Source organism: Crinia signifera, chromosome 2, assembly GCF_055691185.1.
Source record: "Crinia signifera chromosome 2, ASM5569118v1, whole genome shotgun sequence".
NCBI lineage: Eukaryota > Metazoa > Chordata > Amphibia > Anura > Myobatrachidae > Crinia > Crinia signifera.
In genome coordinates this window covers 20,361,792-20,938,507 of record NC_139218.1, presented here as the reverse complement: position 1 = coordinate 20,938,507, position 576,716 = coordinate 20,361,792, and the positions used below count along the sequence as shown (strand labels likewise).

General features: G+C 45.9%; 2 protein-coding genes across 5 annotated transcripts; one reads left to right on the top strand and one right to left on the bottom strand.

Annotated features, from left to right (window-relative positions):
• Positions 1 to 65,422: 65,422 nt before the first annotated feature.
• Positions 65,423 to 120,426, top strand: KCNJ15 (potassium inwardly rectifying channel subfamily J member 15). The gene is made up of 2 exons (XM_083171700.1): positions 65,423 to 65,619; positions 117,102 to 120,426. The coding sequence occupies exon 2, from the start codon at positions 117,121 to 117,123 to the stop codon at positions 118,246 to 118,248; it is 1,128 nt and encodes a 375-aa protein (XP_083027826.1). The 5' UTR covers positions 65,423 to 65,619; positions 117,102 to 117,120; the 3' UTR covers positions 118,249 to 120,426.
• Positions 120,427 to 172,868: 52,442 nt separating this feature from the next.
• On the bottom strand, positions 172,869 to 418,313 carry ERG (ETS transcription factor ERG). 4 transcript variants are annotated; one of them, XM_083171695.1, is made up of 12 exons: positions 418,162 to 418,313; positions 406,039 to 406,473; positions 336,509 to 336,594; positions 207,033 to 207,250; positions 195,757 to 195,908; positions 190,966 to 191,169; positions 189,513 to 189,593; positions 187,473 to 187,544; positions 185,131 to 185,193; positions 183,753 to 183,806; positions 182,245 to 182,292; positions 172,869 to 176,525 (listed from the first exon to the last, which is right to left on the bottom strand). In XM_083171695.1, exons 3-12 carry the CDS (start codon positions 336,545 to 336,547, stop codon positions 176,005 to 176,007), a joined length of 1,452 nt encoding a protein of 483 aa, XP_083027821.1. In that variant the 5' UTR covers positions 336,548 to 336,594; positions 406,039 to 406,473; positions 418,162 to 418,313; the 3' UTR covers positions 172,869 to 176,004. The 4 variants fall into 4 exon arrangements, with proteins under 4 accessions (XP_083027821.1, XP_083027823.1, XP_083027822.1 ...); XM_083171696.1 differs by lacking the exons at positions 336,509 to 336,594; positions 406,039 to 406,473; positions 418,162 to 418,313 and adding an exon at positions 281,466 to 281,649 and having other exon boundaries at positions 172,870 to 176,525; XM_083171694.1 differs by lacking the exons at positions 336,509 to 336,594; positions 406,039 to 406,473; positions 418,162 to 418,313 and adding an exon at positions 214,291 to 214,794 and having other exon boundaries at positions 172,870 to 176,525.
• Positions 418,314 to 576,716: the final 158,403 nt, after the last annotated feature.

Sequence of the window (576,716 nt, the reverse complement as noted above, 5' to 3'; positions counted from 1 at the left end):
TGTGTGTGCGCAATAGTATAGTAGGGTGTTTTTGAGTCAGCGGCTCCCCACTGGCGGAGGTAACAACACAGGAAAACAGGAGGCTGGGTAGTGATAGGGGTGTGTGGGCATAAGGGGGACTAAAGAGGAGGGTGGGAGATACTGTGCAGCTTCTGCCAGTGGGTGAGGGTCCAGCGCGGCAGTACAGGAGTACAGGATGGTGGCCCTGAGTCAGTGTCTCCTCCTACTGGGTGGGAGTTAGGGTGCATGAGAGCAGGAGGCTGGGCTATAAGGCGTGATAGGGGCTTGTGGGCAAAACAGCATCAGCGACTCCCCAGTGGTGGAAGTTACGGTTCAGGAGAGCAGGAAGCTGGGTAGTGATAGGGGTGTGTGAGTATACGGGGGACTAAAGAGGGCCTTAGGGGTGTCATGAATCAAGGGAGGGAGGGTGCGCAGGTGTCCGCGAATCGCGGGAGAGGTCCACAAAGCGTGGGATGGTGCGTGAATCGCGCGAGGGGGGGTTGCTAATTGCGGGAGGGGGGGTGCGCGGGGGGTGACGTGAATCGTGGGAGGGGGCGTGAATCGCGGGAGGGGGGTGCGCGGGGGGTCCGAGAATTGCGGGAGGGGGGGGGGGCACGGGACGCGATGAATCACATAGTTGGTTATATATTCTTGTAGAAGGATGATAGGATGTTGCTGTCATTCAGAATGCATTTACATAAACAGTAATAGTAGCAGTAAAAGATCTGACTTGAAACACCTTCAGTAAAACAGAACAGGTGTTATATATTATACAAAGAATTGGTTTATGATGTCTAGGTTGACGTGCACATAGTTGTCACTGGATAAAAATTGCCACAAGAAAAAATCAACACAGAAAGGTCAACACATGTAAATGTTGACATAAGTGTGGCACTTCATTGGTGTCCATGTCGACACATGAGAATGAATATGAAAACATTCAAAAAAAGAAAAATAAATGTTCAATAACTCATGTCAACCTTTTTCATTGTCGACCATAGCCGTGTCAGTGTTTTGCATGTGCCATTTAATCCTGGGGTTGCCGTGAATCGCGCGCATGCGGGGGGGAGGGAGGAGGTGAGGGGTGTCCGCGAATTACGGGAGGAGGGGTCGTGGGTGGATGCCGTGAATTGCGGGAGGGGGGGTCGCGGGGGGGTGTGGGTGCCACGAACCGGGGGGGGGGGCGGGGTTGCAGTGAATCGTGGGAGGGTGGGTCGCGGGGGCGGGGGGTTGCCGCAATGACAGGAGGGGGGGAAAATCGCGGTAGGGGGGGTCGCGGGGGGTGGGGGGTACCGCGAACTGCGGGAGGGGGCCCGGGGGGTTGGTGCGAATCGCAGGAGGGGGGTGTCACGGGTTGGGGCCGCGAATCGCGGGAGTTGCGGGGGGTGCCGCGAATTGCGGGGGGTGTGCTGCGAATCGCGGGAGGGGGGTCGCGGGGGGTGCCGGGAATCGCCACAAGAAAAAATCAACACAGAAAGGTCAACACATGTAAATGTTGACATAAGTGTGGCACTTCATTGGTGTCCATGTCGACACATGAGAATGAATATGAAAACATTAAAAAAGTGAAAAATAAATCTTCAAAAACTCATGTCAACCTTTTTCATTGTCGACCATAGCCATGTCAGTGTTTTGCATGTGTCATTTAATCGTGGGTTTGCCGTGAATGGGGGGGGGGGAGGTGGGGGGTGTCTGCGAATTGCGGGTGGGGGTCACGGGGGGTGCCGCGAATTGCGGGAGGGGGGGTCGTGGGGGGTGGGTGACGCGAATCTCGCTGGGGGGTACCGCGAATTGCGGGAGGGGTCGCTGGGGTGCCGCAAATCGCCACAAGAAAAAATCAACACAGAAAGGTCAACACATTAAATGTTGACATAAGTGTGGCACTTTTGTGACATTGGTGACCATGTCGACACATGAGAATGAATATGAAAACAATCTTAAAATGAAAAATAAATCTTCAAAAACTCATGTCAACCTTTTTCATCGTCGACCATAGCCATGTCAGTGTTTTGCATGTGCCATTTGATCCTGGGGTTGCTGTGTATCGCGGCGGCTGGGGGGGGGGTGGGGGGGTGTCCGCAGGAGGGGGGGTCGCGCCATGAATTGCTGGAGGGGGGGTCGCGGGGGTGGGTGCTGCGAACTGCGGGAGGGGGGGGCGCAGGGGTTGCAGCGAATCGCGGGAGGGGGGTTTGCCGCAAATCACGGGAGGGGGGGTCAGGGGGGGTGCCGGGAATCGCCGGAGGGTCACGGGGGTGCAGGGGGGATGGGCGCGGGGGGTTGCAGCGATTCACGGAAGGGGGGACGCGTGGGCGGGCTGCCGCGAATTGCGGGAGGAGGGGGGTCGTGGGGGGGGTGGGGTGCCCTTAATCGCCAGAGGGGGGGTCGTGGGGGCTGGGGTTGCCTCAAATCGTGGGAGGGTGTGCCGCGAATTGCGGTAGGGGGGGGCTCGCGGGGGCAGGGGAGTGCGCGAATCGTGGGAGGGGCCCCGCGAATCGCGGGAGGGGGGGTCGCGGGGGGGAACTGCGGGGCCGCGAATCGTGGGAGGGGGGGTGCCGCGAATCGCGGGAGGTCGCCGTGAATCGCGGGAGGGTGCCGCGAATCGCGGGAGGGGGGGCGCTCACCTGGTGTGTCTGGTGAGTAGCTGTGTCTTTGCTGGGTAACATGGGGAGGCAGAGGGTGTCTCACTGGGCTGGTTCTCTGTCATGTGAGTCAGTCATGTGAGTCAGAGGCTCCACCCAGCGTTAGAGAGTCAGACACACTTTGAGTGACAGATGTAGCCAAATATATAAGAGATGACTTACATGTATATCCAAGGCCCTTATTCTGATCGGTGCGTACTTTCCCGAATTCTTACGGTGCGGGACGCACGCAACGCTATGCGGACATCGTCCGTAGAAACGCCCATTGAGCCCCCACATTCGGACGGACTCACTCTTTAAGAACAGGGCGTGTGTACGGACGACATACAAACCTTGCGTGTGCGGTGGACACGTACAGATTCTGCACGGTCTTACAGCGTAAGCACGGTCTTACCGCGTCAGAACGTACAGGAAGCTGGCCGTACGCACCGATGCGGAGTATTTACGCTAAATACAACACTATTTCTCTGAGCACACACAGCGATCACATGATCCACTTATGCAATTAGGCAACCTCATTAAAAAGGGATTGTTGTCTATTTGAATCAATTAAATCCTAATATATACTGAAACACATTACTACTACATTCATTACACACATTTAACCCTTACAGCATGTGAACATAACATACATCTATATACAGTATGTACATTTTGATTATTTAAAAGATTATAAACAAGTTACACATATACTTTTCCATTTTAAAAAAACACACAGACAACTTCGAACTGTAATAAACTATTTATTTACATTACAAAACTTTTATTTAAAAAAATAATAATTTAAATTGCGCCATCCAGCAGCTGGTCCAATTCAGCCATGACCTGGCGCATGTGGCCTCGGATTCGTAAGAGGGCCCCACGGAGACCCTCTTGTGCTTGGGCTGGCTCATCTGTGGACATATTAAAAATGGTCAAATTACTAATGATATTCATGCATACATGTAACATAGTCATACCTAAATTAAAAACATGCACCGTGACAGGTGTGTGTGTATATATATATATATATATATATATATATATATATATATATGTATATAGACACATATATAACTATATATATGACACATACAGCTATACATACATACATGCATACATACTACATTGAAAGCCTGTTTTTTCCCCTCTACCCTTTACTCTGTAGAACACCTCACAGTCATAGTGCTCCTTCTGAATCCAAACCCACCCATGACTAAGCTCTGAGAAGCATGTCACGCGCTGCACCAATCCCAACTCATCAAAAAGCGCTCAATGTCTGTTATATGATGGAGCGTGGCATGGGACTTAGTCAACTCTCAGGAATGCTCAGTACATTTGTGCAATCAAGCATGGCTTGCCTGCTGATGGTCTGCTCCATAAATCATTGTCATAATGCCAGTTAGGTGAAGCTGCAGCACTAACCCACTCCCATGCACAAAATCATTACTAAGACCAAATCAACCAACAATTATGGTGCTAAACATACATGCAGACCGCAGGGGGGGTTTAGCTAGAGAAGGGCCCAGGGGCACTGACCACTTGTTACTCCATTCTAAGCCACGCCTGTCCATACTCCAATTATGCCATACTGAATCTAGTTTAGTAAAATTAATCACCCGTAAACTCTGCTCACCTATATGAGGCTACAGGTGTATTCGTAGGGAGAAATACACCTTTTTTTTACGAATTTGTATTTTCGGGATTTACAATCCCAAAATTACAACAATTCGTAGTCCTAAAGATGGGACATTCGTATTTGTAGTTACAAATACGAATGTCCTACACCATCGATAGGATACGACAGAAATCACCATTCAAAAGAATGGTGGTTCCTGATGTACTAAGCAGCCGTACTGATAATACGGCTGCTAAGTGGTGTGAAACACCCACGCAAATACGACAGGAAAATAGAACACCATTTTCCTGTTCTATTTGCGTTTTAGCCTGCACGGATCAGTCAGATCCGTGCAGGCTGCAGTGTAAAAAAATAGAAAAAAATATATATATAAAAAAAAAAAAACGGCGTGGGGTCCCCCCCACAGCCGAAACCAGCACCAGGCTGAAGGAGCCGGGGCCGGTAATTAAAAATCAGGGAACCCGACAAATAGGGGTTCCCCGATTTTTAACAACCAGCCCCAGGCTCCAGGTCCGGGGCTGGTTCCCAAAATACGGGGGACAAAATGACTAGGGGTCCCCCGTATTTCAAGAACCAGTCCCAGGCACAACCAGCCAGCAGGGTAATGTCACAGCCGGGGGACACTTATTATATAAGGTCCCGCGGCCAAAACATTAACCCTACCGACCAGTCAGCCTGGCCAGGGGCCCTGGGGGAGTGGGGACCCCCCCAATGAAGGGGTATCCCCCTCCAGGACTTACCTGACCAGGCTGAAGCCTGGTACTGTCCCCGATGCCCCTGGGCGGTGGGCATCGGGCTGATTATGGTGTAAAAAATAGATTAAACTATTGTTTTTTACTGTGGCACTACAAGTGCCAGCAAGCCTCCCCAGCAAGCTGGGACTTGGAGAACCACAAGTCCCAGCCTGCTGGGCATTAAAGGGCCCGCTGGCACTTGTAGTTCCACAGTTAAAAAAATAGTGCACAAAACACACTGACACACTTTTAAAATAAAACTTTAATACATACAAAGCCCACACATACTAATACTTACCTATCTTCTTCCCGTAGGTAGCCCTGGTCCTGTGTCGTCGTCTTCTGGTCCTGTGTCGTCTTCTGCCTCCATGTCGACCGTCGCCGTCGCCGTCCGGATCCGAAGAAATCCATTTGGGAAGCTGTGGAAGGAAACCATACTCACCTGTCCCAGCGCGACGTAGTCCAGGTAAGTGTCTTGGCAAAAAAACAAACCGACACCCCGAAACCAGCCGGACAGAGAGTCGCACAGTGTTTGTTTACATCGTGCGGCTCCGCCCCCGAATGCCGCTATTGGCTGCCTTGGTTGCGGCTCCTGATTGGCCGCTAGGCCGCAAGGCGGCCAATAGCGGCATTCGGGAGGCGGAGCCACACGATGTACACAGAGTACCGTGCGGCTCTCTGTCCGGCTGGTTTCGGGGTGTCGGTTTGTTTTTTTACCAAGACACTTACCTGGACTACGTCGCGCTGGGACAGGTGAGTATGGTTTCCTTCCACAGCTTCCCAAATGGATTTCGTCGGATCCGGACGGCGACGGCGACGGTCGACATGGAGGCAGAAGACGACACAGGACCAGAAGACGACGACACAGGACCAGGGCTACCTACGGGAAGAAGATAGGTAAGTATTAGTATGTGTGGGCTTTGTATGTATTAAAGTTTTATTTTAAAAGTGTGTCAGTGTGTTTTGTGTACTATTTTTTTAACTGTGGAACTACAAGTGCCAGCGGGCCCTTTAATGCCCAGCAGGCTGGGACTTGTGGTTCTCCAAGTCCCAGCTTGCTGGGGAGGCTTGCTGGCACTTGTAGTGCCACAGTAAAAAACAATAGTTTAATCTATTTTTTACACCATAATCAGCCCGATGCCCACCGCCCAGGGGCATCGGGGACAGTACCAGGCTTCAGCCTGGTCAGGTAAGTCCTGGAGGGGGATACCCCTTCATTGGGGGGGTCCCCACTCCCCCAGGGCCCCTGGCCAGGCTGATTGGTCGGTAGGGTTAATGTTCTGGCCACGGGACCTTATATCATAAGTGTCCCCCGGCTGTGACATTACCCTGCTGGCTGGTTGTGCCTGGGACTGGTTCTTGAAATACGGGGGACCCCTAGTCATTTTGTCCCCCGTATTTTGGGAACCAGCCCCGGACCTGGAGCCTGGGGCTGGTTGTTAAAAATCGGGGAACCCCTATTTGTCGGGTTCCCTGATTTTTAATTACCGGCTCCAGGCTCTGTCAGCCTGGTGCTGGTTTCGGCTGTGGGGGGGACCCCACGCCGTTTTTTTTTATTATTTATTTTTTTTTCTATTTTTTTTTACACACTGCAGCCTGCACGGATCTGACTGATCCGTGCAGACTGCTAGAAATAATTCGTATTAGCAGCCGTATATATGGCCAGCTAATACGAATTGTTACACCATCGGAGGGTTACAAAGCAGTCGTATCTGACTGCTTTGTAATTTCCCCTCCGGAACACGACTTTGCATACGACTTAAACAGTCGTATGCAACCGTAGGGGAAATACCAATACGAAAAACTAGGTTTTTCATATTGGTAAATTTCCCCCTTAATGTATAAACACTCACATCTCGCAATCCTGGCCCTGATTTGCTGGAGCAAATCCGGCTGCCGACGCCTCAGGTCTGACCACCGCCGCTCCAGCTGAGCGATGGTCCGCCGCACCTGTGTGCGGGCGTATATGCGCCGGCGGGCCACCGCATAGGCATTCCGCTTCTGGCGGTTAGTGATAAATGGGCCCGCCCGCCCCAGCCTGATCTCCATAACGGAGACCAGTGTCCTCAGCTCCGCAGCTGAAAACGGTGCTGCTCTGCCATAGGCCGCCATCTTAGCAATGGCACAATTCAAGCAATCATGTCCTGTCATTGGTTGATCAGAGTGATATTTGGTATTAACTTTATTGTTCATTTTGACAGTAACAGCGTGTATGCGCCACAATAGACGGCTAACCCATTGCATCGCAAACCCACACTTGCTGTACCTGTGCATAGTTGAGCAGACCATGCCATTACTTACTATCTCCTAAACAGACAGTGTAAAATAATTTGGGAACCCATTCTATATAATCTATTACATTCACCAAACATGGGTATAAGCAACAGGTGAAATAGTCTGCATCACTAGCCACTTACACCTAACTCCACAAGGTACTAAACAGCTTTTTTATAGTGAAAGCTATGCAGCAGAAACATAGCAAATAGTGGCAGAACTTTTTCCAATATTAGGCCATGCTGCCATGTGTACACTTACCTTCTACTGGCCCACACTAGAGATGTGGAATGAAAAGTAGCTAGCATCAAGGCTGAATTTGGAGACCTTTCACATGTGATTTGGATGCTAGCACTGATTACTATTGCCTAAGTGGTGGACTGGATTTACATATGGAATGGGTATTGTCATTTGTACTCCATACCAAACAAGTGCTCAGTAAAGATGTACATTCACATATACATTTCATGTCTGACCTCAGTTTTATTTGGTCATTGGTGTACAAATCTGCATTTACCTACTAATTCAGACTTACTAAGTTTGCCAGGTTTTTATACAAAATTTAAACCCAGCTAGGGGCGTGGCCTATGCGCCGCACGGTCGACGCTGCCGTACGGAACGCGGCCGTACGGAACGCAGGGTGTCGCTGATGTACGCCAATTACAGAAATAGGATATAAAGGTGTGTTAGACAAATGCAATGTTGTTGCAAACATGGCTGGCTCAGATACAGAGGAAGACCAGGTGTTTCAGGACCTCTTTGGCAACATGGACTCCAGCACCACCTATGTCCCCATCAACCCAGACCAGCCATTGGGAGATCAGCAGCCAGATGGGCCATCTACATCAGGCCAATCGGCAGCTGGCCCATCTTCAGCCTCAACAGAATCATTGGGAACACAGCAGGTGGCTTCCCAACAGAGTAGCCTGCCCAGCACTTCGAGTACAGCGACAGGTGGCCGTGGCAGTGGCCGTGGCAGTGCCGGTGCCAGTGGCCGTGGCCGAAATAGGGCAACAGAGGAACCAACCACCAGAAACATGGCATTCAAAGCGCAGGAGCTTGCCATCCTGGTGCCCCGCGCACGGGATTGGATCGAGTGTCCACAGGACAGGTTGACACACACAAGGAGATGGAAGATCTGGGAGGACATAACGGCGGAGATTAATGCGGTGGCTCCACAAGTTCGTGAGACGGAGCACGTTAAGAAGAGGCAAGTTTATGTGTGTTACATTTGAGCAGTACAAGACCAGTAATGTTTACATTAGATGTTAGATGGAGTTGGTCAATGGCCGGTCACGTTGCTTGGAGGCACAGACATGTTTGCCATTTCATTTAATTGATAGTTATTGTAGGGTGAGTGTGAGTGTATATTCTAAGGGTTGGTTTTCAAACTTAATTTAATGTAAGTTTGGTGTCATGAGGCACATGTTGTCATCTGTTGCAGATTGCAATGGGTGCTACAGCAAACATGAGGAGTGACATGTATTAATATGTAAACTTTGATTGCAGGTGGCACGACTTCAAAACGAACCTCAAGAAGAAATTGACCCAGCGGTGGGAACACAGCCACACCTCTGGGGCTGGCCCCATGCCATCAAAGCTGAAGCTCACCCCCCTGGAAGAGATGGCAGAGTGCTGCATTGCAGTCGAGGAGGTCCGGGGGGTGAGCACCATGGACAGCGAGGCCCCAGCGGAAGTCATGGCTTCTTTGCTTGAAGGTAATTATTTGCCATGCCATAAGTAGCTGGTTCTAATTTTGCATGGAATGTGTTGTAATTGTAATGTTCTCTTTCACCAGCATCCCCACCGCTTGGTCAAGAATCTCTTGAGGAGGTTGAGGAGTCTGTGCCACCTGCCACCAGTACCAGGCCCGTGCAGCAGCAGCAGCAGCCACTGACCGCGGCTGAATTTAGCAGCTGGGGGCAGGTGCTTGGCCATATTCAGCAGCAGGGAGAGTCGGCATCAGAGCGGGTGCGTAGGACCGAGGAGGTCTTGCAGGGTTTGGTCAGCAGCCACCAGAGTATTGCTGCCAGCCTGCAGGTGCTGGCTGATCAAGCCCTGCGGCAAAATGACCTCCTCCTCCACCATAATGAGCTTATGGTGGAGCTAGTTGCCAGCAATAGGGTCCTATTGTCAGCCGTTTCTGGTGCATTCCCACCATCAGCACTCCCTGCTGCCAGATGGTGGAAGACCATCCCCCCCCTCCCCAGCATCTGCTCCACCTGGCCCACCATCTGACCGTGGCCGAAGAGCTGCTGCACGTGGCAAGGAGCCTGCCAGGGGCAAACGTGCCCGCAGATGAACTTGTGTCCGCATTAATCTCCACCCTTATGTCTTCCCAAATCTTTCATTGAGCTGTGTGTGTCAGCTTCCTGTGTCCAATTCCGTGCAGAGGGTCCCCACATTTGCCCTCGTTTCGAATGTCATGTTTGGTTCCCCTGTTGGCCTCTTTCGGCTACCATTACTGTGTGCTGTACTTGAAGTGTTGGTGCTATACTTTTGTTGTGAAGCCACCTGATGTGTTCCTAATGATTCTGCTGTGGCTATGTATGTCTACAATACATGTATTTATTATATATTATTTACTTTTATTCCTGCAATGGTACCTTTTAATTTGTGACGGTTTCTAATTTATTTTATAAGTTGATGTAATAAATGTTTATTTTTTCCCCCCAAATGTGTGGTTTAATTGATACATGTAGAAGTGACATGTGTATTTGTATTATTAATATTAAGTTGTGTTCATTAGTTGCAGTGTAAAAGTGTGTGAAAAGTGCAGCATATATGTGTCCATTTAAGCTGCAATGGTTCCAATTGAAGCAGTGACAAGCGTGTAATTAACAAGTAATGAGTAAAGGAGGTGATTGTATTGTGTTCAGCTGACATTGGTTGAGGTGCGGCCGTCCTGATTAGGCGTTCCGATTGCCTAGCGCATGACCGAGTGGTGTCCGCAAAGCAATACTTGCTTACGGACACCGCATATTTCTTGCCTTTTTGTTCGCGTGCATTCGGCATGCTATCCGAATGCACGCCTACCAAAATAAGTGCACTCCCCCGTGTCCGCCCATGTTTCTGCCCAGTTTATCCCACTTTGAAAGTACGCCCCTGTGTAGTTCCGAATGACGCCCATAATACGCCCATAGTTCCCGTGTGATTGCGGGGCACATTTCTGTACGGTATTAGTGAGAACAAGTACGTAGACCATGCGTGGCACATGCGCATAGCGTTCCCCACGCATGCGCAGATGGCTAAAAAACGCCATCCGAAAGTATTCGGAAATGTACGCACCAACCAGAATAAGGCCCCAAATGTAGATTATTCCCAAAGCAGTTAGTAAGAGATATTATACTTGCTACACCATGCTTAATACATCTGCTCCAGGGTGTTTTATCACCAATGCTGGGAAATGGTGCTGATGATTCAAAGTAAATATATCTATCTCTTATTTCTTTTTCCCCCAAAATGTAACAGCTACATAATGTGGGCTAGGTCAGGGTTGCCGGTACTTCTGTAGTTTCACAGCGCCGGAAGTGCAGAGGCTCGCGTGCCGCTCTAGCTATGAAACTTGGCAGCCTGCCAGAGGCTCTGTTTCACTGTGCGCGTGCCGCTCTAGCTCTGTCTGACTGAGCTCGTGCCGCTCTAGCTGTACGTAAACAGCGTAGCGGCCGGCCAGCAGCAGCGCTGCCCAGGCGCTGACAGGTCAATGTCACTGTGGCACTTGTAGTTCCACAGTGAAATAGGCAGCGCCTGGGCACCGCTGACAACGGGGGTATGTTAAAGTGGACACCCCGGCACAGCGATGCCGGGGCTTCTAAACTGTACGCGAGATTCAGACGCAACTCTGTCTGAATCTCGAGTCACATAGATAGCCGCTAAGAAGCCTGAAACCCACCCTCAGTGCCACTAGTGGACGCCACAGCTGTGGACCGTGTAAATCCCACTATCCACGCCAACCCGAAGCGCGGCGAGCGCAGCGGTACGCGTCCTACGACCTTTTCATACCCCTACTATCCACGTCGGCGTGGAGTTGAGAATAGATTAGTGTGGCGAGCGCAGCGAGCCACCGAGCCCGAAGCGTGGCGAGCGGACGCGGATACCTTCACAGCTATCCGCGTCCCCTGGCAGGCTTCACAGGTGTCAGCGTCCGCTCGCCATGCTTCGGGCTCGGTGCGTGGCGAGCGGACGCTGACACCTGTGAAGCCCGCCAGGGGACGCGGATAGCTGTGAAGGTATCCGCGTCCGCTCACCACGCTTCGGGCTCGGTGGCTCGCTGCGCTCGCCACACTAATCTATTCTCAACTCCACACCGACGTGGATAGTGGGGGTATGAAAAGGTCGTAGGACGCGTACTGCCGCCCCTCGCGGGGCTCGCTGCGCTCGCCACGCTTCGGGTGGGCGTGGATAGTGGGATTTACACGGTCCACAGCTGTGGCGTCCACTAGTGGCACTGAGGGTGGGTTTCAATAGTGTTCCCCTAGGGCCACGTCTGAATCCAGGCTTTCCGGCTTTTAGCAGCTATCTATGTGACTCGAGATTCAGACGCAGTTGCGTCTGAATCTCGCGAACAGTTTAGAAGCCCCGGCATCGCTGTGCCGGGGTGTCCACTTTAACATACCCCCGTTGTCAGCGGTGCCCAGGCGCTGCCTAATTCACTGTGGAACTACAAGTGCCACAGTGACATTGACCTGTCAGCGCCTGGGCAGCGCTGCTGCTGCTGGCCGGCCGATACGCTGTTTACGTACAGCTACAGCGGCACGAGCTCAGTCAGACAGAGCTAGAGCGGCACGCGCACAGTGAAACAGAGCCTCTGGCAGGCTGCCAAGTTTCATAGCTAGAGCGGCACGCGAGCCTCTGCACTTCCGGCGCCGTGAAACTACAGAAGTACCGGGTTGCCTACTTTTAAAGTCTCCTTTCTGGGAGAAGCCCACTCAGCAGCACTTCGGGGGGCGGGGCCTGATGTAAACATCATCAAGCCCCACCCCCAGTGTGACAAATCCCACAATTTGCAGGTCTTTGAGCAGGGGGCGGGGTTAAATGCAGCGATTTGCATCTTTAGCCCCCCCCCACTCGTAAATCGCTAGAAATTAACGCTGCCACGGGGGACATGCATGGGGGCGGAGAGCGGGGGCGCCGGTATCCAGGATGGTTCAGGGGGACACGATTTTTTCGGTAGCCTCCTGGCAACCCTGGGCTAGGTGAAATGAGGGAGATTGATGAACTAATCGGGGAGAGATGGAGATTGCTGCTATTTCAGGGAGAATGCAGAAGGGTAGGCAACTATGTGTCTACATAACACTGTATATATAAACTGTATACCAGAGGCAGAACTCTGGGAGGCAATGGAGTCATCTGCTGCCGGGCTCCTGCTCCCAAGGGGGCACTTTTCCTTTAAAACAATTAATTGAAATCCATTGATATTGCTTCTGTGGCTGATTCCCCCTCCTAGCAGGACCATAGAGGTTACACTTTCTTTATTTTAAACATACATAGACACATGGAAAAATATATTAATATACGGTGGTATGTGTGTTTGTGGGGAGGGGGGGGGGGGGCAGCAATATTTATCTTGCATCCAGGCAACTGGGATGAACTTACGCCACTGCTGTATACAATAACTGTGTGAAATGTAGTTTCAAGTACACTGTCACCCTTTTCTCCTGCACCCTCTCACCCACTCTCATCCCTCTCCCACTTCTAACCTTCTGGTGCCCTGTCCCCATACCCCTCCTGTTTCGGTATGCTTCCCCTCCTCCGTTCCCTAATGATGTGCACACTCCACATCAGTGATGACCTAATTTATATACAGTATATATATTCACAGTATATATGTCATCATTCCTAATACATATTTTATTGGAACCGGGTTTAATTACACAGTAGATAAACGAGAGTGCACTAGATGTTACTGGATGTTACAGATGTTACAGAGATCATTTTCACTGAATATATAATTAAAATATACAGTAAAGACTAATGACTCCAACCCACAGTGATTATAAAATTGCATAACATATAAAAACAGTCTCTTAAAGCCAAAACTGATTATGACAAGTAAGTGATTCAGATGGCATGTAGTCAAATGTCAACATTCAACATAGTGTCAACACAACAATGATATAAACCAGTGGTTCCCAACCCTGGTCCTCAAGTACCCCCAGCAGTGCACGTTTTCCAGGTCACCTGGCAGGTGCACTCATTATTCAGGCACATTTGAAAAGATCACAGGTGGAGCTAATTATAGCACTTGTGATTCTGTGTGGAGACCTGCAAAACATACACTGTTGGGGGTACTTGAGGACCAGGGTTGGAAACCACTTATATCCATGGGTCTTCAAACTGTGGCCCCGGGAAAAGTCCCTCCCTGTGACTCTGGGAGGGACTTTTCCAATAGTTTGAATGAAACAGGAGCATACAGTGGCCCCCGCCGGGACCACAATCTTACAGTAGCTGGAACACTTGAAAACGAGCAGAATGCCTGACAACCAGCATGTAACTAGAGGGGAGGGAGGCAGAAAGGTTTTTGGATGGGGGGGTTGCAAAATTTGTAGTTACGTCACGGGTGGCAATATTTGGATTAGACTACATGGAGGAGGGTTAGACTATGGGGGAGAGTAAGAGTTAGAATGCAAGGGGGTGGGGTTAGGCTACGGGAAGGGGAGGTTAAGGATAGCTGTGGGAGGTTAGGGTAAGGATGTGGGTGGTTGTATGTTTTGGGTTGTAGGATTAGCTTGTGGTGGGATTAGTATTAGGCTGTGGGAAGGGGAGGCTAAGGATAGCTGTGGGAGGTTAGGGTTAGGATGTGGGTGTCACGAACCTGGCTATTCTTGTATTCCTGGCTCAGATATCTGTTTGGAATCTTCCCTTTAGTCTGCAGCATTTCTGAGTTTCCCCGGTCTTGCTCCATACAGATTGCACTCTGTTGTGAGTGGCAAAGGGGGGCCTTAAGGGAAAACAGGGGACTTTCCCACCTTCTCGAGGTGGGGCTGGGAGGACCACCCAATTTTTTGAGCGTCTCCCTGCCATTGCAGAATGTTTGTCAAGTATGCCTTAAGGGGGTTGGAAAGTGGGTATTGGTGGCAGTATGGGGGAGAGGGGGGTGCAGTAGGTTGAAATTTTGCCTAGGGTCTTGTGAAGCCTTACACCGGTCCTGCTCCTAACTGCCATTATACCACAGCTGCTATCCGGTCATCTGCCGCTGTCTGGCAGCTACAGCCACTATCCGCTCATCAGGTGCTGGCCGGATTCCCAGCTGCTCACAGTCCACAGTCACGGTTCAGCTGTCAGTTGCCATCTAGAATTCAGCTGATGCCAGGCTACCTCCATAGCAATCTTTCTGGATTCCCAGTTAGACGCTCCTAAGCGCGCTGGTTTTGCTTATTGGGTCCTGATCATCTCCAGTCCAGTCTGGTCCACAGTGTTCCATCTTCTGGTTCCGAGTTATATTCGGTATTCCTGCTACCAGCCACCTGGAACGTATGCCTCCTGTGGACTCACTGTTACTCGTTGGAGTATATCCCATTACGTTGTTTTTCCTGTAAGCTGCCAAGTTGGCCATCCTAAATTGCCAATTAGGCTCTCTTCAGTTACCCTTTTAATTATTTGTTTCACTAACCAAGAAATTGTCCAGTTTTGTTGCTGTTGCATTCAAATAGCTATGATCCGGGTTACGGCTCGTCTCAGTCTGACCGTTTGGTCTTCCAAGAGACTTCAGTTGCCAGTCCAAATGCTGGTTCAGTTGTTAAGACAGTTCGCTGTTTCCACTACCACCTCCTGTCCCATCCAGGATCTTAGGCATACTCCCTTTGTAGGGCCGTGACCTGCTAGGCAGACGCAGCCAAGTCCAAACTCCCTTGAGGGGGTCCCTGGTGAACACTGCTGTCCAGTTAGACTAAAGTGCCTCCGTTCGGCAGTCCAGCCATCATCCCTGAGGTTCCCACAAATGCGAAAGCGTTCCTCAGTTACATCACCAAGTAGGCGCTCCTCAGTCAATCCGGTATCCCCGGACTTCAGTTTTTGCCAAGTGGGCTTTTTTTCAGTTCTGCTATTATGAATTTTGGTTATTGCCAAGGAGGTGTATTTTAGTTGTCCCGATATTTCCGAACCCAGAACTTTCTAGAGTTACCGTCAGTCCCTGATTCAGAATCTCCGAGACTTCCCAGCATTACCAGATCCCTGTATTATTCCAGAATCCCTAGATCGTGTTCCCCACAGCTCTACATACTGTATCCTGCACTTTGGTCACGACTGGGTCCTCAACCCCATTCATGACAGTGGGTGGTTGTATGTTTTGGGTTCTTGGGTTAGCCTGTGGGGGTGATTAGTGTTAGGATATCGGAAGAGGAGGGTAAGGATAGCTGTTGGGGGGTTAGGGTTAAAATGTGCTGATGGTGGTAGATTTGGGTGTTATGGGTTGAGTTAGGGTTAGGCTATGGGAAAAGGAGGTTAAGATAATCTGTAGGATGGGTTAGGATGCAAGATGGAATTAGGTTGTGGGGGGGGGGGTAGGGTTAGGCAAAGAAGGGGAGGTCAGAACTAGCAGGAGGCTAAGGGTTAGAACAAAATATATACCTGAACCTTGGGGGATCAGAGGTCTGGAAAAAGGGGGTTGGGTGGAGCGCTGAGAACAGTTATTGGTTTACAATCAGTTTATATCAACATGAAAAATATTTTATTTCTAGGATAAAATTAATAATTTTATGTGCAGTTGCACTGGGTAGGTATAAGATCAATGCATATATAACACAATTTGTTGCACAAAATATACTATAGTAAAGAGCATTAAAAAATGTACATTACTGAATGAAAAATAAAATAAAAAATTGTGAAAATGGGTCTGATACTTATGGTCTGAGGTCCCGTTTCACCCAAGGGTGGGGGACGTTGGTGGGAATAGAACAGTTCTTGGGTCAGTCCTTGTGTAGCTGGAAGTGGAAAGGGTCCATGTACCTTGCTGGCTTCTTTTTCACACTGGAGGATGACGATAGAGCCCCTGTTGGAGTGCGGGGAGTCCTCAACAATGATGCAGAATTTGTAATCCTGATTATGCAGGTGGTGGTTCCCAAGTGGATATTGCATCTATTTGACCCAGGTGTTGAAGAGGGGGAATCAGACGTGGTGGGAGTCAGACCAAAGATGCCCAGATAAAATCAGCAGGTGCTCCCTGACATGTTTCGCCGTCCAACTGACAGCTTTTTCAAAGGTATCAGAGGTCTGACCTCAAAGTGATGATCACATGACCCCAGAACCCAGGAAGACACCACTGGAGCAGCTGCAGCTCCCAGTAGAAGGTCACTGCTGGCCCACCAGGGACAATGCTTCAACATTCTAACATATCAACAGTTCATTACTGTCTACATGATGAATGTCGACTTGACTAATTTAAGCACTAATGAGAGAGTCTATTGCAGAGTTATGTTTGACAATATTTGTATTTTTCCTTTAGGAACCTGTCTCTGGTGCGGTCACTAGGTCGACCCTCTTTAGGTTGACATGCATTGGGTCAACAGGGCTTAGTCTGACACATGAAATAGGTTGGCATGGCTAAGGTCGACAGGGTCGGAAGGTGGACACAAGCATGAGGTTGACAATGGGAGGGCCAACAGTCAAAAGGTCGACATAAGTTTATCACTTTTTCTTTTGAGCCGACTTGAGCCGACAGGCGGTATTTCATACCCTACCATCCAATACGGTGTGGTCAGAGAAGATAATAGTGTGCCGAGTGCAGCGAGCCATGTAAGGGTACGCGGTACACTTAGACGGTGTCCAGTGGCGTAACTACATTTTGGGCGCCCCCCCGCCGTTAAAGGGAGGGCGCCCAGCCACTCACCCGCCCCTCCGCCCGCCGCACCAACCCCCGCAGTCTAGATGTTCACATCCGATATATCTGTGGGTACCTGGGGGAGCGGCAGGCGAGGACCACAGGCGGCGCAGATGGAGACCGGGGGCGCGGCGGGAGAATAGGAAGAAATCCTATTGAAAAGACCGGGCGGCCGCTGATTGGCTGAGCTCTCAGCCAATCAGCGGCCGCCCGGTCTTTTGAATAAGATTTCTTTATATTCTCCCGCCGCGCCCCCGGTCTCCATCTGCGCCGCCTGCCGCTCCCCCAGGTAGCCGTCAATGCAGGTGGGGGGGACGCTGCGAGGCGGCTGGGGGGACGGACGCTGCGGGGGACGGACGCTGCGGGGGACACAGAGGCGGCAATTACTTACAGCTGAGCCGGGCAGGGGGAGCCGGGAGCTGTCACTGTCAGTACGGAAGAAAACAAAAAAAGCCCATACAATGAATCGCTCAGCAGCCAATCACAGGCTGCCCATTCATTGTATGGGCTTTTTTATCTTCAGTACAGACAGCTCCCGGCTCCCCCTGCCCGGCTCAGCTGTAAGTAATTGCCGCCTCTGTGTCCCCCGCAGCTTCCGTCCCCCGCAGCGTCCGTCCCCCCAGCCGCCTCAATGCCCCCCTGCTCCCTTCACATTGCAGCTAACGTAACTATAGCACTGCAGCCCCCGGTGCCCGCACATGCATAGCGCCCCCCGCGGTCGCGGGGGCTGCGGTGCTATAGTTACACCCCTGACGGTGTCCATGTTGATTATGTCGACATTTGGGTCAGAAAAAAACACGAAAAACCTATTCTGATCTTTTGACTGTCGACTTAATGCTTAAACCTTAGCCATGTCGACATATTCCAAGTGTCGACGTAAGCCCTGTTGACCTTCAGTGGTCAAGCCAATGCATTTCGACCTAAAGAGGGGCCACCCATGACCCATACTTCTTCATGCACCGGTATTACAGTGGAACCGTACTATATCTGGCGTTTATTGCACAGCTACAGGAATACTTCATTTTATTTCTTTTAACTACTTTTGACCTTCTAAAACACCAGATACTGCTGTTTTTCCATTCACGACCACTTAACTATAGCACAGTTTTTTCTATACTTTACGGGCAACCAGACCAGACCAGTTGAAACCGAAGTAGCAGAACGCGCCGGGTTTTCTAATAAGGCAGAATGTTTTACAAAAGAGTAACTTGTCCGACAGGTTCTGTTTGATCCATGGCAGTGTGCTGTGATTTACTATTCTCACCTAGGGGCATTTCTGGGGAATAGGTTTGTGCAATAGATGAGTGTTTCTCAGAGAACTCAAGGAAGATTGTTTCAGTTTGTGGAAATATCTATACAATTTTTAATAATATTATTATTATTATTATTATTATTATTATTATTATTATTATTATTATTATTATTATTAATAAGCTGTTTGGGAAATATGTACTTGTCATGTTTGTCTAAATGATGTAATAACAGGTAAGTACTTGGGTGTACCTGGGTGTGCTGATTCAGTAATTGCAGAATGTTTGGGTCATGGACATATTTTTGCATACAGCAGTGGTTCCCAAACTGTGCGCCTAGGCTCCCTGGGGTGCCTCGGAGCACTGGCAAGGGTGCCTCAGGTTGGTGATCCAGAACAAATTAAAATTATTGATGGCCAATGAAATAGGCAAAATAAGTGCTTGTGGCTTCCAATTATACAATATGTAGGTAAACAGAAGTGAATCATGTTCCTCACCATGGGGGTTATTCTAGTTCACTCTTTCTGACAAAATCCTTCTTAGATGGACAAAACCATGTGCACTGCAGGGTGGCAGATGTAACATGTGCAGAGAGAATTAGATTTGGGTGAGTTATTTTGTTTCTGTGCAGGGTAAATACTGGCTGCTTTATTTTTACACTGCAATATAGATCTCACTTTAAAGTAAAACCCCACCCAAATCTACTTCTCTCGGCACAAGTAACATCTGCCCCCCTGCAGTGCACATGGTTTTGTCCATCTAGGAAGGATTTTGTCAGAAAGAGTGAACTAGAATAACCCCCATATAACTGGACCTAGGGATAAAATGTAATCGCAACTTCTTTAACGTAATATTTTTTTTTTTTAATTCTCAGTAAAAAACTTTTGGCCTAGGGCAGTGGCGTAACTTCAAAAATTGCGCCCCCCCCCCCCGCCAAAGGTGATGATGCGCCCGCCACCCGCCACATATACATACATAAATACTACATGTATACTTACTCAGGAGTCCGGCTGCGATGTGGGTTGGAGTCCAGTTGTCATCGGCGCGGGTGGGAGCTGGGATGCCTGTCAGCGCTGCAGTGGTCCCGGCTCCCGTCCTGGCTTCATTCTGATATGAAGAACGACCCATCACAAAATGTCCGCCCCCATACAGCAGACAGTTTCAGAGAACAGTCTGCTATATGGGGGCGGACATTTTATGATGGTCCGTTCTTCATGAAGCCAGGACGGGAGCCGCGACCACTGCAGCGCTGACAAGCATCCCAGCTCCCACCCGCACCGTACCGCTATTACAATAGCACCGCAGCCCCCCGGCGCCCGCACTTACACTGCGCCTCCCCGCGACCGCGGGGGCTGCGGTGCTATTGTTACACCACTGGCCTAGGGGTTGCCGTGAAAAAAATTCTGATACTGTAGGGTGCCATGATTCAGAAAGTTGGGAACCACTGGCGTACAGTATTAACTCCAGAGCTTAACCTTTGGGGGAACATTTTCAAAAGACCGATTTCTATCGATTTTTTAATCGATGTAAATGGTTCCGAGTCGATGTTGTGTTCCAGGGGTTAAATGCATGTTTATTAACATATAGAATAATTATGAAAAAATTATGTTATCATTTATAAAAAATTAGAGATGTGCGGGCTCGGATTTCAGAGATCCGAGCCCCCACGGACGTCATCATTCCAAGCCCGATTCCAAGCAGCGCTCGGAGATTCCCGCCTGACTCGGTCCGTCCGCGTGATTAGAACGTCATCTCCCGGCGTCGGATTTCGTGAGGCTTTATAAGCGGCTGCCGCGCCCGCCATCTTCACTCCAGTCAAGTAGTGGGTTGGGAGAGGGTGTGTTGGTGCTGCTGCTGGGGCTTAAACTTGAGCTTGACCTTGAGCTTTTGCAATCGCTGGTGCTGTCTCTCAGTGCTGCTGTGTAGTAGTCTAACTGTGTACTTGTAGTGCTACTGTCTCCTCTGTGCGGTCTACCTCTGGTGTCTACCCCTGGTGGTCTACCCCTGTAATTTATTATTTTATTTGCTGGGGCTGTCTCCCTCAGTGCTGCTGTGTACAGTCTGACAACAGTCTAACTGTGTACTTATAGTACTACTGTCTCCTCTGTGCGATCTACCTCTGGTGAGCTGTGCTGTAATTAATTATTTTATTTGCTAGGGCTGTCTCCCTCAGTGCTGCTGTGTACTATGTTCTCCTCTGCTTAGGAGAACAGTCTAACTGTGTACCTGCCTGTAGTACTACTGTCTCCTCTGTGCTGGGGCATACCTCTGGTGCTGTGCTGTGCCATTTATTATATATATTAATAATTAATTAATTATATTTAATAAATATATATAGTCCACTGGTGCTGCACTGCTGCCGGCACTGAATCTGCCAGTCTGGTGGTCTGTGGTCTGGGGCTCACAGCCTAATAAATAATAATGCTGTATATCTTATCTAGTTACCTGTGTGGTCTGGGGATCACTGGCTAATAAATAATTAAATACTGCCTGCCTAATAAATAATTAAATACTGCCGTATATCTCTACCTTTGTGGTCTGGGGCTCACTGGCTAATAAATAATTAAATACTGCCTGCCTAATAAATAATTAAATACTGCCGTATATCTCTACCTTTGTGGTCTGGGGCTCACTGGCTAATAAATAATTAAATACTGTCTGCCTAATAAATAATTAAATACTGCCGTATACCTCTACCTTTGTGGTCTGGGGCTCACTGGCTAATAAATAATTAAACACTGCCTGCCTAATAAATAATTAAATACTGCCGTATATCTCTACCTTTGTGGTCTGGGGCTCACTGGCTAATAAATAATTAAATACTGCCTGCCTAATAAATAATTAAATACTGCCGTATATCTCTACCTTTGTGGTCTGGGGCTCACTGGCTATACTGCCGTATGTACCGTCTGGTCTGAGGCTCACTGGCTAATAAATAATTAAATACTGCCGTATATCTCTACCTTTGTGGTCTGGGGCTCACTGGCTAATAAATAATTAAATACTGCCGTATATCTCTACCTTTGTGGTCTGGGGCTCACTGGCTATACTGCCGTATGTACCGTCTGGTCTGGGGCTCACTGCCTAATAAATAAATACTGCCGTATATCTCTACCTTTGTGGTCTGGGGCTCACTGGCTAATAAATAATTAAATACTGCTGTATATCTCTACCTTTGTGGTCTGGGGCTCTCTGGCTAATAAATAATTAAATACTGCCTGCCTAATAAATAATTAAATACTGCCGTATATCTCTACCTTTGTGGTCTGGGGTCGCTGGCTTTCCATTTGACATCATCGCTGTCAGCATCCTCCTTATCTGCACAGCCGGGTCCATCAGTTACTGCCACTGCTGCAACCAATGCTAGTGATGGTTTACATTACATTACATCTTCCATCTGCCACCTTAAAATTGATTAGCCCACTCCCCTACACCCATTAGGCAATGATTTAAGAGACGACTGGTAATAATAAATGAATAATAATCACAAAATTAAACAATCAGATTACATTATCACACAATCAAGCCAGATAGGGGTCTTGTTGGATGTTAAAGTGATCAACAGTTACACACTTGCAGACAAACTCTGTGCTGCACAAAATGCCCACCGCTCCTTGGCTGCACATGGTAAACAGTGCATGATCAAGCCAGATAGGGATCTTTTATGGGCCTATTTTTTTAAACTGCCATCATGTCTGCCGCTGCACTGCCACTCTTACATGAGCCACGTGTTTGTGCCGCACACTTGTGTGGCTTAGCATAGTTATCCAGCTACCTCAGTGCAAACTTTGGCAATAAAAACAATATTGTGAGGTGTGAGGTGTACAGAATACACTGGAAATGAGTGTAAATGAATGTTATTGAGGTCAATATAGCGTAGGAGCAAAAAAAACCACCAAATTCTGCGATTTTAGCTGTTTTTATGCTTTTTTAACAAAAAAATCAGAACCCAAAACCCCCAAAAATCCAAACACAAAACACTTAGGAGGTGTTTTGCCAAAACCCATTAGAACCCAAAACCTCAAGGTAATCAGAACCCAAAACCCAAAACCCGAAAAGTGGCCAGTGCACATCTCTATAAAAAATAAATAAAAATAGCCGCTGAGACGAGGGGTGTGTGTTGATACCATCTATTATCTTCTAGAAAGTGCGGAGAGATTCAGTAGATTCTGTTTGGTTGCCCATAGCAACATCCCATGTGAAACAGGACTCTCGTCTTAGTAAATTTCCAAGACATCAATATACAGTAAAAAAATTTTCATTGGTTTGAAATTAATAAAAAAAAATAAAACCAACGCTCAGAATTCATACAAGTAAGTCCAGGCCTAATTTTATATGCGAAGGGAGTGAAAATGATTCGATGGTGAGAACCGTTGAATGATTCTTCCGACCGCAATCAATCAGATGTGTAAGCGTAAACAACCGATCGCATCGTAGGGTACTTGTGTATTATCTGGGCGCCCGATTTTTTCATCGCATGCCACTACTTAAGGCATGCGATGCGATGCAATGCGATTTTTCATTGTAAAGACCCGATTTTTAATTGTATAGTCACCCATGGGTGATTTCAAACACCCACTATCCAACTACGCATGGAGTTGATTTTATATAGTGTGGCGAGCCACCAAGCCCAAAGCGTGGCGAGCGGACGCGGACTACTTTACATTTATTCTGCGTCCCCTCGCAGGGCTTACTGCGCTCGCCACGCTTCGGGCTCGGTGGCTCACTGCCCTCGCCACACTACAGTATATAAAATCAACTCCATGCGTAGTTGGATAGTGGGGGTATGAAATCACCCATGGGTGACTATACAATTAAAAATCGACTCTTTACAATGAAAAATCGCATCACATGAATTGTACGCCACTATATTGCATGCGATCGTAATTCATGAATTTGGTGCTAAGGAGCCTATTTATCAAAGCATGTTTGCAGGATAGCCATAAATATTAATTATCCATGAATATATGTACAGGAGAATGCAGCAGCAGCAGCAACGGCAATTCCTTATTGCCACAAATCGTGGTGGGGTCACAATTAATAATAAATGCACCCATTTAACTGTTTAAAAGTCAACAGTTATATTGCGGGTGTGGGGGGGGGGGGGTAACAGCTGTTAATGAATATAAATCAAAATTGGATACTTTATAAGTAGCCCATAACTTAAAATACCTTTACATAATATTAAACCAAAACCTTATCTAAAATAATTTGAGACGACACTAAATAAATCACACGAACAAGAAATAAACACACTGACACCAAGGGTTAAGTTTAAAAAAGGTCAGAGAAATATTTATTGAGACCTTGAAAGCTAACTAAGAAATTTGGGTTTGAATTTGGATTTTGAGTCCCTAACTTTTAAACTAAAGGTTGGAGGATGGCAAAGACTAAGCCGCTACCAACACGCCAGCCCAGTCAACTTGAAATACGTAAAAAACAGCAAAACACTGCAGGAGGGGCTCACCACCGCCTCCTGCTGACACAACCTGCATCGTGAGGGTCTCACCACCCCTTAACCTGGCTGAGCCCTTAGCGGACGGTCCCGCAGGGGAACGCCCCCTTCCACCCGCACGGGAAGGACCACCCGCCGTCCTACGAAAGGGATGGTGCCCCACGATGACCGCTTGTGCCCCCTTTTGACCGCTGGCTGGTAGCGACTTCCCGCCATGCTGGCTGGAAAGCCACAAAATTAAAATTCTTTGCAGAAACGCTTCTGCAAAACACCAAAAAATGCTCACTGGGATAACCATCCCGCTAGTGAGCCCGCTCTTGGGGAGGGAGGGAGGGCTTCCAAACTGGAAAGAGAAGGGTGAGGTCACATGATAATCTGCCCTATATATCACCTTTACCTGGCTACTCCCACTAATCCCTGATAGGTTCCTGCCTGATCCCAGCTTGTATCCAGGCAGAAAAACCCCCCAGGCTAAGTTTTTTCCCTATTGAACTTTCTATGACCTAAGTCAGGGCTCTTATATGGGTTCTGGCTTATGCAGCCCTCACCCAGTTTAAGTAGCCCATAACTTAAAATACCTTTACATTATATTAAACCAAAACCTTATCTAAAATAATTTGAGACGACACTAAATAAATCACGCGAACAAGAAATAAACACACTGACACCAAGGGTTAAGTTTAAAAAAGGTCAGAGAAATATTTATTGAGACCTTGAAAGCTAACTAAGAAATTTGGGTTTGAATTTGGATTTTGAGTCCCTAACTTTTAAACTAAAGGTAGGAGTATGGCAAAGACTAAGCCGCTACCAACACGCCAGCCCAGTCAACTTGAAATACGTAAAAAACAGCAAAACACTGCAGGAGGGGCTCACCACCGCCTCCTGCTGACACAACCTGCATCGTGAGGGTCTCACCACCCCTTAACCTGGCTGAGCCCTTAGCGGACGGTCCCGCAGGGGAACGCCCCCTGTCCACCCGCACGGGAAGGACCACCCGCCGTCCTACGAAAGGGATGGTGCCCCACGATGACCGCTTGTGCCCCCTTTTGACCGCTGGCTGGTAGCGACTTCCCGCCATGCTGGCTGGAAAGCCACAAAATTAAAATTCTTTGCAGAAACGCTTCTGCGAAACACCAAAAAATGCTCACTGGGATAACCATCCCGCTAGTGAGCCCGCTCTTGGGGAGGGAGGGAGGGCTTCCAAACTGGAAAGAGAAGGGTGAGGTCACATGATAATCTGCCCTATATATCACCTTTACCTGGCTACTCCCACTAATCCCTGATAGGTTCCTGCCTGATCCCAGCTTGTATCCAGGCAGAAAAACCCCCCAGGCTAAGTTTTTTCCCTATTGAACTTTCTATGACCTAAGTCAGGGCTCTTATATGGGTTCTGGCTTATGCAGCCCTCACCCAGTTTAAGTAGCCCATAACTTAAAATACCTTTACATTATATTAAACCAAAACCTTATCTAAAATAATTTGAGACGACACTAAATAAATCACGCGAACAAGAAATAAACACACTGACACCAAGGGTTAAGTTTAAAAAAGGTCAGAGAAATATTTATTGAGACCTTGAAAGCTAACTAAGAAATTTGGGTTTGAATTTGGATTTTGAGTCCCTAACTTTTAAACTAAAGGTAGGAGTATGGCAAAGACTAAGCCGCTACCAACACGCCAGCCCAGTCAACTTGAAATACGTAAAAAACAGCAAAACACTGCAGGAGGGGCTCACCACCGCCTCCTGCTGACACAACCTGCATCGTGAGGGTCTCACCACCCCTTAACCTGGCTGAGCCCTTAGCGGACGGTCCCGCAGGGGAACGCCCCCTGTCCACCCGCACGGGAAGGACCACCCGCCGTCCTACGAAAGGGATGGTGCCCCACGATGACCGCTTGTGCCCCCTTTTGACCGCTGGCTGGTAGCGACTTCCCGCCACCGCAAAGGTTAACTAACCGCAGCCGCCATCCCTAAAGAAAAAACCTAACCAACCAGGAAAAACCTATTTAACTATTCAAGCCCACAAACGGTAGATGTCCTCCAGAAACATGCAATTTCCCGCAGGGGAAAGATGCACCCCATCTTCTCTATAGTACCTCACGTTATCTAGCACCAATGAAGGATGTCTTACGACACTACCCCCCATAGCTCTAACAAAGACTCCTATGGCAGAGTTAACCTTTTTTCTCGCCTTCTCAATGGATGAGGTTCGCACCGCACCCCGCCAATGGAACCGAGGGATAATTTCCGACCAAACTATCCTCACCCCGGGCCAATGAGCCCGTACAGCCAGCAAATCTGACTTTGACTTTTGAATCAAGTCGATTCCTTTGACCATGCCCATATCATTGCCGCCCAGGTGGATGACCAACCATTGGGGGCGGCCCCAATTCCTCTCATGCCTGAAAAGTTCGTTCAAGAACTTGCCCCAGCGCATGCCCCTCACACCTATCCACCTGACCGTCCTGTCTCCTAGATAATCATGTGACCTCCTGCCCATTGGGTGTCTCCCTGCCCAATAAATGAAAGAATGGCCAATGAGCCATATCTGCCCCGAGGATTCCATTGAAACTGAAAAAAGAAGAATCCTTACCGTCAGTACCATATATATATATATATATATATCACAAAACTTTAAAATCAACCCATGTGAAGGAGAAAACTTAAAAAACCTCCCGTGGACCTTGGTTTGCCAATTGAATTAAGGCCCCCTCGGAGGAAAAAGTAAAAACAACCTTCACACCCACGATTTCTGAACGCTGTCGTTCAAAAACCGGGAGTAAACTGCGTTTTAGGGTTGGCGCAACAGGCGCAACTACAATTTATCTAATCTCACATAACTCTTATACGAATCGGACTTCCACCGACCTAGCGCCTGGATCGCCCCTGGGGACAACCCAGCTGCCGCAGCCTGTGTAGCCGACCCAATCCGAAAGGAATGGGTACCATACTCTTGAGGCGGGAGCCCCAACACACACAAACAGCGCTTCAACACAGCAGCAAATTGAAATTTAGAAAGCGCAGCCTTATCATTATGCACTAAAAACTGCCCCCCAACTGCTAATGGTCGGATCCCCAAGTAAGCCCGCGCCAACTGCACCGGGCAAATCTCCACCTCACCCTGCGCTTGCAGAATGACCCACTTACCTCTGCCAACCTGATCCGTCTTAGACCTAGTTATTCTGCAGCACACACTGTCGCTGCGCAGTTGAACTTCGCTGAAAAGTAACCCTGACTTACAATCCGTCCTGCTCTTGGCAACCAGTTCACTGACCCTAAAAGCCCCAAAAAAGCCAGAACAAAAGCGGTGCGAAAAAGCAGTATCTCGTACTCAGACTCCCCAACTTCTGCCAGGACCCTCACTAATTCCTTTAACAAGGCCAAGTCAATAGGTCGCCTTACGTCTTTACCCACCGGAACCATTTTAGCCCAACCTTTCATCGCCTTCCTTAGGACAAAAGACCGTGTTGGATCCTCCAGACCCAGCATCCGCGAGTGGAAAGCAATGCCCGCAAGGGCAGCTGACATGGCCCCCTTTGCTCTCCCTGCCTGGAAGTGTTCCCAGGCAAATACACATAACCTATCCTCCAAGGACTCACCTTCCTGCCCATACCTGCTCAGAAAAGCCTGCCAATCCCTCCAAGCCGCGTCATAAGCCTTCTGCGTGGAAGGCGCCAAGGCATTTCTGGCCAGTCCCACTATACCGGCTCGACAATCTGCCAGATATAAGGTGGGCAAGGTAAACCTACATCCGCTGCATCTGGCACCAACTCTCTAAACCTAACCCACTGGAAACGAGACAGGGCATCTGCTATGTTGTTGTCGATGCCCGGAACGTGACAAGCCGAGAACACCACATTGAAACGCAGACATTGCAAAACCAGATGCCTAAGTAACCGTAAGGCCAGAGGGCATGAAGTCCTTTGATTGTTGATGGTGTGCACAACACCCATGTTGTCGCACCGAAAGACAACCTGCCTGTCCGCTAACTCCCGAGCCCACAATTCCAGGGCTACCACAATCGGGAACAATTCCAACAGCAATAAATTCCTGGTGAAACCCCTGTCCACCCATGAGTCGGGCCACCCTTCCGCGCACCATTCCACCCCGAAGAAAGCCCCAAAGCCTACACTGCCTGATGCGTCAGTGAAAAGCTGCAACGCACTGTTATAGCAAGGAGGAGCTGGCCACATCACCACCCTGTTAAATGTCTCCAAAAAAGAAGCCCAAATCCTCAAATCCTCCTTGATCTCTTTGGACAAATACACCGAATGATGCTGCCTGGCGACTCCAGCGGTCGCCCTTTCCAACTTCCTGCTGAAAGCCCGACCCATGGGGATAACCCTGCATGCAAAGTTAAAACAACCCAATAAGGACTGGACTTGCTTCAACCTAACCTTCCTCCTTGCCAGGCAATCCTCTATGAGCCCTAACCATTTATGGACCTTGTTGGCTGGCAAACGACAACAACCCTCCCTTGTGTCAATTTCAATCCCAAGGTAACACAGACAGTGCGTGGGTCCCTCAGTCTTACCCTCAGCTATAGGAACCCCCAACACCCCTAAAACCTGTTCCGTAGTTTCCAACAATTTCTTGCACACCAAACTACCCTCAGGGCCCACGAAGAGGAAATCATCAAGGTAGTGGGCAATACCCTGGCAACCCGAAGCTCTCTGAATGCACCAATGAAGAAAACAACTAAACTTTTCAAAATACGCACAGGATATTGAGCAGCCCATAGGCAAGCACCTATCAACAAAGAACTCTCCCTTCAATTTAAAACCCAAAAACCGCAAGGAATCTGGGTGGACCGGGAGTAACCTAAACGCTGACTCAATATCCACTTTCGCCATCAATGCGTTCCGCCCACACTCCTGAACCAAACCAAGGGCCTCCTCAAACAACTGATACCTGACCCTGCAGAGCTCCTCAGGTATAGCATCGTTTACCGAACCCCCATGAGGGTGTGATAGGTGCTGTATTAACCTAAATTTCCCGGAAGTGCTTTTGGGAACCACCCCCACCGGGGAAATACACAAACCCTGCAAAGGGGGAACACTAAAAGGGCCACACATGCGCCCCAACCTAATTTCTGCCAAAACTTTCTCCTTAACAATGTGGGGGAAATCCCTCGCAGATTTCAAATTCCTAGACGCCACCACATGAACTGAACCCCTAATGGGCAACCGGAAACCATAACTGAAACCCTCCCCTAAAAAACTAGCCGCCTCGGCATCGGGGTATCCCCTGAGCCACCTAACCAGTTCGGAAACCACTATCGGCGAATACGCCTTACTTGTGACTTCCACCGGTTTCTCCGGCGTCAGTTGACTTACCGGCTGGGGCTGCGGAGCAGTCCTTAGCTGCATGGTTGCCCCCGCACACTCTACATGAGTGACGAAAACGAAAGTTCGCCCCCCTGGCGCACTTGCCGTCATTATAAGCAAAACATTTGCCCTTTCCTGCTATCTTGGAGGCTGGGGATGCCGCCACCACTGTTTTCTTTGCCACCCCCTCCCCTGGGGGTTTGGTCTGCTGTGTAACTTCCAACCAGACCTCCACGTCCTTAAAGCCCATGGGCAACACTGCATTCCCGTCCTGCTTGCGACGAAACTTTTCGTCGTAGTCCCTCCAGGAGTAACCCTTTGTTTTCAAGTACATTTCGTGTACCAAAAACAAATACTTCACGACATTCGGGTACTCGGACGGCCTGGTCTCCGCATAGCAGGCCGCAAAAACCAGGAAACCCCTTAACCATTGATGGAAATTCCTAAAGGCGTTTTCCCCAATACCATCCGCCTTTTTAGCCTTCTCAAAGGCCTGTCGCATGTCCTCCGTAAGGGTGAACATGTCAACATACTTCCCTTTCTTAATCTTTTCCCTCATCCTCTTACGGAGCCCCCTGGTAACTGCTGTATTGGCACAATGCACCATTTCAGTAAACAAAGGGGGATCCGTGGGAGGAGGTGCAGCACTCGCAACCTTATCCTTATTTGTTGCCTTCGCCACGTGACGCGCAATGAGCCTGGCCAGCTTACGCGGGCGACGCGGGGAATCCGACCCCACGCTAGTGCTATCACTATCTGATGAATCACATGTTGAATAAGTGGCTGTGCACTCACCAGCACCGGACGTCCCTGGGACTTCGTCGGCCGCAACGGCCAACCTGGAACCTGCTGCTGTTGATCCCGCAGTCGTCCTCGACTCCTCTCTGCCTTCCCGACTTCTCCTCCTGGAAACCACCGATGATGCCACGACACTTGTTTCCTGTGAACACACAACTGGGCGGGGGGAAGAAGACAACAAATCGCCCCCACCTCCAGTCTCCACCGGCGCATCCACCGGTGGGGGAGGCGGAGCTGACACCGTGGCACTGGGTGGAGGTCCCCTAGGCAACGGGGGAACTCCCAAAGTAGGAAAAACACTTTGAGCCCCAAAAACATTACCACTGCCCTGAGACAATATTCCCCCCTGCCCCCTTGGTGACGACCAAAGCCCCTGAGGACCAAAACTCTGATCCCAACCATAACCAGCGGAGCTATGCGGACTGTACCCCTGTGACCCCGTGGACCACAGAAGAGGCTGACTGGAAGGCGCACCCTGGAAGCCCGCAGAGAACTGCGGCCCCGCCTGGTGTCTCCAAGGTGCAATCTGTGGCCACGCCCCATAACCCCCTCCCCCCAAATGTGCCTGAAAATACGGGGGCCCCGCAGGGGGCCACTGCCCGGGAAAACCCCCCCCGGGGGAAAACTGCCCCAAGAAACCTGACTGGGTCCCCTGCCAAGATGGTGTTGACAATCCCCCCCCCCAAGATGACGTGACCTGCGCCCCTAGGGAGGGACTCTGCAAGTGCACAAAAGCCGCTACCGCGCTACTGGAATATACCATGTGCCCCAAACCCCCCGTGCCAATGGGCATGCCTGCTGAAAACCCCACAGGATTCCAAGCCTGACTGACCCCCAGACCCCTCCCTGCGGGGCCCCTGGGATTTGGCCCTAAATAAGGGGGGGGCATGCTAAAACCTCCCAGGCCAGTACTAACTGCTGGCCTGGGTACAAACATCCCAGAGCCCGCAGCAGCTGCTGCTGCAGACTCTCCTCTCTCCCCCGCATAATCAAAAACCCCCCAACCTGCTGTGCAAAACACTATTCCCCCATGGGTCCCCTCCTCCCCCCTCCCCCCTGCCCCCTGATACATTTATCCCACTGGGAACGCTGCCAGCGATCCCCATCAGGTTTCCCCCCGCAAGGGAGGAAACCCCATTCATCATATTTACAACAGGGACAGGCCGCGCGTCCTCCGACGCTGCGACCTGCAATGTAGTGCTGGGAGCCGCCGGGATCCCCGGCTCCGGCATTGATGACGCTGTGATTGCGTCAGCCGGCGCCGGGGCCTGTCCCTCTCCCGGCGACCCCGCTCCCGCCGTCACAGCAGACGCGAGCCCCGCGCCAGCCGGCGCCAGGGCTCGCGACACCCCTTCGACCCCGCCACCCGCCTGAAGCACCGGAACGGGTCTCGCGCCAGCCGGCGCTGCGACCCGTTCCGTCACCTGAAGCCCGCCCGCTGCCTGAGAGTCAGCGGTGACCTCAGGCGCCGGGTCGGAAGCCTCCAGCGTCGCGTCCACGACGGACGCGACCTGAGGCAAGGGGGGCACAACCACATCCGTCGAGGGACCCGGTAGGGCCCGGACCTCGACGGGTGCACTCTCCACCGGCTCGCCTATTAAGGCAGCCGCAACTACAACCCCCGGTGGAGCGCTGACCACGCTCACCGGGGATGACTGCCCGCGTGAGGGCGGTATAAGCCCTGCCGCTAGGCTCCCCACAAGGGAGCCGTCGGCAACAGAGGCCTCCTGCGCCCCAAGCACCCTCACCCGTGGACGGCGGTACCCCGCCGCAGATAACGGCCGGGCCGCATCCACAAGGCGGCGGGGAGGGGGCGCAGAGCGTCTGGGACGGGGCATAGTTCAAATTTAAAGCAAAATTGACAAGATGAAAAGCTCTCTTACCTCAGATCCTGCGCAGGACTGCAGCACTTCCAAACTGGAAAGAGAAGGGTGAGGTCACATGATAATCTGCCCTATATATCACCTTTACCTGGCTACTCCCACTAATCCCTGATAGGTTCCTGCCTGATCCCAGCTTGTATCCAGGCAGAAAAACCCCCCAGGCTAAGTTTTTCCCTATTGAACTTTCTATGACCTAAGTCAGGGCTCTTATATGGGTTCTGGTTTATGCAGCCCTCACCCAGTTTTGTCCACTAAGGGAATCCTATAGATATGCTTAAGTCAGTAGTTACAAGTCAGATAGTTTGAACTCGATGGACCAATGTCTTTTTCAGCCTTAATTACTGAAAAAGACATTGGTCCTGGGAGGTTCCATGGGTAACTTCTTGCGCTGCTGTAACATAGGTTAAGTGGGCAGGATAATACGCTCATTTTTTTGCACCCATTACATACCTGCCAACTGTCCCACTTTCCGCGGGAACGTCCTGGTTTTTGGGGACAGTCACCAGTGTCCTGCGGCATGGGAAGGGGGCAGTTGGGAGGCCCCCAGGGATGCGCACAGCGTCTTTTCAGCAATGCAGAGGGCCAAAAAACAGGACACGGCATCCCGTGAGGCCACGCCCCCTTCCATATGCCCTGCCTCCTTTTCCGGCTCTGCCGCGCAAGTGTCCCAATTAGCGAGACACAGTTGTTGGGAGGTATGCTGGGATGCAAGAGTGAAAATGAGCAGGGATCCCTTTCTGTAATTACCTGTAATGTGCATATTTGGAATTCAGTTAAATCTGTCATTCTAAATTCTTTTTGCAAATGTTTTCAGCTGGTCTGAGGTCACGTTTTATATATAGACTGAAATGTGAGAAGAAACTGTTACACTAAAAGGTCAATTTGGCTGTGATGCTTTTCCAAGACTTTGCATTAGTCATTGCCCCCTTATGGCTAATAAATCGACCCCTAAGGGTCACACTCACCCTGCTTGGTCCTTTCCCTACTGAAATCAATCTGGGAGAAAATTTGCGGACATATCCTATCTTAGGCTTACAGATACTGAGCTGAGCCGGTCCCGGCAGAGTTTGGACTTAGAAACTGGACACTTGGTATCCAGGACTTGGTTCCTGAGTGGGGAAATCCACAAGGGAGGACACCAATGCCAGGACCAGCTGCAATAAGCACATGAGCCACATATTAGCAATTCTTCCTATTATAATCTACGCAGCCATTAACACTGCACTTCCCATCCATCCCTGTATATTACTGCTCCGTATCCGTGGTCCACTCCCTTCCTGCCAATAAAACAATGGTATTGGAAAGGAGCATAGATCAGTGATAACAAAGGGGCCAATTTATTAAAATAATTTCTACTAAAAAATGTTCACACCCCTTTTGCATTATTTTACTATCACCTGAATGAATTAATGAGCTTTTAATTAGCATTTTGTTTAAGCAACCAGATCACATTTCCCATACTTATAATGGGAAATGCGATCTTGCAGAATTTACAAAAAAAAAATGTAGAACAAAAGTGAGCCCTGTGATAACGCCAGCTTGAGGTGACGTTACTATCACAGGGCTCACTGCTAATCCCCTACTCTTCCATAGATCTCTTGTTTCCTATGCAGAGAAAGCATTGCAGGGACATGGCCAGTGTGATCAGCTATGTGTGCCCGATAAACCCAGAGACTGTCTTTTAATTAAAAAAAAATCATACTCACCTACCCGGGGTCCACAGATCGATGCAATGGTGAGTGCTGACGGTCATCCCACTCACTTCCTCTTTTAGTAAATATACCCATAGGCGGCTAGAAGTTAGCTCTTTACCAATAGCATACCAAGACATACCCTCTTTTTTTTTTTTTTTAATGACAGTTTAACCCTATGAGCACCAAGTGAATTTGTCAAAATAGTTGTAAAAATTGCCAATCCAACATTTTCATTCATCATAATTACCTCGTAATTAGGGTGGCCAATCCCAGGACCGGGATCGGCGGGATCCCGGTATATGGCCCCTAAAATGCCGGGATTTCGATCCCGGGATTGGAGTTTCCAATCACGGGATTTCAGGGGATTAGACTGCGCATGCGCAGTCTCATGCTGGGCAGCGTCTGAGCGTGTGCTCAGACGCTGCCCGGCTTCTCCCTTCCCCGGTGTGGCTCTGCGCAGCGTGACGAGACCGGAGGTCACGCTGCGCAGGCCAACCAGCTGCGCAGACCTGCCGCGCAGTATGATATCATCGCCTGTCCGCCCACCTGCTTGCCCGGCTCCTGGATCCTGCTGCTGGCCGCTCACTCACCCGCCTGCCTCCCGGCATCAGTAATCGAACGCCCACCCTCCCAGCTTTACCGACCACCCTCCCGGCCGCACCGCACATGTAAGTAAATATGCGGGGCAGGTTTTTTAATTAGGGAAGCCAATCCCGGGATCCCGGCAACCCTACTCGTAATGTTACCTTATATAGAAAATACATAATATTTTTTTCACACCATTTTTGATTTGAATTTATATAACAAATGTGAGCGACGCCGGTATTTTTAGCAGCTATTTTGAACCTCCCTCACGGAGATGTTGTCAATCAAAGGGTTAAAACAGAGGCATCATTTTAAATGTAATAACTGGCGCAAGTGCATACAGTATGTACAATACAGTGTGTGTGGCAGAGTACAGGAATGAATTGAAAAATTAACTCCGGCCAAGTGTAGACTCCGTACCATAACAACATCCTGGAATTCCTATTAGAGGCAGTTACAACATAGATGGCTGGGAACCTTTATACTGTAACACTTGTGATGATGGGGATGATGATGATGACAATTACACTGAACAATAATGATCTAGGGGCCAAATGCAATAGGCTGCGACAAAGGTGGATTTAGATCTCGTGGGGCCCTAGGCAAGATACCTTGGCGAGCGCACAGTCTACTGATAAATGCTTAACTGCGTGAACATTGGCATTGTGCACCAATGTGAATTAACATAGAAACATAGAATTTGATGGCAGATAAGAACCATTTGGCCCATCTGCCCCTTTTTTTATCCTTCAGGTAAACTCAACCCTTTTTAATCCTTATTTCTTTGTAAGGATATTCATATGCCTATCCCAAGCATGTTTAAATTGTTCTACTGTCTTAGCCTCTACCACCTCTGATGGAAGGCTATTCCACTTATCCACTACCCTTTCTGTGAAGTAATTCTTTCTAACATTTCCCCTGAACCTACCTCCCTCCCTCCAGTTTCAGTGCATGTCCTCGTGTTCTATTACTTCTTTTCCTTTGAAGAAACTTTCCCACCTGTACTATGTTTAAACCCTTGATATATTTGAAGATTTCTATCATGTCCCCCCTTTCCCTTCTCTGCTCCAAACTATACATGTTAAGATCTTTTAGTCTTTCCAGGTAAGTTTTGTGATGTAGGCCATGAACCATTTAAGTTGCCCTTCTTTGTACACTCTCCAATGTATTTATATCCTTCTGGAGATATGGTCTCCAGAACTGAACACAGTATTCCAGATGAGGCCGTACCAATGACCTATAAAGTGGCATTATTACGTCTTTTTTTCTGCTACTGATTCCTCTCCCTATGCAACCAAGCATCTGACTTGCCTTCCTCATTGCTTTGCTACATTGCCTCCCTGCCTTTAAGTCACTTGAAATAGTGACTCCTAGATCTCTTTCCTCCTCAGTAGTTTCCATTATAGTACCCTTGATACTATATTGAGCCTTTGGGTTTTTGAGTCCCAAGTGCATAATTTTGCATTTTTTAGCATTAAACTGTAGTTGCCATTCTCGTTATTAGGCTCTAGGTCTTTTGGAAGTAGTCCTAATACCTGTAAAGTAACCGGACTGCCCACATACAGTGAATGAAACCATTTTGTGTAGCCAAATATTTTTTTATCCAACTAAAGAACATCAAAGGAACTTTGGGATTGTGGCCAGGTCCATGTGATGTCATGACGTCACACGGTAGTCGCGCAATGCTCCTCTGGGAATATAGTGAACAGCCAGGATATCTTTATGGGGCCTTGTCGAAAATCTCTCTCTGGGCTGCCAGTTACACCAAGTCCCAAGATATCAGCAATTTAGCACCAAGACCAACCAACCTGATTTTGTCCTTAAAAAATTGCGAGTGAACCAGAATAAGGGCCTGTATGTGTCCTGGACTCCCTCCATACTGCTGGCAGTGACAGCTTCCCCTATGGAATTGCCATGTCCCTTTATTACACTGGCAGCTTCCGGAAGAATGATAGAGTTTAATACACAAGTGTTTATTTTGGTGATTACTGTACTTGCGCCCAAATAAAGGACAGAAAGAATACAACTGAGCGAATCTGAAAAGATCTAACATGATACAAATACATTTCCATATATTACCTCTCGCAGGACGAGCAGCCAGCGATGGCAGGGAATGGGGTGCAGCAGTGGTGGAGGTGGTGTAGACTGTGGAAGAGGTTACATAAGTACAGCGGAATATGGATATATGGGGAGTTGTACAGGTGGAAGAGGAGATGTTGGTGCGTGTTGTACTGGTGGAGTGCTGGCTGCATTTATAAATAAAATGGGATGAGCAGAGCATTTGTATCATGGGTCAGATTGGAGGGTCCGCATCACTGTGTTATCCTACCATACATCATCGCAATGTCAAATGTCTCCATGTAGAACCCACTTTGCCAAATGCCCCACCACATGCCATCACTTGTCCAAGGGCTTTCTCTTGCCTCCATATATCGCCACCCTTATAGGCAGGTGTACCCCACTTGCCTTTCATATTGGCTGGTGTGACTCAGGAGTCTCAAGGAGATCATGAAATCTGAGCCAGTCCTCCAGGTAACTCCCAGGTGCTTCTTGGTGCTGATGGCTCTATGTTGTCTGCTGGCATAACGTGTTGGTTCTAGATGCTGAGTGCTTTCCCCGGCCTTGGCATTTAGAGGGTCATACTAATTGGCTCGGTAAGCTTTGATGCCAAGCACCAGGGAACCCAGCCCAATGCCTGTCGGAGCCTGTGACGTCAGCCTCGCGCCCCTGGCAGGCATCGGCCCAGCGTTTTTACGGGGATGCTCATAAAACACTGGGCTTTTCCAAAGATGACCCCCGCTGCCGTCCACCCCCGGGCCTCCCCGATCGTTGCAAGTCGCCGAAGCCGTATAATATATCATGTGCATGCACAGTCCCCCAAACATCAGAATGGGACCGAATTCACCCCGTTCCGAGAAAACTAGAATCACCCCCTTAGTTCTGTCTGATATGTTGATGTATATTATAATAACAAAATTGTATCTCTTTTCACCCCCTTAGGAGTTGAATTTGGATGGAAACTTTCACAGCAACTAATTACAACGCCAATATTTTTTCTGCACATTTATGGACCAAGGGCCTCAGGGACCCATTTAGGCCTTATACCTGGGCTGCGAGATTTTGGAGCTCAGCAATCAGGTTCCGCAGGGTCCGCATTCCCTCCGTCCATGTGCACGGCTGCTAATGCGATGGCAGCCGTGCACATGAGAGGAGAACCATTCAAAGCTGCTCATTATCAAACGGTTTACCCCTTTCATTGCGGCCCCGGATAGTCTTGACTTACTCAGCAAGGGATGGCCATGGGGAGAAGGAGGCCCTCGTATAGCCCAGAGAATGCCTGCAAAAATCGGGACATTTGGGATTTATGTAGGGAATACTCGTAGATTGTAAGCTACACTGTGGCAGGGCTGTTTTAATTAGCCAAATGTACTCAGTAAACTTCAGCAAGATAGGTGCAATATAATAAATAATAATAACAACAAAATAATAATAATATACAGATGAAGCGTCCCTTGTCCTTGCCCGGCACCGGCCAGAACATCCCCTCCGGACGGACAGGGACTCCATTAAACTGGTGCGTCCCAGTCTCTCGGCAGCTAGGCAGCTGGTCCCTGCCCATTTCCGCCTTGTTGGGTTGGGGGGGGGGGGGGGGGGTCGGGTGGCGATGTTGACCAGTGGGGGAGGTGGCGGACGGCGGTGGGGAGCTCCGTTGCCATGTGGCGCGTGAGCGTCTCAGGCGTGTGCGCCCCCTGGCGGCTGGTGGGGGCTAGTGATAGTTTTGCCAGCCCCTGTAAGGAAGAGGCCGGCTACATCTGTCTTAGCATACAATGCAGCAATCTCTTAGGTGCACGCATATGTAAGGTTGCAATAATGGGTGCGTGCTATGGGCGCACGCACCCTGCGTCTGCACATGCGCAGAAACGACCCTGCACAAGTGCAGACGCAAAACATTGTAACCCTTGCGAACAAAGATGTTCGTACGAACTGACCTGGATAAGGTCCTATGTGTAATACATAATAAATGTGATATTGACTATTCCTATACTAATCCACCGTCTAGACAATAATATTTAAATAAGTGTGCCGGGAAATTCTGTAACCTATTGACACACAATAATTACAATAGTTACTGTACTAGGAACTTCCAAGTAAGTGTTGATACACTCTGACACATCCTGAAGGTCAATACTAAGGACAGGCAGCCAGGTAAATACAAATTTGGCCAGTTACTTTCTTGAAAATATACTTAAGTCAACGTTACTGTGTGTTGTGCCAATGTAGATTGGTAAATATATTCTTTATGGGAAATGATTGTTTTATAGAAACCTTCACTTCTCAGAAATGAGATTACAATGTGTTTGTTTATGAGATTATGGTATTAACTCATATTTGTACACAAATGTAGTTTTCTCAGGAATTGCTATAATTAGCGAGTGACGCTGTCACCCAGGAATTACCAGACGCCCGGTCAGAACCATTGCACGCTCATTGACAAGGAGTCAATCAAGAAAATGACTTGAAACATGTTTTTGAGTTTTGATAATTAAAGTACGTCCATTGACATTTTGGGTGTAAAACCCCCAACACAATTACCTCTCGCAATGGGTTTAAACCAATTTAGGTTCACTGACTGCTGTTTATCAATACAAATCAGGAAGATGAAGATTGTTTGTTACATATCACAACTATAAGGAATCTTTTTTTCAGTGGAATTTGCTAGAATATTGAATATACAGTATTTTCTCCAGGAGAGAGGTCCCCATTCAAATTCTGCTGTACGGAGATCCCTAATGGTCTGTCATGATTATTTGATGTCCACCAATGCATTTAATATACCAAAGCATTTTAGTCCTAATGCATTTGAGCACTACCGCATTTCAATCTACCAATGCATTTCAATCTACCAATGCATTTCAGTACCAGCACATTTAAGGACCAACACATTTCAGTGCACCAACGCATTATAAAAAGCCATTTATGAGCACTGGAGACCAAAACTGTTCTTGGGATACTTCATTTTTGATAATTGTAACTTTATTGTGCAACATTTAGACTCAGTGGAGCCAATGTGGAAATGAATGTGTCTGTGGCTCTTGCGTGTTTTTGCACCTCACATGCTGTAGAGCTGCGTGTGCACATCCACAGATGGTTTAGAGTTGCACGCACTCTGCTTGTGGCTGAAGGGGTGATAACTGGACATTTGCACATACGGTAGGCCATGTTTACGGAGGGTGTAGAAATGGAATTACAGGCTATGGATCTTTTGGAATAATGAAAGGGTTGGTGCAGGCATGCTCAGACAATGGCTACAAACCTAAGCATACAGATAGTGAGCAGAGAAAACATTTATAGTTATAATAAAATAACAAGTTGTTTTTAATATTTAGCTTTGCCCAGTATAATAACATTGTCATTTGGGCAAAACCGTTGACACCCTTAGCCTGGTATGAACCAGTGTGCACTCTGCTGGCCCAGCCTCCCAAACCTGTGACATCATGATGACATCATGTCATGCCTAGAGGGTGGGGCCCCCATCTCTGGGAAGAAGAGCTCTGTCTTCAGTGGCCTAAGGGCCTAATTCATGTTTGGAGGCAAATGCAATTGGGATTCTTTTGCCTACAGAGCTGCTAATGTAAGTGGGTGAAGCTGCCGCCTAGGAATAGATACAGATGCGCTCCCCAGAGTCATCGCAAACCCAATCACAGCCTCTATGGCATAATGAGGAACATCAAAGTTAAAGGTTGAGTAGACAGCAGTTCAATGATGCAGGAGACGTATTTGTACTTACGAGCTCTCAGCTAATGGCAGATAAACACTACAGAAATGGTCATGACACACCTGCATTTTGCCGACCACTCTCCCTAAACTCTCAGTTGACACCTCCGAATGGTCACTTCCGGTCAGTAATTTTGCAATGTAAACTTTATTGCAGGTGAGATTGCAGCAGTATTGCAAATGTGGCAGATCTCCACTCTGACAATAGTGGCTCCGTTGTGGGATGTATGCACGTTACTTATAACCAGTACTACTGGCTGCAGGGTGCTGTTCCATAGGACTGGATACAGCAGGACTTAGGGCGGAATCTATTAAGCTGAAAATGCGGTAAAACCCCTGTTTTACCGCATTTTCCTATGTGCTAATACCCCGCCGCCACGTTACCGCATAGTAGGGCATCGCCACCTTTGGGTGGCGATACCCTGTAGAAGCCTATGGGCTTCTTTTCGCCACCTGCCGCAACCCCGCCGACCGCCCTCTCCCCCTCCCTCCGGCTTACCTTCCTGCAGGTCCTCCTGGACCCCGGAAGGTAAGCCCTTCCTCCCCCTAGCAACGGAGCCGGACGTCCTTCCGGCTGCAGTGGGGAGGAGGAGGCGCGGGGGACAGCCCCGCTGAGCTGTCCCGGTGTGAAGGGAGAAGGAGGCGGCTGGGAGGTGACATAAACCCCCCGCACACCACATAACAGGTATCGCAGGGGGCCTCCGTCACCGCACAGCGATGCCAGACGCATATGTTAGTACATATTCGCTGGCATCACGGTGGGTGGGCGGCGATTTATATTAATACTTCCCGCCCCACAAGTGGTCCTGTCAGCATAGCACATGATGTAGGTGTGTGCTGCTGCTGCTGAGGGGGGGGGGACGGACAATAACACCCCCACCCCCACCCTCGACTTTAGAGTGTTTTTTCACCCCCCTCTAAACATTTTGGGGGCGTGGCCTAATCGCAGAGCTGGCCACGCTTTCGGAAATTATGCCACATCTTCAAAATTTTACCGGGGCCCAGCATACCTCTCGGCGGCCCTGGCGGTGATGGCATAGCACCACATACGCCCAGGCTTACATACCCTCCAGGAGAGACTGGAAGGGTCCTGGAAATGCTCCCTGAGAGCTGTCTGACTCCCACTCCCCCCCCCCCCCCTCGGTGTGGGGGGGGGAGGGGGTCCGTGGGTCAAATGACGCGAATCACGTCATTTCACCCACTTCAGTGCAATGCCTAAAATACCGGCATCATTTTGATGTGCTTTTAGCTAGTAATGATTAAAGCATTATATCCAATAAAGACATTTTGGATAATACAAATCTTCTTGCACTTGGTATCCTAATGGCTGAGACACAATGTCTAGGTCGCCATGCACAAGGCATACTTGCCTACCTTCCCGGAATGGCCGGGAGGCTCCCAAAAATTGATGCCCCTCCCGACTCACCGGAAAGGTGGGCAAGTCTCCTGCATCACCCACTTCTCTGCTTCAACGTATAAGGTATTTTGCAGCTCCGCAGCGAGCGGGCGGGGCTAAAATGCTGCAAAATGTCTCTGGCATTGGGGTCGGGACTTGGTGACATCAGCCTCGTCATGCCCCCTGACATGTAGTTTCTGGTCTCCTCTCCGGGCTCTATGGCACAAGGTCGATACTGACACAAGATCGGTACAGGCAAAATGTCGACATGGTTGTTGTCGACACTTGAAAAGGTCGGCTCTTGATTTTCCTGATTTTTTACAGATTTTCGGGGGACTTATTCATGCTTTAGGTATCCACTTGGCCACGATTGGGAACCTTAAGTGTGCTGAGTGCAGCATTATAGACTTTGTTGCACTCACTGTGCTGTGATGTCATATGCTGTCCTGTGACATCATGCACCACTATGTAGCCTGTGTTCTGTGATCAATTCAGAAACTTCCAGTCCGCACATTGCAATCATTTCCATGGGAACCAGAAACCTTTGGTTACACCCCTAGCGACAGAAAGTATTATTTTACACTCTGCCCGGCCTGCACAATGTATCACCCCCATGACTTTCCTTTCAGACATGTGCCTTTCTGTAACTGGAAGACGCCAAGAATCCAAGGAGAATTATATGTTGATATTATTTCATTTTTTACAGCGAAACACCCAGATCTGCTGATAAGACAGCCGCAGCTTCCCAGCCGTCCTGTCCTACCAGGAGAATATAAGTGTCCGGCACTAAATCAGCCTTCCAAGCGGAAAATAGCCACAGGGCAAATGCGCTGGATTCCGCCTTTGTTGTGGCTTATCCTTTCGCTCTTTCTTTTAAGTCTGGTGTGTTATGTGATACACATCAAAAAAATACAAACACACAACTTATAATGTGAATTTCAGGTCTATGACGGTGGTGATGTTGTGTCTGGCAACCCAGTCCCCGATCCCAGTTACACAATCTGTAAAATAATGTTCTCGTTTTCTCTGCTGCGAAACATCTGGATTTCCAGGTGCAGCTGGTTCTTCTGTGTGAATGTGAAACAAGATGCCAAGTCCTCAATAGACTCTGTGTGTAATGCAGTAGATGTGGGAAAGCAGAGAGGTCTGTAACTGCTTAATGGGGGCTATTTAGGGGAAGGTACAATCTTTGGGGTGCAGTTACCTGCAGCAATACTGCAAAATAGAGCTGGAAACTTTGTTGTGTGTCACAGAACATTCCGAGCAAACTGTCATTAATTGTGCAGACTCCGGCGGTTGAAATTCAAACACATGTGGAGCCTGATTCAGAAGTATAAACGATGAAAGCTTTTTCTGTGGAAGGAGCAAGGTTGGTGGCCTCACTCTGGGCCTTATTCTAGTTCACTCTTTCTGACAAAATCCTTCTTAGATGGACAAAACCATGGCCCTTATTCTGGTTGGTGCGGTAATATCCGCGTGCGTTCGTGCCGCCGATGTTTTGTGTCTGCGCATGTGCAGAGGCGTCTCTGCGCATGTGCGAGCCGGACGCACGGCCACATTCCGCATGAAATGTGTACACTACGAACAGGGGGTGGAGAGGGGCGTGAAGGGCTATTTGGGCTCATTACCATATGCATACGCCCCGCGTTTCATGGGCATTCCCATGCAAACGCTGGGCATACGTATGGTAATGCGGCCGTGACGCACGTGTAGGGGGCGGACATATGACATTGCCGGATGTCAGCTGCCCGCCCAGATCCCTGCTTTTGCATGGAGAAATGCCCGTGTGGTCTGAGGTTGCGGGAGCTGGTGGAGCACTCGGCCCTGCATTCGATGTTCTGCGACCATCGAATGATGGGGAAGGTTCCCTGAGATGGAGGATGTGTATTCATGAGAAATACGCGTGCGGTCCATTCGGACAGCTTCTTACCGCGTACGGACGGAGTTGGCGATCCGTATGGAAGGCGGGGTTTAGGACGCACGGTGCTGGCCGCATATTCGGATCCGGCCGCACCCATCAGAATAAGGGCCCATGTGCACTGCAGGTGGGGCAGATGTAAAATGTGCAGAGAGAATTAGATTTGGGTGGGGTTTTACTTCAAAGTGAGATCTATATTGCAGAGTAAAAATAAAGCAGCCAGTATTTACCCTGCACAGAAACAAAATAACTCAGCCAAATCTAATTCTCTCTGCACAAGTTACATCTGCCCCCTGCAGTGCACATGGTTTTGTCCATCTAAAGAAGGATTTTGTCAGAAAGAGTGAACTAGAGTAAGGCCCTCTGCCACTATCCACTCCACCACCTACTGTCATCAGTAACCAGGTTGCGGGTGAATGTGGAGCTGGGAAGCATTTGCAAATCTGGTTGGAGAGTGGGAGGTGTCCCACCCACAGGTTGGGGGAGGCAGTTAGTATGCCAGGCCCCGGTAAAATTGGGGGCGTGGTCTAATCACAGAAGGCATGGCCACATGATTAGGTGACGCCCCCAAAATTATTATGATGAGAGTGAAAAAAAAAGTCGAGGGGGGAGTGTTATTATCCCCCCCACCCCTTCAGCAGCAGCAGCAGCACACCTATAGCATGTGCTGTGCTGACAGCAGGCTCAGCATGAGCTCTCATGCTGTCAGTGAGACTGTTGTCAGCACAGCACATGCTGTAGGTGTGCTGCTGCTGCCCGGGAGGGAAGGAGGGGGAAGGAAGGACCAGGGCCCCCGCCGGGCCCTTCCAGCAAGCCCGGGTAATTAGTACCCGCTCCCCCCCCCCCCCTCTCGGCGGCCCTGCCTATGACCACCGGTGATCTGCTCTAGTGAACATCAAATAGATGCTGTGCGCATGTGCTGGGCATCCCCCCAAAATGACGGTGACTCATGCTGGGATCTCTTTTCCCCTTCACTGAGACCCCTTTTCCAGCCTTTTTTGTGCCTCTGGCATGTAAGTTGAATAGGGGGTATACGTTGGCCCACCGGGGATCTTCCCTGTGTACCCTATGGCCAATCCACCCCCGTAGACAGGTCAATTTGGAGATTCAAATTGTACTCAATCCATTTTATAGTGGCATACTCGGGGGAATGTTTAAACTACCATTTGCATACTTTCACACTTCAACAACCTATAGGGTCGTAATAGCGACATCATTAGCGTTCAATCTGCAGGGCTGCTGCACGGAAGTTTTCTGCGACTTGCTTAGTTGCTAAAGGCGTTCGCACACGGGGGGGCGGATCGAGGCAAGCCGCCTGCCTTGTTCTAGGACCAGACGGTGCAAATATAGGTCAGTCAAGACTTATATTGTGAACAGGGGAATGTTTTTATGCATTCGCAATAAACATCCATTCACAATGCGCCAGGAATGTACGCACGATGGCGGTCCGGCGTTAGTTGGCTTGCTAAGCAGCTGCTTAGCGAGTCATCCTGAATGAGCCCCTTAGTGCATGTTACAAGTGTACAGAAACAGGGAGATCCCCACAGGACAGAAATGTTTTACTCTTGGTTTTATTGCCCTGATTAGTGCACACCAGCGCCATGGCTTGGGCATATACTGTACATCGTGTGCGGATTATTTTGGCTGCCCCTTTCCAATCACCAGATAAATATCCCACCATAGGAACTCTCTGATTTCTAATGGTTGTCATTTTATTTGTGATGAGAAAAGATAGATTGTATTTTCCGCATCGCACCGCAGAAAGGAATTACACCGATAATTATAGTCTGTGCTGAATGTTTATGTAAGAATGCAAAGGCTTATTAGGTGTCAGGGAGAAAGTGTCTTTTCTTATTAGTCGTTCCAGTATGTTTATATAATTTAAGATAATAAATCTACATGTCAAAAGTTTACCTTTCATTTATTGTACAAATAGCTGCAGGTGAATAAAGGCATTTTATACATTGAACATGTTAAGGCATTGCACGCATGATAAATGATGTAATTAGTCTGATAAAGCGAGTGGAAATAGAATGACGTCACTATCAGGTGCCTCGGGGAATCTGTTATACATCCACCGTACAGTAGATAAAGCATTACACATTGCTATGATATGGGTCTTATTTTATAGTATACTTTCTGCAAAACGAAATGCACACAGGATTATTGCCCTTATTCTGGTTCACCCGCAAAGGCAAATTCCTTCTCAAATGGACAAAACCATGTGCACTGCAGGTGGGGCAGATGTAACATGTGCAGAGAGAGTTAGATTTGGGTGAGTTATTTTGTTTCTGTGCAGGGAAAATACTGGCTGCTTTATTTTTACACTGCAATATAGAACTCATTTTGAAGTAAAACTCCATCCAAATCTAATTCTCTCTGCACACGTTACATCTGCCCCACCTGCAGTGCACATGGTTTTGTCCAGAAGGAATTTGACTTAGCGAGTGAACCAGAATAAGGGCCTATGTTATGTCTGTAAGCGATATATATATGCATACCTCCCAACTGTCCTGACTACAGGGGAAAAGTCCTGCTAATGGGACACTGACTGTGGACGGGGGAGGGGGTCAGTGACCACCGCTGCTCTGCATAGCAGCCTCTGATCACTGAATAGATGCTATAGCAGCAGGGCCAGACTGGGACCAGAAATAGGCAGCAGAAAAAGGGGATGGCCTCATGGGAAGGAGGCGTGGCATCACCAAAAGGAGGCATTACACATTATGGAACACACCGTAATGCCCATTACACATTGTGGCACACACCTTAATGCCCATTACACATTATGCAACACCCCGTGATGTTGTTTACATATTATACCACACACCGTAATGGCTACTACATGTTATGCCATATAAGTGCCGCTTACCTACATGTTAATAGCCAGGAGTTTCTTGCTCGATGCCATGGCCTTCATGCTTGATGCCATGGGGATTACATCCTCGTAGAGTTGGGCTCAGACAGGGCCAGTTAGGACTCAATCAGACTCACCCTGTCCAGGAGGGCAGGAAGGCAGTCAGCAGAAGAAGACAGCTGGTTGGAGCAGAGGTCTCAGGAGCCAGGCCAGGCCCAGTCCAAACCAGTCCTCTCCTCCAGTGGGGCCTGGGCCTGTATTAGTAGTAGCTGGGACTCCAATGCTGCGCCACCCAGGCAGGTGATAGTGGAGGGCACAGAGACACAGGGCAGTCGGGGGTGCGGGTTCGGGTCAGGGCTCCCAGCCGGGCTGTGCAGCTGTACTGCCCAGCAGGAATACTGCAATGCGTAACACGGCGTCCCATCAGGCTCCTCCCAGCGCGTGCTGCAACTCCAACTCACAGTCTGTCACTGTGAGTGTCATAGAAATAGGCGGCGCATATGCAAATGCTGCTCAGCTCCCTCCGCCTCTCCCCTAGTCTGCTCTTCTCCACCATCCCTGCTCAGACCAGCATGTAAACGAATGTCAAAAATCGGCCCACCTGGCCATCGGACCTTCTGGCATTTAGCAGTGAGCAGTGTAGGGTAGGGATGGCAATTGACTATTGATAATTCATAATCATCAAGGGTTTACGGCCAATGTATAATACTTTGCCATCGATGGGGAGAACCATATGTTTTCCCTACATCGATGGCACAGCATAAGCGAAGAGTTTTTTTTTCCAGTGTGCTGGGATACAGAGCATCGCTTCACCCCTGACACACTTAAAGCCCTGGCCCCAGGTGCTGAGTGGCCCACAAGCCAGTTAATTAAAGAAAAGGGATGAATATTGATGAGCGAAACCATCGAAGGTCATCTAGTGTATAGTATGCTGCTATCGATGGCCACTTGCACTATACAGAACCGAGAGGCATCCATAGTGCAGGGAGGGAAGTCTGGGGCTTGTCCCCCCCCCCCCCCTCTCCCTCTGCAGGGAGCCGGGCAGTGAAGAAAGAGAGAGCACAGCCTCTGCCTCAGCAGCCTATCCTCTCTCTCTCGTTTACTTCTTCACGGGGGTGTGGCTACAGCCCTCCTGGAGGCCCCGCCCCCGGTCCTATGGCCCACACCCCCTCACCATCCTATCTGCGCCCCTGCACGTAGTAGTGCATGCGTAATACTTGAAACTGTGGTTGCATTCTGGAAAATGCAACTGCAGCCTGAGGGCCAGCAGGAGCAGCAACTCAGCCTTTTCATGTATAATGTAGCCCACCAACAAAGCACTTTAGGTGGGCCTCCACCCTATCTTCTCATTCACCTTTTCTCTTCTATTGTCTCCATGTTACTCCAAATTTAGGAATTGAACTGAACACTCCCTGGATCCGGGCTGCACACTACATACAGTATACAGACTTGCCCCTCTAGCCCCACAGTCTGTAGACTAGACTACAGACTGCGTTGGAGGACCAACGCATACTCTCGCTTAAACTCGTCACCACCATTTAGTTTGTTTGGAAAATCTGAATGACGTTCAAACTGGCCAATTGCCCTTATTCAGATCTGATCGCAGTACAATGTGCAGAGAGAGTTAGATTTGGGTGGGGAGTGTTGAAACTGAAATCTAAATTGCAGTGTAAAAATAAAGCAGCCAGTATTTACCCTGCACAGAAACAAAATAACTCACCCAAATCAAACTCTCTCTATACATGTTACATCGGCCCCCCCTACAGTGCACATGGTTTTGCCCATTTTGAGAACAAATTTGTACTGCGATCAGATCTGAATAAGGGCCGCATAGGCTCAAAGCCATATAAGAGACAGATTTTTTGAGCCATATTTGTTTAAAGACAGGGCAGATTGCTAGATTAGCTTTAGGGGGTTTGGATTACAAGGGCAAGTCGCTAACAAACAGCGCTCAAAGCTTTGCTTAAGTGGTCACTGTGGGGCACCCTATTTTGGAAGGATAGCGGGTGTGTCCTTCCCCTATGGGTGGACAATGGGCGTTCCTGTGTGGAGACGTCTGTGATCTGCCAGCTTAAAGGGTGGTGAGTCCTATACAATTAGTTAAAGATAAAGGGTGACATTTTATAGAATGAGAGATTGAGAAATTTGGTAAGAAATCTCCAGTTTTTTTAAAGCGGCAATCATTTACACTGCAAAACCAGTTTGATTTTGAATTGTAAACAATTGCCGCTTTTAAAAAACTGGAGATTTCTTACCAAATTTCTCAATCTCTCATTCTATAAAATGTCACCCTTTATCTTTCACACAACCTGAGAATATTTGCTACAGTGTAGCACGGGTTGTGCTCTATCACTGCCTTGTCCACAGTCTTTATTTTCCAAGATACGGCTCCGCGTACAAAGAGTATAAGAGTTATTCTATTGTTGACTATTATACAAAATATTTTTTCTTGTTCGTTTTCTATAGAACCCGGGTATGAAAGTGTATTCTGATGATAAGTAACTACAGCCTGATTTATGTCATTTGATAAGAGGAGATAAGGGAAATGTAAAGCACATTATATGTAAGCACTTTCTCATGTTGTGCAGCCTGGAAATATGTACACTCAACAGGATAATCTCCTGAAGGAAAGATTCAGCAGTAGAAATGTTTAGCTAAATCACACTTATTTATTAACATTGCTGAAAGACCAATGCTGTGATGTCAGCCCTAGCAACCAATGAGCTATCAGCTTTTAGTGCGTTGTCAAAATAGAAAAAGCTGGCTATGAGCTATTGGTTACTAGCAGTGTGAATTCTGCTGACACTATTTTATGTAATAAGCTCTTCGAAGCATTTCATTAGACAGCTCTGGTGCATTCCTTTATCTCATTCCGTGGGTACCATGCCATCACCTACTGTACTAGGTCAGAGGGGCAAAGGTTGGAACAGGGTCAGACTGGCCCACAGGACAGGGTACACTGTTAACCCCTGGTGGGCCCCACTGCATTAGGGGCCTCCTCCTTTGGGAATCAAGGGCCTTAATCAGATGGACAAAACTATGCTGCACTGTAGGTGGGGCAGATGTAACATGAGCAGAGAGAGCTAGATTTGGGTGAGTTATTTTGTTTCTGTGCAGGGTAAATATTGGCTGCTTTATTCTTACACTGCAATTTAGATTTCAGTTTCAGCACATCCCACCCAAATCTAACTCTTTCTGCAGGCCCATAAACACAATTTGTGTTTTATACACATCATTTTAATAAATAGTTTTTATGCTTACTTAATTTCTGTGTTATGCAAACTCTTGTATGATTTGAAAAGTTCTGATTTAATGAATTGATTGTAATTGTTATTACTTGTTTGGTCTACTCAAACACAGTGCAAATTATCTCCTTTGACCATTTGGCCGTTAGTGTTCAGGTGTAGCCTGACCTGAACAGACTCACTATATTCTTAGAATTAGTGACCTGCAGCTTTTCTGAACAGTAAAAAATAAAAACAGACATTGAACAACATCATCAAACAGGTAATTTCAACTTTAGATTTCGATTTTGTACTGTATGAACATGGCTAGGAATAACAGATGCACAGGCAAATAATTTTAAAACTATGTGTGCAAACGCTAGAAGCCTAGGAGACAAAATTCCTGATCTAATTGCAATAATGACCAGGGATGACCTAGACATTGTGGCTATCACAGAGACATGGTGGAATGAGAACCATGGCTGGGACGTAGCTATACCAGGATACAATTTATTTAGGAAGGACAGAATGGGAAGAATCGGAGGAGGGGTAGCAATGTATGTAAAGAAAAACATAAATTCTACTTTAATACAAAACATTGAAGAAAAAACTGAGGCCCTTTGGGTGACCATAGAAATGGGGGAGAAGGACATTATTCGTACTGGGGTCATCTATAGGCCACCAGGCCAGGGGCAGGATTTGGACAGGAGCCTATTGCTTGATGTCACTAAAATGGCTTTAAAGGGAGAAGTCATAATCATGGGAGACTTTAATCTACCTGATGTGAATTGGGAGGAGTCTTTTGCAAGATCATCTACAAGTGGCAAATTTCTAAATTCCCTACAGGGAGCCTCTCTCAAGCAATTGGTGAGGGAGCCTACTCGCAATGACTCAATATTAGATTTAATACTCACAAATGGTGACAGGATATCAGACATATATGTGGGTGAGAACCTGGGATCCAGTGATCATCAAGCAGTATGGTTAAGTATCAAGGCAGGGTCCAACTCCAGTCACACAAAAACTAAGGTGTTGGATTTTAGGAAGGCTGACTTTGCAAAAATAGGGAGATGTTTAAGCGACTCATTAGCGGATTGGATGAACTTGAAAGGAGTGCAGGAGAGGTGAAGAAAATTAAAAAGTGCAATACTAAAGGCAACGGACCTTTGTATCAAAAGGGTTATTATTATTATTATTTTATTTATAAGGCGCCACAAGTGTTTCGCAGCGCCGTACAAAGGAACAATACAAGGAGACAAAACTTGGCATAACATTGAATAAATAACAAAAATTCAGTACAAATAAAGAGCACCACAGTTCAATACACATTACAGCTTAAATGTAAGTAGTGAGGACTCAATCAACATACAACTAGAGGCTTGAGGCCAATGATGGAGGTGAGTATGCAGACGAAGATGGTCACTGAGTGTTGGAGTAAAGGAGGGTTAAGAAAAGTACCAGGAAAAGGAAGCCAGTGTGGTTTACTAAAGAGGTATCAACTAGTGTAAAAGCAAAAAAGATGGCCTTTAGGACATACAAGCAGACTCAAAATAATAATGACAAAGAAGTGTATCTTGCCAGACGCAAAGAGGCTAAGAAAGTGATCAGGCGTGCCAAGGCACAAGCTGAGGAGAAAATGGCTCAGTCAGTAGATAAAGGAAACAAAACTTTTTTTAAGTATATAAGTGAAAGGAGAAAATCAAATGGAGGAATAATAAGACTGCGGACAGACACTGAGAATTTGGTGGAGGGAGACAAGGCAATTGCAGATCATCTAAATAATTACTTTTGCTCTGTATTCACTATAGAAGGAGAAGGGAAGGGACCACAGTTAAGTTGCAAGGACATTCATAAAAATAAGGTAGATGGAGGTACATTTACTAGGGAGAAAGTCCTAACAGAACTTTCAAGACTGAAAGTGGATAAATCAATGGGGCCAGACGGAGTGCATCCAAGGATAATAAAAGAACTAAAAGATGTGTTAGTAGCGCCATTAACAGATTTATTCAACCAGTCACTAGATACAGGTGCAGTTCCAGAGGACTGGAGAAAAGCAAATGTAGTTCCACTGCACAAAAGCGGAAGCAAAGAAGAAGCAAGTAACTACAGACCAGTGAGCCTTACATTAGTAGTAGGGAAAATAATGGAAACACTATTGAAAGAAAGAATAGTGGAATATCTTAAATTAAACAACTTACAGGATCCAAAACAGCATGGTTTTACTGCAGGGAGATCATGCCAAACAAGTCTCATTGACTTTTTTGACTCCGTGACCAAAATACTAGATGAAGGGGGGGCTGTAGATGTGGCATATCTAGACTTTAGTAAGGCATTTGACACTGTCCCACATCGCAGGCTGCTAAATAAACTTGAAAGTGTGGGATTGGATTATAAAACAATTAAATGGATAAGAACCTGGTTGCAGGATAGGAAACAGACAGTTGTAGTAAATGGAGTGCATTCTATGGAGGGACATGTTACCAGTGGAGTACCCCAGGGATCTGTACTTGGACCAGTGCTCTTTAATATCTTTGTTAGTGACATTGCAAATGGTATTGAAGGGAAAGTATGCCTTTTTGCAGATGATAAAAAGATATGCAACAGAGTAGACACACCAGGAGGGGTAAATCAAATGACTGATGATCTAAGTAAACTTGAGAATTGGTCAAGAGAATGGCAACTACAGTTTAATGCTAAAAAATGCAAAATTATGCACTTGGGACTCAAAAACCCAAAGGCTCAATATAGTATCAAGGGTACTATAATGAAAACTACTGAGGAGGAAAGAGATCTAGGAGTCACTATTTCAAGTGACTTAAAGGCAGGAAAGCAATGTAACAAAGCAATGAGGAAGGCTAGTCAGATGCTTGGTTGCATAGGGAGAGGAATCAGTAGCAGAAAAAAAGACGTAATAATGCCACTTTATAGGTCATTGGTACGACCTCTTCTGGAATGCTGTGTCCAGTTCTAGAGACCATATCTTCAGAAGGATATAAATACATTGAAGAGTGTACAAAGAAGGGCAACTAAAATGGTTCATGGCCTACATCACAAAACTTACCTGGATAGACTAAAAGATCTTAACATGTATAGTTTGGAGCAGAGATAGGAAAGGGGGGACATGATAGAAATCTTCAAATATATCAAGGGTTTTAACATAGTACAGGTGGGAAATTTTCTTCAAAGGAAAACAAGTAATAAAACACGAGGACATGCACTGAAACTGGAGGGAGGTAGGTTCAGGGGAAATGTTAGAAAGAATTACTTCACAGAAAGGGTAGTGGATAAGTGGAATAGCCTCCCATCAGAGGTGGTAGAGGCTAAGACAGTAGAACAATTTAAACATGCTTGGGATATGCATATGAATATCCTTACAAATAAATAAGGATTAAAAAGGGTTGAGTTTACCTGAAGCTTAAAAAAAAGGGGCAGACTAGATGGGCCAAATGGTTCTTATCTGCCGTCAAATTCTATGTTTCTATGTTTCTATGGTTCAAGCACTATGGAGCACTCTTTTCTTTGATGTTTTATTTATTTCTTTATTTGTTTACAGCTTCTTATATAGCGCAGAAGATTACGTTACAGTGTCTTATATAGCGCAGCAGATTCCGTAGCGTCTTATATAGCGCAGCAGATTCCGTTACAGTGTCTTATATAGCGCAGCAGATTCTGTTACAGCCAGTGGCGTAACTCCCGGAGGCAATGGAGGCATTGGCCGCCGGGCGTTAGGCATCAGGGGGGGCACTGAGCACTGCAGTTGTATCAGTACATCCAAATGTGCACGCAGGGGGTTTTCCGAATATGTTGAAACCCCCTGCGCGTCGATCCATCGGTCAGTTTAAGGGGAGATGGAGGAGCTCAGGCTGCAAGGCAGGCTTAGTATAAAACGGCAGAATCAGCCTCCAGGAGCCTGCGCTGGCTCAATCAATCCAGAGGGAGCTGTAGCGTGCAGCTCCTCTGAAAAACTGTGCCTCATAAAAGCCCTGCATCGGCCAGATCCTCACTGCCCCTCCTCCCATCCCATCTCCTCAGCTCGTCCTCCTCTATTGTCACTGCTGCCGGGCTCTACGTCACAAACTAGTGACTGCCCTGGCGCGAAGAAGAGGTCTTTGCAGCCAGCGCTGCTTCCAATAGCCGCCGGCGCCTGGCCCTTTTACCCGCTGCTCCAGAATGTTATGATGAGGACTCCAGAAGCTGAGAGGAAACAGTGCTTGGCTGACAGGGGACCAGCGGCTGCTCTAGGTGAAAGGGGCGGGGTAGGAACACAGACTCAGTCATATCTGCTCTCCTTTTTTGTGTCTCACGTCTCTCTCTCACACACTGCTCTCCTTTACTTTCATATTCTCTCCCCTTCATCATTCTCTTTGCCCCCCCCCCCCTTCTCCCTCTCTCTCCCTCCATTCTCTCCCCTTTATTTCTCTCTAGCATTTTTTTTACATCCTCATTATGAAATTATTTTACATCCTCATTATAATTCTTATTTGTTAGCTACGTTGTACTTTTAAGATTATTTAGTGTACCTTCTATGGATTTTAAATATCATTAAATGGTCTAATCTTTAAATAGCTTACCTGAATTTAATACATGTATTTTAAATAAATGTCTTTAAATTATATGTATTTATCATACATATGTAAAGCCTTACACTAGCATGACACCATTGGTTGCTATTACTCCTATCCCTCTTTCTTTTTATAATATATATATATATACACACATACAGTATCTAGAAACCCCCTCATGTGCTTTTGCCCCTAACATCTATAATGCTGTGTACACACGGCAGCGATAGGGGCTGAAATTGCTGGGAATATGGTCACTGAGCGACCATATTGCCAGTGATTGGAGTGTGCACCAGCGATAAATCGCCGGGTGCGCGCTCCCGTTTTCAGCCCCTGAATGGTCGCTGGTCGGAGGAACATGCTCCTCCGACCAGCGACATCCCCTGCCTCTTCACCCAGCAGTGTTTAAATTTTCATCTGCGACCATCTCTGGTCACAGATGAAAACGGGACACGGGGCAATATGATTGCTGAGCAATATATTGCTAGCAATATATTACCAGCGATCATATTGCCCCATGTGTATGCACCTTAACTGTTGCTTGTGTAGCGGTAGAACACCTTCCGCTGCTGCAGTTGTCACAGAATAGAAGAGCCCTGGGAGCCAGTTACATGTGTCTCCTGGAAATCACAGGTTCTGTCCGTAGGATTTGGGGGTCACAGGTGCGGTCTGCAGTATCTGGGAGCCACTGATAATATGTCTGTTGTATATGGGGGTAACCAATGCTATATGTGGTATCTGGGGGTCACCAATGCCATGTATGTGTATTTGGGGGGCACTACTATCTGTGTTGCCTCCGGGCACCTGGTATGAACTTACGCCACTGGTTACAGCGTCTTATATAGCGCAGCAGATTCCGTTACAGTGTCTTATATAGCGCAGCAGATTCCGTTACAGGTTCTTATATAGCGCAGCAGATTCCGTTACAGTGTCTTATATAGCGCAGCAGATTCCGTTACAGTGTCTTATATAGCGCAGCAGATTCCGTTACAGTTTCTTATATAGCGCAGCAGATTCCGTTACAGCATCTTATATAGCGCAGCAGATTCAGTTACAGTGTCTTATATAGCGCAGCAGATTCTGTTACAGTGTCTTATATAGCGCAGCAGATTCCGTTACAGTGTCTTATATAGCGTAGCAGATTCCGTTACAGTGTCTTATATAGCGCAGCAGATTCCGTTACAGTGTCTTATATAGCGCAGCAGATTCTGTTAGTGTCTTATATAGCGCAGCAGATTCCGTTACAGTGTCTTATATAGCGCAGCAGATTCCGTTACAGCGTCTTATATAGCGCAGCAGATTCCGTTACAGTGTCTTATATAGCGCAGCAGATTCCGTTACAGGTTCTTATATAGCGCAAAAGATTCCATTATAGTGTCTAATATAGCACAGCAGATTCCGTTACAGTGTCTTATATAGCGCAGCAGATTCCGTTACAGGTTCTTATATAGCGCAGCAGATTCCGTTACAGTGTCTTATATAGCGCAGCAGATTCCGTTACAGTTTCTTATATAGCGCAGCAGATTCCGTTACAGCATCTTATATAGCGCAGCAGATTCAGTTACAGTGTCTTATATAGCGCAGCAGATTCCATTACAGTGTCTTATATAGTGCAGCAGATTCTGTTAGTGTCTTATATAGCGCAGCAGATTCCGTTACAGTGTCTTATATAGCGCAGCAGATTCCGTTACAGCGTCTTATATAGCGCAGCAGATTCCGTTACAGTGTCTTATATAGCGCAGCAGATTCCGTTACAGGTTCTTATATAGCGCAAAAGATTCCATTATAGTGTCTAATATAGCACAGCAGATTCCGTTACAGTGTCTTATATAGCGCAGCAGATTCCGTTACAGTGTCTTATATAGCGCAGCAGATTCCGTTACAGTTTCTTATATAGCGCAGCAGATTCCGTTACAGCATCTTATATGGCGCAGCAGATTCCGTTACAGTGTCTTATATAGCGCAGCAGATTCCGTTACAGCGTCTTATATAGCGCAGCAGATTCCATTAGTGTCTTATATAGCGCAGCAGATTCCATTACAGTGTCTTATATAGCGCAGCAGATTCTGTTACAGTGTCTTATATAGCGCAGCAGATTCTGTTACAGTGTCTTATATAGCGCAGCAGATTCCGTTACAGTTTCTTATATAGCGCAGCAGATTCCGTTACAGCATCTTATATAGCGCAGCAGATTCCGTTACAGTGTCTTATATAGCGCAGCAGATTCCGTTACAGCGTCTTATATAGCGCAGCAGATTCCATTAGTGTCTTATATAGCGCAGCAGATTCCATTACAGTGTCTTATATAGCGCAGCAGATTCCGTTACAGTGTCTTACAGTATATAGGGCAGCAGATTCCGTTACAGCGTCTTATATAGCGCAGCAGATTCAGTTGCAATGTCTTATATAGCGCAGCAGATTCAGTTACAATGTCTTATATAGGGCAGCAGGTTCCGTTACAGTGTCTAATATAGGGCAGCAGGTTCCGTTACAGTGTCTTATATAGCGCAGCAGATTCCGTTACAGTGTCTTATATAGCGCAGCAGATTCCGTTACAGTGTCTTATATAGCGCAGCAGATTCCGTTACAGTGTCTTATATAGCACAGCAGATTCCGTTAGTGTCTTATATAGCGCAGCAGATTCCGTTACAGTGTCTTATATAGCGCAGCAGATTCCGTTAGTGTCTTATATAGTGCAGCAGATTCCATTACAGTGTCTTATATAGCCAGCAGATTCCGTTACAGAGTCTTATATAGCGCAGCAGATTTCGTTACAGTGTCTTATATAGCGCAGCAGATTCCGTTACAGTGTCTTTTATAGCGTAGCAGATTCAGTTACAGCGTCTTAAATAGCGCAGCAGATTCCATTATAGTGTCTTATATAGCGCAGCAGATTCCGTTACAGTGTCTTATATAGCGCAGCAGATTCCGTTACAGTGTCATATAGCGCAGCAGATTCCGTTACAGCATCTTACATAGATTGGGAGTCCCCCCTGTCAGCTGCTAAGCAGCGGGGAATAAACGCTGTGCGCATGCGCACAGCGTCTATTCCCGCAGCCAGGGGGCTGGGGGCATGGCTAGAGGCTCACAGAGCCTCTGGGTCATGCCCCCATAGCGGCAAAATGGGGGCGTGGCCTCGCGGGAGAGCCGCGAGTATAGGCCACGCCCCCAAATTAGGCCACCCCCCGAAAATTTCGTCGCATTTCAGCGTCCCGCCTACTAAACTGCCAAAGTTGGGAGGTATGATATAGCGCAGAAGATTCAGTTGCGCTTTACAATTGTAGACAGTGATAAAACAAACTGGGTATCGACAGACAGACTTGGAGGTAAGAGGGCCCTGCTGCAAGCTTACAATCTATAGGGACATACGAGGAAAACACCAGGACAGGCACCAGTTTTTAGAGAGATTTACCCGGTGTATACAGGGAAATGTAATGTAGCCCATACACTAGGGAAATATTGCATACATTCCTTTGATTTTGACCGCATCTGCATCAAATCTGTCACCAGACGTGATGCACGGCCCGCCGGTCGAATCTCACGTCGATAAATATTATGTGCTCTATCGAAATTGCATGAGTGATTGCATGAGGTTTTTATCCACATGCGATCACATGCAATATGATTGGCGGGCGGAGGGAGCACTTTCGGCGGTGGTGTGTTTGGGGACCTGGCGGTGGCCATTGGTGTAGCGTGGGAGCACTAGCGGGCATCGGTGGTCAATGGTGGCAGCAGAATTTGAAAAAACAGTTGAAAACATTTGCCAGCCCTCTGACTGGCTAAGAAAGTGCTCTCTACACCAATCAGTGGCCGCCTGAATGTGAGGTCTTTTATTCGCTGAGAGCATAAGATTTGATTGAATGCTATGGGACATACTGGGTTACTCCCTGGGCCTGCTGTGACTACAGACATTATAAATATATTCTGTTGACAGGTCAACAGACACTAGGTGGATCCCTATTGGGCGAAAGTGATTAGGTCGACACCTATTAGGTATTCTGGTTGATTCACAAGGCTGCGAATTTGCAAATCCACAAAATCCCACCCGCCGAATCACCCCGTCTGGTGATGTCAGCTGCCCGCCCCCCGCACCAGCATGACCGCCTCATTACCATGAGCACGCCCAGCATTCTCATGGGTACGCCCATGGAACGCTGGGCATTCCCATATGGTAATGGGGCAGCCCAGCGCCCCCCGCCCCTCTCCTCCACCCGCACGCCATCTAGGGAGTGTACACGCGGCGAACTGAAAGATCGCCGTGGGTGGACGCACCCTACATCTGCACATGCGCAGAAACACGCCTGCGCATGCACGGAGGAGCGAGGGAATAAGAATAACCCCCTACGTCCGCATTGACAAAAGGACAACACAAGCAAAAAGTCAACATAAAAATAGACGACACAGGAAAAGATTGGTGCCGTTAATAACTAAAGCTACAGTATGTGATTTCCTATGCCACATAATCAGTGTACAGTATGGAAAGAGGCAGATACAGGAGTGCATGGTATGTACTATATTACAAGGTTACACAAACACACTTATCACACACTGTAGCAGGCAATCACTGTAACAACACTGCTCTACCAGATAAACTGACCATTTGACACAAATCAGTTATGTTCTGCATCCCACTAGCAATTTGCCTGCCAGCACTGGTTTATATCCAGTGAGCTGGGACATATTATCCCCTGTACCAGTCTCAGGAAGACTCCTGGATTTTTGGGAGTCTTTCACTCTCCCTAGAGAGCAGGTCACCCTTCCTCAGTCCCAGGCAAATGGGTGGTATGGAGGCATGTTTGCTTACTTTTGACCCAGAGAGGAGACACTGCGCTGCAGTTTAGGGGGGCAAAGCGGATGATGATGTCATTAAGCCCCTCCCACATTGCAGCCAAATGCCGTGATTCGTGGCTCAATGGAGAGGAGGCAGGGCTAAAATAATGCAAATTACGCGATTCATGTCATTTTAGTTAGAGACGGGCAGTCCATGATGAGGAATCCGAACCGCTCTGAACAGTGCCCCCCGAGTCCGCCGCGTGCCGTGCTCTCGAGTTTCCGGCTTTGCTCGGAAACCTGAGCGCGACCGAACGTGGCAATCTTGCGTTGGATTCTAGCGACACGCCATTTGTCACACGCTTCCACAAGCTGCGCACAGCTGTGCAGTGTAGTTCTGGGGTGTTACTGGCAGGGGTCTGTTGTGCAGAAGGGTGTTATGCAGAGGGGTGTTGTGCAGAGGGGTGTTGTGCTGTGCAGAGGGGTGTTGTGATGTGCAGAGGGGTGTTGTGCTGTGCAGAGGGGTGTTGTGCAGAGGGGTGTTGTGCTGTGCAGAGGGGTGTTGTGCAGTGCAGAGGGGTTTGTGCAGGGGTTTGTGCTGGGTTATTGTACTGGTCGTGTGTTAGGCAGGCTGTGTCAGTGTGCAGAGGGCAGAGGGTGTCAGTCAGTGTAGTAGGGTACAGTACACAGGCAGGCTGTCAGTCAACTTTTCAAAAAAAAATCATTGTTTGTGCTTCTTTATTGTTTTTGTGTACTGCACCCGTACTATACTGTCAGAAGTTGTGTGTGTGATTGTTCTGCCTCCACGCAGTGTTGGACAAGCTGTTTACTTCTTCCAATCAAAAAGCAGTCCCAAAAAAACCCTTTTGACATCTGGTCGGATCTAAGGGAATTTCCCAGTATTAGTGTCACATCTAGCATGATTTCTTCAGATACGGTCACCATGCAAAGATTAGTGGAGGACTATTTTCAGGACAACGTCATTTTTGGCATGTCAGAGAGTCCTTTCACGTCCTGGAAGGAAAAAAAAAGTCAATATGGAGGCCCTTGTACAGGCTGGCTTTGTATTACTTAAGCTGCCCACCCTCCAGTCTGTACTCAGAGAGAGTCGTCAGCACAGTTGGGAACCTTGTGAGTGAGCGGCGTCGGAGGCTACTTCTGCAAAATGTCGAAAAAATGATGTTCATAAAAATGAACTACAAATTTCACGAGAAGATATTTCCCACCAATTCCATCGGAAAACAGTGACATTGCTCATGGAGGATTCCAGCAGTGATGAACTGATATTGTGTAATGATGATGACTCGAAGGATGTACACACTGATGAGAGTGAGGATTAGGATGGTGAATGATAGTCAGTCTGTAGCTATTTGTGGTGGGCCCTAATGAACCAGTCATTTCAGTCACAGATTTGGCAGTCCCTCTGACTGAAATGACTGGTTTTTGTTCCAAGCTAAGTGTCAGCTCTGGGGTTCTTTGTGTTCCCGGCTGTGACCGTGGTGGACCAGTGGGGGGCGCTGGATAGCAGAATGCTTGAGGCTTGATGTGTGGCATACACGGAGTGGCAAGAACTCAGCGAACCAGAGTGTTGGCGGAGACCAGGCACACAAGGACGTGCAGTCAGGGGAGGCAGGGGAGGCAGAGCCTCCCCTGTCATAATGATGAAAATAATAAAAAGAAGATATTTATATATCTTTTATTATTTTCATCATTTCTACCTCTCCGGCTGCCTCCCACTGCTGCATGTGAGGGTGGGAGGCAGCGGGAGAGGTGCCTCCCGCTGTTAACATTAAAACTCCGGGCAGCGGGGGGTGGGTAGGGGTGGGCAGGGTGCAGCAATGGGCTGTAATATCCCATTGAAAATGAATGGGGAAGCGGCACTTATACTGATGCCGCAATGACAGGGGCACCAGTATAAACGCACGCCCCCAGATGTGATTGGATCCGCCGTCCAATCACATACATGCAGGGCCCTGGAGAGGAGATGCAGCAGCGCGGGCAGCAGGGAGTTCGGCGCCTGCAGGGAGAAAGCAGATGTCACTCACCCGTCTCACCGCCGAGAGGACTGGCCGCCGCCACCGCCGAGGACAGGTGAGTCCGCCCGGTGGTGGGAGGGGAGGGGGGGCGCATGTACCGGCGGCCACTGCATATGTAGCACCGCCATGTCCGGGGGGGAGGGGGTGGTGGTGGTGAGGTCAGTGCCTCACCAGGCAATGACCTCACTGCACGTCACTGCAGGAACAGGGGCGCGGAGTCTAACTTGCCAGCGGTGTTCACCAGGGAGTCCCGCAAGGGACTTTGGACTTGGCTGCGTCTGACAAGCAGGTCGCAGCCCCCTGGTACTCTGGACGCAGGCTGGGACTGAGGATACTGAACCCTGGCAGCAAGCCTTGAAGAGACCAGGGTGTAGATGTGCAGTTTGGGAACTGCAGGGAGTGATGACTTGGGATGTCGACGGTGGTGGTGACAGGTGGCGAGCAACTCAGGTATACTGGCTGGTGATAATGAATAGGACGTAGATGGAGGAGTCACTATACATGCACAGTAGAAGGGTGTCAACCCGGGAGTCGACAACGCCTGTCGGCAGGATCAGGACTAGGTGTTAAATGTCTCTGATAGGCTTAGTAGCCAAAGGAGAACTTAGCAGGGCACCTGCTACTCAACTGCAGGGATGGAATGGCAGGATTCTTCTGGAGATGGATTGAACCAGGTAAGTATAGCAGATGCAGAGAACACTGGGAAGGAAACGCAGGTGAACCTGCACCTGAGTTACTCCTGGGGTGCACAGTGATAAATTCACCTAAGTTACTCCTGGGGTGCACAGTGGTGAATGCCCCTGGGTTGCATGGTGGATTATGCATTGTTAGGTGCAAATATAAAGTGATCAAGGGGTTTAGATGCCTAGATTGTTTTTTTTTTTTACCTTTTTGCAGGTAGGGAGAATATTGGACATTTATAGATGATATGATACTGGAAAGCTTTGTGTCTGAAATTAATTTAAGAGTAAGCTGCTCCCAGGGATGGCTATCGGTGGGTTTCCCATTTATTCGTTAACATTGGTTGTATCATTGATAGGTAACCGCGATAGTGTGAAACCATTTGCAGGGGAACCATTGATGGTTTTAATCAGTGATGGTCACATGTGCTTTATAATTCGAGTAAGGGTCATTGGGAAGGGAAGGTTGACCTTTTGACTTTCGACCTTCCCATTGTCGACCTAATGCATGTGTCGACCTTCCAACCCTGTCGAGCTTAGCCATGTCTACCTATTTTGTGTGTCAATCTAAGCCTTGTCTGTAAGCCAATGAGAGCCCTGGGCAGGGCTTCATGGAAGTTCTGGGGGTGGAGCTAAGCTCCATGCCCCAGCAATTAATTGAACTTCTTTTTTTTTTTTAAATATTCATTACTTGTGCATCACTAACGGTGGGAAACTGTCTGGATCTTTCACATCAATGACAAAAGTACTGAACATTGGTCATAAACCATTAATGATTTTCAATCATTGATGGTCTATGGCCATCCCCACATGCTCCTTTCCAAATATTAATCTCCCATTTATCTCCCTGCTCATCCCGCCGTCCAACGGGCCTGATTCAGACTTGTTCGCTCGGCTGTGTATATTTGGAGCCTAACAAGCAGGTGAACGCCAACCCCACCCAGGGCCGGCGCCACCACTAGGCAGCCTTAGGCATTTGCTGGAGGGCGGCCACTTGGAGCAGCTCCCCTCCCCCTCCCCCGGATCCGGATTTTTCCCCTGTTCGCTTCTGGAAGTGATCCAGGAGTTACTTCAGATGGACGGTCTTCGGCGAATTGAGGGCGGGGGCGCTGACGTCATGTGATGTCATCCACCTGTCCCGAGCAGGCAGGGGCATGCCCAGCATTTCTATGGATCTATGAATCTATCGATTTTTTTCTCACACATCCAGATAATTTCCCATTATAAAGGATACAATTCGCAAACGTAATAGGGTGCGATTTTTTGGGTAAACGTTACCAAAAATCACAAAAAAAAAAAGTAGATCTGGTTCTGACAGGCGAATTTGACAGAACCATGCACAGATCATTGAGATCTGTACATAATTCTGTATTCAAAAATGTTTGAAAGTTGGAGTGAAATAAAAAACGGCATGGGTTCCCCCCTCCTGAGCATAATAAGCCCTGGGCTCATTGAGCCGGAACTGGTTCCAAAAATACGGGGGACAAAAAGCGTACGGGTCCCCCCATGTTTCTGAAACCAGCCCGTGACTCTTGGTTCTGGTTCCAAAAATATGGGGGACAACAAAACTGGGGGCCCGACGTATTTTAGAACCAGCACCGGGCTCCAACAGCCCGCGGTGTCATGCAACAGCCGGGGGGGGGACTTTGTATGTAAGGTCCCCCCGGTTATACCATGCGCACCATGGCTGGTCAGCCCTGGACAGGGTACCTAGGGGAGTGGGGACCCCCCAATAAAGGGGTCCCCCCAGGCTTCACCAGTCCAGGGCTGAAGCCCGGGGCTGTCCCCGGTGTCCCTAGGCGGTGGACACCGGGCTAATATGTGTAAAATAAAAATGTAAAAAAACATTGCTTTTTACAGTTGAACTACAAGTCCCAGCAGGCCTCTGTCACAGTGCTATAGAAGTATAGAGCCAAACAGGGCTGAGTGCCTCTATAGCACTGTGACAGCGGGGATCCCGCTGTCATTAGTAAGGAGGAAACCAGCTCACCCCTGCTGTCAATGGGATGGGAGCCGGCTCACCCCCTGCGTCAGTGTGGCAGTAGAGAAACACTGCTGGAGCCTGGATTGGTATGTATACTGGTGTAAAATTAGTGTATGTCAGTGCCGGACTGGCCCACCGGGGTAGAGGGGAAACCCCCGGTGGGCCCCACTGCCTGGGGGCCCCAACTCCAATTATAGGAATCAGGGTCCAGACTGTGCACATGAATTACAAATTATACAAATGCTACATTATAATGCAAAGGACTATGGTATATCTTCTACTGAGCACTGTTGTTACTAATGTGGTACATTATCATGCATGCACAAGCAGAATTTACTATACTATTTACTTTAAAGGTTTGCCAAACTTCTGTGACAGCTGACCACACTCTTCTGGAGACTGGCCACACTCCTCTGGAGACTTGCCACACCCCTAAAATGGGCCCCTATAACAACATTCCCCAGTGGGCCCTTCATGCCCCAGTCCGACACTGGTGTATGTATATAAAAGTTATACTTTTCTGTGTGTGTGTGTGTGTTTATTTGAACATTCTTTTTGCAGGTGAAGTCCAAGGGGGCCCATTAAGGCTGGGACTTGTGGTTCACCAACTCCCAGCATGCTTGGGAGGCCTGCTGGGACTTGTAGTTCACCTGTAAAAAGCAATGTTTTTACATTTTATTTTACATGTATCAACCCAGCATCCACCGCCTAGGCACGCCCATGAAACAGCTGGAATCTCCCCCGGGGAGGTTGGTACCTGGGCAGCACAGGGGGTACCTGCAGCGGTCTGAGCAGTCAGTGCCGTGGTCCCTGCAGTGTTTGGGAAATTAGCAGCGGGGTCCCTGCAGCAGATGGAAACTAGTAGTGGTATTGGCTACTAGTTCCCATCCGCTGCAGGGACCCCGCCGCTGACTTCCTATCTGCGGCAGGGACCCTGGTGCTGACCACCCAGACTGCTGCAGGGACCCCCTGCCCGTCTGCACTGCGCCAGCCCGCCTGCGCTCCCCGATCCCACTGCCCAAGCACAGGGCGACAGGTATGGGGGCCCCGGGGCGACCACCCCTGTCGCCCCGTGCTTAATCCGCCACTGATGTGGCCCATATGAGCTGTAGTTTACAATAAAATGCATTTTAAATTTATTGGTCGCATCTGAAAACTGTCATATCTGAAATCTAAGGGGCCTATTTATCAAATAATATTTGCAGCCCATCCCCCCAAAACACCCTTTTATGGGTTATGCCCCAAATACTAAGGATCCCCTGAATGTACTCAATAGAGACTGCAGAAGATATCTCCATATCTGCCGCGGTCCTTCAATTTCCGACAGCAGCCGCCGTTCCCTTCTGCATTTTTCTGGTTTACCGTGTTAAAAGCAGACAGCCCACGAGTCTGCCCATAGGGGAAGTGCATCAAGTCTTGGAGAGAGAAAAGATTTCCAAATCCACCAATCAGAGTCTAAGGGGCCTACAAACGATGAGATTTGCTGAGCGCTCTGACTGATGCTAGATTGCTCAGCGCTGCACGGCGATTGCTCAGCGATGTGTGCTGAGCGATCTGTCAGGGCCGGTGTTCTCGGTGAGAACACTGACCCTGACTGGTGATTAACTTTATATATCCAGTATCGACAACGGGATAGCGGCGGGCATCACTATCGCGATACCCCTACACACAGAGAGATGTAGGGGCATTATCTAGTGAGATCTCCTAAATATGCCCAGAAATCGGCCCGTATGTCAGCCCCGCATCTATCACTCCATAGTCTGTGCTAGAAAAGTCGATAGGTTGCTTGCATCATTTCCCCAATTATGTCTCCAATTTTTGAAACACCTCCCCCTATGTCTTAAGCCAGTCATTCATTAACTTAGGCGATTTGTTGCCTTTGATATGCAAAACAGTAAAGTTGACTCGGTGCAGTATCCTGAGAGTTACAAATTGCTGCAACACAGTCCAAGATCACCCACATGCCTATTTCCTTCCAGGCAGGTGTGTGCTCCCGTCTGTCTGTCTGTCTGTCTGTCTGTCTGTCTGCCTGCCTGTGTGTGGTTCAGCTGGGTGTTGATTACAGTGGTGCAATTCCATAATATAACAAGTGCAGTGCTGGGGATTTTCTGGAGCCTTGCTGCTGACATCACTGGGAGACTTCTCAGATTCCTCTGCTCTACTGTATTGCTGCTGCTCAGACAGCCAGGTACAGGACTTCTACTCCTCAGGCTTGAGCTGACTTGTTCCTGGCTGAGTGAGGAGTGAGGTGCTGCAGACCCAGAGTCACCTCTCTGCTGTGTGTGTGTGGTGCAAGTCATGGCTTAAGAGCTGCTCAGGGCTGTGTACAGCGGGAGCTCTGTCAGGTAAGACTTGGCATTACTTTATAAAAGTTTACTAAGTGCTTCCATTTATATACTGTATTGGCTTGTTGTGACTTTTAGGTGATCAGAGGCTACAGTACTGTATGTATACATAACACCACTTAACAATCTCACAAGTGACACAAAACATTTCTAACAAAAGTGTAAACAATGATTTCGGTAACAGCCTTTGTAGGGGCAACATGTACTGTAACTGTAACATGATCATCGCTTCACCTGTTCGTCTTGTATTTGCATTTCTTGCAGTTTCTAAGCAAGTTGGAAAACATTTCTTTTGTGGCGTGAAATGTAAAAGGGGTTAAAAAACTGAAGTATGTTTACAGTACAGACACAAAGGTGACACCACTGGGGACCTTAGTCCTGCAGGTACAAATAAGTCAGGATACAAAGGTGCAGGTTGCTGCATCGTAAGATCACAGCTGACAGAGGCAAACTCAGCTGCACATGTGTACAAACTGCATAGACAGAGATTATATAGCGGTACAGTATGTATAGGCACTGTATGTGCATGCAGAACACTATATACAGTATGTTACATATGTATATATTATTCTTATTATTATTATATATATAATGATATTGCTCAGTGTCCCGGGATAGTTGCTGATAAAAATGAGAAACTGCCTGCAGAAGCATTATCCCGGGGTCACCCCGTACACACGGGAATATGGTCGCTCCGTACGTGTGTACGGGGTTATATATGTCTAGTGCCCGTGAGTCTCTGGTCGGTGTAATGGTTAGCATTACTGCCTCACAGCGCTGAGGTCATGGGTTCAATTCCCACCTTGGCCCTAACTGTGCGGAGTTTGTATATTCTCCCCGTGCTTGCGTGGGTTTCCTCCGGGTACTCCGGTTTCCTCCCACAATCCCAAAAATATACTTGTAGGCTATTTGGCTCCCAACAAAAAATTAACCCTAGAATGTCTGTGTGTGCGTGTACATGTGGTAGGGAATATAGATTGTAAGCTCCACTGATGGGAATGTGCAAATATTCTCTGTAAAGTGCTGCGGAATATGTGTGCGCTATATAAGAAACTGCTAATAAATAAATAAATAAATAAATAAATATATATATATATATATATATATATATACAGCACCTAGAACTTCACATTTCACAATGCCAGACTTCTTTTCAGCTGCTTTGTGCTGTGAGCTACCGTATTATTGTTCTAGATGACTGTTAAGGTTTCTTTCAGTTATTTTCTCAATCCCACCACATCCTGACACCTCCTTACATGCAATAAATCCATGTTGTAATAATTGTGAAGCAATGTAAGACGCAGAATGTTCCTCTTTGGCCAACATAACACTGTCATGCGATGGTAGTAATAATGCCCATTAACAGACTTGTGGGAATGGGGTAATAAATATGAAGCGGGGGTCGTTGGACAACAGGGTGATCCTGGGTACTAGGGATGCCAATCCCGGGGCATTTTTTCAATCCCGGGATTCGGGATTGAAAAATGCTCAATCCCGGGATTCCCGGGATCCCGGGATTGGCTTCCCTAATTGTGGGGGCACATGGGGAGCACACAGAGGAGGAGAGAGATACAGTACTAGAGTCCCCCTGACTGCTGGGAATCCGGTAAATACCTGCAATCACCTTGGGGCGCCCGAGCGCTGGGTGGGTGGGTGGGTGGCAGGGAGCGCTGGGCGCCGGTGAGCGCTTTGCCGGCCGTGAGTGCATTTGGCCGGCCGTCCGTCAGCGCTGGGCGGGTGGGCGGGCATTTGGCCGGGAGCGCTGGGCGGGCAGCCGTGGATGTGCGGCTGTGCCCTGCGCAGCGTGACCTCGCAGCGTGACCTCGTCACGCTGCGCACTGCGGGGTATGGGAGAAGCCGGGCAGCGTCTGAGTGCTCAGACGCTGCCCGGCATTAAACTGCGCATGCGCAGTTTAATCCCGAAATCCCGGGATTGGAAATTCCAATCCCGGGATTGAAATCCCGGCGTTTTGGGGGCCAAATCCCGGGATCCCGCCGATCCCGATCCCGGGATTGGCCACCCTACTGGGTACACATCCTAATCAGGTAACCTAAGCTCATCCCCAGGTTAGACTTTGTCTTCTTCTTTTCTCTAGGGCTGGGGAACTGATTGCTGTCAGATACTTAGGGGGGAATTTACTAAGATGAGAGTTTCCCATGGGATGTTGCTATGGGAAACCAATCAAAATCTACTTATTTATTTAGCACCTTCTAGATGAAGATAGTATATAGTAGTATCTGATTGGTTGACCAACATCCCATCTGACATTGAACTCCCATCTTAGTAAATGTCTCCCTTAGTACTTTATTATGTTTATCTGTATTACCCTTATCTATTATGATTGAAATGTCTAAATATAATTTGTTTTCCCTGTTATTATGTAGGTCATAAATTGTAGGTGACTCATTGGATACAGTCATGCAGACAGTGTAGTCTTGTTTATTACATACAGTAATAACAATGGCCCTTATTCTGGTTCACTCTCAGAGGCAAATTCCTTCTCAAATGGACAAAACCATGTGCACTGCAGGTGGGGCAGATGTTACTTGTGCAGAGTTAGATTTGGGTGGGGTTTTTCTTCAAAGTGAGATCTATATTGCAGTGTAGAAATAAAGCAGCCAGTATTTACCCTGCACAGAAACAAAATAACTCACCCAAATCTAACTCTCTCTGCACATGTTACATCTGCCCCACCTGCAGTGCACATGGTTTTGTCCATATGAGAAGGAATTTGCCTCTCAGAGTGAACCAGAATAAGGCCCAATGTACTGTATATGGCATTAGGTATTTTTGCTTTATTAGACAGGAACTATTAACACTTCCGTTATATCTCTTGTGCTACACAAATCTCAGATAAATCCCAGCTTATACGGCTGATCCTAAAGTTGACACAGTTGTGCAAAACAGTTGTGTATGGAGATAAGAAGTGTTTGGAATTTGTCCATGTCGTGCACATGTAGAGCCAAGATTTGTGTACATTCACTGAAGTCTATGCTATGGGCCTGATTCTGGTTCACTTGCAAAAGCAAACGCTCTCTCTAATGGACACAACCATGTGCACTGCAGGGGGGCAGATGTAACATGTGCAGAGAGAGTTAGATTTGGGTGAGTTATTCTGTGCAGGGTAAATACTGGCTGCTTTATTTGTACACTGCAATATAGATATCAGTTTGCAGTAAAACCCCACCCAAATCTAACTCTCTCTACACGTGTTACATCTGCCCCATCTGCAGTGCAGCATGTTTTTTTTTCCATTAGAGAGAGAATTTGCTTTTGTAAGTGAACCAGAATCAGTCCCTATATGTCATTAGGGTGCCGGATGACTACCCGACAGAGGAGATCCTGACGGTCAGTATCTTGACATTGGAATCCCAACTGCCGGTGCTCCGACAGGGGGATCCCGACTCACAGATACTGACAGTCAGGATCACCCGTGTCGGACCGCCATCATTTAGAGGTCAGTCTCTTCCACGCTACACATTTGTCACTGTAGCCGGGGTGGTGAGACAGGAAGCCTGTGGGCCAGAGGCAGCATCCCCAACCATCTAATGGTTTAGCTGTGTGGACTTTGGTGTCTTCTGATTGTTTGTATAGGATACTGTATGTCACATTGGATGCATTTCTCTGACACGTTCTCCTGAAGATCTGTAGGAAGTTGTTCTACAGGGTTATGGGTCATTGGCTTGATCCAATTTAGGTCGACATGCATTGGATAGACCACTGAGGGTCAACAGGGCTTAGGTCAACACCTGAAATAGGTCGACATGGCTAAGATGGAAGCATTAGGTGACAATGGGAAGGTTGACCGTCAAAGGTCGACTGGGCAGACAGTAAAAAAAGTTATTTGCAAAGTCCTGGAGTGACGTCCCTTTTATCAATATCTATACCAGAGGAGCCAGGACAGGCACCCGGGCTAGTACCGTACAGCATAATTGCTAGTAGTGCCAGAACCCCCCCCCCCCCCAATTATATATATATCAGTGAGCCCTGCTGTGAACACTATCTTAAGATAGCATTATTATCACAGGGCTCACTGCAGTGCAGTTTTTTAGCAAATTTGTCCAGATAACATTTCCCATGATAAGTATGGGAAATGCGATCTGGTTACTAAAAAAACTGTGAATGAAAGGATTTGGAGCAGTCTTACTGCTCCAAAAGCCCTTTAATACATTCAGGTGTTTCAAATTATTTTGGTAAAAATAGTGTTAATAAATCGCTGAGTACATCTACTCCTGATTGTTGCCTAGAGTTTGGAGTGCTAATTGTTTATTGTTGCTATGGCTATGACAGCTTAACAACATTATTTGATACAATCTTTTTCTAACATGTAAAAGCCGCGCAAGGCAAGAAACTGTAAGTAGCGGCGCCGATAGTAATGCAGAGCCCTAATGCGGGGACAGAGATTCACAGCCGCTCTCTCCCTGAATGTGATAATTGATACATCCGTGCTATATATCGTAAATGATCGCATTGTGAGTTGGGCCGATATTATCACATATGCTGATGGTGATAAATCGGCCACTTATTTTTTACGGCTGACAGTGTGGATGACAGCCGGTCATCATGATGACGTAATAATGTTAGGCCTATATATAATTATGTAGCTGTAATCCCATCTGCATGATGATTGACCTCACCCTGGGCTCAGTATGTCAGGAGCAATCTGCATATGTCTAGTCTAGAACCCTAAGCTAACAAGATGTAAATATTTTTCTGCGTATTGAGAAATGGTGACAATGACATCCGTCATTAAGCTTGATCTTGTGTCATTTACATATGTTGCATAATTGTTGTATAAACATTTAATAATAATAATTTAAAAAAATTCTGTTAATACGTCTGGAGTAATCTGAGGACAACCCTAGTTGCGTAGATCTCCAGCAAGCAGCATGCATCAATTTTGCTCTTGTTCTACCACAAGTCCCAGTATGTCCTCCAATCATAGGCTGTAATGCCATTTTGTACACCAGAATGCCTGATCAATATAGCTCATTGATCCTTTTGTGTTGTTTATTGTCTCATTTTCCTGGGATACAAAAGGTCAAAACAAAACAATGCAGTCAATGAATTCTTATTGGCTCCGATGTCTTCTTGTTGGAATCCACTGAAAGTCCTTTAAGGACAGTGGGCCCTTTTTTTTTATCACAATATACAATTCTAAGATTGTAAGCTTGTGAGCAGGGCCCTCCTACCTTTTTCAACTGTCTGTAAATACCCAGTTTGTTGTTTGCGCTATATAAGAAAAAATATATATTTTGAATAAATTAACAATTATAAAATTAATATTGTCAAGTGTGTTCCTCTTGCCAGCTAAGGGCTACAATAAGACCCCATTCTAACATAAAGAGGAAGGCGGTGGGATAGAGTAATGCTGTCACGCTGCTTCCTGTTTCGGTTGCCCATTGCAAACTGCACGTGTGGCTAAGTACTCCTCTCCACTGAGGGGAAGTACCGCCAGTGACCACTAGAGGCCAATCTAGCGACCATATTACTCGGTAACAGAAAATGAAAGCAAAATGATCTGTTCAAACTTCCTGTATATGGAGAGAGGTAGCTGTGAAGACGGAGATTGGAGGTAGGAGCAGATAGGGACTAAAGGCCCCCATACACTAGGGCAATTTATCTGAGGCTTGAAATTGCATCAGATTTCTCTTGAACTACCTGGCAGCTTCCCAGGAGTCCTCCATGTCAGACTTTGTACTTGAGGGCTTATGTCACATAAGATATATCATACCTCCCAACTGTCCCGCTTTTCACGGGAACATCACGGATTTGTGGAACGTTCCTGTGTCCCACCCGGGGCCGGCAGTGTCTTGCGGCTAAGTAGTGTCATTGAAAGCTATGTAGAAGAGGCTAGTAGCTACCCTACCTATGGTGCCACAGTCCGACCGTTTATCGCACAAAGCCAGCAAAGACATAGGCACTGCCCAGGTGTTGGTAGAGAGGGCCTCTGACGTCAGAGCCATCGCAGCACCATAAATACGAACCATAGAGAATGTGGCAGCTTAGTAAATGTGCTGTATTCTCCATTCGTATTTTCGTCCGATCCCAGTTGTACACGTCCGCACATGTGATCAGCCTTCTTAGTAAATCTCCCCTCCCACTGCTGGATTCGGCCGGTAATTCATCAAAAAATACGACTGGAAAATACTCCTCATTTTCCAGTGATATTTGGCTAAAGCCTGCACAAATCAGTCAGATCTGTGAGATGCTTCTCTGTGTAATAAAATAGAAAAATAAATAAATATTATTTTTTTTTAAAAGTGCCATGGGGTCCCCCGTCTGGCTATAACCAGCCTCGGCTCATTGAGCCGGCCATGGTTACAGAAATACAGGGCGAGGGACGGGGACTGGGGTCCCCCAGCTGCTGCTGCCCCCGCCATGCTGGGAGGGAGGAGGAGGGAGCAGCAGGCAGGGAGGGAACAGAGAGGACTCGCAGTGCCGATGCATCGAGCGGACATCAGTGGTGCGGCGATGACCTGGTGACCCGACAGATTTCTCTGGCGGGAGGTGCGACCGAGGAGGGGCGATGCAATTCGCACGGGAACAAGCATTGCAGTGCCCCTCTTGTCATGTATATGCAAACTGGGCACTGTACATGTGATTTATTGCTTAAAATCGCATGCAAATTGCCTGAATTGCATGTACATCACTTTAGTGTATGGGAGCCTTAAGCCTTTTAACTACATTAGTTACTATATAACGGGCAATGCCACATGAGATGGCATTACCCATCAGGGCAGTGGCGTAAATAGATACATGTGGACCCCATAGCAAAAGTTTGTAAGGGCCCCTATTTATCACCTAATGCTGAAAAATGTGTACAGCACATGATACTTTGACAGGCAAAGAAGGCCCCCTTTTAGCTCTGGGCCCCATAGCAGCGGCACCCCCTGCACCTATGGTAGTTATGCCCTTGCATCAGGGCCAAGTTCCAGAAAATCACAGAAGTACCCATAAAAACCTATGCAGGCTACATTTGTGGTTGGACACATCAGATGTTGGAGCATACTTGCCTACTTTAATTGTCTCCTCTCTGCAGCTTTTTCTAGGGGGCAGTGCTTAATAATGGCCCCCATTAAGCCCTGCCTCCATTCCGGTAAATGCTGCGATTTGAGGCTCTTCGGGGAGGGGGTGGTACTAACTGATGTGATTTACATAATTTTAGCCCCTCCCCAAAGGGCCACAAATGCCAGCAGTTGACCTGCAGAGGGAGGGGAGTATTGCCCACCCTTCCAGGAGACGGGAGGGGGACCTGATATGTGGGACCCTCCCGGCCATTCTGGGAGGGTGGGTAAGTATCTGCTGGAAGTCCTCCATCCCACAAATCATGATAAATAGGCCCCAGAATCAGATAACCTAATGACCGTGCCCCAAGCTTCCTTGCACCAAAGGCTGCTGCCTCCGTTGGCGACCTATGACCTCAGGCTCCCTCACGCCTCGTTATATGACTCCGGAATGCATGATATTATAGACTCAATGTACTGGAAGTGCTTCTTTACTACAGCTCATTAAATAAATACGTCTATTAACCTCATTAAATAAAGAACTATATTCTGAAGTACAGAGTGACATGAATCTATCAACATAATCTCCCTTTATAATGTTGTGTGTATTGCGTCATTGTTATGTTTGTATTAATTTGAATGTTTGCGTTTTATATTATGATGTATCTACTCTTTGTTGCCACAGCCCAGTACTACAGTGTTTCACTTTTACTGTGGCCAAAGGTTCAAAGATTGAGTTATTTTTTTTTTATGAGGCTTCATTTGTCTTAAGTGTTCAGGTGACCGTACACGTAGCAGTTCCATAAACTCTGTTTGCCGAAAACATCAGAAGTTACTTTCTCTGAAGTCTCTCTAGGACCCAGGAGACGTCTCAAGGTTGTCTCCTTCTGTCTTCTCACCAACCAGTCCAGCTGTACTCAAGCACCATAAACCATTGATCCTCTGAAGCTCTGTCCCTCCAGCCCTCTCCATCTACCTTCTAGATTGTGAGCTGTGTTGCTTAGCCCAGTGATGGCAGCACTTGATTCTGGCTGGGGGCTGCAGCACAGTCTAAAATTCAAATAGGGGAGCCACACCCACTGCCAGGAGAATGGCAGTTGGTGGCATTTGCTTTGCCTCCCCTATTTGAATTTTGAACTGTGCTGCAGCCCCTCCTCTGGAGCCGCCATTGGTCGCATTCACTGCCGATGTTGGACACCGTGGAGTGATTATATTTCTTGTACTCGTGCATCGATGTTGCACTCCGTGTGCATCCTCATAGCGTGTGCACCGAGTCATAGTTGCTGTTGAGGCACACAGAGACACGGGGTCTCAGAAATTTGATAACGATGGCCCTTATTCTGGTTGGTGCGGTAATATCCGCGTGCGTTCGTGCCGCCGATGTTTTGTGTCTGCGCATGTGCAGAGGCGTCTTTGCGCATGTGCGAGCGGGGCGTACGGCCAAATCCCGCATGAAATGTGAACACTCCGAACAGGGGGTGGAGAGGGGCGTGAAGGGCTATTTGGGCTCATTACCATATGCATACGCCCCGCGTTTCATGGGCGTTCCCATGCAAATGCTGGGCGTACGTATGGTAATGCAGTCGTGACGCACGTGTAGGGGGCGGACATATGACATCGCCGGATGTCAGCTGCCCGCCCAGATCCCTGCTTTTGCACGGAAAAATGTCCATGTGGTCTGAGGTTGCGGGAGCTGGTGGACCACTCGGTCCTGCATTCGATGGTCTGCGACCATCGAATGATGGGGGAGGTTCCCTGAGATGGAGGAGGCGTATTCCATGAAAAATACACGTGCGGTCCGTTCGGCCAGCTTCTTAACGCGTACGGACGGAGTTGGCGATCCGTATGGAAGGCGGTGTTTCGCACGCACGGTCCTTTCCGCATATTCGGATCCGGCCGCACCGATCAGAATAAGGCCCAATGTCTTGAGCGTTTCTAGGAGGTGACAGGCAGGTGGCTTAATGGCGGCACGGAGATGGCGCAACCTGTACTGACAGTGTCACGGGCATATCGGGATTCTATATTAATGTATTTGTATTTTTGATGTTGCACATTATTTTTGTCATTATATATACCAAATCCAGCATCCCACCTACTGCCAGGCGCCGGCATCCCGACATCAATGAGGATGCTGGTGCCGAAATCCCAAATGCCAGGATGACGATTGTAGGTATGCCAGGGCGAGTTAGGGTTGGGCCGGGGGAAAGGGGGACGTTAGGGGGGTTAGGTTTAGGCAGTAGGTGGGACTGAGGGTTATGCTGTAGAGGGGGATACGGTTAAGGTAAGGTTGCAAGGAGTGAGAGTTAGACATATAGAAGAGTTAGGTGGAGAGAGAAAGGGGATGATTTGTGTAGCTGAAAATAACCTTTTTATGTAAAGGACACAAATGAATAAGGGCCCTGGGTCCCGTATTCCTTGATTCTGTTTGGCAGGACCGATGGAATATCCCAAAACATGAACGTCCCACTTACTCGGGATTGTGGCGTGCCTCCTCCTTGGCTAGGGTCAGGCGTATCACATTCAGGGGTAATTTCTAAGTACAAACCAGGTCTTTATATTACACAACAAAACATCAGACAGTTATAAAGGGATTAGCCTGCCTGCAGTCTCGGAAACCCCGCTGCATTGTGGGAATGTATATACACCATTCTCTCATCCATTGTGATAAGATTACCTGAGAACACTACAAATCTGTATGTATGTCCGTCCATACCTGGCCTCTCTTACTGCTGCAAGTTGCAGACCGTCTTGGCTCGCTGGAACTTGTAGTTCGAAGTCAGCCGGAGTCTGAGAGCCACGGTTTTCCCGGACTGAGCAGTGTAATGTGTCTTAAGTTGAGCTGGAGGTGCTGACAGATGGAAGAAAATTGCTTCCACTGACAAAGTGCTATTTCCTGTTGCTCTTTCCATTCCCCGTGTAAATATAATCGGCAGACTGTATTCCTTGGAACCAGGTAGAGACGATTTCTTTGAAGTACCAGACTTTTATAACCCAGACCGGCCAATAAAAGCATATTCTCTATTATTTTCATAAGGAGCACCGGAGATGTGAACCGCATACTACGCAAATTAGATTGTTTTTACTTTTTTTTTGTTTTAATTCACCCACTGAAATCCTCCAGTTCTCCATCTTTCTTTGAGGCTCCAATTAATATGTTTAATTTTTATGCCACTCCACCCGAAAAAGGGCTAATTAAATTGTTAAAGCCAAAAATGTATTTCTGTCAGATTAAAAGCCTTTATATGTCAAGCGTTTAAAAATCTGCCTCTCTGGCTTTAGCACTTGTGGTTGCAGGACTAGGCCGCAGGGTAGGCCTGAGATGGGCTTTTTATGCAAGCGTTTCAGTTCTGCTTTCCCCTCACTCCTGACACAGAAGCAGCTGCACAAGCTTGTCATATAAATGACACGTTTCCACATATATAACTGAATATACAGTGTACATGTGGTATATCTTACTCTCTCTGTTATCAGTGTGCCCTACTTTGGTTGCAATAAAGTTTATTTACTGAATTTAAAAGTTCTGGAGCAGGATGTTCTAACCTCCGCCGCCACTTACCGCCCCCGTCTGTCGCCTACCGCAATGATACTAATCGCATATTCTCTAACATATGTGATTAGTATAGCAACGGGCAGCTCTTGCAATGAGAGCTGCCCTTTGCGAAGCAGCCAGCAGAGGGTGAGCGGGTCCCCAGTGGCTCACCCTCGCTCCCTTTCCTGGCTGCTGCGGGTGAGCTCCGCCTCCTCCTCCCTGCACCTGGAAGAGGATGTACAGTGCAGGGAGGAGGAGGTCACTGGTCCGGGCAGCAGAGCACTGTGGAGGAGGGGTCGGCGGGGATCGGTGCAGGGCGGCGCTGGGTCGCGTTAAGAATCCCATATACTTTTACTGGCGATACTCCCCGCAGCGAAAACCTGGCGTGCGGGTTTTCTTGCATATCAAAATGCGGTAAAAACCCTGTTATCGTTACTGCAAATTTCCGTTAGAGCATTCCGTCCCTGGTCTGTGGGCCAGACTAGTTTACAACCCCAAGGGCGTTTACATGAACCTTCCCAGTTGCGCTATCAATAACTGGGGGCTTGTGCAGCGAGTATACGGGCAGCCGGCAGATCACCGGTACACACAGCATGATGCACCTTTATATCAGCCATTAGCTGTACTACACAGCCGACGCGATATGACCTGTGAATGGCGCAATTCACAGACATATCTCTGGTACATACTGGCCGATGGACCAGCGATATATCAGTCAGTGTGTACCCAGCATATGATAACAAAATAGTAGGTGAGTGTTTCCCAACCTGGGGTACTAGTACCCCTGGGGGTACTCTGCAGGCTGGTTGGGGGTATTTAAAAATAATATTGGTAACGGTGGAAAAGAAGTCCCCCATTCCCATGGAGACAAACCACATTGCGTCACTTCCCATTCCGTCGGCAGCGTCATCAGCATCTTCTACCAGCGATCTACTGGGAGCTCCCTGGACTGCCCTCTGACATCAGCAATCGTCTACCCCGTGGGTACTCATACATGAAAAGGGGTACGGGATAGAAAAAAACAGGGGCGACCTACACATTCGGGGCTCCCATACTGAACTATGCACATCACTGGTACTGATATCCGCAGCAGCACCGCTCACCGAGGTGCTGCTGAAATGGCTGATTTGGGTGTGGTTTTTGCACTTTTGGGAGGAGCTTACTTGTATCATGCGTTCTAGAATGTTGGAAAATCTTTGATAGCTGGGGCTGGTGCTAGGAGTTCAGGACGTTGGCACCTGTGAGAACGTTCTGTCCAATAGGAGCAAGCAATCACTGATTTTCTCAGCTTCCACAATCGAAAAATAATCAAGTTTTTCCACAAGCACATTAGCATAACATGCTGCAGGTAACCTGCTGATCTGGATATACCATAAATCTGCCACCGGCGGTTACAGGTGCTCGCTGGGCCCAGCTGGAACCAATGACAATTCCTAAAATTCCTGATTTATAGTGGCTGGGATGCGTATGTTCTCTCCTGAAATAGGCACGATTTGGGTGGCAGATGCGGTTTATGCCAGTTTCCCAGTTGGCAGGAATGTATATAGGGTGATAAATGTCTAATTAACAAGTCTTATGTGGGGACGGGTGGAGATACTATGTGCAGAATTATATTCTATCCTCTGCTGGGTGATGGCACTGCAAAATGTTCTGTGTAATGAGTGGGCAGGAATTGGGCGAGGTGGGTCATTGGGTGCCAGGGTTTTTTGCCCTGGAGGCTTCTACTTAAGTAAATGTAGCTTTGCCTTTAGAACATCAAGTATCAGTTTGTATGCTTAGCTCAGGGACAAACTCTGGCGGAGGTGATCCAAAGGTTTGAGTTTAGAGCTATTGTTCCATGAAGGATGCATAATAATTAGCACGTAAAAAGCTATTGTCTGCCCCCCAATAGGGATGGCCATCTACCATCGAGAAAGCATTGATGGTTTATGGCCGATGTCAAATAGTTTTGCCATCAAGGGGGAGAACCAGATGGTTTCCCACCATCGATGTCAAGCTTAAACTAATAGTTTGGTTTTTGCTTTTTCCCTAAAGTGCCGGGACACGGAGCATAGCTCTGCCCACGGCACCCACAAAGCCCCGCCCCCGCATTTTGATTGGCCTACAGGCCAATCAATCAAAGTAGATGGATGACCATCAATATATAAAAACATCGACTTTCTCAGTATCTGTGATGAAACTGCCTGGCTGATTGTGGCTAGAGCTGATATCAGAGATCCTCCCTAGAAATGACTAGGTCCGCCTGCATTTTTCCTTGACACTCCCTTCAAATGGCCCGGTGCCACCCCTAAACGATTGCCGCCTGTCAATCACCCTGAGTATGGCCAGTGATGGAAAGCCAACACGGCCTTTAGTAGAAGGGAGTCTACGCAAATCCACGCGCATGCATAGTAGTTTCATAATCGCTCTGGCTGTGAATTTCTTTCTGTGACTGCACTGATGAGGACACGGAGAGTATGAGGTCTGGGAAGGACCTTGGGGAGCTGACAATATTTTGACCTTCGTAAACTTCTAAGGGGGGTATATACTATGCCTTGAAGAGTGATAAAGTGGACGGAGATCAAGTACTAAAGCTAATGAGCCCCATACTATCTTGGTACAGGCTGTATTTGAAAATTGGCAATTACGCGCTGATTGGCTGGTAGTTTATCTTTCTCTACTTTATCACTCTGCGAGGCTTAGCATATCTTCTACTTAGAGTACACACATTGGGGGTTATTCTAGTTCATTCTTTCTGACAAAATCCTTCTTAGATGGGAAAAACCATGTGCACTGCAGGTGGGGCAGATGTAACTTGTGCAGAGAGAATTAGATTTGGGTGGGGTTTTTCTTCAAAGTGAGATCTATATTGCAGTGTAAAATAAAGCAGTCAGTATTTTCCCTGCACAGAAACAAAATAACTAACCCAAATCTAATTCTATCTGCACATGTTACATCTGCCCCCCTGCAGTGCACATGGTTTTGTCCATCAAAGAAGGATTTTGTCAGAAAGAATGAACTAGAATAAACCCCTATGTGACAGAGGTAGAGAATATGCACGATAGCTACAGATGGAGCGGGGCCCATCTTTGGCCGGCGCTCGCCAGATCCCTTGCACTGGCGAGCGCCGGCGATAGAGACTGGGATGCGCGTGCGTCTCACACGCACGTGCGTCCCAGTTTCCTGTCGGCGGGGGGACAGGAACCCTGTCCGTCTCCAATTCAGGGAGACGGACAGGGTTGGGGGGGGGGGTGCGGCAAGGCAGCGGAGACCCGGGGCAACCGTCGGCAAGGCGGCGGGGACCCGGGGGGAGCCCCGTTGTAAGGGGACGCACGCGCATCTCGCTCGCGTCCCCTCCGGCGGCTGGCGGGGGATGGCGGCTGGCGAATCTTCCGCCATCCCATGCAAGGCTGGGACCCGCTCCATCTGTTTATGTATTATATAATATATTATCGTGGATATCGTTCAGTGTGTACCCACCATATCATTAACGCCAGTGACTGCATGTTTGGTACGAGTTCCAGTGATGTCACTGAACGACATCATTAACAATATCATTCAGTGCTTTTACCTTGATTCTTTCTTTTTGCAGCAGAGCCTATAGCATTAGCAACTTTGAAGGCCAGATGTACTAAGCTTCACAAGTGATAAAGTGAAGACTACCTAATAATATTTTCTTTTATGTGATAAAAAAAGGGGTACAGAGAAACCCTTTATTGTTTTGTTAAATCCTGTACATGGTGCACAAGGAACTTTCATAAAACTTGTTAGACTGGATTTGTCACTCTACATAGTCAAGTTCATCTGTATTATAAATTCCATCTGTGCAATATGTATCCACCTTATTCCAAGAATGTTTATTATTTGTTTTCCCATGTGCAATAATATTCAGAATGCATTGAGACCTGTCTATTCTGCCTGAGTGTTGCCATCATCAGCAGAAAAGAGACCAGGCGGCATAACAGAGACCAGGCAGCAGAGCAGAGACCAGGCGGCATAACAGAGACCAGGCGGCATAACAGAGACCAGGCAGCAGAGCAGAGACCAGGCGGCATAACAGAGACCAGGCGGCATAACAGAGACCAGGCAGCAGAGCAGAGACCAGGCGGCATAACAGAGACCAGGCGGCATAACAGAGACCAGGCGGCATGACAGAGACCAGGCGGCATAACAGAGACCAGGCGGCATAACAGAGACCAGGCGGCATAACAGAGACCAGGCGGCATGACAGAGACCAGGCGGCATAACAGAGACCAGGCGGCAGAACAGAGACCAGGCAGCAGAACAGAGACCAGGCGGCATAACAGAGACCAGGCGGCATAACAGAGACCAAGCGGCATAACAGAGACCATGCGGCATAACAGAGACCAGGCGGCATAACAGAGACCATGCGGCATAACAGAGACCAGGCGGCAGTACAGAGACCAGGTGGCACTACAGAGCCTAGGCAGCAGTACAGCAGCAGTACAGTGACTAGGCAGCAGGACAGAAATCAGGCAGTAGTGCAGAGACTAGGCAGCATTACAAAGACTAGGCAGCAGTACAGACCAGGCGGCAGTGCAGAGACCAGGCGGCAGTGCAGAGACCAAGTGGCAGTGCAGAGACCAGGCGGCATAACAGAGAATAGGCGGCATAACAGAGACTAGGCAGCAGTACTGCAGCAGTACAGAGACTAGGCAGCAGTACTGCAGCAGTACAGAGACTAGGCAGCAGTACTGCAGCAGTACAGAGACTAGGCAGCAGTACTGCAGCAGTGCAGAGACCAGGCGGCATAACAGAGACCAGACGGCAGTACAAAGACCAGGCGGCAGCACATAGACTAGGCAGCAGTACAGAGACTAGGCAGCAGTACTGCAGCAGTACAGAGACTAGGCAGCAGTACTGCAGCAGTACAGAGACTAGGCAGCATTACAGAGACTAGGCGGCAGTGCAGAGACCAGGCGGCAGTGCAGAGACCAGGCGGCAGTGCAGATACTAGGCAGCAGGGCAGAGACTAGGTGGCAGTGCAGAAACCAGGCGGCAGTAGAGACTAGGGGCCTTATTTTGGTTCATTCTTTCTGACAAAATCCTTCTTAGATGGACAAAACCATGTGCACTGCAGGGGGGGGCAGATGTAACATGTGCAGAGAGAATTAGATTTGGGTGAGTAATTTTGTTTCTGTGCAGGGAAAATACTGACTGCTTTATTTTTACACTGCAATATAGATCTCACTTTGAAGTAAAACCCCACCCAAATCTAATTCTCTCTGCACATGTTACATCTGCCCCACCTGCAGTGCACATGGTTTTGCCCATCTAAGAAGGATTTTGTCAGAAAGAATGAACCAAAATAAGGCCCTAGGTGTCAGTGCAGAAACCAGGCAGCAGTGCAGAGACTAGGTGACAGTGCAGAAACCAGGTGGTAGTACATAGACTAGGTGGCAGTGCATAGATTAGGCGGTAGTGCAGAGAATAGGCAACAGAAGCCAGCATGACCCCAGTTGTCTCTGTAAAGGAGTCGTCTCAGAACATCACAGTAACGTCCCAGTGCGATCACACATATCATATAGAAATTACACATCAGCAAAATCCTTTTATTATTCTGCAGTTTGGAGCCATGAATAATAATTATTCCTCTGCTGGATAAGCAGCAGATAATGTGAGCTGGCACGATGCAGCAGATGTGTTATCAACTGTACATGTAGTATGCTATTGGCTTGTTGTGAAGAGAAAGGTCTTGTGGGCCGCTGTAAACCCTGATAACATGTTCAAGTCAGTGATGATCCTAAACCGTCACCTGTTGCAGATTACTCTCGCCAGTGGGTGATGGGGAACGCGGCGCCTTACATATGGATTTGCAGCTAATCGCCGAACCAGCCAATTTTGCTAAGCGATTCGCCGTGCACACTCTGGCTGGGCAGTGTATACCTGATCACTGGGCTCTGTGCTTTAGCAGCCCATCGATCAAGTCTGAATAACCCCCACACTGTAGTTTCAGTTTGTGACGCACCAGCATGAAACCCTGTTCATACCGCAGACCGATATCATCTACAAGCGCCGTTAATCTGATTCTTTACATGCCTTGAGCATGGCCCCAGTCGGATGACCAGGGAACTTATTCTGGTCTGTTCGCAGCCAGCATTCATCCGCACAGGGACCGATGTTTAGCAAAAGCGCATGAGCTGCCGCATTTCTGCACATGTGCATACGCCGGGTGCGTGCGGCCACTGCAAACAGACTGTTTTCTGGGTGCAGGTACCCAAGGCTGCGGCCGGAGGGGCGTGGGACGGCGGCGGATAGTCGCACCCAGAGTTTCATAGGCGTTCCCATGTAAACGCTGGGTGTGCGCATGCTAATCGGGCCGCGACGTTGGTGCCGGGGACGGACGGCTGACATCACCCACTTCCTCCCGAGAGTGCACGCAAATCTAAGTTACCTGAGAGTCACTTAGATATGCGTGCAAGTTCCACATCATTCGATGGCCGGCGACCATCGCGTGATGTGGGCGTTCACCCACAGGCTGCGGAAAGGATGTTTATGTTAAACATTCATTCACAGGCCCTGTGTGCGAACACGCGCTGCTGTGGCGGGGGGATGGCCATACCGCCCTTTGCTGGGCGGGTTCTGGTTGAATCGCAAGGGTGCAAATTCGTTATCTGAGCTAATCAACCATAGTAACCCCAGGTTACATCCTTACACCTCGGGCTACCCAGGTGGGTGGAAAATTCAACCCATTCACATCCAAACTTGGACCAGTGTTGCACCAGCAATAGCCTGGGTTATAAAACAGTGATTTACAGGAACAGCGTGACAGGGCAAAAGTGGGCCCTTAAGGCCGCCATACACTATGCGATTTCACCCCGATTTCACCCGATCCAGATGGATCGGGCAGTGAAATCGGACCAAATCGCAGGTTTTGACACCCGGTCCGACCCAATGCGCGGTCCCGTGCGCATCGGGTCAGAGTCGGGACGTCGGACCGGCTGCACATAAGATAAATCTTATGTGCAGCCGTGGGGACTCTGAGGACGCCGGCGAGGGAGGGGGGCGGGAGACGCCGGCGAGGGAGGGGGGAAAGGGGGAGCCGGAGCAGGGAGCTGTCATGTTCCGCGAGGGAGGGGGGAAAGGGGGAGCCGGGAGCTGTCAGCACTGAAAAAAAAAAAGCCCATACAGTGAATGGGCAGCCTGTGATTGGCTGAGCGCTCTCTCAGCCTGTCAGCAATTGGCTGAGAGAGCGCTCAGCCAATCACAGGCTGCCCATTCATTGTATGGGCTTTTTTTTTTTTAAGTACTGACAGCTCCCGGCTCCCCCCGCCCGGCTCTATGTTACTGCCGCCTGTGTCCCCCGCAGCGTCCGCACTACTAGCAGCGTGCGTCCGTCCCCCCAGCCGCCTTGCAGCATCCCCCGCCCGCCACCTCGATGTCCCCGGCCCCCCTGCTCGCTCCACATTGCAGCTCCCCGGGAGTTGCAAATGTTACATCGCATGCGATGTATCATTTGCAAAACTTGGCACATCAAGTGCCAAATCCCGGGGAGCTGCAGGGGGAAATCAGGTCCGACTTGTCCTTAGGACAAGTCGGACTAATGTATGGGGGCCTTTTGTCTTCAGGGCCAAGTTTTGGAGGGTAGAACAGCATTTCAGATGTTTGTTGCTCTTCTAGAAGTTAGTGACTTGTCCTCTGGTTGAATCATGCGAGTGAGGACAGGGCTGCATTTGACACGGGCAGTTACGTGATGTGAGAAGGGGAAGAGAGGCAGCAGGAACCCACAGACTGAGAATTATATTGAGCAGTGGTCCCAACTCTTGTCCTCCAGAACCCCTTACAATTCCGGTTTTTCAAGTCACTCAGCCGTTGCACTGTCTATCACCAACTGTCACATTTTCAAACTCCACAGGTGACCTGAAAAAACATGAACTGTTGTGGGAACTTGAGGACGAGGGTTGGGAACCACTGATGTAGAGGAATGAGCTGGGTCCCCAGCAGCACAGATTTTATCAGATGAGTCATGTGTGAGAGATGGGCTGCATGTGACAGGGGCAGAGACATGATGTTAGGAGGGAGATAGAGGCAACAGGAAGCCACAGACTGAAAGTTATATAGAGGAATGTGCTGGGTCTCCAGCAGCACAAACAGAAATGCAATGCAACAATGGGGATACTTAGAACTTTAATGATGCGTCTTTTCGCACAATTGCCTGGATTTGCAATGCGTCTCAATACAAATCCAGGCGGGTGTGGGGTTTTACATATTTTTGCACAGCTGCGGCATAAAAATGTCTGCATTTATCACATCTCTGGATACTGGATTTATTTCCTAACCAGAAAAATGGTGCCATGAATTAATACAGCTATTGGTTATAGCACTAGTGTATCTCAATCTGCACAGAAGTGCAACAGCTAAATGGAACTTAAATGAAAATATGTGTACTGAAGAAACACAATGTGGCCTTGTTTCCCCGCTGAACTGGTCAGTGATTATTATTGTTTCCAACCTCACTCATTTTTTTTTTTAGTTTTGTAACTCAATATTACAAAACGGTATCACAGATGTTTCATGTTCCAAGCGGCTGTGTTAATTTAGATCAATTTGTTTGAATTCCATTGAACAAATAGGTACTCTTTACCTAGAAGGGCGCCAGCGATTGAAATCGCGGGCGTCGGGGGTAAAAATCGCGGTCATCGCGGTCATCGCGGGCATCGCGGGTAAATCGGGATGCCCGCGATGACCGCGATGACCGCGATTTTCCCATAGGGAACAATGTTAAAAAGGGTGATTGACCGCGATTTTACTGTTAAATGCCTCAATGGACCCGATTTGGCCATAGGAATCAATGTTAAATGGGCCACAGAGCCCAAATAGGCACAATTAACCCTTAAATGTCCCCCCCAATTTTTAACGCCACCCCACGATCCACGCCAACCCGAATCGTGGCGAGCGCAGCGAGCCCGCGAGGGGCGGCGGTACGCGTCCTCCGACCTTTTCATGCCCTACTATCCACTAGGGCGTGGAGTGAGAATAGAATAGTGTGGCGAGCGCAGCGAGCCACCGAGCCCGAAGCGTGGCGAGCGCAGCGAGCCCCGCGAGGGGACGCGGATACCTTCACAGGTAGACGCGTCCCCTCGCGGGCTTCACAGGTGTCGGCGTCGCCACGGACACCTGTGAAGCCCGCGAGGGGACGCGTATAACTGTGAAGGTATCCGCGTCCCCTCGCGGGGCTCGCTGCGCTCGCCACGCTTCGGGCTCGGTGGCTCGCTGCGCTCGCCACACTATTCTATTCTCACTCCACGCCCTAGTGGATAGTAGGGCATGAAAAGGTCGGAGGACGCGTACCGCCGCCCCTCGCGGGCTCGCTGCGCTCGCCACGCTTCAGGTTGGCGTGGATCGTGGGGTGGCGTTAAAAATTTGGGGGGACATTTAAGGGTTAATGGGCTCTGTGGCCCATTTAACATTGATTCCTATGGCCAAATCGGGTCCATTGAGCCATTTAACAGTAAAATCAGGTCCATCGCGCCTTTTAACATTGATTCCTATGGTAAATCGGGAGCATCGCGTCGCGGGCATCGCGGGTACATTTATGGCCGGCCGCGACCGACACGATTTCCATGTTTAACATGGGTTTCAATGGGAAATCGCGGGCATCGCGTCGGTCGTGTCGCGACCCAACTAAGTAAAGAGTACCAACAAATATTCCAAGGACAGAGCTTTGTGGAACATACACAGCAATATTCTTTTGAAAAGCTCGTAGCTTATTAATATCTAAGAAAGCCTATTTATATCCGGTTAGTTCTAAGGACTGGCTTTCAGTACACACAGATAGACGACAGTAGTGTTTACCTCCACAATATCACTTGATTTAATTTATAAACTAATAAATTATGCAAAACAGTTTGCAGGCAAACAAGGTTACACTATTGGTCCAATGGGAGACTCCTGTTTGAAGTCCTTGACTCCTGCTACCCTGCATCAGAAATCAAATCTCCCTGATTATTTCCTGCAGCCAGGGTACCAGCAAGGAATTTGCAAGGGCAGGGATTTGCTGCAGTCACTTTGGCTGCTATCTGGGCACACTTCTGTTATACCCCTTTCACAATGCAGCTATAACCCGTTTAAAGGTGCAGTGTGAAAGCTCCATAGTCAAAATACCGGGTCAAAAAACCCTGTATTTGAACCTGTTTAAAAGCACGGTTCAAAGGCAATTAATTTTGCAGTGTGAAAGCCTCAGAGCTGATATTTTGAACACATGATGTGCCACAGAAGGTGATAGGCTGTCTCCGTGCCTGATGTCACAATCCTGAATCAGGAAACAAGAGAAATAGCATTGGAAGTAGTGGAGAAGCGTTGTTGGCATATATCTACACTATAGAGCATACAGATATAGCAGCATGGACTGATGAGGAGGGGAGGGAGCTGCTTAGATAAGAGGGGAGGCAGACATTGCCAGGCAAATCACTGGCACTATAAAGGATTCTCTAATATACAAAAACATTTGTAATTGGTCCAGTACATAATCATCAACAACTGTTTTCTATGGGTGAACCGGGTTCATTGTGAAAGGCACCAACGCGGTAATAAACCGGGTCCACCATGCGATGTGAAAGCGGTATTATTCCTCCCTGCTGCAGAGAACACTGTGTAACAACAGTCTTCTTATCTCTGTGTCTGATAAAGCTCTCTTGTGAGATTTGAGGGTGAGAATGTTTTATTTGCCCTTTGACTGGCAGCGTCTCTGTGAGAGATGGTCAAAATATCCGCTAAAAATCCCAGCGTCGCTCACATTTGTTATATAAATTCAAATAAAAAAAATGCTGTGTTAAATAAGATTATAATTCCTATATAAGGTAACATTACAGGTCATTATGATGGATAGAAAGGTTTGCTTGGCAATTTTCACACCAATTCACTTGGCGCTCAAAGGGTTAATAATAGAAACATAGAATTTGTTTGAAATCCGTTTTTTAACCAAGAGACGATCGGTAAAGCGATGTGGTCATGTACATACAGACGTTACACTGTATGTGATGTATGGCTGGTGTGACCAGTGCCAACCTGCTTGTATCCTGTGGTGTGTTTGCTTTAACACATGCACATTTTTGGAACCTAAATTGTCAGGCCTTAAATATTCCAATCAATCATTTCTACTAAATCGCCACCCATAGCTGAATTTGGGTCATGTAGGATATGTTACACCGCATCGATCTCCAGACTCATACTTGCCTACCCTCCCAGAATGGCCGGGAAGGTCCCGCAAATCCCCCGGGAAGGTGGGCAAGTCTCCTACAATGTAGCACAGCCCCTGCTCCCCCCTTCCCCACGGTATAAATTTCCGAATTTTGCAGGTCCGTGGGGAGGGGCGGGACTAAAATGACACGAATCGCGCCATTTTGCATAATTTTTGCCCCTCCCACATTCACTGACCCGCAAATTAATGTGGCTGCCGGTCGCCCCCCAAAACGATCCTCGCCCAGCCCCTCTTTCACTCCTCTCTGGGTGTTGGCTGACATCATCTGGGGGCGCGGTGGAGCATCATTAGGGGCGGGGGAGGAGGCATCGTTTAGAGCTGGTGCTGCTTCAAGTGCTGCGTCCTCAATAGTGTGAACGAGAAACGGGTCGCTTGACCGATGAACCCGTTCACACTGCACAGCAGCATGGCAACAAACCAGTAAGAACCCTTCTTTTTAACCGGTTCATATTTACATGTTGCTACCAGTTTGCTGTAACTGGTAACCCCTTTCACATCGCTTCAATTCTGGGTCGAACCGGCAAGAAACCGGCATGAACCCTGTAATTAGGCGCAATGAGAAAGGGCTATGAAACAGAAGCTTATGAAACCTGATACACGTTTCTCTGCCTGCACTGCATATTGCCTTGGTCTCATTCTGGCTGGCTTCATCTGCTGCTGCACAAAAGGGAGTGCTAGTGATATCAGTGCCTGGGGTACAGTATCCCCTGCATCCCCCTTTATCTGGCTATGCCACGCCTCTGATTTGCTGTCACTCTGGTGGCATGCCCTGCGCTCTGTGAGTTGCTGGCACGCCCCCAGCCCCTCTGTCTTCCGTGAATAGGACTGTAAAACAGCACCTATTCCCCACTGCTCTGCTAAGCTGCTCTTTCCAAGTCACAGGTGCCAAAATGGCTATTACTGAAGCCAATATTGACATAGGCAAGTAGTCCTCTAATATGGATTAAGTTGGGATCTGCTTGGCTTTGTCCAATGTTGACCATATACACAAAGAGTCCTCATACATTTCTGATGGGTGTGAAGTCCCAGGGCTCTCGCTTAGATCTGGGGCCATCAAAGCACAGATTCAGTGAACTGTTATGTGTGTTCTAAGCTATTGTATAGGAGATACACGGGAACAGGCAATAAAACAAGCCCGGTCTATGCATACAAAGGCAACAAATAGATTTACAGTAAAGGAAAAATCTCTATTAGATAACCAAACAAATGAAGCCACAGTATTTACCAAACAGTATTTTGTGGGATTCCCAAACCACTCGCTGTGGTGAAAGGAGAAAGCAATAGGAAAATGGCACAAAAACAGGATAAAGGAGGGAGTTCAAAGGGAAATTGTATAGAATTCCAATGACAAACAAAGCAAATAACAATACCAATCAGACAATAGCCCAACACAAATGGGGTAAACTGATACATTACATTCAAGCTGCCATTATATCATTATCTAATAAGGTAACAGAGCATATTAAACTGGTATATAGTAGCGTAGTGAATATGTGCAAGAAACCCTGGTTGGATAGGATATCTTTAGATCAATGGCCCATATACGATTGGCAGGGATGGGATCTTGACGGGGGGGGGGGGGGGGGGGGGGGGGGGGGAGGCATCGGCAAGTGCTGTCGCATGCGAGGGGGCCAATGGCAGGGGGAGTGACGGTCATGCTGCGGCTCCAGCATGACCGTCGTTAATGAGGTCTCCCTCCCTTGCACTCCCCCCGGCAGCTCCCCAGAAACTCTTTTACATTAGATAAATTGCAAGGATCTATCACATGTAAATGGCACACCGAGGGGCAAATAGGATGGAATTCCTCCCGGGGAGCTGCCGGGGGGCACAAGGGAAAACCGGTCCAACATGTGCCTCAGACAAGTTTGACCTGTGTATGGGGCCTTAAGTTACTAAATGCACAGCTGACATAACTATCAGGTACAGCAGACTACAGCAGATGGCAGCTTTCACTGATAATATTGTGTCATTCCCTCATCAACATTCGCATGCTCAGATGCGGCCCAAGTCGCAATACTATAACTGACTACAGCGCATGAATGTATCAATTCAGTGACAAATCTTGGGTTAAAGCTCTATCCCAGCGATGGGTCTTCTCCAAACTATCAGGGTATTTTTTCAGACAAAATACCCTAATCCTGTGCTGTGCCACCTGCGGTACCCCCATCTCCATCACAACGACCCCTCACTGCCGCGACTCCCCTCCACGCCTAATATACTCTCCACCCAGGGATTGGCTCCTGCAGTGCGGCTAATCTTTCCAGGCTTCCTGCTTCTGTGAACCCCAGTGCTGTGAAGTGAGCTGCCGCTTTGCAGCATTGCTTTACTGCTTTGGGGGTGAATAAGCAGCAGGGAGCCCTGAAGATCCCCAGCAGCCCCCATGCCTTACGGGCTCTTACTTTTAGCTCCATCACCAGCATAAGGGCGCTGGGGCACTATCGTGTGTCTAAAGCCCAATACACACCAGGCGATATTGTTCCCAATATCGCTCAGAATGGGCTTTGTGTACACTCCATATCGTTAATGATGCGCATCATCAATGTCTCCATCCCTTTTCTACCCAGCATCGGCAAGTGTGTATGCCCTTGCCAATGCCGTCAGCCCGCCGCCAATAAACTTTTGTGGTGCTGGGAGTATTTAAACATTAGGGCTCACGCCAATTTTCTTATACATTATATTTTTAAGTAAATTCAGCCAGAACGCTTTTCCCATTATAAGTATTTAAAATGCGTTCTGGTTCCAAACCAAATGTGAATTAAAGGGTTTGGACCATACTTGCCTACTTTTGAAAACTACTTTCAGGGAGATTATAGCTGGCAGTAGAGTTTTGCACAGCTCCCCATTGAGAGGGCGTGTCATGCTCCTCCCAAAGGGCGTGTCTAGTTCCATATATGGAGATTGTGAAAAGAGATTGTGAACGTGGCACCTAGAAGCATGGGTGTGTACTGCTACATCTGAGAGGAATCTTTTAAAATTACTTATATCCAAATGTAGATGAGCCCCAAAGCCGTTAGTTAGAGCAAATGTACAGTACTTACTAAAGTGCTGGGAAATGGTGCTGATGATTCTATGTAACTGTATCTATATCTCATTCCTTTTTCCCCACCAAAGTGTAATGTGGGCTAGGTGACATGAGGTAGATTGCTAGACTAATGAGGGAGAGAGGGAGATTGCTGCTATGTCAGAGAGTTTCCTGCAGTATGCAGGAGGGGAGGTTACTATGATGTAACAGTGTAATGTGGGCTAGGTGAAATGAGGGAGATTGCTAGACTAATGAGGGAGGGAGGGAGATTGCTGCTATGTCAGTGAGTCTCCTGCAGAATGCAGGAGGGGAGGTAACTATGATGTAACCATGTAATGTGGGCTAGGTGAAATTATGGAGATTGCTAGACTAATGAGGGAGATTGCTGCTATTTCAGGGAGTCTCCTGCAGAATGCAAGAGGGGAGGCAGCTATGGTTTGGACCCGTTTTTCACGAAACCCCAAAGTCTGAAGATAGAGGCTAAGGCAGTGGTTCTCAAACTGTATTTAAACATTATACTTTTTAATAAAATCACCAGCATATCTTATTGACAATTGTATTGGTAGGGGTCCACAAGTTAGTTGCCTGGGCCGCCCAAAAAACACAATACAGCCCTGTGAGTAGCATGGTACACCATAATGCAAACTATAATACCGGGAAGCAAGGGTGGGGGGGGGGGGGAGTCATCTGCCCATTGGGTCCAAGAGAGCACCGTTAAAAATCGTGAGTCTCCTGAACATGCAGATATTTGGTAGCCATGTCTAGCCCCAGAAAAAGATTGATCCTGCACATTTGTATGCAATGGCAGTCTCAAAGGCATATTTACTAAAGTGTTGGTTTACAAAAGTGTTGCCTAGAGCTTCCTATCAGATCTTGCTATTATCTTCTAGAACAGCGGTGGCCAGACCTGTCCTCAAGATCTACCAACAGTCCATGTGTCTCAGGCAACCTGTGGATCTATAGTAGGAATGAATGCAGCAGGTTTGAAAATGTGACAGTTAGTAATGACTACAGCTGTGCACCAGTTAGGTGATCTATGGAATGTGACAGTTAGTAATGACTACAGCTGTGCACCAGCTAGGTGATCTGGAAAATGTGACAGTTAGTAATGACCTGTGCACCAGCCAAGTGATCTGGGGAATGTGACAGTTAGTAATGACTACAGATGTGCACCAGATAGGTGGTCTGGGGAATGTGACAGTTAGTAATGACTACAGCTGTGCATCAGCTAGGTGATCTGGGAATGTGACAGTTAGTAATGACTACAGCTGTGCACCAGCTAGGGAATCTGGGGAATGTGACAATTGGTAATAACTACATCTGTGCACCATCTGGGTGATCTGGGGAATGTGACAATTAGTAATGACTACATCTGTGCACCAGCTAGGTGATTTGGGGAATGTGACACTTAGTCATGACTACATCTGTGCACCAGCTGGTTGACCTGGGGAATTTGACAGTTAGTAATGACTGCACCTGTGCACCAGCTTGGGTATCTGGGGAATGTGACAGTTAGTAGAGACTACAGCTGTGCACCAGCTAGGTGGTCTGGAAGAATGACAGTTAGTAATGACACAGCTGTGCACCAGCTAGGTGATCTGGGAAATGTGAGTTAGTAATGACTACAGCTGTGCACCAGCTAGGTGGTCTGGAAGAATGACAGTTAGTAATGACACAGCTGTGCACCAGCTAGGTGATCTGGGGAATGTGACAGTAATGACTACAGCTGTGCACCAGCTAGGTGTTCTGGAAGAATTACAGTTAGTAATGACACAGCTGTGCACCAGCTAGGTGATCTGGGAAATGTGACAGTTAGTAATGACTACAGCTGTGCACCAGCTAGGTGGTCTGGAAGAATGACAGTTACAGTAGTAATGACACAGCTGTGCACCAGCTAGGTAATCTGGGAAATGTGACAGTTAGTAATGACTACAGCTGTCCACCAGCTAGGTGGTCTGGAAGAATGACAGTTAATAATGACACAGCTGTGCACCAGCTAGGTGTTATGGGAAATGTGACAGTTAGTAATGACTACAGCTGTGCACCAGCTAGGTGGTCTGGAAGAATGACAGTTAGTAATGACACAGCTGTGCACCAGCTAGGTGATCTGGGAAATGTGAGTTAGTAATGACTACAGCTGTGCACCAGCTAGGTGGTCTGGAAGAATGACAGTTAGTAATGACACAGCTGTGCACCAGCTAGGTGATCTGGGGAATGTGACAGTAATGACTACAGCTGTGCACCAGCTAGGTGTTCTGGAAGAATGACAGTTAGTAATGACACAGCTGTGCACCAGCTAGGTGATCTGGGAAATGTGACAGTTAGTAATGACTACAGCTGTGTACCAGCTAGGTGGTCTGGAAGAATGACAGTTACAGTAGTAATGACACAGCTGTGCACCAGCTAGGTAATCTGGGAAATGTGACAGTTAGTAATGACTACAGCTGTGCACCATCTAGGTGGTCTGGAAGAATGACAGTTAATAATGACACAGCTGTGAACCAGCTAGGTGTTCTGGGAAATGTGACAGTTAGTAATGACTACAGCTGTGCACCAGCTAGGTGGTCTGGAAGAATGACAGTTATAGTAGTAATGACACAGCTGTGCACCAGCTAGGTAATCTGGGAAATGTGACAGTTAGTAATGACTACAGCTGTGCACCAGCTAGGTGGTCTGGAAGAATGACAGTTAATAATGGCACAGCTGTGCACCAGCTAGGTGTTCTGAGAAATGTGACAGTTAGTAATGACTACAGCTGTGCACCAGCTAGGTGTTCTGAGAAATGTGACAGTTAGTAATGACTACAGCTGTGCACCAGCTAGGTGGTCTGGAAGAATGACAGTTAATAATGACACAGCTGTGCACCAGCTAGGTGTTCTGGGAAATGTGACAGTTAGTAATGACTACAGCTGTGCACCAGCTAGGTGATCTGGGAAATGTGACAGTTAGTAATGACTACAGCTGTGCACCAGCTGGGTGATCTGGGGAATGTGACAGTTAGTAATGACTACAGCTGTGCACCAGCTAGGTGGTCTGGGTGCACAGAACTATTTCACAAACCCAAAAGACACCAGAGGAGCTTGCTTTTGCATCAGCTCAACCTTTAACTCCATCGGGGTCCAGCAGAAGACCACCCACTAATTCTGGGACACTACCACCTGTTAATGTTGGATCTGCATTATCGTGAGGGCGCTTTCAGCCTTCGAAGCTGAACATCCTCCAGCAGTACTCCCAAGTTGGGCCAGGTTTATGGACTCCAGCGGTGACAGATCCCACCCAAAGTGCACATCTATTGGGGACCTCCCCTACTAAATGAATTGAACATTATAGGATCAAGCGGGACTCAAACTAAGTATCATACATCCTTATTGTGTCTGTTGTAATATGTCTGTTCAATTATAATGCACTTGTCTATTATTTGCTTCATTGCAAATTATGCACATTTATATTTATATACTAAACCGTTCATTGTTTTTATCCAATTGATCCAATGTACATTGTTTTAGCTTCTGCTCCACCCTTTTCTTTCCATGATACCGGATGATGTACAGGAAAGCTGACAGACATGTAACATGTAGTCCGTTACAGGGCTGCTACAGCTACAGGATGGGGAAAGGATATAAACCAGACTTTGCAATAAACCCCTGTGGTCAGCACTCTTCTACACTCATTATTATAATGTGACTCTTACGATGGTGTCAGGTTTTATAAAGCCATACGCCGACTTCTTCCTACCCAGAGACCTATAGGGGTGAGATTTAATAGGATGAGATATTCAGAAAGTGAGAGATTTTGGAAGAAATCTCCAGTTTTTTTAAAGCGCCAATCATTTACACTTCAAAATCAAACTGGTTTTGCAGTGTAAATGATTGCCGCTTTAAAAAAGCTGGAGATTTCTTCCAAAATCTGAATATCTCATCCTATTAAATCTCACCCCAACCCACTAATAGGGGCCTTTGTGTCAGCATAAGGGGCAGACAAATAGCTGAACATTTCTGCATGCATTTATTGTGCAGGTTTCAAATATGGAAACAGGTAATTGTGAGTCTGATATGCATTGTGCTTAGATCCAGGCAGTGGAGGGGGGGGGGGGGGGGGGTACTAATTACCCGGGCTCAGGCTTGTTTGGTGGACTTGGTGGGGGTTTAAGTCTTTTCCTGGCCAAGGGATTCCCAGCGACACACCCTCCTTTACAGGTCAGCACAGCTCATTTGTAATACATGGGAGGGCGGTATACGGTCGTATTATCGACCACACTTAGGTTGACAGTCATTAGGTCGACACTGGGTCGACATGCAACTAGGTCGACAGGATTCTAGGTTGACATGGTTGAAGGTCGGCAGGTGTCTAGGTCAATATGGGTTTAGGTCGTCATAGCGTTAGGTCGACATGGGACAGGTCGCGATGTTGACATGGGTTTTTTCACTGTTTTTTGAGCCGACATGTGCCGACAGGCGGTATTTCACGCCCTACCATCCACTAGGGCGTGGTGGGAGAATAAAATAGTGTGCCGAGTGCAGCAAGGCACCTTGTCCGAAGTATAGCGAGCGATGCGAGGGGCTGCAGTTGACTTCCAACTGTGTCCATGTCGACCTCGCGACCTGTTGACCTAACCCATGTTGACCTTGTCCCATGTCGACCTAGACACCTGTCGACCTAGAACCCTGTCGACCTAGTTGCATTTCGACCCGACAGTGTCGACCTAATGACAGCATGTCAAACTTCCCTTTTTTTGATACTGTCCCATCCATGGGTTGGTGGGGGGCTCAGCTGGAAGCCCTTCTGTTAAGTGTAGATGCTGTGCGCATGCTTTAAAATAATGTATCCTGACCTCGTTTCTCAAGGAGGAATGTAGAACATTTGTCCGAGTCCCAACAGCCAATCGATAAGTTTCTACGTTACGTGCGTGCGAGTAGGCTGGGGAAATTAATGTATTCCTCATCTAATATTCTTTTCTATTCGTGGACGCTTCAGGTAATGATTTGCAGACCTTGGCAGGTTACGGGCCAATTAAAGGAGTTAATGTAATATTACAAGTTACTATTTACAATCTGCGGTTTTAGTTCAATAACCCCAGTCATCTTATGGTAACAATAACACCACTTATGTTGCTGAACATTGCTGTTCAAATGTTAACATGCAGGCAGCGAACTAACCCTGCCGGTGACCTTGGTGCAGGAGACTCGGAGAGAATGTACTAATGTCTATGAAAATGCATAGAGTTTAGCCGCAGTAAAACCTCTCTTGCATGCTATGTACTAACATGGGGCTCTTCCTGTACCCAGAGGACAATAAAAACAAAATAATTTGGGAAGCTTTTAAATAAAAAGGTCAAACAAGAGGTTAAGCAAGAACTCTACCCATAAACTAATAGTGTATGACCTTTACTATACTAATAAGGATCCGGACCAGTAGCGGTTCTAGAGTTCAAAATTCAAATAGGGAAGCCACACCCACTGCCAGTGAGTCAGTTTGTATTGGCAGTTGGTGGCAGTGGGTTTGGCTCCTCTATTGGAAATTTTTACTGTGCCGAAGCCCCACCCCTGGAGTCACACTGGCAAGGACTATGGGTCAACATGTAACTATACATCCCAACTTGCAGGGAGACCAAGGAGGGACACAGTGAAATTTTGGGGTGTGGCCTAATTAAAGGGGCATGGTCTATACGCACGGCTCTCCCACGAGGCCACGCCCCGTACAGCCTTCGAGCCACAGTTTTTACTACAGTCTTTTTGCCACAGTTCCTGAGTCTAGAACCGCAGTGTTCTTCTACAACCGCTGTGTTCTTCTACAGCCTCAGTGTTCCATACAGTACCTCCCAACTTGTAGGGAGACGAAGGAGGGACACAGGGATGCATGCCAGAGGCACGCCGAAAATTTCACTCCCGTTTTGACACTATGGGGGCATGACCCAGAGGCTCTGTGAGCCTCTAGCCATACCCCCAGCCCCCTGGCTGCGGGAATAGATGCTGTGCGCATGCGCACAGCGTTTATTCCCCGCTGCTCAGCAGCCGACAGGGGGACTCCCAACAGCCTCCCCCTCGCTGAGGGATGCGGGAATGTCCCCGTAAATCGGGAATTCCCGCAGTAATCGGGACTGTTGGGAGGCATGAACAGGTCGACAATCACGGACACGGACTATGGGTCAACATGTAAATGTCGACCTCTATTGTTTGACATGCACTTGGTTGACATGGATAATAGGTCAGCACATGCAGAATGTCGACATGGTGATGCATACCTCCCAACTTTTGAAATCTAAAATGTGGAATTCGGGACCCCTGTTCGCGTCTGAAATTTTGGGGTCGGCATAATGGCCAGGGGTAGTGGCCTGATTGCGTTACTCCCCTGAGGCCATTCCCCCAGCCTCTCTGTCTCTGGGAATAGACGCTGTGCGCGCAGAGTCTATTCACCGCTGCAGCATTGGGTAGGGGGATTCCTAACTGCCCCATTGCAGGACACTGCTGGCCCCGGACAGGATACATGACTGTCCCCCAAAAATGGGGAAGTCCAGTGAAAATTGGGACAGTTGGAAGGTATGGTGATGGTTGAAACCGGAAACGGGCAGCAGGAGTGTTTCATGATTTTATGGTGTCAACTAGTTACCTGTGATTACGCGCTTTGATTTGGTATTAATTGATTGGATAGCAGGTACACACCTGCAGTCCATACACTGGGTGGACAAATTATTATGACCAGATGGCGACTTAGCGAATGAGCTATTCCACAGATAACGCTGACGTAGTACAGTATATCCAGGTCAGTATAAAGACGGAACGGGGACGGTAGGCAGAGGCTGGTGAAGTGTATCAGCCATGACATAATGGCTAACCGACGTGATCTCATGGACTTTGAATGTGGAATGACTGTTGGCGCTCACAGCAGCGGTGCGAGCATAAGCCAACGGCTGTACTGGGGAATTGTTCGTAGGTTGGCAGTTATTAAAGTGCTCGCAGCGATGTCCAGCAGGCCGTAACCAGGGTCTGTGGTCGTCATTGGCTACTGGATGCCCGAGCGGAGCAGAGAGTGGGCAGTTTGGCAGACGGGCCTTGGGGCATCCGATTATGAATAGATTTAAAGCACAATTCCCTGTGCCGGATAGGGCTGCTCTAGCGGGTATGCCGTTGATGGGTCGACATGTTGACTTTTATCATGTGAGGACATATTGCTTAATGACCAATAGTGATTGACTTAGTGACTGGCCAGCAGAATGTGGCATGTGAGCTTCCAATGTACGTCATTTCCGGGTGTGAGAGGAAGGCTGATGTCACCAAGCCCCGCCCCATTTTCACTAAAAGTCTGATTTGTGGCTCCCCGGGAAGGAGGCGGTGCTAAAATGACACAATTTGCATCATCTTAGCCACGCCCCCTCCCCGGAGAGCCACAAATTCCAACTTTTTTTTTGCTATGAGGACAATGTGGGAGATTTGCCCACTTCTGTGGGGTGGGGGGAGGGAGACACTATTTTCGGGAGCCTCCCAGCAATTCTGGTGGTGTGGGCAAGTACAGTATGTGTGCCATTGTTTGTGTCTGCATTGAACAGTTTTGTCATCAATAGCCCCAAATGTTTTTGTGGAGCAGTCTCCAGTTCCATGGGGCAGTCCTGATTTTATTGGTTCAAAAAGTTTGTGGCTGCAGCATTTTGCATATTGTCGCACAGTAGGTGCGTACACAATCGTAGCTGCGGCGTCTCCAAATCTGGCCCAACACGTATAACGAATGGCAGCTATTTCTAATGTCTAAGATAACTTGCAGCACGATGTACTGGTGAGGATGTAAGGGGGGGTACACACCAGAACGATTAGGGCTCAATTCCATCAATCTGGATCCAATTCCGACCGATTGGATGCAGATTGTGTGTAGATTGGGCATGTTTAGGTCCAATTCCAATCCGATTCCAATCCGATGCGCGTCCCCGCTGTCGTTTGGTCGTTTTACAGATCCTACCTGCTGCAGTGAGGATCTGTAAAAGATCCATTCAACTGGATACAGACTCAGATCGGATTGGGATCAGATTGGATGCAGATCGTTAGCAGATTGTGTGGCTCCAACAGATCGTGCGAGCATCACACAATCTGCTAACGATCTACTAACAATCAGGATCGTTCTGGTGTGTACCAGGCCTAAGAGATCCTGTAGCACAGGGTTGTGCATGTCCCAAACACTGGGTAGAAGTTTTACAGCACAGTATTATTAATTAACACCGCTGACAAGCCTGGCTGAGCTTCAGTTACTAAAGGTTACACATTAATTACCGCAGAGCTAAGGAGAGAACATGTGTTATTGAGAGACAGAATATTTTGCATACGTGGGCAATAATTAGTGAACTGCATTACACCGCAGTATGCGTGCTTATGAAGAGTCATAGCCCGGCTCAAAATAAGCTAATTTAGGGTTGCCTACTTTTAAAGTCAGTTAGCAGCACTTGGAGGGGGGGGGGGGGGGGCTGATGTAGACATCGTCTAGCCCTGCCCCCCCAGTACTGCAATCCCGCAATTCGTGGATCTTCAAGGAGGGGAGTGGCTTAAGGACACAATTTGCATCTTTAGTCCTGCCCCTCCCCCCGAAAAGCCGCAAATCGGAGGAAATTAACGCTGCGCGATGGAGATGCGGATGACCCGATTTTCTGAAGCCTCCCGGCCATTCTGTGAGGGCAGGCAACCCTGAGATAATTTCAAAAGGCTTTATGAGAGATTATTATCTATTGCTCAGCTTCATATATATATGAAAATATGCCCTTGCTCCAGGCACCATGGCACCTAGCTACACCGCTGCGTGTCTCTATAAACTGTATTCAAGGGAGAAAATTCCTTTGGTTTCCAAAGACAAAAATAATACTGATCAACCCTCCTTTTATAATACCTCCCAACCAGTGGCGGCTCCAGGGGGAGGGGGGCCGCAGCACAATTCAAATAGCGGAACGCATTAAGCGCCTGATTCAGACCTGTTTGCTAGGCTGCGTGTACTCGCAGCCTAGCGAACAGGTAAGCACCACCCGCCACCTAGCAAACACATTCCCTTGCATGAGGCAAAGGGGAGAGAAATAATTAGTTAGCGAAGGCCGAAAAGAGGGCGGGTGCTGACGTCATGTGATATGCGCAGAGGCGTAACTGATACTGGGGACACTACCTGCAGTACATACAGTATGGGATTATCCCTAAAACCTGGACTGTAAGGGGTAAACTTATTTAATTTGCTAAAAATAAAGAGGTGATGTTTCCCATAGCAACCAATCAGATTCTGTCTATTCCCTATTGCGTCCTAGAAAGTGATAGACAGAATCTGGTTGCTATGGGCAACATAACTTATTTTCATTTCTAGTAGCTTAGGTAATACCCGTTTGCACATCACAAATGCTGGGTCGTACCTGGGATTTGCCATCCCGGGAGCGACCTGGCATTTGTGAGGTGAAGCGCCACAGAGCGACCCGGTAATAAGCCGGGTCGCTGACATCATCGGGCTGGGGGTTAGGAAGGAGGCATCGCTTGGAACTGACAGTGACCCGGGTCGACCCGAGTTTTGGAAACACTGGGTTTATTTGTTCTTCAAATGGTGATAAGCTTGTGCAGATTGTATTAATTACTTTAGGTTCCTAAAACAAAACCTCTTCATAAAGGAAAATAGGAAGTTCATGGACAGGAACATCAGCCATAAGTATAAATTGGGTCACAGCTTGGAAACTTTTTTTCTTTCTCTTTTTGTTTGGTGTGGCTGTAATAAAATCCATAACTTAGTAGTTTGCAAGTATCTCTGCTTTCATTGGCAAAACGAAAGATCTGACAAATTCTAGATTATTTTATTCTCCATATATATTCTTTTCTCCATGTAAAGCTGGGTACACATATGTACAATCGTCGGGCCGTTCTTCCAATCTGCGGACGAACGACCGTTCGATTGTATATATGTGTACGCAGTCCCGATCCCTTCGTTGCGATCGATAAACGGCCAAAAACGCTCTTGGCCGTCCACGGTCGGTCGGTCGCAGGTTCTTTGCTGCTTAATATTCTTCCGACAGGACAGCTCCATATCGAAAGAAAAGTGACATGTGTACGCACGTTCGATCGATATGCAGCCCGTTCCTGCGATCATTCCTCCCAAAAGCAGCACGCCCATGTGGGTGTTGACTAGCTGCGTCATCCCTCCATCAGCGCAGCATGTAAACAACAGGAAGTCTTCTCCTCCGTACTTTCCGCGCCATGCTGTTAAAGAATATTCGTTGTGTGTGCAAATTTTATTGGCAAAATATTGATTTGCACACACCAAAAAACAATATATTTACAATGACAAAAACGTACATTTTTAAGCAATCATGTCATTCTGCCACTCCACAGCCCCAACACCATTGAAATAATTCAAGTACTCGTCTCTTGACAACTTTGCTTGCGTTGATGCATTTCTGGTGTTTAAATTATTTGCCAAAGCTGTCAGACCAATAGGCTCGTCAACAACTTGGCTTTCGTCCACTGTAGCCCCCAGTTGTTGTGTGTGCACCGCTTTTCTGCGCATGTAGTTGTGCAGCACACAACAGGCCAGCACCACTTTGTCAATCTTATCTAGGCGCAGATTGATGGCACTGTGAAAAATTCTGAATTTATTACTCAGAATCCCAAACGCATTTTCCACCACTCGCCTGGCACGTGACAGGCGATAGTTAAAAATGCATCGTTCCCTGTTCAGTTCCCTTTGTGGGTAGGGTTTAAGGACATTAGGGTGCAATGCAAAGGCCTCATCCGCCACAAAAACAAAGTTCAAACCGTGCTCATTTTCAGTCCGCTCTGGCAAATTCAGTTCATTTATTTTCAGTTTGTCATGGAAAAATGTATTCTCCAGGGCTCCTCCATCTGAAACTCTACCATTTTTCCCAATGTCCACAAATACAAACTCGTATCGGGCATTAGCGATGGCCATTAGAACAATGCTGAAGAACCCCTTATAGTTATAATAAAAAGAGCCACTCTTTGCAGGGGGCATGATTCTGACGTGTTTGCCATCGATAGCTCCACCACAATTAGGGAAATTCCAAAGATCACGGAAATCACGTGCAATAATTTGCCACTCCTCCTTGGACGATGGAAACTGCAATATAAAAGTATATGCGTATTAATAATCTGTTGGGTTGATTTTAGACCCATCAGCCCTCCCCCATTGCAGCCTCAAAGCTATTACCCGCCTTATCAAAATGACCCCCCACCCACTGGTTTAAAAGTTTAAATTAACAGGCATTGTAAAGATATACATATAGGGTACAGGTATGTGCACAGCTATACATATGGGGGACATGTATGTAATTTCCATATTTACCTTCATGTATTTGTCCTGTAGAACTTGGACGATGGCATCACAGGTGTCTGGTATTATCAGCCCCAGCGCTTGAGATGATATTGCGGTGGTGAATCTCAGGTCGGCAAGGGTCCTGCCTGTTGCCAGGTAACGCAGCATTGCCACCAGTCTCTGCTCTGCAGAAATAGGCCTCCTGAAATAGGTGTCCTCTCTCTCTATTAAAGGGGTAACCAGTGTCAGCAGCTCCATGAAGGTAGCGTCATCCATACGGAGATAATTCCTGAAATCATCAGGATTGTTCTCCCGTATCTCCTGTAGCAATGGCATGTGGGAGAAGGTGTCTCTCCTCAGAAGCCAGTCTCTGGTCCAGCAGCTCCGATTCTTGGTCCTTTTTCTTTTTTTAATAGCCCGCAATCTAATGGCCATAGCAGCCAAAATGCACGCACGAGCCTTCCTTCTCCTCAAGCTCATGATTAAAAAGGCCCAAATGCACCGATAGACGAACGAACGTACGTACGTATATCCAGTACAGCTAGCAATGATCTGAATAGTCACGGCTCTATTCACTGTACTACACGAACGATTCTTTGTTCTGTGATCACTCCTCGTTTTGGTATACTCTTTTAATCCAGCCCATTATGATAATGTTGTGTGCATTTTTATCGTGCGAATAGCCAGAACGGGAGAGTGTGTACGGTGGTACAATCTTTTTCTTGCGATTGTTTGGACGGGAGTACATCGGACGTCGCAAGTAAAATTGTACATATGTGTACGCGCAGATCGGTCGTATGTTTTGGACGGCCGAATGTGCATTCGGTCGATCGAACGGTCGCAAGAAAAATGAAATTGTACATATGTGTACCCAGCTTAAGGGTCACGTGAGCGGTTGGACATCACAGATGGTGTAATGGTTAGCATTACTGCCTCACAGCGCTGAGGTCATGGGTTCCCACCATGGCCCTAACTGTGTGGAGTTTGTATATTCTCCCTGTGCTTGCGTGGGTTTACTCCGGGTACTCCGGTTTCCTCCCACAATCCCAAAATATACTTGTAGGTTAATTGGCTTCCAAAAAATTAACCCTAGAATGTCTGTGTGTGCGTGTACATGTGGTAGGGAATATAGATTGTAAGCTCCACTGGGGCAGGGACTGATGTGAATGTTCAAATATTCGCTACGGAATATGTGTGCGCTATATAATAAACTGTTAATAATAATATTCTTTCATTGACACTGAAGTGTGCAGGTGCATACTGTATGTTGTATGAATGGCGGTGGTCTGTCATCTGTCTCCAAAATTTAAATAAATGCGTTTTCTTTTTAATCTCAGTGAAGCAGAATGAAGGGTGATCTTAGCCCACCAGCGATCCATGCCTTGGAATTTGGGTGGGACTTGGGATAAAACAAGACTTACAGTATATGACTGCGAGAAACAGATAAGGGTTTGCGTGAAGCTGTGTGTAACTGTGTAATTACTTTGATTCTTAAACCCTGAAGTATTCACACCATGTCGCTCCTGTAATGTGTTCCCATCATCTACACACAATGGAGTCAACCACTTCCAAGGCTGAACAAATATTGATGAATATACATTTTATCAGTTTGGTAGGAAGTAGGGATCTGGGTGGAGGCACTCAGGGATTGGTGGACAGTTGGTAGCATAATGCAGGCGGAAATGACTCTAGAGCATTGCACGGAAAAATGGCGTGTACCTGCACATATGCCAATCCGTACAGACCAGGAGGTGCATTTGCCACTGTATCTGCAGCATATGTGCCTGATAGGGCTACACACGATATCCAGGTGGTCTCGAATGACCTTGGTAACTTGATACGGTGAATCACGACAGGGGCTCTGTACGTACTCTAATCCCTTGGAGTAGCCTTACCCCGCCAACACCACACACAATTTGGCGCTTGATGTGCCAAGTTTTGTCGCATACGATTTATCACATGCAGTTAGGGTGACCAACTCATCCCTTTAATCCGGGACATATTAATTACACAGGTTCTGTGGCTGGCTTTCACCTGGTTTTAAACTGCCACAGAACCTGTGTAATTAATGTGTGTCCCGGATTAAAGGGATGAGTTGGTCACCCTACATGCAGTTCCCGGGGAGCAGCAGGCGAAGATCAGCGTATGGCTAAGAGAACTCTTGGCCAATCACTGACTGACCAATTATTTGTAAGGGTTTTTCTTTTCTATGTGCGCCCGCCGTCCGGCTTCACCTACCCAGCGCTCTGATCCCTCGGCCTTTCCCGCGTTCACCGCGTTCACCGCCCAATGCCTCTCTGCATGCCCTGCCAGCCTCCAGGCTACACATAACATTTACCATATCTTACGTGCAGCCTGTCCGACCTCCCGACTGTGACGCGATGTGCACAGGACCGCGCATCGGGTCAGATGGGATGTCTGCACATGAGATTTTGGCCGATTTCACATCCTGATCCTTTAGGGGGTGCACCATTGGAGGGGCGTGTCTATCACCACCTACTGGGCTTCAATGCAAACTAAATAGGTGACTTATTTATGTACAGTATATGGGCTTCAGATTGAATCATTACCCCACGCACAGTAGATTAAGGGACCGTGTGCATTGTAGGTGCGCTACAAAAATGTACACTGTATTTCCCATTACACATAATGCCACACATCGTAATGCCCATTACACATAATGCCACATACTGTAATGCCTATTACAAATTATACCACAGAAGTAATGGCTACTACACATTATACTACACACCTTAATGCCTATTACATATTAAATGAAGCTTACCTACATCCTTGTTGCCAGGGGTTACATGCTTGTTGCCAGGGGTTTCATTCTCATTGCAATGGGGGATATGCCACCGTAATGCCCATTACACATAATGCCGCCCACCATAATGCCCATTAATCATAATGTTGCCCACCGTAATGCCCATTACACATAATGCCACTCACAGTAATGCCTATTACTCATGTCACCCACCCTAATGCCCATTACACATATTGCCACCCACCGTATTGCCCATTACAAATTATACCATGCAAATTAATGCCTATTACATATGCTTCTTGCCAGGGTAGCATTCTCATTGTCATGGGGGATTGCCAGGGTGGAAATTACTTGCTCGTTGCTAGGGAGTAACATGCTCATTGCCAGAGGGGTTACATGCTTGTTGCCAGGGGAGAGTTATAGGCTTGTTGTCAAGAGGAGGGGCTGCATGCTCATTGCCAAGGGGACTTGCATGCTCGATGCCAGGGTGTTACTAGCAGCACGCCGCCCTTCTCTCCTCAGTGTCTGGCATTAGTGTCCAACCCACATCAGGCCACATTCTCAATTTCTGATGGCCCCTTCAAAAATGGCTGTGACCTTGGAGGTCTCTCTGGGTTGCAGGCCGGACACAGCGGCGGTGATGGTGTGTGTTTGATACACCCGGAACCCCCCCCCTGCACGCCTATGCTCTGTATGAATAGGTGAATGAAGGTATAGCATGCAGTGGGGGTTACAGGAAGAAAGAGGATAAGTGGCACAATGGGCAGTATTAGAACAAAAGTGCAGGTAGGGAAGTATAAATCCTGCAAAATATAATCTGTAGGAGGCGAAGTGGGGAGTTAGGGGTTAATTCCAGGGCCGGAACTAGGATTTCCGGCACCCGGGGCAAGCAAGTAATTTGGTGTTGTAGACTCGTGCTATAGCTCAGTGTTATTGTGAATACAGGGAACAACAACAAGAAGGAAGGAATGTCAGAAAAACGGAATAGAAAGAAAGCAGCCTGCGTTCTATTCATCTTATTTTCTTTCGATTGTAAAAAGTGATTTCTCCAAAATAAATGTACACATGAGTTTGTCCACACCGCCCATAAGACGCACACAGCAGAGACGCTGCGCCCTTAAACCCCATATTGGACTTTGCATGACAGTGTGGAGCAGGTAAACATTTATTGGTTTATGGGGGTAAGTAGTCTCCGCCGTCTCCTGTCATTTAATAAACAATTGTTCATTAACTTTTACTTTTACTTAATGAGTCCTACACAATTTACACTCCAATAAAGTCGCACCTGAAGAGCTTACATTTAAAGGAACACTTAAACCATAAAGACTAAACTACTGAGCCCCTATTCAGTATATACACTACTGTTCAAAAGTAATGTCCTTCATTTTTTTAAGAAAAACACTGTTTTTTTCAATGAAGATAACATTAAATCAATCAAATACACTTGATACATTGTTAATGTGGTAAATGACTATACTAGCTGCAAACGTCTGGTCTTTAAAGTTTATCTACATTGGTGCGCATAGAGGCCCATTTCCAGCAACCATCACTCCAGTGTTCTAATGGTACATTGTGTTTACTAATTACATTAGAAGACTAATGGATGATTAGAAAACCCTTGAAAGACCTTGTGCAATTATGTTAGCACAGCTGAAAATTGGTTGGTTAGTTAGAGAAGCTATAAAACTGACCTTCCTTTGAGCAAGTTTAGTATCTGGAGCATCACATTTGTGGGTTTGATTATACTCTCAAAATAGCCTCAAAAAGAGAACTTTTATGTGAAACTCTACAGTCAGTTCTTGTTCTTAGAAATGTAGGCTATTCCATGTGAGAAATTGTCAAGAAATATATCCTACAACGGTGTGTACTACTCCCTTCAGGGGACAGGCTCTAACCAGAGTAGAAAGAGAAGTGGGAGGCAATGGTGCACAACTGAGCAAGAAGACAAGTACAAGCAGATTTGACCTGGTAATTAGTGCGATGTGAAAGGGGATACCATGTCCCGTAAACGGCTAGCAACGCGGCAATACAAATTGGTAAAAAAGCAGAGTTCTTACCAGTCAAAAGGTCGATATGGGTTTTTAACTTTTTTTTTGAGCTGACACCATCCACTAGAGCATGGCTGGGCAACACCGGCCCTCCAGATGTTGATGAACTACACATCCCAGCATGCCTTGCATTAGTTTCAGCATGGCCACATAGCAAAACTAATGCAAAGCATCCTGGGATGTGTAGTTCATTAACATCTGGAGGGCTGGTGTTGCCCAGCCCTGCACTAGAGCATGGAGGGAGAATAAAATAGTCTGCCAAGCCTAGCAAGCCATGCGAAGGGACGCAATGCACTGATACGGTGTCCATTTTGACTGTGTCGACATTCGGGACAAAAAAAGTAAAAAACCCCATGTCAAACTTTTGACTGTTGACCTTCCCAATGTCGACCTAATGCCTTTTTTTGATCTTATAATCCTGTGGACCTTAGGCATGTCAACTTTTTGTATGTGTCGACATAAGGCCTGCCGACTTTCAGTGGTCAACCCAATGTATGTTGACCTTCATTTGGTCGACTTAATGATCCATACCCCAGTTGAGGACCTGTGAGGGATCTAATGTACTTGTCTTCTTGCTCAGTTGTGTACCCGGAACGCATCATCACTGTTATATTTCTGGAGACTTGGGACGAGATGCATCAAATGAGGCCAAACCTCTGAAAATGCCAGCTCCTGTACAGGGCCGGTGCAAGGCACCGGAGCGCCCCAGGCGAGGGGGGGTGGGGCGCCCCGGTGCCTATGGGGGGGGTACCTGCGGCGCTGTGTGATCTGGCGGCGGGGTCCCTGCAGTGATGCACGCTATCCGGCAGCCAGGCGGCGGCGCTGGAAGCGCTGATGGGTTTGAAAACTCGCCGCACGCTGATTGGCTGAATCTCAGCCAATCAGCATGCGGAATGTTTTCAAACCCAGCAGCGCTTCCCGCGCCGCCGCCTGGCTGCCGGATAGCGTGCATCACTGCAGGGACCCCGCCGCCAGATCACACAGTGCCGCAGGTACCCGGCACGGACACCCCTGCAGCCTCCATGCGAGAGGCGAGGGGCAAAGTGCCGCCCTCCAGTGGCTGGCGCCCTAGGCAAATGCCTAGATTTGCCTAGTGGTGGCGCCGGCCCTGCTCCTGTATGCACCAAGCACGGAATGTGGTACATTCCGGGGGTTTGGATGTGCTGGGCAAAGGGATTTTAAAGTCAGTGTTGCCCATAGAAGCCGATGGGCTTCTATCACAGTATTCTGCTGTGCGCCCAGCATCACCGGTGGTGTGAGCGTCACTCCGCGCATGCATAGATGGGACTCCGGGTCAGTACTTTGCTGAGTGCCAGACATCAGCATATATTTATAGATCGCATACCTCCCAACATTAGAAACTCCCGGGGCAGGACCTAAATTTGGAGGCATGGCCTACAAATCACATTACTCCCGCGAGGCCATGCCCATGTTTTGTTGCTATTTGGGCATGACCCAGGCTCTGTGAGCTTCTGGCCATGCCCCCAGCCCTCTGGCTGCGGGATAGACGCTGTACACATGCGTCTTGACTGCCCCCCACACTGCGGGACACTGCCGGCCGTGGGCAGGAAGCGAGAATGTCACCAAAAAATGGGACATTCCCACAGAAAGCAGGACAGTTGGGAGGTATGTATACAGTACCAGTCAAAAGTTTGGTCACACCTTCCCATTCAATGGTTTTTGTTTATTTAAATTATTTTCTTATTATTATTTTGGTCGTTTGTTTTTTTCTCAGTTGTAGCTGTCTATGCTAAGGTTTCAGTCCCAACTAAACATTCCTAAATAGCAATAGCAACAGTGACACCTACAGGTTATTAAAAACAGATAAACACAAACTAGGTGAAAGTGCAATGCTAATTCATTTCCCATGACTAATGAAAAAAGCTATAGGGTGAAACGTAATCGGAGGAGAGAATCAGAAAGTGAGAGTTCTCCAGTTTTTTTAAAGCGGCAATCATTTACACTGCTTTACCAAATCTCTCACTTTCTGATTCTCTCATCCTATTACATTTCATCCATATAATGAGTGCATGGATACGAGATTTAGTAGTGTCTTGTGTGAGATAGGGTCATATTTTGGATATGTTTTTAAATGTATGTAACATGATTTGGAGACAGATTGAATGTGGGGAAAAAAGGGCAGTTCAGAGTCGAGGATGACCCCTAGGCAACGAGCTTGTGGGGTAGGGTAGATTGTAGAGTTGTCAACAGTGATGGAGATATCAGGATGGAAACTGTTCTTGGCTGGTGGGAATATAAGTAATTTCATTTAAGAAATATTGAGTTTGAGGTGGCAAGAAGTCATCCAGGATGAGATGGCAGAGAGACATTCAGAGACTCAGCCCAAGACCACTGGTGACAACTCTGGGGATGATAGATAGATTTGAGTATCATCCGCATATAAGTGATACTGAAATCCGAAAGAACTGATTAGTTTGCCAAGAGTTGAGGTATAGATTGAGAAAAGCAGAGGACCTAAGACTGAGCCATGCGGAACTCCGACTGACAGAGGTAGTGAAGAGGAGGTAGAGTTAGAGAAGCGAACAGTGAAAGAGCGATCAGATAGGTAAGATGAGAACCAGGAAATGGCTGTGTCATTAAGTCCTAGGAACTGCAGTGTTTGTATGAGAAGAGTGTGATCAACAGTGTCAAACGCAGCAGAAAGGTCTAGAAGAATGAGTAGTGATTAATGGCCTTTAGACTTAGCAGTTGCGAAATCATTGACTACTTTAGTCAGTGCTGTCTCAGTGGAGTGTTGGGAACAAAAGCCTGACTAAAGTAGGTCTAATAGGTTGTGAGAGTTAAGAAAGTGTGTGAGGCGAGAGTAGACAAGTCTCTCGAGTAGCTTGGAGAGGCATGGGAGCTGAGAGATAGGAAAGTAGTTAGAGAGAAAGTTAGGGTCAGAATTGTAGTTTTTACGAATGGGGGTAATCCCAACAGAATGGGGGTAATCACTGCATGTTTAAACAAAGAGGGAAAAGTACCAGTAGCAAGAGAGAGATTGCAGCTTTTAGTTATGGTTGGGATAAGCACAGGCAATAGAGTTTTAATGACTTGTGCAGGTATAGGATCAAGAGGAGAGGTAGTGTAGTAGGAGGATTTGTATACATTTTAGGTACCTTTATCCCTTATGAGTCTTTCATCCACGCTTTTATATTATCCAGACAGAGTTGCTTATGTTCTTTGCCCTTAGGTACTATGTATCTCAGCTCCGCCATGTGCACTGCCATCGTATCCTCAGAGCAGTCCTGTATCATTTCCAAGGACAGTAAAATAAACAGTTCTGTTAAATATAAAGTAGGAAGCCAAAGAGGAAAAGTAAGACCATTCATTTAGTAAAGGTTGAAGGTCAGCATGTATAAGGAACTACATTAGTTTCCAGCTCATTAAAATGAAAGAACAACATAACAGTAATGTCAGCTGCAGTCGCGGTGTGCCCCCAAACATTGCAAAGCTTGAATTGCTCAGTCGGGCGCCATCTAGTGGCTGCTGAAGTGCAAAACACTTGAATACTATTTACAGTTCTATTGTTTTATGAAGCAGCTCAGAGAAAATAACTTTATTGACCGAGTTATAATCCAGTAGAGCAGAGATGAAAATGTTGTGTTCCTGTTAATCCGCTGTCTCTAAAGGAATAAAAATATATATATATAAATAAATATTAAGTTTCATTATTTCTGACTTTCATATTGTGCATTGGAAATCTATATTGGCAATTTACATTCCGTTCTGTTCTATGGAAAGCTGTAATGGGAGAGTTATATATATTACTGCTGCCATTCATCCGTGACAAGCACAATATGAGCAATTTATGGTAATGTAAGCCTGGACTCATGTTTCTCTTCAATTACCTGTGCTTGTTCTGTGTGAGTCTGGATTAGGATACAGCATTGCTTGGGGTTGTATGTACAGGTGTAAACCTTGTACTTTGTCCTTGCTTGTCCTCACTGCTGCGGGTGCCCTTAGAATGTCAATATACTCTTACGAGCCCTAAAGATCCTGATTGCTGCAAGCAGTGCTAGGGCGGGATGTTGTAAAACTCGCCGCCCCCCTTCGCCGGACATCGCATTATTAATAACGGCATATGTTGTAACATATGCTGTTATTAACACAAGGGACAGCTATTGCGATAAGAGCTGTCCCTTGCGATGCGGTGCCGGCACTGGACTTCCGGGTCTGTGACCCGGGAGTCCATCTGCGCATGCGCAGACCCCAGCGCCGGCCGCAGGGCACGCTGGGAGGGATCCGTGACGGATCCCTCACACACCACTGCGGTAAGAAGCCCATAGGCTTCTGCAGGGAATCGCCAGCGCTGTCTCTGCGGAGGGACAGTACAGCATACAGAAATGCGGTAAAAACCCCGATAACGGGGGTTTTACCGCATTTCTGTGATAGAGAATCCCCCCCTAAAGAGGGAGAGAAACCAAACCATCCACACAGGACAAGTGGAGACATTGGGGGAGATTCTCTATGCAAGAAATGCGGTAAAAACCCTGTTATCGGGGTTTTTACCGCATTTTCGGATGTTGTAAGCATCCCCCGCCGGGTTAACGCAACGACCCCTGTCGCCCCGCACGGACCCCCGCCGCCCCGCATCGCCCCCTCCTCCCTTACCTGTGTCCGGGCAGCACAGCGCAGTGCTGCCCGGCCCTTTGACCTCCTCCCTGCACTGATCCTCTTCTGGGTGCAGGGAGGAGGAGAGCCAGGCGCAGCAGCGCCGGGTGTGGGAGGGAGGGGGGAGCCGCCGGGACCTGCTGGGACCCGGTGACTCTCACCGCAAAGGACAGCTCTTAACGCAAGAGCTGTCCTTTGCTATCATTATCGCATATGTTAGAACATATGCGATAATTATAAATGCGATGGGCGGCGAAGGGGGGCGGAGATTCTTAGAGAATCTCCCCCATTGTCCATAACATCCAATCAGATTCTGGCATCATCGAGCCCCACCCCCATTCCAGTCAAATGCCACGATTTGCAGGTCTACAAAATGGGCGGGGCTAAATTGATGTGAAATTACAATTTTTCATCATGTTAGCCTCGTTGCCTCCCTAAAATGCTGCGAATGCTGTTGTTTGTCATGAAAATAAAAAATAAAAAAGGAAATGTGAAAAAGAAGATGAGCAATGGCATCTCTACAGAATGTGAATGTGAGCATACCAGCACTATGGCCCTTATTCTGGTTGGTGCGGTCGAGCCGCATATGCGGCTCCGACCGCACCAGACGAATCCCCGCCTACAAGACGGATCGGCACGGCCGTCCGTACACGGACGGCTGCCGATCCGCATGAAAATGGTGGAGGCGTACGCCTCCACCATGGTGGGAGCTGCCCCCTGCATTCGATGGTCGTCGACCATCGAAGGCAGGTCCGCACGCCGCGGCAGCTCCCGCAAGCTGAGACCACACGGACAATCGTCCGTGTGGTAGCTTGTATGGGGGCTGAAAGCTGACATCCGGCGACGTCAGCTTTCCGCCCCCATGAGTTGCGTCATGGCCTCATTACCATGCGTACGCCCCGCGTTTGCATGGGAACGCCCATGAAACGCGGGGCGTATACATAGGGAAATGAGGGCATGAAGCCCCTCACGCCCCTATACGCCCCCTTTGCGGCGTACTAACGCTATGTGCGGCGAATTCGCCTGCACATGCGCAGATTGACCTCTGCGCATGTGCAGACGGAAAACATCGGCGGTACGGCCGCACGCGGGCCGTACCGCACGAACCAGAATAAGGGCCTATAAGAGATGCCTTTAAAATGTAATATTTATATTCTAGAGCTTTGTAGAGAAGATTACAGGGGCCAATGGGAGCAGGTAGACAAAGGACGGAATCACAGATACGGCACCAGCACACAGAGTGTCACACAGCTGAACTGAAATACCTTTATGGCGGAATAGGGTGAGATAATCAGAAAGTGAAAGATTTAGTAAGAAACCTCCAGATTTTATCAATCAAACTGGTTTTGCCGGGTAAATGATTGCCGCTTTAAAAAAGTGGAGATGTCTTACCAAATCTCTCACTTTCTGAATCTCTAGTGAAAATGAGTCTTTTAAATGAATCAGAATTGTTTGAAAATAGTGTTACCAATCACAGTAAATTCCCTACTACCCTCTCCGCCATGTAATATGGAGAGCATCTGGCCTGAGGCTGGGGAATTGTGGGGGCGCGAAATGTTTCTTAACCCTCTGCTGCTGTTAGGAGGGATGACGTATAGTCACCCCAGAGATGGTTCTGATATGGAACATCTGTCTCAGCTCCCGGGTATAACCATGTATTTCCTCTGTCCCTCTCAGAGTGTCAGGCAATAAAACATTAACTTCTGCAGGTGTGGGGGAAACGCCTTCAGTCTCCCATTGCCTAGAACCCTTAAGGAGCCTATTAAATTATCATGATTGACATTTACCTTAACTTAACTCTAAATTACCCCTAGAAATAAATCGCACGGACACCTTATTCTAAAAATAATCACACGGACAACAACTGCATAAGTTAAAAGGTCAACAATATTTATTAAGTGGTATGACCCTATTGAAAGGGATGGCCAGGAAAGCGTTAGTAATGGCGGCGACTACAACGCCCCAACTTATAACCAGGGCGATGGACCGCCCCCATTGAATTTAAGGCACAGCCCGCACTGTGACGGTCTTACCGCCCCTCCTATGGCATGGTGAGGACACTTCCAAGAAGTGGCCAACGTCCCCCCTCGGGGGCAGGACTCACCAGCCGTCCTGGTAGTAGGGGGCAATACCGCACAGTGACCACCTGTACCTCAAAATTGACTGCTGGACGAGGGCGCCTTCCTGCCAATTATTAATTGTAGTGAAGGCAAATTAGGTGAAGGCCGAAAGGCCAGGTAGCAATTTAAAAGAGCAAGGGAGGGAGGGTGGGAATCCAGACTCAAAGAGGAAGCAGCAGCATCTGACTCCCCTTTATATACCCCTGCATAAGCTACCACCCCTTATACAGCTAATTGGCTACTCTAACCATCAATCACCTGACTTCTAATGGGTAATGAACTATTCACACAACTTTATTAGGACAATCACAAAATTTGCAGGCTCTTAAATGCCCTCATGCCTATGCAGCCCTCGCTTAATCTCCCTGTGCATAGAGTGAGAGGGTCAGAATAGTCTGTTGTGGAAGATATTTAATAAATGAATAGCTGCAGGTGGGACCTAAATCCTGGTTCAGCAGCGGAAGGCTCTGAGCGAGTTATGTCTTGTGTATTTTGGGACGGATCAGACAGATGAACTCTGGGTTCCTGCTCGGCCCTGGCAGGTTATAAGTAACATCTGCTGGAGATATAGCTTCTGCAAATATCTATTGTGGCAAAGGACAATGCAGCTGTCCATACAAATGGTGTAACACAGAGTTGTAATCGTAGCTGCTCAGCACTCTGCAACACTGAAGGGAATCTGATGTCCATGGTATAAGTCACAGTTGTCCTAGCGCTGATAGATTTGCACCATGATGTAACACAGGTACGGTTCTGAAATCAGAGGTGCATTGGATCGGATCCTATTGTTCCGATCCAATGCACCTCTGAATTCAGAACCTTCAGTAAGATCAATTGGAATCATACCATCAGTGTACACCGCGGGTGCTTTTTAGAAGGGCAATCAGGTCCGTCTTGTCCCTCAAACCAGTCAGACCTGTGTATGGGGGGGGGGGGGCATGGAAAAATACATTTTAAAAAAAGGACTCGAGCCTTCAGACTGAAAATCCCCAACAGGCATTCATTCTAAAGTTCCTCTCACATCGCCATAAATTGCTGTTTATTTCCTAACTGCATAATGAACCGGTTTTGGAGCAGCCTGTTCTAGAACACGAGTCAGGTTAGAGATGTCATATGAGATAAAGCGTAATGCCTGTTAGTGGTGCCTGATTTATAGGGAGCGCGTTACCAGTCAGCTCACATAGCCGGCACAGTCTAGTGATAGACCAAACGTTGTTGACAACGAACTCACTGACTTTTTATTTGTTTTTAACGCCCTTGATACATGTTGTAAATGAGCTACTGTAGCATAAGCGGGACACAAAGGGGGGAATTTTACTAAGATGTGTATTCTACTTCACATGTGATTTTGCTATGGGCAGCCAATCAGATCCTGTCTACTATCTTCTAGAGGGTGCTAAATAAATAAGTAGTTTCTGATTGGTTTCCCATAGCAACATCACATGTGAAGTAGAATACACACATACCTCCCAACTTTGTAGTCTTGCAAGGAGGGACAAATGCGTGCCTGCGCATGGCTTGCCATGAAATGGGGTGTGGCCTGTAATTGTGCCGTCACAGGAGGCCACACCCCTGTTTTGTGGGGGCATGGCCTGGAGGCTCTGAGAGCCTCTAGCGTTGCCCCCAACCCCTCTGGCTGCCGGAATAGATGCTGTGCGCTGGTCACAACTTACAGGGGGGGGGGACAGCTGGCCCCGGGAGGGTCGTGGGAATGTGTCTGAAAACCGGGACGTTCCCTCGATTTTCGGGACAGTTGGGAGGTATGCACACAGTATGCAGACATCTTAGTAAATTTCCCCCAAAACCTCAATGTAGTGTGATAAAATGTCTGTCCGCTTCTGTTCAACCATTTTGCCACCATGTGTACTTATTTATGCAGAATGACCAGCTGCCTTGTTGAGCAGAGCTACCAACAGTCCATGTTTTCCAGATCACCTGTGAATATGTAGAATGTGTCGGTTAGGAATGAATGCAGCACAGGTTTGAAAATGTGACAGTTAGTAATGACTGCACCTGTGCGCCAGCGGGTATGGGTCATTAGATTGACCCATATTAGGTCTACATGCATTGGGTGGACCAGTGAAGGTCGACATGGCTTAGGTCGACACATGAAAAGGTCGACATGGCTCAGGTCGTCAGGGTTGGAAGCTCAAAACAAGCATTAGGTCGATAAATGGTAAGGTCGACAGTCAAAGGGCATTTTTTTGTCCTCCATGTTGACAGAGTCGACATGGACACCGTCAAAGTGCACCGCATCCACTCCGATGGCTCGCTACTCTCGCCATGCTTCGGGCACGGTGCCTCGCTGTGCTTGGCTGTCTACTCCTGGTCTAAAGCGCAGATTCTCAAACTCGGTCCTCAGGACTCCACACAGTTCATGTTTTCCAGGCAACTGTGGCTCTTTAAAATGAGACAGTTGGTGACACATGCCCTTATTCAGTTCTGATCGCTGTACAAAATTGTTCTCAAAATGGGCAAAACCATGTGCACTGCAGGTGGGGCAGATGTAACACTTGCAGAGAGAGTTAAATTTGGGTGGGGTGTGTCAAAACTGAAGTCTAAATTGCAATGTAAAAATAATGCAGCCAGTATTTACCCTGCATAGGAAAAAAATAACTCACACAAATCTAACTCTCTCTATAAATGTTACAGTACATCTGACCCACCTGCAGTGCACATGCAGCAATGCTTACAGCCCTATAGCGCCTCAGAACCTTGGGGCCCCTCACAAGCTTGAGGCTAGTGCAGGTGTCCCCTTTGACCCCCCCCCCCCCTGTCGCCTGCCCTGGAAACGTTACCAATAACAACCAGGGGAGATACATCTAACCTTGGACAAAAATAAAATGGTGAAAGATAAGTACCAACCAATCAGCTCTTAACTGTCATTTTGTAAACACTGCCTGTTTAAGAACAAATAAAAGCTGATTTGGCCAGTACTTTATCTCACTACACAGTTGATATCTCTCCACCAATCAGCTTTTAGCTATGATTTTATGGAATGTACTTGATAAATAATAGATGTCTGCTTATTTAGTCCTCTGAAATTGGAATGGAAAAGTTTGCTGAGCGGGTGGTAGCGCAGTGATGCACTATGCGAGGGTATGCGTAACACTTATTGGGGCTCAATGTCGACACATGTTGACATTGACACTACAAAAAGTTCATGTCGGCATTTTTCAGTGTTGACCTTTTCCGTGTCAACCTTTTGCATGTATCTACCTAGTGTATGTCAACTTTGTCAATTTCAACAAGCATGCTTGTCGACTTTTTTATTAATCTTTTCTTTTACATAGTTTATCTATACACTGTTTTAGCTTTCTTATCATATAACCGCATATAATTATGGGTTCCTCACCCTGTTATTGCCAATATTACCATTATAATATGTGTTCTATTTACTACGCCTTGGAGAGAGATAAAGTGAAGAGAGATCTAGGGGTTCTATTTACTAAGCCTTGGGTAAAGTGGGTGGGGATGAAGTACCAACCACCCAGCCCCTAACTGTCAATGTCCAAACACTGTCTGCAATGTCAGTTAGGGGCTAATTGCTCATACTTTATTTCTCGCCACTTGAACTCCTTTCAAGGCTTTGTAAATAGACCCCTGAGTAGCAACCAACCAGCTCCTGTAATTTTCCAAACACAGCCTGTAACATGACCGGAGATGATTGGCTGGTACTTTATCTCTCTCCAATTTATCCCATCATGACTTAGTAAATAGACACTTATGTCCTTAAATGATGCATTTTAATTTTGATACTGCACGTGGCCATGTCTACAGTATTTACCTAAATCTCTTTGGTACATCTGATAATTGTATTGTCTTTGAAGCTCAAATAAATGTATGCAAACATTGCAAATTAAGAATTTCTTTTAACTAACAATGTCCCATGTATTATTTTAGGATTGTTCCAGTGCAGAGGATGGATGTTCCTAACTTAGATACATGCAGTTGTCCGTTAGTAGATGGTGAGGTCCAAACTGAAGTGAAATCGGAGCGACCAAGGGTGATATCCAAGAGTGGACACAGCAATGTGAAGATCGACAAAGTAGATGGAGTCTTCCTGCTTTACCTCCAAGACTTATGGACAACCGTCATTGACATGAAATGGAGATACAAGCTCACCTTGTTTGCCGCAACGTTCTTCTTGACATGGTGTTTTTTTGGAGCTATTTATTTCTTGATAGCATTTGTCCATGGAGATGTCCGCTACGAACCAACTGCGAACCACACTCCTTGTGTCATGAATGTGGACTCCTTCACTGGTGCCTTCTTGTTCTCTCTAGAGTCGCAGACCACCATTGGCTATGGGTTCCGGTTTATTACTGAAGAGTGCCCAATTGCCATTTTCTTGCTCGTGGCACAACTGGTCGTTACAACTTTAATTGAAATTTTCATCACTGGAACTTTCCTGGCCAAAATTGCCAGGCCCAAGAAACGCGCAGAGACAATTAAATTTAGCAACAAGGCCGTTATTACAAAACATAATGGAAAGATGTGTTTGGTGGTACAGGTAGCAAACATGAGAAAGAGCCTACTGATACAATGCCAACTTTATGGGAAGCTCCTTCATACATATGAGACTAAAGAAGGGGAGAAGATCCTACTCAAGCAAGCCAACATGAGCTTCAATGTGGACTCTTCTTCCGAAAGCCCCTTTCTGATCTTGCCGCTAGCGTTTTATCACGTCTTAGATGAGCAGAGTCCACTAAAGGATCTGACGGCTGATAACATGAAGACGAAAGAATTTGAACTTGTCGTCCTTCTCAATGCCACCGTAGAATCCACCAGCACAGTCTGTCAGAGCCGAACCTCGTATCTGCCGGAGGAGATCTTTTGGGGTTATGAATTTGTCCCTGTTGTCTCTCTGTCCTCGCAAGGAAAATATGTTGCGGATTTCAGTAATTTCGATAAGATCCGGAAAAGCGTGGAGGTTCAAATAACATTTATCACAAATTTTGAGAAACAGAAATTAGAGGAACAATACAGACAGCAAGAGCTCAAATCGAGGAAAAATCAATCGGTCACGTCAGTACAGAGTAATGTTTGACTATCATTACATACCAGTGACTACGATCCCCTTTAGAATGACTTTGGGAAATGGTTATGCCTGTTTGTGAATAGGCTGCATGTATAGCTGCGCTCCCGAGCTGGTGTCCAGCTGAAAGACAGTATAATTTATTTTCACCTGAAATGATTTAGTGTACTGTAGCTTATTCACTTAAAGTGGTTCTCCAGTTAATTTTGTACATTTACTCATTCCGTCCTTCTAATGAGCTTCTAATAACTTAATAATAATAACTTATTTTGATTGCCAAGTAGCCAGTTATCTAGAACCGGTCATACAGTGTCATACTGTGCTTCTGTTTCCATATTGCTTGGTGGCAACTTCATCCGTATTTTGAAGCATCCATATACCCTCTCTAATACACTTTAATGGGCTGTATTTCATATCCTATAAGAGAGATGTATTTGCTTATTTGGATGTTTTTGCAAGAAATCTTCGAAAATCGCTAAATGGTGATTTCTGAAGATCCTGTGCCAGTGTGCCTGCGAGCATACCTAAACTGTTTGCATCATGACCGCAGTTTAAGTAGCGTTTGGAAGGGGGGACTCAATGGGCGGAGGTCAGCAGGCGGCATCCGAGCGCTTGCGGGCCGGATGCCAGACAATGCAGGCATGTCTGTACCATTCGGTAAGGAGGGGGTTCAGCTGTGTGACATCACACGCAGCCACTGTGACCCCAAACATGGCTGGCCTGTGTCTGGTTTCACAACCAATGGGCAGCCGTTAATGTGTGAGCACTTTGCTTTGTAGCAAAGAGCTTGCACTTTAGCGATATGCCTGTACAGCCACGGTCAAGCTGAATAAGGTCCCATATGTATTGCGCAAACACATCTTAGAAGTTACTACAGTTATAGAAAACTATTGTAAACTATTATTCAGAATTACCTGTCCATTGAAAATAATCAAGAAAATAGGAATGGGAGCAAATGGGTAAAACCGAGAAGCATTCCACTAACTGTTGTACAATAAAGGTACATGTAAATATATATTAATAATATTTGTTGTTTATGTATATAGATTGTATTGAACAGTGAAAATAATCTACAATCCGGGCTGTATTATCCATTGGGCTGACTAGGCTGAAGCCTAGGGACCCTGCAGGGGCCCATGAAGTATATTGTGCTGAAGAACTGTTATCTGCGCCCATGGGCTCCAATGGTTAAAGGCAATAGAAGAACGAATGTGTTTTGAGAAAAGAGGAAGACAGACTTGGATTCAACTCTGTGTCTACGTGAATTCTTAGAGTGTAAATGATGGCATAATCTCTGTTCCCAATCGTCAGCTGTAGTGGGGTGAAAGGATGACATTTGGGAGGGTGCCATAATACCTTAAATCCTAGGGGCCATGGGTAAATACGGCCCTGTCTACAAGCATTTGTGAGGATTTTTAGCAGACAACCTAAAAATGGGAGAAATTTTAGTCAAACGCACTAAAAACACTTTAATCTAAAGCTGTGCAATCACAACATGCCAAATTATGTTTTAGGCTGCACATCCACTGCCGTTAGCGGAATGACAATCGCTACACATTCACCTTTGGTCTGAAAGCTGGGGGGACAATAGTGGGTCCTCCACTGACCCCATTGCATGTAATTGTGGAAGGTAGAGACTGCCACTGTGAACACAATCCTCACCGAAGGCACAAATTGGTATGAAGTTATTGGGATGTCCATCCACATACCCTCGAAAATGCTGTTGTACGTGAAATGCTGTCGGAAATAGATGTAGTAAGACATATGGAGGAGGACAATGGCGCACATGAGAGCGAACCACTAGGACTCCTTTGAAAGCAGGATATAGTTGGGTTCCACAAGGTGTGATGGGAAAAGATTTGCACAAATATTATAAAATGATTTTGTGGCATCACCCTGTTTAAGTCCTTAGACCAGGGGTTCTCAAAATCGGTCCTCAGGACCGTTTCCAGGTCACCCGGCAGGTGCACAGGTGCATTCATTACTCATTGACACATTTTAAAAAATCTACAGGTGGAGCTGTATTTGTGATTCTCTGAGTAGACCTGCAAAACATACACTGTGTGGGGTCCTGAGGACTGAGTTTGGGCACCTGTGCCTTAGATGCAAGAAGCTGGATGCCAAAGTCACTGAGCAGCCCGTGATGGCGGGAGGTTGTCCATACTGACCACAGATAGATCAGCTGCTGTGATCGGGTATTTAACTTTTTTAAAGCTATTGCGATTTTATTTTGCAAATGTTTTCTGCTTTGAGTTATTTAATCAATTACCTAAGGAATCGAAATCGCTCACATGTAAAAGGGATACACATCAGAGAATGACAAACATAATCATCAAACATTAAGGAAGAAATACAGATATACACAGCGACAACTTACAGGAGAGGCAATCTGGGCAGTTGCCCTGGGCCCCACATTTCTAGGGGCCTCTGAGCAGGGGCAGGTGGGTGGTGGCATGCTGATTGGTAGGTGGCTGGAGCTGTCCACCAATCAGTGGACTGATAGCCAGTCACTGTGTGGAAGCATGAGGAGAGACGGCTCAGCACCACAGGAGGAGCATATTATGATTTTGTTTTATAATTGGTTCCTGTGAATGGGTGTGCTTTGCCCAGGGACTACTATGCTATTAAGACAGCCCTACATATATAGGCACATAACTGGGGATTGCAATGAAACGAGCTTCTCCCTTTACTGAGAGAAGTAAAAGGTGAATTTTATATATATAGAGAGAGCGAGAGAGAGAGAGACGAGAGATCTATATATATATATATATATATATATATATATATATATATATATATATATATATATAGGACAGCATCAGAAGTCCTGATGTGCAATATTTTGACACCCTTGCAGCCTAACCCCTTAGTGCCTAACCATCACCCCCTTCTTGCAGCATAGCTGTAACCAAACTTCTGTAGGCTCTAAGCCTAGGCCCCCCCCAATCCTAACCTCTCCTATATTGCCTAAACCTAAATCCCCCCTCCCCAATTCAGGATGTAATCGGTATCTGACTTCCAGCGCTGAATAGCTGACCAGTATCGGGATTCCGATGTTGGTATTCCGACTGCCAGATTCCCAGACACTGGTATGCCGACCAGATCATTATATATATATATATATATATATATATATATATATATATATATATATATACTGTAGATACATCTTGCCAAATGAACATTGATGACAGTGGCGTAACTACTGTAAGGCAGCCCCAGCTGCCGCTTGGGGGAGCAAGCAGCAGCGGGGTCTGTGTGGGTGCCGGCACCCGCTCGACGCACTGACATGCTGCTGCCTGCTACTGCCCACTGGCAGAGCATCAGAGGCGAGTCAGCCGCAGTGCGGGTGCGGCCATGGTAGAGACGACAAATCCCCCCCACTGATTCAATTGACTGTACACAGAGCCGGTTATTTACTACTGTGTACAGGATGGGCAGGCGGATGGGCGTGCTGGGGTGGCCTGGGATGTGTCGGAGCCAAGCGAAGCAGCAGTGTATGCTGGTCTCTCTTCCTCTATCCTGGTTCAGCTTCTCCGTTATGCGTGTGACGTCATCACGTCACACACTGGAGAGGAGACCGGGACTTTTTGGCAGGGGGGAGCTAAATTTATAGTTCAGCCTCTGATTGATGATGATATTGATGAGTTTGAAGGTAGCTTCAGTAGGACGCCTTTCAAAAGGTGCCCAGATACATTTCATTGCTACAATGCTGCCACTATCTTGCACCAGATCTCCTACAATGCTTTCAGTATCTTACAGATTCATGCTACACTTTGCCAATGGTTAAAGCAGGTGTTGCATGATGTCCGGTTTGCTAGCAGGGGGCTCGCTGGCAAATGGCTTGCAGCATGTTCAACTTCTAAACCCCATGCGTTTTGCACAATACGGAACCTCCGCACGTTGAGTCAAATTTATTGAAGAATGATAAATATCACCGATTGTGCTTGAATATTACTTCAGATTATGGCGACTCGAACATTGCATTAAGAATACAAACATGGGTTGATACAGTACATCCCTCTCCTTTGGTCACTGTAGCTACTTAGATTCCATGTAAGAAAACACTAATCTTCTGCTTACACGCAGGATCGGTTATTCGCACACAAAGGGACCACACTTTCCATGAAATGGGCATTTCTAGGTGGTAACGTGGCAGCGGCAATATTATCTTACGGGACATTTACAGCAGTGATTATGGGCCAGATTCTCTAAGCTTCAAAAGTGAAAAAATGGAGAGTGATAAACAGCCAGCCAATCAGCTCCTACCTGCCTTGTCACATGCTGTGTTTGAAAAATGTCAGGCAGGAGCTGATTGGCTGGCTGTTTATCACTCTCCATTTTATCACTTTTGAAGCTTAGAGAATCTGGCCCGATGTCGGCTACGGAGGACGGGATAGGCTTCCACATGAAGTGCCACTTAAATACAAAGACAGATTCTCTCATTGGTTCAACAGTTGCACTCGCGCTTTTTATAGTACTGTAGGTCTTCAAAATACCGTCCAGCAAAGCCAAACTCATTCAATTTGTGCAGTAGTTGCTTCTGCCATGTTATTATGTTACCAGTGACACAAAAATAGGGAATATTCTGTTAGAGTATTACAGTTGTTAAATTTAATAAAGTTGTATACATCTTTAATAAAAAAAAAATCGACTAGAAAATAAAACCAGTGCAATTCTTTTTAGGTGCTAGCATCTAGTAACGCGTCTCATTACTTGTTCGCGGGCGGGAAGGGGGGTAGTTGGTCTGCGTGGGGATCAACAGGTTGACAGAAATTAGGTTAACAGTCAGTAGGTCGACCACTATTGGTAGACAGGCAATAGGCGACACATAAAGAAAGGTCGACGGGCTCTAAGTCTACAATGACAAAAGGTTGACATGAAAATGGACACAGGAAAAGGTTGACTTGAATTTTTCACCTTTTTGGTGTCTCTGTCGAAATATGCTTGCCATGCTTCGGGCGCAGCGCCTCAGTCAAACAAGTCATTTAACAACAACAAAAAATCACGAAAAACTAATATCGACCTTTCCACGCGTCGACCATTTTAACGTCGACCCTTTTCACTTGTCAACCTATTGCCTGGCATCCGATTTACTGTTGACCAATCGACCGCATCCCGTTGGTCCTATGATACGCCTGCACTACAAATCATGAATGAGATCAACACAATCAGCTATAATATCAGCTCTAACTGTCACTTTATAGTCATGCAAAGTATTATAACGGAATTATAAAAGTCACCTACTGATAAGATCAGTAAGCTGATCAGCTGCTACTAGTATTTAAGAGTACGATCTTAAATAAATCAATGTAAATTCTATATTTTGTATTGTATGTATTATTTGCTATCTTTTTGGCAGATTGTATTTTATATATATGTGTTGTATTTGTTATTATATTATACTGGTGGATGGCTATTTCTCAATAAATGTCCTTTTAAAGCAATGGTTGTCACGGATCCCATTCTCTTGATTAAACAATTTACAATCTGGGGCTTTAGAATCTACGGACTGTAATCCCGCCCCACCGCACCCCCGTCACACATCCCACAGATTACATATGAGCCACCAGTTGATTAGCACAAGGTAGAGCGAGAAAGCTTTATTACAAGAATTGGCTTTCGGAAGGTGTTGAGAGGATTTGAAGGGCAACGGAGAACCTGGAGGAACATGGTGGCTCCATAGGTAGCGGCATTAGAGGAGTTTTGCAGAGAGGTGAGAGGGATTAAGAGGTGGTTCCCGAGGACCAGATTAATAATGGGGCAGATGGAGCTGTAGCCCCAGGCCTCCACATAGAAATAGGCCCATCACCATGACATCATGATGATTACCAGACAGAAACCAGCTGGCCACATTTTGGGCCATAAATCATAATAGTGTATGGGTCCTACTTGTCTACATGGCATTGGCCTCGCTTCTCATAATAGGCATGGTGTCCCATTCATGATGAGGAGAGTAGATAGAGTAGACTCTGTGCTAGCGCAAATATCAATGTTGCAACAATGTTGGCGTGTTTACAATCTCTATTGCGATTGCACAGATTACGGAGTCTGAAATGGACGTCTCCGCGCTCTCACCCTTCCATTGCTCAGTGGCGCACATAGAGAAGTTTGGGCATTTGCATATCCCCACAGCTGTTACTGAGAGAGCGGTTGCATTGGGGACTCCATTAGCCACATCTCTGAGTTAGGCCCTCCATAACTCTATAAGTTGTCATTGGAGGCTCATATCAATGATCTTGCAACACTAGATATCCCTTCGTTTTCTCCATTGTCTCATTGCTCCTTTTGTTCCTTACTCTAAACTAACAGTTTTATATTGATGATGTGGTAGGGATTGTCTGCATTCCGAGGCTTACCTCCGTTCCTGGGTCACTGGGTGTCGAAGCCATCATTGAGAAGCCTGGCTTAGCAGGTGGGCTGCGCCGGGAGGCTGGGTAGCATGGGGAAGTGTCCCGGTTCCACATGTGTCTCCTGTACAGGGAGCCACCATGTTGGAGACCAGGATTGCCCAACTGCTGCTCAGGCCAGTTCTCCAGCCAATCCGGTGCAGTCTCCCCTGTTTAAAGGGGTTTAGTCCTCAGGTATATTGCCAGTGCTCAGGTTACTTCATGCAGTAAGGATCCCTGAATCTGTTCTCCCGGTTATCTCATGCCAGTTTCAGCTCCTGTTCCTTCCTAGTATCCCTGCTCCAGCTCTGCGTGTGCTCTGTTCCACAGGAGTTGTCTAGGAGAGACCCGCTGAACCCATGTCGGTGTATTGACCTGGATCTAGCAATGATTCACCTCTGGGGGCCTACAGTCTTCATAGTCACAGTTCCTGAGCCCTTTGCCTCAAAGTCGCAGCCCTGTTGCTACAGCCTTCGAGCCACAGTTTTTACTACAGTCTTTTTGCCACAGTTCCTGAGTCTAGAACCGCAGTGTTCTTCTACAACCGCAGTGTTCTTCTACAGCCTCAGTGTTCCATACGGGATGCAGTTAAAATCCCGGCGGTCGGGATCCCGGCGTTCAGAATCCCGACGCCGGAATCCCGACCGCCGAAATACCGACACATTCTCCCTCCTGGGGTGTCCACGACACCCCTGGAGGGAGAATAAATTAGCGTGCCGAGCGTAGCGAGGCACCGGGCCCGCTGCGTGGCGAGCGCAGCGAGCCCGCAAGGGGGGGCGATCCACGTCCCCCCCTTGTCGGCATTTCGGCTGTCGGGATCCCGGCGTCGGGATTCTGAACGCCGGGATCCCGACCGCCGGGATTCAATACTGAATCCGTTCCATACAGTACCTCCCAACTTGTAGGGAGATGAAGGAGGGACACAGGGATGCATGCCAGAGGCACGCCGAAAATTTCACTCCCGTTTTGACACTATGGGGGCATGACCCAGAGGCTCTGTGAGCCTCTAGCCATACCCCCAGCCCCCTGGCTGCGGGAATAGATGCTGTGCGCATGCACACAGCTTTTATTCCCCACTGCTCAGCAGCCGACAGGGGGACTCCCAACTCCCCAACCTTGCCGCGGGACACTGCCGGCCGCGAGAGGGACACGGGAAAGTCCCCGAAAACCGGGACATTCCCGCGGTAATCGGGACTGTTGGGAGGTATGGTGTTCTTCTAAAGCTGCAGTGAGTCTACAGTTAAAGTAAGTGTTTTGTTCTACAGTTAACGCCGCAGTGTTCTTCTACAGGTAAAGCCGCAGTGTTCTTCTACAGGTAAAGCTGCAGTGCTCTTCTACAGGTAAAGCTGCAGTGTTCTTCTACAGGTAAAGCCGCAGTGTTCTTCTACAGGTAAAGCCGCAGTGTTCTTCTATAGTTAAATCCGCAGTGTTCTTCTACAGGTAAAGCCGCAGTGTTCTTCTACAGGTAAAGCCGCAGTGTTCTTCTATAGTTAAATCCACAGTGTATTCTTCTACAGTTAAAGCAGCAGTTCCACATTTATATTCTTCAGCTGATCTTCCACAGTTTATCAGTCTTTTTCTGTGTCTTCAGTTTATTACTGTAATTCAGTTTGGGACTTCATCTTATATTTACAAATCTTTACAGTTACCAAGTGACTGTTTATTTTGTATATCATATGTGCTTGATATAGTATTGCATTCCTTGATTGAACTGAACCGCTAAATGAAGAATAAATCTACTTACTGAACTGTTTATTTAGTGTCCTCCAACTTCTTCCAAGAGATACCTCGGTTGGGATACCTTACTCTACTACCCCATGAGAAAGCATTATATATGGCCACCTAGTTTTCAGCCTAGTTTGGCTACCGCTCCCTCAGCTATACACCATCTGCCAGTTTCCAAATCCAAGCCTAGCGTGACAGGGATGGCCATCGTTGCCATTGATGGTTGTCATCGATGGCAATAGTGCAACTGGCCATGAATAGTGGCATATTATGCAATGGATGACCATCAATGTTTTTACCTATAGATGATCATCCATTTTCTCCTTATCCCGGCCCCTTGGAAAAAAAGAAAAATCATTTATGCTTGAGATCGATGGAGGGAAACCATAACCAGAGTTCTCCCCCATCAATGGCAAAACTATTCTACATCGGTCATAAACCATCGATTTTGAATCGTCGATGGCCCTCCCATAGATTTGGGGTTTTCTTTTACTCTAGGTTCATTATATCCTTAGTCATTATATTCATTTTTCCTAAGTTCATTTTGCAAGAGGAACAATAATAATTAGCTCCACGTGGAAGATGGGATGGGGTTCACCTTTAATTAGGAGAAACAAGTGAAGGGTGTGGCACTCGGATCACTCCAGGACTCTTTACCTTACATGCCTTATGCAAAGTGTTAATTAAACTAATTATACCTGGAAAGAGGAAAGCCATATAAGAATTTTAATTATTGTCATTAATGATCTTTCTGAGAATTGTGTCTTCTATTATTTAATGTTTATCCGAAGCACCTGGTAGAACAACGGTTGTTTATTGTTCTGTTTATCTATTTGGCAGTTCTCCTGTTCATTAGCTTCATAATCAGATGAATATAATCTTCATAATGAACTCTCCCCTCTATTACGCACAGATGGCGTTCCCAAGCTCTACTGATTTGTGGTTGTGCCCCTTCTCCCCGCCTCCAGGGGGCAATTTATCAACACTGCACGCTGAGCAACACCAGCGGCATACACATACAATAAGTTCTAATAGGAGTTAAACAGGCTGAAAATTGCACATTAAATGGAAGAGTCATAAATGATATAACGTTCCGTGCTATGATATATCTGCGGTCTTGGCCAGAGCTCTCTGTAGGATATACCGATTATCTGAATCCATGCTGCATGTCTAGGAACAGATGCTACTGAGTAAACCAAAGCTTTCGTTCTATATTTCATGCTTTCGTCTGCATATCACCCAGTAGGACATGAATAAATACTTGATAACCCGCATAGGGATCTAGAACTGCCGCCGTGTGCGTGTATCATGGGCGGTCATTCATACATGCGCCATGCTTACAAATTATTCGTAAAATTCGAACATGTTGGTTTTTAAAAAGTGTATTGTTTGTGTTACTGTAACTCCCCCCCCCCCTTTCACAATCCGGTGATGTCAGCTGCCCGCCACCCCCCACATGTCCGTCACGGCCTCATTAGCATTAGAACACCCAGAGTTCTCATAGGAGTGCCCATGATACGCTGGGTTCCTATATACTAATGGCGAGCCCGCCGCCCCGCGCCCACTGTATTGACCACCTTCACTGGAGACAATATGTAAGCAGTGTTCATTTACTGATGTTATTGTATATTACAGAACTCATTGTGGACAATGTAGCGCACAAAACCCAGTTTGCATTGTTAGTATTTATTAACGTTTACTTTTCTAGTGCCAGCATATTCTGTTGGAACATAACAGTCACACACCAGCAATAAAACAAGACAGTGCACTAACAATGAGGTAGGAGCGCCCTGCTTACATGCTTACAGCCTTGAAAATTGCAGAATGCGTGTCACAGAGATAATGGGAACGGTTTGTGCTTTTAAAAGAACTTGCAAGGACAGAAGCTCACTGACAAAGTACTAAAAACTTACTTGGCTGTGAAATTGAATCTGGACAAAATATCTTGTGGTTTCCTATGCAAATAGTAATCACAGGCAGACAGCTATTCAGTGTAGTCACAGGAAGAGCTGTACAGTAAGTCATTGGTGTTTAACCCCAGTTGTGTAGTACAGGTATGTAGTATGGGAAGATAGATAGATTTAACAAAACAGTATATCCTCCGTTTTGCGCTAGTCCTGTTAAGTAACAAGCTACTTCTCCGATAAGACTCTCCTGTTAGTGCGAGCCTAAGCACAAAAGATATACAGATGGGTGTTACCGGAGTGCGCTCTATCCAGTACCACCTGGCCAATAAATGAAATTATTCCATTAACATGATACAACTATCAGACTTTATATAGAAGTTCTCTTGTCATTTTTCGGAATAAGACGTAGGCTTCGTTCAAACAAGTAGTTCTTTATTTAAAACCAACCCAACCGGGTTGGTTTTAAATAAAGAACTACTTGTTTGAACAAAGTATTCCCATAGAATAATCATGCACTCGTAGAATTTGTCCAATCAAGACGTGTCCGTTTTCAGATAGGTGGAGGTGTTGTATTGATGGGGAAGTGGTTTTAGAACATGTACGGGGAAATTTACTAAGATGTGTATTCTTCACATGTGATGTTGCTATGGGCAACCAATCAGAAGCAACTTCTTATTTATTTAGCACCCTCTAGAAGATAGTAGACAGGATCTGATTGGTTGCCCACTGTAACATCACATGTGAATTAGAATACACATCTTAGTAAATTTCCCCCTTAGATGGGTGTTTTTTTTTTAAACAAATGTCTCAAATCTGTGTAAAACACAAAACAAAAGAGCGGTGCAATTGCCTTGTGTTTCGACGCCGTTGTAATGGCCACACAAACACTTTGCGGCTAATAGGCTTGACCCATATAAATGTAAGTACAAAATGAATATTATTTTTATGTTCTTGTTTTTCAATCGCTCAATACCCCTATCCATTATATGCTGTTAAAATAATATTGTGTGTTTGTGATCCTCACTAGAAGAAGTCAAAGATAAACTGAGAGTGGAACCATGGGTGGGAAACAAGCTGATTCGCTGACATCATTTGGCGACTTGCCAGACAAAGCGTACAAGCCCACGGATTATACAACACGCAGTGCTCAGACCTGGGGGTAGGCTGTTATTATTCAGCGTGATTGTAAGATAATCTCTTTCTTGACTTAATAAATAATGGTTTCCCTCTATAAGCAAGGGGTGAGCAAACAATGCAAAATATGGGGGTAATTCAGTCCTGCTCATTAGGCTGCGTATATTCATGTATAACTCGCTAAAGGCGTTTGAGCATGCGCAGAACCCCACCAACGGGGACGTGGCCGAATGTGGACCGTTGTGAATAGGTCTGAATTAGACCCTATTCTCTTATCTGTCATTACTTCTATACAGGAGCATTCCTTCCCATCACCCCAGACCATACACTGAGTCAGGTGCACTGAGCTGGCCAGTAATGTTCCCGTCTCTCCCTGACCCTTGAGACATACTGTACAGTAAGAAGGATCCTGCCAGTGCGGCGATGCAATGTAGTACTGTATATCAATCACCTATGATGGAGATGATGAACATGTACTTATTAGGCCGGCAGATAGGGGATCCTGAACTAGCAAACTGCACTGATAGAGAACGTTCCCATACAGTGTATTATGAAAGCTTATTGGAAATCCAGGCGATGAGGACACAGCCATTAGTGTAATTACTGTTGTTTGTCTGACATACGTCCGGCTGCTGTTCTCACAGATTGCATTATGCAAAGTTCAAGAGTTGACACGTTTGTTATAGACATTTTATACGGTACTTATGTAGTACCAGGGCGCCCAATTAACATTTGTACGCTAACGTAAGGAAATCACATCGCATCGCACGGCACGTTTTAGTGCCATGCGATGCGTGCGATGCGATATGTGCGATGCGATATGTGCGATGCTATCTCAGTAGTTAATATGGTATGGACATTTGGCAGTTATCATAGCTGTGCTTTCAGAATAAGTGTAAGCTACACAAATAGCGTAGTCAGTCAGAACTTGCGTAGGTGTTCCCGGTCACTGTGAGATTCAGTATGAGGTGAATAACTGACAGTGATCAGGGAGAGCTGAGAACGCAACAGAGGTGACAGTGATGGCTGGTGAACCTGTGACCATATCCACCTTGCCAAATTCAGAGGAGGAGGCTGTAATGTATTTCCAGCACCACCAGTTGCTGCCGGTCATGTAAAATTGTGTGAACGGGCACCCGATGCGGCTATCTCTTAAGGAAAGCATGTGGCGCAGCCACATTAAGGCCTGTCACAAAAAGGTGAGCCTCAGAGCGCCGCACTGGTACCCGGGGTGCCGTTTACCCTTCCTCACACTTGTCCGCTTTATCTATTCCTGGGCGGAGGAGATGACAAGTGTTGCGTATTGTGTCCGGGAGCTGCACATGTTTATCAAAACCACAGTGCAGTACAATGGCTTGATGTGGGAGGCCTGCACTATGGACTTAATTTCCCAGCCCCATAGGCAAATTGGTGGTCCCGGCATGGTGGTCGAAGTGGACAAAAGCCTCTTCGTGAAGCGTAAAAATCATGTGGGAAGGATGCTGCCTCAGCAGTGGATTTTTGGAGGGATTTGCAGGGAGACTGGTGACTGCTTTGTCACTGCAGTTGAGAAGAGAGATGCCAGTACATTGATGGCCGCCATTGCTCCTGGATCGATGATCTATTCGGATTGTTGGAGGGCCTACAACACGGAGCAGCTTCAGCAGGCAGGATATGAGCACGTGCGTGTGAACCATCGATTTTACCTTGTCGACCCAGAGTCAGGGGTTCACATGCAAAACATTGAGCAGCTGTGGGGGCATGTAAATGGTGAAACAAGCGATTTGGAGTCGTACCTGGAAGAGTTCATGTGGAGGAAGACTCTGGGCGCTACTAATCCCTTTCGCCACATTCTCCATGCTCTGACACAGCTTCCCAAGGCAAATGCACTGCCTTCATAGTGACTCTATTATTGTTCTTTTTTTTCTTCATTAATTATCATTACTTGGCGAGTTCCTGGAGGGCTTAGATCTCCCTCATCTTTCCCTAGAAGCCAATAGCACTTGAGGAAGTGGTAAATGTAATCAATTCCCTGCCGAAAGGAAAAGCCCCTGGTCTAGATGGCCTGCCGGGTGAGGTATATCAAAAATTCACCAAGATTCTGGCCCCGCAAATAGTCACTCTATGTCAGGATATCTTGATGGATGACGAATTTCCTGCTTCAATGGCCCAAGCATCGATGGTTTTTATACCAAAAAAGGGGAAAGACCCGATAAGGGTCGACTCCTATAGACCAATTTCTTTAGTATCATCAGATGCGAAGATCATCGCAAAAATTTTAGCAAACAGATTAAGTCAAGTCACTCAAGATATAATACACCCTGACCAATCAGGCTTCATGAGCGGAAAGTCTACATCCATCAACCTAAGACGGGTATTCAGTGGTGCAAGTGTGGCGGTACGGGGTGGTACGGCGTACCGCTAAAACATTTTGTGCCAGTACCCCGTACCGCCATAACATAGGACTTGGAAAGCGCTTAGTGCGCATGCGCAGGTTCGCGCTGCGTGGATCTCAGGTGGCTAATTTGCGCGCTTCTACACGGCCGGCACCGGCAGTGAACTCCCCCTGTCAGTGCAGCACACTGGGGCCGGTCCTATAGCTCACTCGGCAGGGCTGGTCCCGTAGTCTCACGGCTGGCTCACGCTTGTTGTGGTCCCGCACTCACTAAACTGGCTGCTCCTGCACTGGGAGCAGAATGCAGCAGCCGCGCCGCCTAGATTAACTGCACCCGACGGCAGAATGAGGGATCCTGAGGGGCACTAAAGTACTGTCTGGCAGCCTTGTCTACGGCTCTAAAGTATCCTCAGGCCACCCGCAGGTGTGCTGGCCTGGGACAGAGAGCCTGCATATAGGGTTAACACCCCTCTTCAAAGTGAAAGTGTGAAAAACAGCAGACACAGCTCCGGAGCTCCGCTGTTATCTGCTGGCTGCCTGTCACCTCTGAATTTACTGTCCGAACACTGACAGCTAGACAACCAGCATACAGTTCTACTTAGATCTGATGTTCTGAGAAAAAGTGCAAGGACTTGACTCCAGCGGGTGAGCTCTTGGGACACCACTGTTCTGATGTTTTGTTTTTTTACATAGCCCTTCATAAATACTGAGGTTTTTTTTTACTAATCTATAGAAATTATTATGTTAACTGATTAGTATACCTATAATTGCTGCTGAATTTACATATATGACATATTAGGGCTTTTATTGTTTTATATGATAAAATAAATGTTTTATTTATGATTCATAAATATTTGTTTTGTTTTCATGTGACCGTTTAGTGCATTATATATATTTGTGTGTTTGCTGGGTAGACGCTGGCTTCTTTAAGTGTGTGTGTGTGTGTGTGTGTGTGTGTGTGGTATGTGTATATAAATAGGGATTGCGGCATTTAGTGACTGCCTTTAGTAGTTCGGTGCCAGATCTGCGCAAACTGCAGGATGTCAACGCTGGAATACCGACGTCAGGCTTCCCGATTGGTGAGTATGGGGGAAGCGAGCGGGCTGAGATTGGGAAGTTAGATTTAAGCACTAGTGTTGGATTAGGTTTAGGCTGTGTGATGTGGGGTTTAGGGGTTGGCAGTAGAAGAGAGCATTAGGGTCAGCATGCGGGCGGGTAGGTAAGTGGGGTCATACTTCTGACCACAAACATCCTGACAACCAGTTATCCGTATAAATTCCTATGTGAATAAAACATAAAAACACTTGAATTCCCCCCATAGAGGCAAGGAGCAGCATTACACTTTAATTATATAGGATATATATTTATTTATATAAACACACACCTCACATATAGAGATCTCCCCCCCACACCCCACCCCCGTCTTCCGCCTTCTGTCTCTCTGTAGTCTGCGTTATCCCCCCTTCTGTCTCTGTAGCTAGTGTCTACCCCCTTCTGTCTCTGTAGTCTGCGTCTCCCCCCTTCTATCTCCCAGACTGCATCTCGTCCCCTTCTGTCTCTGTAGTCTGCATCTCCCCCCTTCTGTCTCTCTCTGTAGTCTGCATCTCCCCCCTTCTGTCTCTGTGTAGCCTGCGTCTCCCCCCATCTGTCTCTCTCTGTAGTCTGCGTTATCCCCTTATGTCTCTGTAGTCTGCGTCTCCCCCCTCTGTCTCTCTCTGTAGTCTGCGTCTCCCCCCTTCTGTCTCTGTGTAGCCTGCGTCTCCCCCCTTTTGTCTCTGTAGTCTGCATTATCCCCCCTTCTGTCTCTGTAGCTAGTGTCTCCCCCCTTATGTCTCTCTCTGTAGTCTGCGTCATCCCCCCTTCTATCTCTGTAGCTAGTGTCTCCCCATTCTGTCTCTCTCTGTAGTCTGTGTCTCCCCCTTCTGTCTCTCTATGTTCTCTGTGTCTCCCCCTTCTGTCTCTCTGTAGTCTGCGTCATCCCCCCTTCTATCTCTGTAGCTAGTGTCTCCCCCCTTCTGTCTCTCTCTGTAGTCTGCGTCATCCCCCCTTCTATCTCTGTAGCTAGTGTCTCCCCCCTTCTGTCTCTCTCTGTAGTCTGCGTCATCCCCCCTTCTATCTCTGTAGCTAGTGTCTCCCCGTTCTGTCTCTCTCTGTAGTCTGTGTCTCCCCCTTCTGTCTCTCTATGTTCTCTGTGTCTCCCCCCTTCTGTCTCTCTGTAGTCTGCGTCATCCCCCCTTCTATCTCTGTAGCTAGTGTCTCCCCCCTTCTGTCTCTCTCTGTAGTCTGCGTCATCCCCCCTTCTATCTCTGTAGCTAGTGTCTCCCCCTTCTGTCTCTCTCTGTAGTCTGCGTCTCCCCCCTTCTGTCTCTGTGTAGCCTGCGTCTCCCCCCTTTTGTCTCTGTAGTCTGCATTATCCCCCCTTCTGTCTCTGTAGCTAGTGTCTCCCTCCTTCTGTCTCTCTCTGTAGTCTGCGTCATCCCCCCTTCTATCTCTGTAGCTAGTGTCTCCCCGTTCTGTCTCTCTCTGTAGTCTTTGTCTCCCCCTTCTGTCTCTCTATGTTCTCTGTGTCTCCCCCCTTCTGTCTCTCTGTAGTCTGCGTCATCCCCCCTTCTATCTCTGTAGCTAGTGTCTCCCCCCTTCTGTCTCTCTCTGTAGTCCGCGTCATCCCCCCTTCTATCTCTGTAGCTAGTGTCTCCCCCTTCTGTCTCTCTCTGTAGTCTGCATCATCCCCCCTTCTATCTCTGTAGCTAGTGTCTCCCCCCTTCTGTCTCTCTCTGTAGTCTGCGTCATCCCCCCTTCTGTCTCTGTAGCTAGTGTCTCCCCCTTCTGTCTCTATCTATAGTTTGCGTCTCCCCTCTTCTGTCTGTCTGTAGCCTGCGTCCCCTTCCCCCAATGCAACTGTGTCAAAGAACAGAAACATGCCTTTTGAGGAGTAAAACCGCACCCTCAACAGACCCCACCCCCTCAGTGGTCCCCGCCCCCATTAGGGCTGCTTCAATACATTTCCCGGGCTGCTTTTCCATCCCAATCCACCCCTGGTGGCCAGAGGCGTAACTAATAATTGTGCGCCCCCCTGCCGAAAGTGCAGGGGGGCGCCCCCCCCCTAAAAAAAACAAAAAAAAACCCAAGCAGCGGGGAGCCGTGGCACGCGGGGGGGGGATTGCGGGGGGAGAGCGTGTGTGTGTGTATGTGTGTGTTTGTGTGCGTGTGTGTTTTACCTTGGCCCGCATCCGTCCGCGCCGGGTCCCGGCTCTCCCGGCTACTGCTGCTAACGAAAGTGACACTTGGAAAATGGCTGCCCCCATACAGCAGACGAAAAACTGTCTGCGGTATGGGGGCAGCCATTTTCCAAGTGTCACTTTTTGTATCAGTGAGAGCAGCGCTGCGGCAATAGCCGGGAGAGCTGGGATCCGGACGGTGCACACAGGCAGCCAGACAGTGACTGTCGTCCCGCAGCCCCCCCGGCGCCCACATACCCTCAGCGCCTCCCCGCCACGGCGGGGGCTGCGGGACGATAGTTACGCCAGTGCTGGTGGCAGTTAATGATTTATAAGGTATTGATGTGAAACACACATAGGGAACTAAACATTCTAGGCACTACGCGCACCACCATAGAATTCACATAGAATAGTGTTAACTTAATGCAGGATTGGATTGGCTGACATACTCCTGGGTTATTGGGAGGCTGGTGTTCATCATGCCAGGGTTTTCTACACTTGCCCCAATGTTATGTTTTGTCTAAAAATGTTTTATGAAGTAATCTCTTGGATTTGGAACAGAATAATACTTGGTGATTGTGTATTGTCTATAGTATGCTCAGTGACCAACTACATGTCAGTTTTCAGTCACTAGACCCTAGGCCTGGCCAACCTGTGGCTATCCAGTTGTTGTCAAACTACAAATCTTATCATGCCTTGCCACAGTTTTGCTATAAGGGAGTCTTAAAATTGTGGCAAGGCATACTGGGATTTATAGTTTCACAATATCTGGAGAGCCACAGGTTGGCCTGTCCTGTACTAGAGTGACCAACTACATGTCAGTTTTCAGTCACTAGACTTTTGTGTATAGTGGGGTTGTTTTTATTAGAGCTGCTATTGAGAACATCTTTAGGGGAAGAGATGCGAAAACGAAAATGGCGGTGTTGGCTTCCACGGCCGGTCACGTGGTGTGGAGATTACATCCTAGAAATGCCGGTCTGCTGCCTGGAGGGGGAAAAGGGGCATGGCTTCCCATTCATTCTTAGCTGCCAATCAGAGGCCTTGGCGAGGCTTGGAGCGCACTGTGAATGACTGGCTCATGCGCACTTGCTTCTCCACTGCGGCGGATGGAAAAACACGTGTCAGTACTTGTCTGTGTCCCCTTGCGGGGCTCGCTGCGCCCGCACACACTACGGGCTCGGTGGCTAGCCACGCTATCTAAAATCAACTCCATGCCAACGTGGATAGTGGGGATACGAACTATCCACGTTGGCATGGAGTTTACAGCCCTGCAGGTGGACACAGATGCACGGCGCCGTGAAACTTCACAAGTACCCACATGTCTGAGGCAATAATAAAACCCCAGGGCGGGGAAACTGGAAGCAGTTTTGCAGATTGGGGCATTTTTGTTATATTTACTGCACATAGCATTTTTCAGATATATCTGTCTCCATTTAAAACAGTCCCATAGAATTCCAGACCCTTTAGACCAGGCATGTTCAACCTGCGGCCCTCCAGCTGTTGTGAAACTACACATCCCAGCATGCCTTGCCATAGTTTTAGCATCCCCTATTAGCAATACCATGGTAAGGCATCCTGGGATGTGTCGTTTCACAACAGCTGGAGGGCCGCAGGTTGGACATGCCTGCTTTAGACAGTGGTGCAAGTATGGTGGTACGGCGTAATGGCATGGGTAATATGCAGGGGTGTAAGCATGAAACATTGAAACCCCTGGCATTGAGCATGTAGGAAGCGGCACTGTGGCATATTATGTAGTGAGCATTACAGCGTGTGTTATTATATGTAATGGGCATTACAGTGCGTGGCATAATGGTGTTTGGTATATAACGTGTAATGGGCATTATGGTGTGTGGTATTATTTGTAATAGGTATCACGGTGTGTGGCATGTGTAATGGGCATTACGATGTGTGACATAATGTGTAACGGGCATTATGGCATGGGTAATATGTATTGTGTGTGTGACATGTAACAGGCATATTTATGGTTTGTCTGGCTCCTACAATTTGATCCTGGCCCCTACATTTTGTGTTCAGGATGCAATGCACAATTCCAAACAGAAATGTCATCCTGTTCTAAAGTTTTGTCAAGTAGCCACTCCCACTCGTGTCATATGACAACGCCCCTAACCACGCCCAGTTTTTGGCGCGCGCCTTTGGCGCGCAACACAGTACCACTGAGACATTTTTTCTACTTGCAGCACTGCGGGTATTCACATATGTTCAACATTCTAATGCAAGAGGACGGAAAGCCGCGATAGCTTCATTCGACGCGAACAAAGCGTTCAATTCCGTCGAGTGGAGCTATCTGTGGAATACTCTAAGGGCTTTCGGATTTGGGAATGGCTTCATAAACTGGTTGAAGTTATTGTATAGGAGCCCTAGCGCCTGGATTTCTATTAATGGCTACACTTCCTCTCCCTTTTCTCAAAATAGAGGTACAAGGTAGGGTTGCCCGCTCTCCCCTTTAATCTTCGCAGTCGCGATTGAGCCTCTTGCCTGCCTGTTGAGATCAAAGCTGTACGGCCAGGATCCGCTAACAGACTCGAGATATAACCTAGTTTCATTATAAATCCCACTTAATGATTCTGGGAAACGAGAGTCAGGTAGATCGGGAGGAATACGCCCCACTAGTCAGGGTACAGGGGTTTAAATATCTAGGAATAGTGATGTCCGGCAAGCCAGAAGAATACATTAAGGATAATTTATATCCGGCTATTATCGAGGTCAGGACAAAATGCAAGATCTGGGCCAGACTCCCCCTCTCAGTAATGGGAAGGGTCAATCTGATCAAAATGGTCATCCTCCCCAAAATCCTATACATACTCCAGCATTCCCCCACTTATATAAAGGATGAACAGTTCAGGAATTTAAATAGCATCTTATCATCTTTTATATGGGGTAATAAGCGCCCTAGGGTCAAGATAGCTACGCTATGGAGAAGCCAAGAAAATGGGGGGTTAGCTATGCCTAACTTTAAGAGGTACTACATGGCGGCCCAACTAGAACATTTGAGCTCATGGATACGGGCAGATGAATATACCCCAGATCTCTTCAAATTTATAAAATGTGTAGACCCCCATATCACACCCCTCCAGACCCTGCTCCTGTGTAAAACCCAGAGAAAATACCCAGGAATTATTAATCAAGCTATAAAAATTTGGAACATGGCCTGTACAGTTGATAAATACGAGGGGACGGATCCCGATTCATCGTTTCTTCTCATTCCCACAGTTAGAGAGGTCTATAAACAGCAAGGAGGAAAATTATGGTCCCAACACGGGGTCAGCGCGCTGGGTCATTTATATCATGACAATAGTTTTAAGTCCTTGGAGCAATTAGGGAGCGAGTATTCGCTCCCCAGAACAATGTTCTGGAGATTCCTGCAGCTGAGAAATGCTATCACACAGTGGGGCAGAGGGAGGGCGGGCTGGTTGCAAGACGCTCCGGTCAAACTTTTCCTGAAAACCCTGTCCTCGAGAAAACGGGTCTCTAAAATCTATAAATTCTTGTCTGCATTCGAACGGGAAGAGGGGCTACAGCAGCTCAGGCAGTAATGGGTACAGGACCTCCCATCTCTTACTGATAGCCAGTGGCAGAGGGCCCTAGCTACAACAAAAGGCGCAACAAATTCGATCCGTGTCCAACAAGTTCAATTTAACGTTCTTCATAGGACATATATTACACATGTAAAGTAATCTGCATCCCCTCGCGGGGCTCGCTGCGCTCGCCACACTATATTTAATCAAGTCCACACCAACATGGATAGTGGGGTATGAAAAGGTCGAGAGGTCGCGTTCCCCTGCACTCGCCACGCTTCGGGGTGGCGTGGATAGTGGGAGGGTGCACAGAAATCACATTGCATGTCATTGCAGTGTAGTAAAGTTAATGGCATCGCACACTATAAAATCGCATGCGTTTTTGCATGAGGTGTGATGGCATGCAATGCAATAAGCCCGGGGTGAGAGAGCAGTGAATAAATTTCTTAGGAAGCTCGCATCGCATTGCACGCATCGTACGGCACTAAAACGGGACATGTGATGCAATGCGATGCGATTTCCTTGCGCAGAATAGCCCACTAAGCAAATTGCTTAGTGGGCCCTGGTACTACATAAGTACCTTTTATACAATTTACCGTAGATTACACACATCGGTGTTGCTATAAAGGGTGAGCGATATCTGCGGTGCTCACAGGCCCTGGGTCCAGGGGCCGCCCACCATACACACTGCACCCATGTTTTGTTACTAGACTTTCCAGAGTCCTCTGCCGGAGCTGCAGTCATGGAAAAAAATCACCAGTAAAATGGCCGCTGCACATTAGGAATTTTGTCTCCAGAACATGGCAGGCACCATGTTTCCAGAGAACTGCACCACCGGCTCGTGTCTACTCGAGTCTACTGCCCTGTCTTCTGTAAAAATGTTCTGTACAATACAGGGTGTATTGTTATATGGAGGGGTTAAAGTGGGTGTGGGGGGGGGGGCAAAATTGGTGGAACTGCAATTTTTCAAACACAGCCTATAACGCAGCAGATAGGAGCCGATTGTTACTTTTATACTGCAGAGTTAGCTTGTTGTTACTTTGGGCCAGATGTATCAAGCTTCAAAAAGTGAAAAGTAGAGGGTGATAACAGCCAGCCAATCAGCTCCGACCTTTCATTTTTCAAACCCAGCCTGTAACATGGAAGTTAGCAGCTGATTGGCTAGCTGCTGATCACTCTCAGTTGTATTACGTTTTGAAGCTTGACACATCTGCCCCTCAATCTCTTTCCACTTTTTCTCTCCAATATTTGGTACACCCCCCTAGATGATTTTGGATGATATATTTTTAATTCAATTTTTTTGCATGAATGTCTCTATGTGGGGGGGGGGGGGGAATCAATTACCAAGACAGCATGGGAGCCATGAACCGGAGAAGAGCGGAGACTGTGGCCTAGAGTAAGTCCAGATAGCCCCGCCCCCAGGACAACAGCCCCTCTCCTCCTTGTGGCCCTGCAGTCAGTAGCAGAAAGACAGCAAATCCCAGCCCCAAATATAAAATATGATTCCAAATCCAGTTATTTCATAATTTGTAGAGATATTTAAATTCATTTTACTTCTGATAATTATCAAGGGGACGATTATTTTAGTAAATATACTGTTTCTGTAAGAGAAATCTGTTTCTGCTGAATCGTGGCCCGATGGGGATACTCAGGGAACAAGCATTCGGATTCCCCCATGTACTGTATGATATATACAGTATGTTTCAGCTAATTCCTTGTTGTAATAACTAGTTTTATTGTTCATTTGTGGAGGCATTCTAATTATCCATTAGCGTTTGCGTCAGCACTTGGGGGGCAATTCAGACCTCGGTCAGGTTACAATTCACTCCCCCAGCCAATGGTGGGGGTTTACGTACGCGCATGTGCGAATATGTGCATGTCCAAACTAGAGATGAGCGAACCGCACCCCCGAGCCCACCACCAGCTGGCTTTCTTGGAAACCTGAGCGCGGCCGAACGCAGTGATCTCGCGTCGGATTCTCGTGAGATGTTGAGTCTTTATAGGCTCAACGTCCAGAGAATTCAGCGCCATTTGTCACACGCTTCCACAAGCTGCGCACAGCGCAGCAGTGTAATCTGGGGTGTTACTGGCAGTGGTGTGAGGGGTGTTATGCAGAGGGGTGTTGTGCTGTGCAGAGGGGTGTTGTGCAGAAGGGTGTTGTGCTGTGCAGAGAGGTTTGTGCTGTGCAGAGGGGTTTGCGCTGTGCAGAGAGGTTTGTGCTGTGCAGAGGGGTTTGTGCAGATGTTTGTGCTGGGTTATTGTACTGGTCGTGTCAGGCTGTGTCAGTGCACAGAGGGCAGAGGCTGTCAGTCAGTGTAGTAGGGTACAGTACACAGGCAGGCTGTCAGTCAGTGTAGTAGGGTACAGTACACAGGCAGGCTGTCAGTCAGTATAGTAGGGTACAGTACACAGGCAGGCTGTCAGTGTAGTAGGGTACAGTACACAGGCAGGCTGTCAGTCAGTGTAGTAGGGTACAGTACACAGAAAGGCTGTCAGTCAGTGTAGTAGGGTACAGTACACAGACAGGCTGTCAGTAAGTGTAGTAGGGTACAGTACACAGGCGGGTTGTAAGTCAGTGTAGTAGGGTACAGTACACAGACAGGCTGTCAGTCAGTGTAGTAGGGTACAGTACACAGACAGGCTGTCAGTCAGTGTAGTAGGGTACAGTACACAGGCAGGCTGTCAGTAAGTGTAGTAGGGTACAGTACACAGGCAGGCTGTAAGTCAGTGTAGTAGGGTACAGTACACAGGCAGGCTGTCAGTCAGTGTAGTAGGGTACAGTACACAGAAAGGCTGTCAGTCAGTGTAGTAGGGTACAGTACACAGACGGGTTGTAAGTCAGTGTAGTAGGGTACAGTACACAGGCAGGCTGTCAGTCAGTGTAGTAGGGTACAGTACACAGACAGGCTGTCAGTCAGTGTAGTAGGGTACAGTACACAGGCAGGCTGTCAGTAAGTGTAGTAGGGTACAGTACACAGGCAGGCTGTAAGTCAGTGTAGTAGGGTACAGTACACAGGCAGGCTGTCAGTCAGTGTAGTAGGGTACAGTACACAGAAAGGCTGTCAGTCAGTGTAGTAGGGTACAGTACACAGACAGGCTGTCAGTAAGTGTAGTAGGGTACAGTACACAGGCAGGCTGTCAGTCAGTGTAGTAGGGTACAGTACACAGGCAGGCTGTAAGTCAGTGTAGTAGGGTACAGTACACAGGCAGGCTGTCAGTCAGTGTAGTAGAGTACAGTACACAGGCAGGCTGTTAGTCAGCTTTTAATTTTGTTTCCCATTGTTTGTGGTGTGGTGTGCTGCACTGCACCCCAATACACCATATACTATTATTATTATTATTATAATTTTATTTATAAGGCGCCACAAGTGTTTCGCAGCGCCGTACTATACTATACTGTCAGAAGTTCCGTGTGTGATTGTTTGGCCTCCTCGCAGTGTTATACAAGCTGCACATTAAATAATAAAAAAAAAATAATAATAATAATTTTGCGCTTTATTTTTATTGTTTGTGTGTACTGCACCCCAATACACCATACTGATACTGTCAGAAGCTCCGTGTGTTAATAACCAGCCAGCTTGCTCTAGACCAGGGCTGGGCAACACCGGCCCTCCAGATGTTGATGAACTACACATCCCAGCATACCTTGCATCAGTTTCAGCATGGCCACATAGCAAAACTAATGCAAAGCATCCTGGGATGTGTAGTTCACTAACATCTGGAGGGCCAGTGTTGCCCAGCCCTGCTCTAGACCTTGGCCTAAATTGAATGAAAACAATATTGTGAGCTGTAAGATGGTCAAAATTGTCTGGAAAAGGCTGGAAATTAATGTTATTGGGGTTAATATTACTCTAGGGACAAAAAAAATTCACAAAAATTACGTGATTTGTGCGTTTTTTGACCATTTTTGATAAAAATCCAAAGCCTTTCACCTCCACTTGACAAAGCCAAATCCCGGCAAGGAATCCAAATCCAAATCTTCAGCCCAGGTGCCCATCTCTAGTGCAAACCCCCGGAGCGAATGCATTCGCTGAGTTATAAGCTGGCCTGGGGCGTTCGCAACATTATGGGCAGGCAGGGGGCGGACTCAGGTGACCTCACAGCATATTCTGGGTGTACCCACAGAAACGGTGGGCACGCCCATAGCACCCTCCACCAATTCGGCAGAAAGTGCCCATCTGAAAACTAAGTATATTAAGTAAGAGAATATATGCTGTCCAGCGAGCAGGTCTGAATCAGGCCCCTGTGTACCTCTATCACTCAGCTATTGTCTAATTACTGTTTTGAAATAGCTGAATTAATATATAAATGCTGCCATTTAGTTATTTCTCATTGGGGTCAATTCAATGCAGACATTCTGGAACCTTTTTTCAGTGTTCCACAGCTGCCACCTGCATTAAGTTCAACAAAAAGTACCAAGATATGGGTTAATACACAATTGTGTATAACCCCAGGAGCGCTTGTGTTAGAGATGCTGACTCAATTGGAGCAGCTGCTTAGGTGGGGAGGGTCGGTCTCCACAAAAATTACAAAAGAAGAAACAAGAAAAAGCAGCGCTCACATTCAATAATGAGTGATTCAAATCTTAAAATATACAATTTATTTTTTAAACCATAATGTGATAAAAATTTCATATATATATATATATATATATATATATATATATATATATATATATATATGTTTCCAAGAAAGGCAGCACTCAGGAGGCGGTTGTTAGTGTAGAAAAACGTCTGTATTAAAATACAGAAGTTTTTCTACACTAACAACCGCCTCCTGAGTGCTGCCTTTCTTGGAAACATATCTGTGTATTTTGTCCGGGCACCGGGGCTCATTAACCATTGAGAACAAGCTGAGTGCCGGCTGATTTGGACTCCTATATATATATATATATATATATATATATATATATATATATATATATATACTAGGTGATTCATCGTGCCCTACGGGCGCTCTTCACACCGTCGTAAGGGGCTGCGCCCCCTTAGTTTGTGAACATTTGTATATGAGAAAGGGAAGCGGTCATCTATTAGAATGAACTTAGGTCTACAGTCGATAGGTCGACCCCACTAGGTCGACTGGCAGGAAGGTCGACCTGACTTAAGGTCGACATGGGCCAAGGTCGACATGACTTAAGGTCGAATTTGCATAAAGGTCGACCTGAGGAAGGTCGACTGGTCATAAGGTCGACATGGTTTTTTCACTGTTTTTTGAGCCGACATGTGCCGACAGGCGGTATTTCATGCCCTACCATCCACTAGGGCGTGGAGGAGGTTATTAAAGCTGTGGCAAGCGAAGCGAGCCACTGTGCCCGAAGCATTGCGAGCGAAGCGAGCAATGCGAGGGTCCGATTCTCATTGCCAACTGTGTCCATGTCGACTGTGTCGACATTCGGGTCAAAAAACAGTGAAAAACCCATGTCGACCTTATGACCAGTCGACCTTCCTCATGTCGACCTTTATGCAAATTCGACCTTAAGTCATGTCGACCTTGGCCCATGTCGACCTTAAGTCAGGTCGACCTTCCTGCCAGTCGACCTAGTGGGGTCGACCTAATGACTGTAGACCTAAGTGTGGTCTGACAGATGTACCGATTCCATGAGAAAGATGGTTAGAATTGTATGACAGATGCCCTGTATTGCAACTTGAGTTATAGGTGAAATGTGTTAAATAGAGAGCATATGATGTGGAAGGGGGGTGTATTGTTTTGTTTAATTAAAAAGCGGTTACAGAGTAAGATGTACATTGATAGTGTGGATGGTACAGTGACATTTGTGGGTGTGGGGGGGCTGTGTGTGCATGTTGTTTAGGTGTGTGTGTGCAATAGTATAGTAGGGTGTTTCTGAGTCAGCGGCTCCCCACTGGCGGAGGTCACTACACAGGAAAACAGGAGGCTGGGTAGTGATAGGGGTGTGTGGGAATAAGGGGGACTAAAGAGGAGGGTGGGAGATACTGTGCTGCTTCTGCCAGTGGGTGAGGGTCCAGCGTGGCAGCACAGGAGTACAGGATGGTGGCCCTTAGTCAGTGTCTCCTCCTACTGGGTGGGAGTTCGGGTGCATGAGAGCAGGAGGCTGGGCAATGAGGCATGATAGGGGCATGTGGGCAAAACAGCGTCAGCGACTCCGCAGTGGTGGAAGTTACAGTTCAGGAGAGCAGGAAGCTGGGTAGTGATAGGGGTGTGTGAGTAAACGGGGGACTAAAGAGGGGCTTAGGGGTGCCGTGAATTGCGGGAGGGGCGCGGGGGGTGCCGTGAATCAAGGGAGGGAGGGGGCGCAGGTGTCGGCGAATCGCGGGAGAGGGCGGGGGTCCGCAAAGCGTGGGCGGGAGCGTGAATTGCGCGAGGGGGGGTTGCGAATCGCGGGAGGGGGGGTGCGCGGGGGGTCCGTGAATTGCGGGGGGGGGGGGGCACGGGGTGCGATGAATCACCTAGTTGGTTATATTTTCTTGTAGAAGGATGGTAGGATGTTGCTGTCATTCAGAAAGCATTTACATAAACAGTAATAGTAGCAGTAAAAGGTCTGACTTAAAACACCTACAGTAAAACAGAACAGGTGTTATATATTATACAAAGAAATGGTTGATGATGTGTAGGTTGACGTGCACATAGTTCATAGTTGTCACTGGAAAAAAATTGCTACAAGAAAAAATCAACACAGAAAGTTCAACACATGTAAATGTTGACATAAGTGTGGCACTTCATCGGTGTCCATGTCGACACATGAGAATGAATATGAAAACATTCAAAAAAAGAAAAATAAATCTTCAAAAACTCATGTCAACCTTTTTCATTGTCGACCATAGCCGTGCCAGTGTTTTGCATGTGCCATTTAATCCTGGGGTTGCCGTGAATCACGCGCGGGGGTAGGGGAGGGAGGAGGTGAGGGGTGTCCGCGAATTGAGGGGGAGGAGGGGTCGTGGGTGGATGCCGTGAATTGCGGGAGGATGGGTCGCGGGGGGGGGTGTGGGTGACGCGAATCGTGGGATGGGGGGGCGGGGGTTTGCAGTGAATCGCAGGAGGGTGGGTCGCGGGGGCGGGGGGTTGCCGCAATGACAGGAGGGAGGGTCAGGGGTGGGGAATCGCGGTAGGGGGGTCGTGGGGGGCACCGTGAACCGCGGTAGGGGGGGTCGTGGGGGGCACCGTGAACCGCGGGAGGGGGGGCCCGGGGGTTGGCGCAAATTGCAGGAGGGGGGGGGGTGTCACGGGGTGGGGCCGCGAATCTCGAGAGTCCCCGGGGGTGCCGCGAATTGCGGGGGTGTGCTGCAAATCGCGGGAGGGGGGTCGCGGGGGGTGCCGCGAATCGCCACAAGAAAAAAATCAACACAGCGAAACCAACGCGTTTCGCTGTCCAAACGTTCAACAAGGCCATTTTCCAAGTGATTCTTTGTCAAGGTCTGATGACAGAACTTCTTGCTGTCCTCTTTATATACCAGTGTTTCATATCAGACCTCCCTCCTGGGGGGGTGAAGTACTTACTGTAGGACAGGAAGTAGTTAAAAAAAATCCTATTTGCTTATAAAAAAAAATATAAAAAGCTTCAACTCAAATGGGCACGGTGATACGGTCACTGTCTCTATGAAACGGTAAATAAAATAACGCTAAAATACTGTATAATAGAAAATTACATAAAACTGGCGTGCTATCCTCTGAGCTGGAACACATTGAGTTCCGCCGGAAGTAGATGTATTTCCTGTCGGGAGGTGAATTGAGCACTTAACGCGTTAATAAAACATATTGGTGGCCATCAAATAATCATTGGGGCCAATAATACATAGGGCAGACTATAATAAAAGGTAATACCATAGTTATATAGTGGTTTTTGTAATGTGTAAACTGGAACGCACTTACTTCTGCCTGAAGTTGTAACACCTACAGATGGAGACGCTCTCGGCATGTCCGCCGGCGCGCCACACGCTGGTATCTGGCAGATGGCGATCCGGCGGACAGGGACGCGCAAGTGTCTCCCATTCCTGCGTGTCCATTGGCGAGAATGGGGCTCGTGAGTGTCTCAGACATTCGTGCTCTCCATTCACCGGTGCAGGCTGGCGATTGTCACAATGTGATCCGCGCAGATGGGAGCTGCTCCATGTGTACTTCCCGGAAGTTAAATTCTGTGTAATACTCACTATGCGTTCCATAACGATGGAGCGTGCAGCAAGGAGTGATACATCTTGGTTCTCATAACGTGCGTTCCATAACGATGGAGCGTGCAGCAAGGAGTGATACATCTTGGTTCTCATAACGTGCGTTCCATAACGATGGAGCGTGCAGCAAGGAGTGATACATCTTGGTTCTCATAACGTGCGTTCCATAACGATGGAGCGTGCAGCAAGGAGTGATACATCTTGGTTCTCATAACGTGCGTTCCATAACGATGGAGCGTGCAGCAAGGAGTGATACATCTTGGTTCTCATAACGTGCGTTCCATAAAGATGGAGCATGCAGCAAGGAGTGATACATCTTGGTTCTCATAACGTGCGTTCCATAACGATGGAGCGTGCAGCAAGGAGTGATACATCTTGGTTCTCGTAACGTGCGTTCCATAGAGCTGAAACGCACCCCATTACCTCAGAAGTCTGAATACCTCTATCAATTAATACGGAAGAGATTTCATATAAAAGGTCTTACACAGAGGTTACATTATACACAGTCAGCATACATTCCACATGCAGATATTGATAAATATCTATTCTTGGAAATACATAAAAGTATCCTCTTAAAAGATGGTTTAAAAATACCATAAAAATTTCACGTACGGAGACTTATACACAATACAAACATTTTACCAATTACAAAATGTACCAATAACACAACCCAACCCACACCCCGACGGCCTCACTTGGTTTTAATTCCCCGGTTCCATTGAGGGACTGGAAAGTGGGTATTGACAGGGGTACAGAGAGGGGGGCAGGTACAATTTACCCCGGCCCGGGCCTGTCAGGGGGCCCCGGTCTGGACACACATTTTTTTTAATTTGGTGGTGAGTGCACCGGGTTTGAGTGCGCCAGAGTCAGATTTTCATCAGCAGCATTGGGAGTGCAGATGTGGGCGGACGTGGGGGCAGCAGCATCACAGAGGTCCTTCTGCTCTCCGACTCCAGGGCCTGCTGAGAGCCCGCCATGTGACTTGGGAGTTTATCGTGACTCGGCGACAGTAGGATACTTAGGGTAGGTAGTCCCTGGGTGCCAGGAGGAGCTGGGTCAGAGAGAGGCCACCTCCCATGGGAGTACCACCCACTCCGCAGAATCCAGCGTGCCCCACTCCCCACATTCCCATCCCAGCTGCCACCAGAAGCAGGTGCCAGTGCCATGTCTCCAGCCCAGCAATCCCTGACCTGGTTCCCCACCCATGTCCAGGTCACTGTGTTCCAAGGTGTAAGGTGGGTGGCTGGGTGCTCTGTGTCTGCTGCATCCCTGCATGCGGCTGGGGCTGATATTCAACTCTGGAAGTCAGCATGTAACCCCTGGCAGAGCATGTACTGTAACCCCTGGAAAGCATGTAACACATGGCAGAGCATGTAAATCCATGGCAACAAGCATTTTAACCCCTGGCAAAGCATGTAAACCCATGGCAATGAGCATTTAGGTCAGCGGAACTTACAGTATGGGGCATAATATGTGAGGTATTATATGTCATAGACATTACAGTGTGTGGCATAATATGCAATGAGCATTACGTTGTGTGGAATAATATGTAATGGGCATTGTGGCATGTGGTAAAATATGTTATAGGTATAAGGGTGTATGGCATAATGTTTACTGCCCACTACGATGTGTGGCATAATGTGTAATGAGCATTATGGCATGTGGTATAATATGTAATGGGTGTGTGATATGTGTAATAGGCGTTACAGTGTAAATTTTTGTCCCTGTATCCACCTTGGAAGCAGTGGCGTAACAAGAGTCCGCAGAGTGTGTGGGGAGCACTGTCCGTGGGGTCCCCACGAAGTTGTTGTACCGGGGCTCAGTTTTTTTTTTGGCGGACCTGGGTATTGGTGGCAGTGTGGCGTGGGGGGCAGTAAATTGAAGTTTTTCCTAGGGTGCCAATAAGCCTTCCACAGTACCAGACCCTGCACATTTGGATGTACGGATGTACACCAGGGATAAACCTTCTATGTGCATTTGCGTGTATAGAGGCAGACACAGATGCGGCATTGGCTGTACCTCTGTATCAACCCCATAGGGTAAAGATCACTGCTACTCTTTGTAGAGTGTTTTGTTCTTAGTGTGGATTCACCCTAACCCTGGCATTGGCAGTTGGCGAGTGAAGCGGCTTGCCACCTGATTTCCTTTTTCCTCATCGGTGGCGGTATCTTTGCATCACTGGGCATCATGTGTATCTAATTAAAGGAAACTGTTCTGATGTTTAAGGAACCAAAAAATAAAAATTCCCCGTCCTTTTCAACAGTTGAAAATACAGTATATCGTTATCAAATTTGGTTCCCTATGAATGTCCCTCTTCTGTAATGGTACGTGCGCTGTATGTGACTCTGCAAGATAAAAACCATCCAATCTCCTCTCTATTACCATCGTGGATTAATTAATAAGCCATTCCGAGGATTTATGATGACTTTGACAAAGTCAAACAGATATCCGCCTACACCTGCACGCTCAGTTCCACCTTGTAATTGAGCCCGGAGGAGATACCACCATCAGTTTAATTATAGCAAGTGGATATTCAAACAGAGTTATTCTGAAATCAGATGTCAGATTATAGGGAGTGTGTATAATAACCAGCGCTGTTTACAGAGCCCGAGACGGACGCGGCCAAATGTCAACAATGAATCAATAAAAATATTTTCTGATAATGTGACCTTGAATGAAATGTTTCCACAGAAGTCATGACTCTTGGTGTTTGTACATTAGATATAAAACCACTGAATACAATTGTAATACCTGAATGTTGGTAATTGATACAATTCTATTCCTTCCTGTGCGGATTTGGGGTCAACCACTTCAATTTGGTCACCAAAAATGAAGACCTTGGGTGTAACGTATTTGGGGAGTTTGCGCATAAAATTGCATCATTTAGTATTAAATCGTCATAAAGAACTAAATATAAAAGGGTCCCTTTCATTCTTTATAAGCCCAGTACTAGTCAGCGTGGGGGCTGACCCGTGTCGGATCCAGGTAGTGGGGAAAAAAATGTTTGGCCCCACGTCTAGAGTTGGGGATTAATACTGTGGCAATGCGGGGTCCAACTGTTAATGATTGATATATAAACATTCGACAATTAAAATGCAGCACTGCCTGGTGAGCCAATCACAGCTTGTGCTCTGATTAGTTCAGCATTTTAATTGGCCACCTGCATCCTCCATTGAAGAAGCCTGTGCTTCGTTCAGTGCACTCAGCACAGCACAGGCAGCACAGCGGAGGCAGTTGGGGGGTTGCGGTGGGCAAAATGAGCTGCCCGGGCCCTTCTAGAGGCCGGGGCCCGGGACAACTGTACCCAAAGCACCCCCCTGTTGGCGGCCCTGCCCAAGCACCCCACAGCATCTATTCATGGCAGATAGAGGCACTGACGGCATGCCAGCAGTGATGAATACAGGAGTTTGGCTCGTGATTACTGCATTCCTGTGAAGCTCCTCCCTTTCACTGAGGCCACACCCCCTTTTGATATCCAGATGCTTTGCGGTGTGGGACTCCTGAGTCACACCATATTGGGAGGTATGCCAGTGTAGGCCCCACCAGGTAAGTCACCACTAGACCACTTGTAGACCACAACATTCTGATCAGGATGACATTTTAAAATAAAAGACTGCCCCAACTATGTGAATATGAGAGGCTTACTATCTGGAAATATTTATAAATGTGGAACGATACCTTAAGGTGCATAAACACTAAATGACACCGCAAACGATGCAATGTTGTCAACAATTTCCCTTAAACTGCTTTGAACTCCCTTAATGCATACACACTGAGCTATTTTACAAACAATATCGTTAGTAGCCACATACAGGAGTTTTACTGTTGTGACGATATCCTCAGATTGAGCTGCATGTACAGACACGAGGACATTGCTAACGACCCACGAGGGCACGCTGCTTTAATGATATAGTGCGGACACACTAGTGATATGCAAGAAAATGTTTTTACGACTGGTCGTTATCATGCTTTTTATTTACTATATCATCTAATGCAGCGGTTCCCAACCTTTTTTCTCTCCCGTACCCCTTGATTAGGCTTTTCATTTATGAGTGCCCCTCCTCTCAGTTTGAAATATCCACAGTACTTACGAGTGGAGTGGAAGTGAGCGGTATGTGTGTCCTTATATTAAGGAGTAGTGGAGGAGTAGTGTGCGGTCAGGAATCGGGTCCCTCTGTGTCTGGCGGCTGGCTGTATATGTGATATAACCAAATCACGTGTAGGTGTCTGTGGCCGGTACCTGAGACTCCGGACTCCTCTCTGGCACTGCTCTGCTGTGTCTTGCCGGCTTCACTCGCCTGCAGTTCGGAGGGTGGAGGGACAAGGCTCCCCGGGAAAACAAGACCTCAAAACAATCCCACAAACCGGTCAGCACACGTTAGGGCGGTGATCAGAATAATTTATTTAGGCTGATATGAAGTGAAAGATCACCGCTATAACAGAAAGGATTTATCAGTGTAATGACAATAAAACCGAAAATCAATAACAGGTACACAATCTGTACACTAAAGTTGCCAAATATTACGAGAGTAATAGGAAATGTTCTACAATAGAAATATTGTGCGCAATGGGGCCAGCTGTAATACCCGTAGGCCACAACTCACACAATATTCGGCTTCAACAATACCGCCAGCAATCTGTGAACAGCAGAAAGTAAGGGTCCCACATCAAGAAGGGTTTGCAAATGAATTTCTATAAAACTGTAACACTGTACACTTGGCACAAACAATAACAAAGGTCCATAGATCAAAAAGACACTGAGTCCCTGAACTTTGGCACTGAGCCAACAAGTACAATGGTCACACCGGTAGTCACTGGCCCAACGTGGCGGTGAACTGGTAATCACCACCCAATCACTTGGGGGGGTTAGGCAACAAGGCAAAGGCAGGGTATTCCTCAATTGTTCCCAATAGGGAGGAAGTAGGCAATAAGGTGAAAGGCAGGGTATTCCTCAATTGTTCCCAATAGGGAGGAAGTAGGCAATAAGGTGAAAGGCAGGGTATTCCTCAATTGTTCTCACTAGGGAGAAAGTAGGCAATAATGTAAAAGGCAGGGTGTTCCTCATGGGCTACAGGCCTGGTCCCTTTAATGGCCCCCTTTCCCTTTATTTCTGGTCCCAACCGGGTACCGATAGGTGCTGCAGTGAGTAGCGAGAAGCCCCACCAGAGGAGCTGGGCAGCTCCTAGGCCAAGTGGCTGCCAGTGGGGAGCAAACAGCTCTAAGGAGGGCTTGGCGGCGGTGAGGGTAGCGACCCTGGGGCTGGCAGGCTGGCTGAGTATCTGATGGCAGTGAGGGTAGTGACACTGGGGCTGGCAGGTTGGCTGAACACCTGGTGGCAGTGGGGGTAGTGACACTGGGGCTGGCAGGCTGGCTGAACACCTGGTGGCAGTGAGGGTAGTGACACTGGGGCTGGCAGACCGGCTGAGCGAGTACCTGGTGGCAGGATGCAGTTGCAGGCTCCTGCCCGTCACGAACAGGGACTCGGCTCTCCACACCGCTGGTGTCTCCGCAGGGTCTCGTCCTCTTCACCGGGGTGCACTAGTGGGGGCGCTGCAGGCGCAGCGTTGCCCCACTCCGTGACTCCGCCGGCTCTCCGGTTTCTGGCAACGGCTGGGCGGTCTGCCTCCGGGTCTTCTCCAATTCCGCATCTCCTGGCTTCTCGCGCGGTCCGCGTCTCTGCAACCCGGCGGTGATGCTACTTCTCTGCGCCGGGGTCTCTGCCGCCTCACGATGACTTTCCTCACTGCCCGGTCTCTTCTTCTCCGGCAGCACGCTCCTCTCCTTCTCGCTCCGTCACGCTCCTTCTTCACTCTCCTGGCGCCGTTCCCGCTCTCTTCCTTCTCCCGCTGGCTGGGGTCGGCGGGGGTCACGCCTTGCTATATCTCCGCTCCTCCCCTCTTTCTACCCCCTGCCACTTGTTACTCCTTCTTCTGCCCGGCAAGAGGCTAAGACGACCCCCTCCTCTTGGCGCCCTGCTGGACCACCAATCAGAGCGGGCCCTTCTTGGTTTGGGCTGGAGGTGAGTGCTGAGTCCCTGGCCACCATTTGTAAAAAGGGCATGCTGCCCATCCATGTCGACCCGGGGCATAAGGTACCCCAATTCTGAAGTGCCACACGACAAGGCAAAGGCAGGGTATTCCTCAATTGTTCCCAATAGGGAGGAAGTAGGCAATAAGGTGAAAGGCAGGGTATTCCTCAATTGTTCCCAATAGGGAGGAAGTAGGCAATAAGGTGAAAGGCAGGGTATTCCTCAATTGTTCTCACTAGGGAGAAAGTAGGCAATAATGTAAAAGGCAGGGTATTCCTCATGGGCTACAGGCCTGGTCCCTTTAATGGCCCCCTTTCCCTTTATTTCTGGTCCCAACCGGGTACCGATAGGTGCTGCAGTGAGTAGCGAGAAGCCCCACCAGAGGAGCTGGGCAGCTCCTAGGCCAAGTGGCTGCCAGTGGGGAGCAAACAGCTCTAAGGAGGGCTTGGCGGCGGTGAGGGTAGCGACCCTGGGGCTGGCAGGCTGGCTGAGTATCTGATGGCAGTGAGGGTAGTGACACTGGGGCTGGCAGGTTGGCTGAACACCTGGTGGCAGTGGGGGTAGTGACACTGGGGCTGGCAGGCTGGCTGAACACCTGGTGGCAGTGAGGGTAGTGACACTGGGGCTGGCAGACCGGCTGAGCGAGTACCTGGTGGCAGGATGCAGTTGCAGGCTCCTGCCCGTCACGAACAGGGACTCGGCTCTCCACACCGCTGGTGTCTCCGCAGGGTCTCATCCTCTTCACTGGGGTGCACTAGTGGGGGCGCTGCAGGTGCAGCGTTGCCCCACTCCGTGACTCCGCCGGCTCTCCGGTTTCTGGCAACGGCTGGGCGGTCTGCCTCCGGGTCTTCTCCAATTCCGCGTCTCCTGGCTTCTCGCGCGGTCCGCGTCTCTGCAACCCGGCGGTGATGCTACTTCTCTGCGCCGGGGTCTCTGTCGCCTCACGATGACTTTCCTCACTGCCCGGTCTCTTCTTCTCCGGCAGCACGCTCCTCTCCTTCTCGCTCCGTCACGCTCCTTCTTCACTCTCCTGGCGCCGTTCCCGCTCTCTTCCTTCTCCCGCTGGCTGGGGTCGGCGGGGGTCACACCCTGCTATATCTCCGCTCCTCCCCTCTTTCTACCCCCTGCCACTTGTTACTCCTTCTTCTGCCCGGCAACAGGCTAAGACGACCCCCTCCTCTTGGCGCCCTGCTGGACCACCAATCAGAGCGGGCCCTTCTTGATTTGGGCTGGAGGTGAGTGCTGAGTCCCTGGCCACCATTTGTAAAAAGGACATGCTGCCCATCCATGTCGACCCGGGGCATAAGGTACCCCAATTCTGGAGTGCCACATATACTGTCTCCGGTAGCGGAGGAGCATTGTGCAGTCAGGAATCGGGTCCCTCTGTGTCTGGCCGCTGGCTGTGTACTGTCTCTGGTAGTGGAGGAGTAGTGTGTGGTCAGTGTGCTGTCTCCGGTAGCGGAGGAGTAGTGTGCGGTCAGGAATCGGGTCCCTCTGTGTCTGGCCGATGGCTGTGTCCTGTCTCCGGTAGGGGGGGGAGTAGTGTGAGGTCAGGAATTGGGCCCCTCTGTGTCTGGCCGCTGGCTGTGTACTGTCTCCGGTAGCGGAGGAGTAGTGTGCGGTCAGGAATCGGGTCCCTCAGTGTCTGGCTGCTGGCTGTGTACTGTCTCTGGTAGTGGAGTAGTGTGTGGTCAGGAATCGGGTCCCCCTGTGTCTGGCCGCTGGCTGTGTACTGTCTCCAGTAGCGGAGGAGTAGTGTGTGGTCAGGAATCGGGTCCCTCTGTGTCTGGCCGCTGGCTGTGCACTGTCTCCGGTAGCAGAGGAGTAGTGTGTGGTCAGGAATCAGTCCCTCTGGGTCTGGCTGCTGGCTGTGTACTGTCTCCGGTAGCAGAGGAGTAGTGTGTGGTCAGGAATCGGTCCCTCTGTGTCTGGCTGCTGGATGTGTACTGTCTCCGGTAGTGGAGGAGTAGTGTGCGGTCAGGAATCGGGTCCCTCTGTGTCTGGCTGCTGGCTGTGTACTGTCTCCGGTAGTGGAGGAGTAGTGTGCGGTCAGGAATCAGTCTGGGAACCACTGGTCTAAATGTGTACCCAGTTTTTGTATTCATTTGAAAGAAAGTTGGTGCCATCTAAAGGCATACTTGCCTACTTTTGAATTCTCCTCTCCGTGAGAAGCCCGGAGAGGAGACTGTCAGCATCATATGTGGGGGCGGAGGCCTGATGTAGACGTCATCAAGCCCCGCCCCCAGCATGGGAAATCCCCCCAATTTGTGGGGCCTCGCGGAGGGCGGGGCTAAACGGCGCTATTTGCGTATTTAGCCCGTCCCCTCCCGGCGAATAGCCGCAAATCGCGTCCGGGCAACTGCTGGGGAGATTGGGAGGGTGAGGCAGAAAACGGGAGGATTGCCCACCTTTCCGGGGGGCCGGGAGGGGGACCCGATTTCCGGGACCCTCCCAGCCAATCCCGGAGGGTAGGCAACCCTGTCTAAAGGGTCAGCTTCAATCATATGTAAAATAGAGAGGACACTAACCTGTTTTCTTAGATGCATCCAGTGATCCAATACTAGTAATGCTTTATTACTGACAGTATAAAAGACATATTTAAAAACAGACAGCTAAATATACACACATGAAGTATTGCTGTAGAAAAGTGGTTCCCAAACTCGGTCCTCGAGGGCCCCCAACAGATCACTTATTCCCGATCCAATGTGTTTCTCCTGATCGTGGATTTGTTTTTGACTGATAAAAATGGATACTAATTGGATGCTGCAATAATGATCATTGGTCATTAATCATGATATCCAGCCATTTTATTGGCCGAATCAGCTTCAGGTATAATAGGATATGCCCTATGTCTGTGAAATTGCTATTAGCCGCTATGGCAGGGGCGTAACTACCATAGGTGCAGGGGGTGCAGCTGCTAAGGGGCCCAGAGCTGAAGGGGGCCCATCTTTACTGTCAAACTAATATGTTTTGCATACATTTATCACCATCAGTTGCTAAATAGGGGGCCCTTACAAACTTTTGCTATGGGGCCTACAAATATCTAGTTACGCCTCTGCGCTATGGTGTAATCCAGGTGCTCCAGTCTCACTAATTATTTATGAGCAAGATTCTCACCGGTGGAAAAAGTGCAGCGTTACGTCTAGGGTAAACAATGAAGTGATCAATCCTGTCTAAAATATTTGAATTAGGTAAATTAGGCATCATGTAACTGTGCTGTAATATGATGGGCATCTGTGATATTTGGACTAATTCAGCATGCATCTTTACTTAGAGAAGAACGCAATTCGGACGCACATCAAACGACTGCGCTGCCCGTACTTGACTACCCTCCCAGAATGACCGGTAGGCTCCCAAACATCAGGTAGGTCCCCCCCCCCTGGAAGGGTGGGCAAGCTTCACGCATGCCAATACAGGCTGGACAGTAAAATCCTGTGATTCGCAGGTGTATGCGGAGGGGCTAAATTGATGCAAGTTGTGGCATTTTAGCCCCACCCCCTCCGTGTACACTCGCAAACAGCGGGATTTTTTTTTTTGCAATATGGGCGGGGCTTGGTGATGTAGGGCTTCTCCCAGAGAGGAGACATTAAATGTCGGCAAGTATGGTGCTGGTATTCCGTTCACATTGCACATGTGTGGTGGCAATTAAATCCCTAAGCATTAAAGTTGCAGAGCAGTCGTAGTTTTATTGACAGCCAGGATGCCAGCATTAAGGGGCGGAAATATGGCGTTTTCTGGGTTTGGGGGGGGGGGGGCTTGGGTGGGCACGCAGCAGTCGCCGATTACCGATTAACCAGGATGCGAACATACACAGCTTAGCGAGCAGGTCTGAATTAGACCCATGGTATGGATTGCAGTGAGCCATCCACTTCTTTATGACTTTACAATTGTGATTCATACTGTAGAAAGGCTGAAATAGAATATAAATAAACATGTTATATAAGTACAATTTTCCCGATTAGATTTTCCTACCAGAAATCATCCCTAGTACACAAAGTACTGCACATCCACATCCTTAGTTATTTGTAATATCCCAGCCTATACTGCCATCTAGTGGCCCAATGCTGTATATGTGCAGTGAACTTGTAATGAAATAGTCACATGCAGGTCAGTTGCATTACAATGATCCTTATTAATGGGGTCACACACCTCTGTTATTGTTATACTTTCATTGTGATACGAAACATGTTTATATGACAAGAATTACCAGATATTGGAAAAAGGGGTTGAAGGCCTATATACCTGCGCACATCGAACACCAGATTTACGGCTGCCGATTGTTGCACTTCAAAAGAGAGAAACACCACCTCTCAATGAATGAATGCAAAAAAAAAATGATGGATTACAATCATACTGGGAAGACGCCCCGAGGAAGATGCCCCGATCTGGGCTGACGGAGCCCCATTAATACAGTTCATCTTTGGCACCATCAAAGCCCCATAATTATAAGGGGTTAATTGCTACAATTTACAAAGGATATCCTCTGGATACAATAATTTTACTTTGAGCCACTCAATCCGGCATTAATGACTATATAATTTAGAAGCTCCACACCCACTAATATCTAAATGTGAACTGGACTAAAAGGGGGTAAGAGCACCAGAGAATTAACAATAAATATATCAGTCTGGGAGAATAACATCAATTGGTGTGGTATAGAATTTGGACATTTTATGTATATTATGTTTTTTTATTATTTTTATTCTAATGATAATTATGACACTAATTTGTTGATGCTCTGGTATTTTTGATAGTTAATTTATAAGTTGAAATCAACAATTAAGCTTTTTGCGCCTAATATACTTTTGGTATATATTGTTGGTATTGGGATGAAAGGTTACTCATTACAATTTAATTATGACTCTAACTTTTTGGGGGAACAAAATTAGATTCATTTACAGTACTGTTATTTTTTTTTTTTTTTTTATAAAGTATTCTTAATTGAAAATTTTGAATATATATAACAATACAGACAATACAAAACCATTACACATAAGACATACAGTTGTGCATACTTGAGACATTTCTATTAGTTTAGTTCAGGTTGAGGCTTTTCCTTCTAGCGTTCAACATAACTGTCTACCTCATTATTGTTATTGCCTATTTCGATCCCATCTATCATAGCAGTTCATATATTAGAGTGTACTCTATACAGAAAACACCCATTAACAAGGTTAAAGCACTAATATAGGTAGACCATTAATAGGTCTATTCGATGACTGGTTAGATAGCAGATCGTGAGTTCCTATACTATTGATGAGCATATTATTTTACCACGTACCTTTCCTCCCATATATTCAGCCATTTCTCACTCAATTTTCTAAAGTAGTGCATGTGTTACACATAAGAATACCGTACAGAAACATTATACATAAGACTTTCCATTGCGCGTATATTAGACATTGCTCCTGATTTGATTCATACTAGGGTTTCTTTTTAATAAACCGGTAATCTATCAGCCTACTGTACCATAAGAAAGTTATTTTAGTAGAGTCGTCTTGGCCCGGTCCTGAGTGTCTCATCTCACGATCCCAAAAACATATCAAGTGTTAAAATGTGTTCTTCATTAATTGTGGTTGATTTATCTAACAAAAACAAATCTAGTGGATATATTGATACTAACCAGTTAATATTGGTCAGCATCGTGCCAACTCGTGTTTCTATAACTGCTTCCTCTTCCTCGCCCCCCCTCCCCTTCCCCTTCCCTCCCTCCCTCGCCCTTCTTCCCTATTTACCATATTTAGATCTAGTTTTTTTGTAGCAGTTCATTTAATAAAGTGCGATCTGTGCCAAAATAAGAATATTAATAAGTCACGACTGTGGGTGAAAAAAGAAAAAAATAAGAAAAAAGGAGGGTAAAGAGACTTCCTATACCATTAATAATTATGGTACCTGGAATAGTACCATTTCCCCCAAATACCAAAAAATTTATCAATTGACTTTCTAGAGAGATACATATATTTCTCGTGCTCCAAATTACAGTTAATCAAACTAATCCATTCGTGAATATTTGGGCCGCTTTTTGCCATCCAGGAACGGGCAATAACAACTTTGGCAATGGCGCATAAGTTAATTAAAAGCTGTCTGACTCCCAAAGATGTACTACCGATAGGCCAGACCCCTAAAATAAGCGCATGGGGTGTGAGATGTTGACGTGGCAACCCCAGTTCTACCAGTATTCTCCCAATCTCTTTCCAAAATGTTTGCAAGCTTCTGCACTCCCAGAGGAGATGCCAGAAGCTGCAGTCCACTTCATTACATTTTGGGCAGCGATTGCAGCTCTTTTGAGAAAATTTACTGATCCTTTGCGGCGTTAAATATGTTCTGTATAGGATATTTAATTGTATCTGCTGTGTTCTTAGAGAGTTAGTGGCCAGACTAGGCACCTCCAGAGCAGAGCTCCAATTCTCAGCATTTACTTCAGGGATATTAATAGCCCATTTTTGAATTAATCCCCCCATTTCCTCACTCTGGGTATTTACCAATAAGTATTTATAGCATTTGGATAGGCGTTTGTTGTTACCCAGCGTTTTTATGAATTTTTTCAGTGGGGAATCTGCAATCCTAATTTGTTTTATCCGATTCTGTTGCGTTAATGCACTCCTCAATTGCAAGTATCTGTAAAACATAGTTTTGGGGAGTTCGAATTCAGTTTGCAATTGGGAGAAGGGTTTCAAATCATTGTTCACAAATATTTGCCCAATGGCATTTATTCCATATTGCCCCCAGAACCTCCCTCCCTGATTTAAATTTAGTTTATTAAATGGAGCCAGTGAAAATAGATAAGTATCGGGGTCAGTTTCCACAAACTTCATTTTTTTACATACCCATTTCCATATATACCGGGCTTGTTTGAGTATCGGGGGGAAATTATGGTGTCCGTCCTTCTTTAGGATGGCCTGCAACAAAGAATGACCGGAAACTGATTTACTAATAAATCTAGCCACTTCTCCAGTATATTCATCCCCATTGATCCATGTCGTTAAATGGGCCATTTGGGCTGCATAATAATACAGTTTTACGTTGGGCATTGCTACACCCCCTCTACCACGTTCTCTAGTCAAAAAGGCCATTTTAATTCTGGGGGTTTTATTCCTCCATACAAAGGAAGAGATAATGCCATTGATTTTCCGGAACACCTCCTCCTTGATAAGGATGGGCGAGTGCATGAATATATACAAAAGCTTAGGCAAAATCACCATTTTTGCCAAGTTAACCCGACCAATGACTGTTAATGGGAGTCTTTGCCAATTTTTGCATCTAATTCTGATTTCGGCTATTATTGGATCCAGATTCAACTTAATATAATCTCCCGGGTTATTCGATATTACTATCCCTAGATATTTAAATTTATCAGCCATAGGAAGGCAGTAATCGAGATCGGTTGAACTGTCGCCATCTGTCCTTTTTATGAAAAGATGTGATTTTCCATAATTTATTGTTAAGCCTGAATAAAGCCCAAATTCCTGCATGTTCTCGAGTACCAAAGGCAATTGATTAGCATGGCTGGCCATTCCTACCAATAAGTCATCCGCGTATAAGGAAATTATACTGCCACCCGGATCCCCCCTCTCGCCCTCACCGCCCAACGCCGCCCTTAATTTGCATGCAATCGGTTCTATAGCGATCGCGAATAGTAAGGGCGAGAGGGGGCACCCCTGGCGGGTCCCCCTAGACAGAGGGAATGAGTCGGATATGTAGCCGTTAACTGAGATCCTTGCCCGCGGAGACTGGTGCAACAGAAAGACCAGATCTATGAACCTAAGACCCAGCCCAAATGCAAACAAGACATGTCTCAAATAAAGCCATTCCACTGAATCAAAGGCCTTGTTGGCATCAAAGGATGCGATAGCTACATTTCTATGATTTAGGTCGGCCATCTGAAGGTACATATAGACTCTACGCAAGTTGATAGCTGTAGATTTCCCGCTCATAAATCCGGTTTGATCCGGATGGACAATCTTCCTGATCACGCCATTCAACCTAGTCGCCAAAATCTTGGCGAATATCTTAGCATCGGTCGTGATCAGGGAGATTGGCCGATATGAGTCTACTAGTGAGGGATCCTTCCCACTTTTTGGAATGACAGTAATAATGGCCTCGGTCATGGATCTAGATAAGCTACCTTCCCGTTCCATTTCCTGAAAGTATTGTAGTAGTTTTGGGGCGAGAGTCTTCCCGAACTTTTTGTAGAACTCTCCAGGGAGGCCGTCTATCCCCGGGGCTTTACCCGTCTGCAAGGATTTAATTGCCGCCTCCACCTCTTCTATAGAAAAGGGGGAGTCCAAAAAACTCCTATCTTCATCTGAGAGGGAGGGGAGGTTAATACCTTTGAGATAGTTTTCAATATCCCTACTACCATATGTTAATTTGGTTTTATAAACTTCACTAAAGTGGTCCTGAAAGGTCTTTACAATTTCTGGAGCGGTTGTCTGCATATCCCCTTCACTTGAATAAATTTTAGTTACAATACATGACGGTTTGTCCAGTTTAGAGAGGTAGGCCATGTATTTCCCTGCCTTATCTATATTCAAGTAGAATTGGTGAGAATCCTTTAGTAGTCTATAATTCATCATAATTTGTAAGTGTTCAACCCACCCTTGCTGAGCCGCTAGCCATTCTATTCTTTCTACTTCCGTTGGCTCCCTCAGAAATTTCTGCTCCTTTTCTGTCATTTGATTTTCTACCACCAAAGCAGCTTCACGGCATTTTCGTTTTACTTGTGCTATTTTTTTCATGCAAACCCCTCGAAAAAAGGCCTTAGAAGTATCCCAAACTATCGATGGATTGGCTGACTCCCCATTGTCCCCAAAAAAACCATCGACCAGTGCCCTTACCTCCTCCCCATCGTTAAACTGAGTGAGCCATGAGGGATGTAATTTCCAATACCTAAAACCCACCCGGGAGTCTAAATCAATTTGCATCAACACAGGTGAGTGATCGGAGATTCCCCGAGCCTTATATTCTATCGAAGTGACGTTCTTAAGGACCTTTCTAGACACAAGAATTATGTCTATTCTTGAGAATGTTTTATGCGGGGGAGAGTAGAATGAATATTGATTCACCTTGGGATGTCTTTCTCTCCAGACGTCCCACCAGTCTATTTCGGTTGTGAATTCAGCCAAGTTTGTTTTTTTATCCGCCCCCCTCCCCTTACTATTCCACCTGTCAGCATGGATGTTCATCACAGCATTGAAGTCACCCATGCAAATAACCTGACTGTCAGGCCGGGCCGCCGCGAAATCGACCGCCTGGCGCAGGACCTCAAATGAAAAGGGTGGGGGTATATAAATAGCCAGAATACAGTACCTATTTGATGCAACAATGCCCTCCAAAAACACAAATCTACCTTGCGGATCGATTTCGGAAGCTAAGAGCTCAAAAACAGTATTTTTCTTGATAATAACAGAGACACCACGGGCAGAAGAAGAAAACTGGGAGTGGAACGCCCTGCCAATCCAGGGTCGTCTCAGTACCGTTAGTTTATCCCCATATAAATGAGTTTCCTGGAGACAAATTATGTCTGCCTCAGATGTCCTGCATTGTTTAAGGACCAAAGAGCGCTTAATTTTCTCATTCAAGCCCCGCACATTCCACGTCAGGAACCCTACCATTCCAAAGCATAATCAGCTTCTACCGGAAATTCACAGTTACCATTTAGGAACACAATAAACATATCTATATTTAGCCGATTTTTTTCTGTTTGTATATACGAACTGGCGATAGCATACTGTAATGAGGTATACTTTTTTTTTTCTTTTTTTTTTTTCCCCCCTCACCTGCAACTCAAGTTTTCCCACGTTATGCACACCATACATACAAACAAACATACAAACGAACAACACATAACATAAACCCCCCCCCCCACCCTGTATCACCTACCCCTCTAGGCATACCTTTTTCCACTCCCACCCAACCTAACAGCTCTATGCTGTTGGTTTTTCCCCTGTTAAGGGCGATTTACTGTCGACCACCTCTTCCAAGGCGTGCCTAGCTCTCCGATGTCTCATATCGTCTATAGTATCTATATCATCCCCCCCACCCCCTCCACCCCTGTTGCCTGACCAAATACTTTTTTTTTTTTTTTTCTTCCCTTTCTAAACATTTAAGCAATAATTCAGGGAGATAAAGGTCAGTAATATCATCTTATGTTAACACATCTCAAGTATTATCCTGCAACCCGAACCGTATTCACATTATTGCAGCACCAACAATAAAAGCTTCATTAGGTTACATTTAGTTAACTGCGAGTTGTTTTCTGGCTGGATAGGTTTTATCGAGCCATGCGGCGGCATCCTCTGGAGAGAGAAAGAACTTAGTATCGTCATTAACAGTCACTCGCAATTTTGCAGGGTACAGCATAGAGTATTTGATGCTTAAGTCTCTAAGCCTCGCCTTTATGTCTCTGTATCCAGCTCTCCCCTTCTGTACATCATAGGGGAGGTCAGGAAATGCTGCAATTTTTTTGCCGTTATAACTCAGATCCCCCATGCTTCTGGCCATCCTCAGTATGTTATCGCGGTCTTTAGATTGTAAGATCTTTGCAATTAGAGTACGTGGTGGACCACCTGGTATCGGGGGCTTAGTTGGTATGCGGTGCGCCCTTTCTACTGAAAAGAAAGGGGAGAGAGCTTCCTCCCCCAGACACTGTTTCAGCCACCCCTCAATAAACTTTTCTGGCGAGCTCCCCTCCACTTTCTCGTCAAACCCCACAAAGCGTATATTATTGCGACGCATTCGTCCCTCCATATCAGTCATTTTAACTCGCATTTCTGACATTTTATCAGACAGGGATTTGACCTGGGTTTGTATAGGGCCAATAGTATCTTCAATTTCAGAGACTCGAGTTTCTACCTCAGTTACTCTTGCGCGAATTTTCTGAGCGTCATCCCGGAGCAGCATGATATCTGACTGCACTTTATTTATCTGCTCAGATAAGCGTGTCTCACATGTATTAATCGCCTCCAGCACCTGTGTTAAAGTAACCTCTTTTTGCTGGGAGCTGCTGCCAGTTTTCGTAGGAGTACTCTGTGGGGTGCTCTCCTGAGAGCCACTTGGGCCCTGCGCCTGTGAACGGGCATATTTTTCCAGCCTTGCGGCCGCTGAGTTCTGGGTTGTTTTCCCCATGTCTCAAATGCTCCAATTTCAACCCAGCCACAGGCAGCTATTATAATCAGCCAATCCATCAGATCTATTAGGATATAATCCAGTCCCACCGAATTATTTTTAGGGTTTTTCACCACACAAGCTTTAGCTGAGATCACTTTCAACAATTCCTGCTTACAGTTATCAAGAGATAGAGGGACTATCCAGTCCTCAGATATGAGTTCCCACCAGGTTTTCCTGACACACAGCAGAGTCTATCCAGGTACTAATAGGAGATACACAGCCAGCAGCAATTCAATTGTTCTATAGTATGTGTGGACTTACCAACCAGTCGTTTAGATGAGGCTGATATCTATAGCTCAGTCCACCTTGAATAGAAAAGTTCTTGGCTGATGAACGGCGAGAGACCACTAGGTATTTGCAGCTACAACCCCCAGATCCTCAGGGGGAGCTGATCCTTTAATTCCTTGCAGAAAAAGTCTCTCTTATATCTATGCTGGAGTGCAACAGTGCTTATGCAGGGTTTGTCCCACTGCCTCCACAAAACTCCTCAGCCTTTGGTCCCAGCAATGCGCCAGAGGGATTGCGCCTCCAAGCTCCCTTCCACACCTCCCCAGCAGCTATAGGGCAGACCAGAGGCAAATCCAGAGATGTGGCCGGCAGTACAGACACGCCGGGTAGAAGCTGTCTATCCAGGCTTCTACATGCGCCCCGCCGTTCTCCACCACGCTGGCAGAGGCACACACCGGCGTGCTCTCTCTCCTCTCTCGGCGGCGCGCCAGAACAGACAGCAGAGACGGAGCGGGAGCTGGGACGCTGCGGCGCTGAGTGACGTCACCGTCTTCCGGGCTCCAAAGAACACCCACGTTCCAGCCGCCCGATCCTACGAGGTATTGCAGGGGGTCAATCAATTTTACTTGTGCCTTCCAGACACTTACATAGGCGGGGTGGGTAGGGGGCTACAGTACTGTTATAGCTTGTTACAATCAGATGACCTTCCACAACGTGACCCTGTTACCAGCCGCCTGTGGCTGGCCTGTGTAACTGCACAACAGCATTCCTGACTCCTATGTGTGCATGTGTTCAGCCTCAGCTGCTGCATAATTAGCACTTTGCCTTTGTGTGTCTGGCTACCCAGCTGCAGTGAGTCTGCTCATCAGGAGGCTTGCCTTCCCTGGCTGTCCCGATTGAGTTTATCCATTTATTACCAAGCCTGTCCATAACCTGATGCTGGTTATACTCCTTTCAAACCCTGAACAAACCCTGTATACTTGTGAGGGGCTGTTACTCCTTGTACTAGCGGAACCTTTTACCCTGTGAACTCCATTGTACCTTCAGTATTCCTAATTTACCTTGTATACAGGTGTATACTCCTGCATTCTCCTGTATTCTCCTGCCTGTACCTGCTCATACTGAGTTTCCATATATGCCCTCTATACCTGTGTCTATTTTTCAGTCCTGTATTGCCACTGCATCGCTATAAGCGACTATTCTGATATTGGATCCTGGTGCCCAGCTAACTGTGTGAGCCGGTGCTGCTCTGAAATCCAGTCCTGTTGCCTGTCTGTACCAACTGGTGCTGCTCTGCAATCTATATCTGTTGCCTGTCGGTACATACCCGTGCTGCTCCACAATCTGCTACAGGATCACTACTTCTCAAGACACTGCGGTTTAGTGAACCACTAACCTGTCTCATCCACTGAAGAGGTCCCGTGCCATTCGCAGATGGTGGTGTGCTCCAGCCTACTGTACACCCACTCTTTATCTGTCCTGTGTTGTCTGGTCCTTCCTTTCTTATGCCTGTCTACTCTACTTGCCCAGCCTCCAATAGCCTCCTTGTCCACCATAAGACCTGGGGACATCTGACTACCAGGTGGACCTTATTCATCTAAGAAAGGCTACTGCTATAGGTAGAAACCTTAGATAGCAGGAAACTAGAGGTTGGCTGGGCTAGCATAACAAACTCTCACCTCCGCTCATGGATCTCCTGCCTCCATTCTTCTGTCCCACTTTACTGATCCAAGAGCCTGATTCATGTTAGTAAGTAAAGCAAATAATCGCAAGTAACCTTGTTTCTGGTACACGCCATTTTGCCTTGCAAGTGGAGCATATACATTTATACTGTTTCTGTGCAGAGCTGGTGCTTGCCAAACTGCAGCTCGGGGGACCCCCCGGTCAGGGGCGGATTGGCCCACCGGGAAACCGGGCCATTTCCCAGTGGGCCGGCCCAAAACGCCGTAAAAGGGCCGGCCGTGCTCCCCCTGGACTGTCTGGGCACATTGCCCACATCCAAAATGGCCACGGGAGGGCTGCTGCACATGCGCGATAGCGCACAGCACCTCCCATGGTACTTTGTGTGCGGCGTCAGCTCCTGCTCCTCACCTGGAGGCAGCAGAGCATGTGAGCCCCCCCGCCCTGCATAATAAACACCGCCCGCCGCCTCGCTCCCCCCAGCATTACAGCAGCGCCACCCAACCCCGCCACCCCCCCCCCAGGCTGCCTCCGTCAAACCCCCCTCCCGGGCAGCCTCCACCAGCACCACAACGCGCCCTCCCCCCCCCCCCCGGCTGCCGTCGCCAGCTCCCCCCCCCCCCCCCCCGGGCTGCTGCACAAGTTCTCCCGGGCTGGATAGCAGTCCCAATCCTCCCCTGCCCCCGGTGGTGACGGCACGAAGCCAAGAATAAGCAGAGTTGAGCCACCAGTCTAAAAGGGGTCTCAGCTGGATCAAACACCCTGGAGGAACCATGAATAAAATCCCTGGTGCGACCCATCAAAGGAGTGTGAAAGGGGGAAAAGTCAATAAACAAAAATTGGGTGAAAAAGACAGAGACTGAACATCATAACTGACCTCATTACCTCCTGACTAACTTTCTTACAGTATGTCCAAAATGTGTTTATAAATCGCAGTTCTCTGTTTTGTTTTTTTAAATGTCAGGTTATTGTCGCAGTATCGGAACAATAAAAGTTTCCCTTATAACTAATGTTACCTTACTGATCAAGAAAATTGTTTAATTGGAATGATCCAAGAGTATCTGTAATATAAATTGCGGAGTCATGGCTACACATTTAGGGCCACATGTATCACGCTTCAAAAAGTAACTGGCACATCACAGGCTGAGTTCGAAAAATAATAGGTAGGAGCTGATTGGCTGGTTGTTTATCACTCTCCATGTTATCACTTTTGAAGCCTAATACATCTGACCCGAAGGGCTTATTTTTGTGTTGCTCACAATGCCACTGTTATCAGAATGCAGTGATTTTGTACTACTGCGCTTGCGCCCCAATGTTGCAATTGAGATGCATTTGTAGGGTGTTCTTGGGTGGTAACTGGGAGGTGCTATTCAGATGCATGAGAATGGTATATCCTAAAGGTGTTATGGGAGTGTTGTGCTCCTGAAGTGGTTACGTTCACAGATCCTTACTCACTCACACTGGACGCTATAGGGATGGTGCATGTTTTGGTGGAGTAACCAGTCCCGGCGACAGGGGGGATCAAGGGGTACAGCATTCCCGGGCCCCGATGACCTGAGATGTGTGATAGAGTGCAGGGTGAGGGAGGACGTCGGTGTGATAGAGCACAGGGTGAGGGAGTGTGTCAGTGTGATAGAGCGCAGGGTGAGGGAGTGCGTCGGTGTGATAGAGCACAGGCCACAGGGTGATGGAGTACGTCAGTGTGATAGAACATATGCAGCAGGGTGAGGGAATGCATCACTGTGTTATAGAATGCATGCTGCAGGGTGAGGGAGTGCATCAGTGTGATAGAGCGTGGGTCGGGTGCTGAGGTAGCGCATCAGTGTGATAGAACGTAGGCCACAGGGTAAGAGTGCATGGGTGTGAAAGAGCGCAGGGTAAGGGAGCGCATTGGTGTTACACTATAGAGCGCAGGTTGTGGGGTATGGAAGTGCGCCAGTGTGATAGAGCCCAGGCCGTTGGGTGAGGGAGGGTGTCAGTGGTAAAGAACGCAGGCCGCAGTGTATCCAGTTTATGTTTCAACAAAAGGGGGGGTTGATAGCGTTTGAGGGTGTGGGGGGCCCCCAGATATATCAGTGGATGGGGCCCCAAAAATTATGTTGCCGGCGCTGGGAGTAACTGATGCTGGCATCTACACCAAAAGGTAGTAATCATCATACAGTATGTGCGTTCAAGACTGTCCCAACAGATGAACGTCTTGCTGATGATGAACTGGTGGACCTCTAATGATGTTGTCCAATGTCATATTCTTGCAAGGAAAAAAATTGAGTTGTACAAGTAGAACACTACAGTCCATACATACAATTCAACACCCCACATGGGTCTCAGTAATATGCAAAATAGTGTTTTACCCGGAGGCGGCTCCCGACCGCGACAAAGGAAGATCAGGCCACATCCGTTGTCCCCCAGCATCAGCGCAGATGCGGGAGCCCTCTATGCTGCAGAGGAGGTACAATTAGACTATAGGTGGCAGCGGCATGGAAGTCAGCCCGGGTAGGGCTCAACTCCAGCCCCAGCCCTCACTGTCTCTCCCTAGGCCTCAGTGACTCTCTCCTCCACCACCACTGGTTCTCCTACAGAAAGTTGGCGCCGCAAATGGCTGCCTGGGATCTGTGCACTCAGCCACATGTAACCTTATGTATAACCTCATGTCCTCTGTGTGATAACTGTAATGTCCCTGCTGTAACTGAGCTGTCTTTGCCCATAATGTACTGTCCCTGCTTATACCGTTACCTACCCGGCTGCTGCAGCGACCAGTGGCGCCGTCGATGGCTGCCTAGGCGCTGAACTGCTCGGCAGGTATTTGTTCTCTGTGTGATACTGTACTGTCCCTGCTTATACCGTTACCTACCCGGCTGCTGCAGCGACCAGTGGCGCCGTCGATGGCTGCCTAGGCGCTGAACTGCTCGGCAGGTATATGTTCCCCACATGTAATGTCTCAATGTAATGTATGTAATGCCTTCACCCCCCTCTCCTTTCCTCATCCCTGTTGATGCTGCACTGTAAATCCACAAAAAAATCCTAGTGTGCGCAAGCAGACATGGCTAATAAAGTTGATTCTATTGTGTTCTATTAATCCCATCCGGATTTAGTTTTCTTACAGTCCTCTCTATAGAACCCAAACATGATGATACTGTAGAATTCTAAGATGTTCGGAAGCTGACATGTATTCCAGTTATCATATACTGTAGTTATCAGGTACATAAAGGTATATTCTTCCTGGTTTTCTGTATTCTATTCTTCATATAAAGGAAATTTTCCCCTCCCGAAAAAATATAGAGTGGAAAGCATTATAGGGGCAATTCAGTCCTTCTCATTAAGCTGCGTATATTCGCTGCCTAGTGAGCAGGTAAGTGCCACCCCACTGAACGCACGGCCCCCCCTGCTGACTGAATCCCCCACTACCATGAAGGCGGATGTGTACGCTTACACATTCGCTCCCATTCAGACGCACTGATGAAAAATCAATCGATGGTCGCTCACCATTGAATGATTTTTCCTCTGTTCGTAATGAAAAGCAAGCCATTACATTTGAATGGTTCCCGACGAATTGGGGGCAAGCGTTGATGTCATGTGACATCAACCGCCCACCCTGAGCAGGCAGAGGCACATCTGCGGTCCGACAGGCCCGTCCAGCATTTCTATGGACGCACCCGCATGAAACGCTGGACAGGCCCATCGGAATTCCCCCTGCCTAGGAGTACCACCTTTGTGTTGAAAGATTCCTGGACAGTGGCCCGCCCCTTGACACACCCACAGCCCACCCACTGAACCGCCCCCAGCCCGCCACCTTGGCCCGTCTTATCATTTTTTTTTTAACCTTTGCTTCAATTCTGATGCACACCGTAATGCCACTTGCACATTATGTCACACACTGTAATGCCCTTTACACATTATGCCACACACCATGATGCCCGTTACATGTTACGCCACACAACGCATTGCCCATTACATGTTATGCCACACACTTCAATCCCCTTTACACACTATGCCACACACCGTAATGCCCATTACACATTATGCCACACACAGCGATGCCCATTTCACATTATGCCAGGACATGACAATTTAAAAAAAAGGGATAATACGGACAGAATTTTCACTGTAATGCCTATTACACATCACACACCCATAATGCACATCACATGTTATGCCAGGGCTCTACCTTTTTTTTCTAAATAGGGACAACAGGGACAGTGCACAATAGTGGTTTCTTGCTCGATGCCAGGGCCTTCATGCTCGTTGCCACGGGGGAATGCAAATGCCTTTTGCCAAGGGGGAGTGCAAATGCCTATTGCCATGGGGGAGAGTAATCAATGCTCATTGCCAAGGGGAGTTTAATTACTGCTCGTTGCCAAGGGGGAATTTAATTAATGCTCATTGCCAAGGGGGAGTTTAATTAATGCTCATTGCCTAGGGGGAATATAATTAATGCCCGTTGCCAAGGGGGAATATAATTAATGCTTGTTACCATTGAACATATATGACTTTATTGAACAATTATGGCTTCACTCATTTGAACATTTATGTGCATTTATCAAACTCCCCTACCCTGTTCCATTTTCCCCTTCCCATCCAACTCGATCCCAACCTGAGTGCGCAATTCCTCCCTATCCATTACCTTCAATGGGGTTTTGGACAAACCCCAGAATTAGCAGAACCTACTCACCCACCTCTCCCACTCCAATATTCCCACCCCATACTCCGGGTAGAGCGCAATACAAACAAATCCACAAAATTCTCAGAAGAATATTTGTCTGTTGGGACAATCTTGAGCGCACTCCCAATCTTTATCTGCTGTGGATTGTCTGTGAGTAACTTACGAATATTGATGTACTGTAACACATGAATTGTAAATAAAAAAAAATCAATAATAGCCAGGCATGTTTATGTTGATGATTTTTATTGGTTTAGATAATTGAATTACTTAAATAATAATTAGTACTGCTGTTTTAGACAAAGTGTTTTATTCTCTGAAACATCTATAAAGCTGCCATACCTGCAATAAATCTCCGATTAGTGTTAGGTCTTGGTTAACAATTTAACTAAACCTTGTTACATAGTACGTACAAATGTAGTGGTCGATAAAAACAGAGAAGGTACACTTTTTTGATTCAACACACAGCGGATCTCATTTACCAACAGGAAAAAAAATGCACCCCTTCAGCGCTTTTCAGTGTTCCCGATTAGGCCCATTGATCCAACTCTGAAGTATTTACAATTTTCTCCAATAATACTGCTTGGTTTGTCCCACTGACTCCCACAGTAATCATGAAGTGACACTGGGACTTTTTACATGTATCACTAGGTGCATTTGAATGATTTAAGTAGGTTAAAGGAAGGAATGTTTAAGCACCCCTTCTCTAGACCCTTTTGTTTTCTGGAATAACAACCCTAAAACAGATGCGTGACTTCACAAAACATCACTGTGGGGGCACATTTTTTCCCACTTTTGTAAATGGACTTAACTGTGTCCAGATAAAAGGCACAAATTATTTTTTATACATTGCAATGTACAGAAGGCATTTCATTTAGCTGGGCAAATGGCACCATCCAGTCACCCCCAGACTGACTCACAAATAGTCATGCAGCACAAGAAGAGTGCGATCAGCAGAATTCAGGACTCAGTCATTCATTTAGACAAATCAAGCCATGCCTCTTTGTTCACCTTTTACCTAGGCTGTCCAATTGTTAACATTAGACTTTCTGTGCGATAAGCTCCTGATAGACTTAATGCAATATTGTAATCATTTGGTCATGACATGTGGGCTTAAACAAATAAACAAAATAGTAACTCACAATTGCCCCAGATTAATTGTTAGTTCAATCATTGAATAAAATGTGTAATAAGTACAACATAATTGTCCTTGGGACCATACTTGCATTGTACTGACTTTACACTTTACAAGCCAAATATACATCGAACACTCATGCCAATAATCCAACTGTCCACTGTAAATTTACATACAATAAACCATTTCACTTTTAGAGAATATGCTAGGGCTGGCAATAGAAATGGCTTATGATATAACAGGTAGCTTGGCATTAATCCATTTTCCCAGAATCCTCTGGGATTAGTAAACTCTTATTTGTACAATTATCTTTGCTACACTACCTTCAATTTACAATAACTTAAGTTTGCCAGTTAATATTGGAGTTTCAATGTATGCATATGAACATAAAAACTGTTAAAGCCATCTTTGTGAATATTTAGTCCAGTTGTTTGAAAAATAAAAATAAAATTAATCGTTTATTAGGACTCATTTTTAAGCATTGAATTTTGGTACAAATTTTACATTAAACTTTAGCAACCAATTAGATAGAAAGTTAAATTGTCTAACTTGCACAAGACAGATACAGTAATGCCCCTTTCAGACCGCACTTTTAAAACGGTAAATTGCCGTTTTTTTACCGTTTTAAAACGGTAATGTGTGCGGTCTGAAAGGTCCAGTCCCACTTAACCGGTTAGAAAATGCCGTTTTTTCTAACCGGTTAAAATGCAGGGTCCTACCCGTTTCTGAACCGGTATTTTAGCGCAAAAATCGGCTCAGAAACGGTATTTAGGACCCAGCCAATGAGCTGGGTCCTAAATTCAGCACAGTGAATACTTAATGAGCGCTCATTAAGTATTCACAGCACTGGAGCCCCCCCCCCCGCGCGTGTCGACACCCCCCGCGCGCGTGTCGACGCCCCCCGCGCGTGTCGACGGCCCCCTCGCGTGTCGACCCCCCCGCGCGTGTCGGCGCCCCCCCCGTGTCGACTTACCCCGTGCCGGTATCTCCGTTGTGGTTCCCGGCACTGCAGCTCAGTATGCTCGGAAAGCACTTATGAAAAAAGTGTCTTTCAGAAAATGGCTGCCCCCTATACGGAAGACAGTTTTTTTAAACAGGGTTTCCTATGGGGCAGCCATTTTCTGGAAGACACTTTTTTCATAAGTGCTTTCCGAGCATACTGAGCTGCAGTCCACAACGGAGGTACCGGCACGGGGTAAGTCGACACGGGGGGGGGGGGGGCGCCGACACGCGGGGTGGGGTGGGGGGGCGTCGACATGCGCGGGGGGGCGTCGACATGCTCTCGGTCGACACGCGAGGGGGGGGGGGAGCTGCACGGAGGGGAGGGCTGAAGGCTGCACTGGCTTTGACCCTGTATTTGGAAAGTTTCCAAAAACGGGTCTGCCAGTGTCAAAAAATCGGCACTTAAACGGTAATATACCGTTTAAGTGCTGCGGTGTGAAAGGGGTTTTATCTGGCAGACCCGTTTTTGGAAACGTTTCCAAATACAGGGTCAAAGCCAGTTATGCGGTCTGAAAGCAGCATAAGAGCTACTTGCTCATTAGGTGTTTTCATTCAGTGCAAATTTGTTTCTAAATTCAATGCCAGCAAATGAGCACTAATATGTTTTTTCCCCTGCTAAATAAAAATTATATATATAAGTGACACTTTAAATATTTTACACTTCTAAAAACACAATCTGACCAATCAGTGTAGGGCAGTCTATCGTTAACATGTGACAACAGGAATGATAAATTGTTAAACCGAAAATCAAAAAGTAAGGTACAGTAAGTGCTTGGAAAATTGTACAAGAATTCTGCAGAATGCTTCAAGTCTAAAAATTGTTTTTTTAACAAATTGTTTACTGCAAAAAAATCCTGTCAAAGATTAAATGGTTTTCGAAGGCAAGTACATTTTACAATTTTGGGCAATAAAATATTAGAAGCTGTGTGTTTATAATTCTATACATTTTAAGGATTTACTATTTTCAAACAATTTTTGAAGGCAACTACATTTTTGCAAATGAAAAATTAGAAGCTGTGTGTTTATAATTCTACAATGGGTAAACATTATTTAGGGTTACAAAATTATGAAATATTTAGAGCTTCATATATTAGTACAAAAACATCTTGTACATTTTTAGAATTTTCTATTTTCGAACAATTTTTGAAGGCAACTAAATTTTACATTTTGGCCAATGAAAAATTAGAAGCTGTGTGTTTATAATTCTACAATGGGTAAATGTTATTCAGCGTTACACAATGATAAAATACTTAGTATTCAATTTTACTACAACATCCTGTACATTTTTGTATTTTCAATTTTCAAACAATTTTTGAAAGCAAGTTAATAATACATTTTAGCCAATCAAAAATTAGAAGCCATGTGTTTATCCTGTAAACTTTTTGGATTTTCTTCTACTTCTAGTTCTCTTAAACATGGAGAACAGTTGTTCAGTTATTTAAAAATGCTTTCCTATGATTATTTTTGCTAGGTTAAGGCTGACACAACATTTATAGTTTAAATGTCTCGTTCAGACCAAGAGACGCAAAACTAAAACAGTTGCTCAATTTTTTAATTTACAGAAAGTAATGGTTATTGTATGTTTTTAATCAATACCGTTGACAGGCTTAATAAGTGTCTTGGAAAAACACACATTTAGATTTTTTGTGGGGCTAATATAAATTGTTAAAGGGGAATGCAGGGAAAAGATGTTTGAGAGGTAAACAAATTAGATGTAAAATACCCAAATGCCACAGATACATTTTTATACAATTGAGGTGTTGGTCACATATAGAATACATAATGCAGACTACTAAATCTAAATCTGAATTGCCATGCTAGGCCAAGCTTAATGTATTGCATGCAAACTGCATTCTAAAGTACTAATAGTTCATACTGTAAACATTAAGCAAACAGAGTTTAAATTCAAGGCCACAATGTTTTTTTTTTTGTTTGTTTTGTTTCTGTTATTTAAATGTCCCTTCTTTGTTTCTTTGGTTGGCCGAGCTCAACTCGTAGTGTATAAATGCATAAGTTATATAATTATATAAAAATGAAAAATACCATTGACTTGTATACTTCAACCTGACGAACGCACAGCGTTCGCGACTCAAATAAAACTGGCGCCTGCTTATAAAAAAACACACAAAAAAAAATAAAGTTCAGATTTTAAAAAGGAGGGAGCTTCTTTTATATTCAACCTTATCTCCCTCCAGTAGATATAAAAACACTGGGTATAAACTCCACCCTGAGAGGATTAGCAGTGAAATTGGAGAAGCCCTCTGTAGGATCCAACCAAGTATTGCATAGAACTTCAGTGCCACATTAAATTCTCATGTTGCCAACGTGAAACACATTAGAAAATATGTCACACTTGGCAATGGTTACACGGGAACTATAATACAGCATTTTTCAATTGCATTAACTTTGTATCAAAATTCTGTATCCTACATGCGTATGAATGTGATTGGTCCAAAATATTACATATAAGTAAATTTAAAAAAATGAGATTTTAAGACTCCCCCTTCTCTAACATCAGCCACTGCATCTCTGAAGAAAATGTAGGGTGTTGTATACTGCGCTTTACAAATGAGGTCCTGAATGTTCCTTTAAATATCAGACAATTCCAGTTTTATATTGTTAATTACTCTAATCTATACTATTTCCCTTTGATCACGGTCTATTTTGTTCTGGATCTTGGATTTCTCCTTCTAGAACACTGGTTGTGGTGATATATAATACTGTTAATATCTCTCAAGCAAGTCTCATCAAAATGTTTGTCAATTCCCCGTAACGTCAAGTCTTCCGTCTAGCCAATAGCTTGTAATGAGGAACAGAAGATCTCTTCACACCTTTGTTTCTTTACGTATTCTGAACCTTCCAGTATAAAATTTCCTTTCAAACACGTTCGCGGTTCTGCAAAATGGCTCAAACGCCTTGCTGAGATAGGTCAAGGAATGTAGGAAGTTTTCACAGTTTTACGACAATTTTTATATATTTTTCCCATAAGTGAAATTTTGTCAAATTTTAGCCGTGATATAGACACCATAATTTTTTTTTCTTTTATCAGTTCGTTTATCCTGTTTTTACACTTAAATACAGGTAGTTTCTTCTACAAAATACATGCCGGTAGTCTCTGTTGTCTCATATATAGTTTTTTTTTTTTATTTTGTTTCTATAAAAGTTCATCATTTACCACCGTTTTAAGTCATTCCTTCAAAAGGCTTCAACTAATAGCCTAAAACACATATTGGTCCAATGCTTTGATGTCATCCTATATTGCATCACAAAGCATCTGAACTTCGTTACTAATTTGTTTTTCATCTCTAACGTCTACAAAAAGTCTTTTTTGGCATATTTCCCATTTTCAGGCACCTATTATGAAAGGCACGGGTAACGCGTCATGATCTCCTATTAGAGCTGCTTGCAAATTCTATTCCACAGTGAAGTCTTTGCTGAAGTGTTAGTAGTAACTTCCGAGATGGGAAGACATATGACTAGCTGGAAGCCGGGTATTTGGATAAATACTTCCAGTTGGTGAATTCCAGTAGGGGTTTGGAGCTGCAAAGAAACTGGATGATGTCACGGGCAAGGCTGGAGGGTGAGGAGCGACAAAGTTCATCTTTTGGGGGTGTGCATGATAAGAACCCATGTAGGGAATTTCAGAAGGGTACTTGTACATTGAAGACTCTGGTGGGTGAGGCTGGAGGGCTTGAGCAATCCCGTGGAAGTCAAACTTGTAAGCATAGCGCTTGCCATGGACTTTAGTCATAATATTTTTGTCATAGTAGTAACGGAGTGCACGGCTGAGCTTGTCGTAGTTCATGTTGGGTTTGCTCTTCCTCTCCCCCCAACGTCTTGCTACCTCATCCGGGTCGGTCATTTTAAACTCTCCGTTGGTTCCCTCCCATGTGATGCAATTAGAGTTTGAGCTGTCTGAGAGAAGTTCCAGGAGAAACTGCCAGAGTTGGATCTGTCCACTGCCTAAAGAGAAAACGGTTGGAGGGTTAAAGAGATAGAAAACATGAAACCTTCAGAATTCACGTTTCCTTTGATGATTTATCATTTTCATAAGTGACAGTATATATATATATATATATATATATATATATAATTCTGTCCAATGGACCGGCACTCCGTAAACAAAATGTAATATAACCTGGTTGCCTTCCTCCAGTTCTGTGTAGAGCTGTATTAACAAGGGGAAGATGAGGCGGCACTCCAAGGGTTTAACGGCTGTGTTCTGCTTCCACAGCCGTGTCAGTCTCTTCTTAAACCCTTGGAGTGCCGCCTCATCTTCCCCTTTTATATATATATATATATATATATATATATATATATATATATATATATACACTTGTGTGTTGGCCGGCACTCCCAGAAGCAGGTCCAAATAGGTGCTGACCCGGTGCCTTCCAGCGCGGACCCGTGGGTCCCAATACAGGGTTTTGGGAAATCAGGAGGCAATCTCGGTTTTAATGAAATAGTGAAGCAATCAATTTATTGTCCGACATGTTTCGGGCACTGTTTGCCCGTCCTCAGGGATCCATATATATATATATATATATATATATATATATATAGGTTCCTGAGGTGGCACTCCTGGATAGTGTGCTGTGCTGGGCTGGATAAAGAGCCCCAAGTAATGGCTGGTGCCTGCCAAATAGGGGGTGCAGATGCGTCTCCTATGTGGATATGGAAGCGGGGGCGGCGGCACTCGGCGAATAAATGGACAGCAAGACAGGGTTGAAAAACCGACGTTTCAAGGTCCTTAGACCTTTTTATCAAGGTGCTGGTGAGAATACAGTGACAGAAAAAACAGCTTACCTATATAACTTACGGTTCTCCGCCGGTGCTCGCAGCTGGCGTCGGACTGGGCGGCGCTTCAAGATGACGTCATCCCGTCACGGCGCACTAGCCGGGGGCACGAGCGGAGGCCCGGTACTGTGAACCAATAAGACGGCAGTAAATACAGAAACAATAACAACAGTGCAAAATAACAAAACAAACATATAGTGACACTCATTTAGATGTATACAGACTGCCGATATTAATAAGTGATACTAGCGTGACCTTAAAATGCTGTAGCGTGCTGAAAAATAGTACCGTTATTAAACGGATAAATGTGCAAGATATATAAAAAAATAGTTAAAAATCAAGCTGACTCTGCGGGAGTGCAAAAATGTCTATAGCTAAATTACTAGAAAAGATTCTCTGGGCTGCGTATATGGGCATGGTTGGACACTTGCTGATGCTGCTTACTTTAGTCAGCATGTACTTCATGACATAAAGCTAATAGGATAGACACGGGTAGCAGATATAGGGCTACTGTTAAGAGATGGGTAGTGGGGGGATTAATCCAGGCTTGGTTCACTGACTACTAAATAGTAAAAAGGTGAAAAAGGTAGTGGTCCAAAGCAAAGTTGACCTACTGCTGCTGAATATGGATCTTATAAAAAACAATGGAGGCCAAGGTTCTCATTGAGTCCACGGGGGGCTAAAGTGTCAAGGGTGTATATCCACCGACACTCCTTTTGTAGCAACATGAGTGATCTGTTGCCTCCTCGTGATGGGGCTGGCACATGGTCTATGATTTTAAATCGTAGACTGGTCAAAGGATGTTTAGCCTCGGTGAAGTGCCGGGCTACTGGTTGCTCGCTTTTTCCAGTGGCAATCGCTGCTTTGATGGCTGATCTGTGAGCTATTGCTCTCTCTTTAAATGTCCTGTCGGTCTTGCCGACGTAGTGTCGACCACACGGACAACTGATCAGGTAAACTACATATTTGGTGGTACATCCGAGTCGATATCGGATCTTGTACGGTTTACCCGAATAGGGGTGGTAAAAACGGTCACCCGGAATGATTTAAAATCATAGACCATGTGCCAGCCCCATCACGAGGAGGCAACAGATCACTCATGTTGCTACAAAAGGAGTGTCGGTGGATATACACCCTTGACACTTTAGCCCCCCGTGGACTCAATGAGAACCTTGGCCTCCATTGTTTTTTATAAGATCCATATTCAGCAGCAGTAGGTCAACTTTGCTTTGGACCACTACCTTTTTCACCTTTTTACTATTTAGTAGTCAGTGAACCAAGCCTGGATTAATCCCCCCACTACCCATCTCTTAACAGTAGCCCTATATCTGCTACCCGTGTCTATCCTATTAGCTTTATGTCATGAAGTACATGCTGACTAAAGTAAGCAGCATCAGCAAGTGTCCAACCATGCCCATATACGCAGCCCAGAGAATCTTTTCTAGTAATTTAGCTATAGACATTTTTGCACTCCCGCAGAGTCAGCTTGATTTTTAACTATTTTTTTATATATCTTGCACATTTATCCGTTTAATAACGGTACTATTTTTCAGCACGCTACAGCATTTTAAGGTCACGCTAGTATCACTTATTAATATCGGCAGTCTGTATACATCTAAATGAGTGTCACTATATGTTTGTTTTGTTATTTTGCACTGTTGTTATTGTTTCTGTATTTACTGCCGTCTTATTGGTTCACAGTACCGGGCCTCCGCTCGTGCCCCCGGCTAGTGCGCCGTGACGGGATGACGTCATCTTGAAGCGCCGCCCAGTCCGACGCCAGCTGCGAGCACCGGCGGAGAACCGTAAGTTATATAGGTAAGCTGTTTTTTCTGTCACTGTATTCTCACCAGCACCTTGATAAAAAGGTCTAAGGACCTTGAAACGTCGGTTTTTCAACCCTGTCTTGCTGTCCATTTATTCGCCGAGTGCCGCCGCCCCCGCTTCCATATATATATATATATATATATATATATATATATATATATTCTCCCGGCGGCGGCACTCCGAAAAAATAAGACACCACAGACTAGGGGTTTTGAGCCCAAAACCCCTAGTCTGTGGTGTCTTATTTTTTCGGAGTGCCGCCGCCGGGAGAATATACAAGCAGCATATCAAACTGCTATACGGAAGGCACCTGGCTGTTTATCTGCTTACCCGACTTTAAACCTGTTGCTATCTGAGTGCCGCCACGAGGACTGTATATATATATATATACAGTTCCTTGTTTGCCGGCACTCCCCGTCAAATATATAACAGCTTGGGTGCACTCCCATCCATAAGTATACAAAGTCCAATAACGGAGGCACACAGGAGGTAAATTGCAAAAACTTGTGTATTCAGCAAATGATCAAGCGCTTTCGGGGCTCTCCCCCTTCCTCAGGATCACAGCCCTTTCATTAAATTTACTTATAGTCACAGTGAATTTGAGGCAAATTTTTTGGATGTGACCGTGAAAGTGGAGGCGGGGATTATCCATACCAGCAGATACTCCAAGGCTACTGATAGGAACACCCTCCTGAGATCTACAAGCCATCACCCCCCATCCTTGAAGCGTGGTCTGCCGTTATCCCAGATGCTTCGGGTAGCACGGCTGACCAGCAACAGGGACCAACTTCCGGGTGAATTGGACTTAATGATCTATAAATTTGAGGAGAGAGGGTATGAACGTAAAACATTACTATTACAAAAACAACAAATTCTTGACATTGACCCCGAATTGCTCTGGGCCCCCAAAAAGCAAGAAAGTGCTAAGAGGATTCCATGGGTGCAGGAGTTTTCTTTATCCAGCCCCATGGCTCAGAGAGCCTCTAGGGCCCTGTGGCCAATAGTTAAGACGGATACCGATCTAACTGGGCTAAGGGAATATAGACCACTTTTAGCATATACTAGGGGTAAGAACTTGAGGGACCGCTTGGTCCATGCTGATGTGACCAATTACAAACCTGTCATTCATCCTAATGTTTACGTGAAACCCCCGGGTTGCTACAGCTGTGGCACATGTATTACCTGTAAATTTCTTATCAGTTGCAAAGAGTTTCAACACCCCCACTGTAAAAAAATGTATGATATTAGATCGGTCCTCACCTGTTCATCCACCCACGTGGTCTATATTATAGTGTGCCCGTGCGGCCTTAGATACGTGGGTCAAACCACACGAAAATTTAAGGAGAGGATGGGGGGCCATAGATCTTCCATCGACCTTACCTTAAGGGGCAGGGAGGTGGACCAGCCGGTCCCTCGCCACTTTAAGGAAGCAGGACACTCGTTGGAGTCCCTGCGTTATTACATGATCGACCAAGTGCCAGCCTCTCTATGGGGAGGAGATAGGGCGAAGAAGTTGCTCATTAAAGAGACCCAATGGATTCTTAGATTAGGCACCATTAAACCAGGTGGCCTAAATGATAAAATAAATTGGAACAGCCTGGCATAAGTTTGTCTAGCTGTCCCCTCTCGCATCCATTTTGAGCCTGTGTTAGGTTTATGTTCTAGAGTACTGTTCTGATTTAGAGTAAAATTATCTACTTGCACCACTGTAGTTTTATATGTGAATATGTCTGTTTATTTATGTTTTGTGTTTATATTTCCCCAGATTCAGCGTCAGCATACGGAGGGAGCCAGTTCCGGGTACACCACTGAAGTATACATCACCTAGCAACAGGTGGAACGCGGAAGTATTGTGGTGAAGCGCACGGAAGGTGTTCTAGCCTGTACTTCCGACGCCACATTGGAGTTGGAGATGCGACTTCCGGGTATCGGAGCGGCGAGGTCCGGGGCTGAGCGCGGGAATCGGGTAAGTATGAAGGTATTTAATGTACTGCATTTGTGCACTGTTCGTGTTGTTCACTTGTCTGCACTGTTAAGGGCTGTGATCCTGAGGAAGGGGGAGAGCCCCGAAAGCGCTTGATCATTTGCTGAATACACAAGTTTTTGCAATTTACCTCCTGTGTGCCTCCGTTATTGGACTTTGTATATATATATATATATATATATATATATATATATATATCCCTGCATTTTATTGAAATGGACAATGTTAGGAGCAACATTTACTACAGAAGGCTGTTTTATGCTTTCTTTTAGCAGTTTTTCTTTTCACATACTAATCTCAAATCTGCTGCAAGAACACCTGTTATCTCCTCTATACTCCACAAGGGGTGGAGAGTGGAGCATGTTAGGGTACAGAGGGTTGGTGTATAGTATACAGTACATGTATAGTAAGTCTTTCAATAAAGCCCCATACAAAATATAGGATATATAGGATATACTGTAGAAAAAGATATCGCTCAAAAATGGCTTCTTAAACGATATCTTTTAATATATTCCCTTGTGTGTACACTCAGCATTGTTACCGATGCGCAGTCCCGTGTATCGTTAACAACCCTCCATGTCAGCTGAACTTGCAGGTCAATTTGGCTATTTAGCCAGATGACCCACATGTTCTAGTGGTCCCGGTGACATCACTAAACAATATCATTTACCAATATCGTTCAGTGTGTACACTCAATACCGGCAACCCGCGGCCATGGACCATATTGTTAACTATATCGGCTGTGGCCAGCATCAGGTAGTGTGCATAGGGCTTTAGTATTGCCATGCCAGAGGGCCATGGAGCAGTTATACAAAGCCTGGGAGTAAATTTACTAAAGGGGGAGTTTTTAGAAGTGAGAGATGTTGCCCATAGGAACCAACTAGATTCTGTCAAACATTTCTCTAAATCATCCTAGAAGATGATAGAAAGAATCTAAAAATCTCATCTATACACATGAATATTACAAAAAGTTGTATTGAATATTCACATAACACACAATGCAATCACGAAATGAATAACGTCATCTACTTGTATATCTAATATACGCTCTCTAGACATGTTTTGTCTGCTTACCTGGATTTGCAAGACGGCTGCTTGTTGGGCCAAGAATTTGATAAGGATCTAAAAAAAGAAAGTAAAAAACATTCTGATTATTTCTCGCTGTATGCCAGCACTGGGACTTTCTAAATAATATTCCTCCACTACTGCCAAAAAATGGAAAAACAATGTCTAATATAGGGCTTAATTCAGACCTACTTGCTAAGCAGCGTATAATGATCACTGCCTAGCAAGCAGGTAAGGGTCGTCCCCCCCAAAAAAAATTCCCAGTGTGTTCAGTCTGTGCGTAACTCGCGCGGAAAGTGTGCAACAGAATCAGGCTGATCGAGGCTGGAGCTGAAATCACAGACCCTCCCTGAAAACAATTGGGAATGCCTGCGTTTCTCTGACACTTCCAGAACGCGGGCAAGTGACACATATAAACGCCGGCTTCCTTTCAATCAACTCAATTAAATCAACTAACCCTAACGGCTTGCGAATAGAGTAATTGCCCAGTTTTGATGCTGTTTGGCCTCGCACATGCACACTATGTACTCATGCGCAGTCGTTCGATAATCGGTTGCTGCACGAATTCGCACAGCAGCGAACAGATTTGAATAACCCCCTATGACAGAGTGGTCTACTGTTTGAGTTCTTATGGGGAGAGGGCACGGTCTGTCTGGAGTCTCTTCTATACTGAAGTAGCTCTTTCCCAGCTGCTCTGATTTCCTCTTACAGTGTAAAGCCATGGTCACCAACCAATCGCTGAAGCAATCTGGGTAGCTCGACCAGTCCGCCCACCTGCCTGTCCCCCTTTCACCTGCCTGACTCCTGTCACCTGCCTGACCAGTCCGCCCACCTGTCCCCCACACTCCTCCACCTCATATTTGACCTTTAGTGTCTGAAAGGGAGCACAGCACTGCAGCATTACCTGGAAGTGTCGGGAGCGCTTAGCGCTGATGCCACATGGAGAAAGATGCAGCTTTCAGCAAAGCTGCATCTTCTAGCATATAACCCCCTGGCATTAAGCACTGACCCCGGACAATTTGCGTTGACCCCTGGCAACAAGTATTGACCCCTGACAATGAGTATTAACCCCTGACAATGAGCATTGACACTGGGGAACAAGAATTAACCACTGGCAATGAGCATTGACCCCTGCCAATGAGTATTGACACCTGGCAATGAGCATTGCACCCATGGAAATGAGCATTGACCCCTGACAATGATCATTGACTCCTGGCATAATAAGCATTATGGTGTGTGTGGCAGAATGTGTTAGAGACATTTTTCAGTTATTATGCTGATTTATTTTTCTTTCAAAAAATTTTGTAGCTCTTGAAGAGGTTTATTTTGTCTCCAGTAGTTCTCACCCCAATTAAGGTAGTAAACCTCTGGTATAAAGTCATACTGGTAGGTTGGATTCTGATTAAACTGGCCTCAAGTCCATGGACAGACATGCCTGAGTTTGTATCATTGTACAGTGCTGCGAGCTATAATAATGTTTTATTTATCATTCTTATCTTATGAAAGCATAGACCTACCTAGTTGGGGTCTCTGGTCCTCTGTTTTGGGCACTGCAGTAGGTGGCTGGGAGGCTGAAAGATAATTTTCATTGAGTAAATAGGAAACACAATAGCATAATTCTGTAGGTTGGCCTGAGGAAACGCAAGAGTTTGTCAATCAGATGACAGCAAACTCTTGTACTTCCTTAGCTCTCAAAGCCTCTTAAAGGTTTGCTCTACCTAAAAAGTCCTCCTTCTCCTGACTAGTAGATCTGTGGGGTTCCATGTCATATTATGGGATTATGATTCACCCTTGCCAGAGCTATAACAACTTTATAACGGATTCAGTATTGAATCCCGGCGGTCGGGATCCCGGCGTTCAGAATCCCGACGCCGGAATCCCGACAGCCGAAATGCCGACAAGGGGGGGACGTGGATCGCCCCCCCTTGCGGGCTCGCTGCGCTCACCATGCAGCGGGCCCGGTGCCTCGCTACGCTCGGCACACTAATTTATTCTCCCTCCAGGGGTGTCGTGGACACCCACGGAGGGAGAATGTGTCGGCATTTCGGCGGTCGGGATTCCGGCGTCGTGATTCTGAACGCCGGGATCCCGACCGCCGGGATTGTAACTGCATCCCTTTATAACAACCAGTAACAGTTGAAGACACTATGGGGCGAAAGGTAACAAATCTTTGAGAGATATGAAGTGGAGATGTTCCCCATTCTGTAGCAACCAATAAGCTTCTGTTATTGTATAGACTGTGCTAGATAATATAATCTGATTGGTTGATATATGTACTGTAACTTCTCTACTTTTTTTCCCTTTAGAAGGTTTTATACATAGGTGTGGCACCGCGCTGGCAGTAACTGACACATTGCGGTAGGAATGTCTCCTTAGGACATGAGGCCTCTTAGGGACATCAATGTGGGTAGAGGTGAAATCTCCCAAATGCCAACGTCCTTCATCATAAAACTCTCTGTTTCTGTTAATAGGGGAGAGGCAGTAACCTTTTAATGTTGTATTCACAAACAACTGATATAACGTTTGGTAATAAAATAAAACAAAAGCGTGATCTGTGGGCTATGTAGAAATTATTATCAGATTTGCCATATTGGGAATATTCTATATGTAATATCAAATGTTCAAAAGAATGATGACTTATGTTAAAAATTTAGGGATTCATTTATCAGCGAGCGATAAATCTTGTGAATTCTAAAGTTTGTTGTGTATGATAACTGATGCTCTGCCCAATCAGCTCCCAACTGTCCTTTTTCAAACACATGACAGGAGCTGATTGGATGGAGCCCTATTTATCACACACAACGAGTTTACTATCTACAATGAATTCCACATGGTCTACATGTTCCACTTGGCTTTCAAATGATAAGCAGACCACAGCAAGATGATAACACTTACCTTTGGACTGAGGTGTGGGGTGGTTTGGCCATGCAGATCTTCTCGTTGGTTCATATGGTAAATCTGCAGAGGGTATACATATTAATGAGTTTATTTGTACCAACTATTCTGACAGATAGTGTAGAATGATCAAATATTCTATGTATATATCAACAAAGAATACACAACTATCAGCTGACAGCAGATTCCCAGTGTTACCATAGGTTATATTATCTGCACAGAATGTTATGGGCTGGTCTAATATTAATGAGAATACCATTAAATCAACTTAGAACCAGTGACATCACTGAGAATGAAGCCTATATATTCACTTGGAACCCGTGACATCACCGAGAATGCAGAGTATTAATTCACTTGGGGCCAGTGGCATCACTGAAAATGCAGCCTATAAATCCACTTGGGGCTGGTGACATCACTGAGAATACAGCCCATAAATCCTTTTGGGCCAGTGACATCACTGAGAATGCAGCCTATAAATTCACTTGGAACCAGTGACATCATTGAGAAAGTAGCCCATAAATGCACTTGGGTTTAGTGACATTACTGAGAATGCAGTCTATAAATTCACTTGGAACCAGTGACATCATTGAGAAAGTAGCCCATAAATGCACTTGGGGTCAGTTACATAATTGAGAATTCAGCCTATAAATTCACTTGAAACCAATGACAAATATAATACAGGTCCAGTCTCCCTTATCCGTGTATTCCAAAAACAGTTTTTTCAGAATATTTTGGTTTTGTTTCCCCACCCACCACCACCCCTTTTTTTCATACCTACCTCGTCTCCCGATGTCCACGGCAGCCTCTGGGATCCGTTTCAGCGGCATCTCTGGTCCCAGGGATGTATTGCACGAGTGATGTCGCCGGTGTGACCGCACACTCGAGCAATGCACCCCCAGGACCGGAGATGCCACTGAAGAGGATCCTGAAGGCTGCCGTGGATGCCGGTGGACACTATGGACGTCGGGGGACCATCGGGGCACCACCAGGGGACCAGGTAAGTATAGAAATAAAAATATTCCAAAAACCGAAAAAATCCCTTATCCAAAATGCTTGTGGTCCCGAGCATTTTGGATAATGTATACTCAACCTGTAGTAATAATAAAAATACTTGTTATTTATATAACACTTTTCTCTGACAAGTAGGACACAGAGGGGCAGATGTATTAAGTCTTAACAAGAGATAAATGCAAGGGTGATAAAGAGAGATAAACGTCCAGCCAATCAGCTCCTTACTGACTTTTTTCAAACACAGCCTGTAACATGGCAGTTAGCAGGTGATTGGCTGGATATTTATCTCTCATTATCACATACTGTAATATGCATCAGCTAAAGTCTCCACTTTGAGCGTACATAGGTTAATTTTTATTATTTTCACTTAATTCACTCAATTATGAATTCTAAAAAGCAAAACATGGGGTTCCGTTTAGTGCATTTCCATACAGTCCAAGAGCATCCTGGCAAGTTAATTGGCTTCTGGCAAAATCAACCTGTGCCTTTGAGTTTATACTGTAAACTTCACTTTGAGAGTGATGCGAGAAATTAAATATTCTGTAGTATATTTACTAATCCACTAATTTTCAATGCCACCACTCTCTGTCATTCTGACATATTTGTAATAATAATACAGGTTGAGTATCCCTTATCCGAAATGCTCGGGACCACAAGCATTTTGGAGAAGGGATTTTTTTTTTAGGATTTTGGAATATTTTTTTTCCCCCATACTTACCTGGTCCCCTGGTGCCCTGATTGTCCCCCGATGTCCACTGTGTCCCCTGGTGTCCACGGCGGCCTTCAGGATCCTCTTCAGTGGTATCTCTGGTCCAAGGGGTGCATTGTGCGAGTTACATCACCGGCGTGACCGCGCACTCATGCAATGCACCCCTGGGACCGCCGTGGACATTAGGGGACAAGGTAAGTATGAAAAAAAGGGGTGGGTGTGGGGGGAAACAAAAAGAACCCCCAAATTATTCTAAAAAAACACAGTTTTCCGAATGTTTTGGTTTTTGGAATACACGGATAAGGGAGACCCGACCTGTACCAGCAGTGTTTAGCAATATTACTGCTCTTTATTCCCACAAACTGAACCGCTAAGGGATGGTAGAAAATATATATATATATTTTAATTAACAGTTTTTAAACAGCACAACAAATTCCAATTTAATAAAATATACTCCTTTATGTAAAATGCTGTGCATTATGCTGGGGTATAGAAGAGAGTCGCAATAAAATGGTTATCATGTACCAAAACAATTATTTTTTTTTTCTGCGATTTAACTTTTTGAAACACTTACAATTGAAAAATTTAAAAACATATAAAACAAAAAAAATTAACACAATACCTGGTCTGTTGCTGATTCTCTGCGTTGCTTCAGGATAAACTGATGTGTTTGGAAATATAAAAGTTGCTCCTCCTACAAAAAAAATGACATCATCATCAGGATGAACTGCTTTTTGCATCCAATATTGTAACTTTCAGATAATTAATTAGTTTCCAAGGCTTTATATGTATATGTCATTATTTAATCACCATATTATGGTTATATACCAGATTTGTAACGTTTATTCCCAAGAAATCCTCGGAGGATAATATTGCATATGAGAATACTCTGCCTATTTTCAGTATGTAATAAGCCATTATGAAGAGAGATGATCACATCTACACTAATGACACATTGATTTATTTAGAAAACACAAGATCTTTTAAATAATATTTACAGTAAATTTTTGAAATTTACCGACAGAGGTGTTACTGACAATTTTTGTTTTACAAAATCGTAGGAGTTTTGAAAATGTGAACGAAGTTGCCTATGGCAACAGAAGGTTAATCTTTGATAACACGAAAAAGTGAAATTCCACAGTAAAGGATTCTTTCTGTTAAGTCAAACAATTATAGTGACGCATGTATTACCACAATGGTGTTGTTGTAATGGGGTATATATTTTCACCTTAATATACTGTAAGATCAGCTGGAATTAACAAATAACGGCACTGGGGCATTACATGGGGATTTGGTGTATAACTATAGCAGATTCTTCTATCAAATGTAGAAACGAGATTTGTTGTGGCGAGTGCACATTTTTTAAGCTTTTTCTGTTTTAGCAGTTGTGCTTGAAACCTAAAATTAATACATTGTATGTGGCGGTAAAGAAGAGTCGCCCATTTATGTATTTTATTTGCATAAACAGAAAATGATGTAAATAAAATAGTAAAATAGTAAAAAAGTTGGGTTTCTTTTAAAATAAAAGGAGCGCAATGTCCTTATGATGTCATGGGTTATTTAAGATATACGTGAGTCCCAAAAGAGCCACATTTGGAGGCGAAAGTAAAAAATCTTAGTTAAAAGGTGTAAACAGGAAGTACACATTGTGCACTGTATTATGGACCTTATTCTGGTCCACGTGCAACGCTACGAAATTTGCAGCATTGCATGTGGATAAAACAGCTTCCACAACCGCATGCCTCCCCCTCGCTCGCCAAGTTCCCCACATGGCTGAGAATGGATGTTTTGCATAAACATCCATTCGCAGCCTTGGGTGTTGGGGCCAAATCATTAGATGGTCAGTGACCATCGAATGATTAGGAAGGCGCACGCAAAACGAAGACACTACCCGGTGTCTTAGCTGTGCATGCTCCCTGTACGGGAACAGGACAGGCAGCTGCCCGCCCCCGGAACCCGCATCACTGCCTAATTTGCATGGGAACACCCAGTGTTTTCATGGGAAAACCCATGAAACACTGGGAATTCCCATGGGCACAGCCCAACGCCCCCTGTCCGCACTGCTAGGTGCAAACAGAACAGTGAACCAGCAGTTCTACATGCCCGCTCGCACCCAGCGCATGCGCAGAACAAAAACGACACTACCCTGTGCGAACGCGCAGAGGAGTGACTCAACTAAAATAAGCCCCAATATGTTTTGGTGTAACAGCAATTGCTCTGATTTTTTCTGCTATGAAAAATGCCAAATTACCCCAGATATATTTTTTTACTTTTAGGGACAAAATATTTAAATGTTAATTATAGTTGTACTAAAAAAAAAAAAATTAAATATTAACTCAAGAAAATAGGTGTCCAGTTTTAACAGGCAGTTATTTTAATTAAATATATTTACTGTTAAAATTATTAGGTTATTTTTGACACACTACATTGAGAAACTAAATACAACATTTAAATAATATTTTAATATACTTTTTTGATAATTATGAACACTTACTGTAAGAATTTTTTTTTATGAGTGTCTTCAAATCTAACCAAACTCCATGCAAATTTTTGAGAGCTAAGTTAGTTTAAATAACAAATGAAACTGTAACAGAAAAATGTAACAATATAAATTTGTTTTAATCCAACAGACTCACAGAACTGGCAAAGGTGCCTTTATTACCTGTATTTCTAGCATGCATTAATCGTGGCGAGTTTTGTAAGGCCTTATCAACATCATCTGAAGTCAAATGTGGAAGAGGAGCTACAAAACAAAACAAAGCAACACCAAATTGAAAAATAAAATCGAGAGGTCTTAAAGGTCAGCTAGAAGTTTGAAAAATCAATAACTTATGTTTAATATTTTTCTGCAATATTTTGGAGATGATCATGCCACTATATATATATATATATATATATATATATATATATATTACGAGTTCCTTACTCTGATAGAACAGTGTTGGAAGATTTAAAATATATTACTTAGTAATCCAAAAAGTATTATGAGATTTGAATGGTATAATAAATGATAAGCCTGAGATTTGTTGTTCTTAGTATTGCATTAAGATAACTACAATGTCAGCCTTTACTCTCTCTGTACTATTATTATTATTATTATAAATAATAAAAGTGTTTTATTATTTTTTTGATTATTATTATTACTGCTGCAATGGCCATTTAATACAATTATTATTCCGAATATAAAAATCATGCTATTGATGATGATTATAGCAAATATATAATATAACTTACAAAATCTTAACTTTTTTCTATTTAGAAATGATTGTTTTTTTTTTAAACTGAATTCCTAATGAATTATCAACTTATATGACAGTAAGTTCATTGATTACATTTTAAATAAATATATATATATATATATATATATGCGTGTGTGTGTTTGTGGCGCGACTACGGTCTCACAATGAAGTAACACGAGTCTTAATTTGAAAGCAACAATTCAATGCCTTTAATCTGCGTTTTTATCAAGCCATAATGAACACTGATTAAAGGCATTGACAGATTGCTTTTAAATTAAGATTCACATTACCTCATTGTGAAACCGGAGTGACGCTGGTTGTATGAAGTGGTGTTTATGCACTGTATTCACATGCAGTGTTTGCGGATGATACCCAGCAAGTATCTTTCCAAATGTGTACAAATGTGACCTTTTTGGTGGTATATTCTGAATTTTAAGTATAAAAGGATACCTTCTGTGACCTCTGTTAAAAAAAAAATCTTTTTTGCAAAGTTGAATTCCATATTCTCAAAAGTATTGAGGTGTTTTATTGCAATAAATAATTTTTCACTGTTCTGATTCTATAAGTAGAGCATATTGTTACAGACTTTGGTATTTGCATTGATTTATGTATGCAGATCCTCAACCATTTAAAAATATAATATGGTATTAAATAATGTTACATATAAAAGCTCCATATTAATGTACAAAATTAGTTATTTTCCAAAAACAGAATCAACTCAGAAAACCCAAATTATCCAGTATACATTTATATTCACCATAAATTCACAAATGCAAAAAAAAAAATTAAATGCTCAGTTGTACTATAAAAGATGATGTGATAACACAAATATTTGTAATGGTCGGTGATACGCGCTACGGTAAGTTACTGTCTTACTTTCTCTGAGGTAGTGAAGATGCGAGAGTAGAATGTCGGCATTATAGCTTGGGGTTAGCCGGTGGAATTCCTCTTTGGTCATTTTGCATAGTTCTTTCCCATCTATGTTTTGGAAAAGCATCACGTCAACATCTGGGAGTCCATATTCTTTTATGGCCCATTCCAGCCACTGTCGTACATGATCTGTGCTCCACAAGGTAGGGTCTGAAATAAATTAGATATATTAATAACACCAATAAATGGGACACCAAGCATTAAAAAAAAAAAAAAAATTAACTTTATCTTTAATGTTTTGATTGGCTGCAGAGAACTATAGAACTATGAATGGTCCAATAGGCTTTAGGCTGTTCTAACTTTAAAACTGTTCTAATGCACTGATTGGCTACAGGTTGGTCTAGCCTGTACGGGCCATAGGGTTGACAATAGGAAGGTCGAAATGCATTAGGTTGACCACTGAAAATCGACACGCATCAAGGTTGATGTGACTGAAGGTCAACATGGGGTCATTAGGTCAACGTAAGCATAAGAATGTTCACTGATTTACCTAAAGACTGGCTTCGGGACCTATACATTGTTCATGGTAGCTACAGTCTGTATAGCTATATGAACATTGTAATGAATTATGTGGGAATGGTTTGTTCTTAAATCGTTAAACATAAATATTATTAAGAGCAGAAAATACAGTATAAGCTTACTGTACACCCGAGTGACACATTCCCCACAATGCGAGTAATATTAAACAAAGTGATATAGTATTTAATAAAAGTGCAGCAGCATTTAATGACAATGGACCTTTGTTTAATACTTTCATTATGTCGAGAGCACCTCCATTCTCTACTTTGAAAATGTATATAGGAAGTCTCATTCTTGGTGATTTCCTTCAGGACGTCCTGTTACAGAAACATATGTTGTTTTCTTAGTTCAGAATTTCTCTATAGACCAGTAAGACCGGCACTTAAAGAATCATTTTTCTACTTGCAAACCTGCCAGCCATTGTACATTACTGTCATTTCTTACATGACTTAAGTTTATACTAGAATACCAACATGACCAGTGACGGACGGTGTACACTACACCCAATTTTACTGGTTATGGAGCTAAAAGACAGACACTTACTCTGTACCCTATTAGAAATGGGATACCCATAGCATAAGCAGTTTGCTCAGCCAGTAATCCACTCCAGAGGCTCATATTATCTATTAGGCTGAAGCCCGGTGGCCCCACAAGGACTGATCAACTGTCAATTTTTTTTCTGAGACGCTGTTACCTGCACTGGAGGGTTGAAATTATTAAAGGAACTTTGTACTCTATGTCGCATCAAGGCGCAATCGTACTCAGCTGCAGTTTGTTCTGAGGCAATGGAGGGGGGGGGGGGGGGGAGGAGAAGACTAATAGAGCACCAGCGCTATTTCAAAAGAGAAAATGTAGACGGATTGGTGAGAAAAGAGGTCAGCAGACTTTATTTCCACTGGGTATATTTGTTTGTGTGAATACTGAAAGTGTGAATCATGTCATAGGCTCTGTTTTCTAAACGTGAGATGTAGTGGGGTGAAAGATTAACGTGCCAGAGGGGGCACAAAATAACTGAAAGACTAGTGGCCCAGCCATGGATTATACAATTATGGTCCACTCCCCTTGCTATAATCAATAGGAACCCCTTTCTAATTATCATGCAGAATCCAAGGTTACCTGGAATCAGTGGCTTAACTAGATAGTTGAAGGCCCCATAGCAAAAGTTTATAACAGGACCTATGTTCCAACCAATGGTGGAAAACATTTATAACACATGTAATTGTACAGGGTATGTGGGCCCATTGTAGCTATGGGCCCCATAGCAGCTGCACCTATGGTAGCTACACCATGTACTTAACACATGTAACTGTGACAGGGAAGGTGGCCCCTCTCAGCTCTGGGCCCCATAGCAACGGTACTCCCTGCACCTATGGTAGCTACATCCCTGTATATAACACATGTAACTGTGACAGGAAAGGTGGCCCCTCTCAGCTCTGGGCCCCATAGCAGCTGTACTCTGTGCACCTATGGTAGTTACACCCCTGTATATAACACATGTAACTGTGACAGGGAAGGTGGCCCCTCTCAGCTCTGGGCCCCATAGCAGCTGTTCCCCCTGCATCTATGGTAGCTACACCCCTGTATATAACACATGTAACTGTAACAGGGAAGGTGGCCCCTCTCAGCTCTGGGCCCCATAGCAGCTGCACCCCCTGCACCTATGGTAACTACACCCCTGTATATAACACATGTAACTGTGACAGGGAAGGTGGCCCCATAGCATTGTAGTTATGACCTTGCCTAGAACAGATAAACTAAATTACAGAATTCTGTTTTTATTATTTGAAGAATTCTACAAATGAGAGCCAAAGATCAGGCTTTGGTGGCAGAGTACATGGATCAGGTACTGTATATAAGCGTAGTAATTTAGGAGTGGCTTAACACATAACAAACCTTATAACTATGCCAAAATATTTGTTCTGGGATTGTACCAAACATACTATACCATAATAGTTCTAGATGTCAAGATTGCAAACATGGCATAAGTATGTGCTATAACAGCCAATCAGACCCTGCTCATATGATTAACAAGCCTCAAATTGTAGGGTATGCTGGGACCTGTCCCCTCCCGACAGCTGGAGTGCCGTACATTACATGCAGTATGTGCAATATACTGGAAAAGAAACTAAGGGATCTATGTACTAAAGCCTTCGAAAGAGAAAAAGTGGACAGGGATAAAGTCTGTGTTGAAAAATGACTGGAGCTGGATGATTGGAACTTTATCTCCCCGTTATCTCTGTCCATGTTTAGTAAATAGACCTCTAAGTGAACCAAGTTTGTGATCCGCTTCTTTCGTAAAGCAGACCCCTTCCTCTTTTCAAATGAGCCTTTTACGGTGTTAATATATTATATAATTACACTCATGGTGCTAAGAAAACGGTCGAATACTAAAAGCTCTGCAAATGCTATTTTCAGTTCGGGATAACTTCCCAGCTGCCAAAGTTCATAATATTATTTTTGCGGCCTTGAAGTGATTAGTTATATGTATTTACACAGTTTAGAGACTTTAAAGTCAATCTGGACAATTAGCTATTGAGGAAAGTATGCGCTTGGCTGTGCCGGTGATCCCGTCCTTTGCTGAGCAAGCAGAGTCTAGGCGGCGAAGCTCTGCAGATCGCAGAACACCTGGATGTCAGACAGCTGCCGGGCTGCGCCCAATCCTTCTAGGACACAAAATGTCCTGCTTTCAATAACAGAAAATAAATACCCAGAATACACTAGGCAGCTCCAAGAGCGATCACATTTGTAACGGTATGTAGAAATATTAGAATTGGTCTCTTATTTGACTTACAATTAATTAATTAAAAGAACTCTGGCCCAATTACACTACAAAAAATGATTTAGATAAATACAAGTGCAATAGACAACACCCGAAATTGCGCAGCGCCAAGAGAACGGGTGGTAATATAAATTTAGGATGAAATCTTCCTGCCAAAGTGTCTGCAGAAGAAGTGAACTTAGAAAAACAATCAGTTCCTAAAATACATGTTTACAAAGTTTCTGAGGTCAATATTGTCTGCACGGCGAGATTGTTTAACTGAAAGCATATTTTTTATTCTGTTTTCTGATGAAGACGAGCGTCTGATCTCAGCGGGGGTGTCTGGCGGAGATCAGCAGCTTACGAATAATAAGATAGTATTGGCAATTTACCGTTGTTTCTGTTGCTCGGCATCAGAGTTACTGTACATGGTGATGGGGATATTTAAGATGGTCCTAACTTCTAAAGCTGGTTACATACTATACAATATACAGATTTGTCCTTTACTGCAATCGTTGCTGCAATTCTTACGCATCATTGGCATCACACCTCCCAACATGACCCATTTCGGGAGAGACAAGATGGTCTGTTCCTGGACTTCCATGCCAGTGGCAGTTGCAGATCCGGGGCTGCAGCACAGTCCAAAATTCAGATAGGGGAGTCCCCCCAACTGTCACCCTAAACAACACAGCCAGGGACTCACTGTCAGGTGTGGTTCCCCTATTTGAATTTTGAACAGTGGTGCAGTCCCGCCGCTGCAACTGCCACTAGCAGGAAGTTCAGGAGCATTTTGGCAGTCCTGGAATGGGTTATGTTGGGAGGTATGCAGCAGGTGACTTGCACACGGGATCCTCTGCACTCACAGAAGATTGTCCTGATCTATTTTATCTCACTCGCTGCTCGATGAAGCAGGCAGGATGAGTTGATCACAGGGAATGGAGGGGCGTGGTTTAATTATGCAAATCCACTCCATTTAGCCCACCCCTTCCCACGAATGGTGGCAATTTGAGGGTGGAGCCTAGTAATGTTCTCCCAGAGAGGAGATTTTAAAGATAGGCAAGTACTGTATGCCCTAGTGTACAAATCAACTATTAATTGGATTTAATCACCTGAAAGGAAGGAACTGACTGTCCGTTATAAGTCAGTAGAAAACTCAGGCAGCTAAAGGTGCCTATTGTGTACATGTACATGGATTATTTGAATAGTGTAATTAATCTCAAAGTTGTATAAGGCTGTATTGGAAAACATATTGTTTATTTAATGGGGGAATATATATAACTGTACTGTATATCAAAATCATAACATGCCTGTAAATGTAATGTCCTCAGATTGTGACTGTCACTTTCAGATTCTGGGCTGCAAGCTAAGCTGTGCAATGAGAGGAAAGAAATGTGCCCCAACCAACCACTGTGCCCCACCCTGCCACCGCATATCTGACATACAGCGGAATGAGGGCTTACCAGCTGGCACAATTACTCTTCGTTCATTGGTTGTCATGTTGGGGGGTGGGATGTGTTTCTCTTCTATGTAGCTGCTGTAATTCATTCCAATATTCTCAGATCCGCTGCTCATCTTGCCCCCTTTGGCGATGCTGCAGTCGTCCGGGGAGTTCCTTAAGGGAGACAAGAATTATAAAATAATGAATATACATGAGTTACTGTGTTTGGCAACAGGGCATTACTGCTTCCCGGGTTCTCTGTAGTGTCACAGAACAGAACACAGTGGAACAGGATAGTACGTGGTGATACCCAAGCAGTACACAGTGGCACAGGTTAGCACATGGTATCACAGAACAGTACATAGTTGCCTAGGATAGCACATTGTAATTGTAGAACAGTACATAGTTGCCTAGGATAGCATATGGTATCACAGAACAGTACATAGTTGCCTAGGATAGCACATGGTATCACAAAACAGTACATAGTTGCCTAGGATAGCACATGGTATTATAGAACAGTACATAGTTGCCTAGGATAGCACATGGTATCACAGAACAGTACATAGTGGGTTATTCTGGTTGATTCGCAAGGCTGCAAATTTGCAGCCTTGTGAGTCCACCAAACCTCGCCTTGCGAATGGTGGCCTGGCTGCCTGTAATTCGCAAGGGCGATTACACAGTAACACCCATTGGCAGCCTAGTGAGATCATAGCGGCATTCTCAAGCCACTTACATATGTGTGGATGCTCTGGAGGAAGTGGGTGGGAAGCTGACATCCGGTGATGTCAGCTGCCCCCCCTTCCCCCCGCACCATTGGGGCATTTGCATGCCAGCATTTTCATGGAAACGCCCATGAAATGCTGAACGTTCCCATATGTAAATGGCCCGGCCCACCGCCTCACGCCCCTCCATGCCCCCACTTGAGTGCGTGCGCGCAGCAAATACCCTGTCCGCCGTGGCCGCACGCACCCTGCCTCTGTACATGCGCATACGAATACACGGGGGAGCGAATGCACCAGAAGAACCCCCAGTGGCATAGGATGGTACAGTGCAGTACACAGTGGCATAGAATAGTACAAGAGAAGCTAATATTGTACAGTATCTAGAACACAAAAGTGAAGTTGATATCTGTAATTAACATGTACAAAAGGTGAGTTCTGGTATCATCTCTCCATAAAATAACACAATGCCCCCGTATTTGTCTGTTCGGGCTAACCTCGGAAACCACTGGATGGATTTTGATGGATTTTTTTTAGCTTTTGTCAAGGAAGGTTTAGGCGCATGAAACATTAATCTATGACAAAAGGGAGCCCAGCGGTGACAATTTTAGTAAACAAGTCAAAGAACAGCGGCTGTCCAAGAGCTTTTTTAGCTTATGCTGCCTAAACTGTTATAGACAGTATACATATTTCTGTATAACATCAGTAACAATGTATTTTGGGAAGTTTTGCAAATATTAATACTAGCATTGCTGTCTGCAATATGGGGTTATTTGATTGCAACTATATATTCGCTGTGACATTTATTTTCTTCTCGCTCAGCACGGTATACATATTAATGTGATGACTATGCAATAAATTCCAAATGCAATTTGACCTTGTGTGAATTCATCACTAAGCATATAAGTATGTTTTTGGTGTGATAAATGTTATTTTATTGTGAACACTGACTGTCTGCATCTTGTTGGCACTACCTATATTTATTAGATGTGCTGTTTGTTGGGCAGCACTACCATCCAATCAGTTGACAAGTTCACTGTACATACCTCCTTTTTTCCCCTTCATATCAAAAATCAAATTGCCCAGGAGAGAGTAGTATAACATATTACCTGGGAGAGAGTATAACATATTCCAGGGACAGGGCTCAACAAAGTGGCCCTGGAGGGGTTGTTGGAACTCATTCCCCTGGCCACGACCCCCCCCCCCCCCATTAGGCAGAGCCAGGGTTTATGACCCTCCCTGAAAACTATAAATTTGTACCCTACCCTCCATACTTTATAAAAGTGGTCACACAATAGTACCCCTAATTCAAATTATGCCACACAGTATCAGAATCATAGTAACATTACGCCGAATGTAGTGCCCCTGATTTAGATTACACTGCATAGTAGTGTTCCATATTCATGTTATTACAAATAGCAATGCCCATTATTCAAGTTAAGCAAAACATTAGTGTCACTTATACCCAATTCCTAGATTAGTAGTGCCCCTTACAATTAATGCCCAAAGTGGTCTTGTACCCCTTACACAATTCTGTTGTAAATTGATTCAGTGATAATTGTAAAGCATAAACAGCATCCAGGACACTCACTCACTTTTCCAGGTATGCGGGAGAGTCACCTGAGACTCTGAAGTCTCCCAAACATTACAGGAGAAGTAGATAAGTATGATGTGTACAAGCTGGCACAGTACCCTGCATCAGCTGCAGTGTGCACACAGAAGTACAGTACCCTGCATCAGCTGCAGTGTTTACACAGAAGTACAGTACACTGCATCCGCTGCAGTGTGCACACAGAAGTACAGTACCGTGCATCCGCTGCAGGGTGTACACAGAAGTACAGTACCCTGCATCAGCTGCAGTGTGCACACAGAAGTACAGTACCCTGCATCAGCTGCAGTGTGTAACAGAAGCACAGTACCCTGCATCAGCTGCAGTGTGTACACAGAAGTACAGTACCTGCATCAGCTGCAGTGTGTACACAGAAGTACAGTACCGTGCATCCGCTGCAGGGTGCACACAGAAGTACAGTACCGTGCATCAGCTGCAGTGTGTACACAGAAGTACAGTACCGTGCATCAGCTGCAGTGTGCACACAGAAGTACAGTACCGTGCATCAGCTGCAGTGTGCACACAGAAGTACAGTACCGTGCATCAGCAGCAGTGTGCACACAGAAGTACAGTACACTGCATCAGCTGCAGTGTGCAGGGGCGGAACTTGTGAGTGCTGGGCCCAGGTGCAAAAGAACAATTTAGGCCCCACACCCTTGGGTGACAGGGGTACAAGCTGCTGGTCTAGACAGCAATGGGCCCCTTAGTCCTCAGGGGCCCCGGTGCAATGCACCTGCTGCACCAATGGTAGTTCCGCCTCTGGCAGTGTGCACACAGAAGTACAGTACCCAGCATCAGCTGCAGTGTGTACACAGAAGTACAGTACCGTGCATCAGCTGCAGTGTGCACACAGAAGTACAGTACCGTGCATCAGCTGCAGTGTGCACACAGAAGTACAGTACCCTGCATCAGCTGCAGTGTGTACACAGAAGCACAGTACCCTGCATCAGCTGCAGTGTGTACACAGAAGTACAGTACACTGCATCAGCTGCAGTGTGCACACAGAAGTACAGTACCGTGAATCCGCTGCAGGGTGCACACAGAAGTACAGTACCGTGCATCAGCTGCAGTGTGCACACAGAAATACAGTACCGTGCATCCGCTGCAGTGTGCACGCAGAAGTACAGTACCCTGCATCAGCTGCAGTGTGCACACAGATGTACAGTACCCTGCATCAGCTGCAGGGTGCACACAGAAGTACAGTACCGTGCATCCACTGCAGTGTGCACACAGAAGTACAGTACCCTGCATCAGCCGCAGTGTGTACACAGAAGTACAGTACAGTGCATCTGCTGCAGTGTGTACGCAGAAGTACAGTACCCTGCATCAGCTGCAGTGTGCACACAGATGTACAGTACCCTGCATCAGCTGCAGGGTGCACACAGAAGTACAGTACCGTGCATCCACTGCAGTGTGCACACAGAAGTACAGTACCCTGCATCAGCTGCAGTGTGTACACAGAAGTACAGTACCCTGCATCAGCTGCAGTGTGCACACAGAAGTACAGTACCCTGCATCAGCTGCAGTGTGTACACAGAAGTACAGTACCATGCATCAGCTGCAGTGTGCACACAGAAGTACAGTACCCAGCATCAGCTGCAGTGTGTACACAGAAGTACAGTACCCAGCATCAGCTGCAGTGTGTACACAGAAGTACAGTACTGTGCATCAGCTGCAGTGTGTACACAGAAGTACAGTACAGTGCATCTGCTGCAGTGTGTACACAGAAGTACAGTACCCTGCATCAGCTGCAGTGTGCACACAGAAGTACAGTACCGTGCATCAGCTGCAGTGTGTACACAGAAGTACAGTACCGTGCATCAGCTGCAGTGTGCACACAGAAGTACAGTACCGTGCATCAGCTGCAGTGTGCACACAGAAGTACAGTACCCTGCATCAGCTGCAGTGTGTACACAGAAGCACAGTACCCTGCATCAGCTGCAGTGTGTACACAGAAGTACAGTACACTGCATCAGCTGCAGTGTGCACACAGAAGTACAGTACCGTGAATCCGCTGCAGGGTGCACACAGAAGTACAGTACCGTGCATCAGCTGCAGTGTGCACACAGAAATACAGTACCGTGCATCCGCTGCAGTGTGCACGCAGAAGTACAGTACCCTGCATCAGCTGCAGTGTGCACACAGATGTACAGTACCCTGCATCAGCTGCAGGGTGCACACAGAAGTACAGTACCGTGCATCCACTGCAGTGTGCACACAGAAGTACAGTACCCTGCATCAGCCGCAGTGTGTACACAGAAGTACAGTACCGTGCATCCGCTGCAGTGTGCACGCAGAAGTACAGTACCCTGCATCAGCTGCAGTGTGCACACAGATGTACAGTACCCTGCATCAGCTGCAGGGTGCACACAGAAGTACAGTACCGTGCATCCACTGCAGTGTGCACACAGAAGTACAGTACCCTGCATCAGCTGCAGTGTGTACACAGAAGTACAGTACCCTGCATCAGCTGCAGTGTGCACACAGAAGTACAGTACCCTGCATCAGCTGCAGTGTGTACACAGAAGTACAGTACCATGCATCAGCTGCAGTGTGCACACAGAAGTACAGTACCCAGCATCAGCTGCAGTGTGTACACAGAAGTACAGTACCCAGCATCAGCTGCAGTGTGTACACAGAAGAACAGTACTGTGCATCAGCTGCAGTGTGTACACAGAAGTACAGTACAGTGCATCTGCTGCAGTGTGTACACAGAAGTACAGTACCCTGCATCAGCTGCAGTGTGTACACAGAAGTACAGTACCGTGCATCAGCTGCAGTGTGTACACAGAAGTACAGTACCCTGCATCAGCTGCAGTGTGTACATAGAACTAAACTGCATGTATAGAGGCCATGATCACGTGATCTATGGGCCCCTTACAACAGCCCCAGCTGTAGATCTCTGCCCTTCCCAGGTAACGGCAGATATATTTTAGTGCTGGGTTATGTGAAATATATGTGGGCTGATTCATACAAATAACTTTCCATTCATCGCTTTGCATGTCTCGCTCCTTTCACAGATCAGGTAACATGTCGGCAGAGACGGATTTGTTTTCCTTTTGAAATATTTTTGTTGGTGTAATTTCAGAATATCTGAGTAGGACGCCTGGTGTATGTGATGTGTGCTGTGTGGGGAATACGGTGTATTAGGGGGGGCCATGTTTTGCCTGTTGTTAGTATATAATATATAAATACTATATGAGACTTTAGAGGATGAGTGGCTTACCGTACTATCACTTTAAATCGGGACTTTCATCAATTACACAGGTTCTGTGACTACAGGTGAAATTCAGGCTTGAAGTCAGCCTGCCACAGAACCTGTGTAATTCATGAGTGTACTGGTTTAACGGTCAGTATGATAATCCTAACTCATAATGGGGGTGGCCAAACCGGTCCTCAAGATCTACCAACAGTTAAAGTTTTCCAAACCACCAAGCTGGTGCACAGGTGCAGTCATTACTAACTGTCACATTTTAAAACGTGTGCTGTATTCATTCCTAACCAACATATTCTACGGATCCACAAGTGGCCTGGAAAACATGGACTTTTGGTAGATCTTGAGGACCGGTTCGGCCACCCCTGATTAAAGGCATACATGAGTGTTTATTTCCAGTGACATCATTTTGAAAAAAGTAGGAGCAGATAACATGTCTAGGGGCCAAAATAATAATAATAACAATAATAATAATAATTTGGATTATCTGGTGGTTCTCATACTTGGTCCTCAGGACCCCAATATGTAATTTTTTTCAGGTCACCCAGCAGGTGCACAGGTGTAGTCATTACTCTCTGAGACGTTTTAATAGATTCACAGGAGGAGTTTGTTATTTCACTTGTGAGAAAACCTGAACTGCTTGGGTTCCTGAGCAGCTGCGTCACAAGGAGGGGTGCAGGCTGCACCTGGTTGTCACCCGCCAAGGGTAACATTACCTGCAGCACAGGGCTCCTGTCGCAGTATAGGAGCCCGCATCTATGGGAGCCCCAGAGTGATAAAGGGTACTCTTTACCTAGATGGGCGCCAGCGCTTGAAATCGCGGGCGTCGGGGGTAAAAATCGCGGTCATCGCGGTCATCGCGGGCATCGCGGGTAAATCGGGATGCCCGCGATGCCCGCGATTTTCCCATAGGGAACAATGTTAAAAAGGCTGATTGACCGCGATTTTACTGTTAAATGCCTCAATGGACCCGATTTGGCCATAGGAATCAATGATAAATGGGCCACAGAGCCCAAATAGGCACAATTAACCCTTAAATGTCCCCCCCAATTTTTATCGCCACCCCACGATCCACGCCAACCCGAAGCGTGGCGAGCGCAGCGAGCCCGCGAGGGGCGGCGGTACGCGTCCTCCGACCTTTTCATGCCCTACTATCCACTAGGGCGTGGAGTGAGAATAGAATAGTGTGGCGAGCGCAGCGAGCCACCGAGCCCGAAGCGTGGCGAGCGCAGCGAGCCCCGCGAGGGGACGCGGATACCTTCACAGGTAGACGCGTCCCCTCGCGGGCTTCACAGGTGTCGGCGTCGCCACGGACACCTGTGAAGCCCGCGAGGGGACGCGTATAACTGTGAAGGTATCCGCGTCCCCTCGCGGGGCTCGCTGCGCTCGCCACGCTTCAGGCTCGGTGGCTCGCTGCGCTCGCCACACTATTATATTCTCACTCCACGCCCTAGTGGATAGTAGGGCATGAAAAGGTCGGAGGACGCGTACCGCCGCCCCTCGCGGGCTCGCTGCGCTCGCCACGCTTCGGGTTGGCGTGGATCGTGGGGTGGCGTTAAAAATTTGGGGGGACATTTAAGGGTTAATGGGCTCTGTGGCCCATTTAACATTGATTCCTATGGCCAAATCGGGTCCATTGAGCCATTTAACAGTAAAATCGGGTCCATCGGGCCTTTTAACATTGATTCCTATGGTAAATCGGGAGCATTTATGGCCGGCCGCGACGCGACCGACACGATTTCCATGTTTAACATGGGTTTCAATGGGAAATCGCGGGCATCGCGTCGGTCGCGTCGCGGCCAGACATAAATGTACCCGCGATGACCGCGACGGGCGCCCAACTAAGTAAAGAGTACCTGATAAAGTGCGATAAGTGAGGCCACACCCCCTCTCACAGAGGCCACTCCCTTTTTTACCAGCACGCACCTCTGTTGCCCCCGGATGTCGCAGAGGTTGGTGATGCCTCTGGACCAAGATCGAGAACCCCCGTGTTAGGTAATATAGAAATAATAGTATGCGTCAATAGGTCGACAGTTATTAGGTCGAAAGTCAATAGGTCAACCACTATTATTCGACAGGCAAAAGGTCGACACATGAAAAAGTTGACATGCATTAGGTCGACATGGTCATACGGTCGACGCAAGCAATAGGTCGACACAGAAAGGCTCGACATGGAAAAAGAACGACATGAGTTTTTCGCTAATGGTTGACAGTGTGTAGGTCGACACCCAAAAAGTGACAACATACTCTAGGTCAACAGTGACTGAAGGTCGACATGAACATGGTCGGCAAATGCAAGGGTCGACACAATTTTTCATGTTTTTGTGCCTATGTCGACATGGGCACCGTCTAAGTGTACCGCGCCCCCACCCATGGCTGGCTGCATTCAGCATGTTTCGGGCACAGCTATTCCTCCTCCATGTCCACTGGTATGGTAAAGTATGGACAAGTCGGTTAAAAACAAAATCATGAAAAAAACTCATGTCGACCTTTTCATGTCACCACTATGCTCATGAAGACCTGGAGTATTTAGAACATTTTTCGGTGCCCACTGATGCCCCCAGGTTTTTAGCTGACTTATCGGCCTCCACTCACAGAGTAATGGTCTCTTCTTCTCAGCAAATCCTGTGAATGTTGGGTCTTAAATTAGCAGAGGTGATTGGCGCACGCCCAGACTTTCTACTTTCTTTACCGCCACATCAAACCAGATGTGCAATGCCAAGGACAGGAATGTAACTGGACTCTCTGCTAAATAAAGCAGCGAGCCCAGATGGAAGCAGGAAAACATTCCTATTCCGGGCACCTTTTCCACTCCGCTGTTTATCTTACAGCAGAGCAGAAACTTGACAAAATAAATCCCTGGAACAGGCGGCGGCGGGAGCTGGAACCGTGGAGGACGCAGCCCGTGGAGGACGCAGCCCGTGCAACACGGCGCATTTCTAGGAAGGGCATAGTCCCGTTATTTACTTACACTGATGTTACTGACATTAATACACTCATTGCCGCGTAGCCATATGCTAAATAGCCTGTGTGTTACCTGTATGGTTCCTTCTCCATCCAAGCTTTCTGCGACATGTTTTCTACTCAGATGTTTATTATCTATCTATGGCTGGGTATGACCTACAGTCACTGCAATGAGCACTGCTAGACATGGTAATGAGGAAGGGAACATTGTATAATAGGATTGCTGAGGGTGACCTGCAGCCACTGTGATGAGCACTGCTAGACACAGTAATGAGGAAGGGAACATTGTATAATAGGATTGCTGATGGTGACCTGCAGTCACTGTGATGAGCACTGCTAGACAAGGTAATGAGGAAGGGAATATTGTATAATAGGATTGCTGAGGGTGACCTGCAGTCACTGTGATGAGCACTGCTAGACACGGTAATGAGGAAGGGAACAATGTATAATAGGATTGCTGAGTGTTATCTACAGTCACTGTGATGAGCGCTGCTAGACAAGGTAATGAGGAAGGGAACATTGTATAATAGGATTGCTGAGTGTTATCTACAGTCACTGTGATGAGCACTGCTAGACACGGTAATGAGGAAGGGAACATTGTATAATAGGATTGCTGAGTGTTATCTACAGTCACTGTGATGAGCACTGCTAGACATGTTAACGAGGAAGGGAACATTGTATAATAGGATTGCTGAGTGTTATCTACAGTCACTGTGATGAGCGCTGCTAGACAGGTTAACGAGGAAGGGAACATTGTATAATAGGATTGCTGAGGGTTATTTACAGTCACTGTGATGAGCACTGCTAGACACAGTAATGAGGAAGGGAATATTGTATAATAGGATTGCTGAGGGTGACCTGCAGTCACTGTGATGAGCACTGCTAGACAAGGTAATGAGGAAGTGAACATTGTATAAAAGGATTGCTGAGTGTTATCTACAGTCACTGTGATGAGCACTGCTAGACATGTTAACGAGGAAGGGAACATTGTATAATAGGATTGCTGAGGGTTATTTACAGTCACTGTGATGAGCACTGCTAGACATGGTAATGAGGAAGGGAACATTGTATAATAGGATTGCTGAGTGTTATTTACAGTCACTGTGATGAGCGCTGCTAGACACGGTAATGAGGAAGGGAACATTGTATAATAGGATTGCTGAGTGTTATCTACAGTCACTGTGATGAGCACTGCTAGACACGGTAATGAGGAAGGGAACATTGTATAATAGGATTGCTGAGTGTTATCTACAGTCACTGTGATGAGCACTACTAGACATGTTAACGAGGAAGGGAACATTGTATAATAGGATTGCTGAGTGTTATCTACAGTCACTGTGATAAGCGCTGCTAGACAGGTTAACGAGGAAGGGAACATTGTATAATAGGATTGCTGAGGGTTATTTACAGTCACTGTGATGAGCACTGCTAGACACGGTAATGAGGAAGGGAACAATGTATAAAAAGGCTTTGTGTGTCACTGAGCATTGCTACAAAAGAATAGTGGAGAATGTAATGTGCTTATATTTCACTGTAATACCCCTTTCAGACAGAAAAAAAGACCCGGGAATTTCCCTGCTCTTGCCGTGTCGACCCGGGTTTTTCTTCTGTCTGAAAGGGTCAACACGGGTCTAAAGTTCCGGGACTTCGACCCAGGTATTTACCTGGGTTTTTCCCGGGTCTGTATTCCAAAAACCCGTGTCGCCTGCTGTCTGAAAGGAAACGACCCGGGTTTTTGGGATTATTACACATTGTTAGGCACTGATTGGCTTTCCTGGTGGGGTGCTGGCTGATTGGTTGTGAGGATAGGCTTCTCTAAATGGCTGGGAGGGCATGGCAATGGAGCTGGCCTCTGAGGTCATTAGAGAGCTTAAAAAAGGATAGCATGGCCCACTGGTAGAAGCAAGAGGTGAGAGCTGCTGGTAGTGAGAGGGGAGGAGGATATCGTCAAACAGATGACTGGGACAGTCAAAGATGCCACAGTGTACTCAAACAGTGCAAATATACTGACAGCCATGTGAGGTAACATGTACCTTCCAGTATATAAAAACAATAAAACTTGTTTACAACATATCCTTGTGTCATGCCATGGTTAATGCAATGCAGTGAGCAGTCACCACCCACTTTTGATGACCTCATCTCTGTGTGCCTTTAAAACTGTCCTATTCTTATGACACACAGAGTTTTGCAGGAAAAATCCGGCTTCTGTGTGAAAGGGGTCGACACGGGAAATACCCGGGTTTTTGCTCCTGTGTGAAAGGGGGTCAGCCCCTTGCTGCCTAGTTGTACCCGGGTTTTTGTATCCGGGAAATACCTGGGTTTTTGGGTTTTTTCTGTCTGAAAGGGGTATAAATTAGTAGATTTATGTCATTGGGAATAGAAAGATAAAAATATCCTAATCTAATAAACACTAGGAGGCCGATTTAATTACGTGTGGTTCCATCAGGACCGTCGTCATTCTGATTTCTGGACATTACTGAATGGAATTCTCCTTTGAAACATGCAAGATTCCCCGTCTGGAAATCCCATGATGCATTAGCTTGTAAGGTTTCTAACTGACCCGGCCCATAACTACCAGGCAACAAGGTGCAATAGTCAAATGGCAGTTGGTGGCACCCCTATTTGATATTTGGAGCCACCGCTGATCCAATCTCTTTTCAGTGACCAGCTCCTGACATAGAAATATAAAATAATCGAATGTCCCACGTCGGTCATTGTCAGGGATCCCGCATAGAGGAAGCCTTGTGTACCATGGGCGATTTGCTATAACAAAGTTGATCATTGGTTCTCACCTGGATCCGTTCACCTGGCTAGGGTTACATTCCATCTTGATGGTGACCCGGGATGGGGGTTGCGATAACCAGTCTTGCTGTGGGACACGTGGACTCATTTTCGAAGATTGCCCATATTCACTGGAGGATGAAGCCGTCATCTCTACCTTGGTGAGGTGTGGCGTTCCGTAGGCGCACTCGAATAACGACTGGTCTTCACTTACCACTGATAGCGCTTCCTGTAAACAAACATGGAGAGTGAGTTATGATGGCAGGAAGCCCCGTGTCACAGCTAAGGAACAGATGATTTACGGATCTAGATAAGACAACTTCCAAGGAGCCAGTGCAGGTTTCTTGGGCTCCCGGCCATGAGACACAGCGGTGGGAATAAAGTCTGAGGATAAGGTCTCACACCACAATGAAAAGGGAACGTTACAATCTGGGGGTACGAATATGAAATATCTGGAGAATTGAGCTGGTGTACTGTATATCGTGACAGTGTACAGATGGAGCGCCTCTCAGCCAGCGCTGGGAATTGGTAGATTCCCTTAGCTGTCGATCGCCGGCAGAGAGGCGCTCCACCTGATGGGGATGAGTGAGCGTCTCACATGCATGCGGATCCTCTTCATCACAGCGGCGGGGAGCACTTTCCCTGCCTGTCTCCGCTTCAGTGAGATGGGCAGGGATTGGGGGGGGGGGGGGGGGGGGGAACAGCGGGGAGAAAAATAATTTGATGGCCGCTCACCATCAAATTATTTTCTTCCCCATTGCAGATAAAAGTCAGTCAAAACTGACTTTTATCCTGGTTGGAGATGGAGGAATTCGGGACGGGTGCTGACATCATATGACACCAGCTGCCCACCCCAATAAGATTAAGGGGCATATGTACTAAAAATTGCTTAGAAGTGTAGATCGCAGTGGTGATCATTCTGTAACTCCCTGTAATTCGCAGGGACAGCGGTGGCGATAAATGCTGCCTCTGTTAGATATATCCCGTATCACATTCCAGAAATGGTATGCAGGATGCTGGGGTTCCTGACTGCCATTGGTAGAGTAGTGCCGGGACCTCGATCCGGAAGTGGACGGCGGAATCCCGACAGTCGGCATCCCAATTGCTAAGCATGGCGGCAGCACTAGCGTGAGGCTAGATTAGGCTTAGGCACTAGTGGGGGACTAAGGGTTAGGTTGCGGGGAGGGGAATGTTAGAGTTAGGTTGCAGGGAGAGGGGTTTAGGTGGGTAGGGGCGAGAGGCTTAGGGTTCATACAGAGCCCCTGGCTGGATTCTCCACACACCGCTGGGATATCGTATGTATCCCATGCGCACAGCGTCAGTTACCAGAGCCAGACAGTTAGCAGGAGGGGTATGGATCATTGGGTCGACCAAATTAAGGTCAACATGCATTGGGTTTAAACCTGAAAAAGTTCAACATGGCTAAGGTCGACAGAGTCAAAAGATCGACACAAGCATTTGTTTGACAGGGGAAAGGACGAGAGTCAAAAGGTCGACCTGAGTTTTGTTCCGAATGTCAACACGGTCGACGTGGACACCATATCGGTGCACTGCGTCCCCTTGCATGGCTCGCTGCGCTCCCCATGCTGCGACCTTCCCATTGTCCACCTAATTCTTATGTCGACATGTTTCACCATGTTTACCTTTTGCATGTGTAGACCTTAGGCCTGTCGACCGTCAGTGCTCGACCCAACATTTGTCGACCTAAATGATGTCGACCAAATGACCGTATACCAGCAGGAGAGGGATCTCCTCTGAATACGCTTCCACAGGCATAAAGCGGTTTACACCGTCTGGGGAGGGTGTAAACCAACGGGACCAAACCAGCAAAGTGCTCAGACCACAGCCATTGTTTTTGTTGTTACAGAACATCATGCAGACGCTGTCGTCTCTGCATAAACTATGAACATCACCATGATAAACAGGCCCCTAAATGTTGTTTTTGTACTATAACAGAGCAGAAGAAAACCAAATCTTTGCAAATCAATGTATTACAAATTGGTGGAAGAAGGGTGACCAGACCTTTAGCAATACAGGGAGAACCTTGGTGCGCCAGTCCTGTAATATGCAACTGTCACACATGCAATTATTCGCTCCTCTGCAAAATTCTTTCCCATAAACCCACCAGCCCTGGCAGAAGTCTAGCCACTTTCATCTGGGGTTAGATTTAATGCCGTGGGGAGAAGGTCGAGGGGCACCTGCGTTTTCTGGAGGATGCACAGAAACATCTGCGGCATCCCCCCCGAGCGCCTGCAGGGTGTCAATCACCCTGCCAGCAGCAGGCGAAGGCTAGGTGAATATATGCTAATGACTTGGTAGAAGGATACATGGAGATTCTCAATGCTGCAGCCTGTCATCACACAACACTTATAAACCACAAGCTTGCACATGATGACACAGTTTTGTGTATTGTGGTTCGTGCCGAGCTTTGCTCACTTCCCCAATCTGATTCATCCTCCTCCGCAATATCGCTTTGTTACTCAACCTTTACTATGCCGAGAGTATGAGGAAAGTGCTAAGTACAATGTTGCTACAGTACATACTGTACTACATAGGCTTCAGTTACACAGTTCTGTCACTGACTAGAGCACTGTGCTTACTTACACTGTATAAAGTACTGGTAATACCTGGGTGGCCTACTTTTAAAGTCTCCTCTGTCAGCAGCATTTGATTTGCATCTTTAGTCCCGCCCCTCCCCCTCAAAAAGCCATGAATCGCGGTAATTTTCCGCTGCGGCCAGGGAGATTCCGGGGGTGCTGCCAGTATCCAGGGTTGCCTATTTTTCCGGGGGGGCCAGGAGGGCAGGCAATCCTGGGATCTTATAATTACCTGAACAACCTAGGCTGGGAGACCTGGAAATAATATTGGGCCAAATGTATTAAGCCTTAGCAAGAGATAAAGTGGAGGCTGATAGAGAGAGATAAAGGATCAGCCAATCAGCTTCATTCTGACCTAGTGTTATAGAAACAAACTAAAGACATTACGAAAGGTTGCACTGATCAGCAGATTTGCAATGCTGCCCTCTAGGCAGATGTTCTTGGGATAAGTGAACTTTTATTTCCTAGTCACTCACCAGAGAGTGGACACTTCCTGAGACCTTGTTCCGAGGGGGCAGTTGGGAGACCTCCTGCTACCTGCTGCTCTCAGCATGCACACAGCATTTATTCCTGGAGACAGAGGGGCTAAGGGCAGTGCCGTCTTTCCCATTGGGCTTAATAGGCAGTTGCGAAGGGGGCCAAGGATTCTAGGGGCCCACCCCAAGAATGGCTGGAAGCTTGTAGAGCTATTTGCTGGGAGGCGGGATGGGAAGCGCTGATTGGCCGGACGCTCAGCCAATCAGCATCTGGCCAGTCTTTTCAAAATCAGCAGCGCTTTCCACCCCGCCACCTGGCAAATAGAACTACAAGCTCCCAGGCCCCGCTGCCCGGATCCCCGCTGCTGCTTATAAGTGTGTCTGTGTGTGTGTGTGTGTGTGTGTGGGGGGGGGAATTATTTTGCCCAGGGGCCCGCTCTAATGTTAAAATGGCCCTGGCTAGGGGCATGGCCAGCAGCTCTCAGAGCTCTAGCCATGCCCCCTAAGTGACAAAAACAGGGCTTGGCCTTGCGGGAATGATGCGATTTGTAGGTCTCACCCCCTGGAATTAGGGGGGAGTTCTCCTGTACTCCCAGGTGCATGGCCAGACTGGCCCCCTGGGGTGTAGGAGAAATCCCTGGCAAACCCCTCTGCCTGAGGTTTCAGACTGTACATTTCAATTATAAATTATATCTACATTACATTATAGAGACAGAAGCCTAGAGATAAGACACTGCAGGGCAGTTCAGGGGGTGGGGACAACAGTCTCAATCATTATGCCCCTTCCCAACATAGGGAGTCACCCACGATTTGCTGGTCCGCAATGAGGGGCGGGGCTAAATTATGCAATCCACCAATTTATCTTTGCCCCCCCTGCGCAAAGAGGTATCACCACAGCTCCGGCCCCTGGCATGGTGACTCACTATACACCCCCCATCATGTGCCCCACAGTCCTTAGACAACAATACAATTGGACACAGTGAGTATTTGATAATCTAATTCCCAAGAATTTTCCTTGTAACCTATAACCGACCTATAACCGACAAGGTAACAAACGTCTATGGTTCCCACGGAAACGACTGGCTAAGAAGGTTACCTGCTCCGCACACAAACACGGATACGTGACCCCAGATTAGAGGTCAGTGCTGGAAAGCAGGAAATAAGGAGAAGCTAAGGGAAATGCACATAATGCGAATGTCATTATAATTCACAAGAGATGTTTGTATAAACTCCTGGGCTGTAATAACTGTATAAACAGTGTTCCGCCATGTAAGGGAGGGATGGGGCTGTCACTGCACTATTGCTTGGCCTATGTGTGTGCACATACCAACTACGGGGGAGATGTATCATGCGGTGAAAAGATTGGAGGAGTGGACTAGTGGAGCAGTTACCCATAGCAACTAATCAGCTTCTTCCTTCGGTTGCTATGGACAACTCTTCCACCGGTCGCCCATAGCAACTAATCAGCTTCTACCTTTAGTTGCTATGGGCAACTCTTCCACAGGTCCACCCTTTCACACTGCTTGATACCCCGCGATGCATCTATAGATTACATAGGGGGAGATTTATCAAAATTTGAAGAGAGATAAAGTGGAGACCAGGGGCGTCACTCGCACAAACAAAGGTAGGCAACTATGCTCTGGGGGTCTAGGAGATGCGGGCTGCCCCCGGGGACTACTGTGGCTGCACTGCTTGCTCCTATGTAGTGACAGGAGCCAGATGCTGCTTGTAATGTAACAGTGCAGCGCTAGGCTCCTATCACAGAGCAGGAGCCGGCACTTTTAGCATCACCTCTCAGCCGGAGACACCCGAGTGCTGTCTGAACCCAACACCCTCCTTGTGATGCCACTGGTGGAGAGACATAAAGTAGCAACCTATCCACTTCTGTCATATTACAGTCTGTGGGGTTGAGGTACCATGCATTGGAAAGAGTGGCCCAGAATATGCCCATAGCAACCAATAACCTTTAAGGTAGCATTTATCATATACATTTAAAAAATAATAGGCTGAAGCTGATTGGTTTCTGGGGAGCAACTTCTCCCCAGTGTGTAAAAAAATGTGATGTTGCCCATTGCAACCAATCAGATTCTGCCTTTTATTACTGTATTAAATACTAGAAAATGGTAGACTGAATCTGGCTGGTTGCAATAAGGATCAAATATGGTTTGAGGTAACACAGGCTTGCCTACCGTCCCGGAATGGCCGGGAGCCTCCCGGAAATCGGGTCCTTCTCCCGGCCCCCTGTGAAGGTGGGCAAGTCTCCCGATTTCTGCTAATTGCCCCCGATCCCCCCTTGCCCACTGGTGTAATTGCCTGAAATTGCGGGTATACGGAGAGGGGGCGGGGCTAAAATGATGCAATCGCAGCATTTTGCGCCATTTAAGCCCCGCCCCCTCTCCGCAGCACGCGAATCACTGAGTTTTCCGGCATGTGGGGCGGGGCCAAGTGATGTCAGACTTGCTCCCGCCCCCCCTGACGTGTTGCCTCTCCGGGCTTCTCCCGGAGAGGTGAAATTAAAAGTAGGCAAGTATGAGGTAACATGTTTAAAAAAGGGGCAGACTAGATGGACCAAGTGGTTTTTATCTGCCGTCAAAATCTATTTTTCAACAACACCTCTTATCATTTTTAGAATATATACCCTAAAGGAGTGGTTCCCAAACTGTGGGCCTTATACTAGTTCACTCTTCCTGACGAAATCCTTCTTAGATGGACAAAACCATGTGCACTGCAGGGGGCAGATGTAACTTGTGCAGAGGGAATTAGATTTGGGTGGGGTTTTACTTCAAAGTGAGATCTATATTGCAGTGTAAAAATAAAGCAGTCAGTATTTACCCTGCACAGAAACAAAACTAACTCACCCAAACCTAATTCTCTCTTCACATTTTACATCTGTTCCCCCTGCAGTGCACATGGTTTTGTCCATCTAAGAAGGATTTTGTCTGAAAGAGTGAACTAGAATAAGGCCCTGTGTGCCTAGGCTCCCTGGGGTGCCTCAGGACACTTGCACGGGTGCCTTGGGTTGGTGGACCAGGATCAATTCATATTATTAATGGTCAATGTAACAGGCAAAACCAGTGCTTGTGGCTGCCAATCATAATATATGTGGACAAACAGGAGCTAATCCTGTCCCGCACCACATAACCTTGACATATACACACAATGCACTTAATTTAATATTTTATTACATTTCTCAATAAGAAACATTTTGATGCACTAGGGTGCCATGATTCAAAAACGTTTGGGAACCACTGCCCTAAAGACTTGAGACTTAACATTACAAGTTAATTACAAATCAGCCAACAACAGTAAGTGATACAATTCATCCTTCACAAGTTGTTTATTATTGTAGACATCCCGAAAAACATGCCATATAATGTTCCCACTAAGATAATGGGTCATTTATTAATTCAATAGACTATAATGAAGTATTGTACATCAGCGCTACATGCGGACATGAGTGTGCAAGGAGAAAGCTTCCCTTTAAAGAAACAAAAAGTCATTCTACAGTTACACTCAGGTAAAGTTGCTTCAAAAAACAGAAAACATGAAAATGTTTAAGATCCTAAGGGGCAGATGTATTAACTCCGGTAAAGTGGTGATAAACAGAAATGTGATAATGCACCAGCCAATCAGCTGTGTTTGAAAAACGACAGAGGAGTTGATTGGCTGGTGTGTTATCACTTTGCACTTTATCACCTCTTTATTACAACTTTATCACTTCATCACCCTGCTTAAATAAATCTGCTTCTAAATTATTTATCCATTTGTCTTTCCTGTTTACTTTATCTATGTTACAGGGTAATATACTGAAAATATAATATGTATTATATAAATGGCAGTAAATATCAAAGAGATAATTACTATCAGTAGATAGTGGTTACACAAGCGCATTTCATGCCCTGGTAGAGGTTTACATGATGAAATTATCAGATTGTGTCACCCAGAGAGAACTCACAAGTCATTGTTATATTATACTGTACATTACTATACTGGTGTCTCTATATAGATCCGGTCACTTTTCAGTATTTAGCAGTGAGGGGACTATTACTGTCCCATCTCCGTAAAGGTGGTGGCTCACGTCAATGGACCGCAACCGTGTTGCTATGTAGGGGAGGGTCAAAGCTTAGAGGTGATATCACCAATGAGACATTATAACATAATAATGCTTCAGTACAATGGAAATAATGGCAACTTACATGGGAATAGTCCTCATACACTGGAATGAACTGTGTTTGAAGCATCTTTCCAGGTTGACCGCAACCAAATTCTCATAGTTTCCTCTGACCACTTTCAGTAAAGTCCAGTATCAGTGCCTAGTAACCTGTGGCCATAGTTATATCCCAAGTCATTGTCCAAAGCCAAGAACCCTAAGTCTCCTGAGGATTGTCCTTCACAAGTAGAACGTTGACGGTTACACGGGTGAAGATCCTTCTAGGCACCCGGGATGTTCATCGTATGTTAGACACCAGGCAGCAGCGACTGGTTGTGCTCGTACCTCCTGGAGATTTGTGTGTCTATTGTATGAAGAGGATATTGTGAAACTCCATAGGGATGTGTGTATGTCCTAGTGATTGACGCGTCCACATAAGCAGTGTGGGGTTTGTTTAATCTAAGGCACAACATCTCAACTTCCTGTTTTACTTCCTTTGGCCTCTCCGCTACAGTCGCTAAGACATTTGTGTCATGAGAGTTAATGTAATTTTTTAGGTGACAATTAGAGGGGTATACTCAAGAAATCCATGAATGAAATCGTAAATGGGTAAAATCATCATTATCACAAACATTGTAACGTGCACAGTCTGCAAATACTGTAGTGTTGACTGATGCGGACACAATGCAAGACTCTATGTTAATATTATACAGGTGCAGTGCATTAGGAATTACGTGCAAAATACATTAATGACATCTGTTTTATAGATGGGTGGGAGCAAACTTGGTGCTTGAAATGAACGGTTGGGTGTGTCAGAACGCCATTAGGGCAAACGGGCGATGACATCACACAGTACATGGTCCAACTCTTTACTGCTTATATCAGCTGACCTATATAAACTTATATATCCCCACCAGATATATCTGTCCACATTTGTTTGGAGTTCATTTAATTGCAGCCAGTTAGGTGTTAACAAGTAAATGTTTTATCCATAATTTGGACTGCAGTGCCTAAAATATGCCAGATTACACACATGCAGCATCTACCACATCATTCCCCACATTGCCTGCCCATTATTTACTTTTTTAGTTTTTTTTTAGCGGATAACATGGACCCATAGTAATAAAATAGACCTCTACTCTCCACTCTCCATGCCAAGGCCTACAAGATGATGTTTATGTTCCTGTGCCAAAATCCCCTCCCCCCACCCCCAATTCCCCCAGATGGAACATATTTCTATGCTCAGGAGCCAGGGGCCCAAGAGAGGTTAGAGGGATCAGGTACTGATTACCTGTGCCCCGCTTGCTTGCAGTGTCTGGGGAAGAGAAGGAGGGGGCTGGTCAGCTGCTAAGATAGATAAATGCCTCCCTTTGAAGAGCACAGTATTTATTTACATTTTAATGGGGCGTGGTCACATCTCACTGATTTGCCACGCCCCCTCTCACCAGTACCCAGACCCCTGTCAGCTCTCCATGGCCCAGTCTGGAGCCTTCGTGCTCTTTCTTACTTGATTAAGAATATTGTCTGTTAAGCCATTAGTGTCAACCTAAGACCTGTCTATCTTCCACTCAACTAGGGATGGCCATCGACCATCGATGATTCAAAATCATAGATGGTTTATGGCTGAAGTCAATACTTTTGCCATCGATGGGGAATAATTAGATGGTTTCCCTCCATCGATGGCACAACAAAACCGATGTTTTGCTTTAGATTCGGTGCCGGGAGACGGAGCCCCATCCTGATGTTCTGATTGGCCCAAAGAATATGGATGACCATCCATAGGTAAAACTATTGGTTATCCTTCACATAGTTTGTTACCTGGATGGCAACCATTGATGGCGACTGGACCGATGGCCATCCCTACACTCAACAAGAATAGACGATAAAATGGCTGCCTCTACTTAGTGCAGAAGACGAAGACATTTTAAATTCATCTTCATTTAAAAGACAACTAAACACATCAAACCTACCCAGTTCTAAGTAAACATTTCAGCAGAAATGGTTCCACACCATGATTTACTTTATGGCAAGTACCGTATTAGTCCTTTTTGACACGTTTAATGGCCGGGCAGCTGGATATTTACTGCAGGATGCTCAGCTAATGGTTTTCACATTGAGGTGAATCCTCCCGTCTGGCTGCATTTGCACTTTTTAACGTTAGCCAACTGGAACGGAATAACAGAGTCTAGTATGGAAAGTTCTCGTCTCACTTGTGGTCATAGGGAGTTTTTAGACTTGGCGTATTTAAAAAATATATATTTTGTGCCTTATTTTCTCTTTTTCCCCCACCGGCTCATAGTTAGCATCCATTTAGATAATTGACATATTATAGTGCCACATACTGTACAAGAAAATTATCACGTTATGCCTTGATGTAGATCTAGGGTTTGTATATTGTTTCAGAATAAAGAGTAACAGCCGGCGGTTTATGTGTTGCGATGCGCAAAGGATTTCGTTGCACCCATTATTCTAAATATGGATCAGGGCTTTGCGGTCCGCTCTGGTACATGACCAGACAGCATGGAAACTCTGTCATATGACTACTTTGGACAGGGAAATATCCACTTATACAATGGCATATTCAATACTGAAGAGGCGTGGCCAGAAAGTGTTGCAAGACCTTTTGATTCTGGGGTGTGTGGTCAGTGTGTTGGGTGCTGTTGGGGTTTGCTTCTAGGGGAGCGAAATCAAATCTGCTAAAGAAAACAACCAGAGGTTCTGTCCATTGCAGCCAATCAGATTGCAGATATCATTTCTCTGTTAAATTCTACAAAATGAGAGTTAGCATTGGATTGGTTGATAAGGGCAACATCATAACTTGACCTCGTTAGAAGGTTTGATAAATCTCTAAGTTTTAGAGGGTCATGAGTGATAAAGTGTCAAGCGATAAACTACCAACCAATCAACTCCTACACAACCTATAACTTAGAAGGTAGAAGCTGATTGGTTGATACATTTTCTCTTTCCACTTTAGCACTCTCCAATGCGATGCATAATATAACTGGTCCATTATATTTCTGCAACTCTCAGTGCTAGCACATACTGTCCTTGCTAAAGTAGCATTGGTAAGGTCAAGTTTATCACTGCCCAATACCATATTAACAGTGGGTCCATCTGTAGTCTAGGCATCAATTGTCAGTAGTTTTATCTCTGCTCTGTTACTTACAGGGCAGTAGACCAATCAGAGGTGGGGGTGTGATGTTGTGGGACTCTTTGGGGGCAGGGTTATGCTCCATTACCTGTTTTAAGGATTGTAAGCTTGCGAGCAGGGCCCTCATACCTGTGACTGACTGTAAATACCCAGTTTGTTGTATCACTGTCTCCTATTGTAAAGAGCAACGGAATCTGCTGCGCTATATAAGAAACTCTTAATAAATAAGGAGAAAATAAAAACTGCTTCCATTGGTTCTCTGCTATTGATGGCAAAAATGTCAACTATCAGTAGTTATCCATGGATAGAGGTTAACCAGCTGATGTCCATCCCTACACAGATCTTTATTAATACATGCCTGTCAATGTAGCTGATGGTAATAGTAGTGGACGGGTTTGGCATACACCATAAATTCAATACAACAAAATGTGTGGATTTAATTAGCATTGTTGACAATTACATCACAAACTAACCAGTGTATGTAGGCAAAAATTAATTAACCTAAAGGGTCAATAAAGACCTGCGTTATTATTAACCCTTTTGAGTGCCAAATGAATTTGTCAAAATAGGTGTGAAAATTGCCAAGCAAACATTTTTATCCATCATAATAACCTGTAATGTTTACATTATATAGGAATATAATCGTTTTTTTACACATATTTTATTTGAATTTATATAACAAATGTGAGAGACGCCAGCATTTTTAGAGGATATTTGCATATCTCTCTCTCATGTTGGGCTAAAACAATCTAGAAAGGGAAACATAATAAAAAAGGAGAAAACACAAAACAAATGCAAAAAAAATAAAACTGTAATACAAAAGCATTTTTTATATTGTAAACTAATTATATTTGTTTTACTTTTGAAATATTTTATCTATGACATTACAGCCCTTGGTGTGAGCTCACAGGCAACTTTATCTATGTCAGTTACTTACAGCCCCTGGTGTGCGCTCACATGCAACTTTATCTATGTCAGTTACTTGCAGCCCCTGGTGTGCACTCACAGGCAACTTTATCTATGTCAGTTACTCATAGCCCCTGGTGTGCACTCACAGGCAACTTTATCTATGTCAGTTACTCACATCCCCTGGGGTGCACTCACAGGCAACTTTATCTATGTCAGTTACTCACAGCTCCTGGTGTGCGCTCACAGGCAACTTTATCTATGTCAGTTACTTACAGCCCTTGGTGTGAGCTCACAGGCAACTTTATCTATGTCAGTTACTTACAGCCCCTGGTGTGCACTCACAGGCAACTTTTTCTATGTCAGTTATTCACAGCCCCTGGTGTGCACTCACAGGCAACTTTATCTATGTCAGTTACTCACAGCCCCTGGTGTGCGCTCACAGGCAACTTTATCTATGTCAGTTACTCACAGCCCCTGGTGTGCGCTCACATGCAACTTTGTCTATGTCAGTTACTCACAGCCCCTGGTGTGCACTCACAGGCAACTTTGTCTATGTCAGTTATTCACATCCCCTGGTGTGCGCTCACAGGCAACTTTATCTATGTCATTTATTCACAGCCCCTGGTGTGCGCTCACATGCAACTTTGTCTATGTCAGTTACTCACAGCCCCTGGTGTGCACTCACAGACAACTTTGTCTATGTCAGTTATTCACATCCCCTGGTGTGCGCTCACAGGCAACTTTATCTATGTCATTTATTCACAGCCCCTGGTGTGCGCTCACAGGCAACTTTTTCTATGTCAGTTATTCACATCCCCGGGTGTGCGCTCACAGGCAACTTTATCTATGTCAGTTACTCACAGCCCCTGGTGTGCGCTCACAGGCAACTTTGTCTATGTCAGTTACTCACAGCCCCTGGTGTGCACTCACAGGCAACTTTGTCTATGTCAGTTATTCACATCCCCTGGTGTGCGCTCACAGGCAACTTTATCTATGTCAGTTATTCACAGCCCCTGGTGTGCGCTCACAGGCAACTTTTTCTATGTCAGTTATTCACATCCCCTGGTGTGCGCTCACAGGCAACTTTATCTATGTCAGTTACTCACAGCCCCTGGTGTGCGCTCACAGGCAACTTTATCTATATCAGTTACTCACAGCCCCTGGTGTTCGCTCACATGCAACTTTGTCTATGTCAGTTACTCACATCCCCTGGTGTGAGCTCACAGGCAACTTTGTCTATGTCAGTTATTCAAATGCCCTGGTGTGCGCTCACAGGCAACTTTATCTATGTCAGTTATTCACAGCCCCTGGTGTGAGCTCACAGGCAACTTTATCTATGTTAGTTACTCACAGCCCCTGGTGTGCGCTCACAGGCAACTTTATCTATGTCAGTTACTCACAGCTCCTGGTGTGCGCTCACAGGCCACTTTATCCATGTCAGTTACTCACATCCCCTGGTGTGCGCTCACAGGCAACTTTATCTATGTCAGTTACTCACAGCCCCTGGTGTGCGCTCACAGGCAACTTTATCTATGTCAGTTATTCACAGCCCCTGGTGTGCGCTCACAGGCAACTTTATCTATATCAGTTACTCACAGCCCCTGGTGTGCGCTCACAGGCAACTTTATCTATGTCAGTTATTTACAGCCCCTGGTGTGAGCTCACAGGCAACTTTATCTATGTTAGTTACTCACAGCCCCTGGTGTGCGCTCACAGGCAACTTTATCTATGTCAGTTACTCACAGCTCCTGGTGTGCGCTCACAGGCCACTTTATCTATATCAGTTACTCACAGCCCCTGGTGTGCGCTCACAGGCAACTTTATCTATGTCAGTTACTCACAGCCCCTGGTGTGCGCTCACATGCAACTTTGTCTATGTCAGTTACTCACAGCCCCTGGTGTGCGCTCACAGGCAACTTTGTCTATGTCAGTTATTCACATCCCCTGGTGTGCGCTCACAGGCAACTTTGTCTATGTCAGTTACTCACAGCCCCTGGTGTGCGCTCACAGGCAACTTTATCAATGTCAGTTACTCACAGCCCCTGGTGTGCGCTCACAGGCAACTTTGTCTATGTCAGTTATTCACATCCCCTGGTGTGTGCTCACAGGCAACTTTATCTATGTTAGTTACTCACAGCCCCTGGTGTGCGCTCACAGGCAACTTTATCTATGTCAGTTACTCACAGCCCCTGGTGTGCGCTCACAGGCAACTTTATCTATATCAGTTACTCACAGCCCCTGGTGTGCGCTCACAGGCAACTTTATCTATGTAAGTTATTCACATCCCCTGGTGTGCGCTCACAGGCAACTTTATCTATATCAGTTACTCACATCCCCTGGTGTGCGCTCACAGGCAACTTTATCTATGTCAGTTACTCACATCCCCTGGTGTGCGCTCACAGGCAACTTTATCTATATCAGTTACTCACAGCCCCTGGTGTGTGCTCACAGGCAACTTTATCTATGTCAGTTACTCACAGCTCCTGGTGTGCGCTCACATGCAACTTTGTCTATGTCAGTTACTCACAGCCCCTGGTGTGCACTCACAGGCAACTTTGTCTATGTCAGTTATTCACATGCCCTGGTGTGCGCTCACAGGCAACTTTATCTATGTCAGTTATTCACAGCCCCTGGTGTGCGCTCACAGGCAACTTTTTCTATGTCAGTTATTCACATCCCCTGGTGTGTGCTCACAGGCAACTTTATCTATATCAGTTACTCACAGCCCCTGGTGTGCGCTCACAGGCAACTTTATCTATGTAAGTTATTCACATCCCCTGGTGTGCGCTCACAGGCAACTTTGTCTATGTCAGTTATTCACATCCCCTGGTGTGCGCTCACAGGCAACTTTATCAATGTCAGTTACTCACATCCCCTGGTGTGCGCTCACAGGCAACTTTATCTATATCAGTTACTCACAGCCCCTGGTGTGCGCTCACAGGCAACTTTATCTATGTCAGTTACTCACAGCTCCTGGTGTGCGCTCACATGCAACTTTGTCTATGTCAGTTACTCACAGCCCCTGGTGTGCACTCACAGGCAACTTTGTCTATGTCAGTTATTCACATGCCCTGGTGTGCGCTCACAGGCAACTTTATCAATGTCAGTTACTCACATCCCCTGGTGTGCGCTCACAGGCAACTTTATCTATATCAGTTACTCACAGCCCCTGGTGTGTGCTCACAGGCAACTTTATCTATGTCAGTTACTCACAGCTCCTGGTGTGCGCTCACATGCAACTTTGTCTATGTCAGTTACTCACAGCCCCTGGTGTGCACTCACAGGCAACTTTGTCTATGTCAGTTATTCACATGCCCTGGTGTGCGCTCACAGGCAACTTTATCTATGTCAGTTATTCACAGCCCCTGGTGTGCGCTCACAGGCAACTTTTTCTATGTAAGTTATTCACATCCCCTGGTGTGCGCTCACAGGCAACTTTGTCTATGTCAGTTATTCACATCCCCTGGTGTGCGCTCACAGGCAACTTTTTCTATGTCAGTTATTCACAGCCCCTGGTGTGCGCTCACAGGCAACTTTTTCTATGTAAGTTATTCACATCCCCTGGTGTGCGCTCACAGGCAACTTTGTCTATGTCAGTTATTCACATCCCCTGGTGTGCGCTCACAGGCAACTTTGTCTATGTCAGTTATTCACAGCCCCTGGTGTGCGCTCACAGGCAACTTTATCTATGTCAGTTATTAACATCCCCTGGTGTGCGCTCACAGGCAACTTTATCTATGTGAGTTATTCACAGCCCCTGGTGTGCGCTCACAGGCAACTTTATCTATGTTAGTTACTCACAGCCCCTGGTGTGCGCTCACAGGCAACTTTGTCTATGTCAGTTATTCACATCCCCTGGTGTGCGCTCACAGGCAACTTTTTCTATGTCAGTTATTCACAGCCCCTGGTGTGCGCTCACAGGCAACTTTTTCTATGTAAGTTATTCACATCCCCTGGTGTGCGCTCACAGGCAACTTTGTCTATGTCAGTTATTCACATCCCCTGGTGTGCGCTCACAGGCAACTTTGTCTATGTCAGTTATTAACATCCCCTGGTGTGCGCTCACAGGCAACTTTATCTATGTGAGTTATTCACAGCCCCTGGTGTGCGCTCACAGGCAACTTTATCTATGTTAGTTACTCACAGCCCCTGGTGTGCGCTCACAGGCAACTTTGTCTATGTCAGTTACTCACTGACTTTGGCCCTTATTCTGATTGACGCGGACTTTACCGCGTACTTACGGATCGCGTCTTTATGGCGTCTGCGCATGCGTGGAGAACGCTACGCGCATGTGCCACGCCTTGACTCGGTACCAGTTCGGCCAAATCCCGTCCAAAACTGTTCACCGCTATCAGTCGGGAAATAGGGGCGTATTATGGGCGTCATGCGGAATGACACATGGGCGTAGTTTCAAAGTGGGCAAAACGGGGCGGAAACATGGGCGGACACGGGGGAGTACACTTATGTTGGGGGGCATACATTCGGAAACCACTCCGAATGCACGCGATCAAAAAGGGCAGAAATGTGCGGTGTCCACAAGTGTACTATTGCTTTGCGGACACCACTCGTTCATGCGGTAGGCGAACGTACGCCTAATGACTACAACCATTAACACCTGAACCCAATAGAATCTACTCCTTTACTCATTACTCACTAATAGGACGCTTGTCAGTGCTTTAATTGAAACCATTGCTGCTTCAAGGAACCCGTACTAAACACCCACATATGCTGTACTTGTCAGACACTTTCAAACTGCTAACAATGGACATGACAGAATATTAATACTAGCAATACACATGTGTATTTGACATGTACTCATGAAACCACACATTTTGGGTAAAGTAAACACATTTATTTATATTCATGCACTTACATTGCTGTAAGGGTTAATGTGTGCAATGCATGTGTTAGGCATGCTTGTAAGGATATATTGGCATCTAATTGATTCCAATTCCAAATAAGCAGTTTTTTATGAGGATAGGTAATTGAATAAGTGGGTCATGTGATGTATTGCAGAAGATACTTCATAGTGGGTTGTTTGGCGTAAATACTCCGCTTACGTGCGGTAGCACCGCTTGGCTCCCGTTCGGATGCGGTATTCCCGAGCATACTCTGTAATACTCTGTAATACCGTGCCGAATCGGAGTGTTTCTCCCGCACACGCATGCTTTGTATGTCGTCCGTAAACACGCCCTGTTCTTAAAGAGTGAGTCCGTCCGAATGCGGAGGACACGTGGGCGTTTCGACGGACGATGGCCGCATGCGGCAAAACGCCGTGGCGTGCGGACCGCTCCGTAAGAATGCGGGAATTTCCGCACAGATCAGAATAAGGGCCATAGTGAGAGCAGAGCTCCCCTTTGACTGTTATTGGATCCATTTACATTACAGACAAATGTATTTTGTATTTCCAGTGTCCTTCGCCTGCCTGCCCCATATGTTAAACAAATCCTTGCTCTGCAATTATAGGTTAGAATAAATAAGTGTCCATTGTCTGAGTGTTTTCTTTAAACAAAGCCCAGTGCTCGCATGCCATTCCCATATCTGCTGCACCATGTCCAGCTTCCTAGAGGAACAACAGGAAAACAAAGTGCAAACTCAGAATAACTATGTCCACAGAACAATACAGGCCGTCTGACGATTGCCAGGGGACCCGATGAACAGAGGAAGTCGTAAGCTCGGGAGATTGGCCGGAGGAAGGTTTTGTTACTGTCCTCAGCAAATCACAGCGGCAGCTATGTGCAAGATCAAGGTCTAAGCTGGAGGTTATCAGAAGAAATGTGGAAATAAACGCAAAGTGGACGTAACAATATCGTGTTTACCCTCTTATAGTAAATCCATCATCCAAATACATTGTTAGCAAAGTGAACTTTGTCATATATCTAATTAGATTGGCACAATGTATTCTGTCCTCAATTAATCTAAAATATCATCCGAAAGTCTTATTCAAGCGATATCACATCAGTATTTACTATTTCATGAATGATTAAGTATATATCACACTTGTCCACTCCATAGTTACCTCCCCTCCTGCATTCTGCAGGAGATTCCCTAAAATAGAAGCAATCTCCCTCTCTCCCTCATTAGTCTAGCAATCTCCCTCATGTCACCTAGCCCACATTACACTGTTACATCATAGTTACCTCCCCTCCTGCATTCTGCAGGAGATTCCCTAAAATAGCAGCAATCTCCCTCTCTCCCTCATTAGTCTAGCAATCTCCCTCATATCACCTAGCCCACATTACACTGTTACATCATAGTTACCTCCCCTCCTGCATTCTGCAGGAGATTCCCTAAAATAGCAGCAATCTCCCTCTCTCCCTCATTAGTCTAGCAATCTCCCTCATGTCACCTAGCCCACATTACACTGTTACATCATAGTTACCTCCCCTCCTGCATTCTGCAGGAGATTCCCTAAAATAGCAGCAATCTCCCTCTCTCCCTCATTAGTCTAGCAATCTCCCTCATGTCACCTAGCCCACATTACACTGTTACATCATAGTTACCTCCCCTCCTGCATTCTGCAGGAGATTCCCTAAAATAGCAGCAATCTCCCTCTCTCCCTCATTAGTCTAGCAATCTCCCTCATGTCACCTAGCCCACATTACACTGTTACATCATACAGATGGAGCGGGTCTTATTGTTGCTGGCGAATCGCCAGCAGCATGTTGCTGGCGATCCGCCAGCAACGCGGCGCTCCATCTGACTGAGACGCGCGTGTGTCCCCCATGCACGCGCGTCTCAGTATCCGGGCGGCGAGGCAGATGCAATCCTGTCCGCCTCCCGCTTCAGGGGGCTGCGGGGGGCTTCAGGGGGCTGCGGGGGGGTGCGGGGACCCGGTGTAGACACCGGGCGACCGCCGGCAGCACCGTCGGAAGGGGACGGGCGCGCACCTCGTGCGCGCGTCCCCTTCCGGCATACAGATGGCGCGGGGCAGGGGATGGCGGCTGGCGTCGCCATCGCCATCCCCTGGATAGATAAGTCCCGCTCCATCTGTCGCTACCTACCCTCCTGCATTCTGCAGGAGACTCCATGAAATAACAGCAATCTCCCTCTCTCCCTCATTAGTCTAGCAATCTCCCTCATGTCACCTAGCCCACATTACACTGTTACATCATAGTTACCTCCCCTCCTGCATTCTGCAGGAGACTCCCTGAAATAGCAACAATCTCCCTATCTCCCTGATTAGTCTAGCAATCTCCCTCATGTCACCTAGCCCACATTACACTGTTACATCATAGTTACCTACCCTCCTGCATTCTGCAGGAGACTCCCTGACATAGCAACAATCTCCCTATCTCCCTGATTAGTCTAGCAATCTCCCTCATTTCATCTAGCTCACATTACACTGTTACATTTTTTGGGAAAAAAGGAATGAGAGATAGATACATTTACATTGAATCATCCGCACCATTTCCAGCACTTTAGCAAGTATAGTATCTCTTACTAACTACTTTGGGGCTCATCTACATTTGGATATACTGTAAGTAATAATAAAAGATTCCTCTCAGATGCCCACCCACGCCTCTAGGTGCCACGTTCACAATCTCTACCTATATGGAACTAGACACGCCCTTTGGGTGGAGCATGACACGCCCCCTCAATGGGGCGGTGTGCAATATTCTACTACCAACTATAATCTTCCTGAAACTAGTTTTCAAAAGTAGGCAATTATGGTCCATTCTGACAGATTGGCTGGGACAATTCCGAAAATCAGGTGTTGCTCCTGCTCCCCCTGGGTAGAGGCCCCATTGTTAATTTGGGTTAATAAGTGTCTATAAGGCACTAGCTATAGAACCTCTCTACTAAACTTCAAACGGGCTCTCAAGACCACTTCTTCACCCTTCTTCACTTCTTCACCCTAACCCTCTGTCCCATGCTCACTGCCCCACCTATGCCATCCCTGTTCGTCTGCCCCGCCCCTTTAGAATGTATGGCCCTCTTTCCTTGTGTGCTTTTCCTTCCCTTACTTATATTATTACATACTGCAAACTCCCTACAACGGCACCTAACCCTTGGAGTCTGCCGCCCTGCTGCATATTTGAGTATTATGACTGCTGTTGCAGCAATGTTTGCTGGTTGCTATGGGTTATGGCATAAGGGGATCCCTGTTGCAGCAAGTGTTTGATTGCTATGGGTTAAGGCATATTTCACACCTACCTGTAATGTTAGTAAATGAGCCCCTATGTCCTTCATACATAAGTGGACATAAAACAAAGACCTGGTCACCATTTTGGGGTGATTCAGTCCTGCCCGCTGCAGGCTGAATTCACTCCCCTGTCTGATTTTTTGGGTTTGCGCATGCATATGCACAATAATGCGCAGGTGTAAACCTACGGAGCTAATGCCTTCGGCGAGTCTAACACTCCCCAAAGCATTCACCCCAGGATGGGTGGGCAGAGGGCGGAAGCAGTGGAAACAATGGAGGAAAAATCGTTCAATGATCAGCATATACTGTATCGAATGATTTTTCTTCTGTGTGGCTGCATGCGAGTGAATGTGTAATTGTACACATCCACTCGCATGCTAGTGCTGGGATTGGGTCAGTGGGGGGAGAGCGCATAGTTGGCGGGAGGCGTTTATGGTGAATATACGCTGCCTAGAGAACATGTTGATCCGGCCCTTTAACGCTCTCATCTGTAAATAGAATGATGGGATCTTGTTGGACATCTGCCAATGCTAGTAGGTGTCTCGCCATCACCAGACTTCTCCTAATATTGTTATTATCGCAGCCAGGATGTATGAAAATCAACACTGTCGTGCACTTAAAACAACAAAGAAAAACCTGGAGATATATACAGTACGGAGGCAAGTGTGTCCGCTGAAGATTGGGTCTCACCTCCAGCCATGAGGCCAAGGTGAGGGTTAGCACAGGGTGACGTCCAGACAAGTGTGGCTAACACACCAAAATGACCCAGATAAGGGGGCCGGGGCTTATTACTGGAAAAATTGGCCCAAATCCCTAGTTGTGGCTTCAAGTCCTTATGTTGCTAAGCTGCAAATACTGGAACACTGAAAAGTTTTGCAGTACCCTCCTGATTTTCTTTGGCCAAGAGGGGGTGTGGTATCACATAGAAGGGCGGGGCTTCAGATTCCGAGTCTGGCATGAGCTGAGCAATGCTTGCGATTGAAGAGGCAACGGAAGTTGACATCTGTAGACTTGCTGTGCCAGAGTCTACTAAACATGCACAGGTCTACGGGAAAATGGCGCCCTGTTATGAGGGATACATCTCTATTATACATATGCAAATCACTCAGAAAATGGCCACCATCTAATATTTCTGGTGATGTATATATGTTGTCCTGGCAGACTCATTTGTAAGTATAATATTATGGGTGCTTGGGTCAGTGTATGTCAAACAAATTGTACCCATTATATCATAAAACATTACATGACCCATTCAAGGAGGGACAAAATACCCTTGTCCTGGACTTCCTTGCCAGATATGACACTGTAGGGCAGTCCAAAATTTAAATGGGGAGCTCACACCAACTGCCACCCCATGCTCTGTCAAACATTACAGTATAGGACTCACTGGCAGTTGGTATGGTAACACTATTTGAATTTTGTTCTGTGCTCCAGGCTCATCTCTGCAACTGCCCCTGGCAAGGAAGTCCTGAAAAATAGCATTTTTGTCCCTCCTGGAATGGGTCATGTTGGGAAGTATGAATATAGATACACCAATGGGAGTAGATCTACTGTCCGAGTCCGGGCTCTTATTTCAGTGAGTACGCACATGGACATGCTACACTCCCAGGGTACATTCACACTACACCCATAAGACGGTTTCACTTTTGAAAGCCACCCTGGACGTTCAATACATTCTCAATACTTTACTGTGCGTCTACAACCATTACTGCGACTCTAACACAAGTTGGAAACATTTGCGATGTAACAAACCCCCAAAAAAGTTTAACTGCGCCTGACATGGATATCGCATGCGACCCAGCCCCCAGTGGAACATGCACAAACCAGCACCTTGAAAGTTCAACCCTTAATCATCATAACGTGTTAAGTCATAAAATACTGGAATGCTGAGTTTGTGTGTCACAAGATAATGTGTGTGTCGCGTTTCGCTGTGATCGTGCTGCATCTGTCCGCACATCCTGCCGGCTAAGAATACAAAGGCTTTAAACGTGATCTGGGATTCCAGCCCTTCCTGCCCTGCTTGTAAAACACATCTATCTTGGAAGAAACAAATAGGACAAACTAATGTTTTCGTTGCTTGGGAGGAAATAACAACTTGAACATATTTTCATTATCTCTCATCTTCAGGTGATCCCAGAACACACAATATCTATATTTATTATACACATGGAATTGTTAGTACATAGAGTTTAGAGGCTCATCTTGGATAAAAAGCTATTGTTCCCACTGGTAGGAAACTCCTTCCTGATGTTCCTGAGTTATACAACCAGTTCTCCAAATACTCTACTGTATCTACCTTGCAAAGGTATAGCCGGCACTGAGGCCAATCATCGACTGATAATAATGGGGATCTCCGATTAATCTTTATTCCTCAGTAAAACTAACTTGTACGGCCTGCACATAAAGATGTTTTCAGATACTTTTCTTATGCTCCCGAAGTGAACCGTCATTCACTTAACTGAATGTTATTAGGAATAGCTTATCTTAAACATCTTGCTTTGATGGCAATGTGGGACGTAGATGGGGAAGAGTTGGGGGGGGGGGGGGGGGTAGAGCATAGCTAGGGCATCCATTAGATTTCATAAGTGCCCACCTGGTGCACAGTGAGGTCTGTGTATTGTATACTGCCCATCACCGCTAGATTGGAAATCTGTATATTGTATGCTGCCCATCAATGCTAGAATGGAGATCTGTGGATTGAATACTGGCATCATTGATAGAATGGAGGTCTGTGTATTATATACTGACTATCATCGCTAGAATGGATGTCTGTGTATTGTATGCTGCCCATCATCACTAGAATGGAAGTCAGTGTATTGTATACTGGCCATCATCGCTAGAACAGAAGTCTCTGTATTGTATGCTGGCCATCATCTCTAGAATGGAGGTCTATGGATTGTATACTGGCCATCATCGCTAGAATGAAGGTCTATGGATTGTATACTGGCCATCATCACTAGAATGAAGGTCTATGGATTCTATACTGGCCATCATTGCTAGAATGGAGGTCTATGGATTGTATACTGGCCATCATCACTAGAATGAAGATCTGTGTATTGTATGCTGGCCATCATCACCAGAATGGAGGTCTGTGTATTGTATGCTGGCCATCATCGCTAGAATGAAGATCTGCGTATTGTATACTGGCCATCATTGCTAGAATGAAGATCTGTGTATTGTATGTTGGCCATCATCGCTAGAATGAAGATCTGTGTATTGTATGCTGGCCATCATCGCTAGAACAGAGGTCTGTGTATTGTATAAATATAAGCAGAATGGGTTTATCTGCATTTCCTATTGGGCAGTGCTATATGCTATATACTGGCCACTAGAACACACTTATATGCATTGTATAGGTCTATATATTATGCTCTATAGTGTACTGTATATAAGTCACCAGCACCAACTAAGGATAAAAGGTCATCTTATAAATAGAAGCCAAACCTACTGTATAACTTTTGTCCATATTTATCAAAGGCCTCACAAATTGTTTCATTACTCCAGTTCAAAACAAATTAAGACCATGGCCTCATCATGGTGAAAACAAATTTTTCTGGAATTATGAAATCTGCAAATATATCATTGATGTTACATTGGTATAGATCCACAATGCACCATATGTAACCCAAAACTATAATTAATCTGAAATATGATGCAATAAGCACGGCTAGCTGCAGATGTTCGCTGGAAGACGTTATTTAGGACCACAATTTAAATTACCCTCTGGCAACTAAAAAATAAAACCAGCTTAAATTCAGTATCATTTGCTCATGTATGGTATTGCCTTTTGGTTAAACGAAACCACTACACAACAATAAATTATGACAATAGTTCTGTTTCGTAACTGACTCAGTATGTCAACCATGAAATATAGATGGGAGAAATGCCACGAAACGGTGGTCTGTACAGCATCTGGACTAGCCCAAAAGAAACCGCAAATGACATGATTTGCACAAACCACAGGACAACAATTCCAACAGAATTTCATACGAAACACCTGCCATCAACTGTACGTATCTGGGTTCAAGCTAAAAACACAGTTATGATTACACAAACAACTTCTAAGATGCATTATGGTGCCCATACACTTGTGAGATACGACATGCAATCCATGTGACTTTGATAAATCGCTGCAACAAATCCCATGGATCACATGTGTCGCCCGGGAGGAGCGCTGGCGGGCATTGGACTGGAGTAGCGTAGCAGGAGGGCTGGCAGACAGTGGTAGTCAGTGGCGGGCGGCAGAATTTGAATTTTTTGGTACTTGTGTATTATCTGGGTGCCCGATATATCGCATGCCACTAATTAGGGCATGCAATGCGATGGGACCCGATTTGAGGCTTTCCCGGGCAGAGTATACGATTTTAATATCGCGTCGCATCGCATGCCATTATAATGGCATGCGATGCGATGTGACACGATTATACCCGATATTACATTGTACAGGCATCCTGATGCCTGATTCCAATGTTAAATGCATCCCCAGACCCGATTTTTAATTGTACAGCCGCCCTGATGGAGGATTACTATGTGAAATTCCCCCCCCCTCCATTGTTAACGCCACCCCAGTATCAACGCCAACCCGAAGCATGGCGAGCGCAGCAAGCCCGCGAGCGGCGGCGGTACGTGTCCTCCGACCTTTTCATACCCAAACTATCCACGTCGATGTGGAGCTGATTTTATATAGTGTGGCGAGCGGACGCGGAATATATGTGAAGTAATCCGTGTCCGCTCGCCACTCTTCAGGCTCGGTGGCTCGACACACTATATACAAACAACTCCACGCCGACGTGGATAGTGGGGGTATGAAAAGGTTGGAGGATGCGCACCGCCTCCCATTGCAGGCTCACTGCGCTCGCCACACTTCGGGTTGGCATTGATAGTGGGGTGGCGTTAACAATGGGGGGCCATTTAACATAGTAATTACCCATCAGGGTGGGTGTACAATAAAAAATCGGGTCTGGGGGGGTGGGGGCATTTAACATAGGAATCAGGCATCTGGGTGCCTGTACAATTAAAAATCGGGTCCAATTGCATCGCATGCAATATGATTGCATGCGATGCAACGCGATTTTTTGCCCTGCGATGAAAAAATCGGGCGCCCAGATAATACACAAGTACCAAAAAATTTGTTGCAAAAGTCTGGGGGGCCCTCTGATTGGCTGAGAGAGAGCGCTCTTAGCCAATCAGAGGCCACCTGAAGGTGATGGGCAATGTTTTTTCTACTGCTCACACATTTGAGATGCACTGAGCATGTCCTGCGATTGGCCGGCGACAGAGATCATAGTATGGATTAGGGCAGAGAGTGATTAACGGCAAACATTTGGGGGAGGTAACAAGGGAGTGGTGAACACAGGCGAGTCAAGTCCAGTATGGACATTATGATCAACCATAGGGCTGATCATACGTCTGTTGTTCATCCGGTATTGCTACTTTGGACGCAAGCGGTGGATCTGAGAAAACAACAGCAGGTCCCTCTCCATCTGTTAACCCCTTCATGACAGAGCCAGTTTGTGCCTTCCTGACAGAGCCCTTTTTTTCAGATCTGACATGTATCACTTAAGTGGGGATAACTTTTTTTTGCTTTTACTTATCCCAGTGATTTTGAGATTGTTTTCTCGTGACACATTGTACTTCAAATTAGTGGTAAATTTGGGTCGATACAGTCTGTGTTTTTTTGTGAAAAATACCAAAATATCGTGAAAAAATGGAAAATTTAGCAATTTGCAAAATGTTAAATTTTCTGCTTGTGAGACAAATAATCATACCACTCAAAATAGTTAATAACTAACATAGACCATATGTCTACTTTATGTTTCCATCATTATTTCAACTTCCTTTTAATTTTTTTGGACACTAGGAGGCTTACAATATGAATAGCAAATTCTCAAATTTTCATGAAAATTTCAAACACTGATTTTTTTAGGGACCAGTTCAGTTCTGATGTGACTTTGAGGGACTTGTATGTGAGACACCCCCATAAATGATGCCATTTCAAAAACTGCACCCCTCACAGTATTCAAAACAGCATTTTGGAAGTTTGTTAACCCTTTAGGTGTTTCACAGGAATTAAAACAAAGTGTAGGTGAAATTTCAAAATTTCTTTTTTTTTGCAGAGTTTCAATTTTAATACATTTTTCTAACGAATACAGTAGATTTTACTAGAGAAATGTGACTAAAAATTGATTCCCCCAATTCTTTTGTTTTCAAAAATATCCTATATGTGGCCCTAGTGTGCACGTTGACCAAACCACAGGCTTCATAATAGAAGGAGCACCTACTTGATTTTGGAGCCTCCTTTTTATGAGATTTTTTTTTAGGCACCATGTAGGTTTCTAGGCACCATAAGTGCTAAAAGTTAGGAACCTCCCCCACAAGTCACCCCATTTTGCAATCTACACCCCTCAGGGAATTCATCTAGGGGTATAGTGTACATTTCAAACCCCCAGGGGTTTCACCAATTTTGGTACAACTGGGATGTGAAAATGAAAAATTACATTTTTTTACACAAACATGCAGTTCTGGCTCAAAATTTTTCATTTTCACAAGGAATGAAGGAGACAAAGCACCCCAAAATCTGTGCCCCAATTTCTCCCGAGTACGGCAATGCCTCACATGTGACCAAAAAATACCAGTTGGGTGCATGGCAGGACTCAGAAGGGAAGGAGTGATTTTTGGATTTTGCAGCAAAGATTTTGGTGGAATGAATGGTGGGTACTATGTTGCATTAGCAAGACTCCCAAAGCACCAATACAGTGGAACCCCCCCACAAGTCACCCCATTTTGCAAAGTACACCCCTCAGGGAATTCATCTAGGGGTATAGTGTACATTTCAAACCCCCAGGGGTTTCATCAATTTTGATACAACTGGGATGTGAAAATGGAAAATTACATTTTTTTACACAAACATGCAGTTCTGGCTCAAAATTTTTCATTTTCACAAGGAATGAAGGAGACAAAGCACCCCAAAATCTGTGCCCCAATTTCTCCCGAGTACGGCAATGCCTCACATGTGACCAAAAAATACCAGTTGGGTGCATGGCAGGACTTAGAAGGGAAGGAGTGATTTTTGGATTTTGCAGCTCAGATTCTGGTGGAATTTTGGTGGGTGCTATGTCGCATTAGCAAGACCCCCCAAGCACCAATACAGTGGAACCCCCCCACAAGTGACCCCATTTTGCAAACTACACCCCTCAGGGAATTCATCTAGGGGTATAGTGTATATTTCAAACCCCCAGGGGTTTCACCAATTGTGGTACAACTGGGATGTGAAAATGGAAAATTACATTTTTTTACACAAACATGCAGTTCTGGCTCAAAATTGTTCATTTTCACAAGGAATGAAGGAGACAAAGCACCCCAAAATCTGTGCCCCAATTTCTCCCGAGTACGGCAATGCCTCACATGTGACCAAAAAATACCAGTTGGGTGCATGGCAGGACTTAGAAGGGAAGGAGTGATTTTTGGATTTTGCAGCTCAGATTCTGGTGGAATTTTGGTGGGTGCTATGTCGCATTAGCAAGACCCCCCTAGCACCAATACAGTGGAACCCCCCCACAAGTGACCCCATTTTGCAAACTACACCCCTCAGGGAATTCATCTAGGGGTATAGTGTACATTTCAAACCCCCAGGGGTTTCACCAATTTTGGTACAACTGGGATGTGAAAATGGAAAATTACATTTTTTTACACAAACATGCAGTTCTGGCTCAAAATTTTTCATTTTCACAAGGAATGAAGGAGACAAAGCACCCCAAAATCTGTGCCCCAATTTCTCCCGAGTACGGCAATGCCTCACATGTGACCAAAAAATACCAGTTGGGTGCATGGCAGGACTTAGAAGGGAAGGAGTGATTTTTGGATTTTGCAGCTCAGATTCTGGTGGAATTTTGGTGGGTGCTATGTCGCATTAGCAAGACCCCCCAAGCACCAATACAGTGGAACCCCCCCACAAGTGACCCCATTTTGCAAACTACACCCCTCAGGGAATTCATCTAGGGGTATAGTGTACATTTCAAACCCCCAGGGGTTTCACCAATTTTGGTACAACTGGGATGTGAAAATGGAAAATTACATTTTTTTACACAAACATGCAGTTCTGGCTCAAAATTTTTCATTTTCACAAGGAATGAAGGAGACAAAGCACCCCAAAATCTGTGCCCCAATTTCTCCCGAGTACGGCAATGCCTCACATGTGACCAAAAAATACCAGTTGGGTGCATGGCAGGACTTAGAAGGGAAGGAGTGATTTTTGGATTTTGCAGCTCAGATTCTGGTGGAATTTTGGTGGGTGCTATGTCGCATTAGCAAGACCCCCCAAGCACCAATACAGTGGAACCCCCCCACAAGTGACCCCATTTTGCAAACTACACCCCTCAGGGAATTCATCTAGGGGTATAGTGTACATTTCAAACCCCCAGGGGTTTCACCAATTTTGGTACAACTGGGATGTGAAAATGGAAAATTACATTTTTTTACACAAACATGCAGTTCTGGCTCAAAATTTTTCATTTTCACAAGGAATGAAGGAGACAAAGCACCCCAAAATCTGTGCCCCAATTTCTCCCGAGTACGGCAATGCCTCACATGTGACCAAAAAATACCAGTTGGGTGCATGGCAGGACTTAGAAGGGAAGGAGTGATTTTTGGATTTTGCAGCTCAGATTCTGGTGGAATTTTGGTGGGTGCTATGTCGCATTAGCAAGACCCCCCAAGCACCAATACAGTGGAACCCCCCCACAAGTGACCCCATTTTGCAAACTACACCCCTCAGGGAATTCATCTAGGGGTATAGTGTACATTTCAAACCCCCAGGGGTTTCATCAATTTTGGTACAACTGGGCAGTGAAAATGAAAAAAATACATTTTTTTACACAAAAATGTACTTCTGGCTCAAAAATTTTCATTTTCACAAGGAATGAAGGAGACAAAGCACCCCAAAATCTGTGCCCCCATTTCTCCAGAGTACGGCAATGCCTCACATGTGACCAAAAAATACCAGTTGGGTGCATGGCAGGACTCAGAAGGGAAGGAGTGATTTTTGGATTTTGGAGCACAGATTTTGGTGGAATGAATGGTGGGTGCTATGTTGCATTACCAATACAGTAGAACCCCCCCACAAGTGACCCCATTTTGCAAACTACACCCCTCAGGGAATTCATCTAGGGGTATAGTGTACATTTCAAACCCCCAGGGGTTTCATCAATTTTGGTACAACTGGGCAGTGAAAATGAAAAAAATAATTTTTTTTACACAAAAATGTACTTCTGGCTCAAAATTTTTCATTTTCACAAGGAATGAAGGAGACAAAGCACCCCAAAATCTGTGCCCCCATTTCTCCAGAGTACGGCAATGCCTCACATGTGACCAAAAAATACCAGTTGGGTGCATGGCAGGACTCAGAAGGGAAGGAGTGATTTTTGGATTTTGGAGCACAGATTTTGGTGGAATGAATGGTGGGTGCTATGTTGCATTACCAATACAGTGGAACCCCCCCACAAGTGACCCCATTTTGCAAACAACACCCCTCAGGGAATTCATCTAGGGGTATAGTGTACATTTCAAACCCCCAGGGGTTTCATCAATTTTGGTACAACTGGGCAGTGAAAATGAAAAAAATACATTTTTTTACACAAAAATGTACTTCTGGCTCAAAATTTTTCATTTTCACAAGGAATGAAGGAGACAAAGCACCCCAAAATCTGTGCCCCCATTTCTCCAGAGTACGGCAATGCCTCACATGTGACCAAAAAATACCAGTTGGGTGCATGGCAGGACTCAGAAGGGAAGGAGTGATTTTTGGATTTTGGAGCACAGATTTTGGTGGAATGAATGGTGGGTGCTATGTTGCATTACCAATACAGTGGAACCCCCCCACAAGTGACCCCATTTTGCAAACTACACCCCTCAGGGAATTCATCTAGGGGTATAGTGTACATTTCAAACCCCCAGGGGTTTCATCAATTTTGGTACAACTGGGCAGTGAAAATGAAAAAAATACATTTTTTTACACAAAAATGTACTTCTGGCTCAAAATTTTTCATTTTCACAAGGAATGAAGGAGACAAAGCACCCCAAAATCTGTGCCCCCATTTCTCCAGAGTACGGCAATGCCTCACATGTGACCAAAAATACCAGTTGGGTGCATGGCAGGACTCAGAAGGGAATGAGTGATTTTTGGATTTTGCAGCTCAGATTCTGGTGGAATGAATGGTGGGTGCTATGTGGCATTAGCAAGACCCCCGAAGCACGGTGAAATGATGAACCTAATAATCCATAGATGTGTGGTATATTTTGAAACACTCCTTTATACATAGGCCGGGTTTGTCGGGGCAAGTTTCACAGTGGAAAATAGTATCCTTTCTTATTCCCTTTTTATAGCAAACTTTGCACCTTTTTTGTGTCCTGCCCTTTCTTGCAGTGGAGGGGATTTCGTTGGGAAAATGCTGCCCTGGTACAATACGGGGGCCAGTACTAGAAGTACTGGGGCCCTCTGCCTGCTGATTCCCAAATATTAGGCTCTTTATGACTTCCTCTTGAAAGTGCATAAATGTCCCCCTCTGGCCGGTAGAACGGAATAGCACGTAAGCGTTATACAGTGCCATCTGGATGATATACACGGCCAGCTTCTTGTACCAGATTTTTGTTTTCCGCAGGGGACTGTACGGCTTCAGTACCTGATCTGAAAGATCCACTCCGCCCATGTACTTATTGTAATCTAGGATACAATTTGGTTTTGAGGTGTGGGTACTGGTACCTCGTACAGGGATGGAGGTGGTACTGTCTCCATGAATTGTTGTCAGTATAAGGACATCCCTCTTGTCCTTATATTTGACCAACAACATATTTTCGGTGCATATTCCCCTGCTTTCACCCCTTCTCATTACTTGGGCAATGTGCGTTTTGGGGAGGCCTCTTTGGTTCTTGCGCACAGTACCGCAAGCTGCTGTACCTCTTGAACCAAGGGCCTTAAACAGGGGGATGCTGGTGTAAAAGTTATCCACATAGAGGTGATAACCCTTATCCAGGAAGGGGTGCATTAAATCCCAGACAATTTTTCCACTAACACCTACGAGGGAGGGGGGGCATTCTGGTGGTTCAATTCTTGAATCCTTCCCTTCATATACCCTAAACTTGTGGGTGTACCCTGTGGTGCTTTCACACAGCTTATACATTTTTATGCCATACCTTGCCCTCTTACTGGGAAGGTACTGGCGGAATTTAACCCTTCCTTTAAAATGTATAAGGGACTCGTCGATACTAATACATTTATCAGGGATGTATAGCTCTGCAAATTTGGCACTGAAATGATCAATGACCGGCCTGACTTTGAATAGCCTGTCAAAGGTGGGATCATCTCTGGGTGGGCACTGTGCATTATCGGTGTAATGTATAAATTTATGGATTGCCTCAAAACGAGCCCGGGGCATGGCCATACGGTGAAATGGGGTGCTGTACAGAACATCTGTACTCCAATATTGCCTAATTTGTGGCTTTTTTACTATGCCCATGTGTAACACCAGACCCCAAAACGTCATCATCTCTACTGCATCTACAGGGGTCCACCTAGCAAATGATGACGTGGGGTTTTGAGCAATAAACTGCTGGGCATATAAATTAGTTTGGTCCACCATTAAATTTATAAAATCATCAGAGAAAAATAATTTGAAAAAGTCAATTTCTCTGAGACCTGTTGAATCAAATTGGATTCCTGGGATGGCCAAAAACTCAGGAACCTGGGGCTCAAAATTGTCTGGTGGTGGGGTCCATACGAGATCAATTATTGGGGGGGGGGGTCTCAGCTGCTCTACGGGGGCGTCTTTGAGGGGGTCCCTCATCACCAGAGGAGGAAGAAGTGCTTAAGACGAATCCTTCAAATTCCCCGCTTGCCTCACTGGCTGTGTCAGAGTCAGAGGCAAGCATGGCATATGCCTCCTCCACTGAATACATTCTCCTGGATGACTGGGACGACATTTGGGATGACATTTGGGATGCCATTTATATTTTTGTGTTACTGGTAGTGAAATGTTTCAACACGTGTATAGTGTAGGGGGGGGGGGGGTACAAACTTTATTTCAACCCGGGGGGTATGTAGTGTGTGGTGTGTATGTAGTGCAGAAAAAAAAAATACAAAAAAAAAAAATTGAAGGGTTAAAAAAAAAAAAATGGAAGGGGTTAAAAAAAAAAAAATGGAAGGGGTTAAAAAAAAAAAAAAGGTCCTGCGCCAAAAATTGAGCACAGATGTTGGTCAGTAACGTCCGTCACTGAACAGCGCTCAAAGGCAACAGGAATTTGATCAAAAAAAAAAAAAAATAGATCAACCCTGTGCCGAAAAAGCTGATCAGTGATGTACGTCACTGATCAGCGCACAGTGGCCACAGGACACACACAAAATCACAGTGTGTGTAAAAAAAAATTTTTAAAAAGACCCCACAGCACTCACAAAAAATAAAAAAAGGTGATCAGTGATGCGACACTGATTACCAGTGAGGGGCAGCAGGTGCACAACCTTTGGTGCAACTGACAGTGCAACTGGCAGCAACTGACAGGTATATATAAAAAAAAAAACCTCTGTACCCCCAAAAAGTTGCTGATCACCTCAGATATAGTGATCAGCACAAAAGGCGGGGGCAGCAGACACAAAATTTAGCACTCTCTATCACTCTCTGTCACTATCTCTCTCTATCTCTCTATCTCTCACTATCTATCACTCTATGACACTGCAGCAGCAGCACTGACAGGTATATCTATATATAAAAAAAAACCTGCGCCCCCAAAAAGTTGCTGATCAGTTAATTTATACTGATCAGCACAAAAGGGGGGGCAGCAGTCAGTTATATAAAAAATATATAGCACAATCTGTCACTATCTCTCTATCTCTCTCTATCTCTCTCTCTCTATCTCTCTCTATCTATCTATAGCTCTATCACACTGCAGCAGCACAAAATATAGCACTAGGCCTCTCTATCTCTCTCTATCTCTCTCTATCTCTTTCAGTTATATAAAAAATATATAGCACAATCTGTCACTATCTCTCTCTCTCTATCTCTCTCTATCTCTCTATCTATAGCTCTATCACACTGCAGCAGCACAAAATATAGCACTAGGCCTCTCTATCTCTCTCTATCTCTCTATATCTCTTTCAGTTATATAAAAAATATATAGCACAATCTGTCACTATCTGTCACTATCTCTCTCTCTATCTCTCTCTCTCTATCTCTCTCTATCTCTCTATCTATAGCTCTATCACACTGCAGCAGCACAAAATATAGCACTAGGCCTCTCTATCTCTCTCTATCTCTCTCTATCTCTCTCTCTATCTAATAACTCGCAGCAGCACAAGATGTCACAGGATGTCACAAGATGTCACAAGAATAAGCAATATCTAGGCAGTGATCAGGTAAGTATTTGGATGGGTTCTGGTCAGTATTGGCGGCAGCTGGGCACGGTGACCGCACTGCACGCTATTCCAGACCGGAATGGCGTCTGCAGTGCAGTCACCGTTAGTTTAAACCCCCCTCCTTGGCTGTGATTGGTCCGTCGGTCCGACGGACCAATCACGGCCTTTGGGGGCGGGCGGGGTGAGGTGGGGTGACACCAGTGTCACCCTTACACCCCGCGGTGATTGGTGCTGTACTTTACAGCACCAATCACCTCCGATCCCGTGTCACCGGCGAACGTTATTCGCCGGTGACACAGAAAACGCTGTGAATGGCTGTTCACACTGAACAGCCAATCACAGCGATCGCCGACGGGGGGGCGGCATCGCAGCCCCCCCTGGGCATGCACGGACATGTCTGCTGTCAGGGACAGCAGACATCGTCCCTCTGTCACTGCGTCTCTAGACGCAGTGACAGTTTTAAGCCATGACGTATATATACGTCAACGGTCGGGAAGTACTTCCCGGCCATGACGTATATATACGTCAAATGTCGTGAAGGGGTTAATGATGGCGCTTGTGACATTTGTCTGTCTTCTGAGGACACCTATGTACAAAGACACAGCAGAGACACGACGCGACCCACCTCTGATTTGGCCCTCTTTCTACAGACCAGGGGCCAAATCTAATAGGTAGAGGGTTTGTTTAAGAAGACACTGGGGGAACAGCTTCAACTGCTAGGCAAAAGGAAGGGAAAGTAAGTCACAAGGGACGGAATGTTGACAGTCTAACATTTCATCACGATATTATGATATTTCGATATTATGATCATGTGGACTTTCATCATGTAGACGTGAAGAATGAGGACACATCGTACTTAACCTGCCCTGGAAATGTAGTAATTGGTAGATCTTGCATACTGTATGCGGCAATCATTTTAATCCTCTGATTGGTTACGGTTTCTTCTAATCCCACCCACCATGCAATTTGTGCCGTTGTTGTTACAATAGAATAATAATGTATTTGGAAAGAGGCATTACTACATAACTGTTCCCAGTTACTGGGTTATACCAGTTACACTACTACATAACCTCCCAGTTACTGGAGCATATAGGAAGTCATAGAACTGTTTGTACCAGTCAAAGTCATTGGGAAACTTCCTTAGTACAATGTGCAATCTGCATTGTGCCTTTGCTTCACATCGAGCAAGTGTCATATTTACTGTATATGCATCTATCTATAATCTACATATTACTATATCGAAAGTTTGAAACATAAGGACATGTAAATCCTTATAAGCAGCTTGGGTCACAACCCAAATAACAATGTTCTTATAGAGAACAGGTCCATGCACACCATACACCCTACTCTCCTGATTCCTGCAGGGGTATCTGGTCGATGGCACCAGTGGCGTAACTAAAATTTGTGTGCCCCCTCCCACCACTAAAACTTGTGCCCCCCCCCCCCCCCCTCCTTACCCCCACCTCATCCCTGCATCTGCCGCTGCTGGCCCGCTGGGACCAGCAGATTCTCCTGTCTGCAGTCCCGGTGCTTCTCCTGTTACATTTAAAATATCACTTGCAAAATGGCCGCCGCCTTACAGCAGACAGTTATTTAGGATGCAAGAGGAGGCCGCCACCTCCTCTAGCATCTTTAATAACAGTCTGCTGTGAGGGGGCGGCCATTTTGTGAGGGGTATTTATAATGGATATAGGAGGAGCACCGGGACTGCAGACAGGAAGCTCTAAACTAAACTAGTTGTAGAGACTGTTTCAGGTACTTTTGACTCTATGGCAGTAGTTCCCAAACATTTTTGAATTACGGCACCCTAGAGCCGACAGGACAGCAGACAGGAAGCTCTGCTAGTCCAGGCAAGCAGGCAGCAACAGACTCAAACGGTCAGAAACAGACTCCATGAGGGTGGTATGAGGGCCTGACATCCACAGGTGGGGGTTATGCTTACAAACCAACACAGTGCAGGACGTTTCGCATTTGCCAGAGAACACCAAGATTGGCAAATTCGCCACTGGCGCCCTGTGCTCTTCACAAATGAAAGCAGGTTCACACTGAGCACATGTGACCAACGTGACTGGAGATGCCATGGAGAACGTTTTGCTGCCTCCAGCATGACCGGTTTGGCAGTGGGTCAGTAATGGTGTGGATGGCATTTCTTTGGGGGGTTGCACAGCCATCCCTGTGCTTGCCAGAGATAGCCTGACTGTCATTAGGTACCTAGATGAGATTCTCAGACCCTTTGTGAGACCATATGCTGGTGTGGTTGGACCTGGGTTCCTCCTAATGCAAGACAATGCTAGACCTCATGTGGCTGGAGTGTGTCAGCAGTTCCTGCAAGATGAAGGCATATCAGATGCTATGGACTGGCCCGCCCGTTCCCCAGACCTGAATCCAATTGAGCACATCTGGGACATCATGTCTCGCTCCATCCACTAATGCCACATTGCACCACAGACTGTCCAGGAGTTGGCGGATGCTTTAGTCCAGGTCTGAGATTAAATACCTCAGGAGACCATCCACCACCTCATCCGGAGCATGCCCAGGCATTGTAGGGAGGTCATACAGGCACGTGGAGGCCACACACACTACTGAGCCTCATTTTGACTTGTTTTAAGGACATTACATCAAAGTTGGATCAGCCTGTAGTATGTTTTTCCACTTTAATTTTGAGTGTGACTCCAAATTCAGACCTCCATGGGTTAATAAATCTGATTTCCATTATTAATTTTTGTGTGATTTTGTTGTCAGCACATTCAACTATTTAAAGAACAAAGTATTTAATAAGAATATTTCATTCATTCAGATCTAGGATATGTTATGTTAGTGCTCCCTTTATTTTTTCTGAGCAGTGTATAATCAAAACAATATATTAGGGGGCGCAAATGTAAACTGAGTTATGCAACTCTGATTAACAGAAAAATATATAAACAATTCAAAGTCAGAATAAAGCTTATAAAATGTCCAATTTAATATATACACCAGGGTTGCCAATGCTCCCGGAATGGCTGGGAGGGTCCCGGAAATCGGGCCCCCTCCTGGAAAGGGTGTGGCTAAATGTCACGAATGCTTTGGACATGCCCATAAGGCAGTCTGCATCTTTTCCACTCTCAGCAATGGCCCCGCCCCCCTGCCTCACTGAGCTGGCTGCCTTCTCCCAGAAAAGACAGCTGCCAAGCAGGGCAGGCGACAGGGGGGGTCAAAGGGGACACTCGTACCGGGCCCCGACCAGTTGAGGGGCCCCAAAGCTTTGAGGGACTCAGGGTCTGTATGCATGGCTGCCTAATCACCTGTCTGGCTACCCGTTCTAATGAGTTTAGTTACATCACGGAACCAACATGACCCATTCCATTAGGTACAAAATGTTCTGTTCCTGGACTTCCCTGCCAATGGCAGTTACAGAGGTGGTGCTCCAGCACAGTCCAAAATTCAAAGAGGGGAAGTCACATCAACTGTCAGTGAGTCCAGGATGGGGTGGCATTAGGTGTAGCTCCCCTTTTTGAATATTGGACTGTGCTGCAGCCTCACCTCTGTAACTGCCACTGGTAAGAAAGTCCAGGAACAGAGCATTTTGTACCTAATGAAATGGGTCATGTTGGAGGGTATGCGGAACACACCAAACCACACAACACAAAATGCTGTGCCATCCCATCTGCCCTTCCCTATTATATTGCATTGTAAATATTAGTTATCTATTAATTTCTAATAATAAATAAAATACATTCAATATGCAATGTAATAACAATCCGCATTCTGTATTGCGGGGGCCCCAGATACAGTATATCAGTGTTCCGGCCCCAAGATATCTGTTGCCGGCCCTGCTGCCAAGTAGGCAAGGATGATATACACATTTAAAACCCAGTGTTTGAGAACAATTGTACCTAATATGGAATCTGTAATCAACTGACAAATATGAAAATAAGCTTTGTGCTGGCTTTGAATTGTGATCACTTTATATATTTTTCGGTTAATCAGAGTGGCATAACTCAGTTTACATTTGCACCCTCTAATATCTTGTTTTGATTAGATCACTCTTTTTGCCCATCACTAACAGGAGGGGTTTATTGGAGGTGCTGCAGTACTTGTTTATTTAGACCAGCAGAGCGCAAGTGAGACCTTCACTCTTGTTTTTATATATATATATGGTACTTGTGAGTTATCCGGGCGTCCGATTTTTTGATTGTATGCCTTAAGTTAAGGCATACAATCAGATGCGATGCGATGCGATATCGCATCGCATCGCATCGCATCGCATGCGACCATCGGATGCGATGACCCGATTTTTCCATAGGAATCAATGTTAAAATGATTCCTATGGAAAAAGGGGTCCTTTTCATACCCCTACTATCCAAGTGGGCATGGAGTTGGATATAAACCTGTGGCGAGCGTAGCGAGCCACCGAGCCCGAAGCGTGGCGAGCGTAGCGAGCCCCGCGAGGGGACGGTATTCTGTGTCCCCTCGCGGGGCTCGCTACGCTCGCCACGCTTCGGGCTCGGTGGCTCGCTACAGGTTTATATCCAACTCCATGCCCACTTGGATAGTAGGGGTATGAAAAGGACCCTTTTTCCCATTGAATTCCATGTTAAAATGGACTCAGTCCATTTTAACATTGATTCCTATGGAAAAATCGGGTCATCGCATCGCATCGCATCCGATGGTCGCATGCGATGCGATGCGATGTCCCGATCCGACCCGATTTAAAAATCGGACGCCCGGATAACTCATAAGTACCATATATATATATATATATATATATATATATATATATAGTTATTAATACATGACAAAAGGTGTAGTTAAATATACACATTTTTAAGTGCCTTTCAAATATGATGTACTATTTTTCTGCAACAAAAAGTAAAATGCCATTTATTATAACATATAGAGAATATAGGTCAAAAACTGTGTACACAACTCAAAAGCACTATGCATTTTCTTGGCTAAAAAAACATCACCGCCCTGGCGCCTAATACACAGATCCGTGACCCTTTATAGATGATTTTGAGTGTTTTATTTATTTTACACTTTTTAGGAAACTCTATCCAGAGTACTATAGTGCTTCCTGTATTTGATACATTGTGGGAAAGGGTCCAGTATTTTTCCCACCATTTCTGCTCCGTGAGAGTCTCACATTACATTCAGAATTCTTTTTCATAGTATCCAAGATGGGTAGTTGATTATTAAATATTTCCAAATAATGTCAGACTGCAAAACATATATATAGCAACATACACCTAATATCTAAATGGTTTTATGTTGGTGTAAAGGGTATAAAACTGTAGGGGTTTATTCTGCTTGGTACGGTGGGACCGTATACGGGCGGATCGTTTTTTTTTCATCTGCGCATGCGTAGCTTTCCTAATGCGCATGTGCGGCGACCTCACACCACTCACGGACGGGTCTCTCTGTGCGAAAAAACCTGTCCACAAGAACACGGTCATTGTGGGCGGCATGGGGGCGTATTTAGGGGAGCGGCCGGAATAATGAGGAAAACTGGGCGTAAACATGGGCGTACACGGGGTGTGCACACAAAATGTACGGTGCTACAACCGCCTCGATCGGCGAACGCACTGTGCATTTTGGATCAAAAACAGGTGGACGCCAAAGATAGCTCCCGACCACCCCTAGAGAAACCGTATGAGAGCGGACACCTGGGTCTGCTAATTAACGCTGATTACTACACCTGAATGTAATAAGCAATGCTGCAGGCTATTAAGTGAAAACCATTATTTCACTACCTGCAAGCCACACAAACCCCTCAAACACATTGGAAGCTTATCTTTCTACACTTCTCAACATGTAAAGGTTGGTTTAATTTTAGGTAATATTCATTCTAAGACCTGCTTATATATGTCAAGGTAGTTATTTTATAACCATCTACACCAGGGGTGGCCAAACCGGTCCTCGAGATCTACCAACGGTCCACATTTTCCAGGTTACCTAGCTGCTGCACAGCTGTAGTCATTACTAACTGTCACATTTTAAAACCTGCTGCATTCATTCCTACTATAGCATACCTCCCAACTGTCTCTCTAAACGCGGGAACATCCTGATTTTTGGTTGAAGGGTATGCCACCGTGCACGGACATACGCTTCCTCTCACTATCGGTGACACGCTGAGTTTTCCATTGAAAACGTCGAGACCCGTCCGTGTACGGTGGCGTACGCTCAGATATACGGATGTCAGTGTGAAAACGGACAACATTCGTCCGTACACGGTGGCGTACGCTCTGATGTACGCCAGTTATCGGTGGCTGAGGGGAGATCCGTCCGTGCACGGTGGCATACGCTCAAGTGTACGCCACTCTCCATTGTCAGTGTTTTGTGACCGTCCATGTGCGGCTGTTCTGTGGGCGGACTTACGCTCATCGCGAGCGTACGGGAAACGTACGGTGAAACGGACCGTACGTACGTTTCACCGACCTAACCAGAATAAGGCCCTAAATCCAGATTCCATATACTGACTGTACAAAACTCATTTATACTAGAGATGAGCGGTCCGGATTCCAAGGAATCCAAACCGCTCCGAACATAACCCCCGAGCCATCTGCAAGCCACGCTCGCGAGTTTCCGGCTTTGTTTGGAGACCCGAGCGCGGATGTCCGACAAAGTCCTGCGTCAGATTCTGGCGAGACGTCGAGTCTTTAAAGGCTTGGCGTCTTGCGTATTTGGTGCCATTTCTCCCACGCTTTCGAACAGCGCACAGCTCTGCAGGGTCTCTTGTGCTGGGTCTTGTGGTGCACTGTTGGGTCTTGTGGTACTGGGTCTTGTGGTGCACAGCTGGGTCTTGTGGTACTGGGTCTTGTGGTGCACAGCTGGGTCATGTGGTGCACTACTGGGTCTTGTGGTGCTGGGTCTTGTGGTGCTGGGTCTTGTGCTAGCCTGGTATCCTTTTAAGGGCCCAGGCATAAATTATTATAGACTAATATATATATAGTCAGCATCAGTAGTAGTACTAGTATACGCAGTCACTGTTTGGGTTGTGTAACTTGTGTGTCAGATAGACTGTCAGTGTAGTGCTGGCAGAGGCTGTGTCAGTCAGTGTAGTGTAGTCACAGTGTACAGGCAGGCAGGCAGGCAGGGTTTGTTAGTCAGTGTGTCTACTCTATAATAAAACATTGTGCTGCACTGCACCCCAATACACCATAGTGAGATACTGTCTGAAGTTCCGTGTGTGATTGTTCTGCCTCCACACAGTGTTGGACAAGCTGCGTCCTCAAAAATAATAAATATAGACCTTGGCCTAAATTGAATGAAAACAACATTGTGAACTGTAAAGTGGTCAAAATTGTCTGGAAAGGGCTGGAAATTAATGTTATTGAGGTCAATATTACTCTAGGGACAAATAAACGCAAAAAGTACGTGATTTGGAAATTTTGTGACCATTTTGGAAAAAAATCAAAATCCAAAACCTTTCACCCACGCTTGACAAGTCCAAATCCAAATCACGTGATTGCGCATTGATCTTGGTTTTTGTTAAGCCCAAAAAACATATATTTTGAAAAGACCTTATCCAGTTACCCGGGAATCAAATCCACGTATCAATACAGGACACATCAACCCAGGATTTCTGTATGTGTGAATGCAAATTCTGCCACTGCTCTGACCCCCACCGCATGCTAGCACTCCTTCAGAGAGCTAAGCTACACAGACAGATACCGCCAGCGGTCCCTCCGGCCCCATTTCCCCAAACTTGACATCGCCAAAAGCCTTCCCTTTGCCCCCCCACCTGTGGATTGCATTAGAGCGATTGCATGTAGTTAAAAACCACATGTGATCGCTCCTGCAATTCGATACATATTATATGCAGCACAATGCGACATGTGACTGGCGGGCCCGTGCATTGCGTCACATGGTCCCTAAAATGTGCATACAATCATTGGATTTATCGAACAGATGTGATCGAAATCGAATAATCGCATGCAATATCTCATAAGTGTATGGGCAGCATAAGGTTGATTGTCGCTTTCAAAATATGGGCATTCTTGTCTGAAGTCTCGTTCTGCCAGCAATTCGGACCCTGTTACATTTACCCCTATAGCTGGATTTTATTTTAGTAATTTGGGATCAATTTGCTTCAACTTTAAATCAGCACCAGTGCTTTAGTGAGAACATCACTTCCATAAAGGTGCATATATATGAACAGCTGTCTGTTGTGCAATAATGCTTGTACAATAAACCACGTTTTTTCTTTCACTTCATATCCGTGTGCTGGTTCCAATCCTTTCCTGTAAGAGGGGGTAAGTGCTTTTATATATATATATATATATATATATTATAAAATGTATTTAATAATTAGTTATAGGCAGTGGCGGTTTATACCTATGGGCTGCAGCGCCCCCAGTAAAATCCACCACTGTGCTCTGCGAGACTGCACTGGCTTCACTGTGACTGGCAGTGACTTCTTATTGGAAGTCCTACCTGCCAGTCACCAGCAATAAGGCAGTCCTATTGGGAAGTGTTCTGCCGGTCTGGGCTGTGATAGGCAGAGATCTGGCTTCCTGTAGGAAGCCACTCCCTGCCTCGATGTGCAACCCTAGTTGGCTTCTATGGGCTGCAGCCGAACCAGCCCAATAAAAGCTGGGGGTATGCGCATGAGCGGTACCGTCACTGATACTGCGCATGTGCGGGGCCAGGTGCCTATCACTGCATTCTACAGGTGCTACGTCCCTGGACTGTGGTGGAGAGTTGGACCAGGAAGGGAGCGTGGAGTGGTTAGCGGCAGCCCCCCTCCTACAGAAAGGTAGGAGTCACCCCTGGTTATAGGCAATACTACAGTATATCTGTAATATAAACACAAACATTTAAAAAATAGTTATAGTAATAATTAATATATAAAAAAAATGACTTTGGAAGAATAACAGACAGTCTGACAGTATTTAAATCCCAAGGCTGATTGTGATCAAAATAACAATCTTAGAAATAACGGCCCCCATTTTGTGTGGACCTTTACTTGACATATGTTAGCTGGGGGTACAGTAATGCACCTTTCAGATCGCACTAAAAACCCGGTATTTTGCCGATTTTTAACCGTTAAACCGGGGGGGCTGCGGGTCCTCCCGCAAAACTGATTAATTGATTGGGGGGGGGGGGGGACACAGGACTCGTGCGGCGTCCTGCACCGTCCTGCACTGGAGAAGGACACCCAGCGAGTGCGTGGCGGCTGGTAGCAGCAGTGACAGCGGGACTCGACACACCACTACCCAGCCCATCATGGCAACCATCTACAACAATGCTGTCATCGTAGCAACCGCAGAGCAGCCTAAACAAGTGGGGGGAATGAATCAATTTCTAAAGAGGACACCCCCAATAAATTATGTCACTTGTTTAGGCTTCTCTGCGGATGCCACGATGACATCATTGTTGTAGCTGAGCAGGACTGAATGTGAGCCATTTTCACATCGCTTTCAAACCGCAAACCTGCTTTAGACCAGGTATTTAGATGCGGTGTGAAAGGGGGTAAACTTACTCTGACCTGTTTTAGAAACGTTTTAAACACCTGGTCTAAAGCAGGTTTTGCGGTCTGAAAGCAGCATAAGTGGAGCTTAGGTTGGGACTTGGGAGTTTAAAGTATGGGGGTTTCAATAATTCTTCCTCTTTGATTATTGAATTTACCACCCTTCGTAACGTTTGTTATTGTGTCCACTTTATCAGTCATTTTATTGGCAAAGAATGATAGCCCGGCATTTTGTTGTTGAAGTGCGCCCCCATCAGTACACTTGGTATACTGAGATTACCCTACTGCGGCCAGCTGCCCCATACTGGCTGGTTGCTATCAGATGTGTTATAGGATTAGGCGATGGACACCGATCATTACACTGTTATTGTTGATAAGGAAATTGGACCAATTGCTAATGCAATTACTTTAGGTTTACAGATCGCAGGGACGGACTCTTTTCGGAGTCCTTATCACTGAATGTGATCAGTCATACATCCCAGTGGAAAATCATTTCTTACTGATGTGAATAGCGGTGATAAGAAATTGTAATTATCAGATCTAGGAGCCAATGAATACTAATATGCCCCTGCAGATTGTAAGCTTGCGAGCAGGGCCCTCTTACCTTTTGACTGTCTGTAAATACCCTGTTTGTTGTATCACTGTCTCCTTTTGTAAAGCGCAATGGAATATGCTGCGCTAGAAACTGTTAATAAAAAATAAATAATAAAATGTCTCATGTGTTCAATAATATAGTATATACTGTAGTGTTACGCCTTAATGTTTATTTTATACATTTGTCTCAGACTCTATCATCTATATATTGCATGCCTCTGTGCTGCCAGCTTTAGGACATACATGGTACTACAGTCATTTGCATTAGACTGTAGACTTCACATTAGATTCTACTCCATCCACCTATCCATAGCACTGTATTTTTGCTGCTGATTGCAGGCGGTATCGATGGAGTACCTTGGCGCATGCACAGTCTACTGATAAATCCTTAGCTGTGTGAACATCGGCAATGTGTACAAATCTGGACCAGGCGCTAGGTCTTTTGGAAGTAGTCTAATACTTTGTGTCACATTTACAGTAACCTGACTGCCCACATACAGTGGATTAGACCATGTTGTGTCTCCACATTTTTTTATCTTATCAAAGAACATCAAATGGACTTTGGGAGTGTGGGCAGGTCCATGTGATGTCATGACGTCACATGGTAGTCGTGCAATACTCCTCTGGGAACTTTTAGGATGGCAAGGAAATCTTTATGGGCATCCTTGGGAAATGATGGGCCAAGCAGAGCCGTCGAGAGGGTGTGTGTGTGTGTGTGTGTGGGGGGGGGGGCACTAATTACCTCTGTCTAAATACCTCTGCCACACCTCTGTGTTTAGGCCACACCCACTGCATTACTGGGGCCCGGACAGGCTGTCTACAACCCTGCATCCGCTGCCTTGTGAAACAGCCATGGAATTACAAAGTATTGTCTAATGACCATACTATTTACTCCCAGGGGTGTAATATTGTTGAGAAGTACGCAACAATCCAACTGCATTGTGGGTTTCATTTTTTTTTTTTAATTACGGTAACATACACATTAGTCATTTGTGTTCCTTTGTACTGATGTATCAGCTATTAGCGAGAACGTTCTGTAACAATAATAATTAGACCTTGAATTATTTAGAAAACTTCCTTTACGTTTCTATGTGATGCCCAGCGCTTGGTCATAGCTATGCCAGGAATCTGGGTGAGGCTGGACGTAATGATGGGAACTAGTGGCAAACAAAAGCTTCAAATGATTTTACTTCTGATTCTACTCAGTGATGGAGGATTTGTGACATACATGAGCGTCTATATGTAACTGTTTCCATGTAGTATTGTAAGGTGTCCTGTAACATGGACCACACATGGAGGGGGCAGAGTAATCACACTGATCTCACCCCCTCCCTAAATCTGACCCTGGCTAATAGGCAACTGCCCCTCTCCCAATGCAGGTTGTAAACCAGAACTTTATAAACGTAATTTTTATAGGTGACGTGGACACACCTCCATGATTAGACCACACCCCCTTTCTTTAGCAGGGCCCAGGAAAGCTTTGCGTGACCCATTGATACTGGGGGGGGGGGGGTTATTCTGGTTGATTCGCAAGGCTGTGAATTTGCAGGTTTGCGAGTCCACCAAACCCCGACTTACGAACGGTGGCCTGGCCACCACCTATTCTCAAAGCAACCTTAGATGTGCGTGCACATTGTAAAGGAAGTGGGTGGGCAGCTGAGATCTGGTGATGTCAGCTACACGCCCCTGGCGCCCACGTCACCGGGGTCCGTGGGAATGCCTAGCGTTTGAAGGTTATTGCACAGATTTATCAATAAAATACAGGGTAGGAAAGTGATACAGTACTTGGCCGCCTGAGTGATATGGGACCATAGTAGGGAGGGTCCATATGAACACAAAATCATGGGCCAATCAGGAATCAGGTAGGAGAGACAGATCATACTTGCCTACAATCAGGGACATTACTGTAAAATGGGGCGTGTCACACTCTGCCTAAAGGGCGTGCCTTGTTCAACAAAGGGGTGTATCCATGCTTAAATGATTCAATTTCTGTATAACATTAGTAACAATATATTTTTCAAATACTGATACTAACATTGCTGTCTGCAATATGGGGTTTCTTGTTTGCAACCATATATTCTCTGTGAAATTTATTTTCCTCACTCAGCACAGTATACAATCAATGCAATCGGTGTGAATTCATCCCTAAACTACCTATATCATTATAGACACCAGATACTCTAATTAAACAAATGTGTTTAACTACGGAAAGATTATTGGCAAAAATTCTTACACTACATCACTCACCAGCAGCAAAAACAGCAGCAGCAGGCTATGAACCAGTGCACACCAGCACAGATAGTAAGACCCTGTGTGACCATGTGCTGTCTCTATCTCCTGTCAGGGGTTCCCACAAGGGGGAATATTAATAGTCATCAGCAGGAACAAATCACAACGATTAAAGCAAATTACTGTCCTTGCAAAGTAACTCCTTTGTGGCTAGCATCTCTTGCAGAATCTGAAGAATTCGGGAAATTAGGAGTGCAATGCAGGTCAGGAGATTTATGAATGAAATGGGAGCCTCCTGCAGGATGCGGGATGGTTGGCAACTATGAGAGACAGGGTAAAATACCGAAACTCAGTGCAAAAGAATACAGTAGTTAGGAATAATGCAAGCACCAGTGACAGAAGTCTATGGTGAGATTTAATATTCAGTCCAAAGAATCCAATGATCAGCAGCTTTGACCAAGGCCGGGTTCAGAGCTACAATGGCCTGGAGCAGAATACGATCCAGGACCCATTGTGAGAAGTGGAGGAGTTGTGATCTGTGCTGTGTGGGTGTGGCCAGTGCTGTCTGGGCGTGATCAGAGTCACGTAAGCATGGTATTAGTCCAAATGTCTGCCTAAATATATATATTAAAAAAAAGTATGGCCAACTGTATGATACGCTGGGCATCTACTCATCACCTTGCTGTCTTGATGAAGGTCCTATTGTAATGTGTAAATCTGGATTAATCAAACAATATTATGCAGTGGCTTAACAATAGCCCCGCAGACCCCACGGTCGCTGGGAGACACTGATTAAGTGTGGGCGCCGAGGGTCTGCTGGGCTATCGATGCGCTGCACTGCCCTGCCTTACCCCGCTGGTGCTGCTTGCCATTGCCACCACCGCCGGATGTGTGGCTGGGACCCGCAGATCTGCTTGTCTGGGGTCCCGGCTCTCCTCCTGGTTGGCTCCTGCTAATGAAAAAAATGTTCGCCCCATTAACAGCAGGCACTTTTTGAGGATGCTAGAAGAGGCTGATGAAATTTCTGTCAGGGGGGGGGGGGGGGGGGGGGGGCTGATTTTATAGTTACGCCACTTATATTATGTGATCAGTCACGCCGGGCTCTGCAAATGCATTGTAGATTTTGCATCTTCTGCCTGATTGGTAGGCAGAGGCGTTCAGTGAGAGGGCAGTGGCAGCTGGCATTGCCAATAATGGGGTTGTATTGCCCCTGTTTCCCAGGAGTGGCCAGGCCAAGGACTGTGCAGGAGCATCGCAACCATCCTCTAGAACTGCGGACACAATGCAGGTTTATGCTGAATCCATGGTCGACATACATTAGGTCGACCACTGACTGTCGACAGGCCTTAGACTGTGTCGACATTCAGGACCAAAAAAACGTGAAAAGCCCAAGTCAGCGTTTTGATTGCTAACCTTCCTTATGTTGACCGATTTCTTGTGTCGACCTAAAGCCACGTCGTCATTTTTGTGTGTCGACCTAAAGCCCGTCGAACTTAAGTGGTCGACCTTCCTGTCCACACCGCTGAATCAGGCTCTATATCATTATAACTGTTTATACTACGAGAGGGTTTATTTTGCTGGCAGACGAGTGAGGAACGCCTCTTTAATTGCGTACTGGAGATCCCTTTTTTTTTCCTGTTCCACAGTCCTGATTTTATCGTGTGGCTTTTAGTTAACAAAACAGTAAAACATCTAAAAAAAAAAAAAGAAAGAAACACTTTTGTGCCTACAAAGGGGAAAATAATGTTCAAAGGCTCGGGAACACAATGGGAACGCATTAGGAGAACCCCCATTGAACAAATAAAAAGCTTGTGCCGTTAATGGCGAGATCTCATAAAAAGCGCTAATGATTGTTCCAGTTGTTTATGAATCTCAACCTTTCAAATGGAACTGAAACGGACTGGTATGTAAAGATGTTCTTCTGCGATAGGACAGACTCTCTGTATTGTTCTACAGAGCGCAGGGCAGCCATAGGCCCCTGGTATTCCCGATCGCTCCCAACGGCCGATGACAGCTCAGATGGCTGAGTAGAATCAGTTGAGGGAAGAGGAAGTCTTGTCGGAAATGAGATTAATCTTGTAACCAGTGTTCTGAGCTGATAACTCGTCTGGGCTTAGAACTGCTTTAACTAGAAAGTTATTAACCTTCACCTGACAATCGCCACTCAACTGCTATAAACAACATTAAAAGGGGCGGGATCTCTTCTCCCATGTAGACTAAACACTGATGGGTGAATTCCGCTAAGACAATGCAATATGCGACATGGAGATTATGAATCGCATTCCGTGGAGAGAACATATCAGCTTCATGTGACCTGTAAATTCTACAGCGTTTCTTTCTTATTTTTTTTCTGCTCTTAAAATGACATGTGTATCAAACCTTGGAGAGAGATAAAGTATCAACCAACCAACCCCTAACTGTAATTTTTTCCCCCGGCAAATAAAGCCTGTTACATAGCAGCTAGTTCCCAGAACAATGGTACACTGACATTTGTTGTCCCAGAACAATGGCACACTGATACAGTATGTGCCTATGCACATCCTTGCTGGCGGGTCGCCAGAACGTACGCGCTGGCGACCCGCCAGCAGCCTCGCCAGCGAGGAGACTGAGACGCGCGTGCGTCTCACGCGCACGCGCGTCTCAGTCTCCGTCGCTAGCGTGGCGGAAACCCTGTCCGTCTCCGCCTCAGGGAGACGGACGGGGTTAGGGGGGGGTTAGGGGGGGTGCGGGCAGGCGGCGGGGACCCGGGGTTACCGCCGGCAAGCCGGCGGGGACCCGGGGAAACGTTTGGAAGCGCCGTCGGAAGGGGGCGCGCGCGCCTCTCGTGCGCGCGCGTCCCCTTCTCACGATCGCCATGGCGCTGGCGGGGGATGGCGGCTGGCGACGCCAGCGCCATCCCCTGCAAGGATGGGAACAGACCCATCTGTACCTGTGCTCCCAGAACAATGATACACTGATACCTGTGGTCCCAGAACAATGATACACTGACGCCTGTGCCCCCAGAACAATGATACACTGATACCCGTGGTCCCAGAACAATGGCACACTGACACTTGTGCTCCCAGAACAATGATACACTGACACCTGTGCCCCCAGAACAATGATACACTGATACCTGTGGTCCCAGAACAATGGCACACTGACACCTGTGCTCCCAGAACAATGGCACACTGACACTTGTGCTCCCAGAACAATGATACACTACACCTGTGCCCCCAGAACAATGATACACTGACACTAGTGGGCCCAGAACAATGATACACTGACACCTGTGGTCATAGAACAATGGCACACTGACACCTGTGCTCCCAGAACAATGATACACTGACACCTGTGCCCCCAGAACAATGATACACTGACACCTGTGGTCATAGAACAATGGCACACTGACACCTGTGCTCCCAGAACAATGGCACACAGACACCTGTGGTCATAGAACAATGGCACACTGACACCTGTGCTCCCAGCACAATGGCACACTGACACTTGTGGGCCCAGAAAAATGGCACACTGACACTTGTCATCCCAGAACAATGGCACACTGACACCTGTGCTCCCAGAACAATGGCACATTGATACCTGTGGTCATAGAACAATGGCACACTGACATCAGTGCTCCCAGAACAATGGCACATTGACACATGTGCTCCCAGAACAATGCCACACTGACACCTGTGCTCCCAGAACAATGGCACATTGACACCTGTGCTCCCAGAACAATGGCACACTGACACCTGTGGTCATAGAACAAAAGCACACTGACACCTGTTCTCCCAGAACAATGCCACACTGACACCTGTGCTCCCAGAACAATGGCACATTGACACCTACTGTATGCTCCCAGAACAATGGCACACTGATACCTGTGCTCCCAGAACAATGGCACACTGACACCTGTTCTCCCAGAACAATGGCACACTGACACCTGTGCTCCCAGAACAATGGCACACTGACACCTGTGCTCCCAGAACAACGACACACTGACACCTGTGCTCCCAGAACAATGGCACATTGACACCTGTGCTTCCAGAACAATGGCACACTGACACATGTGCTTACAGAACAATGGCACACTTACACCTGTGGTCATAGAACAAAAGCACACTGACATCTGTTCTCCCAGAACAATGGCACACTGACACCTGTGCTCTCAGAACAATGGCACAATTGTGGTCACAGAACAAAGGCTCACTGACAATTGTGGTCCCAGAAGAATAAGAAATTGACAATTGTGGTCCCAGCACCATGGCACACTGACACCTGTGAACCCAGAACAATGGCACACTGACACTTGTCATCCCAGAACAATGGCACACTGACACCTGTGCTCTCAGAACAATGGCACACTGACACTTGTGGGCCCAGAAAAATGGCACACTGACACTTGTGGGTCCAGAACAATGGCAAACTGACACCAGTGCTCCCGGGACAATGGCACACTGACACTTGTGGGCCCAGAACAATGGCACATTGACACCTGTGCTCCCAGAACAATGGTACACTGACACCTGTGCTCCCAGAACAATGGCACACTGACACCTGTGCTCCCAGAACAATGGCACACTGACACCTGTGCTCCCAGAACAATGGCACACTGACACCTGTGCTCCCAGAACAATGGCACACTGACACCTGTGCTCCCAGAACAATGGCACACTGACACCTGTGCTTCCAGAACAATGGCACACTGACACATGTGCTTACAGAACAATGGCACACTTACACCTGTGGTCATAGAACAAAAGCACACTGACACCTGTTCTCCCAGAACAATGGCACACTGACACCTGTGCTCCCAGAACAATGGCACAATTGTGGTCACAGAACAATGGCTCACTGACAATTGTGGTCCCAGAAGAATAAGAAATTGACAATTGTGGTCCCAGCACCATGGCACACTGACACCTGTGCTCCCATAACAATGGCACACTGACACATGTGCTCCCAGAACAATGGCACACTGACACATGTGCTCCCAGAACAATGGCACACTGACACCTGTGCTCCCAGAACAATGGCACACTGACACCTGTGCTCCCAGAACAATGGCACACTGACACCTGTGCTCCCAGAACAATGGCACACTGACACCTGTGCTCCCAGAACAATGGCACACTGACACCTGTGCTCCCAGAACAATGGCACACTGACACTTGTGGGCCCATAACAATGGCACACTGACACATGTGCTCCCAGAACAATGGCACACTGACACCTGTGCTCCCAGAACAATGGCACACTGACACTTGTGGGCCCAGAACAATGGCACACTGACACCTGTGCTCCCAGAACAATGGCACACTGACACCTGTGCTCCCAGAACAATGGCACACTGACACCTGTGCTCCCAGAACAATGGCACACTGACACCTGTGCTCCCAGAACAATGGCACACTGACACCTATGCTCCCAGAACAATGGCACACTGACACCTGTGCTCCCAGAACAATGGCACACTGACACCTGTGCTTCCAGAACAATGGCACACTGACACCTGTGCTCCCAGAACAATGGCACACTGACACTTTTTGGCCACACCCCCTCAGTATGCGGTAGGGTCGGTCATTGAACATTGATGGTCTGATGGCAAGGGTTGGGATGACTTTCACAATCAATGCAATTCCAATAATGCTGGTGCTAGCCCAGCTACGTGCATAGACGACACAATGCCTCAAACGTCCAGTGTCATCCCTACTACCCAGGCCCAGTGGACGTCTCAATTGTCTGGATAAGTGTGAAAGAAGGGTATGCTTCGTGCGCTGTGCTATGCTTCGTGCGCTGTGCCTCAGTGCGCTTGGCGCGCTATTATATTCTCCCTTACGCCCTAATGAATTATACGGTATGAAATACCTCCTGTTTTGGGGAAAAACGTGAAACACTCTGACCTTTTCACTGTTGACCTTCCCATTGCCGACCTAATTGACCTTTTGACCCTGTTGATTTAATCGATTTCATATTTCATGTGTCAACCTGTCGACCTTTATTGGTTGACTTCATAGTGTCAACATAGCGACCGTATCCCTGAAGGAAATGCTCCTTCTCCTCCGTTACTTTTGCGGGAGTTAAATAACGTTATGTTATAGAAAACAAGAAGTGAAGCAGTGAGCGCTACAAACAGCTACTGTACTGTACAGCGGCAGGACGTTACGTCATGTTATAGCCAGGAAAGAGACCGTACGGTAATAAATCACAGGCTGATGTTGGCACAGCCGCGCTGCCTAAACTGTAGGTAACAGGAACGCTTCAACTGTCACGAAAAAGTGGCGTATAAGCATTTATTGTATGACTATTATGTTTTACAAGAGAACACGACAAGGTTATATCATTACATTGCTGTTCCTAGTTATTGGCTCCTCATTCCCCTGTTGTTAAATCGATGCCCAGATGGCAAAGCTCACGTAGGCATTGCCCAGCACCATTAATCTGAGCCAGGGACAGTGCAAATGCGCGGAACATAACAACCCTCTCGGCCTGTGCACTTAAGATAATGTAATATAAATAGTTTGGACAGAAGCTCATAAATGGTTATTTTACTTACTGTTGTGCTGCGCATAATGACAGCGTACAGCATTCCAAGGTAAATATACCAGGCATCTGGGAGCCAAAGATGTATTGGGGCTCAGCCAACCTGCGAGACTTGTGGAACAAACCCTCAACCACACAGAGCTCCGCAAAATAGTGCACATGTCACAATCACTTACGCACAACCCTCCTCCCTGTAATTACACTGTAATAATAATAATGGGTCAGAACAGTTTCTTGGGCAGTTACGTGAGCAGAAATATGGCCACTGCATTCATCTTTGTGTCTGCTAGACTTCAGGGGCTGATTTATCAAAGGGAGAAGATCACAAAATCCTCCCTATTTACCATTCATTGGGATGTCGTTGGCATCCTGGCTGGAGGAATCCGATCGGTCATAATACCGGAATCCCATCAATTGCCAAAATGCCAACAGACTCAAGACTTTTCTGTTTACTCGAGCATTTATACTTTAAGTATAGTTTGGAAAATCTTTTATGTACTTCATTGTTCCTGTACTGTATTACATTCATGTTATTTATTAAGCGCATTGAGGCCTATTGGAGAATAGCACTATATAAATAAAATTATTACTATTATTAATATTATTATTATTGTCTTGTTGTGCAATAAGCAGCTTTGAAATAATGCAAAATAGTAAGTCTGCCGCTATGACTGTAGAGTATTTACTTATTTTCCTGGAATTTCCAGGAGACTCACCAACTCCTGCACTGTCCTCCAGGCTCCTGGAAGTGTGTGTGTGTGTGTGTGTGTGTGTACTCCACACACATCTGGCCCACTTCCTGGCAGGCTGGATGGGGAGAATGCTGGGAATAGTGTCTCAAGTGGAGGAGGTGGAGCCAATACGATGTAAATCTATGACAAGTGCATCATTTGGCCCCACCCACTATTTATAGGCCCCCACCTACTCTTTATAGACATGTGGGCCTAATGATGCTAATAGTCTAGGCCTGTCCTCAGCACCATCCATCTGGGCTTCTCCCAGAGTGGAATTTATCAAAGGTAAGTATGTTGCAGATGTTACAGCCTTATTCCAAAATGGAATAAATTCATTTTTACCCTCAAAATTCTACATATGTGGCACCCCAGAAACTGGGGGTACCCCTTTTTGCAAAACCCCATCAGGGGTCTGCTTTATTATGACATTGGTGGCCAGTGCTGCCCTTAAAGAAAATGGCGGCTTTACCTTCTAGCCTGGGGTTGCCAGGCAACCAGCCCGACGGCAGCCGCCTCCTTGCAGGGACGAGGGGGACTCACCTTTCACCCCTGGAGAGCGGGAAAGGGACCTTGGCGGTGATTGGTGAGGACGGCGCGGGAAGAAGAGGGGAGGAGTTGTTGGAGGGCGGCGTGAGGTGTGCAGGCCGGGAAGAGGCGAGCGGAGAGCAGCGTGGAGCGCAGGAGAAGAACGCCGGCACGAGGACCCTCCAGTGTGCAGCCCAGCCGGGAGTGAGCGGTGACGCAGGAGAGAGGGAGAGAGGACCGCAGCCGCGACTCCCTCAGCAGAAGTGCCCGGCGGAGACTGACAGCCAGCGCACGTCGCAGGACAGAGGGAGACGCAGAAGCAATCCCCCAGCAGTGCACCCGGCATCGACGACCAGCGCCCGCGGGGGAGAGCCAGAAAAGGAGCCAGAGAGGAATGAGAGTGGCGGCCGAAGCTGCAACAGCCCGGTGACCCCCAGCAAGGTTTTGGGTGTGACAGACCTGAGAAGGAAAGACTGGAGACCCGGGGAACAGCATCCGGAGCCAGCGGTGATCGGTGACCAGCAGGAGCTGGCAACCTGTAGCAGAATCCAGGTATTTGGTGCCTTCACGGTGCCTCACAGTGCCCCAAAGTGCCCCTCAGCCCCGGGGCCATGTCCCTCCTGGCGGTACCCTGACCACCCTCCATTTTGCCCCAACTAGGGCCTACTCAGTCAGCAAAGGACCTACTTTATACCCTTGAGCCATCCGGCCTCTCCTATTGCCCGCTGCAGCAGTGATTCCCCCTCAGTGAAGTGAGAGACATATCAACTGTGCTGTTTGCAGGCTGATAGGACAAATTACAGGAGAACTTGCCACCTGCCAGCACTACAGTCAGTCTAGCTACTACAGGACCTTTCCCCCTTGTTGTGAAGTAACCCCAGTGTTGGCATTGTGCCCGAGCTCAGGACCTAACTTGCCTTGGACTACAACTCCCAGTATTAGCTGCTACCACAATCTACGGTGCACCTAGGCCCAAGGGTACCCTATTGCTCTAGAAAACTGCGCAGTTCAGGGGCTTCTGGATAACTGGACACTTGCCGTACCACTATAGGCTATCATTTGTTGCATACTTCTGTCTTTCTTTTAAATGTTATTACGAGTTTCTGGTTACAAGTTGTAATTGCTTGCAGGGTGACGCGGTATACCGTGCGAGTTGTGGCCTACAGGCGTTCCGTGTGGCCCCATTGCGCACGATATCCTTTAACAATGTGTTAATATTGTTTGCATTTCATGTATTTATTTGACCAACGCCGGGTGGCATCTGTCTGAAACGTATTGTGCGAGGTGTGGTCTATGGTACTACAGTGACCCCATTGCGCACAATATCAACGGAGGGAGGTCATCTCCATTCATAAGCTGTCAATGGTCATTGTTGTTGCATCATTCAATAGTTCATACAGCGTTGATTCCCGGCCCTCTTTGTCACTATAATAAAACTATTGATCACCGTCCTAACGTGTGGTGACCATTCTGTGGGGTGTTTTGGGGTATTGTCTCCCTGGGGTGCCTTTGTCCCTCCGCCCTCTGAATTGCAGGCGAGTGAAGCAGGCCGGTCCCAGACGAGCAGTGCCGGAACGGAGACCAGGAGCATCAGGTATCGGCCACACATTTATACGTAATCTGACAACATCACACATACAATACCCTATAAGGACAACCTGAAAAATTCATCCAACCAGAGAGGTGCTGCAAAGAGGAATTGGCGAAACTGCCCAAAGATAGGTGCCAAGCTCGTGGTATCATATTCAAAAATTCTTAAGGCTGTAATTGCTGCCAAAGGTGCATCAACAAAGTATTGAGCAAAGGCTGTGAATACTTATGTACATGTGATTTCTTAGTTTTTTAATTTGATTAAATTTGCACAAATTTTCAAAAAACTTTTGTTGTCATGATGGTGTATAGTGTGTGCAGAATTTTAAGGGGAAAAATTAATTTATTCCATTTTGGAATATGGCTGTAACATAACAAAATATGGAAAAATTGAAGCGCTGTGAATACTTTCTGGGTGCACTGTAGAGAGGCAGAAGGTGTGTTCTCAGTAGTGGCTATTGACATGGAGACACCGGGGGAAGGATGTAGGATGTATACAGAGTGTATATGGGCACTTTAAGTGAAGAGGAGGACCGTCGGCAGGATCAGATTGGGCCCCCTCGTCTTTGGCAGTACAGCAGTCTCTGGTATTGTGACAGAGCCGGTCTCCAGGAACATGACGCTTGTGTCATGTTCCTGGGGACAACTCTATTGCGCTTGTGTGAATTGCATGAAAATGACCATGGCAGCCATTTTCCCAATGACTTTTCATACTGCACCAACGGAGACGTGAGTATTAGTACACCCATTATAGATACGCCACTGTGGTTGATCTTTAATTGTCCTTCAGTCAGGTTTTTCAGTGGAACATAGTATAACTGCATATTACTAACGACAATCTCAGCCAGAAATAAAGACATCTGTAATTCACATTTAAGATGTTACACACGTAGATCTTTTTCGCTGAATGTGACCAGTATGTGGGAGAAAATAATTGGAAGGGAAAAGATGCCATTGAAATGATTGTACATTTTATTAGCATGACGTCTCGCCAAGACCACACAAAGGAGCGAAGCTCAGAAATGCTTTAGAGATTACTGTTTGTTACAATATACAGTATACGGTGCTGCTGCTATGTAACTCCCCTCTATGACCACTAGTTACAGAGCAGCAAATGTTATCCCAAGGTGACGTTTCAGGAAAGTCCCAAAATTTAACTGAAACCATCAGACAAGCTGCGTTCCTTGTGGGATCATAATATGATGGCTCAGTACCTAGAAGGTTAATAATGTATCTGCACAAAAACAATGTTTTGGGGTAACACTGGCCCCAGCTGTATATTCTTTGCTCAAATGTAAATGACATTTTATGTCACCAGTTTTGTAACACCAACCACACTGTAAGTGTGCTGCAGAGGCGTAACAGGGGAGGGGTCCTTATTCTAACTAGAGATGAGCGCTGGGGCCAAAGATTTGGATTCGTCGCCGTGATTTGGATTTGGCTTTGTCAAGCAACGGTGAAAGGCTTTGGAATTGGATTTTTTTCAAGACAATTTTGTCCACTTTACAGCTCACAATGTTGTTTTCATTCACACACCCTCCTTCTGACAGTATATACTATGGGTGCAGTACACAAAAAGAATGAATAATTAAAGATGAAAAAAAACTGATTAGGATTTTTTGAATTTCATTTGTTTTTAATGCGCAGCTTGTATAACGCTGTGTGGACGCAGAACAATCACACACGGAACTTGTGGTGTATACTATTAGGGTGCAGTATACAGCAAAAAAATAAAGAACAGCAAAATTTATTTTTGTACTGTATTTGTTTTATAGACGGGCCTTGGATAACACTGCGTGGACCGTGGAGGAAGAACTATCACACACGGAACTGAGGAAGAACTATCACACACGGAACGGAGGAAGAACTATCACACACGGAACTTCTTCCTTGCAGGGGCGGCAGCCTCCGTGGCAACGGAGGCTGCTGCCGGTCCCTGCCGCCTCTCCCGCCATCGCAGTCGGTCCCCCTCATCACCCGACACCCCCCCCTAAGCCTGCCCATCTCCCTGAAGCGTAGACGGGCAGGGACCCAATGCGCCGCCGTCACCAGACTGGGACAAGCGTGCATGTGAGACCAGTCCCTATCGTCGGCGCTCGCCAGTGAAAGGGATCTGGTGGGCGCCGGCAATGGATGTATGGTGGTTTGGATTGCAGTGCAGCACACCACAGAGACCACATACCACAATGAAAAAAAAATTGAACAATGAAAAGTTGACTGACAGTCTGCCTGTGTACCCCACTACACTGACTGACAGCCTGCCTGTGTACCCCACTACACTGACTGACAGCCTGCCTGTGTACCCCACTACACTGACTGACAGCCTGCCTGTGTACCCCACTGCACTGACTGACAGCCTGCCTGTGTACCCCACTACACTGACTGACAGCCTGCCTGTGTACCCCACTACACTGACTGACAGCCTGCCTGTGTACCCCACTGCACTGACTGACAGCCTCCCTAACACACCACCAGTAAAATTACTACAATAACTATATTATATATTTTATATAATATAACCAGTACACAAACCCCTCTGCAGTCTGCACAGCACAAACCCCTCTGCACTGCACAACACCCCTCTGCACAGAGCAAACCCCTCTGCACAGCACAAGCCCCTCTGCACTGCACAACACCCCACTAGTCTGCACTGCACAACACCCCTCTGCACTGCACAACACCCCTCTAGTCTGCATTACACAACACAACACAACACCCCTCTAGTCTGCACTGCACAACACCCCTCTGTACTGCAAAACACCCCTCTGTCTGCACTCTGCACTGCACCCCTCTGCACAATACCCCTCTGCACAGCACAAACGCTTCTGCACTGCACAACACCCCTCTACACACTGCACCAACCCCTCTAGTCTGCATTACACAACACCCCTGTAGTCTGAACTGCACAACACCCCTCTGCACTGCACAACACCCCTCTGCAGTCTGCACTGCACAACACCCCTCTGTCTGCACTCTGCACTGTACCCCTCTGCACAACACACCTCTGCACAGTAATGATGATTGATGTGACAAGTGATTGATGACAGTTCAAGTTCAACACCCAAGTGCACAATGCCAGCCCCAGACCCAGAGCTGTGCACAGCTGGAAGTGTGACTGTGAAATGGTGCCGAATTCTCAGGACACTGAGCTTTTATAGACCGCGCCTCGTGAGAATCCAACGCCAGATCCCCGCGTTCAGCCACGCTCGGGTTTCCGAACAAAGCCGGTAACTCGCTAGCACAGGTCACGGGCCGTCGATGTTCGGATTCCACGGAAACTGAACCGCTCATCTCTAATTCTAACCAGCACATATTTTGCAGTGCGTCAGTCTGTCATTATTTTTAATTCTGGTAATAAATAAATAATTTTTATAACTGGTAATAAATCAATAATAAATAAAAGATACCGACTGACAATAAGAAACGTGTTGTATAGCCAAAGGGAGGGTCCAGTGGGGGGGGGGGAGGGTCCAGTTGGGGGGCAGAAACTGCCACCAACCGGCATTCCAAACTGACTCACTGGCAGTTGGTGTTTCTCCCTTATTTGAATTTGGGACTCTGCTGCAGCTCCACCCCTGGATCCACCAGTGCCCATAGCCGCAGTTTGAGTTGCAAAATTGCTAATTTGTTTGTAGTATAATAAAATGCAACAAAATTCAGAGATCTAATTTTCATGAAAATGGCTCAAGTAAATCAGAGGTGCGCTTTAATGTGCTTATACTGTATGTAACATTTGTTGTTAGTTGGATACTTTCTGTTGTTGTTTATCACATAGTTATATAACCAGGAAATAATCCTTTGCCTAAGCTCAAACATTATCAGAGAACAGAAGAGGGAGTCTTACTGCAGCCGTATCCGACAATTAAACTATGACCCGAGCGCTATGATTTATAGTGAAACGTGAAGGTCTTGTTGGATTGAATAAAAGTGATAAGTATTTTTGGAAAGTGGTCAAATATCTGGTAATAGGAGATAAAGCGGTCAGCACAGCAAGCTCAGTGATGCTGTGTAATACGCAGGAGACATTTCCATACAAGCCCGCCGGTACCGTAAGATAAACGCTAAGGGTCATGTGACTGCATAATGCTGCAAACATTCACCATTTTCTTTTATCTTATGCAATTTATACAAAGAGGTTACGCCAAAGCACCAATTGGAAAACAACGCTAACTAGTTACCTCTTATGTTTTTATTTTTTGTTTTGCTCTGTTAATGTAACGTCCTTTCATTTGATTATTTAAAACAAAGAATCGTTTCACATTAGGGTACTTGTTTCCTAGCACGGCGCCAACGATTTTTATCTTATGGCATCTTATGGATCTGATCTGATTGCATGCGATTGTATGCCTTAAATATGGCATACAATCCATACAATCATATGAGATCCTGTACAATTTGTTATTTTTTGATTGTATGTACAATATCGCATCTCATCGCATCCGATATATCGGATGCAATGCGATATATCGGATGCGATGCGATGTGATTTTTTAATTGTATAGGAATCCTATAAGATTTTTGGTACTTGTGTACAATCACGGCTCCCACGATGTCCATCGCATAGGAAAAAAATCGCATCGCATGCGATTTTTAACAGAAATGCATCCAAATGCATTGAAATTAGTATCAAACATGTTCAATGGCCCCCAAATGTCATTTTTCAGGCTGTACCACCCCCACTATCACGAAGCGTGGCGAGCGCAGCGAGCCCGCGAGGGGCGGCGGTACGCGTCCTATGACCTTTTCATACCCCCACTATCCACGTCAGTGGGCCCGAAGCGTGGCGAGTGCAGCGAGCCCCGTGAGGGGACACGGATACCTTCACAGGTATCCGCGTCCCCTCGCGGGCTTCACAGGTGTCCGCGTCCCCTCGCCACGCTTCGGGCTCGGTGGCTCGCCACACTTTCTATTCTCAACTCCACGCCGACGTGGATAGTGGGGGTATGAAAAGGTCGTAGGACGCGTACCGCCGCCCCTCACGGGCTCGCTGCGCTCGCCACGCTTCGGGTTCGCATTGATAGTGGGGGTGGTACAGCCTGAAAAATGAAATTTTGGGGCCATTGAACATGTTTGATACTAATTTCAATGCATTTGGATGCATTTCTGTTAAAAAATCGCATGCGATCGCATGCATAAAAAAATGCATAAAACGGCAAAAATCGCATGCCACTACATATAGCATGCGATGCCATGCGATGGGAGACGTGAAAGTACACAAGTACCAGATTTTTAATTGTAAAAATACCCTTATGGGTACTTAAAATGTGAAATGAGCCCCCAATACCCCCCCGTTATCAAAGTCAACCCGAAGCGTGGCGAGGGGCGGCGGTACGTGTCCTCCGACCTTTTCATAACCCCACTATCCACGTCGGCGTGGAGTTGATGTTATATAGTGTGGCGAGCGCAGCGAGCCATGGTGCCCGAAGCGTGGCGAGCACAGCGAGCCCCGCGAGGGGGCGCGGATTACTTCACTTGTATTCCGCAATCCCTCGCAAGGCTCGCTGCACTCGCCACGCTTCAGGCTCGGTGGCATGCTGCACTCGCCACACTATATAACATCAACTACACGCCGACGTGGATAGTGGGGTTATGAAAAAATCGGAGGACCCGTACCGCCGCCCCTCACGGGCTCGCTACGCTCGCCACGCTTCGGGTTGACTTTGATATCGGGGGGTATTGGGGGCTCATTCCTATACAATAAAAAAATCGCATCAAATTGTACAGGATCTCATATGATTGTATGCCATATTTAAGGCATACAATCATATGAGATGGGCTGGGCGCCGTGCTAGGAAACAAGTACCCACATTAGTAAAGTAAAATAAAAAAATAAAAATACAGCAACAAATCAGATTCTGGGGGTGATTCATCTTGGATTCAGCCCCGTTCCGATGGTGATGCACGTATTTGCGCATGTGCAAACCCCCTGTGTGGCTGCGAAGTGGTGGGCGGCATTAAGACGCTCGCTAAGTGGCGAAAGAATACTGCTTAGCGAGCGACTCTGAATTGGGCCTTCTGTCTATCATTTCTCTATTACATCCTAGAAAGTGAAAGACAGAGGGCGGGATGTAATAACATACATCGCCGCCCCTCGCCGCCGGACCACAGCGATGCTAGCGCATATGTATTTACATATGCGGCTAGCATCGCAATGTGGCGACGGAGGCCCCCGCAATACATGTAATGTGGTGTGCGGAAGGTCTCCATCACCTCCCTGGGCGCCTCCTCCTCCCCTCACACCGGCACCTCCTCCTCCACCCTGCAGACGGAAGGACTGCTTTAGTAAATTTACACCTGAATCTCAGAAAACAAATGAGGATAATGCAGGCTTGCCTACCCTCCCGGGCAAAATCGTGTCCGTCTCCCGACCCCCCAGGAAGGTGGGCAATCCTCCCTCATTTTCTAGGCAGCCGCCTTCAATACTGCATAAAATTACAGGTTTTCGTGGGTCCGCGGCAAGGGGTGGGGTTAAAATGACGCGTATCACGTAATTTCGCATCATTTTAGCCCCTACCCCAATTCGTGGACCCGCAAATTACGTCATTTGACTGCCATGGGGGCGGGGCTTGATGGCGTCTGCCCGCCGTGCCCCCTGACATGCTGCTGTTGGGTCTCCTCATCGGGCTTCTCCCGGAAAGGAGACAAAAAACTTTGGCAAGTATGGGATAATGACAGTTATGCTTGTCTCTCACTATTCTCCATTTTAAAGGAAAACATGCCACAACTAAAATTAAATACAACATAATCGCATTCTGGAAATATATATATTTTGTAATGTTCGTACAAATGTATAATGTGTTTAGCTAAATTACAACATATTTATATCAAGCAACTGTATCAATTGTCCAAATTGGCTAAAACCACTAGAGGCCGCTAGAGTATCTATTACAAAAATAAAACTCCCATTCATATAATAAATGCAAATGTGCCAAGGTCTTTATTCTGGTTCACTCACAAAAGCAAATTCCTTCTCAAATGGACAAAACCATGCTGCACTGCAGGTGGGGCAGATGTAACATGTGCAGAGAGAATTAGATTTGGGTTTTACTTCATAGATATATCTGTATTGCAGTGTAAAAATAAAGCAGTCAGTAATTTCCTTGCACAGAAACAAAATAACTCACCCAAATCTAATTCTCTCTGCACATGTTACATCTGCCCCACCTGCAGTGCACATGGTTTTGTCCATTTGAGAAGGAATATGCCTTTGCGAGTGAACCAGCATAAGGGCCTAAGTACAATATACATGCATGAAATAATAACTTATGGTTAGTTGTTGGGAGTCCTCCCTGTCACCTGCTGCTCAGTATTTAGTAAATTTGAGTGGTTGATCTTGAAAAACACGGACCTTGGTTTACGCACAAATCTTAGTAAATGTATCACTGAGAATAGAGCATGCTTCCCTAATCTCCTGAAATGGCCGGGAGGCTCCCAAAAATTGCATCCTCCTCCTGGCCCCCCGGGAAGGTGGGCAAGCCTCCCACATGTGCCCGGAGCTGCTAATTCAAATGCTGGAAAGCGTAGCTCTTTGGGGAGGGGGCGGGACTAAAATGACACAAATCGTATCATTTCACGTCATCCTCATCCCTGCCCCCCAACGTGTGGTATTTGGGCTTTTCATGGAGAGTCACAATCAAAGGTAGGCGACTAGGGAAGTCTGGGTGAGAATAATTCCTCTGCTGTCTGCATTGGGTGCATGCAGAGCCAGATTATGGACCTCACGGGCCTAGAGCTGGAAATGTTCAAGGGCCTATTATGATTCATGGAGGAGGTGAGGCCAGTGCCATGTAGGCAGGGCCGAAACTAGGGTTTCCGGCGCCCGGGGCAAGGCAGTCATTCAGTGCCATCCCCCCTTTCCCTGACGGGGGGGGGGGACCAAATGACCGCCTTTCCCCTGGCGCCGGAGACACCCCCCCCCCCCCCTTGACAACATACATACCTGTGTGCAGCCAGCGGGGGTCCGGGGACAGGCAGCGGGGTTCCGGGCACTGATGTAGCCGCTATAGCGGCAGGTTACTTTCACTCCGTTCGTCTCCTACTAGCGCTATTTGCCTGGCGGCGGGAAGCGCTGGTGACTTTGAAAAGACTTGCCGGTCGCTTATTGGCTGAATTCAGCCAATCTGCGAACAGAGTGAAAGTAACCTGCCGCTACAGCGGCTACACCAGTCCCCGGAACCCCGTTGCCTGTTCCCGGACCTCCGCTGGCTGTCCCCGGACCTCACAGCGCCCCCCCCCCATCCAACACCCGGTGCGCGTGACCCCCCAGCCCCCCCCCCCCCCCAGTTACGGCCCTGATGTAGGCATGTAGGACCCATACACTATACACCGCAATAGTTCCCAAATATATAACAGTACAGAAATGGCATAATTGTATAAAATAGGAATGTACTTTTAATACTTCTGATTTGAGGCCAACCATGTGACCAACTGGTGTCTGTCCGGTGGCCATCATGCTGTCATGGGGATGGGCCTATTTTTATGTTGAGCTCTGGAGCTACAGCTCCATCCGCCCCATTGTTAATCTCTTCCTGGGTGCAGATGGGGAATACTGTAGTTAGGGAACACCCGATTCACCCTACAAATCATCTTGATCAGTGAGAATTATCCCTTGCCTGACGGATCGCTGATAATGTCCGCGCATCGGCGTTGTGGCATCTTGGCACTGATGTTTGGCCCGCATAAATGATATTTTACCTTAATACTAAGTGAATGCACTAAATAATAATTCACAATAGTATACAGTATGCTTCTCTACACCGATCAATATTTGCATTTCTTATGAACTATCTGTGTTTCTGCGGCCACCTCCCCGTAACGATTCGCTAACCATGTACCCACTTATGGGTGCTGTATGTGATCTAGAACGCGTTACCTTTATCACATGAACAGAACTAGGCAGGAAGCTGCAAACACTTCCTTTATTGGTCCTCCTTGGTTTGGCCAGTTATCTGCATGGGAAACTGACAGAGGAAGTGTCTGTCTACAGACATTTTATCACTGGGGTTTATGCTGCGGTGGCAATTTGGTGGGATCACGCTTGCAAACTCGTCCCAAAGCTTTCAGTACTGAAGTGCTCCTGTACAATGCCCAAGTGAAGTCATGAGAAGTAGTAATGTTTATATTGTTTACAATATCCATGTGTCCCAACAGTCCCGATTACATACCCCGCAACCCATTTTTTGGGGATGGTCATCCATCCCATCCAGGGCAACCAGTGTCCCGCAGTTGGGACTCCCCCTCTGCCTGCTGCTTCCAGAGGGGAAGTGGGGGGTAGTTGGGACTCCCCCCTGCCTGCTGCTGCCAGAGGGGAATAGACGCTGTGCACTTCTATTCAGAGAGGCTGGGGGCATAGCCAGCACCTTACACAGTGCTGGCCATACCCCATAGAAGTGGGGGCGTGGCCTGTGGATGCAGCATCGCCACTAGGTCACACCCCCATTGACATAGGAGAGATCCCTGGAGAGGAGTCCAGATACCACACATCAAGGGGGCAGGAGGAGGATGACGTTACCACCCCCACACAGACTCTGTGGTTCACGGGTACATGGACAGGGGCCCGGCTTAAATTATGTCAAATTACACAATTTGTGTAATTTTAGTCCTTCCCCCTCCCCAATGACCTGCAAATTCCGGCATTTGCAGTAATGGCTCCAGGGGGTTGTGGGGGCTCCGAGCACATGCGGGAGGCTTTCCAGGGGGCAGGAAGTGGGACCCGATTTTCAGGAGGCTCCCGGCCATTTTGGGAGGTAGGCAAATATGCATCTATGGAGTGCGGGGAGGGGAGCTGTCCAACTGCTCGGGGTGTACTGGGCATGCACCCAGTGTGAAAAACACCCAGGGGGAAATTTACTAAGATGTGTATTCTACTTTACATGTGATGTTGCTATGGGCAACCAATCTACTTCTTATTTATTTAGCATTTATTTAGCATGGTAGACAGGATCTGATTGGTTGCCCGTAAAAACATCACATGTGAAGTAGAATATACACCATAGTAAATGTCCCCTCCAGTGTCAAAAACAGGGGTTTCATACAGTGGCGACTCCAGGGGGGGGGGGGGGTGCTGCAGCACAGTTCAAAATTCAAATAGGAAAGCAACACCAACTGCCATTCCAAACTGACTCAGTGCCAGTGGGTGGGGCTCCCCTATTTGAATTTTGACCTCCTCCTCTGGAGTCACCACTGGTTGCACACCCCCTCTGACAGAAGCCATGCCCACATCACCTGTAGCTCCACCCCTTCTCAGGTCATCGACTTGACAGATCCTGATTACAATGGGACAAAAATTGCGAGATATGCAATATATCTATAACATGCAATCTGCAAGTTTCCATCAAAGAGGGGAATCTGTAGCTGTCTCTCCTACGCGCTCAACAGAGCTATTCAATTGCTGACGGGAGATCTGACGGCAATAACACTTGAATTCCCCCCAAAGAGTATAAATACTTAAAGAACTTACAGCACATACTGTAGATACAGTGAGGTGGATATAGCAACCAGCAGATTCCAAAGGTGCGCTGCGCTTATTGTATGCGTTTTGAACTTTTAAAAACGCATCACATTGGATAGAATTGCACCGTGTACCTGTGGGGATGAGATGAGATGCGATGTGCGTCCCTGCGGGTACAATATTGTAAAGCACAAAATGTATCTGCAGGCAATACTGTTTGTGCTTCATTGCATCGCATCAGTTTTGGAGTACATGCGATGCGATGTCCATTAGTAACTATTAACTTAAGAAAAAAAAAACATGTGCCAACAGGCGGTATTTCATGCCCAACCATCCTCTAGGGCGTGGTGGGAGGATAAAATAGTGTCCCGAGCGTAGCGAGGCACCGCGCCCGAAGCATTGCAAGCGAAGCGAGGTGATGCGTTGCACTTCAAACTGTGTCCATGTTGACTGTGTCGACATTCGGGGTAAAAAAACAGTAAAAAACCCCATGTCGACCTTTTGACTGTCGACCTTGCCCATGTCGACCTAATGTTTGTGTCAACATAATGACCTGTCGACCTGGACCCATGTGACATTGACCCATGTCAACCTAAACCCATGTCGACCTTGCTGCCTGTCGACCTAGTGGTGTCGACCCAATGCTTGTCGACCTAGTTGTTGTAGACCAAACAATCCACAACCATAAAAAGTCCCCCCCCCCCCCCGGCTGTGGCATTACCCTGCTGGCTGGTTGGGCCTTTGGCTGGTTTTCAAAATACTGGGGACCCCTAGTCATTTTGTCCCTCGTATTTTGGGAACCAGGTCCGGCCCTGGGGCCTGGTGCTGGTTGTAAAAAATAAGTGTAACCCTACTCAAATATTTCCCAGATTTTTTACAACCAGGACCGGCTCTGACTGATCCGTGCAGGCTGCCTATATGAATGTGTATTAGCAGCCGTATATACGGTCGCTAATACGAATGAATACGCCATTGGAAAATACAAAGCAGTCATATTTCACTGCTTCGTAAATTCCCCTCTGGAATATGAATTTGCATGCAGCTGAAACAGCGGTATGCAGTCGTATTCATTCGTATTAAGAATACAAATACGAAAATTTCCCCCCATTGCCTGTTGGTTGAAATATTGACTATCGACCTCATAATCCACATCCAAATCTCTTAAATAAATATGACGCACATAGAGTATGGTCGACACACATATGGTTGACACACTTTTTTTTTAATTTCGACACTTCATAATTTACCATACACGTGAACTACAATCGGTAATCAGTCTGCAGACTTGCTCTGTAACCTTAGTATAATGGTAATTGCCAGATCCCCATAAGGTCAGAGTGTGGTGTGTATAATACATGCAGTGATCTTGTACGTACAGCACATTGTGTAGCACAGTGCGTCGCTTCTGTCATCTGTGTTGTTGCAATGGGTTAAACGTGTCAAGCGGTTGCACTCTAGGCTGCCTTCCAGCTGCTCCTTACATTCTGTCTTGCCTGCGGTTTGGGCCCCGCGTGTGTCAGTTACAGCGCTCACCATAATTGTCCTCAGTCACAGCGAGGAAATATTACAGAGCTGCGTAATGACCACAAACTGCAAACGCCACCGTGACACACGACTTCGCACTTTGTAAGGGCAACATCTGCTCAGCAGAGGACAAGGCCGCTCGTGCTGCGCAATAGGTTCTGCTGCAGAGCACAAAGTGGCGGAATCACCGGCGGGAATAACACCAATAATGAATAACACAGAATATATTGCAATAAATAAAAGGTCATCTCTAAATGGTTGCTAGGGGTTACAGCACTTTACTCTTCCTTGTAACATTGGGGGATGATGTATCAGTGGAGAAGTTGACTATAGCAACCAATCAGCTTTGAGGAAGCATGCATCAAATACATTCTATAAAATAATAGGTGGATTCTGATTGGATGCTCTGGGCAACTTTTCCACTGGTCGACACATCCAGCTCATTGTTCATACAGGCATGGGTTATAGCGTCAACTCACTTAAGGTCGAAATACATTGTGTCAGACACTGAAGGTCGACATGGCTTAATTAGGTCGACACCTGAAATAGGTCAACATAGCTGAAGGTGGCCATACACCCGCAGATTTATCTGCAGATCTGTCTGGTTGGAACAAAAACATGGTTATGGATGAGAGCAGATGACAGTTGACCATTTGCTTGGAAATGCTGGAAAACTGCCAAACTGTCACTCATCCATAACCATGTTTTTGTTCCAACCAGCCAGATCTGCAGATAAATCTTACTAGTGTATGGGCACCTTAAGGTTGACAGAGTCAGAAGGTCAACACAAGCATTAGGTCAACAATGGGAAGGTCAATAGTCTAAATATTTTTTTCACTTTTTTGTCCCAAATGTCAACATAGTCGACATGGACACGTCTAAGCTATGCTTCGGGCGCGGTGCCTCGCTGCGCTCGGAATTCTCTATTTATTCTCCCACCACGCCGTAGTGGATGGTAGGGTATGAAATACCGCCTGTCGGCACATTTTGTCTCAAAAAATTGGAAAACCTCATGTCGACCTTTTCACTGTCAACCTTCCCATTGTCAACCTAATGCTTGTTTCGACCTTTCAACCCTGTCGACAATGCCACCTCTCCCTTTTTCAAGAGGCGTTCTAAGCCATGTCGACCTTCAGGTGTTGACACAATGTACATCGACCTTAATTGAGTCGACCTAGTGACCGTATCCCATCATTACAGAAGATTTAGAGCTTAATGGCTTTAAAGTAATGACCTGTGAGCACCTTCCCACAACTATATGCATTCTGCAGTCTTTTAGTATTTCCTTTTATCATCAGGCAAGTTGTTTATTTTAGTTGCCCTTGGATACGACAGTGCTGGTGTCGGAACACAATGTACCTAGTGAACACAGCAATATCCCAGGATACATAACTCTGCCGGATCATATAGAGCAGTGATTTTCAACCTTTTTACCTTGCGGCACTTTAAAAAAAATTAAATTGCCAAGGCACACCATGAGATCCCCACAGGGCGAAACACATTGGTTCCCACAGGGAAAAACAACAAACCTACAGTAATGGCCCCATATACAGGTAACAAAAAATAAAATACATTGGCCCTTTACATGAAAAGAAGAGACCAGTAAATAACAGTTGAACTGGTTTGGGCATCTCTACATCTGGGGGCACATTTGAGAACAGCTTAAGGCACGCTAGTGTGCCACGGCACAGTGGTTGAAAACCACTGATATAGAGCAATGGCTGGAAAGTGGTTCTAAAATAGCGGATCGACGGCGTAAAGATTGACAATTCACGTGAGTGACCACTCTTGGTCGACAGTAACAAAAGATTTAGGTAGACAGGAACGTTATTGACAATTACTAAGTCAACATGACTTTTTAACATTTTTGGTGTCTATGTTGACATAGGTTGACATGGACACCGTATAACTGTAACATCGGCACACTATTATGATCTACGCTATGCCCACGTGGATGGTAAAGTATGAACCAAGTCGGTCTAAAGCAAAAAAACATTATAAAACATGAAAAACTTGTGTTGACATTGTGACTGTTGATCACGTTCCTGTTGACCTAACACTTGCGTCCATCTTTCATTACTGTGGATCTAGATGCTATTGATTATCTTTAGGCGTTTAACTAGACACGTTCGGCCAAGAGTGGTCAACCACATGATTGTGGATCCAAGGACCGGATACGCTGGAAAGCAAAGCCCGGGGTAGAAATATAAAGCAGAGTGGGGAGAAAGGTAGAAGCTAGAAATTAAAGTTATCTGAAGGTGGGAGAGAATCTTCATTCCGTGCTTTATATATGAGGTATGTAACGTTCAACAACGAAAATATCCTTTAATTGTTACAACAATAGAATTACGGAACGCGCGCTGGGTATCTTACCGCCAGTATAACAATAGTAAATGAGGGGTATTACATTCCTGTGTCATTTAATAGAGAAGGAAGGTACAGGGTGTTTTCATGTACCGAGTTCGGCAAATACAAGATTCTCTAGGACCCTGGGTTATAGCGGTCTAGATTATATCTCTGTATTGTCTGCGCATGCAATACATATTCCTGTTGGAAGAAGCAGAAAAAATATAGGGACTGATTTACACCTTTTCGCTAGGCTAGGCTGCGGGCCTATTACAGGTACTCGCAGCCTATTACAGGTACGCGCCGCCCCGCCAAGCGCCTAAAGAAACTCGTATGAGAACAGATCACCTCGAATGCGGCCGAAGGGGAAAGAAATTATTTTTCTCCCCTTCGGAAGTAAGAGTCAGTCTGAACGGACTTTTATTAACGACGGAGATGGACGAAAAGATGTGACATCAGTCGCCCACGGCGAGCAGGCATCGACCCACCTGCGTTCCCAGGTGGAACGCTCAGCCTTTTATTGGGACGCCGCTTCCAATACCGGAGGTCATTCATCGCTGCTGTTGGGGGGGGACAAGGCCAGGTTCTCCTTCAGAGGACAGAGACTTCCTGGCCTATTTGTAGCAGATACAGTGGTCGGCTTGCATGACCTTATGGATGACGCAGCTGGCAGATAGTGTCGCAGATGACGCAATATGTCCTAAGACACATAATGTATGCAGGAGTAGTGACGCACTCTGCTGTATTACCCCATATTAGTGCTATAGTCATTCCAACCACACCTGAATAAGGCCCCACGGCCCAAATACCAAGGATTGTCAACTGGGTGGAAAAGTAAAATTACAAATATATTACAGGTTATTCTGAGTTGGGAACAAAGCAAAAGACAGTAAGTAATTGGTAAAACCAGCCTGCGGTGCAGGTGGGCCAGATGTAACGTGGGCAGAGAGATTTAGGTTTGGAAGGGGTGTGTCCAAAGTCAAATATAAATTGGCGTTAAAAATAAACTGACCAGCATGTGTGGGCTACATGAAAAAGCAGCCACTCTTTACCTTGCATGCAAATCATGTACAATAAGTGTATTGCAATACGGTTTTCTCCAAATACAAAGTTACCTGAATATTTATTGCTCCCAACTCAGAATCAGCCCTATGGTTATCAATCAAGGAAAAAACTAGCGTAGGTTATCATCCACTACCAGTGCCGTAACTGTCAGTTGGCCAGGAGGGCAGTTGGCAGGGGCACTACTTAGGGTGGGGTTACCTCCTTATTCGGCCACAAATGTTAACACCTGAGTGGTCTGTGGCTTGCCAACACTGGTTAAGGCCCTCTGCAAATGACCCCAGCCCATACTGGGTGTGGTATAGGGTACCGACAGTCAGGATCCCGACAGTCAAGAGCCCGATGTCGGGATCCCGACTGCCCGGACTCAGACAGCATGATGAGTGCAACAAAGCCCCTTGCGGGCTCACTGCACTCGCCATGCTGTGGGCACGGTAGCTCGCTGCCCTCGCCACCTATTCTATTCTCCCTCTATGGGGGTCGTGGACCCCCACGAAGGAGAATAGCGGGTGGCCTTCAGGCACCCATCTCTCTGAGTTTTGACAGTCGGGATCCCGATGTCGGGTAAATAACTGTTGGGACCACGTCCGGCACCCCCCATACTTGCATATTTTTTGGCAGGCAGCTCCGGGAAGCATGGGGTCACGGTGGGAGGCTGCATGGGCACCTGCAGGATGTAAAAGGGGCTTACGAGGGTGGGGCTTACAGGGGAAGTACTTCAGACACCGGCCCAGAGCAGGGGTACGCCCAGCGGTTTTATGGGCGTCCCAAGGTAAATGCTGGCCCGATGCCTACATGGGGCGGGGGGGGGCGAACTCCGACTGAAATAAAAGTGAGATTAGACTGACTTCTTATTTATTTAGCAACTTCTAAAATATAATAGATTGAATCTGATTAGTTGCTATGGGCAACCTCCCATCTTCAATAGAACTCCCAGCACAGTAAATTTACCCCTCAGTGTTTACCATAACACAGTTAATGTTCCTATGCAGCACATAAGCAGTATTAATGGGATGCAGTCAAAATCCCGACGGTCAAAATCCCAACAACCATTGACCAACGGTCAAAATCCGGACATGGTCAAAATACCGACATTTAAACTATCGACATGGTCAAAATCCCGACATGGTCAAAATACCAACATTTAAAATCGGGACAAGGCAAAAATGCCGACATATAGAATGTAGAAAGGTGAAAAAGTCAACATGACTTTCCGTCGACAAGTCGACATGGGTTTTTTCAATGTTTTTTGACCATGTGCCGACAGGTGAGATTTCATGCCCTACCATCCACTACGGCGTGGTGGGAGAATAAAATAGTGTGCCGAGCACAGCGAGGCACCGTGCCCGAAGCATTGCGAGCAAAGCGAGCGATGCGAGGGGCTGCGGGTGACTTCCAACTGTATCCATGTCGACTGTGTCGACATTCATGTCAAACAACTGTAAAAAAAACCATGTCGACCTCGCGACCTGTCGACAGAAAGTCATGTTGTCGGGATTTTAAATGTCGGTATTTTGACCTTGTCTGGATTTTGACCATGTTGGGATTTTGACCATGTCGGGATTTTAAATGTCGGTATTTTGACCTCGTCGGGATTTTGACCGTCGGTCAATAGCTGTCGGTATTTTGACCGTCAGGATTTCATACCGAATCCGTATTAATCGCTGGCAGATACTTTAATAGACAAGAGTTGCTGTTAAACATACAATGTACAATGACATAATGTACTCCGAATAAACCTGTAGACACCAGTGTTATGAAGTGATCTACAGTATATAACAATCATTTTTCGGATTAATTGGCTTTATAACCCTTGTTCCATCAGCCATCACAAATACTGATATAATGCGCACAAGATGTTATTTTATGCATGAACTCCTGCAAACAATATCTGTATAATCAGTGCATTCTGATGTCATCAGTTCTAATCAGTGACTTGTTATGTCATCTGTTATAATCTATAAATTATGATGTCATCAGTTCAGTAAATGATTACAGTTATTTGCAGACAGCTCTGGGATGCGTGCTCTGTATAAAATAATTGGGATTACAGCCTTGTGTGTTATATGGTCAAATGACTTGTTATACAGTATCTCTATAAGTGACATTTTTTGCCATCTGAGAAAGTGTTTCAGTTGAATGTTTTTTTGTGTAATCCCAGTGGTTACACCAGAAACATTATATTGTAAAATTACAAAATCTAGAAGGTAGACCAACATTTTTAAACAGTCAAGGAAGGGGTAGACCAAAGGAATTTTAAGTGTTCCTTCCCTTAAATTAATAAATAAATGAAAACTAGAAACCAGCAGTATATGTTATAGAAACCAAATCACCTTTATACCCTCATGTACTAATGTTCTTTCACTATAGAATTTCTTGGCATTAGCTAAACAAAAATAACATAATAAAAAGGAACCAAGATTCCGCAACAGCAATTAATAATTGTAGGTTGCATATGCGATTAAATCAGGATATAAGCATTGTAGGAATATTACAAAGTTATATTTGTCAGCAGTGTTGTTACAGATAAATCATGTCATTCACCACCTGTGATATATGGTAGTAAAAACTAAATATGTGTCATATATCGTCAATATATCTACTCAGTACAAATTGAGAAATAAAACATATATTGCAAGAACCATAGTGATAGTCTTTGTTCTTTTTTTTTTTAAGATAAAATTTGCAATATAATCCTCATCTACCATCAAAGGCATGGGCAATATTAATTTATGAATTTATTGATTTCTTCATCAGTGGAGGCATTTTTTTTTTTAAATTAAATTCTAACCAAAGTCTTGGTAAAGGACACTCAATCCCAATATATGCATCTCATCGCTCAAGATAATCCAAACAAAATCCCTTAGTGAACGAATAGCCAAACTGGCTTCTTGGTTAAATCATGTTTGAAGAGTTTGAAGCAAGGGGAAGAGATCAACTGGGATCAGTTCACAATCTCTTTATAATTTACATAATCTAGAGTCTATGAACATTAGATTATGTATTCACATAATTTTTAACTACTGTATATTTATAGGTGAAAACTGATTCCTTGCAAATACAACTAATGTGTCAGCATATTATATAATATAAAATATGTCTATAATTAAACATGCCCGATATATCTATATATGTACTGTATGCCTGTAAATATTTTTTTAGATTTTTTAGATTTTTTTTTCTAAGAATAAAAAAAAAGTAAAACTTTGAGGTCAATTATTCTCAAAACTGAACTGCATATTTTCGTTGACCACTAATCCATATACAGTACACTGTGTGGTTTTAAAATGGCTCTAACATTCCTTTCACACCGGCATTACACATTTTCCTCATTAGCTGAATAATTTTCCACATCCTTCCCTTAACTCAAAACTCTAAAAAGTCTTATCAAGTCAGACCAGGCATTGAGAAGGGATATAAATATTACTCTGACTATCTTCATTGTTCCAGAAAGTACAGTATATTTTGACTGTACAAAACAGCAGCTGTGTCCAGCTCTTATTCCATTAAATTGACAATAAATATTCTGTTTTCTTTACATATTAATATCTGATACATTACTGACGGGTATGGTACATAAGTATTTAAGTCAATTTATCAACACTATACCTTTGGTCAGTAATATTATCATGATATATAAATAGGAATACAAATGCATAAAAATACATTTATAAAAACAGCAAATTCAATTTTTTTATTTGTTTTTTTTTATACATTTGCCATGCTTCTTAACAAATTTTACCATAATTTTAAAACTTATTTTGTTTGTAAAATAATATACACTACATTATTCTAGTTAATCCATTATCTGTACTTCCCTGAAATGAACCTTTCTTCACTTATAAAAAAATATATTCGGAAGTGCTTTTAAACCCAAATTGAGATTATTTTTCGTTTTCATTTCAATAATAATTATTATATGCAAAAACAAATACATTAAAACATACAAATATAACAGTGTTAATACAAATGTAAATAATATATGCACAAATAAGGAGGATTAAAGTATAAAGAGGGAGGTTTTTTTTTTTACCTACCAGTACATAATACATAAAAAACATTATACTGATATCATACAATATAGTCATACAATATATAGACTTGAAAAGACAAAATTTCCTTGTATTTCCAGAAGAAACTTTGTGGTCTGTAGTTTAACAGATGCTAGAAAACAATTATATTCTGATAATTTTGGCTTGAAATAATAATTTTCCCTGCACATCTTTCTATAAAAACACCCAACAGTGCAGTCCGATTGTTCTACTAAACAGAATAAAAAAAATCGATTAAAAAAAATGGCAAATTACAAACAAAATGCAGAGGGTCCCCAGTGTGAATCACGAAATAAAAAATTACAGTAAATAATTTTTTTTGCAGAGATTCACAGTTTTAAGGCTTGCGGATGGTTGAAATAGGAAAAAGGAAATTTACTAAGCGTTGCAAAGGAAATCTTGTTGCCTGCTATTGTGGTAGTGGGGGTGTTACTTGCCCAACCCAAAGTTATCTCTCTTGATAAAAAATATATTAGAATAAAACAAACTTTTTTCTAGAAAGTTATTGACAGACCACAGAAAAGAGGGATGCCTCACCTTGATTGTACTTGCCATCCTGCTGATCAGTTTTATTAATTCTAAATTATTAGAAAAATAATTAATATACTGTAGCTTCGTGCTGACCAGAAAGTAGACTTTTTGATGGGGTTGTTTGGAGCGGATGAGATTGTGCTAGCTCCGGGAAATGAAGTCAGGCTATAGCAGGAAGAGAGTCCTATTGGTGCTGGCCAGTGTTACTCTAAGAAACAGGATATTTGGGAGCACCAAGATAAGAGAACTTGAAAACAATGATGTTTTTCTTGATGATACGTGCTGGGAGATATATATAATTTTTTTTTTGTAAATGTCATATGCCCATGTCTACTTAGGCAAGGTGTGACAGAGTGCAATGCACAGTGATATGTGAGTTCAGGCAGGATACAGATGCTAGGCATTGTCAGCCAAATTTTGCCTCAGCTTATTGTAGCCGCTCCCTTGAGGATAGGAACATGTTTTGTTTTCAGAAGTGCTACATTTTTTGTGTCCATTTCATGCTTAGTACACATTGCTCATCAAATGTTCAAAGTTTTTTAACCCGTCATATTTACTGATCATGGGTACCATAAATTTTCTACAGAAAATGCACTTTTTCTGATAGGCCCTTGAGCAGCAGTTTGTAAAAAAAAGGATAATTTCACGTGTAAACTCAAAATGATGTCACAGATCTTCATGTCATTAAAAAAAATTATAAAAAAAAACAAAATTGAGCTAAATGATTTAAAAAAAAGCCAATAACATACATGACACAGTGTTGTAAGGTCATGAACCTTTCTTTGTTTAACTATGGAGCTATGTTTTTTTTTTTCTTTTCCAATTTTTATATATTGTCTGAGATAGTATCCGCAATTTGGACACAATTTTTAATATTGCAAAGACGAAAGCCGCAATACATTTTTGGAAGACCTTTTCCAAGCCTTTGGGCAACAGGAAAGAAAGTAGGCCCGGGTGGCAAATGTTACCAAGCATTAACTTTTACACCAATCTTTCTAATACAGTTTATCACCCTGACTGCTAAGCTCTGTGGCAGCACTCTTCCACTGTGTATAATCAGTGTAAAGGAATAACCGTACTAAGAATCATTAAAAATGTCAATTAAGTTTGTTTACTCTTTTTTTTTTGATACTTACATTTTAGCTCATGCTGAATTAAATATAAAGGATTTTTTAAGGATTTTTTTAGCAGTAAAATGCATCAAACAGACGATAGTGAATCATGTTTTTTTTTTTTATGACATGCACAGGTGTCCTCTAATTACATGCCCCCAGCCAAATAATTGCTACAGAGAGCTTTTTAGTTAAAACTAATATTTTATTAAGTTGAAAAAAATTGAATATTTTAAAATTAATAAATATTTAATTTATGAAATCTCGACTTTTCTCAAAATAGCTTCTTATTCGCATCAGTAATGTGACACAATGACACAATTACAATGCCATGGATACAATTACCATGGATACTGGCTCCGCCACTGAATGCAGCTGCTGTGTACAACTTACTGTATATGCTAACATGGCTAAAAAGGTAAAATACAGACTACTTATAAGTGTGCAGCACCATACATCAGTGTGCTAAATCTGCAACTTAATATCAATGTCTTTGAGATAAACTACTAATATCGTAAGTGCCAAAGACAATGGAAATTTGCTACAGCTTCTAAAAAATTGAAAGAGGTGATGTTTCCCATAGCAACCATGTTTCTCTATTGCATCCTAGAATATGATATACAGAATCTGATTGGTTGCTATGGGCAACATCATGTCTTTTAATATTATGAAGCTTTAGTCAATTTACCCTTATGGCCTGGGACAATGGAAACACTAAGGGTGAGATTTAATAGGATGAGAGATTCAAAAAGTGAGAGATTTGGGAAGAAATCTCCAGTTTTTTTTAAAGCGGCCATCATTTACACTGCAAAACCAGTTTGATATTGCAGTGTAAATGATTGCCGCTTCAAAAAAACTGGAGATTTCTTCCCAAATCTCTCACTTTCTGAATCTCTCATCCTATTAAATCTCACCCTAAGTGCCTAGGACAATGGAAATAATACGTGTCTGGGACAATGGAAATACTAAGTGCATAGGACAATGTAAACACTAAGTGCATAGGACAATGGAAATATGAAGTGCCTTGGACAAAGGAAATATTAAGTGCCTAGTACAATGGAAATACGAAGTGCCTTGGACAAATTAAATGTTAAGTGCCTAGTACAATAAAAATACTAATGCCTAGGACATTGGAAATACTAAGGGGAACCTTTACTAAGATGGGAATTCTATTGAAATTGGGATGTTGCTATGGGCAATGAATAAGATACTATCTATTATCTTCTAGAAGATGCTAAATAAATAAGAAGTAGATTCTGATTGGTTGCCCATAGCAACATCCTGTGTGAAATAGTACATTTCCCACTAAGTGCCTAGTATAGTGGAAATACTAAGTGCCTAGGACAATGGAAGTGACTATGTATGTGAATAAGATGCTACATCTAGGAAAAAGCTTGAAAGTCCAGGAATCACTACTAGTGGTGGAATGTGTATGCCACCACAGACGTCACACAGCACATGGCGCAGAATGCATAGGTGTTTGAGGAGATATCTGTAGATTATTGTATCTAGGTGCACAGTTGGAATGTAATGCAGCAGCTAAATGCCAAAAAATGTGGTCAGGGCCTATGTGAGGCGTTGTTGGCACCCTATGCAAAACTTCAACCTACCGCCACCCCCCCCCCTTTCACCACACTGCCACTATACTCACTTTCCAGCCCTTCAGATGAACGTGTGGAGGTGGCACTCTAGAGGTTCCACAGCCGTCACCTCCATCAAATACAACAAGGATGTCTTCCTGAAAGGCATCGCTATATTTGTGATTGGCAGAACTTGTGGTGTCCCCCAGATCCCGGCTCCCTAGGCATCTGCCCAAAAGTAGAGCCAGCCCTAGATGTTGTCTGGGTGAAGATATAAAGGGGGTCTCAGTCTGGGCGTGGGGGCGAAATACAGATATTTACACAAATGAACAATGTGTTTAGACTGAGCATATATCTACGTCAATAATAAATCGCCCAGCACATGTTCCCAATATCGTGCTCCATTACAGGCACCGTATCAGACATCTATTGGAAATGGGCGGTGCCTGAGAGATTGCTACTCAGACATATAGAGATGTCCCGCCTTATGGAAGTGTCACTCAGAGAGGTCTATTTTCTTAGGAATAGAGATAATGTGGACAGAGAAAAAGTACCAGCCAATCAGTTCCTGTCATGTTACAGGATGTCTTTAAAAAAATGTACAGTTAGGAGCCGATTGGTTGGTATTTTATCTCCATCCACTTTATCTCTCTCCGAAGCTTAGTAAATAGATCCCATAACCACTTAAATTGGGGTCCATAGTCTGCACCTAGTATGGAGCAGGTGTAAGTTTCGATAATGGAAGTGGTCGCAGCGCCATGCGATTCTAAATCAGCCCGGCTTAGGGCAGTTAGCCAGAACGGACCTTCCACAGGGGTTGGAAGGGGAAGCAAAGGTCTCAACATTCTACTTCTGTGTCGTATAATTTAGGGAATAATGCAGATTTTGTGGAACCGGAACCAATGCAGATCGGAAGTGTTGAGGTCCCTTGTCAGCACAGGAGAACCAGTAAGTCCGATAGCACTAGATTAGGAACCAAGCAACTGCCATGTTCCCCATTCAGATTTACGACAGTTGTTTATATTTTTTGCTTGTTGTCTACCTTCTGACTGCTGCAGCAGCGGAATCGGCACTCCTGTCGGCAATGCTGCAGTGACTGGCAATAGACAGGCAATAGACCCCTCATAAATGAGGGGTGTGAAAATGCATTATATACCTGCTCATTCTCCTGTACACTTAAGTGCTCATATTTACCCTTCATTTCCCAATATATGTTAATAGCAGGAACTTCAAGTAAACAAAAGCCGACAGACCAGCCTATAGCTTTCCCCAACGCCAATAGCAATAGACAGCATTCTAGTTTTATGTGGATAAAGTTACAATCGGAAAGAGTTCAGGATAAAATCCCCCTCTATTTTTGAAAATGCTCCATTTTACAGTTGAATGGATTTCCCCTGGAAGGTTTCCAAAATGGTACCTTGCCATCTGTCCAGATTTAGGTGGGACAAACGTGATTCTAAAGGTGCCCACACACTAGATAGATCTGCGATCATAAGATGTGCGCATAAATTAGCCTTCAAATCTTTTGTCCGATCTGGACAAAAGATTTCAGGCAAGTGCACATCTTTACCAAAGATTTTTCTTAAGATCCCGTGTGCGTTCCTATGGATCTTTTGTTAAATCTTCTGATCTTTTGTGCAGTACGTAAGATCAGAAGATTTAGCAAAAGATCCACGGGAGCGAGCATCGGCCGATTTTCGACCGATTATCGGTAAATATCGGCCGATATATCGGCCGATTTATCGAAAATCGGCCAATCGGCCCAAAAATCGTTCTAGTGTGTGGGCACCTTTATGTATTGTCCTACAGCCTAACACACAGTACTTCTGCCCTAATTTCTGGGCATGTTGGGGTATGCTGCTACTCACTGATATCCCGCAACTCAAGACTATAATTTCAGAAGTGCTAGCCATGCCCCCATAGTATGTGGCCACACTAGATGGAGGGTTAGGGTTAGCAGGGCCACCATCAGGGGGGTGCTATGGGGACAGCTGTCCCGGGCCTCTCTGACAGAGGGTAGGGCCTGGCCTCTCTATCCCCGCAGCCTTCGCAGTCGCCAGCACCCTGCCCCCCCTTCATTACACAGCGTGCTACCGGGAACCACTACGGCGGTTGATCTGGCCGTGCCATGACAGCCCAGTGGCCGGAGCCTCCACTCGCTACCCATAAACATTCAAACAGGCACTGTGGTGGGCAGCAGGCCAGCCAGGAGCCCCCACCATGCGATGAGAATGACATCTCCGTACCTGTGTGAGGAGCCAGCACTGCCATGTTTGTGCAGCAGTGAACAGCATGTGGCTGTGTGGCCGTGCCCCTTCCCTGCTAAAGGTATGGTAACTAAGGGGTAGATTTATTAATGGTCGATCAGGGGAATATGCGCTATCCCCGTGTGTTGTGGCAGGGGATAGCGCTTCCTCTGATCTATGACACCTGCGAGCGGCGCTATGGGGCAGGAGGCATAGCGTAGCTGCGATATTTCGTGCTGCGCGCCTGCCTCCTGCCTGATTTATGAACGGTCAGCATCGACTTCGACAGCTGCAGTCGGCGAGGCCCTATGCCCACAGCAGGGACAGTGCTGTCCCTGCTGCTGGCTCTGAGATGCGCTGGGGATCTCGCGTGAGTAGCGAGATCCCGCGCATGCGCAGTCCAGCTGGCCAGGGAGAAGCAGACAGCGCGTCAGTGTTAACTGATGCGCTGTCAGCTGGAGGAGGCATCGCCGGAGGGGGGAGTTAGTGCTCCCCGCTTCGGCGGGCAAGATCTTAGTAGATCTTGTCGCTCTCCCCTCCTGCTTCGCCTCGCTACTGAGGCAAAGCAGGAAGTGTTATAGCGGCGCTTTTAGCACAACAGGGACTGGGAGAGGGGAGAGCGGCATCTGTCATCTACTGCTACTGTCTGTCTGTGTGTGTTTGTGTGTGTGCGCGCAGCTTGCAGGCTCAAGCAGAAAGGCTGTTTTAAGTATGAAGTGAGCCCCTAAAACAAACAACAACAAAAAACATTGTTTACAGCAGGGGTGGCCAAACCGGTCCTCGAGATCTACCAACGGTCCACGTTTTCCAGGTTACCTAGCTGGTGCACAGCTGTAGTCATTACTAACTGTCACATTTTAAAACCTGCTGCATTCATTCCTACTATAGATCCACAGGTTGCCTGGAAAACATGCACTGTTGGTAGATCTTGAGGACAGGTTTGGCCACCCCTGGTTTACAGTATTTCATTTTTTTTAGGTAGTCACTTAATATTGGTCACAGCCTTGCTACTTGGCAAAAATATTTTTTTGTAACAATAGGGGTAATGGGAGGAGGAGGGGTGGCCCTCCCTATTTTGGCAGCCCGGGCCCCACAATTTCTGATGGCAGCCCTGAGGGTTAGTAATTATGGTAAGGAATCTAACGCTTTCTGCTCCAGGCCACTATCAACGGGGTAGCTGAAATCTTCACACTACAGTACAATGTGGTTGTTCCCTGCCTGCTCCCAGGAGCCTCCACCACAATCTATAGGTGCACTGTGATGCCCCGCAGCAGCAGTGGTGGAACTTGTGAGTGGTGGTCCCAGGTGCTAAAATATAATTTGGCACCCCTCCTCTACCTCAATCTGCTGCACAGCAGTGGGTAACGGAGTAAAGCAGGATGAGACATAGTATGACATGGAAGGCAATGAGAAGCAGAAGGTGACAGGGAGAGTGTGACAGGGGAAGGCAGTGGGTGACAGGGGTACAAGCACTAGGTCCTGGATGGTGTGTAGAACATGGGGCATGCACCTTAGGGGAGACAAAAACAAAGTGGCCTCTGTCTGTGACAGGGGCCTCCACCCTTTATGCTTTCCTCAGTTTGCCATGTGGGCAGATATACCCTGCCAGTTACTCCAATTGTTATTTGCTACAGTGATTCCGAAACAATGTACAGCTGTCTGTTTATTAGAGGTAGCATGTGACTGCGATCATCAACTCTGATAGGTGGCAGAACAAAAGGTCAGCCCCGCCTCTCTAAAGTAAAGGGCAGGTCCCTAAGGCAGTGGGGCCCACCCTGCTCTCTGCATTGGGCCATTAGTCCAACATTGCTCAAAATGCTCTGCGTAGGAGCCAGGCGATAAGTCCTTGCTGGTCTGGGCAGCAATGGGCCTATTAGTCCTCAGGGGGCCTGGTGCAATGCACCAATGCTAGATCTGCCTCTGCGTGGCAGAGAACAAAGAGGTGCATTGTGCAAAAGCACCTGGTCACATCAATCCCCAACTTCCAGCCACTTTCATACCATAGCTTCCACTTCCGGAAACTTAAAATCTGACATTCCTTGTAGCCTCACATACTGTAGTATATGGATTATAATAATCATGTGGGAATGGGGTCATTTGGGCTCTTTTATTATAGGTGCTTCTTATTATATTACTCAGGGTGCAACTGGGAAAATAATGTTCAAGGTAGATATAGCCCATTCCCCCCCCCCCCGTTCGGTGAAAACCAACAGAAATAAAATCAGTTCAGAATGACTTTAATTACCAAAGGGGAGAGAAATCGCAGACCAACAAATGATTTCTCTCCACTTCGGCCGCATGCGAGGGGATGTGTTAGCATGGTACCAAGGGGATTCGGTGGCTTGAGGGTGGCGGACGTTTGGCCGGCGGTGGGCGGTGTATCAGGCCGCTGCTTAGCAAGCCTTTCAGAATGAGGCCCAGTGTGTGTGTGTTGGTGTCATTTGTTTTGCTCATGTGCATTACCAAAGCATTGTATTTAATAGAGGACGCACATATGTAGGGACGCGTCGGCAGAGCGGCAGCATGCGGTTTGGATAGTCTTGTCTTCACTTTGCCAAGTAGTCTTTTATCTGCAAGAATGAAACAGCAAAGCAGAGGATCCGCTGGAGAGGACACATCCTGTCTTCTGCACTAAGGACACGATGCGGTGAGATAACGCAGTATTGTGTTCTTATCACATAGACACAAGAAGTACGATTAGCTTCTGCCGCAATGAGGGGGGCTATGGCACAACTGAAAGAGATAACTGTATAAATATATTCCATCCGCTCCTCTAGCATCTACTAGAACAGTGATTTTCAACCTTTTTTCCTTGCGGCACACTAAATAAGATTGTAAAATTGCCAAGGCACACCATGAGATCCCCACAGGGCAAAACACATTGGCCCCCACAGGAAAAAAAAACAATCCTATTGGCCCCCATATAAAAAACAATCACACTGGTCCCCACAAGTAACAAAAATATAATACATTGTCCCTTTACATGTATTATTACGCCCTTTTACTACCAACTATAATCTACCTGAAACCAGTTTTGAAAAGTAGGCAAGTAAGATGCAATGTACCAGAACATCGGAGAGTCTTCCACCAACCTGCAACTGAGACAGGCTGTAAGTGACGTCAAAGACCCCGACACGACCCAAAACAAGCTGTGGGTTATTAGATAGACAGTGTCTATATAGTCAATAGGTCTACTCCAAAAGATCAACAAGCAATAGGTCGACAAGGTGAAAATGTCGACAGGTCAAAAAGTCTTACTTACTTACTTACTTACTTACATACTGTACCATGCCAGTGGACGGGGAGGAGGAGGAATATAATAGCAAGTGCAGCGAGCCATGCGAGGGGACACAGTTCACCTATACAGAGTTCAATGTCGACCTATGTCGACACAGACCCCAAGAAAAATGAAAAAAAAAAACCTCATGCTCACTTTTTGACCTGTCTGCATTTTAAATGTCGGCATTTTGACCTTGTCGGTCAGGGCTTACCCTGCTGTTAAGACGGCCCTGGGAGTAGTGACAAGTATGCAGACATGACATAGCCATTTCTGGGGCATGTCACAGATTGCGACTGCGCAGTTGCTATGGCTCCGGCATCTTACTTTCAGCAGCCATTGGGTTACTCATACCCCTTTCACATCGCTCAGCTGGGTCAGACCATCGGTCAATGGTCCATACGTCACCAACTCGGCAATAGCTCAGGTCCAAAATAAAAGGGGTATTAGATGGTTGGGGTTCACCTGATGTCCCTCCAAGGGTTACACAGCCACTGCGCACAAATTAAAAGCTGCAGTGGCATATGCGTACATCTCTAAATCTGGCAGCCACTGGGCCGGGCCCCAGTAAAATGGAGAAGTTGTGGCCACACCCCCATGAAAAAGGGGAAAGATGACAAGCTGCTGCAGCTGTATCTCTCTCTCTCTCCCCAGCTCAGCAGCGTGTGCTGAGCTGGGGAGAGAGGCTGTGCTGCGGTAGTAGCATGTTCTCTCTCTCCTCCCTGCCTGGCTGCCTGCAACAGTGGAAGGAGGAGCGTGACCCGGGGCCCTCCAGCGGGCCTGGGTAAAAAGTACCCGCTCCCCCCCCCCCCCCCTCTCGATGTCATGGTATGCCAAAAATACATCCAGTATAAAGGAATCTCATCTCTGGATACTGACAGCAGGAAAGGGGTAATTCTCATAGGGGTCTATTCTCTAATAGCAAAACTGTGCAAGGCACAGGTTGGCCAGGCCTGGGTGCAGAGAAAGCTCTGCAGAAGCCAGCAGTGAGCCCATGTGAATCGCCAGCTCAAGCTGACGTTAATATCACAGGGCTCACTGCAGTATTTTTTTGCAATGTTTGGAAACCTCAGTCCGTCACCCATTGTCCCTTAGAATGCGATTGCATTTTTCGCAATGCGACCGCAGTTTTCGTGCGATTAGCAATTTTTGGCAATTTGCGCTAGAAGCCGAGCGAGAGTCATGATTAGCGGAATGCTTCTGGATAAAGCGTCACTTAACTCCTCTAAGCTCGGTCACAACAAAGAGACACTCGGCATAGAGAGCAGAGAATATCTCCACATTCAGTGGTCTCAATGGGAGCGAGAAGCACAGGAAGCACAATTAGGCAGGAACAGAGCACTACGGACATCCTGGCTGAATGTAATCAATACATATCAGCTGCAGCAGTCGCTGCTTCAGCTACAAATGGATGCAACGTTTCCTGTGTAAATCATTCTGGTTCAGTACTGAAACAAGTGTCCACGTTCTCTCATCACTGATGTATACAGACTCGCACACAGATGTACAGTACAAGTGTATTGCAACCTAAGCTCAATACACACTACACAGCCGCGGCGGATATTGTCTGCACACATTGAGAGGTATCGGCCCCCTGGATCCGCTGAACAGAGTGCGCATCGTTAACGATATTGAGTGTCCACACTAGGCGATATTGTGAACAATATTGCCACTTTCTGAGTGATGTTAACAATATCGTCTAGTGTGTATGGGGCTTAACATGCAAAACCTGCTGCACTAGGAAAGGCTGACGCGACTGCAGCAATCATATATGAGGATACATCCGTACTAACCAACCAGCCCCTAACTGCCATTGTTCAAATGTATTCAGTAACAAGACAGGTAACAGATGATTGCTTAGAACCTTATCTCTCTCCACTTTATCTCTCTCCATGCTAGGGCACCAGGACTGGGCGGGGGTAAAGTTCCTCATGTGACTGCCAGGTGGCTGTGCCAATGTAACTTACTGATGTAACCATTACTTTATGTACATTGTCCTACAGCGCCAGCCGGGCAGCCTAAAGCCAAAGCCTCCTTCCCACGCTACAAGCATTAGATCCTACATGCCAGCTGTATAACCTCCATTACATGCACATGGGCAGTATGACTGGCGAGTCCCTGAGCGCCCATACACATGTGTTTAGCAGTATTACATGCACATGGGCCAGTGACGTAAGTTGCTTTACTGTCACTGCTTCAGTGACAGTAAAGGTGCCCATACACTAGTAAGATTTATCTTCAGATCTGGCTGGTTGGAACAAAAACATGGTGACAGGGAGGAACAGCGACGAGGCCTTTGTGCATATGGCTATGGGGGAGGGGGGATGCACGCCCGGAACACTGCTTACAAGGATAAGGGGGGACTGGGGGCTGCACCCACCCCACTGCTCACAAGGATACGGGGCTGCGCCCACCCCACTGCTCACAACACAGGGTTGCCTATCCTCCCGCAATGGCCAGGAGTGTCCCGAAAGTCGGGTCCCCCTCCCGCCCCCCCCCCCCCCCCCCCCCCACGGAAAGGTAGGCAACCCTCCTGGATTCAGGGGGACCCCACTGTGCCCCCTGATCGCAGCCATCTTATTCCTACCTCGGGATTTAAATGCCGAAATCGGCGGGTCTCAAAGGAGAGGGCGGATCTAAAACGGCACAATCGCATCATTTTAGGCCCCCCCCCCCCACAGAGATCTGCGACTACGGTTATTTTACATCATGAGGGTGGGGCTTAATGACTAGTGGAATCGGCGGGAAAGGGGGTGCTATCAGGCGGCTGTCAGAGAATCCGCCATCTTGGTCCTGCCCTGTTCATGGACTCATGATTCACAGACCAATGATGGGAAGCTCCTGGCCCCTCCCCCTCTGTAATCAGCTCTTCTTACCCCGCCTCTGGGGACTCTTCCAAAGGGAATATTACTGACAGAATTCACTGTTCCCTCCCCAACTGCACCCTAGACAGGACGCGATGACATCACTGCCATTCTGTCATGGTAAAATGACAATAAAAATGGCGTGCAGTAGCTTGAAGGCCACTTGATGATGATGAGGGCTATTGCTACACCCCTGCAGGAACCTGCAGATACTTGTCTGTGGTGCTGTCATGCCTGCTTTGAATAAAAATGTCTCCCAAAATGGCCGCTGCATTACAGTGTCACTGAGAGAGACACTTGTCTTTGTTATATGCATCTAAATAATAATAAAAAAGTATAAAAATATAATTAAATGAGAAATGTTATAATGCTGAACGGATCAATGGAACCCCAACCTTGTAATTTTCTTACACTTACTTGTGGCTTTTCCTTTTTTCTTTTTGAACCAATATGAGCCACAAACATGAGCCTACTGTATGTCTACTCTGTCACTATGCAGAACAACTGCGCCCCCCAGTGGTGGAAAAGAACAGAATTGTATACTGCTAAAATCACTGGAGTAAATGTACATATGTCCGAATCCCTGAGGGAGAAGTCCCATCCAGTCACACAACAACCAATGCCTATTTAAAAAAATAATAACTAATAACTTTTCCCAGGATTTGGGATTAAAAAATGCTCAATCCCAAAACCGAGTGAACATGTTAATGTAATGACAAACTAATGACAAACTAATCCCCCCCACAGTGTTACGTTCCCACAGCATTGTGGTGGCTGGGAGCAGTGTGGGCCCTGCAGCGGTTGGGAGTGGTTGGGAGTGGAGCGGTTCAGAGTGCTTGGGAGCAGTTCGGGCCATGCAGTGGTTGGGTGCAGTGCAGGCCATGGGGTGGTCCAGAGTGGTGCTGATCGTGCGCTGGACAGGCTGCGCAACATGACTTCTGACTGTGTCACGCTGGCCAGAGCCGCAAAGCCAGAGGCAGGAGCAGTCAGGCAGAATCTGAGCATGCACCAACTAGTCCCAGAATCCCGGGATTGGAAGCTCCATTCCTGGGATTCACGTCCCGCCAATTTTATAGCTAAATCCTGGAATCCCGCAGATGCTTATACCGGGATTGGCCACCCCACTCATAACATCATCATGTCAAATCTGAGTACCCCACGTACTGTAACATGCATCCTTCATCTAAAAGCACCATACACCCTAGATGACCCTGGGCATGGCCGACATTCTTAACGATAACATTATGAAGCTTATGGCGGATACACATGGGGTGATTCCAGTGCTATTTCATAGCAGTCTGACTAGATCACTTAGAAGTTAAGCAGGAATCACTCCGTGTGTGGGCACCCCAGTGCCACGCGTCGCTAATGCACCCCAGTGCCATGCGTCGCTAACGCACCCCAGTGCCACGCGGCGCTAACGCACCCCAGTGCCGCGCGTTGCTAATGCACCCCAGTGCCATGCATCGCTAACGCACCCCAGTGTCACGCGTCGCTAACGCACCACAGTGCCATGCGTTGCTAATCTGAGTGAGAGGAATAGGTGCGCTGCATGCGCCTAAGGTGCGTGCCCTAAATTTTGGAGTATGGCCTAGTGGCAAAGGTCCGTGGCCTATACTCGTGGTGCTCCCATGGGAGGCCACGCCTATGTTTTTGCCACTATGGGGGCATGTGCACAGTGCCCCCCCCCCCCAGCACGGGATCATCCCCCAAAAAACAGGACGATCCTGTGAAAATCAGGACAGTTGGGATGTATGGAATGTATGCCAGCGATTTGTTCTGAGCGATCTGTGCTAGCCTACATGGCTTAGCCTGGGGATACTGCAACGTATGCCGAATTGGGTGTCTATGTACGAAGATAAATATCAACCAACCAGCACATAACTGACACTTTTCAAATGTAGCCTGTGACATGGCAGTTAGGTGAGATGATTGGCTGGTACTTTATCTCCAACTGATTTATCTCTTAGTGCAGGGGTTCCCAATCTTTTTCTAATCACGGCACCCTAGAGTATCAGAATTTTTCCAAGGCACCCCTTGGCCCCAAAAATATATATCAAATTAAGTAGATTGTGTTTTTATGTGCTTCTTAGGTTCAGTTATGTGGTAAAGAGCAGGATTTGGTTCTGATTGTACACATGTTATGATTGGCAGCCACCAGCACTGGTTTTGTCCAGAAATAATTGATCATAAATAATTTGAATTGGTCCTGGACCACCAACCCGAGGCACCCCTGAAAGTGTCCCGAGGCACCCCTGGGAGCCTAGGCGCACAGTTTGGAAACCACTGTCTACCACTGTAGACCCCTGAAAGTTATAACATGGTGAGAGAATATTAATGATCACCAATCAATGAAACACATCAATCCGATAGTGATGGTCACACATAATCGCCGTGCTAATGCTGCCCATACACTTCGGAGATATAGCATCTGCAATAGTTCGATTTTGACCACATCTTTTCGATAAATCAAATGATGATATGCACATTTTGTGTACCATGCGACGCAATGCGTGAGCACACCGGTCAAATCTCGCATCTCATGATCTTATGTTCTGTGCATAATAGTTATCGAATTGTACACGCGGTCGAACGCTGTTTTGTGCGCATTCCATTTTTCTAACTGTGACTTTCAATTCCTGGTCACTTCCTGGCCACTCCTCTTCCACCCACTGTGCACAGGTCTGTTCAAGCATCTGGTGTGTTTAGATAGAACGAGGGCTGCATAGGCTCGAGTGAATTTAAGAGCCTGTGAATTTGATGGTTGTAAATAAAGATATAGAAGTGATTGCAAAGTGCCTAGGGGAAATAGGAGGTTGAGTGGCAGTTAAGGTGGTCATACACACGCAGATTTATCTTCATATCTGGCTGGTTGGAACAAAAACATGGTTATGGATGAGAGCAAATGACAGTTGACCATTTGCTTGGAAATGCTGGAAAACTGCCAAACTGTCACTCATCCATAACCATGTTTTTGTTCCAACAAGCCAGATCTGAAGATAAATCTTACTAGTGTATGGGCACCTTTAGATCTGCCAATCAGGTAGCATAGGGGCGTCAGCTTAGAGAGGGGTATATTAGGTGATGCTAGTAGGAAGTACTTCCTCTTTGAGTCTGGATCCCCACCCTCCCTATCCCTTTTCATCTGTGCTACCTGGCCTCAGGGCCATTCACCAATTTGGCTTCTATAGCTTCAATAATAAATCGTCCAGAAGGTGCTCTCGACCAGCAGTCAGGTGGGGTGTCAGGTGGTCTCTGTGCGGTATTGCCCCCCTTTGCCAGGACGGCGGACGAGTCCCGGCTCAAGCGGCGGGACGTTGGCCATAGACGGGGTGGTATGTCCGTCACAGCGCGGGCTTTACCCCACAAGAAGGGATTGGGGCTGTACCCCACAAGTCAGATTGGGGCGCTTCGGTCGCTACCAGGAGCAACACCCGAGATAACTGGTGCTGGTCTCAAGTGCTTTCTTTGCCATCCCCTAGACAAATAGGGGTCATACCATTACAATAAATATTCCTGTTTAAACTTACGCAGTGGTTGTCCGTGTCGTTATTTATAGATTACAGCGTTTGTGTGATTTATTTCTAGGCATAAGAGTTAAGTAAAGGTATAGGCCAAGCAGCATAATTCATTAGGCGCCTTATTACAGCATTCGATGGAATCCCATTCGATCGTGCGATCCCGCCCGATTCTTTTATCGGAAGGGGATAAATCGCATGATTGTATGCACAATTGTACGCAAAAGAAAGCATTTTCGACACGATTTATTGAAAGGTGAGCTTCAAGGGAAATCGAACCCGAAATCGCGTTGAATGCAACCGCACAAGTGTATGGGTAGCATTACAAACCTCGTGAAATAAATGCAGTGCAACTAAAAATGTTTTTATTTTGGAGTTCAACAAGTGTCCAGGATTTGGGAACACTAGAGGGCGCTGCTGCTTTTGTAATGTTACTGCCAGAATGTCCATCTTGTGCGCTTTAAGAAGCCAGAGATTAAAGTTTTATTTTTTATTTATTTTTTAAGTTTTTTATTTTGAAGTCACCTGCTCGGTGGCAGCGAGTTCTATCAAACTATCAGACACTTTCTACTTTTCTCTGATGTATTTTTTTTAATGCCAGATAGCAATTAAAAGCAGCTTTCTTTAATCCAAGGACTAACGAGATGCAGAACTGGAGAAGCTGCAAGCCAGCAGATGCCCCCGACAATCGTCTTATCAAAGATTTCTCTCCCATATTGAGCAAAGCTATTTCGCATTTTCATCACTTCTTGTAGAAGGATGGAAAGTCTGGTGGTGTTTTGTGCATTAGGCCGCCTTCTGGTAGTGCGTTCTAAGGATGATCACATCTGTATAGCATCCCCTCCGCGCAGCCTTCCAAACTCTCATTCTAGATGTGTGGTTCCAATCTGTATCCTCAGTGAACTTCAGATGAACATTCGGGGATAGCCCACCAACTATGTCAATCAAATCCTGCGTCTCCTTGTGCCTACTAATTAACCGCGTTACTCAAATTTTTTCTTGCCCGCAAAAAAATATTTTAGGATTCGTTTCTTGGTATAAATAACAGCTGTTGACGTCGATGTGTCTCTCGGCAAAGCGATGTGAAGTCGTCATTTAGTGCAGGAACGTTGGCTTATCGCCGCAGAAGTGGAAAACCTTCTTTGGCTGCCGTGTTCTGCTGTCATCTGCTTCTGATATGTTGTTTAGGCAAAAGTATGAACTGGGAGGCTTTAAGGTGTGACGTCCTGGAGACCCGTTTTCATATGTCATACAGGAATTCCACCGAATAACATTGTATACTGTATTTAGGTATAATGACCATATACCAAAAGGAATTGACCCAATAGCCTAATACCTCGTTCTCACTGCCATGCAAATTCCAGGGTCTTTGACCCGGGAATAAAGCAGGGTTGAAGACTTAATGATGTTGACCCAGGTTGTCCTGTTCACACTAGAAAAGGACCCACGTTGAAAGGTAAACTACCTGGTAGAAATGCTTGACCCGGTAATTTTCTTGGCAATGTGAACGGGGATCAGGACTGCTCCCGCCAAAATAACCCCGCGTTGAAATAAAAGACAGGGGTATGGATCATTGGGTAGACAGCAAATGGGTCGACACCACGAGGTCAACATGCAGGAAGGTTGACATGGGTTAGGTCGACAGGGCCATTAGGTCAACAGGGTCATTAGGTCGACGTGGGGAAGGACGACAGTCAAAAGGTTGACATGGGGTTTTTCACTGTTTTTTACACTGAAAAGTAGCACCACGTGCCCTCCCTGCGTTGGGCACGGTGCCTCGCTACGCTCGGCACACTATTATATTCTCCCACCACGCCCTAGTGGATATTAGTGCATGAAATAACGCCTATCGGCACATGTCGGCTCAAAAAAACAGTGAAAACCCCCATGTCGACCTTTTGACTGTCGACCTTCCCAACGTCGACCTAATGACCCTGTCAACCTAAGCCATTTCGACCTCCAGGCATGTCGACCTTCCTGCATGTCGACCTTAAGTCATGTCGACCTTAAGTCATGTCGACCTTCCTGCATGTCGACCTAGTAGTGTCAACCTAATGCTTGTTGACCTATTTGCTGGTGACCCAATGACCATATCCCAAAGACGGATGTTTCGGACTAGGTGTCTGAACATAGAATAAGAGTATCAAAGGCAACAGTGTATTTCTGCTTTGTGATGTCATAAGACCCTCATGGATATAATACACCATTAATATTGGGACCCCCATGATAGGGACTGTGGAAACCAATAGAGAGGTTTCCCTGCTTCAGGGATAAACATCGGGCAATGTTTCCCATCAGCCATCGAAGGTAAAGTGATATACTAGTTACTTACCATCGATGGTCCATCTGCCCTGTTCTAAAGAGTTTATAAAGTATTTAGTGATAGTGATAAACTGTGTGCACACTATACCATATGCTCAGTCATCCATATTGTTAATGATTTCCCTTGAACTCCCTAAAGCTCCAGAATCAGTGATATATAATGATGTATCATTTGTTTTCTGAAGTTTGTTGTTATTGTAACACTGCATACACACTTGACAATATGCTCCTAGTCGTCTATGACATAGGCAGAATGTACTGGCCTGTACGGGCCTCAGCTACAGAGCTTAGAAGGCTATGTGGTCCAAAACAGCGCCTTTGGTTGCAGCACTTGGATTTGAGATGTCGGCAATGGGTGTCTTTAGCCCTTGGATGTCTACTGAGGCATTAGCGTATTTTGTATCGCTGCTGCTTCCATCGCTGAATCAGGTCCATGCTGTGAATGCGAAACATGAATGTCACAATGTACTATGCGCTACAATGTTGCTGCATTGTTTCAGATTACGAAGGCTGTGCAATTAGTTTGTGGATGTGCAGTGTATAGGTGGCTGCATTGTTTCAGCTTGTATAAAGGTCTATTATGACCACATAACCCCTGCGAATCCACCAATCTGTAGTCAATTAGCTGTAGCCTACAGATTGGAGGATTTGTAGCCAATCACAGAAGATATGGCTTTGTATTAGTGCTGAAAAAAATAGCCCCGCCGTCTGATGCCTCTCCTGGCCCCATTCACCTTCTGAAGCCTCTTCTCGCTTCAACAGTCCCAGTAATGCATTCCGCCGGTGACATCACCGCGCACCCGCGCACTGCAAGGGCTGAGAGGCTCGGGCAGTCTGCCAGGAACATGAGCAGCAGAGGTAAGAATGTTGAACGGTGCAGAGCATACAACGGCGGTGGCAGCTTGCAGGACACAGTAGTGGAGGCAGTGGACAGAATACAGCTGCGGCAGCAGTGGGTAGAATACAGCGACCGCGGTGGGAAGAGACGCCGATAGATTACAGGTAAGTTAAAGTGCAAAGAGTAGATCCCGGGCTATAAAAGTTCGGCCACCCCTGGTAAAGATTATTTTGGTGCTGAAACTTATACTTACATTTTAGTGTAAGTTTCAGCACCAAAATAAAACCTTGTTATTAATTACATTACAAATATTTGATTTAGTCGACCTCAATCTATATAATTAGAAATATCCGGATTCCATTAAAAATGACTTGCCTACCCCTGGTCTATAGCATATGCTGCATCAAACATATTTATCTAATATAAATAAAATAAGTAGTCAGGAAAATTGTAAATTTATTCAAATAAACCCAGTACTGCACTTTCTAACCTCACGTTCTCCTATTTCATGGTAAAGTTCCTGTCTCTTCTTCCTAGTAGCTGCTCTCTGGTCCAGTGCGATATTCACACACACACACACACACACCACACACACACACACACACACGCATACACCAAACTTGGTAGAAGAAGCTGCTACCACTGGGCATATGCAGAAGCTCTTATACTGCATGGTATGGGGGCAGCTATAGTCATCATATTGTATACCATTGCCAAGAGGACGCCATTGGATATAAACAACCAGCAATATTTGCATACCAGATTAGTAAGCAGTGATGTCACAAAATAGAATAAATCAGCTGATGACTGTATTAGTAATATACAGGTATAGATGGAGCCTTCTTCAACTAGCCATCTCTGGATTGCCATTGTGAGCTATGGCTAACCAAGGCCTATTGTTCTCAGCTGCAATACAATACATAGAACAATACAGTAGGGGATTAGCAGAGGACTAGGCCAACGGCTCTGGCTCACCTAATCCTATTAAAGGGCTAGATGAGAATGGCTCTATCTGTATATTAGAATCCAGTCACTAAGAAACTCACCCTATCACCTGTCATATCTTGGATTTACTATTCATTCACGTTCCCGTTGGAGATTTTCTGCTCGGAAATATTGCAACAGTTTGCAACAGAATGTTCTCCTAGTGGAAACCCAGAAACATTCAAGAGAAGGAATAGTTACATAATACATTTTACTGGATGTCCCCCAAAAAATGTGCGCTGGAGATAAAGGCTGCGCTCATAATCTGATGAGAATCTTCTGAAACCTAGAGAAGGTTTTGAAGCGGCTTGCCAGGAGAACATTATGCCTCGGAGCTATAGTATCAGGGGGGAAAAAACATTCAATTTAAATTAATATACTTGGCCAGACAACTATATTAAAATTCTTTATTCTTTCTCCTCCCGTGATGGCAGCTCGTGGTATGACAGCGCGTCCTCTGCAAAGATCTACACAGTTATTGCCTTCATGTTGCCTTGGGGGCGAGACCATATGTTTTAGATTTTGGCTTATACGCCTCTGTGCCATCCCCTTCAGTTTCACATAGGTAACACAGCCGGGATTTCACATGTATGGTCGGAGACCGGGCTTAACCCCGTCTGTGTCTGAGAACGGGTGTAGTCACTGCTTACGTGGAAAATGGAACGATTGGGTTTTCAATCACCAATAATCTTTTAGAGATAACGTTTTATACCAGAATTAATCCAGACAGTGTTATTTAATGATTGATCAAGGTTTGACCCACGTCTGATACTCTACGTCTTTTAACTATCGTTTTATAGCTCTCTGGCGGCTCCCGGTGTGTTTAGATGAGGAAAACAGACAGAATGGAATGACATTATAAATAAAGCAAACAAATATGTTTACAGTGTTTATTGTAACACTTAGGACGGGATGTACTAAAGGAAAGATGCAGCCGAAAAGCACATTTTAAATATTATTAATAACAGTTTCTTATATAGCGCACAAATATTCCGCAGCACTTTACACAGTATAGTTGAACATTCACATCAGTCCCTGACCCAGTGGAGCTTACAATCTATATTCCCTACCACATGTACACACGCACACACAGACATTCTAGGGTTAATTTGGTTGGGAGTCAATTAGCCTACCAGTATATTTTTGGATTGTGGAAGGAAACCGGAGTATCCAGAGGAAACCCACGCAAGCACGGGGATAATATACAAACTCCACACCGTTAAGGCCATCATGGGAATGGAACCCATGACCTCGGTGATGTGAGGCAGTAATGCTAACCATTACACCATTCATTCTGCCCATATGTTCCAAGCTCTGGAATGCAATGGATTCTGAGACTTGGATGTGCTGGGTAACACATATTGATGATCAGGATCGGAGAAATGGCTGGTGGGCGGGCCTAACTCCGGGTCTATGGGCGGAGCCACACTTGTAAACACAAGTCCCTCTTGTGTCTACAGTGTTGTGCGGACCAGGAGAAGCCGGCTGGTGAGTATGATTTATTTCGACAGGAACCACAAATAGAATCTACAGGAGAAGAGGACGATCCTTTGTGTCAAGATAGTGTAGGTGAGTATTGTATGAGTGAGCTATGTGTGTAATAATCTGTAGGGATGTGTGTGTGTATTTTTCACTATTTGTACTGCTGTGGAACTACAAATCCCAGCGAGCCCTTTACTGCCCTGCATGCTGGAAGTTGTGGTTCTACCAGTCCCAGCATGCGGTCCACAACAATACACAATAGTTTATTCTACTTTTAACCATTTATCAGCTCATCGGGGACAGCCCTGGGCTTCAGCCTGGGCAGGGGACACTCTGGAGGAGGGGGACCCCTCTATTGGGGGTTCCCCACTCCTCCAGGGTCCCTGCCTGGGCTGACCAGCCACAGGGCTGAATGCTTTGGCCGGGGGAAATTACGTAATAAATTTCCCCTGGCTGTGGCATTACCCTGTTGGCTGTTTGGACCCGGTGCTGGTTGCCAAAATACGGGGGACCCCTAGTCATTTTGTCCCCCGTATTTTGGGAACCAGGACCGGCCCTTGCCTTAAAAAAATCAAGGGGACCCTATTTCTTTCGCCCCATGATTTTTTTAAACCAGGACCGGTTCTTTGAGCCCGGGGCTGGGTATGCTCAGGACAGGGGATCCTATGCCGTTTGTTTTTACATTTTTTTTTTCAAAATAAAACGCACATTACTATTTCTCAAAAATCGCACAAATGCTCAAAATCGCACATCTTCATGACTAAAAATCGCACCATATTGCACCATATAGCATTTTTTTGGACGCAAATTTGCATCTCATTAAATAGTCAAATTCTTCCCAAAAATGTGATTTTGAAAAATGCGATAAGGAGCAATTTCGGAACCTTAACAAAAATCGCATCCCATTAAATCTCACCCCAAAGGTAGGAACACAATCACAATGGAATATTGATAACTGATAATGAGGTGTTTAGAAGACAAAACTGAAATACAAATGCATTTTACAGAGAAGAGCCACAGTTTTGTGGACCAATTTTGTGGACCAATTGTAATTCACAGACAAATTATCTAGCATTTACGTGACAATCGCCTCGGTATCTGGACTTTAGGTCGAGAGTAATATGGCCAATAATCAATTGGTCGACCTCTATTGATCGACTATGTATAAGGTTGACATGGTTAAAATGTTGACATGGTCAAAAAGGTCAACATGACTGTCAACGCAGCATATGGCTAACACAAATTATTAATTTTTTACCTTTGTTATACTTTACCATCCACATGGACTACGATTGGAAATTTGTGTAGTAGGGGATGCACTACATTAATTGCCCCCCCCCCCCCCCCCCTCTTCCCAAAAATCTTGTTTTCATGTGCTGAGTTTTTTATGTGTCGATCATTTCCATGTCGACAATTTGGCTGTGTCAACCTTTTACCGGGTGTGGTATAGGGGTCCGACAGTCAGGATCCCGACAGTCATTATCCCGACGTCGGGATCCCGACTGGCCGGACGCAGACAGCATGGTGAGCGCAACTAAGCCACTTGCAGGCTCGCTGTGCTCGCCACGCTGCGGGCACGGTGGCTCGCGAGCCACCTATTCTATTCTCCCTCTATGGGGGTCATGGACCCCCACGAGGGAAAATAGCGGGTGGCCATCTGGAACCCGGCTGTCTGTGTTTTGACAGTCGGGATCCCGACGTCGGGTGAATGCCTGTCGGGATCTCAACTGTCGAGACCCCGTCCAGCACCCCCTTTTACCATGTCAGCCTTTTGTTTTCGTGGACCATACCCATCACCGCCACTTATTTGTGTTCAAATGTAACAATTATTTTTGGAAACAGACTTGTGTCCTATATGGCAGGCATTTTCTATCCAAAGTTGTAACTAGGGCATTTTTGCAATTTTGGAATTTGGGATTGAAAAATGCTCAATCCTGGGATTTCTGGGATCCCGGGATTGGCATCCCTAATAAAAAAAAAAAAACTTCCACAACCCCCCAACCGACCGCCGCGCACATTTACTTATGTAGTCGTGGAGCGGGCAGTGCGGCTGGGGAGTGGGACAGGCACTGCAGTTGGTGAGCGGGGTAGGGAGTGCGGGGGTGCTGCACTGAGTGGTAGTGGGGCAGGCGTTGAGTGAGTGCGCCCTGCGCAGTGTGACCTTTAACCTCACGTCATGCTGTGCAGAGGCACGTGCCGGATCGGGAACAGTCGGGCAGCATTTCATCAAGCGCTCAGATTCTGCCCGGCATTAGACTGCGCATGCGCAGTCTAATCCTGAGATTGGAATCAGGAATTGGAATCGGGAATTGGAATCGGGATCCCGCTGTTCCTTGGATTAGCTACCCTAATTGTAACCAAAATAATTAGCGTTCCCTGCTTCCTTCTGTATAGTGTCCAAAATGCCCTTCATATAAGGTTCTGGTACCTCTGGACCTCTGTGAGAGCAGAACGCTCGTACATGGCTAGAGGTGGACTCGCATCTCACATATAACAACTCCAGCTACAACCACTACATTACAGAGATGGTGAAAGAAACATTTTAGTTGAAGCCAAATAAGTCACACTTCTGGCCGGGTATTAATTTTCCCGCAGCCGATGAGCCAAAACCAGCACTGCGAGTACGACTTCTGAAAATGGTCAATAAAAGCCTTGTTGTTTAATTAATCCTGACACATTTTTTATCACCGAGCAATGAAAACGTGGAGCCAAATCAAGGCCTCTGAATCTAATATTAGCTCAACCTTCGTAATGCAAGCAGAAACTTTCCAATTGCTGGTGGGAGGATTACATGACTAAGGAGGCTGTAGGTGACACCAATGACTGGGGCTAGACTAAGTATTAGACAGAAAAACATAGGCAAGTTCTATGGTGGTGATTGAGGCCCGGGACTAGACTTCTGTCCTGCTGTAACCTGCTTTTTCAATCCTATAATATTCTCTCCATAGATGAAATGTCTGATACATTGGCCGGGATTAGGTATGCCAATCCCGGGGCATTTTTTTCAATTCCGAAATGTGGGATTGAAAAATGCCCAATTTCGGGTATTCCTGGGATCCCGGGATTGGCTTCCCTAATAAAAAAAAACCCCGCCCCGGCTGCCCCGCATATTTACTTACATGAGCTATGTGGTGCGGCTGGGAGGGTGAGCGGTAAAGCCGGGAGCACAATGGAGCCGGGAGCCGGGTAAGCGGGTGATGCAGTGAAGGTGGGTGGGTGACCTTGTCACGCTGCGCAAAGCCACACTACCAGCGACAGAAGAAGTGCATGTGCAGTCTAATCCCAAAATCCCGGGATTGAAAACTCCAATCCCGTGATTGAAATCACTGCATTTTGGGGGCCAAATCCCGTGATCCCGCCGATCCTGTTCCCACCTTAGATGCGATGTACAGTAATTGGAGCTTATTTTAGCGGCCGGCAAAAAGTTGCACAAAGTCGGATATTATAATGTCCAACTTTTCGCAGACTCGGCCTTCAGTAGTGTCTGCATTACAAAAGCTCCTGTCTGGAAAATATGTGGCAAATTTACACACACAGAACCAATACTGTATGTCTCATTTTGCATGCAACTAGGTGGATAACCACAGACCAACACCCAAACAAAAGGAGCTTTTTATGAGGATTCCCCTCCAATCTCCCAATAGAAGTTTTGGCAAATACAAGTGCTGAGTATTACCTGTGTCTTCAGTACAGCGAGCCAATAGACCAAACTGTGAATTAGAGGAAAACTACAAGAGGAAATACAGAGCTAAATGATGTTGCTCAGCTGCAGGTCTGAAGCTGGAGACACACTAGGCGGTAGGTGACATTGCGGCCAACAGAGGATGGTGCTGATGCCAAACTATCTCCCAACCCAACCTCTCCGCTTTTCTCCAGATCTCTGTCTCTCATCCACATTTATTACTCACTCCCATGCAAAATTGCGGGACTTTCTTTGGGCTGCACCCATTCTGTGGAATGCCCTACCGCACGCAATAAGACTCTCCCCTAATCTTGAAAGCTTAAAGCGTTCCCTGAAAACACACCTACTCAGCCAGGTTAACACATTCCAGAACCGCTCACTGAAACATCATAAGCTCCTATCCAATCACATCCCCACTCTACAGGCCACACACATCTTCCATATCTTCTCTTTCGCTTTCTTTTTTTCCATCTGATCCTGGTTCATCATTGCCGTGATGAGAGATCAAGCAGCCCACCTAGAACCCTTGCAATCCGGTGGACAACAATGCAATAGATAGAACCTATCCGTATGTATACATTTTTATTTCCTGATAGATTGTAAGCTTGCGAGCAGGGCTGCAACCAAATTTGCTTTGCTGTATAAGAACCTAAAGTAAATAAATAAATTGTCGGAGGCATAGCGGGTAAACAATGGACGATGTGCCCAGTATGTCGGTCCGGTCCGCCAGATCGGACAGTATAACATCTAGTGTGTACTCCGCTTTATGCAAATACGCCATTGTCTGCTAAATCAGTGAATCAAGGACAACCCATTATTTTAGAAGTGGGAATCCTCCCTGAAGCGCAGTCGGGAAGCCTGATAAGACGCAGCCACTCAAATTGCAGTTAGTCACAAGCCCTCGTGATTGGACTCTCCTACATAAACGACTCTCGAATCATCCACTCACCACCCAGTCCCATCCCTTATTATGTTCGTGCACCATTTTCATCCAAATCCTTTTGTCCGACATGAAATTCCGGTTACTCTCTGCTTCCCTGGAATAAATGCCAGGTCACACGGACGGATTCAGTATTAAATCCCGGCGGTCGGGATCCCGGCGTTCAAAATCCCGACGCTGGAATCCCGACAAGGGGGGGACGTGGATCGCCCCCCCCCCCCCCCCTTGTGGGCACGCTGCGTTCGCCACGCAGCGGGCCCGGTGCCTCGCTACGCTCGGCACACTAATTTCTTCTCCCTTCGGGGGTGTCGTGGACACCCCCTGAGGGATTAAGTGTCGGGATTTCAGCGGTTGGGATTCCGGTGTCGGGATTTTGAACGCCGGGATCCTGACCGCCGGGATTTACACTGCCTCCCACATGGACTTGTCATTCATCATATACCAAGGCATCACTACTTCTTCAGGAGCCAGGAGCATCACAATGTACAGTATGTGTGATCTGATGATCACACTCTATAATTGCTGGGGAGGGATCCTATGGATCCCTCTTCAGGTAAATGTTGCCATATGTGTCTATAGGCTACATGTGCCATCAGAAAATAGCGTTAGCGCCGGAATGCTTTGTAAATTTTGCAATAAAATAGTCCTCGTATAAACCTAAGGTTCTGTATTATGGTGAACTGGAGATCAATGCAGATATCACCAATAGATACTGTGGGCCCCTGTAGATACTGCACGTGCTCCTCTTCCCTGAAAAACAGAAACAAACTGCTGTTTTTGGTAGAATACTAAGAGCCTGATACAGACCTGATCGCTGCAGGGTTATTTAGCGGAGCCCTGTGATCTGTTTGATAGACTAGATAGACAATGAAAAGGTCTACCCCAAACGGTCAATATACAATAGGTTTATCACATGCAACTCACAGGGAGCTGCAGGCGGAAAGAGTCGGGAACCAGGCGGAGATCCGGTCAGGCGGTGTTTGCGGAGATCCGGTCAGGGGGAGTCTGGAGCCTAGCTACATGAAAAAACCCCATACAAAAGTATGGGAAGCCACTGATTGGCTAAGAGCGCTCTCAGCCAATCAGCCTTCCATTTGGATGGCCGCTGATTGGCTGAGAGCGCTCTCAGCCAATCAGTGGCTGCCCATACATTTGTATGTTTTGTTTTTTTAAACACGTCCGCTGCCCGACTCCCCCAGTTCACATCCCTGCTTCCCATCGCCGGCTTACAGCATCCCTTGCCCACCTCTCTGTGTCCCCCTGCCGCCTCTCTGCATCCCCCCTGCTGACTCCTAGCATCCCCCTGCCCGGCTCCGGGCTACACATAACATTTATCTTATCGTTCGACCTCCAACTCCGATCCGATGCGCATTGGGTCAGACATACCCTTAAACAAATGAGATTTGGTCCGATTTATTGGCCGGATCCATCGGAATCGTGTCAAAATGGACCAAATCTCACTTATGTATGGGGGCTTTAAGTGTGACGAGTGCAGAATGCCAATCAAGGGTCTGCGTTACACTTATTAGGGGTCCATGTTGACATTGTCACATTGTCAGCAAAAAAATATGAAAAACTAATGTCACTTCATGTGTCTACCTTGTTTATGTCGCCATTTTTACCCTTTTGACCCTGTCAACCTATTGGGGTAGAACTATTGACTGTCTACCTAAAGACTGTCTATCGAATAATCACCCACGCCCACAAACGGTGGCTTCCTGTCAATCAACTTGGATTTTCTCGCTGAATGGCCGTGAGCATATGCGGTACGATCCCTATAGAAGCGCAGTTTTTTTGATCATTTGATAATTCTCCGTCATGTGAAATCGCAGGGTTGTCATCAGGTCTCAATAACCCCCTAAACCCATGGGAATTACTCTCTGATGGAGAGATGTACTAAGCCTTGGAAAAGGATAAAGTGGGAGAGATAAAGTAGCAGACAATCAGCTCCTTACTGCCACGTTACAGGCTGTTTTTGAAAAATACCAGGAGCTGATTGGCTGTAACTGTGAGGGGATGTGTACACATCCCCTCGCATACCACCGAGAGAAATCATTTGATTGTCGCTCACCCCCACATGCTCAGACCTCCACCATCAGAAACGGGGCTGTACGATGAAGCCTGAATCAGACTCACAGTAGTGTGGAGCCTTCTTCAACTAGCCATCTCTGGATAGCCATGGTGCCCCATGGCTCACCAAGGCCTATTGTTCTCAGCTGCAATACAATACATAGAACAATACAGTAGGGGATTAGCAGAGGACTAGGCCAACGGCTCTGGCTCACCTAATCCTATTAAAGGGCTAGATGAGGATGGCTCTATCTGTATATTAGGATCCAGTCACTAAGAAACTCATCCTATCACCTGTCACATCTTGGATTTACTATTCATTCACGTTCCCTTTAGAGCCTCCACATGCTCAGACCTCCACCATCAGAAACGGGGCTGTACGATGAAGCCTGAATCAGGCTCACAGTAGTGTGGAGCCTTCTTCAACTAGCCATCTCTGGATAGCCATGGTGCCCCATGGCTCACCAAGGCCTATTGTTCTCAGCTGCAATACAATACATAGAACAATACAGTAGGGGATTAGCAGAGGACTAGGCCAACGGCTCTGGCTCACCTAATCCTATTAAAGGGCTAGATGAGGATGGCTCTATCTGTATATTAGGATCCAGTCACTAAGAAACTCATCCTATCACCTGTCACATCTTGGATTTACTATTCATTCACGTTCCCTTTAGAGCCTCCACATGCTCAGACCTCCACCATCAGAAACGGGGCTGTACGATGAAGCCTGAATCAGGCTCACAGTAGTACAACCCCTCTTGGAGTAATCGCACTAGAGGTGGCATTTGATCTCGTGCAGTTCTGAGATGTTATACACTTGTTAGAAATGTCCATCAAGGTAATCAAAGACTTTAGGGATAATCCCAACTAGCACTAGACCTAAGCAAGTGGTTAGATTAGTCATCCCAGAAGCAAGCTGATACACAGCAGTAATCCTTATTAGTAGGATTCCTATAGTATGGCTTTAGACCCAGTTCACCAAGATCCTCGTCAGAGCTGGAGTCTTGCCTGGTTGTGCGTGCTTATCACATAATTATAGAAAGCCCTTATAATAATAGACAGACATGAGGAATTGCCTTTTAGCCAAAGCCAAAAAAATTTCACAATCCGTGTTTGTGCGATAACTTTTGCAGCACTGGAGGAGAAACGGTCTGGTTAAAATTGATTAAATAACAAATATGGGGCCAATTACCGGCGCTATTTGATAATGTGGACAGAATGTAAAGACCGCTCTTTGAATTTCTTCACACACATATTTGCTGTAAGATGTGCGCTCGGGGATTAAGTAATTTATAGAGTGTGACAATAACTAATGTATTTATAAGTTTAGATTTTTGGACACTACTGATAAAAAAAAAAAAAAAGATTGTAAACTGAACAGATGGTGGTTATTTAGGGAAATAGTTTTGGATGGAGATAAAGAGGAGAGTGATAAAGTACCAGCCAATCAGCTGCCATGTCACAGGTTGTCTTTGGAAAATGACAGTTAGTAAAAGATATCGCTTAGAAGGGCCCTTCCTCGTCTGAACATGTACAGGTGACAGAGGTCCTTGTTAACGACGGCCATGTGTTTAATTATATGATCCACAATAACTTGTAACTTGACATGGGGGGAGGGGTATTCTGGTTCACTCGCAAAGGCACAATCCCTCTCTAATAGACAAAACCATGCTGCAGGTGGAGCTGATGTAACATGTGCAGAGAGAGTTAGATTTGGGTGGGGTTTGTACTTCAAAATGCCATTGTCACTGGACGCCACTGTGCATTACCCAATTTGTACACAATAATGCAGTGAACTTTTTGACTTTACATGTCAACTTTTTCCATGTCGAACTTTTGACCATACCGACTTAATGCATGTCAAACTTTTTTCACCTGTGGACCTAATGACTGTCAACCTAGATATTTTCGACCTTATGACCACATATTTTTGGTGTGAGGGGGTAAAACCAAGTACCCAGGGAAACCCACCCAAGCGTGTAGAGAACATACAAACTCCACACAGTTAGGGCCAAAGCAGCAAGTGATCGCTGAAGAGATACAAATGTGCATGGCATGTAAAGAATGCATTGTCCTCAGCCTTGGGGCTGCCCAGCTGCTCATGGATTACCGGTCACCCCCAAAATGATGCAGTTTTGGGACATGCCTTTTGGTCACACCCACCCACAGAGACGGCGCCACTCCTCAATTGAAGCCCCACCTCTTTTTCGTGCTGGTGTGGCTTTGCTCCGTAAAGGTCCCAACTGTGTTCAAAGGTTAGGAAATTTCCTTAACTTTTAACTGATAAATATTTTTCTGAAAAACCAATCAGAAATGTTCAGGTTTTTAAAATTATTTATTAAAATAAAAAAAAAATACAATATAATATAATATAGTATTAAAATATATATATATATATTGGGTGCACATCCTCATGTACTCCATGTTCATAGGCACCATTATAAAATAACTTCACACCCCCTATTGGTAAGACCTCAGTGGTCTTAAGTCATTATAATAGTAAACCCCACATCCCTTTAATAGCAAAAACAAATGAACAAAAATCCCCCCTGGCTCTCCGTCGATGATCATTGCAATTTTTTATTATCCCCCCTCCCCCTCCCACCACCACCAGCAGCCTTTAACTTTTTTTATTTGCTAGTTCCCCTTCCCAACCTCATTTTCTACTGATTCCTCCCATAGGATCTGCTCTCGCCAACTCCCCCCCCCCCCCCCCACGAGACAGCGGGGGTTATTCTGGTTCACTCGCAAAGGCACAATCACTCTCTAATGGACAAAACCTTATGCCCTGCAGGTGGGGCTGATGTAACATGTGCAGAGAGAGTTATATTTGGGTGGGGTTTCTACTTCAAACAGATATCTATAGTGCAGTGTAAAAATAAAGCAGCCAGTATTTACCCTGCACAGAAACAACAAAACACCCAAATCTAACTCTCTGCACATGTTACATCAGCCCCACCTGCAGTGCAGCATGGTTTTGCCCATCAGAGAGTGATTGTGCCTTTGCAAGTGAACCAGAATAACCCCCATTGCCACCCATGGAAGGGACAGCGGGAAAGTCTCCAAATAGCGGGACTGTCCCTCTGTAATTGGGACAGTTGGGAGGTATGCTATAATCAGGCCCTGCTTCTCCCCCTGAAGTTCAAGAATCTCACCCAAAATGTACTAGCTAGATGCACTCTACCACTGAGTGTATTCAAAATGTCTTAGTGATTATAGGCAGTATTACATTCTTTTAGCAAAAGCAAACAAATTGGCAAAACTACGCTGCACCGCAGGTGGGTCAGATGCATCATGTGCAGAGTGAATTACATTTGGATGGGCTTTGTTCAAACTTAAATCTAAATTGCAGTGCAAAAATCAAGCTGTCTGTGGGCTACATGCAAAAGCAGACAGTATCTACCCTGCACAGAGACCATATAAATGCATTTTTTCCAGGTGCATAGCAATGTGGTTTGTTCCAGACACAAAATGACTTGCTTTTTGCTTTATCTGGTCCTACATTTGAAAAATAAACACTTTTTCCCTATTTTCCCTACATTATTCTTAAATAATAAACAATGTCACACACACGGATAAACTCCGCTTCAAACGAATTACAAATTACAACAAACATGAAAGGTTACTTTTTTTTTTGATGTTGGTACAAAAAGTTTAAAAAAAAAAATCTAAAAAGTTGCTTTATATGCCAACTATCTGAGAATAACAAATGACTAACATTTAGTTCATAGTTTCAATGCTCTGCTTGTTTTCCATGCCTGGCAAAATGTGGACACTTGTCACAGTCTCTGCTTAGTTCTGGGCTGAACGTCTCTTATGGAAAAACTGAAACAGAAACAGGCCCATATTACTCGTTAATGGTGATTTTGCAATTCATCTATCACGAGGTGGAAAAAAAGATCTCATTACTTAATTAAAAGGGCGTTTTAAGGTTAGGGCTATATTAAGAAATGTGACGCATGATTTTACCTTATTCCGCATACAAATTTTCTAGTTTCAAAAATGATCATTCTAAATATACGCCAATGATGAAAGCCTGCAAGGAGTATGATTCACGTAATATAAATTATTATAATATACCAGTGTTGCTTATATACAGTATGGTATGTATAAACACATAAAAACACATAAAAATATGTATATGTGATAAGTTCTAGGGTGACATTTAATAGGATGGGATTTTATCGCATTTTCCTAAATTGCACCATATCGCACTTTTTAAAATCGCATTTTTTGACTGAATTCGCATATTTAATGAGATGTGAATTCGCAGCAAAAAGTGAGATTTTTAGCACAATTCACATCTCATTAAGTTGGCGATTTTGGGAGAATGTGCGATTTCGGCTGTTTTTTTGCCGAAATATCGCAAAATAAAAAAATCGCATTCCATTAATTGTCACCCGGAATGTTAGAGCATAACATCAATAGGCTCTGATATGTGACCTGAATTAAATTATTCAACCTGTGGCCTTGTGTCTGTCTAAGATCATATAACTTCTTGGTGCCATTAGCGTATTTATAATGATTACAAAGTATGTGGTACACAAGAACCTTTTGGGTCCACAGTGGCCCACTTTGTACTCTCAGCCCCCTTTTAATTATAGTTTCCAGTCCCACGGCGGCTGGCTCTGCTAACATATATCCCCAGGAAAATAGTTCAGTGCCCATTTTCCCATTGAATTCCAATTTTCCCATTGATTTGCACAAATTTTATTTCACCCATCAATGTTTAACCATGTTTATTTTAAAAAAAGTTACAAAAAAAATAATGGTACTTATGTTAGTTGGGCGCCCACTAAGCTATTTGCTTAGTTTTCTACGTCCCCTCGCAGGGCTTGCTATGCTCTCCTCGCTGCGCTCGCCACACTATATAAAATCAATTCCATGCCGACATGAATAATGGGGGTATGAGTGTACTAATTATAGTGGGCGCCCAACTAACATATAAGTACCAAAATAATAATATATTTGTTAAATAAAATCAAGTTACATTAAATCGATCATAAAAAAAAATAAAAAATAAAATGTGTATGTGTTATTTGGCCACAATGTTTATAAAAAATTGCAAACATTTTTTTTAAATAAAATCATGTTAAGTTAAATCAATCATAAAAAAAAATAGTTTGGAAAAAATATTGGTACTCTTTACTTAGTTGGGCGCCCGTCGCGGTCATCGCGGGTACATTTATGTCTGGCCGCGACGCGACCAACGCGATGCCCGCGATTTCCCATTGAAACCCATGTTAAACATGGAAATCGTGTTGGTCGCGTCGCGGCCGGCCATAAATGTACCCGCGATGCCCGCGACGCGATGCTCCCGATTTACCATAGGAATCAATGTTAAAAGGCCCGATGGACCCGATTTTACTGTTAAATGGCTCAATGGACCCGATTTGGCCATAGGAATCAATGTTAAATGGGCCACAGAGCCCATTAACCCTTAAATGTCCCCCCCAATTTTTAACGCCACCCCACGATCCACGCCAACCCGAAGCGTGGCGAGCGCAGCGAGCCCGCGAGGGGCGGCGGTACGCGTCCTCCGACCTTTTCATGCCCTACTATCCACTAGGGCGTGGAGTGAGAATATAATAGTGTGGCGAGCGCAGCGAGCCACCGAGCCCAAAGCGTGGCGAGCGCAGCGAGCCCCGCGAGGGGACGCGGATACCTTCACAGTTATACGCGTCCCCTCGCGGGCTTCACAGGTGTCCGTGGCGACGCCGACACCTGTGAAGCCCGCGAGGGGACGCGTCTACCTGTAAAGGTATCCGCGTCCCCTCGCGGGGCTCGCTGCGCTCGCCACGCTTCGGGCTCGGTGGCTCGCTGCGCTCGCCACACTATTCTATTCTCACTCCACGCCCTAGTGGATAGTAGGGCATGAAAAGGTCGGAGGACGCGTACCGCCGCCCCTCGCGGGCTCGCCACGCTTCGGGTTGGCGTGGATCGTGGGGTGGCGTTAAAAATTGGGGGGGACATTTAAGGGTTAATTGTGCCTATTTGGGCTCTGTGGCCCATTTAACATTGATTCCTATGGCCAAATCGGGTCCATTGAGGCATTTAACAGTAAAATCGCGGTCAATCAGCCTTTTTAACATTGTTCCCTATGGGAAAATCGCGGTCATCGCGGTCATCGCGGCCATCCCGATTTACCCGCGATGCCCGCGATGACCGCGATTTTTACCCCCGACGCCCGCGATTTCAATCGCTGGCGCCCATCTAGGTAAAGAGTACCAAAATATTATCTAAGTGGTTAATGCATTAAGCATCTTTTGTTGAAGGAATAAATATTTCCAATTTTCAAATTTCCTTATTGGCAATGATTGCAACATTGTATTATAAGTGTAATCAATAAATGTTGCCATTTTTCATTTGAAATCCCTCTACATTTTATGTTATACCCCTTAATGGTGGCATGTCCAAACTGTGGCCCTCCAACTGTTGTGAAACTATACTTCCCAGCATACCTTGCTATAATTTGAGCATTCCTTAATAGCAAAACTGTTGCAAGGCATGAAGGGACATGCCTTCCTTAATGCTTGTAATTGTGGACTTTATTAAGTGTTAACGGTTTATTCTTTTTTCATCAACATTTTTACTAGAATGTTGCAGAATTTATTTGCAGTTGCAGAATTTGTCAGCTTTGGATTTTGAGATATTTGCTTAACATTTGTCTACATAATTATTTAAAAGTCCAAACCAGGAACACGTTCTTTTGACTTGTTTGCAAAGCAAAAGGACACTTTTCGTTGTGTATTCCTGCAGAACAAAGCCGCACAATAAATGCAAAGTCAAGGTGGAAAATGTGCCCTTAAAGAAAGTTAAACAGTGCCCAGGCCAAACGCAATATATCTACTTTTACGCCATTTGGCTAAAAAATATATATATAAAAATAAAACCCAGGAAAAAAAAAGCCTCAAACTTTTCATGTATATTTAAAAAGTGTGTCTAGTGTGCTTACCCTGTGCTATATTTGTTTTATTGGGTTTGTGTCAACACTAGTGGAGGGCACGTCATCAGTATTTCTAAGCTGCTGTATTTGGAGAACAATTTGTAAAAATGATGTGACAAATATGTGTGGTAAATTGTACAAAGAAACATTGTGTCAGTGAATGAGCGTCCAAGTGCTTTTTCCATTCTCAGTCTTATAATACGAGCCAAGTCCTAGAACGTGCTGTCATCCATGCACACAAGAGACTGGGTATTAACTAAATGCATTTTGTACCAAAAATGCAGGCGTAAACTATTATTTATTTATTTTGGGGGAGGGGGTTTGGGGGGGTAGGGCATAAAAAGGCATATTTATTTCAAATCAATACATGCCATTCATTTAAAACTGTTTATTTCATTGCAAATTTAACCGAAATTCAATAACTAATAAAAATGCCACTTAACTTATGTGAAGAATACAATTCATAAAAAAAAAAAAGGAAAATACTGTATTTTATAAAAGAAATATTAAATCTACTTTTAGGGGCTGACCAGAGAGCCCGCCCCATCGAATAAACGCCTCCCCCCTGCCGCTGAGTCCCGTCGCTACCCGGTCACTGACCATCGAATGATTTGATGGTTCCCAACCATTGAATGATTCCTCCTGCCTTCGCAAATAAAAGTCAGTGGATGCTGACTTTTATTTGCTGCCGTTGGGACGAAGACCGGACGGGCGGCTGAGGTCATATGATGCCAGCCATCCGCCCTAGGCACTTTGTCCCACCTGTGTACCCATGGAAATGCCCAGTGTTTTCATGGGGATGCCCCTGTTCCCATGGGCGACACATAACCCACTGCCATCCACCCCCCCGGTCAACCCTGATTCCTGCGAATGACTTGCGAACTATTTAAGCCGCCAAAGCCATTCGCAAAGAGAAGCTGCACATGCGCATCAAAGACCTTGCTCTTGTGCACTCCACAAAACATCAGAACGGGACCCTGTCTGAGTAGATTAGAATCATCCCCTTAGTTTGAAGGCTAATTAACTCTGAGGAGGGGATGCAGTTGGCATCCCAATGTTCAAGATACCGCCAGTCAGAACGCCAATGTCAGATGCCGGCAGCCCACCGGGTCCCCATGGCCCCAATATCGGTGGCTGCTGGGATGACAGGTGTGTATGCACCTTAAGGCTGTGGGGAGGAATGATTAGGGGAAGGAGAAGGTGTAAGGTTAATTTGCCCTCTAAAAAGTGTCTGTTTTCTGACCGTCAGGATACCATTGTATCCAGACTGTTGGGGTCCCGTACTTAACCCTCAGTAGCTGTGTCTTCCAATAAATTACAAAACAGTCAGTTTTACATCCAGGAAGTTCTAAAGAGTCAAAACTTTCTGTCAAATTCCTACAAAACTTCAATTTCATCTACAACCTTAGCTAGAATTTACATTTCTGCTAAATTCAAGCAAAGCAAACAGACCTGACTATGCTTCAACTGCAATTAATTTATTTTAAATTAAGGAGTCTATTTATTAAATAATACTTCAACCCCCCCCCCCCTTCCCCCGCTCACAGCGGCTAATGGTTGCGCATGTGTATTAGCTGCCGGGGACCCGAACCAGGAAACAGAGCTATAGCGTTCGCACAACATCAAGGCCTTATCACAGCTGGTCTCTTGGCCGCAGAAGCTTAGAACATTTCAGGTGAAAATATATATATAGATTCTGTGAATGTGAGCACATAAATAGGCCCAACATTCATTACTTACACACTTTTAAGCATTTTTTTAAAAAAAAACTGTTTTTTTGAACACTAACAAAAAATAAATGGAGCCTGGATCTTTTGTCCCGAAGAGAAAGTTCCAGCGGCTCAGTAAATATGAGTAATGTCTCATCTGTTTTATTTTCCACTTTCAAAGTGCTGAAATTTTGGAAAGCAAAAAGACATCTTGGAAATTCTTCGCCACCGGGTTCTTAACTATGATGCGCAGAGACCCAGATGGCTGCTTGTCAGCGTTGTAAGTCAGAAAGGCCAAGGCGCTATAAATACACCTTTTATGGATGACCACGAAGTACCAATAAAAGCAGACCCCCAGATCACAGAGATGCAGACAAATACTTTATGTATTTCAGAAACATTTAACGATGACTGCTGCTCATGCTGTGTTGGGTTATCATTTTTTATTAGTATATAAAATTATTGTTTTAGTTAAATCTCTGCTCCAGGCCGCAATTGGCCTGACATCTGGAGTGCAGAATCCGCTGCTAGAGATGAGATGTACGTAACCAAGGCTTGGACATCTGTCGATGTTCCCCATCTTTGTGCCCTCGCTATAGGTTAAGGGAAGATTGAGCAGGAAATCAGATGTTGTCCACACGTTTTGCCCCTTTACTTTGGATGGCTACCAAGATGCTCCACATTCAAAGCTTTGCAACCTTATGAAATCCAGTGGAACATCTGGAATTGTCGGTTGATGGGAGGTATTCTCCAGAACAAAGGAAGAAAACCTGTGGCTTTCCAGCTGCTGTGGCTCTATAAGTCCCCATATCCCCTGCCATCCTCCGGGACTTGTAGCCAGGAATGCTGACACATACTGCCGGGGCCAGGGGCTAGATGAGGGGTGTGGTCAAACACTAGGGACATTATTCTGATTGACTCGCAAGGCTGCAAAATTCGCAGCCTTGCGAGTCCATCAGATGCCGCCCGCAGTTTTTGTGGGCATGTGTATGAAGCACTAGGTGCCCACCCCGGAACCCCCCTACCTGTCAATCAATGAAAAATTCGCCAAAGGCGCGCGCTGCAGGGGTTTGCACATGCGCATTATCGCCTATGCAGATGCCCCCACCATTGGGGATGGGGCCGAATTTTGACCTGATGTAAATCAGCCCCAAACTGTACCGTACAGCAATATAAGGATAAACACATTATACTTCAGCTGAAGCCTTCTTTAATGTTTTGGCATCTCAGCTGGATGACTGGGTTATAGAAATTGCCCCCATAACCTGCTGTCATCTCGGACTCTCCGATCCTGCTTCCTCCTGTCACCGCTGACAATCTAAATCCCAGTAGATATAAGTATACCACATTGTATATACAGACGGCACATGTGGACGCTGCCATAGAGGCCCAATCACTTCCATCTGGCTCACACTACGCTGATTAATAACACCTTTTCCTATTTTTCTTGATCTTAATACTGGATAAATCTGCAATTGAAGTTGACTTTGAAAATGAAAATTCTTCTATTAAGTGGTATCTATGAGAGGGCTTATCCACCCTTTCATGTTTTGGCCTTTCTACAAGTTTACTCAATGTATTGCTTCTGTGATTTCCAGGCGCATCTTCATGCACCCAGGGGGAGACTTGTTACACAGCTCAGTAGGATCCCAAACTAAAATAAGACACATAACAAAAAGCAATATATTTAATAAATAATAATGGTGAATATTCATCATGGTATTGGGGGGGGGGGGGGGGAGGTGGCCACCAATAACTGACACTGATTCATCATTGCTCCAAACAGGAGACAGCGGAATCATCACACTGCTACTTCTGTACTGTGAAAGTAAGCACTGCCGAGTCTAATCCCTGCAGTGCTAGTGTGCCTGTGGATTCATGCAAACGGACATCAGAAGGAGCCAGACAAGGGCAGAGGGATACAGGAGGATCCCTCTCTTCGAGCTGAGACTGCTTAGGTAAGCAGCAGGGTGCGGGGGTAAACTCTATCTGTAGATGGCGAATGCTCCTGCAGTCAAGCTCCAAAAATATTGTATATTCGGAGCTTGATGAATTAGGTCTCCTGGGGATGCCGGGTCAGCTCGGGGATGAAAAGTAAACAGGAGATATCTGTGATACTGTATATCCTGCGTTACCTTCTTCGTGAATGGCCGGTAAATTTTAGCTAATATTTATACAAAAGTAGTTGACAATGTTAATTTCCATGTTCTTTTATAGAAATTAGGTGATATTGAATTCAGTAGGGGGAAGTTTATCAAATCTTGGAGAGAGATAAAGTTCAAAACAATCTATTCCTAAGGTACAGTAGTTTTTGAAGAATGACAAGAACTGATTGGTTGGTACCGTCCTATTTAATCCCCGTGCCTCTTTTTCGCCTGGGAGAGAAATCTAGCATCAGCAAAAACCACGTAAATCGGCAAAGTTGCTGCAAATTCACGTGGTTTTGTCAAATTCGCGGCTGTTTTCACCCATTTTTTCGGTCATTTTTGCCTATGCCGATTCGCCCCGCCCAAAAAAGTGAAATGGCATGGGCAAAAATGTACTAAAAAAAAACAGGAAAAACCACAGTGAATGAATACTGACAGGCAAATCTTTACCATTTTTATCGCCTGGTGAAAAACTCGGCTAATATTGAATACCCCCCCCCCCCTATATCTTGTAAGAAAAAAGTTTGTACTGAGGAATAATTCCCACTTGCCATATTTAGGTGTGACAGACCTGTTTTTCCTTATCCATTATTTTTACACTTTATTTTATTATATTTATGTGCCACATAATTACCACAGGGCTCTATATACAAAGTAACAGTGACACATGGCCTATCAATGGCCCTTATTCTGATCGGTGCGGATATTCCCGCATTCTTACGGAGCGGTCCGCACGCCACGGTGTTCTGCCGCGTGCGGCCATCGTCCGTAGAAACGCCCACGGGTCCTCCGCATTCGGACGGACTCACTCTTTAAGAACAGGGCGTGTTTACGGACGACATACAAACCATGCGTGTGCGGGAGAAACACTCAGATTCTGCACGGTATTACAGAGTATTACAGAGAATGCTCGGGAATACCGCATCCGAACGGGAGCCAAGCGGTGCTACCGCACGTAAGCGGAGTATTTACGCCAAACAACCCACTATTATGTATCTTCTGCAATACATCACATGACCCACTTATTCAATTACCTATCCTCATAAAAAACTTCTTATTTGGAATTGGAATCAATTAGATGCCAATATATCCTTACAAGCATGCCTAACACATGCATTGCACACATTAACCCTTACAGCAATTGAAGTGCAATGGTTTCAATTAAAGCACTGACAAGCGTCCTATTAGTGAGTAATGAGTAAAGGAGTCGATTCTATTGGGTTCAGGTGTTAATGCTTGTAGTCATTAGGCGTACGTTCGCCTACCGCATGAACGAGTGGTGTCCGCAAAGCAATAGTACACTTGTGGACACCGCACATTTCTTCCCTTTTTGATCGCGTGCATTCGGAGTGGTATCCGAATGTACGCCCCCCAACATAAGTGTACTCCCCCGTGTCCGCCCATGTTTCCGCCCCGTTTTGCCCACTTTGAAACTACGCCCATGTGTCATTCCGCATGACGCCCATAATACGCCCATATTTCCCGACTGATTGCGGGGAACAGTTTTGTACGGGATTTGGCCGAACAGGTACGGAGTCAAGGCGTGGCACATGCGCGTTGCGTTCTCCACGCATGCGCAGACGCCGTAAAGACGCGATCCGAAAGTATGCGGTAAAGTACGCGTCAATCAGAATAAGGGCCCATGTTAGAGAACAGAGCAAGTAATTATAAACTAATATAACTCCAAACATTTTAGTTGCGCAAATTGAGACTCCTGTAGGCTCCGTCGTGCGAACTCCCGAAAATGGGGTGTGGCCTCTGCTGGAGGGGGCATGGCCTTGTGGGGATGCTGCTGTTACAGGCCACACCCCCTTTCCCGTCACTATAGGGGCGTAATCAGTGCACTGTCAGCTGCTGGCATGCCCCCATCCCCTCTGTCTCTCTGAATAGTCACTGTGGCCCTTATTCTGGTTCACTCGCAAAGGCAAATTCCTTCTCAAATGGACAAAACCATGTGCACGGCAGGTGTAGTTCAACAACAGCTGGAGGGTTCCCCATCCCTGACATAGATAATTCACACTGTAATGGTTACACATACACACATGTTTATGTATCACTATTACCCCTGCCCCTCCCCCTCTCTTTTTCCCTACACTTACCTAAATCTGGCTGGCAGCAGAGCAGCTCAGACATCCTGTCCTGAGACTCGACTCCTGACCCGTTTGGCTCCACCCCCTGATGTATGTGTAGTCCCGCCCCCTAATGGCCGCGTAGCCCCGCCCCCTGTAATGTTCCCTGACTGGCTGTGCTATCTGTGTTACATGGGGTGGGAGGGAGCTTCATGCTGCATATCAGTGCAGTGTGTGACAGGCACAGCAGCCGGCAGCAGCAAGGGCTATCTGCGCAGATGCAGAGGAGGGAGAGCCGCTCTGCATGCCCTGGGTCACTGTGTGAGTGTGTGAATGACTCCGCCCAGCGTTATACACACACTCACAGATTGACAGTTCTGGGCTATTATATATAATATAAGATAAAGCTTTGTTTAAAATGAACATAAACATATGACCACTAGGGGCAGTGTAAGCCTGATATTTAGCTGTATATTATTCATCCTCACATCTTTTGCTGCATGGTAATCCTGTACATACATACAGTGAGTGGATGGTAAGTATAAACATGTAAGCTTTGCATTGTAGATATATATATTTGAGTTTAGTGATTTTATGTTATAGAATGACAACAATAATGATATATTTCACATTTCTTCTATGCATATCTCCCAACTACAGCGGGACAGTTCCGCTATTTGTAGACTGTTCAGCTGGTGATCCCTAAAGTGATGCTGAGCGCCTGCAAAAATGTTGAAAACCAAGGTTGCTGCACTAGGCCACGCCCCCACTACCCGAGGCCACACCCATCCCTTAGCTCTTCCCCCTTTCTGGCACAACAGTTGCCGCTTGTTGTCTATGTAATATAGATTCTAAGCTATTTGCTTTCTTTGTGTATCCATAGTACGTGTATCATATATCAATTACAGATACATTAAGAGGTAGAATTAATAAATGTTCTAAAAAGAAATCTGGAGTTACCTATAGCAACCAATCAGATTTTCTATAATGTTCCAGGTACTGTAACTGAAAGCTAGAATCTGGTTGCCAAGGGCAAAAACCTCTGGTATTCCTTTTAGAAGTTATGGTAACTGTGGGTGGGCCTAAATCAGGATCACTCAGAATGTGGCGAATTCGTGCCTGTTCCGATGTTTGGGGGTCTGCACATGCTCAAGCATGTATTTGCGCATGTGCAGATGCTGGCAATGAACAGTTATGGCGAGTAACACACTAGCCGGGCCGTTCGCTGCAAGAAGGGAGGGCCGGGGTAGACGGAGGTGGAAACGGGACACTTCCATGGGAACGCCCTGACATCAGCCGCCCACTCCATCTTCATCCTTGTGCATGTAAAGAAAAGACTGAGTGGCGAGTCTCTGACCACCCATACACGTGTGTTTAGCAACATTACAAGGGAGCTACATGTGTATTAGCCTAGGGCCCCTGGTACCTTCAATCAGGCCCCTGATGAAGACTGGTAGGACCCAGTTGAAACAGCTGTCGGGACCGCTGTTATAACTCTTGTACTTATGGAATAAACCACATCACATCTTTTTTCTTCACTACTCGTGTGCCGGTTTGGACTCCTTCCGCAGTGGGGGGGGGGGGGGGGGGGGGTAAGTGTACTATATATATATATATATATATATATATATATATATATATATATAACAATATACCCAGCGCACAATCCTTATTGTCAGTCAGTTATTTCCACAGATATTCCACAATGTGTGCAGTCTCTTTCAGGAATCATGCCACTGATCCATAGAACGATATTTGCAAAGAAAATGAGAAACGCACCAAATGAGCAAAACACGGGTGGAGTGAGAAGTCACTGCGTCGGACCAAAACAAGCCACGCCCAACGCGTTTCATCACAGGAAAGGACTTCATCAGGGGACGTTGGGCATTGGGCATGGCTTGTTTTGGTCCGATGCAGTGACGTCTCACTCCACCCGTGTTCCAGCTGGCTGTCCATCTGACTTCTGTGGAAGCGGTGCGGTGTCCTGTCCCGAGGTCCTTCGACTACAGCGTAGTGGCGGCTGTTCCCTGTACCAGTTGTCTGGGCTGCGAATGTGATTTACTCGGCTGGCAAGCATATACAGTATTCTTTAACCCCAATGTATGTGAGCTTTATTACAAAGTAAAAGTGTTGTTTTATATTGCTCATTAGGTGCGTTTCTTTCTCATTTTTAACCCTGTATATATATATGTATATATATACATATATATATATATATATATATATATAGTCTGGAAGATGAGGCGGCACTCGTAAGACTTTTTTTGAAAGATTCAACTTTTATTATTGGGATAATAAAAGTTGAACCTTTCAAAAAAAAGTCTTACGAGTGCCGTCTCATCTTCCAGATTGTTGTGGACGTAAGGGCTCTAGGAAGGCACCAGAGCAGTATATAACTCTTGGAGACATGAGTTCCGGGTATTGTGGAATATATATATATATTTATATTTACACACATACTAAATTTTGATATTTGGATGGCTGATAGACAATGTCTAGGTTGACAACGTACTGTGACCATGGTCAAAAGGTTAAAAAAAAAACCAAAAGAACATGCCTATTGCCAACACATGAAAGGTCAACATTAATTTTTTTTTGTTTTGTTTTGTTTTTTCATACTTTATCATCCAGGTTCAAAGCATGGAGAGTGAAGCGAGCCATGTGAGGGAACGCGGTACAATAGTTTAGGGGGCCGACCTGCTCAGGTGTGCTCAACTTACCAACCTTGTTCCAATCGATGTAAAATACCACACCTATTCATTTCACTGTTCAATCTCTCCCTCCCTTCCCTCCCCTCGTCCTAACCCTGAATCCCATTTTTGTAGACTGCTGCCAAACATTAGCGCGGCAGCTGACTGCAGTTACACTACGTGTGCTCTCCGTCTCCTCATGCAGCACTTGATCAGCGAAAGGAAAGTTTTCAAGTGAAACTGTTACATTACTGCTGCATTTCTATGAACTCTTCAAAAAGTTCACAGGAAATTGCTGGTATTGAACTAATTTCACACTTTCTTTTAGCGCTAAGCAAATAGTTTGGCTAAAACACACATCCAAATCTTTTATTCTTCATTTGTTTTAAGTTAGTCCAGATTTTTTGGTCTGAAAAATAACAGATGCTCCCTTTCAAATATGACAATTTCTGTGCATGACTGTGGCATGGAGGAGCAGGCCGGAATCGCTGTATACTTGTGTGCATGGACTGCTAGAGGTGAGAGGAAACCATCTCACATTCACTTGTGAACTGATAACACTAATACCCCTTTCAGACAGAAAAAAAGACCCGGGAATTTTTCTGCTCTTGCCGTGTCGACCCGGGTTTTTCTTCTGTCTGAAAGGGTCAACACGGTTCTAAAGTTCCGGGACTTCGACCCAGGTATTTACCTGGGTTTTTCCCGGGTCTGTATTCCAAAAACCCGGGTCGCCGGCTGTCTGAAAGGAAACTACCCGGGTTTTTGGGATTATTACACATTGTTAGGCACTGATTGGCTCTCCTGGTGGGTTGCTGGCTGATTGGTTGTGAGGATAGGCTTCTCTGATTGGCTGGGAGGGCATGGCAATGGAGCTGGCCTCTGAGGTCATTAGGGAGCTGAAAAAAGGATAGCATGGCCCACTGGTAGAAGCAAGAGGTGAGAGCTGCTGGCAGTGAGAGGGGAGGAGGATATCGGCAAACAGATGACTGGGACAGTCAAAGATGCCACAGTGTACTCAAACATTGCAAATATACTGACAAACATGTGAGGTAACATGTACCTACCAGTATATAAAAACAATAAAACTTGTTTACAACATATCCTTGTGTCATGCCATGGTTAATGCAATGCAGTGAGCAGTCACCACCCACTTCTGATGACCTCATCTCTGTGCCTTTAAAACTGTCCTTTTCTTATGACACACAGAGTTTTGCAGGAAAAATCCGGATTCTGTGTGAAATGGGTCGACACGGGAAATACCCGGGTTTTTGCTCCTGTGTGAAAGAGGGTCAGCCCCTTGCTGCCTAGTTGTACCCGGGTTTTTGTATCCGGGAAATACCTGTGTTTTTGGGATTTTTCTGTCTTAAAGGGGTATAACAAGTAATATAAGCTCTCCCTGTCTGCCCAGTGCTACATGTGCTACATGTGCTACATAACGAGGCCCAAAACCAAAGGTTGTGTCTTTGAGTGCTAACGTTGCTGTGAGCGATCATCAAAGTAGCCGCTTAAAACGCCGGCATCCCTCACACAGCAACTGTTCTTTTAGTATAAATAAATACAAATACAGCCAAGTCAATTAATAGAATTTAGTTAAATACTGGACCCCCCCCCCCCCCCCCCCTTCCAGGCTGACACACTCATTTTTGCGGTTGTTCGAGCCATTCTGCAGTATATACAATCTTGCAATGTGGTTCCTGAAACTTCAGCACAAATATGATGTACAGATGGAGCCCCTGTCATCTTTGTCCGGCACCCGCCAGAATGTCCCCTCTGGCGAGCGCCGGTGGACAACAGGGACTCCATTAAACTGGGACGCGCGTCTCACAGTCTCCCGGCGGCTGGACAGCGGGTCTTTGCCCGCCTCCGCTTCGGGGGGATGGGCAGGGTTGGGGGGTGGGGGTCGGGGCGGTGATGGGGACCGGCGGGGGAGGCGGTGGATGGCGGTGGGGAGCTCCATTGCCATGGTGTGCACGAGCATCTCGTGAGCGCGCGTCCCCTGGCGGGAGCTGGCGGCTGGAGTAATTATCGCAAAGATGAAGCCGGCTACATCTGTACTGTGTGATGTGCATTGGCCCCATCATACAAAGCATAGTATGCTAAGTAAAATAAAGCTTTGGTGACCTCAGCTGAATAATAGATGGCCAGCCATTCATCGGACCAGCCAATCAGGAGCCAATCAGGAGTGGTCCCTGAGCTGTGATTGGCTGAGAGGTGTAAGTGACTGCTTCTGACATTGAAAATGATAAACCGGCACAAACATAATTCATAGCAGAGCTGCACTAATCCGGTCTTATGTTCTAGACAACTTCCCGATCATTGCTGTACACTGGGAGCCTGAGCTCAGTGCTGCATAACAGCCCCGAAGGACACACGTTGGCTGGGCCACATGTCACCATACTTTGATCAGTCAGACCTGTGCTTTATTATCATTATATGACACGACCATCTAAGTTTTCATCTCGACCCGTTGAGACGTAGAAAATGTAAAGAGAATATATTATCTGTATAGTAAGTAACAGCATACAGATGTAGCAGGCACCATCCTAATGTCTGTCTCGGTAACACGACACTTAGCAATCAAAGCTGCAGAGCTCCTGCCTAAGCTGATGGATAATGCAGGTACAGCGCATCACTGCATCACTATGTAATGCTGTAACGTTACTGGATTCACACATTCACCAAGCAATCCGCAGTATACACAGTATGGCCAGATGCACTAAGCTTGAAAAGTGATAAAATGGAGAGTGACAAACCACCAGCCAATCAGCTCCTTCCTGCCATGTCACAGGCTGTGTTTGAGAAATTACAGGTAGGAGCTGATTGGCTGGTGGTTTATCACTCTTCGTTATAACACTTTTCAAGGTTTAGTACATCTGGCCCTGTGTGAGGCAACTGGCCGAGATGGCTAGTGCCTACTGTTCACCCATGGTAGACAACCACCACTCACATGGCACTATCCCAGTTCATTGCATCGTCCCTATCCCTTAAAATAATTCAACATGAATTTATATACACATACACACATAGGGGTTTATTTATTGTTTTTATTGAATATGAGATGTTGCCCATAGCAACCAATCAGAAACTACTATTACTTATTTATTTAGCACCTTCTAGGAGATAACAGATCGAATCTGATTGGTTGCCCATAGCAACATCTCATATGAAATAGAACTCCCATTTTAGTAAATATAGCCCCCCTACACCAGACAGGTGAAGTGAACAGCACTGATTATCCCGTGATATATTAAGTTGCAATGAAACAGTCAGTTTTTAAAGTTAATGCGTTGGAAGCGGGAATAGTGGGCAAGCCTAAATATCCAAGCGACTTTGACAAAGGCCAAATTGTGAAGGCTACTGTAGAACATCTCCACGACAGCAGATCTTGTTCCCGGTATGCAGTACTTAGACCTACCAAAAGTGATCTAAGGAAGGACAACCGGTAAACCAGCGATAAGCTCGCGGTCACCTAAAAGTCAAGCTAGTCTGTCTGGTCCAATATAGCATTTTGCTGAAAAACTTAATGGCACCTATGAAAGAAAGGTCACAGAAGAGATCACAGGTGGCTTAGTATGGGGCTGCGTAGCCACAGACCCATCAGAAGGCCCATACGGACCATTGTCCACCGACAAAAGCAATTAAAACGGGCACATAATCGTCACAACAAGACCATGGAGAAATGGATGCATTTGGCCTGGTCTGATGAATAAAGTATTCATGTATATTATGTGGATGGATGGATGGCTGGGTGAGTATGTGATGCTTATCTGGGGAAGATGTAGCACCAGGGAAATCTTGGCTGTTGGCATTCATGGGGTTGTGAAAGTTACACAAATCCACATCCTTTGCATGAGTACTTTGGACTGGAACCAATTTATGTGCCAGGCCATCCATAACTGAAAGCCCAAACTGGATTTCCGTGATCAACTGATGACTTTCGAGCATGGCCAACACAGCATTGCAGAGGCACCAAGTCTATGCTATGTGGCCAAAAAATTACTCCTTTGGTGCAATACATAATACAGTACCATAGGGGTGGAGGGGGGACCTCCAATATGCTTATCTATATGCTTATCTACCTCTCAGGCAAAATGTCCTTCTTCTGCTAGTGCCAAATTGCATTTCCCTGCATCCATTGCCAACTGAAACCCAAAATTCAACTATAAAAAACCCGCAAGTAGTAAAAACCGTAAGTACCAGGGAATACAACCAAAACCATGAGAAGTTAGTTACGTCTATGCAATATATTTCCCATCTAACCTCAATATAAACTGGCTAAGAACTAAGGATTTAAAACAACACGAAAAACTCTGGCTGTTGCAAAACAAACTCAATTCTTGAAAGATGTTATTTCCATATCAAAAGAAGTATCCTATGTCCAAGTCTAGAGGGAAACGTTTAAATATTTCATCATCAATCAGGAGCCGTGCTCTGCCGTGGAAGCGTGGGCTGTAATGATACCGGAGTGCTGGTTTAGGCAGTTCTGGCACCGAAATGCTGTAAACAAACACAAATAACTTGGACCCTGGCACCCACGTTTTCCTGGAAGAGCTCAGCTCCAAGAAAACCCATTAGGACTTAATCTGGAATCACTCGTACTCCAAGCAAACTATCCAACGCTCTCCAAACAAAATCTCTCCAAATGGTATAATAAGCATGCAGAAATCTGTGCAAAAATACAGCAAGGCGGGCTGTATGCAGGTGGTGGTATTTAGCTGGACGTCTAGAATTACCAACATGACTGGGTTTTCACTTCATACCGTTGTTAAATAAATATTATCTGTTCTCCAATAAGAAATGTGCAGGGAGGAAAGTTACTTGGTCACGTTGGAATATTTACTTTCATGTAACTACAGATGTAGTATTCCGGGCAAGTTCCGGGCAAGTTGCTAGGTTTCGGCGTTACGGGCGCACATGCCACAACTGCTGTGCACCCATTCTTGTCTGGGAAGATGCCATGCCCATGGGCGTATGTATCTTTTAAAGGGCTGCTAAGCCTTAAATATAAGCTTTATATAAAATGACCAACAGTATAGTAGAATTCACAATACCTAAATACATGGAAATATTTTTATGCACTGACAAAGATTAGGGCCACATTTATCACATAAATGCGATAAATAATTTTCACAAATTCACAACATGAAAATTTTAATTTTCACACAAAGTTAGTAAGAAGCTATTGTGGGGACATCGGCTACTATGAGTGCACATCCTGGTGAGGATCTGGAATAAGGAGATTCTGAGACCGTGTCAGCCTAGGGCACACACACAACAACCAGGTGGTATGGGGAGGGGGGGGGGCACAACAACCAGGTGGTATGGAGGGACGAGGGCACAACAACTAGTTGGTATGGAGGGGGGGGCACAACACGCAGGTGGAATGGGGGGGGGTGGCACAACAACCAGGTGGTATGGAAGGAAGACAACACAACAAATAGATGTTATGGAGGGCGGGGGCACAACAACCAGGTGGTATGGAGGGGGAGGATTCAACAACCAGGTGGAATGGAGGAGGAGGATACAACAACCAGGTGGTATGAAGGGGGAGGATACAACAACCAGGTGGTATGGAGGGGGAGGATACAATAACCAGGTGGTATGGAGGGGGACAATACAACAACCAGGCAGAATGGAGGGGAGGATACAACAACCAGGTGGTATGGAGGGGAGGATACAACAACCAGGTGGTATGGAGGGGGAGGATACAACAACCAGATGGATTGGAGGGGGGACAATACAACAACCAGGCAGAATGGAGGGGAGGATACAACAACCAGGTGGTATGGAGGGGGAGGATACAACAACCAGGTGGTATGGAGGGGGGACAATACAACAACCAGGCAGAATGGAGGGGAGGATACAACAACCAGGTGGTATGGAGGGGGGAGGATACAACAACCAGGTGGTATGGAGGGGGAGGATACAACAACCAGGTGGTATGGAGGGGGGACAATACAACAACCAGGCAGAATGGAGGGGAGGATACAACAACCAGGTGGTATGGAGGGGGAGGATACAACAACCAGGTGGTATGGAGGGAGAGGATACAACAACCAGGTGGTATGGAGGGAGAGGATACAACCTTAGCACTTAAAATACGTGAGGTCCTGGACAAAAGTCATATCTGGCATTATCATCATCAAACAAATGCAATCTGCTCTGATATGAGGCAATGTACTCATGCGTGCTCTCAGTAGTGAATTATATACGCACCCATGTGTTCTACTGACGAACGATCTAGCCAAAAATATAAATTGTGGGCATATTTTGACTTAAATACAGGCCATAGAACATATGTGATGTCCCCATCTGTATCATATTGCCAGGATGTTTTTATTTGGAAGAGAAGATACAAGTCTATCTGTGACGGATTTTAGGATTTCATATGGATACAGATGTGAGCCAAATCAGTTCCAGATAGCTCTGGCCGGCCACCATTCCGAAGCTTATATGTGCTACCTTGTATGGTGCATTGGCAAATTCTTTAGGGATAAGACTTAATACAAACCAGGAGAGGAATGCCACTCAGTTCTATTATATACCAGTCATTCTCATGTGAGGTGTCCGGCATTTAAAATGAAACATTTGTGACCAGTAATGACCAGCGCTTTTCACCTTGTGCTCTGAAACAGTCCTTTATAAGGTCTTAAATGTGGTAGAAACAGTCTCTTTAATCAACAAAGTACCATGATACAATCCCCACAGTATGGGTAGCAGCTATAAAATCTCTAAACAGGAGCATTGTTCAATCAGTCTATAAAAGATTTCTAGAAAGGCTGAGAAAACAGAGCGCCCTTGTGTAGCATATTAATTCTTATAATTTGATTATAAAGGAATAGAAACATATAAGTCTCTATTGTGTGACATTGGTACTTGTTGTAATCCCCTCCTTAGAGAATCCTGGTGAACTGATGAGTTATATATATTGTATTGTGACAAGGAATCACATACACCGGATAAGATGATGTCTTGGTCTTTATTTTGTAGCAGGTTCTTCAACAATTTTTCAGGGTCAAGAAGAGGACCCAACGAGTTTCGTCCTTAAAAAGGACTTTATCAGGGGTAACAGATTCCTTTTCCCATATGGGCAGACAAAGCTCATAGGGGTAATGAGTGTAAAAAATGAAAAATTGACTTCATAAAGTAGGACCTGTTATTTCAGAGTCTGAAGCATCTGCCCAGAGGCGGACCGAAATGTTGATTCCAATTATGCCCTGCCATGCTGCCTGTTTAAATAATCATAAATGACTACAAGACTTACATTTAGGATGGATATATTTACACAGATTACAATGTCCACATTTGTGGAACCCTTTGATTTTAGTTCCGTGAATTTCTCCATGAACAGGTTGGATAGGTTTTACCATACTTGGGCCCTTATTCTGGTTGGTGCGGTAATATCCGCGTGCGTTCGTGCCGCCGATGTTTTGTGTCTGCGCATGTGCAGAGGCGTCTCTGCGCATGTGCGAGCGGGGCGTGCAGCCAAATCCCGCATGAAATGTGAACACTCCGAACAGGGGGTGGAGAGGGGCGTGAAGGTCTGTTTGGGCTCATTACCATATGCGTACGCCCCGCGTTTCATGGGCGTTCCCATGCAAACGCTGGGCGTACGTATGGTAATGCGGCCGTGACGCACGTGTAGGGGGCGGACATATGACATCGCCGGATGTCAGCTGCCCGCCCAGATCCCTGCTTTTGCATGGAAAAATGTCCGTGTGGTCTGAGGTTGCGGGAGCTGGTGGACCACTCGGTCCTGCATTCGATGGTCTGCGACCATCGAATGATGGGGGAGGTTCCCTGAGATGGAGGAGGCGTATTCCATGAAAAATACACGTGCGGTCCGTTCGGACAGCTTCTTACCGCGTACAGACGGAGTTGGCGATCCGTATGGAAGTCGGGGTTTCGCACGCACGGTCCTGGCCGCATATTCGGATCCGGCCGCACCGATCAGAATAAGGGCCTTGGTACTAACATATCTTTAAGGTTAGGCGCCCTTTCTAAAACAAGCATAAGGTGTTCTGGAGAAGTATCATTAAAGGACTAAATAAAATGAGTATTATTATCTCTTTCATGCTTACAGTATCTCTGTATTCCAGAAGTTAGTTCCTCTCTCTGTTGGGCAGATATTTGAATGTTTGTATGAATTCTGAGCTTTTATCTTGGGACAAATTGCTCATAATAGACATATGTTGATGCTCTCCATATCATCAACAGTTACTTGGAATATTTATTCTTAATTGGTTAAAACAATAGACACTATGTTACTTTTCTTTTGATTTTATATGTGAACATATGCATATATACATCAAGCAGTATGGAACTGAGTGTTCTTAGCCCCGCCTTCCGTACGGATCGCTCACCCCTCCCCAAATGTGGTAAGACGCCGACCGAACGGACCGTGAGTGGATTTTCCATGTGAACACCTCCTCCATCTCTGGGAACCTCCTCCATCATTCGATGGTCACCGTCCATCGAATGCTGGACCGAATGGTCAGGCAGCACCAAGTGCTCCAGACCACTCGGGCATTTCTCCGTGCAAACGCAGGGATATGGGTGGGCAGCTGGCATCCAGCTATGTCATATGTCCGCCCCCCCCACGTGCGTCATGGCTGGATTACAAATGTACGCCCAGCGTTTTCATGCGAACGCCCATGAAACGCGGGGCGTACGAATATGGTAATGAGCCCAAATAGCCCTTCACGCCCCTCTCCACCCCTGTTCGGATTGTTCCGACCGATTGTTTTCTGTACAGAATTCACTCCGTATTCGGATGTGCACGGCATTCGCACATGCGCAGATACACCTCTGCACATGCGCAAACACCAACCATCGGCCATCCGTCCGCATTCGGAGCCATCCGACTCAATCAGAATAATGGCCTTTGTGCCAAAAGAGTTAGGAAAAACACAAGGAAAAGTTGGCCAGTGTGGTTTGCATAAGAAGTAGCAAGTATTCTGAAAGCAAAAAAGTTGGCCTTTAAGAAATTTAAGCAGACGCAGAATAATGAGGACAAAGTGGTGTATCTTGTAATCAGATGTGCAAAAGCACAGGCTGAGGAGAAAATGGCCCAGTCATTGGGTAAAGGGGGGAAAACTTTTTTTTAGGTATATAAGTGAAAGGAGAAAAACAAACAGTGGAATAATAAGACTAAAGACAGAGAGTGGAAGTATTCTTGAGGGGGACAATGTAGTAGCAGATCATATTCATAATTATTTCTGCTCAGTATTCACTGCTGAAAAAAGGGGGAGGGGCCACAGTTAAGTTAGTCAGAAAAATGAGGGAGAAACAAGTACATTTACAGAGGAGAAAGTCCTCACAGAACTCTCAAAACTGAAAGTGGATAAATCAATGGGGCCAGATGGGATACACCCAAGGATACTAAAAGAGCTTAAAGGGGAGCTGGTAAAACCATTAACAGAATTATTCAACCAGTCACTAGCTACTGGAGTAATCCCAGAGGACTGGAAAACAGCGAATGTAGTCCCACTGCACAAAAGTGGAAGTAAGGAAGAGGTAAGCAACTATCGACCAGTGAGCCTTACATCAGTAGTAGGGAAATTGATGGAAACACTCAACCAGAGTTGTAGAATATCTCAAAACCACCAATTTACAGGATCCGAAACAGCATGGCTTTACTGGTGGAAGGTGTCACATGACCTCAGACGCCTGCCCTGCCTTCGTCGTGGCGGCTACACGTATAAATTACAAATTTTCGCTTCACCGCTACAAGCTACTTTATGAATTCATATTTACATAAAGAAAAATATTTATTTATGAATTCATAGTTCTATAAAGCCGGTATATTCCACAGTACCGTATAATTGGGAATAAGTAAAAAAAAAACATAAAAAGAGAACAGATATACACATTAATTTCATATACAGCAATAACACATTAGTGTAACAGGAGCCTAACATCATTACTCAGAGATATAACACCTGTGATCGATATTACAGCTACTTGGCTGAAGCGCACAGATGGAAACCTTCTAGCCAAACCAAAGTATTCTGTAACAGTTGATGAAGTATAAGAAAATGCTAATAAATGAATGATAAGATGGACAACTGCTTGGAGGTCTATCTACAATCACTTAATGTATACATAAGTAAAAGTACACTTTGTACAAAATATCAGAGCTACTCAATAAAAAGGTAACTGCGGAGATATTAGGGGATACCTTCCAATACACTAGCAGGGGTGCCTATATTCATCAAATTCCAAAGTACAATATAAGGATCCATCTGAACCCCTTTGTGAATGCCTGTCTCCTTACACTGGAGGTTGCGCATGATTGAACCCAGGGTCACACTGCAGAGGTCAGATTCGGCAGTGCTACGATTCTACGATACTAATAAACTCAACGCGTTTCGCAGAGCAGCAACTGTAAAAACTGTCAACATCCATGAGAACTTCATAAGAGCAGATATGATGCAAGCAAATAGATGAACAATTAGCACATAATCATTAGCTGCCATTTTGTCACACTGATATTCTGGGAACCACTCAAAAATTTACAGATAAATAATCTTACGATATTACACTACAATTTTACTTTAGCTACAAACACTATGGGGAAGGTATGATAACTGGTGCACAGGAAAAAGTTACTGTAACACATACTCTACATTAGCAACTAAACAAATGGTATGACAGCCATTTAACATCCTCAGTTTCAAGGCAGCCATTTTAGGTGCACTGCATAGGATTACACTGGGCAGATAGGCCGAGCTTGGACCTGATGACACATAATTGGAGAAATACAGTAGAAACACCATGCAAGGACTATGTAAGGTCATCAGAACTATACAGTTGTTCATTCTACAGAGAGACCAGTCGAGGGCAGCCATGTTGGGTGCACTACATTGGTGACAATGTGCAAAAATGTACTACACAGAGATAAGCCATACAGGGATAAAATGAATAGTGAACAGGATGCCCACTGCATAGATAATTCAGTCGTCGCTCATCAACCACAGATGTGCAACATGCAGTGGGAAATTACAGAGAAAAGAAAGAAACAGTTGAGGTGGAGTGCATGTTGTAGCAGTAAAGTGAGACACTAGGGGGCAGCAGCAGTATAGGGCATTTAGGAATAAAACTAAATTAATAGTTCTAGATTAATGTGTGGTAAATGGCATAAAACAGAATGCTACAGTAAATCAGGTGTACAAAACCAGTAGGCAGCATGAAAGTGAGTCCAAATTATAACAGTGGGAGCTGACATGGGGATAAGAAGACACTACTGGAGAGAAGAAGACAAGTGGTTAGTAGGGGGATAAAAATAAAATAAATAGGCCAAATTCCAATTTCAGTTCAATGACCGATATCTACTCCATGTTTAACCCTTTGAGTACCAACATGTGCAAAATATCCGCTAAAAATAGCAGTGTCACTCACATTTGTTATATAAATTCAAATAAAAAATATTGTGTAAAAAAAGATCCTTTTTTCCTACATACATAAGGTAAACATTACAGGTCACTATGATGAATAAAAAAGGTTTGCTTGGCAATTTTCACACCTTGTTTTACAAATGCACTTGGCACTCAGGGTTAAGATGCAGAGATGAAGATAGCAGGCTTACACTCACAATGATTATAACACATTTATCAATGAGTGATAAAAATCGTGAATGATGAAGCTCAAGGTGTATGATACATGGTGCTCCAACCAATCAGCCTCCAACTGTCATTTTTCAAACACATGACAGTTAGAAGCTGAGCACATGATAGTCGGGAGAGAATTGGCCAGAGCACCATTTATATTACACAAGTTTTATCGCCCATGAGTTTTATCACTCAGTGATAAATGAGCCACAAAAACTAAACGAATGTCTAGGTTATTTATACTAATTGCCGACCAATGTATTAGGGCAAACAAAGGTGGTGTCAGCTTCTATCTCTTTGATATCCATTATACTACTATCATAATATAAAGTATGAAATAACATTACACAAACAAACCAGCATAACAAAATGGAAAACCATGGACTTTAATCACAGTTTGGAGTAAAGTAAGTTAATATGCATTTTTCTTTCTCTTTACCAAAATCATGTTTTTTTTTTATGACCGATTTATAATTCAGACGAGGAAGCATCCTAGTTCAAATCTAAATTCAACCCTTAATTGTACTGGTAAAATAAAACATCCCAGCATTGACCCCCGAATGCAAAAAGCAGACAGTAAATGGGCCACTAGCTCAGTTTGGAGAGAAGGCTACTCAGGGGTAGATGTACTGTATGAAGAAGTGATAAGGGAAGAGAAGTGAGCCAGAGGAAAGTGGCCCATGGCAACCAATCAGCTGCTCTGTATTTTATATTATGCAAATTGTAGATGTTACTTCAGTGCTGATTGGTTGCCATTGGCCACTTCTCCTCTGGCTCACTTCTCCTCCCTTATCACTGCTTCATATATCTACCCCTAAGTGCCTAGTGGACTATCTGTATTGAGCTACTGAGACATGGAGCCAGACGCAGAGATATGAGGCTGCGTAATGAGACTCTCATCTATGACATCATCTTGTGTAACCCGCAAACCAGCTTCTAGTATAATAACGTTGTTGTTACTTACTTTAATATGAGCTGATGGATCTGGGACAGTCTGAATCATGTCCTTACTGCAGTCTGGCTACCGTACCACACATTCGGTCCCGGGTGCTGCTGAGGAAAAGAAATACTGAGTGGATGGTTCAGAATCACAGCCGCGTGATATAATATAATGACTCTCAGAAGTTAATGCTAATTAGAATTTGTGAGGAAAAAGTTCATCAGGTTTTGTGTTTGTCCAGTCCTTTACTGTGAAGTCCTTAATCACTACTGTGCATGGGCAGATTATTAAGTATTTTGATTGGTCATTGAAGAACCTGAGAAAACACTTTTGGCTCCTCAATGCTCATTGGTCCATGCAGTCTATATCTACTGTATCAACTTCAGATGCTATCATTGTAGTAGTCCACATTCACATGCACTGGTACTAAAGGCAGACTCAATACGTAGTATTCCATTTCTTTTATAGCTGTTCTGGATATACTAGCTTTCGATACTTGGTATTTGATCTTAGATGACCAGGGTTTCAGCATACAAAACAGTTATGTTTCACACTGCAAAAAATTGTTCTTACCCTACTCTTGTATTGCTAATGCTGATTTATGGGCACATGGGACCCCATGGGGGAAACTAGCCAGTGTAAGTCTGGATTCCGATTTCGTAGAAACGGCCATCAGAATCCCGACTATTGATAAATCATCTCCCGTCTCAGACACTACTGAGTAGCAATGCTGCAACAGGGAACGCTGTTATTTCTACTCCAATACCAATTACTGTAGGTGCTCGTAGGGCTGTAGGCAGTCACGCTGAGACCTGGTAATGGCATGGGGGCTGTAGAGAGCCATGTTGGGCCCTGATACTGGCATGGGAGCATGGCTTAAAAGGATATGTGTCCATGTACACTAAAAATAAATGACCTTAAAAAATATTAATTGCAATGGGGATTTTATTAAAATCCAGGGAGGGCAGGCGGAGCTATGGGGGAGGACAACCGCTTCCTACCTTGCTTGCTCTGGGAAGCGGGTTTAACCGTCTGTGTTTTCAAGCATAGACATAATGAAAAACTGTCTATTAATAGGGAGTGTGAACCGAATTTGGGAAACATGGAATTATGCACTGGGAGAATTTGGGTTATTTGGGTTATTTGGTCATATTGCCTGACCTCTTCTGTAGCTTTCCACGTACCACCCCTTATAGCAGCATCTTCCCCTTAAACATCCATGACTGGTAATTCTGATACGAAACGACTGTGAACTTCATTAAGATTATGGGGGTTATTCTGGTTGTTTTTTTTCTCATGATGTCCAAGTGCGTGAGATACATGAGATCTGCATGAAAAATAGACTGCTTGGAATAATATTTTTACTCGTGGGGGTCCACGACCCCCATAGAGGGAAAATAGAATAGGCGGCTCGCATAGCGAGCCACTGTGCCCGCAGCGTGGCGAGTGCAGCGAGCCCGCAAGGGGCTTAGTTGTGCTCACCATGCTGTCTGGGTCCGGCCAGTCGGGATCCCGACGTCGGGATAATGACTGTCGGGATCCCGACTGTCGGACCCCTATACCACAGGAGAGATTACAGGAAAACCTTGCAATGTTCTGTTCGTACATATTGATTGATGATGATGTATTTTACGTCACCGTATGACAAGCCTAAACCCACTGCGTAGTTTGCTCTTTCTCAAACCCCTTTCTTCGCCCAACTTTCTTTATAGTCTTGCTTCCCCATTTACGCCTTATATTTTATCAGTGGTTCAGTATCTGTCCTATTTACAATTTTACACTAAATTTAATCGCCACAGAGCATAATAACTCATTGTCTCTGATTCACAGACACTATCCAGGTTTCAAAGAGTTATGTCAGGCTATTGTTGTACCTGGTAATGTCCATGGGTTTTAATGATGGCAAATTGCCCATTCATTTACCAATCTATTCAGTACTTATAGGCTGTGAATTATTATGTACTAAATTTCCATTTTAGGCACAAATACAGCATAAAACAAAGACCACCAAGGCACTTATTTATAGCATCATCAGAAGTTATATTTGGTAATAAGCTCTGCCCATTCCTCTGGGTAACTAATATACCAAATAAAACATGGTCAGTTGATACTTTTGGCAAACGTGTTCTGACTCGGATTTCCACATACAGTATACTACCTGCCAAACTTGTATCAATAGAGCAATAAATGGTCCCATGCTCGCAAATTTCTGTTGAGCGTAATGCAATCATTCAATCTCTTAAGAAATATAAGATTTATATTGATAAAACATCAGATTAAGTTTTGAAATCCCAAGATATTACGGACATAGAGTTAATATGGTATATACAGTATGATAGAAAGATAGATAGATAGATAGATAGATAGATAAGAGTGGGGTGAGTTGATGCAGGTCCAAGATTTGGGCAAGCAACAATGCTAAAGTAGTGCCAAAGTGATGATGGTGAAGGTCTTTTGGAAGCATGTGGTACAATATACTAAAAGTAGTGAGTACTGCTAATATTTACAAGAGACTGCGTTAGAAATATCATTATGCTGACAATATGATATATATTCGGTTACTACTGAACCAGTACCAAGAGAGGAACCCATTTTGTGAGATAATTATAAGATAATTAAAGTAACCTTTAGGAATGAGCTATTGATACTGTTAAGTGCTGAAGATAGCTGTGCTGTTGACAGTGAAATATTTATTGTGCCTTATCACTGGAATGTGAAATCTTTTGTTTCTCTGTTTTAGATGCTCATCCTATTACCTTTCCTTTTGTAAATTACAATTACATGCATGTAATTGGGCAGTAACCAACTAGCAAGAGAGTACTCCAACAAAAGAACATTATGTTCAGGTTAAAGAAAATAACTGATCTGTATGGGTTATTTTTAGTCTGATGATTAATAATCTGTTTTGCTATTTCATTATATGAGTGTTTTGTGAAGTTTACTTGGTGTCAAGGAGCGAGAATCATTGAAAAACTGCATTTTTCCAAGTTATAACCAAAGAAGTGTTGCAGCAGTTACGCAAATAAGCTTATTTCACTATTAGAAAGAGTTATTGCCCATTACCTATTTACTACAGTCTTGCAAATTACTGTTTTGGATTTGCCATATTCCATTTGTTTTGGATTGCCTGCCATACTGTATGTACGGTACTTATTATTTTCCTCATACAGTGACTTGCCCTAGACTCCTGTTCTTTGACACCCTTTTAGTAAATGTATTTGATTATTCGGTACTCGTTTCCTAGAACGGCGCCCATCGCGGGCATCGCATGTACATCGCATGCCATTATAATGCGACCAATGCGATGGCCGCAATTTTACATAGAAATGCATGGTAAAATGTAAATCGCGTCGGTCGCATCGCATGCGGCCAAAAAAATCGCATGCGATGCGACCGACGCGATTACCGATTTTACATAGGGAACAATGTTAAATGGCCCAATTGACCCGATTTCACATAGGGAACAATGTTAAATGTCCCACAGACCCCAAACACCCACCCTGAAGTGTGAAATGGCCCCCCAATTGTTAACGCCACCCCACGATCAATGTGAACCCGAAGCGTGGCGAGCGCAGCGAGCCCGCGAGGGGCGGCGGTACGCGTCCTCCGACCTTTTCATACCCCCATTATCTACGTCGGCGTGGAGTTGAGAATAGAAAGTGTGGCGAGCACAGCGAGCCACCGAGCCTGAAGCGTGGCGAGCGGACGCGGATACCTGTGAAGCCCGCGAGGGAACGCTAATACCTGTGATGGTATCCGCGTCCCCTTGTGGGGCGCGCTGCGCTTGCCACGCTTCGGGCTCGGTGGCTCGCTGCGCTCGCCACACTTTCTATTCTCAACTCCACGCCGACGTGGATAGTGGGGGTATGAAAAGGTCTGAGGACGCGTACTGCCGCCCCTCACGTACTCGCCACGCTTCGGGTTGACGTTGATCGTGGGGTGGCGTTAACAATTGGGGGGGCCATTTCACACTTCAGGGTGGGTATTTGGGGTCTGTGGGCCATTTAACATTGTTCCCTGTGTAAAATCGGGTCAATTGGGCCATTTAACATTGTCCCCTATGTAAAATCGCGGTAATCGCGTCGGTCGCTTCGCATGCGATTTTTTGGCAGCATGCGATGCGACCGACACGATTTTTTCCCTTGCGATGCCTAAGATCAAAATCGTGGGCGCCGTTCTAGGAAACAAGTACCGATTATTCTATTTATTAAGGCTGTCACATTGGGTGAGATTTTATAGGATGAGAGATTCAGAAAGTGAATCATTTACACTGCAAAACCAGTTTGATTTTGAAGTGTAAATGATTACCACTTTAAAAAAACTGGAGATTTCTTACCAAATCTCTCACTTTCTGAATCTCTCATCCTATTAAATCGCACCCATTATGTCATTTGGTACTTTTCTAGCACGGCGCCCGCCGTGGGTCATCGCATACCTTAAGTTAAGGTATGCGAAGGACGCGACCGACGCGATTTTTGGGCTATTTTTGGCCTGTTCCCCGACACTTAAAAAATCGCGTCCATCGCATGCCCTAACTTAAGGTATGCGATTCGACCGACGCGACCGACGTGATTTAACATTGAATTGTATTCAATGTTCAATTCCTATGTAAAATCGAGTCCATTGTATGCTATTATAATGGCATACAATGCGACCGATGCGATGGACCCGATTTTACATAGGGAACAATGTTAAATGGCCCAATGGACCCGATTTTTGATTGTATACCCACCCTGATGGGTAATTTGTATGTAAAATGCCCCCCCATTCTTAACGCCACCCCACGATGAACGCCAACCCGAAGCGTGGCGAGCACAGCGAGCCCGCGAGGGGATGCGGTACGCGTCCTCCGACCTTTTCATACCCCCACTATCCACGTCGGCGTGGAGTTGATTTTATATAGCGCATCAAGCCACCGAGCCCGAAGCGCGAAGAGCACAGCGAGCCCCGCGAGGGGATGCGTAATACCTGTGAAGTAATGCGCTGCGCTCGCCACACTATATAAAATCAACTCCGCGCCGACGTGGATAGTGGGGGTATGAAAAGGTCAAAGGACGCGTACCGCCACCCCTCGCGGGCTCGCTGCACTCGCCACACTTCGGGTTGGCGTTAATCGTGGGGTGGCGTTAACAATGGGGGGGGGGGGGCATTTGACCCATCAGGGTGGGGATACAATGAAAATTTGGGTCTGGGGGGCATTTAACATTGGGGCCAATGTAAAATCGGGTCTCAGGGACCATTTTACATTGGTTCCAATGTAAAAATCGATGTGATCGCATCACATGCGATTTGGTTGCATGCGATGCGATCAACGCGATTTTTTAGGACCCGATGGATACAATTTTTATCGCTGGCGCCGTGCTAGGAAACAAGTACCTGTCATTTTACTGTGTGTGTGTGTAGGGTTAATCTTTCTGCTACAGTCTGAGGTGGAATACAAATAGAAGAAAAGCAAATCAGTTTAGTATGACGCACTCCTCATTCATAGTGTCAACAAAGTGACTAAAAATTGTGCTGTACCGTTTATAAGTGTAAATACGGTACTTATGTAATATCTGGGCTCCCGTTTTTCTTATGAGACCGCTGCGCTCGCCACGCTTCAGGCACGGTGGCTCGCTGCGCTCGCCACACTATATAAAATCAACTCCATGCGTAGTTGGATAGTGGGGGTATGAAAAAATGGGGTGCATTTAACATGGGAGCCCAGATAATACATAAGTACCGTAAATACTTTTTATATTTTATTTTTTATCCATATCACTTACAGGCCATCATTTGTTGCAGCAATAATCTGTAATTTTTATTAATTATGCTTGACCCGATAATCTGTTACCCTGTATCAGGGATTACAGTGGCGAAAATATAAAAAAAAAATTGTGAGGTATAGGGAAAAAGAAGTTATGAAAGATAAAAATAACTCTCTGCTAACCGTGGTTGATTAGTTTAATTTATAGATCCCGCTTATGATGCAGGTAAGTTTAGTATATATTATTTCAGTACAAATGTATATAATAAATGGTTCTAATCCCAATCTTGAGTCAAATGTCTAATACCCCTTTCACATCGCACTTTGAGAGAATGAAGATCTACTGGAGCTTCTGTTTAAGGTACCATTTAAACCTAAATGATCTGTGATTATACTAACGTATGGGGTAGACAGATCGAAAGACAGATAGATTAACATCTCAAAGTATGGGCTCACTGGGAAGCTGCCCAGGGCTCTTTGAGCATAGGCGGATTGGGCAGGGGGGATCTGCCCCCCGAGCCAATGACTCGAGAGGCTGGTGGAGAATGGTGCCTTGTCTCTCCTGATTTTGAAATACACATTGCAGATGCCGGGTCACACCCAAGATATGGACACGGGTCCGTCCAGGGAGTGACCCAGCATTTGAGGTGTATAGCCCCCACAGCGACACTGCTTATTGCCGGTTCACTGACATCATCCAGGGGCGGGGGAGGAGCGCCGGTGTGTGGGGCGGGGCGAGGGAAGAGGCAACACTGAGATGATGCTGCGGCCTCCTCCATAGAAGTGACGGAACCGGTGTCGCTCAACCCGGGTTACCCATTCACACTGCCCAGCAACCCGGGTCCGATCCAGGAATAACCCTTCTTTTTCCTTCAGGCCCTTTCACACCGCACGTCGACCTGGGTTATTTGTGTGGTGTGAAATGGGTGCCAGAGTGGCCTGCCAGTATTCTCTACCTACCTCCCAGCCTGCAGCCAGACAGTGAATGTTTGTCTGCATGATGATTGGTGGATGGCTGGAGATATCTACCAATCAGAGTGCAGCACTCTCTACCAGTTTCTCAGCATGAAGCCAGACAGTGAATATCTGTCAGCATGCTTACAGCCATGGAGAGATGGCTTGGGACTGCATTAGGAGTAAGGTGTTTTTGGGGGGTAGAATAGGTCGGTAGGGGCCCCAGTGCATTGCTCAGTGAAGGGCCTACAATGCTTTTAGGCCCTGGATTCACACAGGTACATTAAAAGTAAAAACTAGCAGGAAAGAAAATATAAGAAAAATAAAATAAAAAAAAACATTTGCTAATGGGCTAATTCAGGGTTGCCGACTTTCACAGTCTCCTCTCCGGGAGAACCCCGGAGAGGAGAATGTCGGCATCACTTCTGGGGGCGGGACTCGATGGAGACATCTTCAGTCCCTGCGCCCAGTAAGGCAAATCCCGCAATATGCGGGTCACCGGTGAGGGGGTGGGGCTAAAATTGCATTATTTGCATATTTAGCCCCATCCCTTCTGCCGAAAAGCCGCGAATCGCTGCAATTTAACACTTCTGCCACCAGGGACATGCAAACCAGGGAGTAGTCTTTGGCGCTCGGGGCACGAGTGGTGTAACTTGTCCCCCTGCAGCCACCACGTTAGAGGGTTGCTAACCTCTAAAATTAAACAAGAACAAGAAAGGAACGTGGGGCGCTTGGGTATGACAAGGAATTCACAATTTATTTAAAAAACAAATATCACAACAATAACATACATAGATACATTTAAAACCAAATGTCACTAAAGTGCTAATATGAGACCAATTGAAATAAACATTAGACGATCTGTCCCCTTGTGATGGAAAAAAGGGGGTTAATTTTGATTGGTAAGAGTCCAATTGATTATCAGGGTACAATGTCTTTTATGAACAAAATAGTTCACATGGGTGATTCACCGTGTTGAACAATTTAGTGTGCACACTTATGTTTACTGCAGCACAGATATCCTGCTCGTAGAGGTAATAGCAGTCACAATCTAAACACAGGACTTCTGTCACACAGAGAGCAGTGACAGTGTCCGTCCTGTAGTTTGAAGTAGATCTTACCGCTCAGTAGCGTTTGGCAGGTATCGGCAATGGTAGGTCAGTGCAACTGCACTATAGCGCCTGCTTGCTTCGTGCCTCTCGGCTGGCTCAGCTGTTGAATGCGAGCGCGCAGCCGGTTGTTGTATTGGCCGGTGCTGTCTCCTTGCCGCAATTGGTGTTGTCTCCGTATTACGCTCTGCCACAGCGTGTCAGTTGAAGTCAGGAGTCGGCTGCTGGTAAAAGAGGTTTCTCCGGCTTTTTAGGCAGCGGTAGGCAGGTGCCTTCAGCAGGGGATCTGGATACTCTGTAGGACGCATTTCGCCGCACACTAAATTGTTCAACACGGTGAATCACCCATGTGAACTATTTTGTTCATAAAAGACATTGTACCCTGATAATCAATTGGACTCTTACCAATCAAAATTAACCCCCTTTTTTCCATCACAAGGGGACAGATCGTCTAATGTTTATTTCAATTGGTCTCATATTAGCACTTTAGTGACATTTGGTTTTAAATGTATCTATGTATGTTATTGTTGTGATATTTGTTTTTTAAATAAATTGTGAATTCCTTGTCATACCCAAGCGCCCCACGTTCCTTTCTTGTACCAGGTTCATGCAGGTGGGAAGGGGGACTGCCGCAATCCGGGAGGGTTGACCACCTTTCTGGGGGGCCGTGAGGGGGAACCGATTTTCGGGAGCCTCCCGGCCATTCCTGGAGGGTTGGCAACCCTGGGCTAATTTCATATATATATATATATATATTCGATTTGACCACAACGTTCCTTCATCCAGTAAAAAGCTGAGTAATGTACACATTTTTCTTCCACATGATACATTATTGTGAAGGTGCTGGGAGTATTATGACAGCAGCTCGGCCTCTCCAGGCATCTCAGGCACTGTATATGATTTATGAAGGAGAGAACTTGTATTTTGTAAGCACAGATGCCTGCAGAGTATTCCTTTATAAGATTTTCCAGACTTTTGCAGAAGTAGCTGCACAGTGATGTCATCCTCCGGGGAGCGGAATCACGATTTTACCTTTCAGACCTTAAAACCACCGATAATAACATAATGTAACTTTTGGTTTTCAAAACCAGGGAGCGTCATAGAAGACAAGAGTGTGGACAGTCACTTCCTATGTGCACGGAGTAAGCAGCTCTGGAACATATATCGGATGTGAAATGAGAAAACACCACCCAGTGCTTTGTGGTACAATATTCAATATATTTCTGGTACCTGGATGTTTGTGATATTAGGTTGGCTATCTGTCATTGGGCGGGATGTACTAAAAAAAAATCTGGTATTCTGGGTTTTATCCCACATTTCCAAATTTGCTGCGGGTATTATACCAGCTCTTATCGGGAGAGCTGCCCTTTGCGTATGTTAGTACGATGCGATGAGCATCGGAGCGATGGTCGGCGGGATGTACCGCCGCTGCTTGGTACATGCTGCCCATAGTTTGTAAGCATCGTGCATTTACTTATACATGCAGTATTTTTTTGCTAATTGTGTCATAGACATGACTAGAGCTCAGGGCCACCAATAAGGGGGTGCTGAACAAAGCAGGTCCCGGAGCGCAGGCTTATTCAACCCAGGATGCCGGCGGCCAATTCAAATCTGCACCGGATTTTGAGTCAATCGGAACTCACATACCAGCAGCCAATCAGAGCGCCTGCCAGTATGCGAGTTCTGATTGGCTCACCAGCCGGAGCTGCATTTGTATTGGACGCCGGCATCCTGAGTTGAAGAAGCCTGCGCTCCGGGACCTCCGGGCTGCATGCAGCTCAGCAGTATAGGAGATGGGGGAGCAGGAGCCGGGTTACGGTAAGTCAAGTGAGGAGGGGGGACACGGGGCCCGGACTGGAAATGAGTTCCAAAATTATTGATGGCAGCCCTGATAGAGCTAGATTATTTTAATCACCTAACTAGCTTTTCTCCCCAAAATGGCTTGGAAATTGTTTTTATTATGATTTTTATTATTATTATTATTATTATTATTATTATTATTATTACTACTTTAAACTTTATGTTTAAAGATTCTATTAAAAATATTCCTGTGGATATCTCCCTATGTAAATATACAAACCACCCCCAATAATTATATACTTGCCGACTCCAGCTCCACGGTGGGTGAATCATGGGGCGTGGCCACAAAATGACATCATCGTGGCTCCATTCCCACCCTTCTGTGCCAAGAAAACACTCTTCATTGGGACCGCTCAGCTTTACCCAGGAGGGAGATATGGGAGACATGCCTCCTTCATACCTCCCAACAGTCCCGGTTTTATCGGGACAGTCCCGATTATCAGGGCCTGTCTCGCTGTCCCACCCGCGGGCGGCAGTGTCCCGCGGTGTGGGGGGGCTGTTGGGAGTCCCCCCGTCAGATGCTAAGCAGCGGGGAATAAACGCTGTGCGCATGCGCACAGCGTCTATTCCCGCAGCCAGGGGGCTGGGGGCATGGCTAGAGGCTCACAGAGCCTCTGGGTCATGCCCCCATAGCGGCAAAATGGGGGCGTGGCCTCGCGGGAGAGCCTCGAGTATAGGCCATGCCCCCAAATTAGGCCACGCCCCCCGAAAATTTCGGGGCGCCTACGGCGCGCAGCAGCAGCATCCCGCCTGCTGCCCAGCCAAAGTTGGAAGGTATGCTCCTTTCCAGGGGGCCAGAAGTCTACCCGAATTTCAGGACTCTCATAGCTATTTTGGTAGAGCGACGCATCAATGCCGTACAGCACAGTCACATGGTACGCAGCTGTGTCCGCTAAAGCCCAGCTTACTGCGGTCACATCCCAAACCACTGTGGGGAGGAAGAGATGGGAGGAGCTGAGGCCATCGTTAATGAGGACCTCTGTCATCTGAACTGTAGGGGAGGGGGGTCATTATAGATGCCCGTGAGCTTGTGTTGTTAACTATGTTAAGCATACACACTAAAAGATAGTAAAAGATATCACTCAGATAGCCGCCGCCCCGCCAGACTCAAATCCCGCCCCGTGCAAGGCCGCAAATTACTTACTGATTGATCGTTGAGTTGTAACTGAATTTGTAACTGGCTCACCATCAAATGATTTCCCCGGTTTGTGCAAGTGTGCGGAACCCTGACCCTTCCACAAGTCTGCCACAGAGACAGGCCGATCGAGGACGGAGATGACGTCACGGACCCACCCTGAAACCGCCAGGTCACACCTGCGTTTTTCCGGACACTCCCAGAAAACATCCAGTTACCACCCACAAATGCCGTTTTCTTGTCAATCAAACTGAGAGGGGATTGCAAAACAATTAGATAATCGATCAGCTTGCAAATTCACAGAGCAGCAATCAGGTTATTAAGGGGGAAATTTACTAAAGGAAATTTGTAAAACATAGGTGTATTTGTATCCAGAAATACACTTATTTTTGACTTTTACTATCCCGAAAATACGGCAATTCGTATTCGTATTGATGTGCTATCAATACGAATACGAATTGCCGTATTTTCGGGATAGTAAATGCCAAAAATAAGTGCATTTCTGGATACAAATACACCTATTTTTTACAAATTTCCTTTAGTAAATTCCCCCCTAAATCTCATGGTTAGCGTTTACTATAGGACAAAATGCAGCATAGTAAATCTACCGTGAGCCCTCTAGAGGGCGTTAATGGGATTGTTGAACAATGATACGGTCATTAGGTCTACACCAACTAGGTCAACAAGCATTGGGTCGACACCACAAGATCAACAGGCAGCAAGGTCGACATGGGTTTTTTTCACTTTTTTTGAGCTGACATGTGCTGACAGGCGGTATTTCATGCCCTACCACCCACTAGGGCGTGGTGGGAGAACAAAATAGTGTGCCAAGCTAAGCAAGCAATGCGAGGGGATACGGTGCACTTCAAATTGTGTCCATGACATTCGGGTAAAAAAAAACAGTGAAAAACCCCATGTCGATCTTGTGATTGTCGACCTTGCCCAGGTCGACATAATGCTTGTGTCGACTTAATGACCTGTCGACCTAGACCCATGTTGACCTAGACACATGTTAACCTTGACCCATGTCAAGCTAAACCCATGTCAACCTTGCTGCCTATCGACCTAGTGGTGTTGACCCAATGCTTGTCGACCTAGTTTGCGTAGACCTAACAATCCACACCCGTTGAACAGAGACTAAAACAATGGATCTTTAATGCATGGTCAAATGTTCAATCAAAATAACACTTTTCTATTTGTAGCAATGGTAATATTGATATAGATTTATTTTAAAATTTCCATTAAATAAAAACACATGTAAAATAATCAAATACAGGCTTAACAAGTCATTCATCCAAACTAATCACTAATCTGAATTCCAGATAAAACGTTTTTCAATTGCAGAATTGCACATTTTTAATTTAAAAACACAGAACACATGGGGATTGTGCAATGCTTCCACTCACTGATACACACATTGGTGAAAATCATACTACTACTAATATTACTACTACAGGTCGTGTACCCCTCATACAAAATGCTGGGGACCAGAAACATTTTGGGGAACGGATTATTCTGTATTTCAGAATATTTTTATATTTCAATGATGTATCCTGAGGACGGGACCCATTTGTAAACACATCAAACTCATGAAATACACTGAAATATATTTCATTTGTGCATGAAACAAGGTTTCAAAAACATAAAACAAAGGGCCTCACTCTGTCCCCTGCAAATTCACTGTGGGGACCCATGCTTTGGGTCTGCACATGTTTATCGGCGAATATACGCATGTGCAGGCCCGATGTGCGAATGCTTTCTGCGACTGTCACAGTGGGGCGGATAGTGGGCGGACAGGGGGCTATCTTATGGGGACGTCAAAAGTTTCCTGGGCGTGCCCATAAAAAACGGTGGGTGTGCCTAGAAAAACACTGGGTGCCCCCAAATGTTTTGATTGCCCGCATGCGAATGTGTCAGCGTACAGTATGACCCCAGTAGTGCCGGTTATAGATCATGTTCCCAGTAGTGCCAGTTACATATCATGTCCCCAGTAGTGCCAGTTATATATCATGTTCCCAGTAATGTCAGTTACTTATTATGTCTCCAGTAGTGCCAGTTACATATCATGGCCCCAGTAGTGCCAGTTATAGATCATGTTCACAGTAATGCCAGTTACATATCATGTCCCCAGTAGTGCCAGTTATATATCATGTCCCCAGTAGTGCCAGTTATATATCATGTTCCCAGTAGTGCCAGTTATAGATCATGTTTCCAGTAATGCCAGTTACTTATTATGTCTCCAGTAGTGCCAGTTACATATCATGTCCCCAGTAGTGCCAGTTATATATCATGTTCCCAGTAGTGCCAGTTAAATATCATGTTCCCAGTAGTGCCAGTTATAGATCATGTTCCCAGTAATGCCAGTTACTTATCATGTCTCCAGTAGTGCCAGTTACATATAATGTCTCCAGTAGTGCCAGTTACATATAATGTCTCCAGTAGTGCCAGTTACATATCATGTCCCCAGTAGTGGCCAGTTACATATCATGTCACCAGTAGTGCCAGTTACTTATCATGTCTCCAGTAGTGCCAGTTACATATCATGTCCCCAGTAGTGGCCAGTTACTTATCATGTCCCCAGTAGTGCCAGTTACTTATCATGTCCCCAGTAGTGCCAGTTACTTATCATGTCCTGGCACTACTCGCTGCGCTTGCCACACTATCTAAAATCAACTCCACGCCGACATGGATAGTGGGGGTATGAAAAGGACGCAGGACGCGTACCGCCGCCGCTCGCCACGCTTCAGGATGGAGTGGATACTGGGGGTTACATCTCATTGTAAGCACCCATCACATCTCATGGCATGGGTGCTTGTACAATTAAAAATCGCATCGCATCCCATTTGCTGGCATGCAATGCTATGCGATATTTAATTGTACAAGGCGCCGTGATAATACAAAAGTACCTAATAATCTGTAGAATTAAGTTTTTCAAAGAACATTTTTGAGAGAATTCTTCCCTGGTTTACACAGAAGAAAGTTCTCTTGTTTAGTAGATAGTTCTGGTCAGCAAATATTGCATTTTACTTTCTCAGTGACGACGTCAGCAAGATGTCTGCAACCTATAAGTACCCTGTGCACTGCTGTCCTATGCTAACTATAAGGGGTACATTTACTAAAGCTTTTAAAAATGAAAAAAAGATAATGTTACCCATACTCATTTCTATTCTATATTGCATCCTGAAAAATGACAGATATTGGGTCAGATACACTAAGCTTCAAAAGTGATAAAATGGAGAGTGCTAAACCGCCAGCCAATTAGCTCCTGCCAGATATTCTCCAAACACAGTCTGTGACATGGCAGGTAGAAGCTGCACTGTGCAGTGAGTGCACTGATTCCCGACGCCCGGAGGGAGAAGATGCTGCGCTGCCGCCTGCCGCCGTCACCGCTGGTAAGTAATAGTAATTGGGGGGGGGGTAGGGGGAGGCGGAGTGCCGGCACGCAAGGTAGGGGTGTCGGCTCGCGCGAGGGGGTGGTGCGCTGGGGGCCCAGACTGAAGGTCAGTCCCGGGCCCCAACATTACTAGTGGCGGCCCTGCTTAGTCAAATATTTAGCTGTTTCCAGCCAGTGTTTTTATTTTTTTTATCAATTTCTGCAGATAATGTGCTATATCACATGCTAAATACACTACAGACCACTGCTTGGAACCGTTAAAATCGAAACAACATTTTGCTGAATGCAAGCAGCTCGCCCACCCAACTTGTCTTTATGTACTGGCGATTAAATAGCTCTGGATGCAGTAACATGGATAAAAGCGTGGCCCCGTTTCAAGAAAAAAAAAAATGAGGTGTCCCCGGCCAAGTACATGAGCTATTAGATCTGACAGGAGTTTGGCTGGGCGATATTTGTCCAGCTACCCCTCTCGTCCGTCGCTGCACAAAGTGGCCCCCCTCTGTCCTTCTACCACAGCTGGAAATGATGACAAAGAGCCTCCTACCACAGACAGAAGGATAAAGAATTTGGAATCCTTAATCTGACTGGCTTCCAGAAAGCGTGTGTATTAAAGTGTACATTCGATTAAATAAGTCACTCAGTAAAAAGTCGCAGACACTACATAAATCTGTTCCTGCCGTGCCATGTGGGCTTGATCACAGGCCTCTCTTGCCTGCCTTTCCAAGGAGCCAGACGGCACAGAAATCTGTGTATATCCTCCACCTTTCTGTTCAGGTCACCCAAATATCTGCAGTGACGGCGAGGGCGGACTACCTATTTACTGAATGATCACAGCTGGAAGTGAAACTGGATACGTTATAATGGTTTAAGGTGTATATTTATCCACTGCGCACACACAGGCCTCATATCTGTCACCTAGTGTATTGAAAGGCTGCAATGTTGTTCTCATTGGCTCAGCCTACACAAAATGGCTGCCTCTGCTGTAGATTCCATGCAGTTTGGGAATCGACATTGGATCTGCTAAAACGGCCCTAGAAAAATGTCCGCCACCTTGTTGGAGACAGATTCTAGAGGTCCTACCGGAGCTCTAATGCCTTTAATGCATGTCAGCGAAGAACAGCACTGACAGTGCTACCTGGAAGTACTGGATTCTGGGAGCGCTGATGCACTGTGAGCCTTCAACCCCATGGCAACAAGCATGTAACCCACTGGCAACAAGCTTGAAATGGAGCACTGATTGCTCCATGTGTATTGCCCCGCTCTGCACAGATCGCTCATCACACATCTCGGTATTCATTGTTCTTAAGCCGGCCGCTCAGCATGGAGGCCAGTGTCGCCCCGCGTGTACTGGGTTTAAGGGGCTGATTGGCTGGCTGTTTATCACTCTCCATTTTATCACTTTTGAAGCTTAGAGAATCTGGCCCACCACCCCCAGATACTGGCTTCCTGTCAATCAATTTGCCAATGGCTAGCGAAGGAAAAAGTAGGAGTATTTCTTTGCTTGGCGGCCTCCACGCACGCACAGTATATCGATAATCGTCCACTGAGCGAATTCACATAGACTGAATCACGCCCATGGGGCCAGAAGTACTAAGCTTGAAAAGTGATAAAATAGAGAGTGAAAAGCCACCAGCCAATCAGCTCCTATCTGCCATGTCACAGGCTGGGTTTGAAAAATAAGAGGTAGGAGCTGATTGGTTGGAGGTATATCACTCTCCATTTTATCACTTTTGAACCTTAGTGCATCTGGCCCATGGTCATTAATTAGTTTTCTCTATATGTTATTCGCGACTTGATAGCAATACCTTAAAAACAGAGTTATGGAAACTAATTGCCAACAACATCACTTTCATTTTTTTGGCTGCGAGTTGTGTGAAAATATTTACAGCTGCAGCTAAATACTTTATTTTAGTGCCCAGAGAGACACATATACCACACATACTGGCGAGTCCCTGTAATTTGTACCAGCGCCACGTGACAGGAGCTGGCTGACATCAGACCCTGTACTTACACTGGTCCAGCACAAATAAAGGGCGTTTAAGTCACATTACTATTACGCTAGCTGGAAAGTGACAGGAAGATTGATGGCTCTAGGTTGGTATTTTAGAACAAGTGACTTTTGAAGTGGTGCTGTCAATGTGAATTAAGTTTTTGGCTGGCAGTCTCTGCCATTATAGCAGATGGCATCAAAATACAAAACTGTTTTGTGATTTAAAACACACGGTCAAAGAGTTTGGTAGCACAAAGCTTTATTTCACTCAACATTGAAAATTTGTCTTCTGGGTGGAATATCCTATGTAAACACTATGCCAGATTACTTATGTGCTGTCTGGCGCCAGCGGCTGGCGGGCACCCAGAGCTGGGGCTGGAGTGAGAGGAGGGCAACAGGCTTGGTCAACTAGATGCTGGTGGGTGGGCTAGTATTCCTTGGCCAATAAATACACCAAGAACCCAGATATTGTTTGATAGCAGAGCATTATAATTATTGCCGTGTGTGCACTATAGATTTCTTTCTTCGTAGAACTACAAGTCCCAACATGACAACAAATCGCCGACCATTAAATGATTTTCTCTTGCCTTCGCAAATAAAAGTCAGTCTGAACCGACTTTTATTTATGAGCGCAAGGACGAAGACTGGTCGGCGACTGACATCCTGGGAATGCCCAGCGTTTTTATGGTGACGCTCATGTCCGGCACTTTGTCCGCCCCCAGCCCTCTCTCCCCTCAGCGAACGGCCCAGTGAGTGTGCAACTTGCCGAAGCCGTTCGCTGCCGGGGTTTGCACATGCGCAGAAATGCGCATATCCCGACCATCGGGGCTGGGGCACAATTCAGATCGATACAAAGGAACCTGAATCGGCCCCTGTGTGTGTAATTAGCATGTGCAGTCCAAGATCCCTAAGCTTCAGCTGGCGTTTGGACCAGTGAAACGCGTCGGTGCTTTTCCAGGTCTGCAGTCTTCACCATTGGACTTACCTGCTCAGTCCTCTGACCATTAGGTCCCCAACAAACTGGATGTCTTTGGCTAAAGTTTGCAAACGGATACAAATGGCCATGAGGTTGTAGGTGGGCACTATTCAACCTCAAGCCACTCCCTCAGATGGTGCTCAGGACCTATCATGCCGTCCGGACTCCATTGATCAGGACAGTGCAGGTTACACATCAGCCAGTATTGGCTGCCATCTTATCAATACATGATCTGGATTTATTACTGTTGTTTTTATACATGCATTCTTATTGAGTGATATATTTTTTATGCTTATTATTATATATCCTATTAAAATAAATTTAAAATTCTTATAATTGATTCACTTATTATATCATTGGAGCGCTGCTTTTTGTTCCTTTCTTTTCCTTCAGCTGGTTGGTGCCATTAACCATCGCAAATTGTGACCGATGGTCGCAATGATATGAGGCTGCTTCCTCAGACGTGACAGCAGGAGGCATCTAACTCCTACTGCACTAGCGCACGCAGGGGGGGTTCTGAGTACCCAGAAACACCCCCCCCCCCCCCCGACAGACTAGGTTGTTTTTTACTTAAAAAAGACGCTGCCGCAGCCCACAACTAAACATCGCCCCCTCCTGCATTAGGCTCCTCCCCTGTAAAGCCGCACGAATCAGGGGATATGCAACTATGCGCACTGTCCTCCCAACCGACAACCCCACCGCGGAACACTGCTGCCAGCAGGTGAGACCCGGGACAATCACAAAAAATTGGGACACTTGGGACGTATGCAATTTTAATTAGATTGAATTACACAGCCGCTTCCATGCAGCTGTGCAATTCTGTACAAACATGAATTGGGCCCAATGCTTGGAGGTGGAGCCAGACAGCTTCCATTGTCCAATCAGAATTTCCTTCTATTTGATATCTAAACATAACTGGTAAGATATCACCTTCATTTTCTGTACAATCTGCAATTTAAGCTCAATTAGGCTACACAAGATGTGACCAAGGCAGCATGGATGTCCTATACACCTGCTTCACTGCAACGGCTATATATATGCTTAGTAGCTGCAGCAATAATATAAGTATGTCAGCAATAATATCACAATAATTTACCAGCCCGGCAAAATGACAGAACAACGTAATAACTGCGCGGGTGGCTGGGCAGTGGCACGCCAGAATGGAGCAACACTTTAATTGCTCAGTCAGCGCCATCTAGTGGTCATCAGCATGCAAAACACTTTAATTTTGTTGAAAGGTCAATAAAACTCCACCACCCCTCGCCCCTGTAAAATGTCACCTCTTTATGGGTTTAGACGCAGCAACACCTATGATATTTGTAAACCAGGGCAGCGCCAGCATCACGGAATAAGGGTATCCCCAGGTGGTCGGGTCTACAAAATCTGTTTGTCCTCCTACAGGCCAGGAAGCTGCTGGACCTCAATTACAAAAGGGTGTATTCAATGGGTGTGGTATAGGGTTCCGACAGTCGGGATCCCAACAGTTATTAGCCCGACGTCGGGATCCCGGCTGGCCGGACTCAGACAGCATGGCGAGCGCAACAAAGCCCCTTGCGGGCACTGTGACTTGCTACGCTCGCCACCTATTCAATTCTCTCTCTATGGGGGTCGTGGACCGCTATGAGGGAGAATAGCCGGTGGCCGTCGTGAACGCGTCTGTCGGTGTTTTAACAGTCGAGATCCCAACGTCGGGTAAATGACTGTCAGAATCCCGAATGTCGGGACCCCATCTGGCACCCATATTCAATTACCTTTGCGACCTGTAACAGCAAGCCGTGCTGATTGCAACTCGCAAGGTCAGATTTCAACTGACCCCTGCACGCGCAGTTTCCATGTTGCTGGGTTTTTGCAGCAACGGGAAACAGCGTTAGCCGCGAACCCCGATGTTTGGGGGAATCCTTGCCATCATCTGACAGCAATGGTTCCCCCGGGACGTAGAATAGGGTGAGCAGCCGGCGTGGGGGTTAAGCTGCGAGGGTCGCTTGTTTTTGGCGATCCCCGCCATCTAACCCCCTCACCAGCCGCATTGAATACGGCCCAAAGTGTCTTCAGTGTGCACTAGAATAGGCCTGGATTACTTTCTAGCAGGTCTACGCAGGGATGTTGCTATGGGCAACCAATCAGATACTATTTATTATCTTCTAGAAGGTGATAAATAAGTAAAAAGTAGATTCTGATTGGTTGCCCATAGTGATATAGAACTCCCAGCTTAGTAAATTTCCCCCTAAGTCTTACTTGGCAACTCCCGAATTTCTGGAAAAGCCGGTTACCCTCCAATATCCCTACCGCTTCTTAGTAAAATGGTGAGGTGTGGGCAGGGTGAGTGATGACATACTTTTCAGCATTTGCCCCCTCAATAAAGTTAAAATTTAAAGTACTATAGTATGTGGGGTGCATACTGGGGCCCCATGGTGGATGCTTCAATTCGTATTGCCTCTTTTGTGTATGGGGAGCTTTTCATTGCATTGCATAGATTGTACATAGAAATGTGATACTCCAACAAAGTGCATCGGAGGTGAGATATGGGCTTTATTAATAATGCAAGACCCAGAGACCTCCACCTCCGAGTCCTTACAGAGGACCCCATCGCCACCACCGCCAAAAATTCACATTCTTCACTTCACTTATTTCACAAATCATGCTACACTACTCCTAGAGCCAAGAAGGGGTGGGAGGAGTTTGTCCTAATTAACCGGGGCAAATTATAGGGGCTCTTTAGGAGCCCAGGTAGGAAGCACATCAGCCAGGGATAGCGAGGACCGCCCCCTTTTCTACACAAAGCACTTTGAAAAAAATGGAAGAGGGGATGGTTACGCCTCCTCATTTTGGCCACACCTGGGCCCATTGCTGTTCTCGACGACCCTGATACTTTGCTAGCATTTTATAAATCCATTGGCCCGTGTGTTTTTATGTGTGTGTGTGTGTGTGTGTGTGTGTCCGTTTAAGAAAAATGAGTGGGCAGAACTGGTGCGTAGAATAATGCTGCGGGACTGTGGACTATGTCATTGCTCTATAAATAAGGTTCTGTGTACACAGCTATCTAGAATGACGTATCCCACAGGATTTAGGAAACTGACCTAAAATAATCCACCAATGGCGCGCTCGCCTCATGAAACAGAATTAGGAGAAAGTCTTGGTTTTTGCTTCTTGCCTTCGCAACTGTAGTAACTAGTTTCCCCCTCCGCAGGTCGCCATGAGCCTCACGGAGCGATATCTTGGATCCTTCTGCAGAACGGAATGTCATGGAACCAATCCCGATGCTGACATCTGTTTATAAAGGAGCCCAGAATCCCCCGAACGCGGCCTTTACAATCAAAGTCATTTACAAATGTGGTTTGCGTAAACAAAATAATTCCTATAGATGGGAAGGAGACGTGAGTCATGTCTGACACATTGCGAGAAAGGAACTGTTTCTCCCTCCACTCAGTCGCTGCGCCGTGATATTTATTTATTTGTCACTCCTGATCCAAAAACTACTTGAGGACGAGAAGCCAACAAGTTATAACTCTAAAGCTGTCGGGACGTGCAACAGGAGGCTCACTGCATCACTCTTTACCAGCTTCTCTATATGTAGGTTTCTAGTGTTCAATGTTTATTTTATTCCTGTTTATTACACATGGGTTCTATAAATGCAATTACTTAATAAGCAGAACTTTTAAACAAGTTAGTAGAGTGAGGAGCCGGCTACGGGGGATATGGTCCCAGGTGATGGGGTTCTCAGGCAACTGATCTGAGGAAGGGGTGCACAGCACAGTGTCCCAGTGGCGAGGGGAGACGATCCCATGGTAAAGGATCCTGGGAGAGAGTGTGAGAGGACTACCATTGGTGCCCCTGTCACCCTCTTCATGTCACCCATTGTTTTTTCCTGTCTCACTCTGCCTCTTCCTGTCACCCACTGCCTCTCCCTGTCACCCACTGTTGCAAATTGTGAACTTGGGTTGGGGTGGAGGAAGGGCACTTAAACTATATTTTTTTACCTTGGCCCACAGGTTCCACCATTGAGTGTGGGCATGCGTGATTTGGCATCCTCTTGCATAACCGCACAACAACAAACAAAATGGCTTCTATGGACAACATCGGAGGCTGTAGAGGTGTGTTATGCCGAAACAATGACGCTACTATGAGGAATTAGCATCATTGACATGGAAAGGGAGGGGTCAGAGATCGCACCAACCGTTATTACATGCCAAACTGATGACATCATGTTTATCAGCAGTTGGTTTTATGATATACAGTAAATGAGAAAAGTTTTTAGCAAAGTTTTCAATTCAATGACGCTCCAACATAATAGCATCATTTATACAAAGTTTTAAATTAATAAAAGTTTTATACCATAACAAAAATATAAAGAAAGAAGAAGAAAAAGAGGAAAAATGAGGGGGGAAACAGATATATATATATATATATGTATTTATTTTCTATCCAACAATAAAAATATTTGTAAAATAATTTGCGGGTGGGTATGGGGTCATAGGGTCGACAGCACTAAGGTCGACATGCATTGGGTCGACCACTAAAGGTCAACATGGGCCAAGGTTAACACATGGGAAGGTCGACAGGTAATTTGGTCATCATGGGCTAGGCTGACGTGGTTTTTCACTTTTTTCCCGAATGTCGACACAGTCGACATGGACACCTGGGGGCAGAGGGCCCTGCTTGCTGGAGCTTACATTTTAAAAGATGTACTGTACCGTCAATTTTTATGACACACATCTCAGATGTAGCAGTCCAGGCTTATAGGTGTTATGGGATATACAGATAGGGCGATTACAGCCTAAGCCAGGCATGTCCAAACTGTGGCCCTCCAGCTGTTGTGAAACTACACATCCCAGCATGCCTTGCCATAGCTTTAGCATTCCCTGATATCAAAACTATGGTAATGCATGCTGGGATGTGTAGTTTCACAACAGCTGGAGGGCCATAGTTTGGATATGCATGGCCTAAGTGATCTAGACATGAAGCACGGATTGCTCAGTGTTTATGGCCGCCAGTGTCAGAGAGGTGCGGTCCCACCATGTCGATATCGCCTGACTAGAATTATACTGCATGCAGTATATATTTAGTCATCGATCGTGTTCTCTCTAGTGAGAACACAGGCAGTGACAGATCCCTCAGCACACATCGCTGGTGCATCCCTGTGTGCTGAGCGATCTGTGCGTAACTAGATCACTCAGCACACTGCTCCCATCGCCCCGTGTGTAAGGGGCATATGTTTCACAATATCCCTTAAATGCTGACCTTTAATGCATGTTTCTATACTATACTATATCTTAAGGGCCCCATACATCAGCAATTAATTGTGACAATTTTCAGATATGGAGATGATTGCCACAATTAATTTTAGATGTGTGGGCTCCCCCTTTTGGCAATCCCAATCAAAATCGCCAATCAATTGCTTAATCAGGTTTTTAAACATAATTAATAATCTGGTATTATCTGCAGATCTTTTTTATATGTGTGGGCATTCCCAATTCGTCTTCTTCATCTATTTACATTATGAACAGCTGAAATGACAATCGATTGGGCAATTTCCAGATATGAAGATGCAATCTTTAGATGGAAAAATCTGCAGATCACTGAAATAAATCTGTAATGTGTGGGCAAAGTCAGATAGATTGTAAAATCCATTTATCTGGCCAAAAAATCCCTGTATCTGGAAATCCATAAATTGTGATTGCTGATGTATGGGGCCCATAATAAATAAAGCAGTGTAATGCAGGGGGAATTAGTGGTCACAGAAAGGCATTATTTACACAGAAACCCTCCAGCTGGACTTCTAATTCCCTGACTGACTGTATATGAAGATTGTTTTGGAATTAGGACAGAAAATCCAGAGTAATTGAGGCCAAAATCAGCTATTTCACCATAGACTATTTGTGCAAGATTTAGCATCAAAAACTTTGGAGGCAGCGAGATGTCAGGTGCCCGCTCTCCTGCCATGTGTCTCTGCCACTGATATGTACCAATATACAGTTGGAGCCACGCTCATCTTTGCTGTCACCGGCCAGCCAATCACCGAGGCCCGCTAGCGCCTCTGTTGTGTTTGCGTCTCCAACGCTCACGCACCCTATTCCTGGCAATGGCCGCGCGAGTGTGTGAGACGCTCGCACGTCCACATGCGTTGGCGCACCAGCCAGATAAGAGTGCCTGACTCGCCGGCGGTAACAAGCGTGACTCCATCTGTAGGGCAAGATGCACTAAGCCTTATTTATGTATTAACAGTTTCTTATATATAGCGCACACATATACCGCAGCGCTTTACATAGAATATTGGAACATTCACATCAGTCCCTACCCCAGTGGAGCCAATTAGCCTACCAGTATATTTTTAGATTGTGGGAGGAAACCGGAGTACCCGGAGGAAACCCACGCAAGTATGGGGAGAATATACAAACTCCGCACAGTTAGGGCCATGGTGGGAATAGAACCCATGACCTCAGTGCTGTGATGCAGTAATGCTAACCATTACACCGTCCATGCTGCCTTGAAAAGTTGTAAAATGGAGAGTGAGAAAACACCAACCAATCAGCTTCTACCTGTCATTTATCAAACCCAGTCTGTGACATGGCAATTTGATGCTTATTGGTTGGTGGTTTATCACTCTCTATTTTATTACTTTTCTGGCCCATAATGACAAGTGGCTGCACCCACTCCTACGCTATTATTAACCTCAATAACATTCATTTCCACTTATTTCCAGTCTATTCTGAACACCTCACACCTCACAATATTGTTTTTAGAGCAAAAGGTTGCACCGAGGTAGCTGGATAACTATGCTAAGCCACACAAGTAGGGAAGCCAATCCCGGGGCATTTTTTCAATCCCGGAATTCGGGATTGAAAAATGCTCAATCCCGGGATTCCCGGGATTGAGTTAATCAATCTAATGATGAACTTTAATCCCCCCTTTAACCCTAAATCAATTGCCCCGCAGTGTACTTACAAGGAGCTGGACACAGACAGGAGGAGGTGTGCGGCTGTTAGGAGCTGGGCCGTGCGGCGCACAGTAGAGGACCCGGGCAGCCGACTGTTAGGAGGCGGTGTGCTAATGAGGAAGACTGTGTACGCAGAGGAGAGGACCAGGCGTGCAGCTGTCAGGAGGCGGTGCACAGAAGAGGAGGTCCGGAGCTGAGCGTGCGGGGGGTGCGGTGTCAGGACCCGGGCCAGAGGCGGTGAGATGTTGGGGAACGCTGCGCACGGCCGGGGTCAGTAGCAGCCGGGAAGTAGTAGTAGTACGTTTATTTATAAGGCGCCGCAAAGTGTCCGCAGCGCCGTACATAGCAAACAGAAAACAAATTACAAGGTAACGTACAGGGTGTGTTGAAAAATACAGTATAAATAGGGGTATAGCTGGTAGAACTAAAATCAGCATCAGTTCAGAAGTAGGTGTCAAAATTGTCGAGGAGACTGAAGATGAAGTAGAGGAAGGGAAGAACAGGACAGGAGCACAGGTGAGGTAAAGAAGTAGGGTGAGTACGTGAGGAAGGAGGACCCTACTCATAAGAGTTAACATACTAAAAATAGGTGGGTGGACGAACGAAAAACAATAGGATAAGTAGGAACGGAGGGGAACGGAGGCAGGATAGGAGGATCAAAAAGAGGTTAGGAGGAGGGATAGGCTAGTCGAAAAAAGTGGGTTTTGAGGGAGCGCTTGAAGGAGGTAAGGGAATCAGAAAGCCTGATGGGTGGCGGGAGGTTGTTCCAGTGCAGGGGGGCAGCGCGAGAGAAGTCTTGGACACGGGAGTGGGAGGAGGTGATTAGGTGAGAGGTCAGTCGGCGGTCAGCGATGGAGTGAAGAGGACGGGAGGGAGTGTGGATAGAGATCAGTGAAGAGAGGTAAGGAGCGGTGGAGGAGGAGAGAGCCTTGTAGGTGGTGGTGAGGAGTTTAAAGAGAACTCGGAAAGGAATGGGGAGCCAGTGAAGAGATAGATAGAGGGGGGGGCAGAGGTAGAGCGGCGGGAGAGGAAGATGAGCCTAGCAGCAGCGTTAAGAATGGATTGGAGAGGTGCGAGGCGGGTGAGAGGTAGCCCAGAGTGAAGGATGTTGCAGTAGTCAAGGCGGGAGATGACAAGAGAGTGAATGAGAATTTTGGTCACGTCAGTGGAGAGGAATGGTCTGATGCGTGAGATGTTGCGTAGGTGAAAGCGGCAAGACTGTGAGAGAGCACGAATGTGGGGGGTGAAAGAGAGGGAGGAGTCAATGATGACACAGAGGCAGCACGTTTGGTCGGTGGACGTGATCTCGGTTTCACCAATGCTGATGGAGATAGTGGGAGAAGAGGGGATGTTTGGGAGATGGAAGATTAGAAGTTCAGTTTTAGCCATGTTTAGTTTCAGGAAGCGTTGGGTCATCCAGGCTGAGATGGCCGTGAGGCATTCGGAGACCTTGGACAGGAGTGATGGGGATAAGTCGGGGGAGGAGAGATAGATTAGGGTATCATCAGCATAAAGGTGGTAATGAAAACCATAGGAGCTGATGAGGGTGCCCAGAGAGGTGGTGTAGAGGGAGAAGAGGAGAGGGCCATGGACTGACCCTTGGGGAACACCGACTGGCTGCAGGGTAGTAGGAGAGGAGGAGCTCGGAGTGGAGACGGAGAAGGAGCGATCGGAGAGGTATGAGGTGAACCAGGAGAAGACCGTGCCAGTGATGCCAAAGGAGCGGAGGGTGTTGAGCAGGAGAGGGTGGTCAACAGTGTCAAAGGCAGCCGACAGATCAAGCTGGATGAGGATAGAGAAGAGGCCTTTGGATTTAGCCGATAGTAGATCGTTAGTGACTTTGGTCAGGGCAGTTTCATTGGAGGGGGTCTAGAATGGAGTTAGCAGTAAGGTGGCTTAGGAGACGATTATAGGTCAGACGTCCTAGGAGCTTGGAGTCAAAAGGGAGGAGGGAGATGGGCCTGTAGTTGGATGGAGAGCTGGGGTCCAGATTTGTTTTTTTTGAGAATTGGGGAGACAAGAGCGTGTTTGAAGGAGGAAGGGAAGATCCCAGAGGATAGGGAAAGATTAAAGAGGTGAGCCAGGTGAGAGCAGACTGACGGACTGAGACGACGGATAATATTGGAGGGGATAGGATCGAGCGGGCAGGTGGAGGGAGAAGCGGATTGAAGGATAGAGTGGACTTCAGCAGCAGTGGTGGGGTAAAATGAGGACAGGGGTTGGAAGGAGGGGAGTGGAGATGTAGGAGGGGAGGAGGGAGAGGGTGAGGTCATGGCAGCAGTGATGGCAGTCCTGAGAGAGGAGATTTTGGTTGAAAAGTAGGTAGCAAAATCAGCGGCTACGATGGAGGACGGAAGAGCTGGAGGAGGGGGGGAGAGCAAGGAGTTGAAGGTGGCGAAGAGCCTGCGGGGATTGGATGATTGGGAAAGGATGAGGGACTTAAAGTAGGATTCCTTGGCCAGAGCAAGGGCAGAGCCGAAGGAGGAAAGAATGAATTTGAAATGGAGATAATCCGCAAGGGAGCGTGATTTCTTCCAGAAGCGCTCAGCAGTGCGAGAGCACTTTTTAAGGAATCGGGTGATAGGCGAGTGCCACGGTTGGGGGTTGGAGCATCAAAGGGGGATAGAGGAGGGAGGGCAGGCAGAGTCCAATGCCGAAGATAGGGTGTCAGTATAGAGGGAGGCGGCGAGGTTCGGGCAGGACATGAGGGCGATAAGAGGACACAGCGTGTTTGAGAAGGCAGCAAGATCAAGTGTGATGACGTTATGCCGTGAGACAATGCGCTTGGGAGAGGGGGAAGCAGTGAGGGAGAAGGAGATGAGGTGATGGTCAGAAAAAGGAAAAGCCGAGATAGTGTAGTCAGTAAGGGAACAAGAGCGAGAGAAGACGAGATTGAGGGAGTGTCCTTGGATGTGGGTGGGAGAGGTAGTCCACTGAGATAGGCCAAGAGAGGAGCAGAGAGAGAGGAGTTTGGAGGTGCCAGGATCAGCGGGGTTATCCAAGGGGATGTTAAAGTCACCAAGAATGACAGATGGTAGGTCAGAGGAGAGGAAGTGTGGAAGCCAGGCGGCGAAGTTGTCAAGAAATTGGGAGATAGGGCCAGGGGGGCGGTAGATTGCAGCGACACGGAGGTGGTAGGGGTAGTATACACGGATAGAGTGAGACTCAAAGGAGGAGAAAAGGAGAAGTGTCTGAGTAGATGCTCAGACGCTGCCCGGCATTAGATTTGCGCATGCGCAGGCTACTCCCGGAATCCCGATTCAAATCCCGGTGTTTTTAGGGCCAAATCCCGGGATTGGCTACCCTACACACAAGTGTGCGGCATAAACATGTGGCTCATGTAAGAGTGGCACTGCAGGACAGGTATTATTTTAATTAAATTATATATAGCAGCCTAGTATGTACTAGGTAGGTACACTTAGGCAGTAGCACTGCCAGTGGCAACAGTGGCCTGAGTAAATAATACTGGCAGCCTCTATTCAGTGCAGGCAGCACCAGTGGACTATATAAATATATAATTAAATATTAATAATAATATAGCAGCCTAGTAGGTAGAGAAACTAAACTACTAGGTAGGTAGGCAGTAGCACTGCCAGTGGCCACCACAAAAGGTAGTTACAGCAGTAGCAGACTATTATGCACCAGCAGAATTTATAATAATTATATTTATTATTAGGTACTGCTTGGCACTCAGTGGCACACGTCAATGCACCAGCAGCATGGAATTATTTTTTACAGTTCCACGCAGCAGTGAGCATAGGTATTATTTTTTAATTAAATTATATATAGCAGCCTAGTATGACTATGTACTAGGTAGGTTCACTTAGGCAGTAGCACTGCCAGTTGCAACAGTGGACTGAGTAAATAATACTGGCAGCCTCTATTCAGTGCAGGCAGCACCAGTGGACTATATATATAATTAATTATTAATATAATATATAATAATAATTACAGCACAGCACCAGAGGTAGGCCCCAGCACAGAGGAGACAGTAGTACTACAGGTACACAGTTAGACTGTCCTTCTTGCTAGGGAGGTCCCACCCTAAGCAGAGAGGAGAACAGAGTACACAGCAGCACTGAGGGAGACAGCCCCAGCGAATAAAATAATTACAGCACACCACACCAGAGGTAGACTGCACAGAGGAGACAGTAGTACTACAAGTACACAGTTAGACTGTCCTCCTTGCTAGGGTGATCCCACCCTAAGCAGAGAGGAGAACAGAGTACACAGCAGCACTGATGGAGACAGCCCCAGCGAATAAAATAAATACAGCACAGCACACCAGAGGTAGGCCCCAGCACAGAGGAGACAGTAGTACTACAAGTACACAGTTAGACTGTCCTCCTTGCTAGGGTGATCCCACCCTAAGCAGAGAGGAGAACAGAGTACACAGCAGCACTGATGGAGACAGCCCCAGCGAATAAAATAAATACAGCACAGCACACCAGAGGTAGGCCCCAGCACAGAGGAGACAGTAGTACTACAAGTACACAGTTAGACTGTCCTCCTTGCTAGGGTGATCCCACCCTAAGAAGAGAGGAGAACAGAGTACACAGCAGCACTGATGGAGACAGCCCCAGCGAATAAAAAAAATATTGCGTTCAAGGTCAAGCTCAAGTTTAAGCCCCAGCAGCAGCACCAACCCACTACTAGACTGGAGTGAAGATGGCGGGCGCCGCTAATTAAAGTCTCGCAAAATCTGGCACCGGGCGATGACGTTTTGCCTACGCAGCCAGACCCGAGTCAGACAGGAATCTCCGAGCGCTGCTCAGAACCGGGCTCGGATTGATGACGTTCGTGGTGGCTCGGATCTCCGGAATCCGAGTCCGCACATCTCTAGAGTGCACCTGTGCACCTGCCGGGTGACCTGGAAAATGTGAACTGAGAGGTACTTGATGGGTTGAGAACCACTGCTCAAATGACTTATATTGCATACACACGGTGCGATTTGAGGTAAAGTTATCTCATATTGAATATTATATATAGCGCTTGTGGTGCTGATGCGCAGCCCGTGGGGTCAGTATAGCGAGAAAAAATAGTCTCTGCAGGCAAGCCAATTCTGACAATATTGTATACAATCTAGTGTTCTAGAATAGTCAAAATCTCAACTAAATATAGTCAATATTGTATGCTTCTGGGCTCTGGTAAATCAAGCAAAATCACATAATCAATTTCATACACAGACAGAATCTAACCGTGTGTATGCACGTATACGACGGAGACGGGAAGCTGTATATTTATACGGAAATGCAGAACATTTAGAAAATGTGACAACCAATCAGAAGTTGCCTTTCATTTTCTAGACTTGTCCTTGAAAAGGGTAGTAACGTAGATTCTTATTTTGCTATAACAAATATATTCAACTCTTGTGTTCTCTTCATCAGTTTATGTTGCAGGATATTTTGGCCCTCATTCAGCATGGGTCATATATGATAAACTGCTTGCAGCAGATTAGCATATGCAATCCTTAGCAATGCAAATGCAGGAGGAAATGCCTGCATACCGCCCATTGCCTGCCTACCACCACCTTTCTGCACCAAGGGGAGGGGCACCAAGGTGGACAAGTCGGCAACAGAAGGCTGGGCAAGGGAAATACAGGACTGGAGTCAGACTGGGACACAAAAGGGAGGACCAGACACACAAGACAAATACAATCTTTAGCACACTACCGTGTGTGACCAGCATGAGACCACTGCGGCAGATGGTATATATGAGCACCACCGCACTGGAGGTGGAATTACCAAGCACTAGGTACTGAACCTAATATGGCATTAAAGGAGCAGTCCCAGGCAGTGTCTAAATACAATATAGTACCATACCTCCCAACTTTTCATGTGAAGAAATAGGGACACTCGCGCGGCGAAGCCGCGCGAGCGCCCGAAAAGGGGGCGTGGCGTATGCAAATGAGGGCGCGGCTTATGCTAATTAGCCGCGACCTCATTTTCATACGAGAATAGACGCTGTGCGCATGCGCACAGCGTCTATTCTACTACATTTGGGGGTCTCCCAACTGCCACCCCCCCGCAGCGGGACAATGCCTGCCGCGGGTGGGACGTCGGGACAGGACCCGAAAATCGGGACTGTCCCGACGGAATCGTGACAGTTGGGAGGTATGTAGTACAGGCAGACAAGGGACAGGACCGGATTGCGGAGCAGAGCCGGCACAGGCAGGCAGATAGACAGGCAGGGTCGGTATAAGAAAGATCGCTAGTAGCGACAAAGACAATACATATGCATTACATAGAGGAGTAGATGCTATTAGCACATTCAGTAGGACCAGACTCTGGGGCAGTTCTGGTTACAGACAAACAAATGGGCAAAAACACAGGTACATAAATAGAAGCTCTTAACAGAGCCAATATAACACCCAGGATCAGAAACTTGCTGGGAAATAGCAAGCTAGCAGATCTAGCTAGAAACAAGCACTATAACCAGCAAAGAGCTTAGGGCAGGCTGGGTAATATAGGGAGCAATATCCAATAAAACAGCAGGAATGGACAAGCCCCTTAAATGAGGAAAGTCACTGCAGGTGAGCAGCCTGACACGCAAGGCAGAGTGCTAATTGTCTAATTATTTGACAGGTGAACTGCATACAGAACAAATAAAAGAGTCAAGCTGTATTTACATAGACTCGCGAGAAGAGGCTCAAGGACATGATATGTAACTGGCACTAACAAAGTGCAGAAATATGATTGCTTGGCATTCAAATTCGGTGCCTGAAATCGTACACAAACTTTGTTCTATGTTTTGAAACCTTGTTTCGTGCACAAATAAAATATATTTGTCTGCATTTCATGTGTTTGATGTGTTTGTACAACATAAATGCTTAAAGTGAACCTGCACACATGCAAATGAGGCAGCCATCTTGGTGACTACTGAAAATGCAGACTATGAATTCAGTAGGAGCCAGGGACATTACTAAGGCGCAGTCAGCATTTTCTATGCTTCCCTGTGCAGACCTAGGCAATAGTATATCTTAGACAGCACTTTGTATGATGATAGCCCTGGTGAAATCTTCCACACTCCGCAGGAACGTAGCATAATATAATATATCCCATAATGCAGCTGCTGCTTCTCCACTGTGCCTCTCCTCCGGCCAAGTTCCTCTCACCAAACAATTTATTTAACAAATTTACTATAAAAATGTAAATTGAAGCCGATACAAAAATAGAACGGCCGCTGATGCGTCATTTTATCAGGCAGATTCTCAGGATATAAGTCACTGCCCAGCGACTCTTTGATATCTGACATTAAACTTTTAGTTTTAAAAGTCCTGGACTGGCACCAGATGAGTAATGCCCAAACTTCTCCTGCATTTAGCAAGAGCAATTTATGAGAGGAAATAGCTTGTATTGCTTCTGCAAGAAAAGTCTGATATGCAAATAAATAGTCATAGTTTAATCATAAATCACTGACTGAATGGAGGACAGATGCAATCATTGTATTAAAAATGCAACCAAACAACCACAGGACAAAATTGTAATCCCTTTCCCTCCACTGCAAACTCCCGCTACTCTGATGGAGAGCTTGCACTAATACTGTTTTTCCACCAAAATCCCGGGTCGCACACCTGGATCTTGACCCGGGATTTTGGTGGATCCCCTTCCATGGTCCCCAATTCCACTGCCCTGTTTTCCCAGGGGTTGATCCCACAAAAGCAGGGCACTGGAGAGGGTGGACCGGCAGGGGGTCAGCGACCAGATGGGTACCAACAGATGGGCATCGGTGGGGGGCTGGGCTAGTCAGCAAAGGGTGAGTGGGCACTAGCAGGGGCGGGCAGTGGCGCATGGGCATCGGCGTGGGGCGGGCTGGTCAGCGATGGGTTGGCACCAGCAAAGGAGGGGGATGGGCTGTAAATGGACAGAGGGAGGCATCTGTGCAATGGTAACCTCCCCTTGCTGGGTTGAACCCGCTAAAAACCCTGCTTGATTCCCAGGTAATAAGATTTCTACCTGGTCACCATTTCCACTGACAAAAATCCAGGGTCGGTGCACAGTCACATGCAATAACTAGGGATTTTTAAGTCAGTGGAAAAGTGTTACAAGTGTCACAGTTCTTTGTAGTAGTTTTATATATTGCACAACATCCATCTTATCCCTTAATCCACTTGCCTGTCTTAAAAGTGTGTATATGTTTTTTCAGGCCCCACATGCAGCCTTGCATGTGATCCCGTTTACTGTCCCAGGTACTGTACACAGTATTCTGATGCTGGCCAGTGGCCACACATCAGACCAACTTTTCTCCAACCATCCAACTTGTTGGTTGGATGGAATAAAAACCTGGCACTGGATAAGAGCAAATGCAATTTGTAATTAAGGGCCTTATTCTGGTCGATGCGTAAATTTCCGAATTCTTTCGGATGGCGTTTTTAAGCCGTCTGCGCATGCGTAGGCAACGCTATGCGCATGTGCCACGCACGGTCTCCGTACTCGTTCTCACTAATACCGTACAGAAATGTGCACCGCATTCACTCGGGAAATATGGGCGTAATATGGGCGTCATTCGGAAGTACACAGGGGTGTAGTTTCAAAGTGGGCTAAACTGGGCGTAAACATGGGCGTACACGAGGGAGTGCACTAATTCTGGTAGGCGTGCATTCGGATAGAACACCGACTGCAAACGAACCAAAAGGCAGGAAATATGCGGTCTCCATAAGCAAGTATTGCTTTGCGGACACCACTCGGTCATGCGCTAGGCATTCGGATCGCCCAATTAGTACGCCGGCACCTGAACCAATGTCAGCTGAACACAATACAATCCACTCCTCTACTCATTACTCATTAATTACACTCTTTTCATTGCTTCAATTGGAACCATTGCAGCCTAAATGGACCATTACAAAACACACAAATATATGCTGAAAGCACGGCTGCATTTTTTAGACACATTTACACTGCAAGCAATGGACAGAACTTGGTATCACTAATATAAATATACATCCGTCCGTTCTGACGCTGTAAGACCGTGCAGAATCTTTGTGTGGCCACCGCACACGCACGGTTTGGATGTTGCCCGTAAACACACCCTCTTCTTAGAGAGCGAGTCCGTCCGAATGCGGAGGACCTGTGGGCGTTTCTTCTTACAATGTCCACACAGCGTGGCGTGCGGTCCGCTCTGAAAGAATTCGTAAATTTACGCACCAACCAGAATAACCTCCTAAGTCATTTGTTTCCCAAATCGGAAAATGGACAACAACTGTCACTCAGACAATGTACTGTAGTTGGACCTATTTGATATAAACAATTTCACTGAATGTTTTTGTCCATTCTCCTGAGTTTGTGAGCAAATTGCTTATTGGCATTAGCACCTATACTGTACCAGATTTTCAGTCCAACCAACCAACTAGTTGGATGGTTGGAGGAAAGTTGGTCTGATGTGTGGCCAGCATTAGTGCAGATGTGACAATTTGTATACTTAGGGTGAGATGTACTGAGCCTTGAAAAGTGATAAAATGGAGAGTGATAAACTACCAACCAATCAGCTCCTACCTGTCATTTTTTAAAGACAGCCTGTGACATGGCAGTTAATAGCTGTTTGGTTGGTGGTTTATCACTCTCCATTTTATCACTTTTCAAGCGTAGTACATCTGGCACTCTTTATGGCAACTTCCCTTTGGGGTGGAGGGGGTGGGGACTGATCCTGACGTCATCAAGTGATTGGTAAAATTTTAGCCCCGCCGCTCTCCAAAGAGGGGCACACGCTGCTGTTTGCTGGGTGGGTGTTGATTATTAGATATACAGGGGGGGAAATTTACTGAGATGGGAATTCTAGTTCACATGGGATGTTGCTATGGGCAACAATCAGAATCGACTTCTTATAGATTTAGCACCCATCCAGCGAGGTCACGCCCTTTTTGCCGTCACATGCTTTTGGTATGCTTATAGAGTCCTCCTGCTGCACCAAGAGTCTTGGAGGTGAGCGACACCTCTGGCTGTTTCTAGAATTGCACTTGTTAGAAATGGGCATTTCTGGATTTCCTAGTGATTCTAGAAATGGCTTTGTTTACAGCTCAACCGATTCTTTATTCAAGTGAAATTAACTGAACGGAGAACTGAGAAATGGCTTAAAAATATAGATGGACTTTGAATAAAGAAAACATTACCAGGGACTATGTATGGGGCATATATATCATAATCTGCATCTCAGATGTGATATGAGGAAATCGCCCCAGTCTGCAAAGCGATAAATGAATGCATTGCAGGGATGTATCAGTTATTGCACGCAGGGTATACTCACTAAAGAGGCATACACATGGGGCGATTACAGCCCCGTTCAATTTCTAAGCAATCCGCCAGGAGATGCAAGTACTGTAAGTGGTGATGGGGGCGGAGCCAGGATAGTTGCATCAGTAGGGTGTTGGCCCTCACACGTATAATTATGCAAGTGGTACTAATTTGCATGTAGGCAGGTCCAAAATTCTATGTTTCCATAGAAATGCAACACCAGGCCCCAACAAGGGATTATTATTATTATTATATTAACCTCCCCATTCTATCCACTTCCCTATCAAGTGGGTGAGATTTGGTAGGGTTACAGGGGATGCAGCGGACTACCTGAAAATTACACCAGGCTTTCCTACTCTCCTAGAATGGCCGGGAGGCTCCTGAAAATTGGGTCCACCTCCCGGCTCCCCAGGAAGTGGTCAAATTGCTCGCTTGCTGGCCAGAGCCCCCGCACCCCCTTCCATGCTGATTCAAATACCAAAAATCGTGGGCCCGCGGAGAGGGGGCGGTGCTACAATCATGCGGAAACTGCATTTTACATCATTTAAGCCCCACCCCCTCTACGTGGCCCGCGACTCACAGAGTTTTCTGTCATAGGAGCCAAGTGATGTCAGTGATGTCAGCCTTGTGATGTCAGCCTTATCCCCACCCCACCCCCCCCCCCCCCTGATTTGTTACCTCTCCGGGCTTCTCCCAGAGAGGTGAAGATCAAAATAGGCAAGTATCCCAGGATCTGGCATGTTTGATGCAGGGACACAGCTTGCAAGAAAGTCCTGTCCCTGCTAATGCACCATGTAGCTTTTTCTGGGTATTTTTCACAAAAAATGCCCCAAATATGTGATGAGCAAGCATTGCCCATGCTGTCCCCATCGGGTACCCCCTTGCACTTACTCGTGATTAGTGATCAGCCTTAGTAGCCATACATTGCTGATCGCACTGCTATGCCTGGAGAACGGAGCCAGGAATCAGAGGGAACCTGTGGATATCGATGTCTCAGTAGAGTGTTATTATCACAAGGCCTCTGATGTTTTTTCCCACTTTTTTCTTTAGTAAATTCAGCCAGATCACATTCCCTATCCCCCCCCCCCCACTATACACATACTATTTCTATAATTTCTATAAATCTTGTTACATTACACAACATTTATTTACGTTATCATTTTTTAAAACAAATATATCGCTTAGCAGCTATACCCAGGATTCGAACATGTGACCTTTCTCACTGGAGGCAGACACCTCGCTGATAGAGCTATTTGCTCCTGCGAAGTAATTATGCAGATTCTGACTATGTAAGATTGATATTTCAGAACCATTACCTTAAGGCAGAGCTATGTAGTGTATTAACTTCATATAGATAGAATCTGCATGCTTTCTGTGCTGGAGCAAGCGGCTCAACCAGAAAGGTGTCTGCTTCTAGTGGAACAGGGCAAGGGTTCTAATACAGGGTGTGACATTTGTAAAAATTATGTTTAGCATAAAGAGTCAGCCACAGAAGTGATATTGACGGCTTTTAAATAACTGATTCAAACTCTCAGGGTAGAAGAGGTGCCCCCTTGGGAGCATGAGCCTGGCGGCAGATGACGCCATTGTCTCCCAGAGTTAGGCGCAAGTATGGGAGTCGCATTTGAAGAAAACTGAAAAATCCCTTTAATACATTTCAGGGAAACTTAAATAATGTAAAATGATGTGAAAACAGTAGTAAAAATAATATTAACAAATATACCCGTAAAACTCTATAGAAGAGGGAAAAACATTATAGTGTTTTTCATTAAACTCAAATGTAGTAACATTACTCTTTATGTATTTATGTTTTGCTTTATTATTAATATAAATGACAATAATAACATTATTAATATATTTCAAAGAGGAATATTTCAATTATTAGCTATTTGGGTGATGTACCATCTATAGCTGTGGGTTCTGTTTATAGCAATACTGCCAGGAATTTATCCGAAAGCCCATATTGGCTATTTCTATCAAGCTTTCAGCATCCCCTAACTGAAAGTACATGATGTTTATCTACGTATATTACCAAGCATTCCTCTGAGGTGCCTCCACCCAGCCCAAGAATCCCTGGAATACCTTCATCTCGCAGGCAACTAACCCAGGTTCTGAAATACTGTAAGTCACTTATTAGTGGTTTGTTTCTCAACAGAAAATGGGCAGCTCTGTGCAGGACGAAGCAGAGGAACGCCGAAGCAAAGGATTGATGCTGAACCCTTATCGCGTGCGCACTGGACTCACAGTGACAATATGGAAACTTACAAACTTCACTGATACAGTATGTATATTAACCCTGTGAGTGCCAAGTGAATTTGTCAAAATAGGTGTGAAAATTGCCAAGAAAACCTTTTTATCCATCATAATGACCTGTAATGTTACCTTATATAGGAAATATAATCTCTTTTTGCACAACATTTTTTGTATTTGAATTTTAGCGGATATTTTGCACATCTCTTACAGAGACGTTGGCACTCAAAGGGTTTAAAATGATGGCATAGGCGGAAACTAGAAAGTTAAATATGTGATGAACTGTACAAGGAAAATAGTTGGCTGAAATTATTAATATTAGTATTATTATTTTTATTTATTTATATGGGTCATGCAGCTCCCAACAAAACAAGTCAACAAATGTATTTATTACAAGTTTCTTATATAGCGCACGCATATTCTGCAGCGCTGTACAGAGGATATTTGAACATTTGCATCAGTACCTGCCCCAGTGGGGCTTACAATCTATATTCCCTACCACATGTACACACACACATTCATTCATTCTAGTGTTAATTTTGTTTGTATCCAATTAGCCTACCAGTATATTTTTGGATTGTGGGAGGAAATCGGAGTACCTGGAAGAAACCCACACAAGCATGGGGAGAATATACAAACTCTGCACAGTGAGAGCCATGGTGGGAATAGAACCCATGGCCTCAGTGCTGTGAGGCAGTAATGCTAACCATTACACTGTCCATGCTGACCCAACAAATGAGTAAAACAAGAAAACAGTGACTTAACACATGGGGTGATTTCAGCTGTTTCTAAGCGATCTGATTGGATTGCTTAGACATTAAGCATGGATCACCCAGTATGTACATACCATAGTCATAGCGATGAGCGGTCCAGCCCCTCGTCATCGCCTGACTAAATATTGCCTGCATGCAGTCAAATTCTAGTCAGATCGCCAGTGTTCTCACCAGAGAACACTGCTCAGCACACATCGCTAGTACATACAGTAGCATGTGTGTCAGCAATGTGTGCTGAGTGATGTGTGGTAAACTACGTACATCGCTCAGCATTGGTCTTACATCCCCCCATATGTAACGGGCCTTTGCGGTACAAGAGAACGCAGGACAGGTGTTTGGTTTATAAACATTGCGGCATCAGCGGACAGAACAATCAAATAAGCAACAGGGCGGCAGCAACCAAGACTTAGGTGACATTTTAGGGAATATGGAGTAGATAGTATAAGTAGAGGAAGAAAAAGCACATGACAAAAAAGGGTCCTGTTCTCAAGAACTTACATTCAAAAGGGGAGGGGCAGACAGGCAGGGGTGACACAGAAGGGGTAGATAATGAACATGGCACAGTAGGTTTGGATGAGAGAAGGATTTATTTGATGAAGTGGGTCTTGAGAGCCTGTTTTGTAGAGAGGTGGAGAGTCTAATAGGGAGAGGGAGAGAATTCCAGAGGTAAGCATCAGTAGGGGGCACCAGTAATCAGTTGGAAGGAGAGGACATGGTCATTTGGCAGGAAAAGTGGCATTCACTTGTGATTTGTAAGACTGAAATAGATCCACACTAGACACTTTCAATGACTGATAAATGATTTGAATATTGCAACAATATCCTCTGTAAATAGCTTTGAATAAGTCATAACCTTGGTTAAAAATATGTTCCCCGATATAGGGTTGGACGCAAGTGGGTGAATCCCGCTGAGCTCAGCATAGAGCGAATTCTGCACAGTAAGAATTTGGGGATTAGTCATGTCCTGGATGAGGCACAGGCTTACTGTGTGCACCAACGGATCCATTCACTGACAGACCACCACATTTTCCTTGCACCGACTGCAGCCCATAGAAGCCGGATAGGGCTGTGTGATAAGGCAGGAAGAGGCTATCTATAAGAAGCCAGCTTTCTGCTAATCACAACCTGGTCTGGCAGTCCCGGAGGGAACAAGATGGCCATGGAATGATTTTTTACTCGTTCACGAATAAAAGTCAATGTAAACTGACTTTTATTTGCCTCAAATGTGGCCGAAACCAGGTTGGGCGCTGACGTCATGTGACATCAGCTGCCCACCCCGTGCAGGCTTTGACACACCTGTGTTCTCTTGGGTACACCCAGCGTTTTTCTGGGCGCACCCACCATTTTTGTGTGCGTTCCCATGGGATAGCTCCATGTCCGCCCCGCACTATACGAACAACGCGGCGAGTGTAGTACTTGCCAAAGGCATTCGCACATGCATATTTTTGCTGATACACATACGCAGACCCACAACATCGGTCCATGGACTGAATTCGACGATTAACCTGAATCACCCCCATAGTGTGCCAGACATATATTTTGGACTTAGCATGGGTTGTCTGCAAGTCTGCATACTAATAATGATGGTTACGGCTTTTTATGTTGTCATTTCATCTTTCAACATTCTGAGAATGTCAACACTTAACATTTAAAAAATAAATGCTGACATTGCTATTGTAAATGCTGTTTACACAAACATGATTCACTGTTTTCATTTGACCAACTGCACCAGAAAATCTACAGTACATTCTTTGGGGGAGATTTATTAAAGCTTGGAGAGAGATACTGTACAGTGGAGCTACTAACTCTTATTTTTCAAACACAGCCTGTAAAGTGACAGTTACAAGCTGTTATCTCACTTTGGGCCAACTGCACTAAGATTCAAAAGTGATAAAATAGAGAGTGATAAAAAAGCAGCCAATCAGCTCATGTCTGATATTTTTCAAACACAGCCTGTGACATGGCAGGTAGAAGCTGATTGGCTGGCTGTTTATTACTCTCCACTCTATTACTTTTGAAGCTTAGTGCATCTGGCCCTTTCTCTCTCAACAAGTGATAACCTTAATCACCTAGATCAGTGATTTTCAACCTTTTTACCTTGCGGCATACTAAATAAGATTTTAAAATTGCCAAGGTACACCATGAGATCCCCACAGGGCAAAACACTATTGCCCCCCATATAAAAAACAATCACACTGGTCCCCACAGGTAACACAAATAAAATACATTGGCCCTTTACATGAAAAGAAGAGACCAGTAAATAACAGTTGAACTGGTGGTGGCTGTAAACTAGTTTGGACATCTCGAGATCTGGGGGCACACTTGAGAACAGCTCAAGGCACACCGGAATCCTGATTGCCAGCATCCTGGTCATTAAGTATGCGTGGAGGGTTAATGTTGGGGGGGGATGGTTGAGTTTAGGCGCTAGCAAAGGACTTAAGGTTAGGCTTCAATGGGGGGGGGGGGGGGTTAGGGTTAGGCTCTGGGGTATAGGAATACCTCCCAACATTGGTGGCAGTGGTGGAGTGACACTGGAGCATTCCGAAGGTGCGCGTCTGAAAATAGGGTGCATGGCCTACGATTGCTGTACTCCCGCAAGGCCGCATCCCATTTTCCCTGCTGGGGGGGGGGGCTTTGCACGGCCAGTGTTCTGAGAGCACTGGCCAAAGGTAAGAGTTAGAGGAAAGGTTAGAGTTATGGGGCGGGGCCATACATACTTGCCGATTACAGAGCGGGGAGCGGCCCTCATTAATGAGACACTCCTTCATCTGTACAGACAGGATGACAGAGGCCATCAATAGCGACTTGCAAGAGGGTGCACGTACCACCGTACAGAATAGGCGATATTTTAAACGATATCGCTAAGAAGAGGGGAAATGAGCCGATATTGTTTAAGAAGTGTGTATGAGGCTTTACTGTACTGAGAGATATAAATTAGCCCTGAGCAAGACTAGTTCTAGTAATGTATTTCATAACCACAATTCATGCACAAATTCTTCTGTATCTGAGCATCGATCAGACATAACTGTTATTGTTGTAGTAATTGTTCCTATAGAGGTGTATGGATGTCACTTGTACTGTAGACACTGTATTCAGGTCGGTGTTATTCGCACCGCTAGTAGAACCAGCCAGTGTGAATACTAATGAACCTGGCATTGCTTAACCAAAGATAAACTGATCCCTGTAGGTTTCACGTTTTCGCTCTTGAATACATAAGACTGAATGATTTGCATAACTCATCTCCCCAGACACCTGCATTCCGCCAGTTTCCAGCTTGTCCAACTTATTTCACTGACAAACAAAATTAAAGTCAGATTTAGTGAATGAGCTCTGTGTAAAAGTACCTCGGTGTGAACGATACAATACAAACAGTGTATTCTGTCATTATTAGACACATTCCCATGTTAAAGTGCACACATCAGCTACACACTGCACAGTCTGACACATTGGGGGGGTTTAAGAAAACTGGTAAATTTATAGCACGCGTTGCGAGGTGTTGTGATTATCAACCAATCAGATTCAAAATAACTTTTTTCATGTTGAGTTTAGATGAAGCCCCTTAGTAGCTGTGATACCTATAACAATAACAATTAAAAAAAAAAAAAAAAAAAATTATAATAATTACCCCTATGTTACCGATTGGTGAGCTGATACATTTTATAACATCAACAACTCACTGAAGGAGTATTACACAGTGTGACAAAGCTATTGCGATTTACTGACTGTTTCCCCCGAGAAAGTAGCGTTCCGTTATTCATCAAATAAAAAGTTCACTATGACGGCAGCCAAATGCTCTCAGCTGACATATCCACTATGATTAAGCATCTGGCTCCTAACTTCTAAGAGAGAGTACAAAAACAAATAAAATCTATCAGAGATTGTAAAGTCATAAAATACAATGTTGCAGCAATAACGTATAAAACACGTTAAAATAAGTAACTGACACTCTTTTACTCACTTTGTCATTAAATGATAATATTTCTTTTTAATGTATAGAATAAAAGTTACATTTAAAAGCCATTATTGTATAACCGGTTTCTTCTGCAAAGTTCCTGCAGTTTCCTTCCATAAATGTCCCCCGATTGTGTATTATTTCCAACGTGGACTTTAATCTGATTTGTATACAGTAAATGCGAAACACATGGGGGCGTAACGAGAGATGCAGACCAAAACAACGTCCTATTTTTAAATGTCATCTACGTTTGTTTACACATGTGAACTATTTTTGGATTCCATTTAAATCATTTCCAGTGGGCACAGTGGGTACAACTCAAAAACAAAGACTGACATGTTGACACACAATTAGACCTTTAAGCATTTAGATGGAGACCAAAGGTATTGGAATTATGTACTAGCCTAGGGGGCATAGGAGCAATTGGCTGGGGACTGGAGGCAGGATTGTTTTCTGTTCCATCAAACTCTTGGACTTGACTGTGTGACGCCTACATTCCCCCAATCGGCTGCTCTGCTAAAAGGGTCAGAGAATTCAACACCAATCAACAGCACAGAAGAACAATTCTTTCATTTCTTTAAGTGTCCCATTAGTTTGGATTTTTTTCCCCTCTGAATGGGATTATCCATTCCCTCTGTTTTAGCCATCTAGGGGGGGCAGGATTGAAGTCTATTAAGTATAATTTGTCATGAACAAAGTTCACTTTTCCTTTGACGAATGTAAAGGTACAGTATTGTGCTAAGTGCCACGGACACTGGTGGTTCCACCAGGCACGTCGGGGGATCCAGAAGGGGCCCTGCCAATTTTGTGAATTCCAAACCTTACAATTTCAGATGGAAGCCCTAATCTCAGGGTTTAAAATTGGGAAGTAAAAAAGATTCCAAAGAGCCACCTTGGAAGTTTAGGAGGGATTCAAGCATTCTCATATCCACGGTCATCTAGATCCTGTATTGGATCCAAGGATACTACCTAGGGAGATGAACTGAGATTTGCCACTTATTAAAGTGACTGCATAGGCAGGTATGTGTTAGTCTCAGAACATACTGTAGAAGAGTAGACAACTGACAATATATGAAAAGATCGGTAAAGACATGTTAAGATCGACATTTGGCAATACCAAGAATCGTCATCGAATGGAAAAAAAATCGATCAAAAAAACATATGGGATGGATATTTACAATTTAACATTGATGTCTAGTATGAAAGTTCTAATAATGACACTGGAATGCAATATAAAATGTATATAGAAGATAATGTAGACACAAAAGGAGACAATGTGGCTGATTCTGGTTCACTTGCAAAAGCAAATTATCTTGTGGTGCCTTATATATAGATCAATAATAATAATAATAATAATGGACAAAACCATGTGCACTGCAGGGGGGGGTAGATGTAACATGTGCAGAGAGAGAGTTACATGTGTGTGGGGTCTGTACTTCAAACTGATATCTACAGTATATTGCAGTGTAAAAACAAAGCATCCAGTATTTACTCTGCACAGAAACAAAATACCCCCCCCCCCCCCCTCTAAGAATCAGGCCCAATTAAAAGAATTGTAGCAACAATCTATGTACAATTTGCACCAATAACTCTAGACTCCAAAAACCACAAAGCAATCCCTTTATAAATGGTAATCGGTACTGCCACAATTATTACTGCGTGCAGCATTACAATATAATATCGTTGCCAGCTCGCTCGGTCCGTGGGTACTATTGGTGATGACTCTCATACAGTATAAAGTATAGCTGCAGACTTTTACTAGATGATGGGCAACATGCATCAAGCTTCAAAAAGTGATAAAGTGGAGAGTGATAAACAATCAGCCAATCAGCTCCTAACAGCCTGTAACATGACAGTTAGGAGCTGATTGGCTGGTACTTTATAACTTTCCACCTCTCCACTTTTTGAAGCTTGGTGCATCTGGCCCAATGTCTTTTCAATGGAATAGTCTTAAGGCCCGTACACACTAGAACAGCAGCATGGCCATCAGTCACGCTGTATAACAGTTATCACAATAGTCCTCTATTATCTAAGACCAGGCACTCGTCCCATATGTGCATGAATATCACTGGGCCGCTTGTGGCGCTGGCCAACACTTGCCTACTTTGTGGTCTTGCCCTATGGAGAAACCCAAACATGACATGATTTGCATAATCTAAGCACCACGTCTGCGTGTTGCCGCAGTTTGTGTTCGTAGCAATTTCTGTTATCCTGGCTACCCATGTGGTCAGGATCGGGAAAGTTGGACTACGTGTCTGGAGGTGCTTGAGAACTCCCACATGATGTAGGCAACAGGGCCTCCATCAGGAGGGAAGGGGGCTGCAGGGATTGCAGTCCCAGGCCCAGACAGAAAGGAGAACCAGGACTGGAGTCTATCAGGTATAATTTGTCATAAACAAAGTATACATTTCCATTGAAGCAATGTAGAGGTTGACACTGGAGGTCTCACCAGGCATGCCGGGGGTTCAAGAAGGGAAAAGGGGGGCCCTGCCTATTTTGTCAGTCCCAGGCGCAAACATTTCTGGTGGCAGTCCTGGTAGGCAAGCTCTGGGATCCACAGTAGCCACATGGACTATAGTGTCATTTTTGGCTATTTGTATGCACTGGTTTTATGTTATAAAATTTTGAGTCCAAAAACCTAGGTTATTATTACATACCTTTTTGGCCATTTTTTTTGTGACCTATACCGGCCACCATTTTTTGGGACCTCCAACTCCCCATTGTAAGTATAGGAAAGGGAGTGTGACCACTCCCCTTTACCCGTGGCCCTGCCCTTTTCCGAATTTGTACCTGTTTCTGTCCTTATGATGTTGGAGGGTATGTTATTATTGTATCTTAGTTGGATGGCCAGTGTCCTCCCAGTGAGTTTGGTTCCATCTCTCTAAGTAGTTGGAAGTGGCAGTAATTAGATACAGTAAAAGTTATGTTAAGGAAAGACACAATATCGGACATACTGTGCATTGGGTTGTAATTCAAGTTTGAGATGTTTGTGTAAGTGTGTAATATAAACAGGAACTCGTCAGCCCGTATTATATCAACTCTAATATATTTCTTCCGCCAAGACACCAAACCATGGATCCCCATCTCTTTCCACTCATTCATACACTTTTATACAACCCCTCATCCATAAACCACACAGGCCTCTCGCAGATGTTGCATGTATTTATGAGCCTCGGATTCGCATTTCAATTCATTGGACAATTCGGTGTTTGAAACATTTGGGAAGAACGCCCAATAGTTTAAGCCAATCAGATTACCCGGAGTAAAACAAAACATTCAATTGTAACTTGTAATTCATTTTTCTCAGACGGAAAGCCTGGAGGAGCATGTTTTCTTTATCGACTCGGCAGTGAAACCTGAGCTACTGTTCTCTGGAAGCATGACGGGAATGTGTAAGATTTTCCTCGGCTTAATATTTTCAACTACATTTTGTTTTGTGTTTACAGAAGTGGAGAAACTCATGCCCCGTTTCTAGGCCGGAGTATTCCAACTTCTGCGGCGGCAGTGCGCTCGTGTTTCAGCTGAAACGTCTGCCCCCGTCCCTCTTCAAAATAGAAAATTGTAAAATGTAGATGGAAAAAACGTATTCCAATTTCCAATAAAATGAGACTTGTTGTAAACTTGTTTTGCCTGGTTTATGGTGGTCCCCCTAACATGCTGCCTTTTCTCTTTCATGGCTGTGGTATATAAGGTCGACAAGGTCTAAGTCTACAATGTCGACTAAACGGTTGACATGCACAAGGTCGATACTGGAAAAGGGGTACTTGTTTCCTAGAACGGCCACAATCGTGAGTGATCGTGGCTCTTAATTAAGGGACACGATCCTCACGATGTGGCCGATTTTTTACAATTTTTTCCCTTTGAATGACAGAAATCGGGTCAATCGGTCGGTCGCGACCAATTAAAATCGGCCGCGATGCGACCGACCGATTGACCCGATTTTTCCATAGACTTCAATGTTAAAAAATCTTTTAACATTAAAATCGGGAGGATCGCGTCGGTCTTGTGCCATTATAATGGCACAAGATGAGATGGACTTGATTAAGTCCATCTCACATAGGGAAAAATGATAAAAAAGGTGAAATGGGCCAATATGACCCATTTCACATTTTTTATGTGCCCGCCATGACCCCACGATAGACGTCAACCCGAAGCGTGGCGAGCGCAGCGAGCCCGCGAGGGGCGGCGGTGCGCGTCCTCCGACCTTTTCATTCCCCTACTATCCACTAGGGCGTGGAGTGAGAATAGAATAGTGTGGCGAGCGCAGCGAGCCACCGAGCCCGAAGCGTGGCGAGCGCAGCGAGCCCCGCGAGGGGACGCGTATACCTGTGAAGTTATACGCGTCCCCTCGCGGGGCTCGCTGCGCTCGCCACGCTTCGGGCTCGGTGGCTCGCTGCGCTCGCCACACTATTCTATTCTCACTCCACGCCCTAGTGGATAGTAGGGGAATGAAAAGGTCGGAGGACGCGCACCGCCGCCCCTCGCGGGCTCGCTGCGCTCGCCACGCTTCGGGTTGACGTCTATCGTGGGGTCTAGCCCACTTAGTAACATTTGGGGGGGCAATTGAAAATAATCAGGTGAAAAAAAAAAAAAAATCGGGTGAAAAATCGGTCGGTCGGATCGGTCGCATCGCATGCGACCAAATCGCATGCGATGCGATCGATCCGATTTTTTATCTTACGACCACAACGATCTAAATCGTTGTGGCCGTGCTAGGAAACAAGTACCGGAAAAGGTTGACACAATCAAATGTCAACATGTGAAAATATAGACATTAGATTTTCTGAGCACCTGGACCCCTCAAAACTGAGCATGTGGACCCCTCAGCACACTTTCCTAATCCTAATAAAGGTCCACAAATTGATGCGGATCGTGTCATTTTAGCAATGCCACCACCCACGGACCCGCAAACGACTGTGATTATCTCTCGATCCTGCCCGCTTCACAGTGGGCGGGCAGGATGCTGGAGATAAGCCTGCTCTTGCGGAGTTGCGGGGGGGGGGACTCCGCTACAAATCTGGAGCCTCCCGCAACTTCTGGGAGAGTAGGCAATTATGTTGCAGCACCAGCTCTGCAACTGCCACGGGAAAGGAAGTCCAGGAAGAGAACACTTTGTACCTAATGGACTGGGTAATGTTAGATGGTATGGATTCTGGGTATGGGTAAAGGCCGCAACAAATATCACCAGCTAACACAATTTCTTCCAACCTATACTTAAAAATCCATCTGTTACGTGGCTCGGGTCAAGCACGGTTCATGGAGTGCCAAGAAGGGATGTTTGGCACGAGGAGGACACATCTGTCACGTAAACGGTAAGATATGCGCATCTGTTTATTAAAATATCACCTTCATGTTTTCTAGCACCAAACACATATCGATGTATAATATAATAAAAGCGCACTGACTATAGTTATACAGCAACCATTAACTAATAATATAGTACAAATTTCCATAGGAATAAGAGGACAGACACCGATGAGTATGCAATATTAAACAGGCATATACTGTAGCCAATAATGAGAGAAGTAAGAAAAACCCTCAATCTAATTGTCAAGTGGATGCAGTCGGCATCTCAAGTCAGAATACGGCGGGATCCTGACAGCTGGAAATACCAACAATTTCAAAGGTAAGTATGAGAGCTAGGGTTAGGGTTGCAAGGGGAAGAGGTTAGAAATAGGTTGAAGGGGGAAGAGGTTAGGGATAGGTTGAAGGGGGAAGAGGTAAGGGTTAGGTTGCAGGAGGAAGAGGTTAGAAATAGGTTGAAGGGGGAAGAGTTTAGGGATAAGTTGCGGGGGGAAGAGGTTAGGGTTAGGTTGCAGGGAGGAGAGGTTTGGGATAGGTTGAAGAGGGAAGAGGTTAGGGATAGGTTGCAGGGGGAAGAGGTTAGGGTTAGGTTGCAGGGAGAAGAGGTTAGGGATAGGTTGCAGGGAGGAGAGGTTAAGGATAGGTTGCAGGGGGAAGAGGTTAGGGTTAGGTTGCAAGGAGAAGAGGTTCATCATGCCCACTTGTCTGTGCATGGGGGGTGCTACTGGGCCATAGCAACCAAGATACCCCCAGATTTGTGGAATTCCATCCAAATGGAGAAGTCTGTGAGCTCCCCACAGAGAAATGTGTTTTATTTTAAAGCATTGCATGTTTAAATAATATCTGTATTAAAGTTAATATTTTCCAAAGGACTGTGTCTGTGCTTTTGTTTTGTAACCCCAGAGTTACCCTTTGTGGGAACGTCTGTGACTCCCAGTAGCAGTCTGTTGGCACCGCATGCAGTTTTAGTGGGTGTAGGGAAACCCGCTGTGATATTAATACTCAGCATCGAGTGACTGCGGGAATAAGCTACAGCTACCATCTGATATGACATGCCTGTACCCTTTAGCAGCACAAACCACTATTGTACCCCTCTGTGACATCATCACCAAGTGTCTGAATCATTCACTAACAACTGCAGAGAAGTTAATACAACATTACCTCTGGAACTCTCTCCCTTTCTCTGCCAGACTCTCCAAATGAAAACTTCAAACAAGCTCTCAACAACCACTTCTCCATCAGTGCTGTCCAGCTCTCATTCAGACCCACTGCTCCTTCCTTGCTGGTTACGCCATCTGTGTCACCCCTTTCTGTCTACCCACTTCCCTTAGAATGGAAGGTCTTATGAGCAAGGCTCTCCTTCCTATTGTGTTTCTCCGTCCCCTATGTTTACTATCATCTATTCTATACTCCTATCAGTCAACACCTAACCCTTGGTTGCTGCCTTGCTGCTTATTTGAGTGTTATGACCATGGATGCAGCAATATATATAATTAATCTTCTTGTCCTGCATTGTCTCTTGCTGTATATCTGGAGGCAAACCACCATGACTTGAGGGTGGATCCGCCGTTGTACCAAAATTTACCAATCTGTCTCTCGATGTGTTGGTCTCGCATCACAGCAGCATTCATATTTGCCCACCAAGCTGTGAGGTCGGCCACCAGAGCATGGGTACCAATGGGTGGCAGAATGCCAGTACAGTCACACAGCCAGATATGCTGATATAACTGAAGATATATAACTGCTGACATACTTGCAATATATCAGCCATTCCCTTCAATGGGCGATATACTGCCTCGTGTGTACGCAGCCTACGTCACTGTTGCGCCTTTGTTTATGTACCCTCTTAGGCGCAGCAGAACCCTTATGGCATCATATAGATAATGCAGAACGGAAGAGGCATAATTTGACCAGCCATTCTCTGGCCTGCTATTGGCAGGGGACTATCTGAATCTCAGTCCTGCTGACAAACACAACCCAATAAGCTATAAGACCAGCATCCTCAATCCCTACTGTCCAGAAGACCCTTCTGCCTACCGTCGTACCGGCACTTTTTGGCATTAATTTCATCTGAAGTGTAGGACAGGTCTGTAATGACTAATAAATGGACAGTTTTGGAACCAATAGCAGCCAAAATTACATTTTATGCCCTTTTAATTATGGGGGCGATTCAGGTTTGATCTGTCCTCTGCAAATTCACTGCAGGGACTGATATTCCAGGTCTGCACATGCGTAGCGTCAAAAATATGCATGCGCAAACCCGCTGTGCGCACTCGCCGAGGCCTTCACACAGTGGCGGGCGGGCAGGGGGCCTCTCGTATACAAACGCCCAGCATTTCCTGGGCCTGCCTACAAAAACAGGTGGGAGCGCCCAGGAAAATGCTGGGTGTCCACATGCGAACGCAGGCAGGTCGAAGCGTGCATGGGGCGGGCAGCTGATGTCACAGGACGTCAGCGCCTGCCCCGAATTCGGACATCTCTGAGCAACATAAAGGTCAACCCTGACTTTTATTTGCTAAGGGGGAAAAAGAAACCAATCGATGGTCGTCAACCGTCAAATTCTTTTTTTGTCCGCATGCGGGTGTGCCACGAGTCCGTTACAGGCAACGCAGCCACTGCTCATGGGGGTCAACGAGTCAAGGGCCTGGCCTCATTTGTCTTCTGTATACACGTGCCGGAGAGGGGGGTGGACAGAGCCCGGAAGTGCTCACCTCTGGTAATTTGCGCACGAGACATGTTAATTAAATTAAATAAATGAATTATACGCGAAGTACTGAAGCAGTTAATTACACACCATCTGAAACCCACTCCAATTGTCAGTTTATATAGATTCATTATGACCACATGCTATTTGTATACACAAAGCCAACACTTAAGAAAACATTGATTAATAAGCATGCGATGCCTGACTCACAGGCCGAACGCACAGAAGAATGTATAACTCATAGGATTTGAATGCACGTAATACAACTATAGGATACAGACAGGATCTTTTTCATGTGGCACTGAGGATTGCTTCTCCCTGAATGTAGCGGGGCCGTCCCTGGCCAGGTTCAGCCACCATGCAACTGGTAGCAATCAAGCAAGACACTGTATGGGCAGGAAATCTAAATTTAGGTTTTACTACCTATAATGGAGGATTTATGGAATGGTTTAATTGGCAGTCTTGGGACTTAAACCTTTGCCGGGGAATAAAAACATCATTCTGGACATGTTATATGAACCTTTCCTTTAGTGGTCTGAAAAAAAATGCAAACTAGGAATGAACTTTAACGATGTAATATCCCCTTTCTGAAAACTTGCGCGTAGTCCTCCGAGCTTTTCAAAACGGGCAATTGTTTTTTTTCTCTCCCGTCTCCTCCGAGAGCTCTTAAGACAATGTCATTATTTCCATCATCTCAGTAGTTTTATCATTTCATATTTCGGACCCAAGGTGCATAAAAAAAAAAAAATGTGCAACACAGAATTGTAATTTTCTTCATTAAAATTCAAAAATTCAAATTCAAAAATATTACATAGATGGTTTCATGCAATCGGGCCGGACCCTACAAGCTTTTTAAGACTTTATTGTCACGTGTTTAGTTCTTCTGGTTGAACCTTATTCTGGTTGGTTATTGCGAGTCCACCGGATGCCGCCCTGCGAATACCGATACGCATGAGATAACTCGTGGAATCAGGAGCTCATCCCTGATCCTATGTGTTATTACAGGATAACGAGACAAAAATGGCCTATAATTGGATAACCCGATAATGAACATAAATAGTTTTTTGTTTAAAGGTGCTATTGTCAAAATGTTGACACACGAAAAGGGTTGACGTGGTCTAAAGGTCGACATGAAAAGGTCCACATGGGAAAAGGTCGATATGAGTTTTTCACATTTTTGTGGTGTCTATGTCGACACAGGTCAATATGGACACCGTATAAGAGTACCGTGTCCACTCGCCACTATTAGACATTGGCTGTATGCCCACTGGGATTATATAAAGTATGAACATGTTATTTTTGTTTGTTTTTTTAAATCAGGAAAAACCCATGTTGACCTTTTTCATGTCGAACATTTGACCATGTTGATCTAATTCAAAGAGTAAGGAGGAAACATATCAAAGCTTGGAGAGTGATAACGTGGAGAGAGAGAAAGTATCAACCAACCAGCTCCTAGCTGCCATGTTAACAAGCAGTGTTAGTAAACTGACAGTGAGGAGCTCATTGGGTGGTACTTTATTGCTCTCAATTCCTTTGAAAAAGTTGCCTGGTAGCAACGAAACGCGTCAGCTGTTTCTGTGTGGGACTTTTTGGAGGACTGTTACTCCACAACATTTAGCTTGGACCAGCGCACTCTATCATCAAGTCACCATTTTATACTCACCTTCCCTTGCTTGGGCTCTGGATTCCATCTGTATTTCCAGCTTGCTACTGGACCTACTTCCCCTCACCATTGTGAGGACACCGCCTGCTCATATAGAGCTTAATTTTACCTCCAAAGACGACTTTTAACATGCTGGATAAAAACTGGTGATGTACAGATGGAGCGCCCTTCATTCTTGCAGGGGCTGGCGATCAGATCGCCAACCGCCAGCCCCCCGAAAGGGATGTGCGCACATCACCTTCTAATGGAGCTCCCCTCGGGTCCCCACCGCTGGACCCCAATGAGGTTCCCCACTTCCCTACCCCCCCCCCCAACCCTGCCTGTCTCCCTGAAGAGGAGATAGGAATGGTTTGCGTCCCCCGCCGCACGGTGACTGGGACGCGCATACATGTAGGACGCTCACGCGTCCCAGTCAGATGGAGCGCCATCTCCATCTGAATAAAGTTTAAATTGGATACACTTTCTTGGGGGTGAAAGTTGTTGTGAGAATTGAGCAACATAGGAACAAGTTGCTGTCTACAACCACCTTTGAACCTCCAACAGTCCCTAAATTTATTGTTTTTTTTTTAAATATATATATATATATATATAACATTTTATTGATGTCTTAAAGTGTTATGTTTTATTTTTCATATACATAATAAACCAATTATATCAATGAATCCAGTCATCATTTTTACTAATTTGAAATTAGCGCCACTTTTTTAAGTGTTTGTTGTACTAATTTGTAGGAAACTGACCTTCCCTAATCGGCTGCTTGGCAAGCGCCCGATTTTTACTTCGGTAAATATCTTTTCTTTGATGCAGATCGTCCTGGGTCAATAAGACCAAATGCATCTCGGGGACACACCAACATGCATAAACCCCAGACCGCAAGTAAATAATCTGCTAGTACTGTGCTTTAATTAAGATATAGCACCCAAGTTTAAATTGGCCTTTTGTTACCAGTTTTGGGCAATGGATAATAGCATACAATGTAAATTTAAAGAGGTTCACTTAAATGAAAACCAAATAAAATATTACTATACAAGTTGAGTATCCCTTATCCGACATGCTCCAGCATTTTGGATAAGGGATTTTTTGGGGATTTTGGAATATTTTTTTGTTTTTCATACTTACCTTGTCTCCTTTGTGGTGCCATGGTGGTTCCCTGGCGTCCACGGTGTCCCCCGGCATCCACGACGGCCTCCAGGATCCTCTTCAGCGACATCTACGGTCCCAGGAGTGCATTGGGCGGGTGTGCCGTTGACATCACCGGCGTGCCCGCGCGTTGGCGCAATGCACTCCTGGGACCGGAGATGCCTCTGAAGAGGATCCCGGAGGCCGCCGTGCACATCGGGGGGCGAGGTAAGTATGAAAATTAGGAGCTGGAGGGGAAAAAAAACGAAATATTCAGAAAAACCATTGTTTTCGGAATATTTCATTTTTCGGAATACACGGATAAGGGAGACCTGACCTGTATTAAGTATAATATGATTATTTGCAAAAAGTTTTTCTTTACTGACTAATGATTGAAAAGCAAAACTTATAGGGCCTAAGCATATGCCGATATTAAGGCATTTTCGAAGCGACTTTACTTAGTTTGGCAAAGTCGCTTAGAAAATGCCCCTACATCGGTGTGTGTGTGTAGTGACTATAGCGACAGCAATGCGAGTCCCCGTGTGTCTCGCTCACCACACAGCGCTGACAGCTCGCTCTGTGCGTGGGCAGTCAGCTCTGTGTGCTGAGCGACAAAGGCGCAGCACTGCCCGACCTCGCATAGCTAGGAAGCCCTCTACACATCACTATGTGTGTCGCACCCATTAGGGATATCTCAAGCACCCAGCTAAGGAGTGTTTTTATAGCATAAATCACATTGCCAAAATCTAGTGCTGCTATGGCAACCACAGTAACATGACTCGTTATGGTCTGCACCTAAATTCAGAATAATATTCCTTACAGTCTATTAGTAAAATTTAAAATATTCAGAAAAAGGCCAAAAAGATGGGTTTCCTCAGCATTGGTTCACTGGTAAAGATACTAATATTTATCATTACTGCCTTCTGTGAGGTAACAAAGGAATAATTTGACACCACCGGTGCTATTTTTCATCAGGAACCAGCAGGAACTCAGTTCCTGAACCTCTAATTCAGGGGTCCTCAAACTATTTTGCTCTGGGACCACATCAGACAATAAAAATAATGACAGGACCCCAGCAAGTTATTACAGAAGGTCATCACATCACACGTGTAGTCAGCAGACAGCACATACATGGCAGCATTGTGGGGGCACAGAGTGATGGGAGGAGTCTGATATACCATAACCCATCACATCACATGTGTAGTCAGCAGACAGCACATACATGGCAGCATTGTGGAGGCACAGAGTGATGGGAGGAGTCTAAAATAACAGACAATTCAACAGATTTTCCAGACTCCTTGAATCACTTAAGGGGTGTACACACGGAGCAAATTTGTGCTATTTTCTAAGCAATCTGACTAGATTGCTTAGAAAGTAAGCACAGATCTCTCCGTGTGTGTGCTCCGAGAGATTAAATATCTCTTGCTAACTAAGTCAGTGCATGCAGTCCCAATCTAGTTAGATTGCTTAGCACATGACTGCAAATCTCTCTGTGTGTACAGAATGAGAGATACTGATCGCAATCTCTCATTCTGAACAACTACCCGGGCTTTTTTTGCTTAAGCAAAATTGCTAAGAGAAATTGCTTAGCAAAATTGTTTAGCACAAATCACTGCGTGTGGATGTGCTCTGCATGGGAGATCTTGACACCAGCAATATTGCTTAGCAAAATTGCTTAGCAAAATTGCTTAGCATAGATCTCTACGTGTGTATGCCCCTTTACTGAGATTAGAAAAGTCATCAGCCTGATGGTCAGCAACATGGAGTCGTGACCCCATGCTGAGAAGGTCAGGACCCACTTTGGGGTCAGGACCCACAGTTTGAGAACCGCTGCTCTAATTAAATATGACATCATCAGGAACTGAAAATGTACTTTTCATAAGATACTGTAAGTTTTATTATAAAGTCACCTGTGTGTGCCTTTGTTTCTAATACAATATATACATCTATCTCTCCCTCCCTCTCTCAATTATATATATATATATATTTTTTATTTAATTGATCCCATGGGCAACCAATCAGCTGTGTGCCCATGGGCAACCAATCAGATGCTACCTCTAATTTTATAGAATGCACTTGATAAATGTTACTTCAATGCTGATTGGTTGCCATGAGTAACTTTTCTATGGGCTCACTTCTCCACTCTTCACTGCTTCATAAATAGCCCCCTAAATAATGTTAACATATATGGGTAAATTTACTAAGATGTTGCCTGTAACAACCAATCAAATTCTATTATCTTCCAGTAGGTGGTAAATAAATAAGTAGAATTTGATAGGTTGCTACGGGCAACATCCCATCTACAATAGAAATCCCATCTTAATAAATTTACCCCATAGACCAGTGATGGCTAACCTTGAAACTCCAGCTGCTGTTGAACTACACATCCCAGTATGCCCTTCATCGGTTTTAGCATGGCCAAATAGTAAAACTGTAGCAGGGTATGATGGGATGTGTAGTTCAACAACAGCTGGAGAGTCAAGGTTAGCCATCACTGCCATAGACTCTCCAGCCTCCACGTCGAAAAGGATTCTTCCTTCTTAAGTTAAAAAAACAGCAACACCTCGTGTCTTCCTATCTTCTTAGAACTTACGTTTTAGAACTTTTCAGTTAAACTAAAGAAGAAAATTGATAAATCTTGGATTTATAATTTAAAGAGGTGATTAGAAGACAGACTTCAGAAAGTCCAACGGGGCAGACTAGATGGGCCAAGTGGTTCTTATCTGCCGTCAAATTCTATGTTTCTATTATGAATACCACCTGAAGCCAGTTGGTCTCTTTCAATATGGTTACATTCCAAGACTTTGTCAATGATATATTCAGAGATTATTAAAGCAGATCTGTAATTTTTGTTGGATGCCGTTTACATTTTCTATTACCACGCACAGACAACGTGTTTGTTTGGCCCAACTGAAAATGAGAGAAAATTCTTTAGATGCCAAACCACAAAAATGTTTTGTTGAGATTGACCAGATTCCTTTTCCTGGTTATATTAGAAAGAGAGAGAGTAGCTCGTTATTAATCTTTCCAAGGAATAGGCTAGCTCTGAATCACTTGAAGAGCGACTTGTTATGTGTATTCTGGCAATTCATTGAAAAAATATTTATTTCCAAAACAGCTCACTAGTGGTCCTCCAAAGGTGGTCAGGTCTTCTAAACATTGAGAGAGCCTCCAGCCAGATGCTCCACTATAGAGAGATGGATACTTAAGTGGTAGCAATTGGGAGGTAGTGGTGGTGGAGGTGGTGGTTGGGGGAGAATAAATACCATACCTTTTTCTTCTAAAACTCTCCTTCAACAACTCTGATTATGACATCATGTACACGCAGAGTTATTCGGTGTACAACAGATTTTTTATGAATGAAGACATTGTCTAGAGTGGGCATTTTTCAGCAATGGATCAAAAGAAAATTACTTAATTAAAAAACAACAACGAGACTGAATCAATCTTATGTAGCTGTTTCTTATTAGTCTCTTATTATTCCTTGACAAGATGCAACTAATTTAAAGCTGATGCTTTGTATCATAACTTTTCACAATGAGACTATGATTCACCTCAGCCTGTCCAGGTAATTTCCAGAAAACAACCAAAAACTTTTGAAGCTCAGATCTACAAAAACTGGTGTCTAATCGGGACCAGGCTCCACCAGATGTTCCTCTCGTTTATCTGATCCTATTAATGCAGTGAGGGCTTCAGCAGTCATGTCCAAAGCCCACAGTTCAAAACTGGCAGAACACTCAGGTATTAAAAAGACCATTCAACTTTTTAGCTGATCAGTTTTGTGTCCTACTGTTCAAGCTGACCTTTGTTAATTCTTAAATCTTTAAGGGGGGCCACCTCATTCAAAATCAGCCAAGAGCTCACTTAAGTTGTATGCATCTGAACAACATTCAGTATGGGCAAACTGCTTGCTTATAAACAAAGTTGCATACAATAATTGTCACAATTAATGAATTAGGAATGAAACATTTGTTTGTGTTTATAGAAGGCATCCAAGGTCTTTAGAGTTATCTTTTACACCAAATATGTTCAAAGCAAACTCTATGACATTTCATATAACTAAAAAGCATAAAAGAGTATGCCATTTTTGCAGGTGACCCAAAAGCATACGATAGGGCAGACACACTAGGGGAGGCCAGACAAATGATTGTGTAAAGAAAGCAAGGGATCTAGATATCACTATTTCAGGGTACTAAAAAGCAGGTAAGAACAAAACAATGAAGAAGGCAAGTCAGATGGTTGGTGCAAAGGGAGAGGAATCAACAGCAGAATATAATACATAATAATGACACTGGTCATTGCTACAGGCTCATTTAGAACATGATGGGCCAAATGTAATAGGGTGAGAGTTTCAGAAAGTGAGAGATTTTGGGAGAGTTTTCCCCTTTTTTTTAAAGCAGCAATCAATTACACTGCAAAACCAGGTGGATTTTGCTATTTAATTGATTGCTGCTTTAAAAAACATGGGAAAACTCTCCCATAATTTCTCACTTTCTGAAACTCTCACCCTATTACATTTGGCCCATCGGCCAAATTTTGATTTTGCACGGAGAAATTTTTGAGTGGTCTGGAGCACTCGGAGCTGTCTGACCGCTCGGTCCATCATTCGATGGTCGGCGAACATCGGAGGATGGTGGAGGTTTCCACAGATGGGGGAGTTGTTCACATGAAACATCTTACCGCATTCGGACGGTGTGAGCGATCCGTACGGTAGGCGGGGCTAAGAACACTCGGTGGCCGTCCGAAAATACGCATCCGTCCGAGTCAACTAGAATAAGGGCCTTGGTGCAAGTGATTTTGGCTTAATCTCTCTCTCTCTCAGGGAGTGGAACTCCTGGACTTGTGTAACAATGATGTAATAATTAATCATGGATTTTTTTACATTTCTAAAATACTGTACACTGTATCACTAAATTGTTTTACTTGAAATTACTAGTTATGTAAACCTTGCTAAACGATGACATGTGTATACTTATGACCTTACTTTAATGTATGTGATGTGTACCCTTATACATTTCAAGCAAAAAGATTACTACAGAAAAAATTTATAGATTCTAAAGTTTTGGGGCGGAATATGTATGCATTATGTATGTATATACTGAAGATGAGGATTTAGGAAAATACACTGTCTAACGATTTAAAGGAATCACTGGCAAAGCAACTCCCAGCATTCTCTACCAGCAGCATGCTGGGTATTGCAGTTCACCGGACTATACACGTTGCTCCATAGATACAGGGCAAGAAGTCGGTAATCCCTGTCTAATCTAGGTTCGGCAGAAGAAAGGGAATCGGCCTGTTGGAGAAAAAACCCTTGTGGCTGTAAATAAAGTTGGCACGCTTTGTATGAACAGGTCACCAGATGTATGAAGCTTTACACACAATGTGCTTTTAATGTGCATTTCACCTCTACAACCTCAGACCAGGTTAGAAGCAAACTGTTCGAATGAAAACAAGCCTTAATGAGCCCAGGCTCAGCCATGTAACTTGGAAAATAAAAGTGAGTAATCCGATGTGGTTGCAAAGGGACTCGCAGCGACCACAGAGCGGCCCAGTCACTTAAAATATCTTTTTTTTATTTTTTTTTCATTGAAAGCCGTCGCAGGCAAATAAGACTTTTTTTTTTCCCCCTGAAAGCCAAACACATGGCTCTTGTAGTTGTTGTTGGAGCCTAAGGATCAGGACGCTTGAGAAGACAAAACAAAAATGTCAGTTACACAACACTATTGAAATAAAAGGAATAATATAAATATTTTCATGTTGCGCTGCCACATAAGAAAATATATTACCAACATGCCCCCGCCCCCGATTGACAGAACCAGCAAATCAATGTAGCTTGCCAACTGGCGGAGAAGTGGGTGGGTGAGTGGAAGGGCCAATCAAAAGCCAGAGTCTGTACACTGTAGCTTATGATTAGTCTTCAAGATCAAACCCCACCCCCTGTTTTCCTCCGAGTCCGTAGAAAAACAGCTGGAAGGGCAACTTATTCAAATGTTTTCCTTCAACGTAATCTAAATATGTATATGTGATGATAACAATCACTTTTGGGTATGACCATCCGCAACTGACCCCTAGAGGTCACTCAACAGACAAAATTATTTTTGTGTGCTAAAACAAGAATAACAGAAAGTGAAAGCAATTTTGCAGGGACAATGATCTGTTTCAAACTTTCTGGATATGGAGAGAGGGAGCAGATAGAGACTGGGTGTGGGGAGAAGAGTTTGTGGGCTAAAAACTGTCACAGCTCAAAGTGAAAGTAAAAACTGTTACAGCTCACTGTGAAAGTGCATCGCAGAAGCTGTTATTTTGATGGGATTTGAAGCTACAGTATACAATATCACAAAGTCCCTGTCCCTTCGATGCGACTCCGCATCTTTTTCTGGGTGTTTTTCATAAAAAATACCCAGAGCAATGGCTGCACATGTACAGCCATCAACATCCCTGCTGCCAGGACCCCTTCTCCTGATCATACTTTAAAGCTGGCCATACATCAGAAAGATCGATCTTAAGATCGATTGCGCTCATGATTGTGTACAATTTCCCTTGAAATCCCCGGCAGTCCTTGGTGGTTTTTGGACACACAATCTACACACAATCGATCATACAATCAATCATACAATCCATCTACTGCATGATTGTGTACACAAGATGTGCACACAATCTGCATACAATCCATCTTACAATCAGTTGAGATTGTATGATTGGGTACAATATCTTTCTGATGTATGGCCACCTACCTCCATCGGGGGATTGCTGATCAGAGTTCCTGGAGGACCAACGGTCATTGAGGCTCCTTACTGATCCTTTGATTCTCGGTGCAGTAAAGTGATGCTGCAACTTTGCAGTATCACTTTACAGCACCTGGAGTCACAGGGGCAGCAGGAAGCCCCGATGACTGACAGCCCTCACCGAAGCACCAATCACCGGTCACTAGGGGTAAAGAAAGCTGTCCAGGCCAGGCAAATGGCAGGAGACCTGTGATTAAGCTGAAGCTGGCGTTATTATCACAGGACTCACTGCAGTTTTCTTTTTACAACTCTAGTATGGGAAATGCCATCTGGTTACTTACAAACTGCAAATTAAAGAGCTTGGAGCAGTTTTTCTAAATAATATTGACAAAAATATTATTATTAAATTATTAAATATTTTTAAACGACACATGCCCTGCAGCTATGGTCTTCTCCCCCTATCCACCCCCATCCTGAGTCTAAAGACCCTATACATATTGTGGTGATCGATCGCATGAAAAGTGACCAAATTGCATGTGATTGACAGCAGGTCCGATGCAATAGGCTGTTCCGTAAGCATCGCCCCGGAGCCTTCGAGTCACTCCGGCTGCAGAAGCATTCTACTGGATTGCTTCCGAGCTGGGCAGGCTTGGTTGAGACCACATGATGTATATTGCATGCGGTCCTGCCACCAGAGAAGGTCCTGGGGCGGCTCAAAGGTGGATGTGAACGACTTCTCTGAGGGGAGAAGTCACCTAGTACATGCCCAGCTTAACCCATGACTGCAGAACGGCCTTGTCTAGTGATAGGTAACATATGCGCTGGCCTCAGAGCGTCCACTTGTGGCCCCCAGCTCCTTCCTGCTTTGTTGCAATATTTGGCTGTTATCCCTTGTAACATGTATCCTTACAGACAGCATGGTGATCATGAATAGAGGGCTGACAAAAGCATCCAGTGACGTATATATCAGGTTGCCGATGATTGCCTAATCTCCATTACATTCCATGAGTTGCCAACCTCCGAGAATGCCATTTTCTGAATTTTTGAAGATTGCCCCACATACACCAGATTCCGGAATGTCATACAATACAGGGTTTGGATGCAGCCTATGGGCTTCTACTGTATTTCCCCCTGAGAGGGATCCAATATGATCCCTCCAAGCAACCCTGTGTCATCAATGGAAGTAACCATGTTGTGGTCTTCATAAATATTATTGGGAATGCATTCAGCAAATCCATTCACTAAAAAATCATGTGGGGGTTAGTGATGCCTGGGTGATCATTAAAGACTGCTGTCCCAAGTGGATAACCCCTACAGCTGTAGTGGTGTGTCCCATACATTGCTTATTTTATATCTCCAGTTCTGGGCAGACAATGTCACTAAAGTGGAATAAAAACTGGAGGAGACACAAATCAAAGTGCACTGGTGGCAAGGCAAATGCAAGGGAAGAACAAGGGCCGAGAGCTTACAGTCTACAATGGGGTGAGCTACTTAGTAGAAAGGGTTGGCATTAACCAGCTTGGCTATGTCATTATTAAACTTAACTTGTCTAAGACTGAGCTGATCATCTTCCCGCCCTCCCACATACAGGGGAGCCGAGAGGGGGGGGGGGGGAGGGTACTAATTACGTGGGCTTACCTGGGCTTACTGGAGGGGCCCTGATTCGACCCCCCTTCTTCGTCCATCCCGGGCAGCAGCATACACCTCTACTGCCTGCTGTAGGCACAGTACATGCCGACTTTAGACATTTTTGGGGCATAGCCTCCCGTGATTAGGTCACGCCCCTCCACATTTTACCGGGGCCCGGAATACCTCTCGGCTGCCCTGCCCACATAACCTCACCTTCCACAATATCACTAATGATCTAATGATTGAACAACGATCTCCTCTAGCCACCAAGTACGCTGCCTTTGCGTTACTCTTGATTCCTCTCTCTCCTTTAAACCACACATTCAGCACCTCTCACAGTCCTGTCGTTTCCACCTCAAAAATATTTCCAGGATCAGACCCTATCTCACCCAGGATGCTACAAAGGCCCTCATCCACTCACCGGTCATCTCCAGATTGGACTACTGTAACCTCCTACTTTCTGGCCTTCCTGTAAAACACCCCTCTCCACTCCAATCTATCCTCAATGCTGCCTCCCCTCTCTTACAAGTCCTGCACTGGCTCCCCTTTCACTTCAGAATACAATTTAAGCTCCTTACACTCACTTACAAAGCCATCATCCTTTCCTCTCTCACCTACATATCTGACCTTATCTCTCTTTACACTCCCACCCGCCCTCTCCGCTTCACAAATGCACGTCGCCTCTCCTGCCAATGGGTTACTACCTCCCATTCCCGCCTCCAACATTTTGCCCGCTGTGCTCCATATCTATCTCTATATCCATAATTTTCTACCCCTCCCTATCAGACTCGCCACCTCCATACAAAACTTTCAATGGGCTCTCAAGACCCACTTCTTCATTAGATCAAACCATTTCTCATCCTTACCCTATGTTTATGCTCACTTCTATCCCTGCTGTGTCACCCGTTTGTCTGCCCCTTCCCTTTAGACTGTAAGCTCAAACGAGCAGGGCCCTCTCTCCTCATGTACTTTTCTAAGATTATAGCTGTTACTTTTATTATTGTATCCAGTACTATTTTTCTGGAAAAATAGGTTCAGGAACTCTTGGAGGTAATTCCAAAAACCTATAGCGATTTATAGATAAAAGAAAAAAAGGTACTTATGTAATATCTGGGCTCCCGTTTTTCTTATGAGACCGCATCCCCTCGCCACGCTTCGGGCACGGTGGCTCGCTGCGCTCGCCACACTATATAAAATCAACTCCATGCGTAGTTGGATAGTAGGGGTATGAAAAAATGGGGTGCATTTAACATGGGAGCCCAGATAATACATAAGTACCGAAAAAAAAAAAAAAAATATATATATATATATATATATATAATATACATACACACACACACATATTTATATAAAATTCAGAAAAGGAGACACTTAAAAAGAGCTTAAAAATAAAACTTAGTTTATGGAAAGTATGTTTTGGCCCAGGACAGGTTCAGGCTCCTGATGATGTCATATTTAATATGACAGGTGAGAAATGAGTTCCTGTTTGTTCCTGCTGAAAAATAGTACTGCGTGTATCAGTGTCCGCTGCTGCAACTGTCTTTTATTTACCATATACTGGTCCTAATTTGAATTTGTGCTGTAAATCACTATTTTATTGTTTTGTTCTTCTGCTCATCTTTGTATTGTCAGGGGAGGCGGAACCCTTGTGGCGCCATATAAATAAACAATAATAATAAATCATAATAGTAGTTATCCACCCGAAGCTTGTGAAAATGTATCCTAATTACATTAACAATATTGCAGTTAGTTATACATTTAAAGGACTGCAAATATCACCCTTCGTGTTTATATTGTACCTGCCTACATTTATATCCAGTGGCGGCTCCAGAGGTGGGACTGCAGCACAGTTCAAAATTCAAATAGGGGAAGCATGGCAACTGTCTTTCCAAAATGATTAATTGACAGTGGGTGTGGCTCCCCTATTTGAATTTTGGACTGTGCTGCAGACCCTCCTCTGGAGCTGCCACTGGTTATATCTTTAGGGAGGTAGAAGTAGGAAGAGCAGGAGGACATCTCAGTTACAATATGAGCTGATTGGCTGGTGCTCATCTCTATCTATGGGCCTTATTCTGGTTGGTGCGGATATGTCCGCGTGCGTTCCTTCCGCCGATGTTTTGTGTTTGCGCATGTGCAGAGGCATATCTGCGCATGTGCGAAGGGGACATACGCCCACATTCCGCATGAATTGTTTACACTATGAACAGGGGGAGGAGAGGGGCGTGAAGGGCTGTTTGGCCTCATTAACATATGCATATGCCCCGCGTTTCATGGGCGTTCCCATGAAAACGCTGGGCGTACATATGGTAATGCGGCCGTGACGCACATGTAGGGGCCGGACATATGACATCGCCGGATGTCAGCTGCCCGCCCAGATCCCTGCTTTTGTACGGAGAAATGCCTGAGTGGTCTGAGCACGCGGGTGCTGCCTGACCACTCGGGCCTGCATTCGATGGTCTGCGACCATCGAATGATGGGGGAGGTTCCCAGAGATGGAGGAGGTGTATACCTGAGAAATTCACTCGTACTCTGTGCGGTCAGCGGCTTACCGCATTCGGATGCAGTGAGCGATCCGTACGAAAGGCGGGGTTTAGGACGCTCGGTCCTGGCCGCATATTCGGATCCGGCCGCACCAACCAGAATAAGGCCCCATTTTATCTCTCTCCAACGCTTAATACATAGACCCCAAGACCTCTATGGGAGCTGGTCACTCCTCTTAGGCCTGAGCCCCCACCACTTCCTTGCCCTGGTAGGCCCTTCATGACACAGTCCGACACTGGAGAAAACATACAAACAGTGCAAAGATTGTAATGGGGAAACCAATCCAGAACTCGGTGCTGTGTGACAGCATTGCTAACTAGTACTGCACAAACTATGCAGTCCAAATATATAATACTCGTCTATGTACTTATCAGACAGGCACGCCAAGGTGAATCTCCAACCGAAATGCAGAAATGAGAAAAATGAAAGAAAGCGGGTACAATCCCTTAATACAGCAGCTTAGGCCTCTTTCAAGTCTGGACTTTGCTTGGAGGACAGGAAAACAGTTATATAATGTAAGATGAAATATTATACAGCCTCGAATGGAAACTTTTTTATCGCTGGGGCTAAGCAAATTTTACCTCTCTTCCGCTCCGTAACACTTCTCACCGGTCCACTTGCTCTATATCAGCCCAGCGGAACATCATGCACGGAGAGAGGAGACTGGATCCTCCACAGCCCAGCACACAGCAAAGTGCCTTTTACATGATGTGCCACAGCAGCTGGCAGTGGTGGACAGGTGAGAGGTGTTACTATTACACTGTCACCCCCAAACTCCACAACACTATCACCACACACCCACTCCTGGATCCGCCACTGTAATAGTCATTATTACGGAGCATATTTAGTGATATTGTCACTTGTTACTAGTCTTAAATTGTGCGCCAACCAATCGGCTCCCCTCACATGCTTGAAAAATGACAGTTATGGGCTGACTGACTGGAGCTCTATACAAGATCAGTAATGAGTGATAACGAGAATATGGCTCATTTCCGGGGGCAGAACTTGATGGTGGTGAGTCCGGGTGCAAGAATATAAATTGTCCCCCCTCCTCCACCCCAACAGAAGTGCACAATATGCAACATGGTAGTGGGTGACATGGAGAGGCAGGGGGAGGTAGAGGGTGACAAGGAAAAACAGTGGGTGACAGGAAGAGGGTGACAGGGGCAGCAGTGGGCTGAGGACTAACCTCAGGGGCCCCGGTGCACTGCAACCTGTTGCACCAATAGTAGTTCTGCCTCTGGCTCATTAAAAATGCCCCTAAGACCCAGTTTTGGTTCCAATCTGCTCCTTATGACCTAGAGGTGCAGGACGCCTCGGTTTGCAGTCCAGAGACTTGGGCCTAAATAATTCATTATTCAACATTCTAAAAAGAATATGTATGCGGGAAAAGGTATGTGGCCCATGGAAACCAATCACTTACTATATATTTTGCAGACTGTACTAGATAAATGACAGCTTGCATCTGATTGACAATATGAATCAAGGCCTACCCTTGTCCATTTTAAATTTGCTAAATATTCCAGTTATATTTTTTCTGCCTCTGTTTACAAGAAAACCAATCTCTTAAAGTACAAAACCAACAATGATAATTTTGTATATACCAGAATGGGTCTAATAGTGTATTTCTGATGGGTATCAAGCTGCATCCGTCCGTACCACATCCGTCACCGGGGAACGACATGTTCTGTTTACACACCGATGATCGCTTTTCCAGCATTATGGGCCTTATTCTAGTTCACTCTTTCTGACAAAATCCTTCTTAGATGGACAAAACCATGTGCACTGCATGTAGGGCAGATGTTACTTGTGCAGAGAGAATTAGATTTGGGTGGGGTTTTACTTCAAAGTGAGATCTATATTGCAGTGTAGAAATAAAGCAGCCAGTATTTACCCTGCACAAAAACAAAATAACTCACCCAAATCAAATTCTCTATGCACGTTTTACATCTGCCCCCTGCAATGCACATGGTTTTGTCCATCTAAGAAGGGTTTTGTCAGAAAGAGTGAACTAGAATAAATTCTAAATAAAAAGCAAGGAGTAATCAAAAAATAAATGTGTCAAGCTTAGGGCCCATCTCTGGTGCCCCTTGCATGCGTTGTGTGCTGTACACATGGCATGTATACGCAGTCAAACCCTGCCACAGATAAGGCGTGTGTATATGCCCCCCCCGCCCCCTTCCCCCACGATGTGGTCAGAATTGCGCAGTCCCTGCATTTCTCACCTGCAATCAAGGCTTTCATGCAAAAACCCTAATTTACTTCTATTACATTTGTCAGGACTTTGTAGCCAAAATACAGTTGTTGACCTTTTCAGCGACGTTCTGTTTTTGTGTGCGTCATTTGTTCCATCTCCTATTGCCTTCTAGCACACCACAAAAACCAACATTTACTGTAGGATAATACATATGAAGCCATATACACACCTATAACACCGGCATAATGCAGGACAGACGGAGCCTGGGTGCAGGCGTATGTACTGTACAGCCTTTGCCGTATAGTAATAATATACTGGGGAACGTAAGATGCAGGAGTAACGCACAATGAAGCAGTTTGTAATTAGAAGATTGGTAAATCTGAGATGTAAAGGCTCAGCGGGAGAGTTAACCAGGGTCAAAAGTTTCCGGAGGGTCAAGTGCGCCTGTAATTGGTTTTGCTGGCTCTGAATATCAGAAAAACAAAGTTCCTTTAAGTACTGATCTTACAGGCGGACTTTATGAATAGAGATCGGGCGCTGTCCTGGGAATATTAAGTTATAGACAGGCCCGAGGGAGATTGCGGCGTGAAGAGAAGAGATCCGTACACAACGGGGTAAACACAAAATTGCGCTTTCGTCAAATGGAGCCTATTATGTAACACAACTAGTAAGGGGGGCATAGACTAATGGCGTTGTGCGTCCATCATCCGCAGACTAGCAATTTACAGTCGGGTGGAAGCAGCAAATATTAGTACATAGTGGGCCCTATTCAGACCTGCTCTCTAGGCTGCATATATTCGCTGGCGAGCAAGCAGGTTACCGCTGCCCCGCCGAATGCACGCCCAGCCCGCCACCCGAATCCTCTTACACATCCTCACGCATGCGCTCACGCACTGGAACAATCATTCGATGGCTACTAACCATTGAATGTGGTGCCATACACCCATCCCGAGCAGACAGGAGCACGTCAGCATTTGCAGGGGCCCGCCCAGCATTTCTATGGGAACGCCCACCATTTTTTTTTCGGCACGCCCATGACCACCCCCCTGCCTGTCACTTAATTTGCAAACGTCCCGGCGAGTGAAAAACTAGCCAAATGATGCGATTCGCGTCTTTGTAGCCCCGTCCCCCACTGTGCAATGCCTGAAATACCGGCATTGCACGGCAGGGGCGTGGCCATGAGGACGTGATCACGTTGGCCATGCCCACACACTGGTCATCCATCGGCCGCCCCGCCCCCATCTCACCCTGTCAGTGGCCCCGCCCCACTGTGCCTCACTGAACTGGCTGCCCGGAAGTAGGAAACCCTGGGTTAATTTTGTTAGGAACCAAATGAGCTACAGTACCAGTATATTTTTGGAATGTGGGAGGAAATCGGAGTACCCGGAGGAAACCCACGCAAGTATGAGGAGAATATACAAATTCTGCACAGTTATGGACATGGGCCCTTATTCTGATTGAGTCAGACGGCTCCGTGTGCGGTCGGACGGCCGATGTTTGGTATTTGCGCATGTTCAGAGGCGTATCTGCACATGTGCGAACGCGTTGCACGTCCGAACACGGCGTGAGTTCCGTGCAGATAATGATCGGTCAGAACCGTCCGAGCAGGGGGTGGAGAGGGGCGTGAAGGCTGTTTGGGCTCATTACTATATGCGTACGCCCCATGTTTCATGGGCGTTCCTATGAAAACGCTGGGCGTATGTATGGTAATACGGCCGTGACGCACGTGTGGAGGGCGGACATATGACATAGCCGGATGCCAGCTGCCTGCCCATATCCCTGCTTTCACACGGAGAACTGTTCGAGTGGTCTGGAGCACTCGGTGCTGCCTGACCACTCGGTCCATCATTCGATGGTCGGCGACCATCGGAGGATGGGGGAGGTTCCCACAGATGGAGGAGGTGTTCACATGAAACATCCACTCGTGGTCCGTTCGCTCGGCGTCTTACCGCATTCGGACGGTGTGAGCAATCCATACGGTAGGCGGGGCTAAGAACACTCAGTTCCTGTCCGAAAATACGCATCCGTCCGAGTCAACTAGAATAAGGGCCATGGTGGGAAGCGAACCCATGACCTCAGTGCTGTGAGGCAGCAATGCTAACCATTCGTATCATATATAATATATATTTTTATTTTTATATATATATATATATATATATATATATATATATAATATATATACATTTTATTAAGAAAATAAAAAGTATAATAAAAACAGAATATACTTATAAATAAATGCAAAAAGTGCTATGACCGGGAATAGGCAAACCATGCTCTACGTCCGGCGCACTATGATTTGCACGAAACGCACGAGGGGCGCATCGCTGGACGTGTACAATTTATGAAGCAGTGCATCTGCAACAAGTTAAGCACTCCGGCCCCTACAGTGAGTTTCTTGTTAGGGAGCGCAGCAAAAGCCCAACTAGAAGAGAAAGCTGAACTTTTCTCCCCAGTGACTGATCCGCATGTTTTCTTAATAAACCAGCTCTGGATATGACCTTCCTGTGTTGCTTCTCTGGCAGAAAGTTTAAGTGACCAATCTTCTTTCATACGCTTCTTGTGAGACTGGGCCTACTCCTAAAGGTGTGAAGTATACAGTACATGACAAGCACTTAATAAGAGCTGCCTGCTAGCAAACACAGGCCGCAGCAAAACAACTGGATATAATGTCTACCCGTCGCCAAATTGCCTCTCCTATCCTGACCCGTTATCCGTGAGGATGAGATTTATCAATTTTCTAGGAACGAGTGAGGCAAGAGGCATCATGTAGATCTGGTGCCTCGTGCCTCAGTGGTGTCAGTGTTTCCTAGAGGGTTGAATATTGTCTCAAAATGGATTTACTCTTTAACAATAATAACAAAACATATCAAAATTTACTAAGTTGGGAGGTCTACTTGACATGGGGGGGTTGAATTTACTAAGATGTGAATTCTACTTCACATGTGATGTTGTTATGGGCAACCAATCAGATCCTGTCTACTATCTTCTAGAGGGTGCTAAATAAATAAATACGAAGTAGATTCTGATTGGTTGCCTATAGCAACATCACATGTGAAGTAGAATATACATCTTAGTAAATTTCCCCGGTATGTTGCTGTGGGTAACCAAACAGAATCTACTTATTTATTTAGCACCTTCTAAAAGATAATAGATAGTATTGGTTGCCGATAGCAACATATCATGTGAAATAGGACTCCCATCTTAGTGAATTCGCCCCATCATGTTCAATCCCTATGTACATTTAAATACATTACAGCAATTTGCCAATACAATTTAAAAAATCTCAATTTTTTTAAATGAAAATGTTCATAGAAGCACAAAAAATATTTTCCAATTTTTTCCAGGGTTATACAAATACCAATAGGAGCTGCCATATTGTTTAGCCAGTCGCTGTCAGTGAAAATACGATCCAACCAGCACTAGCCACAGTGCCCCCAGTGGACAAAAGGCCAATTGATCATGATATCAGGATGATTAGCTGCTTTTATCAATCAACATTTCTCTACTAAATCATTGTTCTGACATGTGTCTACCCTTGTCTTACCAAGCCGGTTGTTTCAGAAGTTTATTTTGTGTCAAAATTGGTGAAAAAATGAGTATAGTTTCCCTTTAAGTATACGGACCCTTTTAAACAATTACAAAAAAAAACCAGCAAATTTTGCAGACAAAAGTTCACGAAAGAGGTAATACGAGGAAATAATTAATATTAAGTATCGTGCTTGGACAGATTGCAGATCACACGTTTCTCTAGCCTGTGATGAGTGTCTTAGTAAACTCTGTCCTGTTTTACACATCACCATTCATCCTGATCACTGACCTCACTTCAGAAAAAAAAAAACATGCGTGAAAACCAAATATATAATCCCATCTGGATGATACAACCAAGAGTCATTTAGCAAACATCAGATCCCCCCTCCTTTAGTGCCTTAATAAACCAGGGGGGTGACCGACTATCATCTGTCAACATAAACTATAAACCTAACTATCGGAATCTGGAGCTTTCTGGGACGTCACTTGCTGCTAAGTGACAAAACAGTCATGAACCTTTCCCGAAAACTATTAAAATAATCTTTAAACCTCTGCTCAGAGAAGGAGGGGGGGAGACAAAAATCCTTGCTGGAGACACCAGAACGGCTCCGGTACAGAGTATTTGGGGCGACAAAAGGAAGAACGGAAGATTCATAAACTATCCACATACATGACAGTTTTTGACATTCATAAGCTTACGAGCAACATGTGTCCTGCAAGTTTCAGAAGAGCGATGACGAAGACATATAAACGTCAAACTCGCAGTCTCGTGGAGAAGTCGTAAACTTACGAAACCTTCATTATAATCCGGGAAGTTTGGGGGAAAAAAAAACATTTAAACTTACCGAGTCTATGGAATGGGAGAGATCCCAGATCCGTGGATGGGGACTTGCAGACTGCAGCAGCAGAGGGAGGAGGTTGGATGTGAGGAAGGCTGATCTGGAAGTCCCCCTGGCTGAAGCAGCAGCAGCCAGCCTGTAGATGTGTATGTGTTGTATCTCCCTGGGAGTGAGTGGCGAATGTGTACACTGCTAGCACTGTGCCTGTGGATGGAGCAATCTGCACTGACTCAGTCCCTGGCAGTGGTTTCAGCCCAGAGTGCGAGTCTGTATGAGTCTCTTTCTTTCTCCAATCATGGATCAGTGAAAACCGAATACAGTCCTCCCAGACTGCAACTTCCACAACTGCAGCAACGTAGCCCACAGACCACCAGACACAAACCTAGAAGACAAACCCGAGGTCTCACAGGCACGACACATGTGGAGGACGAGTTCATGAGCCTAGAAAAGCAAAAACACATAAACAAGCACATAAAAAAAACACTGAAATAAAAAAATTCAACTTCAATGAGAAAGAAAATATAGGATAATAAAATTATAACTTAAGATAATTTTACAGATTTGAAACTTTATAGTCACAGCGAAGGAAAACCTGCACATTTTTATGTTAAATCAGGATTTGTGAATCATTTAATATATAATTTGTGTAGAAATTTAATTTGTGTTAGTTTTTTTTGTTGCTGTTTTAAAGGGAATACGGTCGTTGGATGACACATATAATGATGGTGCTCGTGAGCGGCTCGTCACAGCAACGCCGCAAAAATGCTCCTGATGTGATCGCGATCCGATCGCGCCCCCCACCCACTACAATGGTCGTTTCTGAGATCCGACCTGCAGCAGGTAGGATCTCAGAAACGACCGACTGACCCGCGGGGCCGCGCATCAGAATCGCATCAAAAGGTCAGCGAAATGGGCCAAAACATGGCCGATCTAAATACAATCGGTCGAGATTGAATCTAAATTGGCTCATTTTGGGCCATATCGTCCTGGTGTGTACCCCACATAAGATCGACAAGCATTGGGTCGACCACCGAAGGTCGACATATGAAATAAGTCGACATGGTTGTAAGGTTGACACAAGCCTTACGTCGACAATGACTAGGTTGGAAGTCAAAAGGTTGGCATGGGTTTGTGCCAACATATTTCATGCCCTACCATCCACTAGAATAGTGTGCTGAGCGTAGCGTGCCATGCTAGGGACGCGGAACACGTTAACGGTGTCCATGTCGACCATGTCCACATTCGGGGGGGGGAGTGAAAAAGCATGTCGACCTTTTGACTGTTGACCTAATGGTTGTCGACCTTCCAGCCATGTTGAGCTTAGCTATGTCGACCTATTTCATGTGTCAACATAAGCCATCTTGACCTTCTGTTGTTGATCCAATGCATGTCGCCCTAATATTGGTGGACCCAATGACCCATATCCGTTTTGTGGGGCTGACTTTCAAACATTGAATTTTAGACTAAACCCAACCAATGAGTAATTAGCTTTTATCTGAACAGTGCATGTGGCACGATGAAAGAAATTGTCTGGTTCGGCAATATGGTTTTGAACAAATTTTTAACCAAAATGCGTTGCTACGGGAAGAAAAGGTATCCGGAGGATAGGTCAACATTGTCTAGGACGGCAGTCAATCGGTCACCCATGAATGATCGACATGGACAAAATGTTGACCTGCAGTAAGTCAGTATTGACAAAAGAGCAACACAAGCAAATATATTGACATGGCAATTGTCAACACATGAAACGGTCAATATGAGTTTTTCACAATTTTTTTTTTTACAATCCACGTGGACTATAACTGGAAATGGAAAAGTCAGCTGAGTAGCTCGAAGCATGGTTGATTGCCGGTCCATGTCAACAGATTTCGACATTGACCCAAAAAAACATGAAAAATTAATGTAAACCTTTTAATGTGTCAACCTTTTCCGTTCTCATCTATTGCTTGTGTCAACCTTTTGTATATGTTGACATTTTTCATGCCAAACTTGTGCATGTCGACCATTTACGGTCAACCTATTTATTTATTTTTTACCAATATTTATATAGCGCACACATATTCAGCAGCGCTGTACAGAGAATATTTGAACATTCACATCAGTCCCTGCCCCAGTGGAGCTTACAATCTGTATTCCCTACCACATGTACACGCACACACAGACGTTCTATCGCTAAATTATAGAATGAATTAACCTACCAGTATATTTTTGGATTGTGGGAGGTAGCCGGAGTACCTAGAAGAAACCCACGCAAGCACGGGGAGAATATACAAACTCCGCACAGTTAGGGCCATGGTGGGAATCAAGCTCATGACCTCAGCGCTGTGAGGCAGTAATGCTAACCATTACACCATCCATGCTGCTGTATTGACTATCTGCCTAGACACTGTTGACCCAATGATGCAAACACAGACAAAACAAAAATACAAAAAAAAATCTATAGAGTTTCAATAACAGACGGCTCTGAAAAAAGTCACCCGTTCACCATTGTGAGGGCTGGACCAATTTTCACATCTAGCAATTCATTTGGAAACGGAGGTATATTTGTGTCACCGTGATATCAACAGTTCACGGGTCATCAATAGGCGCATTCTCATAATTTTTGGTTCAGCTGCTGGCCACACGCGTACGGGATAGGCTCGCTTTCTGGTAGAACGCAAAAGAAACAGTAATTCCGAGTAACAGGAGAACGAAACGACATCACGCAGTTAGAAACAGACAGATTCCAAAGATATTCTTTGAACTTGAAATTAATTTTCCAGAATCCTAAAAAAAGTAGTATTATACATGAAATCGGTTATCCCTCTCGCTCTTACGTGGAATATTTACATGGCCGACGCTTGCTGAAACGTAAGTAGAAAATACACAAAGCCCTTGCAGTGCGTTGCCTAGAGAAAGAATTGAGCCAGGGGTCCTCGCTGTATAATCTATTAATTGGTGCCCATTAAGGTGCTGCAGGACTGCGTGAAGCACACAGAAGTCTGATTGTGACTGAGCTGTGTTTCCAATGAAAGTGGAGTTATTTTAGCTGCAGACGTGTTTACATTACTGTGGTTTAGTCTATAACTTTCTCTTTTTCTCGCTCAGGATTTTACTCCATGAAGCAAAGCCCTCAGCTTCTAGACATTCCAAAAAGTCTGCCAAAATAATAGAAAAAAAAATGCAGAAATATATTTTAAAAAATAAATAAATAAAGAGTGCAAAAAAAAAAGAGGGCGAGAGAGAGACCCCCCATGCATGGTCCGGGGGGCTGAGCGGATAGAATTCTTCTTGTCCCCTCCTAGATTACAGTCACTGGAACCGCACACGTTGCCTCTTTGTCAAGCTCTCGTTTTTGCTTAGCTTCAGTAATAAATCCGTTAGAGTCCCGTTTCCTGTCCCATAGGAGAAAATGATCCCAACACGGAACTGGAATCTACCTGGGGCTCTTCTTAATATCTTTGTTTAATATTCTAAAACAAAGAGAAAATCAGGATTATGACAGGAATAGGTCCGCTGATTGGTCCGGTTGACTGTCTGACTTCAAGGGACCAAATCCCATACAAAAAAATAAAACTTCGTCTTCACAGAAAAGGGGTATCGCTTCCAAGGTGTCCTCCAATTACTGTATTAGAAGTTGTATATGGAATGTGAAACATTTGCATTCAATTGCTATAAAAACAGTATTCTCTGGTATGTGACACATCATTGCATTATTATCTTGTGTACAATAAGGGCTGGGTATAGACAGAGGAGGGGCTGCAGCGCACAGTTAAAAATTGAAATAGGGAAGCCACACCAACTGTCATTCCAAACTGACTCACTGGAAGTTGGTGTTTCTCCCCTAATTGAATTTTAATTCTTTCAGAAGCTCCCCCCCCCGGACCTGGTTCCAAAAATACAGATGAAAAAAAGTGCAGGGGTCCCCTGTATTTCTGAAACCAGCCCCGGACTCTTGGTCCGGTCCTGGTTCCAAAAATACGGGGGACAAAAAAAACTGGGGCTCCGGGCACCGGAGCTCCAACAGCCTGCGGTGTCATGACACAGCCGGGGGACACTTTCTTTTATTTTTATCAAGCGGATCAAATCAATAGCAATAATCACATCAAATTTCTGACAGTGACAAATAAATTATGAGTGCATGGTCAGGTGAAGAGCATCATGTTTGAACATATAGCTATTATGAAGTGACCCATTATAATTAAGGAGAAAGGAGGAAGGTCTCCAATATATTGGGGACAAAACCGTGTCCCAATAGAGAAATGAAAAAAAAGGGAGAGAAATAGAGAGAGATGGTGAGCAGAGAAGGAGGGCTCTTGGGCAGAACCTCGGAGAATATATCTATGTATTGATTAGTGTGACCTGACAAATTAAATCAAAGGAGCGGTGACGGAACAGCTTGATGGACTAGCCAGGGGTTCCGTATCTTGTGAAATGATTGGCGGAGTGGTTAATTACACTTGTTAGGTATTCCATTTTGTATACGTACCAAATACGAGCCTTAATAACTGCCATGGAGGGGGCAGTCGTTTTTTCCAGTCCAATGCAATCTGACAGGTTGCGGCATAAATAATACGACGAGCCTTTTTATTTTGAATCCTAGTTATATCTCAGAAGTTCAATGGAAGTAGGAAAACATTGGGGACATAAAGGATTGGGGTCTCGAGGATCTGTGAAATGAGATGTATAACTTCAATCCATAATATTGATATTTTTGGACAAGACCGTCAGGGGACACTTTTTACATAAGGTTCCCCAGCGGTATCTTGCTCACCGTGGCTGGCCAGCCCCACCCCAGGCTTCACCAGTCCAGGGCTGAAGCCCGGGGCTGTTCCCGGCGTCCGTGGGCGGTGGACAACGCGCTGATATGCATAAAAGTTTTTTAAAAACATTGCTTTTTACAAGTCCCAGCATTAATTGGCCCCCTTGGACTTGTAGTCCACTTGTCAAAAGAATGTTAAAAAAAAACACAGACACAGAGAACAGTAAAACGTTATTATACACACACTAATTTTATACCTATACTCACATATCCAGGCTCCAGCGTTGTCTCCGTCTGTCCCCTGCAGCAGCTCACCCCGCACTGACTGCACGGTGAGCCAGCTGCCCCAAGGATCACACTGTCAGAGTGGTACAGAAGCTCTCCGCCCTGATTGGCTGTAGGCATCTCCAATCAGGGCTGGGAGCATCTATATCGCTGTAGCAGTGCGATTCTCTGTTGTCATTACAGCGAAGGCAGGCGGCTCACCTCGCAGTCAGTGTGGGGTGAGCTGATGCAGAGGACAGACGGAGACAACGCTGGAGCCTGGATTAGTGAGTATAGGTAATCTAGGATTGGGAACAAGGTGAGCAAGGTTGTTACCTTACAAAACCTCGCTCCCTGTTGAATTCCCCAGACTGTCCTTATCAGTTTCAGATGCTGATTCTGTGAGTGTCACCAACAGGGGAATCAAATGGTGGGTGAAAATTTGATATTCAATTGCAGGAGAGAAAATGGGACGTGGTGATTTCTATAGAATCACCACATCTTTTCTCTCCATTCTAAAGGCATACTGTAGGGGCCCATTTAGTTACTGTTGCAAATTTGCGGCTAAACAAGTGTTTTCGGGGATTAGCTGCAAGTAATAGGTATCCCCCAAATGTACGCAGGAGGGACCGTGGCAGGAATCTCTGATCCCTGCTGCGATTCCTCCTACTCTGCTCGCGGCTGCATTCCCCATCGGTTTTTATGGGGATGCAATGCTGCCTGATGTATCAGCTTCGGGCAGCATTGCATTGGGTCCCTGGACGGGTCAACCAGGGGTCAGCACTAACCGCTCACGTGCAGCCTTTCACCCAGCTGAGAAGTTTGCATGAACAGGCTATACATCTGCCTTGTGTAGCATACAGACGATAGCATAATGCAATGCGATCCTATGGTAAACAGGAGCCATAAGGAGATGCAAAGCAATGATGCGCGTTTCGCTCCGACCTCAAGCAATGATGCGCGTTTCGCTCCGACCTCAAGCAGTTACTGGCTTGTATTACACAAATAGAGGATTAACCCCTATTTTGCTTCCCTGCAGGAAACCTTATACTAATACTAACATTTCAAGTGTTAAATTCTATTAACATATGAAACCTCTCCTTTAGTTTGTCTCCCTGAAGGAGAGGGTCAGGCGAACAGAAAACTAACGAGCGCTCCAACCAAGTACAGTACAGAGGTGTTTTGACAAGTCAAAGGAGTGGACTTCACATACCAGCCAAGGAGTGCTATCCCACAGGTGAACCCCTCTCCCCCAACATCGGGACCCCACAAGAGGAGGTTCCCACCCACCCAACACCGCCAAATACCATTGGATTACAATTCCGAGTGATGTATTTTCCACAAGAGGCAAGAGAGGAACGGATCTGGACAAAACAAGCGGACTCTCAATACGGTATCGTATGGACTTTTTGCTTTCTAGTTACTCCCCTCCAGGCAAAACGTGTTCTTTTTTAATCAGCTATTTTTAAATTATGAGTAATTTATGAATTATTTTCATTAAATTTGATTGTCTTTATTTACTAATTGTCACCTAATATTTACATTGTGTAAAACCGATATTTATTTAATACAGCGCGGAGCACAAACCCCCTTTTTCCAAAGCCTATTTATGCTGTAGATTATCGGATATAAGTGGACAGTATGAAATCCCCTTGGTCCCTTGGAAAGATAATTCCGATTACACATCTTTGTAAGTTGAAGTCCTAGGAGATGAAGTTCTGTGTAAGAGCACGTGTAATAACCGCGGAACAGATTACATCACAATATGCTTTTCCCCAGGAACATAATTCAACGCTTTACAACCATTGAAAATGAGAAACAGAGACATAAGTATTTGGGGATTCCAGGATGTCAGACAACACTATCAGCTAATTAATGTTTATTGCAAAAGGATAATTTGACTTTCAGACTACTGGCTTCCATGGAATAGATTAACCCCAAATCTTCCCATCTGTAGTAGCTGTCACTTTCCCGCTGATGCTGCACCAGGTCAGGCCACGTTGCAGCCTCTGTCCCGCACCTGAAGGACGATAGTTGGCAGTGAAAATATGTACAGGTCGGGTCTTTCTTTTCCATGCATTCCAAAACCGAAATATTGAGAAAACCGTTTTTTTTTTTTTGGTGGGTGGTCCCCCAGTGTCCACGGCGGCCTTCAGGATCCTCTTCAGCGTCATCTCCGGTCCCAGGGGTGCATTGCGTGAGTGCGCCGATGACATCACTGGCGTGCCCGCGCACTCGTGCAATGCACCCCTGGGACCGGAGATGCAGCTGAAAATGATCCTGAAGGCCGCCATGGATGCCTGGGGACACCGTGCATGTCGGGGGACAATCAGGGCATGACCAGGGGACCAGGTAAGTATGGGGGAGGAATATTCCAAAGTCCGGAAAAATCCCTTATCCAAACTGCTCGTGGTTCTGAACATTTTTGACAAGGGATGCTCAACCCGTATTTCGAATGGTGATTCATGGGCATAATTAGAACTTTGTGAGTTCCAAAGCAAAATTCTGAAGTGGCCCCCAATATTTCTCTCCCCGCAGCTCTCCACGTGAGCTACTGGATATACAAACCCCTTTTTTTATTCTGTCTGCAGCATAAACTCGACTCTTTAGATTTCTGACTTTAAAACTACTTGTAGGAAACATACCACATTGCTTATTTTCCAAGGAATCAAGGCTACATGGTGGTATATGTTGTTATCTGTTTTCCAAACTACATTTCTGTGTATTTCTTTCTTAGATCATCTTTTCCCGACATGTATATACTGTATATATAAAAGGCTAACTACTCCTCACCTCTATGAGGTGAAGTACTGCCACAGACCACTATCTATCTGCTAACCTATGTGATTAGTAATGCAGGGGGCAGCTCTGCTGATAACAAGGTTAAAGAGGTACATAGGTGTGCGCACATTGTGTGTTAGGGGTGCACAGGCACCCCCTAATGCTGTGCACACCCTTATGAACACCTCTGCCGCTATCAATACCAGCAATTCCCTTAACAAAAGACTTTTGCTTTTTAGAACTGTATTCCATTTAAAGAAGCGCCCATCAATCAATTATATGTGTGTTTGCATTGTTAATTGAACTAGACCATTGTCAAATCCCTAAATACCTGCGTCATCCATATATGTTTATGACGAGGTATAAAGTACCAGCCAATCAGATCTTAACTGTATTGGGGGACAAAAGCAGCCAGGCCCCATTACCAACAGCACGCCCTGCACACACAGCAGTTACACCTCTGGTGATACCACAATATCAGAAAACGTCCCGGCCTGGCCACTGCTGCTCTTCCTCTGCACAGCATGTGGTGATATGTGACATCATATGGAGGGGGGCAGAGCAGCAGCACGCAGTACGGTTCTGGCTGGACTGATGCAATCTCCCCGGACACCGACACAGCTGCCCATGAGTCCAATTCAAACTAGCGACAAAGAGCTGCAGTTAGCTCCAGCATACCCCATTATTAATACATCCCTGCTGTGACCCATACACCTAGAACTGTAGTCCCGTCAGCCCCATTATTACTCCGCCCCTTATAGGTAGGGTATACGGTTGTTTTGTAGACCACACTTAGGTCAACAGTCATTAGGTCGACCGCGTTGGGTCGACAGGGGGGAAGTTCGACAGGGTTATAGGTCGACGTGGGTCAAAGTCGACAGGTGTTTAGGTCGACATGGGACAATGTCGACATGGGTTAGGTCGACAGGTCGTTAGGTCGACATGGGATTTTCACTGTTTTTTGAGCCGACATGTGCCGACAGTCGGTATTTCATACCCTACCATCCACTAGGGCGTGGTGGGAGAATAAAATAGTGTGCCGAGCGAGGGGCTGCGGTTCACCTCCAACTGTGTCCATGTCGACTGTGTCGACATTCGGGTAAAAAAACAGTGAAAAACCCATGTCGAACCTAACGACCTGTTGACCTAACCCATGTCGACCTAAACACCTGTCGACCTTGACCCATGTCGACCTATAATCCTGTCGACCTTCCCCCCTGTCGACCCAACGTGGTCGACCTAATTGTGGTCTAGAAAACAATCCACACCCATAGGTAGTTGGTACTTGGCTGACACTGACATTACTGTGCAGACCACGGCGGTATAGTGATTAAAGAATGGTTTCATTTTATGTGGATACAATTTTGCACAAAAATGATAAATCTTGATTGTTTAACTGTTCATTTATTTTCATGTTAAATCCTTATTTCCTTATTCCAGTCATTATTACACCATACTTTGCAATTAATACAGCACATAGCATAATCGCTCTTTGGCGAATATACATGCTCATTAGCGAGGTACGTTGCCGGCCGCAGATGGACCTATCTCATTGATCACACCAAGCATAGGGCCTAATTCAGATCTGTAGGCAAATCCGACGGCAAGCATACAAAAACGATTGGGGGTCTGCGCAGGCGTAGGACCCATTCTGCGCATATGCAGAACGGGTCTTATATTATTGCTCTGAGCCCCCTGTCAGTATCGGCATGACTGACATGCAGCAGCATTTGGGGTACAGCACACAACATCGTTCTTCAGAACGGTGGTGTCACCCCTGTTCTGAATGCGTGATGGGTCTTACTGGCCTCGGAATTCTTCCCTTGCTTCTATGCTGCTGTTCACATGGGGCCTCATTCAGAGGTGGACACAGTTGTAGCTGGGACTATGTCGTTTTACGCAGCCACCACTGGGTCTTTAATGCCGCAGCCAATGGTCTTCCTGCTAACTCGCCCACCAGCTGTGCCACTTATCTATGCCTATGGTGTATTACATCTACAATGTCTAGGTCGACACTCAAAAGGTCGACCACTATTGGTCGACAGGGTCAGAAGGTCGACAGCCAAAAAGTCAACATGGTCAAAAGGTCGACGGGGTTTAAGGTTCGACAGTCATAAGGTCAACATGGTCAGGTCGACAATCAAAAGGTCAACATGGAAAAGTCATGAGTTTTTCATGTTTTTTTTGGTGTCAGCATAGGTCGGCATGGACAGCATCTAAGTGTACCATGTCTCCTCGCATTGCTCGCTACGCTCAGCAGACTATTATATTCTCCCAGCATGCCGTAGTGGATGGTAGGGTATGAAATGCCAACTGTCAACACATGTCGGCTAAAAAAAAAACATGTTAACCTTTAACATGTAAACCTCGTCCATGTCGATATTCTGACTGTCAACCTTTGACCTTGTCGACATTTTGATTGTTGACTTTTTTACCATGTAGTCCTTTTGACTGTCGACCAATAGTTGTCGACCTTTTGACTTTCGACCTAGACACTGTAGATATAATGACTGCACACCCTTATCTGTTGCTATGCGTAGTAAGACCATCATCGTACCATTGGAGATTGCAGTAGCCTTATACATACAAATGTGATATTTGGAGGTCTGACTAAGCCATATGCAAATTGAAGATTCTATCACAGTGGCATAATGATGGCACTGCGGTCAAAGCAGTTGCTTGGGGGAGCCGGCGCTGTGGGGACTCATAATCTCTGCAGATTCCAATGTAACTGACCATCCGTATGCAATCTGCTGAAAAGGTCCCTCCAAAAATGCTAAAGGTCCTACTGGACAGATGGATAAATGCTAGAGGTCTTACTGGGTTGCTTATATTGCTATCCAGAAGTTGCAGATATATATATATATATATATATATATATATATATATATATATATATATATATATATTGGGGCAGGTTACCCCAACCGCGCTTCTATAGATGTACGGCAGCAATTCTGGGGGCCCTCTGTTAGACAGGACCCAGGATAGAGATAGAAAGAAAAGGATTCCCAGAATGCGCCCTTCCTAAAGTACAGAATAATGATTTTTTTATCCAACACCAAACAAATCTATAATGACAGTACAGAAAGGATTTTCCTTTAACAATAAAAAGTTTTTTTATTTAAAAGATGTCTTCTCAGTGATGATATGAGCCCAACGCGTTTCGTCAACAAATTGACTTCATCAGGGGCATTTTGACAGCAGAACAATACACAGGAATTTCACACCGATATAGGTTCCTTAAGTGGGATACATATATAGCGGTCTGTTCTCATAAATTGAAGGTAGTTTCGACAATAGGATCATTGGATATTACCATGAATGAGTATCTAATGTGGAAACGGAGTCCACTGATTTTTCCGAAAATAGCTTCTGAGGGAGATTAGATGACCTCAGGGGCAGAATTTGAGGAATTGACACTAACAAATATTTTAAAGTAGTGGTGAAACCGGATGTGCTCTCCTGGATTCCAAACACTGAATGCCCCTGGCAATGAGCATGTAACTCCCTGGCAACAAGCATGTAACCCACTGGTAACAAGCAAAAAATCACTGTCAATGAATAAGAAACTCCTGACAATGAGCATGAAACACCAGGCACCAAGCAACGAACTTGTAACCCCTGGCAATGGGCATGACACCCCTGACAACGAGCATTTAACTCAGGGTTGCCGACCCTCCCGGAATTTGCGGGAGTCTCCCGAAAATCGGGTCCTTCCTCCCGGCCCCCGGAAGGGTGGGCAACCCTCCCGGAATCAGGGGGACCCCCACTGAGCCCCCCGACCGCGGCATTTATATGCCGCAATCCGCGGGTCTCAGGGGAGGGGGCGGAGCTAAAACGGCACAATCGTGACGTTTTAGCCCCGCCCCCTCCATGGATAACTGTTATTTCGACTATTTCTTGTAATGGGGGCGGGGATTAATGACGTCACAGTTAAGCCCCGCCCCCAAAACGAGTAATGCAAGATTCCTCTCCGGGCTTCTCCCGGAGAGGATTTTTTCAAAGTCGGCAACCCTGGTATAACTCCTGTCAGTGAGCATAAAACCCCTGGCACTGAGCATTTTGGTTAAAAAAAAAAAGATAAATGTATGGGGTGGGGCGCCAGACTTTTTTTGGGCTGGGGGTGCGGTGCGCAACATTTCTAGTTAAGTCACTGATCTATCTCCTACATACGCCTTCAGCTGCACTAAGTTTTAATTACACAGAATTGCACCGCTGCCTCCTTGTGGTGGCGGACCTTCTGAGATAAAACATGGAGGATACTTGCCCTTGTAGGTTTATTTCTGTAACACTGACCCCAGATGCATAAAACATAAAATATTGATTTTGTATAATCATACCTCACAACTTTGGTGGTGGAGGAATAGGGACACTTGGGTGCATGACCTCGTGATCAGTAGGCGTGGCCTATGCCCAAGGGACTCCCGTGAGGCCACACCAGGGCCATCGTAGCGCATGAGCTAAGCTTGATGGGCAGTTGCGCAAGGGCCCTATAGCTCAAAGCCCAAGCCTTCCAGAGGGGCCACTGCAGTGGAGCACAGGAGCGGCAGATAGTACGGTGAGCTGTTGTGCCTGTCACAAGCAGCAGCGGCGCTGGCAGCACTGTCTGTCTCCACCCCGTATTAGGAGCCTCCACCTTCCCTGTCCTCCGCGCTGCCCCCTGTCATCGTAGACAGGCAGCGTTTCCCCATCCAGCCCTCCCATCAGTCACAGTGTGAGGCGAGCACCAGTGCCGCCCCTGTCTTCCTGATCTGAACAGGAAGTCACATGGTGTGCACCGGAGGAGCCCGGCTGCAGAGAGAAGAAGAGGAGAGAGAGCAGCAGCCAGACCACAGGAGGAGCACAGACTCCACTGTCAGCAGGGGCTCAGGTGAGTCCTGCTGAAGATGGAGGGGTGTCAGTAATGTTTGGGTGTGTGTGTGTGTGTTGTTTGCTGGGGGGGGGGTTGTCAGTAATGTTTTCTGGGGGAGGGGTCAGTAATATTTGCTGGGGGAGGGGGTGTCAGTACTGGGGGGATCAGTAATGTTTGCTGGGGGGGGGGGTGTTGTCGGTAATGTTTGCTGGGAGGGTTGTCAGTACTGCTGGGGGGGTTGTCGGTAATAATTGCTGGGGGAGGGGTCAGTAATGTTTGCTTGGGGGGGGGGGGTGTTGTCAGTACTGGGGGGGGACCAGTAATGTTTGCTGGGGGGGGGTTGTCAGTAATGTTTGCTGAGGGGGGTTGTCAGTAATGTTTGCTGGGGGGGGGGGGGGGTCAGTAATGTTTGCTGGGGGGGGGGGGGGGTTGTAAGTAATGTTAAGCCCAATGCCTGCACCTCCTCTCCTCTGCACCCTTGTGTATGTAGTCAGCAGGGTCTGCATGGCACTGGTGGTTGTGGTATCGGAATCGGTACATCTGTCAGAATGAACTTAGGTCTACAGTCATTAGGTCGACCCCACTAGGTCGACTGGCAGGAAGGTCGACCTGACTTAAGGTCGACATGGGCCAAGGTCGACATGACTTAAGGTCGAATTTGCATAAAGGTTGACATGAGGAAGGTCGACTGGTCATAAGGTCGACATGGGTTTTTCACTGTTTTTTTTATCCGAATGTCGACACAGTCGACATGGACACAGTTGGCAATGAGAATCGGACCCTTGCATCGCTCGCTTCGCTCGCGATGCTTCGGGCACGGTGCCTCGCTGCGCTCGGCACACTATTTTATTCTCCCACCACGCCCTAGTGGATGGTAGGGCATGAAATACCACCTGTCGGCACATGTCGGCTCAAAAAACAGTGAAAAACCCCATGTCGACCTTATGACCAGTCGACCTTCCTCATGTCGACCTTTATGCAAATATGCCTGCACTGGAGAAGTGATGATCAGCTTTTGCCATAGCCTATGGCTGCGTGAGTATGTGTGGCGACACAACACATAATACAGTGCCTAGGGTCACTTAAGCTGGGTACACATATGTACAATCGTCGGGCCGTTCTTCCGATCTGCGGACGAACGGCCGTTCGATTGTATATATGTGTACGCTGTCCCGATCCCTTCGTTGCGATCGATAAACGGCCAAAAACGCTCTTGGCCGTCCACGGTCGGTCGGTCGCAGGTTCTTTGCTGCTTAATATTCTTCCGACAGGACGGCTCCATATCGAAAGAAAAGTGACATGTGTACGCACGTTCGATCGATATGCAGCCCGTTCCTGCGATCATTCCTCCCAAAAGCAGCACGCCCATGTGGGTGTTGACTAGCTGCGTCATCCCTCCATCAGCGCAGCATGTAAACAACAGGAAGTCTTCTCCCCCGTACTTTCCGCGCCATGCTGTTAAAGAATATTCGTTGTGTGTGCATTCCTTTTGAAATAAATAATCGTTGTGTGTGCATTCCTGACAGATATAGTTATATAGTATATAGCCAGATCGGGAGAGTGTGTACGGTGGTACAATCTTTTTCTTGCGATTGTTTGGACGGGAGTACATCGGACGTCGCAAGTAAAATTGTACATATGTGTACGCGCAGATCGGTCGTATGTTTCGGACGGCCGAACGTGAATTCGGTCGATCGAACGGTCGCAAGAAAACTGAAATTGTACATATGTGTACCCAGCTTTAGAATGGCTTTACAGTTTTTTGCTAGCTCAAATGTATTTATTATACCTTATATTTCCTGTTATCCCCAGTAACATAATGGCAGTGAAGCTATGCATAGGCATGCTCAGGCACAATCTAATATACAGAGGTGCCAGCCCGGTTGCAAGTATGCTGGTAGCGCTCACCTCATGCTTTGACCCGCCTCCACTGCAGCCTCCCACCTTTACTTGTGATTTGTCTGATAGAGCAGTGTTGATTGTGTATGTGCTGTGTAATAGAGTCCCTGTCACCATATTTTGGTCACCCACGGCTTCTCAGCATCACCACTCCCTGTCCCCACTGCTTCTTTCCGGTACCCTCTCCTTGTAGCTTCTGCCTCTCCCTGTTACTCCCTATTACCCATTGTCTGTCACCATCTGCTCTCCATCACCCTGTCACCCACTGCTTCTTGCCATCACCCTCTGCCTCTCTCTGATAATCTCTTTTTGTAAGCCACTGCCTCTTCCTGACACCAACTCAGTGTCACTCACTTCATCACCCACTGCCTCTTGTAGTCACCCACTCTCTGTCACACCCTGCCTATCACCCACTGCTTATATCACCAATTGTCTGCCACCCTCTCCTTGTCACCACTGCCTCTCCATCACCCACTCACTGTCACTAACTCCAGTACCCTCTTGTATAACCGACGCCTCTTTTTATCACCTTATCCCTGTTACCCTCTGCCTCTCTGTCACCCTCTCCATCTCCCACAACACCCCAGACTGACTGGGTGGTCTCACCCTTTTTTTGGTGTGTATGCGCACCTACAGTGTTTATTACTAAATTCCTTGCAATTTTCCATACCCCCACTTCAAAATTCCCACTTTGACCAATGCCACTGCTTTGCCTGGGGGCCCATAATGCTCTTAAGATGGCCCTAGGCCACGCCCTGTTTTTGCCACTGCGGGGGGCATGGCCAGTGCTGTGTGAGCTGCTGGCCATGCCCCCAGTTGAGAATCCTAACTGCACTGCACTGCGTCATATCCTTGTACACTACAGTACTGTAACACATGCAGCCGGGCATGCATATAGAATCTATATATATATAGATTCTATATGCAATTAAATTACATTCCTGGGGGTACTGGATGGACACACTGCCGAGACACAGCCGGGCATGCATATAGATTTATATGTATACCTGGCTGTGTCACGACCGTCTATTAACCCTAGGAATTTCATTTTTACCCCATTTGGGGTAATTTACCCTGTTCCCTGACCTCTGCATGTACAGATAGCGCCGGGCTTGTCTTTGCTGGGGATGGCGGAGGACTCGCCACCCGCCATCCCCCGCCCCGCGCCATCTGTATGTCGGAAGGGGACGCGCGTGCACGAGGTGCACGCGCGTCCCGTTCCGACGGTGCTTTTGCCCGGGTCCCCGCCGGCTTCCCCGGGTCCCCGCCGGTCCACACCGCCCCCCCGCAGCCCCCCGCAGCCCTGCCCGTCTCCCTGAAGCTGGAGACGGGCAGGACTGCACCCGCCGCGCCGCCTCGCCGCCCGGCTATTGAGACGCTCGTGCGTGGGAGACGCACGAGCGTCTCATTCAGCCAGAGCGCCAGATTGCTGGCGGATCGCCAGGGACACGGTCCTGGCGCTCCGCCAGCAATAATAAGGCCAGCTCCATCTGTAATATACAACATGGCTTCTCTAATCTCTTCTTGTATATTGCTAGCTGTACATCCCACAGGGGAGCGGGAAATTAATTAAAATCAACATTAAGTCAGCAAGATGAATGGCGTACCCTCTTATACCATTCAGTCCCAAATTCTCTATGTATTTTCATAGGTTACAGGTACCAATTACCTTGCTAACTGTTTCCCCTCGTTATACACAGTTATATAGCAATTAACCTAATTGTTCCAATTTTTTACTCAATATTTACACAGAGTCCTAGGGAATGTTTTCCGCTAATAATATCCTGATTGGCTTTGGATTTTGCAACACAATATAATAAGATCAGCCCTGGATTTATTTATAATATCTACAATTATAAACCCCAAGTGTAAAATATATCACATGTTCTCGTGGGCTCATCATACTGTATAACAGCATATTAGGTTGACATGCATTGTGTTGACCACTGAAGGTCGGCATGGCCTAAGTCAACACATGAAATAGGTCGACATGGGTAAGGTCGACAGGATTGGAAGGTCGACAATGGGAAGGCCAACAGTCAAAAGGTTGACATAATTTCTTTTCGCAGTTTCTTTGTCCTGAATGTCGACTTATTAAGGTCCGTTCGCACGACCGCGTGCGTTCGCATGGGGCCAATGTATTCTCTTTGCGCATTTCTGCCCGTATTCATGCTTTTGGTGCGTGTGGCCACAGTCAATAGAATCTTGCGGCCGGTGTGCAGTTCATTAGCCCATGGGAAAGTCCAGTGCTCTCATTCCCATGAGATCTCTGGGCATCCTCATGCTAATGGCCAGATGAAGGGGGGGGGGGGGGGCAGACTGTAGACGGGTGTTGTGCAGTGCAGAAAGAGGGGTGTTGTGCAGTGCAGACAGAGGGGTGTTGTGTGCAGTGCATGCAGACTGCAGAGGTGTTTGGCACTGGGGTGTTTAACTTAAACTTGTACTTGTCATCAATCACTCAGTCATCATTACATTAATGTGCAGAGGGGTGTTGTGCAGACGACAGAGGGGTGTTGTGAACGTGTGCAGTGCAGACTATACACCATGTATACTACTGTCAGAAGAAGCAGAACAAGTTCACTGTGTGATTGTTCTGCCTCCACGGTCCACGCAGGTTTATCCAAGGGCCGTCCATAAAAAAGAAATACAATATAAAAATACATTTGCTGTTCTTTATTTTTTTTGCTGTATACTGCACCCCAATCAATTTTTCTCCTCTTTAATTATTCATTCTTTGTGTGTAGTGCACCCATAGTATATACTGTCAGAAGGTGGGTGTGTGATTGTTCTGCGTCCAAGCAGTGTTGTCCAAGCAGAGCATTAAATACAAATTAAATTTAAAAAATCCTTATAAATTTTTCCTATCTTTATTCATTCTTTGTGTGTATTGCACCCATAGTATGCTGTCAGAAGCCACTTGTGTGGCTTAGCATAGTTATCCATCTACCACGGTGCAACCTTTTGCCCTAAAAACAATATTGTGAGGTGTAAAGTGCTCAAAATTGTCTGGAAAGGGCTGGAAATTAATGTTAATGAGGCTAATATTACTCTAGGGAGGCAAAAACACAAAACTTATGTGATTTGGGCATTTTGACCATTGTTAAAAAAAAAATCCAAAGCTTTTCACCGCCTTCGACAAAGCCAAATCCAAATCTCACTCACAACCCTCATACAGTGCACCGGCAGACGATGGCGCTAAAAGGGAGCAACAATTGAATAGCTACAAATTCAATTCCCCTCCTAAATATCTTAGTGGTTTATTTTGTTTCATTATGCATTTTTCTATTTTTCTAATGAAAGACAGGAAAGCTGCCATGCATAAGTGTCATGAGATCCAATTGGTGGCAATTTGCTGGATGGGGAGGGGTATGGGTAGACGGGTGTCCTGGATTGTGCTGTGTCTGTTTAGAAGAGCGTAATGTCTCCCTGAGGTAAATGCGATGGAGGGAGCGGAACATAAACAGAGTAGCAGTAGGTAATGTTTGCTCTCAGCGTATAATTAGATGTGAAGTATAGTTATGCCTGTCACTCTCCGGGATGGATGAGGTGTGTCCTAACATGGCCACCGTAGTAAAAGTTATTATTATATTTGTTGACTTGTGAAGTCAGAGGTTGATGAAGACAAGGACATCTTTCACAGCTGTTTATACAAGTATTCACACCGCGCGTGTATTATAAACAAACTATTTCCAAACCACATATAATTTGCAAAGTGTCTCAAACACAAAGAATTTCACTTTTATTAATCCTTATGTAGAAGCCATTAACAGCTCCGTCTCTTCCTTCATATGATCCCACTCCAAAGCATTCCATACCCTCTGACTACATTTATATTCTTCCTCTTGTCTCATTGTTACTACCCTGTGGACCTTATTCTGGTGCATTTGCAAGGCCGGGTGCATTCACACGGGGACGATATTTTTGCTTGCGCTGGGTGCGTGCTTTCACTGCAAACAAACCCATCCTTGCAAATGGAGGGTGCGGGGGTGTGGGGAGGCGGGTCGGCATATGGAAACTCCCAGCATTTTATGGCCTAATAGAAAGGAGGCGTGTCATAAGGTCGACATGGGTTTTTCACTGTTTTTTGATCTGGATGTCGACACAGTCGACATGGACACAGTTGGCAATGAGAATCGGACCCTCGCATCGCTCGCTTCGCTCGCAATGCATCGGGCACGGTGGCTCGCTTCGCTCGCCATAGCTTTAATAACCTCCTCCACGCCCTAGTGGATGGAAGGGCATGAAATACCGCCTGTCGGCACATGTCGGCTCAAAAAAACAGTGAAAAACCCCATGTCGACCTTATGACCAGTCGACCTTCCTCATGTCGACCTTTATGCAAATTCGACCTTAAGTCATGTCGACCTTGGCCCATGTCGACCTTAAGTCAGGTCGACCTTCCTGCCAGTCGACCTAGTGGGGTCGACCTAATGACTGTAGACCTAAGTTCATTCTAATAGATGACTGCTTCCCTATATAACAACCGTAATGCCATTTACATACTATATAACAAACTGTAATGCCCATTGCACATTGTGCCGCACATTGTGATGCCCATTACATACTATATAACACACCGTAATGCCCATTACATATTTGACACATAAGTGCCACTTACCTTCATGCTGATTTTTCAGTGTTTTATGATGAGAATAAATGCTTAATTTAAGATTATTTTTTTATGCATTTTTCAAATGAGCCTTAATAGGGGAGCGCAAAAATATTGCATATATCAGGAATTCTGTTTCTGGGCAGAAATCTCCAATAGTGCTGGCTATTGGAGATAATTGAATTACTCCTCGGGGATCACTTGGCTACAGTATTAACCACGGTTAATTGAATCCCCACCATATGTACTTGTGTGAAACTTCTTTCCTGTAATTTTTCCAGAAAATAAAAAAATAAAACACAGTTCCCTATAGGTATTATAGTATCAAAGTGTGCCTAATTTTAATTTCCAAAATTAATAGTACCTCCTATTTTAGTGTTCCCGCTAGGTTGTTTTAGCGGGGCGCTGCGCCCTGCCCGATTTTTCAAGGGCAAAATGCGCCCTGCCCCTCTGGCAGCGCCTCGCTAAAACAGCCTGCCTCCTCCTCTTATCGTGATATCGGGGAAGCCCGGCGCCGCAGTATATAGCGGTGCCCGGCGCTTCCCCGGCAGCGGAGAGCCTTCGGTGCGTCCGGGCCTGCCCCCTTCAATGACAATTTTTGCATAAATTGTCTACTACCACTAGGAATGAAAAATACAAAAATCAGAGAAAGTATTCTCTTACAAACAGATAATAATAAACAATAAAACAGAGGTATAAAAGTAGGAGGACGAACAAGTAAGAGCACTCTGTGCGGAATTAAAAACCCTCTCCTCTAATCTACCTCCTATTTCAACATGATAATAGTGCCACCTTATTATTGTACTAATTTATTTTGCCCCCTAATTTATTATATTAAATATTAGTGTTCCATCATTTATTACAATAATTTACTGCACTATCTTATGTAGTATATTAAATACTAATATCCCTATTCGTAAAAGTTAGTCTGCTACTTTCTGTGTTTGTGCATGTATGAGAAAGAGCTGTAGTTTCACTCTCTGCCAGCAGAGGGCAGTGTTTCGGAGACTCCTGGACACTAGACATATATATAGATGACTAGGTGATTTACGGGCGCTCTTCACACCGTCGTAAGGGGCTGCGCCCCTTAATTTGTGAACATTTGTATATGAGAAAGATGGTTAGAATTGTATGAAAGATGGCCTGTATTGCAACTTGTGTTATAGGTGAAATGTGTTAAATACAGAGCATATGGTTTTGAAGGGGGTGTGTATTGTTTTGTTTAATTAAAAAGCGGTTACAGAGTAAGATGTACATTGATAGTGTGGATAGTACAGTGACATTTGTGGGTGGAGGGGGGCTGTGTGTGCATGTTGTTTAGGTGTGTGTGTGCGCAATAGTATAGTAGGGTGTTTTTGAGTCAGTGGCTCCCTACTGGCGGAGGTCACGACACAGGAAAACAGGAGGCTGGGTAGTGATAGGGGTGTGTGGGCATAAGGGGGACTAAAGAGGAGGGTGGGAGATACTGTGCAGCTTTTGCCAGTGGGTGAGGGTCCAGAGTGGCAGTACAGGAGTACAGGATGGTGGCCCTGTGGGTGTGGGTGCCGTGAATCGTGGGAGGGGCGGCGCGGGGGGGGGGGGGGTTTGCAGTGAATCATGGGAGGGTGGGTCGCGGGGTTTGCCACAATGACAGGGGGGGGGGTCGGGGGGGAATCGCGGTAGGGGGGGGTCGCGGGGGTGGGGGTACCGCAAACCGCGGGAGGAGGGCCGGGGGGGTTGGCGCGAATCGTGGGAGGAGGGGTCGCGGGGTGCCACGAGTTGTGGGGGGTGGCTGCGAATCGCGGGAGGGGGGGTCGCGGGGGGGTGGCGCAAATCGCCACAAGAAAAAATCAACACAGAAAGGTCAACACATTAAATGTTGACATAAGTGTGGCACTTTATTGGTGACCATGTCGAGAATGAATATGAAAACAATCTTAAAATTAAAAATAAATCTTGGTACTCTTTACCTAGAAGGGCGCCCGTCGTGGTGATCGCGGGTACATTTATGTCTGGCCGCGACGCGACCGACGCGATGCCCGCGATTTCCCATTGAAACCCATGTTAAACATGGAAATCGCGTCGGTCGCGTCGCGGCCGTCCATAAATGTACCCGCGATGCCCGCGACGCGATGCACCCGATTTCCCATAGGAATCAATGTTAAATGGCCCGACCGACGCGATTTTACTGTTAAATGCCTCAATGGACCCGATTTGGCCATAGGAATCAATGTTAAATGGGCTACAGAGGCCAAATAGGCACAATTAACCCTTAAATGTCCCCCCAAATTTTTAACGCCACCCCACGATCCACGCCAACCCGAAGCGTGGCGAGCGCAGCGAGCCCGCGAGGGGCGGCGGTACGCGTCCTCCGACCTTTTCATGCCCTACTATCCACTAGGGCGTGGAGTGAGAATAGAATAGTGTGGCGAGCGCAGCGAGCCACCGAGCCCGAAGCGTACCTTCACAGTTATACGCGTCCCCTCGCGGGCTTCACAGGTGTCCGTGGCGACGCGGACACCTGTGAAGCCCGCGAGGGGACGCGTTTACCTGTGTAGGTATCCGCGTCCCCTCGCGGGGCACGCTGCGCTCGCCACGCTTCGGGCTCGGTGGCTCGCTGCGCTCGCCACACTATTCTATTCTCAACTCCACGCCGACGTGGATAGTAGGGCATGAAAAGGTCGGAGGACGCGTACCGCCGCCCCTCGCGGGCTCGCTGCGCTCGCCACGCTTCGGGTTGGCGTGGATCGTGGGGTGGCGTTAAAAATTTGGGGGGACATTTAAGGGTTAATTGTGCCTATTTGGGCTCTGTAGCCCATTTAACATTGATTCCTATGGCCAAATCGCGGGCATTGAGGCATTTTACATGAAAATCGCGCTCAATCAGCCTTTTTAACATTGTTCCCTATGGGAAAATCTCGGTCATCGCGGGTAGCAGATTTTTATGTACCCGCGATTTACCCGCGATGCCCGCGATGACCGCGATTTTTACCCCCGACGCCCGCGATTCCAATCGCTGGCGCCCTTCTAGGTAAAGAGTACCTAAATCTTCAAAAACTCATGTCAACCTTTTTCATCGTCGACCATAGCCGTGTCAGTGTTTTGCATGTGCCATTTGATCCTGGGGTTGCTGTGAATCGCGGCGGGTGGGTCGCGGGGGGGGTGCCATGAATTGCGGGGGTGGGTGCTGAGAATTGCAGGAGGGGGGGAGGGGGGAGCGGGGGTTGCAGAGCGAAACGCGGTAGAGCTGGTCGCGGGGCCGGGGGGTTTGCCGCCAATCACGGGAGGGGGGGTCAGGGGGGTGCCGGGAATCGCGGGAGGGTCGTGGGGGGTGCAGGGGGGATGGGCGCGGGGGGTTGCAGCGAATCGCGGAAGGGGGGACGCGGGGGCTGGGATTGCCGCAAATTGTGTGGGGGGGTGCCGCGAATTGCGGTAGGGGGGGTTCGTGGGGGCAGGGGAGCGCGCGAATCGTGGGAGGGGCCCAGCGAATCGCGGGAGGGGTGGTCACGGGGGGGGGGCTGGGGGCCGCGAATCGCGGGGTTTTTTTTGGCGCGAATCGCTGGAGGGGGGTCGCGGGGGGGTGCCACGAGTCGCCGCGAATCGCGGGAGGGGGGGCGGCGGGGGGCGCTCACCTGGTGTGTCTGGTGAGTAGCTGTGTCTTTGCTGGGTAACATGGGGAGGCAGAGGGTGTCTCACTGGGCTGGTTCTCTGTCATGTGAGTCAGTCATGTGAGTCAGAGGCTCCACCCAGCGTTAGAGAGTCAGACACACTTTGAGTGACAGATGTAGCCAAATATATAAGAGATTTTTTGTTTAAATATTAGTTGTTTCCCCTTATTTATCATATTACATATCATTTTTTTTTATATTTAATTATTCCTCTTTATTTAATATAATGAATGTATGTATTTATTACCAGTTTCTTGTATAGCGCACACATATTCTGCAGCGCTTTACAGAGAATATTTGAACATTCTCATCAGTCCCTGCCCCAGTGGAGCTTACAATACTATAATACAGGGCTCGACAAACCCCAGCGGGCCCAGGTCGCCACGGCGACCAGATTCTGCTTCCTGGCGACCAGATTTTTTGGGGGTAGGAAGCAGAATCTGGTCATGGCCGGCCGGGTGCACTTGCGGTAACAGACAGGCAGAGCGGTGGACAACTCAGCCGGCTGTATGAGAGAGCAGAGCACTGCAGGACAGGTCCACCGCGGCTATTACAATACTCAAGCCGGCGGGGGCGTGGCCTAATCGCTGTGCACCACTAAGCTCCTGCGTGGTCTGATCTCTCTCAGGGTACCAGCTGCCGGATCCTGGCGGCCTGCACACCAGGTCGCCTGCTGCCTTTACACCGGGACTCCCGCTGACTCCTTCACTGTCTGCAGTTCCCAGGCAGCCGGGGGTGCTGGAGCTAGCCGCCGTCCACTCCACGGTTCATTCCCCAGAGGCTGCGTCCTCCTGTGGGGCAGGGACTGCTGGCTGATCAGCAATGTGTGACAGCAGCTGGATCATGGCTCCCAGGCGAGGGCTCTAAGAACTGGCTGCTGCTGATGGTGCTGCACCTTGAGACGGGGTGCTGCCCTCCTGCCTGCTCTCTGCTGCCACTGTATTGCACCAAGAGAGTGGACCTGCTGTCTGTGAGGTTCAGTCAGGTGCTATTAGGACTCCTGCTACTATACCCCTCTACCTGCCAGTCTGGTGAGTCCACTGTCCCTTTTATCTAACTAAAGCTGATTCCTTGGATTTTTGGCAGGCGCTGTCCCTATCTTCTTTTTCTGGCTCCTAAACTTTTGTCCTGGCTCCAAGATTTTTAAGAAGTTTGTCAAGACCTGCTATAATATTACTTTGGGACCACTGTGATCCGCTTACCAACATTGGGATAACAAAATCTGCACCGTGTGAGCTGCTGCTGCTGCTCACCCGGCGCCATCCTCCCTTCATCAATCTGACTTCTTTGCTTATTAAGATTGTCGGATTAAGATTGTCGGAAACTGGGCTAAACCCTGCCTTACTTTGTTGCCCTGTCCATAGTAGTGGTCCCATTCCCCACCTGTCTCCAAAATTCTGCTGGTTCAGGGTGAGTGTGTGGGTGCTTACAATGTGAAATGCACCCCCACGCCACCCCCCACTATAAACGTGAACCCGAAGCGTGGCGAGCCCGCGAGGTACGCATCCTCCGACCTTTTCATACCCCCACTATCCACGTCGGCGTGGAGTTGAGAATAGAAAGTGAGGGCTCTAAGAACTGGCTGCTGCTGATGGTGCTGCACCTTGAGACGGGGTGCTGCCCTCCTGCCTGCTCTCTGCTGCCACTGTATTGCACCAAGAGAGTGGACCTGCTGTCTGTGAGGTTCAGTCAGGTGCTATTAGGACTCCTGCTACTATACCCCTCTACCTGCCAGTCTGGTGAGTCCACTGTCCCTTTTATCTAACTAACGCCCGCGAGGGGCGGCGGTACGCATCCTCCGACCTTTTCATACCCCCACTATCCACGTCGGCGTGGAGTTGAGAATAGAAAGTGTGGCGAGCGCAGCGAGCCACCGTGCCCGAAGCGTGGCGAGCGCAGCGAGGGGACCCGGATACCTTCACTGGTATCGGCGTCCCCTCGCGGGCTTCACAGGTATCCGCTTCCCCTCGCGGGGCTCGCCACACTTTCTATTCTCAACTCCACGCCGACGTGGATAGTGGGGGTATGAAAAGGTCGGAGGGCGCGTACCGCCGCCCCTCGCGGGCTCGCTGCGCTCGCCGCGCTTCGGGTTCACGTTTATAGTGGGGGGTGGCGTGGGGGTGCATTTAACATTGTAAGCACCCTTTAGGGTGCTTATACAATGTTTCATCGCATAGGGGGCAAAAATCGCGTCGCATCACATGCCATCGGGTGCATGGCATGCGATTCGATAAAAACATCGCGCAATGTACATCGGGGGCGCCGCTATAATACACAAGTACCAGAATTTTTTCCAGGGCCACTTTCAGTTCCCAGTCTGCCCCTGCACACAGCAGACTTGGTAGGAAAATGACACCAAAATGGCAAATACTGACTCTTCAGAGCCAGGAACTGGAATCTGCACTGTGACATTTTACAGCGCTTGGCTCCTGTCACAGTGCAGGAGCCTTCAGTGCAGCTCGACAAGGGGCCAGGCCTTGAGGCCATAACATCCCACAATCCCACCACCCCTTTATTTCCGGCGTGCTTGCCTTTGGCACACACAAGAGAGCATTTCAGCGCACTGGGTGTCACTGACCACAGTGCTTCCCGCTAACAATGGGGCCTTCAAACTAGCATGGATTGGGTTGTGGGCTTTTGCCTCCTGAGCTTATTGGAGGCATCAGAGAATGCTGCCTGGTCGCTCTGATTGTGAATCACCAGGCAGACAGTGGATAGATGTCAGGATGCTGATTGGTGGATGACTGAAGCTATCCACCAATCAGAGTACTGCATTATTTTTTTGCCTCATAGCCTGCAGCCGGACAGTCAATGGCTGCCAGCATGTTGATTGGTGGACAGCTGTAGCTATCAACCAAAGAAATCTCTGACATCCATTCACTGTATGAAGTAGAGAGACGGCACAGGACCACAGGAGGGGGTGTGTTATTTCACCCCCCCATGAATGGGTGTGGAGGGGTCCCAAATGCATGGCTTTGCCAGGGACCTGTAATGCTGTTAAGATGGCCCCTGTTGGTCATTCCATTTTCTGATGAAAAATGGAAAGATTAATTTACGTCAAATAACCAAAAATAAGCACATTTCAATAAAAATTATGAATTACATGACACTGTCCAATTAGACAAGCGCACAAAACGCATTAATCATCGGACTAGATCAAAATGAAGCGTCCTACGGCTCTCTAGAGCTTGTGGAACCAGAAGTCCCAGGATACCTCTATAACACATCTACTCACACCTGTTAATCATCTCTGGTAACTCTGTTCTGTCCAAAGTATATTTAAGTTGACATCATTCAACTTAAGACTCAACTTCAATTCCAGGCTAACACCAGAGTTCAGGGGAATCGCGCCAAGAAAAGAGAAAAAAAAAAAAACTCCGGAAAATGAAATCTCTCACTTTTGGTTCCAAACTGATACTTTTGCAAGTCATAAAGTTCACGTTTTGTGTTGCACTGGTTTTTTTTTGTTTTTTTTACGTGCTCGCAGGTGGAGACATTCTGTGTTCCATGTTTTATGGCCTGACGCTTGTGAGAATTACATGTGAAAGTAACGCTCTGCCTCCCCTTTTGTAAACGCGCACCAGAGAGGAAGTCACTGATTCTGTTTTATATAAGGTAATGGCATCGGATTATTCACACTAATGCACCTAAATCTTCAAAGGATGTAAATCTAGGGGAGAGTGGGGAAAGATTACAAGAAATCTCATTGAAGGAAATTAAAGAAACACAAATATCACCCTGGTTATTGCAGATTAGATATTCAGGGCCAGGTATTACGCGCCAGATGGTAACGCAGCTTGCAGCGGACACGGCAGGGGCTGCGTGGATCTAGAATAAAACAAGACATATGATACTGTAACAACGCGAGATTGACGGCTCATTTTCTGAACTAGAGATATTTCAACATGTGCAATAAATCTCACAGGAACCCACCTTTGTGATAACATGTTTCTTAGGCAAGTGCTGGATTTTTTGGGGGGTGGAGGGGGTATCGGGTAAAAAAATTAAATGCACTGTATGGTCTGCAGAACAGAAGAGGTATGGTCACAGAACTATCCAAGTCCGCACAACCACCTGTTGTTCTGTTTGTTTATCTCTCTCATCAGGTCAATAGATAACAAAATGGAATAAGAAACTCTACATCGGTGTTCTCGACTTCGGTCCTCAAGGACCCCCAACAGTGCACGTTTTCCTGGTCACTTGGCAGGTGTACAGGTGCACTCATTATTCACTGACACTCATAGTTGCCTACCCTCCTGGATTCTGCAGGAGACTCCCTGAAATAACAGCAATCTCCCTCTCTCCCTCATTAGTCTAGCAATCTCCCTCATTTCACCTAGCCCACATTACACTGTTACATTTTTTTGGGAAAAAAGGAATGAGAGACAGATACATTTACAATGAACCATCAGCACCATTTCCCAGCACTTTACCAAGTATAGTAGCTCTTACTAACAGCTTTGGGGCTCATCTACATTTGGATATAAGTCATTGTAAAAGATTCCTCTCAGATGTAGCAGTACACACCCACGCTTCTAGGTGCCACGTTCACAATCTATTTTCACAATCTCTCCATATATGGAACTAGACACGCCCTTTGCATGGAGAATGATATGCCCCCTAAATGGGGCGCTGTGCAAAATTCTGCTACGAACTATAATCTCCCTGAAACTAGTTTTCAAAAATAGGTAAGTAATTGACACATTTTAAAAGGTCACAGGTGAAGCTGATTATTACACCTGTGATTCTGTGTGGAGACCTGGAAAGCATACACTGTTGGGGGACTTTGAGGACCGATGTTGAGAACCAGATGCTCAATTAGTTTAGTAATACCACTCAGGTGCATGAAAGGTGTCAGTACCTGAGGGTTCCGTGGGCCCGGTCGTTGGTTAGGATCTGCTGAAGCCCGGAAGGTAGCAGGACGTATGTAGGTCTTTCTCATGTAAGGGTCTGGGAGGAGTTCAGGACGAATTGGCACCAGAACAGAAGGTTAAAAGCCCACGGGTGTCCACAGCAGAGGGTTCATTGAAGCAAGACGCTTGAGGTGCAGAGGGGACGGCAACAAGGGTTTTGATCCACAGCAGGATGTTGAAGGGACGCAGGTGTTTGCAGCTTAGAATGCGCTGGAGCAGGATGCTGGAGATGCACAGGTGTCTGAAGCAGGTTGCACCCAAGCAAGACGCTGGAGGTGCACAGGTGTCTGAAGCAGGTTGCACCCAAGCAAGATGCTGGAGGTGTACAGGTGTCTGAAGCAGGTTGCACCCAAGCAAGACCCTGGAGGTGCACAGGTGTCTGTAGCAGGTTGCACCCAAGCAAGACGCTGGAGGTGCACAGGTGTCTGAAGCAAGTTGCACCCAAGCAGGACGCTGGAGGTACACAGATGTCTGAAGCAGGTTGCACCCAAGCAAGACCTTGGAGGTGCACCGGTGTCTGAAGCAGGTTGCACCCAAGCAGGACGCTGGAGGTGCACAGGTGTTTGAAACAGGTTGCACCCAAGCAAGACGCTGGAGGTGCACAGGTTAGTTCAAAAGAGCACAGGACGCTAAACTTTTCCAAGGAAATGACAAGCGAAGCACTGGCACTGGATTGTTACAAACTAGAGCCCTTTATCCCCTTAGGGAAGTCCCGATAGGCTTTTGATTCTAGATCCGGGCTCCCATTGGCAGGCTTCAACAAAATGGCATCTTTCTGAAGACGCTGCGGGCTTAGCTGAACCACCTCTGGCCCTGCCCGTGTCAGTGCGGCCCCAGCAGGCGGCCAGGAGTACTGCAGTCTCAGCCCTGCCACCTCCTCTGTCTGGGCTGCGGTAACATGTCTGGGATCCCAGCCCGGATGCTCCCCGCCGGCGGAGGATGACCAGGCAGAACGGGCACCGCCACACACACAGCGACGACTGCCCAGATCCTCCTGCCGCCCCACACAGACGCCGGGAGCTAGACGCCCCCGGACCAGGTCCCGCCGCACCGCCCGCACAGTTAAGCAGCACGGAAGGACCGTGACAAAAGGGAGGGATGATTCTGGGTAAGAAAAAAAAACACATTGTTTCCTTCAGCTCAATGAATTCAGAGATATTGGTTAGATATATTTACGCAAATGTATGAATAAGCCCCCAAGCCATCATCAAGGCTTCTCTGTATATTGGGGGTCCCTAGCACTACATCTAGATGCAGGGTGCAGCACCCCAAAAAATCAGCATACGCCAGAATGCCCAGAGCAGCACACCAGTGAAGAAACTATAGTGTTAATAAATATTAGTGTTAGGAAGCCGAAGCTATATACAGAAAGTGAAAAGTATAATGAGATGTAATTAAAAATATTTAAAACATAGTGTTACTGAAGAAATTAAAGTGCTACAGTAATTTTTAATAGAATGCCACAATGCAGTCATCCAGTCCAACCAATCCAGGGGCACCGCTTGAGGTGTACGACGTCACATGACTTGGTTGGTGACTATGGAATGACCTCTTTCCCCTTCGGCCGCCTGCTAGCGAGGGGACGCGGGTGTTCGGCTGGGCGACACTTACCTGTTCAGAGGTCTGAATCCGGCCCTTTATCCCACAAGCTGTATCAGCCTAAAGTCTTTGCAGCTTGGAATTCCATTGATTGTATTATAATCCACCTAGCGACAGCAGTAGTATAATTCCGCTGTAAATATATTCAATGCTTTTATAGACTCTTTTATTCAATTAAGATCTTTTCGCTAATTGACTTTCTCTGTGCGCACAGAGGTTTTTAATAACATGTTGTAACCACAAATCGCTCTGTAAAATTTCACAGCGCATTATCCCTACCCGCTCCGAGAGCTCTCACCATACGATGTAAGGCCTATTTACTGAGCAGCTGCCTCCTGCTCTCATTCACAGATAGGGCAGAGAATAGGTCGCTGAGGACAAGAACGTTTTAAAGTTATTGTGTAAATATTTGCCTGTTACGGGCCATATTTAAAGAGTTATTGTTTATATAATGTACGTTATAATGTATACACGTGACTTAAAGTACATGTGACAGACCCAAGCTGTATAAAAGATGACAACGTTTTGCTTGAAATACAGTATATTCATTTAGAACATTGCCAGAAATTGCATTAGGTCGCATAAAACTTAATACACGAGACCTATATGTGGATTATCACAACTTAATTTTATTTTACCCAATCCATCCGCTTGAGATCACTCTTTAAGATAAGGTGCACTCTGCAGTGGGTGGGTTGAAACCTGCCGCATTTCCCCTCACAATGCTGGAATCTATATCCCCTTTGCGGAAAGGACCCGGATGTGACATCAGGGGCGAAATGTAATAGGGTGCGATTTTTTAGACATGTGCGATTTTTGGTCAAAAACGGCCGAAATCGCACATTTTCCGAAAATCGCACATTTAATAGGTTGAAAATCGCGGTAAAAAATCGCACTTTTTACCGCGAAATCGCACTTTTAGAAGTGCGATTTTTAGTCACATTTCAATTCGCATCCAGATGTTTTCCCATTATCTCTTATATATTTAGCCAGATCCGTCACTCAAAGCAGTGTGGCAAACGGTGGGCGGGGTTACACGGGTGATTGACAGGCCCGTCCACCGTCAGCCACACTGCAAAACCTGGCCACTTCCGTAATACACACCACCCCCCTTGGCCTCTGTTCTCCACACAATCCGCCCCCTCCTCGGCCACTAACCCCGCCCCACGGCTACACACCGCGCCCCCCCCCCCCCCCCCACACACACACACACATCATCCGGCCGGCACACAACCTCACACACTACCCCAGGGTTGCATACCCTGTACCTATTGTACCGGTTTTCTAGCCTTCAGGCTTCAGCTGCAGCGTGTCGCCTCCTTCCATTTCCTGCACTTCTCTGTCTCAGCCGAGGAGGCTAGGGGGACTCTTGGAGTTGTAGTTTCAGACTGCCGGCTATTCCCCAGGGAGCCTGAAGGGGAGCCGCCGAACCAGACTACAACTCCCAAGGTGCACCAAGGGAGGACACGGTCTCCTCCTGCTCGGGGATAGACGGGAGAAGAACTTCACTTATGCATGCTGTTTGTCAGTCAGAGACCTGATCGATGCGCAGCGCAGCAGGAGAGGACCAGCGGGGCAGGTAAATTATTATGTTCAACTCACACACGGTGGGTATTGAAACTATCGGCAAGACCACGCCCCTTTTCCCGAAGCCACGCCCCTCCCGGATTTTTTTTTTTTTTTTTTTTTTTTGTACCGAATTCTGACCCTCACATGTTGGAGGGTATGGGGTTGCCGACCCTCCCGCATTTAGCGGGAGTATCCCGCTTTTTGATCCGTTCTCCCGGTCTCCCGGGAATCTATGGGATCCTCCCGCCTTTTAGGCTGCCTGTCAAAAAAAAAAAACCCCAGTGACTGCGCATGCGCAAGTTACAAAGCGCAGGGGCTGACGGTGACCTCGCGGCTTTCCTATTACATGCCGGCTGGGGTTCTGTACTACCGGACGTGGTCAGGTCACCGTCATAGCCCTGGCAGCGGCAGCACAGTGACAGCATGGGGCAGACACGGGAGCAGCAGAGGGCAGCGCCGCAGAGTACATGGTAAGCTAGCGGCAGGCTTCCCTCCTGCTTCTCTCCCTCTGCTCCCCGCTGTTTTCTTTAATAGGGCTCGGGCTCAGGCTGTCTCTTCTCCCCCCCCTCGCTACAGACCCCCACGCTGCCGCTGCAGCTTCATAAAAATTGCTCCCCTCCCCAGTCCCCACTACCTTATAACATATAAGGTGCAGGAGGAGAGGAACATTTCTTTTTATAAAGCAGCAGCGTCGTGGAGGGAGGGAGGGAAGAAGGAAAGATTTTCAAATTTGCAAAATGTACCTATAATGTACACTCTGAAATGTACTTTGCATAGCTCCGCCCATGGCCCGCCCCATTTACATGCCGTAAATGAGGCGGGACCATGGGCGGAGCTATCCAAATTACGTTTCAGAGCTCCCACGCCCCCTATTTCCTCTAACAAGCTGCTCTCTCCCGCAAAGCCCAGCTCAAAAGTCGGCAAGCATGCACCCCCTCCAAGCCCAACACCCCCCCTATGGCCGCCCATACACAGCCAGCTACAAGGTTACACATCGTGCTCCCCCCCACCATACACTGCCACCACCCCCCCCCCCCGCTACACACCGCGCGCCCCTTCCCCCTCACTCTCATAACAGATGTAGTTGCTAACAAGCACCACTCCCCCTCTCAGCACAAACACCGCCATACCCCCCGCCCCACCAAAGCACAGCACGCCCACACCCGCACCCCCTTCACCAATAAGCCTGCATCTCCCTCGGCCCGTCCTCACCACCCCTTCCAGCACTACACGCCCTGATACTAGCTGCCCCCCCCCCCTGCCCTCACTGTCGGAGATCCCGTCCCCCACACCCGCCAGCATCACTCAGACGCACAGCCTTGCCGTGCGCCCGCCGCTGGCACCTTCTTTACCCAGCCAGCCAACCAGTGCCTTCGCTCTGTCGGAGGAGCCGTCCCCCCACACCCGCCCGCATCTGTCACAGACACACAGCTCATTGCCGTGCGCACGCCACAAGACCCGCCCCTGCCCACCCACTGCCGTCTCCACATACCCGGCAAATCAAGACATTGCCATGCGCCAGCCGCTGCCCGTACACTGCCATGCTCCAGAGGAAGACCCGTCTCCCAACACCCACCAAGATCTACAGAGCCGCACACTACATTGCCGTGCGCCCGCCACTGCCACCTTAATTACACCGCAAGCCGCCCATAGATGACGCAGAGCAGCACTCTCCCGGACCCACGGACTGCTGCTGACCACCACTGCACAAGACTGTAAGTACTATGCCATCCACCCCATACCACTACACCACCATGGGGTAGTGGGTGCCATAATATGTGTGCTAAAGTAGTAAAACAGCAGCTACCCCTTAAACATTACCGTGCTGCATTTACTACTTTAGCAGACGTATGGCACCCACCACCCCATACCACTACACTACCAACGCCTCTCTATCTATGGGGTGCCGGTCAGCCCCACCCTCCATAACCTGATCACGCTGCACTCTCACTAACCATGTACTACTTGGGTAGGCTTATGGCACCCAGCACCCCATACCACTACACCACCAACGCCTTTTCTAACACAACCTCCCTTAAACATTTCATCGCACACTATATTGTGTGCGTTTTGCCACACACACACACACACTTATGCCTCCAATACTCACAACGACTCACACACCCCTCCATGCCTCCTATATTCACAACTATACACACACCCATCCGTGCCAACAATACTCAAAACTACACACACACACACACACATATCAATACACATGCACCTCACACTACTTCAACTAACACATCCCCACATCTATTTACACTCTCCACCCCGTGCTGCCACCAATCTTCACTCTCCAACACCATATGTAAGTACCACCCAGCAGCCCATACCACTACACATCCCCACATCTATTTACACTCTCTACGCCGTGCTGCCACCAATCTTCACTCTCCAACACACTCACAACTACACACATATACACCCCCATCAATGCCTCCAATACTCCCAACTACACACACACCCATTCATGCCTCCAATACTCACAACTACACACACCCATCAATGCCTCCAATACTCACAACTACACACACACCCATTCATGCCTCCAATACTCACAACTAAACACACACACACCCATTCCCATACATGTCTCCAATACTACCAACTCACTCACCCACTCACCCACACACACACACCCACCCATCAATGCCTCCAATACTCCCAACTACACACACCCATTCATGGCTCCAATACTCCCAACTACACACACACCCATAACCATACATGCCTCCAAAACTACCAACTACATACACACACACACACACACACATCTATGCCTCTAATACTCCCACCTACATCACACACCCTTCACACTACCTACCCTATATCTCTATTAACTCCAGCACCCTACACCACTCACTAAACCTCACATTTTACACTCACATCTGCAATACGCATGCACCTCGCACTACTGCACCTAACACATCCCCACATCTATTTACACTCTCCACAACCTGCTGCCACCAAACTTCACTGTCCAACACCATATGTAAGTACCACCCACCACCCCATACCACTACACCACCAACGCCTTTTCAAACACAGCTCTGCTCCCTTAAACATTTCATTGCACACTATTTAGTGTGCGTTTAGCCACACACTCACTTATGCCTCCAATACTCACAACTACACACACACATCCATGCCTCCAATACACACACCCATCCATGTCTCCAATGCTCACAACTATACACACACACACACAGCCATGCCTCTAATACAAACAAATACACACACACACACCCCCATCCATCCATGCCTCAAAAATACACACACCCATCCATGCCTCCATTACTCACAACTACTCACACACCCCTCCGTGCCTCCTATACTCACAACTACACACACACACACATCCGTACCTTATATGCACTTTCATTAAAAAACATTTATGCTCTCAAATGCACTGTAAGCACATTATTCAGCAAATTACACTACATTTCACACTCACATATATTCCTACTTCTAATGGGGCAAAGCCCCTCACGACGGTGTGAAGAGCGCCCGGAGGGCGCGATGAATCACCTAGTAAATTATACAACTCGCAAATGTAATAGGGTGCGATTTTTGGTAAATGTTACCAAAAATCGCAAAAAAAATAGACCAGGTTCTGACAGGCGAATTTGACAGAACCATGCACAGATCATTGAGATCTGTGCATGGTTCTGTTAATAAAAATGTGTAAAAGTGTTTTTATAAAAAAAAAACGGCGTGGGGTCCCCCCTCCTAAGCATAACCAGCCCCGGGCTCATTGAGCCGGACCTGGTTCCAAAAATACGGGGGGACAAAAAGCATAGGGGTCCCCCGTATTTCTGAAACCAGCCCCGGACTCTTGGACCGGTCCTGGTTCCAAAAATACGGGGGACAAAAAATCTGGGGGTCCCCCGTATTTTGAAACCAGCACCGGGCTCCAACAGCCCGCGGTGTCATGCCACAGCCGGGGGACACTTTTTATACAAGGTCCCCCGGCCAAAACATGAGCACCGTGGCTGGTCAGCCTTGGACGGGGTACCTGGAGGAGTGGGGACCCCCCCAATAAAGGGGTCCCCCCCCCCAGGCTTCACCCGTCCAGGGCTGAAGCCCGGGGCTGTCACCGGCGTCCGTGGCCAGTGGACGCCGGCCTGATAGGGTTAAATCCATCATACATATCATTACATTGCTTTTTACCGGCGAACTACAAGTGCCAGCAGACCTCCCCCGCATGCTGGGACTTGGAGAACCACAAGTCCCAGCATGCGGGGCATTAATGGGCCCGCTGGGACTTGTAGTCCACCTGTAAAAAGAATGTTTATAAAAAACACACACACACAGAGAAGTACAAGTTTATTACACACACACACCTCAATTTTACACCAGCATACTTACCATTCCTGGATCCAGCGCTGGTCTGGCTGCTTCACAGCCGGCTCCCCCCGCACTGACAGGCAGCGGGGAGAACCGGCTTTCTCCGTTGCCTGTCACCGGCTTTCTCGTAGCTTCTGTAGCGCTGTCCGAGTGCTACAGAGGCTGAGAGCTATGCGTCTCCATGGAGACGCATACTGTAGCTCAGCCAATCACGCTCTCAGCCTCTGTAGCACTCGGACAGCGCTACAGAAGCTACGAGAAAGCCGGTGACAGGCAACGGAGAAAGCCGGTTCTCCCCGCTGCCTGTCAGTGCGGGGGGAGCCGGCTGTGAAGCAGCCAGACCAGCGCTGGATCCAGGAATGGTAAGTATGCTGGTGTAAAATTGAGGTGTGTGTGTGTAATAAACTTGTACTTCTCTGTGTGTGTGTGTTTTTTATAAACATTCTTTTTACAGGTGGACTACAAGTCCCAGTGGGCCCATTAATGCCCCGCATGCTGGGACTTGTGGTTCTCCAAGTCCCAGCATGCGGGGGAGGTCTGCTGGCACTTGTAGTTCGCCGGTAAAAAGCAATGTAATGATATGTATGATGGATTTAACCCTATCAGGCCGGCGTCCACTGGCCACGGACGCCGGTGACAGCCCCGGGCTTCAGCCCTGGACGGGTGAAGCCTGGGGGGGGGGGGGGGACCCCTTTATTGGGGGGGTCCCCACTCCTCCAGGTACCCCGTCCAAGGCTGACCAGCCACGGTGCTCATGTTTTGGCCGGGGGACCTTGTATAAAAAGTGTCCCCCGGCTGTGGCATGACACCGCGGGCTGTTGGAGCCCGGTGCTGGTTTCAAAATACGGGGGACCCCCAGATTTTTTGTCCCCCGTATTTTTGGAACCAGGACCGGTCCAAGAGTCCGGGGCTGGTTTCAGAAATACGGGGGACCCCTATGCTTTTTGTCCCCCCGTATTTTTGGAACCAGGTCCGGCTCAATGAGCCCGGGGCTGGTTATGCTTAGGAGGGGGGACCCCACGCCGTTTTTTTTTTTACTTTTTTTTTTTTTGCACAAAATCGCATTTATGAAAATGCGCACATTTTCATGACTGAAAATGCGCACATTTTCATGACTAAAAATCGCGGCAAATCGCATTTTTTGCCGCTAATTCGCATCTCATTACATATGCGAATTCGCGGCAAAAAACGCGATTTTTAAAGGTGCGATTTCTGGCGAGTTTGGAACTCGTCCAAAAATCGCACCCTATTACATTTCGCCCCAGGAGAGGGTGGAAGTTCTTTTATGTCCTTACAGCATTTTAATTTTTTTTTTTCAAATCTTTTTTTTTTGTAGGTTATTTTCTTTTATTTGTGTTCCATTGTGCTCTTGTGAGGTCGCCACACTTTTGGCCAGGTTATTAGTCTAAATAGAAGATGATGTTGACCTAGTGCATGATGGGAAAGGTCTAGGTGCTACAATAACTGTACATTGGTATTATTATTTTACAGCTGTGGTCTAGCTTTCATAGATTCTCCTAATAGGAATTGCTCACATGTTACACGGCATCAGGTGCACCTGGTGGAGGGGGTTGTCCTGCGGTAACGCGAGCGGGCACAATATTACTAAGCCTCACATCTCATAGCTACATGCTGCCATTCGTGGGTCTATTAGGAGGGGGCAGATAACTTCTAATGGAATCTGATCATACTGGCTCCGCCCCCCTCACCATTGACCCCCCGAATCACAGCAATTTGTCATGAAGGTGTGGGGCTTTGTAATATCATGTCTTCTCTGTTGTATTTTTGTGGTGGTGGGTAATCAAAAAACTGGCTGTGTGTGCTACTAAGATGGGTTAATTTTCTGAACCTACTGCTCAGCATGACTATACTGTTATTCTAGGTTTACCGTGCATTCAACATGTTCGTGGTGCAGGATAAATTGAGTCTTTTGCACTATAACTAACAAATTCTCCCCTTAAACCCCCCAAAAATCTTCTCATGTTATAGTGGAGAGAGAATTCTCTATTACCAAACCTCATACTTTGTCGGTAAAAAAGTTTTAAAATGCCATTTTTTTAGGATTTACGTTTATATTAATGGAATTTAAGTTCTGGGAATAACCTGAAATGGCTGAAAAGGTAATCAGCAACTGCTAGGTGTAAAAAAAGATATTTTTTTTTAAGTTGGCTAAAACTGTATAGCAATGTACATTTCAGAGTTATAAGAAAAATGCATTTTTGGGGACCAAGTAACAACTTATAGTTGTTCTGTAGTAATGACTGAGTATATCGCGTGGGCGATGAAGCACTGGCAATGGGCTACTGACGGTAGGAAGGAGGTCTTATGGTCCAATGGATCAAAATTGTAAATCTTTGTTTCATCATTAAGTAGGCAAAATAAGGGTTCCTCAGTGCATGTGACACCAAGGGGTTTCTTTACTAAGAGGGTAGTTCTATTGAAGGGGCATGGTATAGCTCACAGACAATGTCTAGTTAGACAGTCAATAGATCGACACCAAAAGTTAGACATGCATTAGTTAGACATTGACAAAAAGTAGACATGCATTAGTTAGACATTGATCAAAGTTAAACATGCATTAGTTAGACATTGATAAAAGTTAGACATGCATTAATTTGACATTAGCAAAAATTAGACATTCATTAGTTAGACTTTAACAAAGTTAGACATGCATTAGTCAGGCAGTGACAAAAGTTAGACATGCATTAGTCAGACATTGACAAAAGTTAGCCATGCATTTGTTAGACATGCATTAGTCAGACACTGACAAAAGTTAGACATGCATTATTTAGACATTGACAACATTACACATTCATTAGTTAGACATTGACAAAAGTTAGACATGCATTATTTAGACATTGACAGACGTTAGACATGCATTAGACACTAAGGAAAGTTAGTTGTGTATCGTTAGACATTGACAAATGGTCAGGTTTAGTGCAGCTTACAACCTACTGATCCCCTGCCAATGCTCAACACCATCCTAGGGTAGAAAAATAGATGCTTCTGAACTTAGCCTTTCTCCAAATCTAAGATCATGTGAAGCCGCTTCCAGAACTTGTGTCATGCCAGTGATCTTAGATGCTATTTATCACCTGTCTGGGAATTCTTGCGGGCCTGAAATCAGGCAAAAGCTCAGAGTCCATGGGCATCCATACTACCATTAAGAGTTCAGTAATGCAATATCTGAGTAAAACATGAAAGATTAACCCTTTCAGGTCCAACATCTAGTCAGGCTCAAGGGCCCTAGCGCTAGTAACAGATCCAGTGGTGAGTCACTTTGAAATAAGAACATTAACATCGCTCAACATTAAATGTAGACCATTTTTGAATTTAAAAAAATTACAATTAATTTAAACCTTTGAACCAGACTTAGAATTACAAAAAAATTTGGACTGCAAAGGGTTAACAAATAGCCCCAAACTATAGTCTGAAAAGTAGTCCTGTGGACAGACTGTTGGGTGTAGCACTCCAGTGCTCTCTTCCATGGCCTTAACATAAGTGGCTACTTCAAAAATCCCAAACTGTCGATTGATTATTTATTTATTTTTTAACCAAAATGATTCTGTGATTTTTTTTTTTTTATCTCCAATTATTTTATGTTTTTATTTCACATTGAAACATTAAACTATTAGTTCCAATGGAAAATAGGGGTGTTCTAATTTTATTTTTTACTAGTAGTATATATCATAGAGTCACATATACATGCAGAGATAGGTTTTTACCTAGCTGCTAAATAAAAGTTTATGGTTCCTATTTATCATACAAAAATGCAGTCAGTAGTCCAAAAATAGCTAATACCTGCTGTGTTCCCCCTCATAGCTATCAATGGGGTGCAAAGCTATAGTTACCAAGCCCCATAAAGCTTAGCTTGGCCCTCTTCAGTAATCACAGCCGGCAACCTGTGTGGCCTAATGACCTTGCATGCTCAGTGGGTGTGGTATACTATTTCAAAATTCAAAATGCTAATATTAAGGAGTTCGACAGTTTATGTCGACATTTCACATGTCAATATTCACAATGTCAACAACTATGTTCAAAATGTCTACTTGATGCATGTCAACGGAACTATTTTACCCTAGCTGCAGCATATTGAGTTTATTTCTGCAGGTGCAGCCATTTACTTACAGAATCCTCTTCAAACACCTCAAACTCACATACAGGGCCATCTCTAATTCCATTGCTCCATATATCTCTAACCTCATCTCCATTCATACACCCTCCCGCCCTCTAGGGTCGGCTGACGACTGTCGTCTCTCCTCCACCCTGATCACTGCTTCCCATGCTAGAGTACAGGACTTTGCCCGTGCTGCACCCCTTCAGTGGAACGTACTCCCTCGCTCCATTGGACTCTCCCCGACCTTGCAAAAGCTTCAAACGGGCACTGAAAACTCACCTATTCATCAAAGCATACCCGTCCACTGCATAAACCTGCTAGTTCTCTGACCCCTTGCCTGTTTACATCCTGCTATCTAACCACCACCCACTCGCTTGCACCTCTTGTAATCTGTCTGTCTCCCCTTCCTACTAGATTGTAAGCTCCTCCGAGTAGGGCCCTCTTCCCTCCTGTTGTCAAAGCCCTCTTCTCTTCACATTTCACTCACAGCTCTCCTATACTCCAACACTCAGTGACCATCTTTGTCCGCATACTCATCTCCATCATTGGCATCAAGCCTCTAGTTGTATGTTGATTGAGTCCTCACTACTTACATTTATGCTGTAATGTGTATTGAACTGTGGCGCTCTTTATTTGTACTGTATTTTTGTAATTTATTCAATGTTATGCCAAGCTTTGTCTCCCTGTATTGTTCCTTTGTACGGCGCTGCAAAACACTTGTGGCGCCTTATAAATAAAATTATAATAATAATAATAATTTACTTAGCTGAACCAATGTAGCCAGGAACCCGTATCCTCATTTCTAAGGTCTAGGACAAAATGGCCGCCCCCACTATGTGCAAGCAACAAGTACACACTAACTTTATGCTCAGCCAAATACTTGGAGGGGGATTTGGTAGCTCTACAGAATGTTTAATTATTAGCAGAATGCACTGGATGAAGACATCCCTAGTAATCTCCTTGAATGCCAAAACATTCGTCTTCTCTTGGCTGCCCAGAAGCAGTGGACTGGATCCCAATCCGAGCCCTGGAGATGTGCGGAGTGTGATCATCTGAAGGTGGACCAACTCCAGTTGTTTAGCAGATGACAATTCCACAGAGTATCTCAAGAATATAATCGCAGCACAACAAAAGCCTCGGACCATACGCCAGCTCTTCTATCTACACAAATGAATACCAAGAGTTTGACATCGGGACTGCGGTGTCCTAGCAGGTCTTAGGTGCAGCTAAATCACAATCTTACATCTTTACGGGAGAGGAACACATAAACTTCTGTTTTTGGCATTCCATGTCAGAGACTGTTTTAAGCTCAGAGGGGAAAAAAAAATAGCAACGTAGAGTCTAGACAGGGAAGATTGGATAGAAATCTGGAAGTTATTCAGAGAGGCTGCTGCATATGGCTGCAGTGTGGGATCACGTTACATTGCCTAATTACACATGAAAAATGTACACATCACTGGGCTTAAATACTTGGAAAATAGATGCTCAGATGGCAATTGTGAGCTGGAGTTATTTAGTCAGTTGTGCATGATTGCGACGTCGGTGAATATGGCTTCCAACGTCCCCTGAGTTCTTATATAAACAACCAGGAAGAATTGTGGGAAATACAGAGACAATAATTTATCACCTTGATGGATCCATTTTTGCTTTATGAGTTATACGGATCTTTGGCAGGTTATATTTTTGAGCAACACATTGATAAAACTTGTTAAGATACTGAACATAAACCTAATGGGAAAACATAAAAATATCTTGAGATCGTTTAGAGTTTTTTGTATTTTATTTATAGAAGTCGTAAATGTATCAAATAAATTACGGAAAGGTGGGGGGGGGGTGCAAAGTTAACTTTATTTACTTATACATTTTAGAGCAATTTTTTTAAGTTTGATCAGTAATTAATATAAAAGAAACAGAATAATTAGACAATAAACTGCTTTTTGTTGAATTGATAGGTAACATACTCATAAATCAACAGTATAATTTTTGAAATTCAACATGCAATGTTTTCAAACAAATATGTGTGTGTATATAATATATATCTCATATATAATATTTCTAGAAGGTGATTTTTGGTGACGATCCCTTTTTCTCGCTTCATACTTAGCCAAAATCGATAAATAAAGTAACATTTTAAAGATTAAGTTCTCCGCTTCTGACAAATTGTTAATTTCATTTAAACATTTTTTTTGGTACTCTTTACCTAGAACGGCGCCCATCGCGGGCATCGCATGTACATCGCATGCCATTATAATGGCATGCGATGCGATGCCCGCGATTTCACATAGAAATGCATGTTAAAATGTAAATCGCATGCGATGCGACCGACGCGATTACCGCGATTTTTACATAGGGAACAATGTTAAATGGCCCAATTGACCCGATTTTAAATAGGGAACAATGTTAAATGGCCCACAGAGCCCAAATAGCCACCCTCAAGTGTGAAATGGCCCCCCCAATTGTTAACGCCACCCCACTATCAACGTGAACCCGAAGCGTGGCGAGCGCTGCGAGCCCGCGAGGGGCGGAGGTACGCGTCCTCCGACCTTTTCATACCCCCACTATCCACGTCGGCATGGAGTTGAGAATAGAAAGTGTGGCGAGCGGATGTGGATACCTGTGGAGCCCGCGAGGGGACGCGGATACCTGTGAAGGTATCCGCGTCCCCTCGCGGGGCTCGCTGCGCTCGCCACGCTTCGGGCTCGGTGGCTCGCTGCGCTCGCCACACTTTCTATTCTCAACTCCACGCCGACGTGGATAGTGGGGGTATGAAAAGGTCGTAGGACGCGTACCGCCGCCGCTCGCCACGCTTCGGGTTGACCTTGATCGTGGGGTGGCGTTAACAATTCGGGTGGCCATTATTCACTTCAGGGTGCCTATTTGGCCTCTGTGGCCCATTTAACATTGTTTCCTATATATATATATATACTGTATAAAATACTTACAAGGCCATTACTTTGACTACACCGACTTCTATCTTTTCGCTTATCTCAAAATATATCCCCACCTGACCTCTCCGCTCTGCACAAGATCTGCGTTTCTCATCCACACTCATTACTCGCTCCCACTTACACATGCAGGATTTTTGTCATTCAGCACCCACCGTATAGAATGCCCTTGCACGCACACTAAGACTCTCCTCTAGCCTCAAACTTTTAAGCGTTCCCTGAAAACTTTTAAGCGTTCCCTGAAAACTTACCTCTTCAGGCAAGCTTATTATATTCCAGAACCCCCACATAACCTCCATTCATATCTGTTTGTATCCCATCAGGGCTGTCTTGCAATCTGATGGGACTGCCATGCTATAGAATTCTATCCCTCCTATTTTACCTATAGATTTTAAGCTTGCGAGCAGGGCCCTCCTACCTCTATGTCGGTTTGTTTCTACCCAGTTTGTTTAATCACTGTTGTTTCCAATTGTAAAGCGCAACGGAATATGCTGTACTATATTAGAAACTGTAAATAAATAAATACAATAAATAATATATACTATATAATCACACCCTAAAAATACAAAGTATTAAAGCTTATTCCAAATGTATTGATATTTGACACAGTAAAACTTAATTCATATGATATACAAAAATAATTTACTGCACTCCTGGCGTTGTTGACCTCTTTATCGGAGATATTTGATTATGAATCATCATAGTGTCCTCCAGTCTCTTACCTACGCATTTCGTCTTTTTGAGACTTCCTCAGGGGTTAATCTCTTCACTAATTCATATTTCTCTGAGATGAAACGTGTGATTATTCATAATTAAGTATCCCCCCCGCCCCCACAAAAAAAAAAGGGTTCAGGAATGCAAATGTTCAGGGTTCTAGAACCCTAGAACTACAGAAAACACATTTTGTACGTTGTTGGAATTAATTTTACTGTGCGAAATGACAATACATTTTTAACAAGTTTTCATACTTTTTATCTTTAGGGTGTGATTATATATATATATTTGCAATGTCGCCCAGCACTCCACGGAGTATAGCCTGTATTAATTACCCGGTGCCTTCCTCTCTGGACCCATGGGACCCGGTATGTAGAAGATATCGATCAGGCGGCACTCTCGGAGTTTGGTGAATAACAAATGAGGTTTATTTCTCCAACATGTTTCGGGCTATTGTTCCCTGAGGACGGGCAATAGCCCGAAACATGTTGGAGAAATAAACCTCATTTGTTATTCACCAAACTCCGAGAGTGCCGCCTGATCGATATCTTATATATATATATATATATATATATATATATATATATATATAGAGGTGGTGTTGAACCGGCTCTCTCCAAATAGTATAAATTGCCCGGGTGCCCACTACTTGAATGAGGGGTACCTAGGTCTCTGTGTGCTGTGGCAGAAGGACCTCAGGATTGCTGGCTTTTTTTTTTCACTTTTTTGCTGATATTGCCCCTGGTGCCTTCCCCTTGATAAAGATCCTGGATCGGGATCGAAACGTCGGGACAGTTTGTAAAACTGACAGCTTCACTTGGTATGTTTAAAACTTTTTTTCTGAAAATTTTTTGTTTGCAATAAATGTAAAAGTTTTTTAGACAAAAACTTTGAGGCGAGTGCTCATTTCCTTCAGTGGATACTTGGACCATAATTGGCACACTGCGGTGTGACCATTTGGGCACCCCTTAGGCTGACTACCGGTAAGTGCGAGCGCGGGTATTATATATATTGGAGATTTATGTTGTATAACAAACTTGGTTGTTGAATTATGGAATGTATAAGTTGAAGGTTCTTCTTTAAATCTTAAAAAAAAAAAAAAATGTTAGCGCCCTCTGACCGATACTTTAATCCATAGTTATTTTAGTCCCACAAACAGGTGACTCATTGAGGAAAGCCGCTAGAAGTTAAGTTTTCTGAGATGGTCTCAGAATAAAGTTATTTTATATACAGGAAATAGGCAATAGGCAGTTTAAACGCCTAAACCTATCATCCACAAACGTGATATACCAGATCTATTCAGTCCACTGAATGTCATATCCTACACTTGGGCATTTACTGTACAGAATTATTGTAAATGCCAATTGGGAAGCCATGTGTCTTATTCTTGGCTCAGATTTGTAGAAGAGAATGTCTACTTACCTCTATAATAAATGTTAATGTGAACAAGCCTATATCCATAGATACGTTTCCTATCTGTAGCTACAAGCCATATGCTTGCAGTGAAAACAACATTTTCCTGGTGGACAGCTGGAAGCCATTAAATACATCACGTCCAACTCAATATGTCCCTCTGAGTGGACGTAGAGCAAAGTCGACTTCATTACAAGGATGAGTGGAAAAGTAGATCACATAATTGGCTATTTTGCAAAAAAATGGTTTAAAAGTAATCGGCAATATCCACCAAAGCACCTGCAACAACCCCAGATGTGAGCTCAGGCGGTGCGTCTTATCACTTGTCATGGAAGTAGAAATCTGGGATTGCAATGGTTGCTATACACTCTATATAGCGGGATCCTGTGTCATTTTATATAGAAGTAAGTCTGTATCTGTCTAGCTGTTGATTGACAAGTCACAACACCCTGCGCTGGCTGTACTCAGCAGCTGTAGGGATACAGCCTGTTCTACCGTGTTTCCCCGATAATAAGACCTCCCCCGAAAATAAGACCTCCCCCAGATTTTGGACATGTGTCTAAAATAAGACCTCCCCCGAAAATAAGGCCGATTCAAATTTCAATCCAGTGGATTGCAAACAATAAAGACTAACCCCCGCAAACCTCCAGGTGATCCTCATTCACCTCTGAGGTATTTAGAGACCTCCGGCTTCTAAAGATGCCGCTTTGCTCCCGGTCCCAGGGATGCATTGCGGGAGCGGAGTGACGTCGCCGCGCACATCACACGGCTGCAGCAGAGCGGCTGCAGCAGAGCACGGAGCGCTGGCGTTGATGAGACAGAGAGGAGGAAAGGTGTGTAAAGGAGGCTACGGTACGTTCCCTCTCTTTAATTGGGGGCATGTTTACAAGGAGCACTGGGGCATGTTTACAAGGAGCACTGGGGGCATGTTTAAAAGGAGGACAGGGGCATGTTTACCATATCAAGGGGGTTTGGGGCATGTCAAAGATGGTGGACTGGGGGCATTTTTAAGATGGCGGACTGGGGCCTGTTTAAAAGGAGCATTTTTTTTTTACATTTGCTGCCAATGTGTACCGTATTAAAAAAAGACCTCCCCTGAAAATAAGGCCTACGGTGTATTTTGTTGGTTGAAAAAAAATAAGACAGTGTCTTATTATCGGGGAAACACGGTATGACTTAAGTTATGGCTGAGTAACTACTAACGGTCCTCAGTGCCATCACACATTATTGCTGTATAAAGAAGCTTGAAAAATAAATAACATATTTTACTCCTTACGTCCAATAGAAGTTGTACGGTACTCAAGTGCTCACCTTGTTTCATTTACAGGTAGGGGGTGATTCTGTTTGGTTTTCAAAAGTAAACTCCTTCTTTAATGGGCAAAACCATGCTGCACTGCAGGTGGGGCAGATGTAACATGTGCAGAGAGAGTTAGATTTGGGTGAGTTATTTTGTTTTTGTGCAGAGTAAATACTGGCTGCTTTATATTTACTCTGCATTTTAGATTTCGATTTAATCACATCCCACCCAAATCTAACTCTCTGCACCATGTTACATCTGCCCCAACTGCAGTGCAGCATGGTTTTGTCCATTAAAGAAAGAGTTTGCTTTTGCCCACCAACCAGAATCACCTCCATAGTCTGTAAACTGTTTTAGTGCAAAATATATTTATATTACTACTAGTTAAAAAGTCCCTATCTGCTCCTACCGCCTCTTCTTATTTATTTATCTATCTATTTATCTATCTATCTCTTATCTACACCTATTTGGACAACAATCTGAATCCTGACAAAAGTATATGATGTTCTAAAAGACTATGGGCCAGATGGTCCAAGCTTCAAAAAGAAATAAATTGGAGAGTGGTAAACAGCCAGCCAATCAGGTCCTAACTGCTGTGTCACAGACAGTTTGAAAAATGTCAGGCAGGAGCTGATTGGTTGGTTGTTTATCACTCTCCACTTTATCACTTTTGAAGCTTAGTGCATCTGGCCCTATTTATGAATGTAAAAAAGATGTGAGTGACGTTGCAATTCTGCCGTCGGTTGTTACAGAACGTCCCAATTTTTTAGAACGTGACTTGCAGATCCCCTTTACCCCACAGGAACGGCTTAAGATTTTTGAGAATTTGTTTGCTATCTCCATTAGTTATGCTGTACTTGAGACTCACTACAAAGTAATCTCCCGCTGGTACAGATGTCCCCAAGTATTGGCTAGAATGTTTCCAACTGTGTCCAGAAATTGCTGGCGTTGCAATTCTGCCTTCGGTTCACCCCTCCATATTTGGTGGGACGGTCGGGCTTTACGTCCCTTCGGGAAAAAGTTATTTTCCTTTCAGCAGTAGTCTTTGGCAATGTGGCTCCCTCAGACCTCTCTTTTTGGCTATTGAACTTGTATCCTGGACCGCTATTGTTTTATTAAAAAAAAATCACTGCTTAGATTCCTTAATAGTGCTGCAAAAGTGATTATTCCAGTTAGGTAGAAATCGTCTACTCTTCCTTCATTAAAGGAATAGACCTCTATATGGATATGGAAGACCAATGTATTGGAGTTGAGAAGCCTACGTACTTCACCGCCACTGGGTTTCCAAGGTTTAAATCATCGGCTAAATATAAAAACCACCTTAGCTTAAGTTTTGGTCCTCTAGATAGCACACTCCTTAATCTCTCCCCCCCCCCCCCTCCTGTCCCTTACTTCCCCTACCTCTCACCTTGTTTATTGTGTGTGTGTGTGTGTGTGTGTGTGTGTGTGTGTGTGTGTGTGTGTGTGTGTCTTTTCCTTTATTATCATGTCATTTCTTTTTTATGTTTACGGTTTGATATTGTTTTCAAATTCAATCTGATGTGGCCCAGTCTGCCAAGTGGTTCTCAACCTCAGTCCTCAAGGACCCCCAACAGTGCATGTTTTCCAGATCTCCACACAGAATCACAAATGAAATAATTAGCTCCAACTGTGGATCTTTTGAAATGTATCAGTGAATAATAAGTGCACCTGTGTACCTCCTGGGTGACTTGGAAAACGTGCCATGTTGGGGTATTACAGGACCGAGGTTGAGAACCACTGATCTATGCAAACCTCCTGTCTGCCGTATATATATATATATATATATATATATATTTTGTATTTTTTTGTTTTGTTTTTTTTTGGTTTTCTAATGTCTGTTGCCTTTAAAATTTATAAAAATATATTGGAAAAAAAATTACGTGAGTTTACACTTTCAATTCTAATTAGTCTCTAGCACAGGGGTGGCCAACCGGTCAGAGGTAAAGAGCCGAAAAATATCGGTAGTCAAGCTAAAGAGCCGACATCATGCGCGTGCCGAAGGTGCATGCGCCAAAAAAGGGGCGTGGTCTATTTTGACCCCTTTGGTGGGTGTGATACAAGTATGCCTCGAATAGTGCAGTGCCATATATACATATGCCCCCAATAGTGCCAGATTCACATATGCCCCCCACGGTGCCAGGTATGCACCACACGGTGCCGGGTTTGCCCCCACAGTGCCACCAAGCTGGTATGCCCCCACAGTGCCACCGAGCTGGTATGCCCCCACAGTGCCACCGAGCTGGTATGCCCCCACAGTGCCACCGAGCTGGTATGCCCCCACAGTGCCACCGAGCTGGTATGCCCCCACAGTGCCACCGAGCTGGTATGCCCCCACAGTGCCACCGAGCTGGTATGCCCCCACAGTGCCACCGAGCTGGTATGCCCCCACAGTGCCACCAAGCTGGTATGCCCCCACAGTGCCACCAAGCTGCTATGCCCCCACAGTGCCACCAGCTGCTATGCCCCCACAGTGCCACCAGCTGCTATGCCCCCACAGTGCAAATTTCCCAGCAGCAGCACTCCCGTTGTTGCTGCTGCTGCCAGGCGGGGAGAGGACAGTCTGGTGTCCCCCTGCAGTCCTCCTGTCATGTCACCGATGGGAGGAGAGCACAGCACACCGCGTGACTCCTAGTCCTTCCCCCCTCACTTCCCTGTGACTGGGCCGCCCACCAATTTAAGCTCGCTGGACGGCTCCTGATTGGCTGCTGGCCCACGAGCTCTGATTGGCAGACGGCCCAGTCACAAGGATGCACAGTAAGGGGTAGGAGAGATGCGCAATGTGTGCTCTCCTCCCCTCAGAAGGAGAAGGAATTCAGGGAACCGGCAGCAGGGGGGACTGGGACAGACAGTGGACGGCGGGCAGCAGTGGGAGCAGGAGCCGCACTTTACAAGGGGGAGAGCCGCATGAGGCTCAAGAGCCACAGGTTGGCCACCACTGCTCTAGCACAATAAGACATCTTAACTTATATTACCTTTAAAAGATCCTACAGTTCTGCTTAATCAGATTTCAACGGTCAACTTCTGATTACAAAAAATCTAATTAAAATGTGATGAGACCAATTGCCCTATTCCCAAAAAAATAAAAATTGGGCTAAAAAATATATCAAAACCAAACAAATTAAAACCAATTTGTCAATGGCAAAAAAAATGTCAAAACTGAATTAAAAAAAAACAAAAAGATTTTTTAATGTACACTTTTTTTTATTGAGTTCAATGACAGCATTTTTTGTGTTGACTTCAATGATCATAGATTCTACATAGAATTTCCTGAGGATAAAATGATTACAAAAGTGTGGTCACATTGATACTTTGTAAAGGGGTAAAAGTAAGAAATGATTGTTGAAAAAGATACATTACCCTAACAAGTAAAGGTGCCCATACACGTTACAATTATTGTATCCAATATTGGATACAATATCTCATCTCAGTTTTGCGATGAGATGAGATCTAGTACAAAAAGTGTGTGCAGCCACATACTTTTTGTACTAGATCTCATCTTATCGCAAAACCGAGATGCAATATTGTATCCAATATTGGATACAATAATTGTAACGTGTATGGGCACCTTAAATCTGTTTGGATGGACACAAAAGTTTCACTCCACTATATGGTATACGGATGGAAGATAGTCAATAGGTCAACACCAGATGTGTCAAAAGGTTGACAGTAAAATGGTTGACATGGACATGGTTGACGCATGGTTTTTCTTGATTTTTTCATGATTTTTAGGGTTAAGGTGCATACACACTGGGCGTTTTTGCCCAGTGTGTCTACCGAGCAAACATGTGAAAATCACTGGCTAATAAATCGCTCAGTGCATACATACTGAGCTATTTTTACCCAGACCAGTGATTTTTCCGAGTTCCAAAGTAGGAGACGGTGGAAAGTGGTTCACTCGGCCTGTAAAACACGTCGACAAGCAGTGGTGGACAGCGATGATGTGGGAGAGCGATTTTGAGCTCAACTTTAAGCTCAAAATTGCCTAGTGTGTGTGTATGGGCCTTTAGGGTGAGGCACTTGTGGGAAAGTTAGTCTTACCTGCCAGAGGGGATGGTTAGGGTTAGTCCTTGGGTTAGGGATAGGCTGCCAGAGGGAATGGTCGTGGGATAGGCACTTGGTTTAAGGTTAGGGATAGGCTGCCAGAGGGGATGGTTAGGGTTAGTCACTTGGGTCAAGGTTAAGGATAGGCTACCAGAAGGCATGGTTAGGGTTATGCACTTGAGTTAAGGTTAGGAATAGGCTGCCAGAGGGGGTAGTTAGGGTTAAACATTTGGGTTAAGGTTAGGTATAGGCTACCAGAGGGGATAGTTAGGGTTAGGCACTTGGGTTAAGGTTAGGTATAGGCTGCCAGAGGGGATAGTTAGGGTTAGGCACTTGGGTTAAGGTTAGGAATAGGCTACCAGAGGGGATGGTTAGGGTTAGGCACTTGGGTTAAGGTTAGGGATAGGCTACCAGAGGGGATAGTTAGGGTTAGGCACTTGGGTTAAGGTTAGGAATAGGCTGCCAGAGGGGATAGTTAGGGTTAGGCACTTGGGTTAAGGTTAGGTATAGGCTGCCAGAGGGGATAGTTAGGGTTAGGCACTTGGGTTAAGGTTAGGGATAGGCTGCCAGAGGGGATAGTTAGGGTTAGGCACTTGGGTTAAGGTTAGGGATAGGCTACCAGAGGGGATGGTTAGGGTTAGGCACTTGGGTTAAGGTTAGGGATAGGCTACCAGAGGGGATGGTTAGGGTTAGGCACTTGGGTTAAGGTTAGGGATAGGCTACCAGAGGGGATAGTTAGGGTTAGGCACTTGGGTTAAGGTTAGGTATAGGCTGCCAGAGGGGATAGTTAGGGTTAGGCACTTGGGTTAAGGTTAGGGATAGGCTACCAGAGGGGATGGTTAGGGTTAGGCACTTGGGTTAAGGTTAGGGATAGGCTGCCAGAGGGGATAGTTAGGGTTAGGCACTTGAGTTAAGGTTAGGGATAGGCTGCCAGAGGGGATAGTTAGGGTTAGGCACTTGGGTTAAGGTTAGGTATAGGCTACCAGAGGGGATGGTTAGGGTTAGGCACTTGGGTTAAGGTTAGGGATAGGCTACCAGAGGGGATAGATCGAGTTAGGCACTTAGGTTAAGGCTAGTGGAACGGAACTGTAGACTGAAGCAGGATGGTACTGGAACCAGTAGTTCACCAGGCTGGAACTGAATTGCAACTTTTGCTGTAAAATGACATGCCTCCGCTCTCCTATTCCATCATATGCCATATTTATTGCAACTTTGATTTTGAAATGGAGATAATAAAATGTTTAATTAAGGTTTAAACATGTATCTTATGCATCTAGGTTTAAAATCCAAAAGGCATCTGTAAAACTGGATTATTTGGACATCTTCCTTATTATATAAAATCTTCTCTTACAACCTCTCTGTATAAGTCTGCCGTTTCAGCCTAATGTTCACACCCTCACTGAGCATTAACTATTTGAGAAAGCCCAGGTAAAGATGAAGCCACCCTCAGTGCTGCCTATGGCGTTTGTCCTGACAACATGTCGCAGTGCACCTAGTCCCACGGCGGAGCAATAAGTCTGTTAGTGTTAACGGCGAGTGCAGTACCAGTGATCAGCCACTAGATGTTACTTTTTAAAATCACCACTGTGCATGCACCATACCTAGTCCCCTGGTGGTGCCCCCGATGGTCCAAGGTGTCCCACGGCGGCCTTCAGGATCCTCTTCAGCGGCATCCACGGTCCCACAATTGCGAATTAAAACTAACTCATAACCTTCTATTAAACAATCGTTTGTCTATCTAGGGGTATTTTTGCTTTGAAGATGGGCAATACATTAGCAGGGAAAGAATTATGCCCATTCCTGTTGCCTTGGAGGGTAATGTCTACCTGCACTTTATTTATAGTAATAATAAACTTCTAACATAGAAAGGGGTGATTCCCGTTGGATCGGAACCGGACGAATTCGGCCCTGATCCGATGGTGGGGGGTCTGTATATGCACAAACGTGTATTTGCGCATGTGTGGACCCCGGCAACAAATGACCCCAGGTTCAGATTTTCCACCTTCAAACCAACATAAAGTGGACTTGGTACCATGTAGACCTCACCAACAGGTTAAAGGAGAGAGGATACTCGAACTGGGCCATTAAAAAAGCAGAAAGGACAGTGACTTCCACAGACAGATCAAGAATGTTATTCCAGGAGAAAGGATCTCCATCCAAAACTACGGACAACACTATCAGATTCGTAGGAAATTACTGCACAGAATGGAAGGAAATAAAAAACATCATCCAAAATCACTAGCCCATTATCCTCAGCGACAGCGATCTGGCCGCAAAAGTGAACCCACGAGTAGATATGAGTTGGAGGCGTGCTCCTAACTTGAAAGACCAATTGGTACACAGCCATTTCACTAATAAAACCACCAAACAACTCTCTCTCCCCAAAGGTACTCATCCCTGCGGTGGCTGCAAAGTCTGCCCTTTTGTCAACAAGACCAACACCATCAAGGACAAATTTGATAAAATCATAACCATCAAGGACTTCTTTAACTGTAAGAGTAAAAACGTGATTTACTGCATAACATGCCAATGCAACATGAAATACGTGGGACTAACTACAAGGATGCTTAAACAGCGAGCTCTTGAACATCTGGGCAATATTCGAAATGCTTCATCTGATGTCACAAAAATGAAAAAACTAACCACAGTAGCTCGACATTTCCTTAAAGTGCATGAAGGAAAACCAACTGGGTTCCAGATATGTGGTCTGGAACAGATCCACTTAGGACTAAGGGGTGGGGACATCAATCAGGTACTTTTGCAAAAAGAAAGCAAATGGATTTTCAACTTAGGATCCCTGGCCCCAGACGGCCTTAATGAAGACATCAAATATGGATCTTTCCTGAAATAATGATTTTGAACCGACCACCTAATGATGACTTCATACCGCTACCTATACCTAAATCACGGCACCAGTTTTCCAATAATTTATAAGATTTTTGCCTACCACCACCCTAGTCAATGGTCAGCCATATAGATCCTGAACCATGACTCACCATCCCATCACTCCTCCTAAAGGATAGGAGGATATTTTTGATGTCCAGGCACCTCACTTACCTTGAGTCACATCTTATGATCCCTCAATATATCCCCGCTCCTCCTCACTTATTATTCTCGTTTATTACTAATTTAATAGGTCTTGCTTAAATTGCACATTCAGGGGTCTCTATCTCCCCTTACCAACAGCACCTAGCACAGTGTGATTTTTGCAGTTATTTTCACGTATGTATTCACCTTCTTTTTCCCCACAGCAAGTTACTGGGAATCTATCCCCCTCAACACAGGCACAACCAAGCCCTAATCCCTCACGGGCTCAGAAAACTGCCCCCACTTTCTAACACTATAATTACTTTTTTTATGGCATCAATTTTAGCGCTATAACAATCTCCACCTCCTAACTAATCCGTTATCCAACGTGGCTATATTCACCGCTATACATGTGCATGAACGCGTCCTTTATTCCAATTGCTTATAGATACGCTATACGCATCCTTTTTTGCCTACAGATATTACCGCTATATATGTGTATGAACGCGTCCTTTATTCTAATTGCCTATAGATACGCGCATATATAATCATCAAAATCATTGCCTCCTTAAAATACCTCCTTTCCTAATCTGTACCATTCCGGTCAGCAGATTTCCCTATATAAGCTCTACAAAATCAAGAAACGCAACCCAATTAACTTAAAGAAGGGACAGCAACAGCGTGATCTTGCCTGTACAGCCATAGCAACATCTGATAGGTCCAAATGGCTGTCCATCAACCTGAGAGAGAATAAAAGCAAGGGCACTTGCCCTCATCCAAAATGGCACTGCAGGAAGAAGCCCGTTAGGCGAAACACGTGTCCAACTGTCAGTTCCAGCCTCCCACTCCTCCGGCCACCACGCAGGTACATCAGCGGTAGCCTCCGGCTCCCACACGCTGCCGCCTCCTCACCAGCGAGGTCCGGCGCAGCCAAACTATCCTGACGGCATCAGCATCTCATCTCCCGCTCTGTCATCCAGCGGTCAGCGGGTCGCATCTCAGTGCGCGACTACCAGCACGGGACTTCAACCCCTCCGACACCAGCCGCTAACCTAGGCAGCGGCAACAGGTTAGAGAGACGCTCCCCCACCTGCTCACAGCAGCGGGGTGCGCGTCTCACTCATCAATTAAACCTCAGACTACATGCTGTGCCCGTCACTCTAAATGCTACAATATATCTAAAATCTTTCCCCACAATACCGCAACAAAGTATTTGATCACCTTTGGCAACCTTATTGTTCAGCTTCCATCTGTATTGTTTATTCATCTCAAACAGTGCCATTACTAAGTATTTGATTACCTTTGGCAACCTTATTGTTCAACTGTCCATCTGTATTGTGTATTCATCTCAAACAGTGCAATTATTGCTACAAAAATCGTATGGTGTGTGGCATTGATGCAGCTACTACATGGGACCTTCTTTATTCAAGGATAAATTCCTTAATTGGTGCAATTACCGCATATGAATGTATTAAACCCTGCATCAATGAAAACTCTAAATATCTGCTACTAGCAGACAGTTAACTATTACCAACGTTTTCTGACCATCGATTTTCTGTGCCCCCCTCCTCCCCCCCTTTTTTCTTCTCCACCCAATTAATATACCTAGGAGAATTATAATATCCCATTTGGCCCAAAACCCCATCTCCAAGGGATCTTTTAAATCCCCTTATTTACGTATCTTTGCCAATCACTTGTTGCGCATGGTGAGGTGATCCCCTCTTGCAGCCCCACAGGCTACATTTGATTGGATACCGAACCCTAAGATTTGCCACCATACCCCACTGGTCTGCCCAAACCCCCTCCGAACTTGGAAGCCAAGCAGTGGAGGGCCAGGTCAGTACCCAGGTGGGAAACTCCCGGGGAAGCCCCGGTGTGGCAACATCATTATTAGGGGTAAGGGCCGCCGTATCTGATATCAAATAAAACACCTGCAACAATGACTGCCGGAGTGAGTGTTTATTATTATTAATATATTTACAATTTTTGAAGCTGTGTAACTTTTTCTCCCCCCATATTACCATTCAGGTACATTACCGCTATCTAGCACTAATTATAGTATATGAGAGGAGAACTTAATCATTTCACTGCCTACTATCATTGGTAATTATACCTCTGATAAAAACAGTGCTTCAATGATATATTAAAGGTGTGACCAATCTGCGAATTTTCCTTGAACTAAACAAGTACAAGGATCACACTACATTTTAACATTCTCAATCCTAATTAACCCCCTGTGCCACCCTATTTTAAATCAAGTCTAAAATAAAAGTTATGTATTAATTATTTAATTTAATCATTACAAAAGAGTGCGCCCACAAAGCGTTTTTCTTTCTTTTTTTGCCAGATTTCTTTTTCTGACAAATAAAAACCCAGTGTCTAACCATGTAGTGGCCCTCACCCTCTCACCAACGGCCTCTGAGGTACACTTTGCCATCGGTGAGACCAACTGAATGAAAGTTGGGGTTTCAAATACACCACCTCTACACAGACTCCTCCAGCGGAATCAATTGCTACTACCATGCTAATAGAGAGGACCTGTGCTGCTCCGAGTGAGGCCTATTCCCGGCTACTTGGGGTCCCATAACAGCTTCAACCTTCACAGATTCCTCCAACGGTTTATTTACAACTCCGTAATCATAGAAAGGATCTGCGCCGCTCCAATAATCCAATATTCCAGAATAAGTGATCCCCCATCCAGTCCTTCTTTTTGGTAATGTGCACTTACCTGTATTTTTCATTTATATCCAATCCTGTGAGTGAGCTAGTAAATTTAATATTCATATTCTTTTTATATTTATTGTTATGTATGTGTATTTTTAATGTTTACATAAAATTCTTATCAAATTTGATGTGTAGTATCATTTCGTTGCAGATAAGCGCTGCTACATCTGTATATATTTTGCTCTGTTTCACCCCATAGGGATTGACTACCCCTATACTTTAGAAGCAGCTTTTTTTGAGGACCAACACATAGGGCAGTATTCAATGTGGATTTTGGCGATGTGCAGCGAATCCTGTTTAGGATTCGCTGCACATTCGCCACTGGTCGCCGCGTTCCAGAGCCTCGCCGGCTCCGGTATTCAACGAGTCGGGCTCGCTGCCCCTGACCGGCGAATTTGAGCTCCTGCGGCGAACGCCGCAGGGAGCCTGAGGACGGTGGCAGGCAGGGAGATGGAAGTCTCCCTGCCTGCCCCAGAACGTTTGAGGGGGGAAGGTGGGCTCCCTGGGTGCCAGGCAGCACAGGCTGCCACCCGGGGTTGCCAGCAGGGGACCGCGTATATTCACTACACCCGATCATGAATATGTAATGATCGGGTGAAGTGAATATATGAATATCTAATGAGCGGCTCAGCTCCGGCCCCCTGCTGGCTGCTCTGTGTAAATTAAATATATATTCATGTGCTTACAGCACATGAATAAAAATAGCATGCCCCTCCTCAGAATAAAATTCCAGATTTTTTGACACCAATTGTAAAAAAACAAAACACTTTATTTTAAAAGTTCACCTTCCACTTCACCATAAAAAGATAGCGATTGCTACTCGGTGAATCATGGCAAAAAAAACCTTGAAATGTATTCGCCATCTGGTCATTGAATAGGGTGATTCACTGTTTTCGTCAGAAATTCGCCTTACAGCACAAAATCGCAATAAAAACCTGGCGAATCAGCCTCATTGAATACTGGCCATATTATAGGCGCCCATATCTTTTTCTTTAAAAGAATTGGATCTTTTTTATTTTACTGTCTATGAATAGTGCTGATGTAGGTGTTACATTAACATCAAGGATGGGCCAAAAAGTTTTTGTAACTGTATTTTACGTTTACACATAGACGGGAGTCCTAGATGCTATTACTGTCATACAATGTTACATGGACGTAGTCCAAATCAATATAAGATGTGTAAACTATGCCAATAATTCACCAATATGTATACTCCCCCCAAATTTCATTTTAATTTCCAAAGAACAAATCATGACGAGTGTGACGCAGATTGCAAGGGACATGTCTTAAATTGACCACAAGATGGCGCAACTGTAAGGGAAAATAATTTATCTCCTGTCAGAACTATGAGCTGAATTTACTGAAAAGTCATTTGCAAATATGAAAAATGTGTGTCAGCTGGTACAATCCCAAGTATTGCTGAGATGGGATTAAAACTGTTTGCAGTACTTTCATATGAAACCTCTATCAGACACTTTAAAGGAATTAACGCACAATATATGAAACACCTCAGCTTCAGCCTCTCAGAAAGACCCCGAAACTTTCAACAAGTGGTTTGAGTCTAACGCACAGCAGATTCCTCATTCCCGCTTTTGCCCTGAGCGTTATCTGTGCACCAATGAATATCACATTGTTGGCAAGCTCGCAAATGTAAAATGAAATTCCACTTTAAAGAACTGAAATCCAGGGATTACCAGGATGGCTGTAGTATATGGGAGCCCTTTTGTGAGCAGCGTAAATGAACTGTGTCTCAATGAAAGCTGTAGACACCAATTTTGTACAAAGTGGAGTTTATCCACACCGCTTGTATGAGTTTTAGCCACAGTGATTTCTCCCATTCCAGGTTATAGGACATAGTTCAGGCTGCACCAGCACAATAACACTTTCCTGTTAGCTCCTAAGTATAAACATTCCCTGAGATTGAAACTCTTCCGGAAAACCTATGAGAAGCATTTAGCACCCTCTTACAGCATTCAGCGGTGTAATAGGTGTGTATGGGGGGGGGGGGGATGCAGGTGATACAATCACTCTCATGCAGTAAGCCTGAAGTATGGGCAGTTATGGGGGCCCCTCTGCAACCAGCAATAATAGGGTAACACCCAGCAAGGTCCAAATCTCTTCCTCCCACTGCACTCACCCCTTCAATAGTCACCTAACAGCACCCACCTTCAGTAATCACCCACAGCAAACACCTTCCCCCCTTTAATTAACTCCTGAGAAAACCACCCAGCGTCAGCACAATGGCCTAAGGGCTATTTCACACGCTCCGGCTCCTGCCGGGCGGCGAAACCCCATACGGCCAAAAGGCGCACCACACACAGTAGTTAATAATGGACATAATTGTGTCCATTCACACGGGACAGCCACGGCCCGGCCGCCCGGTTGCAGCTGGACCCCACCACTGGAAGGGACGGCTGCTGGGTTATGGCCATCCCCTCCATTGTAAACTTCTCAGTGCGGCACAGTTTCTTGGCCGTACAGGGTTTCGCCACCCGGCAGGAGCCAGAGTGTGTGAAATAGCCCTTATTAGATGCCTCCTTGTCCTGGGCATCTTCGCTCCCGACTCTCTCCTAGGACGGGCCATCTTAGGCTCCGCCATTCCTGGGAATGTCACAAAGAGAATCTCTGCAGGCCAGGGCTGCCATCAGAAATTGTGGGGCCAGAGACTGAGAAAATAGGCCGGGCCCTCCTTCCCTTTCTCGGACACCTGGAATGTCCGGTGAGACCTATGTCTGCAGCACTGGCCGCACTACTCAACCTCTACATTGCTTCAAGGGAAATGTGAACTACTGTATGACAAATTATACTTTATAAACTCCTGTCCTGGGCCCGGGTCTGTCTGTGCCCAGGACTGGAGTCCCCGCAGCCCCCCTCTGATGGCAGCCCTGTAAACAGAATTCACGTTTCATGCTATTGACAGCGCAAATCCCAGAGCTAGACTAGACTACAACTCCCAGCAGCTCCAGGTCATTGCGTTATTGCTGACCCGCTATAACCACACAGAACATAAACGCCAGGGCCAGGATTTAATGGGAGTCAAGTTTTTTTACGCAAAAATGTGACATTTTACAAAGCAATGTAATATAGGGCCTAATTCAATTTTGTCAACCTTTTCACCTTGTCGACCTTATGCATGTCGACCTTTTTCATTTGTCGACCTTCAGTGGTTGACCCAATGTATGTCAACCATAATAGTGCAGACCCAATGACTGTATACCTGTTGAGGTTCACTTACAAGTACAAAATGACAGCACATAGCCCCATCTGCCCCACCTGCAGCGCAGTGCGGTCTCGCCCATTTGCGTGATTTTGTGCTTTGCTTGCAAACCTGAGTCAGGCCGAGATTTTTACTTCAGAAACAAAAGTGCGAATGACTGTTCCTGCTGCATCTGTTCGTCTGATTACCCCCGCTACAACATGTAATGGTTTTTGGAGCAATTATAGAACAATTCACACGTCCCCCCCCAACACCTGGAGGCGAAATGTAAGAATGTCGGTCTCTGTTCTCTGTGCCGAGTGATGAATGCTTCAAGATGTCATTCCATGTACTCAGTGCCAAGCATATCGCTCATACCAGCGGTAACATGGAAGAGGTAGTGAAGCCACTTATTAAGTGGAGATGTTCTAAGCTTTGGAGAGAGATAAAGTGGACAGAGATAGCGCATACCGCCCAACTTTATTTTTTTAAATTGTGACCTGCCGTGTTGAAAAGGGGGGTGGAGCTATGGTGTGAGTGGGCATGGCCTTGGGTAAAGGCCGTGCCGCAACCTACATTTTTAGCATTTTCGGGTGCTCTCCCCTAGCAACTGGGCAGCCACCGGCTACCTCCGTACACTCCCTCCCTCCCTGCACTGGATCACTGCTTTAGCGTTCACTGCTGCTTTGCAGAGCAGCAGTCAATCAACTCCTAAATGCATGTTTGAAAAGTGACAGGAGCTGGTTAATTGATAGTTTATCTCTTTGTTCTCTCCCAGGCTTAGCACATCTGCCCCTCATAGAGTAGACTCTGGATTAGTTTTCAGTGCTTACCGTGTGATGGTATTGCTCCACCTGTAATGTAAACGTTCATATTGTTGTTGTTTTTTCTTATGTGGACATGTTTTAACTTACTTAAGTCCAAAGCATAGTTACCTACTCTCCCTGAAGAGGTGGGAGGCTCCTGAATTGCTGTGCTCCTCCTGGGCAGTCAGACAAGTGGGCAAGTCTCCCACATTCTACTTGCACCGCATGCTCACAGCCACAGTTGCCCGCTCATGGGGCAGAAGTAGGTAGGGCAAAGCAGGAAATGTAACTCACCTTTCCTGCACACAGCACAGTCCCAAAGGGGCACACCACACACATACATTAGAATGGGGACTAAATTAATCAAGATCCAAAAACTGAAAGATTAATAATGTCATCTTCAGATAACATTAACCTGCCGGGCTCCAATCCTTCATATAGGAAGAGATCTGGAATGTGAAGAGGGACATTCGGATCTTCCCGCCTCCTCAAACCCAGAGGTGCATATGTGTGAAGTCAGCATACCCCCCCCCCCCTTCCCCCTTCCAATTAATGAATTATCTGCATCTGAGCAGGATAGGGCGCAGTAATAGTGACACCGATAACCATCTTGGAATCACACTTAGATACTGTAACTGCGCAGATATTTTTGTCTTCAGCATCTGGCGAGCAGACAGTATGGACGTGGTGTATTTATACACGTATGTTCTCTTAAGCCCTCTTAAAAGAAGAAATAAGAAAAATATTTGTGACCTCACGGAGACCCTGTTTTATTTGTTCCAAATGTTCAACATGTAGGCTAATGTGTAAAGTGCCACAATGTGACCAGCAGAGGGCAGTAGCAGCAAATCCATCCCCAGATTCCCCACACATTCTGCACAGATGCTGCAAACACGTGCAGTGTGTCATATCACCCCAGTGCTGACATCAAGAAGGACTCAAGTCAAAGGTATCCGCATGTTTCCATTCACCGAATGCTTTACATCGTCCATTAGACGTGTACAAAACAATGTGATTTATATCAAATGTTCCAAATTTTTCTGAAACCTTCAGCGGTAACTTGCTTAGTGAGGTCTCGGAAAGGAAACATCTGCTTTAGAGTGACAGGCGAGCTGTGCTGCGGCCTCGGATAGTGCTGAACCATGTGCTGCACATGCTGTTCACAGATTTAAAAGTCCTTTTCTAGAGTCCCTAGTCTTCAGTAACACACAGTATGCCCACAAAGCCAGAATACAAAGCCTCCAGCAACAATGCAAAACTTCTGCTCAGTTTTTTAGGAGAGTGCTGGCCATCGGCACCGTGCGTGTCGACCGTGCGGAACCTGTTGACCTTTTGTAGCTCCTAACCTTAACCATTGCCGACCTTTCATATGTTGACCTTTCACCTTTTGTATGCTTTGACCTTTTGTACCAGTCAACCAAATGTGATCTATTATACCAAACCCCCAATTCTCCTGCGCCATCACTGACCTGCTTGTAAAGTCTGCTAGGAGATAATGGGCCTTATTCGAGTTCACTCTTTCAGACAAAATCCTTCTTAGATGGACAAAACCATGTGCACTGCAGGGGGGCAGATGTAACTTGTGCAGATCTAATTAGATTTGGGTGGGGTTTTACTTCAAAGTGAGATCTATATTGCAGTGTTAAAATAAAGCAGTCAGTATTTACCCTGCAAAGAATCACCAAAAAAATCACCAAATCTATTTCTATCTGCACATGTTACATCTGCCCCCCTGCAGTGCACATGGTTTTGTCCATCTAAGAAGGATTTTGTCAGAAAGAGTGAACTCGAATAAGGCCCCAAGTGAGGATCAGTGGTGGCTCCAGACCAGTCCAACTGCCAGTGAGTCCCAGCTGGCGATGTTTGGCAGTGGTTGGGGTGGCAGTTGGTATAGATCCTCCATTTGAATCTTAAACTGTGTTGAAGCCCCGCCTCTGGATCCGCCACTGGAATCTTACATTATACAGCCACCTCCAGGATTTCAACACTAAATTAGCATCAATTTGCGCATCCTATCATTCAGTGCATTTTTTGGCATTGGATGAATTGTCTGAACAACTTGATGGCGCAAAGGGAATCATGAAGTGACACACACCTCGTCTTTTTATTAGGGAAGTCAATCAAGGGATCCCGGCAATCCTAGGATTGAGCATTTTAAAATCCCGGATTCAGGGATTGAAAAAATGGCCCAAGTTTGGGCACCCTAGTCATGATAATGGGGCTATTTTTATGTGGACGCCTGGAGCTGGAGCTCCATCTGCACCACTGGTGATCTGACCCTAGTAGTTGTGTGCAGTCCAAGTGGATCGTAAATCTAACACAAAAATCATGGGCAAATGTAATAGGGTGAGAGTTTCAGAAAGTGAGAGATTTTAGGAGAGTTTTCTCCTTTTTTTTAAAGCAGCAATCAATTACACTGCAAAACCAGGTTGCTTTTTGCCATGTAATTGATTGCTGCTTTAAAAAACATGGGAAAACTCTCCCACAATCTCTCACTTTCTGAAACTCTCACCCTATTACATTTGGGTGACTAACCTTTGTGTGTAAACTATTGTCATGTCATCGTTGTGATCCTGTCCACCTAAAGCATATCGACTATATGGTATATGGCGTATGTGTTGATAGTCAATAGGTCGTATAACAATTAATATAGCTTTTTTAAAAATGTATGTTTATTTTATTTTTTGGTCACATTTTTAATTACTAGTTAAAACCTGTCAAAATGACGGCTTCTCAATCTCTCCACCCCACCCCCAGTCCGTATCTGCTTCTACCCCCGATCCCTGTCTTTACAGCTCCCTCTCTCCATATTCAGCAAGTTTAAAAAAGATCAGTGTCCCTGCAAAAATTGCTTTCAATTTGTGTGTGCTGTATAAATAACTGGTAATCAGTAAATTAATTATTATTATTAATCAGGTGTTTACCACCCATATCTCGTTATATGATTGGCTTGCATTCATCTTTTACATACAATGTCTCCCTACCAATCCTTGATTACATATTGGGGGTTGTTCTAATTCTGTTGGTCCCTCAAGAGTTCGCATGGGTTACCGATTGTGCGCGCATGTGCATAGATTTTTATGTGCATGTGAAGCTGCTGTGTGTGATGACGTGGGGGGCGGTCAGGAGATGTCTGCTGCACACCCTGTCCTCGCACATAGAGGTGTCTCAGATCTGCGAGCGCTGAAGAAGTTGCCGTCCATCGACTGATTTCTTCCCTGCACCCAAGGCTGCGAATGGATGATTATGCAAATCATCCATTCGCATGCCTGCAGGGGTTTGTGGGAGCGGGCAGCCGTGCGGGTGGCGCCTGCGTAATTTCGCAGCCTTGCGAGTCGACCCAGAGGCATCGATTCATTATCAGAATTTCTCCATAATTGTCCATGGGGGCGGGGCAGTTGGGAGTCCCCAAGAGAGCTGGCGAAAATGGGTAGTGGCCTTGCGTGAATAGGCCACACACCTTATCACTAGGCCACACCCCCAAAAGTCAAGCGCACAAGGGGTCCCTCTTCAAAGCTGGACAATATTGGGAGGTATCTTGTTCTAATCCTACAGATGTCAGACCTATTCCTATACTCTAATCTAAGCTCTCATCCTCGCCCCACTGTCATATTACTGTCCATAACCGTTTCTGCATTCATTTACCTCACCAAGGGCCAGATGTATCAAGAGAGTGATAAACAACCAGCCAATCAGCTCCTACCTGTCATTTTCCATGACAGGTAGGAGCTGATTGGCTGGATGTTTATCATTCTCCATTTTATCACTTTTTGAAGCTTGATACATCTGGCCCCAAGCCTCACTTCTGCCTCTTCACATTTCAGAGCATTTTTACGTAAAATAAAGACATCAAGCAACATATATTTAACGAATGTTATTAAAGTTTTTTATTTCAAGCAAAATGTAATCTATTGGGGTTTTTTTTCACTCTTTATACAATAGGGAATTTTGGACCAAAATTACTCCCATAATTCTTACAAACTTGCCCTATGAAAGGGACAAGATGGCGTAATCTTCGCGACTCAAAAAGAATCCCGCTAGGCATTAAGAGACTATGCAGAGTTTGCCCGAGACCAATCGCTACAAATTTGCATTTCATCCTTTTTTTGACTGGTGAAGAACTCATCTGTTCTGCAATGAGGGGCATGTGGCCATGGTGAGAGATCTTGAAAAATGGGTATGGTAGACTGATGCCCCTTTCAGACCGCACATAGTAACCGGTATATTGCCATTTTTTTTACCGTTTCAAACGGTAATATGTGCAGTCTGAAAGGTCCAGAGTGAATTTACCGTTTTAAAATAACTGGTCTGAATGGGTCTGAAACAGTACCCAGGCAGCAGTGAGCACTATTGGTCCCCAGCGCCGTGCATATTAATGAGCCGGCCGCTCATTACATATGCGCATAGGTAATGAGTGGCCGGCTCATTAAATATGCACGGCGCTGGCTCAGAGAGGACCAGATAATGCTCAGTGTACCCTGCCTCAGGTACTGGGGGATGATGGGGTAGTATCCCTCCCCATTTAGCTCCAGCAGCCAGCGAGTGTCAGCAGATCCCTCATTCCTCTCTCTGCTATTGGCAGAGTGCACCTCCCTCTCCCATGCTGGCTGTCAGGCTCCCTGTGTAGCCTGTTACCCCCTGGCCAGATCACTTCTCTGCACGGATCTCCTGCAGTATCCCCCTGCACGAGAGAGAGAGACTTCAGAGAGTGGAGGGCACAGCAGCACAGATCTGTTGCTTTCACACCGCAAACCTGCTTTAGACCAGGTATTTACATGCGATGTGAATGGGGGTAAACTTGCTCTGACCCGTTTAAAAAAAAAACAACTTTTTAAATGCCTGGTCTAAGCAGGTTTTGCGGTGTGAAAGCAGCATAATGGGGCTTACACATGTAGCGACACTAAGCGATGCTAGATCCCCCAGAATGCTCAGCACACAGCGATGTGCTGTATAAAACAACCATTACATTATATTCACCAAAAACATCTAATGTAGAAGCCATTCTCTCTGTGATTCATTAAAACCATGTTTCCTCATCTTTTTGTTATTTTAATTTGATTAGGCGAGTATTGCGTGTGAATTTAAATTGATTGTGGGCCGCCGCTGGTCTGCATTACGTGAAAAATAATTAGTACATTCATAAATAAACCAGAGTATTAGTCTGCAGCTGGGTATGATTACCGGTCTTTACAGATGTAAGAATTGGGAGAAATGCAGGAGATTTAAAAATAAATATCGTATGTAACAAAAGTTCATGTAACGAGGAACATTGGTGCGGCATTACCGAACAAGACAAATTTTACTTCTTTTCAGTCATTTGGGGGAAACTCAGAGTCGATCGCTGATGTGTGAATTCCCAGATCGAGCGATTCTGTAATGACTGCCCATGCATACGGATTGTAGCCTGCATGCGCTAGCCCAAATAGTGACAGAAATAGCATATGGATCTCCTGCCCCTGCTCATCGCTCCTGCCCCTGCTCCTGATCCCTTCTGCTCCTGCTCCATCCTACCACTGTTCCCTCCCGCTCCCTCCTAATGCCCCTTATTCCATCTACCACCTCTCCCTTCTGCCCCTGCTCTCTACCGCCCCTGTTTCCTCCTGCTCCCTCCTGATGCTGCTCCCACCTGATACTCCTGCTCTTGATATCTTCTGCACCTGCTCCATCCTGCCACTGTTCCCTCCTGCAGCCCCTTATTCCATCTACCTCTGCTACCTCCTGCCTCTGCTCCCTCCCACCCCTGCTCCCTCTTGCCACCATTGCTCCCTCCTGCCACCACTGCTCATGACCCTGCTCCCGCTTGCTGACCCTGCTCCCTCCTTCCCCCGCCATCCCTTCTCCCTCATGCCAGCCCTGCTCCCTCCTACCCCTGCTCCCTCCTGCCTCCACTGCTCGAGCCCCTCCTGCTGCCACTGCTCCCTCCTGCCCCTGCTCCCTCCTAGGTCTCCTGCTCCCTCCTACCCCTGCTCTCTTCTGCCCCTGCACCCTCCTGCCTCCACTGCTCCCTCCTGCTGCCACTGCTCCCTCCTATGTCCCCTGCTCCCTCCTATGTCCCCTGCTCCCTCCTATGTCCCCTGCTCCCTTCTATGTCCCCTGCTCCCTCCTGCCCCTGATACTCTCTTTATATATTGCACTATTTCTCCAGTGTTAGGGACTGAGGTGTACAGTAAGCTGCCCTCATGAGCAGGACAGTTCCCCTCTTGTTTCCTCCTATCTTTTCCCCTTGATCCCCACCACACCTTGGGTATGCTGAAATTCAACATATATGACAGTAATATATGGGTGATAATTAATGCTTAGAAGCAGGAAGAAATGTGCATAGTAGTTAGATTTTTCCTAAATGACACCCAGTGCAGGGCTACAGAGCAGTGTTACCTGGAGTCCCAGGGCTAAGGATGTTGCCCAGCACAAGGTAAAGCAGCGGCCAGAATACTGATGCCGGCATCCCCATGCAGGAATACTGACAGTGGTCAGGTAAGTATAATTACCCTCCCTCACCCGCCCCCCCCAACCCCCAAGACTAACCCTCTATCTCCCCAGCCTGACCATAACCCTCTCCACAGCTGGACCCTAACCCTCCTTCTCCACAATCTGACCCTAACCATCCCTCTCCACAGCCTGACCATATCCCTCTCCACAGCCTGACCATAACATTCCCTCTCAGCAGCCTGACCCTAACCCTCCTTCTCCCCAGACTGACCATAACCCTCTCCATAGCCTGACCCTAAACTTCCCTCTCCACAGCCTGACCCTAACCTTCCCTCTCCACAGCCTGACCCTCTCCACAGGCTGACCATATCTCTCTCCATAGCCTGACCCTAACCTTCCCTCTCCACAGCCTGACCATATCCCTCTCCACAGGCTGACCCTAACCTTCCCTCTCCACAGCCTGACCATATCCCTCTCCACAGGCTGACCATATCTCTCTCCATAGCCTGACCCTAACCTTCCCTCTCCACAGCCTGACCATATCCCTCTCCACAGGCTGACCATATCTCTCTCCATAGCCTGACCCTAACCTTCCCTCTCCACAGCCTGACCATATCCCTCTCCACAGGTTGACCATAACCCTCCCTCTCCAAAGCCTGACCATAACAGTCTCCACAGCCTGACCCTAACACTCCCTCTCCGTAGCCTGACCCCCATTAGTACCTACACCTAACCCCCCTTTTAAAGCCCCGTAAACACTACCCAACATTTTAATATATATCGCTCAGAAGAGCCATTCTGAGTTAAAGCTTTAAAACAATGGGTAGTGTGTACACTCAAAATCATTAACAATGCAAGTTTTCCGCACATCGTTAACACTCAACCCCATAGGCTGGACATGCAGGCCAATTTTGACTATATCTCCAATGACCTGCATGTTCATCAGGTCCCAGTGACATCAATGAATGACATTTACTGATATCGTTCAGTGTGTAGGCTCAATTCTGACTCCCCCACGGTCAGAATTCCAACAGTTGTAGGAGGGGTCTGGCTGACCATTATCATCATTCCAGGAGTCCAGGAGCTGCGGGCCTCCCCGGGAGGCAGTGCGGTTATTCAGACCTGATGGCAATGCTGTGAATTCACAGACCAAGTTATTATCCATAGACTGCTCATACATATGGCCTTTAGTACGCATGCGTGAGGTCTTAAAATCCTGCTACTTTTTTTATCACTGGCCATAAGCAACTTGATTGACAGGAAGCCGGTGTTTGAGGGTGGAAACCGGCCATTTTCTGGGAGTGTCAGGGAAAACAACGGCGTGCCCAGGCATTTTAGGTGAAGTCGCTGTAACGGAATCTGCTGCGCTATATAAGACACTGTAACGGAATCTGCTGCGCTATATAAGACACTAACGGAATCTGCTGCACTATATAAGACACTGTAACGGAATCTGCTGCGCTATATAAGACACTGTAACGGAATCTGCTGCGCTATATAAGTCGATGTAACGGAATCTGCTGCGCTATATAAGACACTGTAACGGAATCTGCTGCGCTATATAAGACACTGTAACGGAATCTGCTGCGCTATATAAGACACTGTAACGGAATCTGCTGCGCTATATAAGACACTGTAACGGAATCTACTGCACTATATAAGACACTGTAACGGAATCTGCTGCACTATATAAGACACTGTAACGGAATCTGCTGCGCTATATAAGACACTAACGGAATCTGCTGCACTATATAAGACACTGTAACGGAATCTGCTGCGCTATATAAGACACTGTAACGGAATCTGCTGCGCTATATAAGTCGCTGTAACGGAATCTGCTGCGCTATATAAGACACTGTAACGGAATCTGCTGCGCTATATAAGACACTGTAACGGAATCTGCTGCGCTATATAAGACACTGTAACGGAATCTACTGCACTATATAAGACACTGTAACGGAATCTGCTGCACTATATAAGACACTGTAACGGAATCTGCTGCGCTATATAAGACACTAACGGAATCTGCTGCACTATATAAGACACTGTAACGGAATCTGCTGCGCTATATAAGACACTAACGGAATCTGCTGCGCTATATAAGGCGCTGTAACGGAATCTGCTGCGCTATATAAGACACTGTAACGGAATCTGCTGCGCTATATAAGACACTGTAACGGAATCTGCTGCGCTATATAAGACACTGTAACGGAATCTGCTGCGCTATATAAGACACTGTAACGGAATCTGCTGCACTATATAAGACACTGTAACGGAATCTGCTGCGCTATATAAGTCGCTGTAACGGAATCTGCTGCGCTATATAAGACACTGTAACGGAATCTGCTGCGCTATATAAGACACTGTAACGGAATCTGCTGCGCTATATAAGACACTGTAACGGAATCTGCTGCACTATATAAGACACTGTAACGGAATCTGCTGCACATCGTTAACACTCAACCCCATAGGCTGGACATGCAGGCCAATTTTGACTATATCTCCAATGACCTGCATGTTCATCAGGTCCCAGTGACATCAATGAATGACATTTACTGATATCGTTCAGTGTGTAGGCTCAATTCTGACGCCCCCACGGTCAGAATTCCAACAGTTGTAGGAGGGGTCTGGCTGACCATTATCATCATTCCAGGAGTCCAGGAGCTGCAGGCCTCCCCGGGAGGCAGTGCGGTTATTCAGACCTGATGGCAATGCTGTGAATTCACAGACCAAGTGATTATCGATAGACTGCTCATGCATATGGCCTTTAGTACGCATGCGTGAGGTCTTAAAATCCTGCTACTTTTTTTATCACTGGCCATAAGCAACTTGATTGACAGGAAGCCGGTGTTTGAGGGTGGAAACCGGCCATTTTCTGGGAGTGTCAGGGAAAACAACGGCGTGCCCAGGCATTTTAGGTGAAGTCGCTGTAACGGAATCTGCTGCGCTATATAAGACACTGTAACGGAATCTGCTGCGCTATATAAGACACTAACGGAATCTGCTGCACTATATAAGACACTGTAACGGAATCTGCTGCGCTATATAAGACACTGTAACGGAATCTGCTGCGCTATATAAGTCGCTGTAACGGAATCTGCTGCGCTATATAAGACACTGTAACGGAATCTGCTGCGCTATATAAGACACTGTAACGGAATCTGCTGCGCTATATAAGACACTGTAACGGAATCTACTGCACTATATAAGACACTGTAACGGAATCTGCTGCACTATATAAGACACTGTAACGGAATCTGCTGCGCTATATAAGACACTAACGGAATCTGCTGCACTATATAAGACACTGTAACGGAATCTGCTGCGCTATATAAGACACTGTAACGGAATCTGCTGCGCTATATAAGTCGCTGTAACGGAATCTGCTGCGCTATATAAGACACTGTAACGGAATCTGCTGCGCTATATAAGACACTGTAGCGGAATCTGCTGCGCTATATAAGACACTGTAACGGAATCTACTGCACTATATAAGACACTGTAACGGAATCTGCTGCACTATATAAGACACTGTAACGGAATCTGCTGCGCTATATAAGACACTAACGGAATCTGCTGCACTATATAAGACACTGTAACGGAATCTGCTGCGCTATATAAGACACTGTAACGGAATCTGCTGCGCTATATAAGGCGCTGTAACGGAATCTGCTGCGCTATATAAGACACTGTAACGGAATCTGCTGCACTATATAAGACACTGTAACGGAATCTGCTGCGCTATATAAGACACTGTAACGGAATCTGCTGCGCTATTGTTAGGATCCGTAGAGTCCCCGCCAACCCTAACTCCGTTGCCTCCGGATAGAATTGACGGACGCGTGCAAGGGCTAAGGCTTCACCTATAATAGCCGCGTTCGACAGAGCCCGTTAGTTAGGCTCCGCCCCCGATGCCACCAGGTCTTACTTGTGACAACGCGCCCGTCAAGGCCAACGGAGGACAAGGGGAACTACTAACTGTAACCACAGGCGAGGACTCCCTAGACTAGGAGATGATAGAACTTGCCAGCAAGGCACTGGGAGTAACAATACTCTAGAGATGGTATTCGCAGCAATAAACGATATATGCAAGTAACAATACTCAAATGATGGTATAAGAACAATAACACGAGTACAGGAGTAACAATACTCAAAGGATGGTACGTAACACGAAATGGCATACAGGAGTAACAATACTCAAGGATGGTATTACAAATATTACAAGAATGACCAGGAACAAAATGAGATGAGGATAACCCCCCACTTATCTGAGAGAGGTGGAAACAGAACGGGAAGGGTTAATCCTCAGCAGCAACACAGGAACAGACACTGGAGTGCTGGAAGCAGGACAGGAGCCAAGACCACCAGGGAACTGGGAGCACTCTGACCAAGCAAGGAATGACTATCACCGGCGTCAGAGAGTGGTGCCCGGGAGTTTAAATAGGGCGCCAAAAGGCATCCCCGGCAGCTGCTGCAAATCAGCTGCAGACTGTCCCCTCCTCTCCGCGGCCGCCTGGCGTCCCCCGCCGCCTAGGCAACCGTTGCGGCAGAGGAGGAAGGAATTGAGAGGACACCGCTGAGCGCGCGTCAACGTCCGGCGGAAGTGCGGGACTGATGACGCGGCGGCGTCCCGGCTGCCTGGCAACAGCCGAGGCGCAGGGAGAAAGACTAGCCAGAGCAGTGCTACTTGCACCCGCATCCGGCGGAAGTGCAAAGGGAATGACGCGACGGCGTCCTGGCCACCTAGCAACAGCCGGGGCGCGTCGCCCACGGGCCACCGGAGCCGCGCGGCTCCTAACAGCTATATAAGACACTGTAACGGAATCTTCTGCGCTATATAAGACACTGTAACGAAATCTGCTGTGCTATATAAGTCACTGTAACGGAATCTGCTGTGCTATATAAGAACCTGAAACGGAATCTGCTGCGCTATATAAGATGCTGTAACGGAATCTGCTGTACTATATAAGACACTGTAATGTAATCTGCTGTACTATATAAGACACTGTAACAGAATCTGCTGTCCTATATAAAATGCTGTAACGGAATCTGTGCTATATAAGATGCTGTAACAGAATCTGCCGCGCTATATAAGACACGGTAATGTAATCTGCTGCTCTATATAGGACACTGTAACGAAATCTGCTGTGCTATATGACGCTGTAACGGAATCTGCTGCACTATATAAGGCACTGTAATGGAATCTTCTGCGCTATATAAGAAACTGTAACGGAATCTGCTGCGCTATATGGCGCTGTAACGGAATCTGCTGCACTATAACGGAATCTGCTGTGCTATATAAGACACTGTAACGGAATCTGCTGCGCTATATAAGACACTGTAACGGAATCTGCTGCACTATATAAGACACTGCAATGGAATCTGCTGCGCTATATAAGACGCTGTAATGGAATCTCCCACGCTATATAAGACACTGTAACGGAATGTGCTGCGCTATGTAAGACACTGTAACTGAATCTGCTGCGCTATATTAGACACTAACGGAATCTGCTGCGCTATATAAGACACTGTAACGGAATCTGCTGCGCTATATGAGACTAACTGAATCTGCTGCGCTATATAAGACACTAACGGAATCTGCTGCGCTATATAAGACACTGTAACGGAATTTGCTGCGCTATATAAGACACTGTAACCGTAACGGAATCTGCTGCACTATATAAAACACTGTAAATAAATAAAATTGACACACAAACAAAAAACTGGATGTAACCAATCTATACTTAAAATCGGTTTTGACATTTGACTCATGTTACTTACAAATGTGACTCACATTACAGTTCTGTCCCCAAAGGGCTCTGGTACAAAATACTCAGAAGTGTAAAACCCATGTGTATTAATCACCCTAGGACGGATTATCTTTCTGATTAACTGTGAGGATGTACAAACAGTGGTGTCAAACTCATGGCCCTCCAGCTGTTGTGGGAATACACGTCCCAGCATGCCCTGCCACAGTTTTAGCAATCCATTATATAAAATCTGTGGCAGGGCACGCTGGGATGTGTAGTTCCACAACAGCTTGAGGGCCATGAGTTTGACACCACTGATGTACAAGATATTGTATCTGGTGATAATTGCCATGGTAATTTTAGGTATTAAACGGTGGACGGTCAACACGTGCAAAAAGGCCGGTATGATTTTGTCATGCTATTTGCAGGTCAGTGTTGACATCTTTTGACACAGACCCCCAATTATAGTTACACATACCCTTGCAAAAACTCCTGTCCACCTACTTGTGTTGTCTCTTTGTCAATGTCGAGTCGACCTTGTGCCCGTTAACCGATTGACTGTAGGTCCAGACACTGCTGATTTATGAACCGGAACCACACTAATAGCTAGTGCTAATGATGAATAAATTGCTATTAATACTGGAAGATATATATACTGTATATATGTATATAAGACCCCTAAGTTCCCTGTCGCCTATCATTTAAAGTGACAGATATTCAGGGGGGGTGTGTGTGTGAAGGGGAACTGGGCACATGCCCTCCTATCATTTCAGACATAACTGAGGACCGGAGCTTTCCAACGAGCCTGGCCCCGCATCACTAGCCCCCAGGAAATCGGAGATACCACCTGGCAAAGCTGGAGCGTTTCCCCCATAGGATAACATGGGACCCACTAATTCCGACCCCCACCCGTTTCCGATGGCTGCCAGTCGCCCCCCCCCCCCCCGTCTCCCCCTTTCCCCCCCCCCCGGCATCACAGAAGTGTGTGGGTGATCTTATTCTAATCCAAATCGCTGGGCCTTCAATCTGATTCCAGGCTGTTTCATATGGGTCAATTGGTTCCGGAGATATTGCGGGTAAACCAATTTTTTTCTGGAAAGTAATCTCATGGCTGTTCATGTTCCTCGAGGGCAGATTACTCTGAAACCAAAAGTCCCAGTTTCACAGGATCAAAATCAATCGAAGCCCACTCAAAAGTTCTTCAATATGATGCTAGTCTCATGTAAGTGGGTCAGTTGGTTCCGAAGATATAGCCAGTTAAAGGAAGGGGGGGGTTCTCTCCACTTCACACCAGAAAATTCAGGGACTAGGCTGGTGTAGAGGGGGCCAACCCGGGAATGTCCCTGCATGATCGTGGGACTATATTCCCAGGTAAATACCTGCATTTTATGGTGTGACGGGTATTATTTCAAATAGATAGCCGGGACCGGCAGTGCTCTGAATACAGCCGGGCAGCCCCCTGCTCTCTGCCTGGCTGTCACTTCTGCCTGGTGGCGGCTATCCACCAGTTACCGTGAGCATGTATTCCCCTTTGACATTGAGCATGTAATCCCACATGGCAACGAGCATGGAACCCCTTTTCAAGATTTTGCCTAAGGGCCCACAAAGTTCTAGTTACGCCTCTGTGTATATATATATATATATATATATATATAAGGTGGACAATTAGAGGCAAGCACACCAATTAAAGTTGAAAGCATGAAAGTCTTTATCAAAAACGTGAGGGCAAAAATCCAACTTGCAGTACAATCATGACAAAAGGTTTGTTACCAATGCAGGAGAACATCATCCATTATGCAAAAAGCAAGGGTACAAGACTGCAGGGATGCCATATTCTAGCTCAACAGCTGTTTCGATGGATGTACCACCGTCATCAGGAGCATGCTGAATAGGCTCACAGAGCGCGTTTTTATAGAGGCCAACAATTAGAACCAATTATCATAAACACAGGTGTACCTAAAATCAATGACGAATCACACACCATCTTACTGAAGGTAACAAGTCTATTGGCTCACCTGACCGCTGGTTCAGGAAGTGTAGACGTCTGACACAGGTAACTCACCTGGCGCCAGCGTCTGTTACTGTGGAAACCACGTGGCGTGACGCGACGCAGGTCTCAGCCGAAGCCGGACACCGCGTGCGTCACTATGGTAACGCGAGATGGCGTCCTCAGCGTCATACAGCGCGAATCCCGATTGGCTATCAGGAGAAGCGCTGGCGACACATGATTCTGCCGTCTTGTACACAGAGATGTTGCGGCGCTGTGACTGGACCCTGTCACCAAGGGACAATCACAGAAGCCGTGTAACAAATCTAGTACAGAGCGGGGGAGCATCAAAAAAGACTATACCAATGAACGGTACAATGTGAGTTAGTGGGAATAATACAGTAAGTTCCATGTTGGCCCATAGTTAGAACGCGCTGAGTGACACAAAATATAGTGATACAAAAAAGGTGCAAACATAAATATTAACTGGAAAAATTATCATGAATGGAAACATAATTATCGAAGAGGAGATTACAAAAAACAATGGAATGATAGATCTTCATTTAAGCCAGCAGGTGCAATACAGTTTAAGCGGTGTATCCAGTAACTCTCTTTCTGTAGTAATAGTTTACCACGGTCGCCGCCTCTACGAAGAGGTGGTACATGGTCGATGGGAATAAAATTAAAGTCTCTTGGTAGATGTTTAAACAAGGCGAAATGCTTGGCAACAGGTGGAGTTGACGGTTCTAATTGTACATATGCTTTTTTTATGGACAATCGGTGCATGGCAACTCTCTCCTTTAGCGTACGTACAGTTTTCCCAATATATATTAAGGAACAAGGACAGATGATTGCGTACACGATGTATCGACTATCACAGTCTAGATGATATTTGATCTCATGTTGTTGAGAAGTGGCAGGATCAACAAAGTGCGAACCAGTTCTCACAAACTGGCAATTGACACAATGTCCACATTTGAAGCTGCCCTTTTTCGGGCTTAACCATGTTTGCTTTTTCATTGGCTCCAGATCAGACTTGGCTACAATGTCCTTCACATTCCTGCTTTTTTTGTAGCAGAACATACAGTAGGTGCATTTTTGCAGAATTGGCCCATGATGTCATCTGTTTGTAGAATATGCCAGTGTTTGAGCACTGTTTTGCGGATCCTGCTGGAGGCGATAGAGAAGGTGGTGATAAATGTTAAACGTTCAATTGTTGATTTCGAGGCTTTAGGAGCTAATAATTCCTCTTGTGACATTAGCAAGCATTTATCTATTGCTTCTTCTATTTCAGCACACGGATAACCACGTTCAATGAATTTAGCCCCCATATCACATAAAGAATCATGTACTTTTTCTGTCTCAGAAGTAATACGCACCACTCTCATTAGCTGTGATAGAGGAAGACCCCTCTTAAGTGGGAGTGGGTGAAAACTATCACAGTAGAGTAGTGTATTCTTATCAGTGGATTTCCTAAACAACTGCGTACTGAGACTGCCACTTGCATTAGTAACACAAACGTCAAGAAAATTGAGTGTCACCTCACTAAAAGCCATGGTGAACCTAATTGTTGTTGCCAAAGAATTAAGGTAGTCCAAGAATTCGGTAAGGAGTCTAGCGCCACCAGTCCAAATCAAAAATAAATCGTCTATATAGCGAACATAAAAAAATATGTGTTGGGAAAATAAACCATTAGACATTATATGTTGATTTTCATACATATGCATATATAGATTGGCGTACGATGGGGCCATGTTAGACCCCATCGCCGTCCCTTGTAACTGTAAAAAAAATGAGTTTTCAAACAAAAAATAATTTTTTGTTAAAACAATCTCCATCAATAACAGTAAAAAGTTTACATTGGGACCGGTATAAAGAGGACTGGTGGAAACTAGACTCCTGACCGCATCAAGACCATCGACATGTTTAATGTTGGTATATAAGCTTGTCACATCAAGTGTGACAAGCAATGAAGACTCAGGGATACTACCTAGGCCCTTCAATTTATTAATGAAGTCCGTGGTGTCCCTGAGATAAAAAGCAGTATTTTGTACAATCGGTTGTAACCAATAATCTACGTATTGCGAAATCGGCTGGCACAGGGATCCACATGATGAAACTATAGGACGCCCTGGAGGATTAACCAGCGATTTATGTATTTTCGGCAATATGTAGATTATTGGTATTCTAGGATGATTTTGTGTCAAGAAAAACGCAGTGGGTTCATCTATCCAATTATTACATAAACCCATATTTATCACAGCGTCTATTTCTTTTTTGTAGTTATAAGTTGGGTCATAAGTCAAACTTTTATAACATACTACGTCATTGAGCTGTCGTTTAATTTCATTAATGTAGTCAATCCGATTTAATATCACCACTCCGCCCCCTTTGTCAGCAGGGCGGATGGTGATATCATGGTTGTTCTTCAATGAATCCAAAGCCAAATTTTGGTCTCTGGAGAGATTGGAAAAAGAAATTTTCTGTTTACTCATAAAGTTGGAAACCTCTGATCTCACAAGTCTGGTGAATATCTCGATGGATGGGTTAGTACAGGGGGGGTCAAAAGTACTGGCCGGTTTAAAGGGACTGGACACAATGGTTTTAGCAGGCGGATGTTTGGCAAAATGGGTCTTTAAGTTTGAGTAATCTATAGAAGCGGTAGAATTCCACTTCAAATTCAAATGGTCTTTGTCTATGGGTTCTGACAAAGGATAAACCCTTTGTCAGGACCTGGACTTCGTGGGGCTTAAGGTCATAGTTGGACAAATTAAACACTACGTCGTGCCCTTCACTTTCTTGCCTGTTTGTCTGCGGCCGCCTACGCTTAGACCTTCTACAAGGTCTTCTGCTAAAGGATCTTTCTGTTTGGACCGTGTGACTGTACCCCTGGGAAAAACCCTCTTCTGTGACTGATCTGAGTCAGACGCAGAAGTCTGTGTGTCTAATTCTGAAAATTTTCTGTCAAACCTGCCCGGTCGTCTCCTTCTAGGTTTGGAATTGTCTCTCCAGGAATACCTGGATTCATGGCCATTGACCCAACCATATACCTTAAGTTCTCTATAATCATCCTTGACCAATTTGTATTTGCTTTTTTTAAAAGCTAGCAGTTCAGTGTGAAAAGAGTTATATATCTTCCATTATTCATTTAAAGAGAATCATAACTTTCCTAAACCATGACTATTCATCCCACACACACCATATATTTATTTGCATATTCTACTGACATATTCGTGACGTCTCACAGATTACTGAGTTAGGGCAGAGTTCCCATATTTTCCACTCTCCCTGTGATAGCCACACAGCCTGCTGGGGATGATGACCTCATGAGTAACTGGTCCCAGCTCATATGCGCCTTGTGCTGCCAGATTACACGTTTGAGATTCTCAAGTAACATTCCGACAACACTCATACAAACAGACCAGTTATAGAAAGCAAACTTCCCGCCTGTACCGATGCCAGCACTGATTTCTATATAAGCACTTCTGTACTTGAAAGAAAAATAGTTCTATATTGACTCAAACACCATGATTATATTTAGATCATACTTGTGTAACAACAGTAATAGAGGTGTATAATGGTATATTGGTGTATATCTGTTATACAGCAGTGAGCCGCTGAATAACCCCCCTTGAAGACCATCCTTGTGATTTGCATGAGTCTTCTGCCAATAAAAAAGGGGCACTTGAGGACAACCAGCTAGATAGGTTAGGGATAGGTGCTATGGGCAGTTGCGCTGACAGCTGGGCTAGGTACTGAGAGGGTGTGACTAATGCAGGGAGGTGTGTCCAGACTCCCTCCTTAGGAAAAGTTAAATAGGGGGGTGCCTGTGTGAAGACTGATGGCGACAAGGAGGTCAGGTGGATGAGGGGACCAATGAATGCAATCATTAGATTCTGCTGTGCACGGCTGCGGTGCTGACATTGCTTTCAGCGCCAATGGTTGAAACGTGAGGAACAACATTAGCCTTTAATTATATAGGATTAGATATAACTGAGAAAATTATACTTCATGGGTTAACGTGTCCCCAAGTCCTCCCCTCGAACAGGTGGAAGTAGCGATGGACTGGGCCGATTCGGCCCTGACATTTGTGCACGTGCACGACAACAAGCCAGTCATGCGCATGCGTGCACTGCCTCCTGGCTTGCAAGAGAGAGGGGAATAGCGGTGTGCGATGCCCCCCTCTCTCCTGGAAGAGCCGCCGGACCCGCCACGAGTCCAGCGTCTCTCTGCGCACCGATCGGGAGAGGGAGCCTCCACTTACAGGAAGAAATCGGCCCACCTGGCCATCAGCCCCTCTGGTATTTGCTTGAAGTACCAGTTTGCCAGTCCGGCCCTGGGTGGAAGAAATTCAAGACTTGGGTGAGGGTACTATGAAAATAAAGGAAAAGGAAATTGTAACATATTTGGAAGGGTGTCAAGCTTGGTCCTAGATGTACTGCTGTAGTGAAATAGAGAACAGGGCATTTAAATAATTCTGTGGTTTTAAAAATTGTGAGTACATTTAAACATGCCTCCCAGCATTGGTGCCTCGGGAGGAGTCCCCACACTCTCCAAAGGCGTATACGCTCATCTGTACAGAGGGCCGCGCCTCTGTAAAAATGGGTGGAGCTTCACTGGACCTCCGAGAGACGCTCGTCCGGTTCTGTGAATAGGTACCAAATGCAGAACATCTTTTGGTTTAAAGTCTGAGATTCAGAATGGATCTGAGCAGGATGGAAACTATAAATGATATGATATATTTTCTAGAACTTGTAGATTGGCGCATGGAAAATATTGCATTCCCATTCTGCTAATCCATAAACATTGGGTAACCTCACCTCCCTACAGAAGGCTTGTTTAGAAATGTTCATATATATATATATAAAATAAGTTGTGCACCCTTATGAGTCAGCGTGAATTAGGAAAGCTGGTAGGGAGCCAGCGTTATGTCAGCCATCTCCAGCTGCGGAGTCATTATTATACTACCAGGCATTGCTCAGACACAGGGCACCTGGTTCATTCATGAGCTGCGGCAATGTGCTGCCAATTACCTTGTTGTGCATTGCTTCTGATATATAGATAACAATTAATTATAATAGGTTTGTTGGAAATCTCTGACTACAACATTCCTTTTCTCCAAAGTGACCAAGTTATAATGAGTAATAAGCTACTGTAAGACTAATAGACGGTAGACTGAAGGCGGATGCATAAATATCATTCATGAAAAATAACCCCAGTAAGTCATCGTACATTTGTGCAATGCAATGAACCACGCATTATTAGACGTATGCTCCCAACCAATGCATCAGAATGCTATTGCTCCAACTAGTTGGCTGGTTGGTATGATAATTGTGCAGTATGTGAATGTTACTCATAGTCTACAATGGAATAATTAATTCTGTACTTTGGTCAATCGGACAGTCTAGCTATGGCAGTCCCAGCCTAAAGGGGCATCTTCTGCAATTGGAAGTAGAGGGACTATGGCAGGTATCAGAGATTCTTAGGGGCATTTTCAGTTTGAGTTTATTGGGTGGGGAAAAGCTCGGAGTTTAGTGCTCATAGTTACTCAATTATCTAGATCACAGGTTCTCAAAGTCGGTTCCCAGGACCCCACACATTGAATGTTTTGAAGGTCTCCTCGCAAGTGAAATAATTAGCTCCACCTGCGGCTCTTTTAAAATGTGTCAGTGAGTAATGAGTACACCTGTGCACCCGCCGGGTAACCTGGAAAATGTGAACTGTGTGGGGTCCTGAGGACTGAGTTTGAGAACCACAGATGTAGAATTTCCCCACGCCGCACCCAAGGAGTTTGTGAGGTCAAAAGGAAAAGTGCACCATCAGACCTTACCATGTAGGTATGGAGGACCTGACTGAATAGCTTGAAGCTGACAATTGTATATGCAAACATTGCTGGGGTTTTCTCACAAAAATGGGTGTTTTCAGGAGATATCTGCAAATATTATTTTTTAAATAGTGTAAAAAACCCGGATATAATTCTGTGGAATGTTACAACCTTAGGGAGAACTGTAGTATCTATGTTCACCCCAAATCCATAGTGCTCCACATTTTCAACACAAGGGCAGCTATTATAGTTTAGAGGTATGGATGCTTTAGAGTCATTTACATTGGCTGATTCGGTGAAAAAGTTGATCAGTTAGAGCACTGATGGTTTATTGTTTAGCAATGCTTTTGTGGGTTAACTTATTAGACTGCAGGTGTATGTTGTTTAGGATTTGTAAATGCCCAAGCCTTTCACTGTGTTATTGGAGTACCACAGTTCTGTATTGCTGTACAATGCTTAGCCCAGGGGAGACTGATATTATTACATGTATTCTGTTATCTTCAGTAAAACCTACTCTAGTTTGGAGTCAATATGTGGACTAACCTAATTGCTCACCTCTGCTAAGCACCTTCCAACTTGTAGGCATCGGCTAATACAGGTTGAGTATCCCCTATCCGAAATGCTCGGGACCACGAGCATTCCGGATAGGGGAATATTCCGTTTTTTGGAATAAATTGTTTTAGCCATACTTACCTGTCCCCTGATGGTGTCCGATGGTCCCTCGGCGTCCACGCAGTCCCCGGGCGTCCACAGCAGGCCTCCGGCATCTTCTCCGGGTCTCCAGCGGTCCCAGGAATGCATTGCGCGAGTGTGCGCGCGCACCGGTGACGTCACCGGCGCGCGCGCACACTCGCGCAATGCATTCCTGGGACCGCTGGAGACCCTGGAGAAGATGCCGGAGGCCTGCTGTGGACGCCCTGGGACTTGGTAAGTATGAAAAGAGGGTTAGAGGGGGTAAAAAAAAAAAATTAAATGATTCCAAAAACCATGGTTTTTGGAATAATTCGGATAAGAGATATACGGATACGGGATACTCAACCTGTACTTATAATTGCATTAACCGGCAGTTTGTTGTTACTGTACATGCATGTTTGAATTGAACATTGATACTGTGGCTATGCAGTTGGATTGGAATGTATTTGAGCCAGCAGTAGAAATGAAGAAAGCCCTTGGTGCATCACGATAGAGAAGGCAAAATCCAAACAAAGCCTTAAAATACACAAGATAGTTATTCTCTTCATGTTATAAATGTTACTGATTTATTTTTTTATCTTTAAATATTTAGTACATATAATCTAACTAAAAAGCCACAAGCCAATTTGTTTGCTAGCATCAGCCCACTTAGATTTATATGACATCAGGGGATGACTCCAGGACTTTATTACAGCTCTGTCGCGGTTTGCTTTTTTATGTGCAGTTTACATATAAATAAAGTAGATTTTGGCGCCAGTAATCTGTGTCTTAGATCACCTACTTATACACCTACGCCAGTAGCAACGAATACTTTATTTATCAGAACTTAGAGTGGAAATCCTACATGTAAATTTATATTTGTATATATTATGTATAAACAGCAATTTCTGTATCTATGTATCAAGAACTTACATGTATTGGAGAATTTTCGGGTGGTCATCCCATCTCTCTGTCTTCCCTTTACTCATACCGCTTTCACATCGCAAATATTGCTGATGTCATCGGGAGGGCGGGGCAGCGGCGCATCACCCGGGGGCAGGGGAGGAGGCTGTGTGAACATGACCCATTTAGCTCGACCGAAGTTATCTGTTCTCACTGGCCAGGAACCCGAGTACGATCTGGGTAACACCCTGGGTCAGATTGCAGAGTTGCTGGACCCGGAATTTTTCAAAAGGCACACCGAACAGTGACCTGGGTTGACCCAGGTTATTTGTAGGGTATGAAAAGAGTACAAGTTATTATTTGGGGTATCTTTACACAGCTGCCACTGGTCAATAATCTCACTGGTAACTTTTTGATTCTGCTTATAACTAAACAGTGGTGTCATTAATGGGGTATGGCCCGTGTGTCACGTTCCAAAGGGTGACATCAAATATCGACTCCTGTCATTGAGAACAAGCTGGCAGTGCTGGAAGAGTTTGCATGCACCCGGAATGAGGTAGTTGGGGCTCCTCCGGCAAAGCTACTCCTTCATTAGTGAGGAGAATACTCCCCTTTGTGGGTGCACACTAAATATATATGCTAGACCTTTTAATATCTTGCTATATTGCATTTGAGGTTATTAGCATAGTAATGGCCATTAGTATCGGCTTGTCCACCGCGTCCAGGTTACCTCAATAGGACAAGTCCCTAACACTACTCTGGGACAGGTCCAGGGCACAGGGCCCCCCAGGCCAGCCCAGCAGAACCACCCCATGGCATCACATTAGTGTGAAATTAAAGTGATAGTAAAAGGGATAGGGGAAATTATATGTGATAGGACTTACCTAGGTAAGAAGTAATAATAAATGTGAAGGGTGCTACATATATATTAAACAAACTAAAGGGGTGATTGAAAGTATACTACAGTATATGATGCCATGGAGCAGCCCAGCAACAGCAGCCCAAAGAGCCCTGCGCCCCAAACACAGTCCCACAGACTAACACTCAGCATATATGTATAGTAGGACTTACCCTCATAGTGCCAAGCTGAGGTGTGCAGTCTTGAATGTTGGGACTCCAACCTAATTAAAATCAATTTGGGACAGGTGGGTGGGGTGCTAGTTAAGGAGGAAGGCGTCTCTAGTTCCTTCCAGTGTGTATGAATACACAATATATAGTACATAGGGGGAGGGGCCCTAAACTGCACACCCTGGACATATGAGGTGCTACCTGCTGAGACTTGTAGTGCAGCAAGCAGGAGGAGGAGTTTGCAGGTGCACACTAAATATATATGCTAGACCTTTTAATATCTTGCTATATTGCATTTGAGGTTATTAGCATAGTAATGGCCATTAGTATCGGCTTGTCCACCGCGTCCAGGTTACCTCAATAGGACAAGTCCCTAACACTACTCTGGGACAGGTCCAGGGCACAGGGCCCCCCAGGCCAGCCCAGCAGAACCACCCCATGGCATCACATTAGTGTGAAATTAAATTACTATCACTTTAATTTCACACTAATGTGATGCCATGGGGTGGTTCTGCTGGGCTGGCCCGGGGGGCCCTGTGCCCTGGACCTGTCCCAGAGTAGTGTTAGGGACTTGTCCTATTGAGGTAACCTGGACGCGGTGGACAAGCCGATACTAATGGCCATTACTATGCTAATAACCTCAAATGCAATATAGCAAGATATTAAAAGGTCTAGCATATATATTTAGTGTGCACCTGCAAACTCCTCCTCCTGCTTGCTGCACTACAAGTCTCAGCAGGTAGCACCTCATATGTCCAGGGTGTGCAGTTTAGGGCCCCTCCCCCTATGTACTATATATTGTGTATTCATACACACTGGAAGGAACTAGAGACGCCTTCCTCCTTAACTAGCACCCCACCCATCTGTCCCAAATTGATTTTAATTAGGTTGGAGTCCCAACATTCAAGACTGCACACCTCAGCTTGGCACTATGAGGGTAAGTCCTACTATACATATATGCTGAGTGTTAGTCTGTGGGACTGTGTTTGGGGCGCAGGGCTCTTTGGGCTGCTGTTGCTGGGCTGCTCCATGGCATCATATAGTATACGTTCAATCACCCCTTTAGTTTGTTTAATATATATGTAGCACCCTTCACATTTATTATTACTTCTTACCTAGGTAAGTCCTATCACATATAATTTCCCCTATCCCTTTTACTATCACTTTAATTTCACACTAATGTGATGCCATGGGGTGGTTCTGCTGGGCTGGCCTGGGGGGCCCTGTGCCCTGGACCTGTCCCAGAGTAGTGTTAGGGACTTGTCCTATTGAGGTAACCTGGACGCGGTGGACAAGCTGATACTAATGGCCATTACTATGCTAATAACCTCAAATGCAATATAGCAAGATATTAAAAGGTCTAGCATATATATTTAGTGTGCACCTGCAAACTCCTCCTCCTGCTTGCTGCACTACAAGTCTCAGCAGGTAGCACCTCATATGTCCAGGGTGTGCAGTTTAGGGCCCCTCCCCCTATGTACTATATATTGTGTATTCATACACACTGGAAGGAACTAGAGACGCCTTCCTCCTTAACTAGCACCCCACCCACCTGTCCCAAATTGATTTTAATTAGGTTGGAGTCACAACATTCAAGACTGCACACCTCAGCTTGGCACTATGAGGGTAAGTCCTACTATACATATATGCTGAGTGTTAAGGCCCCCATACACTACGCCGACTTGTCCTAAGGACAAGTCGGCCTAATGTCGGCCCCGACTTCCCCTGAGTTCCCCGGGCAGCTCCTGATATGATTTGGCACTTGATGTGCCATTTTTTACATGTGATAAATCGGATCGATTTATCACATGTAAATCTGGGGGAGCTGTGGGAGAGCAGGGTCTGGGGGAGCTTGCAGGTGGGGGCGGGGGGGGGGGACGGACGCGTCAGGGTCCGTCTGGGGGAGCAGGGACCAGAGACCGGAGAGCAGGGTCCGGTCCATGTGTGACAAGAGAGGGTAGTCACCTAGCGGCAGGAGAGGTGGCGGGGAGCGGGGTCCAGTCCAGCTGCAGGAGGGGAGCACGTCCAACTGAGACTAGGTAGCGGCAGCTGCAGGCGGGGAGCACGGAGCGCACGGCGCATAACAGAGTTCGGGTAGCGGCGAGCGGGAGAATAGGAAACATCCTATTCAAAAGACTGGGCGGGCAGGGCGGACGCTGATTGGCTGAGCTCTCGGCCAATCAGCATCCGCCCTGCCCGCCCAGTCTTTTGAATAGGATGTTTCCTATTCTCCCGCTCGCCGCTACCCGGACTCTGTTATTATGCGCCGTGCGCTCCGTGCTCCCCGCCTGCAGCTGCCGCTACCTAGTCTCCAGTCCACACACTAGCTCACTACCCCTCCTGCAGCTGGACCGGACCCCGCTCCCCGCCACCTCTCCTGCCGCTAGGTGACTACCCTCCCTCATTACACATGGACCGGGCCCTGCTCTCCGGTCCCCACGCCCACAGACCAGCTCAATGCCGGCTGCACATAAGATTTATCTTATGTGCAGACCGTCCGACATCCAGATCTGATCCGATGCGCACGGGACCGCGCATCGGATCAGATTGGATGTCATACCCTACACGATTTGGGCAATTTCACCCGATTTCTCAGCCCGATCCTCCAGAATTGGGTGAAATCGGGCCCAAATCGTGTAGTGTATGGGGGCCTTTAGTCTGTGGGACTGTGTTTGGGGCGCAGGGCTCTTTGGGCTGCTGTTGCTGGGCTGCTCCATGGCATCATATCGTATACTTTCAATCACCCCTTTAGTTTGTTTAATATATATGTAGCACCCTTCACATTTATTATTACTTCTTACCTACTGTAGGTAAGTCCTATCACATATAATTTCCCCTATCCCTTTTACTATCACTTTAATTTCACACTAATGTGATGCCATGGGGTGGTTCTGCTGGGCTGGCCCGGGGGGCCCTGTGCCCTGGACCTGTCCCAGAGTAGTGTTAGGGACTTGTCCTATTGAGGTAACCTGGTCGCGGTGGACAAGCCGATACTAATGGCCATTACTATGCTAATAACCTCAAATGCAATATAGCAAGAGACTAAAAGGTCTAGCATATATATTTAGTGTGCACCTGCAAACTCCTCCTCCTGCTTGCTGCACTACAAGTCTCAGCAGGTAGCACCTCATATGTCCAGGGTGTGCAGTTTAGGGCCCCTCCCCCTATGTACTCCCCTTTGTGTAAAGCTACACCCTCTTTCCAGTCTTGTGTGCCTTCAGCAAACACTCTTGGCCGGGACAATTCCGACCTGTTCGCAATGTGCATGCACGAGTCCCGGCTGCAAACGGGTCCTGCTAAAATTTCTGAACGCAGGCCCTTCGCATGTTGATTGACAAGAAGTGGGCGTGTGAGGGTGGATCCTGGCCATATCGTGGGAGAACCAAGAAAAATGAAGGGGCTTGGATAGGAAAACACTGGGAGTGACAGTGAAAATGCAGGCGTGCTTAAGCCTGCTAGTGGAGGGTGTCTGATGTCAGCAGCGGACCGGATGTGCCTGTTTTCAATGCAGCCACCAAGTAAGTCCTGGGCTAAGTGGCAGCTGTGAACCCCGTGTTACTGATCCTGGTGCCGCTTCTGTAATCAATTAAAGGGTAGCCTGGCAGGGACAAAGGCAGGATTTCTAGATAATAAATGCATTTGAACTGTATAATAATAATAATAATAATGATGATATTTAAATAGTGCTTTTTTCCGAATAGGACTCAAAGTGCTGTACCATTGTCTTTACAGCTCAAAATACAAAACAAGCTTAACAATAGATGTCAGTGAAATGCTTGAGTAAATAGGTACGTCTTTAGTCTATTTTTAAAGGATTCTACAGTGGGAGCTTCTCGCACTATGCAAGGAAGAGAGTTCCACAGAGTTGGAGCAGCAAAGTTGAATGCTCGACCCCCAGATGAATTCAGGGAGATTCTGGGTACAGTTAGTAGTCCTTCTTCAGTGGATCATAGTAATCGAGTAGGACAATAAGGAATCAGCAACTGCTGCAGGTACCTTGGGCCTTGGTCATGTAGGGCCTTGAAAGTGAGTAAGCCAATCTTGAAAACGATTCGCCATTTTACAGGTAGCCAGTGAAGGGCGTAGAGCAGGGGTCTACAACCTTTAAGGCAGTGTGGGCCACATTAAAAAATTCAACGAAGCCCGAGGGCCACTAAGCTCTACTGTGGTATTTAGCACAGCTCTTAATAGATAGACAGCACAGCCCTCGCATAGATAGTTGGCACAGCTGCCCATACACATGAACCCTGCCCCCAATATATAGCACCAGGGCTATTTCTAAACAATTAGGGTCCCAGTGCGAACAGAATAAAAATGCAGCCCCCATAAATAAGTTGGTATTGAAGAAATACCCCAAAAAGGGGTGTGGTCTAATTATAAGGGGCATGGGCTAATTATAAGAGTGTGAACTAGCAGGAAAACAATTACCTGACACCTCACTTTTGCAACCTGCATGACCAGACATTGGTTACCGCAGGAATGGTTGTTGTCCTTCCACGCTTAAGATGGCTGTCTAAAGGCCACACAGTGACATGTAAACATGAAGGCCCATTACACCATGATGCCCATTACACATTATGCCACACACCATGATGCCCATTACACATTATGCCACACACAGTGATGCCCATTGCAAATAATGCCACACACCATGATGCCCATTGCACATTATGCCACACCGTGATGCCGATTGCACATTATGCCTCACACCATGATGCCCATTGCACATTATGCCTCACACCATGATGCCCATTGCACCTTGCACTATAAGGCCCCCATATGATGCCCCCTGCAGTGCCTCTCACAAAATGCCACCAGCAGTGTCCCTCATAAAATGCCACCAGTAGTGTCCTTCATAAAATGCCACCAATAGTGCCTCTGACAAAATGCCACCAGTAGTGTCCCTCATGAAATGCCACCAGTAGTGTCCCTCACAAAATGCCCTAGTATTGCCCTCCATAGTCGGCACATTGGACAGCATGCCAGCCCTCCCTTAGTCAGCACCACATTGCACTGCCAGCCTCCCCTCCCCCATAGTCAGCACCCTCCCCATACACAGGGCCACATTGCACTGCAAGCCCCACCTCCCCCATAGTCAGCACCACATTTCAGAACAGCCAGTCCCCCACCCCATGTCCAGCACAACATTGCAAAAGGCAGCCAGCTCACCTCTCCCCCCCCCCCCATAGTCAGCAAAGAAAACATTGCAGAGAGCCCACCCCCCTAGTCAGCACCGCGTTAGCGAGCCAGCTTCACCCTTCCCTAAGATACCTGCCTTAATCTTGCTGGTGGCAGGGTGCGTGGCGTCAGAGGCTGGCGGCTGTTGTCACTCCCAGCTGTCTTCTCTGAAAGGGCATGGGCAGGACGGGTGTGCGGCGCCGGCGTCAGGAAATACACAATGGGCATGTCTACACACACTCCCGCCCCAGCCAGCACATCCACCTCCGCCGTGTCCCACTGCTAAGGCACTAGCGCGGAAGAGGGTTTTTTTAACAGCTTTTTAAAAATTATTTAAACGGCATTAACTGGCGGGCCAGTTAAAACAACTGGGTGGGCCACCTGATGTTTAAGTGTCAGGCCATTATCCAGGACAACACCAAGATTCTGCACATGATCAGATTTTTTTAGTGCTGTGCCCCCCCACCCAGCTTAAGACCTGTCAGTTGGTTTCGCTGCCGTCTTGTCCTGTGATTTATCATCAGGACTTCTGTTTTATCTGGGTTCAGTCTCAGCCAACTGGCACTCACCCACTCCTGGAGCTCAGCTAGGTAGCCATTTAAGGTTGTTATTGTGTTATCAGTGCCTGGAACAAAGGACAGGTACAGTTGTGTATCATCTGCATAGCAGTGGTAGACCAGGCCATGATGTCTGATTATGTCACCTAGTGGAAGCATGTATACTGCAAAAAGCATGGGAGATAGTATAGACCCCTGTAGGACACCACAAGACAACGGCACTGGTGGTGAAGAGTATACTCCCGATGAAACTCTCTGTGACCTGCCAGCGAGAAATGATTTGAACCAGCTAAAGACTGTGCCACCCAGGCCACAGAAATTCTTCAGGTGCTCAATTAGAATCCCATGGTCAATGGTTTCAAATGCTGCAGAGAGGTCCAGAAGGATTAGGATTGAACAGCCTCCTATCCCTTGCATTTAGAAGATCATTGAGCACACAATGTGCTATGTCTTCTCCTGAATCCTGACTGGAATGGATCATAAATGTCATGGGTTGACAGGTGGGTCTCTAGTTGAGTTGCAACCACTTTCTCAATAACCTTTCCTAGAAAAGGAAGATTTGATACTGGCCTGTAGTTGGTCATGCAGTCAGGGTCTAAATTAGATTTGTTAAGAAGTGGTCTGACTATTGCTTCCTTTAGTGGTTCAGGAAAAACGCCTGTCTGCAAAGAGCATTGAACTATTTTTGCTAATGCAGGGCCGATTATTTCCATACACCCTAAAAGAAGCTTGGATGGGGCAGGGTCCAGATCACAGGGGCGCAACAGTCTGGAAATTCCAGCAATGTATTGTATCTACTTGGTCAAAGATGGATGTACTGTAAAATTGTATGAATGTAAAAGTATATAAAAAAACATGTCTAAAAGAATAAGGCATAAAGTAAGGTCTACATTTAAAAAACATCAATATTTACCTATAGTAAATTACTGCAGCTCTATAATTTATTATTAACAGTTTCTTAGGTGTACTAGCACGGCGCCCCGATAATTAGTCGCCCGATTTTTTAATCGCATTGCATGCCATACACCTGATGGCATGCGATGCGATGCGATTTTAACGCATATACGATATTAAATTGTATAAGCACGCTAATGTGTGCTTTTAAGCACCCTAATGGGTGCTTACAATGCTTAAATGCACCCCCACGCCACCCCCCCAGTATAAACGTGAACTTGAAGCGCGGCGAGCGGTACGCGTCCTACGACCTTTTCATACCCCCACTATCCACGTTGGCGTGGAGTTGATCTTATAAAGTGTGGCGAGCCCTGCGAGGGGACGCGGATACCTGTAAAGCCCAGGAGGGGACGCGGATACCTGTGAAGCCTGCGAGGGGACACGGATACCTGTGAAGGTATCTGCGGGGCTCGCTGCGCTCGCCACGCTTCGGGCACGGTGGCTCGCCGCGCTCGCCACACTTTATAAATCGCATCCCATCGAATTGTATGCCATAAACAATGGCATACAATTTTAAAATTGTATGCCATTGTACAACATCGGACGATGTCGCATCGCATGCGATATGGTCTGCGATGCGATGGGCGCCGTGATAGTACACAAGTACCGTTTCTTATATAGAAACTCTGTAAAACTCATTTAAATCTTCTCTTTCATCCCATGAAATAATAATAAAAATAACAATAATTAGTTGTAGCCCCAGCACTATGGGGCTGATTCAGAGATGACGTGTCTTGTCTTGTGCACAGCGGCTCCGCTAAAACTGTTATTGCAGCTGGAGGATTCTCCGGTCCACTGATACATCTGAAGACGGAGCATTGGATCAGTCTGTGTGAACATCAGTTACCGGTCCCAGTAAGCAGACATCGGAACTAAGCAGACACTATTACTATAACAGAATCTAATTGACGATCCATCATTCATTGGAAATGAACCTCAACGGTTACAAACCATCAGTTACTGATGACCATCCCTAGTCAACACTGGAGAAAGGTGGGAGCATGAGAGGCACTGGGGATAATTGAATGGAACGAGAACATAGAGATGAGGGAAAGAGTAATCAAAGCTTTAGAACACTGGGAGGAACTAAAAGTGAAGCTGACGATGTAAGAGTAGGGGAAGGTGACAAACAAAAAAAATATGGAAAGACACGGGGAAGCCTGAGGTGAAAACTGTGAGTTGTGGGTAGCGGCTGCCTTCTAAACTAGCCCATGATCAGGGTGCCGGATGACCTCCCAACAGTCAGGATTTCAAAGTTGGAATCCCAACTGTTTAAAGGCCGACAGTTGGGATCCTGACTGTCGGGCTAGTCTCCCTCGTAGGGGTACACGACCCCCATAGAGGGAGCATAGAACCTGTGCCGAGTGCAGCGCGACAAGCACACCGAGCCCCCAAGGGGCTTCTTTGCACCCGTCCCACTGTCAGAGTACTGGTAGTCATAAACTCCAACGTCGGTCTAATGACCATCGGAATCCCGACTGTCGGGCCACCATACCACGATCATAGAGAGAAGCTTCCTATCTTGGTAAGTGTACCATGAGCATAAAGGACTTATATACTCGCAGCCTAGTGAACAGATTAGCGCAGCCTTGCCACTGGGATCGAATAATTCAAAGGGAAGACTCGTTTTCAATAGAAGGAGAAAAGGAGGTGTGCGGAGAGTAAACAGAAATAACAAGAAACAAATACAAAGGAATAAAACAAACAGCAAAAAAGAAAAATATAAAACGATAAACAGGAGAAAAAATGGAATTAAAAAAAAAACCAGGAAGCGCGAAATAGAAAAATCCGAGAGATTTAGAGAAACGTCAGAAAAAGAGAAGAACCAGAACTAGATAAAGGGAAGGATGAAAACCAGAGTGAAACAAAGGAATGACATTCAATTGTATCTAGGTAATTTTATGTGAATTGTTTTAATAAATCAGATCTATTTTTGCTGCTACAGAGTAATAGATGTGGGATATATAAAGGATATAAAGTACTTGTATAACACGTCTCTGTGGTAAGTCTATGTGCAGCTGTTCCCTGGCTGCAGTTGCTTCTGGTTGTTGCTCAGCTGCTGACACTGTCTCAGCCCTTCTGAGTCTTGCTGTGAGCTTATTACAGGGGTTCTCAGCACTCCCTGCAGTTTTGGTCCTGACAGATGACATCTCTGGCTGGTGATCAGCTATGCTGGAGCACAAAGCAGCTGTGCTCGCCATATCCAGGCAGTAGGGATTTGGGTCCTTTGAACTCTAGTAGAACGTCCGGATCATCTCCATGCATGGTATAAAGTGAGGGTATTTACATGACATGACATCCCCAGGACAGGACACCCCCCGCTAAATTCGCAGCCTTGCAAGTCCATCAGACGCTGCCCTCCGCCCCCCCCCTCGCACGTAATACGACTGGACACTGCAAGCTCCGGACTGCAGAATTTGATGTCTGGTCCGGCGGTCCGGGGTCTTGCCTGGGTCCGGTTTTTACCCATACCCATCAGATACTGTTCTCACAAACATAGATGTTTTGCACAATTCTATGCAGTAATTTGGATTTGTATATTCTGTGGCACAGGTTAATGAGACCCTAGTCAGTCCTGTTGCCCATCCTGCCACTTGTCTTGTCTTTGGGTAATTAGATTCACCTTTCCAAAAACTCTTATCAAAGCTCTTGGTGACAGCAACGCGTCAGCTCTGAATAAGCTCCTGTCATCAATGCAGGGAAGCCCCCTCCCCTTAACTCCCACCTAGTGTTAGCAAGCTGGGTATAATCAGTACATACAGTGTATTCACACAACACAATCCACCACAATAATAAATGATTACATATGTTCATAGGGCTTCATTTAGGTTGGATTCCGTACGTGATCCAACCCTCAGTTTCCCAATTATAAGGAAAGCAGGACCCGTACTGCACATGTGCAGGACCCATTATGTGCATATAGAGGACGGGTCCTGCCTTTGCATAGCTGTATTATAAATGCCTCTAAATGCTTGACAGCCAGAGACATTTGTGGGAAGGGGCAAGTGGCACCTTGGAAAATGGGGCATGTCACCACCTTTCCCCAGGCATGGTGATGCCAAGGACTGCGTCGCATTCACAATTTCATTGGCCCTTACAAAACTTTGCAATGGGGCCTATAAATATCTATTTATGCCACTGTATATGATTCAACCTGAATAAGGCTCACGATGCCTTCATTTAAAACTAAAACTAGAGGGAATAGTCACACATGATTCCACATACAGTGCACTTGTGCTGTTAGGATACCTGAGAATGTAACACACAAGATCGATAGATCACTGAGTAAAGTCTATTTATATAGAGAGAGAGAGCTCATCAATGAGGAAGAGATAACAGACAGAAGCGATTGATAACATTAGCAGAGAGGAAGGAAGTCCTAGGGTTCCAGAAACAACAGTGTCATTAGCACAGAGCCCAGGCACAAAGCAATATTGATGCAGGAAGCTTAATGGGCAATTTACTAAGTAGCCCTGAAATATCCTATTTTTAACCCTTTGAGTGCCAACGTTGCTGTGAGCGATCCTCAAAATATCCATTAAAAGTGACTGTTCTTTTAGTATAAATAAATTCAAATACGGCCAAGTCAATTCATTAAAGTTTAGTTAAATATTGCACCCAAAAAACAGTATATTAACAGTTTCTTATATAGCGCAGCATATTCCATTTCGCTTTACAATAGCAGACAGTGATACAACAAACTAGATATTTAGAGACAGTCAAAGGTATGAGGGCCCTGCTTGCAAGCTTACAATCTATAGGGAAATAGGCATTGATACATAAGGATAGATTCTCTATTCTTTATTGCATTAATTCCACCAGAATGCAGAGGTTCCTGGTGTGCTGTAAGATACGGTGACCCAGCAGTTTGGCCCATGGGGTCAGGAGGATGGAAAATGTGAAAAAGAAAGAGATGATATGTGTGGACTGTACAGTGGGGATGTGATTAGATAGGAACGGTATATGAAGGTTAAGTGGCTGGTTCTGGGATTTAATAAGCTTGTATGAGGAGGTGATATATATATATCTATATATCAAAATGAAGGGCACTCACCATCATCATAATTTTAATGGTTAAAATTCTACATGTAATAATCGGGAATATTCCTGACTTCCCTAGGACATTGGCTGGCGCGCCATTTAAACTGCATTGTGTACCATGTCTGGCACGTATCTCAGGTTGCCAACCCCTGGACTACTGCATAATCACTGGGACCTTCTCCTAACCAAATTATTTTTGGGGGCCTGATGAAGCCCAGTTCCAACACTTATGTCGTTCAATGAATATGAACCCATCTTTGTCATGACCAGATACAACCCCCCTCTTTGCGGTAAGGCTCACTGACCATTACAGGAAATCACACTATGTAATGAGGAACTGTTTTGGGCTCCATGGAAATACACATTTAACAATGCCATTTTTATTTTTAATTCTTTTATTTTGAAAGTTCTCTTAGTTTTTGTTTTGGTTCCTCAGTTTTCATATTATGTCATTAAAGTATGTGCAAAATGGAAACTGCTCACTTCCTCCAACATTGGCCTTACTTTGAAAACAGGTCATGGAGTCCCTGCCCACGATGTGCCGTCAAAATTTTTTGGGCACACTGCTAAAGTGCGAGCACTTCACTATACAGAGTGATGTGCTCGCATTTCACGCCGGCCATGTTTGGGGTTGCAGCGGCTACGTATGACATCATGCAGCTGTCACAGCCTTCCCCCCCAAGTGGTTCAGGCACACCTGCGTTGTCCAGACCACTCCCACAAAAAGGTCGGTTGCAGCCGCCCCATCGCATCATCACTGCCCCTCGATCTTCCGTGATTGCAGTTTTGGGGATCACACATGCATGCACCAGCACGTGTGCATGAACAGAATTATGAAAATCGCCAAATAGCGATTTCCGCACTTCTACTAATGGGTTTGAATCAATTAACTAAGATGGGAGTTCTATTGAAGGCGGGATTTTGCCCATAGCAACCAATCAACTTCTACTTATTTGTTTAGCACCTTCCAGAAGATAATAGATAGAATCTGATTGGTTTATCCCATTGCACACACTGGACGATAAACACAAACATTTTAACTGGTCATATCATTTAAAATGTTGGCTAGTGTGTAGGCACCTTTACACTCTGCCCACAGTGGTAGTGCCCCCTACACATTATGCTTACTGTTATAGTGCCCCTTACATATTATACCCACTGTTGTAGTGCCCCATACACAGTCATTTATTTATTACTGCAGTGGTAACTTCTTAGATGGGCCGCAGTACAGTCCAAAATTCAAATGGGGAAGCGACAGCAACTGCCACCCCAACTACTGCCATACTTTAAAGAGCAGGACTCACTGGCAGTTGGTGTGGTTCCGCTATTTGAATTTCGGATTGTGCAGTTGCCCCACCTCTGACACCGCCACTGGTTATTTTTGGTTGAAGCATGTATTGTAATGATATAAGAGGCAGAGTACCAGTCAGAGGCTATGGAGATCAAAGTACCTATATCTGAACCTGCAAGAATTATTTTAGATAAAGAATTGTTTTTCAAATTGATTTAGAGGGTAGTCGCATAATAAATCATGTTAAAATCAATGTCCTTTGTTTGCATTTCCTTGCCGTGAATACTTTCTTCCGAAACCTTGTTAGAAGATATTTATATCTCGAACACACTTTCACAACCAAGTTCTGCAACAACATAGGAAATGTGGGAATATTAGGCCAGATTTTTTCTCAGTATTGGCTAAGTAAGACCGAAGCTCACAAAAAGCCGTCACGTGTAATAGTTTTTCATTGTTTCCTTCAAACAAGAACTAAAATATCTCATTCATGTATTTTTGCATGAACAAAAAGCACTTCATGTAGGAAGGAAGTGTGACAATCGCTCCTCTTACTCAACACCAGCCATTGATGTCATATAGCGGATGGTAAATGGTGTAAGGCTTTCCCGCACTCCCAAAACATCTCAATTCCTTTTTTCGAATGCATGATGTGTATTTTTAAGTAATGAGTTCCCAAGCTCTAAAAATATTTCTCAATGGTCCATTAGAGATGCTGAACAATAGTTGAGTAAAATTAAATACCAGGGCTTGGCTACCTAGGGTGGAGTTATTTAGTGGATATGGAATAATAATTTGTAATTATGTTATTATTAAAGAACAGTATGATGAAATGTGTTTGGAATATTTCAAAGGGTCCAGGATCACCATTCTGGCTGCAAGCTGTAAGTGGCCTCCTTGAGACTTGGCCAAACTTGCCAATATTATGGGTGCCAGGGAGTGCCACCTAAGAATCAGTACTATCCCCGACCTTAGAAGAGTAGGCAAACCCCCCAACACACATCAGTCTTAGAAAACCAAACATTTTGCAGATTCTGCATTTTTTCCCCCAATTTAGCGGTTCATCTACCCACCAGTATACTCCCACATAGTACTTTACCGAGTTTGTGGATCCAAAGATCAAGGGGGTTATAAAATAGGTATTTTTTTTCCTTAAACCAGGTTGATTTTTCCCTGTAAGTTATTGCCGCTTTAAAAAAAAAAAAAGACTCCACCCCCCCTCCCCCGGACGAATTATCTAAAAGCTATACGTGCCCATTTTAATGGTTAGATACTAGTATACTGTAGGTCTGAAAATCGTCTGATTCTTACCGATATCTGTATGTGTGATGTATATCTGTACTGCCATTGTTGACCGTTTTGACAACCCATTGTATTACAGTATGTGCATTATTTTTAATGTCTGTAAAGCGCCTTGAGTCCTGTTGGAGAAAGCGCGCTATATAAATAAAACTTACTTACTTACTTACTTACCGTACACTAGCAATCCACAAACACAATTTATCCAACATGTTGGACAACCTGATTTATCGATTCTGATCACTTCAGGATCAGTGATTGGTGTACTCCAGGAATGGGGAACCCTTGGCCCTCCAGCTGTTGTTGAACTACACATCCCAGAATGCTTTGCTACAGTTTTAGCATGGCCAAATAGCAAAACTGTACCAATGCATGCTGGGATGTGTAGGTCAGCAACAGCTGGAAAGCCAAAGGTTCCCCATCCCTGGTGTACTCCATACACAGAGGTATGATCCCTATTACCTTATGTATGCTATCCTATCATGCTCATCCATACCCTCCAACTGTACCGATTTAGCCGGTACAGTACCGTTTTTTTATGGTCTGTACCGGCTAAATACAAATGTACCGAATGTACCGTTTTTTTCACATTTCCCAGCCGCTCCTCTCACTCCAGTGATGATCAGGCACTGCGCAGGTTAAGATCTAGCCAAGTGCACCCGTTCCCGGAGGTGCATTGCGGCCTGGGACAGCGTGTGTCGCGCAATGACATCACGCAGCCCACGGCCCTGCTCCCGAACGCTGCCTCACATAGGTTTTGAAATTCTTGGCGGACGCGGCGGGGCAGCAGCGTCTCTGAGGTGAGCGGGAGCCGCCAGCCGCGGCATATTCAGCTGGGAGGTGAGGGGGAGCGCTGATCACCTTATTCACATGGTAGGTGAGGGGGAGCGCTGAGCACCTTATTCAGCCGGGAGGTCAGGGGGACCGCTCAGCAGCACATTCAGCGGGGTGGTGAGGGGACCGCTGGAGTGCCTCTGTTTGTTCCCGTATCACAGTCTATTGTGCCTGGAGGGCCCCTTCGGCAGCTGCTTCAGGAACCCACGGAGTGCCCGGCTGATATAGTACATACATTTTATATAATGAAAAAAATGGCCAATACACATTTGGAAAGGGAGCGTAACCATGCTCCTTTATCATTGACCGCGCCCATTTGCCCACAGCCACGCCCCCTTTCCAATTGTGTACCGATTTCTGTCCATGAAATGTTGGAGGGGATGGCTCATCCAGTATGTCTGCCTGCGTTCTGTGGCACCCCTAGCACCCCTTTGCATTGCAATGCTTATGCTTGTCAAGGCCTCAGACTGTCCTGGGTAGTACTATTACCTGTATGCAATTAAAATCGCAAGGAAAGCTCTTCCAAAAATTTACTAGGGCATTACTTTTTATCTAGATCAGGTTTGCCGACTTTTACAGTCTCCCGGAGAGGAGACTGTCAGCATCACTTCTGGGGGTGGGGCCTGATGGAGACATAATCATTCCCTGCCCCAGTAATGCAAATCCGGCAATATGCGGGTCTCCGGCGAGGGGGCGAGGCTAAATACGTGTGATTTGCATATTTAGCCCCACCCTCCAACAGAAAAGCTGCGAATAGCTGCAATTTAAAGCTTCTGCAACCAGGTACCTGAGGGGCGGAAGGGGGTCCACCGGAATCCGGGAGGGTTGCCCCCCTTTCCAGGGGCCCGGGAGGGGGACCCGATTTTCGGTATCCTCCCGGCCATTCCGGGAGGGTTGGCAACCCTGATCTAGATGGCTTGGATGTCCCTGACAAACTTTCCACGTGGTCTCCTGTTTGATTTATATATAAAACCTTAGGTCTACATAGTTTATATTATCTGTATTATTTATTTCATACATATTTAAAATATGTGATAGTGCGCCGAAAGATAGTTTCTGAGCTTTGCAAATATATCGGCTGTACTTACCCAGTCATTATCTGTGGTGGCTGCTAGCTCTGGGCTGCAGAGCAGACCATATATACCCCAGCCAGTTAAAACATACAGACCATACATGTCACATGTAAATTGTGTAATGGCTGCCTGACCGCTGGGATTGCAGCAGTACTCTCCTTCCTGTATAAGCCCATCCCCCGACTCCCATTGGCCAGTTATAGAGGAGTCTGGAGAAGCTCTACCACCCCAAGTGCACAGCGCAGCTGTAACACACACAACACTACCAAACACCTGAGCCATTGTATTGTTTTATTAGTAACGTAATAGTACTATGGACACAGAAATTAATGGCCAAATCATGTGTTCATTCTATGGTACAGTATGTAGCACCTGGTTTTCAGGGCGGGCTCCCTTCACCTTGTGGCCCCTGGATGTTGTCCAGTCTTGCCACCATATCGTTGCACTTACTGTTTCTTCAGAAGATAACATTGCGTTACACCTTCATTGTTTTGATACCCAACAATAGAACAATCCAATTGCACTGAACATACAGGGCTTTATTCTGGTTCACTCTTAGAGGCAAATTCCTTCTGAAATGGACAAAACCATGTGCACTGCAGGTGGGGCAGATGTAACATGTGCAGAGAGAATTAGATTTGGGTGAGTTATTTTGTTTCTGTGCAGGGTAAATACTGGCTGCTTTATGTCTACACTACAATATAGATCTCACTTTAAAGAAAAACCTCACCCAAATCTAAATCTATCTGCACATGTTGCATCTGCCCTACCTGCAATGCAGCATAGGTTTGTCCAGGGGAATTTTCCTCTCAGAGTGAACCAGAATAAGGCCCACAGGTCCTTCATGATGGTAAATTCTGATCTAAGCAGATGTAAATAAATAAAAAAGTAAATGTTAATAAGTCACCTTTTTTTAGACATTACATAATGTCAGCCATCTGAGTCAATACTTTACCCGTTGGATATTCCGATCATCAGGGGCGTAACTATAGCACCGCAGCCCCCGCCACCGCGGGGGGGGGGCGCTGTGCATGTGGGGGCGCCGGGGGCTGCGGTGCTATAGTTACCCCCCCCCCCCCCCCCATCCCCCGCAGACTTACGTATCTTGCTGGTCCCGGCGGCTCCGTTCTTCTGATGAGGACCACAACAAAATGGCCGCCCCCATATAGCAAACAGTTCTCTGAAAAGGTCTGCTGTACGGGGGCGGCCATTTTGTGGTGGTCCTCAGCAGATGAACGGACGGAGCCGCCGGGACCAGCGCGATAGGTAAGACTGCGGGGGAGGGGTTTAGCATAGGCGACGGGGCGGCCGGGGGGGGGTGCTCTACGGGGCGGCGGCGAGGGGGTGGGTATGGGCGCCCCCCGCCGTAAGGGTAAAACGTAGCTACGCCACTGTCGATCATGATAGGGACCAGTGCTGAGACCTGCAGACTGTTTCCCCTTACAGTGACTCATCAGTGTTGGTTATGTTTGCTTCCATTCAGCATGGTGACAAGTACAGTGGCCTGCTCAGTGAGACAAAGACAATTGTTAGGGGATATTTTTAGCTACCCCCTAGTGACATTAGGCAAACTCTGATTCAAGAGAAGTAAGTTATGGGAACAGTCCTGATTTCGGCAGCGGAAGGGGATGTGGCCCACCAGCAAGAAAGTCTGGCCCAGTAGAAAATTAGAATGGATACTTATTGCCTACTGTATACCTGGGCTATTGTTCCTATTCAATTAGCTTATGTCTTGTAACAAAGTGACTGAAGAAAGTGTAAAGAAGCATAAGCCTTAGGTCCAGGGTTGCCTACTATGGGAGAAGCCCGGAGAGGAGACTTTCAGCAGCACTTCAGGAGGTGGAGCATGATGTCATCAAATGAAAATGACAGGATTATTAATTTTTAGCCCCGCCTTCTACTTGGAAACCCGTGGATTGCAGTATTTAAATGCCACAGTCGGGGGCAAAGCGGGGGTCCATCAGAATTCGAGAGGGTTGCTCACCTTTCAGGAGCCTCCTGGCCATTCCGGGAGGGCTGGCAACCCTGATCAGGTCGTATAGATGTATACCTAGCTATACCTAGATATATACAGGTTTAGTATACCTTATCTGACCGGGGGTGCTGCTGAAGAGGATTATGATAGCCGCCATTGATACCAGGGGACACTGTGGTAGCCGGAGGTCCACCGGGTCACCACCAGAGGACCAGGGGAGCATGAAAAATTCTGAAAATAATTCAGAAATCTGCAAACATCCCTTATCCAAAATGCTTGTGGTCCCCAGCATTTTGGACAAGGGATACTCAACCTGTAACTATATATACATTTGGTATTTTCAGCAGAACATACAACTGATGGGACACCAATCCTGGGCCCAGGAGTAGAGTTTATCAAGTATAACTTGTCATGAAGCAATGTAGGGGTAGAGTAGTGCAGCCAGTGCTGCTGGACAGCAGGGGTCTTACTGCGGGTGGAGAAAGGACCCTAACTACATTGCCCGAGTGCCGGATGATGGCCCAACAGTCAGGATCCCGGCGGTCAGTGTACCGACATTGGAATCCCGACTGTTGAAATGCTCGAGTCGGGATAGCAACTGATAGAGGCTATTCTCCCTAGTGGGGGTCCACAAGGTGAAAACCTTGTGGTGAGTAAAGCAAGCTAACAAGAATGCAAGGGGCTTATATAAGTATACTGACCATCGGAATCCCATCTGTCTGGTCGTCATACCATGTCCTTTTGCCAGTTCCGGCTCGCAAATTTTTTTATGGCAGCCCTGGACTGTTCCCACCCATCACATGTGTCCCGTAGCTGCACAGAGCACCTGCATGGTAATGTATTGGAGATCTCACAGGCCCATGCTCGTCTCTGTGATGCTGTTAGTAAATGTGATTTATGTTGGGAGGTGCAGAACCTTCCAGGAACATTGGGTAAGGGTGTTGAGTAATGTATGTTACAAACACGAAATGCTAATGTTTTAGTCGTGTTACACAATGTTGTGAGTGTCTATTGTAATCAGTCTTGAGGTCTGTGGTGTACTGGTTTGTTCCAGTTAGAAGGGGCATTGAGGAAGACAATATTGCCACTCAAGGATCCAGAAGCATTTATTAAACCCCTGTGTGTCCAAATGAAACTATGTCAACAGTTAAAAAGTTCATATTCATAATAATGACCTCACAATGTTGACACTAGGATGTTAACATCGTTCAAAATGTCGACATGCATCATGTTGACATCCTCAGAATGTTGTCTTCTGAAATCTCAACAGGTTGACATTCTCAGAATGTCGGTACTTGGGTTAAGGCATTAGTCGGTACTTAGGTTCAGGTTGGTGAAGAAGGAGCCGGGGAGAGAATACTGTAGGGTGTGGTAAAGGTTTATGGATAAGGGGAGAGTGCTCACCGGAATGCCACTATTCAGATGTCACATGACCACCGGGACCGGGAAGACACCTCTGGAGATACCACTGCTGCCAAAACCGGGGCCTTTATGTCAACATTCTATCAACATTCTATCATGTCAACATCTTGTCTATGTTGACATGATGACTAAGCATGTGAACATTCTTGTGTCGACTTTATGTCAATATGATGTCTGTCGACATAATATACCACACATGCGTGGTGGCCTACTGGCAGTCTGCAAGTCATGTCTATTATCGTGTACCCAATCACAGGTGACCTATACAGATTGTCACAAAAGGGCAAAATTAATCAGGCCTGCAATAATACATAGGTATGTTTGACATTATTGTATGGATGAAATTTACTAAGATGGGAGTTCTATTTCACATGGGATGTTGCTATGGGCAACCAATCAGAAACTATTGTCTTCCAGAAGGTGCTAAATAAATAAGTAGATTCTGATTGGTTGCCCATAACAACATCCCATGTGAAATAGAACTCCCATCTTAGTAAATGTCCCCCTATGCATCTCTCTCTGAAGGCTGTATGAAAAAATTGTCATCACAGTGACCGCCATATAATGCAGAGAACATCACAGTGACCGCCATATAATGCAGAGAACATCACAGTGACCGCCATATAATGCATAGAACATCACAGTGACCGCCATATAATGCAGGGAACATCACAGTGACCGCCATATAATGCATGGAACATCACAGTGATCGCCATATACTGCAGAGAACATCACAGTGACCGCCATATACTGCAGAGAACATTACAGTGACCGCCATATACTGCAGAGAACATCGCAATGACCGCCATATAATACAGAGAACATCACAGTGACCGCCATATAATACAGAGAACATCACAGTGACCGCCATATACTGCAGAGAACATCACAGTGACCGCCATATAATGCAGGGAACATCACAGTGACTGCCATATAATGCATAGAACATCACAGTGACTGCCATATAATACAGAGAACATCACAGTGACCGCCATATAATGCAGAGAACATCACAGTGACTGCCATATAATACAGAGAACATCACAGTGACCGCCATATACTGCAGAGAACATCACAGTGACCGCCATATAATGCAGAGAACATCACAGTGACCGCCATATAATGCAGAGAATATCACAGTGACCGCCATATACTGCAGAGAACATCACAGTGACTGCCATATAATACAGAGAACATCGCAATGACCGCCATATAATGCAGGGAACATCACAGTGACTGCCATATAATGCAGAGAACATCACAGTGACCGCCATATACTGCAGAGAACATCACAGTGACCGCCATATAATGCATAGAACATCACAGAGACCGCCATATAATGCATAAAACATCACAGTGACCGCCATATAATGCAGAGAACATTACAGTGACCGCCATATAATACAGAGAACATCACAGTGACCGCCATATAATGCAGGGAATATCACTGTGACCGCCATATAATGCAGAGAACATCACAGTGACTGCCATATAATACAGAGAACATCGCAATGACCGCCATATAATGCAGAGAACATCACAGTGACCGCCATATAATGCAGAGAATATCACTGTGACCGCCATATAATGCAGATAACATCACAGTGACCGCCATATAATGCAGAGAATATCACAGTGACCGCCATATAATGCAGGAAACATCACAGTGACCGCCATATAATACAGAGAACATCACAGAGACTGCCATATAATGCAGAGACCATCACAGTGACCGCCATATAATGCAGAGAACATCACAGTGACCGCCATATAATGCAGAGAACATCACAGAGACCGCCATATACTGCAGGGAACATCACAGTGACTGCCATATAATACAGAGAACATCGCAGTGACCGCCATATAATACAGAGAACATCACAGTGACTGCCATATAATACAGAGAACATCACAGTGACCGCCATATACTGCAGAGAACATCACAGTGACCGCCATATACTGCAGAGAACATTACAGTGACCGCCATATACTGCAGAGAACATCACAGTGACCGCCATATACTGCAGAGAACATCACAGTGACCGCCATATACTGCAGAGAACATTACAGTGACCGCCATATACTGCAGAGAACATCACAGTGACCGCCATATAATGCAGGGAACATCACAGTGACCGCCATATACTGCAGAGAACATCACAGTGACCGCCATATAATGCAGGGAACATCACAGTGACCGCCATATAATACAGGGAACATCACAGTGACCGCCATATAATGCAGGGAACATCACAGTGACTGCCATATAATGCATAGAACATCACAGTGACTGCCATAATATACAGAGAACATCACAGTGACCGCCATATAATGCAGGGAACATCACAGTGACTGCCATATAATGCATAGAACATCACAGTGACTGCCATATAATACAGAGAACATCACAGTGACCGCCATATAATGCAGAGAACATCACAGTGACTGCCATATAATACAGAGAACATCACAGTGACCGCCATATACTGCAGAGAACATCACAGTGACCGCCATATAATGCAGAGAACATCACAGTGACCGCCATATAATGCAGAGAATATCACAGTGACCGCCATATACTGCAGAGAACATCACAGTGACTGCCATATAATACAGAGAACATCGCAATGACCGCCATATAATGCAGGGAACATCACAGTGACTGCCATATAATGCAGAGAACATCACAGTGACCGCCATATACTGCAGAGAACATCACAGTGACCGCCATATAATGCATAGAACATCACAGAGACTGCCATATAATGCATAAAACATCACAGTGACCGCCATATAATGCAGAGAACATTACAGTGACCGCCATATAATACAGAGAACATCACAGTGACCGCCATATAATGCAGGGAATATCACTGTGACCGCCATATAATGCAGAGAACATCACAGTGACTGCCATATAATACAGAGAACATCGCAATGACCGCCATATAATGCAGAGAACATCACAGTGACCGCCATATAATGCAGAGAATATCACTGTGACTGCCATATAATGCAGAGAACATCACAGTGACCGCCATATAATGCAGAGAATATCACAGTGACCGCCATATAATGCAGGAAACATCACAGTGACCGCCATATAATACAGAGAACATCACAGAGACTGCCATATAATGCAGAGACCATCACAGTGACCGCCATATAATGCAGAGAATATCACAGTGACCGCCATATAATGCAGAGAATATCACTGTGACTGCCATATAATGCAGAGAACATCACAGTGACCGCCATATAATGCAGAGAATATCACAGTGACCGCCATATAATGCAGGAAACATCACAGTGACCGCCATATAATACAGAGAACATCACAGAGACTGCCATATAATGCAGAGACCATCACAGTGACCGCCATATAATGCAGAGAATATCACAGTGACCGCCATATAATGCAGGAAACATCACAGTGACCGCCATATAATGCAGGAAACATCACAGTGACCGCCATATAATGCAGAGAACATCACAGTGACGCCATATAATGCAAAGACCATCACAGTGACGCCATATAATGCAGAGAACATCACAGTGACCGCCATATAATGCAGAGAACATCACAGAGACCGCCATATACTGCAGGGAACATCACAGTGACTGCCATATAATACAGAGAACATCGCAATGACCGCCATATAATACAGAGAACATCACAGTGACCGCCATATAATACAGAGAACATCGCAGTGACCGCCATATAATGCAGGGAACATCACAGTGACCGCCATATAATGCAGAGAACATCACAGTGACCGCCATATACTGCAGAGAACATCACAGTGACCGCCATATAATGCATAGAACATCACAGAGACTGCCATATAATGCATAGAACATCACAGAGACTGCCATATAATGCATAGAACATCACAGTGACCGCCATATAATGCAGAGAACATTACAGTGACCGCCATATAATACAGAGAACATCACAGTGACCGCCATATAATGCAGGGAATATCACTGTGACCGCCATATAATGCAGAGAACATCACAGTGACTGCCATATAATACAGAGAACATCGCAATGACCGCCATATAATGCAGAGAACATCACAGTGACCGCCATATAATGCAGAGAATATCACTGTGACCGCCATATAATGCAGAGAACATCACAGTGACCGCCATATAATGCAGAGAATATCACAGTGACCGCCATATAATGCAGGAAACATCACAGTGACCGCCATATAATACAGAGAACATCAGAGAGACTGCCATATAATGCAGAGACCATCACAGTGACTGCCATATAATGCAGAGAATATCACAGTGACCACCATATAATGCAGGAAACATCACAGTGACCGCCATATAATGCAGAGAACATCACAGTGACCGCCATATAATGCAGAGAATATCACAGTGACCGCCATATAATGCAGGAAACATCACAGTGACCTCCATATAATACAGAGAACATCACAGAGACTGCCATATAATGCAGAGAATATCACAGTGACCGCCATATAATGCAGAGAATATCACAGTGACCGCCATATAATGCAGAGAATATCACAGTGACCGCCATATAATGCAGAGAATATCACAGTGACCGCCATATAATGCAGAGAACATCACAGTGACCGCCATATAATGCAGAGAATATCACAGTGACCGCCATATAATGCAGGGAACATCACAGTGACCGCCATATAATGCAGGGAACATCACAGTGACCGCCATATAATGCAGGGAACATCACAGTGACCGCCATATAATGCAGGGAACATCACAGTGACCGCCATATAATGCAGGGAACATCACAGTGACCGCCATATAATGCAGGGAACATCACAGTGACCGCCATATAATGCAGGGAACATCACAGTGACCGCCATATAATGCAGGGAACATCACAGTGACCGCCATATAATGCAGGGAACATCACAGTGACCGCCATATAATGCAGAGAACATCACAGTGACCTCCATATAATGCAGGGAACATCACAGTGACCGCCATACAATGCAGGGAACATCACAGTGACCGCCATATAATGCAGAGAACCGCTGCTCTACTGTATTGTTCTATGTATTGTTTTGCAGCTGAGAACAACAGGCCTTGGCTCACCATGGCTATCCAGAGAAGGCTGGCTGGGGAGGGCTCCATCTGTAGGTTCATTTCCAGTTGCAGTCCAGTTGCATCAAGCAGCTTCCTGTCAGGTAGGTCCTCTGGGGCTGCTTTCAGAGAGGAGGATGTGGGGCCATGCAAAGACAGGTGGGTAGACAGAAGCCACAAACCCTATTGCTTTCCTTCCTCCCTTCCTGCTCAGTGCTCATCCTCCTCTATCAATGATCACATCTGCAATCTGAATCCTCTGCTGGCAGCCTCCTCTATCTACCCACGATCAGTTGCCAAGATTTTTGTTCCCCTCATTAAGTTAATGTACAATAAAAATAATAATTGCTATTTATACCTTTTTATTAAATAGTAAATATAGGTACAGCAAGAAAAACTACATCTTAATTGGGACATTTATTACAAATATGGCTGTAACTACTGTATATCTCCTTACAATGGATTACTGGGCTGGTTGACGCAGGGAAATAATCTGTCTCCTTAGAGGGACATTATTACGTAAGCTTTTGTGCAAACAAATAACTCTATCTTCCTTAGATCTGTGCCGAAACATAATTATTTACACAATAGTCTTCGTTAATAATGAATAAGCTGAATTGAAGTTTTACGGACGTTGCGATTTGTTTCTTCAGTGTTATGAAGTGTTTTTGTTTTGTTTGTACAGTAGTCTGATTTTATAGTTTGTTGCTATGGCATGAAGACTTCTTCTGCATTCCGTGTCTATATAACATCCATGTACTAGTCATGTTGATCCCACAAGGTTTAAAATTGTTTACCATTGGAATAGTCTGGCCTCACGCTTAGCTAGTGCGATAGCGGGTTGTGTTTATATACTGTACGTAGTGTGCTTTTCCTGAATTAAGTTTTCTTTGGCTGAAACAAGACTTTAGAATCCTAGGAAACAGCACGTGCTGATCTTTATAAAGCTCTGAGGTTGCTGTACAATATGAAAGAATTAACCTTTAAAAACGACACAAAAACACCAAACTGTGTATTTAACGTTTGCGTAATCCATTTATATATAGATCTGGATAGAATAACGGTACTTAGCAGTGTTTTAGTAATTGTCCCGAAATGATCCAATATTTGATATCCTTTCATATGGTAAAGATTTATTAAAATGTAATCACGGATCTTTTGTTTTCTTAGTGTGGAGTTTCTTATCTTATGTCTAACTACTGTAAGCTAACAAGTGACGTTTATCAGTACTGATATAACATTCTTTGGCCATTGTTACTCTTTTGTGCAGATATCATTTAACTGAAGAATCCATATCACTGGGCAGTGGGGTAATTAGAAATGTTGTGCCTCCCTGCCAACAAAGTTTCTTCCATGCCCCCCTCCCTCTCTCATATATTCATTATCATTCTTACTTAACATGCTTGTTGTCAGTGGTTTCTTGCTCTGGGTTTCATGCTTGTTGCCAGCTTGTTGCCAAGGATTTCTTGCTTGTTGCTAGGGATTTCTTGCTTGATACTCATTGCCAGGGGTTTCCAGTAGTGCATGGAGGGGGGGGGGGTTTCTGAGTACCCAGAAACTCCCCTCCTGACACAGGAGAGAGACTGTCCACAATAACCCAACCCCTTTTGGTACATTGCCATGATCACTGTTGAGGGGGCGGAGCCAATATGACATGATTGTATTAGAATGGAACTTAGTAATATCTAAATATATGGAAGCCCCCTGGAAAAATCCAGCATTTGTCACTGGTTTCATGCTTGTTGCCAGGGATTTCGTGCTCGTTGCTAGGGGTTTCTTGCTCATTGGCAGTGGTTTCATGCTCAATCCCAGGGGTATCATGCTCATTGTCATGGGTTTCATTGTCATTAGCACGCTAGCATCTCCAGGACTTCCCTGGCAGACAATAGAGATCCAGTAGGATCTCTAGCATCTGTCTCCTCCTACGCGATGGCCATTTTTGCAGGGATATTTTTAGCAGATTCCATGTGGATGGCCAGACAACATGGAATCTGCATAAAACATGCGCCTAGGCAGCGTGTAGAATAGGTTACAAATATACCACTAATAAATAATATAGACATATAACTACCGCACAATTTGGAATCCCAATTATTAGTTTGCAATGTTTTCACATCTCTAATGCACAAATGGGGAATAGCTTTCTGGTCATGGCATGGGCTGTCTCGGGGATGGGTGACTCACTGCATAGTGTAATGGGGAGAGGGAACTGTGATCCCACTGGAGAAATTGAAGTATAATATTACACTTCTATGAGTATATTACACTTCTATGAGTATTTGATCACACTTCTATGAGTATACTATTATACTTCTATGATGATCAGTAAATACATGCCTTTTGTAGGATGACCTCTGATAAACAGAGGGGAATTCCATTCTAGATAGTAGCTCACTGGTTATATGTTAATGCAGGAGGGCTGGTTGGATGGGTCTGTGGATGGATTACATCTAGGAGGGCCGGTGCTACAGCAATAGGATGTGTCACATATCGGAGGCTTACCTCCAGAGCAAGGAGTATCCGGCGTGGTGCGTTTCGCTTCTTATTGTATCACAATCCCTCATTAAAGTCTTTCAAACATATCTCGGTTGCCTCCAACTTCTTCCAGGATTATCTCAGCCTTCTATTACATGAGTAAACAGAACAATATATCAGACTTTCTAGCTTTCAACCCCCTGCTGTATCTCCAGCTCCACCACACCTGCCAGTTCCACCAACTCCGCTTAGTGTGACAGGACGCAGCTTCCTATGTCTATATACAGTGGCATATTTATAACGAGTGCAGGGTGTTCGTGCCACATGGGCCCCTGGGTCCAGAGGAGCCTGCACCTTATACCCTGCAGCCATTTCTTCCATATTTTACCCTGTGGAGTCCCAGTATACGCAGTACAAAAATCACTGATAAAATGGCTGTCATGCCGTTTCCCAGAGACCTGTGCATGCACACTAGACTGATGCACAGATTAAGGGTCTGCTAGCAACCCTAGTGCTTAGAGTGTGTTGCCCTGCTGGCTATAGAGGAGCGGGCCCGGCTGGAGAACATAGGATTCTGCCTCTATTAATACGCCCCTGTGCCCAAATGATGGTTGGCTGCTTCTGAGCAGCTGCGGACATGTTTTAGGCAGAACTCCTACCAGTGTTGTTGTTTTTTTTTTTTGGGAAGGGGGGGGGGGGTGTTGACCTTTTGTCAATGGTAACAATATTGAACTAGTGCATGTCGACCATTTTTTGTCGACCTTTTGACTTTCTACCTATACATTAGGTAGTATTCAATGTGAGATCATATTTCCGACATTCAAAAATATAGTCACCCGCACCTTTTCAATCTTGGCCGTTTTCATCTGTCTTTCACCGTCCAGATTCAACTTCAAATCTGTATTGTCAAAAAATTGGCGCTAGTTTGTCAAATCTGCATCCGCTTTTGACAAGATAAATATGGAAAGGGAGTTTTACGGCGACCAACTTGTTTTGTCAACTGTCGGAATGTTTCCAACAGTCAGATATTGAATACCGATTGACGATTTGCCCATTATTTCTGAAAATATTGAATACCCTCCAATGTCTGCGAGGCGTCCGGATACGATAGACCCCATAACTGATTACATGCGGAGCCACATGAGAACAGAGAGTAGTCTAGTTAGTAAGAGTTACACCAGAAAGAGGCTCTATGTGTTGGACATTGATAGCATAGATTACAAAAAACATCTAGGAAAGTATGAAATATTATACGTTCAAGTAATATTACTGGTATTTTTTTTTTTTTGTTCCAAAAAAACTATGTTCTCATAAGAAGGAAGTTGTGAGAGAACATTCGGCCACAAAGGTTAGATTTCACTGACATTGCATCATTATCTTACAGTACAGTATATTGCCAGGCTGCAAATGTATTGCATATTATTGCACGTGCCCCATATTACTGTATATGTTCTAATCTATTTCTTATCAGTATTGTCATTTATTTGTCCTGTTTATCACCATCTATTACAAAGATATAAAACAGAGAATAGTGTACCATCTATTACAAAGATATGCACAGGATATTCATTCACACATGGATGGGACGGAGCGCCGCAGTGCCCCATGGCAGTCCCAAATCAACATGGATATGTTTCCTGTGTGCGCATTCCTACGCACACCGGAACCATTGCAAAGTCCTCCATGTAATAATGAAGAACATTGCCTCCTAGGGTTGACCTATGGCCACACCAGTAGTGATTATGTAATTGTGCTTTTCATCCACTGGCTGTCTTCCTTAGAGGACCTGGCCAGACTCCTCCCCCCGCTGATGGCAGCAATGGCTATGCCAATGAAATTCTAACAGCCTCATTCATCAGGCAAAGTAACATAGCTTTAGACTTTATCGCCCTTTCTGTTAAATATATATACATACCCTCCAACTGTACCGATTTTGCCGGTACAGTACCGTTTTTTAACGGTCTGTACCGGCAAAAATCAAAGTGTGCCGATTTTTCAGTACTTTCTTCTAATTTCCTTCTTTCTCTGGTCGGTGATCAGCCGTTCCCAGTGCTACATTGCGGCCAGCGTGCGTCGCTTGCGGCCAGCAGGTGGCACGCTGACGTCAGGCGGCTCCGTCAGGGACCCGTCCACCCTCCTCCTGATTATCAGCAGCAACTGGGTATCTGCTTCTTTAATATAGCCCCGCCCAGTAGTGACGTCAGGTGACCCGATGCATTGCCGGGAAGGGACCATGTTGTGTGCAGTGTATCTGTGTTCACATGGAAGGGTCTCATTTGGATCCATCACAGTGAGTCTGGCGGGGATGTCTCTGTGTACACTTACTTTCTCGGCATTTTTGTCCTCTTAGGGGGTTAGAACGAGCAACAGATGATGTATATGACTGCGAGAGGGAATACAGTGTGTTAACTTAACGTCATGCAATTAAAAAAATGCTCAGTACACATTCGGAAAGGAGGTGGCCACGCCCCCTTTACCAGTGACCACACCCACTTTACCAATGGTCACGCCCCTTTCTGGATGTGTACCGAATTCTGCCCATCAGATGTTGGAGGGTATGTATATATATGTAGAGAGAGAGAGAGTAGTTGTGTGGTGGCTGCACTCGGAAAAAAAAACACTCAGCAGGCAGAATGTACGGATGTTTCAAGGCCACTAGGCCCCTTTATCAAGGTGCTTTGAGACCTTGATAGAGGGGCCTAGTGGCCTTGAAACTGGTACATCCTGCCTGCTGAGTGTTTTTTTTCGAGTGCAACCACCACACAACTACTCTCTCTCTCTCTCTCTCTCACTCTCTCCATATATATATATTTAACAGAAAGGGCGATAAAGTCTAAAGCTATGTTACTGCCTATTGGTAGTTCAGCACGGAGGGCACCAAATTCTTTCTATCTCCCTGGAGTCACTACTGCACATTTATTTTGGAGTGCAGCCTCAGTGTGTATGTATGTGTATATATATATATATATATATATATATATATATATATATATCTTGCCAACACAAAGTAAAGGATTTCATGTTGTGATGGGTAAATAAGAGCGCCATTTATCAATCTACAATTGAAGCTACGGAGGAATGAAGCAATATGTACCCCAAAGAAGGCAGCCAAAATTTACCTCAAAGAAGGCAGCCATTTTGTGTATATACAGACGGTATATTTTGGTGCTAATATACCTTCTACATATCATTAAGCAACATGACTGATAGGTTGCATTCCCATGAATCTTGACTCATCCCACAAAATGTCTGCATCTGCAGATCAGGGCATACACGCAGCATGCACGCAGTGACTAAGCATTGGGTATAGCTACTAATATTCCCGGTATTGAGGCGGATGGCATGAGCCAAATGGGGATTTTTTTTTTTTGTGGATACTTCACATTAATTTTACACAAAACAAATAGTGAGTAATAGGCGACTAAGAAACCACCTCAGACAGATATTTAACGCTGAAGGGGGTGGAAATGCCTCACTGTTTCTATTTACATTACAGACAAGGGAAGGAAGACAATTGTGCATTGTTTGTGCCATTCCAGGTTAGACTATTTCTCTCTGTTTGTATAAGAAAAGGCCACTGGAGACAGCGAGACGTAGAAACCAGACACAATCTAGGACACGAGTGTGGAAAAACACTGCTGCAAACAACTTCTGTTGGCAGTCATTGGTTATGAGTTGGGCACACCTTGGATGGTTAGAATTGTAGTGAAAGGAATCTTTTAACTAGAAATGATTAGGTGATGAGTCTGGGACTGAGGTTGTGACCCTTGCCCCCTGAACAGGTGATGTCATGATGGGGGTGGGGTTGCAGGCACCAGGAAGTAGAATGATGCTCCGGGGCGCCTCTACAGGCTGCATGTTGCTTGGCCAGAGCACACAAAGAGATATCTCCTACATAAAGCTATATAACGCTTAAGACTCCTGTCCCTATTGCTCTCACTGGGTTATGTGGTCTATCAAGCTTAATAAAGTGTCCTTGCTGGCTAATACCTTCTTCAGGTGCCATTAGCCACTTAGTGACTATCAGAGACAATATGGCAATAGTAGACTAAAGGGAAGATTCCCGATAGGCAGGCGCACCTGCGGGGCTGACTGTGGCTAGGAAAGGGTAAATGGTGACAGACTGATGGTGTGGGCATGTTAGGGGGTAGAGGGTGGCATGCTAATGTGGCTGAGTAGAAGGTAGCAGGCTGGTGATGTGGGCATATGAGGGGAACACTTTTTGGATTTTTTTTTTTCTAGGGCCACTTTAACTTGACCCCAAGGAAGGGTTTTGTAGTATAATTAGCATTAGCACAAGAGCAGGAAGAGACACAAGGATGGCTACAACCGTGTCCAACTCAGAATCAGACCCTTCAAAAGACCCCACCCCCTGACCAAAAAGACCCCCATGAGAGCTGTTTTCAGAAATTCATCCCAATCCGTCTTGGACCAAAGTCGTAGATTGCAGGCAGTAAGTTGTGGTTACTGTTTCCTGTGAGGCCAGTGATGATAGGGACCACTGGTGACTCCAGAGGAGGGGCTGCAGGAGTGTTCTCCTGAAGGAGAAGTGATATCACTGCTCAACATCCCTTGTGCCTTAGATGAGCAATGACATCATCAGTTTGTAGTTCACTGGCTGACTCCGCCCAGCGTTATACACACACACTCCCAGATTGAGTGACAGATCTGGCTAAATATATAGAGAATTCATTCCCTGATTTGTTTATAAATCAAGCCCGTTGTTCATTCCCCCCCAACCAAAAAAAAAAATGTTATTTGAGTTTTAACATTTTAAATAAAGTGGCAATATACAGTGTACCACACTTAGGTGAAGGTGTATATACCACACATATCAGGTGAATGCAGAACATTTATAAAGCAACATCATTGTTTACCATACAATAAAGAAATACAAGTTTGAACAATCAGTATGCACATATATATATATATATATATATATATATATACATATCGGAAGGGGATACGGTCACTAGTTCCACAAGCATTAGGTTGACAAGTATTAGGTCGACGCCACTAAGTCGACATGCAGGAAGGTCGACATGTGTTATGTCGGTAGGGTCATTAGGTCAACTTGGGGAAGGTCGACATGTACTTTTTCACGGTTTTTTTTTTTTAGTCGACATGTGCCGACAGGTGTTATTTCATGCCCTACCATCCACTAGGACGTGGTGGGAGAATAAAAAAAAAAAAATGCGAGGAAAAAAAGTGAAAAACCCCATGTCGACCTTCCCTATGTTGAGCTAATGATTGTCGACCTAATGACCCTGTCGTTCTAACCCATGTCGACTTAAATGCATGTCGGCCTAGTTGCTGTCTATTCAATGATTCATACCCATTGGAAGAAAAAGAAGAAAGAGAGAGAGAAGAATCGCTTGTGGCCCAAAATGATCCTGTATAAAATACAGAATGTTAATATTGTACAGAAGGATCAGATAAAAATCTCTTATCTCATACCACAAAATCATTTTAAAACAACTATAAATTAGTTTTTTTTTTTATTGAAATGTCAAAAGTGTCAATAAAAGACAAATGTCTAAAAAATTAGCGTTCTTTAATTAAAACATGTGGAATGCAGTTCCACATGACATTGGGAAGCCTATCAGCGATATATTGCAATAGGGACAATGGCTACCTAGCCCTTCAGACCACAGCCTGCCGTTATTCTCATTGGGGACTGCCGTCTGAGCCCTATGTAATAAGCTACAAAAGGTGTAACTTTTTGCCTCTTTATGCCAATGGAGGCATTATCAGAAGAAAGGGATCCTGTGAACCCTTTCTGTCTTCCTCCTGAAGGTATTAGGGAACACACTTGTGCAGCATCAGAAAATGTGGAAGAGGTTTTTCAAAAATACTTGTTTTGTGTCTACCACGGAGACAGTGGTTTCCACAATTACCGACCCTGCAGAAATGATTAATACAAGGTTATGATTATTATGTTTTTTTTTTTTTTTTAATCATACTGCTGTATCTTCATTTCTGACCAAGCCTCATCTGGCTTATACCTCTTCAATACCAATAAGCCGGGTCACACCTGGGATTTTAGACCTGGCTCCAAGTCGGTTGCGACCCATCTTGTGAACTGTTTTAGACTCGCCTCCCGATCCGGCTTAATGAGGGGGGGTGACGTCATTGGGGGCGGGTCCTGCGCCGCATTTCTATTGCAACGAATGGGTTCCAGATTACCTGTTTACACTGCACCACCACCTGTGCCCTCCCCACCCTGGTCAGGACCTGAGTAGGATTCCTGGGAAAATGGACCTGTTTTTTTTTTTTTTTGCTGTACCCTTTTACACCAACACTGACGCGGGTTTTTGCCTCGGTGTAAAAGGGGTATTATTGAAGCTCCCTCCACTAATCAGTCCATGGTTAATGTTTTAGTAACCAGTCATATGCAGCCTTCACTATTTAACGAATAACGGTTTTGCTTTTGGTTAATATGACAGCAGCTTAAGCCCAATCACTACAGGGAGCTTCAGTAAGATGAAGGAGGTGATCATTGTCAGCCGACATCCAACTCTGACAGGGGAAGCAACTAGCGATGGTCATCGGCCATTAATGTTTCATAATCATCGATGGTTTATGACAGATGTAGAATACTTTTGCCATCGATGGGGAGAACCAGATGGGTTTCCTCCATCAATGACATGGCATAACCAAAAGTTTTATTAACATTTTTTACAAGGTACCGGCACTCTGCACATAACTCCACCCCTAACACCTGTGAAGTCCTGCCCCATGTTCTGATTGGCCCTGGGGCCAGTCAGTGAAAGAAATGGGATGACCATTGCATAGTTGGCAACCATAGATGGTCACATACCACATCACCATCGATGGTTACAATACCAAAGGCCATCGCTAGAGGCAGCATCCTAGCTGTGGACACACAGTGGCTGCTGCCCCTTTGCTACCATGCTGCTTGCATCCCTGACATAGCTGCTGGTTTATATATATACTGACATATCAACAGTGCACAATGACTGTAGTTCAACATATAATTTGAATATCTGGATTGACTGGTTCTTACACTATGATATCAAAACAGATCATTTGGAGCAGTAATCTTTTTGATTACAGGGAGTAAAACATTCCTGTGCTATTTACAACACAGGGAGATTCCACACAGTTATTGTCCTATAACAAATATAACTAAGTAATATCATTAATTTTCTTTACAAGCCACGCCAACCTCCTACATCTGGAGCAAAGTCATTTTAAAGTCAATGAAACTGAAAATAAATCCAACTGTGCTCTCATTCGTGGGTAGAGCCAAACATCCATTAGGCAACCTACCCTCCCACCTAAGACCCAAGGAGGTTGGATCATCGTAACCCAGAGTTTCCCAAAACTCAGCTGATACAGTCTACGAGTTAAGAATGTCAGTGCAAATGCAGGATTTTTAGAGGGGGGTTTCCAAATGTAATCCAAAATCTCCCACTCTGCAGAACATTGGAGAAAGTACGGGAGTCTGGGTGAGTACAGTATTAATATTTAACAGCACAGATGGTCTATAGTATAGGCTGTTTCACACATTTAAATAAGATAAGTGGTCAGGAAAAGGTTAAACATCATAATAAATAAATACAAAAACATAATAGAACCAGTACTGCACCTTCTAAACTCACAATCTCCCACTTCATGGTAAGGCTCCTGTCTCTTCCTCCTGGTAGCTGCTCTCTGGTCCATTGCGATGTTTGAGGGCTCAGATCCACACATACAGTAAATGTGGTAGAAGAAGCTGGTACACTGGGCATGTGCAGAAGTTCTGCTCTGTCCCTTACACTGCATGATGCGGTGGCAGCTCTATTGATCATACTATATACCAGTGCTATTGTTGTCATAATCAAAGGCACTTGCCAAGTTGAGGGGGTTTCAAGGCAAACCCCCCCCCCCCCGCATTTGCCTATGTAGATGGTTAACTCATTTGACTGAGGAACATCACAGCTTACCACCACCCACCCCCGCTGACCATCAAATGAGTTCTCCTGCCTTCACAAAGATAAGTCAGTGAAAACTGACTTTTATTTGCGCACCTGGATGAGGATGGGTGACTAGGTCGACAGTGACTAGGTCGACAGCTGAAAATGGTGGATATAGCATAGGTGGACATTGACAAATAGTCAACACAAGCTTAAGGTCGACATGGGCATGGTCAACATCCGCAATGTTGACACAAGTTTTTCCACATCAGTAAAGAAATCTAGGTGAGAGGTGCCAAAGACCAATATTGTATGAAAATAAAAATAGTATATTATAAGAATTATTCTATTTTTGTATAATGTGGTGACACATGGTGCAGCGTTGTACATTTACGGAATCATGATACAAATATCATACAATGCAGTGAAAGAAAGATGACCATTCACAAATTAATTAATGCGAAGAGGTGTTGGGAACACTCGGTACACAGGTAGTAGAGTAACAACTGTAATTACCAGTGAAAGACGTCTGTGTAATGTCACTATCACCTGCCAATGATAAGCAGCCATTGGTGACTGGCATTTACGTGCAGCTAACGGTGGTGTGGTACAGCTGGAGGAATGGAGACGGGAAACAAGAACCAGAAATTGCCAAAATCTTAGAAGTGTCACCTGCTGGAACACAAGTGTGCAAGCAGCTGTCTCTTTCTGCAATCCGGTCACATTATTAAGACTTGGGATCATACTTGCCTACTTTTGAAAACTAGTTTCAGGGAGATTATAGTTGGTAGTAGAATTTTGCACAGCGCCCCACTGAGGGGGAGTGTCATGCTCCATCCAAAGGGTGTGTCCAGTACCATATACAGTATGGAGAGATTGTGAAAAGAGATTGTGAACGTGGTACCTAGAAGCGTGGGTGTGTGCTACTACATCGGAGAGGAATCTTTTAAAATGACTTATACAAATGTAGATGAGCCCCAAAGCAGTTAGTAAGAGATACTATACTTGGTAAAGTGCTAGGAAGTGATGCTGATGATTCAATGTAAATGTATCTGTCTCTCATTCCTTTTTTCCCAAAAAGGTAACAGTGTAATGTTGGCTAGGTGACATGAGGGAGATTGTTAGACTAATGAGGGAGAGAGGGAGATTGCTGCTATTTTAGGGAGTCCCCTGAAGAATGCAGGAGGGGAGGTAAATATGATGTAAGTGTAATGTGGGCTAGGTGAAATGAGGGAGATTACTAGACTAATGAGGGTGAGAGGGAGATTGCTGCTATGTCAGGAAGTCTCCTGCAGAATGCAGGAGGGGAGGTAACTATGATGTAACAGTGTAATGTGGGCTAGGTGAAATGAGGGAGATTGGTAGACTAATGAGGGAGAGAGGGAGATTGATGCTATGTCAGGAAGTCTCCTGCAGAATGCACGAGGGGAGGTAACTATGAAGTAACAGTGTAATGTGGGCTAGGTGAAATGAGGGAGATTGGTAGACTAATGAGGGAGAGAGGGAGATTGCTGCTATGTCAGGGAGTATCCTGCAGAATGCAGGAGGGGAGGTAACTATGATGTAACAGTGTAATGTGGGTTAGGTGAAATGAGGGAGATTGGGTGACTAATGAGGGAGAAAGGGAGATTGCTGCTATGTCGGAGTACCGGGTAACTATGATGTAACAGTGTAATGTGGGCTAGGTGACATGAGGGAGATTGTCAGACTAATGAGGGAGAGAGGGAGATTGCTGCTATTTCAGGGAGTCTCCTGGATCCCAGGAGTTATAAGACCGACAGCCGGATCCCGTTGATCAGAATATGGACAGACCCCTGGGATATGTACAGTTGGGGTTAGGTACTAGGGGGAGGGTTAGGGTTAAGCTGCAAGGGTGGGGAGGGTTAGGCTTGCGGGTTGGGGGGACGGTTACGGTTAGACTGTTAGGAGGGTTAGGCTTTGAGAAGGGTGGGTTAGAGGTAGGCTGCAGAACGAGTGTTAGGATTAGGAGAGGAGTTTATGGTTGGGCTGCAGGAAGAGAGGGTTAGGGGGTTCGCACATCAGCCACAACATTAACATAAAGATGCAGTAGTGTCTGCCCACACTGATTAACTCCCATTATGTGTTCTATGATAGGGTTTACTGTGAGCGTGGCACCATTGTATGAGACATCCCGCCACACACCAGACACCATCTGAGCATGCCCGCACTTCCAGAAGATTACCACACTATCTGCGGACATTCTATGATCACACTTTGTGCCAGCTCTCTATTTTAATTCATAATGTTCTACCCAGACGCAATGTAACATTACACCTACAATTGCCCATTGTCAGCTGCACCATTGATGCCCCTAACAGCAATCCTGGCCGCAGACTAGACATGACATACCAGCTGCAATCTCACAAGTTGTAGGTTGGAGAGGATTATCATTGGGGAAAGTGCCGTGAAAGATGGGCAATGTTCCCTGTTTGGTGGAATATCATTGCTTTACCAGTCTATGGGGGTTATTCAGCATGGGTCGCTAATTAGAGAAAATGCCTATTGAGCGATTATCTTAGCAATCGCATTCCAGTCGCATTTTGGCTGACGGGAATTCGGGGTTTGGTGGAAAATGGCGTTTTCTGGGTGTGTTTAACCCTTTGCTGTTAGAGTTGTGCAGATAACCCATAAAAAATTGCCAGGGCCGTAGTCGAGGAAAATGAATCACTTTAGTTATTGCCGGTAAATGATCTGAAGCCAAAAATTCTAATTTAGGCAAATATCGCACCAAAGAAAACAAAAACAAAATTGCTGTGAGCGACGCTGGCATTTTTAGCAGATATTTTTCACACCTCACAGCAACATTGGCACTCAGGGGGTTAAAAAATGCAAGTGTGTCCAGGCATTTTTAAGGTGGGTCTCTGACATCCGCGCTGACCACTTCCAGCCTGTAGGGTGCCAAATTACTCACTGATAGGATTCCGATGATCGTTTCTCTGATATTGAAATCTCGATCAGGAGCCCGATTTACACAGGGTATTTTCCCTTTTGAGGGTCCACCATCCCCATAGAGGGAGAATAGAACAGGCTCAAGACAGTCGGGATTCCGATGTCAGAGAAACGACTGTTGGAATCCCAACCGCTGGGAGTTATACCATATCCAAAGCACTGAGATTAGCGATGAATTTGCAATTTTGCAAGAGGCTTTCCATCTGGGCGGCGTTTTCTTGCTTGCAGTCCACTGCGTTTTCTCTGTATAGCGACCCGAATATATATATATATATATATTGTATAGCGACCTGAATTAGCCCCTATGGGCACCGATGTAGCAGGTGTTTTCCTGATTGCTGCTGGTCTCCACAACCCTCATTCTGGCGTTCTGCATGGCTGCAGGGAAATAATGAAGGTGAAATGAGGCAGTGGAGGAGTCAGACAGAGCAGGGAACACAGACAGTGAAGTGAGGTCAGAGGTGTAAACACTTGCTCACTGCTCAGGAGCCGGCTGATTAGTCAGAACATGTTCAGGGCACTCACAATAAGATACACAGAACAAAGTTCACCCATTACTTCTGCCAAGTTCTGTCAGCTTTTACATTTGACAAATAATCTGCACTTTGCGTTTTTATTTAATCTCTTAAGTGAAGCTTTGTGCAGTTTAACAAGTTGTTTGAACAAAGGGCTGAACTCACTGGCTACACAGACAATCTCCCCACAGAAATGTCATACAAAGGGTGTTTACATTGGACATGTGATGTCAAGAAAGCCTAGAGAGGCCCAATTCATTAAATAAAATACTACTTCCCTTACGCTTCCGGAATGGCTCCCGAAAATCGAGTCCCACTCCCGGCCCCCCGGAAAGGTGGGCAACCCTCTCGGTTACCGGCTGAGGTGAATCTCCCTGGCCGCAGCGGTAAATGAAGACTCGCAGCTTTTCGGGGGGCTATAGATGCAAATTGCATCATTTAGCCCTGCCCTCTCCTCAAAGACATGTGAATTGCAGGGCTTGCAGTACTGGGGGGCGGGGCTTGATGATGTCTACATAAGGCCTCCGCCCCATAAGTCTTGGAGAGGAGACTTTAAAAGTAGGCAACCCTGCCTTATTGCATGGCAGCATGGTGGTACTGTGGTTAGCATTGCTACCTCGCAGCATTGGGCTCATGAGTTAGATTCCACATCAGATGAGGGAATGGGGGGGCATGTTGGGGTACGTGTCTGGCAATCGCTACCAGTTATTTTTACAATTCAACTCAGTGGCATGTAATAGGACCAATGGACATTAATGGTGGGAGGGCAAAGCCACTGGGATATGTCATGAATGTGACCACACCTCCCAAATGTCCTAATTCCATGGGAGCATCCATAGAGGGGCTTGGGGCATGGTCAGCAGCTCACAGAGCAGTCAAGGGAGCGTCATCCCCTCAAAGCCATGCCGCCTTTTGGATAGACCACGCCCTTTATCGAGAGCGCACCACTTTGTGGCGGGCAGAAGTCCAGATGCTGTGGAAAGATGAGAGGTATGGGGTAATTAGTTGACATAATTGTTGACAACGTGACAATCTACCTTACACCACAAGCTCGCTGCCTTGAAGTCATCCTCGACTCTGAACTGTCCTTTGTTCCCCACAATCTGTCTCCAAATCATGTTACATGCATCTAAAAAACATATCCAAAATACGACCGTATCTCACACAAGACACTACTAAATCTCTTATCCATGCACTCTGACCTGATGTCAGAGGTCACGCTGCAGTTCCATACCGCCCGGTACCCGGGCCATCACCGCTGCCCCGCTCCTGCACCGCCGCCCGGCTATTCTGCCGTCCACCTCCAGACCACCGCTGCCCCGGCTCCAGCATATCTCTCGTCTCCAGACCACCCCCACACGGCCCCCAATCAAAGCCACCGGCCTCTAAACACCACTGCCCGGCTCACACACCAATGGCCGGGTGAGTGAGACTGGGTTGGGGGGACCGGAGGGGAATCCCGGGATTAGGTATTTTTCAATCCCCAATCCCGGGATTGAAAAAAAGCCCCGGGATTGGCATCCCTACTCGGGACCCTTACAGGGGTGCCTCGGGTTGGTGGTCCAGGAGCAATGCAAATTATTTATAGTCATTGTAATGGGATGCAGTTAGAATCCCGGCGGTCGGAATCCCAGCGGTCAAAATCCCGATGACGAAATCCCAACACTTTCTCCCTCTATAGGTGTCCACGACAGCCATAGAGGGATAATAAATTACTGTACCGAGTGTAGTGAGGCACCGGGCCTGCTGCGTGGCAAGCGCACCGAGTCCGCATGTGGGGCGATCCACGTCCCCCCTTGTCGGGATTTTGACCGCCGGAATTTCGTACCAATCCCATTGTAATAGTCAAAACCAGTGCTGTGGATGTCAATCATAAACTATGTGAACAAACATAAGTGAATCCTGCCCCTTACCTCATAATTAAACCTAAGGATGACATATATACACAATTTATTTAATTTAATATTTTTTCTAAATTTCTCAAGAAACTTTTTTATCCTACGGGCGCCATGAAAAAAAAATTGATACTCCAGGGTGCCGTCATTCAAAAAAGTTTGGGAACCACTGGCCTATAAGCTTCTCTTCACAGCGCTGCTGTGTGAGAGATCCGGCATGGATCCCTCCCAGCATGCCCCACAGTCGCCAGCTACTCTGCGCATGCGCAGTTGGATTTCCCCATCAGAAACTTGAAAGTCCAGGCATCAGCGGGGATCGCAAAGGGCAGCTCTTATCGGGAGAGCTGCCCTTTGCATTGCTTAGCACATATGCGGTGAGCATCGGTGCGATGGGTGGCGGGATGTACCGCCGCTGCTTGATAGATCCCGTCCTAAATATCTCCCAACTTGACCACTCCGCTCTGCACAAGATCTGCGTCTCTCTTCTTCACGGATCACAGCTCCCATTCACTATTACAGGACTTTCATCGGGCTGCTCCCACCCTATGGAATGCCCTTCCACGCACAATAAGACTCTCCACTAGCCTCCAAACTTTCAAGCGGTCCCTGAAAACTCACCAAAAGCCGATTATATATACGGTAAGTACTACACGCATAACCCTCTGAGGCACTTATGTATTATTTAGCTTCCCTTCTGGACTTGTAACTTGGTGGGACTGCTATGCTATTACTGGTGCCTGTCCTTGTGTTTCCCTCCTATATCTCTATAGATTGTAAGCTTGCAGCAGGGCCCTATTACATCCAAATCTGTCTGATGTTAGCCAGTTTGTTCTATCACTGTCTACTATTGTGTAAGAGCGGGCGGCAGCTCTCACTGCCACAGTGTAAGAACGGGCAGCAGCTCTCACTGCCACAGTGTAGGAGTGGGCGGCAGCTCTCACTGACACAGTGTAAGAGCGGGCAACAGCTCTCACTGCCACAGTGTAGGAGTGGGCAGCAGCTCTTACTGCCACAGTGTAAGAACGGGAGGCAGCTCTCACTGCCATAGTGTAGGAGTGGGCGGCAGCTCTCACTGCCATAGTGTAGGAGCGGGCAGCCGCTCTCACTGCCACAGTGTAAGAGCGGGCGGCAGCTCTCACTGCCACAGTGTAGGAGTGGGCAGCAGCTCTCACTGCCACAGTGTAAGAACGGGTGGCAGCTCTCACTGCCATAGTGTAGGAGTGGGCAGCAGCTCTCACTGCCACAGTGTAAGAACGGGTGGCAGCTCTCACTGCCATAGTGTAGGAGTGGGCGGCAGCTCTCACTGCGATAGTGTAGGAGTGGGCGGCAGCTCTCACTGCCATAGTGTAGGAGCGGGCAGCCGCTCTCACTGCCACAGTGTAAGAGCGGGCGGCAGCTCTCACTGCCACAGTGTAAGAACGGGTGGCAGCTCTCACTGCCATAGTGTAGGAGTGGGCAGCAGCTCTCACTGCCATAGTGTAGGAGCGGGCAGCCACTCTCACTGCCACAGTGTAAGAGCGGGCGGCAGCTCTCACTGCCACAGTGTAAGAACGGGTGGCAGCTCTCACTGCCATAGTGTAGGAGTGGGCAGCAGCTCTCACTGCCATAGTGTAGGAGCGGGCGGCAGCTCTCACTGCCACAGTGTAAGAGCGGGCGGCAGCTCTCACTGCCACAGTGTAAGAACGGGTGGCAGCTCTCACTGCCATAGTGTAGGAGTGGGCGGCAGCTCTCACTGCCATAGTGTAAGAACGGGTGGCAGCTCTCACTGCCATAGTGTAGGAGTGGGCAGCAGCTCTCACTGCCATAGTGTAGGAGCGGGCGGCAGCTCTCACTGCCACAGTGTAAGAGCGGGCGGCAGCTCTCACTGCCACAGTGTAAGAACGGGTGGCAGCTCTCACTGCCATAGTGTAGGAGTGGGCAGCAGCTCTCACTGCCACAGTGTAAGAACGGGTGGCAGCTCTCACTGCCATAGTGTAGGAGTGGGCGGCAGCTCTCACTGCCATAGTGTAGGAGTGGGCGGCAGCTCTCACTGCCATAGTGTAGGAGCGGGCAGCCGCTCTCACTGCCACAGTGTAAGAGCGGGCGGCAGCTCTCACTGCCACAGTGTAAGAACGGGTGGCAGCTCTCACTGCCATAGTGTAGGAGTGGGCAGCAGCTCTCACTGCCATAGTGTAGGAGCGGGCGGCAGCTCTCACTGCCACAGTGTAAGAGCGGGCGGCAGCTCTCACTGCCACAGTGTAAGAACAGGTGGCAGCTCTCACTGCCATAGTGTAGGAGTGGGCGGCAGCTCTCACTGCCATAGTGTAAGAGCGGCATGAGCTCTCACTGCCACAATCAGGATCGTAAGTCTCTTAGGGTAAGGCCACCTGTGGATGTAAGGTGGCATTTCTTTTATGCCCTAGGGAGATAAAGGTTAGAATTGGGGGGAGGGCTACGAACTAAGAAGGTGGGTGGGGTTCAGCACTAAGGTTATGCTGTGGGAGGGGGTTAGGTTTAAGTACAAGTTGTGAGGGGAAGGGTTAGGGTTGGGCATCAGGTTGGGAGGGTTAGGGAGGTACAGGCAGAGGGTAAGTATACTTTCCCATCCCGTGTCAGGATTCTGATCATCAGGATGGGGCTGTCGGTCTTCTCCCAGCTGGCATGCCGATCGCTGGTCTCACATATGTATTTTGATGTGATAATACAATATCTGGGCACTGTTCTGAAGTCTTTAGCAATGAGTCACAGAGGATTCTGAATCTTAATTTTATGTGTAACTGAGTTTATTTAGTTTCAATCCATCGGTGAAACAATGAGTGAACAGGTAAGAATGTGTCATGCCAGGGTGACCACAGTTTTGGTCTGTCAGTGGTATGCAGAGGGCTAAGTCACAGATTACAAAGCACCACGGGCAACAGCCATCTGTCCTTATGCAGAAGAATCTGGGCCAGGGGCAAATGACACACTTAGGGGTCATAGTGTTCCTAGGGGGCTGGATTCTGCATTGCTCAGAATCTCCAGTACACCAGTCTGACCTTTTTATTGATACACACCATTCTATGACATCATACTACAGTGCTACTCTTAAAATTGCCTGTGGTGTTTGTTAGATATAGGAGTGCAGTATAGGGTGATGATGTATGTGGCTGCCCTGTCTGTGCTATTGACGGTCTGCCGCCGGGTCCCCGGGTGTCTCCCCACTGGATCTCTCTCCTGGCTGGGTGTCACTCAGCACACAATGGCAGAGGGTCCCTCCACCATGTGGCTGGACACTGAAGAAAGCAGCCAGTCTACCGCTGGCTGTCAGCAAAGCACCTAAGAGTGCAGGGCTGTTAACCCCTGCCACCCTGGGCACTAGCAATGTCCACTGTGACCATAAGGGATTTATACACCTTGGTGATGTTTAATATTTCTCATGGGGTCCTCACTAGTGCAGGCAGTGGTCTGGAGCACTGAGTATGTTACCCCCTGGCACTGAGCATGTGATCCCTAGGAAGAAACCCCTGGCACTGAGAATGAAACCCCTGGCACTGAGCATGAAACCCCTGGCACTGAGCATGTAACCAATGGCAATGAGCAAGAAAACCCCATCAATGAGCATGTAGGTAAGCTGCACTTATGTGTCATAATATGTAATGGACATTAACGTGTGTGGCATATTCTGTAATGTGTGCAAATATGTGTAAATGAATAGGCAGCCGCTGAGTTGCATGTGATAAATTTCATGCGATTTATCACTTGGAAAAATTTGGCACATCAAGTGTGAATCCTCCTAAGGAGCTGCCAGGGAGATTAGGTCCCGGGAAATTAATGTATGGGTGTCTTTAGAATTGGGTTGGATGTGTTCAAACTGAAGTCTCAGATGCAGTCAAGCAGCCAGTATTTACCCTGCACAGAAACAAAATAACTCCCCCCAAATCTAACTCTCTCTGCACGAGTGACATCTGCCCCACCTGCATTGTGCATGTTTTTGCCCATTTTGAGAACAAATTTGCCCTACGATCCTGTCTGAATTAGGCCCGTTGTGAGGTTCTGCCTGCAACGTTCCCTTTACAGGTGCCTGGTTACCAAATATATTTTAGATAAACTCATTGCATTTGCTATGATGCACGCTGAAGCCAAACCTGTGTCACACATCTGTTCTGTTTCTTTTAATGAATATTGCTGATATGGCAACATGAAGTACACGCTGACATAGGGCCGCTCTGTGATACTGTAACCTGGCACTCATTAACTTACTGCTACGGCTCCAAGGGGAAGCTAAAAACATGTTTATCGCTTCTCCTGTACTGTAATGAACAAAGAAAAGCAATATTAAATCAAAGTACTCGTTGGCGGGTCCTGTCCCTGTGTCAATATGTAACAGAGGCTCCAGGTGAGTCACCCTCAGTATCAGCTGCAAAGGTACAATATCTAAGCTACAATGTGTTCTTCCCTTGGCTTTCCTCATGATGATTAACAACATTTGCTTGATTAGATTACATAGTGAAGATGATAAAAGGAACCATTGTTCTTCATTTTCAAATTGCTCAAGAATTTTTTACTACAAGGAGCAGTGGCGTAAGTTCGCCCCATTTGCCCGAGGCAAGATAAATATTGGTGCCCCCCAGCACGAACACACACAGCACCTTATATAAATATATGTATGCATGTGTGTAAGTATGTATTTTATGTATGTTATGTTTCATATAAAGAGAGTGTGATGTCTATGGGCCTACTATATATATAATTATATTGCGATATTGAAGGCTTTCAATGAACTGATTTAAATTTGCAGGGGAGGAGAGGTGCCCCCTTGGGAGCAGGAGCCCGGTGGCAGATGACTCCATTGCCTCCCAGAGTTACGCCTCTGACAAGGAGTCTACTCTTTATTCAGATGTATTTAATAAACCAGGAGAACATTTTTTTACTATTGCCAACGAACATGGACTAAGGGGCCAGAGTAACGCTTGTGGGGGGCCTTGGAAAAACTACATAATATTGTGGGGGGGCCTCCAATATGGCCGTCACACTGGCCTCAAACACCCCCCTCCCAATACTGCAACAGTGCATCCCGGATGAATCTCCCCCACCCTGGTACTCATCTCAGCCTTTGCTTCCTTCCAACTGCAACTGGGATTGTTGCAGGGTCAGATTACCCTGTGGGGGCCCCCTATGTTTGGGGGCCCCCTGTTGTCCCCTACCTGAACGGCCGCAGCCAAACTCTCCTCCCTCGTGGCCTGTTCTGGCCTTGGACACACAAGTCACATACTGGTATATGCAGAAAGATGGCAGTATAGTAGGAGGGGTTTAAGAAATTAAAAGAACAATAAAAGAGGGGTTCCCAATAATTGCCTAATATTCCTTCTTCCTCTACGGGAGAGGATTACCAAGCAGGTGGGGGCATAGCCAGGTGAATTGCAAGATTAGACCCTACCTCATGTGGGGAAATATCTAAAATCTGCATAGGAGCAGGACGAAATGATGCAATTAGCATATCATCATGTCATTAAGTTCCACCCCCTTCTCAGTGCAAGCAAAGATGTTCTATTTATTAAAAAAAAAAAGGCTCCTGAGGCACCGGCCTGGGGGACAAATGCCCTCAACAGAACCTGCCCCTGCTCATAGACCCCTAGAATCACTAGGCCCTGGGCAGCAGCAAAATAACCAAATCAGTTAAAAAGGTACTGCGGCATGTATGGTCTCCTGCACTCTGATTGGTGAAAGCGCCAGTGGTTGTAGCCCCGCCCTAGCTGTAGTGTCACACAGAAAATGTAGGAGCACAGTCCAAACATTGTTGTTAGGGATATCAAGTGGGTCCCTAAGGTTCAAGTCCAGCAATGTTACCTTAGGAGTTTTTGGGACTCACCTGATGAGGTTACTTTGCCATGGTAGGTGGGCCCATACTTTTGGACGCAAATTATGAAGAACCTTATAATTAAATGAGGTTACACTCCTAGTTAGTCTACAGTTTGTTATAATTGTTATCAGCCAGGACCTATTCAATCCCGACCATTTTCATCCGGGACTCACCACTGCAGATCCAACTATTTTATAAGTTGGATTTGGAATTCTGGAAATGGGCGCTAAATTGTTAAATTGGTGTCCATGCCTGACAAAAAAGATGTGAATTCGCCGACAAACTTCTTTTTTTACTTTCGGAATGTTTACAAAAGTCAGAAGTTTGAAATGGACATTGAATACGTCAAATGTACATTATTATTATTACCAGTTATTTATATAGCACTTCTGGTGACACATCATGGAACGCATTGGGTGGAACGCAGAAGAGACAATGGAGCATCACATCCAGGGATGAGTTTCCGGCTGCTGTGGGGGGTTGCCGGTATCCAGTAGGGTTGCTCACCTTTCCTGGGGATAGGGAGTGGGACCCGATTTTCGGGAGCCATTCCAGGAGGGTAGGCAACACTGATGTAACTTTGACAAGGAATTTGGCCCCTCCCAGCTCTGGGCCCCATAGCAGCTGCTCTCCCTCTACCCTTGATCAATCATCATTATCCCATATAGGAAGTTCTGAAAAAAGATCACAAAAACACAAGCTTGCATATATATAATAAGTAATAATAACATTCACATAATATATATATATATATATATATATATATATATATATATATATATATATATATGTAAAAGCCTCCTGTGTTTATCAGAACAGAGCAGAGTGGAGAAGTATAGAGAAGTTCTGATCATGGGGAGGATATACTGTAATTTGTGTCTCTGACAGACACTGTAGTGTAGTCAACACTATATTAGCCACTTTTTTCTGAAACTCAGTTAAACAAATAAGAATATGGACGGACTATGGAGCAATCAGCTGCAGAGCACATGCACGCAGCGTGTCAGATGTTTGCATATACAGTATTACAACTACAGAAGCGACTTAAACAATAATGGGTAATTCAATTTTAGGAGGGAAATTCAAAAACCTTTGTGTAATGTATTCTATCACCCTCTGTTGCCGGGCGCTGAGAGAACAACATCTCCCAGCAGCCCTTGCGTCTCCCATCAGCCCCCTGGACTCCTAGCATTGGGAAGATGGAGGGGAGGCCACCGAAAGTGGTGAAGACCACTGGGCAGGTATCTTTTTTTCATACGCCATAGGGTTTTTGGTGCCTTTTTAAATTAGAAACCATTGAGATCACACATACCCATGGTAATCCAAAAACGAGCATGAGGTGAGCAACTTTTTTTTTTACCTTGCTGAACCTTAATTACTTGAATCCCCCACTAAGGAGCATGTTTATTAATTATCTAGAGTAATCATGGCAACAAGAAATTGAGGACTGCCTAGATGGATCCCCTACAGATCACTCTCACGGTAAGTTGCAGAATGTAGCCAATAGTCGACAATTCAATCCTAATGTCGAAATCCCATTGCCAAATTTAAGAAAGGGGCTTACAGATGGAGCCCTTCTCATTCAGGCAGGGGCTGGTGGAAGATTCGCCAGCCACCAGCCCCCGCCAGCTGCCGGAAGGGGGTGCGCGTGCACGAGACGCACGCGCGTCCCCTTCAACCGGAGCTCCCCACCACCTTGTCGCCGTCCCCCACCACAGTCCCCCATCTCCCTGCTTCCCCCCCCTAACCCTGCCCATCTACCTGAAGTGGAGACGGGCAGGGTTCCTGTCCCCCACAGATGGGAAACTGGGACGTCCCAGTCAGATGTAACGTCTGCTCGCCAGTGGGGTGGTCTGGTGAGCCCCAGCACTGGATGAGTGATGCTACTTCTGTACCTAGAGGTTTAGAAGCATTATGTCTTCCTCAAGCCAGACAATGACATCACATGGCTATCCATCGATGGTGCTGTTGATTCTTTACATCAATGGCAGAAACCATTGATGGAAAACCATTGATGGACTGGACCATAGGAAAATCCTTACAGAGAACTAAGGATGAAATAGGGCTGGGGTTACAAAAAGGTCAAAAAGGGGCAGACTAGATGGGCCAAGTGGTTCTTATCTGCTGTCAATGTTTATGATTCTATGTAACCATCAATGACATCACTGGCTATGCACATTGCCAACCAGAGAAGGGCAAGGCTAAGTACCATGCCAAAGAAAAAATAGCCAGTTCCCAACGAACCTCTTCCATTGATGGAGGATTGGAACATTATTGACTATTGGTGCCAATCCTTCGATGGTTGTTAACCATAGATAATCAATGGAAATCTCTACTCCAGACATTTTTTCCCTTGTTCCTGTGATAACTAAAAATTGAAATTCAAGTCAATAAAACGTACTAAGATATTGTTGTGTACAAAGATATTGTTATGTAAATATTAGTAATGTAGAGCATAATCTTGACATGTGGATGGAAAACTAATGATAAACTTGAAACAGGAAAAAATGCAAATAAATAAATATGACTAATTCATGACTGTTGATTTGATAATATCTTATAATAACCAGTTACGGTACATAGTGAAACGACATCATAAACTGACTAAACAATAATTAATAAAGTCACACAAGTGATATAACCACCACTGTCAGAGTGGGTGTTGTACCATGTTCAGCAACGGACAAGCTGTAGTGCACAGCCAGAAGTCAGTCTCTGAGATACAGGAACTGCCTGCACCACCAGGAACAGAGCCGATGGTATTTCAAATTTGGCGCTGACTGTTAACCAATAGGAGCTCATGGACTGGTAGCCAATCAGGAGTTGGTCGATGGTTTTCTCATTGGCGGCAGAGGTCGATGTTAATTGTCAAGAAAAATTAAATTATTAGAATAAAAAAAAGGTACTGCACCTATATCCCAAGACTATAATCCCACAATCTATATCCCCATCATACATTCACAAACTCCAACCACATATACAGTACTATATCCCATTTATATCCCCATGCTACATCCCCAAACTCCAACCCCATATACTTTATCCCCATACCCTACAACCCCATGCTCTATCCCAATACTTTATATCCTTAACCCCTTCATGACAGAGCCAGTTTGTGCCTTCATGACAGAGCCCTTTTTTTCAAATCTGACATGTCTCACTTAAGTGGGGATAACTTTTTTTTGCTTTTACTTATCCCAGTGATTTTGAGATTGTTTTCTCGTGACACATTGTACTTCAAGTTAGTGGTAAATTTTGGTCGATACAGTCTGTGTTTTTTTGTGAAAAATACCAAAATATCGTGAAAAAATGGAAAATTTAGCAATATGCAAAATGTCACATTTTCTGCTTGTGAGACAAATAATCATACCACTCAAAATAGTTAATAACTAACAAAGACCATATGTCTACTTTATGTTGCAATCATTATTTCAACCTCCTTTTCATTTTTTTGGACACTAGGAGGCTTCAGATATGACTAGCAAATTCTCAAATTTTCAAGAAAATTTCAAACACTGATTTTTTTAGGGACCAGTTCAGTTCTGATGTGACTTTGAGACACCCCCATAAATGATGCCATTTCAAAAACTGCACCCCTCACAGTATTCAAAACAGCATTTTGGAAGTTTGTTAACCCTTTAGGTGTTTCACAGGAATTAAAACAAAGTGTAGGTGAAATTTCAAAATTTCTTTTTTTTTGCAGAGTTTCAATTTTAATACATTTTTCTAACGAATACAGTAGATTTTACTAGAGAAATGTGACTAAAAATTGATTCCCCCAATTCTTTTGTTTTCAAAAATATCCTATATGTGGCCCTAGTGTGCACGTTGACCAAACCACAGGCTTCATAATAGAAGGAGCACCTACTTGATTTTGGAGCCTCCTTTTTATGAGATTTTTTTTAGGCACCATGTAGGTTTCTAGGCACCATAAGTGCTAAAAGTTAGGAACCTCCCCCACAAGTCACCCCATTTTGCAATCTACACCCCTCAGGGAATTCATCTAGGGGTATAGTGTACATTTCAAACCCCCAGGGGTTTCACCAATTTTGGTACAACTGGGATGTGAAAATGGAAAATTACATTTTTTTACACAAACATGCAGTTCTGGCTCAAAATTTTTCATTTTCACAAGGAATGAAGGAGACAAAGCACCCCAAAATCTGTGCCCCAATTTCTCCCGAGTACGGCAATGCCTCACATGTGACCAAAAAATACCAGTTGGGCGCATGGCAGGACTCAGAAGGGAAGGAGTGATTTTTGGATTTTGCAGCACAGATTTTGGTGGAATAAATGGTGGGTGCTATGTTGCACCAATACAGTGGAACCCCCCCACAAGTCACCCCATTTTGCAAAGTACACCCCTCAGGGAATTCATCTAGGGGTATAGTGTACATTTCAAACCCCCAGGGGTTTCACCAATTTTGATACAACTGGGCAGTGAAAATGAAAAATTACATTTTTTTACACAAAAATGCAGTTCTGGCTCAAAATTTTTCATTTTCACAAGGAATGAAGGAGACAAAGCACCCCAAAATCTGTGCCCCAATTTCTCCCGAGTACGGCAATGCCTCACATGTGACCAAAAAATACCAGTTGGGCGCATGGCAGGACTCAGAAGGGAAGGAGTGATTTTTGGATTTGGCAGCACAGATTTTGGTGGAATGAATGGTGGGTGCCATGTTGCATTAGCAAGACTCCCAAAGCACCAATACAGTAGAACCCCCCCACAAGTCACCCCATTTTGCAAAGTACACCCCTCAGGGAATTCATCTAGGGGTATAGTGTACATTTCAAACCCCCAGGGGTTTCACCAATTTTGATACAACTGGGCAGTGAAAATGATAAATTACATTTTTTTACACAAAAATGCAGTTCTGGCTCAAAATTTTTCATTTTCACAAGGAATGAAGGAGACAAAGCACCCCAAAATCTGTGCCCCAATTTCTCCCGAGTACGGCAATGCCTCACATGTGACCAAAAAATACCAGTTGGGCGCATGGCAGGACTCAGAAGGGAAGGAGTGATTTTTGGATTTGGCAGCACAGATTTTGGTGGAATGAATGGTGGGTGCCATGTTGCATTAGCAAGACTCCCAAAGCACCCATTCAGTGGAACCCCCCCACAAGTCACCCCATTTTGCAAAGTACACCCCTCAGGGAATTCATCTAGGGGTATAGTGTACATTTCAAACCCCCAGGGGTTTCACCAATTTTGATACAACTGGGCAGTGAAAATGAAAAATTACATTTTTTTACACAAAAATGCAGTTCTGGCTCAAAATTTTTCATTTTCACAAGGAATGAAGGAGACAAAGCACCCCAAAATCTGTGCCCCAATTTCTCCCGAGTACGGCAATGCCTCACATGTGACCAAAAAATACCAGTTGGGCGCATGGCAGGACTCAGAAGGGAAGGAGTGATTTTTGGATTTGGCAGCACAGATTTTGGTGGAATGAATGGTGGGTGCCATGTTGCATTAGCAAGACTCCCAAAGCACCAATACAGTGGAACCCCCCCACAAGTCACCCCATTTTGCAAAGTACACCCCTCAGGGAATTCATCTAGGGGTATAGTGTACATTTCAAACCCCCAGGGGTTTCACCAATTTTGATACATCTGGGCAGTGAAAATGAAAAATTACATTTTTTTACACAAAAATGCAGTTCTGGTTTAAAATTTTTCATTTTCACAAGGAATGAAGGAGACAAAGCACCCCAAAATCTGTGCCCCAATTTCTCCCGAGTACGGCAATGCCTCACATGTGACCAAAAAATACCAGTTGGGCGCATGGCAGGACTCAGAAGGGAAGGAGTGATTTTTGGATTTGGCAGCACAGATTTTGGTGGAATGAATGGTGGGTGCCATGTTGCATTAGCAAGACTCCCAAAGCACCAATACAGTGGAACCCCCCCACAAGTCACCCCATTTTGCAAAGTACACCCCTCAGGGAATTCATCTAGGGGTATAGTGTACATTTCAAACCCCCAGGGGTTTCACCAATTTTGGTACAACTGGGCTGTGAAAATGAAAAATTACATTTTTTTACACAAAAATGTACTTCTGGCTCAAAATTTTTCATTTTCACAAGGAATGAAGGAGACAAAGCACCCCAAAATCTGTGCCCCCATTTCTCCAGAGTACGGCAATGCCTCACATGTGACCAAAAAATACCAGTTGGGTGCATGGCAGGACTCAGAAGGGAAGGAGTGATTTTTGGATTTTGGAGCACAGATTTTGGTGGAATGAATGGTGGGTGCTATGTTGCATTACCAATACAGTGGAACCCCCCCACAAGTGACCCCATTTTGCAAACTACACTCCTCAGGGAATTCATCTAGGGGTATAGTGTACATTTCAAACCCCCAGGGGTTTCACCAATTTTGGTACAACTGGGCTGTGAAAATGAAAAATTACATTTTTTTTTACACAAAAATGTACTTCTGGCTCAAAATTTTTCATTTTCACAAGGAATGAAGGAGACAAAGCACCCCAAAATCTGTGCCCCCATTTCTCCAGAGTACGGCAATGCCTCACATGTGACCAAAAAATACCAGTTGGGTGCATGGCAGGACTCAGAAGGGAAGGAGTGATTTTTGGATTTTGGAGCACAGATTTTGGTGGAATGAATGGTGGGTGCTATGTTGCATTACCAATACAGTGGAACCCCCCCACAAGTGACCCCATTTTGCAAACTACACCCATCAGGGAATTCATCTAGGGGTATAGTGTACATTTCAAACCCCCAGGGGTTTCACCAATTTTGATACAACTGGGCAGTGAAAATGAAAAATTACATTTTTTTTACACAAAAATGCAGTTCTGGCTCAAAATTTTTCATTTTCACAAGGAATGAAGGAGACAAAGCACCCCAAAATCTGTGCCCCCATTTCTCCAGAGTACGGCAATGCCTCACATGTGACCAAAAAATACCAGTTGGGTGCATGGCAGGACTCAGAAGGGAAGGAGTGATTTTTGGATTTTGCAGCTCAGATTCTGGTGGAATGAATGGTGGGTGCTATGTGGCATTAGCAAGACCCCCGAAGCACGGTGAAATGATGAACCTAATAATCCATAGATGTGTGGTATATTTTGAAACACTCCTTTATACATAGGCCGGGTTTGTCGGGGCAAGTTTCACAGTGGAAAATAGTTTCCTTTCTTATTCCCTTTTTATAGCAAACTTTGCACCTTTTTTGTGTCCTGCCCTTTCTTGCAGTGGAGGGGATTTCGTTGGGAAAATGCTGCCCTGGTACAATACGGGGGCCAGTACTAGAAGTACTGGGGCCCTCTGCCTGCTGGTTCCCAAATATTAGGCCCTTTATGACTTCCTCTTGAAAGTGCATAAATGTCCCCCTCTGGCCGGTAGAACGGAATAGCACGTAAGCGTTATACAGTGCCATCTGGATGATATACATGGCCAGCTTCTTGTACCAGATATTTGTTTTCCGCAGGGCACTGTACGGCTTCAGTACCTGATCTGAAAGATCCACTCCGCCCATGTACTTATTGTAATCTAGGATACAATTTGGTTTTGAGGTGTGGGTACTGGTACCTCGTACAGGGATGGAGGTGGTACTGTCTCCATGAATTGTTGTCAGTATAAGGACATCCCTCTTGTCCTTATATTTGACCAACAACATATTTTCGGTGCATATTCCCCTGCTTTCACCCCTTCTCATTACTTGGGCAATGTGCGTTTTTGGGAGGCCTCTTTGGTTCTTACGCACAGTACCGCAAGCTGCTGTACCTCTTGAACCAAGGGCCTTAAACAGGGGGATGCTGGTGTAAAAGTTATCCACATAGAGGTGATAACCCTTATCCAGGAAGGGGTGCATTAAATCCCAGACAATTTTTCCACTAACACCTACGAGGGAGGGGGGGCATTCTGGCGGTTCAATTCTTGAATCCTTCCCTTCATATACCCTAAACTTGTGGGTGTACCCTGTGGTGCTTTCACACAGCTTATACATTTTTATGCCATACCTTGCCCTCTTACTGGGAAGGTACTGGCGGAATTTAACCCTTCCTTTAAAATGTATAAGGGACTCGTCGATGCTAATACATTTATCAGGGATGTATAGCTCTGCAAATTTGGCACTGAAATGATCAATGACCGGCCTGACTTTGAATAGCCTGTCAAAGGTGGGATCATCTCTGGGTGGGCACTGTGCATTATCGGTGTAATGTATAAATTTATGGATTGCCTCAAAACGAGTCCGAGTCATGGCCATACGGTAAAATGGGGTGCTGTACAGAACATCTGTACTCCAATATTGCCTAATTTGTGGCTTTTTTACTATGCCCATATGAAACACCAGACCCCAAAACGTCATCATCTCTACTGCATCTACAGGGGTCCACCTAGCAAATGATGACGTGGGGTTTTGAGCAATAAACTGCTGGGCATATAAATTAGTTTGGTCCACCATTAAATTTATAAAATCATCAGAGAAAAATAATTTGAAAAAGTCAATTTCTCTGAGACCTGTGGAATCAAATTGGATTCCTGGCATGGCCAAAAACTCAGGAACCTGGGGCTCAAAATTGTCTGGTGGTGGGGTCCATACGAGATCAATTATTGGGGGGGGGGGTCTCAGCTGCTCTACGGGGGCGTCTTTGAGGGGGTCCCTCATCACCAGAGGAGGAAGAGGAGCTTAAGACGAATCCTTCAAATTCCCCGCTTGCCTCACTGGCTGTGTCAGAATCAGAAGCAAGCATGGCATATGCCTCCTCCACTGAATACATTCTTCTGGATGACTGGGATGACATTTGGGATGACATTTGGGATGACATTTTTATTTTTGTGTTACTGGTAGTGAAATGTTTCAACACGTGTATAGTGTAGGGGGGGGTACAAACTTTATTTCAACCCGGGGGGTATGTAGTGTGTAGTGTGTATGTAGTGCAGAAAAAAAAATACTTTATACAAAAAAAAAAAAAAATTGAAGGGGTTAAAAAAAAAAAAATTGAAGGGGTTAAAAAAAAAAAAAATTGAAGGGGTTAAAAAAACAAAAAAAAAGGTCCTGCGCCAAAAATTGAGCACAGATGTTGGTCAGTAACGTCCGTCACTGAACAGCGCTCAAAGGCAACCGGAATTTGATAAAAAAAAAAAAAATAGATCAACCCTGTGCCGAAAAAGCTGATCAGTGATGTACGTCACTGATCAGCGCACAGTGGCCACAGGACACCCACAAAATCACAATGTGTGTAAAAAAAAAATTAAAAAAAGACCACACAGCACCCACAAAAAAAAAAAAAAGGTGATCAGTGATGCGACACTGATTACCAGTGAGGGGCAGCAGGTGCACAACCTTTGGTGCAACTGGCAGCAACTGACAGGTATATATATAAAAAAAAAAAACCTCTGCGCCCCCAAAAAGTTGCTGATCACCTCAGATATAGTGATCAGCACAAAAGGCGGGGGTAGCAGACACAAAATATACACTCTCTATCACTCTCTGTCACTATCTCTCTCTATCTCTCACTATCTATCACTATCTATCACTATCTATCACTATCTATCACACTGCAGCAGCAGCACTGACAGTTATATGTATAAAAAAAAACCTGCACCCCCAAAAAGGGGGGGTAGCAGACACAAAATATACACTCTCTATCACTCTCTGTCACTATCTCTCTCTATCTCTCTATCTCTCACTATCTATCACTATGACACTGCAGCAGCAGCACTGACAGTTATATATATAAAAAAAAAACTGCACCCCCAAAAAGGGGGGGTAGCAGACACAAATCTCTCTATCTCTCACTATCTATCACTATCTATCACTATCTCTCACTATCTATCACTATCTATCACTATGACACTGCAGCAGCAGCAGTGACAGTTATTTATATATAAAAAAACCCTGCACCCCCAAAAAGGGGGGGTAGCAGACACAAAATATAGCTCTCTCTGTCACTATCTCTCTATCTCTCTCTATCTCTCTCTCTCTATCTCTCTATCACACTGCAGCAGCAGCAGGAAGTCTCAGGAAGTCAGATCCAGGAAGCGTCCAGCACGCTACAAGCAGTGATCAAGTGATCAGGTAAGGTATTTGCAAGGATCAGGTAAGTATTAGCAAGGATCAGGTCAGTATCACGGCAGATAGGCACGGTGACCGCTCTGCACGCTATTCCAGACCGGAATGGCGTCTGCAGCGCAGTCACCGTTAGTTTAAATGTCGCGCCTTGGCTATGATTGGTCCGTGGGTCCCACGGACCAATCACAGCCTTGGGGGCAGGTGGGGTGAGGGTGGGGTGAGGTGTCATCGTCACCGATGACCCCCTCATGCCCCCTGACGCCCGGCGGTGATTGACACCTGTGTTACCAAGCGTCTGATTCGCTGGTAACACAGGAAAACGCTGTGAATGGCTGTTCACACTGAACAGCCAATCACAGCGATCGCCGACGGGGGGGCAACATCGCAGCCCCCCCTGGGCATGCAGGGACATGTCTGCTGTCAGGGACAGCAGACATCGTCCCTCTGTCACTGCGTCTCGAGACGCAGTGACAGTTTAAAGTCATGACGTATATATACGTCATGTGTCGGGAAGTACTTCCCGGCCATGACGTATATATACGTCAAATGTCGTGAAGGGGTTAAAATGTAAGCATGTGTTACCAGCCTCCATGTACTGAGTCCAGCGAAACCGGTGTGATCCCAATATAAGCACGTGTTAACAGCCTCCATCTACTGAGTCCAGCGAGAAAGGTGTGATCCCAATGTAAGCACGTGTTACCCCCTCCATCAGTGGCATAACTATAGCCCCGCAGCCCCCGCTGTGGTGGGGAGGCGCTGAGTAACTGTGGGCGCCGGTCTGCGGGGCTATAGTTACTAGTATGTGTCTCTGTGTGGCCGGAACCCAGGACATATTGACAGCCATTTTGTGGTGTCATTTTTCATTAGAACTGCAGGAGACGGAGCCAGGAGGATATCTGCGCTGCGGGACCTGGAATGCGGCTGCGGCATGCGGAGGGGTAAGGGGGGTGCTTAAATTTACTTGGGCGGGCGGGTGGGGGGGCTAGGGGGAGGGGGGCGGCGCTGTCAATATTGCCGTTAGTTACGCCACTGCCCTCCATGCACAAGTCCAACGAGACCTGTGTGATCCCATCTATCAGGCTGAATAATTAGCATATGACGGCACATCAGTCATTAACCATAAAATGTTTTACATCATTAATTTGTGATTGCAGACATAGTGCATCTCCTGCGACCTCAGTAAGTCATACATTGATCTTCATGGCTCTAGAGATAAGCCGATTACCTGCTAATGGCTGTGTGTCTGTCGGATGGGAGTACTCAGTCTTCCCATGGGACAATATTATCTTTGACAAATTAGACTTTATTCTTTTTTGCAGATCATTTAGAGGTTATTTTGAAACATCCTAATTAGAGTGTATTGATTATTCCATATTGTCCCCTCCCATTTAATTCAGTTTTAATTATTAAGTGTCATTGATGTCTGGTTCCTAGGAAAGAGGAGCCAGTCCCAATAAATATATATATATTTTTTAAATGTTGACATATAATGTAAGCTAATGCCACATGCTTCCCTATATCGGCACGTATGGGTCAATGTCCTACCTACTGTATATCAACTCATAGATACAGTCAAGACACACACACATATATATAACTGAAATGGTTTAAGGCCCCTCTTATTGGCTTGCCATGATCTCCAATGTGCCATGCTGGAAGTAGAGGTTGTTTGTGTCCCAGCGGGAGGAGCAAAGTTATCTATGTTTTGGTGGGAGTGGTGGTCTATGTCCGGGGGCCAGATGTACTAAGCTTGAAAAGTGATAAAATAGAGAGTGATATACCACCAGCCAATCAGCTGCTAACTGCCATGTCACAGGCTGGGTTTGAAAAATGACAGGAAGGATCTGATTGGTTGGTGGTTTATCACTCTCCATTTTATCAGTTTTCAAGGCTTAGTACATCTCGCCCCTTGCGGGGGTGGGGAAGGATCTTTTGAATGTGTGATCAGTGTTCGCAGCAGATATGGGCAGAACCACAGAAGACAGGGGGTGGAATTCTGGGAGGCAACAGAGTCACCAGCCGCTGGGCTCCTGCTCTGAAGGGGTCACCTGTCCTCCACCATTCAATACACTTTCAATCAGTTAATCAATAGCTATGGCATGTATGCCGGATCCTCCTCTAGTCCTCCTCTATGGCATCTATGCCAGATCCTCCTCTAGTCATCCTCTAGGGCATCTATGCCAAGTCCTCCTCTATTCTTCCTCTAGGGCATCTATGCCGGCTCCTCCTCTAGTCCTCTCCTCTATGGCATCTATGCCGGATCCTCCTCTGGTCCTCCTCTATGGCATTTATGCCGGCTCCTCCTCTAGTCCTCCGCTATGGCATCTATGCCGGATCCTCCTCTAGTCCTCCTCTATGGCATCTATGCCGACTCTTCCTCTAGTCCTCCTCTATGGCATCTATGCCGACTCCTCCTCTAGTCCTTCTCTATGGCATCTATGCCGGCTCCTCCTCTAGTCCTCTATGGCATCTATGTCGGCTCCACCTCTAGTCCTCCTCTATGGCATCTATGCCGGATCCTCCTCTAGTCCTCCTCTATGGCATCTATGCCGGCTCCTCTGGTCCTCCTTTATGGCATCTATGCCGGATCCTCCTCTAGTCCTCCTCTATGGCATCTATGCCGGATCCTCCTCTAGTCCTCCTCTATGGCATCTATGCCGGATCCTCCTCTAGTCCTCCTCTATGGCATCTATGCCGGCTCCTCCTCTATGGCATTTATGCCGGCTCCTCCACTAGTCCTCCTCTATGGCATCTATGCCGGCTCCTCCTCTAGTCCTCCTCTATGGTATCTATGCCGGATCCTCCTGTATGGCATTTATGCCGGATCCTCCTCTATGGCATCTATGCCGGATCCTCCTCTAGTCCTCCTCTATGGCATCTATGTCGGATCCTCCTCTAGTCCTCCTCTATGGCATCTATGCTGGCTCCTCTAGTCCCTGCACATACAATCTTTATTATAAACAAATTTTGGCAAGTGTGACACCCTGTATTAGAACCACTGACCTATTGCCCTAGAAGCCGCCACCTTATTGATGGAGCTATTTGCTCGTGCATAAGGAGCATGAGGATTCTAACTATTCTAATACTGTGAGCAGCTACATATAGTTAGAATCTTCAGTCTTGGTGCCTGATTCAGACCTGTTCGCTAAGCCACGTATGTTCATAGCCTAGTGAACAGGTAAATGGCTCCTGAATGAACATCCCCCCCCCACGTGCAAATCCCCGCATTTGCATATGAGGGGACGTGTACACTTGCACATCCACTCGCATGCGGACGCATGGGCAAATAAAATCTTTTGATGACCACCGACCATCTAATTATTTGTTTTTCCAGTCGCAAATAAAAGTCTAGACTTTGAGATACCCGAAAAGGGGGCAGGCGCTGACGTCATGTGCCATCAGCCCCCCGCCCCAAGCAGGCATCAACCCGTTTGCATTTGCAGGGGAACGCTCTGGTTCCTCTGCACCAGCCCCCTATCCCCTGCCTTCCCTTGCTTGTGCGCTCGCGCACAGTGGGTCTGCACATGCGTATATTCGCACATGCGCATGGGCAGACCTGCACCATTAGAAACGACCCATCAAACCTGAATTAGGCCCTTAGTATGCTGGAGCAAATAGCTCTATCATTGAGGTGTCAAGAATTGTTCCTTCTGGAACTTGACCCTAATAGCTAAGACCATCTTTAGATGGCATTAACCATTTAAGACGATTGGCTACAATACCGGCCTCCATCGGATCCACCTCATATAGTGATCACTAGTACAGGTGCAGCCTGATGGCCGAATAATGAGACAGTTTTGCTGGAACCCCAATTGGGCTGCGTCATTGACTGCACATGCGTAGCGGCCATTGCTAGAGAGAACTCTCCATTGGATTAATCTGCTACGTGTAGCCCATACAGCGGTAGCTGTGGGTCCAATCACCAGAATCTATCACATTCCAAAAGTTGGTAAATAGGGCAGCATTGCATCCCCCGTAGAATCTGGAAATTCATTGGGAATGGAGGGATCTCTGATACTTGTAGTGATCCCTCTGTCTGTAGTGATCCCTCTGTGGCACGATATTTTCAGTTAATAAAAGAGAAAATGTTTGGGAACTGCGCTTGCGAGTCATGAATTAAATGGTATCACACAGCGTGGGTAGGGAAATTTTGTTCACACATGTATTAATACATAATATTACACTTTGAAAAAGACGTATTGCTGGGTAAGGGAAATGATCACCCCCTACTTTTCTCTCCATATAAAGGATAATGTTCCCATAGCGGACTCTAATTATGACTTAGTCAATAAATGGAGGTGAGTAAGCGGATAGGCAGTTTTTAAACCACTCACGATTTTTGGGGAATCCTGCACCAGTGGACTGGATGGTTGTTGCCCTTGGAGTGGTGTCAACTGGACGATTTCCTGAGACTAAAACGGTGCTCCTCCAAGATTCAGTGTCCACAGGTGTTGGTTCAGGTATATCCAATTGCCAAATTTATTATGAAGATCCAATTGCTGGTGAAGAAATTGGGGTGAAGTGACTGATGCATTTCGCCGGGGGGCAATCAATCACAGCAAAAGAGCCCAAATTGCAGGTGACTGACAGCGGGTCTGATGCAATGCGCGGTCCAGTGCACCAGTGCCTAGAATAATTGAGCCACTGCTGCGTGGACAGGCAGTGTGGCACTGTGCTCCGCTCTGGGTTCCCTGCAGCCCAGATTGACAGCCGCCTGCGCCACATAGAAGGACAGGAGAACTGAGTGACGGCTCAGCTGTCCAATCATGTCAGACACAGCAGCCTGCGTCTCAGTGACTGGCTGCAGGGAACAAGGAGGCGGGATCCCAGCCTCAATAGGTGGACCCTGCAGAGGCATACTGCTCTAGGAGAGCGGAACATGCAGGCTCTCTCCCATTGTGTACAGCTTGTCTGCCCCATCTACATAACTAAACTAAGGTAATCCTTTTAGTACTGTTACAAATATAAGTCTCTCTCTCTCTCTATATATATATATATACATATATATATATATACTGTATGTGTGTGTAAAAATGTGTAAGTGCCATTACGGTGTGTGATGTATAGTATCAGGGGCAGTATGGTATGTGGCATATAGTGTAAGGGACATTACAGTGTGTGGCATAATGTGTAAGTGGCATTACAGTGTGGCGTAAAGTGACATTAAAGTGTGTGGCATAATGTGTAAGTGGCATTACAGTGTGTGGCATAATGTGTAAGAGTCATTACGATGTGCGACGTATAGTGTAAGGGACATTACGTTGTGTGGCATAATGTGTAAGTGGCATTATGATAAGGGGCATACAGTATATTGTCAGGGCATAATGGTGTGTTGTGTAATGTGTAAGTGGCATTAAGGTGTTTGGCATATACTGTAAGTGGCATTACGGTGTGTAGTGTAATGCGTAAGTGGCATTATGCTGTATGGGGTATAGTGTAAGTGGCATTACAGTGTGTGACATAATGTGTAAGGGGTATTACGATGCATGGGTTTTATAATTTTATAGCTACGCCACTGCCGTGCACATCACACCGGACCCTACAAGTCGCCCCTGCTGCACAAGCAATATCTTTAGCATTGCTTCTGAGCCAGGCCGGCTTAGCTGGGATTGCATGCAATGTATAACATGTAATCCTGCCATCCAGGAAGATCAGAGTGGAGAAGTCGCCGCAGTGTATGGGGGCCTAAACACAGGTATCAGTGTACAACCCCCACCCAGAACTGGATTTGTGTTTGTAAGGAGATACAAGAGTGCAGGGAGCCGAGGTTGGATATTTGTCATCCAGAGCGTTTTCTGGCAGCAGAGATTTTAATTGTTATATTGCAGAGAATGTAACTGGAGCCTAAGTGAAGCCTCAGGCCTCCCATATGTAATCTGACTGAATGCAGAGAGAGGCCATTATGTAACTGTACACTACAGTATATATCGATGTTGCTGCAGCCTCTGAACCTAATAAATCATTCATGACTTCCAGTACATAGCGCCAGGTCAGCCATTATACTTATTCTATATTACATTCATTGATGACAACTCTTTAAGTCATAAATGTTGCGTACTCAGGTGGATTTAACTATCGCTTCTCTGTACTAGCACGGATGGTGTAATGGTTAGTATTACTGCCTCACTGCACCAAGGTCATGGGTTCGAATCCCACCATGGCCCTAACTGTGTGGAGTTTGTGTATTCTCCCTGTGCTTATTCTGAACAATAACAGCTGGGGGCTGCCACTTGCCACAGCGATTTCTGGGAGGTGTTTTGGTTGCGACTGCGATCCTATGCCCGCTGCGTACAAATTTGCAGCTGCAAATGCATTTCTGTAAATGCCAAACCCAGAGGTGTTTTACATTAAAGTTCCATCCCAGATAGTGTTACGTACATCAGTGTACTGTGTAGAACTCTAGGAAAGTAACAGAATCTCAAAAGCCTCTATATTCTAATGATATCTAATGAAGTCCCGCAAGGTTCAATATTGGGACCCACCTTGTTTAATATATTTGCCGCACACAGTCTTCGTAAAATTACGAGGAAACATTGCTGGGCACCGCACCTTAAAAAGGACATAAATGAATTGGAACAGGTACAGAGAAGGGCGACTAAGCTAGTAAAAGGTGTCGAATCACTAGAATACAAAGATAGGTTAACCAGGCTCAATATATGTTATCACTGGAGAAACGTAGGTTGAGAGGTGATATGATTAGTTTGTTCAACTACAGGACCTGGAATCATATGGTACTGGGAGATGATTGGTCACTAACAGGCCTATACTTAGGACACACGGGCATGTACTGAGGCTCGAGGAAAATAAATTCCTTACTGAATTAAGAAGAGGATTCGTCACCATTAGGGCAGTAACATTCTGGAACTCATTGCCGGTGCGGGTGGTTACAGCAACTACTTAACTATTTAAATAAAAAACTGGATACATTATTGGCCACTAAGGGAATCCTAAAGATATGACTTACTCAGTAGTTACAAGTTAGATAGGTTGAACTCGATGGACTAACGTCTTTTTTCAACCTTATTTACTATGTTACTATGTTACTATGATATACTGCTATATGCATTTATCACAATTTATTTTCTTATTTTCTTATATCTAATGCCAGAGACGTAACTCTGGGAGGAAATGGAGTCATCTGCTGCTGGGCTCCAGCTCCCACCTTTACTCCCCTTAAGTTATTGAAAATGTATTTTTAAAAGGTATTAAACCTTTTCAGGTCCAATGTCTAGCCAGGCTCAACAGTCAACAGCTCTAGCGTTAGTAGCAGATCCAATGGTGAGCCGCTTTAAAATAAGAACATTAATATACATTCAATGTAGACCATTTTTGAATAATAAAAAAAGACAATTCATTACATGTAAACCAGACTGTTGAATTATAACAGGAACAAAAAAAATTGGACTGAAAAGGGTTAAAGAAAAATGTATCTGGCTGAAAAGAGAGAACTCGAAAAATTAAAATTTCCATTAAAAGACTTCATGACAAAAAACATCCTATTGAGCAGCTTTTTTGATCCTAAGTGAAGACTTTATATTGAATTTTATGATTTAAACTGTCATTCAATTGTTAAACAAATTTGCACTTCTACATTTATTTATTTTTCCTTTATTAGCATTTATATACAGTGGCATCTAGATGGGGGGTACTTTTTACCCGGGCCCCGGTTCTGCTGGAGGGGCCCGGGTCCCACTCCCTCATTGCAGAGAGTGGGGCAGTAGGGAGAGAGATGACAGGCTGCCGCCGCAGCACAGCCTCTCTCCCCAGCTCAGGATACGCTGCTCAGTGCTGTGTGCTGACCTGGGGAGGGAGACAGCTGCAGCGACAGACTATCATCTCTCTCTGAGCGGGTGTCCCACCTGCCAGATGGTGGGCCGTCTGCACCCCCTGCTAATTCTTTTTTTTTACAGGGGCATGGCCATGCTCCCTCCCGCTGACCATGCCCCCTTATTTTTGTTTACCATGGCTCGGTGGCTCGGTGGTGCTGTTGACGCACCTGTTTATACATATAGGGCCAGCATATACACAGATTATAATGCAGTCAGTAGCTCTTCTGCGGCAGTAAATAAGAACATAGGGATAGGTTTAGTAATGTTTCTAAAGCTCCGTACACACGGAGTAATATGATCGCTGAGCAATATATCAGTATCCTGTTCCAATCAGTGACCAGAGCTGACTCTTCCAATCAGCGACCACCCCAGGGCTGGTGGCGGGAGCTGGTCCCGCTCAGCGACCATATCATTGGCAATTATGGCTGAAATCTCCCCGTGTGTACAGGGCTTAAGACTGAAAAGAGGCGTTGTTGCCAATAACAACCAATCAAATGCTGTCTCTAATTTCTCTATTGCATCCTAGAAAACAATAGACAGAATCTGATTTGTTGCTATGGACAATGGACCTTATTCTGGTTGATTCACAGCCTTGCGAGTCCACCAGACACTGCACTGTGAATGCTGATACGCACACCCACCACCCTTGTTTAACATAAACATCAATTTGCAGGCTGTGGGGGAACACCCACATCATTCGTTACTCTGAGATAACCTTAGATGTGCGTGGGCCTTCAGAAGGAAGTGGGCGGGCAGCTGGCATCCGGTGATGTCAGCTGCCTGCCCCTGGCGCCCACGTCACCGGGCGATTTCCATGTGAACGCCCAGCTTTTTCATGGGAATGCCCCTGAAACGTTGGGCATTCCCATGGGCGCGACTATCCGCTGCCGCCCCATGCCACCCGGCCGCAGCCTTGGGTGCGTGCACCCAGCGATCAATCTGTTCACCATGGCCGCACGCACCTGGCACTTGCGAGATGCAACTGCGCAAGTGCATATGCAAAACATCGGTCCCCTGCAAACGTGCGGTCCTTGCGAATGGACAGGAATAACCCCCAATATCTCCTCTTTTTATTTTTAGAAACCTTAGTACATTTAACCCTTATTATAAAATAGAGATTCTTCTCCTTTTATCTTATACATTATTTTGGCTAATAAATCGTGTCGACCAGATAAGACGGTGGTGCTGAGGACAATCCTATATTTATATCTGTCTGGGCTTTTACCTGAAATCAATTCATCATGACAATACCGAGAATCCGTTCAGCGTTTTCTCTCTTAATTGATCGACGTTGGAGACAAAATGTGAAAATCTCTGGATTTAAACTTTGCATTTGTCCTCGGAGCAGGACCCTGACTAAGTGCTCCTTTATGTCTTTGTCTGGGAATAGTAAAGGCTTTGTTGTGCTTTAAGCTGTATGAAATATAATTAATAATACATGCTGTAAAACATTCTAATTAAACCCAGAAGCCTCGGAGTGCCTGTATTCATGTACCCCACAGACATCAAAGGCTCTGAGTCATGTGGACAATTAGCTAGATGCAGTGTTCGGTTACATTGCCTTAGGGAACTGGTCGCAGCTATACGGTTTATGAGAGGGCTATTCCAATTTGTTTCCATTAGGGGTTTAGTAGCAGCCGGTATTGCTCATAGACTAATACAATTATACCAGTGGTGCACAATATTTATAGATTTATTTATTATTGTTGTTTCCTTCTATATTAGTTTTAGTACTGTTTTGCATACTTACCTACTTTTGAAATCTTGTTTCAGGGAGATTATAGTTGGTAGCAGAATTTTGCACAGTGCCCCATTGAGGGGGCGTGTCATGCTCCACCAAAAAGGCGTGTCTAGTTCCATATATGGAGAGGTTGTGAAAAGAGATTGTGAACGTGGCAGATAGAAGCGTGGGTGTGTACTGCTACATCTGAGAGGAATCTTGTAATATGACTTATATCCAAATGTAGATGAGCCCCAAAGCAGTTATTAAGAGCTACTATACTTGGTAAAGTGCTGGGAAATGGCGCTGATGATTCCTTTTTTCCCCAAAAATGTGACCGTGTAACGTGGGCTAGGTAAATTGAGGGAGATTGCTAGACTAATGAAGGAGCGAGGGAGATTGCAGCTATGTCAGGGAGTCTCCTGCAGAATGCAGGAGGGGAGGTTACTATGGTGTAACTGTGTAATGTGGGCTAGGTGACATGAGGGAGATTGCTAGACTAATGAGGGAGAGAGGGAGATTGCTGCTATGTCAGGGAGTCTCCTGCAGAATACAGGAGGGGAGGTAACTATGATGCAACAGTGTTATCTGGGCTAGGTGACATGAGGGAGATTGCTAGACTAATGAGGGAGAGAGGGAGATTGCTGCTATGTCAGGGAGTCTGCTGCAGAATGCAGGTAACTATGATGTAACAGTGTAATGTGGGCAAGGTGACATGAGGGAGATTGCTAGACTAATGAGGGAGAGAGGGAGATTGCTGTTATTTCATGGAGTCTCCTGCAAAATGCTGTTTTGTGTTTTCCATATATTACCGGTTATTTATATAGCTCATACACATTGGACCTGACCTTATCAGATCTGATCGCAGGACAAAACTGTTCTCAAATGGACAAAACCATGCTACACTGCAGGTGGGGCAGATGTAATGTGCAGAGAGAGTGTTACGGTGTGTACACACTGATCAATTCTGTCTCATGGCAGATTTTGACTATCCAATTGTGACTGAGGGCCAGATGTACTAAACCTGAAAAGTGAAAAAAGGGAGAGTGATAAACCACCAGCCAATCAGCTCCTACCAGACATGTCACAAGCTGGGTTTAAAAAAAATGGCAGGTACAGTAGGAGCTGATTGGTTGGTGGTTTATCACTTTCCAATTTATCACTTTTCAGGGCTTAGTACATACCGCCCTATATGATTTTGACTGACTGAACTTTAGGAGGGTTATTCTGGTTTATTCGCTCGGATGCGAATTTGCATCCTTGCGAGTGAACCAGATCCCGCTTTGTGAATGGTGGTACGCCGGCTCATGCGAACGGACCTGAATAAGGTCCTAGATGTATTTTAAGGGGCATACACACGGGGTGATTTTAACCCCATTTCTAAAGGCCCCCATACACTAGCCGATTTTGGTCAGATTTCAGCCAGATCAGTCGGATCTGGCCGAAATCGGACCAAAATCGGCTAGTTTTGATGTCCCCTCAGATGCGGTCCCGTGCGCATCGGATCTGCGTCGGGTGGTCGGACCTGCTGCACGTCCGACCACCCGACTTGGGACCTAGTGGGGCGGCGAGGCGGTAGAGGGAGCAGGGGGGGCTGGGGACGCTGCAGGGGACACAGGCGGCATAGAGCCGGGCAGGGGGAGCCGGCGGGAGCTGTCAGTATTGAATAAAAAAAAAAAAGCCCATACAATGCATGGGCGGCCTGTGATTGGCTGAGCGCTCTCTCAGCCAGTCAGCAATTGGCTGAGAGAGCGCTCAGCCAATTACAGGCTGCCCATTCATTGTATAGGCTTTTTTTTTCTAGCACTGACAGCTCCCGCCGGCTCCCCCTGCCCGGCTCTATGCCGCCTGTGTCCCCCGCAGCGTCCCCAGCCCCCCCTGCTCCCTCTACCGCCTCGCCGCACAGACGCTGTCCCCCGCAGCGTCCCCAGCAGCGGGGGACACAGACGTGTCCCCCGCAGCGCCCCCAGCCCCCCTGCTCCCACCTCTGTAGCCCCCCCCCCATGCTCCCCGGGTTTTTTACATGTGATAAATCGAGACGATTTATCACATGTAAAAAATGGCACATCAAGTGCCAATCTAATCAAGCTCCCCCGGGGAGCAGCCGGGGAAGCTCAGGGGGAAGTCGGGGGCGACTTGTCCTGAGGACAAGTCGCCCTAGTGTATGGGGGCCTTAAGTGATTTGACGAATACCAGAAGGAAACTCACACAAATACAGGGAGAGCATACAAACTCCACACAGACCTGTGGTGGGAATTGAACGCAAAAATCACAGTCATGTGAGCTTCTCACCCCTTATTGATTGTTGTATTTGGTGCATGACAATTAGGGTGGCCAATCCCGGGATCGGTGGGATCCTGGGATTTGGCCCCCAAAACGCTGGGATTTCAATCGCACCCAGCCAGCCACCCAGCCAGCAGCATAAACCACCCATCCCCCCACCCAGCAACCTGGCTCCCGGCAGCTTGAAGCTGCCCGCCCACCCGGAAACCCATCCACCCGGCAACCCAGCCAGCAACCTGACAACCCAGCTGCACCTGCCAAATGTAAAAGTAAATGCGGGGCAGCCAGGGCGTTTCGTTATTAGGAAAGCCAATCCCGGGATCCCGGGAATACCGAGATTGAGCATTTTTCATTCCCGAATCCCGGGATTGAAAAAATGCCCCGGGATTGGCTTCCCTAATGACAATGCCCTATGGGTGGTCACCTCCAGGGCCACTGAGAGGGGAAAGGCCCTGTCCTGTCCTCAGATGGTACAAAGGGGGGGGGTTCTGACTGTATTCTCATTGCTGTATTTTTGTCTGCGGATGGGAAAGGGTCCCCAAAACGTTAACAATGAATACATGTTTTTGAAGTTATGAGGAGTGGGGGTATATTGGAGTTGGGAAAATTGTCCCTCATGCACACTCACTCTCCACAGAGAAGTACCGGAGAGAGTGTAGGGCGAGTAGGGCAGCTGGACTATTGGTAGTGGCTGTTTTCGGGGAGGAATGGGGAGGCAACAATCTCTGTCTTGTCTCTGGAAGACTGGGATGATATTACCCTCCTGACAAACCTAAATGCTCTGCTACTTATGCGATAATCCAGGTGTCAGCTCAATAGAGGTCAGTTACATATGGTGACATTATAATAAGTAACTGCTCTAGAACACGAGCACTGACTGACAGGATCAGCGTCTGATTCGGCTGAATTAGATACTATGTAATAATATGAAAGTTTCCTGATATACATTGCAGTGATGACATCACAACACATCTATTATAAACAATGACATCAACACTAACACTATACTGATTCTGATGACAGGACTTTATACTTATATTAGTAACATTTGTGTAATATAATTGGGATTATATTTGTCCCCCTGTGACAATTTGTGAACATAATATTTCTGCCTAGTTCTCGTATTTGAAGTACATGTGGTCACAATTAAAAATAAGAGCACTCGTGTTTCGTTAGAAAATACAAATAAGAAATCTAGAAGTTAAATGAGTGCAGTTTAATGTGTAAGACCATTGCTGGCACTAAGAAGATCTGAATGAAGTTGTAAAGTTTTTGTGTTGGCCAGAAGCAGATGTTATACCGTGAGTACAGATCCCGCTTGTGAGACACACGTGGTTGTACTGTGGTAGCAGAAACCATATAGTCCCTTTAACACAGGGCTGAGCAACACCGGCCCTCCAGATGTTAATGAACTACACAACCCAGGATGCTTTGATTAGTTTTACTATGTGGCCATGCTGAAACTGATGCAAGGCATGCTGGGATGTGTAGTTCATCAACATCTGGAGGGCCCAGCCTCATCCTTTCCCACAGCCTAGCCCTAACCATCCCCTCCTGCAGCCTAGCCCTAATCATCCCCTCCTGCAGCCTAGCCCTAACCATCCTCTCCCGCAGCCTAGCCCTAATCATCCCCTCCCACAGCCTAGCCCTAACCATCCCCTCCTGCAGCCTAGCCCTAACCATCCCCTCCCGCAGTCTAGCCCTAATCATCCTCTCCCGCAGCCTAGCCCTAATCATCCCCTCCCACAGCCTAGCCCTAATCATCCTCTCCTGCAGCCTAGCCCTAACCATCCCCTCCCACAGCCTAGCCCTAAACATCCCCTCCCACAGCCTAGCCCTAACCATCCCCTCCTGCAGCCTAGCCCTTATCATCCCCTCCTGCAGCCTAGCCCTAACCATCCCCTCCTGCAGCCTAGCCCTAATGATCCTCTCCTGCAGCCTAGCCCTAACCATCCCCTCACACAGCCTAGCCCTAACCATTACCTTCCACAGCCTAGCCCTATTCATCCTCTCCTGATGTCTAGCCCTAACCATCCCCTCCTGCAGCATAGTCCTAACCATCCCCTCCCACAGCCTAGCCCTAACCATCCCCTCCCACAGCCTAGCCCTAACCATCCCTTCCCACAGCCTAGCCCTAACCATCCCCTCCCACAGCCTAGCCCTAACCATTACCTTCCACAGCCTAGCACTAATCATCCTCTCCTGATGTCTAGCCCTTATCATCCTCTCCTGCAGCCTAGCCCTAACCATCACCTCCCACAGCCTAGCCCTAACCATCCCTTCCCACAGCCTAGCCCTAACCATCCTCTCCCACAGCCTAGCACTAACCATTACCTTCCACAGCTTAGCCCTAATCATCCTCTCCTGCAGCCTAGCCCTAACCATCCCCTTCCACAGCCTAGCCCTAACCATCCTCTGCTGAAGCCTAGCCCTAGTCATTCTCTGCTGCAGCCTAGTCCTAACCTTTCCCTCCCACAGCCTAGCCCTAGCCATCCTCTCCCACAGCCTAGCCCTAACCATCCTCTCCTGCAGCTTAGCCCCAACTGTCCCATCCCACAGCCTAGCACTAACCATCCTCTCCTGCAGCCTAGCCCTAATCATCCTCTCCTACAGCCTAGCCATAACCATCCTCTCCCACAGTCTAGCCCTAACCATTCCCTTCCGCAGCCTAGCCCTAACCATCCTCTCCCGCAACCTAGCCCTAATCATCCTCTCCCACAGCCTAGCCCTAATCATCCTCTTCTGCAGCCTAGCCCTAACCATCCCCTTCCGCAGCCTAGCCCTAACCATCCTCTCCCGCAGCCTAGCCCTAATCATCCTCTCCTGCAGCCTAGCCCTAACTGTCCCCTCCAGCAGCCTAGCCCTAATCATCCCCTCCTGCAGCCTAGCCCTAATCATCCTCTCCCGCAGCCTAGTCCTAACCATCCTCTGCTGCAGCCTAGCACTAACCATCCTCTGCTGCAGCCTAGCCCTACCCATTTTCTCCTGATGTCTAGCCCTAGCCATCACCTCCCACAGCCTAGCCCTAATCATCATCTCCCCCAGCCTAGCCCTAATCACCCTCTCCCGCAGCCTAGCACTAACCATCCCCTTCCGCAGCCTAGCACTAACCATCCCCTCCTGCAGCCTAGCCCTAACCATTCCTTCCCCCAGCCTAGCCCTAACCATCCTCTCCTGCAGCCTAGCCCTAATCATCCCCTCCCCCAGCCTAGCTCTAACCCTCCCTTCCCCCAGCCTAGCCCTAATCACCCTCTCCCGCAGCCTAGCCCTAATCACCCTCTCCAGCAGCCTAGCCCTAATCATCCCCTCCCCCAGCCTAGCCCTAATCATCCCCTCCTGCAGCCTAGCCCTAATCATCCTCTCCCGCAGCCTAGTCCTAACCATCCTCTGCTGCAGCCTAGCACTAACCATCCTCTGCTGCAGCCTAGCCCTACCCATTCTCTCCTGATGTCTAGCCCTAGCCATCACCTCCCACAGCCTAGCCCTAATCATCATCTCCCCCAGCCTAGCCCTAATCACCCTCTCCCGCAGCCTAGCACTAACCATCCCCTTCCGCAGCCTAGCACTAACCATCCCCTCCTGCAGCCTAGCCCTAACCATTCCTTCCCCCAGCCTAGCCCTAACCATCCTCTCCTGCAGCCTAGCCCTAATCATCCCCTCCCCCAGCCTAGCTCTAACCCTCCCTTCCCCCAGCCTAGCCCTAATCACCCTCTCCCGCAGCCTAGCCCTAATCACCCTCTCCAGCAGCCTAGCCCTAATCATCCCCTCCCCCAGCCTAGCCCTAATCATCCCCTCCCCCAGCTTAGCTCTAACCCTCCCTTCCCCCAGCCTAGCTCTAACAATCCTCTGCATCCTTTGGTGCAGAGGTAGAACTACCATTGGTACAGCAGTTGGGGCCCTGAGGGCTAAGGGCTTTCCCTGACACCCTCCACCAGTCTCACACTGTTTTTCCTATCACAATCTGCCTCCCGCCTGCCTTACACTGCCACCTACTGCCATGTTTCCTATTGTGAACTTGTGTTGGGGTGGAGGAGGGGGTGCCCAAATTATATATTTGCACCTGGGCTTACCACCCACAAGTTCTGCCACTGATTTGTTGGATGTGGTTGCCTACTATTTGCTCTCAGGTAACACCTCCGTCAAGAAGATGAAGAGGTAGAGTGGGGATGATGTATTACCTAGATAATAATTGGGGATACACCTTATGGCTTTTAAATTTACTTTTTTTCCCCCTGCCTGGCATTACTCATTGAAGACATGTGCCCGGGCAGTACAGTGCCCAAGGCGGGCACATGAAAACGTATCTCTTTAAAAACAACTGTAAACATTTGCATATGATCATTAAAAAACACATTTCGGCCGTCGCTGCAGCGCTCCATTTATCAGAAGAGTATAAACCACAATTATAAACTAAAGCAATAAACTCTGAATCCATAAAGGATCTCTTACAGCCTTCTGCCCCTATAAACCTACAGGAGCAGACAGAGGAAATGTTCAGGTTCCAAGTATGGAATAGGTCTAGTGAGCAGCGAAAGGCGTGTGTGGTGTCATGTGTGTCGAGTGTGTGTTTTGTGTGCGTGTGTAATTATGGAGGTTGGATATATTTGTTTGCTTTTAGTATATATTTTACGGCTGGGGCTATTGCTTGGGTGCAGTTTACAAGGTGCTAGACAGATAAATAACATTAATCAGGGTTCTCAGTATAAGATCTGCGTCTGTTCTCTGTGACGCACCAAAAAACAAGTAACAAAGGGTTCCTATAAGAGCTGAATATTCCAAACTAAGGGGCCGATTCAGGATCGCTTGTTGTGGTCCGAATGTGGCCCCAGCCAGGATGGTCGGAGTTTAGGGAGGCTCTGCGGGGGATACGGTCATTGGGTCTACAGCAACTTGGTGGACAAGCGTTGATGGGGATACTGTAGGTCAACATGGTTCTAGGTCGTCAAGGTCAACATAGATCTAGGTCGACATGCGTTTAGATCGACATGTCATTAGGTCGACACAAACATTAGGTCGACAGGGTCTAGGTCGACAGTCAAAAGGTTGACATGGGGTTTTTCACTGTTTTTTTACCCGACATGTGCCGACAGGCGGCATTTCATGCCCTACCATCCACTAAGATGTGGTGGGAGAATAATATAGTGTGCTGAGCGCAGCGAGGCACCGTGCCCGAAGCATAGGGAGCAATGCGAGGGGATGTGGTGCATTGGAAACTGTATCCATGTCGACTGTGTTGACATTTGGGTAAAAAAACAGTGAAAAACCCCATGTCGACCTTTTGACTGTTGACCTAGACCCTGTCGACCTATTGCTTGTGATGACCTATTGACCTGTCAACCTAAACCCATGTCGACCTAGACCCATGTCGACCTAGAACCATGTCGACATTTCCCCATGTCAACCTAAAGGTGTGAACCCAATGCTTGACAACCATCTTGCTGTAGACCAAACAATCCCAATCTGCGGGATGCTGGACAAACTCAGAGGCTATTAAATATGGCTACTTGTTTCTATGGGGCAGATGTATTAGGCATGGTAAAGTGAGAAAACGGAAGGTGATAAAGCCCAATCAGCTGTTCTTGGAAAATGACAGTTAGGAGTGGATTTGCTGCTGCATTATTACTTTCCATTTTATCACCACTAACTCATTATACATGTTACTAAAGGCCCATACACTAGGCAATTCACCTGCAATGTGGTCTCTTTTCCTGTGATTGCTGCGATGAAACGCAGGGGAAAAAAGCCCAAATCGCAGGTGAATGACAGCAGGACTATGGGAAGGCCCATCATTTTATGGGTATCCAATAATACTGGGCGCTCGCAAGGGATCACATGGAGATCTCTCCTGTGTTAGCAAACAAATCCCCTCACATGGGCCCTTATTCTGATTGAGTCGGACGGCTGTGTGTGCGGTCAGACGGCCGATGTATTGTGTTTGCGCATGTGCAGAGGCATTCTGCGCATGTGCGAACACCTCGCACGTCCGAACACGGCGCGAGTTCCGTGCAGAAAACGATCGTACGGAACTATCCGAGCAGGGGGTGGAGAGGGGCGTAAAGGGCTGTTTAGGCTCATTACCATATGCGTTGCCCCGCGTTTCATGGGCGTTCAAATGAAAACGCTAGGCGTACGTATGGTAATGCTGCTGTGACACACGTGTGGGGGGCGGATATATGACATAGCCGGATGCCAGCTGCCCGCCCATATCCCTGCTTTCACACGGAGAAATGTCCGAGTGGTCTGGAGCACTCTGTGCTGCCTGACCGCTCGGTCCATCATTCGATGGTTGGCGAAAATCGGAAAATGGGGGAGGTTCCCACAGATGGGGGGGTGATCGCATGAAACATCGCGGTCCATCCGCTCAGCGTCTTACTGCATTCGGAAGGTGTGAGCGATCCGTACAGTAGGCGGGGCTAAGAACACTCGGTGGCCATCCGAAAATACGCATCCGTCCGAGTCAACTAGAATAAGGGCCTTGGCACTGAGGGTATTCGGCGGTGGGGGTGTTCCGCAGGGCAGCAGCATTTCAGCGCTCGGAAAGCAGCGATTTTCACTGCTCACGAGCCAACCTGAATCACCCCCTTACTTACAACGAATGTATTATTAATAAATAAAACATATACAAGATTTGGAACAGTAATTAACTAAAGAGATCTTTTTGAAAAGATTCAATTTCAGTGTCCAGAGACATTTAATTTACTGGCAGCAATTTGTAATAATTCAGCTTCCACTTATAACCCGTACAATAGATGTATTTAACCCCAAATACGCAATGATCTAATAAATAATCCAGGTCACCAAATCTTATATCTCACACCACCACTCTGCAATTCTTTCTGTCCCTTCTGCTCACCTGAAACCATCAATACCTTGTTTGTTTCTTTTCTACTTTACTCGAGTTAGCTAACAGTCTCCAAACTAATAAAACCGCACCATAGTCTAGAATGCCGCTGCTGTTCTCCGGCACTGAATGGGGCTTGTGAATATGTAACGTTACATTAAAGTTAACAGCCGTGCCAAAACGTTCCAGTGTGAAAGTCTACTAAGTGTTAAACCTTCAGACTGCAGCAGCAGTAAACACTGCCTGCTCAGAGCGATGAGTAATGAGTGATGAAAGTCATTGCTGCGCTTTACAAGCCTGACGATCGACGCGTTTCGCAATTTCTGTTTTTCGGAAAGCAAGTAGCAGTACAGTGTGAGGACAGAAGAACTCTGTGGCGAATGTAAAACTCGTTAACTGAAATATGGTAATTTGTCTGCTCTTTCTGGTAATCACTGACGTGTTGTACTTGATCATTTATTTATTACGCTGCTATTGACGCCGTTTCGTAATAGCTTGATAAACTGAATACAGTAGGCCTGTTGCGGAATATCTTCAATTGGCAATAGGTCATCATTGGGTTGTCCAATTATCGCCTGTTTTTACCAGGATCCGGAAGTATTCGTGTGTCAACCGTTTCCATGTTGACCTTTTGCTAGTGTTAACCTTGGGTCAGGGTCGACCATTATGTATCAACCTATTGAGTCACCGTCTTCCCTATGATCCATTCAACTACTATATAGGCAGTGATTGTGTTTTAAAGAACACTTTTCAGGGATTTGTTTTCCCCTGCCTTAGGCAGGCGTAACAAAACCCCCCGATAGGTGCTGGCAGTGGGTGCAAATAGACATCCAATTAGCTGAAGTAAATTACCACGACTAATTGGATGCCATCTTAATTCAGTATTTGTTTCTGGCACGCGTTCCCTAGCACAGGGGTCCTCAAACTATTTTGCTCTGGGACCCCATCATACAATAAAAATAATGACAGGACCCCAGCAATTTATTGCAAAAGGTCATCACATCACACGTGTAGTCAGCAGGCAGCACATACATGGCAGCACTGTGGAGACACAAAATTGATTGGAGGAGTCTAAAATAACAGACAATGCAACAGATTTTCCAGACTCCTTGAATCACTGATTGAGTTTACAAAAGTCATCAGCCTGATGGTCAGCAACATGGAGTCGTGACCCCATGCTGAGAAGGTCGGACCCACTTTGGGGCCAGGACCCACAGTTTGGGAACTGCTGCCCTAGAACATCAACCTATCGCAACCAACAGATCAAAACTTATTTAACCCCTTGAGTGGTATGCCCGGAAATTTCTCGGGCTCAGCTGTGCTGCCGCAGCGGGCTGTCCCAGAAAATTTCTGGGCATACCACAAATATGAAATACTGTAAGTGCGCGTCAGTGGTGTCCAGGTGTGCACTACTGGTGCAGCACCTCTAGAGCCCCCCCCCCCGCCCCTCCCCAGTCATTCCCCCAACCCTCCCATCACCGTCCCATCACCTCCTGCCCTGGTAGGTTTGTCCTGCCTCAGCAAAACCTACCACTCAAGGGGTTAAATACAAAATAATCAGTGAGCAAATATAAATCTGCTGTATATAGAGAACCTTTCTATTTTTGCTAATTGTACTAATGGAAACATTGTTTGGAGTCCGTGCAGAAATTGGTTCCTTTTTTCTGTTTTAGATGATCTGACTGTGTTATGGTTTGGAATCTTTGGACGCTGCTGGTTTATTGGTTAGTGTAATCTTTTTTTTTAGACAATGCAACACATAAAATATATGTACATGTCATAGATTACAGATAGAACATTGATAAACTTACAGATAAAAGGATTAAAGAATGTACAACTGGTTTGGTGCTTGGGGCCACCACATTGCATTGAGCGCAGGTGCGGCTGCTTCGTCCGATCCCATTATAATCACTGACTGGCTGAGTCTGGGTGCAGGGAACCCGCCACCAGTCAAGGAAAGTAGACAACATGGGTCTTGCTTGTCCCATAGGCCCTGGTGGGGTGCATTGTACACACTGCACCCATGATTATTCTGCAGTAAGATCTTTCTTAGGGGGTCAACCCTCTTCCCTGCAAAGGGTGCAAATTGCAGTTTCTGTGGTGTGTAAATACAGACAAGGGTACCCGAGCACGCACCCTTCTAGTGCCAGACTCGACAATTTTTTCACACAGCCCTCGCACCCGAACATTCATAGTGAGTAATTGGAATCCCCCCTACAGTAACTCCTCAATATAATTTTGGCCACATTTTTAGCTAGAAAGGGGCATAATGTCGCAGTAATGTATTACTATTTATATAAAATTATGATGAAGCAAAATGTTTTAAATTTTGTCAGCTGTTGGCAAACTCGCATCTTATCACTCGGCAAGATAAAACTTGCTGTACACGGTATATAACAGTTCCCCTGGGGATAACAAACAAATATTCTGATGTAACATTTCTAAGAAGTAATAAAACTTCCTTTTACTTCTACTGATGAATACAGGGTTTTATCTCCAGAAACTGAAAGCCTCCGAATCAGGGGCGTAACTACCATAGGTGCAGGGGGTTCAGCTGCTATGGGGCCCAGAGCTTGGGGGGGGCCATCTTCCCTCTGTAAGTTAGATGTGCTATCTAAAATTATCAGTATTGGCTGGTAAATAGGGGCCCTTACAAACTTTTTCAATGGGGCCTATGAACATCTAGTTATGCCCCTGCTCCCAATGCCCCCTGTGGCCCCTTTTAGCGCTCGCCTCGCTGATTTTTTTTGCAGCCCAACTGCATTGTAAGTGCGGCATAGTGCAAACCTGGGGCCAAATGTAATAGGGTGAGAGTTTCAGAAAATGGGAGATTTTGGGAGAGTTTTCCCATTTTTTTTAAAGCAGCAATCAATTACACGGCAAAACCAGGTTGATTTTGCCATGATTTCTGCTTTAAAAAAAAATGGGAAAACTCTCCCAAAATCTCTCACTTTCTGAAACTCTCACCCTATTACATTTGGCCCCTGATGTCTTCACATGGGATGTTGCTACGGGCAACCAATCAGAATCTACTTGTTATTTATTTAACACCTTCTAGAAGATAATAGATAGTATATGATTGGTTGCCCATAGCAACATCCCATGTGAAATAGAACTCTTCTCTTAGGGCCCAAGCTGTTTGGGGAACTACAAATCCCAGCATGCCGTTCCACAGTATTAGCACTCCCTAATAGCAAAACTGTGGCAAGGCATGCTGGGACGTGTAGTTTCACATCATACTTGCCTACTTTCGAAAACTAGTTTCAGGGAGATTATAGTTGGGAGTAGAATTGTGCACAGCGGCCCATTGAGGAGGCGTGTCATGCTCCACCAAAAGGGCGTGTCTAGTTCCATATATGGAGAGATTGTGAAAATAGATTGTGAACGTGGCACCTAGAAGTGTGGGTGTGTACTGCTACATCTGAGAGGAATCTTTTAGAATGACTTATATCCAAATGTAGATGAGCCCCAAAGCAGTTAGTAAGAGATACTGTACTTGGTAAAGTGCTGGGAAATGCTGCTGATGATTCAATGTAAATTTATCTTTCTCTCATTCCTTTTTTCTCCAACAATGTAAGAGTGTAATGTGGGCTAGGTGACATGAGGGAGATTGCTAGACTAATGAGGGAGAGAGAGAGATTGCTGCTACGTATGTCAGGAAGTCTCCTGCAGAATGCAGGAGGGTAGTAACTATGATGTAACAGTGTAATGTGGGCTAGGTGACATGAGGGAGATTGCTAGACTAATGAGGGAGAGAGAGAGATTGCTGCTACGTATGTCAGGAAGTCTCCTGCAGAATGCAGGAGGGTAGTAACTATGATGTAACAGTGTAATGTGGGCTAGGTGACATGAGGGAGATTGCTAGACTAATGAGGGAGAGAGAGAGATTGCTGCTACGTATGTCAGGAAGTCTCCTGCAGAATGCAGGAGGGTAGTAACTATGATGTAACAGTGTAATGTGGGCTAGGTGACATGAGGGAGATTGCTAGACTAATGAGGGAGAGAGAGAGATTGCTGCTACGTATGTCAGGAAGTCTCCTGCAGAATGCAGGAGGGTAGTAACTATGATGTAACAGTGTAATGTGGGCTAGGTGACATGAGGGAGATTGCTAGACTAATGAGGGAGAGAGAGAGATTGCTGCTATGTCAGGGAGTCTCCTGCAGAATGCAGGAGGGGAGGTAACTATGATGTAACAGTGTAATGTGGGCTAGGTGACATGAGGGAGATTTCTGGACTAATGAGGGAGAGAGGGAGATTGCTGCTATGTCAGGAAGTCTCCTGCAGAATGCAGGTGGGGAGGTAACTATGGTGTAACAGTGTAATGTGGGCTAGGTGACATGAGGGAGATTTCTACACTAATGAGGGAGAGAGGGAGATTGCTGCTATGTCAGGGAGTCTCCAGCAGAATGCAGGAGGGGAGGTAACTATGATGTAACAGTGTAATGTGGGCTAGGTGACATGAGGGAGATTGCTAGACTAATGAGGGAGAGAGAGAGATTGCTGCTACGTATGTCAGGAAGTCTCCTGCAGAATGCAGGAGGGTAGTAACTATGATGTAACAGTGTAATGTGGGCTAGGTGACATGAGGGAGATTGCTAGACTAATGAGGGAGAGAGAGAGATTGCTGCTATGTCAGGGAGTCTCCTGCAGAATGCAGGAGGGGAGGTAACTATGATGTAACAGTGTAATGTGGGCTAGGTGACATGAGGGAGATTGCTGGACTAATGAGGGAGAGAGGGAGATTGCTGCTATGTCAGGGAGTTTCCTGCAGAATGCAGGAGGGGAGGTTACTATGGTGTAACAGTGTAATGTGGGCTAGGTGACATGAGGGAGATTTCTACACTAATGAGGGAGAGAGGGAGATTGCTGCTATGTCAGGGAGTCTCCAGCAGAATGCAGGAGGGGAGGTAACTATGATGTAACAGTGTAATGTGGGCTAGGTGACATGAGGGAGATTGCTAGACTAATGAGGGAGAGAGGGAGATTGCTGCTATTTCAGGGAGTCTCCTGCAGAATGCAGGAGAGTAGGCAGCTATGTTTCACATACAGCTGGTTGCCTACTCCTGGTTTAAATATGTCAACAAAATATTGTTGGCATACATGAGATTGATAGGTACAAATGGTTGAAGGATACAAAAAAGTAGACAGGTAAGGTGTCGACACAATTTTTTTCAGGTTTTTTTGGGTCAAATCTTGTATGTTTGATAATATGTAACCATCGTCACCAACCACCAAACGTGTAACCTCGGGAGCTCGCTTCTCGGGAATTGGGGGGATGGTTCCTTCCAGGTTTTGCCATGGGGTCTTCTTATCGAGTTATTCCCAAAGCGTAGGGGAACACATTGACAGAACAATCATCATTTTATAATCCAGGAGTTGCGCTGACAAACGTGATAAAAAAAATCTGAGCAAAATCTCATTCATTATAAAATAAATATTTTCCCAGCACGATGCTACAGCAATTCCAAGGTGCTCTAGTAATATCCCATTAGCAATGGTATTCCCAGCTGCAGGAGTACCAGCAAAGTGCTCCAGGCTGTAGCCCATTAGGTTAGTTTGTGAAACAAGAGCGTCTGATGGACACGGGCACTTTTATGTACCCTGTATATAGTTGTGATGAATGGCCTACATTAGCATTAGTCTCCTGCAAGCCAGAATTCATTTTTAATATCCGGGACAGTCCCCTTGGCAGCTATGTGTCTCTTTTATATATAATAAGGAACTACATTTTCAATCCTGTTCCAGGGAAATAAGACAGTGGCAGAACTTGCGGTTGGTGAGCCCGGGTGCAAAAATGTCACCCCCCCCCCCCTCCACAGAAACCAAAGTTCACAATATGCAACATGGTTGAGGGTGACATGGAGAGGTAGGGGGAAGCAGAGTGTGACAGGGAGAATCAGGGGGAGGCGAATTGTGAAAGGGAGAGGCTGAGTGTGACAGGGAGCGGCAGGTGAAAGTAGAGTGTGACAGGGAGAGGCAGGGGAGGTAGAGTGTGACAGGGATAGGCAGAGTGTGAAAGGGAGAGGCAGGGGGAGGTAGAGTGTGACAGGGAGAGGCGGGGGGGGCAGAGTGGCAGGGGGAGGCAGAGTGTGACAGGGAGAGGCAGAGTGTGACAGGGAAAGGCAGGGGGAGGCAGAGTTTGACAGGGAGAGGCAGGGGGAGGCAGAGTGTGACAGGTATGGGCAGAGTGTGACACGGAGTGGCAGGGAGAGGCACAGTGACAGGGATAGGCAGAGTGTGACAGGGAGAGGCAGGAGGAGGCAGAGTGTGACAGGGAGAGGCAGGGGAGGCATAGTGTGACAGCGAGAGGCAGGGGGAGGCAGATTGTGGCAGGGATAGGCAGAGTGTGAAAGGGAGAGGCAGGGGGATACAGAGTGTGACCGTGGGAGGCAGAGTGTGCCAGGGGGAGGCAGAGTGACAGGGAGAGGCAGGGGGAGGCACAGTGTGACAGGGAGAGGCAGAGTGTGAAAGGGGGAGGCAGAGTGTGACAGGGAGAGGCAGGGGTAGGCACAGTGTGACAGGGAGAGTCAGGGGGAGGCAGAGTATGACAGGGTTAGGCAGAGTGTGGCAGGGAGAGGCAGAGTGACAGGGAGAGGCAGAGTGTGACAGGGAGACTTAATTAATGCGATATCTCTTTCTGTTGGAGGGGGGGGGGGTATTTACCCAACTGAAGGATACTGCAGTCTGCCTCTTGTACCTCAACGAAAGGAAAACTGTGGAGTCAATTCAGATCCATTCGGCCATGTCCAAATTTAGACTAGAGATGGGCCGTTCGCGAACGAACCGGATCTTTTGAACGTATCCCACGCAAGAACGAATGAGACGCCGATCCCAAAAAGGTGATCCGTTTCAGTTTGCAATGCATTTTACTGATCTCAGTGCTGCCACCTGTGGCAGCTGAGATGTACTACCTCTGGAGACTGAGTACAGTGCTGTGACTACAAGTGATAGAAAGATTAGCTGCTGCTGCTGCCAGGGATGGCCATCGGTGCAGACGCCATCGATGGTTGCCATCGATGGTGATTCTGCACCCAGCCATCGATCAGTGTTTTCACTCGGTCATGTATATTCCCCCTTTTTTTTGTTAAAGCGAGTCGATGTTCCGTCTAAAAGATACGTATCTTTTTCACTGAGAGATCCGTCGGGTCCCGGTTCAGCTTAATGATCCGTTTTGCCCATCTCTAATTCAGACGTTGGCTGATGGTCTGGCCACTGCGCATGTGCATTGTCTGTAATGTGCATGTGCAGGGCTGCGAGCACTTACGTCCAATTTCATCTTTAACGAGGCAGCCTGATTGACAGACGGGGGGCCTGCCGGGTGGACCCCCGGCGTTTCAGTGAGCGCTTTCATAGAAATGCTGGGAAGGCCCTACAGAACACAGGTGTTACTTTGCCTGCCCCATTTTGCTTTAAACTCAGCAGTCGCCAGGTGACTCTGAACTGCGAGTGTCGGGGAGAGGATTTGAAGTAACAATCCAATTCATTTTTTTCCGAACACGTGCAGTGAGCGAGTCTGAATCAGGCCCTGTGTACGGTACATACAATGGCAAGCCCTGCAGATGTTGTGTGGTTTGCAAAGTCTTATATATATATTTATATATCTGTGATATTTATTAGTATCTCCTTATAATGAAGTTTAGGCTTGGTGGCCTTTTATCCCATGGGAAAAGGGGAACACGAGCAGTGATTACAGCAGACAGCTGCCGGCCCTCCCATCGGCCATTGTTTGAACAGACTGTAAACAAGACACTACAGACACACAATAACATCAATACAACGACTCACACCTTGATGTCAGAGCCCAATTGAAGTGTTTAGGGCCTTTGAACAGCGCTCTTGCTCCTGGACACATTAAAGGCATTGTACAACAATAGACATAAAATGGCCATTTACCATGGCTTGCCAATATACCCCTTGTTCTGCCTCACCTGACAGTGCCCGCACAGACTTTCCCTCAGATAACCTGTCCTGCGCATAGGTAGAATCGTCTGACCAGCGATTGGTTTCACTGTTACTACCATCATGAGGGGCGGAGCTTGTCATGACAGATGCGGAATTATTAAATACTTATGATCATTTCTATTTTAATTTACTGCAGGTCAGAAGTTAAAACTACAGTCTACACCTATTTATTGTAACCAAATAAAAATAATGTCTATGAGTTGTGTGTAAGAGCTAGAGACAGTTAAGCCCGGCACACATTGCACGATTTGCGTCAATTTTATGTGTAATGATTACAATATGGTAACAACATCTTGGTGCACTGCATATACTGTAGTTCAGTGTATATCCCTACGATAAACCCTATCATTTGAACATGCAGTCAAATCTGTCGCTCAGCCAATCAGCGTCCGGCCAGTCTTTCCAAAATCAGCAGCACTTCCCAACAGGCAAATAATTCTACAGTATTACAAGCTTTGAGTCCCCACTGCCTGGACACCACTGACCACCACTGCCTGGATCCCCGTCACCCGCCGCCGCTCCCCGGGGCAGTTCTGCCTTCACCATTGAGGTGTTCCCCCAGAATCCTTGGGCCTCTGGGCAACTGTGCAATGGAAAAGACGACACTGATGTGGGGAGGTCAGAGGTGCATGTAGTGGACGTGTGGAAGTCAGAGAGATATGCATGTGGTATGTGGGGAGGTTTGAGAGACATGTGTGACACTGCAGGCAGTGGTGGCTCCAACTGGTAACTCCAGGAGGTTCTGCTGCTCTGCTCCCTGTCAGTGTAATATGTGCAGCTGGCTTGTGCGCACATGTGCAAAAAATTGGCAGCCAGCCTGGGCTTCTAGTGTCAGCTTCGGTGGTAGCCCCTATAATCTAGATTGTCTGGCGGTATAACAGGGGAGTGACTTCCCATGGGTACACTGTCTCTGCTAATTGCAGTCCCACGGGGAGAAACACTACCACCTGGGACTGCCAGTATGTCTGTGATTAGCAGAAGCACTTACAAAGGGAAGCCAGTGCTCAGGGCCGGCTCTACCATTAGACAACTTTAGGCAGCTGTCTAGGGGCTCCATATTCTGACTATCACAACATTAAGGATGACTCCAAGAGTGGTATCCTTGTGGAACTTAATGCAAACCACAGGTTTTGAACGTCTAAGACGTTTCCTACCCACGTTCACCTGAGGTTCTGGAAAGTCGGTAGTGGTGTATGGGTGGTTGTGAGAGTGGTAAGCTGAAGTTTTGCCAAAAAATCTTGCACTGGCCCTGTCGCTAAGCAGTCCCTGCAGGTGGTGGATTCTACTTGCACCAGCCCTGCGACCAGACTCTCCATACAGTGTTAGCAGGATGACCCCTTTACGCATTCATACTGCCCCTAAACTTGAGTTGTTGCTACCCAGGTTTAACTCCCTTGGGTTTTTACACTGATCCATGACCCGGGTGAACGTGGCAGAGTGACAGTGGTATTACTAACATACACAAAAAAAAAAAAAACTGTGTTATTTAGCCCCTGAACTATAACTTTCATTTAGATCAATTTCCATCAATTTGAAAAGGATAAAAATCACTGAGAAATGGAACATTTGTGAATACTCCCAGGTCTCAGAACCGAATATAATCAAATGGTTTCAAGTGTTCTGCCTCCGGCAGTTATAATTTAATACAGATGAATAATAAGTAAGAGTTTAACCCTTTGAGTGCCTGCATCTCTCTGAGAGATGTTCAAAATATCCACTAAAAACGCAGGCGTCGCTCCCATTTGTTATATAAATTCAAATAAAAAAATGTTGTGTAAAAGATTATATTTCCTATATAAGGTAACATTACGGGTCATTATGATAAATACAAATGTTTGCTTGGCAATTTTTACACCTATTTTGACAAATTCACTCGGCACTTACGGGGTTAAACTGCAGTATGAGAAGCTTCTAGTAGTAAGTTAGATTTTCCGCACTCTTCGTATTTTGTATTAAAGTAAACTGTTTGTGTTATAAAAGGTCCACAGACTAGCAAAAATAAAACAGGAAAAAAAAATTGCCTTGAATTTCTTCATTTTGGGACGTCTGCCCGATCCCCAGATTCCAAATAGGTTTAACATTAATATAAACTTCACAGAGACTTTTACAAGGTCGGTAATGATCATTTCCAGGCAGTAATCAGCACTATTCAGATTGCAGCCTTTATGGGGCGGCATATGAAGGAGATTTGATAAATAGGATCTGTTAATGAGCCAAGGTATAAAAACAAAACAGAAATATTATGTAACCAACATCTCGCACACAAGGGACCTTATTCAGGGTTGTTCGCATGGCCTCGTGTGTTTGCACTTCTGCCCGTGCGCTGGGTGTGTGCACCCGCGGCAAACAAACTGGGGGCATTCTCATGCTAATGAGGCCGTGATGGACGTGCAGGGGCGTGCAGCTGACATCACCGGATGTCAGCTGCCCGCCCATTCCCCCCCCCCCCCGAGCATACACGCATATGTCCGGTTGCTCAGAGCAACCTGACATATGCGTGCACCTTCCACATCTTTCGATGGTTGACGACCATCGAAAGATGTGGGACGGTCCCAGTGGCCTGCGAATGGATGTTTATGTAAAATATCCATTAGCAGCTATTGCGAACGTACGTGACTTGCGAATGGTGGGCCGGCGTACCACCATTCACAAGGCGGGATCTGGGTCACTCGCAAAGATGCGAATTCGCATCCGAGCGAATGAACCAGAATGATCCCCAAGGAGACAAACCATCTCCTGAAATGATCACGTTAAGACTAGAAACATGGAGCGGATCTCCCGAGGGTCGGTTTGATCTGTGATTTCGGATCAATTTGTCAATTGTGGCTGAAAGGTCTTTTCCCAAATAAAAAGAAAAATGTTTAAATGTCGTAGTAGATGGAGATGTCCATTGGTTGAGCAGATGGGAAGGTGAAGACGGACGGGAAAGCAGCGCAATACAAACTAGATGATATGAACGATAGTTAACGATACCTCCTGCGCATTAACAACGGCCCTCTCCCCCGATCTTTGTCAATGTTGCATAGCAGCGGCAGTGGGTGACGCCACTAAGCTATATCATTAACGGTATCGTTCAGTTTGTATGCTCTCGGCATCTCTGACAAAATCATTACCGATATAGTTCATGACGCTCATCTGCTAGTGTGTATGGAGCTTCAGCCACGTCCCCTGGGTATATGGTCATTGGGTCGACACACTAAAGGTCGACATGTATGGGGACGACCACTGAAGGTCGACACCGCTTAGGTCAACACCTGAAATAGGTTGACATGGTTGGAAGGTCGACACAAGCATTAGGTCGACAGTGCCTAAGTCGACAGTGAAAAGGTCAACTTTTTTTTTTGAGCCGACATGTGCCGACAGGCGGTATTTCATGTCCTACCATTCACTAGGGTGTGGCGGTAGAATAGAAGAGTGTGCTGAGCGTACACGGTGTCCATGTCGACTATGTCAACATTCGGGACTAAAAAAGTGATTAACCAATGTCGACCGTTTGACTGTCGACCTAGACACTGTCGACCTAATGCTTGTGTTGATCTTCCAACCATGTCGACCTTAAGCATGTCGACCTATTTCAGGTGTCGATCTAAGCTGTGTTGACCTTCAGTGGTCGACCTTTGGTCATAGTTGCCTACCCTCCTGCATTCTGCAAGAGACTCCCTGACATAGCAGCAATCTCCCTCTATCCCTCATTAGTCCAGCAATCTCCCTCATGTCACCTAGCCCACATTACACTGTTACACCATAGTTACCTCCCCACCTGCATTCTGCAGGAGACTCCCTGAAATAGCAGCAATCTCCCTCTATCCCTCATTAGTCTGACAATCTCCCCCATGTCACCCAGCCCACATTACACTGTTACATCATAGTTACCTAACCTCCTGCATTCTGCAGGAGACTCCCTGACATAGCAGTAATCTCCCTCTCTCCCTCATTAGTCCAGCAATCTCCCTCATGTCACCTAGCCCACATTACACTGTTAAATCATAGTTACCTCCCCTCCTGCATTCTGCAGGAGACTCCCTGAAATAGCAGTAATCTCCCTCTCTCCCTCATTAGTCCAGCAATCTCCCTCATGTCACCTAATCCACATTACACTGTTACATCATAGTTACCTCCCCTCCTGCATTCTGCAGGAGACTCCCTGAAATAGCAGCAATCTCCCTCTCCCTCATTAGTCTGACAATCTCCCCCATGTCACCCAGCCCACATTACACTGTTACATCATAGTTACCTAACCTCCTGCATTCTGCAGGAGACTCCCTGACATAGCAGCAATCTCCCTCTCTCCCTCATTAGTCTAGCAATCTCCATCATGTCACCTGGCCCACATTACACTGTTACATCATAGTTACCTAACCTCCTGCATTCTGCAGGAGACTCCCTGAAATAGCAGTAATCTCCCTCTCTCCCTCATTAGTCCAGCAATCTCCCTCATGTCACCTAGCCCACATTACACTGTTACATCATAGTTACCTCCCCACCTGCATTCTGCAGGAGACTCCCTGAAATAGCAGCAATCTCCCTCTATCCCTCATTAGTCTGACAATCTCCCCCATGTCACCCAGCCCACATTACACTGTTACATCATAGTTACCTAACCTCCTGCATTCTGCAGGAGACTCCCTGACATAGCAGTAATCTCCCTCTCTCCCTCATTAGTCCAGCAATCTCCCTCATGTCACCTAGCCCACATTACACTGTTAAATCATAGTTACCTCCCCTCCTGCATTCTGCAGGAGACTCCCTGAAATAGCAGTAATCTCCCTCTCTCCCTCATTAGTCCAGCAATCTCCCTCATGTCACCTAATCCACATTACACTGTTACATCATAGTTACCTCCCCTCCTGCATTCTGCAGGAGACTCCCTGAAATAGCAGCAATCTCCCTCTCCCTCATTAGTCTGACAATCTCCCCCATGTCACCCAGCCCACATTACACTGTTACATCATAGTTACCTAACCTCCTGCATTCTGCAGGAGACTCCCTGACATAGCAGCAATCTCCCTCTCTCCCTCATTAGTCTAGCAATCTCCATCATGTCACCTGGCCCACATTACACTGTTACATCATAGTTACCTAACCTCCTGCATTCTGCAGGAGACTCCCTGAAATAGCAGTAATCTCCCTCTCTCCCTCATTAGTCCAGCAATCTCCCTCATGTCACCTAGCCCACATTACACTGTTACATCATAGTTACCTCCCCTCCTGCATTCTGCAGGAGACTCCCTGAAATAGCAGTAATCTCCCTCTCTCCCTCATTAGTCCAGCAATCTCCCTCATGTCACCTAATCCACATTACACTGTTACATCATAGTTACCTCCCCTCCTGCATTCTGCAGGAGACTCCCTGAAATAACGGCAATCTCCCTCTCTCCCTCATTAGTCTAGCAATCTCCCTCATTTCACCTAGCCCACATTACACTGTTACATTTTTTTGGGGAACAAAGGAATGATAGACAGATACATTTACATTGAATCCTCAGTACAATTTCCCAGCACTTTACCAAGTATAGTAGCTCTTACTGACTGCTTTGGGGCTCATCTACATTTGGATATAGAAAAAAATGGGTTTGTTATCAGCGCACCGAATCGTGTTCGGCTAGCAGCTGCACTTAAGGATGACTAGTCCTTTGGTTGTACAAAAGTATTCAGGTTTTTTAGTGCTGCGCTCTGCCTAAGTTCTAAGGTGTGTGTAGTCTAAATAACAGTCTGTCATTAAATTGAAAAAACACACTTTACTTGTAAATTGGAAATCAAGGTAAAAGTATACATAAACATGCAGGATTTAAAATAAAAGGTAAATATCAAACTTAAGCATAAACTTAGACTGCAAGAAATGTTGCAGCACAAATGAATAGATTGTTTAAATGTACAACAGTTGCCGATGTGTGTACAAACTCCCAAGGAGTCAGATTGGTGGTCTGTCCTGGTTGGTGGTCCTGTGGTCCGTGCCGGGTCCTTGGAACACGCAGTCACCAGAGGACCGAGGTGCTGGGCGCTGTGTCTTCACACACGCACAGCAGCTATCGGTGGGTGCACTAGCTCACCTGGCATACCTACATGCACCATCCACAGCTCCTCCGAAAACCACTACCAACACACAACAGTAAAAGGGGTACCTGAAGATCTGTACCTTGATTTCCAATTTACAAATAAAGTGTGTTTTTTCAATTTAATGACAGACTGTTATTTAGACTACACACACCTTAGTACTTATACATTTGGATATAAGTCATTTTAAAAGATTCCTCTCAGATGTAACAGTACACACCCCACGCTTCTAGGTGCCACGTTCACAATCTCTTTTCACAATCTCTCCATATATGGAATTAGACACGCCCTTTGGGTGGAGCATGACACGCCCCCTCAGTGGGGCACTGTGTAAAATTCTACTACAAACTATAATATCCCTGAAACTAGTTTTCAAAAGTAGGCAAGTATGCCTTTGGTTGGTCCCCTGGCGGCTTATCAGGGCTAATTGAATAACCCTGGTCCGGGCAATTACACACGATAATTTACCGCAGGTAATTGTATGCCCTCC

Bases quoted from the DNA above. Each gene is read 5' to 3' on its own strand.
- KCNJ15 (XM_083171700.1), top strand. From the start codon at position 117,121: ATGGATGTTCCTAACTTAGATACATGCAGTTGTCCGTTAGTAGATGGT.
- ERG (XM_083171694.1), bottom strand. From the start codon at position 214,335: ATGCTTCAAACACAGTTCATTCCAGTGTATGAGGACTATTCCCAT. The intron at 191,170-195,756 runs GTAAGCCCTCAT...AATTTATTTCAG, and splicing joins AAGAGTAATTGTGCCAGCTG to ACCCTACCTTGTGGAGCACA. The intron at 176,526-182,244 runs GTAAGCAGACAA...TTTTCTCTTTAG, and splicing joins CAGCCGTCTTGCAAATCCAG to GCAGTGGACAGATCCAACTC.